The 499483-nt window shown below is 36.7% G+C and overlaps 3 protein-coding genes across 20 annotated transcripts; all 3 read left to right on the top strand.

Moving 5' to 3' along the window:
* The first annotated feature begins 19575 nt into the window (after positions 1-19575).
* Positions 19576-312970, top strand: PDE3A (phosphodiesterase 3A). 2 transcript variants are annotated; one of them, XM_014740463.3, is made up of 16 exons: positions 19576-23316; positions 198776-198826; positions 255047-255304; positions 257492-257646; positions 262981-263105; positions 273665-273884; positions 277134-277219; positions 280044-280198; positions 281584-281721; positions 287194-287305; positions 291830-291943; positions 292076-292275; positions 293917-294120; positions 294810-294965; positions 296751-297006; positions 304622-312970. In XM_014740463.3, the coding sequence occupies exons 1-16, from the start codon at positions 22354-22356 to the stop codon at positions 304861-304863; spliced, it is 3435 nt and encodes a 1144-aa protein (XP_014595949.3). In that variant the 5' UTR covers positions 19576-22353; the 3' UTR covers positions 304864-312970.
* A 14587-nt stretch (positions 312971-327557) lies between these two features.
* On the top strand, positions 327558-392219 carry SLCO1C1 (solute carrier organic anion transporter family member 1C1). Of its 14 annotated transcripts, XR_011439717.1 has the most exons (18): positions 327558-327995; positions 328119-328190; positions 331438-331509; positions 332514-332667; positions 333793-333934; positions 346300-346432; positions 357192-357316; positions 360933-361079; positions 362887-362985; positions 365012-365257; positions 366292-366456; positions 374918-375113; positions 379444-379609; positions 382142-382326; positions 384592-384656; positions 387455-387714; positions 389659-389773; positions 391322-392219. XR_011439717.1 is itself a non-coding variant. In XM_070270031.1 (17 exons), exons 4-17 carry the CDS (start codon positions 332539-332541, stop codon positions 391542-391544), a joined length of 2175 nt encoding a protein of 724 aa, XP_070126132.1. In that variant the 5' UTR covers positions 327558-327995; positions 328119-328190; positions 331438-331509; positions 332514-332538; the 3' UTR covers positions 391545-392219. The 14 variants fall into 14 exon arrangements, 11 of the variants coding, with proteins under 11 accessions (XP_070126132.1, XP_070126138.1, XP_001502094.1 ...); XR_011439716.1 differs by lacking the exon at positions 331438-331509; XM_070270031.1 differs by lacking the exon at positions 387455-387714 and having other exon boundaries at positions 360933-361115; positions 389656-389773.
* Positions 392220-406746: 14527 nt separating this feature from the next.
* Positions 406747-484306, top strand: SLCO1B3 (solute carrier organic anion transporter family member 1B3). Of its 4 annotated transcripts, none has more exons than XM_023642201.2 (16): positions 406747-406901; positions 416711-416841; positions 421343-421491; positions 450923-451064; positions 453668-453800; positions 456850-456971; positions 458342-458488; positions 458686-458784; positions 461201-461443; positions 463009-463173; positions 464572-464767; positions 467646-467811; positions 469963-470147; positions 476122-476186; positions 480848-480965; positions 483603-484306. In XM_023642201.2, the coding sequence occupies exons 3-16, from the start codon at positions 421405-421407 to the stop codon at positions 483811-483813; spliced, it is 2079 nt and encodes a 692-aa protein (XP_023497969.1). In that variant the 5' UTR covers positions 406747-406901; positions 416711-416841; positions 421343-421404; the 3' UTR covers positions 483814-484306.
* Positions 484307-499483: the final 15177 nt, after the last annotated feature.

A 499483-nucleotide genomic window follows, 5' to 3' on the forward strand; every position in this document is an offset into this window, starting at 1 on the left:
TGAAAAAGGAGCAAAGGATACATTTTAAAATTCATATTTATAATCTAATTTTCCCAACACACATCATTCTAGGGGCGTGGATGGACAGGATGCTCTAATCAAAGAAAACAGGGCAAAATAATGATCTCAATAAAAAATGTATTTCCAGGGGCCAGCCTGTTGCGTAGCGGTAAAGTTCACGTGCTCTGCTTTGGCAGTCTGGGGTTTGCAGGTTCGAATCCCGGGTGTGAACCTAACACCGCTGATCAGGCCACATAACATAGAAGCAAATTGGCACAGATGTTAGCTCAGGGCCAATCTTCCTCAATAAAAAAAAACAGTATTGCCTAGCAACTATCGTTGTTGCTGCAGCATCTCATGGTATTTCTTTCTGTCTTCCTTAATTATCCCCTGTGCTTATCACGTGAGTCTTTGTCCACATCTCTAATACTGACATTCCCCTTGTGACATCACCCTCATCATGACATAGCCTTGCCTTCATTTCAGTTTCAACGGTACTTACAGTGAAATAAAGAGAATACCTTCCCACAATTAGATTAAACTGAAAAGACTTGTCCCTTCTTTTCCCACAGTAGCACTTTCTTTTTCTATTTGATTTACTGATTTAGTCTCTTACAGCCTTCTTTTCCCAAAGAATCTGGCACAGGTTTCCTGAGGGCTGTTCCAGAAGACAATTTCTGTGACATATTATTTTGCTTCTTTCCTCCCCTCTAATTCCCAATGTGTCCCAACTCAAGTTCAAAAACAACCCTACCAGATAGGAGCCTCTTTTAAATCTTACATAGTGCAGGAGAGGTAGATAGGTCACCATTTTTTGCCTAAATTCTTTTTTGAAAAATTAGGAACCCAGTGCATTCTGTCCTTGCCATTCTCATGAGGATGATTATGTCTTTCAAAAATATAATCCTAATCAACCCTCCTAAATGTGGTTATGTTACCGAACCCGAAGTGGGTTCCCTCCTGGCGAGTTAAACCAGACTCTGCACCAGAAGCAGTTGTCTCACAAAGTAAAGTATATTTGCAGCAAATAGGAGACCATGAGGAATCATTTCCAGAGTCACGGTGTCCCAGAATAAAGGCAAGCAGGGACCTTTTATTTCAGAAGGGGAATGAATATTCAAAAGGGAGAGGTGGGTATTTGCTTGCACAGGCTCAGTTGGAAAACATGCTTCCACATACACTGCAGGTCACAGTAATAAGGCCTAAGCTCCTCCTGGAGAGATCTTAGCATTAAAAATAAGGCAAAGGTCATAGGCTAGCTCTTGTGGTGAGGCTTGGTCTGGTTCAGGGTAGTTGGTGATGGCATCTCCTTAACACAACAAAAGGAAAAAGAACAATTTGGAAAAACAGTTAAAATATCCAAACCCACCCTTGAGTTCCTCAGGGTGACTAGTTGGTGACAGCCAGAGATGACCAAATTTGTAGTAAATTTAGCCCCTAGCATTGTGACTCTGCAAACGTATAGAAATATAGTGTTTTGTTTAGAAATATCATTTATACAATTTCAATAGCCATTATCTAAATTGGCCTTTCTGGGACCCAGAGAAGGGTAATGCTGAGTTAGCTCTGGGAGTAAGAGTCCCAAGGCTATGCCATGGTAACCTCTTACTCAATTATTGGTATCTATTATGGACTAAATGTTTGCTTTCCCCCCAAATTCATATGTGGACCTTCTAACCCTCAAGGTGATAGTATTAGGAGGTGAGACCTTTGGGAGTTGATTAGGTCATGAGGGTGGAGCCCTCATGAATGGGAGCACAGAGAGACTTTAGAGAGCTCTCTCCACCCCTTTGCCACGTGAGGACACAGCAAGAAGTCAGCTATCTGCAACCAGGAAGTGAGCTGTCACCAGATACCAAATCAGCTGGTGCCTTGATCTTGGACTTCCAGCCTCCAGAACTGTGAGAAATAAATGCTTGCTTTTAAGCCACCCAGTTTATGGTATTTTTATTATAGTAGCCCAAACTGACTAAGATAGTACCCAAAAATGCTGTACCAAGGAGGAGCAAAGTGACCAAACTAGAGAAACTTAAATAAGAAGGTCAAGATCCAAGATAGTAGGTAAAATATTTAGTGAAGGAACCAAGATGCACTGTTTGGAGAATGGGAGCAGTAGATATTACAGAGTCTGATAGATCAAAGAGAGATTCAGAAGCACACAGAGGTCCACAAGCACACAGCTTGCCCACAGCAGTGGTCTTCCAATGCACAAGACGAGGAACATGGTCTTTAAAGCAAAGCTAATCCAGATCTACATAAGCAGTATTTCGCTTTCTTTTCCATTATTTGGCGACTGGGAGCTTCCTTAGACTTTGCTTTGGGTATCAGGGTGCTCTGCCCATTGAATCCCACTTCGATCAACACTGAATCAATCCTTCACTCTTTTGTTTCAATCTTCTTTCCCTCAACCACTGGATGCTTCTCTCTGCATTGCATTTGACCACAAACTTCACCCCCACTCTCCACCTTTCCCACACTTCATGGTTGACTCCAGTAAATCTTACTAACTGATTGTCTCTCCTTGGCTAAAATACCCTTGGTGAAGGAACGTCACTAACTCCTAAAGTTGTCTATCTTTTCATTTTCAAATGGCTTTAATTGTTTGCAAATTCTTCCTTCTGTAGCCAGATCACAAAGCATTTACTCTACAATACGTTTGTGCAAACAAAATGTAGCTTCTTTTCTGTGTCAGTGACTGCACTGATCTTGTTCACACCTGCCTACTCCACACACAGACACACAAATAGTGTGGACATTATAGACTTACCAATGGACAACATTTCTTTCAATTCAAAGCAGAACATTTATCCTTTCCAAATTTCAACTCCCTTTCATGGCTGGTTTCAATAATACATTTTTCATGATTGCATTTCCTTAGGTAATTGCTCAGTCTTTCAGATTTTAACCCTCTTTGTTCCCCTAAGATGATGTCTAGGTGTATGAGACCAGCTTGCTCTATTTACTTGTCTTTAGAGGAAGAAGTTTCTTCAGATCCACAAGGTGTCCTCCAGATCATCTGCTCTCAGAACATTGGGAAGAGCCACCCAATCTACCACTTGGACTTGGGAATTCTAAGGGATGAGCTGTCTCATATAGTATTGCAGGTAAATGTGAAAGCGCTCAACACTGTAGCCCGGGGGCCTGGCAATTTTACCCCAAGTGTGGAACAGCCCACCCGTGAAGAGCCCACTCTTCAATTTGATGTCAGGTCTTTGTTCATCTCCTGGGGCTCTCACCACATCTGCAGCCCCTCACTGGGGAATGTGGGAACCACTGGGCTCCTCAATACCAGGAACAGGCCAAAGGAAACCGGGAACCTGGCCTTGGCTTGACAGATACACCCAATACCCACAAGTGCCTCTGAGATACCACTCCTTAGCAAAGTTGGGCATGGCCCTGAGCTGAAGCCTGTCACTCTCCTTGGGGCCTGAAGCCTCCTGTTGCTACGTGGGGAGAAAACTATCCCTGTTGCTAACATTCACATTGATTCTCAGTCACTCCACTTAACGCTCTGCAATAAATTGAGAAGGGTAACAGAACCCAGTGTCTGACCCACTTGCTTTATTCTGCCTCCTTTTTTCCCACAATCCCTGAGAATGAGATGTTTTTTGTACCTAACATCTGTCTCCTACTCCAGGTTAGCAAGACTAATGACTAGTGGTCTGCTGATAAACATTTAACAACTGGCAGTTTGGGAGAAGAAAATTGATTTGTAGTGTTTGCATTTCCACGGGGGAGGTACTCCTACCACAGCTGATTTCAAGCTACCAGCATGACGCATCTAAATAAGTGGAGGAGGGATGCATATAATCGGCTCTTGGAAGCCAGTCCCACCCACTCCAGCACACCACTGCTCGTGGGCTGGCGGTCACACATAAAGCAGTAGATTTGCTGTAGTATGGGCTGCGGTCTGAATCCTCTAGGTTTCCTTAGTTGATGCACTAGAGAGAGATTAAAACTCCCTCTTCCCCTTTTTATTCCAGTTTAACTGCAACTACTGTGCATATTCAGGGAGGATTATCCTTTGTTTTGTGCCTTTACCAAGTTGTCTACAATTTCAGGAAACTTTCGCGGTATATGAGCAGCCAAGAAATCATACCTGTGTCAGTCTGCATTTATCTTTCTTGAGATTCACGTCTATTGATATTATAGGTAAAGTTTTATTACGTCTTAAGTAGTGATACCCAATAATTTATATATTTGAAGTGCACATTAATGTATCATAAGTTTTTTACCCTTTTTTTTACTTTATTGAGGTATAATTGACAAACTTGTAATGTATTTCAAAGCATGAAGTGTGACGATTTGATATATGTGTAGGTTGTGAAAGGATTCCCCCCATTGAGTTAATTCACACATCCATCACCTATTTATCCCACTCCTTTTTCTTGGTGAGAGCACTTAAGTTCTACTCTCTTAGCAAGTTTCAATTATGCAATACAGCATGATCACCTGTAGTCACCATGTTATACATCAGACTCTAAGACTTTATTCATCTTATAACTAAAAGTTCGTACCCTTTGACCAACCTCTGCCTATTCCCTCCACCGCACAGCCTCTGGCAAATACCTTTCCACTCTCTATTTCTATGAGTTCAACGTTTTTTTTAGGTTACACATATAAGTGATCCCATGCAGTGTTTGTCTTTCTCTGTCTGGCTTATTCAATTTAGCATAATACCCTCCAGCTTCATCCATGTTGTTGCAAATGACTAGATTAACTTCCTTTTCAAGGCTGAATAATATTCCATTGTATATATTACCATATTTCCTTTTTTCTTTTTTTGAGGAAGATTAGCCCTGAGCTAACATCCATGCCCATCTTCCTCTACTTTATATGTGGGACGCCTATCACAGCATGGCTTGCCAAGCGGTGCCACGTCTGCACCTGGGATCTGAACCGGCGAACCCTGGGCTGCCAAAGTGGAATGTGTGCACTTAACTGCTGTGCCACCTGGCTTGCCCCACCATATTTTCTTTATCCATTCCTCCATTGATAGACATTTAGGTTGCTTACATATGGTAGTTATTATGAATAGCACTGCAATGAACATGGAAGTACAGATATCTCTTTGAGATATTGATTTCATTTCCTTTGGATATATTACCACATGTGGGATTGCTGGATCATATGGTAGTTCTATTTGTAATTTCTTGAGGAACCTTAAATTGTTTTCCATAGTGGCTGTACCAGTTTACATTCCCACCAACAGTGCACAGAATTCCCTTTCTCCCGACCCTCACCAGCATTTACCTCTTGTCTTTTTGATAATAGCCATCACAACAGGTGTGAGTTGTCTCCTTTATATTAAAATTGAGAGATTATATAGATTTTTGAAATTATCTAGGTGGGTAGTTTACATTATCTGTGAATTTAATTTTAGTAAAGTAAAGGTGATTGTTTCAGGTTAAGATCCCCAAGAAGTGGACTCTGAGACAAAGATTTGAACGCCATTAGTTTATTTGGGAAGGAATCCCCAGAATGCACTGGTAGGAGAGTGGGGAAGTGAGATGAGAAGGGAAAAGAAAGGAAAGCAGTTGAATTAAAAAGCAGTTATGTCCATGGGGAACTGAAGCCCAATCTCATTGGGAGCTTCTGAGAGCTTGTCTCTCTCTCTCTCTCTCTCTCTCTCTCTCTCCTGAAAGCAATAAGTGCGTCTTTTGTTAATATTAATGAGGTGACTTTTGGAAAGCACCTAGGGATGGGGGATGGTTGCCAGGGGACTCAAACAAGTGATTGGAGGACTGGACCTTTCAGTTCCCCCGACCTCTGATCTCTAGGGAGGGGAGAGAGGCTGGTGATTGAATCAGTCACCAATGGCCAATGATTTAATCAATGATGCCTCTGTAATGAAACCTCCCTAAAAGCCCAAGAGGAGGGAGTTTGGAGAGCTTCCAGGTCGATGAACACACGGAGATTTGGGGAGAGTGGCAAGCTTGGAGAGAGCACAGGAGGTCCGCGCCCTTTCCTCATTCCTTGCCCTATGCATCTCTTCCATGTGGCTGTTCCTGAGTTATAGCCCTTTATAATAAACTGGTAATCTAATAACTAAAACGTTCCTTTGAGTTCTGTGAGCCGCTCCAGCAAATTCATGAAACCTGAGGAGGAGGTCATTGGAACCTTCAATCTACACTTGGTTGGTCAGAAGCCCAGGTGATAACCTGGTCTCTCGACTGGTGTCTGAAGTAGTGGTGGTGGGGAGGGCAGTCTTGTAGGACTAAGCCCTTAATCTATGAGATTTGATGCTATCTCCAGGTAGATAGTGTCAGAATTGAGATGAATTATAGCACAGCCAGCTGGTGTCCAAGAATTGCTTGCTTGGTAGTGTGGAGAAAAACCCACACACTGGAGGCACATTAGATATGAGGCAGAGAACCACTGCACTATATTATGATCTAAACATTTATGTCACATCATTTCGTCTTGATAGCTGGACTCAATTGCTTTCATCACTGAAAATATCCCTCATTTTATTTTATGCTATCATTTGGAAACCAAAAAATATTTACATGAGGAAAGCCCAAGGACAGAGAGAAGGAAATAAAGCAAAACAAATATGACCTTTGTCCTCCCCCCAATTTTAAGGACCTCTTCAATGAGGACAGAGAAACACAGTCGTAAATGTGAGCAGGACTTGAAGTACTCAGGTACTGAGCACAGCTTGTGAGTTTTTCTGCAAGCAAGTGGTAACAGAGAGTAGTCTGTTCAGATCCCACTTAGTTCTACTGCTTGGGTGCAAGACGGAACTTATTTTAGCCGTCAGCCCAAATATATTGGTTAAATTATTACCATTTTAATTTAGAGGCAGCTGGGAAAATATATTCCAATTACTCCCAGTGACCACTGGATTCAAGATGTCTTTTTATTCCTTAATTATTAAGGATTGAGCTTTTGTAAGAGGAGGTGATGGTGACATCTCTCTCTCTCTTTCTCTCTCATTTAACACCTCCTTCATAGAGGTGTTGTGAGGATTTCTGCCTGTGTGGTAATGAACTTCAGTAGCCTGCTTCGAATTTCTCAGTGGAAATGGTGTTATAAAATTTTAAAGTAAAAAATATACTTCTACTAATAAGGATGTTGATCTTGAAATGCAATATGAAAACCAGAGACTGGAAATTTAAAATTTGTAATGAAATCCTCTAAAGCTGTGATCTCTTCAGACCTTGGGAGTTCAGCAGGGGTGGGCCCAGAGAAGACTTGGATGCAAGATGCTGCAGGATGTGGTGGCGGTGATTCAGTAGGTGGCCCTCTTCCATCCCAAAGTGGTCCAGAGCCAACTCTCAGCCCTGAGTTATGGAGCACTGTGCTGTAGGAGACCCAGCTATTGGATGGGATGTAAGACTGAGGTTCTGACCACTTCTGCTCATTAAAAATTCCAGGGCATTTTTATAAGGTTAAGGATGTATCCTTGTGTTCTACAATCTGGGTCCAGTTTGGGTAGCAATAACTGGCTTCTTAGTAAGGTGTAGAAAAAAGAATAAGCATGGAAATTTCAGGAGGATGATTAACATTTCTATGGGAGTAAATCAGACAGATTGATTCAAAACTTTATTCTGAACTCATTTTACGTGGTAGCAAAACCAAACACCTGTTTGAGTAACTTTCTTATTGTGGTATGAATGTATCTGTAGATGACAGATAAATCTCCTTTTTAAATAAACTTGTGAGGATTAATTTAAGGAATCTCTCTGGTATTTATATATGATGATGGAATGACTTGCATTTTGAGGGTTTTATCTGGGCTTTTCTTTAGTCCCTTGGATAATTGATATTTAGGATAGAAAATGGAATAAGATACATAGTGAATGACAATACTTGTCTTAATTTTGAAGATCTGAAAGCTTTCCTGATCCCATTTAGCTATGTGTCACCCATAACTTCCAGAACTCTTAGTTATATGTCCCCATAACTTTACATGTAATGTATTCATTATAATTACAAAAATCAGAGCAAGAATGTCAAATTTACTCTTAACAGTAAATAGACTAGGGTCCTTGGAAAAGAAAAATAAATAAAGAGAAAAAATAAAATCAATATAAAGACTAGGTCAAGTTGAGGACAGTGATTATTCGAGAAAACTTACACATTCCTAGATTTATTTAGAGTCACCTCTTTCCTAAGATGGGAGAAGAACCATATTACTTTCTTCCATGCATCACTTACTGAGCTCAAAATGCCCATTTCTAGATTTTGGTTAAAGGAAATCATTGAGTCTAAGCTCTGTATGTAATTTGTCACTTCTGTGGAAAGTTACTTTTGCTCTGTGGTTCCAGTAGAATGAAAAAAATGCCTCCCAGTTTCAGGTCAGGCAGAGAACAACTCAGATTAACTAATGTGGCACTTCCCTCTTGGTACCTGAATGTGAAATACTGATTATATTGAGAAGCCCAGACAATGCCTTCTTTTCTGAATTTCATATTAATGGGGGGTAATAATAGAATTTAACATTTTCCCTTTTGTATTTGAGTTTAAGTCTTTAAGAGTAAATAATAGTTACCTGTAGACACATTACTTCTTTGCTACAGTTTCTACGAGTAATTATGTTTTAAATGCTGTATTTTGACATTTGCTACACAGATAGTGAGTTCAAGCCAACCAGGCGTGCCATTGTCATAAATGAGATGCTCTTCCCAGGCTGATGCTTTGGGGGAGACAAGAATTTAAGAAGAGTATAACAAATAGCCCTAGATCTTGTAGGATCCAATGCAGCTACAAATAAAAAGAAAATTGTAAATGTAAGGCATGTAGGATAACTACTCAAGCACCAGTATCCTTTAGCTACATTTACTTAAAGATGCAAAGTACTTAATTGTTGGATCATGGCATCAACAGACCTGAAATCCACACTGAATTGTGGATGGAGTACCTTAAGTGAGGCACCTGAAACATCTGTGCCTCTGTTTCTATATTTATCCAATTAGAATGCTATTATCTGCTCTGCCCATTTCATATATTTCATAGTGAACAACGTTAATAAATCATCTTTGAAAGCAAAGAATAAAACTATACTTAAATATTTGTAAGTATTTCTTTTCAGATAAGTCCTCTCTTTAGGACAAACTGCTTTATAATAGCCAAAAGACTAAACTATTGCATTTTCTACTTTTTTTAGTTATACATTTATTTTACTTTAAACAACATACAGCAATTGTTTCAAAACAAATTAACCAAACATCAAAACAATTACAATGTGTAAACAGTATAGAGAAAACCAGCAAGTTTTTTTAAATGACATACCTAGGCACAGAAAGAAATAATAGCAATTCCCCTTTCAGGAGTATCAGAGATAATGCAAAATATACTTTTTTCTTTTTATATTGCAGATTCATATGAAGTTGTCAGATTCATTGAGAGATCTATGTACGTTTTACCCAATTTCCCCAATGGTAAACATTTTGAAAAACTGTAGCACAATATCACAAGCAGGATATTGACATTGATACAGACAAGATATAGAACAGATTCAGCACAGCAAGGATCCCTTCAGCTGCCCTTTTAAAGCCACACACACTTCTTTCCCACGCAAACCCCTCCTTGACCTCTGCCAACCACTAATCTGTTCTCCTCCATTTCTATAATTTTTTTTTCAGTTCAAGAATGTTTTATAAGTGGGAATGTACAATATGCAATTTTGGGGGATTGGCTTTTTTCACTCAGCATAATTCCCTGGAGATTTATCCAAGTTATCTTGTGTAACACTAGTTTGTTCCTTTTAATTGCTGATTAGTATTTCACAAAATATACTTTTGCAATTCTAACCACATCTTATCGGGAACGCTGCTTTACTGAGAGGACCCTTGTTTTTGAGTAAAGTGCACAACGAAATAATCATAACACACAAAATGAGAAGGCTATTTCCTGCCTCAATCTATTTTTAAAATTCTGTTAGTTTAAATGAACTACTGTTGGAAGAGGTCATTGAAAGGACGCGACTGCCAGTTGACCTGAGAGCTGAGCTGGGCAATCAGAGGCTACTCACCTCCTCCCCGTCCTTGGAATGTACCTTCGCTTGTCTTCCCCGCACCAGAAGCTGCCCCAAGGACACAGCCTTCAGAGAGTAAGGTGTTGTTGAGACCATCTGGACGGTACATGTGACTGAACCCAGGTGAGGCCTCCATAGAAACTTTTAAGATTCTGGTGGGTGGATGCAGAGATCTACTCATTTTGTGGCCATCCAAGTCAGGACTTGTATTTCTGTTCCCTTACTTAATAAAACCGCCACCTACCAATCTGGAGTGGTCTGCCTCTTTATTTGGTCACTCTTTGTCCTCTGTGTACAAGGGCCAGTTTGCAAAGCAACAGCTATGAACAGCAATAACATGGCTGTAGCTGGAAAACACAGTTAACACAGTTTTAGGTTCCAATAATGTAAATTTTAGGTTCCATTAATGTAAATATGTATCCACGATCATGGGAAACAATGCAATAGTTTTGTTTTCTTCTGCATCAGCAAAATCAGACCTGGAGCATTCCAGAATGATGCTGACAAGCAGGCATGAAGGCTACAAGAATACTGAAGGACCAAAATCCAAGTTGTCCAATAAGTTGTTCTACAAATTGGGATTTCCTCTCTTGAAGAAAACAAGGCTTCATAAAGACTGCAAATATTTTAAATGCTGCTATGTATAGAAAGTAACAAAGTCTTATTTTGTATTTTTCCAAAAGAAAAACTGGGAAATATATTTGAAAAGAGGTAGATTTTGCTTCAATGCTTTTTTCCCCCGGTTTTATTGCGATATAACTGACGTATAAGGGGAAGTTTCTTAAAATTCCTAAGATTAAGAGCTCTCTCTTAATCTTAAATCTCTTAAAGGTATTGCAGAGCCAAGACAATTAAAAGAGGAAAAAATAATCTTTCAACAAATTGTGATGGGTGAGCTAAATATCCACATGCTAAAGAAAGAAATTGGACCCCTGCATCACACCAAATACAAAAATTAACTCAAAATGGATCAATGACTTAAACGTAACAACTAACACTATAAAACTTTTAGAAGAAAACACAGAAGTAACTCTTCATGACCTTGGATTTGGCAATAGTTTCTTAGATATAAAACCAAAAGCATAAGCAACAAAAGAAAATAATCCATAAATTGGCCTTTATCAAAAGTTAAAACTTTTATGCTTTAAAAGATAGAAAATGTGAAAAGACAATCCACAGAATGGGAGAAAATATTTGCAAATCATATCTGATAAAAGACTTGTATTCAGAATATGTAAAGAGCCTGTATTATGGTATATCCATTCAATGGAATATTATTCAGCCATAAAAAGAAATGAGTACTGATACTTGCTACAAAATAGATGAACCTTGAAAATATGCCAAATGAAAGAAGTCGGACACGAAAGGTCAGGCATTATATGATTTCCTTTGTATGAAATGTTCAGAACAGGTAAATCCATAGAGACAGAAAGCAGATTAGTGGTTGCCAGGGCTGGGGGGAATGGGGAATGAGGAGTGACTACTAATGGGAATAGAGCTTCTTTTTAGGGTCATGAAAACGTTCTGGAATTAGATAATAATGATGGTTGCACAACTTTGTGGATAGACTAAAAACCACTGAACTGTACACTATTTTTTTTTTTTTTTTTGAGGAAGATTATCCCTAAGCTAACATCCGATGCCAATCCTCCTCTTTTTGCTGAGGAAGATTGGCCCTGAACTAACATCCATGCCCATCTTCCTCTACTTTATATGTGGGACACCTGCCACAGCATGGCTTGATGAGCAGTACATAGGTCCTCGCCTGGGATCCGAACCGGTGAACCAGAGCTGCTGAATTGCAGTGTGTGAACTTAACAACTAGGCCACTGGGCTGGACCCTAAACTGTACATGTTAAAGGGACAAATTGTATAGTATGTAAGTTGTAGCCCAATTGAAAATTTAAAAAGTAGAGGGATTTCCCATCTTTGGAAATTTTCAAGCTGTGAGAATTTTGATTAGATGAGAGACAGAGGGTAACCTGTAAATTCTCTCAGATTCACATTGTATTGGGGGATACATTATACCATTAAGAACAAGCCCTGGAATAAAAAATCAGGGGATTTGAGTTCTGTGTCTTTGCTGTTGTATTAGCTTGAGCAAATCTCAGTCTCTCTGGGTCTTAGTTTCCTTTTGTGTAAAACAGGGATGCTATAAGGGATAATATAAGCTTCACTGACATCCATACATTGAGAAGATTAATTAGGATAATAAATATAAAGTTACTTTAAAAGCTGCAAAGTACAATATAAATGTTGTATTAGGATATTTCCAGAATTGTATAATTTATTCTTTTTATGAGTGAGTTTTGAATCCACTTTATAATCTCATTCTATTTTAAAATATGCTTTCTCCTTAGGTTAAAGGAAAAGAGCAGTGAGTGATGGATTGTTCAGGGTTTCAATTAGTAAGCTGTCTAGATTTTCAATTAGTAAATTATCTGTATTCTTTCTTTTGATCTCTCCTTCCATCAATGGCCTAATTCTAGATATTTGGTTGATTATAATTTCCTCCAAAATGATAAAGAAGCTCAAAACACTTTGTTAGCCTTTAGAAACACTGGTAGGTTTCACATAAAAAAGGATTAAATTTATAGATAAAAGATGTTTCTGGACTATGTGTAAATTTTGTCCTGTCATCCTACTATCATATGCAAAAATAGTAATAGTTTGGATGCTATTATAATTTCTGAGGGTAAAGTAAAAGCTAACTTTAAAATTCCATAGTGTTGGGATATCAAAAGAAATAGGCTAAACTTATATTTTTCCTTTCTATCAAGTAACCCTCAAATTTTTCTCTATAAATACGCTCTAACTGAAAACACAAACCACCCTTAACTTCTAACATTTGAGAATGGTCTGCACATCAGTAGCAGCTGCAGAACAGAGGTATTTGCTCAGGAAGTCAGGAAAAGCTCAGTCTTGGATAATTTATCAGTAATGTACTTGGCAGGTACTGTGTTTTCTTTCTTCTACTTCTTCTCCCAAAGTAGATTTTTTTCATGTTATTACATACTGCTTTTAAATTTTAGTAAAATTCATTCTTCTTTGTAAAATAGTCCTTGAGGTGTTCCTTTAATAGAGAGGCCCATTTTTGTAGACTATAGTGAATATGACCTGTAATTCATTTATGAAGAATGATGCTACTGAAAATCTCTGCCAACTCTTCCCCTGTTACACACCCATCCTTTGCCCCAGCAACAAAATATTTAATTTCTTGGATTTTTTAATACTTTTATTGTACGACTCTATCCAGAGTCCAGTGGAAGAGAATTTTTGTTTTGTTTAAAATTAAAGTAAATGGTCTTAAAGAATATGACACAGGGCCAGCCCAGTGGCATAGTGGTTACGTTCCACGTACTCTGCTTCAGAGGCCTGGGGTTCACGGGTTCTGAACCCAGGCATGGACCTACACACTGCTCATCAAGCCATGCTGTGGAAGCATCCCACATACAAAACAGAGGAAGATTGGCACAGATGTTAGCTCAGTGACAATTTTCCTCATCACAAAAGAAAGAAAAAGACACAAGAGTAAATCTTTATGTTCTCAGGCTTTTGCCAACATATTGCTTATATTTTGAGATTAGGATTATTTTTAAAGTAATTATTACTGAACAGAAATCAATTCACATTTAGTCCAAACTTCATCCTTCCACTACCATTTACCTCTACAGATACAATTCAAAATTGCCATTCATAACAATTGATCTGAGACACTACACAATTTTGAATCACCACAGATTCAGTTAAACTTGTCAGGCTGATGTGCTAAAGCAGAGAAGTGGGATAATTTATTTTAATAAAATTCTTTAAAATAGTAATATAAGCAATTTTAAAGCTCTTATAACCCATACCATTTATAGTATTTTACTATTGTATAAAACAGAGATACAATAAATGCATTCCCACTCTTGTGTTTGACTCAGTACTCTGTGCCCTGCTCTCATGGCTCATGATTTCCTTCCTCCTTAATAGTCTCGTCCAGTGGGATTGAGACATGGAGGGTGCAAAGAATTCTAGAAAGGAAAGCAGAAGTCTTCACTTTTATACATAACGTCACCTTTTGATACAATATATGAACATGAGACATGTATATGCTGATTTCACACACAAAAAAACAATTTATCATTATTTGGGAGATGTTAATAGAATAAATATTTGTATTATTACATAATAATTCACTTTTTGAGGAGTTACAGTATTTGCAGGTTCAGAGGAGAGTGTTACTGATGTTACTGATGAGTTACTCATGTTATCAATAAGAGTAACTCATGTGATGGTGAAGATGTCAACGTCTGGTAGGAAAGGATAGTTTTTCATAGTATTCCCATAATTCTTTGCATTTATGTGTTATCTGTTGTAATTTCTCCTATTTCTAATTTTATTTATTTGAGCCTTCCCTCTTTTTTCTTAGGGAGTCTGGCTAAGGGATGTCAATTTTGTTTATCTTCTCAAAGAACCAGCTCTTAGTTTCATTGATCCCTTCTACTGTCTTTTTGGCTTCTATTTCATTTATTTCTGCTCTAATTTTTATTATTTCCCTCCTTCTGCTGGCTTTGTTATTCTTCTTTTTCTAGTTCTGTTAGGTGTAGTTTAAGACTACTCATTTGAGATATTTCTTGTTTGTTAAGGTGGGCCTGTATTCCTATGAATTTCCCTCTTAGGACCACATTTGCTGCATCCCATATGAGTTGCTATGATATATTTTCATTTTCATTTGCCTCCAGATACTTTTTTTTCTTTTTTCTTTTCTTTCTTTCTTTTTCTTTTCTTTTTTTAGGAAGAGTTGCTTTATGTACCTTGTTGCTCCTGTGTTAGGTCCATATATATTTATAAGTGTTATGTCCTCTTGTTGGAATCTCCCTTTTATCATTATATACTGCCCCTCTTTGTCTCTCACTGCCTTTTTTATCTTGACATCTACTTTGTCTGATATAAATATGGCAACACTTCTTTCTTTTGTTTGCCATTTGCTTGAAGCATTATCTTCCATCCCTTTGCTCTGAGCCCGTGTTTGTCTTTAGAGCTGAGATGTGTTTCCTGGAAGCAGCATATTGTTGGGTCTCGTTTTTTAATCCATCCAGCCACTCTGTGTTTTTTGGTTGGGGAATTCAATCCATTTACATTTAGAGTGATTATTGATATATGAGGGCTTAATAATGACATTTTATGTCTTGTTTTCCAGTTCTTCTGTATTTCTCTTGCTTCTTATCCAGTGTATTTCAGACTACCATTTCAGTTTTGTGATTTTCTATGATGGTTTTCTCTTTACTTATCATTTGTGTCTCTGTTCTGACTTTTTGTCTAGTTGTCACATGAGGGTTGTATAAAAGATCTCATAGATGAGATAGTTCATTTTCTGATAGCCACTTATCTTCTTAGCCTAAGCAGGTTCCATCCCTTTCTTCTTCCCCATCTAAGTTATTGTTGTCACGACTTATTCTGCTTTGTGTTATGAATTTGTGATTAAAATGAAGTGTTTATAGTTATTTTTGATGCTTTCCTTCCCTTTATCTTTAATGTTATAATTAAGGGTTTGCTAACCTGTTCTGATAGAGAACTGTGATTTTCTGATTTTGTCCATCTATTTACCTCCTTGTTCAATGCTTTGTAAATATTTTCTCTTTCTTCTCCTCAGGTATGAGGGCCTTCTTGATCATTTCTTGTAGGAGGGGGTCTTGTGTCAATGAACTCCCTCAGCTTTTGTTTATTTGGGAAAGTTTTTACTTCTCCATCATATCTGAAGGATAGTTCCACTGGATAGATATTCCCAGCTGAAAGTTTTTGTCTTTCAGAATTTTGAATATATCATTCCACTCTCTCTTAGCCTATAAGGTGTCTGTTGAGAAATCTGCTGAAAGCCTGATAGGCTTCCTTTGTAGGTTATTTTCTTCTGCCTTGCTTCCCTTAACATTTTTTCTTTGTCATTGACTTTTAATAGTTTTACTAATATATGCCTTGAAGAAGGTCTTTTCACATTGATATAACTAAGATTTCTATTAGCTCATTTACATGTAATTCCAGCTCCTTCCCCAGGTTTCGTAAGTTCTATTATTTCTTTGAAGAAGTTCTCTGCTCCTCTCTCCCTTGCTTCTCCCTCTAAATACCTATAATCCTTATGTTGCATTGCCCAATTGAGTCAGATATTTTTTGGAGAATTTCTTCATTTCTTTTTAGTTTTCTCTCCTCCTCCACCTGAAGCATTTCTATATTTCTGTCCTCTAAATTACTAATTCTGTCCTCCATAATGTCAGCTCTGTTTTAAAGGATTCTAGATTTTTTTTTAATCTCATACATTGTGTTCTTCATCTCCAGCATTTCTGGCTTTTTTTTTTTTTTTTTGAGTTTCAATCTCTTTTGTGAAGAATTCCCTCTGCTCATTAATTTTATTCTTGAGTTCATTGAACTGTCTTTCTGAGTTTTCTTGTAACTTGTTGAGTTACTTTATGATAACTATTTTGAATTCTCTGTCATTTAGATTGCAAATTTTTGTGACTTCAGGATTGGTGTCTGGACACTTGTCATTTTCATTCTGATCTGGAGTGCTAATGTACTTCTTCATACTGTTTGATGGGGTGGACCTTTGCTCGCACATAGTGGTAGTCTCTGGTTGCAAATTCCACCTTCCACAACCAGGAGGGCAGGAGCTGTGTCTTCTGAGCCCTCTGCATCCCCTGGCAGTTGTGCTTGTCTGTTGGAAGTTGTGCTGATAGGGCTCTCTGCAACTGGCTATTGCTGCTTCACACCGGGAGCTTTGGCAGGGATTCTCTGCCCTGGCTGACAGGCCGAGCTGGTGCACCAGGCAAGGTAGGGGGGGGAGTAGGTACTTTCTTTCCAGCCTGTGCTCATGCTCTGCACTCACTGGTGGTCCACCTGGGCTGCTCAGCCTGGTGGGGGCTCCTCTGTGGTGACTGAGCCACCAGTGTGGAGCAATCCCACAGGCTAAGTAGCAGCTCTGAGAGTGACAGCGTTCCTGCAGAGGGCTGCCTTTTATCCTGTTTCCTCTCACAGTCACATGCTGGCTGCTATATAAGGTCCTGTACCCTAGATAACAGTTGCTGGGGAGGGAGAGGAGATCTGCTTACCTCTTTCCACTGCTTCCTGGGGGATCCAGTACCCCCACCTTCAGACGTATGGGTGTATGGATCTCTCAGACAACTATTGTGTTGTGTGGCTGTCCTCTGTTTGTCAGTGAATGTCCTCTTCATTGTATCTTAGCAGGGAGAGATCAAGGGAACAGTTCACTCCACCATGATGCTGATGTCAGTCTCCGCAAGTTTTTTTAAAGCGACCCTTTGTAAAAAGTGCTGCTTGCATGATTTTGCCTATTGGTCCACTCTGGGCAACAGAACCTTAGATGCAAAATTTTGAGGGACCTGTCCACTTGAGCAATTTTATGTAAAAATACATGGAAATTGTCTTTAACTTAGGACTTTATAAGATAATAAAGTTATTTTTTTAAATGCATTCTTTCACCCTGTATTCACTGATTTCATTCATTTATTAAGTATTTACTGAGCTTCTGTCCTGTGCGAGGCACTATGCTGGTCATTTGTGGTACACAGAAGATAAGACAAAGACATTCATGGTCTTTGTTCGCATGGCACTTACACTCTAGTGAAGGGAGGTACATGATAAAAAGGAAAACAAATAAATGAATAAGACCATTTTGTGTGGTGATAAGTGCTACAAATATAACGAAACAGGGTAGTGTGATAGTTAAAATGTGTGTGTGCACATGGAGTGCCAAGACTCTGGTAAGTTTGTTGGGAAAAAGCCTCTCTGAAAACATAACATTTAAGGTAAGGATTGAAGGAGCAGAAAAAGCTAGCTATGTGAAGATCTGTAGATATCAACATCCTGAACAGGGTTTTCAATTTGACATGATAAAGAACAGAAAGATGGTTTGGGAGGCAAGAGATGCACTCCCCATCAGAAGCCACTAGTCACATGAGGCTATTAAAATTTAAATTAATTAAAATAAAATAAAATAACAAAACTCAGTTCCTTAGTGGTACCAGCTATGTTTAAAGTGCTTAACAGCCACATGTGGCTAGTGGCTACCATATTTGACAGTGCAGAGTATATTTCCAGCATTGATGGACGTTCTGATGGACAGTGTTGCACTAGTGAAGTAAGAGAGTTGGAATAAGAGGAGAGGTCACAGAGACTGGCTTGGAGAGATCATGAAGGTCCTTGCAGGCTGCCATGGGGATTTGGGGTTCTATAAGTGCAACGGGAAGCTTTTAGATGGTTTTAAGCAGGGAGTGACATCATTTGATTTACACTTTAAAACTCTACTCTGGCTGTTGTGTAGAAAATGAATGGTAGGAGAGCGAGATCAGTTAGAAAGTTATTGCCATTGTCCTGGCCCGGGATGATGATGGATCTTTGGTTGGTTATTATAAGAGGGATGGTGAAAAGTAGATGGATTCAGGATATACTTTAGAGAGAGAATCAAGTGGACTTGCTAATAGACTGTAAGTAAAGCAAGGAAAACAGAGTAAGGAATTGAGGGGAATGACGTCTTTTGGGGTCTGAGCAACTTGATAGGTGGTTATGTTTCTTCCTGGGGTGGGGGATTACTGAGGAGACATAGTGTGGGTGTGTGGGGGTTGGTGGTGGAAGGGCAGGGAGGGAATTGCAAGTTAAGAATTTTGCTTTGGATACATTCTCTTTTAGATACCCATTGGGCATACATGCAGAGAGGTCTGCTGGGTAGTGGTGAATGAGTGAACCCATACTATGAAGTGTAAACTTTCTGAATTTAACAGTAGAATTCTTTTAAGCATTACTATATTTGGCAAAGTGTAAATGATATGCAATGGGATTAATTTCTAGATCCTTTTCACAAAGTACTAACGAAAGCACTGTGGCTAGATTTGGCTAAGTGGGGAATTTTCTCAAGTCAAATTTGAATTTTTCTTTTCTTTTTCCATATTCTATTTTTCTTTGTGTACATATTTTCCTTACCCTTTGGTTGTGTTGTCACTTTCTTGAATTAGGACTCACTAGTTTTTATTTCTACGTGACTGCTCAACGTCCACTTTATATTTTGGGTCTTATTTAATGTAATTTGTTCCACACAGTGTCAGCCACTTCTTTCAGTTAGTATAGTGATGCTGCTTTCTGTGTCTCTATAATGAATATTTTGTTGTTGTTTTTGTTTATCTGCCTCCAGTTTCTGGATGGTAATGAGGGGATGGTGGCGTGGAATCTATCTTCTTTCCTTTTGGTGGAACAAAGAAATTTCTGCTTAAGATTTTTGTTGAGAATGGGGAAAAACCCAGATGCCAAGACACCACTTCTGTAATATATTGAACACTCAAGGATGTCACTATTTAACATACAGATCTAGTATTTTTGTTTTATCTTCCTCTTTTTTTGCTTGAGGAAGATTCACCTTGAGCTAACATCTGTACCAATTTGCTTTTTGCTTGAGGAAGATTTGCCCTGAGCTAACATCCGTGCCAATATTCCTCTATTTTTGTATGTGGGTCACTGCCACAGCATGGCCACCAACGAGAGGTGTAGGTCCATGCCTGGGAACTGAATCCAGGCTGCTGAAACGGAGCACACTGAACTTAACCAGTAGGCCACAGGGCTGACCCCTGTTACACTATTTTTTTTTTTTTAATGTCTACATTCCATCTCTTACAAGTTCAGTTTTTATGATGATTTATTATTTTTCCTAAAGAACGGAGACAATTGTCAGGGTAGGGGACAGAGAAAATGGAAATATTCTAAAATCCTCCTCATTATGCCTTTCTTTCTAACCTTGACATATGCCCAGATTTTTACAGGTTTTCATTTTAATATGCTATTTTTGATGTCAATAGTTATTAGCATGATTTTCTAATCAAGGTTTTTACTCTGAAGTGTCCCAGGTAGGCTCTGGCATATGAATCATACATCTAAAAAAGAAACTCAGAAAACTATGTGTGCACTCTAGGGGGCTCATTTGTCTTTGGCAAAGACATTGTTGCTCCTGTTTCCTTAATTATTAAACAGATGGTGTCCACTGCCATTGACTAGCTGCCCAACTTGTTCTCCATGTGGTAGCACAGTTCTGAACATCTGATGGAGAGAAGCTGTATCATCACAGCTCATACATTTATGTCATAATATCAATATTAATACTTGTCTCTAACTAGAGCAGGCTGTTTCCCATGAAACTACATTTAAGACTTAAGCTGTCTTCTCCCGTACCCCCAAGAATTAATTTTATCTCAAGCATCTATCTTCTTTGGCTTTTCTTTATATTGCTTCATCTCTGCACACAAAATGCAGTGGCATATTGAACCAATTATCGAAATACTCCAGGCTATAAACACACTTTAACCTGGAATGTCAAGATAATTAAGACAAAATTGGATTATTAATACTATTATTAGTGAGAGCAAATGACATCTAAGGTAGCCATATTAAAAATGAAGCAAGGACTATCAGATTCTTGTTCTAAGTGTAAAGAGAAACTAGCTCCCAACATTGATGGATTTTTAAGTCCATTGAACAGATAATGAATTATTTATAATCTGCCAAAAAAGTTAGCTTTAAAATTTTCCTTTAGTTTCCCAAATCTTACATTACTATAGTACATGAACAGTGCACCCTGTAAACATTAACAACTAAGATCCTGATTTTTTTCTCATAAGCTTTCTTCATGGTAGACATAGTATTTCACAACCGTAGACCGTCTTTTAAGATCTTTCCTAGTGTTAATCTACCTGTCCTCGCTCCCCCCTCGAGATTTCTTTATATTACTTTCTGATTGACTATTTGGTCTTCCTAATTTTGTAAACCGTCTCCAGGCTAGGGTCACTTAATGTCTAAGTTCTCATCCACTATGAACAACCGTCACTGATACTCTCATATACTGGATTTTTTTTAAAGTAACAGTTTAAAAAAAAATGAATCCCCTCCCCTTCTCTTTAATAATGATGCTATTTAGCGTCTGGGTAACTTGTTGAGATTTTCCATCATTTGGACCAACAGGAAAGGCTTGGGTTCTCTGTCGAAAACAGACCTTCCAGCAGGAGCAGCCAAAGCATTACAATGCCACCTGAAATTGGTTTGCTGTTAGGACTGACTTGAGAACATATGAGCCTCTTTGAATCACTCAGACAGTAGATGTGGCTGTCATTTTTAATGACAGCAGGAAGGATGTTGGCTCCCATAGCCTGCCAAGTAGCCAAGCACAATCCTTTTTTTCCAACGTCCTAGGAAGCTCAGCCTGAGGGCCAGCCGCAGACCCCCGCACCCCCGGGCTGCGGCGAGCTGGGCGGTGGACCCGCCACAGCAACCCTTTCTCCAGCGTGCTGGTGGTGCGGGCCCCGCGTGGCAGAAAGCAGAATGGAGCTGAGAGCAGCGCCTCCTCCGGGGGAGGGGGCGGGAGCTCGGCTGGGAAAGCTTTCCTAGGGAGTAGCCTTAAAGAAGAAAGCGGAATTGCAGATCACTCCAGTTGCCTACTTTTTTATATAGTTTTAACCAGTCGTCTCCACTCGCTTCCCTTCTGCAAAACTGCAAATCACCACCAACCTCGCACCAAAAAGAAGGAAAAAAAACCCCAAACGAGCAAATCTCATTCTCCCTTCTCACCCTCCCTTTCCTCTCACCCTCCCTTCCTCTCTAGCTCGCTCGCTCTCCCTCCCTTCCTTCTCTTGCGGCAGCCGCTCGTCTCTCGGACTGTGTCTTTCTCCGACGGGACTTAACTTCTTGGTTATTTCTCAGCCCCCTTTCCATTTCTTCCACCCTTTGCTATGAACTGGACCGACAGACGCAGGGGAGGCTTTGCTTTCTGCCCCAGGGAATGGCGGTTGGCCTCCTGGGGCCGTGCTGGGGAGGATCGGCCGAGGAGAAAGAAAGAGTGATAGAGAAAGAGCTGCAGGAAGGAAGAGAAGGGGGACCTCCGTCTGCCTCGGGCCCGGCGCGCCGCAGCGCAGCGCCGAGCTGCGCCCGAGATGGCCCCGAGCTCGCCCTGCGCCCCCGGCTGCTCCAGCGTCTGCGGCCCCCGTGCGCCGGACGCATTGGGCAACCTTTAAAACCCTGAAGAAGCAAGAGACCCCGGAGGATATTAAGTCGGGGGTAGGGGTGGAGCAGAGGATTTTTAAAAGCTTTTCAAAGAGAGGAAAAGAGGAAGTCTGATCATTTCTGCCTGTGCTAGCTTTCAACTTGGAGGCGTCTCTTTGGAGCATCTAGTATTCTCCAGGAGTTATTCGAAAGCTGAAACTTTCAGTGGCTCGTGGGCCTGGGGAGAAGAAGAAGGGATTCCGAGGGTGGGACTGGGCAGAGAGAGAGAGCGTGCGTGTATGTGTGTGGGTCGCGGTGGGGGCGTCCGGGGGACCTCGGGGATTCCGTGAAGAGGGCACACCATGGCAGTGCCCGGCGAGGACGCCCGAGTCAGGGACAAGCCCGGCCACGGTGGGGCGAGTCTAGCCCCCACGGCGGGCCCGGACTGCCACCGTCGCGCGGGCCCCGCATCGCCGCGGGACTCGGGCTGCCGCGGCTGCTGGGGAGACCTGGTGCTGCAGCCGCTCCGGCGCTCCGGGAAACTTTCCTCGGCGCTCTGCGCGGGCTCCCTGTCCTTTTTGCTGGCGCTGCTGGTGAGGCTGGTCCGCGGGGAGATCGGCTGTGACCTGGAGCCGAGTAAGGAGGCGGCGGCGGCGGCGGAGGAGGAGGAAGCGGCCCCGGGAGCAGGAGGGGGCGTCTTCCCGGGGCCTCGGGGAGGTGCTCCCGGGGGCGGCGCGCCGCTCAGCCCCTGGCTGCAGCCCTCGGCGCTGCTCTTCAGTCTCCTGTGTGCCTTCTTCTGGATGGGCTTGTACCTCCTGCGCGCCGGGGTGCGCCTGCCTCTGGCCGTCGCGCTGCTGGCCGCCTGCTGCGGGGGGGAAGCGCTCGTCCAGATTGGGCTGGGCGTCGGGGACGAGCACTTACTCTCGCTCCCCGCCGCGGGGGTGGTGCTCAGCTGCTTGGCCGCCGCGACATGGCTGGTGCTGAGGCTGAGGCTGGGCGTCCTCATGATCGCCTTGACTAGCGCGGTCAGGACCGTGTCCCTCATTTCCTTAGAGAGGTTCAAGGTCTCCTGGAGACCTTACCTGGCGTACTTGGCCGGCGTGCTGGGGATCCTCTTGGCCAGGTACGTGGAGCAAATCTTGCCGCAGTCCGCGGGGGCGGCTCCGAGGGAGCATTTTGGGTCCCAGCTGATTGCTGGGACCAAGGAAGATATCCCGCTGTTTAAGAGGAGGAGGCGGTCCAGCTCTGTGGTGTCCGCCGAGATGTCGGGCTGTAGCAGCAAGTCCCACCGGAGGACCTCCCTGCCCTGCATACCGAGGGAACAGGTAAGCCCTGGCGGCTCCTCCCTGGCCTCTCGGGAAAACTTGAAACACTTGGGAACTGGCGCAAAGTGGAGGGAATCTGAGCGCTGGGAACTAAAGGAAAGATTGCCTAGAAAAGTCGTGTGACTCCAGAGTTAGGAGAAAACTAGCGAGTTTTTCTCCCTCTCTCACACCGTATTTTGTAATTTGAACAACAGGAATAGGAATAAATAATAAAACTAGATGGCACTTGTAGGGTCTTCCACAGCTGGGCTAACTTTTTAGATCTGCTACACCTGGCTTGTGGCTTGCCTACACTTTTAAGTATCCTCCTACTTTGCTCCTTTAGCAGGAATTTTTGACTTTAGTTTTTTAGCGTGCGTGATTTTTGAACACGTGGATTTTACTAGATTTCTTTCTATTTTTTAAAATAAAATTTCTTTCTTCTAAAGTGACAGGTAAACGTTTATGGACGTCAGTAAAAAGATTGTAGAGTAAAGAAAGGAATGCTTGAAGGTGACGTATTTATACACCCTTTCTGGTTTTGCAGAAAGTTTTACTTGAAGAGACTGCTGGTGGAGCCAGTTTGCTTTTTAAATGCAATTTGGGGACATATGTTGTTACATGCTAATGTGTTTTGTGTCATAATCATAAACTTCAATTTGAGGAACAGTATATCTGAACTTCAGAATTTGTCAAAGTTGTGAACTGCGCTGTTAGAGTCAACTGAAAAAATAACATTTCTCTTGAGCATCTGTACGCTTAAGTGGATATTTAGAAGTTCAAATGGATATATACAGGTTATACAGGAAATATTAATTCAGGAGACTATTTCTAAGATTGCTGGTGATATAAATATTTCAGAGAGAAGGAGGAGGAGGAATCTAGAATTGTGAGTGAAGTTGTCCTAAATAAAGTTTAGTGAATTTTGGAGATGAATCTCCTTATTATCATGAAGCATTTTAAGACCATGGAATATAGTTGCTGTAATGGGCATAACAGAACAAAGCCTAACTTTAAGTACAAATTGTATCTGAAAAGGCATATTTAAATGTTCACCTCTCTATTCCAGGCAGATTTGACACTTGGAGAGGGGGTGGTGGAGAGGGGTTATGTATAGCAAGTGGAAATTTACACTTTTTCCACTGAAATTCATGCCTACCTATGGTACTCTTAGGACAACTTTAGAGAGTGAGAGAATATCCTAAGGTAGAGTAAGCTTTTTTTCTTTTTAGGTTATTCTGTGGATCATCATTTAGGTATTTCTAAGAACTAGTAATCACCATATGGTGTGAGTGGCTTGTTTGTTTCTGAAATGGAGTTGATTCCAGAGAATGTGGTGGTTTGACATTATTTCGCAGAATGGATGACAGCATCCTAGCCTCTCTTTGTTTGAAAACAAATGTACTTATTTAGCTTTTTGTTTAGATAAAGCAAATATTTCTTGGGTTTAGGCTTACTCTAAGAATGAAGTTAAAAACAGGCCACTGACTGATAGTTCATTTTGGTAGAAATTTGGAAATCACCAGAATAAAGTAAGCTTTCGATGTAAGGGTGAACCGGTGAGGAGGAAAGCACATTTTAATTTCTTTTCACAGGTAACGGGAGAGAATGTCTTTTAAATTGAAAACACTGCTGGTTCAGATATGTTTGGACACACTTTTCTTTCACTTACAGGAAAATGTGGGATGATCATTGCAGAATTGAACCATAATTTCTAAGGCAAATGTGTGATTTAATCATAAATAACTTGGCTCCAAATTAATATCATTTAGCCTCTGAAATAAAATTTCTGAAATTCTGTGATAATGTCTAGAAGTTAAGGAGTTATGGGTGGGTGAATTAACCAGCAGTGTTAACTAACTGCAGATTTTTATGGATTTTTCTCTGGTTTGAATTGATAAATGGAGAATCTGAATAATCTGCAAATTTATAAGAAAGTCACTGAGCAGTTCCTTTTCAAATGTTTTGCTGATTAATGCTGTTGAATATGCATATTTGTAATGTATTTTGGTCATTTTCTTTGGTTACTAGTTTTTTAAAGGCACTGTGTATGAGGAATATTTTAATGTGAGAGACTTGATCTCTTATGGTTGATGGAAAAACAAGGTTACATTTAGCAGAAATTTAGATCCTTGAAGTTCTAATTAGAGTATGGGTGAGTGTGGATGTATTTCTTAAGACTAGTTTTTATCTATGACCCATTAAAGTTTTTGGTGAACGTGATTGTGGGGTGGGGGGTGGGAACTCATGCAACAGTATCTTATAAGATAGGGCAATATCTCATACGTTAGTTGAACTGTGTGAAAAGTTCCGGAGCTATATAGTAAATGGCTTATCTGTTTTATCATAAGGAAATAAACTTCTGATCAAGGGAGCAAAGTGTACCACTGTCATCTGCATAGTTTATGAAGTCAAGAATCAAAATAATTATAAAACACGTATATAATGCTCCCTGAATGCTGCCTGATTAGGTGTTCTTTTCTGAAAGCATGTACTATCAACTCAAGACAACACTCGGGCAACAAGTGAATTTTAAATAGAGGTGTAAGGACATAGAGCTCAGAGAGTCTGGCAGAGGCCTCTTGAGAATTTGTTTGGACCTTGCCCATTGTGAGGTTTAAAGGTGACAGCATTTCAGCCTTTTCTTCTCCATGTGAATGATAGTGGCCACTTGCTTATCAAGAATCTTCCTTCATTGACTCAATTTAAAAGGTCAAGGAGAATAGATGATAAAATTCTCATGAGACAAACCAACTGATGGAGATGTTTTCCTCCCTCCTTCCCTTCCTCCCTTCCTTTCTTCCTTCCTGAGCCATAAATAAGTCTATAGATTAGATATTGTATATGGAATTGGGTTTTGCAGCGCTGATGATAAAGATACCTTCAAGCAAAGAAAGGAGAAACAGGTCCAGTCTTCAGTCACAGAATTAATCTGACCCTGGGTGTGTCTGCGAATGCAAGTGAAGATACCTTTATTGTCAGGAAAGAGCGGACAAAGTTTGTAACATTTGCGTGGCTTTTAGTTCCGTCCTACCAGCCCAGTATCCTCAAGAGTGAAGCTGATTTTGCAGATCAGTGTGTCAAACTGTGCTTTTTTGGTTGGCAGTGTTAAGAAGGCAGTTGTTTCCATTAAGGTGTATGTATCTTTTCTAAGTGGATGTTCACTTCCGAGAGCAGGTGTGTCTCTCTCAAGTTACCACTGTACTTTCCAAACACTGGAATATACAGAGGTACCTAGAATTTCTTGAATTATTAGATTTTACATATGATTAATAAATGTTATCTTTCAACGTAAAATTTTAAATATGAAATTTTTATCATTTGGAAATTATATTTGAAGGGTGTCTCTGTTCTCTTTGTACATCAAAGAACACAATTGGCTAGTCATTCCTCTCTAGTTACTCTGACACCTTACACATTCGTTTTTGAAAGATTCCAAACCAATCCCATTTTATTTTAGTTATATGTTAAGAAGAGTTTAATATCTTTGCTTGTGATTTCACATTAAATAAACACAAGGCATATGCCTCTCTCCATTAATGTGTTTGTACCACATAATCACAAAATTCTTTGTGATGGATGCAATGTCAGTCAGAAATGTACAGCTATATGCTTTATATTTTGTAATTAAACATCAAAATTGTTTCCCACAAATTTTTCCCTAAAGCACTTAATTAAACACCTTTAATAAAAATAGATTTTTATAGGACTATAATGGTATCTAGTGGTTGGTTATCAAACGTAGAATCAAATTTTTCATCCCTGATGTGAGGAAGATATTTTCAAGCAAAAAAGCAAACAACGAGAGAAAAATGGGAGAAATAGGTGTGATTTTCGATGGTAGGCATATGGTAGGCCTTGTTACATCTTTGGTAAAAAGTATAATTTACTTGCGTTTACAGTACAGTTATAAAATTCAGAAGTATTTCTCCTGAATATATAGAATATTTTGTCCTTTAAATTTCTAAATACATTTTAGTATAACATAACATATTTCTCAGCTGAATAAATTTCAGAAACAATCATGGGATTTTTAATTAAATTGTAGCTTCTATCACATTTCAGTAGTGTACCTCAGCTATGGTGATACAAAGAGCAATATTGATTATTTATGACTTGCTGACAGCATTAAAATTAATTAATGTCAACTTCTGAAAACATGAAAAAGAAAAAACAAGATTTTCTTATCCTTTGGGAAAGGTGAGGGTAAAGAATTTTTTTGTGTGTGGGGACAAAATTGTGATTTTACTTTGTGAATACAGATATTTACAGCACACTGAAAAACTGTTTTAATGGACAGAAATAGTTAGTGAATCTATATAAATTTACAGAGGTTGGAAGGAGTCAAACAGTAATTTTACTCTTTCTGTATTGAGTCTAAAGTGTAAAAAGTTAAAACTGTAGAACTGAAAGAAATGCTGTGTATGCTGGGCTGTCATGTTAATTAAATAAACAACCAGAACAGTGACTCTGTGTATGAAATACATTTTGAAAAGCCTGGGGGAGGGGAGGCAGGCAGGCAAGGGTGAGTGACACTGGCATGAAAAACATTCGTTATATCTGTAGTGACATTTGTGTGAATTTGTTGTATTCTGTTAGGAAACAGACCTCTAGAATATTCTTTCCAGCACTCTAGTTGAATAAAGGCTTTGCCAAATTTAATTTCACTTCTATTTTAAATCAGTTCTCATTTGTTGTGTCGAAGTAGGAATGTTTATGAACTTCAAAATAAGAAATATATGTATATACTCTATTTCAAGATTTTCCGTTAATAAGGTTTGTGCCAGTAACAGCCCTGTAGAGTCTGTGTAGGTTTCATTGACAACTCGTGTTATTTCATCTGTCAAAAGAATGAGCTTATCTTGGGTTTAGGGTGGGAGTTATATTTTTCAGAAAACATTGTTGTGAGATGTAATCTCATGGATATATGAAGGTAATCAATGCAACTATTATATCATGTATTATCTTAAGAGATTTCGACAAGCTGAAGCAACACCTTTGCAAGCGGCCAGTTTCTTGAGCTTTGTGAAATTCTGCCTAACCCACATGTTTGTGGTGAATTGTTTATGTAGTTGACATGTGTCTCCTATTCTATGAAATCTTCCTCCTTTCTCTTGTGTGTGATATTTATGATTGTATCTTCTAAAAAACCCTCAAATATATGAAATTGAAAACTCAATTTATGTTTATTTTCTACGTTCGTGTTTTCAGTGAAGCTCTGTCAAATAATTCAGAATGAACCTCAGAAGGTTCAGACATCTTTATATTCTTGTACCTGAGGATGTACTCTGTTAACAGTCAAATGAGCATTATTTCCTTTATATAGAAATTTAAATCTTTTTAGTAATTACCAATATATACTTTTACTATTGGTGGTATTTTTAAAAAGGAGTTTATTTATGTTTTCTTTGTAAGGCTATTCTAGGGAATTGTCTTAACTTTGAACTGAGAGTGGATGTTTACTTGTCAACATAAAATGCGTAGGTTTGATCTCTGGGGGAAAAAATCTTAAAGATGTGCACAAGTTGTAGTTCAGAGACAAGTCTGTTGGATAATTATTGTCCAAAATATTAGTTGGCCATACGTGTTCACCATAAATGTAGACTACTTTTTAAAAAGAAGATGCTACTCTTAGCTAATATTATCCATCAAGGTCAGTGAACCTATCAGATGTCATATCAACACATTAAAATGTGCAGTGTGCTAAAAATCTTACAACTCATACACAGACAGATACGACGCAGCACCTTCTCTCCAGAGCTCAGAGTCTAGATGGGATAATGAGACATCAATGTAAGAAAACGGGAAATCACAAAAAAATATCTAGATGACCTATAGACAATCCTTGAAGGAATGCATATAACAGCTTAGAGAGGGTTCTAAATCTAGGTCCAGAATCATTCATCTCTTCTCTGAAATTTTATGCAAAAGTTCATCTGTTCATTTTTCTGGGGCGGAAGTCTATAGCTTCAAAGATGTTCACAAGGTCCTCACCACATCACGGTTAAACATAAATGTTTTAGATTTTGAGCAGCTTTACATTTTGAAGACGGGGAATTTTTTCTTAGAAATGGAAATTAATGTAGTATACATTTATAGTTCTCATGAAATAAAGGTAAAAAGGTTACAGGATTTAGGACATGTTATAGTTTAGTATAGTGCCATGATAGTTTGTTTTCATATCTTGAGCTGGTAGTGTATGGTTGTAAGTAGCTTGTTGCAATGAGATCTTAAAATGCTTCATTCTGTGCAGGCTGTGCTTAGGGGACTAGAATTAGTCTGATCTTAGAGAGAAGGAAACTGAGGGAGGGTCAGCTAAATGTATGTAGCCAGCCTGAGGCAAATTGTTGGCTGTTATCCAGTTCTCTCTTGGACTTGAACATGCTGCTGGGGGAACAGGATAGGAAAAGAGTCGGGCTGATCATTTTAAGCCTAGATATCACTTGCCATTTCATACATGGAGCCAAGTCTAAATTCTCCTTCAGAATTAGAAGACTGATAAAACCCATTGAATGTACAGATGACACAAAACTCTTGAGCCTTACGATGAATTTTCTGGTCATCAGATAGTACCAGGCAGCCTCCGGAATGTATTATTTAGGACTTTATCCCATAGATAAATATCAGTTGCATTGCAAAGTCTAACTCTGTGAAGTCTTTATCTCATCCAAGAAGAATATGTGATGGTGGCTTAAACGTTGAATTTGGTTTTCATTTTAGTTTTTCAATAAATTGATTTAAAAATGTTCAGAATTTCAAAATTCAAGGCAAAAGCAAACTGCAAATCAGGAAATCATTTCTTTGTTAACAAAAGCAGCTTGTTGTTTTTGTTCACCTAAGTTATTTTGCATGGCTTCCTTGGGAATCTATTAAAATGTAGGTAAATAAGATGTAATATTAGAGGAGGTCGTGAAGAACATTACCATTTAGAAGGTGGATAGCGCTTGGGGAAAAAGTCACAAACGGAACAAATTCTGCCTGTTTAATTTGATCAGAGCTGTCATTTATTATTGAGGAATCTGAATGATTATTAAAGATTTTAAGTATAGCCAGTCCGGCTAAGATAATAATAAAATTACTTAAGTGTATTCATGGTCTTTCATCTTAAGAATATGAACAGTTATAAAGAGCACATCATGTCTGTTGCTGTGTGTGCACACGTGGGTGCACGTGTGTGTGTGTGTCTGTGTGGTTTTTTTTCTCTGCCAGGAAAATGCTTTGGTTGTATCAATTTAGTGGAGAAACAGTGTCACCCAGTGGCTTTGATGAAAAAAAAGTCATGTAAACGTTATTGATAAGTGCTGTCAAATAGAAATATAACACGAGCCACATATTTGATATTTTCTAGTGGATGCATAAAAAAGTAAAAAGAAACGGGTGAAATGCATGATGGTAATGTTTAGTTTAATCCATTATATCATGTCAACATAAAATCAATATAAAAAGTCAAGATCTTTTACATTCTGTTTTTTGTACTAAGTCTAAATATCTGGTATGTGTTTTATACTTAATTTGGTGTAACCACATTTAAAGTCCTTGTTAGACACGTGTGGCTCATGGCTACCTTATTGGACAGTGCAGCTATATATTTTTAAAGAGATGAAATACTTGCATACTAATGTCACCTTTTCAGTTATTTATAATGGAAAATCTATGTAGATTTAATGATAGCACTCAATATACAATCATTCAAGTTTCCATGGAATCTTCATAGCTAATTTTTGTACCACTAATTTCTCTAATAGTTGCCAAATCTATTTCCCCCTTGTCTTCATTTCACATTATTGCACATATTTAAAAATATGATTATTTTAATTGGAGGGGGGAGTTTAACAGAGTCTGTAATAAGGAACCTTTATGTCAACCTTATTTATAACACAGTGGCCAGATCTCCAGTTAATTATGCATTTGCCTATCCCAGTTTGATTCCTAACAGGGATTGCTTATGTATACAGCGTGAATGCGTGATTAGTCACGTACACGGTGATTAGTCTGTAATTGGGTTATCTAATGTCTCTGTAGAAATAAAAGTGCGTATGTTTATAATGCATGCAGGTCATTATCTTTGTAACTTAGGAAACTGAAGTGACAAACCTGCTAGTAGCTTTAATGGATGAAAATTATAACAGTGTCTGCAAAGGGCTGATGACTTCTCACTATTGCTTATGCAAACACCACTTTCATGGATATACAGAAGGAAAATACTCCCATTTGGTGTACAGAGAGCCCTGGAGATTTTGATAGTGTGGAATTTCTAAACTAGCAATTGACATTAGGTGGTTTTTGGAGCTCTATGTGATTTCAAACTGTAGGGTGAACTCAGGAAAATGTACAGATGAAAAAGTAACTTTTAGATGTCACCTTCCTTCCGTCTCCTCTCTCCAAACTCTATGAATTCATTAACTCTAGGCATAGTTCCAATGTTACATTGAGAATTAATGAGACAATTACTTTTCTATATGGCATATTCCTTTATATACATAATAGACTGATCTTTTCAAAGTATGTATTTATTTTGTATGTAATGGTTTATATCTGTGTGTGATGCTTATAGTGACTTTTGATTTATAAATTTCCCCTTTTCAAAGCAAGACATGTTATTTATCTTTGCATTCCAGAATAAAAATAATGAGATACACAGATTTTCACATATCACTTAGGAAATAATCTAAAAAGAGCAAAAGGCAATAGAACCATGATATACAAAAAAGCATATTTGGCTAAAGTGAAATAATGTGGACTCACTCACATTCCTGGTGAAGCTGTGTTAATTTAGAATTTTTGAAGTAGCTAGGTGAAGAATAAAATGCCGTAGTGATCAGAACTGTTACTTGAGAGAGTTCGTATTTGAATGTAATTGAATGTGGTCAATTTGCCCTGGCTAATTTTGAAAGCTGGTCTCGTACATTTTTTTTTTTTTTTTTGGCTAGTTTTCTTTTCTAGCCATGTTTGTGTGTGTATATGCATGTATGTGTATGTATATATATATATTTTTTCAAAGAAATGCATTTTATTTCACGTTTCTTTTAACCTAATAGACTCTTCTTGCTAAGAATGTGTTTAAAAACTTAAGGAATGCTGGGGCTGGCCTGGTGGTGGAGTGGTTAAGTTCACGTACTCCGCTTTGGTGACCCAGGGTTCTCAGGTTTGGATCCTGGATGCGGACCTAGTACTGCTTGCTTGTCAAGCCACGCTGTGGTGGCAGGTGGCATCCCACATAAAATAGAGGAAGATTGGCACAGACGTTAGCTCAGTGACAGTCTTCGTCGAGCAAGAAGAGGAAGATTAGCAACAAATGTTAGCTCAGGCCAATCTTCCTCACCAAAAAAAAAAAATAATAATAATAATGAGGAATATCTTTCTGTCCCCCACATCCCACAGTACCTTGTTAGAATATTGAAATAATTTTATGCAAGAAGCTTGTGACTTTGATTAATAGGATTTTAGTAAAAAAATTTTCCATCTTCTGAAGTAAGTTTAAGTAACAGAATATGTATGCTATGGCTGTGGCAAGTGTTTCGTCCTCTCCAGGTATAATCCTCTTAACTAAACCTAATGGCACTTTGAAGTCATAGAAATATTATTTTGGGGGATGTTTTATTTTGTGGCAACCCGCGTCCTTAGGACATTTTTAAATGAGTGTGAACACAAAGGAAATAGTTCTGGTTTTTCAACTTAAGTCTTTTAGAGGATCAAATGAACAGGTCCATTTTGGAAATGCTCCTCGGGAGGCAGTCAGTGTTTGTCCTTGTGATATGGAACATCACCTTGTTTGGGAGTTAGTGCTTCAGGGTCCGGAGAGAGCAACAGTCTCTCAGAAAGTTGAAAGGAGAGAACCTGTTGAATTGCCTAGGCTGCCTTGAAAATTTGCTTTCTAGGCTCAGGAACTAAAATCAGATTGAGATCCTAACAGTTTTCATTATAAAAGGAATCAAACTTTTTAGCCTCCTTGTCTTAGCCTAAATATTTCCTTTAGAAAATTCTGGCCTAGTGCCTTGCTCATTGTAGGTGCTGGCTGGCAGGATAAATGGATGGAAAAGAAATAAAGGACTTTTAATCTGAAATGTTTATCTCCCCAGTCTTCTGAGATGAGCTAGTGATTGAACCGTTTAAAGTAGACTTCTATAGAGAGAAGAAGAGAAATAGTCTGTTAACTAGTCTATGAACTTACGTTTTTAATATATTTTTATTGCTTTAAAAAATATTCCCTTGCTTGTGTCAGATAAGGGGCTGAATTTTCCTGTGTCCTTACTGGTGGAAATCCCACATTCAGCATGAGTCCTAGATATTTATTTTTAGCTTACTCCCAGCTGAAAATAAGAGAAACTACCACTGAGATCATTGTAGTGTAAACTTTAGAAAGACCTCTGAAATTAGGGTACCTTTTTTAGGAAAATAAAAATTCAAGTCTTTTTCCTGTTCAACTAATACATTAATTGAGAAAAAATGAACTTGGACTTTATTTGTTCCCACTACTTTCTACAAAATGTTGACAGGTGTTCGACTATACCTTTTTATACTCCATTCGTCTGTGATCTTGTTCTTACTGAGTAGCTGTATTTCCTGAAAAGTCTAATGTAGAGTAAACACTATCTGTATTTTATCTTTTAATTGTGCTCCATTATAAAGTACGTTTTGAGCCAATTGCTTCCAGAGGTGACTTTGGGAAATTAGCTTATTTAAAATGTCATCTGAGTATAGTGCTACGCCAATTGTGCTGAATAATCTAGAAGTTTGGTGGCATCATTTCAGAATCCAGGTGAACTGAAAAATCAATGGATTACAGGTTTTCTTGAAATGACAAGTTTTAGTTTATCCAGTCAATTTTTTTTTGGTCTGTCTAGTTTTTAATAGAACTTGACTTGTAAAAATAGAACATTTTTTTTAAGTCAAATAAGAATGTTTTGTTGCTATAATTTTAATACTTAATAGAGATATTGTCATATCCTCTTACTAAAATCAGAAGCTTCCTTTTTGAGTGTGTAAGGCAGGTTATCGTGCCTTTAGATAAACTAGAGTATAGTATTTAGAAACAAATTATTTCCAGCTTTCTCTTTTAGGGACAAGTTTCTTTTAGTCTGTGGATGTCAAATGATCTCAAGGGTAGATTTTTTAGAAAGGTTGCCATTACTGAAAACTTTCAGAGCTTGAGGTTTCTTTGAATGTATTATTTTTTAAAAATCTGAATAATGTTTCTTTTTGGAAAAATAAATTGCAAACCGAAAATTTAGTTATAAATTCCTATTTTGAAATATGAAGATGTATTCTTGTAAACAAGACATTTCCAAATTTATATGGCATTTTAATAAAAAATTTAGAAGTAAAACCTTTTAACTATATTTTCATTTTGGGCCAGGAATCTGTACCTGTGCCTGTAGCATCGTGCGTCTTGTTTGTTTTTAGTCTTAATGATTTGTTTTTGCCGTAATTGGAATTGTTTTTGCTGGATAAGCAGGGCCTAAAGGATGGCGCAGTTAATAAGTCAGTAGCCTCATTTTGTCCTCTCCTCTTCATTCCTTTTATGTGAATAATAATTGGATTAGCCTTCTTGACGCCCTGTGAGAATGACACTTAGAGCTTTTAAATGTGTTCCGTGGAACTTGGGTAAGCAATTAACTAGTCCTCAATGGAAAGTGTGAGAATTCGATTGAAATTGTTGGATACAGATAGAACTGAATATTGATTAAGTAAGTGATCTGAAAAATAAAGTAGCATTCCGAAATGGAAACAGCTTATAATAAATGGGCAGAAGAAACTAATGCTAGTATTTTGGTTGTGCAGAAAGAAGACCAGCTCAAAATCAAAGGAAGAATTCCTCAGTTTTAACAAACATTTATTCTGTGGTCTTTTGGGGATATAGTGTTGGTCCACTTAAAATCTAGAACTCCTTATGATTTGGAAAGAGAAGACCCTGAGCGGGTCGTTCTTGGACGCTGGGTAGGAGGAAGCCCAGCCATGCCTTGGCTCAAAATTTGTCCTCAGACCAAATACACTTGGATTCTTTTTCAGAGGTCACAATGCTATTTGTGAACTTTCCAGACATTCATTACTTTCCAAGACATTGATTCTTATTCTTTAGTTCTTAGCACACTTATCACTTTGACTTATAAATGTGCCCTTATGGCAATGTTGGGTGAACTTTTACCTCTTATGTGACCAGACTGATTAAAAATGTCAGCAAGTCAATACATCTTATTTAAGATCCAGGACGCTCTTTATTTTACGTCGACTATTTGTTACCTTCTCAGTATTTCACTATGTCTGGATTCTTATCTTCTTTTTCTCTAGTGCTAATTAATCTTAGATAATTATAGTGCCATGTTAATCAAACTATTGTTTATGAGTTCTCACAGTAAATGCCTCTGATTAATAGATTAATAGACTTCCTTTAGATGCTTTCAAAATTTGTGGGAATATGGCCTTACCTCACCTACTTATAATTACACATCATCTGGCACTTTCTAAATCGAGCTGCGTGCTATAGGTCTCAAATTTTAGTGTGAATAAAAATCATCTGAGAAGCCTATTAAAATGCAAATTCCTAGGTCCTACTGTCAGATATTCTGATTTACTTATATGTAAAGTGAGGTCCAGAAAGTTAAAGTTTTAAGGAGCCCTCTAGGTGCCTCAGTGGAGAAACATGGGGCTATAACTTGTGACTGCTAAAACTGTACAGAAAGGTGGTTTTTTTTCGTTTTGGCGAGGAAGACTGGCCCTGAGCTAACATCTGCTGCCAATCTTCCTCTTTTTGCTTGAGGAAGATTGTCACTGAGCTAACATCTGTGACAATCTTCCTCTATTTTGTATGTGGGATGCTGCTACAGCATGGCTTGATGAGCCGTGCATAGGTCCACACCTGGATCCGAACCCGTAAACCCTGGGGTGCCGAAGTGGAGCATGGGAACTTAACCACTCTGCCACCAGGCTGGCCCCAGAAAGTTTTGACTTTTGCAATCTGATTAAACATATCGTTAAAAAATACTTGGCTTAGCATCATGGGAAAAACTAATTAATTGTTTTATACACGCAGACACACAGATTATAGTTTATGAACATATGACATTCATAAAATTTTCACTTTGATTTCCCTATTGAGGATACCTCAGAAAAGTTATTTGACCACTCTGCATATCAATTTTTTCTTCTATAAAATAGGAATAACATTATCTCTGCCTATCTCATATGGCTGTTATAAAGGTTAAATAAAAGTAAATTGCTATATAAATGTTACGTGGAGAGAGCATATGCACTGACAGAGACAGGCCGAGGCTTTGTAATCATACAAGTTTCTTCAACTTTCTGAGCTTTAATAGTTCTATCTATAATATAAGAATAATACAGACTATTAAGACGTGTGAAGATTAAATTAATGGAAATAATGGACATCAGTTCTTATCAGACATCCCTCCTAGCTGAACAAGAATAGTATCTATCCTCCCCATTAGGGCCTTGTCATCAAAGGTTGTAGGCTAAATATCAGAAAGTACCATGTAAAACAATGCAGACAAATTTGCATTTGATAAAAAAAAACAAAAAACCCAGACTTAAAAGTCTTACAAAAGATACAGGTTTTCTGGAAGTTAATTAAAATGCTATTAGAGAGTTGCTTAAATTACAGTCAAAGCCACCGAGAGCCTGGAGAGCCAGACAAGTAGATAGTGGAAAGAGAAAAATCTGACAAAGACGGCGACAGATGCTTCAGAAGAAGCCTGGAGAGCCAGACAAGTAGATAGTGGAAAGAGAAAAATCTGACAAAGACGGCGACAGATGCTTCAGAAGAAAAAGACACAAGGGAAGAAGGATGAAGGGAGATATTTAGGAAAATTGACGGTCTTTGAACATGTTTGTGAAAATGGCTCATGGCACTGTTGAGAGTCAGTTGTGCAATTACGTATCGTGCCCATTGGAAACTGGATTTGAGCTTTAGCTGCCCTTATAACCCATATTTTGTTTTGAAAACCAAAGTTGTTTTCAGAATTCTTAGTGTCATTTTTTGTGGTAAGATTCCATTCAAACCTTTCTTTTTTCTTATTGTTTGCCAATGATACCGTTATTCTCAAATAATGGGGACTTCCTGCTTCTAATTTGTGGAAAGCAGCTAGTACAGCAGTGGCTCGGAAGTGGCCCTCAGCGGAAGGTAGTGATTGTTTATTTTATCACATAACGATATTCTTCTGGATGCTCTCTCTTTTTACCAGCTTCCACAGGGCCCTACTGTAGGCCTCTACACCCAGACCACTTTCCTTCCAGATTTTCCCACTTACTGAATGATCTTTCAGTCTTGCTCGAGGTGGTTATTTTGGTTTGACCTCAGCAGGAGCCCGAGTGCTGTGTCGTCTCACTCTACCATCACTGATTTCAGTTTAGAAATTCTGCCTGGAGTAGTCATCTTTTTCCTAGCTTGGTCATAGAAAGTTCTCTAGTTTTCACTTCCGTGATATAGGAGGAGATGTCCCAGAGGTGATAGCAGAGGCCAGCAGATAGGAGAGGACCAGGCTATGGGGGGTCATTGCAAGACTGTTGCTCCAAGTGTAATGGGAAGCCACTGGAAGCTTTTAAGTAGAGAGAGAATGTCATCAGATTTATATTGAATAGGATCTCTCAGGCTCTCTGTGTTGAGTGAGAATAGATGTTAGACGGGAGAAGTGAGATGAGTTAGAAGACCATTGCAATCGTCCAGGGAGGAGTGGGAATTAGGCCAAGAGGTAGGTTAGTGGGAAGATTGTAAATATATATTGAAGGCAATACCACCAAGGTTGGTATTGACTGGCTGATCTTCTCTTTGAGGGGTGAGAGAGAGTTTCTTTAATGTTTTCTCTTTTATTTAAGGGTCTAAGATTAAGGGGATATATATCTCTTCATTTCTTGCCTTTAAAAATCTGATTGGGCTGACTTTTTTTTTCTTTTTCTCTTCATTTTTCTCTTCTGTTTTTGCCTTCCAGAGGACATCCAATTGTGGGTCTGACTTTCAGGAAAGCCGTCAGCTCTCCTTACATTGAAACAGATTCAAATCAAGTATCTTAAACTCTTCAAAAGTTGTTAGTTTGTTAGAGTACTATAACATTTGGTATGACCAAAATTGGTTTTGAAATTTTACTCTTATAGAAATCTTTTTATTTTAAAATAAACTTTAATAAAATAAACTTTTAGTGAATTCGTGTCATTCTCACTGTCCCTCTTAAACAGATGTGTTTGTAGTTCATGCTCTAATATCTTAAGCTCTAATATAGCAAAAATGTTAGACTGTTCAAAGAAAATCCAAGCCTTTCTCTTTTTATTAGTCTTTGAATAGTCTGACAAATCCCATTTTTGTCTAAAGGCATGTTGCCAATATATCCCAGACCTTCCTATAGAGGAAATGCCTCTATTTTGTTTTCATATTAACCCGGACCATGTGTCAACCTACAGAGCATTTCAGTGATAGGTGCTAAATAAATATTTAAATTACGATAGCTTGATTGCACTGGAACTTTCCAGAGTTTGCTAACTCTACATTGTGGTTCATATCTGATTATGAAATATTTTACATACTGCTTGGGAGCAACCAAAGATAAGGAATTTAAAAAGGTGTGAAGAGTTTTTAATCGCATGGGGAAATCCTTTGATGAGTGGCGAGGGAAATCGGGAAACAAAATCGAGGATATGGCCTGCTTTTACCTACAACCAAGTGCGTAGCAGAAAGGAAAGTGCTCCAAAGATTTTCTGTTCTCTGTGTGAGGGTATCGTGGGTGTTTTTTACTTATTTTTCTATTATTTTTTGTATTTTCTAAGTTTTTAACCATGGGCATATATTTTATAATCAGAAAAACAAAACTTGGTAAAGAAATGTAGTCATTTGACATTGTTGCTCTGGATATGGTCACAGAGGGTTTCAGGGCCACTGGCCTAGCAGTCGTTGGACTTGCAAGCGTGGAAATAACAACTTGAGGTGTTCTTAAGAATGGTAATGTTGTCTTCAATACGGGGTAAAACACATTCAGAAATAAAATCCTCAAGATTCCCAATTCGTCACACAGATGGCTGGACAAGCTTAAGTTTCTTATGAGATTGGAGGTGCAACTGGTACGCGATCCTCCAAAATGGGTCCCTGAAACTATAAATTGGCATATAAACAATTTTTGTAACTTTACTTGAAAGTATAGTTTTATTGAAAAAATATATGTACTGAAATACATACATATGTATTGAAATATGCTTCAATTTTTACAAAAGCTTTTGGGTGTATTTTTGGTTAAAAGGTAGCAACAAAACTCTAACACCACAACTGATATGTTGAGATGAATATGAAAACAATTCATGTTCTGCTAAGGAGAGAAACTTCTTTATAAAACATATATAAGGAGAGTGTGGAGCCTACATCACTGATTATTAGGCCAGTAAGGTTGAGATTAAAAATCAGCTTCATAATGATTGTTTTTCAAAGCAATGAACATTCTCTAAAAAATATTTTTTGCCTGAAAGAATTGTGTGTACTGAAGTACTTATTAAATACATAGTATAATTTTTCTAATAGTTTATGCAGTCTATAAATAAAATAGAAGCATTTTAATTTTATAACATTTGAAAATTTCATCCATAACTCATATGCAGAAATATTATGTTATTTCTGTATTTTGCTTTTTCTGCATCTGAATTACACTAGGTGTAATATTGATTAATCTCAGTTTTGCTTGTCAGGATTTTGTTGATTATTCTTTGCATTTCCTGTATAAGGAAATTTTTATATTTCCATTTACTATTCCTTGTTTAATAAATGAATAGGGAAAGAAAGAAGTGTGTAATATTTTAAAAATTACTTCCATATTTGGGATTATTAACATGCTTTCTCATTTGAAGAACTCTCAATTTCGGTGGAAATAAATTTGAGAATATGAAACCAGTTTCTATAACTGCCTAAAAAAATAAACTAACTGTGGTCTCACTTATCCCCCCCCAAAAAAAAATCTTTGCAGAAATAAATATGATAGAATCAGAGATGGTAGTTAAATAGAAAAACAGTAACCTTTATTGAGCATTCCACCCTGTTTTTACTGTTCAGTCCAAGGCGAGCTAGCAGATTAGCACTAGCTGGTTATATTTGCGATGGTTGAGTTAGGTGACAGACTGGTAGGCATTTCTGTGCCAAGTGTCTGTGTGGGTTGGTGGGTCTGGCGGCCGGGGGGCGTGGAGAGGCAGGTTGGCACTGAAGTTTGTGTTTGGCTAGGATCCAGATCTCAGAGACGTACTTTTTCCTTAGAACCAGAGGTTACCCATTGCTGAGGCACACTAATCATAAAACTAGAAGTCATCAATCAGAATGTCAGGTTATTAATTTACACTGGGGAATTTAACTATAAAGAAGACCAGAGTGCCAGTGCTTACTGGTAAATGCTTGTTCCCAGTGGGAAAGTCACCTTTAGCATGGTTAGCTTCTAGACTGCGACTAGGAGTCTCGAGCTTGTGGGAAATCTCTTTGGAAACCTTACACTGTTCATGTTTTTTACTCCAGAACCTTTGAAGAGTGACCACAACATGCCAGAGAGGATGGGATTATTGGGGGAGGGTGCCCCTGGTTTAGAGGAAAGATACTATATTAACAAATGATTACAGTGCCGAGTGGTAAACGCTTTGAAATACCACAGAAAGTCATGAGAACTTTGCCCTCTTGAAAGGTCGTAGCTAAATTTAATGCTTGAATACCATCACCCTCTTAATGTGGATTTCTGGTAAAATTCTGTCTTCCTTTCTTTTCTGACTTTTCTTTTTGATGTATGTTTAACTTTTTTCATGTGCCTATGTTAATAGTAAGCTGACTATAATCAGCTTTGGTACAATATAAAGGATATATCTAAAAAAGAAAAAAAATAGGAATGTATCTTTAAACGAATGGTTCCCTGTATTTCTCCTGTGGGCATGGGCTCCAGAGGGAAGGAGGGAGGCAAAGGGAAAATGTGTTGTGGAGCTGGATCCAGGTGTGAAGCAGTGTTATGTTCTGGAAATGACACGTGGAACAGATAGCCTAGTGTTTGTGGTGGGGGAAGCAGTGGGTTGATGGGAAATTTTTAAGAGATAAGACGGAGAAGGTTGGAGGTGGGGAATAAAAAATAGAGTGTCTTAAGATTAGACTGAGAAATATGAACTTTATTTTTTCTGCACCAAAACTTAGAAGTTTTTTAACCAGAGGGAGATATGACCAGATGCAACATGACTTTGATAACAGTGGATTGGATGAGGGGCAAATGACACAGGACACGTTTAAGAGGCTATTGCTACAGTAACTTTTATTCCAGTATATTGTTACAATTGTTCTATTTTCTTATTAGTTATTGTTAATCTCTAACTGTGCCTAATTTATAAATTAAACTGTATCATAGGTATATATGTATAGGAAAAAACATAGTATATGTCGGGTTTGGTGCTATCCACAGTTTCAGGCCTCCACTGGGGGCCTTGGAATGTAGCCCCCAAGGGTCAAAGGGGACTACTGTATCCTTCTAAGCTTGTCTTTATATATCATGGTGGATTTTTGGAGGACTTTTTTTCCTGTTTACGTATGTGTTCCTTTTCCTAGAAAGCATCACTGCTGTTATATCGGAGGGTTAGAGGGAAATTCAAGGTAGAGCCAAATTGATGAAATCCCTGACGAGTGGTCCTCATTAACCTTTTGCTTAATGACCCCCATGCCGGGGAGCTAAGTTCCCTTCCGTACCATTTCCACTCTCCCTCTCCCTTTCTCTCTCCTCTCTTCTCTTTTTGGAAATTATGGTCTTTTGAAACTGAGAAGTCCAGAACCTGGTACAGGAGTTTAGATGTGGTCTAACTGGAACGAAGCAGAATGTGACTTTCCCCTTTATTGTACCCAAATAATTTATGGACCTTTTTTCAACATATACTTGCCTAAGCACCAATCCTAAACCTAAATTATTTCACAATGTGGGTGAGCAGGCAGGAAGATGTGTGATTCTGTCACACATCTACTCACAAACCACTAATCGAGAGAGTAGGACCCTTAATACATACTAAGACTGCATTTGCCTTTTTTTATTTGATTAGCAAAATAATCTATAGATTTATAGTTTAATTTTTGGTTGGCTAAAACTTTGAAGGCCTTCACATGAGTGAACACTAAGCTCTCTCTTTCTGTATTGTCTTTGTTACTTGGGACCTTCTGCTCTTGTTTGATTCAGATGAAAACAGGGAGAAAGCCAAGATCTCTGCTGTATTAAATATCTTCTGGTGATTTGTGTATGACTAGAAGAGGGCAAAGTGGAAGGAAGAAGCACTATGTATATAACCTTAGTCAAGTTTTAGGGAATTAAAATAGTTCCATTTCTATTTTCTCTTCATTCGAAGCACACCTTTAACACAATAGAAGTCTACAGCATGTTTAACAATGCCTCAGGTTCTCCTTGGCACAGAACCATAGCTAGGAAAACAACCAGTGCAGCACTGTGACATTTTGTCCATGGATTTTGTACATAATACTTAACAGAAATATTAAAACGATTTGACAAATTCATAACTATCACTCCATGTAGGTCTAAAATGTAGCTGGAAAAGGAAGCTTTGAGATTTGATGTACCAAATTATGGGTGCTTTGGGAAGTATTATCAGCATAAGATGGCGCAGTCAATGGTGAAATGAACTTTTCATTCTAGGTGAGCTCTTTAGCAGAGGTGGCAGTAACGATCGTGCGTTGTCTTCTGCACAGGTGATTATCACGTGGTAGGCTTTTGCAAACTCTAACTGGCCCTTGGTTCTGATATGTTCTCTCTAGGGAGACCTCCCCACCTCCCGAATCAATGCTGTAGGGAGCCACAGTTACTGACGTGTGTGTCATATCCATCAGGTATGTTGAAGTGAGAAAAAAGGAAGTTTGTAATCCCACCTCTATAAACTTGATCCAAGAAGGGCATGAACCTAATTTGTGGACCAAATGAGCATTTACTTTCCTGTACAAAGTTCCTGTAGGGAGAGATTTAAATAAATATAGCTTAGAGGCAGGGCCTTTTCAGGGCTTTCATTTGACATCAGTGAAATATTCTTGCAACAGGCAATATTTGCCTTAATTTTTACAGGTCATCTGGATTTTACTTTTGACTTTAATTACCAGTTTTCTAACTTTGAATGGCAGACTCTTTCATAATTTTTTCCCATAAAGTTATACTTCATTATTTATTTTCTATCGTTTATGAGTTCATGCTTGTAACTGGTAGGGAAATCATAAAAAAAATGGGGCAGAAAGTAGCTAGAACACTGAATGTTCTAAAAGGATAGCTCTGCATTAAAGATGGTATGAATTACTTTTTCATGGGTTGGGATAAATAAGAAACCTCTTTGTGGCACTTTGGGCAGTAAATGAAGGTTTGCTGTACTTGACATTAGAATGAAACAGACTGCGAAAGTAAAGAGTTGCACCTGAAGTGTTTTTATCTAGTTCAGTTCAATATTGATTTGTACAATCCATTAGCTATCAGAAAAGCATTGTAATTGTGTAGAACTCTACCTATCCTTCTAGAAGTGCCAAATTCTGTAATTGTAATCTCCATAGAAGTACATATGATTTTAAACTGTAAGTAGATCAGAACTTGAGTCAGTTCTTCTAACTCTGCGTTTCCAGAGTTTTAAATAGAGTACGGCACTGGTTATCAACTGGGGCTAATTTTGCCCCTAGGGGACATTTGGCAAAGTCCGACGATATTTCTGGTTGTCAAGACTTGGGGAGGGTGCTACCCATGAGCCGGGAATGCTGTTACACATCCTACCACGCACAGGACAGTCCCCTAGAGAATCATCTGCCCCAAAATGTCGAGAGTGCCAGGATTGAGAAACACTCTAAAGAGCACTGCGCATTTATTTTTATTAATACTCCATACACACAGGAGGATGAAATAAATGGAAATTGAATTTTTTTTATTCTAAGTGTGAAAATAACAGTAGTGGGATCTATGGGTGGAGGGATTCAAGTACAGTAGGACAGTGATAAAGATGCAGGGTTGGTTATCAGATTTGGGTTCCAATCTTCACTCCAGCCACTTATTAGCTGCCTGGCTTGGGTAAAATGATTAATCCCTTTGAGATTGAATGTATTCATTTATAAAATGTGAATAATAAATTCTACCTTACAGGCTTGTTCTGATAAGTAAAATGATGTTTGTAACCTGGAAAATATTACTTGTTCAATACCGCCACTGTTATTCTGTTTAGAATGTAATTTGGGATTGACAGTGTAGTATTTATATGGTTATGTAGGGAATCAGATGGTGGAAATATTATCCGTAGAGATGAATTTCTTGAAAGAATCATAAGGATTTCTCTGCAATTTAAGGAAGCAATGTAGGCTTTAACATGTATGTATATTTAAATATATATATATATATATATATATATATATGAAGAACTAGGAAAGAATATTTGACAACCTGGGGAGACCTACAAGAATGCAATCTTCAAATCAGGAAACTAACATTTAAAAAAAATGCCAAATTAATAACGGAAATTACCAATGGGGTTTGTTAAAAATTAAAACAGGATAAAGAAAAATTTGACGTTCTTTTATATTGTTTAAATGTTTTATTCAAAAAGCATATATCCCTTTTGTAATTAAGAAAACAAACCTTGCAGTAACAACAACAGAACGCTTATAATTTCTCAGTATAAATGTTGAAGAATGTGATACTTGTTAAAACATTCCTCTTCTAATTTGTAGTTACCTTCTTTGCTAGTTTATCTCTATTAGTTGGTTTCTCTCTTTAGTGACCTTTCTAAAAGTGGTTAAGCTGTGGGACCCATTAAAATTTTACTGGCATGATAAAACTGGTCATATTGATGCCTTTATCTTCTATGTTGGCATGTGGCACTGTCACTGGAGCCAGTGAAATTTGGTCTGGGTGGTGAGTAAAGAAGAGGACAGGAGAATTTATAACTTGAGTCTCCAAAGGCAGGATGCTTTCCTTGCATGGGTCCTCTTGAGCAGTTTATTAAGAACTTGAATAAAAACATAGGAAGCATATTTATTACATTTCTAGTGTCAAAAACAGGAAGGCATCGATAATCGTTTGGATGATTGGATATAAATTTCAAAATGTGCATAGATTTGAACAGTGGGCAAAAACTGAGAATATCACATTTAACAGGAAAAAGATTGCAAGGTCCTATAAACTTAGTTTTAGAAATAATTTCATAATTTCATGATGAGGGAGTTTGGACTGTTATCTAATTGCTGTTTAAATAAAGAATAAATACTGAGGGTTGGAGGGCTGTCCGTTCAGTGAGTTGACTGCCTCTTAGGCTCGGTTTTGGCCGCATAATTTCTGGAATTCTACGTCTGCATTTGTAGCATCATGAACAGTTCTGCTTGCCATATTTTCAGAGGAATATTAACCACTATAAAGTAGTCAGAAGGCCTAGAATTACTCAAATTCCTGCTCTGCCATGTATTAACTGTGTGGTTTTGGGAAATTATAATGCTTAATCTCTAAAGTGTAGGTTTTGTTATATAAAAATTTTTTTTTTAAAACTACCCTGTAGAAACGTTTTAGGAATTGGCTACAAGGATGCTGCTGCTCATAATAACAACTATTATTAAATCTTGTGTGTTGCTTACTCCAAACCAGTCTAAATTCTAAGAGTTTCACATTTATGAATGCATTTAATCTTCATCAGCACTTTTTGAGGCTGGTACCATTATTCCCATTTTACAGCTGAGGAAACTGAGGCACAGTGGGATTAATGTCTGTATGTCTTCTACCAGTAAATCATAGCTTAAAATTTTGCACATATACAATGCCAGGCACTGTGACACGTGTGTCATGACAATGTCATGTGTTTTACGTACCCTTGTGGCCTTTGGCCAATATTAGGAAGTTGGACTCATTTTAAGAAAGGTTTTGAGCCCTGTTGGTACCTATTAAGACTTGAAGAATTATTTTATAATGTATTTCAAGGCAGGATTTATTTCCCCTATAACCATACAACAATGACTTAGCAAGTTAATATAGTAATATATTATGTATATAGTAAGATATATATGATAATAAATTATTAAGTTAATATAGCATAATTAGCAAAATCATAATTGGGTTCAAATAGTATGATTGAATGATACTTTAAAATATTTCCCAAACACTATTTATACTGTGCCATTTACTTTGAACAAAGTCATAATTTTCTTTTAAATTTAAACTGTAAATAATTGCTTCCTGGGTATTTATTTTAAAGATGGCCTATAAACTGTATTCATCAATTCAAAATTATCAAAATAGGCAATTCAGTCAAAAGGAGAATCAGCCCCTTTTCTTAAACGGCAACAGAGCTAATTATAAGAACTCTGAAAAAGATGAGACTGCAAATAAATGAAAGAAAAGGAAGAGTTGTTCATGACTGTTGATTAAATATGGGAGGTTTCGAACAAGCAGAGGATTTGGTGAATACTTACTGAACTTGAACTGGTTCTCTAATACACTCTACAGAAACTCACTGATATCCATCTGTCTGTGAGTATGCCATTTTTCCAGGAGTGCTGGCCATCTGTATCCAGTTCAGTCTAACTTCTTTTTTTGTTGTTGACCATAGCAGAAACTCTGATTTTTATTTCCAAATGCGTAATTACTAAGACTAAACCAACTTAGGAGAAAGTAGGAAAATACCTCGTGTCCTATTGGTGGAGAAAGCGGAGTGGGCGCCTGGGAGGAAGAGCTTAGTGTTACTCTGGAGGAGAAACAGCAGGGACCACGTGCAACAGCTTTACAGTTCCTTCACTTTTTTGTTGTTTTTTTTTCACCCTTTGTGATAATATGGTAATAAAAACATCTTATTTTTATTTTCTCAATTTGGACATGTCAGGAGTCTCACTCCATGTCATCAATTGATTCATTCATGTCCAGCTCCAGAACTATCCTGATAACCTTGCTAATAACGTTTTGAAAATCTGTAATGAGTCTCTGAGTTATAAAAAGCCTAATGTTTTCTTAAAAATGAGAGGGGATCATCTAAAGAACTTATCTTTTATCTAAAGTACTTATTTTTTTGGCCTAGGTCTCTCTGCATCCCCTAAAATGACAGAGCCTGCTAAAAAGAGTTTTATTTTAGTGGTCTTTATTCTAGTCTATGTGAAAAAATGATTCTTAAATGCGTAAACTAAGTGAATGAAAATAGACATGTGGACAAGTTTGTTTAGCACCAATGATTGCATATGTTATTCTGGAACCCAAACTTCTGTTTACTTACCCATTCTTAGAACTCCAGTATCTCTAAGAAGTTTCAGTGCTAGAAGATTTTATTTATGTTTTTAAATTGTGGTAACATATATATAACATAAAATTTACCATTTTAAACATTTATAAGTGTACACCTCAGTGGCATTAAGTACATTCATATTGTTGTGCAACCTCACCACCATCCATCTCAGAACTTTTTTATCTTCCCAAACTGAAACTCTGTACCCAATATATAAGAGCTCTTCCCCATTTCCACCTCTCTCTAGCCCCTGGTAACCACTGTTCTACTTCTTGTGTCTATGAATTTGACTACTCTAGGTACTGCATACAAGTGCAATCATACAGTATTTATCCTTTTTTGACTGGCTTATTACACTTAGCATATGGTCTTCAAGGTTCATCCATGTTGTAACATGTGCCAGAATTTCCTTCTTCTTCTTTTTTTTTTTTTTTGCTGAGGAAGATTCGCCCTGAGCTAACATCATGCCAATCTTCCTCTATTTTGCATGTAGGTCACTGCCACAGCATAGCCACTGACAAGTGGTGTAGGCCCGCACCTGAGAATTGAACCCAGGCCACCGAACCAGAGCACACTGAACTTAACCACTAGGCCACAGGGCTGCCCCATCCCTTTTTAAGATTGAATAATATTCTGTTGTATACATATATATATATATATATATATATATCACATTTTGTTTATCTATTGATGGATAGTTGGGTTGCTTCTACTTTTTGGCTATTATGAATAATGCTGCTATGAACATGGGTGTACAAATAAGAAGATTTTTATTACCTACAAAGTGGCAGTAATGTAAGCCTTTTATAGCAAATCACCAAGTTGACAAAGGAGCTACAGCAAACATGGGTGACTTAACTGCTTTTATTTAACTAAGACACTTTTTCCAAACTGATCCTAATTAATTACCTCCTCATGGAAAGAGAAAAGATTACAGGAAGAGAATAAAAGCCATACATGAGTTTTAGCACATTAATTAGGACCTGTAAATTTTGGGTTAAAACTTAAATTTTATAGCTTGACTGGTCATTACTTTCAGATTAAGATTATTAAAAAATTGATTAGAGAAGCTAAAAAATACTATGATTTTAGTTGTTTTTTCTTAGAGAGTCAAACAAACAAATAACAAAACTGTTGACAGAAATAACACATTTGTTTCAAGAGCATTCAATGCCTTGCCCTTCACTTTTTTTTTTCCAACAAGGAGGAGATTAATTTTTCACCTATAAAACCAATATGTTGATATTCTGAGTTCGTAATTGTTGTGAGGATTTGACAAACCTGTTACAATCTTTTTTGAATGTTGCCTTAGACATTCAATTGTGGATTCATATTCATTTTCAATCTAGTCATTCCAAATGAGGCAAAATTTTGTTTAAGAAAAAAGATTCAGTTGGACAGAGGTAAGATCACATTAATTTTTCTGGTTTAAAAGCTCTGTGAGTATCCTCTGCTTGCATTGTCTGCACAGTTCTCCCTCAGTCCCATCCGGTCCACTTCTACCCTGAGAAATCCATCAGTAGATACTTTCACCCTGATCCTTCTCTGCCCCAACACGGAGGAGACCAGGAGCCAGGGCTCCGGATGTCATTTTACCTTTTGGAGGTCTATTTCTGTGTTCTAGCACGTGTCCCACTGAACTCTTTTTAAAATAAGGAGTTACTGCCTGAAGCCAGAGAGCTATGGAGAATGAAGAGCCTGGGGATTCCTGCTGCCTGAAGGAGCAGCACAGCCAGACGCTGATGAATGTGGCATATAATAGCTGAGTTTTGTTATAAAAGCTCATTTTGACTGCCTAATCTTAATATTTTAATCCACGTTTTTGTTTCTCTTGCTAGTTTGCTCTTTCCCCTATTGCTCATTTCCCCCCACTATGCTAAGTATTTTCCCGAAATCACAGCTAATTCTCACAGCAACATTAGAAATACGTCTTATTATTCCCATCTGACGCTTGAAGAGTTTCAGGAACCTCCGCAAGATTTCACTGTTTATCAGATGCAGAGCCTGGATTTGAGTCCAGGTCTGACTGGCTCTGAAGGCTTCCTGTTTCCATTGCACTGCATTTCCATTCCATTCCAGACAGCAGAAGCATCACCGGAATTTACAGGATATAACTTTCTTCAAAGCGATCATCATTACGTCAAGCCCTTCCCTTCCTTTTCTACTCTCGCTGTCCTAGTTTACGGCCTGGTCACATCATACTTGAATGGATTATTGTGGGAGCTTCCCCATCGGTCTTCCTGCCCCCGTGCTTTCTGAATATTAATTCATCCCCTGCACTGTGTCTTCCCCATGTACGACTAATCGTGACAGGAGTTGTGTTGAATGCTAATATAAAATCATGTCAATCCTTTGATAAAAAGTAGTTCGTGGTTCTTAGTTGCCTTTCAAATAAAATGAACACCTTTTAATTTGGGCTTCCTGACCCTCTCTCTTCTGCCCTTCCTGCCTTCCCGCTTTTCAAACTGCTACTTCCTTTGTCACATCAATTTGCTATCTAATTTGAATCGCTTATAGGGTGCTCCACTCTCTCGCTTGTGCGCCTGCGCGCTCGCTAGCTCTACGCGTAGACAGGTAGATCTGCTTATTCTCTGATTTCCTATTTCTGTTACCATGTTATTGCCCCTGCGTCTAATGCCATCTCTCTATCCTGATCTGCAACCAATGTAAATAAAAAATTTCCCCATCTTCACCTGCTTAATGGTGCATTTTCTGGTCATCCCAACTGGAAGTTCTTTCTCTTTCCTCCCAATCTCCAAAGCACTGTATCTATTACTGTCCTCTGGCACATATGTTTTCCACCTTGGATTGTGAATATTTTTATAAGTGAGAGTAAGGTCTTTGTCATAGTGCCATGTACATGTTAGCAAGTGTTTTTGAGTAAATGAGATATTATCATAATTTATATGTAGATAGTACTTAGAAGTTTAGAGAATATATTAAGTGCACATTTTCACATTGAATCTGACAGCAATAGTGTGGAATATAGTGGCTATCACCATTTTATGGATGGCATTTGGAAGTTTATGGAGATAGGGTTGGGAAATATCTGTGAAGCTTTGTAGGCAGTTCTGCTCATGGGAGAGTGGGAAGATGGAACTCGAAGCTAAGCCGGATGGAGCCAAAAGGACCTCCAGGGCCGTTGAGTTCAGGATTTCTGAACTCTGTGCCTTGGATCAGGACGTTAAAAGATAAAATCATTTACCAAGCCCCATCCCCAAAGGTTCTGATCTGATGGTCTGGGGCCGGATGCAGACATGGGTGTTTTTTATTTCTAAGCGTAGTGATTTTGAAAAAGTTTATTATTCCAAATTTATGGGAGAAATTTATGAATAGAGATTTGTGATTTCTGTTATGAACACATTAACAATTTGGAGCCAATCATTCACAGACTATTTTTTCTTTTTCTAAAATGGAAATTGCATTTTTCCTTTATTTCTACAGTATTGTAAAAAATTCATTATTTTCTGATGCTAGATTGAAAAATAAATCTACATCCTAGTTGTTAAGAGAATAACTCGTCAGAGGCACAGATTTATGTTGGTATAATCCCAACTCTGAACCGTAGGAGTTGAACACTTTATAGTGTGGTCCTCTGGGTCAGCACACGTTTCTGGGAATTGCAGGCTTGGGTACCAGTAAAGATTATATAAGTCTTGGATATTAATGAGAATTATTTGTTGAAAGAAAGTTATATAGAAATAGAAAAATAACACGTACTCCTACTCACTATATAGTAATGTCTTATTTTTCTTTCTCCTTAAGGAATGCCATCACATGGATTTTTATTATTGCTGTTAAATTGGCAACCAAATTTATTTATTTCATTTTCTTAGTTTGTGGATGTGTACATAGTGCACACTGACTTTAACTAAATTTTTTCTTGCAACCTCAAGGTCTTCATTATCAACTTGAATTCTTTTAGAATGCAGCAGTACCATAGTATCCTCAGAGCCCATTAAAATGTTTATTTTCCTGATGCTGACTGGCTCTGCATTGCTTCTGCATGATTACGTATGCCTCTTTAGACTTGTATTCTCTCTCTTAGTTATCAAAGTGTTCAGCAGATATCTTTGATTCTGCTGCAAGGGGGAATTGTCAGTTCACAGGGAGAACACTTCACCACGCTTGTTAAGTTAATAATCTTACTGTATTTATTCACAGCTTTAGTCAGTGAGCTCTAGATGGAGGCCTGAGGGTGACAATATGTCTTTCCTATATAGGACAGAGTTTAGGATTTGTGACCACAATTGTATTTACCCTCTAGGGGCCATTTCTCCATTACAGCTAGATTTACAACTGTGTTATGAATGGAGGAGTTTGTTGGAATTGCTTCCTAAAGGAAATGAAGACATCAGAATGCTCAAAATGATAATTCTGTGATAAAGAAGGAAATTTAGAAGTATAGCAACATAAATTTTGTCTTGTTATTTTTAATGTCAAAAAATAATATCACATTTTTATTTCAGGGCTGTTTCAAATCTGAGCTTTAAATAAAAAACAAAAAAGTGGGGACTATCAATTCTAATAAATTTTTACTGAGATTTTTTGAAGCAATCAGAAATTTAATCTTGATTATATATACATATATAACTATATATAGATATATCTATTTTGAGAGAGAGCCCTTCTACATGGTAGGCACTCCAATTTTTATTTTAATTTTCTAACTCTAAAACTCAATAATTTAGTCAAAGTTTAATATTTAGCCTTCTACTTGAACTTCTTCATGAATTATTTCCTTTCAAAGGTCTTTCCTGGAATTTCTGTCTTTTTGGCAGGTAAGTTTGCATATCTAAAGTGACCTCATTTGGCCAGTTTCCTGAAAAAGAATAATTTAAGAGACAGGAAAATGTAGGGTGGCTCTTGAGCAGTCTAGGGTTAGAATTTTGGGACAAACTAAAATAGAAAAATTATATGCCATATTAATAGGAATATGTGTTATTTTCTTAAACTCCACTGATAATTTCATAAAGTTCTTAGTTTCTTTTAAAAAGTTCATTAGGTTTACAACTATATTTCAGAGGGGGAAATATTTTCTCTCCCTCCCTCTTTAACTGGGTTAAGTTTTGGCAAAAGAGACTTAGTTATAATTTTGGAGCTGCATCCTACTTTAAAATAATTGGGTTCTGGACTTTTAATAAAATCACGCTTCTGTAGAAAGGCATGTAATTGTAGGTATGGAAAAAAGAGTAAGACAACTTTGGTAATTTCCAAGCTAAAAATGTAATAATCTATAAATAATATGCTGTAGGATGAGGTAGGGACTACGTCTCTTAATTTTTTCTTTATCTTGAATTGAAGGTAACAAAGTACTATACACATGATAATCTCTAAATAATTTTTATTGATTTATTGGTTACGAAGTAAATATATCAACTAGTACTAGCAAGTCTAACTCAATTTGGCTTTATTTAGTATTTCCCTTATGGAAATGGCTATTCTTAAAGGTTTCATCTTTGATCTCTCAGCCTCCAATTACCTTATTTGTGTATATCCAAATTATTTTCCTTATGAGGCATGATTCATATTCCTTGAGCTGTTGGTTACTTTCCAAACACCATTGCTCATCCACATCTGTGTAGCTTATCAATTTTTTGGGGTAGGAACTAGCACATAAATCCTTTTTTTAAAATATACATTTTTCTACTGGCTAATGCCTGACAAAGAATTGTTAATGGTTCCTTACTGCTTGCTGATTCAGATAGAAAGTTTTCTGCTGGCTTCCTTTATCTATTGCCTCAATCTTTATTCTGACAAACTGGTTTATCCGGAGAATGAATGTAAAATCAGTTTTTCTGTGTAAAGCTTTGAATTTGGTATGAAGGAGAGAGAAGGGACAGAGGAATGGAAAAGGGGAAATAGGAAGGATGACCTGTGCTACTTAAAACTGCTGCTGCCTCTCTTTATCCATGTGTTTGTTTATCTTCCACATGTTAGTGAAATCATGGAGTATTTGTCTTACTTTGTCTGACTTATTTTGCTTAACATCATACCCTCAAGGTCCATCCATGTTGTTGCAAATGGGATGATTTTGTCCTTTTTTATGGCTGAGTAGTATTCCGTTGTATATATATGTACCACATCTTCTTTATCCAATCATCAGTTGATGGGCACTTGGGTTGCTTCCACAGCTTGGCTATTGTGAATGAGGGAAGGGGGGTTGGGGGGTGGGCAAAAGGGATGAAGGGGCACTTATGTATGGTGATGGACAAAAATTAGACTACTAGGGGTGAGCATGATGAAGTTTATTCAGAAATTATTGATAAATAATAATGTATACCCAAAATTACACAATATCATAAACCATTATGATCTCAATCAAATTACTAGAAAAAAAATAAATGAAATTCTGATACATGCTGTAAAAAACAAAAACAAAAACTACTACTTGTTAATCCTTCTGTGTTCCCTCAGCAATTTTCTCTCCATCTTTGTTGTACGTATTTTGTCAATTCTGTTATGTAAGGGTCTATGTCTAGGGGTTGTCTAGGCCTCTCATGGTTTCTTTGTCTACACCTCCTCCTTACTCTGGTAGCTACATCCCATTTCTTGTGAGCCCACCAGGTTCCTTCCCACTTTCATTCTCTTCCAGTCCTTAGGATGACCTAATTTCTCCTTATACTTAACTAAAATCCTGTTCCTCCTTCAGGCACCATTGCCAGAGCCATTCTTTCATAAAACCTTCTGAACCTGTACAGCTCATTCTTATTTTCTTGAACTCCTCCTACATAGCACCTCACAGTTTAGCATTTTCTTGCTCTGTTGTGTGGTCTTATTTCCTTGATGATTCATCGACATCCTATCTTAAGCTTCTCTGCCTTACTGGTGTCAGGAGTCAGGGGTGTAACAAATCCACAGTTTGGAATCAAAACAGATGTAGATTGTCAGCTCTGCGACTTAGGGGAAGTTACTTAGCATCTCTGTACCTTTTTCTTCATCTGTTTAACAGGGATAACAATTCCTACCTCATAATGTTATTACTTAATTTTAAGATAATTTGTTTAGAATAGCTACCAAAGTGCCAGGCATATAGCAGACATTTAATACTATTTCCTTTTCTTCGTATGTTTGTGGTTGGGTTTAGAATAGATATTCACTAAACACTTTTTTTTTTGTGATTAAGTAGTTATACTCCAATTGAATGGCAGAATTTTTAGAAAGACAATAGAGGCAGGAGATAGAATTACTTTGACATGTCTTCATGTAGGTATTCTTAGTCTATAAAGGAAGCAACTCTAAATCTAGCAAAATGAGGTCCATTGTTTATAGTGTCACTGGTTACCAGTCTTCCTAGATAAGGAAAGGGTTTGGTGGTGTCATTGAGCCTGATTTGTTGGATTGGATAGATGCAGGAAGATATACCAACACTCTCCAATTCCTTACAATTCGAAGATTCTGTTGCTTGGAATTAAATTTTTTTTTAAAGCTATGCTTTTTTTGGTGAGGAATATTGGCCCTGAGGCTAACATCTGTTGTCCATCTTACCCCTTTTTCTTTTTATTCTCCCCAAAGCCCCAGTACATAGTTGTATATCCTACTTGTAAGTTCTTCTATTTCTTCTATATGGGATGCTGCCACACAATGGCTTGATGAGCATGTGTATGGGTCCACACCCAGGATCCAAACTGGTGAACCCTGGGCTGCCAAAGCGTGGCCTTAACCACTATGCCACCGGGCTGGCCCCGGAATTAAATTTTTAATTGACTTTGGAGTACGTAAGTTTAGAGTTTCAAGTTAGTTTTTGTAACCTTATAGTTGTTTAAAAATTACTTCCAGTTGGCTTCCTAGCATCATATCTATACTCTTAGTAACTGCGTAAAGAAAAGCAACTAGTATATATAAAAAATATTTTTATTTTTTCGTGGCGTTTCTTTATGTTTCAGACTCCTCTTGTACTGAAGTGTAGTAAAATATATTTTCTTACAGGTAAAATTTTATTAGAAAAGTCACATATATAACTTAATATTTTAGATACCTATAAAAAAGTGTGGATGAAGTTAAAAAATATAAACATGTGTATCTGTCTCCCTTCATAAAATATTGGTATAGGACCTACATACCTTAAATGAAAACTGATATTATTGTTGAAAAATTGATATTCTTAATGATGTTGTGTTGCTCTGGTATTCACAGTGGTGTTTGGCTCTATAAATGTGAGAAAATACTCATTATTAAGGGCAACATTTTTCTTTGTGGAAAATTGCCTCAAGCTGACTTTAATTTACAGATAGTTTTCATGAAAGAGTTTTTTTTTTTTTTTTTCCATTAGGGTCATTCTTCATTCTTATTTCAAAGATTAAATGGACTTACAAATAATTATTTTAATGTAACATCTGTTCTTATTTTTTTCCCTATTCAAAATTTTCTTCTCAAATATTCCGTGTTTGTGTTCCATAAGCTATACAAATGAGCTTTATAGGAAAATATATAATCCTGTATGATTATATAATTTACTGCCATTCTTTCTCTTAGCATAATATTCATTTCATTAAATACATTTCTGAAGCCTTTCAAAAGACTTTGCTAAAAGCCATGAAAAATTTAAAATCTGTGACAACATTAATTATGTGTACATGTATTTTTTCTGCTGCATAGTTTCTCAAAGTGGAATGAGGAATCCGTTGAGAGTGAGGACTCTGGAAAGTTCTAAGAGTGGCATATATTTTCCTTTCCTCCTTTCCCCTCCTTCCCTCCCTGCCTCCCGTTCTCCTTCTAGAAATGGAACATTTGTTTCTTATGAAATCCTATGCAAATCCAGTGAATGTATAGACTAAAACAAACAAACAAACTTGATCCAAACTTTTGAAGGCAGTGGGGGTAGGCCCAGAGCTCCAGACTTTTCCTCATCATCTCCACCTGAATTCATCCTTTCCTATCCTAGGTTCTTAGGCTGTTGCATCTGAAATCTAGAGCTTGAAAGTAGTATTTACTAGATGATTTGGGGTCATACTGGTTGTTATGTTTGTAGGTCAGTCACACAGCTTGAAGCCACAAGCAACATTCTCCTTTAATCGTTTGTACTTTTTAAAAACTCTATTTTAGCTGGTTTACCAGCTGTGGCCACTTTTGCAGCTCTTCCTAGAAAACATTGTTTCTTGGATTTGAATAGATTTATTATTACTAGCTTTCTTATGAAAGATAAACCAGATCTCTTTTCCTTAAAAAAAAAAAAAGAATTCTTACCAAAAATTTTAATACAATAGATGGAGAACATTTTCTTTTTGGAAATTATCACGAGCACAAAGCCTTTAATAAATGGGAAAAGGATTCATCTTCGCTTATAATGAATGCTTTGAAAATAAAGTCACTAAATCCAAAATAGTAAACTTATGAAATATTACAGTTAGAAATCATCAGTAGGTGACATGTTTCCCACCCAAAACAGTAATTATTCCTGTAGGATTTCTGTGACAAATGTTTATTTAGCCACTACTTGAATACCTCAAATGAAAGAGAGCATACCACATTCAAATCAATACAAAGCAATGGGTATAATAGAAAGAGAAGGGAAAAAAATGGTAACTATGTGAGATGATATATATGTTAATTAGTTTGATTATGGTAATCATTTCACAGTGTATTCATATATCAAAACATTGTGTCGTATACCTTAAATATATACAGTTTTTATTTGTCAGTCATACTTCAATAAAGCTGGAGAAGGAAAAAAAAAAGTGAAGGGCTTTGGATCCAAATGAACATTGGTGCAAATTGTGGTTCTGTTACTTATTAGCTGCTTGATATTGGGCAAGTCAGTGAATTTCTTAGCTTTTGTTTCCCCTCTATTATATGAAAATTTAAATCCCAGCTTTGCAGGTTTGTTGAGTGATAATATAAATGGATTATTTCATATACAAAACACTTAATAAAACATTGCTCTAGGATGGTTGTTATGTTGAGTCAAAAACCGCCCTGTTGTAATTTTGACCTCTTTTTGTTGGTATTTATATTCTCTTCTCTGTGATAAATTTAAATAGTGAAAGACCATTCTCCTTTGCCTCTTGGGACGCTCACGTCTTCTCCCCGGCTCAAGATGTCCATTTAATTCAGTTGTCCTGTTTCTGATTTGGTTTTCATATCTGTTAACATCTTTCCACTTCTCTGGGATGTGTTTGTAGTTGATTCCCGCTGGGGTATTGGGTTGTACACATGGTAGCCATCCTCTGGAAGCCAAACTTGTCTGACATGACCCTGTTATCTTGACTGTTCGCAGTTGGACTCAAGCTGAGCAATGAAATTCCCATCCAGGAATTTGGTATTGGGACCAAGCGTGATTTAAGTCAGTCTTTTCCAAAATGCAAAAGGACCTTTCCAAAACCCTTATGGCTAAGCAGCAGAGAACTAAGGAGCAGAGAACGTCAGACAGAAGCAGATCTGGGAAGGGGGAAAAGGGAGAGGGCTCTCAACCCCGCCGGGGCTTTCAGGGTCCCAGTTCTGCTTCTTCCCTGAGGCTGCACTGTGTTCCTGCCCCTCATGCTGTGAATAACTCCGCCCTCCACTTTATCGAGTTAGTGTCTGTTATTGCAACTACTGTTTTTCATCAAAAGATGCTGTTCATTGTAAGCCCAACCCAATTCAGAGATATCAAAATGTGAAAAAATATTTTAAAATAACAATGTATTTTAAAAACATCCCTGTTAAAATCTAGGGCTCAGCATTGAACGTGATGATTGAGTCCCTCACCCCCTAAAAAAAAAAATGGTGACACTAAAATAAAAACCAGCATATTTCCTGTTCTATGCACAGAGCCCTTATCTGTTGTCTCCAGCTGCCTCTGAAACATTTCCATTTAGATATTCCTATCAAACATATTTGACAATTGATCCTCTTCTCCTCTGTCAGGCTGGATCCCTTTACTTTATTTCAATTTTTCTCCCTCTTCTAAGCTAGTGATCTAAGAGTAATTTGGAATTCTTTTCCCCTTCTTTCCTTAATCCCATTCTGACATGAGATTTTGGCATTTCTTTTTTTTGAAATTATTACTTGAAATTGTGGCATAATACACATAACGTAAAGTTGACTAGCTTAACCATTTTTACAAAGTACAGTTTAGTGATATTAAGGGTATTCACGTTGTTAGACAATTGTCACCACCATCCCATTTCCAGAACTCTCTTCATTTGAAAAACCAAAACTCTGCACTTGTTAGACAATAACTCCCCATTCACCCTCCCCCAGTCCTGGTAACTACCATCTTGCTTTCTTGTCTATAGTTTGACTACTGAAGGTACCTCATATAAGTGGAATCATACAGTATTTTTTGTGTGTGACTGTCTTATTTCATTTACCACAATGTCCTCAAGGTTCATTCATGTTATAGCATATGAACGAGTTTTGGCATTTCTTATGTGGACGTTATCCTAGGACTTAACATTTTTTCTTTTTTATACCCTCTTTGACAACCAAGGGTCCTAAGACTTTATCACTTTGTACCTGAGTAACTAAAATAATGCCTTATTAAGTCTCTGGCAATTCTCTCCCTTATAGCCATAATCCACAATGCACGAGTAACCTTTAAAAATAGGGCTTTCATGTGGTTGTTGACCAGAGACCATCATGAACAGAGCCCCGTGGGTGGTTGATGTACCACAGAGGCCCCAAATAGCCCCCTTCTTGCTCAAAACGTTATGCTTTCTCACCTGATATTCCCTGTCTCATGTAGCCCCTTCTACTTAACTTTTGAGACTTTCATAATCTAGTTAGATTCTTTTAATTATCTGTTACCATGTGCTTTCATTTGTGTACCACCATTATTAGCCAGCTGCCTTCATTTCAATCATAGTCATGTAAACTCTGCAAAATACTGGCCTCTTCCTCTTTTTGCCTTTAATTCCTCTCAGATGAAAATTTCAACTTGCTTCTCATGATCTACCCAAATACCATATATTCTGTGTAGCTCACCTTCTTTATGAAAACTTGACAACTGCTGCAGCCCTATGTATAGTTCACTTTGTCCCAGTCTTACTCTTAAACCTTATTACTATAGATCTTGTTTTACTGGTTAGTTGTTTTCTACCTAGGTTTCAGTTTCTTGAAAACTTATACTTGTTTTTTTTTTTGAGGAAGATTAGCCCTGAGCTAATATCCACTGCCAGTCCTCTTTTTGCTGAGGAAGACTGGCCCTGAGCTAACACCCATGCCCATCTTCCTCTACATATATATGCCTCTCTCTATATATGTCTATAAGACCTCTGAGTAAGTGTTCAGGAAATACCTGGGGTATAGCCTATAGATGAGACATGAAACGAGGGCTGGAGGTGCAGATAAGTTTTGGAATCATCTCTCTACAGATGGCCAGTGAGGTCATGGAAGTAGACAAAATTTCTTGGGAGTTTGTAGAAAAGAAGTGCTCTTGAGAACACAAATATTTAGGAAGAGAGTTGAGGTACATTTAGGGCAGACAACTATAGATTTAAAATCATATAACTGGAAATATCTTGTACATCTTCCGATCTGATAAAGGTGAATCAGGGGGCGGGCCCGTGGCTGAGTGGTTTCGTTCACGTGCTCCGCTTTGGTGGCCCAGAGTTTCGCTGGTTCAGATCCTGGGCTCAGACCTAGTCCTGCTCATCAAGCCATGCTGAGGCGGCATCCCACATAACACAACCAGACGGACCTACAACTAGAATATACAACTATGTACTGGGGGGCTTTGGAGAGAAGAAGAAAAAGAAAAATTAGCAACAGATGTTAACTCAGGGCCAATCTTTAAAAAAAAACCAATATAAAGATGAGTCCAGTGAGGTCCTGTTAGAGTTAATGATTTTCTCTAAGTTTTGGCATAGAAAGTGTTTGAAGTTTACCTTTCCAGTGTAGGTTTTTAAAATCTAATTTAGCCTCTTGTTGGTATTTTGTCTGCATTGAATTATAAATTGTGGGAGTGTAAGAATTTTTCCCCTGTGTTTGTACTTAACATTCTTTGGTGGCAGCAAAAGACATCTTTCAAGTAATCAAATTTGTTTAAGTATATACATTGTCTCTGCTTATGAAAAAATTGTCAAATAAAGTAATTCCCTGGGGGCTGGCCCTGTGGTCGAGTGGTTAAGTTTGCATGCTCCGCTGCAGGCAGCCCAGTGTTTCGTTGGTTTGAGTCCTGGGCGCGGACATGGCATTGCTCATCGAACCACACTGAGGCAGCGTCCCACATGCCACAACTGGAAGGACCCACAACAAAGAATATACAACTATGTACCAGGAGGCTTTGGGGAGAAAAAGGAAAAAAAATAAAATCCTTAAAAAGAAAATAATAATTCCCTGGACATTGCCTCTAGGTTGTTCAACCTGGTACTCTCTGTCCTTAGAGAATCATGTACTGTCTTTCGTAGTCTTTGTTGGTGTCTCTGGCTAGACTCCTTGTGGACAACTTCTCTTTTCTGTCTAATCATTTCCTGAATCCAGAGAAACACAGTGCCTGGCAAAAAAATAGATCATATTTGCTGAATGAATGAAACAGGATGATTTCTGAGACAAGAAATTCTTTAAATATAGAGACTCACTTTTTTTTTCTTCCAGGCCAAGTACAGATATTTATACATAGTAGAAACACAATTATGTTGAGTTATTGTTATTTCTTTCTAGTAGCTGTCTTATGGTTTGAACTGAGGGCAGTAATTGATATTCTTAAAAGCAAGAGTTTGATTTTTTTAGCAACTGTCTCACAAGCAAATATAAACCATTATTAGACATCGAAGTATGTGAAACATAATAAAATTCTGATTGTAAAATACTCATTACTTCTTGATCCTAAAGATCAAGCCTTCCAGGATTGCTGATAAGGTTAATAGCGTATGTTTTTAACCCTCCAAAATATCTTTTATTTAAAACCTTCTTTTTAAACCACAGAATGTAGAGATAGTTATGTTCTATTTATTGCTAATTTCTCTCTTGCTATTTTTTCCCTTTTTTTGTATCATGTCCATAGCAGCTGTTTCCCTAGGCCTTACCCCAACCCGCAGGCTTTCCCACGCTCCTTTTTTGGCTCTCGTTTGACATTGATCCTTAGTTTGACAGATGAAACACATGTCTGAATTGTAGTTAAGCTACAGTCCTTCACATTTCCCATAGGGGTGATTATGCTTGTTTTACCCCAAAACAAAGTGATCATTTTATGATAAAGTATTCGGTTCATTCTGAATAAGGCTTTGGCTCCCTCATTTCATTTCTCATTCCACTGGTAACATGCTGACCCATTCCTCTTAAGTTCTGTTAACTCAGTGTGAGTGATGCTCATGGGTTATCAGAGTTGGGGACAAAGAGGCAGCATGGGCTTCAGTCTTAGACACAAGTGGAATTTAGTCCAAACTTAGACATGCTAGCTTGCGACCCTGGATGATGATACTCAATTTCTATGGGCTTGAACCTGCTTGTGTATGAAAAGAAGTAGTAACTCTCTGCCTTGTGAAGCTCTGATGCAAAAGGTGTTGTTTTGGTAGATTTGGAACTAACACATGCTGGGTCCTATTGCTGTTTCATTTAGAAATATAAAATCAGTGTTGCTAATTCTAAGGTGTGCATCCATGGCTCAGTGGTATCCACAGCACAGTGTGAACTTTAGCTGCGGGACGTCTCCCAAGTTGATATGGATGTATGTGAAATCGTGGGTGGACATAGAAGGAATAAGGGGCTTAAAGCAGTGGAAAATTCTCAGTTGTGTGCATCAGCACTTTGGAATTTAAGGATCTGATAGTAAGTGGTCTAAATTATATTAAAAAAAATAAACTACTGTTAGGTTCGTTTTCCTATGCAGAATAATTGACAACTAAATTAAGTTGCTTTCTTATGAGCTGTCCCTCTTGTCCTTGTTTCCAAGAGCTATTTAATACATTTTAAGTGTTCAAAGAGGAATAAATAATGATTCAATCAATAAATTAGATGGCAAATGAATTCGTCATAAGTTGAATTTATAAATTTAAGAATAAATGCATACAACCCACCTTTGTGTGTGTGAGTGTGCATATGCCTATGTGTGTGTATGACTAGCTGGTCACAATTTAAAATAAGGCCTGAATTCAACATTCAAAAAACATTTATTAAGCAGCCACTATGTACCAGGAATAGTAGAATAAATAACATTTTCTAAAGTTACAGGTTTTCCTCCAAATTTAGGAGTACTCTTGCACACGCTACATGAAACAACTTAATTCTTCATTGTTGTGTATTTCAGCTGCATCTTTTTTGGGCTTTCTCTGAATGCCTTCATTCCTTCTTAAAGCCCTCAAGAAGTTATGAAAGAATCGGAAGACACCTTATCTGATTTCTAAATTTAAATTTTCTAGTCAATTTTTTAGATTGTCTGAAAATTCTTCTTTGCTGAGGTACCTCATATGTGTATGGGTATGAATATACAATAGAGGCTATGCATAGGCACTTTTAATTTATAAAGAGCTCTCCTTTAGGAATAGATACTTTATATAGCTGTAAAATAAGTTAAATTCACATGAATGCTCTCTTAATTTTACATTCAAAGTATATAAGGTGAGTTATTGTGCTTTCCCCCCATAGAAATCTACCTGATTATTGAAAACAGAAATGTAAATTTTACAAATGATGCCTTATCAAAAGTGTATGTAATGTGTATACAAGATGAAAAACTTTGTTCCTACAACTAGAATTCATACTGTAATAGGGACATTGATACTGTGTGATTTAATTTAACCTTTCCTCTGTACTTGATATGTCATTAGCTAACAGTTATTTATGTGACATTTATGTGGCAATCCTTAACTTTTAGAGCTGGTTTACTTCTTGAAAAAATAAATGGGCAGTACACAAAAGTACTGTTATATAAAAATGACATTTTAAGTCTGCTATTAGAATGATATAATTTCCTTTTTTGTTTTACTTTAGTTTTTAAAATTGTCCTATTTGGAAACTGGTAAACCACAAATTGTATCTTCCGATACTGATACATTTAAGAATATTACCGAATTACAGTATAAACTATAGGCTTGAGAGGTAAAACTTGCCCTTATTTTCAATTTGCCATGATAGCAATTCGTAAATGAAGATTATGGTGTAAGTGCTAAGAGAATGGCCTTTTGTCTGGCAAAGGTTGTTTAAGTTTGAAGAGACAGAGGCCGGTCCCATGGCGGAGTGGTTAAGTTCACGTGCTCTGCTATGATGGCCCAGGGTTTCGCCGGTTCGGATCCTGGGCACGGACGTGGCATCGCTCATCAGGGCACGCTGAGGTGGCATCCCACATGCCACAACTAGAAGGACCCACAACTAAAATATACAACTATATACTGGGGGGATTTGGGGAGAAAAAGCAGAAAGGAAAAAAAAAAGATTGGCAACAGTTGTTAGCACAGGTGCCAATCTTAAAAAAACAAAAAAAAATTTGAAGAGACATCAAAAAGTTTCTCTGTTTGTCTCCCCAGTTCCAGCCACATGAATGCTCTTGCGGTTCATTTCAGCAATTAAAACATTGTGATTGCTCTGCCAAGGGTTAGAGTTAATATAAAATATATGCTTGTGTATAACTGCAGTCTATTTACAATAATAATTATTAATTTAATTATTAATTGTAAATAATAGGAAGCTAACAAGTGGGAGAGTCTCAATTTGAATTCCAGGCTGCTTGACCTCTAGGTCCATGCTCGTTTTCCCTGAGCTATTCTAGTTTCCACATGTGAAGAATTTGGGGTGGTCCAGAGAGGTCCCCGTAGCCTCCTGAAAGCAGTCCTTCACAGGAGGGCTTTGGAATAGGAATTGGCTTATGACCACTTCTCAGACCGGCAGACTGCCTCTCACTGGTTTTTGAGTTTACATCAAGCTGCCCCACTGTCTCAGTTTCTCCTTCTGTAAAATGGGGATGATGATAATACCAACCCAAGATGTGCTGGGAGGAGAAAACGACATATTGAATGTAAACTGCTGAGCACAAAGCTTGGCACGTGATAGGCACTCAGTCAAGGTGGACTGTTCTTGCTGCTTTGAGGACCGTGCATCATAGGACTGATTGCACTGGCTGTTCGCGCTCAGCGGCGCCCTAACTGAATCCTGTGCCCCAACCTTGACCGTGTGCTTTTGTGAAATAACCACACTCCTGGATGCACCTTGGCATTCCTCTCCTTTTTTCTGGGGATCTACTTTCCTCACTCATCCATTTTCTTTAAATTTGATTTAATGTAATTACATTTTTAAAAGATTCATTAGCTGAAATCCTTTCTGAAATAGACAACAAGAAAATAAATGAAAATCATCATTAATATTTTATCAGTTTCTCTCATTACTTTTTTCAGTGCTTTTGTAGTTTGCATAATTAGGTTTATATCTTGATTGGTTTTCTATATTTTTCAAATAACAGTATTTTCTAACCATTTTCTACAACATTAAAAGTTTGAAGACTTTTATCACATATGCTTTTATTTTTTGTATGTTTCTTAATGTTCGGTATATGAGTCTGTCCTATTTTATTTAAGCATTTCTCTTTTGTTGAATTTGTAATAATCTCCAAGTTTTGTCAGTATAAATAACACTGAAGTAAATATTTTTTATAAACCCTTGTTTGCATTTCGGATGATTTCTTCCAGATACATTTCTATATATGGGATTATGGATTAAAGAAACTAAGCAGTTTGTACTTTAAAGTAATGGTTTACAATCTAATAATGAAAATTGGAAGAAAATTTCTTTTAGAAATCATAAAGCAGTGGTTTTTAAAGTGCTCTGTGACGTCTCTTTTGGGTTATTACTAAGAGGGAAGAGCTATACACTGAAAGTAACTTTTTGCATGTCCCTTTCTTGTAGCCAGTGACAGTTTATTTAACAAGGCTGCATTTCAAAATGTCAGATTTGACAAAAAATAGTCATATGTTTTTGTTTCATTTTATAATGAGATATAAATATTTCATTTATCTCTATTTTGAACACTCATAATTATACACTAAATACTACATTTAATAAATAAATTATTTAAGATTAAATGTCAACCCACTGATTAAATTTAATATAATGAAGAAAGACAGTGGCATGAAGATAATTTTAGGAACTTTTTTTTTAGTCATGTGAAAAATATTTTACCAACTTTAAAACTGTCACCACAATTTCTCTCTTAGAAAAACGTAAGGAAAAATCTTTAGCTATTGTTGCAAGTATGGAGAGAACATCACTGCCTTCTCATTCTCCCCATTCCCAAAGGGCTTGGGTATCAGATAGAGCCAGGGCTTCACAGAAGAGAGAAAATATATGTGTGTGACAGAGTGAGAATATTTTGGAATCTTCTTGGCAACTTGCAAAAGAGTGAAGGAAAGAGAAAGTACAGAGGACCAGGAGTTGGCAGTAAACTGCAGCGTGACTCTTACTTGTAAATCCCCCACCTCTCTCCATCCTCCAAACCCAGTCCAGTCTCATAAATTCATGAATGCTTGCTTGCAAGTTTCACAACATTTTTAACGTGTGAGAGTATCTGAGCTTCATGCTGAGGTTGACATGATGTAGGTTGCCTCTGGGATAAACCAGCATCCAAGAAAATTGAAAACTCAACTGATAATTCCAAGTAGCTGGAATCTTGGCCAAGAGTAAAGGTCAGGTCAGGAAGTTTCACTGACTGTGGAATTTGGGGGCATTCAAGGCAATTTTCCTTGTATTCCAAGGCCAGGGAGGTCCCAGGTGAAGGCTCGATTACATGAGTTTTCAAGAGCACTGCATAGGGAGCAGCACAAGCTTTAGTTTTCATTTGTTTTGAGCAGAATTCCTGAAGGATTGGCTGCACAGTGCTAAATAAAGTCCCCACGCTGGATGCGCATCAGGTTTATGTCTAGAAATATAAACTTCTCCATACTTCTGGGTTAAAGTTTGGTCATTCCACGTCGCTATCAGATTCCAGGTAAGTGATCAGGCAGCAAAAGGGTGAATGTCTTGCCCCTGATTCATATGTCCTAAATCTGACAGGCATTTGGAGTCTCATAGGAATAGGGGAAGGGAGATATATGAGTGTTAGGCTTGTTCAATATTGTCCTGAGTAGTAAATCAAGGGCCAAAAAATGAGTGCTTTTTCTGATCATGGGAGGCATTTAAGTATGAGCGGAAATATGGTTTGCTGGGGATAAAATGGTGGGTATTGAAATAGTAAAGTCATAATAGGGATGATAAATTAAATAGAATAGCTATATTAGATCAACCTGTATGTTCCATTAGTCCAAAAATTGTTAAATCGGATGCTAATTGTTAATTACTCCACCTTAAAGTATTATGGTATTGATTTCTAGGCACATACGTTTGTGTACTTTATTCTAGTTTTTATTTTTTTTCAAAAGACTTTTCTGCCATTTATTTTTGCAATTTGTAAATATGATTTTAATGTTTTACTGTTCAGGAAACATTTTATTCTAACAGTAGCCCTAACTTGGATCAAATTCGTTAATGTTTTTATGCATGTCTTTAGCAAACTTAAATCTGTGTTCACACCAGATAACTCAAGACTGTGAGAATATTCCATTGGCTTTGAGGGTTGTTGCTTTCATTGCAGCCAAGTTAATCTGTAGAATTTAACAATTATACTGCCATCTGTCTTAAGGGTTTATAACTCTGGGATAGAATAAGCAAATACCGTCAAACACTTGTACCTGTGTGCGCTACTCAGTGTTTTATTGGTAATAATAAAAAAAAAAAGGACATGCTGACTTTTTTTTGTGCTTGGGAACAGAATCTGTTTCTAACCTTTGCTATTAACAGGAAGTGGGAGAGCTGAAATGAGGCCTGGTTTTGCGGCTGGGCCGGAGCCCTGTGTGTTCCTAGAGTGGCATTCAGGTTTCATTTCTGTCTAGCTCCTTGCTCCTTGCAATAGCTGGCCTTTGAAGTCCTAAAAGCATAGATTGGTAACGAGCAACGTAAAATCAAGTGTGGGCAAAATTTGGAAAATCCAGGCTCTGAGAATAGCTAGTCTAGGATAATTTGGCCAAGACTGTGTTATAACTGTATTTTCCTCTCCTACCTAAATTATGAAGTTTTACTAATGTAATAGTATAAATTTGCCTTATAGCAATGGTTGCAAGTCTTAACTTCACTTGTGTTTTTAGATAGAGCTGTTGTATTTATTTTTAAATTTTAGTGTGGCACTAACTCGCTATCTAGTGTATGAAAGTGAAAATCCAGCCCCCAAAGTGCCTTTTTTGTCATTAGAAGTGGTATCAGAAGAAAGGATTCTGATATAATTTTTAGGTTATATACTAAATTTAATATCTTTGAATAAAAATAAGCCTATTATTCTACTGCATCTTATTGTTGAGGGCACTCATTACCATATATACATTGGCCTGCTTTAGAAAATATTATTCTCTGTCAGAAGAAAACCTACATGATTTAATAAAGACTTATTCCACTAAAGTCATGTTCTAAAAAATGTCTAGAAGGGTATGACAGCAGCTCCATCTAGACTTAGGGGAATCTTGGAGAGTATTCCATTTACCAATTCTACATTGTCTTCTCCCCCTCTAAGAAAATAAAAACATGCAAATTTTGCTAAATAGTCCCATGAATAATTTTACATGAATTTTTTATAAATTGAATATTTATACATGAATAATTCTATAAATTTAGGAATATGTGAACTTTAAAAGGCGATCTGCATTTTATCTCCTGCCTTGGAGACAATTCTTAAAACTGTAGAGATTATTCAGTGAAAATAACTGTAGACTTTTGAAATCTGATTTAATATTATTAATGTTTATCTTTTAAAATTTTTCTGTCTTTTATAGTTGTGACTGTCAGAATATAAGACACATATTTTTTGGAGAATGTACTTTTGCAATACTGATACTTTATCTAATTTGTTATAATAATTGTGTAATGGTAGTAGTTTAAAATTTCAGTTGCATGATAATTAGACTTGGAGTACTTGAAATCACTGCAATGTGTAGCCAAGGAAGCCTGGGTTGATTTTAGTTGTTTGGGTTGATTTTATACAGTACCAGATTATAATACCATTCTCTGTATTCAGGTCTCTGAAAAAATTGTGGCCTTTCATTTATCACAATGCAATTACACATATTTATCAAATTTTTAGTGAAGTATACACACCTCTAAAATATACAGAGGAAATATACACACATTTAAAATAAGGCCCTGTAAATTTTTGTATCATCACTGGTGTGAAATTTACAAAAAATAATTGCAATTAGATATTATATCTCCGTTAGGAACTCATTTCTCCCCTGGAACATCCTTCTGTCTCTCTCTCCCTCCTCCCCCCTCCCTCCCTCCCACAGACACCGTGTACATATCATACACACGCAGTCATGCTCCTGTCTGTCTCGGTGGAGTTCTTTCTTGAGACTTTAATCCTGAAATGTTTCCTAGTACACAGACAGCTAGGATTAAAGTGTTCTTCTTAGGTGCACACTTTTCATAATGCCTTGAACTTGTTTTTCTGTGGCAGAGGGAAACAACCTCATGCACCTGGACAAACAAAGGTGTTCCTTCAAAAACAGACTTTCAGAATCATTAATTCTGGTTTAGAAATAATTATAAAGGTTAAGTGGACGCTCATGCATAAGGTTTTAGCGCTGGTGAGTGGCTGATCTGTGTTTTGCTTCTCCCTTGTTTTCATCATCCCTATGCCATTTGCGTTACTCTGTCTCCTCTGAAAAGTCTGGTTCCCTCTGTAGCAAGAGGACCAAAGATAGCCCTTGAGCTTCCTGTAGCCTCCTGGTGGTACGCAGAACCCACTGCCTGAGATAATAAGCACTTCTGCCCGAACACATTCCAGGGTAAGGCCAGTGATGGTAAAGGTGGAGGTAGGAGGTGGGCTTTTATTCATTTGGGTGCTGAAGATGTAGAAAGAGCAGATAGTACATTTGATAATAACTAAGTGAGAAATAATGAGCGTCTGACGGGACTCATCGTGTTTAGTGTAAGGATGAAGAAGTAGCAGTCTTTCTGTGAGGTGGAAGTCAGTGAGAGATGATGCCAACTAGAAGTAGCATGTATTGGGTTTTTGCATTTATAGGCTAATCATAAGTATAGAGATAAGAGAAAAAAAGGTATTACCAAAGTAAAACTTTTAAAGGATAATTTTTTGCTTGAAATTCTTAATATAGCCCTCATAGTAGGTCTTGCTGTATTATAGAATGGCTATAAAATAAGGTGGTCAATTCTTAGTTGTTAGAAAGGGAAAGGGTGGCGCTGAGAAGGAAAAGAGAGTGATTAATGGAGATAGGAGCTGGAACACAGCATCTTGTCTCTTTTGTATTTGGGGGGGTTAATTTATATCAGTAGACCTCTCAGTTTTTCTGTCTCTTTTTTCCTCCCTCCTTTTCCTTTTTAATTACTTCTCCTGAATCACAAGTTTCCATTTCAGTGGGAAAATAATTCAATAAATACAAATAGATGTGAGGAGCATATATGAATTGCTGACTTTCTAAGCTAAGAATTTGAACATATGCTTATGAGTTTATATTATTAAAAAATCCTATCATTGCAAATTATTAGCATAAATTCACAGATGAATCAACAATGAAGTGCTCCTATCTATGGAAAACAAAAATTGTTTGGGAAGTGGTGTGGAGTAATGTTTCCAGCTGCATTATGGATGATTTACACTGAAACTGCTGCATATACATGTCAGAATATCTGCTTTTTGGAAAATCATAGAAGAAATGAGCAAGTTTTCATCACTCACACTGTAGAATAAACCAAACAGCCAATGACAAACTTTGATAAGTGTTAACAATGACTATAATTAAAAAAGCAATATCAACAATAGAACCTCACGATGTAATAACGATCGAATTCCAACCTGAATTCTGTCCATTGCTGGCGTTCACATTCTGCTTTGTCTCCTTGCACAGCACAACAACAACACTTCCGAGCCGAATGAGGACCTAGTGTACTAAGGAAATTCTAGCGATGAGGCGCTTCTAATTTTACTGGTGTATAGCCCTTACTCTTAGGCAAAAAGGACATTCTGTGTAATCATGTGCCATTCATTTGAAAAAACTAGCAAAAGAACATGTTTTACATAACCTTGGATTAGCAGGCACCCACATGGGTTGCTAAAAATATCAATTTATAGTCCTTAAAGAGGCAAGCTCCTGGATTGGTTTAGATGACTGATAATGTCTGGTGGGAATACGTGCTTTTTAGAGTAGTTTTATCTTTAATCCCCAAACAAGTTGGTGACAGACATGAAGCTAGTGGGGTTCCTTAAACTAGAAGATGGGTGCTAAAGAAGTCGGGTGGTTTTATCAGCGTTTCTGATAGTGCCACCTGCTTCAGTTCTCACCATGCCTCTCCTTTATATTTAACAGAATACGTCACTTTTTACAATAAAGTTATTATTTCATTAAAAGTTTACTTTTTCTTGTGCTAAGGAACTTTGTAATTTGTGAGTTTACATATATGCATATTTGTATGAAGGAATGCATTTATAAAATTGATATTTAAATAGAGCTAGCACTTAGCTTGGGCGAGACATTATTCTAAGTGCTTTACAGACAGTAGTTTATGTAACCCTTTCAAAGGCCCTAAAAGTGACCTTCATATTTTGGATTCAGTATAAAGTTATGCTCAGAATGTCTATGACCTTTTCCTGTGTTGCTTATCATGGTTCTATTATCTATTTAATGGAACAAAGACAAACATGGAAATATGATGATGATGTTATGTTATTTTGTTTCCCACGTGTCTGGCACAGTGCCTGTATTTCTAAACATTTATTTAGGGTCAAGAGACAGCATAATGTGATAATTATGACCCCCAATCTGGTTCTGGACCACTTGCTTTTGAATCCTGGCTCCTCTTCTTACTGGCTGTGTGTTTTGGGGCAAGTTACTTAAATTGTCTGTGCTTCAGTTTCTTTACTTGTTAAATGTGTAGAATAATAGTACCTACTTTATAGAGTTGTTATCCAGATAAAAATTTTAAAGCATTCAGAACAGTGACCAACACATATTAAGTACACCATAAATAATAGTATACGTAAATATGTATTTTAATATTCATTTCCCCAAAGGGGAAATACTTAATTATGTTGATGAAATTTTGAGCACTGAGAATGGCAACTAGAAGAGATTTTGTAACCAAATATAATGGATTATCCCAGATATTTATCCCTCTCTCAGGCAGCTATACATCTGAATTCTCTGCCTGTTACTGGAGTAAGTGGTTGCTGGTTCCAAGTGAGAACTGAATATGAAAATTTTCAATTTGCGAAAAACATCTGGAAGTTTGACTTGACTACAGATTTAATATGAGCCAACAGTATCATGCAGCTGCTTAAAAGAAAAAAAAAAAGAAAAAGAAAAAAAAACCCTTCTGGACTTCCCTAGGCAGTATAAATAGAAATGGAGTGTCCACATCATGGGAAGTGTATCTTTGACGCACTTAACACCGGCCGGATCACGTTGGAATACTGTGTTCTGTCCATGACACCCTAATTTTAGGAAAGACATTGACAAGCTGGAGGGCCAGAAGTCTGGAAATCATGTAGAAAACAGAGGAAGGGGAACTGTGTAGCCTAGAAAACATTAGCAGGAACTAAAACACCTGTCTCCAGTTTTTTACAAGGTTGCCATGTTCAAAAAAATGGACACACTTGTGTATTGCTCTAGAAAGGAAAAGTAGAGTCAATATAATGAAAGTCGCTTGCATATTTTCACTCACTATTAAGGGGGAAAACTTTGTAACAACAAGAGAGTCCAGTAATGGGAGTAGTTTGTTTTTCTCCTTCGTAATGGGTACTGATGCTGGGTCTTGCAGGAATGCTGTAAGATTTCCTGGATATGGTTGAAGATTAGATTCGATTACTCACATTCACTACAATCAAATTTATGCATTCATATCCTCTCTGGGCTTTGGGCAGTGAAAAATCTCTGGAAAATTTATTAAGATTTTAAGGCTGTTATGTGATTGCATGGATGGTTAAGATTAGGCTTGATGGCACTGTTGGCTGCTGCTTATAATAACAGGAGTAAAATGTCTATGTAATTGGTTCCCTTTTATTCAGGCTGGTTTTGAAATCTTATTTAAGGGCGAATCAAGGAACACTGAGTGATATAGTGTTTTCCCAAATTTCGCAAATTCTTCTAACTTAGGTTCATAACTTATTAAGAATTCTTTATATGTATGTCAATAAAAATAGTTTGATAAGGGAGTACTGTATGATGTTGGGATCAGACCAGAGAAAACCCGTGGTCCCTGATCTCTAGCTGGATGGAAATGTTAAGGAGGGTAGAAATGTTGTGTACTTTGAATTTAGTATATGAACAGTATTTGAGGTTCATACTAGTACAGTAAGTGTTCTCTTTAAGGATTGAGTAAAATGAAAGTACATTACTGGAAAATATAATAGCAGATAGCTATGGTATAGGCTTGGAAACTGACTTTATACTGACTTTATAGTTTCAAACTGACCGTTGTAGTTTTTGTTGTTGTGTTTTTGTTTTTTTTGGTTTTTTTTTTTTTTTTTTTTTTGCTCAGGAAGATTTGCCCTGAGCTAACATCTGCTGCCAATCCTCTTCTCTTTTCTTGTATGTGAGCCACCACCACAGCATGGCCACTGACTGACGGACAAGTGGTGTAGGTCTGTGCCCAGGAACTGAACCAGGGCTGCCAAAGTGGAACACTCTGAACTTAACCACTAGGCCATCAGGGCTACTTTGATACTTTTATAGGCATGTTTCTCTTGCTGCATTTCATTCTTGTGTCTTCAGATATGTGCTCTTCTTAGGGTTAGGTATATGCTAGATCTTAGAATTCCTTTAAATTAATTTTCTCAAAAGATTTGGCCTTATTGTATTAATACTACCAAGTTTCAGACGTTAGATTATGTTCAGTTTCAGTGATGTTATAATTTCTTTGAAAAAACAATAAAATAGACTTAAGTTTACATTTTTCTCATACGAGGCAGGTATTTAAAAATTTCATTTAATAAATTTAACTATATAATGCATGTATTTCCACATGGGATGGAATAAGTAAAAAGAGAGATGATCTAAATAAAGAATTAAAAAGGCACATTCATGTTTTTTTTCTTTTGCGGTGTTAGAGAACATAAATTTGTTATACTCTAGAATATAATGTAATCCTCCCAAACTATTCCAATAAATTTCTTACTCTTCTTTGAGACGGAAATGGATACATCTGAGGAATTGTTTCCATATCCTTTAGGTAGTTCTGGTTACATCCACTTTTCTCCTAAAGTCTGACTGCCTAGGGTTTGATCGTGGACTGTCTAGTCCATGTCCACCTAGAGTTTTTGCTTCCAGTTGTAATCTGTTAAATTGTGATGAAGCATCCCAAATCTATTTTAATTTTTGATACATATTTCATTTTTTAGTGTAGATGAGAAGAGGAAAGGTGGATATAATTGATATGTATATTGATGGCAATCCACAAGTTTTGGGGGGTTTTTTTTTGATGTTCCAAAGCATGGGACTGGGACTGTGCAAAAGCAGTGAGGTGACTGTGCGCCCAAGGGTTCAGATTGTTTATTGTTTCCTTAGTTCCTCTACTTCAAAAGTAGTGGAATGAATGCCGTCAAAAGGGTTTTAATTGCTGGAATATTTTCTTTAAAAAAACTTGTATTAACAAAATATTGTGTGCATAATGAAAAGATCATAAGGCAAATATTATAACTGGGATTAATGGAATATGTTGATGCTAAATAACGTTGTTACGAATCCTTCCTTTTTCCTAACCTCTTGTTATAATTCTGCCACGTGGATTCTCCAACAGGACCTCTGAGGAAAGTGACTTTGGTTGAAAGTATGAATAAGCATTTCATTAAGTAATGGTTTTGAGTCTAATTAAGTTCTATTGCTTCCTATTGCCTTTGATGAATATTGGTCGGAAAAATAGCATACCTGGGTTTCACTTCTGATTTCTTTCTTTTTTCTTCAAATGGTTACTTTTCTGCCTGTTTTATTGTTAGCCCTTGTCTCAGATGGTTCCTTGGTAAAGTGCTGCAACTTACAACCCTTTTTCTAAATGCTTAAAATTTGAAAGAATAGAGCTTTGGGCCTTCTGAGAGGAAAAGCATTATGAATGTAGGACTGGTTAGTTGTAAATACTATGTTGGTCACATCTGTGTTTGTGAAGTGCTTTCCTATGTCAAGAGCAATTTTCAGCCAACTAACCCTGTGGGGTGGGAATACTATCCTAAATAATGTAATGGGCTCGCTCTAAGTGAGAAGCTAGGTGTCACTGGATGAACACTTTACTGAACACCTACTACGTACAAAACGTTTTTGAGAGAGAGGCATTGTGAACGAGGAGGTTGATAGATTTAGATTTTTTTTTTGTAGTTGTTGATGTTTTATCTCCATCATTTCAGTTTCTCATTTTGTTTCAAATACTGAAACGTCAAATCCATGTTCCATATATCCTAGACACTGATTTGTAATATTTTTCCAGCATCTACCCAGCACCCAATGCCAGCATCTGCGGCCTTTTGCCATATGGTTCTAGACTTGAACTCCAAAATGCCCCAAAATATTTTTAAAATTTATTTGTGTACATTTTCAAAATAACCTTCCTTTGAGGTCTCAGTTTTATGTGAACTGTAGTTAAACTCTCTTTTCCATGACTTGTAGCATATGGTATTTAACTGTTTGCGAGTGTTGCTTTCTCAAGTAAACATATTTGTGCAAAAGCATTTCAAGAGAACAGTACACTTAATAAGAGGAATTCCTATAAGGTGATTCCACTGCTTAAACATGGGTTTAAAAATTAAAATATAGGTGGCTTAGCACACTGTTTTATTGTCTTTCACAGTTCATTATAATATCTGACCTTTGGGAAAGAATAAGCATTTAAAATTTTCAAAGTCAAAATAACCTTTCTGACATTTCATCCTGCAGTATTTGCCCCTAACAGAAGAGCATCAAATCAGTTGACACTGTTGCCAACCAGTATCTACCTTGCTCTTTAAAAAAACTGTCTATTGCATGTAGTTTGAAAATATAATCAAACATAAATCTAGGATTAGGAATTTTCTGACCTAATAGAGTATGAATTGCTTTCCATGAATTGTGCCCTTGGTGTCATTTTTCATTTTAAAAAATAATTCACTGAATTCGTACATCTTTTACCTCATTCACATTATCACAAAGAAAGGGCCTCTAGCATTTTTGGATTCTGTTAGCCCTGCCACAACAAATCATACTAATATTGGAATGCATATTCACTATTCTTATTGTGGCTTCGAAGAGTGCAATTGTGGGAAGTGTGAGGCATGCCAGCTGAATCCTACACACAGCTGCAAGCATCTAGAGGGTGATTATCGATGTCATTTGTATATCAGGGATGTTCGTTGCAGAATAATTTGGAGACTGGCTCCAAATCATACAGATAATCAGTGGCCAGGTCGTGATCGTGGCTCAGCCTTTCCAGTACTGTAGTCTAGTGCTTTTCCTAGGAAATCAGAGATCACATCCAGAGTGTAGTAATGAAACAAGTTAGCAAACTCTGATCTTTTCCGCCATAAAGAGTATATAAAACAAAAATTTCAAAACTTGGAGAAGGAAGTGTCATTATTAGTAGTATCTGTGACTCCAACTTGGTGACTAAAATGCTCAAGGGTAGTGTTCCTGTTTGTGCCTACGTGACAAGGAGCAGAATAATAGTATGGCCCGAGTGTGGAACGTAAAATGGTTATAGTGTTCTTATTGCAATGTTTTGGTGGGAATTAGAGAAGCTGTGTGTAAAGTGCCCAGCACAGTGCATGGTGCAGGATATTAAAAAAATATCGACTTCCCCTGAAAGGGTAAGAGGAAGTGATTATTTAAATCATCTCAATATTCTTGTCGTTTGTTAAAGTTCTGCTAAAGTCGTGAGATGGTCTTAGGATGGGCACATATGATAATCAGAACTCCATAGACAATTTATTAGTCCTCCAGCTATTTGTTTTTTAAGTGGGGCAAGTTTCGCCTTCAAGAAACTCTAAGAAACAGAGAAGTGAAGATTAGTAAAATGCTTGGAGAAGCGATACTGTGATTCATTTTGAAATTTTTAATGCAATTCCTTGGCTGTTACCAAGAATCTGGTTTTTTTCCTAATGGAAAAGTTTATATACTGTTTAGGCAGGTGACCTTTTGCTTAAACACCAGTTAAATGTCTTCAGCAAAAGGCAGATCCTGATTGCTTTGGAAGGTGATGCGAGCGTTTCATCTTTAACACAAGGTCTAATTTCAAGGCTTGGAAAGCAGAACATGGTTAAATAATTTCAAATACAGAAACTTTAAAGAAAGCTGTTTAACAAATTTGGTTTCTAGATTTTTAAGCATTTCATACAGGATGAACTACTTAATAATATAGGAGAAAATTAATAATAATTCCTGAATTTCACAATTTCAATTCATGCCCTCCCTTCCCACATCACTCTGGATTTCTTCTGTGCACACTTATATAAATTATGTCCTGCTCTTGGAGGTACCATCTTGCATAGTTTGAAAAGCATCAAAAGCTTCCAGGAAACTGTCGGTGAGCATCCAGGTGTCTGAATGAGTGAGTGAGTGAGTTACAGCGCTGTTTTCATAACAATGTGTGCCCCCATAGTCTCCACGTGTCTGAGCTCCAACAAAGAAGAGTGGGTACAAATGGCTCTTGGCCCTGCAGGGATACCGTGATCTACAGGTGCTTTGGAGCCAAGATCCTGTTGGCTTGAGGCTTTCCATACCATACATAATATTCTTGGGTCCCAGTGGCTCATCTAAATACCATTTGTCATGAAACTAATGTTCCCTGTAGCTCCCTCTAATGAGCTTGGCAGATATTACACTCTTGGAAATTTCCGTGTCTGTCTGGGGGATAAACAGTAACAGGGCCTGTGAACTGAAAGGGTGGTTAACTGCTAAGCCACTCTTCATGCCTGCTTTTATTCCTTCTTTATGAAAAGAAAAAATTATCTGAAAGGAGCAGAAAACACACACGTGGTTTGGTTTAAGGGATTGTAAAGATACAGTGAGAGGATATTTGCACCCTTCATTGTCCTGATGCTGGGAAAAATGGATTGAAGGTAAACCCTCTGTTGATATAATTTGGTTAATCTGTTACCTTAGGCAAAAGTTCTTGAAAATGTCTTTAAAAGATATAAAGTAGAAGAGGACAATCTTGCTTAAAATTTAGAAGATGGTATTCCTACAATTGGAAACTTTTCTTTTTTTCTTCTTTTGAGGAAGATTAGCCCTGAGCTAACTACTGCCAGTCCTCCTCTTTTTGCTGAGGAAGACTGGCCCTGAGCTAACATCCGTGCCTGTCTTCCTCTATTTTATATGTGGGACACCTACCACAGCATGGCGTGCCAAGCGGTGCCACGTCCACACCTGGGATCTGAACCAGCGAACCCCAGGCCGCCGAGAAGTGGAACATGCGAACTTAACCACTGCGCCATGGGGCTGGCCCCTGGAAACTTTTCTGATTAAAATTTAAATGTTATACTGAGCAGATCCTTTTATGTTTTGTGTTTTTTGCTGCCTCTCCTAATATATCAGAGTTCATGTACACCTATACAGAGTCCTACAAAGATGTCTATAGGCAATAAAACTTTGAACACATCAGTTGAATGCTTTACCTTGTTTTCTTCTGTGTTGTGGTGGTACCTCTTCCAGGGAGGAAGGAAGCAATCCTGGTTCTTGGTGTAGCAAATTCACGAACTACATCCTTAGAATGATAGTTTTTTGTTTTTTCTTTTTTGTGAGGAAGATTGGCCCTGAGCTAACCTCTGTTGCCAATCTTCCTCTTTTTGGTTGAGGAAGATTATTGCTGAGCTCAAATCTGTGCCAGTCTTCCTCTGTGTATGTGGGACACCACTATAACATGGCCTGATGAGCGGTGTGTAGGTCCGCACCCGGGATCAGAACCTGCGAACCCCTGGCTGAAGGGGAGCGTGTGAACTTAACTGCTTTGCCACTGGGCTGGCCCCAGGAAGATAGTCTTTTAATCAAGGAAGTTTTTGCTGATATTAATAACTTGATAAAATCCCCTAGCTCTTGATAAACACCGTGCTTTAAATGAGCTTCTGTATTTTAACAAGTTTTTCTTTCTTCTGAAGAAAATTGCCCATTTTGTTTTAGAGATAAATTACTCAAATTTTTTATCCTTCATTTTGGGATCAGGCTTCGTTGCTTTGCTCCATGAGACCAAAAGTAGAGCCCTGGCCCGAAAGGATTTGCAAAACCACGGAAGGGAGCAAAGTGGAAATGGGCTACTGCATGGAGATTTAGCGTTTTATTCTAAAATATGGTCCTTTGAAATAAATACGTGCCTGTTGTATATACAACCATTGGCTGCTGATGAGTCCCTGGGCACCTCCATTCCCAACTTTTAATATATGGAAACACAATTTCACTAACCTTGAAAGAATTGTGTTGTAGTGAAGGTACTCTTTCTATTGTTATTCCATGGGGACGGATAAGTTTAGTGGGAAATTACCTCAATTGCATGTTCTTGTCCAGGACTGCACCTGACTGACTCATCGACTCCAGCCACTCACTCTTTCTGTGCTGTAGTTACCACCACAAGACTTAAATATTCTGGATTCGTGGGAAGGTTTTTTTTTTTAAACATCTCTATTCTATCCCTTTAGTTCTCAAAGAGTAATAGTATCTCCCTCAGATTGTCTCCTTTGCGGGAGGAAACATTATCTGCCCATCCTCATCATCATGCTACTATAAAGTTTGCATATTTATTTGTTTGCTATTCTTTAAATCTGTCTAAAACAGGTTGATTTTATGTTTTGAAAATAAAAGATATAGAATGAGAAGGGGCTCTCCCAGGAGATTCTTGGTATAGCTAAGCCTGGCTCTTCCCGCATAATCTAGGCACCAGGCTCATATAAGCAACAATGAATGAACCAAAAACAAGTTTATTTCTGAAAGCAGTTTCTCGGTAAAGGTTTATAAGGTGATTTCTTGTTGTTGTTCACCGAAAGAAATGTTGTTCTGCCGTGTAGGGTCTTGTGTGGAATAAGAAGTCCTCGTCCTTTGAGAGGATGAGGATGCTGTATAGAATGTATAGAATGATGGAGGTGAAGGATTTGATTGGCTTCATGATCTTACAGTAATTTACTTAGCTTCGCTGAGACTGTTTCTTTCTGTTGCCGATGACGATGTTTGAGTTGCTGTGAGGATTGCTTTGAATCAGATGAGTTAAACACTAGAACTCTGCCTGTCAGATAGTGACTAGTGACTAGTGACTGGTCGGGGAAAAACAATACAACACACAGTGCTATTTAGCATGCAGCTATAATATGTCTAAATTTTCCATCGTATTAGATTATATTTCAATTCTTTGCAATTCAGTTGAAGAGCATAAAATAAACTACTGGAAATCATGAAATCGAAGATAATCTATGTGCCTTATCTTTTCAGTTGTATACAAACCTTTTGAAAGAGAATGTGTTCATTCTATACATTAGTTTAATAATACAGTATGCAACTGCTGTAAAGTTTATAAGTTTCTGTTTACTGAGAGTTCAAGTAAGGTTTTCAGACAAATGAGATTGAGTGGTCTGGTGATCTGACTTCAAGTATTAATCTATAAGCACTTTTAAAATGTGCAGTCACTTAGGAGCATGGTTTCTTTTTTCTTAACAAATCTTTTGCAAAAAAGCAGTGATAAAGTGCCAATGTTGAGGAAATAGTTGAATTAGAAAAGGTTTTTTCTTTTTTTTGGTGAGGAAGATTGGCCCTGAGCTAACATCTGTTGCCAATCTTCCTCTTTTTGCTTGAGGAAGATTGTCACTGAGCTAACATCTGTGCCAGTCTTCCTCTATTTTGTATGTGGGTTGCCACCATAGCATAGCTTGCTGAGTGGTGTGTAGGTCTGTGCCTGGGATCCAAACCCGCGAACCCCAGGCTGCCAAGGCGGAGCATGCAAACTTAACCACTACGCCACTGGGCCAGCCTCAGAAGATGTTTTTATTTACAGATGAATAAGCTAAGACCTGAGATGGTTAAATGATTTGCTCAAAGTCACACAGACATGGATCTATCCAATTTCATAGTTCACCAGATAACTTAGGTCCTCTTTCCTATGACAAAAAGTGAGGAATTTACTCTCCAAACATTTATGAATTCTCACTATGTTTCTGGGATTCTATGAGATACTTGGAAATTTCTTTAAGAGCAAAAGAAAGAGCTTCAATCATTTTTCTCTTCTTCTCTTTTTCCCAATCATAAAAATTCAGAGGGTTAATTCCTTAGTTTACTTAGGCTGCTTTCTGAACCACGTCTTTTCCAAACCTGCATAATATTTCAAAAGCAATATTCAGTTTAGTTGTGCCATTTGCTGGTTAAAACTGTTCTTGAAATTTAGATGAATGGTTATTAAATTATGAAAATGTATCTTTAAGTACTTTTTGTGTACAGGGAGTGAAAAACCCAACTGGAAATAATATACATGATAAAAACAAAAGTATATTGTCTCACAAATGGAAGTCGAGAAGTTCTCAGGGTTGACTTCATCCGAGAGTTCTGGCTCCATTTTCCCTGGCATTCTATTGACTTTGCCCTCCTGGTGGGTAGCAATACAGTAGTGCTATATCCAAGCGTAATGATGATGAGGTGAAGAATGAGGCAGAACTCTCCTAGCAGCCCCCAGAAACCTTCCTCTTATCTTATTCACCTGAATGACCTTTTCTGACCCAGTCCCTGCAAAGGGCAATGAGATCTGACCACACGGACTTTGGGTGGGACACCGCAGACCTGTGACACTTGGTTTACAAGATGCAGGGCAGACGCCTCAACAAACAGGGACTCTATTGAGAAGGAGGAAGGCGGGGGAGATGATGGACAGACAAGAAACCTTGCCCTTCAGAAAACTATAGATTTTGTGTTTCTGGTATTAAAAGAGGCAATGGATCCATTATGAGAAAAAAAATGGAAATATATGGAATACATGAGTGGCATACAACCTTGGAAATTCTATTAGCATGGTGATGTGTGTTGTTACCTTCCGCTTCTGCTTGGGGTCTCTGGATGCAGGATGACAAAAATTGACAAATATTTAGCACTACTTTCTCAGGACAGCTGTTTGTTTATTTCCAGTTTCTCTAGCCTGCAGTTTGGTTTCTAATAAATCCAAAACCCGATTAAGGAAACTTTACAAATATTGTGCTGAGTGTCAGAAATGTTAAGAACAGCATAAGAAATAAAAAGAAAATATACAAAATGTCATTTTGGTAAGGTTGAGAAAAGTATGTGCTACTGGAAAGATATTTCTGTATCTACATAGATAAAACACATGTCTTCTCTGTCACAATTTTCCGTCAAGTTCATTGTTTATAGACTGTTTCCTGTTTACAGGCTTCACAGATATTGAAATTTTTCATAGATGGGTGGGAGGAAAGAGTGTGCATGATGAAATTCCTAGATGGTCACAGTGTCTTAGGTATAGTTGTCTTCCTTCACTCTGACCCATGTTGAGTCAGAATTTGTTGTAGAAAAATTGGGTGATCACTTACTTTTTTCACTTTGGACTCAGTTTTCATTTAATTTGAATTTGATTTGTTCTTCCTTAGACTCAGTGTTTCTGATTCTGGGAGCTGGAGGCTCCCACGTTGTTCAAAATAATGTGTAACATTGATATTCTTTTAAAATATCAGTAAAGTGCCTAATCTTAGTTGCTTTTTTAAATCAAGACCAGAATATTGAAATGACCCCCTTCTTTTTCTCCATTTCAGCTGAGTTTCTTTCTCTTCCTGTAGCCTTTACTCTTAACCATTCTTGCTCATGACCACAGCACGTGCCCCAAATCATCTATGGACCGCGAGAGGAACATGCATTTGTAATGTTGTAAATTTACAATTTGTTTGCATTGAAATTCCCTAGAAGCTTTGAGTTTGTATGGTGCCTTGTGCCTCCGGAAACTACCGAAGTAACTTCTATTCTCATCTTTCTTCATGTGAGGATAGAGCCAGAGAGGCTGTTTAGAATTAATTGTTTTTAGAGGATATTTGCCAGTTTTTAGTAACTCCTAGATATGATAAGCATTGTAACCAGTTGGGTGCAATGGATACACTTGAGAGCCAAAGCAGACACAATCCCTGTCCTCAGAGGGAGTGTAGTCTAGTGGCACAGCCAGGTAAAGCAAATGCTTATAAAAGTCTGTGACGTTTAAGAAAGGGAGGTGCATGGTGCTGTGAAGAACCTATTACAGACTTCTTCCATGAAATGCTGATTGAGCCAAGATCTGGAGGGAAATCAGACGTTAGACTCCCACAATATCACGAAAAGAAGGCTTCACATAAATGTGAGCTGTTGGCTGGCTTTCTCTGATTTAATTCAATATGATATTTTAGTAGTGTGGGATCTATTGCATTGGGATTGTATCTTTCAGATATAATTGCTCAAGAGTAAGTTTAGTCAGTTGGTGAAGACTAGAGCATCTCTAGTTTTCCCAAGGGCTAAAGGTTTATTAATTTGAAAAATAATCTACTTTTAAAGAAAGAAATGAGGGTGTCCCTTTTAAGCAGGTTTTAATGTTTATTATACTGTGCATTGTTGTAATAAGACTTCAATTCTTAATTCAATTTAAAAATATTTAGGGAGCACCTTCTACAGGTCAGACATTTTTCTGTGTGCTCAGGTACAGCATCAAACGAACCAGAAATGGCCCAGGGCTCTTGAACTCATACTCCAGACAGAGCTTCTCTCTGAGAATAGCACAGAGAGGCGGGAGGTCCGTCTCCTTTCTTCCTCTGTCATAGGGAATCCCAGTTGCATTCCTTGTTACAGTGGTGTCGCTGTGAGAGTCTTGATGGTGGAGCGTTTTCACTCAATGACTCATACTGATGATTTGTGACTAGCGTTTGTATTCCGGTTAATAAAAAATCTCTCTTTACTGTCCAATCAAATCTTGAGAATCCTAATTCTTTCCTTCTATTCAGCTGTATGTCATCCAGCAGAATTTAGGCCTCTCCCAGATTAAAAAAAATACATTTAGGATGCAGCATTTTCTGAATAGTGAACCCCAGACAACCCCCTGTGACACTGATATTCCTTTTGTTTATTTGTTTGTTACGCAACTACGGGAACAGCAGTGTAATAAACATTAAAGGAAGCTTGTCTGGGAGGTGGAAAGGGTGGGTGATGTGAAAGGTACTGTTATAGTGGATAGACTCTAGACTTGGAGGGGACATGAAATTTAAGTATGATTCCTGGATCTGGCTTCTACTAGTTATGCGATGCCATGAGTAAGTTGCTTAACAGGATCAATCTGTCTTCTCTTTCTGAAATAGTAATTATATCTGCTCTGCTTAGCTCACAGCTATTGTAAAGATCACAGGAGAAATGCACACGTGCTTTTCTATCGTAGTGTAGGTGCAAAGCCAGAAATGGTCTGATTTTAGATTACAGGTGTAGTCTAACCTCTCTTGGAACAATACAATATTGGATTTGGACAAACCAATTTAAATAAGGGAAACTGGAATTTGTTTTCTCCCACCCTTGTGTGTGTTATTTCTCGTATTGGGCAAAGTTGAGATTTTTGATGTGGAGGAATTTTTGTGGTGCCCTTCAAACTAAATTACATAAGTAAAGGTGGACTAGATCTTTGCTCCTCAAAATAAGGTGCCTGGATCCGCAGCATCACGTACCCAGGAGCCGCTGGAAATGCAGAGTCTTAGGCCCCGCCCTAGATTAGGGAATCCAAATCTGCATTTTAACCAAATCCCCAGGTGGTTATATGGACATTTTCTTAAGCCCTGGGGTTGACAGACTTCTAAATCTATTCTGATCGTTCAAAAGGTTTTCCAGAAACCCTGACAGCCCACAGCTGCTGGATGTCTTAGCCGCACCTGGGAGAATGGGGGGCGCAGGAGGGTTACACTGAAAAAATATGCTGCTTTCTGTTCCCAAGGAACCAGTTTAGGGGTGAAAGGTTCATATTCCATTATCAGTCCCCTGAGCCCACCAGTGTTCAAAAATGTTTTTTTCCCAAGACTTTTATGGTACTTCAGTCAGGCTTTTCTTATTGGAATAACAGACCCAAAATGACTGACAGTTACAGTGTTCGGGATCAAGGAGGGAAATATTTAGTCAGAGGACCTGGGAATTTATCAGTTGGTATGTATGATTTTATTTCTAGGATTTCTGGTCACCTTTGCTCTCTGAGGGTGGTGAATAGATGCGGCTCCGCCTGTTTAAGTTCCATGAGGCACACATTCTCGGGGGCTCAGGGGGTAGTGTAAAAAATATCTTGTTCTGTTATAGAGGGGAAGAATGAAGTCAATGGAGACCAGGAAAGGCTTCAAGTTCAACAAAGATCGCATGCATATTTGAAAATAGGAACTATTTCTTCAGATTCTATATCTAATACTCCAACCTTTTCTATATAATTGCACATTGACCCTCACTTCCAGCCTTAGCGAGTTTTAGGATTAAATAAAATTGAGCTAGTTTTCCCCTTATAACAGCACTATTATTTGCAGTATAGATGACATAATTTTTAATCCTTCCTCCCCTGTAATTACAAGAGTTGAGACTGTGCTCTTTTCTTCTCCTTTTTTCTTTCCCTCCTGCCTGGAGTCCTGGGTAAAATTTAAGATATTTTCTGAGCTAGATGCTCTGTGATCCCTTCAGTATTGACTCCACGTCTAGACTGTGCAAACAAAAACTGAGAATGTTGGGGGAAGTGAGATAAATCAACTTTAATACTAGACATTAGTAGATGGCTCATGACAAAATTTCAGGCCTTATTTTTCCAATTTTCCTACGAATTAGTGACATTTTCTCATGGTCAGCATTTGGGAGCCCGCCTTGTATCTGACTCCACCTTCATTCGTTTATTTGACAAATATTGATTGTGTCCCTACCACGTGCTAATAATATTATAGGTGGTCAGCCTGGAGTAGAAAGTGGGGACTTTTACTCACTCCCACAGCTTACATTTTTATTGGGGTGGACATCCTTTTGAGCCTGTAGCTCGAAAGTTTGAAACGATCTACACTGAGAGTTAGCACTGTGTTGCTTGTATTAAAGCTTTTCTTCAGTTTTAGCTAACCTTCTTTTTAGGTAAAGAAAAAGGATTGTTTTTTCCCCAGTAAGATTACCAGTCAAAGCAGGTAATTGTTTCATTGTAATTGTCATCCAAAGCAGACCAAGGGTGTTGCTAACGGGAAGACTTTTCTTGAATTCTCCTATAGCTGATTCCATCTAGTAAAGACAACTTCTTATTCTTAGATGTAGAGAATGTTGCTAGAAAGAGTTCGTTCCATTTTCTCCAGAGTCCACCAAGTTGCTCCACTTTCTCCTTTAAGGAAGCTCCTAACTATCCACAGGTGTTCAGCCTAAAATTTCAATTTATCTTCAGCACAACCAGCTTTTAAGTGTTTACTGTAAGGCTGTAACCACATAGTAATTCCTCCCTTAAAGAAATGTGCTGTATATAATGTGAAGGTGGAGTTGTCATGGCTGTTATGCTGTGTCTTAAGCCAAATGCATTTCTTAGCATTCCAAGGTTATGCGAATACACAGAAATAATTATTTTCGGATGTTGACATTGCACCTAGCGATTTAATAAGACAGGAAAATATAGTTCAAAAGTCATTCATCTAAAAATCAATGCAAAATATAGTACGGATAGATATGGTGTGCGTTCAGACACATACTAAAATGTAGAAATGTTGGAGTAATTTAGCTTTCTGTCATAGTGTCTTCATATCATAGGATATGGACTGTGTCATGTTCTGAGTTAGCATGTTTCCTGTAATGAAACTATACTCCAGAGATGAGGTGCCTTGATTCCAATAGAGTAACTGCTTTTAATTACTGAGCCAGACCCCTGATTCTGGGGTTCTCCTGTCACTTAATGTGTTCCATCTTTGTCAGCTTCAAAAGTTAAACAATTGAAATTTTCACCTAGTTTCAAAATATAATTGTTCTATAATCGTCCATAAAATGACAAGAGGAGTTGAAAAGCCTCACCCATCTCAGGTAGTTTTGGAGGGAAGGGGTTGAGAGCAGTAAGATTTAATTGTTGGTGAGACTAAGACAAAGTTGGAAAAATACTCTAAATTTATTTTTGTCTAATATTTATATATGCCATCCAATATGAATTTTGTCTATTTATGTCAACTCATCTTCTAATCAATAGAAAAAGGAAAAAATGGATGAAGTTTCTTTAACCCACACTATTGATTCTTTACATTTATGAAAGGGAAAATTATTTTCATCGCTTAATAATCATTAAGCTTTTATAGTAATGTTGGAAAAAACCAAATAAAAACTGTATTTGATGTGTGAAGTGTTGCATTTAAAAATATTCAGATCACTAAATATGATTGACTGCTTATCTCGCAAAGCAAAATCTTTTCATTTTACAGTATTGTAAATGCTGTGGGCAAAAAGGGCGTCTGCTAAGTTTTTACTTTCAAATGCGTATTTCTTCACCTTGTAGTCTCGCAATACATAATTCAGTGTTCGCAAAGTACAAGAAGTTTATTGTATTGTTTAACTATCTGTTTTGAATTACAACTTTAAAAATGGGACTCCCTTCCTGCCCCCCACCCTAGAAACAGATTTTCCATGACAGAATAGTTTTAAACATTGGGATGTTGCATAAGTCAGTCTGGAAAAACTAGGGACAGACAGCTAACACTGTGCTTTGACATAGCACTGTGCTTTGGGACATTTTTTTGTTAACTGATCTGTACATAAGTTATAATTTCTCCATCTATTTGGATATACTTTCAAAATCAGTAATTTTTTTGCTTATGTTGTATCTGATTGTTTTTATTTGGGCACTCCATAAAAACAAGAAAATTTAAGAGATCATAATATAGAGTCAAATCCAAAGAAATATAATTAAGTTTTGACTTTAATGAGTATGAGAGAAAACCTATGCAAGGAACATTTGAAAGAGGTAACATTCATGGTGAGTATGACAAGTTAAAGTGATGTATTCTGTCTGTGGTGTTTCCTGGCTTTTGTGTTTTACAAAGAGAAGTTAGGATTTAGTTTTTAAGTTTTACCCTCCAAAAGACTTACATTCCGAGCTAATTTATAATGGAAAAGAAATTGGTGAGATGGCCCCAATATCCCACAGGTTGCTCGGTTATGGCTCTAAAAACGTTCATGGGGTGGAGATTAAAGGTCAAAGTATATTTCAGAAAAGTTTCAATCAGGGTGGTAAGAAAGAACTGTTCCCTAAGTCCCTTTGAATTTTATTTGATCACTTAACCAAAGAGGCCTGGGCTGGGCCATATGTTTTTCAGGGTGCAATGATCAAACTACAGGCCTGGTTACTTTCCAAGTGCAAATCTATTTCTCAATAAGTCCCATCCCTTACACAACACTTCTTGAATGCTTGCTTACTACGGCAGAGACAAAGGGTATCAAGGAACACTAGGTTTTGTTGTTAGTGGAATTGGGGGGGAAAACAAACTGTTTGTCAAAGACCAGTTGTTTACCGGGATCCCTATCTGCCTGGTGACATCTTTATTAAGGCTATGGGAGTGAAGAATGCTATCTGACCTGTTGTGGATGATTAGATTTCTTCCCTTTCTGCTCCTGGAATATACGAGCTAGGGATTTTTCTATCAGAGATTGTAAATTTTCCTTTTAGATTTGTCATCAACATGCCATGTGATTAGAACAGTCACTTAACCTATCTAATCTTTGATTATTTATAGATAAAAGGAAAGAGAAAATGACCAGTTTTGTGAAATAGTTGTTGTTTCTGAACTTCATGAATAAAAATATTGTATATTACACTAATAGATTTAATCAGATTATATGTTAGAATTGCATCTATTTCCTTAAATTATTCAACAGCAAAAATCAACATGTTCAAGGCATTACAACTAAGTACTGTTGGAAATATACATGGTTAGATAAGAAGTAATACTGGCTAAAGGAAGATATAATATAGTTGAGGAAAATAAGCTTTATTTTACTTATCTTTTATTCAGCATATACTTTATAATTAAGTGCCATGAGGCAGTTAAAAATATGTTATAGTTCAGAATTGGTAGAGATTATTTTCTTGGGGGGTGGGGAGCATACAGAAGAGCCTTCATGGAGTAGGTGATATTTGAGCTGGATCCTGAAGGCTGAGTGGAATTTGAGCAGGTGGAGACTGGGGATGGACATAGTCAAAGGTAACATCATTATTAGAGGAAGAATGAAAACATAAGGTAGTGGGAGATAATGGCTTACTTAGGTTATGGGTCATAAAATACACTAGATTAACTAGTTAACCCTTACTAAGAAGCAGATACTTTGCTAAAATAAGCATTTTGCATATATTATCTTATTTAAATCTTTGTGATAAGTCCAAGAAGTAGACATTTATGGATAAAGAAATGAGGACAACCATACAACTAGTATGTGGCAGACGTTGAACTTGAAGCCAGAGACTGGGGCCTTGACCACTAGCCTCTCTTCCCTGATGTTGGAGGAACTTCGATACCACAGAGAATGATGTACATTTCATTCTGTAAGCTGTGCTCACTCATGGGATATTTTTGAGCAGGTTGACTAATGTGTTCCTCTCAATTACTTTTTTTGCCTCATCTCACCCTTGTATTCCCACCCACTCCTCTCTTCAACCCTGCCTGCAAACTACGGAGAGAAACCTTTCAAAATTACAGATCTGATCGTTTGGGGCATTTGCTTACAATCGTCCAGCGTTTCTGGGTCTACAGTGTACGTTTCCTGCTCCTCCCCGTGGTGTGCGTGGCCCGGCCAATCTCTGTGGCTTCATTTGGAACTGTTTTCCATTCTCTGAAATCTCCTTGTCTTCTCATTTCTTCTTTTCCTAGGTTAGTACCTCCATCTGGAGGACCCTTTTTCACCTCTGGATCCCCCCTCATCCACTTCTACTCTTCTCAATTATTGTTGAATATTGAACCACTTGTTAACCTTTTAGTTCCTATAAAATTTGAAAATTTATTTCCAGACATGCAGTTCTACATCAAAATGGAATTTAACCATTGACACTATATATTCTATATTAAAATGGCTTTTAAAATTATTTAATGTAGGTTGTTTTCTTTTTGTGTGTGTGTGAGGAAGATTAGCCTCGAGCTAACATCTGCTGCCAGTCTTCCTCTTTTTTTCTGGAGGAAGATTAGCCCTGAGCTAACGTCTGTGCCAGTCTTCCTCCATTTTATATTTGGGGTGGCTCCACAGCATAGCTGAGGAGTGGTGTAGGTTCGCACCCAGGGTCTGAACCCGCGAATCTGGGCCACTGAAGTGGAGCATGCTGAACTTAACTGCTGTGCCACGGGGCTGGCCACTGTTTTATTTATGTTTTTTCCCAAACTTCCAGTGTATGCCATACAATCACAACCAGGTAGGTGTAGTAGTCAGGGTAGGCTAAGTTAGGTTGCAGTAACAACCACCACAAAAACCTTAAACCTATAACAAAAAGGATTTCCCTTTTATTTCCATGTGGCTTTGCAGGAAGACCCTGCTTATCACAGTTACTTCTGGAGGAGGCTCCACTTGACAGGGCCTTCCTCAGTCACCTGAGAACACAGTGAATCTCACAGTGGCCCTTAGCACTCCTGCCTGGTAGTGAGGCTTGCCACTGTGAATACATTTCACTGACTCCCCTGACCTCACTAGACATCAAGGAGACAGGAAAGTGCAATTCTGCCATGTGGTGGAAAGTAGTGGACAAATGGAAATACTTAGTCAGCAGCACTGCAGTGTGTTAAAGATTAGAAATTTCAGGCCAATTCTTTTGAAGTTTATGTTCACTAGCAGTTTGTAAAAATGTGATCAAATCTAGCAGTTTAGAAATTAAAACTGAAAACAACCTTAAGACGTGATTATGGGTCTTTTGAAATCATTATCTCAGTTTAAAATGCTGAGTATGTAGCATATGCTTAAACTTAATTCAATAAATCTAAGCACATAATGGCTGGGACACAAAAATGTGTGCTGAAACCACCTTGTCCACTGGTAGCGTGGAAGAAAAAGGCAGTGTCACAGCACATAGGTTGAGTTATCCTTGGATATGTATCATGCTTGAAAGATCCTTTTTTTCAGGGAGGGAGGCCATGATCTTCATTCTGAATTCATCAGTCAAGGGCCATGAGCAGAGTTTGAATAAGTCAGAATTCCACCTTGAAGTACTTCTCTATAGGTGTGTTGCATTTTATAAAAATGTAATATTTTCCTTAATATTTCTTCTCCTTTGCTTTATTTTCAGTTGTCAGCACTAATTGACAACCAGCAATTGTCAACACTAATTGCCGTTTTTTGTTTCCTTTTGCAAGAAAAAGTTATATAGAAATTGATTTTGACAGACATTGAGAATAAATGTAGCATTGGAGGGAAATCTTACTCTATTCTGTGTATGGATATTGCTACACTGTATCATTGTAGTCTTCACCCCTAGCTTGGCTATGGGAGTTTGACTCCCTGCCTAGATGTGTAAGAGGATGTGGGTGAGAGGAGAAGTTAAGAATATAGTTATACTGGAATTACTTGCTGATATAAGCTTCTTAGGAAATACCTCATTATTTTCTGGAATGAATAATGACTGTCAGTGTGATCAAGTATACAGACATAAAATGTGGAAATCTGAAAGCAGTATCTGTTTGATCCAAAAAATTTGACCAGTAATTGTTTTTTCCTGTGTTCTGTTTTTATTGCACAACAAGAATATCTCCTTCTATGTCTTGTGTGTAAGTCAAGTGTATCTGAGTAGATCTCTTAGCTTTCTTTTGCCTCACAGTAATTGTGCTGAAAACGATCAAGAGATGCATTAGCATAAATGGAAGGTTAAATATAGAGATCATAAACTATTCCATGAAAATAAAATTTTTTTGAAGGAGAAATAAGTATTAATTGTTGGTCTGCTTTTTTGATTTAGCAAATTTTTCTTAGGAAACATCATTCTTCTGCCTGTCAGAAAATTTGCCAGATTGTTCAGAATTCCCCCTAAATGTTTGTCTTTCAATAACCTATCAAAAGAGCAACTGATTTGTTTGTGCTGGGTTTATCTCCATTTAAAGGCAGGATCCTTCAGTTAGCTTCTTTGTGGCAATTTGAGTGAAGGAAAAGAAGGGGGGAGAACTTTTGCAGTATTGCTTTGTGTAGCAGAAAGTTAAAAGACAAGAGAGATTGAAAATTTTGGAGCACATGAAAATTAAGTTCCTGTTCTTGGTTGTGTGGCGCAGGTAGAAGAGGTTTCAGAGATCATACATCCCATAATTCCTTTCTCATCTATTGCGTAATCAACCAGCAAGTTATTTATCAAGTACCTATTAGCTTAAGGTACCTCTGTCTGTTTTCATTTCTGTCCTGCCTTCCCTGTCACCTGTCCCCCAGCCGCTCCCACCCTCTCTATGAATGTTAGTTTTCCGTGTGCATTAAATATGTCTACTCTGTCGTGGGCCTTCACACTGCCCACTTTTCCTTTCTGGCACTGAATACACATGGACAACAAGTAGCAACGTCTCTTAAATCATAAGCTCATGCAAAAAACAAAAACAAAACCAGTTGGTTGTATTGTTTTTGTTTGTTTGTTTTTTGGTGAGGAAGATTGGCCCTGAGCTAACATTCGCTTTCAATCTTCACGTTTTTGCTAGAGGAAGATTGTCGCTGAGCTAACATCTGTGCCAGTCTTCCTCTATTTTGTATGTGGGATGCTGCCACAGTGTGGCTTGATGAGCGGTTTGTAGATCCATGCCTGGGATCTGAACCAGCAAACCCTAGGCCACTGAAGCGGAGTGTGTGAACTTAACCACTATGGCACTGGGCTGGCCCCTGGTTTTATTGGTTTTTATTAGCCTATTTACTATTCTGAAGAGTCTAATCAATCGGATAAGTTTATTCTACTTAAATTCATTTGACATTATCCATACTCACCATGTTTCCTATATGTAGCCACGAGTTTAAGAATATCATTGATTTGATGACAAATTATCAACATTTACAAGCTCAAAAATTGCCTTGTGAGGAGCTGGCCCATGGCCTAGTGGTTAAGTTCAGCACATTCTGCTCCGGCGGCCAGCCTAGGTTCAGTTCCTGGGTGCAGACCTACACCATTTGTCAGTGGCCATGCTGCAGCGGTGACCCACATACAAAATGGAGGAAGACTGGCACAGATGTTAGTTCAGGGACAATCTTCCTCAAGCAAAAAGAAGAAGATTGGCAACAAATGTTAGCTCAGGGCGAATCTTCCTCACCAAAAAAATAAATAAATAAACAAAAAAATTGCCTTGTGAGTTTCAAAATTAAAGAATTAAAGCGTTAATTCTCTTTGATCTGAGCAGTTCAAGACACAGCCACAACCCCCTTTATAGGTCAGGCTGTTGAAGAAGTGAATGTGATGAAATGACTATGCGTCCTTGGGGAATTAAAACCAAACGTGATTTCAGCAGATGAAAGGAAGAGTAAAGCATGCCTTAAACTGTCTGTCTCAGACGTGGTGAGAAGACTTGGATGGTAATAGAAACAGGAAGGGTTTCTATTATGAACCGTGGGTGTATAAAGTTAATCAGCTTGTGTTCCTATGAAGGAATCCTGGCTCCAGGTTTGAGCCTCTGTGGGTCAGTAAATTTCACACTAGAAACACCTAATCTGGAGCCTTAGAAAACACCTCTTACTCCTGCCAGTTGTCAGCAAACCCATCACCATGCCTAGTAAAATAACTCCAAAAGCAAATTGAGCTGGCAGAAATTGCACAAATAAACGGGTGACAAAAGAGCTAAATGGGTAAGTTTCACAACATCATTTCCGTTGGCACCACGCTATACTGCTTACGTTAGAAACCACTGGAAGTCTAGAGGTAAATCCTGGCATTAAATTCTCCAGTGATGCAGGAATAAGTGTTAGCAGCTGTGCCTGTGTGCTTTCTCCTGGAAATATTTCACCATTTAAGAGAAACTGACTATATACCTTGGGAAAAGAATTTCTCTACCATATTGTGCAAATCCGTGTAAATCTCCTCATTTTCCCCCCTTTTCTAGTTAAGTCACAGAAGTATCTGGAAGGCTTTTCCAAATACTGTGTTAAGCCTGGAAAACTCTCCCCCAAATTTACATCGTGTCCAAATGGCCATAGATTATAGCCAAATGTGAATATGTATGCACATATGGAGTGAAGCCAGTTTTTGAAATGTGGGTGGCAGTATATTTAACTAAGGCTCAAGATGCTTTACACGGTAGTGGGAAACATCAGGGATCAACTTGAAATTCTTTAAAAGCAAACAGAATTTTGGAAAGACCAAGGAGAATGGGAAGATGGCCCCAGCTTTTGTTTCTCACTAACGATGTGAATGCTTCCCTCGCTGTGTTGTTGTTTGTTTCTTGCAGATGATCTTTGCATACCCAGTCCCTGGAATATAGAGTCGTTGCCCTGTACTCATTTTATCCTTCCTGGAGGTATAAATAGACTGCTGACGCCCTCTGCTCCCTGCAGTCCGTGCATCATTCATACCGTACATTTCCTTTCTAGGTCACAAAGCTTTTAAAAAAATCAGCAGCAGTGGCAGCATGTGAGAAGATGAGCATATGACCCCTTCTCTCACCTCAAAGCCGTGGCTTTGATAACATCCAGACAGTCGCGCGCGCGACCCTGACATTGGGATGGTTCAAGAATATCAGAGGGAAAAATAGCCATTCTTACCAAATAGCTTAAAAATAGCATTGTCTGAGCATTTTTCCCTCCACCTTTTCTCCCCCACATGCCTGAAAGGAAGCCCTTCTCAGCCAAAGCATAACGAGGAATTTGTGTTGTGTGAGAGTTTGAAGAGCCTGCCTCCCCTCCTGCACTCGTGTAAGCTCAAATCATGAGAAGTATCATCGCCCCTTCCCTCTTTCCTCACCAGGAAAGTAAAAGCACTCATGCTTCCAGATAGTCGTTTATTATTGAGTGCCTACTGAACGAGGACGAGTGTGCTATGGAGCGTTTTGAGATGGGGCGAAGGAGGGGCATCAGTCTCTGCTTTCCTCCAGCTTCTTCATGTTGCTTGTAAGCTGTGATCTCTAATCCAGCCCTTCCCAAGAGGGTTCATCGGAGATAATCTCACATTAGGTAAGGCTGGGAACGAGGTCAGTGAGCGGCCGAGGCCGTGCCCTAGAAGTCATTGAGTTTGTGCCCCGGGCTCCAGCTTAGTCAGCACATTGTTCTCTTCTTGGTCTGTCAAAACTTTTTAGGGTCTATTCATTCTCTGCTTGAGTAAGTATTTATTGAGTGCCTACCGTTTGCCAGACTATTTTAAGCATTTAGAATACTGGTTAACAAGTAGATAAATCTTCTGTTCACATTAAATTTCATTTTTTAAAAAAATTATTTTATTGAGGTCATATTCTCTTACAACATCGTGTAAGTTTCAGGTGAACATCACTATATTTCAGCTTCTGTGTAGACTGCATCATGTTCACCACGAACAATCCAGTTTTTCTCCATCACTGTACATATGTGCCCCTAACCCTTTTGCCCTCACTCTACCCCTTTCTCCTCTGGTAACCACTAATCTATTCTTGTTATCTGTGTATTTGTTTATCTTCCACATATGAGTGAAATCATACAATGTTTGTCTTTCTCTGTCTGACTTATTTCATTCAGCATAATACCCTCAAGGTCCATCCATGTTGTCACAAATGGCACAATTGTGTCTTTTTTATGGCTGAGTAGTATTCCAGTATGTGTGTGTGTGTGTGTGTGTATTTATATGTATATACCATATCTTCTTTATCCATTCATCTGTTGATGGGCACTTGGGTTGCTTCCACATTTTGGCTATTCACTTTCATTCTACTGGATAATATCTCAAGTAGAATAAGTGCTGGGAAGAAAAAGTGAGCAAGCTGAGTGTTATCAAAAGGTAGGTATGGAGATGTGTACTATTTTGTATAGGATGGTCAAGGAAGATCAAAGTGATAAGGGGACATCTGCCCCTTTCAGGGGAGCAAGCTGTGTGCATGTCTGGGGGAAATGCATTCAGGCAGAGAAAATGGCAGGTGTAAATCTCACAGGTGAGGGCACAGCTGAGGAGCAAAGGCAAGAGTGGTGGGACAAGAGGTCATAGGCGAAGCAAGGGGACACACCATGGAGGCCCTTGTAGGCCACGTTGAGGCCTTTGGATTTTGTTCTGACGAAGATGTGACTTCTCAGAGGAATGGTATGATCTGACCTACTCTTCAGAAGAGTAATGTGAAGCATAGACTGTATATGGGCAAGGGCAGACATGTGCTCATATTTGCATGAATACATCAAATGTACTTTTATTTCAAGGAAAGGTGTGTGTCAAAATTTCCAGCTGATCAGGTCTTGCTAGGGGGTAAGACGTGTAGCGTGACAGCCAGCTGGTGCTAAACAAAGGTTGAGTATTTACTCGGGTGCATGAGAACTCTGCCTTGTGGCTCTGAGAACGTGTTCAAGGTAGTAAACAGTTTTTGACTCAAGCTGAGTCAGAGTGTGAAGGCTGAGCAGGTGAAAATCCCAGTTACCTGTGGAAAGGTGTTTCAGTTTTACAAAGCTTGCTGTTTAAAAAACAGATGTACCTTTTAATCCCTTCAAATATGTCAGCGAATGTTCTAGTATTTGGCAGTGTGCCTTGATCACTTGGAAAAGGCTGTAGATATTTAAGGTTCTTAAGAACGTGGTTCAGACTTCCAGTCCAGGAAAGTTTCAGTCCTCAGTGTATGAACAGTTCTGCCGAACGCTCTTCAGTGATGTCTTAATTCACTTATCATTTTCGATTTTTTTTTCTGGAAGGAGCAATGACTTTTATGAATATCAACAGATCCCAAAGCAAAAGGGGAGTCGTTTCCCTCTCTTTAATTCCACCATATTACATGGCCCCCTGATGTTTAGAAGAATTTTCTCGTGTGCAAGACTACAGTACTGGATGTCTTTTGGAAATAGCCAGATTTTATATTCATTTAGGAATATGTGTGCCTATAATACATTAGCAGTTGCATCTAACACACAGACAGTTGTTTAGTTAATTTTGTGTTCCATCCTTGTCATCTTGTGTGCTCCACTGACACATGTTAAATTTATTTTCATTGCATTGCTCTGATCTGACTCACTGGGCCCTTCACCTGCTGAGTCTGCCTTGTGCCTGTGTCTGAACATTCTTCTCTCCCTTATCATCTGGTTAACAAGCACCGCTTCTTGACGTCTCAGCTGAGACGTTACTTCCTCTTGGAATGCTTCCCATGTTGCCGAACTTGAGTATTAGTGCTCATGAATCATGGCTCTCCTGTGCGCTTCTCAGACTTGTTCTCATACTGAGCTGTTATGGTTCACCTTGACTAAGTTGTGCAAAGACAAGAACGCTCTCTATCTTGTTCGTTATTCTTGTTCTTGGTGCCTGGTTTAGTATACGGAACATCACAATCAGTAAATGCCCATGAATATAATTGAGTCAAAACAATTTTTTAAATTTGGAAGTCAATGGTTTTAATATTTACGTTCCCCCCTTTCCTGGTCATCAGTATTAGAATGAAGTCCTCTTTGATCTACCACTCTCTCACCTATTCATTAAATCATTCCCCAAGTCTTGACAGTTTTCCTTTGCGGTATGTCTCCAAATGGTCATCCTCTTCTCATTGTCCTAATTAAGGTCCTTGTTTTCTTTGCCTCTGGATAAAATAAGTTTGGAAAATGCTAGTTAAGCAGTTAATGGTTTGATTACCACAGGACTTGACAGCACCTTTAATGAAGAAGCATTGTAAATATCTACAGGAGGAATATAGGATAGAGCATTTCCTCCATTTATTTGATCAGAGAATCTTTTTTAGTCTCAGAGCATCTGATGTGGTTAATGATCTACAGAACTCACGTGGGGAAGTGCTGGCGGAGATTGTGGACTAGCCACCCTCTTTTCGTGGGCTGAGGATCATTTGGCTTTAACTTAATGACAGACATCAGCTATGGACAGCAAACACCTGGGAAGGAAGCTTGCCAGACCCCTGACTCTGAGTGATCTTTGACTCTTAACGTCCCTTGGGCAGCTTGCACCAGTTTACCTTGGTTGGGTGTTGGGGCTTTGAATAGGGAAGTGTGCACCTTACTCACCTGCTAAAGACACTGCTGTTTCTTCTCACAGTGCTATGGGCTGCCTCTTTCCTTGATGCTGTCTTGATAAGATTGTAAAGAATTGACAGCCTCTGTCTTCAGGGACCTTCAGAAAAAATAGCATGGTACTCTTATTTAATGCCTGCCCACATCACTGGTTTCAATCAGTAGGTACAAGGGATTTAAAAGCCAGACTCATGGAAGTTGGGTGGCAGGCTTATGGGTTTTTATTTTCCTGATTTGTGACACACACATATATATAGATAGATAGAGAGTTGGGTAGATATAGATCTATCTATATCTATAGAGATTATCTATCTATCTATCTATCTGTCTATGTATATCTGTTTCTTGCTTAGGTAAGGGTATATACGCAACAAAAAGTATGGAAAGAGAGAATCATAATTTGTCAGAGTATCTAAGAACTAAGTAAAATAAATTAGAAAGTTCAATTTTTTGGTTAAAGAGGTTAGAAAGGAAAGCACATAAAATGTTAGATGCTTTTTGCCCTTGTTTTGAATATAAATAGGGATCATATTTAGGAAATGATGTTGTTGAAACATTTATTACCCTATTCTCCTCAGTTGCTCAGGGCGCATATTTTGGAGTCATCCTTCCCAGCTCTCTTACTCTTATATCCACATTTGGTCTGTCTGCAAATCCTGTTCCACCCAGCTTCAAGATATATCTAGAGTTTCACAACTTCTTGCCTTCTACAGTTATCATCCTGGTCTCAGTCGCCATCATCTGTTGCCTGTAGTAAGAGCCTTCTAAAAGGTTTCTGCTGCCACCCTTGCCTCCTTATAGTTTATTCATTACACAGCAACAGAACTAATCTTTTGAAAGGTGAGTCAGAACGTCATTTCTCTGCAATCTTGTGATTGCTTCCTCTCTGATTCAGAATAAAATTCAAAATTCTTAACGCAGCCAGTGAGCTCAGCTATGACCTGTCTGCTTGATACCTTTGACCTCCTCTTCCAACACTTCCCCATTACTCCTCTAGTCACATCAGTTCGTTGCTGTGTTTTGAACCTTCTGAGCATGTCTGTACCTCATGGTTTTTGCATTTACTGTTTCTTCTACCTGGAATGAACTGCTTTTCAATATCCACGTGGTTTATTTTCTCATGTCCTTGCAGTCTCTGCTCCACTTTTCCTTATCAATGGGATCTGCCTTAGGTTTCCTTATTTAAAGCAATTCATACACACTAACCCTCGTTACTCTGTCTTTACTTGACTGTGTTTCTCTGCATTGTCTATATTGCCACAAGACGTATGTTATTTCCTTGTTGTCTGTCTGCTCCAACTAGAATGCAAGCTCAATAAGAGGAAGAGTTTAACTTACTCACTGCTAAAAACAATGCTTGTAACAGAGGTCCTGGCACATAGGAGGCATGTAACAGATGTTTACTAAATAAATGAAGATGAAAGGATGCATGAGCAAGGCTTCTTGTTTGTTATGGCAGTCAACATTTACTAAGAAATGGCAATGCTTTTCAATAGATCCCTATCATCGCTATGTGTTTAGGCTAAAATTGGTGAGCTTTCTAGTTATAAACATATAGGTAAATGTCTTATTAATTGTTGCTGTCCTATTTCTCTGTTTTTCTTTTGTGGCATAAAGGGCAGGTGAGTACTAAACAATGTTGAAAATGCTTGGAAAAGGTCAAAGAGAGAGAAGGTAGAATAATCCATTCAGATAATACCTCTTGAATCTGCCTGAGCACATTTTGGGGACTATTACTGTGCTATATCTAAAGCTTTCTAAATCAAAGCATCATAGATTCCTGTAACATTTCTATCAATGTAACATTTTCAATGATAAAGAAATTGGCACTTGGCCACAAGGTAATGTTTTTCCTGTGATGAAAAATACATGAAGGAAAATACTAAAAACTATGGGTTTACTAAAAATTAAGTGCCTGTTTAAACAGTTATGTTGACACACTGTTTGTAGGTCCCATGTAAATGTTACCCCCTGTTGCAGCCCTTCTCCAACAGGCTGAGGGAGAGTCTGTGTTTCAGAGCAGAGAGATTGGAGGCATTTACTGTGTTCTTCCTGATAAAAATTGGTTAAGTGAGGGGAGAGTCATGTATCTTAAGCTTATTAAAATACAGAAACAGTTTGAATGTTAAAACACTGAATTTGGTGGTATGTTCTCCAGCAGTGTGTTTGCTCATGGAATATATCACATCACTGAAGAAGAGATCGTATACAAACAAATTTGGGGGAGGATTTAGTAAAACAAATAAGAATATTTCACCTTTGACCCAAGAATGTCTATACCATAAATAGTTGACTTCTTAGCAAATTTTGTTTCCAAAATGGTGATGAAAACATGCATCTCTCTGTGCTGTAGGGTGAACCAAACCCCACATAACCTAAATTGATAGCTACAAAGCTAACCTAATTTATAAACAACAGGTTAGAGTTGGAGTAATTAAAAGCATGACAAACTTAGGACAATACTCTTGACATGTTGATAATAAAGAATTCTTACCAAAAAATTTGCTGGAACTCCAGTTAGGCATATCTGTGTCCATGGGTACGCAGAGTTCGCAAGCCTTGCGTGGTAGTCAAACAACTAGTGATTTGGTCATTTCAATTTCTTAATATAAAATTTTAATAATCCTTTTATAGTTCCTTGTTTCTTTATGGAGTAGCACTTAGTCACAGGTAAAAAGAATTGAGGCTCTGGCTTTGCTCACCAGAATCAAGCCAAGAGCTTATGCTTTTGGACGAGTTTTCCAGCTAAGGACCATTCTGAGAATAACTGCTCTCTTTCTCTGACTAAGCATGGAGATGCTTTTGTCAATTACCCTTGATTTTTGCTTTGTCTTCCCTGGGCCTGAGTTATGCCAAAGCCTCCTGCCCAGGACATTCTTTTAATCCCCTGTTATACAAGGCTAATCAATCACTTCCTACCCCGGGATGCATCTATTTCCAACAAAAAGCAGAAAGCAGAAGACAAAAAACAAACCTGAAAATTCACATAAAGAGTAAAATCTCAAGCAAATACTGAGAAAGGATTTGAGTGGAGAAGGAATCCCCCTCCTAAAATGGAAAGCACTAAAAAGGAAAGGATTTTGTTTTCTAGTTCTAAGCAGGGAACATGTTTATTTATTCCTTTTGCTTTGTTTTTAATGACAATTATTCTATACTTAGGCCTTAGATTTATATAGGTATCATATAGGTATAGCTTTATACAGGACTCCCAATAGTATTGTAGTATTTCACCTATGGATAAAATAAGGCATACATGAATTAAGGGTATGTATGTATAAATGGATGAGTTTGTGTATTTACATACACACAACACACGTCAAGAATATGTATACACACTTTAACTCAGTATGTTTTATCCATATACAAAATACTATAATTCCATATACATATCTTTTATATTTAAATTATATAATATTTCCTCTATAATATCTAAGTGGTAGATTCAGAATAGAGTACTGGTTTCGTAAACTCTCAACTGGTAGAAAAGAGTGTAAGTCTCTATTTAAAGGTATTATAAGGGTTAATCTACTTTTGGCAGGTTAGAAGTTAGAACATTTTCTTATCTGAGTTGTTCTATCTGTTAAAAAATAACTGGCAATATAATTAAATTTGTCATAGTTGATTTATGGCAATGCCGTAAAATTTTAAAAAAAAAAGAACTTTGAAATTATGCCCTGATTAAATGAATAAACGTGTCAGATAAATTGCCATTTAGAAAAGCGAGTCTCATTTCCCTGGAGTTGCTGCATCTTGAGGACCTGTCTTCTCCACACATTTTCACAATGTTCTTTCCTTATCTAGTTGGATATTATGACTATTCTCGTGATTCCATTAGCTATTCACTTTACTAACTAGCAGATGTGATCTTTGACATCTTTTTCTTCAAAAATATTTCCAGATATTTTTTCCTTCTGGATCTTAGGAACTTGGATGCTTTAATCTACTAGTGAGTTTTTATCTTTCTGTATGGGCTTGTCTTCACATGGATGGATTTATTATTTACAAACCAGTTAGCTGTGCTGTCTCAAAGGTAGGAAGGGCAGTGCCTGGTGACTATGTAGCTTTGTTTCAAGGTTGTTAATATGTTTCCTGACAGCTTTTCTATTGGTTATCTCATATGTGGAGATCTTATCTGCCATTTCCTTTTTTTTTTTTTTGAGGAAGATTAGCCCTGAGCCAACTGCTGCCAATCCTACTCTTTTTGCTGAGGAAGCCTGGCCCTGAGCTAACATCCATGCCCATCTTCCTCTACTTTGTATGTGGGATGCCTGCCACAGCATGGCTTGACAAGCGGTGCGTAGGTGTGCACCCAGGATCTGAACTGGTGAGCCCCGGGCAACCAAAGTGGAATGTGCGAACTTAGCTGCTGCGCCACCGGGCCAGCGCCCTGCCGTATCCATTTTTGTTCAATGTAGTATTGAGATTGTTGCCGTCGTTTCCATTTTTTCAATAATAGTCCTTATATTTATTCTGAATTTCATCAATTTGTATAAATATTAACTTCCAAAAACCTATTTTGGAATGAATATGTAGTGTTGGGAAGATCTTTCTGTACAGAGTTAAGAGTGAACTGGGTTACAGTTTAGAAGTGGCGTCTGGGCAGGATCCGTCTCCCACTTTCCTGCTAATGTGCTCTTGGAAACGCAGCCATCGCCGTATGCGGAACCCTGTGATTGACGTTCGACCTATTGCCTGAACCTGGGAGGAGCTTTCACTAACCATAAGGAAGATGGAACTGCAATGAACTCATAGTCAGTCCCCAGCGTTGCTACACTTGTCTGAAAGTAAATAGGGAGACGAGCTGTCTTCCTAACATTCAGAAACAGAGCTCTTGCAGTAAGAAGCAAAGACAGAAGTTAGGATGCTGTCCGTCTTTTGCATGATGTAGCCTTTTGAGGCCATCACACTGTGCCCCCTCTATTATATAGTGAATCACGTGGTGTTTGCAGTGTTTCACAGAGTGATTGAAACATGCTTATGGTAAAACCTTAAGAAGGGGAATAGGGTAGACTTTTAGAAGTGAGTGTGTAATGGAATAAAAAATATCTAAATGAAAGTGCATCGTTCTCAAATGTTAACACTGTTCCTTTGTCAGATGGAGAAATTAGAGGTGACTTTTTTCCCTGTTTTATGTTTCTTTGTACTTCTCAAAATTTTTACAATAAGCATTTATTTGTAATATTTGTGACTTTGAGTATTATCGAGTTTTTATTTAAACAAAAGAAAAGAGGTGGAAAGTATAAGTGTACCCCATTTTTAGTGTATGTAACTTCATGTAAAATTCTCAACAATCTTGTGAAGTAGACTTTTATCAATATTATACGGTTAAGAAGTTGTCAGACTAAGATACTAGTGCAATCTCTCTGACCCCATCTCCATGCTCCTTCCATTTCACTTTGTTACAAGCAAAACCATCCTAATAGAAAGCTTCAAAGGTAGAAATATGCTAAAAAATACAGAGTAAAAATTGTAAAGACATTTTTGAAGTTACTAGCAATTTCAGCTTTAAAAATGTATGTATCTTTCAATATATTTTCTTAGTAGTAAAGTAATATATAAGGAAAAATCACATATAATTTGATCATCAAGAGATTAACATTTTAGAGTGTTTCTTCCTATTTGTGTTGAGTGTGTTTTAGATGGAACCAGAAACACTTGTAGATAATATGAGTTTAATAAGCTATTTGCTTTTTAGTTCTTCCCTAATCTTTCTGGTTAAAGAAAGAGAAGCACACACACACACATATATATATTTTCAAAGATTTTGTAGCATTAACCTGAAATATATACATCAAAACTTTCCAATTTAATGCCAGTACTGATCTGGAGAGAAAATGTTTTTGTTACACGTTGGTTTTATTGTGTATCAGTAGTGGTCATTCAGCAAGTCAGAACCCACTTTAAGATAAGCAGCAAGAGACTGAATGAAGGGACCCAGTTACAAAGAGGAAGGGTTGCTGCCTGAAAATCAGAAAGCTGTTACCACCCAGTGCTGGAAGCCAGGAAAGTGTATTTGACACTGAGCTGCTTGAGGGAGGGGCTGCTTCTGCTGCCACTGTTGGAACAGGACTGATGCTGCTGAGTAGTCTCCCAGGAGCCAACATTGCAAATCTTTCTGAAACTACGAGGCTGGATGCCACAGTCACCTGCAGTGGTTCTCAGGAGCCCTCGGTTGCTGTTGCCTCTGTTAGAAATAGAAAAAAACAACATTTTCTTCCTTCCACCTTCAAATCTCTAATGAGTGCCTCTGTTTGGCAGGATAATTTATTAAAGCATAATATTACTAGGAAATGAATGGTTGGAGAAATAGAATGCTAGGAAGAAAGATAAATGTGGTTCTCTGAAGCACCTCATACATGCTTTATAAGAAGAACGCGATATAAAAAAAATTAAATCCTGGTAAATGAGAGAGATCTTTAAGCTTTTGGAGTGACGTGAAAACTGTTTATGTTAATATTATGGTAGAATTCACATAACTGGTTTGTTAGAACAAAGACAGTGCTATTTTATCAATATGGAAAAGAGTTTTAGTAGTCTCAGGATTATTAGCAACACCTCTTACAGCATTTGCTGCTTGAAAAGATGGCTTTGGCCCAATTGTTTTAAAGACGGTATTGTTCATCAGTTTAACTGGGGACATGGAGTTGAGAAGAACATCAGAGGTGCCCTTCAGTTCCCACCCTTTCTTTTTGGCTCGCTAGTTCCATTCACACAATCAAACCACCCTCCCTTACTCACTCACATCATGGATGAACGCCATTCCATATTTAGCTTAATCATCATCATTCTTGCTAAAATATAACTTTAACTTTTTATTTAAGTATTGTGTGCCTAATGTAATATACTATGGTATTTCTTGAAACATAGAGTCCCTGTCAGTAGTAGTAGAAAAGATTGTTTTAGATGGAACCAAAAACACTAATAGATAATGTGAGTTTAATACACTATTTGCTTTTCAGTTCTGCTCTAATCTTTCGGGTTAGAGAAAGGGGAGCAGATCTCAGTTTGGTACTAGCAAGCCTTTAGCATACCTCTGACACTTGCTGATCTCTCTTTGCAATTGAGAGAGCTGGCCTTGGTGTCAGAGTGTTTGTCGGGAAATAGTATCTTACTAGAATGTACTGGTATGGCGTGGTTTCTCATTGAATTTAATTTTATGGCAACTTTCTACTTCCATAAAGTGTTACTGACTTTCTATTTAAGTCACGATATAAAGTTTTAAAAAGAAATTCAATTGAAGAAAATTCCGACTTAAGTGTACTATATTTTGGGTGGTTGGTCCATAATATGGTAAGATTGTGAAGGTGATTGCTACGTGAATAAGTTCAGTTTTAGAAACAGTGATTTGGAAAAACTGATGTGTTTGGTTCATTATTAATTTTTAGTTTGATTTACTTGGATTTTTAAAAATATTATTTTCAATATCAGAGTTTCCTTTTATTCTCGGCGTATTAGTTAAACGTTAGTTGCAAAGTCAAGCTTGCTTGCAGTTCAGTATTCATTTAGTTAAAAAGCTCAGGGAAAATATCAACACACTTCAGGAGAGTAGAATCTATACTCTGGTTATACCCAAGATTAAGTTTCTCAGCTATCGTACATTGTCTATGTCCATTTAATAATAGGAATAGCAAGAATTGGTGTTGCCTCCAATGAGACTTTTTGAGAATAAATAGGAAAATATTTTACAGGTAGTTTAAGTTCCAGGCATCAAAATTGTTGTAGTATGAAGAGCAGTAGATGAGGAGTCAGAAGACTTTTGGCCTTTCGATGGCAGAGTTGGAGATAAATATGTGATCTCTCAAAATCTCCATTTCCTCATCTAGAAAGCGAAAACAATTATCTTTTTCTTTCCTACCTCACTGTGCTATTTTTGCAGTATTAAGTATGTTGGAAAGTAATTTATATATATTTTTAAAACTTTGCAAAAATATATTTTTTTATCTGTGGCTCAATCAAAACTTGTCTTAATGCTATGTGCTTTGTATCTGAGCATATTGTAATTTATTCCTAGATGAAGAATCAGCTAAGCCTACGAAAAATGGTTCATTTATATCACAGCAAACAATCTCTAGATCTACAAAGATAGAGAATTAGGAAATGGGAACCATCACATATTCTGAAAGATTTCTGGCTTTACTCTTGTTTTTACTTTTTATATTTGTTTCCATACTCATCTGGAGTATTTTGAAATCTATTTTCTAATTATAAAGGTAATATGTATTCACTGAGGAAAATGCAGAAAAGCATTGAGAAGGGGACCAAATATCACACTTCATTCTGCTGCTCAGGCCTGGACACTTTTAATATTCTGGGATAATTCCTTCCGTGTTGTGTATGTGTGTGAGTAATGTGTGAGCATGTGTATGTGGTTCTTGCTTCAGTCTTTCTTGATTTTACAAAATGAGGACCGTGCTATATAGAGTATCCCCGTTTTTATAGCTGGCTTTTTCACTTTTTGTTTTGCTTTGTTTTTCTGAAAAGCAGCACCATTTTAAATTTGTTTCTGCCTAGTTTAAGCTTGTTAATGATATTTACTCATGCTTTAATGTTCACTGGTAATTTGATGTAATAATCATCATTCTGCACTTGCCACTAGATGGCTCTGTTTTTGGAGTGACTATTTCCTAAAAGTATGCCCTGTATTATGTTGAAATGATGAGAGATCTTATTGGCCATATCAGCATTATATTAAACATATACAAATGTAATTGCATAATAGTTCTTTGAAGTGGGACCTGTGATATTTTAAATAGCATTCCAGTAGATCGACAAATTTAGTATACCCCTTTAAAAAATGGGGATATTATATACTTAGAAAGCAATATGTTCTCCTAATAAGGTCCATTGCCAATTGGTAAACCAATACCTCAAATGTTTTTTCAGGTTTTGCTTTTTAAATTTATGAGTATAATATTGAGTATGACATCATTTTGTCCCTTATCAGTTAATTTTCATCATAATTTTCCCTTTGTACTTCATTATAGTGACTGGAATTCTGCAGGCCCATGAGATACACTGTATATAAGCTTTCATTCTGGATGTTTAGAATGGCAAGATGTTTTCTCATGGGTTGAATCATAATTATGTTCAAAGCCTATTTGTTTTTCTATAGACCCTAAGCCCATACCAGGATAGTGTGTGGCTCAAATTGTCTATCTTCTTGAAGACTGATTGCAGGACTATAAATGGCTGATTTGATGCTGAATGAAATGAGACATACAAGCACACACATTAGTTGCTCATGTGTGAATAAGTTCTGATCTTTGAAATGGTTTGTCCAAAGCTTTCGAGACATACCTGACTAATTACCATTAAACCTTGTCTTATAGAGTGGAAATCAAATATTTTAGGAGAAGCACTCTCACCACATTATGAACCTAATAAACCTCATACTCTATTCTATCACTAAGCAAATCTCAGTGTTATGCTTTAAGAAGCAGTTAATAACATATGAGAGTATGAAATAACCCTGAAATGAAATTAGGAGCTTAGCAATGACATATAGGCTCTTCATGCATAACTATTTACTTCTGTGTTTTTAGATTCATGATACCCTATTTAATATTTTTTTTCTTCTTAGAAATTTCAAGTTACTTATAGCTTATAAAAATTTGGAGTGTATTTCTTAGTTCATCAAACCTTCCTTTCTGAAGATAGGAGTCAATGAAATCGGAGGTTGCCCTGCACAGTTTCTTCTCTTCATTAGGATGCCATTTTCCATTTCTATAGTGTATGTATTCCAAGAACAGAGTACCCTTTATGCTAGTTCATATTAAGTTGTAGCATTACACACGCATACAATTCCAATATGATTCCCTTTATACCACCTCCCCAAGGTAAGTACTTACATGTTCTAGGATGTTAAACATCTTTAGTACTTTTATTTATAATTTTTAAAATCACAACATGTCCTGAATAAAAGAGAAAATATAAAAGTTGAAAGTCCTGGAGATGGAGAAAATGGGGAAAGCAGATAGGACAAATGGTTCCTACTTCTTAGAACTTGAGAGACTATATCTAAAGGAATGTTCCAGAAAAAGAAAGCATTATAAATAATACAAGTATGCGCCAAAAATATTACTCATCTTAGATCTCCCTTTTTGAGATTTTTGAATCAATAAGAAACTGTGTTTGAATCGAAGTTGTATAGAGGCCATTGGGGAGTGTGAAGAGCCCATAAACTAAGTCAGCAGGTTAAAACCTGACCCTCTGGCCCATTTATTTTTCTCTCTTCTGCCTCTTGAAAAGCATCTTCCCTAGAGATCTATCTGAATAGTCACTGGGAGTCCTGAGGCCCCACCCTTTGTCCAGTACACTGAATTGTGTTATGCAACATGGAAATTGTTACCATTCCTATTCCTCACAGCCAAACTCTTGGAAGTCAAGCAAAGAAACAGGATGCTTCTGTGAAACACAAACACTTTGCACTGACGGTTATGATCTGTGAATGAAACTGTTTTTGTTATAGGAACAAATAAGTGGGATTTTTTTAAATCTCAGTTTTATAAAGCATATCAACTAAAGGACGAAAGCTCTAATAATTAAGAATTCCTGCTGAATGCGAGGCAGTAATTCTCGTGTATTTCCATAAGATGAAGAGACGGTAGAAGAGATGAAAAAGTGCCAGTTGGTGAACCATTTAACAAAGTGCGCTGACTTGTGTTTAGGTGATTATAGTGTGATATCATGAATGGCTCTGAGTGCTACTTTGAGTTTGAATGCTTTTCTATTTTTAGTGTAGCTTTGAAGAAATTATTTTAAGACTAAATTATGACCAGTACGTTATTTTAAAACATCTTATAGTAAGAGACCATTTTGTCTATTTTTGTGTTTCTAGCTCTGCTTTTGTGTAGTCAATGCTCTAGACAAATGCAGTTTGAATATAGAAATCAATTAATCTATTAACAATTACTTGATTGTGGCTTTGTGTGTGACAGATGAAGTTTGAATTTTAGAATAAAATGTTTCTTCTTCTTTCTCCTCTTTAACGTCGCCACCTGCTCTCCTTACTAAGGGGACCTGCCTTTCTCCATCACTAGCTTTTAGTCTGAATGGTGGAATAAGATCTTAAGTGTGTACTTCCCAACCTATGGTTAGGAGGGCAAAAAAGAAATTGTCGATGGAACTCCAGAGTTGAGTTCAAAATTTGCAGAAGTAAGCCCAAATTTCATTGGCTTTTTGCAGACTTCTTTGTTTTTCTCATTGGTGAGTGTGCAGCTTTTGTTAAATATGCCTTCCAAAGTTTTTTCTTGGTTGTTGTTTTGTTTTAATAAGTACATTGAATTTTTATCTAATTGGGAATAAGCGAAGACAGCTGTTAAACATAAATTCTAAGTTATTGGTTGTTTTCATCTTCTACAAAATTCTGATTTGAGAAATAACAGATAGACTCGGTTAAAATGATAAATCATAAATGTGTGAAATCTCTGGAAGAGATTCTTTTTTTTCTTTTTTTTTTGAGGAAGATTAGCCCTGAGCTAACATCTGCTGCCAATCCTCCTCTTTTTGCTGAGGAAGACTGGCCCTGAACTAACATCGTGCCCATCTTCCTCTACTTTATATGTGGGACACCTGCCACAGGATGGCATTGGCCAAGCGGTGCCATGTCTGCACCTGGGATCCGAACCGGCGAACCCCAGGCTGCCGAGAAGCGGAGCGTGTGAACTTAACCGCTGTGCCACTGGGAGGCCCCTGGAAGAGATTCTTAAAGGAAGAAGACAAAAGAAAGGAGATCAGTGGTAATTCCACTCCTTTTGTTTGTGTATCTAGGAATCTTTAATTCTGAAATGATTTATAAAGATATTTAGCTCAAGCCCTTTGTAAATAGTGGAGGACACCCCGACCAAAGCTTCGTATAATGATTTCTTATGTTCCTGCCTGGTACTCTTTCCATTACCCCTTAGGCCTAGATGTTTCACCATTCAGTATTTTATGAAAATGAATTATTACTCTTGATTATATAAAAGAGAATTTTAAAAAACCTCTCTTTGCTGATTTACTTTTTCTAAGGATACGACACTTTCTTAAAAACATTGAAAATACATCTTCTGGTTCTTATGCGTTGTTAAGACATCCATTTAATCTGAATATTTGAGCTAATTAAACAGTGAAGTGTTGGTCAATGGGTAAGAACATTTCTTGAAACACCCGTTTAAATTAATAGCAAGTCTGCCTTTTGTAGCCAGCTTTGTGATTTTGGCCTTTTAGCTCAAGCAAAGTAAATTGTGTTGTTTGGGTTTTAAAATGGCAACATTGTTCTGCTAAGATTGAACACTCTTCATAAATTCATCGTATTTATTTTTCCATTTGCAACTGATTTCTCAATATTCCCTTTTATACTCTGAGCTGTCTCAGAATCTTGCTTTCTTTCGTTTTAATAACATTTTGCTTAGCACATATTTTGCATTTGTATCTGTTGCTTATTATCATGAGTCCCTTGTCTGGAAATTTAAAAAGTGGATGATTGAGTTCTATAGTAGCCTGTGGTCTGGGACAAGTTATTTAATTTCTTTGGATCTTATTTTGTCATCTATAAAGTTGCCCGAGAATATGGATCTGTGAGATTGATTGTAAAGATTAAATGAAATGATAAGGATAAATTGTCTGGCATGGCAGCAGAAACCTAGGAAGTTGCCACTAATCGTAGTTGTGTAAAGATGCAAGAGGCAAGTCAAATTACACTGACGGCAAGGTCTGCCTGATGTTTCAGGTTACGCTGGTCATCTCGCCTGTACTTTCTTTTCCACCATTACGCAGCTTCAAGCAGGCCAGACTTAAGAGAATTATTTCGCTGTTGTTGTTGTTATGACTTTTAACCTAACTACTGTTGAGAGGAATTAGAAACGACTCCTTAAGAAGTGTTCGTTCACTGCATGTCAGTGGTGCGTTGGCGAGCACTGTAATTGGATTTTGTAGGGCTTTTCTACACAAAGGATGGAAGAGCCGCTAAGCACCCTCTCAAAGTTTGAAACGTCTTTTCTGGCAGGAGTTACTTTGTTAAATGACCCTAGAGGAGAGGTTACTAAATGGCTTATTTTGCACACTGTGAGGCTGCCACTTTGCCACTAAGTGTATCATTAACGTGGTCTCATTATTTGAGCCCTCACAGTTGCACACTGATCTGGGAAGTGGAGTCAAAAGCCTGGGAGCTCACAGACGATCCTCTGTGTTTCCAGACCCGGAGATGGTATGCTTGAAAATCATTAATCTTAAAGTCTGGGAAGGCAGAGATCGCTCCACACCATTCTTGTTATTTTTTATCTTGGGGGGCAGATTTTGAGACATATGTTCATATTTAACCCTGAAAGACTTGCAAGGCATTCTTTAAGCCTAGGAGTGACTGAAATTTTTAGATTTTTTTTCTAGCCACTCCAACAATCAGTATCCTTCTGGTTACTTGGGTGTGACATACAAGATCCATTTTTGCCTGCCCCTAGCTAGTAGTCATGGTCTTCTGTTTCTAGCCTCTCTCCCCTCCCCCCCCACCCCACCCCATCAGTCTTTCACATTGCATTCATAGTCACTTTCTTAAAATATAAATCTGCAGGGCACTTATTCAGCATAGAAACTGATTGACTCTTTCTGAATTTGATAAATGAATTCAAATTCTATGCTGTTGATTTGTTGAATAATTATTTAGGAGCTGTTTCAGTTTAAAAACACCTAAATTTCTCTTCTAAGAAACACAGGTGCTTTTGTATGTTTTTAAAAGACATTACATACTGAATCATGTCTAGAGAAGCATAATATTTTTTAGGCACAACATATATTTTTGATGACGTTGGAAAAGAAATATTGTGTGGGAGAAGTTAGGGAAATAGTTATTTAGGAAGTAAACAGAGAGTAAATTATTTAACACAGCTTAACAGCGCTGTAATTGTAAATAACGCCTAAATTCTGAAGTTAAAGGTCAGGGTGGAGAATGAAGGCAGACAAAATAGATATTCCCATGGCACAAGTGTTCTTTTATGAGCTTTCAGGGGACTCGAAATGACATTCTGTGCCAAAAATGACTTTGGAAAATTGTGTCTTCTTCTTTTCTAAATTTGCTTCCATCTCCACCTCTTCTTGGAAATCATATCTTACATTTAATCTTTTTCTCTTGGCAACGATTTTTTGGATATGACACTGAAAGCACAAGTAAGAAAAGCAAAAATAAAAAATTGGGACTACATCAAACTACAAAGTTTCTGCACAGCAAAAGAAACCATCAACAACATGAAAAGGCAGTCTGTGGAATGGGCGAAAATATTTGCAAATCATCTCTCTGGTAAGGAGCTATTTCCAAAATATATAAAGAACTCATACAACTCAATATCCAAAAAAACCCAAATAGTAAAATTAAAAAGTGAGCAGAGGAATTGAATAGACATTTTTCCAAAGAAGACATACAATTGGGAAACAGATACATGAAAAGATGGTCAACATCACTAATCATCAGGGGAATGCAAATCAAAACCATGATGAGATGTCACCTCACACCTGTTAGAATGGCTATCAGGAAAAGGAAAAGAGATAATGTTGACCAGGATGTGAGAAAAGGGAACCCTTGTGCACCATTGGTGGAAATGTAAATTGGCAGTATAGAGGTTCCTCAAAGAATTAAAAATAGGACTGCTATGGGATCCAGCAATCCCATTTCTGGGTATTTATCCACAGGAAAGGAAATCAGGATCTGGAAGAGCTATCTGCACTTCCATGTTCGTTGCAGTGTTATTTGCAGTATCCAAGATAGGGAAGCAACCTCAGAGTCTGTCTGTGGATGAATGTATAATGAAGCTGTGGTATATATACAATGGGATATTATTCAACCAGGAGAAAGAAAGAAATCCCACCATCTGTGACAACATGGTTGGACCTGGAGGGCATTATGCTAGTGAAATAAGTGAAATAAGTCAGACAGAGAAAGACAAATCCTACATGATACCGCTTATATGTGGTATTTAAAAAAGTCAATCTCATAGAAACGGAGAGTAGAATGATGGTTGCCAGGGCCTGGGGAGTGGGGGAAATGAGATGTTGGTTAATGGGTACAAAGTTCCAGTTATAAGATGAATGGTTCTGAGATCTAATGCACAGCATGGTGATTATAGTTAACTATGCTGTATTATATACTTGAAAGTTGCTAAAAGAATAGATCTTAAATGTTCTCACCACGAAAAGGTAATGGTAATTATATGAGATCATCTAGGTGTTAACTAACACTACCATGGTAATATTTCACATTTCACATATATAAATATGTCAAATCAACATGTTGTACACCTTAAACTTACACGATGTTATATGTCAATCTTAGTAAAGCTGGAAAAAAATTAATCTCTTTCCTAGTTCTATGCCTACTACATGTGTCAACAAGACTCACCTTGTTGTTTCTAACTAGCATAGCAGCAATCATTCAATATCAACCATTATTTTTCTTAACTTTTTGGTTAGTCTTTTTTAAAAAATCATATACCAAATCTTTGTCTAATAAAAGAAATAAATTTGTCGATGGACTTCATGGCATATAATAAGAATTTTTAGACTAGGGATGGAAAATAGTTGTCATCATGAGTGTTGTTTCTGCTAGAGTTGGAATGCTGTGTTAAGAAGGGCTCTGAGGTCGTATCTCAGCTCAGTGGGAAAGAGATAAGTAAGAATTAATGATGTCTGAGCTGGCCATTTAGGGAGGGGAGGATGTTCCAGGCGCCTTCTCTGATTTTAAGTATGACCCCTATTATTAGGCATTTGAACCAAGGACCATCTGATTCGAAAGCTCAAATTATTAAATAGCTAATTGATATTGCCTCTCATAGCAATATATAAATTGGCAGGCAAGTATGTTTTAGTTTACAATATTTTTTCACTTGAAGTATTTTAGCCAGGAGGAGGGGGCAACTTAGGGAAGTGAGTGGAAGTGGTGGAGAGGAGGTTCTTCTTTCTCCTTAAATCGAATAACAATCTCTGATTCCTGAATCTGCAAGTAGAGCCTAGGCTAGATGTCGCGATAATTCTGAGACTGAAAATGCGGTGCTCCAGACTCAGGTGTGTCCCCCCAAATTCCTATGTGAAGCCCTAACCCCGAATGAGATAGTCTTTGGAGATGTAATTAGGGCTAGATGAGAGTAGAGTCCCCCTGATGGGATTAGAGCCCTTATAAGAAGAGAGACCAGAGAGCTCCCTCCCCACCTGCCATGTGAGGACACGGTGAGAAGGCAGCCCTCTGCAACCCAAGGAGAGGGGTCTCACCAGAAACCGACCATGCAGGCACCGTGGTCTTGCATTTCTACCCTCCAGAACTGAGAGATGATGAATTTCTGTTGTTTCGGCCACCCACTCTGGGATTTTGTTATTAGTCAGCCTGAGCTGATTGATACATACAGGTTCCCAGCTTTATCCTGGAGATTGATTGAACAGATCTGTGGAACAGTCTAGCATTCGAACTCTTCAAAGTCTCTATAGGATTTTGTAGTGTAGGGTAGAGAACAACCTAATTTTTAATTTGCCTACAATTGGTTTTCAACCCTGCCTGAACATTTAAATCTCCTTTAGACCTTTGAAATATGACTGATGCCAGGTTCCCTCCCAGATCCATTGCATCTGTGGTTGGGCCAGGAGTTGGTGTCTTTAAGGAGCTTTCCAGGTGAGTCTAACATGCAGCCCAAGGAGAGAACCACTGGCCTAAATGAGTCCCTCTTCTCTGTGTTTCGGCTCCATAAATCTCAGTTTCTGGATCATAGTCCCTTTTCCCTCTGGGTTCCCGTTTCCACATCTCAGAGCAACATTGCTGTTATTTTCTGAGAGACAAATCCTCAGTTTCCAAACTTTTTTCTCTTGGCTAAGCTTCTTTTGACCTCAAAATTCCAGAATCAGGACTGAAAAAGTAAAAAGCACGTGCATTTTCTAGGTTTTTGGATTCTGGGTAAATTGATATTATTTGCTTAGAGCTGCACATTTCAAATAAGTAGTGAATTTTAGATTTTATACCAAAATAATATTTGATATATGATACGTGTTCCTCTTAAGGCTATTTTTCTGGGCTTCTCATTGAGAAAATATTTCTCGAATATCTTTTATATGCCTGCCGGCGACTGTATTTGGCACTTGAGATGTAAGGGAGAAAGTAACATTTAGAATATTTTTTTTACCAGTGTGGCCCTGACATGATTATTCAGAAAGGACATGGACCATAAACAGCCCTTATGTTCATACTGGGGAATACTGGTCCCGAATTGAACACTGAATGAGACAGATACATCTCTACTCTCTTGAGGCCTATTGTTCTTTGTAGAGTCTTACATTTTAATGTGTCGGCATAGCCTACGCGCTTCTTGGGTACTACCCTGGGGATTCTGATTCAGTAGATCAGAACTGGGGCTCAGGAATCTACATTTTTAGCATATTTCCTGGGAGAATGGGTGAGAAATGACCATCCCTCAGTAGATGCATAAAGCAATTCAGAGTATCTTTAACACACTCTAGCCGACACTGTGTATTTTCCTTCTATTTCTTTCAGGGTCTTTAGTGGCAAACCTCTGCTGCCTGATAGTTGGCATCTTTGAGGTCGATTTTGTGCAGGGTTAGCTTTTGTACATTCCAGCAACTTCAGCTCCTCCCTTCACTCCCACTGCAAACCCCAGTCAGTAGGAGATTCTGGAAACTTGAAGAAAGATACCACTCTTTTTTTTCTTTCTCCTAAAGTACAACTATTCAGTTAGATATAAAATTCTACACTCTTTCAGCTGTCAAATCTCTCTCTGAATCTAGTCAGCCCTCAGGGGTTTTATTAATCGAAATAACCACATTATCACAGCTGCAACTCATCTAAAGAACTATGTCTCAGAAAATCAGTAAGTAGCTAGTGACGCTCTGGATCCTAAGAAAAAATAAAGAATGGTTTCAAGTCTAAATCTTATCAGAGTTTCCTCTGAAATTTTTTAGATGTTGGAATGTGTAGCTTTTAATCTTGTTTGGGGGAATTTTTGAATCTGGCTTGGATTAAAGGGCGAATTGTTTGGACACATAAGCAGCTTACTATCTAAAGATATTTAAGAGTGTATATTTTCAGATACACATTTTAAATAAATTAAAATGATTGTTTACCAACACGGTAAATCTTGTAAATATGTTTCAGTTAACATATTTTAAGTGATGCTCGATGCTAGCTTGTTGTGTGTGATCTTACATGTAGTTAAGTTGTAAGACCTATAGCTTTTTCAGCAATCAGTAATGAACAAATAGGGAGGTAAATCTTAGAAATGGTATCTAATTTGCTGTTATAACAGTTCTGGTGAGTTTTGTCATTGAAGTTTTGTAGATGAAAACTTCCAATGGTGAATATCATGCACATGAAAGAGTGTATGTGATACGTGTACAGTTCGAAGAGTAGCAAATATTCCTATTCTACTGTTCAGTTCAAGCAATAGAACGTTATCAGTGGCTTTATAGGCTCCGCTCTATTCTTGTTGTCCTCTCCTCCTTACACAGTTAATCCATATCCCAAGTTTTGTAAAAATTATTGTCTCGTTTTCCTTCGTAGTGTGAATTCTTTAAAAATATAATGTTTAGTGTGTTTTTTGAATGTTATAATATTGGAATCATTCTCTGTGTATTTTCCTATGACTTGCTTTTTCACCCAAAGTTCTTTTTGAGATTCAACTATGTTGGATGTCTCTGGCTATAGTTCATTCATTTTCCCACCAGGTATTACTTCATTGCATGAAGGTACTGTACCACAACATGTTGATTTATTGTAGTATTGATGGGCTTTGGGATTGTGCCTAATATTTTTAGAATATTCCTGTCTAACGATAGGAATAAAATTGTGTGTGGCTTCTGGTGCAGATGTGCAGGTATTTGTTCAAAGTGACACCTTGAAGTGAATTGTGGGGTCATATGGTATGTGCTCGTTCAACTTTCCATGGCAAAACCAAACCACACTCCACAGTGAGTGTAACAATATACATTCTTCCCAGCAGATTGTATGAATTCTAGTTGTGTTCTACATACCAACAAATCTGGTGGGTGTAAAATGAAATTTACTGTGGTTTTAATTGTCATGTTCATGACTGATAGTGAGGTTGAACCGCTTTTCATATATTTAGGAGGCTTTCATGAAATGCCTCTTTGTGTTTTTTACCTGCTTTATTATTACTGGTTTGTCCTCTTATTATTTCATAGGAATTATTTGCGTATTTTGCATACTGATCTTTTGTCAATTATATACATTGCAAGTTTTTTTTCCTAGTATATTCTTGAATTTTCGTTCTCTTTAAGGTGATTTTGGTGACAAAAATTATTTTTATATTTTAATGTAGGTGTATTAGTTTTCTATGGCTTCTAGAACAAATTACCATAAAGCCAGTGGCTTAAAACGGCAAATTTATTCTCCTGCAATTCTGGAGGTCAGAAGTATTAAATCAATTTCACTGGTGCAAAACCAAGGTTTCAACAGGCCTTGCTCCCTCCAGAGAATCCAGGAGAAAACTGCTTTCCTTGCCTTTTGCAGCTTCTAGCATTGCATTCCTTGGCTCTTGGCTTCTTCCTCCATCTTCAAAACCAGGAACTTAGCATCATGTTTCAGTCCTTACATTGCCTTCTGTTTCTGTTGTCTTTAGATTTCCCTCTGCTTCCCTCTTATAAGGACCCTTGTGATGACACTTAGGGCCCCCCAGATAACCTAGGATATTCTCGCCATCTCAAGATCCCTAATTTAATCACAGCTGCAAAGTCCCTCTTGCCATATGGGATAACATTCACAGCTCCCAGGAATTAGGATGTGATATCCTTGGGGCCATTATTCAGCCTACCACAGCAAACAAGCTTATGCTTTGCTTTTTTTTTTTCTGGTGTAGATTGGAGCATGTCATGATTGTTGAATCTTCACAGGCCAGATTTGCCAAATGACTTATTAATTAATCTTTTAGATCACTGTTGATCAGAAGTGACAAAACAGTTCCATTCTTTCATGATGAGGCAAGCTTCCCCTTTCCTTATCATCTACCTTTTATACTAAATGTAGGGAAAATAGGTAATATATATTTTTATATACTATATATCTTTTCAAATTCCTAGGTTCCTCTCCTTTGTCCCATGTTGAAATCAGTAAAATGTCCAAATCCTTGGGCCGAGTATCCTCAGTGAGCTCACACTTACTTTTCCATGTGAGTTCTATTCTATGGCAAAATCAAGTAGAGTCAGAAAGCTGATACAGAGGACTTTTGCAATCTCTAAGCAAAATTAAATGATTCATTAACTTAAGCATGCATGGTATATAATGAACAAATGAAATGCCTTTGGTTTTGTGCATCTGGAAATAAATTTGGATTTAAATGGGCTGAAGACACAGTCTATACAGGCTCCACTCCTAATAGAGGAAGAAACTGAGGAGCAGATGTTCTTGGAATCATTGGTGGGGAATGCAGGAGGATGGTGCTGGATAAGCATGGAAGTAGAAACAGAAGTGGAGTGAGTCAGAGCCAAGAAACTGTAGCATAAGAATTGTTTAAATGCTTAAGTTTGTATTTTAGTGTTGCTAGAAGTTACGGACTTTAAAATTAGTGATGTTCTTAGGTTAAATCTCCTTGCTTTAATCATTTGCATTTTATATAATTCACTGTCATTTATTTTGAGATATAGAAGAAAGATTTTGTTCTTCTGGCTTTCATTATTATTTTGAAGATTGTGGCAATATTTAGAAAAACACTAGCACAGCATTGATATTACAGACAAGTAAAATATAATCAAAAACTTAGAGTCACAAACTTATAACTGATCGATAATGTCCTTAGGCTGGGAAAATTAATACCTTGATAACATCTGTGCCAAGTGATGAAGGGGAGACAAGTATGATATGTATTTTGTGCTGCATAATATTTGATTTTATGATATTTGAGTTTTGTGGGATGAATTTGATGGATATTGTGATCCTAGTAAGTGGAGATTGTCAACTCTTCTGTGATTAGAATATAAAAGGAATTCAAGGATGCAAGGGTGGTTCAACATCTGCAAATCAGTCAATGTGGTATACCACTTTAACAAAATAAAGCATAAAAATCATATGATCATCTCAATAGATGAAGATAAAACATTTGCCGGAATTCAGCATCCATTTATGATTAAAAAACATCTCAAGAAAGTGGGTATAGAGAGAATGTACCTCAACGTAAAAAAGACCACATAGGACACACCCACAGCTAACATCATACTCAATGGTGGAAAGCTGAAAGCTTTTCCTCTAAGATCAGGAAAAAGACAATGGTGCCTACTCTCTCCACTTTTATTCAACATAGTTTTAGAAGTCCTAGCCAGAACCCGTAGGCAAGAAAAAGAAAGAAAAGACATCCAAATCAGAAAGGAAGAAGTAAAACTATCTCTATTTGCAGATGACATGTTATTATATATAGAAAACCCTAAAGACTCCATCAAAAACCTGTTAGAACTAGGGGCTGGCCCGGTGGCATAGCAGTTAAGTTCGCTATGCTTCAGTGGCCTGGAGTTTGCTGGTTTGGATCCCAGGCCCAGACCTATGCACCACTTGTCAAGCCATGCTGTAGCAGACATCCCACATATAAAGTAGAGGAAGATGGGCACGGGTGTTAGCTCAGGGTCAATTTTCCTCAGCAAAATGGGGAGGATTGGCAGCAGATATTAGCTGTTAGTACTAGTAAACAAATTCAGTAAAGTTACAAGAGACGAAATCAACACACAAAAATTTGTTGTTTCTATGTGTTAATAATAACCTATCAGAAGGAGAAATAAAGAAAATAATCTCATTTTCAATTGCGTCAAAATATCTAGGAATAAATTTAACCAAGGAGGTGAAAGACCTGTATATTGAAAACTACAAGGCGTTAATGAAAGAAATTGAAAAAGACAAAATAAATGGAAGATATTCCATGTTCATGGATTGGAAGAATCAAAACTGTTAAAATGTCCATATTACAAAAAGTAAACTACAGATTCAATGCAATCCCTATCAAAATTCTAATGGCATTTTTTTTCACAGAAATAGAATAAACAATCCTAAAATTTGTGTGGAACCACAAAAGATCCTAAACAGCAAAGCAGTCTTGATAAAGAAGAACAAAACTAGAGGTATCACGCTTCCTGATTTCAAACTATATTACAAAGCTATAGTATTAAAACAATGTTATTGGCATAAAAACAGACACATAGATCATTGGAATAGAATAGAGAGTCCAGAAATATATCCATACATATGTGGTCAGTTATGACAAAGAAGGCAAGAATATACAATGGGGAAAGGACAGTCTCTTCAATAAGTGGTGCTGGGAAAACTGGACAGCCACGTGCAAAAGAATGAAATTGGACTCTATATTACGCCACATAAAAAATCAACTCAAAGTGGATTAAAGACTTGAACATAAGACCTGAAAGCATAGAACTCCTAGAAGAAAACATAGTGGTAAGCTCCTTAACATAGGTCTTGGTGATGATTTTTGTTAATCTGACCCCAAAGCAAAAGAACAAAAGCAAAAATAAATAGGTGGGACTACATAAAACTACAAAGCCTTCTGCACAGCAAAGGAAACCATCGACAAAATGAAAGGCAGCCTATGGAATGGGAGAAGATATTTGCAGATCATGCATCTAATAAAAGGCTGATATGCAAAAGACATAAAAAACTCATATAATCAATAGCAAAAAAGTAACAATCCAGTTAAAAAATAGGCAGAGGCTGTGAATAGACATCTTTCCAAAGAAGACATGCACATGGCCAACAGGTACATGAAAACTTGCTCAACATCTTTAATCATCAGGCAAATACAAATCAAAACCACAATGAGATGTCACCTCACACCTTTTAGAATGGCTCTTATCAAAAAGACAAGAAATAATAAGTGTTGGTGAGGATGTAGAGAAAAAGGAACCCTTTTGCTCTGTTGATGGGAATGTAAATTGGTACAACCACTATGGAAAACACTATGGAGTTCCCTCAAAAAATTAAAAATAGAACTACCATATGATCCAGCAATTCCACTTCTGGGTAGGTATTTATGTAATGAAGATGAAACCACTAATTGAAAAGATATATGCATACCCATGTTCATTGGGGATTATTGTATTATTTACAATATCCAAGATAGCGAAACACCTCAATGTTTGTTGATGGATGGAAGGATAAAGAAATTGTCGTATACATATGCAATGGAGTAGTGTTCACCCATAAAAAGAATGAAATCTTGCCATTTGATGGGTCTTGGGGGCATTATGCTAAGTGAAAGAAGTCAGACAGAGAAAGACAAATGCAGTACAATCTCTCTTATATGTAGAATCTAAAAAAAAAAGCAAGCTCATAGAGAATGGATTGGTGGTTGCTAGAGGCAGGGGGTGTGGGGTGGGAGAAATAAAATTAAAAAAAAATTCAATCTAACTATAGTTTTTGACCTGGGTGTGTGTGTGTGTGTGTGTGTGTGTGTGTGTGTGTGTGTGTATCTATACCTATACCAATCCTGGATTCATTCTTTTATTTAATCATTATAACTTTTGAAGATCTGCTTGTGAGGTTCCCAACAGTGAGCTAAGCACAGTACAGTATTGAAGGAACATGAACAAGGCTGAATCTTACAGTATGGGGCTAGGGGAGAGGCATGCTAATAAAAAAATGGATATAAACATTTCAAGAAGCAGTCAAAGAAACTTGACTGAGTATAATGAGTAGTTTGATGATACCTCTGCCCTAAACGTGGAGACTTAAAGGCAAATTTCACTTGTCTGTCTTGATCATTGCCTGCCCTGTTCCATCTCATGGCATCATATATCTTGTGAACCTACTGAATACAGTGGCATTGAAGGGGAGTTCATTCCATGTGATAATCTAAATTGTCCAGGAAGGATATAGACTATGAGTCTCTTGAACATATGCTTGGGTTTGGGGATTCAGACTAATGCCTTGGAGTTTACATGAAAAATCCTTCCCCAAAGAGCAAAAAGATATGTCAACAAGATTATAACTCTTGAAAAATCCCATCAAATTGTTTTGAATCTCTGGGCTGAAAATGTCAGTCCTTATTAAACTATACATTGAAAAATATTAAGAATATAATTGCTGAATGTGCTCTATTCCTTCCTTCCATTAGCAATGAAGTGGCAGCTGAGCATTCATTTCTTTGATGTAACAGGGTCACTGTTGGTTACGAGTGAAAAACCAGAACACAGAGAAATTGCCTTGTCTCCTTCTAATACTGTCCAGGAATTTAGCGTAGGTGGGTCAACCCTTCATTCCATCCATATACTCCCTGCTGAGCTGCATTTTGAGGATGTTCCTCTCTCCAGCAAACACTTAGTGAGCACTGCGCAAGTAGAGTACAGAAAAGGAAAGATGTATTCCTGATATTTTCAAGAATTTCAAAGTCCATTGGATAGTCTTTTGGAGGAAAAAAAAAAACTATACATTTGATCAAGGATTGCCTGTGAAATCTGGAGCTGCTACAAGGAGAGTATAAGTTAAATATTTCACCATTAATACCTCTTTTCCTCATTTTTTAAAAGTACTATAGTGCAAAACAAATACTATGTGCCAGCAAATTTATACCCCTACTCATCGTGATAATTATCATGCATTTTCCAAATAAGGGATTTCAACCTTCCAGTTTCTGATTAGAAATAATGCGCCCATGCTCCGTTGTTAAGCAAATACTTTGTTTTTACTGAGTCATAAAGAACAGCACTTCTCGCTGACATGCAAACTATTAAGGCCACAAGTCAAAAGGAATAATTCAATATCTAGCTAGATAAACAGGAGGTGGAAAAAAAAACCCAAAAAAGAAACCCTGAGTTTCTGCTAAAATCTCCTTTCTTAAACATAAAATAAGTGAGGGTGTCCACTTTCTGACCTGGGCTTGGAGGGAGGGGAGTGGGCAGAAGGCATTGGACACAGGACTTTGAGAGTTATAGACACGTGGCCTGGGTCCTAAAAGTTAATAAATAAGATGAAAAGACTCACTTTTCTATAACACATTCTCATGAGTGCCATCAAAAGTTGGTATGTTCTGTAACAGGGTTGGTTTAAGATAGAGGAAATCTCATGACTGACTGACATGACAGTTTACATCATGAGAAAAAGGAAAATAATCCTTGAATTCGTGTGCGTGATTCATGCATTAGTCAGATAACTCTGGCTTCCTGTGTTTTAGTGAGTATTCTAAATATCTTGGTAACACCTTCCAAGCATTATTTTTGACTTGAAGAGGAAAGCAGTTAAATTCCTCCCCATCATTCTCTTTATCTGGAATTGAACCTTGGATTTCTCAAGATTCGGAGATGTCAGTGAGGTATGATGGGTAATTATTTTTCCCCCAACTTTGTATATGGAATATGTCAGACATACTGAAAAGTTGAAAGAACTTTGCGCTGAACATCCATGTACTTACCAGCTAGATTCTACCATTAACATTTTATAATATTTGCTTAATTACATATCCATCCATTTCTCCAACCCTTTATCAATGCACCAGTGCATCTACATTTTTTGATGCATTTCAAAGTAAGTTGCAGACATGGGTACACTACCCTGAAACCTATCAGCATGCATATCATTAATTAGAATTGAATGTTTGTTTACAGCCAGTTATGTTTTAAACTTAACTAGTCTAGAGCTGCTTGGCTGCATAAAGTATTTGTGGAGAGAAAAAGCTGCCAAAAATAGGAGCGGTTGAGATTTGGCTAGAAAGGAACGGTTTTTATTTTGGATTAATAATGGCTTTCAATTATTCTTACCATGCTAAGCACTTTAAGTGTACTATTTGATTTGATCCTCCCAACAACCCTATAACTTTGTTACCTTCACATCCCTCATAAGGAAATGAAGGTTTATAGAGGTTAAACCACGTGTCCAAGGTATTTACAGCAAGGCTGGAATTCACAAACACATGTTTTGGACTTTGACTTGTGGTTTTCTTTTGAAAAAACCCAATGTCTTGAGAATGAAAACAAATTGAGGTTTAAATTGTTTAAAGACATCTTTAAAAAATATATCATGCTTTCAAGACTACCCAGTAATAACCTATATTTACTTCCAGTTGTGGATATGATACTTAGAAAAGTTTTTCTGGAAACTTCTTCATCTTGCAGTGTAGATAGAAATAGGGCCACTCACAATCAATTTGTGCATCTACCTGTTTTTCTTGTTTATAGATGGACACCAAAGTATTTGATGATATTAAATAAAATTTCATTTGTACTATTAATGTTGAAACTTGACAATTGCCTCTTGGAGTATTTCTAGTATAAAATTTATTGTTCAGAATTATACTCATTTCCAATATCTTAATTTTTTCCTCTTTATTGGATTTATATATATGGGCATTTCTTATATCTTAATATTTTCCTCTTTATTTGATTTATATATGTGAGTGGGTAAAGCCATTAGTTATATCTGTTTTTACAAACTTCAAAATTTGAGGTTAGGATTGATCAGTTAAATTATTATTATAAATATTAAGTCAATATCCCTTTTTTAGCCATAAACATTCCTAAGGGAAACACTGCTTATATGAAACTGGAATAAAAACAATGCTTTTTTTTTTTAAGATCATTAAATTTTTTTACCAGCATTTCCTTTACTTGACTCTGAGGTTCAAGAGGAAGAGCAACGATGTAATTTCCACTGAGGGAATTCATTTCATACGTAAGCTTTGTTTCACTGAATTCTAGCAAAGAGGCTTCTAAAACCTTGTTTTTGTTTTTTTTTTGGTTAGTTGATATGTAATTATGATTGTTGAGCTAATGATCCTTGAACATGTTAGGAATTAAGGTTCCAAATAGAGTAATGTCAACTAAATCCTTCTTGAAGAGATGTTGTACAATGTTGAGTAATCCAAAGACTTTTTTTCATATTTTCCCAAGAATAAATGAAGGTGTCTTTTTGTTGCATATGTAGAGAATGCATATTCCTTCATTCTCAAGCCTGCCCTACCTTATCCCCTACGCACGTCGTGATTTACAGTCGCGTGCAGAATTCTGTATCCTTCCGTATGTAACTCAGTATGCTGGAGAATTTTAAAGGGAGTGAAAGAGCTGTATATTTTGAAGTGATTAAAATATTCTTGATTTAAGGAAACATTCACGTATAAGAGGAAGAAACCTAGAAAGATTTCTCTTTCTCTGTCATTGATTATGGTGGCCTTGGGACTAAGACCCTTAAAAAGTATTGAATTCTTTTTGAAAAACATCTTAGTACCCTCCCCCCTTCCTTTATAATAACCAAAAATGGAGATTGAAAGTCTTTTTGTGATTCATCTGCTCCAACAGCTTGCCTTTCTCTTTTGTCACCAGAGTTAGCAGTTCTCTCTAGATCTCATCCTCAGCCAGAAGCCACAAATTTGGCTTTTCGAAATCTCGGAAGTACTCGTTTCTCAAATAATTAATTAAAAATAAATAAATAGAATGTGTAAGGCTTTAAGTTTCTGTAGATGACTCATGTTCTTTCAAAACAGTGTGTCAACAATTGCAATGTTCATAATAGTGACTATGAGAGAGGGATAATTAACTTTAGGAATTGTTGCTTGTGTAAATTTTTATTTTCAAGTGCTTTTAGGAATAGGGATGGTTTATTCCTGTTGACAGCTTGGTCCATGTGGAATAAACAAGGGAGCCATGTTTGAAGGCAGCCTGCTAAATTGGAAGAAGCAAGATTCCAAAGAGGATACTGAGAAAATAAATATAGTGGCAGTCTTAATTAGACATAGGCATCCATTTGCATTTTATACACCTTCATCAGATCAAGCTTCTGGAAACACTTAGGTTATGTCACATAAGTACTGGATCAGCACCCGTATCTCTAGCCAATATACAAAATGCCTTCAAGAAGCCCCTGATGATCCTTTTTTTTTTTTTGGTGTTTTTAGTATCTACCACAGCGCTTGACAATAAGAGCTCAGTAAATATTGAATGTCTTCCACGAAATTAAAAATTGCCTGTAAATGTAATTATGTAAATGTTTATTGTAACTGTAAAAATTCCAGGAAGTAATACTTTTCATCTAAATATATAACTGTTTTGAAATATAATTTAAATGACATCTCTCTTTCTTTGTAATTGGAACAAATTTTAATGGAATAAATGTATATTACAAAATCTTTATACACACCAGGAAAATGCCAGTGTTTAATGGGCTATATTTCAATATTATTAATATTAAAGTAGAAAGCCTCTCTTTTACTATGAATCCCAAATCATTTCCAGGTCAAAATTTTGGCACGTGCATTTTTGCTTAGGTTTTTGTATAGTTGAAAACTCTTCCAGCCTTCTGAATTTTCTCATTTTCCTAACCATCTTGATAAAAGAGCTGCAAGTAATTACACTAATTGAAAAGGTTTACTTGTGACATTTTCAACATTTATTACAACTCATAATTTCTTTTTTAAAAAAAAATATTTTTTTCTGGGAATGATTCACCTTGAGCTAACATCTGTTACCAATCTTCCTCTTTTTTTTTTTTCCTCACCGAAGCCCCACTACATAGTTGTATATTCTATTTGTAAGTCCTTCTAGTTCTTCTACGTGAGCTGCTGCCACAGCGAAGCTACTGACAGGCGAGCGGTGTGGTTCCATGCCTGGGAACCAAACCTGGGCTGCCAAAGCAGTGAGAATGCCAAATCTTAACCACTAGGCCATCAGGGTTGGCTCAAAACTCACAATTTCTCATGGCCAGGTTTCTTACCTATACTTTGACTTAGAAAAATGGCAATCAGCTGGTGTTGACTTATGATTTTTCAGGTGGTACTGCGGTATTTCTCAGGAGTAACAGTTGAGCTATGGTATCAGTTCTAAATATTATTTTAAGAAGGTTTCAATCATTCTTTTAAAAGATAGCTAATACAGTTAATAGAAGTTGCAAACATTAAATAAATCCTTTTTCCTTTATACGAAGTGTGTCAAATGCAGTATGCTTTAAAGGGTTCATTGCCATGGGTACCGATGGACTGTTCTCTTTTTATGGGTACAGTGTGATTCTACTGTCGCCAGGAGACCTTTCTGCAACTCCTTCTTTTTGATCAGTACCACAGTTCATATATCTTTCCACCTAAATTCCTTTCAGTTTATTCTCCCGTGGTATACCCTGACACATCTCATGTGTCTGTTGTTGAGGGCCAGAAGTGAAAAATCATCCCAGATTAGGAGTTAAAGGGAAGTTAAGGAAGAGGAGTCTCACTGTGGAAAAATATTTTGGTTGCTCATCATGTTATCTAATATGAGCTTAGGATCAAACATGAGCACATCTATAAAATGCTTTCCTGGGGCCAGCGTGGCAAAAACTGTGGTTGGAAAGTGATTCAAATTACACTCAGGACACTTGGATCAGAGTCTTTTGCAGCTGGAATGACTTAGAAGAGTCTCACCATTACTTGAAATCTTTCATGTGAATGGTTGAATATCATGTAATGAAATCTTAAATTGCTTTTAAGTTGACGAGTGCTAGTGCAGCAAACAGACTGGGGGGTAGGTAGACAAGAGAGCAAAACCAAGAAGGTAGGTTGTCTAAACCTGAAGTCCCTGAATGATTAAAAGGCTTAGCTTGCCAAGATTTAATCATCATTTTCTGAATCCATTTCACTACTGTTGACAGAAGGAAAAGTTTTCTTTTGACTGTGGGGATGGCAATGGACATGAGTTCATCTGTCCATGAAGTTCTTGCTCTAGCTTCCTGGCCTCATTTAAGAGCTGTAAGGCCAAATTCCCCACTGTCTGAAGAACATGCAAAGTTTGATTCTTCTTGGAGATGTGTCAATGACCAAGTGTTAAGAGGAATTTGACGATCACTGCTGTAAAATGATAGTTAATTGTGGAAAATCACAGGTTAAAATGCCAAGTCAAAGCAATAGAACATCATCTTGCTTTTATAATATTTTTTAGCTATATAACAGAGACCCCTGCCTTCAAGGCTTTTACAGTTATTTCTTTAACTTCTTTCTGAGGCACAGAGTATAGCATGAAGGATTTAAAAATTATTCTGGGGGCCAGCTCCACTTTGGCAGTCCGAGTTCACAGGTTCGGATCCTGGGCATGGACCTACTTCACTCACCAGCCACACAGTGGCGGTGACCCACATATAAAGTATAGGAAGATTGGCACAGATGTTATCTCAGGGCTAATCTTCCTGAAGCAAAAAAAAAAAAAAAACCCAATTCTGATTATGGATGACCTGCTGTATGTACTAGGTATTGTATAATTTAACACCAATTATGTCTTCTAAAAGTGTTATTTCTCAAAGAAATATGATATAGCATTGGCAAAATTAACAGAGAATCTTATTAAAGAAATGTCTTGATTAATTGCAAGTCTGTTAGGACCTTAACTTGGTCTATTGACCATTTTCATCTCATGGAAAGACGTTTCCCTCCTTTGATGTTTGCTTTGGATTACATACCTTCTGATTTTTTTTTTTAGAAATGATTTGCCCAGAAATGATTTGCCCATTCGGCTTAAAACCCATAGGAGGGCAGTAAAGAGAGGACTATTTGTGAATAACATTTTCCACCATGTTCTCACAAAGATAAGTTCTAGGGGGATAAGCTAACCAAACAAAACTAACCAAACAAAACTAGCAGTGGCAGTGAAGGCAAAACACCATTCAGGTTATGAAATGAAACCATAGGAGAAATTCTCTTCACTGACCTCCCCTTAACCAGCTCGCCTAACCAGCTAGTGCTCTCCAGTCTCTCTGTTATAAAAATACCAACTGACGTCCAGCAATTGTGTTTGTTCCCAGTTGTACTTACTATTGTAATTACATGATTTATTAACTGTTGAAATATAAGCAGAAAAATGTTGTTGCTATCTCTATGAAAACTTGATTAAATGCTTTCTTTGGAAGACTGGATGAAGGCCAAGTGGATACAACATATATGTTAAGTTAGGTGTTGGTGATATAATTGTGAAATATTTGGAGAACTACGAAGATCAAATAACCTTGCTGCATTACAAATGTTTAGGTTATCTTCCTTTTAAAGGTGACATGGAGGGCCAGCCTGGTGGCGTAGTGGTTAAGTTTGCACGCTCTGCTTTGGCAGCCTGGGATTCATGGGTTCAGATCCCAGGTGCAGACCTGTATACTGTTCATCAAGCCACGCTGTGGCAGCATCCCACATACAAAGTAGAGTGAGTTTGGCACCGATGTTAGCTCAGTGACAATCTTCCTCAAGCAGAAAGAGGAAGATTGGCATCAGATATTAGCACAGGACCAATCTTCCTCACCAAAACAAAAAATAAATAAAAAAAATAAAGGTGACGTGAAATATCAATTAGGAGACATACTTTATAGGCTCTTGTCCTTCATAGAAAGATTGGTAAATGAATGTATGAATAATAAGTATTTCAAGTTAAAATCAAATATTTGCTATAGTACATTTAGTTTGTTTAAATGATTCTTTACTTTACCTGACTCAACCGCATTGGCTGATTTGTGTTAACCAACTACCTGTCGTGCTCACCTGGATAAGAAGACTTTTGCCATATTAAATCTATGCCTAACCAGATCTGGGACACCCTGGGACCTAGTTTTGGTAAGTTACGTATAACGTAGCACATTGAAGCCACCAGAAAAGATAAATACAAGAAGCATTTTAATCTTTATCTTTTTTTTTTAATTGAGGAAGATTAGCCCTGAACTAACATCCACTGCCAATCCACCTCTTTTTGGTGAGGAAGATTGGCCGTGAGCTAACATCTGTGCCCAGCTTCCTCTATTTTATGTGTGGGATGCCTGCCACAGCGTGGCTTGATAAGCTGTGCATAGGTCTGCACCTGGGATCCAAACCAGTGAACCCCGTGTCACTGAAGCGGAGCTCACAAACTTAACTGCTGTGCCACTGGGTCGGCCCCTAGTCTTTGTCTTTTTAAAACGTTAAAACGAATCCCATTTATTGCTCACAGCATCTCTTCTCAAATCCCCCAAACTCTACCCAGATTCTCGGCTTACACAATTGATTCAGAATCTCCAGGGAAGTAACCTGGTAAATATATATTTTGAACAAACTCCCAAAATGGCTTGTCTCTGGCCTTATGGAAAGAACTACATTATTTTTCCTTGTTGCTTTCCCTCTTAGGATTATATAATTGATTACTTAAGCCGAAAATGAAAAATATTTTATTTTAGGAACTAGAACTATGCATTGCACGTGTGTGTCCTTTTTTCTGCACTCTAAGAAAACCTGGTATAGGAGAATGTTTCTAACCCGTACTGAAACACAAATATTTTTGTTCCAAAGTAACTGACCAGAAAGCTCTGGCATAGAGAACTTCTCTGTGTTCCTATAGGTGTGTATTTTCTTAAAGGAGGAGAGAGAATGCTTTACTCGAGAGCGTGTGGGAAAGAAACAATCAAGTACAAGTTGAGGACCAGGAAATTGAGTTTTAGATGAAGAGAAGCAGATTCTGGCACACAAAGTTGAAAAATGAAAACATCGGAGCCCAGTTATACATGGTCAAGCCGGCCTGGCTATGATACACATTAAGATCAAATAAAAGTTGTTTCTCAAAGGATAAAATCGGAACTAAGTGTGTCTGACTGTTTCAGAGATAAGCACTTCCCAACTTCTAGTGTAAAAGCAGAAGCTGGTGTTGACGTAAAGAATCTGAGGAAAAGCCATATGGAGCTGTCTCTAATAAATATCCATTTAATCAAATGTCACTATGTTTTTTAGTGTTTTGTAGTTTGATGCAGAGAACGTACTTTTATTTCTTCAACAGCTGCTCTTTTTAAATGGGTGCAGCTGTATTACAGATTTAATTGGCAACAATTGCTTAATCTTTAGTCAGTTGCTTCCAGTCTTTCAAAAGCTATGTTTCATGTTTCTGTGCAAGGGAAAGCCTTGATTTCTTTTTCCTAGAAAGTGCAAAGTATGATATGAAGTAGGAATTAGGCAAATAAAAGTTTCTGCTTGTTTTTTTTAAAACATGAAAGTATTTCTTGTCTTTACAGTCCTACTTTTCCTAGACAGTGTTTTCAGATCATGTCAACAGAGAGATTTGGTGCCCCAGACATCAGTCTTCATCTGAAAAGACCTAAAGCCTTGTAAGCTACAACAAATTCTAGCAAATGACCCAGAAGTGAGAAAATAAAAAAGTGACAGCCATTAATTATAAGTGTTATCTGCTTTGAGAATAACTCAGTATCATGTATTTGTTGCTTGAATTAGAACTTGGACTTTTCAACTCGTAGAGATACTTGTATCTTGATGTGGTTGATTAAGTTAAAATGTAAAACACATGTCATCCTCTCCTATGTCCTTATATTACTCTTTTTCTACTGTAACATTTAAAAATCTGCTTTCTGGGGCCAGCCCCGTGGCTGAGTGGGTAAGTTTGCGCACTCCGCTTCGGTGGCCCAGGGTTCCACCAGTTCAGATCCTGGGCAAGGACCTAACACCACTCATCAAGCCATGCTGAGGCAGCGTCCCACATGCCACAACTAGAAGGACCCACAACTGAAAATATACAGCTATGTACTGGGGGGCTTTGGGGAGAAGAAGGAAAAATAAAATCTTTTTTTAAAAAAAATCTGCTTTTTGACTTAGTTGCAATGGAGAATTCATCTTTTTCATGCCTTAAAATTCAATCTCTTTTTAAACCCAGAAAACAAATTGAAGGTAAACGTAAGCATTAATATTATAGTATCTACTATTTATCCCATTTTCAACATCTTTTACTTCTCATAGCTTTTTATCCTCCAAATCGAACTGCAAGTGTAGATGTACAGAAATTAAAAAAATTATTTTAAAACATATGTAACACTCAATCTTTCATGCAAGTCTTGTTGAGAGAACTCAGAATGGATAGGTCTGCAGAAGGAACCCTAGGCCACCTGGTCCTTCACTGTTCACATACAACTTGACTCATAGTTTAGCTAGGGGTTTTTTTGTTATTATGCCTTCTTTATAGACTGTTTTCAAAGACCTCCTTGTATGTCTTAGAGTCTTATTAAATGTTACCTAGTTATTTCTTAATTTCTTTATATAGTAGGTAATGCAGACAGAATGGTGTAATAAATGTAAATTTGTATTTTCCCATCCCAAACCCTAGCCCCTGTTACTTATCTAGTTATTGCCTAGATTACCTAAAATTAATAATGAGCTAGTTACTGCAATTACCTTGAGGTTTTTGTCTCTTAAAAGCATTTTATGCTTAATGGTAGTGGCATAGTTTATAAGTCAGTAGCAAAGTAGTCTGTTTGGAGTTTTTTTTGTGTGTGTGTGTGGTGAGGAAGATTGGCCTTGAGCTAACATCTGTGGTGAATCTTCCTCTTTTTGCTTGAGGAAGATTGCCCCTTAACTAATGTTTGTGCCAATTTTCCTCTATTTTGTATCAAGTCACAGCATGACTTGATGCATGGTGTGTAGGTCCTCTCCTGGGATCCAAACCCGCGAGCCCCAGGATGCCGAAGTGCAGTGCACAAATTTAACTGCTGTGCCACTGGGCCGGCCCCTCTTCTGATTTTTATATAATGTTTCTATAATATTTTAGTTGTTGCTTATTAAATTGTAGTCTACTCGTAATATACTGAGGTAGATTTTAGCTCTGTATCTTCTCTAAATCAATGAAACTTTTCTTTATAGTTTAGAATCTTTTTGGGTAAAGGAAAATATAATTGTTGGCTTACCTTGGATCTCTGCAGGAAAAGGGTTTCTCTGTACAACTCAGTGTGCTGCTTCTTTCTCACTTTAAAATTAGTGTCTAATAATGGACAATGAGCTCCATTAAGTTTAATAAACATTTTAGACAACTTTTGATGTGAATTTTGTTTAAACCTTCTGCTTTGTCTCTAACCTTGTGTTCTTAATTTCATTGTCCTATTTTACTTTTTGTGATATAAAGATAAGATATAAACTCTGAAATGTTCTCAATATTTAAAAGTATGGCAGTAAAATGTGAAACTACTGGTGTTAATGGGACATCATTAATAATAATAATTGATGTACAATGACCAGAACAGTAAGTTGTAATTTATATTTTAAAAATTACTGTATTTCCTTCAAAGATTTCTTTATGTATTTTTGCTCTTTTTCCTGGTCTCTGTATGTGTGTGTGTGTAGATAGAGGATGAGTTAGGGAAATGAAATGAGTCTTGAGAAAATATCTGGGTCAGTCATTATTAATGTGCTTAAGGAATAGCAAAGATTCAGCGTATTATATTGAGATCATAAGTAGCGTGGACAATGAGACGTCAATTCTTGTATTATTTTCCCGGGGCTGTGGTAACGAAGTACTATAGACCGAAGGAATCACTTACACAACAGAAATGTATTGTCGCACAGTGCTGGGGGATGGAAGTCCAAGATCAAGGTGTCGGAAGGTACTTCTTCTAAGAGTTGTGAGGTAAAGGATGTGTTCTGTGCCCTTCCTACCCTCCAGTGGTCTCCGGCTTGTAGATGGCATTCTCATCGTGCCTTCACATCATCTCCCCTTTGTACATGTCTCTGAGTCCAAATTTCCCCTTTTTATAAGGACATAGTCATATTGGATTGGGGCCCACCCTAATGACCTCATCTTAACTTGATCATCTGCAAAGACCATATTTCCAAATGAGGTCACATTTACGAGCACTACAGATTAGAATTTCAACATATTGTGGCCTGGGGTGGGGATGGAGGGCAGAGTGGGGGCATAATTCAATCTATGACAATTCTTGAAACATTGGTTTGTTCCTTTGTGATTCATTTTTAATAAGTCTTCAGAGTATATTTTATTTTTATTCTGAGTGGTGAAAATAAGAGAAAAAATTCATTCGAGTATATGGATTTATTTCATGGGAAAATGGGCTGAAATTTCATAAAACTTAAAAATGATTAAAGAAAACAATTTAGGTGATACAAACAAGCTTTAACACTTCCCGAAGCAGACATTCTCCTTTCAGAGAACTGCAAAGTAAGACGGAAGGCAGAGAGCTTTTATAGGATAAAGAATAAAGAACAAGGAAGAGAAAAATAGAAAATATTTAATTGGCTGCAGCCACTTAGTCAGCCTTGTTTGGGGTGAGAAGGCCAGAGTCGCCTTGGCATTTAGGAATTGATTGACTGACTGGATACACTGTGTTTCTGGTCAAGCAGAGCCTTTACAGGGACAAGGAAAGTTATCCAAGCTTTGGTTTGCTGATGTGGCCCCCTGGGCAGGAGCAGCTCCATCTTGGGCCTAGAAATTTATTTTAACAAGACATAGTGAAGTTACCTTCTTTCTGTCACTTAGGTGCTGATAGTGGTATTTTTTTTTTTAAAGATTGGCACCTGAGCTAACATCTGTTGCCAATCTTTTCTTTCTTCTTCTCCCCAAAGTCCCCCAGTACATAGTTGTATATTCTCGTTGTGAGTGCCTCTGGTTATGCTATGTGGGACACCACCTCAGCATGGCCTGGTGAACGGTGCCATGTCGGCGCTCAAGATCTGAACCGATGTAACCCTGGGTGGCCAAAGTGGAGCACATGAACTTAACACTGGGTCATGGGGCTGGCCCCTGATGCTGGTATTTTATGAAAACTAGTATATTACAAGGATTTACCTATCTACATTTACTGTGGAATCAGTAATTCTTATAACCTGTGATATTTACTTCCTTTGTGCACTTATTTACTTTACTTTTGAGTATTATTACTTATTACTATACTACTGTCAGTACATTTGTGTTGTTTTCATGATATGGCAGGCTATGGAGTACAAGGATTTATTTTTTCCTAGGTTTAGCAAAAAACCCAAACCAAAATGAAAAACCCGCTGTAAATCTAAGAAATTTAGATGAGTGCTTTGCAACAATTGAGGAGATTGTGGCATGACTAACTAGATTAAGGTCTTTACTTCACTAATACGTGGACGTCACTGCTTGTGGTTTTATTGGTGTTTCACCATTTCTCCAAATAAAATCAAGGTATGGTTGTTCTTTTTTTTTGAGGAAAATTAGCCCTGAACTAACATCTGCCGCCAATCCTCCTCTTTTTGCTGAGGAAGGTAGGCTCTGAGCTAACATCTGTGCCCATCTTCCTCTACTTTATACATGGCACGCCTGCCACAGCATGGCTTGATGAGCGGTGCGTAGGTCCGCACTTGGGATCCGAACCGGTGAACCCTGGGCCACAGAAGTGGAGTGCGTGAACTTAACTGCTATGCCACTGGCCGGCCCCAGTTCTTCTTTTTTTAATAATACTAATCTAAATACTTGTTTTAGCCTATTTCTGACAGGTCTTTAGAAATACATTGCCCTGACATTTATATTGATAGAGTGGTACATTCATTGGGATTAGCAATTCTGAGTTCATGGTGTATATGTTCCTCATGTTTTTAAATTGAAAATATGATTGGTATGGTGTTTTCTTGAGTTTGCTACCTAGTCACGGATATTAAAAACACATGTGTTTTTGAGAGCTAGCTGTAAGTGTAGAGAGTCTCAAGGGTACTTGAGTGTTTCTTTTAGTTTTTAAAAAATATTTTTTCTGATTATTGAAGCAGTTTATGCTTATTAAACAAACTTTGGAAAATACGAAAAAGCATATGGGAGAAAGTACTTGCAATCCAACCACAATATAGATAATCTTAAATCTTATTGGTGTATGTGTCTATGAGTGTGTATGCACATGCCTATGTGTAGAGCTAAAGGCTAATTTTTGTAAGTAAATCATGACTCATACAAATATAAAATGAATGCATGCCAATATTTTATTTAACTGATTAACTAATGAAGGAACTGATAAGATGTTACGACTGGTTCAAAGGAGAAATCAAGGTATCACACATTTATAGTCAGATAAGGAATGATCAAATGAATTTTAAAAAGATGCAAAACTGATCAGTATCCGTAGGGCAAGAATCGATTGCATTCTAGTGGACACAGCGTGCGTTTCTATTATAGTCAGTGTTCTGACAGTAATTTGCATTGATGTCAGTTTTCTGTTGCATTAACAAATGTCAAATGGCTCAAAGACAATGAAAGCCAGACACAACCAGGATGTGTAAGCTGGTCAGGACACCCATCAATTTATTTTGTTTTGTTTTGTCTTGGTTTTGCCCATTTCAGAGTCTTTCACAAATTCTCTGTGCAGCTTATGTTAATATTTCTTTTATTTTTGCCAATTGGAATTATGTTTTTACATTTTTTTCCACCTAAAACTAATATAATTGAAAATAAAGCTTGTGTATTCCTTCCCGTTGACGTCGCTACTATCCACGGTTACACATGAGCATTATGAAATGCATAAATAAACACTTAAAAACAAGCAAACAAAATAAAACACAGGCACTCCTCGTTTCCACTCTCTTTTCCTTACTCTGGAGGGGACAGTACATCACACCTTCACCTGCCTCCCTCCCGGTCACCCTTCCCCTCTTTCATGCACTCTGTGCCTGCCCCCAAGCGCACACACAGCAACCTGGCTGGTCCAGTCCTCATCCTGGAGCTTTCCTTGCTTCAGTCGATGATAACACTCACACCATCTGAGAAATGCATGCAAGAATATTGTTAGTATTGGTGAAAAAGAATTCTTAATTCTTTAGAGCTTCAATTTAACTGCTAATTATAGAGCTTTGCTACGTTAGTCTGATCTTCACTCACCTTTTTAAAAAATTTGTCTCTCTTGTCATTCCCATGAGACAAATGTCTCTTTTTAAAGGAGTAGGCTTTTGAGAAAATTAGCTTCTTTAGCACTGACTGCAAAATGCCATGTCCAGTTTTTAATCACATTTTTTCCCGAAGTATCCAGGGTCAAGATGATATTTTATATTTCAGTAAATATTTTTAACCAGCAATTTTTTTGGGAATAAACTAATAATTCTTTGAGAATCATCAAAGAGATTCTCTTCCAAATACAGTGTTTCAAATTTAGTTGCACACTCGGAATGTGAATATCACTCTTTAAAAATGAACTCAGTCTCCGTTTGCTTTTAAGTATAGATTTTTTACTCACGGTTATTTTCCTCTGGTCATTTCCTTTCTTCATTAAGGATTTTTGTATTTCAGTTTTATATGAGTGCCTGGGCAAGAGGGAATGCATTTATTTTTGTCTTTTCTAGCAGTTAATACAGAAAAGTTCTGCTGAAGATTTCATCTGGCTGTGATCTCTGGAGTTGGAGTAACATAGCTAGTGAGTTTGGCAGTCAGCTCCTCACAATAGGAGCAAACCTTGAGGTGGGCACGAAAAAATGATAGCCGTCCTTGTGCCAGAGCTTTATGACTATTTTGATTAAAAAGTGTTGTTTAGAATATAAGTAAACTACTGTACCATGAAAATAAGATAAACTAGCCATTTGTTTAGTCCTGTGGATATTGCACATAGAAGAATGGAAAGTTAATGTGTAGCTCTCTACTCATCCCTATAGAGGAAGGGAAATAATTTGTGCCTAAATATTTTAATGTTTAACTGAACTGTTTTATGCAAATCATATGTGGTCATAAAATACAGCATTTCCTTAAAATTTATAGTTAATTCTAATTCTTGCCTCCCCTATAGACTGTGTAGCTTTCTTCTAGTAAAAACAAGTCTGAAAATAATGTGCACTGATTTAGATGTTGATGACAGATGGGTCTTAGACCAGGATAATGTCTATGGCTCGGAGACATTGATTTAATAACATTTACGCTCCAGTAATGAATGACCTGGATTTTTCCCACATGTTTGAGGTCTTGACGTCATAGAGACTGAAGGATTTGGGGCTGTGGTATATTCGCTGCTGGCAGTCATTCATTAGTAATCCTTGGTAGGAGAGTCGGATTTGAGTGACATCTGGAGGCTTTCTATACCTAGAGGTGAGGGAATGCTGGGTTTGCGTATTTTTCTGGTAAGCTAGATTAGGTTTTTGGGAAATACCACATGTGCAATTGATGGATTTAACATTTCACATTGAGAGGGATGGAAAGACTGAAAGAATTGAAGGAGAAAGATTGGTCTTTTGTGATTTCTTCCACTGAATGGAATTGGTTAATTTGATCTTAGGTCCTAATATAAAAAACATTGCTTGAGCTGCGTAGACGTCAGGAATATGTATCTGTTATTAATTATCATTTAAAGGTGAAGATTGAAATTTGGTTTTTTACCTATCAGAAAAATGACAACAGGTATCCTTGAATATTTGGAAAGGATGCATTCTGACGTGTCTAGCTATGAGGCAAAATTGTTTGTATTGAATTCCATTTTCCTCTTAGAGGCCGGTATACTGTGGGAAACTCACTGTGACTATTGGAGAAGTGGCGTGGGATGTTGTGTTTGCAGTGTGGACAGGGAAGTCTAAGGCTTGTCTACCTTGTGACTGAGCAGTGCATGCATAATGAGGTTGGGATGTGACTTAGATTCCTGTTTCCTATGAAATAGTGCTTATATAGTTTGATCGTGCAGATTTGATGAATTTTAAATTCTCTTTTGTAATCCTATTTCCCAGATAAAATTCCTATCAATAATTTAGTGCATAGTCTTTCAGTACTAAAAAAGACACATATACCAGCACAGGGAGGAAGCAGTACTACGTGGTGGGTAGAGACAGGGCATAGACTCTGGAATAAGACTGCCTGGATTCGAATTCTGTCTCTGCTACTGTATGAGCCAGGATGCTGGTAGAATTAGATGACCCAATCAAAGGGGTCACGGAGGACTCTGTGGAAGAGACTAGTTATGGAGGTGTTAAGGGAAACAACAAGGAGTCATGAGACAAGCTGGGTTAGCAAGAGGGGAAAACCATTATCACCCCTGGGTGGGAAGGCTGGAGGAGAGAGAGAGCTGTTCACCGAGTCCCAGTGAGACAAGTGGCTGTAGGAAAGGGGGTTACTGAACAGAAGCTGTGGTCCTGGGTGGAGAAATGCACCACTGTTGGATCACTGCGTGGCAGTGAGCAGGGGAGGGCGGGGCAGCAGTGGTGTTGTAAGTACCCCCATTTCAACCATGTTTGTCTGCCCCCCATCCTTTGTGGGTCACTACCCTGGGCTGAATCCAAACAGAATCTATGGACTCCAGGTGTTGTGATTTGTAGAAATCAGCCTCTTTAGGGCAAAGGAAGAGGGGTAGATGGGGATGAGGGACAAATGGAGATTTACAAGCAAAAATATTTACTAGCTGTGTGACCTAAGGAATGGTATTTACAAATCACTCTGAGCTTCAGTTGCATTAGTTTATTGGGGAGATAATAGAACCAGTAATACAAGGTTATTGTGGTGGTTAAATGAGTTGCTATATACAAAGTGTGTAGGTGAGTACTACCTGTATAGAAATTGGTCAGCAAATATTTTTTTCTTTTTTGAGGAAGATTAGCCCTGAGCTAACTGTTGCCAATCCTCCTCTTTTTTGCTGAGGAAGACTGGCCCTGAGCTAACCTCTGTGCCCATCTTCCTCTACTTTATATTTGGGATGCCTACCACAGCATGGCTTGCCAAGAGGAGCCATGTCCGGACCCGGGATCCGAACCGGCGAACCCCGGGCCGCCGAAGCGGAATGTGCGCACTTAACCGCTGCACCACCAGGCTGGCCCCAGTCAGCAAATATTATTGATAATACCATTAATACTTAATGAATTAATTTTACAGGCACTATTCAGAAATTTATGATTTTTGCTTTAGCAATATATCTTGATCATCTCTCTCTCTCTCTCTCTCTCTCTGTGTATATACACACACATATACATACATATGTATTTATTAGCCTCAGAGTATTCTACTGTAAGGATATACCATGATATGTTTAAACTTTTCTGTTTAGATGGGAATTGAGACTATTTCAGTATTTCACTATTCTGCGCAATGCTGTTGTAACATTTCACCTTTTAACCAATAATTTGGATCTAAGAGAAGCAAGTGAGTTTTGTGTACTTTGAGTCATCTGGATTAAGCCATCCTCAGGCCACTCTCTGGTGAGAAAGAATGTAAATGAGTGACATTAGTACAGCTGTTCAGGAAGTGGCTGAAGCCTTTTATTTTCCTAGGTCCTAACCCCATTCAATTTTATAGAGAAAGAAAAGGTTTATAGATTTTTTTCCATGACCTTTAACTTTATTGAAGGACAGCTTTTTAAATACTATTTTCTTGATGCTGCAATACTCTGTGTACTCAGGTTTTATATATTTTATCGAAGTATTGATAATTATGTAACCAAATTCAAGGGCCGAGGTTAAACTAGTTGATTTCATTGTACTGAAGTCAGAGGAGCACAATTATGGGTGATTCACTGGAATCTCCTGCTGTGTATGTAAGTTTTTTTAATGCAATAATGTATCTTGTGACTGTTTGATTTATAATGTATATTGTTTTGGCCTAGAACATTTTTCTCCTTAGATGATGATTTATGAAGTACATTTTGCCTTTACTGTGAAGTAAATTTTATAGCATTCGATTGACTAAGTATGAAAAAAGGTGACATTTGTTTCCTTGTCTTCTATTTCTGGGCAGAATCGCACTGGACACCAATATGTGTCATTCTGTGTTGAAATAGTTAAGAATATTTTGCCCTGCAGTGGAGAATTTAGATTGAGAAAAAAAGTTTCCACCTAGTGTTTATTAAAGACAAACTGAAAAGAGTCGGAAAAAATAACATTTTTATCAGGACTGCAAAAAACTTATGGTTTTGGTGGCAGTTCGTCCTAAATACAATACCCACCTGGTTTCATCAAGTAAGTGATTTAGCGCAAATGAGATTGTTGTAAGAAAACAAATTCTCTAATGTTATTTATTTATTTAAACATACCTTCTGTCTGAAATTATTCAATTTGAGAATTATTCCCTACAGACAGCAGGAAAGAGAACGTTTCATGAATTTCTGTGTGGTACCTTTTGCCCTAACTCTACCTGTCTGGAATGTGTGCACTCACTGCCTACCTATAATTCCGTTATCCTCTCTCTCCCTCTGGCCCATTTTGCCATCCTTCCTGTAGTCTCTCACACATGCTCTGATAATCTGTGTCTCTGGGCTCAGGCTTCAGCTTTTATCCCTGGCACCTCACATAACATCCAGCCAAACTTGAAATACTTTCAGAATATCAGATTTTGGATTTCTTTAATTTGTAACCGCAAACTCAATGTTTAGAAAGTTAGGATAATACAAGGAAGAAAAGTAGAAAACTATTAAATAATTATAATCTTATGATTCTGAGATAAGCTGTTAATGTTTTCCGTATCTTCATCATTTTATACATTTTACATAGATGGAACAATACAGTATATTTAATTTTGAATGTTCCTTTTAAACTTGTCTATTTCACAAGCATTTTTTCTTGTATTAAGTGTTCAAAAACATGTTTAATGGTCATGTGCCAATTTGCTCTATGGTTATGACATAACTTATGATCTTGTTAGACAATTGTGTTGTTTCCTGATAGTCCCTATTACAAATAATGAGTAAAAAACTTTGTATAAGAAAATCTCAAGTTGCAGATCTGTTTACAAAATATTCCTAGAAGTGGAATTAGTTGGCCAAATGGTATGAATACTTTAAAAACTTCCCGTACATATTGCCAAATTGCTTTCCAAGAAGTTTGTACCAATTTACACTCCCACCAGCAGTGTAGGAAAGTGCCTGGTAAGTTTTAATTGGATTTCTTTGATAAGAAGCCAAATGGGCAACATTTAACTGATCATTAAAACAAAGATGAGAGCATAACTCTACAGGCATTTTGCTGTCAAGATGAAAACTTTGGTCTGTTGGATTTCTGTTGTGCGTGAAAGGAATTCTGCATGTTAAAATAATACCGTTTTTATCCTCATTAGGTCATCATAGTACAATATTACCTTGAATTTGATTCATATTCCCCCCCTTTAGCACTCTTAATATCCGTAAAAATAAGCAGACCTTAAAGAATACTGTGCCAGGATTCTGACCCCTGTCCTTTGGCCAGGAGTCAGTGGTGAGAAGTGAGGACTGTGTTAGTTTCTGAAGAGAGTATGTGCTGGGCTGGCCCACAGTGACTGCCTTCTCAGTGGGGAGGGAAGCAATAGCTGAATGTCTGACACTAAATACTCAGTATATTTAATGGGTGGATGGATGCATGCATAAATGGATAAATAAATGAAGCGATGAAGTGATAAACTCACAAACCTGCTGATAGTCAATGTCCAAAGCCATCCTTGGTCATTTTTGGTATAAATGGGCAACCCCACCTTACTATAGATGAAGACATCTTTGACAGTTAGAATCATGCTTGTTAGAACCTGTCGGCCTTCCCAAGTCACTGTAATGGAACCAACCAAACCCTACCCCCCACAGACAAACAACTAAACAAACCTAATCCTCAGAAATCTGATATGGTGGCTCTGATTCCCAACATCCTTAGATACTTTGGTGCCCCTCAGATTCTCTCTCTACCAGCTTATGGGCTAAAGTCTTTTCAGAGCCATACAAAGAATTCATGTTGGTTCTTTTCAATCAAGTGTCTACATTCAGTTGTTGGAATTCATCCAAAATTAAGTGCCTGACTTTCGAATTTAAGAAGTGTACGTTTTTAGATTTTGATTTCCTTTGCTATATTCGACAAAACAAATATTGGTTCTGAACTTTAGCTTCTATCTCTCGCTGAGTTGGGCTTTGTACTCAAGGAGAAAATTCTTCAACCATAGCTGCTGGATTTTTTATGTAGGATATATATATGTATATGAAAGTGACAGGTTGGGAGGGTTCCAGAAAAGAATCAATCATGTTACTAGCTATGCCCTCAGTACCACCCTAGCCACAAGCAAGAGGATGGGCCCAGGAAATGTAAGAGAAGAGAAGTTCCACAAAGAAACATTGTGCTGGAATTCTGCTGGCCGTATTATCTGAAAGTTTCAATGTTATCATGGTTGTTTATGTTACGTGTTGACATGGGCACTTATTCTATAATGGAAACTATGTTGTTAGATCCTTCTTCTCAAGAGGCTTATCAAGTTGCTATAATGGAAACTGCCTGTGGTAGTTCCCTAAACGGGGCGGGGCGGGGGGGGGGGGGGCGGTGTGGAGGGCACGTTTATTTAGGAAACATCCTCCTAAGATTAAAAGAAAAAACTTACTTAATGTGATTCTGGTACAGTTAGTGAAGTACTTGATACCTGTCAATCCAAGAAACATAACTTGTCCTGGATGAAAAAATATATATATATATACACACATATATATAACTGATTATTTGAAATGTAATGATGCTTTATAATCTCTTAACTGGATAAGGGCTGTGTTTTAAGAGTCTCCTGTACTTCAGTGTTCAGTGTTAACAAGATAAAATCACAGGCAGGTCTTTCTGCTATAATGTGATTTATAAGTCCCTGAAAAACCTAGGTTGTGCCAATTGTGCCCTGGGAAAAAAAACAACAAAAAACAGGACCATGAGAAAAATAGGGGTGGGATAGACCGCTCAAAACCTATGCAACTTTCTAACCAGAGTACTAACAGAAACAATAATAATTCTAAACAAAACAGTAGTGGTGTTAGAAAGACATGTTAGTACAAATAAATAAATACTACATTAAATATAAAACTTAAAGGTGAAGGTGATAGAAAGAAAAGTGGTGGCTTCTAAGAGGTAGAGGCAAGGGCAAAATACATCAAGATCAGGTAAAGCACACATTGCTCACTTCCAAGAGAGAAGCGTGAATCAAACTGAAGGAAGAATCGGCTGGGGGTAAACGGGCGTTATGTACGAGAGTGCGCCTTGTTCCGTTCACTGTGCTTGTATGCTTTTTGTTCTGTTGCTGTAACGGTGGTTAAACGTTAACCAGCTGGGAAAGTAAACCTCATATAAACCAATACATCTTTTGCTATTCCACACTTTACCAATTAAGTGTGTATGAGCTAATTAACTATACAGAAGCATGCAGTGTAGCAGAAAAGACTCACTAGGTTTATACGGTAGGCTAAAAGGAATACTGTGCAAAAAGAAATCATGTAAATTGTGTCCTATAGTTTTCCCTCTTATCCATGTTAAGCATTTTCCACTACAGTCTCTAGTATGTAATGTGGTAACTATATCTATTCTGTTAAAGGAAAATTTACCCTAACATTAAATATTATAAAGTTCCAAGTCTCCTAGTTTGGTGGGCTCTGTGGAGTTTGTAGATTAAAAATATGAGACTTCCTTGACTGAAAGATATATTCTGTAACTCTTCTCTATATCTAAAATTACTTCAAAATAAAGTTTTTTTAATCTAAGGCTTTTATTTGACTTTATCAAACTTTGTCTTAATTTTCTTATGTGTCTTGTTCTAGAACCTATAGAACTGAACTTTGTAAATCTGATATGGAATATAATGATGGAAAACAGTGTTTCTTTTCCTGGTTTTCCTTTCTCTTTCTTTCTTCCATCCCTCCTCCCTCCCTTCCCCACCTACCTTCCTTTTAAATATAGACACAAAAAGAACAGCAATAAAGGCAGGAATCTAAAGTGACTGATTGCTCCCTCACATTGACACATGAAAGAGATAGACCCAAGATCACGTGTATGTAGACTTACAGGTGGGAAATTGACACATGGATGTGTGTTTGCACTTTTGGCCTTGTGGAAAGTAGTGATTAAAATCCCAGACTGTAGAGTTGGACGTGGGTTGCAATCCATGCTCTGACATCACTAACTTGGTGACCTTGCACAATTTACTTAGCCCAACTGTTCTACAGGTTTTCTTTTTGATTTTTTTGTTTTTGTTTTTGGTGAGGAAGATTGGCTCTGAGCTAACATCTGTTGCCAATCTTCCTGTTTTTGCTTGAGGAAGATTGTCTCTGAGCTAACATCTGTGCCAATCTTCCTCTATTTTTTGTATGTGGGACACTGCCACAGCATGGCTTGATGAGTGGTATGTAGGTCCATGCCTGGGATCTGAACTCGTGAACCCTGGGCCACCAAAGTGGAGTGCGTGAACTTAACTACTATGCCTCTGGGCCAGCCCTCCAACTGTTCTGCAGTTTTATATTTATTGGTAGTTTTCAGAACATGCTTCTCTAGAAGTGTTGGAAAAATTATATGAAAAGATGCAAATAAGTTGCTAGCACTGTGCTCAATGTGCAGTAGCTTCTCATTAGGCACCATGCACTTGTTTGAGCTTATTAATCTTTAGTTATCTTTGTCAGTATATCATTTCAGTGGATCCTTACAAGATGGTTGGAGATAAACAATAAAGAGAGAGACTTTCACAAGGATGTCAATTACAAATTGACTGTGGAATATTCCTAAAATTGTTCCTCTGTCTGCTTCAGAATTTATAATGACAAGGAATGAATTAACAAACTTAATTTTTAATATATAAATCAGATTTGAGTCAATGCTAGTATTTATAAAATTAGACTAATAATGCAAAGACAAATATTTTCAAATAAACCACTCTTGTTCAGTTTAGTAGAATCAAATAGTCTGTGTCTCTTCTCTCTCTCCACCCCTGTTCTCCTACCTTTATATGGATACTTTTTTCTTGAGCATTTTATTGAGATACAATTTGTATGCAGTCAGATGTGCAGATCTTAAGTGTACAGTTCAATAAATGTGACAAATGCGTACAACCTGCATATATTCTGTCTCTGATACCATCAGTTCCTTTACCATCATTAACAACATGCAACCATTACTGAGTGATAACCAGTGTCAAGTATGTAAGGAGCATTTTAGCCACGCACTCGTTAATCCTCACAGCAATTCTACCTGTTTCACACTACTGTTATTCCTGTTTTACAGATAAGAATGGAGTGTTGCAAGGTGACGTGACTTGCCTCAGATCACTCTTCCTGGTTAGTCACAGAGCCTGCCTTAGTGCCCAGGCTTGCGCCCTTGACCGCTGTCTCTCTGTCACTACTATAGAAGCGAGAATCTGTGCCTCTCGCTTAGGTTCCATAGTTTCTTTTTACTCTGATGAAATTGACACAAATTTTCCTTGTCATACTACTCTTAGTCATTCTGTTTTGTGAGCATATTTAAATCAAAATGGGAACCAATATATAGAGAGACATTTAAGAGTTCTCCTGTAAATGAAAGGAACTTTTGAAAACAGAAACCATATTTTATTCATATATATGATATAGTGGAATGCATTATGAGTAAAATATTCTAATTAGAATTTAGTGCATTTTACTCTATTTGGAATATATATTGTCTGTTATTTTTTTGGCTGATGGCAAATTGCCGTTGACTGATTGCAATATATCTTGGTACTCAAGAAGCAATTTTTTGGTACATTGTTTAAAAGAAGAAAATGATTGGTTTTTATACTCTGAAGACAATGCTTGCCTATATGACTGAGAAATGGTCCATAATCTAAATTTGGTCCCCTGACCATTTTTTATTTTGACTGAATTTTTTTCTGTTCAGTATGGTCTAAAATTCTTTTTTCCTTTCTTCTTTCAGGAATTTTTTTTCTATGCTTGTTGTTTGGACTGTTCGTCAGCCAGTTTGCTAAGTAAAAAGACATAATGGAGTTATTTGTTCAAATGAGTTTCCTCATAGTCTTTAAAAAAATACGTATATTTTATTGTACTTGGAGGGCGTTACTTATCTAAGTTTTTAAAAATATCTGATTAAGTGAAAAAGTCTTTAATTCTTTCACTGAAGAGAATTTATAAGTATTACAGGCAAAAGAGAAAAATAAAATATTAGCATGGAATTATGGTTCAAGCATAGGAATTTCCTCCTTAATATTATGTCCTGATAATTCTCTGAGCAAGGAGTTGCACTATTTTTCTCTGCCTTTCAACTTATGACCATTCTGAAACAGTAAGCTAGACTAATTAAATCAGCAAAGAGAAAATATTCATTGAGTCAAAGGTAATATTTTCTTTATCTATTTAAAGATAAGTGTGTACAGTACTATAACTTACTTAACCTCAATGCCAAGTCAGAGTTTGGTTATTGCCTGGAAAGTGCTAAGTAAATATAAAATTAAAATAATGAAGGAATAAATGATTTAGCATTTTATCCAGCTATGAACAATATTACTAATCTAAATAGATATAAAATTATTCCCACAACATGTTTACATCAACTTTTTGCTTATTTAAATGGGGTAAGACTTTCTGTTTAGTTCAATAAAAGTGATTTGAAATTATTCACAAAATGAAGTAGTTAAATTTTATTATTCTTATTTTCCTAGAAAATTATACCAAAAGAGTTGCTTTCTGTTCATCGAATGAGCATTTATACAAGTGAAGCTATTGTGTGGTGATCTTCAATATTCGAAGTGATCACGCCAGGCTGTTTTACAAAAGCCAGGTTAGTTTGATGCCTGGTAATAGAGTGGGAAAGGGATGCTAGGTTGTGAGAACATAATGGTGAGAGAAACGACTCCATCATTGCTTTTGATGTCCCCCGTTTAGTGCATTAAGCCGTTGTTATTCCAATCTTATGCTAAATAATTCACCCAACTCCATGCAGTTTGTCCTCTTACAGCATTAGAGCCTCTATTCTAACTTCAATAAACTCCTTATTTGTTAAACTTTCCAATTTATATGGAACGAACTTTAAAAAACTGAGGAATGCAAATAATTGTTCATCTATTTGTAAATGATACTCTACAAAATAATATTAATGTAAAAGATTATCCTCACATATATCTTGCGGTTAAACCTTATATATTTTTTGTAGGAATTTTTAGTACCAGTTTGGTACTTTCTACTGAATCGCATGTCTTGCTCCATCCCCAAATGTTAGATTTTCAATTTATAGATGAAAGGGTCCAGGAAACAGTAAGGATCTGCTGAATGCTACTAATCACTTCCGCGTGTTTAAAAAGTCACTTTAAATTTATCAGTTAAAGTGTGAGTCCGGCGATCATATGGAAAAACTCTTTAGTCAAAAAGATGCTCAACACAGTTAGACTTTGAAGGAGTCGTTGGAATGAGTCCTCCTACCGAGAAAGTCTTTTCCCTAGGATATGCCTATGGCTTAATTTCTCATTTTGTTTGGGTCACAATTCAGTTATTACTTCCCAGAAATACCTTCCCTGAGGTAGCACGCCCAAGAAAATGTTTGTCTGTCTTCTGTCTTCCTCGCTAGCATGAGATTAGTCAGGGCCTTTCTCTGCTGTTCGCTGTGGTATCCTTAGTACACAGAGCAGCTCTGGAGAATAGAAGGCATTTATTATGGAACAAATGGGTGAAAGAAGGAAGGAATGATAAAACTGAAAAGAACTTTCGATATCCTCTTATGTATTCTTTCTAATTTATATAAAGAAAACTAAGCCTAAGATTGGTTAATTGATTTCCACAATATTCTATAGCTAGAGATTAAGGAAATGCCAGAATCCCAGTTCCGTACTTCATTCTGTGACTTTGATTTCTACCTCTAGGAGGAAGTATAAGAGAAGGTTAAGAACTGACATTTGGGAGCCAAACAGACCTGGCTTTGCTCAGAGTTTGGACCCTCACTCCACCACTTAATAGCTGTGTGGCTTTGTGAAAGAGACTTAATCCTTCTGAGTCATTTTCCTCGACTCCTCATCTCCTTGGATTATTGTGAAGGTTAAATGAGATAATGTATCACAGAAGCTGGCATGAAGCAACTGCTATTCCTGTCCTCATCACCACCGTTTAGTCATTGTCATAGAAATCATATAGATATTTAGTCTATTACTTCCTATATTATTACTACAATGTTTTTTTCCTAAACTTAATATATTTAGGGCTCCTTAGTTCACAAGAGATGGTATGTGAGGTTTACTAGGTTGATATACTGGTATAGAATACTAAGTGACATTAATATGGAGTTTAGTTGCTATACTCTTACAATACTAATTAATATTAAATATTCATCAATCTAGTGTTTCTGTCTCCTGGGGCTTTAACAGGTATTCCAAAGAAAGAGTATTCTCTTATCCCCGGTAGACTTTAGAGATGAGTAAGATGTAAGTTCAGCGACAGAGGCTGAAACTCTGAAAAAAATGATTCAAGAGAAAATGCTTTTGAGCCAACCCAATGGCCTAGTGGTTAAACTTTGGCGCTCACCACCTGAGTGGTCTGTGCTCTCTTCCTGGTTGCGGAACCACATCACCTGTATGTCATTTGCCATGCTGTGGTGGTGGCTCACATAGAAGAACTAGAATGACTTACAACTAGGATATACAACCATGTACTGGGGCTTGGGGGAAGAAAAAATAAAAAAAGAGGAAGATTGGCAACAGATGTTAACTCTGGGTGAATCTTTCCCTGAAAAAAAAAAAGAGAGAAAGAGAGAAAATGCTTTTATCTTCTTCTTATCAATTTCCTATCCAAAATAGAAAAATTTCTGTCAATCAAGAACCAATCAAGAGAAGGCCTGGATAATGTTCTAGACAGAGATAAATGATATAGATACATATTGATCATTCTTTATCTTAATGTGTCATCTAATTTGAATTTCTGTATTTTGAGCCTAGAATCATGTGGGATAATTGATATTATTAAGAAACTGAGTTTTTCAGATGCATATTTTTAAGGTGTTGTAATTATTATGTCAATAAATTTACGTATGTGGTAGCTTTGCATATTTTGGGTTCTAATTTTAAATAGACATCACTTTTTATATTCACCAGAATTTATAGACCATTCTGAGATCCACTATCATTACATTGCAGATTTTCAACTGTAGTAGAATCTGTAATCATTTAATATTACCATTAGAAAATATGAAGCAGTTCCTTAACTTGAAAATTTTTGTTTGAGAGGAAAATGCAGTGATGGCCAATTGTCTTCAGAATGATCTGCAGCTGGTTTGATTCATAATTGAAACTTAGGGACTGGTCATATCTGAATCTTAGGAGAAAGTCTTCAGGGTGCTTCTGCTTTGTTAATTAAGCAAAAGTGGTAGTTGGGGCTGAGAAAGTGGATGTTAACTTTATGAATGCCAGCTGGACTAGTTTCTTCATTTGAACAATTGGCTTAAGGTGATTTCTAAAATCTCTTCTTCTCCTCACTCTGTTGACGTCCTGCATGTGGATAAACACTTGGGTACCAGCAGTAACACACAGATACAGACCGATTCATATACGTGGAAAAACTATTCATTCTTGACCACAAAGAGTACATCTTGGTCTGCTTTCAGTCCCAAGTTCTTGAGTCTGGACATCTTAGACTTTCAGTAGATATTTCTTGAATGAATTTTAAAATATCTCTTCATTTATAGAGAAAGCATGTCCTTATAAGCTGAGTGTATAAACTTTCTATTGCCACTGTAACAAATTGTCACAAACTTAATGGCATTAACAGACATTTGTTATTTTACAGTTCTGTAGGTCAAAAATCTGACATGGATCACACTGGGCTAAAATAAAGATGTAGTCAAGGCTGCATTCCTTTCTCTAGGCTCTTGGTGGGATCTATTTCCTTGCTTTTTCCAGCTTCTGGAAGCTGCTGAGTTTCCTTGGCTTGTGGCCATCTCCCTCCACTTTCAAGGCCAGCAAAGATAAGAATTCTTATAGCACATTGCTCTGACCTCTTCTATTTTCACATCTCCTCCTACTAACTCTGATTCTTTTGCCTCCCTTTTGTAAAGATCTTTGTGATTGCTTTGGGTCTGCTTGATAATCCAGAATAATCTCCCTATCTCAAGGTCATATCTGCAAGATTACTTTTGCCATGTAAAAGGTAACGTCTTCACAGCTTCTGGAGAGTAGGATGTGAACATCTTTGGGCGCCATTATTCTGCCTGGTACACTGAGTATATGCCAGTGACTGAAGCGCCAGAGCTCTTCCGCTTGTACCTACACAGTGAAGTTGCTTCTTGGTTAACAAATACAAGTGTTTTGGCCAAGCCTATCTAAGGTCTTAGCTCAAAACGAAGAGCTCATTTCTTTAGGTTTAGATTTAATTTCAAATGTATAATCAGCAATTATTTTCTATATCCCTATCTTTATGGCCTCTCAGTTGATTTCCAAATACTGTAAATTCGTAACACATTAGTTCATTACACAGTGGCAAGGTTCTATGTGGTTCTTGGTCAATTTCATGGAACTGGTCCTAAAAGACTCCTTCTCTCCTGATACTAACTTTGCAACCCTGTATGAATCATTTTTTGTTGCTGCACTTTATTTGCTCATGTATAAATTGCATATGATAACTAATCTCTCTTATTTTACTTTATTTACTTTGCAGTAAAGATACATCATGGTGAATCTTAGCACGTTACTGAAAAGAACAGCATTTTGTAAAACCAATGCTTAGTACTGCCTCAAATGTTAAACTTTCTGCTAAGTTGTACAAAGCAGATTTATTTTGCCTGTTTCTTTTGGAAAAGTAATGTTAATCCCAGTGTCTGTTGATGGTTCCACTTTTCTTCCTGTAGTTCTGTTATATAAATGTGAAACTTTGATGCCTGAATAATTCTAAATATATTTTAATTAAAAAAAATCTCTAGGACAGTGGCTTTCCAAGTTATTTTGTAAGCAAAAGAAGCTTTTTTGCAAGAAAATGTTACATGAAGCTGCCATATACAAAATAAATATATATGGAGATGCTCTGGTTGAACAGGAAGATGACAGGCATCAAGTCCCTTGATTAGCACCCCTACAAATACACATTCCAGTGTCTGCTAAGGTACTCCGAGTGGGTTTCAGTGGACAATGGTTATTTATTTGTAAAGTATTTAGTAAGCTCTGAAGTGTACAAGATAATATACAGTAGGTACAGGTCAAGAAGCTATGGAGACGTGTGTGTGTGTGTGTGTGCAGAGCAGGTTAAATAAATACGAGTTCTCCACAAGTTGATTTTGTAAATGCTAATGCTAAGTCTATGTTTGTTCTCCGAGTTCACCTCTCCTATAAAACCATAACCCATGCAAATATTTACATTTAAAATTATTTTCTTGAAAGTTATATTGTAAATTCATAAACTAGGTATTTATATGTATTGTTTATATTATAATATGCATACTGTATATGTATATATATACACAGAATTTAAAAAATATAACCTCTGTAGACTTTTGAAAATTCTATTTCCACATCTGTCCACATGACCAGAGAGAATAGAGGTTATGATGTTATAGCCCTAGGTCTTGGATATTTAATGTATACATGAGTACATGGAACATTTTTATTAATCATCTTATCAGAGGAAAATTTAGAAACAGTTTTTGTTAGAGTAACATATTTAGTCTGTAATAAGAAATCTTATAGTTCTATTTTTCTCAAATTTTGTACTTTTTATAGGCACATTTATAATTTAACAGAACTTATAATTTGGCTCATAAACATCTTCAGTAATGGTGTTTGATACTCTTCCCCACTTGGTGGAGATCTGTGTCTTGGGTAATTGAATATACTTAAAAGTACAAGAGAAGTAACATATACAAAACTTTTAAACCCGAGTGATTTGGAAGAGAGACAATTTTACTATTTTTCTTTGAAAAATATGGTATCAAATGAATAAGCCATTAATTTTATGTTCTGTTTTGAATAAATACGTTACTTAATGTTCCACATATGTGCATACAATTTGGCTCATGTTGGAACATCCAAATAGAGTGACTTGTGAGAAACAGGTGATTTTTCAAGGAGACAATTTACTTACTTAAGGAACAAAACTGTAAGCTGTTTTAAACATTTTGATTCAAATCCTAAAAGACTTTGTATATTTTCATTCTTTATAGAGGATTATTAAACTCAATTTTAAACTTCGTTCACATCATTAAGGGCATTTATTATGATACTGGAGGGTATTTGTGCACAGTTCTCCATCCACTTTTTGGGTACCTTTTTTCCTTTATCACAGCCAGAATGTCAGCTACATTTCTATTTGTATTGGGCCATTGAGAGGTTGTATAGCTAATGGAAAAGCCTGCATGAGAATCCAAGTTCTGCCTCTTCCAAAATTCTTTGCCATAAGGAAAGTTGGTTAGCCTCAGGGAGTTACTTAGCCTTTCTCAATTTAATTTACTAGGCTGTAAAATGGTCTAGTCTGAAAAACAGAGGAGTTCCAAGAATTAAATGGCATAGGGAATGTGAAAGTTTATGGTGTAGTTCACGGCATATGTTAAGTGACCAATGAGTGTTTTGCTTCCCTTCTTCTGTTAACTAGAAGTTAAGTGTCAGACTGACGGCTTCTAAATTTTTTATCTCCAGCTTGGACCACTCTCTTGAATTCCAGACATATATCCAGCTGCAATAAATGACCTCTTGCCTTAGATATCTAACACACACCTCAAACTCCATGTGTCCCAAATGGAACTCCCAATCGTTGCCTCCAAATCTGCTCCATCTGCAGCCTTTCTATTCTCAGCTGATGGCAACTGCAGCCTGCCAGGTGCTCTGTCGAAGATCCTGGAGGCATCCTTGACTCCTCTCATTCTTTTACAAGTCACACCCCAATTTCCCAGCAAGTCCAGTTAGTTCTACTCACAGGAGAATCCAGAATCTGACTACTTCTCACCACCTCTGTTGCTACAACTATCATCAAGCTAATATCATGCCTAGTTCTAGTTGCTACAGAAACCTCTCAGCAGTTCTCTCTGCTTCCTTCCTTATTGTCTATTCACAGCGGAGTAGCCTGAGTGACTTAAGAATACAATCAGTTAATGTCACTCCTCTGCTTGAAACCCTTCAGTGACTCCCTGTGTCAGAGTAAAAGTCAAAAACCTTGTTACCACCTACAGGGCCCTATGTAATTAAGCTCCTTTATCTTTGTCATTAACTCATCTCTTATACCTTTGTCCTCACTTACTCTGCTTCAGCTACATTTATCCTTTACTAGTCTTTGTGCATGCCAGCTACACCCACTGAGGGCATTTGCACAGGCTGTTCTCTCAGCCTGGAACACCTTCTCCTTCAATATCCTTGTAGCTCACTTCTTCTGTGCCTGTGTCTTCCAGTCTTTTATCAAATACCATCTTCCCAATATGGCTTACCCTGACCCCCTGTTTCAAATTGAAGCCCCGGTCTCAGTACTACAAAGCCACTTTATCTAACCTTCTTCCTCCAAGAACACTTATTACTTTCTAATACATGGTAGAATTTATTTATTACATTCATTATTTACTTTGTGTCTCTTTCACTAAAATTTAATGGTGGAGCTACTTTTTTTGGTTTTGTTTGCTGATATTTCCAAAGCGCCTAGAACAGTCTGGCACATAACAGACACTCAGTAGATACTGGTGGAATGAATTGTGTAAACAACAATTAGGTCAGAAAAATTCATTCCCAGAGTTCTTTACATGTCATCCCATACTGTTTCTTTAAAAGGAAGCCATTTAGACAGAATATCAGTTATAGAGTAGCCAGTTTGCAATTTGGAAAACAACTGGGAGGCAACAGAGATTAAGCAGTTAAAATATGGCAGTGGTGTTGGAATTGGACTATCTAGGATTGCTTCCTGTTTTCACCACATAAAAAGCTCATTGGGATCATCAGCCTTCTGATTCTGTTATCAACCTGAATACTTTAAAATAATCAGACAAGTAGTTGATACCAAAAGAAATCTTGATTTTTTTTTTTCTAATTTTTTATCCCAGTACTTGATTTTTTCTTAAGCATCCAAAATCCATAATTGTGGACATTTGTTTTATTCTTTGAAGAAGCCATCCTTTCAAGATAGGAATTATATCTTCAAGTCAAAACATAAAATTCTGTCATAATTTATTTACATCTGTCTTTCTCATTTATACCCAGCATTTTTCATTCATTTCATGGTAGTACACGTGCAAGCTGTCACTAGATCTTAAACTGCCCTTCTTATGTTGGATTTGTGACATTGTGCGTCATCAAGAGCTGTTCTCAAAAACGCAGATTCAATTACATTTAACAAACAGGCCAAATATCTAATCTGCCACCAATAAAGCTCTATGAACCTGCCTCTATCTAGTGAGGGCTTGAATAACAGAGCAAGACCACATCTGTGTTCACAGCTGCTTCCTTTTAGGCAAGAAGTGTAGCATAATATTCTGGACAAGGGCCTTTTAAAGGATCTGTACATAAAACATGGTCTTAGGTATCAGGCAAAGCTTGTCCTCAGTGTTCTGGGCCTCTGGTTTACCATCCGTTTCCTCCATACAGAGTGTCTGCTTTGTCTGTCTTTTTTGGGTACCTACTGCATAACCTTCTGTTTCTCTCATTAAAACTTCTTTTCCAGAAACAATCTATTACTTATGGCTTAGTGTGAACTATTTATCTGGAAATATTTGCTTTTATAGCTTAATTTTCAACTAAATAGTCCTTTACCTTTAAAAAATTGGATATAGTTGCTGGTCCGGTGGCGTAGTGGTTAAGTCCATGTGCTCTGCTTCAGTGGCCGGGGGTTCACAGGTTCAGATCCTAGGCACAGAGCTAGCACTGCTGGTCAAACCATGCTGTGGTGGCATCCCACATTAAATAGAGGAAGATTGGCACAGCTGTTAGCTCAGCAACAATCTTCCTCAAGTAAAAAGATTGGCAACAGATGTTAGCTCAGGGCTAATCTTCCTCACAAAAACAAAAACAAAAAAACAACAAAACAAAACAAACTGGATATGAATACAGTGGTAGGACAACCATTTTGAGAGGGCTTTTTTGGCACTATGACAATCCCGACAGTTATCTCAGCTCACTCTACGGTTTTATAATGTCTAATCCTGGACTTGTAATTTTCTGTTTCCTGATTATTTTGTTACTAGATGGCATTTAATGTTTTCTTTCTGATTGTTAAATGTCTTTTCCTTGGGGCCGGCCTGGTGGCGCAGCGGTTAAGTGCACACGTTCCGCTTCTCAGTGGCCCCCAGGTTCGCTGGTTCGGATCCTGGGTGCCGACATGGCACTGCTTGGCAAAAACCATGCTGTGGCAGGCGTCCCACGTATAAAGTAGAGGAAGATGGGCATGGATGTTAGCTCAGGGCCGATCTTCCTCAGAAAAAGAGGAGAACTGGCAGTAGTTAGCTCAGGGCTAATCTTCCTCAAAAAAACCCCCAAAAATGTCTATTCCTCTTTTTTAATGAAGCTTTGAAAATCCAGAAATGAATAGAATGGAAAATAAAAATTATATATGTTTCTGCCTCTTTCTAGAAACCGTTACTATAATACGGATCTTAATTCAGTTACTAGAATTGGGAGATATATTTGAATTACTTACAAATTTGATAGGTGAAAAAAATAATTTCATTCACATTTATTTTATTACCTATGAAGCTGAACATTTTATGTTTGTTAGCCATTTACATCTTCTCTCTTATGAATTATCTTCTCATTAACATTTTAAATATTAATAATATTTACTTTTTCTATGTGATTATAAGCCATTTCAAATCTGTTGCTTGCCGTATACATTTATTTAATGTATTTTTGCAATGCAAATTCTCTTTATCATTTTATATTTAGACATTCTTCTACTTAAAAGATTCTTTAATAGCTTTTCTGCATTCAGACAGCAATGAATTTAATCAGCATTTCCTTCTAAATGTTTTGATTTAAGTGATTTGAAATATAGTTCTTGAATACTTTTGGAATTCAGTTATATGAATGGTAGTTTGCATGTAAATAAGCAAATTGTATGTTTTTCTAAGTTGCTATACAAATTTGTCAGCAAGTTTACTTGAATAATGTATATGCCTTTTCTGTTGCTTATAATGTGTTAGATCAATTAAAATAAGTTATAAAAAAGAATTCATTGGAATTAGCAAATTAGGTAGAAATTATTTCTATTAGTGATACAAGCCAGGTAATAGTGGGTGGAGAAGTAGATGGGAGGTGAGGATATGGAGAAATCTGATTAGATTATTTTTTCAAGGCACTGGGCCATGAAGAGAAATAGAGAAAGAGAAAAAATAGCTAAAAAGTGGTTTGGAGATAAAAGTCTGTGTTTGTAAAAAGAAGGGAGAGACTCGAGTGTGCTTTCTGAGGAGAAAGATTTGAGAGTGGAGACAGAGAGGTTGAAGATGAGAACAGTTCAGGCAAGGATTGGTAGAATTAGACACCTGAAGAGGCAGGAAGAAGGATTCTAGCCCCTAGATGGATCTGTTAACATCGACTGAAGTTGGATACCTTTCCACTGAGTTGGGAAGTAGACGATAATGATGGATACAGTGGATGTATATTTGTAGGAAGGAGGGCCTGAAGTTGAAACAGTTTCCATAACATGACTTCTGTTTGTTCTATGAGGTAAGAAGGAAAGAATACGCTGAGAGTGAAGAGGAAAGTGATAGATGTCATTTATGTCTGGATTTCTTCATATGTTCATTCCACAAATACTTATTGAATGTTGCCATATGTCAAGCTCCATGCTAGGACCAGGAAAGGTGACCAAAAACAAAGTGTACAGTGGAGTCTGTCAAAGCCTTCCAGTCGTGAGTCACCTAGGAAGCCACATGAGGAAAAGGAGCCTATAACTTCTGCTCTGTGACATCCAAAGCACCATCAATTCAAAAATGGAATCTACTTAACTGGGTGTGGTCAGTTCCGGGAGAGGAATATTTTTGGTTTGGTTGATGACATCAAAATAAAAAAGGCTTACCATAGATACAGATGGATAGATGTTGAAGTATTTATCATTATATGTATAGCTAGTGGTTAATATGCATGCATGTGTTTCCTTGCTCTGTTAGCTGTGGAGGGGCTGGAAGCAACAACATCCCATGAGCAATGAGCATACCCAGCACCAAGACCTTGGTTTCTAATACCGTCTCCAATAAAGGAAAGGGGGCTCCTTGGAGAAGTGGCTGATTCTAGGACTGGGGCAGGGAACATACAAGATAAGTATCTAAAAGTGCTAGTGAGTTAGGAAGTGCTTGCTCACCTGTGCTGTCTCTCTCTCTCATATGCACACACACACACAAAATGATGGGATACGGCAACTGGACACAGAAGTCAACTGAAAGAACTCCCAATGGCCAAAGCTGGAACACTCTGAGAAGCAAAATAAATAACCTAGTATTGGATTATAAACCAAAGTATAAGATAAATATTCACCAGTCCATACTGATCTAAATGGCTGATTAAATAAATAAACAAGTAGGCCGAATAGACAAATCTCCCAATGCAAAAGAATACCAAATAATTTATTTTGATGCTTCCTCCTCCAGGATGTGGAGCAGAACTCTCCACTCCCTGAGTGTGGGCTGCACTGAGTGACTCCTTCCAAAAAGTAGAGAATGGAAAGGGGAGAAAAGAGTGACTTTACAGTGGAGAAACCTTACAAACACTGCCTCAGCCAGGTGACCGAGGTTAATTTAATATCAACAGCTATGTCATGTTGATGGTGTGTACCCCTAATGTGATGTGGTGAGAATACCAGCTTGTCTATGTGATCTTCCTCCTCAAAATCCATACCTCCAATCTAATCACGAGAAAAACATCAGACAAGCCCCAAATAAGGGTTATCTACAAAATGCACGACCAGTACCCAAACCATCACAGTCATCAAAAACAAGGGAAAGTCAGAAAAACTGTCACAGCCAAGAGGAGCCTGGGAAGACATAACAACTAAATGTACAATGGTATTCTGGATAGTATCCTGGGACAGAAAAAAGGCGTTAGGAAGCAACTAAGTATATCTGAATGAAATATAGGCTGTAGTTAATAATAATGTATCAATTTCATTCATTAATTACAGCAAATGTACCATTCCATGTAAAATGTTAATAACAGGAAACTGTGTGTGTGGGATGGATGGTGTATGGGACCTTGTACTATCTTTACAACTTTTCTGTAAATCAAAAAATATTAAAAAAATAAAAATTTTATTTTTAAAAATAAAATAAATAGCCACACTGCAAACCATATACTCTGGTAATTATGAAGCCATTCTTACATCAAGAGAGGAAGATGAATCCAATTAGTACTAACTTGATTTATTGAGTGCTCCTTCTGTAGATGCCCCAGTAGGCTGATGGAATATAATCTAGTGTGTCTTTCATAGTTTTCAACAGAGGGAGCAAGTGGAATGGTCAACCCTTGACAATGTTAGTGTTTGGGATTTAGGAAATTTCATCCCACAGAGAGGCTCAATGAATTTATTTTTAATTACAGGATACAGTATCTGGAAGGATATAGCGTGTTTTAAACTGAACGAAATGGCTCTCCAGGAATTTCTGAGCATGTTAAGCCTACATTAACTATTATCGGGGCACCAGAATATTGCTTAGTAAATTGCAACTCCGTCATGTTAAGTAGTGACCTGGTACCTTGAGAGTGATAACAGGTTTGGAAGTGCCAAGTGCCAAGGAAACAGTTCACTGGGAGGAAGAGACTCAATGTAAAGCATGTTATTTATCATTATTTTGGAAACATCTATCATGATATAAATATATCCATTTAATAATAATACTAGTAATAACGTAGCATTATTCATAGCAAGAGTCACCAGATTCTTATTCATTCTTAGTCCTTCAAGCTTTTTTCGAGTAAATGTGTTTTGTTCTTTTTGCAGTATTAATGACATAGAGTCATTTCACCTTACCAGAGGATGTTGCTGATGGCCTGTTGCTCTCCTGCCTATTGCTTTCTCTTTTAACATGGTATATGCCTTTGAGCAGTGATTTCGCAATCTTCCGTATTTTACATCATACAATTTAACATATTGAAAAATCTGTGTCCCACTATCATAAAGTCAAACCATGTTTTTAATTTATATTTATGACATAAGTTTAGATAACTTTAGCAGTAAACTGTGTTAATATAGTATGTTAGAAATACTTGAGGAAGGTAAGACTGGAGAAAATAAGGGATTTGGTGAAATACTTAATGTCTACCACCCATGAATAAAAAATCACAGTTTAATATGGGCTAGAAAGCATTGGCAAAAGAAAGCATAAAACGTGAGAATTGAGAGAAAAATAATCTGAGTAATATTTATGAAAATACTTTGCATCTGACACTACCTCTGTTTCCCTCTGATGGTGTGAATGTTGTTGGGCAAGATGCTAGGGTACCATTTCTTTTTCTATATATCAGTTTACTAGCTGTTTTGGGGAGTTACTTGATAATGACAACAGAAGAGCCTGTACGCTAAGAACATTTGGCATGTCAAGTGATAAATACTTATATAATTTTTCTTTCTGATTTTTGATGCAAAATTTCAAGCAGAAATCTAAAAGAAATACAACCTCATAGACTTTGCATTGTTTAAATGTGTTTTCTGTGCTTAAATATTTAGTTGAGCTGAACTCAGACATATGTAACAGACTTTGAACACTTGTGATTGGTTTTGAATTGTGCCCTCAAGGAGCTCACAGCTCCATAAAGGGCTAGACACCAAAGCAGGTAATTATAGTAGATTTTTTTAGTGCAACAGTACAAGTAAGTGATGTTTGAATAGGTGGGGCCTTAAAATAGGGGAGGGCCTAGAAAACCGTTTAAGGAAGTGGAAGTGCTAATACTTTGAATTGTGTTTTAGAAAAGGTGGCCAGAAGGACGGAGGTTAGGGGTAGTGGGGTGGGACTAAAAAATATTCAAGGTAGAAAGAACAAGAAGCACAAAAAAATGAAAATGCAGGGAAACCACCTAGAAAGAAAATCTGAAATAATATTTGACTTTTATTTTTACTAGTTATCTGATAGCTAAAAGAAAGTATCAAACACTCATGATAGAATGCATTTTGTTGTTTATTCCCACTAAAACATGGTGATGGACTCTAGAGATGTTTTTCCTATGTTAAAGGATAATTTTCACAAAGATAAAATCATGATTCGTAGAAACATAAAATGAACATAAGTTAAAGAATTATTTAACTCATTAATTAATGAGGGAACAAGTAAGATGTTAAACCCAATTAAAGTGAGGATTTAACTTTTAGAAATTTATATTCTCAACCAAAATATTAATTTGCATTGTCACGAATGGAGTCATTTGCCTTGCAGTGGACAGAAAGCTTTTGCGTTGCTGTTAATTTTCTCTAACTCCCTCAACCTGTAACATAGTCTAGTCAATAGCAATCAGAGACAGCCCATTCTTATATTTAACCCATAGGGGAATCAATAGAAGTCCCCCAGCATTCCACTAGAAAGACACTCAGCGATCTCTTTTGTCTATAAAGAACATAATAATGAGCAACCTTGAAAAACTTTTGATTTTCATGCACATGATTTCAGGCACGTGATTCTGAGCCTGAGAAACCAGTCTTTTAATGGTAGTCACCCTTTTGTCTTTTAAGTATCAGTGTTGCAATGTCTCTAATGAGAAATTGGATTTTTTTGTGTGTTTTTTTGGTGAGGAAGATTGGCCCTGAGCTAATGTCTGTGCCAGTCTTCCTCTATTTTGTATATTGGACATGCCACAGCATGGCTTAATGAGCTGTGTGTAGGTCCGTGCCTGGGATCCAAACCTGTGAACCTCGGGCCAATGAAGCAGAGCACACGAACTTAACCACTATGCCACTGGGCTGGCCCCAAGAACTAGTTTTTGAGTGTCAGAAAATAAACTATTTTATTAGTAACTCCCTCTTTAGAATTTTCTAACAGCTAAAAAAGTCATCAATGACTTTCTCTGGATAAAGGTATCAGCTCTTGGAATGGTTGCAAGGTGGGTTTTGAATTCTTTTCCTCAATTTACAAACTGCTGGATATAGTTTTCCTAATGGTGTTAGTTTCTTGTGGAAATTTTGGAAATACCCACTAAAAAATTACTTTAGAGTTTTTAAGCTTCCCAAATTTTGATGACCCTCTTATCTGTTCCTATATTAGGAGACGGTGTTGATGTATTTGTTGTATTAAACCCTCTTAGGACCATAGGGGGCAATTTTGACAAATGGGGTGCAGATTCTACTGAGATTTTATTAAGATGATTTAAACAGTTTAGACCAACTTGAATCCGTTTATCAGTCAATAAGACTTTAAGATTTTGATTAAAATGAGATTAAAATATTTCTAAATTACAATAGCATCCGTTTCAAAGTATTGTTACTTTGTTTTACTTGAAAGGGAAAGAAGAGGTAGTGAATAAAAGCACATAACTGGTACTAAAAAAACGAATGTATAAGTTCTGCCTCTGCCACTCGCCATCTGTGAGTCTCTTACACTTGAGGTGGCTGTCAACCTTGCCGCACACTGGAATCACTTGAAGAGATGTAAAACTCCCAATGCCTGCTGCACCCTAAGCCAAGTAAGTCCTGAATGGTGGGATCCATGCATCACTATATATATTTTTTTTTTGAGGAAGATTAGCCCTGAGCTAACATCTGTGCCCATCTTCCCCTACTGTATATGTGGGACGCGTGCCACAGCATGGCTTGATAAGCGATGCATAGGTCTGCTCCTGGGATCTGAACCGGCAACCCCGGGCTGCTGAGGTGGAGTGTGCTAACTTAACTGCTATGTGACCAGGCCACCCCAGCATCGGTATTTTTAATGCTCCCCATTTGACTCCAATATCCAGCAAAGGTTGAGAATTATTGTCTCCTACCAAATTCTTTCATTTCTCTGAATGTCACTATTCTCATCTATAAAAAGTCTAAGTTAGCCTGTGTAATTTCTAGTCTTATTCTATTATTTTGAGTACTCCGCTGAAAATGGTGGTCAGGTTTTCTTTTTCATATATTTATTTCTTGTGTTTGAATTTTTTGAAAAGAACAGAAATTTCTGGGCATAATTAAATAAATCAATAACATTTTAGTTTATACCAAATACTTTGGTTGTCTTTTTATTTTCAAATCATCCTAGGATATTATCTTTTATTTCTGAACTAATTGACATAGTTTCAGAAATAATGTACTTTGGAAGGAATAGTCTCCTTTTTATAAACTACAGATGAATTTTCCAATTTAATTTAATTTCCTGAGAGTCATTGGACCCAAGAAAATCCACACATCACATGTGTAAATTATATTCTCTGTGTTGTACTTAAAGTAAAGCATGGTTGGTAACATGAGATGTGCCAGTGTATGAAATGGCATTAAGTTTACTGTTTCTAAAGAACGTGACCTTGAAGTTTGGGAACCTGGATCTCAGTCCTGTTTCTACCACCTGTACAGCTGTGTGAAAGTCATTTAAACTTTTTATACTCAGTTTCCAGGACTATAACTGTTATTTTAACTTTTCAGTTATAGATTTATTCAGTGTTAACTTCACTTATATAAATTATAAACTTATGGAGAATTAAGCATCATGGCAAAGCTGGAGAGGCAGTGATGCATAATGGAAAAAATATGAGTTTTGGAGGTGAGCTTGGCTTCAAATGATAGTTCAGTGTGTTACTAGCTGTGTGACTTTAGCATGTGGCTTACCCTGAGTTTCTGTATAGTGGTTCCAGTAATATCTATCTTAGTGGTTATTGTAAGGATTTAAAGAGATAATATGTATTAAGGGCCTAGTACACTGTCTGGCACATAGTAGATACCAGGAAGCAGTGGATAATAATGATTATAATATACCTATACCACTAGCATGTTAAATATGCTTCTGAATGCACTGCTGCAGAATGTGTCAAATATGTAATGCTTTGATTCCTTTTATTTTTGGTAAGGAAGATTGTCCCTGAGCTAACATCTGTGCCAGTCTTCCTCTATTTTGTATGTGGGACACCACCGCAGTGTCCCTTGATGAGCAGTATGCGGGTCTATGCCTGGGATCCTGGCCCATGAACCCTGGGCTGCTGAAGTAGAGCATGCAAATTTAAAACTATGCCACCAGGCCAGCCCCTTTGATTCCTGTTTTTATAAAACCAAGTGTTGATGGATATGTAAGACTCCATCGGGAAAATACCTCTATAGGTAATGATTTGAGAAGTTCCTAATGGACAACCAGCATGTTGCATCAGATAACCACAGATTGGAAATGCTTGCCCTCTGAGCATACCCAATGAAGACCATTGGACTGTAGTGGAAAGAGTCTAAAATAAACTGACTTCCATTGGACACTTAGAGCGTTCTAATTAACTCAAGAACCTGAAGCAGACTAGGGTGTCCCAGTTCTCCTTGACCCTGTAGAATCTCACCGTTTGTTACAGGACAGGCTTTCTTAGTGCCCTCTGGGCAACAGGCCATCAAGAAAGTTTTGACTTGTGCTCAGCTAAGGTAGTGGTAGAAGTAATAATAATTACCATGGAAATATGAGGAAGGACACATTGTTATCTTTTCATGGATTTTTATTCAAACCCTGGCAAAGGATGAATATTGAGTATTTTGTTTAACATCAATATTCATTTCAATATGGTCTCTGCCTTTACTAGATAGTAATAGCCCCAGGTCTTGCTTGATATGAGGTCAATTAGTGAGCTATTGCTGAAGTTCATGTATTTTCTGTTTAATAGAGTAGCACAAAAGTAAGTGGAATTGTAAAAATAAGCTATGATTCACCTGATTTGTATCTTTCAAAGTGCTGGTGAAATAATCATGTAATGTACATGCCAGTTCTACTTCCAATATATTTCAGATGTCCTAAAATCAACATAGTTATTACTTGGCATGGACAATACCTACCTATTTACATATGTGAAAAATTAAACGTCAAATGTCTTTGGTTTCTACTGAATCAGTCCTTTCAGCATGTGGGATTCCCAAGTTATTTTGTAATGAGGCTTCTTTAAATTTTTCAAGTTGTCTGTATTGTGATATTTAATAGTGAAGATGTTTAGAAAATTAAATGTTTTTATTTTCTAAGTTGTTGAGGTATATTTTGCTTTACGTAGTTAAGCTTAACTAATAACAAAGATAGGTAGCAATTGTAATAAATCACCAAGGCAAATTACATCAAGGTAAATTTTATTCAAAAGAAGTTAAGTAAAAGGAGAATTTATTTTATTCTGCAAAGCTGAAAGCTGTAGCTCGCACGAGGAACTCTTTTCTCCTAATACAATTTATGGAATTTCATAGCAGGAAGATCATCTTGCCTGTTGCTGCTTTTACACCTGGGAAACTGAGCCCCAGAGAGAACACATGGTTTGCTCATATCTCAGAGGCACTTAGTAAGGGGCAATATTGCAAGTTTGACTACATCAACAGCAGTTCTTTCTTTCTTCTGTCATATTTTCTAATGGAGTCCTAGAAAATGACAAGTAATTTTGAAAGTTGTTTGGTTTCTTTCAGAGCAGTAGGTGCCATTTATTGTTCCTTTTATCATTGGTGTATCCATCTATCCATTCAACAAGGTTTAATTTAGCAGTTAAAGTGAAAAAAACAGGACTAACAAAACAAGACGTGACTTGATTCCTGGCCAGGTGACACTATGAAGAAGGGATTGGAGGCTGAAGCTAACTGGCTCTTTGAACAGGAGGGAAGAAAGGGTAAACTTGTCCTGGGAGTATGTTTGAATTGCTTGGTTTTACAAATATGTGGCTACAAGAGCTCATATTTGGATGCTTTTTCTCAGTCATATTATAGGCACCAGGATGGCATAAATAAGCTTCTTTACTCATTTTCTGCAGTGTTTCTTCCAGCTCCCTCATGCAGCAAACTAAATATTGGTTATGCCTAATTCTATTGGGTAGCCTTAAATATATATATAATAGTCATGAGAACGTGATTACCATGGGTCTGGTATTGTAAAACTTTGCAATTGTCTTAAATATCAGGTTCTTCTCTAAGCTCAGTAAGTCAGGGATGTATATGGTGCGGGTCCTTTTCTCTTGGCCCTGCCTCTGTGACAATGGTTGTCAAGCTAGCATATGTATACTAGTCTCTTGCTAACTTGTCAGATACAGAGTCCCAGGCCCCAGCCTTAGGATTATGACTTAATAAACCTGAGATCCTAGGCGGTGGCCTAAAGGTATCTATATTTAGTAACACTCTCCTGATAAAAGGACTCCTAACATGGGTGGTTCAAGACCACATTTTGATAAATGCTGACTCTGCCATGTTGTTTTCAGAAGACAAACAGAAACTTCTCTCTCTTTCCTTGGTATGGGCAATTCCTATACACTATGTGAATATCTAAACATTTATGTTTCTCTAAGAATTGAGAGAGACAGTAAATTTGCCCCAAGGGTAAATTGCAGGCAAAATTCTCCAGTGTTCCAATTCTCAGAAAAGACTGGTTGTTCATTTGCCAAAGACTGCTTATAAAGAGATATCTTCTCAATATTTAAAGTATTATGGTGACAGAAATTTTTATGAGTAAAGACTAAGAATCAGTTCATTTTTACAGAATGCTTTTTGAAAACTTTCTAAGCCTTGCTATGACAATGACTGAACTTTTACAGGTTCAGACTTAAAGCTTCCAGGGACCTTTGATACTGAAAAATTAGGATCCATTTGGGAGAAGATCTCGACGTATAACTACCATTAGCCCTTTGCTTGACCCTAAGAAGATAACTAACTTAAAAAAAAAAAAAAAAGCAAAAGAGAGCATGAGTTTAAGAGAACTATTCTATCATCAAGGAAAACCTTTCTAATATTGGAGTGTTTCCATGTTTGTAAACCAAGATTAACAGATGTTTCAGACCTGAGTTTTCCATCTCTGTTTTTTTTCCCCCCTTTTCCATGCTAAGGATAATGGTGACCAATTGTGTTTGGTAACAGACAGTCAATAACCCAATTAATAATAGATTAAGTGAACAGAGGGGCATAATCAGATTTCTTAAAAGCAGATTCATTTTAATTCTAGATGCAACACAGTTCAATAGAACTTTCTGTGATGATGGAACTCTTTTATGTCTGTGTTGTTGAATCTGGAAGCCACTAGTTATGTGTGGCTATTGAACATATGAAATGTAGATAGTGCAACTGAGGAATTCAATGTTTAATTTTATTTAATTTCAGTTAATTTAATGTAAATCGCCACATGTGGCAAGTAGCTGTTGTATTGGACTATGTCACTTTAGAAGAAAATGTAATATGCACTTTTTCATAACTCTAGTAACAGTAATTGACTGCTTTATGAGAGGGAGTTATAAGTATGTTTAGCATTGTATTTTATAAAGATGGCTTCTTATGGAGCCATCTTTGACTTTCTCATCCTTATAGCAATGGTTATTATTTCTCTCCCTGTTGTATTTTCTAAGTGCCTCTTTTAAAGCAAGTAAACGTTATAGAGTTAGTCAGGAGATTCCTGTTACACAACAGCTGAAGTGATCAAATTATGGATGGTGCCCCCTGGAGTTGTGCAGGCAACATCTCTGATCACTCTGTAAGCCGTGCCACTGCTCAGGGGGGTGTCTTACTCATTTTCATATCTACAATGCCTGCTATGCAGTCGGTTCATGATAAGTCATTGTTCAATTAAGTAAGGAATGTGTATCTCAGTTTGAAATAGCTATAGCAATGAAGAGTAGTGGTTTTTAAAAATCGTCTTTTACTGTGTGCTAATGGAACCCATTGTATGAATTTTCTCTTTGATCTCTGTATTCACTGAGTTGTTCTACCTGTGTAGAGTACTTTCTTGGTGGCAAGTATTAAGTATTTGGAATACAAAGATAATTTAGACACAGAACCTGCTTTTATGAGTCTACTACTGATTAATGAAGATGAGAATGAGATAAATATGTGCATTATAAAAAAGAACCAGTGCGATAATTGATTTGTATGCATGGCGTCATTTTGAATAGCAAAGGAAGAAGTGGTTTTTGTTTGACTGAGGGCAAAATAGAGGGGACACAGGCAGAGAAGGCTGCACCACCAGGAGAGTGACTTTTGACTTTGGTTTTGAAGGATGAGCAGGAGCAGACATAGGGGGTAGTTAAGGAAGATGAGGCCTGCCGTGAGCCAGGGACTTTGCTAGAACTTAGCTCACTTAAGTTCTCTCAGTGCTCCTCTGAGGTAGGTATCCTTATCTTCATTTTAGTGATGATGCATCTAAGATTCATAGTTTGAGAAACTTGCCCAAGGTAACTTCATTATTTAGTGAGGGCACACAGCTTTGAACCTAGTTCTGTTCAACGCCAGAGTGCGTGCATTGCACCATAAGTCATTGATATCAGTGGGGAACAACCCACCATGTTTGGAGAAATTCAAGTAGTGCAGTACCACTGAAGCACAGGATACAGAGAAAAGCACTGAACAGGTAGAGTAGAGGCAGGAGATCATCAAAAACCATCTTTGCCATGGTAAATACATTGGCCTTTTTTCTATAAGTAATATGGAGCCCTGGATGGGTTAGTTTTAGGCTAGGCAATGATGTCATGGTTCCTAAAGGAATTCAGGAGCTAAAATCAACAGCACATTTGGCTGTTTGACTTGAATTTCTATTCGAATTAGCTTTTATTATTTCCTGAATGCACAGTTGCTGGGAAGTGGTTGAGTTCCACCCTGGTGTGTGCTGGCTATCAGCCAACACAGGAGTAAAAGTCACCATGAATAGTCAGCCAAGAGACACATGTGGATACATAAGAAATAATTATAATTGCTTTTCATGTGTCTGCCAACGAAATGGAAATCTTTTGTGTTTTTTGTTGTGTGATTTGGTTGTTGGTTTCTTTTAATGTATGTTTATGAAAAGGTAAAGTAACAGGACAACAGATATCTGATCAAGTTGCCAAATGGTTCCTAGGATTTGGCCCAAGGTTTGGTGATCCCTCTGCTGCTTCCTGGCTCTATGCACTCAAAAGCACCCACCATCAGCTCTCAGCCCCGTGGCGAAATTAGGAATGGAATCAGAATCAGGCAAGCAGAAACCAGAGCCAAGTGTTTTTCTGAAAAGTTCTAGCATGTGTTCTCTGCTTTGTCCTTGGCAACCCACAGTAGACTCATGCTACAAAGGGGGCAATGATCCACCTTTGAGGGAGAGAAACCAGAGAGGAGACCTTTACTTATGGCATGTCCCTTTCCCTACCTCTCTGATGGAGCATTCTTCGTGTCCACCCACAGCTTGGACTAAAACACGGACTCTGCTCCTCATTCTAAGTGTTTCTTCTCTCCTTTTTGTTTGGTATACATATTCCTTCTCCTTCTGCTTTACATATATTCCTTGCCCAACTCCTGGCTGTCTCTCTTGGACCTTTCTCCTTTTCTTGGGCTCATAAGCATCAGATTAACTTGCAGGTGTCTAGAAACAGACTGGCTGGATAGGAAGGAGACAAGCAGACATAGTTTTTAAATTTGTACATATGTTTTGGAGCCAGGAACTGCTGTACAATCTAGCTGCTATGGGATAAGAATTTATGTTGGGAAAGAGGAGTGATGATGTGAGGTAATAGGGAAATTAAAAATACAATATCTAGAAAATCATAGGTGTTAGGAATGCAATCAGATACTTTAACTGATCATTTTGAGAAGTGAGTTTCAGTAAATTGAGTACTTAGTTGTAAATTGTGATTATTGAACATGTATCAATGTCTTGGTTATCAATGCATTTGATAATGATTGGTAATACCCAGATTTCCAATTTGATGAATGACCCATTAAAAAAAGATGCACATGTGTACTTATACTATACTTTGTTTTGGGAATGTTTTGGTATAAATTGTTAGGAATCTGATGCTGATGGAAATGTGTATTACATTAAACAGATTTGTTCCAAAATTATTCATTCATTTGTTCAACCAGTGTTCTGGAGCATCATCCATGTATACTAGGCCAGCTGCTCTCCCATGTGTTGGGATGCAGTGGTGATCTCCTTTATGAAATGTCATAGCTCCATTCATAATTTTGCCTTGTTCTTCCAATTGGTACATACAACTTTCAGACCTCCTGTATTTGGAAGACTGGAAGGGCCCAGACTTTGAAATAGTCATCTTGAAATAGCGTTTTGTTTTGTTTTTAAATAAACTATAAAAAACTTACAGGGGCTGGCCCAGTGGCGCAGCGGTGAAGTGCGCACGTTTCGCTTCGGCGGCCTGGGGTTCGCCTGTTTGGATCCTGGGTGCAGACATGGCACCGCTTGGGAAGCTATGCTGTGGCAGGCATCCCACATATAAAGTAGAGGAAGATGAGCACGGATGTTAGCTCAGGGCCAGTCTTCCTCAGCAAAAAGAGGAGAATTGACAGCAGAGATTAGCTCAGGGCTAATCTTCCTCAAAAAAAAAAAAAAAAAAAAAAACCCTTGCAGATTAAACAGAATAAATTCCAGGAAAAAAAAAGACAACGGCCCTGCTCCCAAAGATCTTATACTCTGTATGGCAGTGTTTTTTGATGTGGTCCCAACCAGTAACATCAGTGTCATCTGGGAATTGTTAGAAATGCAAATCCTCAGGCCCCCATCCAGACCTACTAAATCTGAAACTCTGGGGATGGAGTCCAATAATTTGTCTTTTAACAAGCCATTCCGGTGATTGTGAGAGTTTGAGAACTACAGCCAAGGACAGCTAATAAACAAATGATTAAGTACACCAGGAAATGCTGAGTGCTATGAAGAAAATAAAGCAAGGAAAGAAGATAGTGTGTAAAAGGGTGCAGTTTACATAGTGTGGTCAGGGGAGGCCTCTTGGAGGTGGTGTTTGAGCATTTACTGGAGTGATGTGAGGAAGCAAACTGTGAGAATATCTGTGGCTTTGCAGTAATCCAGGTCAGAGATTTTAGAGAGTTGAGATGTGGTTGGAATTGTGATGTATTTTGAAGGCAGAGCCTCTAGAATTTACTGTTGAATTAATTGGAAATGTGGTATGACCCTCCAGGATGACTCTTAAAGTTGTTGGCCCAAGCAACTAATGATTGACTGGGAGGACCTCATAGTTAGATGGGAAACAACAAAATGGAGAGGGACAGGGAAAAGCAGGTTTTTGGGGAAGAATAACATGTTTGATTTGGGAAATGTTAAGTTTCAGAAGCCCATTGGCCATCTATGAAGCTGTTTATGAGCCTGCCATTCAGGGGGAAGGTTGGGGCTGGAAATAATAACTGGAGAGTTATCATCATATAAATGATGTTTAAAGAAATGAGCTACGATGAGATCATTAGGGGAATGAATGTATGTAGAGGAGGAAACTGATCTGAAGACCAAGTCCTGGGGTACATGGGTCCTGGGGGGGCTAGGCAAACGATAGTGAGAATTGTAATGAGTGCAAAATAATATTACTGTGCTTAATTTGAGATTGATGTGTTAAAGTGGCAGGATCCTACTTCCTAAGTTTAACACCTTCCTTGGATTCATCACTTTTCTGTTTGGGTGTCCTTGGTCCACAGTATTCCTCTTGGCTTTCACAGGCCAGGGCTTCTTGCATCTATTTTCCTGGCTAATGGGATCCAGACTCCTGGCTCCTTCAGATGTCTGCTGCAGGCTCTCCTTGAAACTGGGGGATTATGCATACAACATACAAAATTCTGCTTAGGAGAAGAGAACACTCCTTTTCCTCATGTCAATTGCCATCTTCAACCTTTTTTCCCTCTTTTTCCCTTTCCTGGATGTTTACCAGGAAAATTCTTTGGTCTACAAAGCTAAAAGAAAAATTCTTTTGCTTTGTTTTAGTTTTAAGTTAATAGTACCTACATTATTTTGACAATTGCCTTATTTAGCATGACCCTGACAGAGGTCTTCCTTAAAAATGCTGATTTTTGGTGTCCTAGAACTTGATGTTTTCTTTTTTTGAGGAAGATTAGCCCTGAGCTAACATCTGCCACCAGTCCTCCACTTTTTGCTGAGGAAGACTGGCTCTGAGCTAACATCCATGCCCATCTTCCTCTACTTTATATGTGGGATGCCTGCCACAGCATGGCTTGACAGGTGGTGCTTAGGTCCTCACCCAGGATCTGAACCAGTGAACCCTGTGGGCCACTGAAGTGGAACATGCGAACTTAACCACTGTGCCATCAGGCTGGCCCCTGATGTTTTCTGATATGATCATTTGAACACCCTGGCCATTGACCAAAGAAACAGTGAAATATATAATTTCCAACTGGGTATGTGATTCTTGAGATTTCCTTAAGAAAACAATAGTTTATAGTGTGGGAGTATATCACTTAAAGTGAAAAAAGCCTTTAAAATTTGAATTATGGAAGAAAATGAACAGTAAATGATTCACTTCATAGAAAAAGTCTTTGCCTTAAAATGATTCAGCAAATTCTACTGAGCACACTTAAGATATTATTTGAATTGCACACACTGTTTTAGGAAGATACATGTTATATAAAATAGGGTTATTACTTTACATGAATATATCATTGAAACAAAGTGCTTTCATATATTTAATAAAACAAATTAGTAAAGAGAAGAGAGATTAAATGAATTACCTAAGGTCTCATACCTATTTAGAGAGGAACCAAGTCTTGAACCCAGGTCTCCTGGTGGCATGTTCGCTTGTGGAACTATGCATCACAGCCCCCGGGGAGTATGTTAGAAAAGGTGGGGGTTGCGGGACCAATAGGAAACATATTCAGGAAGAATGAGTCCTCATCAGTACTCCTGATATCACACATTCTGGTACTACTCACAGTGTTGGGATTTGAGTGACAAGTTTTCTTGGCAGATTGCACTTCATTCACATTTTAGCCCTAGAATTCTAAAGCTGTAAAGTATTTAAATGATCATCTGTCTAAATTTTTTGTTTTTGAATGAGGGAACCACAGCCTAGAGTGGTCATTACTTGCCAAAGTTTATGTCTTAGAAGAGCGGGAGATCTTCAGTTACCTTTAGAATCTGACAAAAGATTGCCAAGATCATAGTATGTGTTCACTAAAAAGTGATAAAGTTCATTGTCTAAATCTCAAATTCACGATGCTAACAACATATATATGGTACATATACATATTATGTTAACTGTATATAACTATATATGTAATTATAGTTAAAATAATAAGAACAACAATAATAAGCTAGAAAACAAACACACATTTACCAACCACTGAGCATAAGAAATAAACATTCTAGAATTTTCTAAGGCCCTTATGGGTTCCTAATCTGTCTCACCCCTTTCCTCATTCTCAGATATAACTTCTGTGCAATTCAGACTACTGGTTAGGAGAATGGAGCTACAGAGCTGCCGAGGATTGCTGGGCAAGTTATTAACCTCCGCATGCCTCAGTTTCCTTGTCTGTATAAAGAGAATAATTCTATACCTACCTCACAGAGTCATTGTGAGGACTAAATGAGTTCACCTATACAGTGGGCTTAGAAAAGTACGTTGTGTAGAAACCATTATTTAAGTGTTTACTATTTTTGTTATTATCATCATGTTGAATTTTATATTTGAGAGACTCTTAATGTTGCAAACTAGATGGACTTTGAAGGACTAAATGTGGTTTTAAGAGTAATAATTTTATTGTCCTTTTTCAAATCTTTCAGAGTGGAAATATCCTAGTTTTTCTTGGGCCTTTTTGACATCATCTGTTTCACTTTACCAGTGTACTTTCAAAATATCTTTCTAAGATGCTTCCATTTGAAACACCATGAAAATTTTTTTAAGCAGACTCTTGAATATCAGAGTCACTATTTCAAAATATAATACCAATCACTGGCCATGTAAAATTTAGTTTTAACAGGATTTTGCTGTTATGTAACATTAATGCTGACTGATTGCATTTGAATACAGTGAAGTATGATAATAAAATTTGAAAGACTTTACAAAATATTACTTTGTGGGGGTTTTTTTTGGTGCTTAGTAAAGACAGGAGAGGTAGCAAAATATGGAGACTGTAAAACAAAAGAATGAGTTACCAAAATTGCTGTCTTATCAGTGTTGAGAACCAAAGAAAAATTTCCCACTTGGGGATTTTTGCCTTTTGTCTGAGTATTTATAAGTAAGGATGAAAAACAATAATAGTGAGTTTTCCAAGTAAAAGAAAATACCCTCCTACTCAAGAACTTTGTTTAGAAGTTGGTGAGGCTTTGAACGCTAATAGGAAATTCACCAATAAGGTATTTGGAAGCTCTTTATGCCACTTTTCCCTTTCCTCTCAATTTGCACAAAGGTCTGAGGTCTCTACTGTGACATGAACGTCACACTTGATGATTGATACATACCTTCGCCGCCCTTGCACATTGGTTTAGGCACCGCGTAGAAATTTCCTAACTTCTATTTAGTTGGTGCAATTTTTCCCCAGTAAAATTACTTTTCTCCCTAATGATATTTATTATCCTCAAGTTGACTTCTAGTCAGCAACTCTGTAAGCACCTGTCTGTATTGCCTTTTAGATTCTGTATTTTAACAAACCAGCAGGACTTCCCTTTTGTTGAGATTTCATTATATCTTTTTTTAAAAAAAAAAAAAAAAACTCATTTGCTTGTGATTAAGTTTTTAAATTGTATCCAGGACCTAAAAATTCCCTTGAAAATTCCCTTTCCTATCAAATTTGCTAAAGAAAAAAAGTGTTGTAATTAAAGCAAGTCAACGTAGGAAAAGAAAGTAATACGAGCATGTATAATGGGCCTTTCTAAACCTTTAAGCATCTGGCAGAAGAGATGTATGTTTCGTCAAGGATCCACAAATCTCCTTAATGAGTTCACAACAAGGCATGTGGTACTTGGAATAGTGGAGACTCAGTAAAAGCTATTATCCATTTAGTTTTTGAAAACATTTACTGCCAGTCTTAAACTGATTTTATTTTTTTACTTGCTGAATCTCATTTTATGTCAATGTGAATTTATACTGATAATATAATATTTGTAATTGATGATGTGTGCAAGTCCCTTGGTGGAGTAAATTATGAACCTAATAAGATCTTCATGTTTTAAGGTCATTAGGAAACATTTTTTTCTTTGTACTTTTTAACATGATGAACACTACAGCAGAAGCCTAATTAAACAGCTGCTAAACCTCTGAAAAGATTAATGCATCTCCCCTTTCTGCATTTGATAGTCAAGAGAGAGTTGGTTAAACATTTCCAATCCTATATTTGATGATAATGTTTATACAACCTACAAGTTGCCTCCTTTCCTCTCTTTTTCTTCCCTAATAATAAAAACATTGCTTCTGGCATTAAATGAGTGCAAGATAAATAGAAAGGCTGGGAGCTTGTTGCGCTGTTTCCTTTCTTTTTCCTCGGTCCCCCTGCCCCACCCAACCTACATTTCTTGGCATCTTTCCGCTCTCTGTTTGTTAGAGCTCCAACTCTGACGTAAAGAACTCACAGCGAGTGACCCCCGTGGCAAACCTGTAAAACATTATACAACATGAATAAGAACTTTCTTATTAGATCTGCAGCTGGCTGGGTGCAGACATATGGCAGCAAGGATGTTTTGGAAGAAAGGCATTGCTTGACAAAGAACCCAGTCTCTTGAATAAAGGTTTACACTGGCACTCCTTGCTGTTTATAATACCTGATGCCAGGGGCAAGACTTTTTTCCCTGCATTATATTGTTATTTTACTGTTTAAACCCCATCATTTCGTGTGTTGAATGTGGAAGCAGACATTTTATGTGTGTCTGTATAACTTTAAAAGAAAAAAAACAAATCCCACAAAACTTTCTCAGGCCCTGCCTGCGCAGCTGGAAGTGCTGGATTCTCTGAGGCCCAGGCTCAGAGGGAAAGTGAGGGAGTTTGTGAGAATGGACCAAATGCTTCTGAGCAGGATTAAAGAGAACCATCAAAGGGTCCATAGGTTTTGGAATGCCCTGACAACTTTAATGGTTTCCTTTGGTCATTGTTGTTATTCTTTTTATTGGGAGTAATAGCTCTCAATTGCTAAAAATTTAGCTTGGGAATAATTTGAAACCTAGGAGGTTGTCACACTGATTTGCTAGTTCTCAGTCGTTTCATTGCAGTCCTGCTTTCATTTCATTCCCTTTCTCAAACCCCACTGGCAGCGTCATGAAAAACAGGGTGTGTGTTGTCTGCGCTAGCACCCTGGTGTTGAATAATGTATTGTGAAATTTTCTGGTGGCGGCAGTTGTGCAGTTGTCCCAGGAGGAATGATGACACTTTGAATTAACAGGCATAGGAACAGACAAGTTACCTCTAGTGGCTAACCATGGTAAATGAATGAAAGCTTCTGCTTCTACTGGGATTAGCGATCTCCTTTTATTATTGATTCCTTATAACCTTAATGATATTTACAATGTTCAAAATCTTTGATGTGGCCATTATTTTCCTAGTCCTTATGGCATCTATAGTAACTTAGTATAAGTTATTTTTGACTGAGGTATGCTCGCTATACATACCTGGTAGTATTTTTAACAACATTTCTTTTGACAGCTGGGGAAACTGAAGCAGGGAGTGGTGCATGACCTTCCCAGAGCATACATCATAGCAGAGGCAAGCTGAGCTGGGATGGTAACACCTAGCGAGTAGATACCTGCTGATTCTTCTTGTTGGTGTACTCATAAACCAAAATGAGTTTATCGCAAGAAGTATATATTTATAGAGGAAACAGTGTATGCAGAGAATAGACTTTAGTTTTCAGAAATTGAAGAACACTAGAAAAGGTGTTAATAACAATAATATTGGAAGTGCTCTGAGTTATGAGAATGATTTTTTCCTGATTTTTAGGTTTCCATGTTAAGAAATCTTGGGCAAGAAATATGTTTGTCTTATTTTGTTGATGTCATCTATGTAATAAGAATGTGAGTCTAAAAACTGTTCTAGAGTGGTAAAAGTCGTGGCTAGAAAGGTGTCGGAGATCATCTAATCCAGGAGTCCTAAATCTCTAATCAAGTCTACCCAAGGAATCATATGTTCAATCACTAAACATAACTGATCCTACTCAGGCTTTTCTAGAAAGTGCAGAAAGCAGCATAGTTCTTATCAGGATCTTTCAGCAGGTACTATCAATACCACTCATCGTGTGTTTTTTATTTTAAGAAAATGAAAACTACTTTATTTATAAATAGTCGAGAGCCCCTCTAGATAGTTTTCTTCCAAACTTTATAGTTGAGAAAACTAAGACCCATATGTTATGGATTGAATTGTGTCCCCCAAAAAAGATATGTTGACGTCCTAACCCCAGAACCTCAGAATGTGACCTCCCTTGGAAATTGGATCTTTACACAGGTAATCAAGTTAAAATGAGTTTATTAGGATTGGCCTTAACCTAATATGATTGGGGTCCTGATACAAAATGAGAATTTGGACACAGAGACAGACACACACACAGGAAAGACAGTCATGTGAAGATGGAAGATTGAAATGATGCATCTACAAGCCAAGGAACGTGAAAGATCGTCAATAAACCGCCAGAACTAGGAAGAGACAAGGAAGGATTCCCCCCTACAGGTTTCGGAGGGAGGGTGGCCCTGCTGACACCTTGATTTCAGACTGTGGCCACCAAACTGGGAGAGAATAAATTTCAGTTATTCCAAGCAACTCAATTTGTAGCACTTTGTTACAGTGGCCCTCACAAGCTAATACTTCTGGCTATTACTGGTCATAGTTTCACAGGAAATTAATTAGTAAGGTTGTGAAGTCTCGAATCCAGTCTGAATTCCAGGCTAAGTGCTCAGTACCTGCCTCCAGAAATAAACTGTTTCACTTCTTTTCCTGGAAAGGTAAATGCATCATATTTAACAGATTTTTATGAGGGACTGACATTTTACTATTGCCTGTTTTCAGTTATCTTTGTACATGAGTTGTTTAATTTGTAACAAGTTCCTGGAATCTAATCATTTCAGACTGAGACTTCATTTTTTAAAATTGGAGAATCAGACTTGAGATAGAAGTTCTTCAGTCATTTCTTTCATTTCTCACAGTTGATCAATGAAATCTAGAGAACATTATAATTATAATATCTTTTCCTTTACTTAACATGAACACTGAAACCGTAGCTTATAAAATGTGTCATAATCCATAGTAGTCAAGGAAGTAGTCAGCTAAACTTGACCTTGCTATATCTCATGAGCACACCCTTCTCCAGAAAATAGATATAAGACTCAAGGTGTACATTTCATGAGATAAATCTAATGTGAGTCCCCAGTAACAGATTCCAATATAATTTTTCATGGATTGATTATGAGTCTACCAATCAATATTAATGATTATAAAATACATTTTATTAAGAATTGGCATTATGGAAAAATCCCATTTAAAAATTCCCCTTTCTTTTCAAGTTAAAATTAATTAGTAAATTAAAAAGAGAAATGTGCATGCCTTACTAATAAGCTCAACAAATTAAAAAATGGACCGTGGATCAATCAAGTCCTCCTCCAGGCCTTTTCATCTGTGAACATTAATTGGAATAATGCTCTGTTCATTTTAAAGTGACCACGTTTTTAGACACCTCCATTCAATGTAGGTTCTGACTGGGTTTAGTTAAAACCTTACATAAATAAGAATTGGGATCCTGAGAATGAAAAGAGATTTCTTGTTGTCTGGTTCAGATTTCAGCCAAGAAAAGCACTTTTCCTTATGATAATCCAGAGGCCTGATCCTTCGAAATGTCATCCAGAGCTAGGCTGCTTGAAATTCCCAAAGGCGAACAGGGTTTTCCTTATCAGGACATAGTTCTGATACCCACACAACTCTCCTCTTAGCTTCATCCTATTAGACCAGTTTCTGTTTATTTTGACATTCCAAAACAAAATTGTTCCATTATTTCTTCTGCTAACCTAGGCAAAAACAGTGCCCCTTGTGTTCAAAAAACTGCATCTGTGTGGACACATTTCCCATATTTGTTCTTGCAGAATAGCTTGGAACACATTATAAACAGTTATCTTTTTTATTCCATCATTACAGGACAAAATAATGCTTATTTGATGTGAAGAGAAGGGATCTTAAAGATGCTTCTCTATTTCTGACACTTGACCACGTATTGAGTTTACAAAACGCATAGTCAATAGTTTTAGGAATTACTTCACAATTTAAGTAGATTTCTTCTACTCACAATCATTACATCAGATAAGAAAGCACTTTTATGTTCGTTCTCTCCTTTGGTTCATTATAAAATTCCTATGAGATGAGTAAACAAGTAGTGCCCCCATTTACTTAGAAACTGAAGTCAGAGACGTGAAATGAATTTCTGAAGGTTGCATACATAGTAGAGCTTAGAGTTAAACCTTAGTGTGAAATTTGTTGTGTTGGGAAAAAATATTTGCACTATAACAATTAATTTGAACTTTGAGTGGTGTAGCTTCATTAGGAAATTAGTGTCAATTAGGACATTGGACAAGTAAATAAATGATATGGCTATTTTGGCAAAAGCAGTACTTTCTAAAATACCTAAGAAGTTAACTGAACATTCAGAGAAACTGACTATTCTCAGAAAATTTGTTTTGCATGGAAAATTCTGAGTGATCTTTAAATTGTTTGTTCTATGTGTTAGCCCTCTATTTTTTATTCAGTTTTAGAAACTATGAAATAAAAACTAGTTTTAAAAAAATATCGTATGTCCCATGTGCGTCTCCTAGATCTGTTTCCTGTTGTTGTTACATGACTAGATTTATACCTTTAAGTTCCAACCGCTGACCTCAGAGATAGAAGTAACAAACAGCAACATATGAAGCAAATACTTTGGAAACTGTAAGGAATTTTATTTTTAATTAGTTTATGTTTATTTACTAATATATTCTCTGAATACGATGTAATTACACATCTAGAGTTATCTTTAATGAAGGGTATATGAAGTCCTAAAAATAAAAGTAATGATAGATGGATGCTTAGGACGAAAAGGCAAACTTTGGTAAAATCTGTGATAAGGAATATGAAGATATGGATACTAGGCAATTGTCGCATTCTTTTTTTTAACATGGAGTGATTAGTAGGTATACTATAGAGATTTTTAAAAATTTTTTGAACTTTATTTTAGAAATTTTTTTAAATTACTAGAATCAGAATTATTTAAGAGCTAATAGTGCTGTTTTTGTGTATAAAATGAGTTAGACAAAGTCTCTGACCTCCTGAGTTTACAAATTAAGATCGACAACACTGATGTGGTTAAACATGGCAGGCAAATGGCTAGCATTCAATGTGGCCATTAGCAGTACTGACATGAGGGACAAACATTGGGTTGAACAGGCACTTTGCTGTCAAGTTGCTGTGTATTAGTGTTTTCTTTGTGAAGCTTACTCAAATGAAGCTGTAAGAATATATTAAGAGTCTGGTACTGTAGTAAGGAAACTTACGAGCATAACACAATTAAGGTATCAAGATATTAGATATCAGATATTAGATATAAGATATTAGAACTCAAGCTGTACCACTGTTGTCACTGATTGTTACCTTTTTGTCCATGCTCTATTATTACCTTGGCATTTCAGCATTTAAGTAATTACTTACTTACCAAGCCAATTCATTCTGGAGCATCTACTACGTCCCAGGCACAGTGCCAGGCTCCATGGATGGCAGATAGGCCTGCCATCAAGGAGTTTGCATTTTTTTAGGATAGATATTTATAGTACAGTATGAAAAGTGCACAGATGGTGAGTAATACTTTCCTTTTTCTGAAGCTGCCCTTATTTGTCTTTAAGTGCATAAAATTCTACCTCAGGAATTTCTCTCCCTCTCCTCCATCTCCTCCATCCCTCTTGTCGCTGCCCTGGCTTAGATCCTCCTTACCTCTTGCCCAGGATAGAATTGTTTCTTAGCTGGTCTTTCTGAATGCAGTCTGCCATCTTCACCTGACTCCAGTCTATCATACACTCTGTCTTAGATAGTATCTTTCTAAAGAACAAATCTGAACAAAGCAGTGACTGTCTTAAGCCCATGGTGTAAATTTTCCAAGTTCTTAGCCTGCCATATCGGACCCTTCACAATTTGCCACCTCTTTTTTAGTGCATGCTGAGTACAGGCCATCAGTGAACTAGTGCTTCCTTTCCTGAACAAATAATCCATGTTCTTTCACATTCTGAGCATTTGCTGGCGGTGTTCCTTCTATGTGGGAAGATCCTCCAAAGCCTGTGACCACCCTGCATGTCTTTCTGAAAACCCTCCTCAGCCTTCAAAACACATATTCAATATTTTGGGCAGCCTTTCTTGTCTTTGAGGAACAGATAATTTAAGGGTTATAATATTATATTTTAATTCTTCATTTACATGTTTTCTTTCCCTCTAGAGAATGAGAATTCCTTCAAGGTGAACACTCATTCAGCTTTTTATCTCTCCTACATAACCCAGCATCTGGCAGTTAGTGAGTGCTCCATGATTATTGAATTAGTGAGTGATAAATATGTAACATGGGTTTCCTCATCAAGCATGTATATCCTTGGTTTTCTGAAGTCCTTCATCCCTTGCTCTTCCTAGAGCTACACTTTTGGTCTTCTCCAGTCAATGAGGTGAATATGGTCTACCTCTAATGGGCAATGTATGTCATGGGATTAATTTTTTTTATCTTCTCATCCACATTCATACTGTAGGTGCAAATTCCTGAGTGGGACGAGCCCTTACACTAATCTGTGTAATTAAAGAAATCTGAGTGCTTGTCAACCACTCTAGACCTTTGAATACATTTTCTGGCTCAAGGATCCTTCAAAGGTGCTCAGGCTGCCGTTGAGATTTAAATTACCTATGTAAAGGAAGAAAAAAGTAAGATTACCCCCAACCCCACCTTTGAGTTATCAATTCTTTATCTCCTTCTGTTGAGGTTGTAGTGTATTAGGCTTTGAATTCTTTGATTTCCTGTTGATACAGTTGCAACTTCAGGTTGCAACATGGATGAGATCATGAATGTTTTATGGCCATAATCCTTGAATGTGAAAGGGTGAGATGCTTGTATTCTAGTTCAAATGTGTCTTGAATTGACTAGACGTTTGTTGGTGGGAATAAGAAGGGAGTGAGTGTGAATTTTAATTAAACAATGTTATTTTAACTCCGTGTGTAGCAGACATCTTCTAAGTGATCTTGCCATCCGCCTCCTTCCCACAAGTTGCCACATCACACAAACAATCTGAAACTCTGTTTATAGACTTGTCTTTCTAAAACACAAATGTGTTTATATAATTCTTACGTTAAAGTGCCTGATGTCTCTTTTTGCCTTTAAAATATATTTGGAACCTTTTAACTTCATGTACAAGGTTCTATATATCTTGACCTCCACCTACCCAGAAGTCTCCCCCATCCCCGGTAATCTCCTATTCATACCTTAAAAAACAACTCAAACATCACATCCTACCTTTCGCTCAGCTCTCACTATTGCCTCCTACCTCTCAGGAAAGAATTCACTGTTTCCATATTTGTGATTCATTAGCACCTTGTTTATTTGTGATATGTGGGGATTAAAAGGTAGAGGGTAAGAGCTAGTGTTTCAAAGGCTGACCTTGCTGTGTGCATTCTGGCTGGGAGACCTTTGACAGATTCCACAGTTCAGTCATTTATAAAAGAGGGAAAAGGATATTACCCCAAAGAGATTATTTTGAAGATTTTTGAAATAATGTATAGCAAATACTTAGTGCATGCGTGGCACACAGTAAGAACTCAACTACTAGTAAAAAAGACAAATGTTTTATGTGCTTGTGCTTTAATTTAATTTGCTTATGTATCTTTCTCCTCTATCAAAATGAGATGGCTAGAATTCCATCTCTGTCTTCATTGTAGTACACACAGCATCCAACAGATCTTGGCATATAAGATTGGCTTGTGTGATTATTGATGCTCATATATATGAAAGGTTGCATATTGGTCAAAATATTAATTATTTGGTAAAGAATTATTACAAGAAGATTGTTAAAATAAGTTTTAAATACCCGTAATAATGCTGAAATGGACACTCAAGTGTTTTGGGAGGAGTTTTGCTTACAGAGAAAAGGAAAATGAAAGCTACTGTGTGAACTTCAGTTTAAAATAACAAATCCAAAAATGTCAGATATTGTATCTCTTCACTGGAGAATTATTCCTGGAGCCAATTTAGAAATAAAAACGATGGAAGTACTTATGAAATCTGCCTTTGGTTCAGACCCCGAAGGTAGAACTAACACAAGTAGAAAGTTTCCTGAATAATTCCAGAGTGGCTAGTAATAGGAATAATGATTACCATGCACATACTTATCACTTTCTATTGGAAATAAGCCATGCTTATATTTACTGTTTATTACAGCTAAACTATCTTACACATTAAGAAGTTAATTATAATTCTCTACTCTATTCCACAATATTTTAAACAGCACACTTCACATTTAAATAGACATTATGAATCTAATACTTACCAGTTTTTTCCTTAAGGAACTCCTTGTGTGTGGGATGTGTGTATGCATAGAGGTATGTGTGCTTATTTTTCAAAAACAGCTTTATTGAGATATAATTCACATACAATAAAATTTATCCATTTAAAGTATACAATTCATTGGTTTTTTTCTATAGTCACAGAATTGTGTAACCACCCCCACTATCTAATTCCTGAATGTTTTCATCGTCCCCAAAGGAAACCCTATGTTTATCAACAGTCGCTTCCCATTCCTGCCACCTCCAGCCCCAGTCAAAGACTAATCTATTTTCTGTCTCTATAGATTTGCCTATTCTGGACTTTTCTTATAAAAGGAATCAAACTATTTGTGGTCTTTTGTGATCAATATCTTTTACTTAGCCTAATATTTTGGAGGTTCATCCATGCTTTAGCATGTATCAGTGCTTTATTTCTTCTTATTGCCAAATAAATTGTATGGCTGTACCACATTTATCCATTGATCAACTAAGCGACATCCATGTTGTTTTCACTTTTTGATTGTTAGGAATAATTTTCCTATAAACATATATGTTCACATTTTTGTGTGGACATAGGTTTTCATTTCCCTTGAATATAAACCTAAGAGTGAAATTGCTGAATCATATGATAATTCCCTTTGAGCATTTTGAGAAACTGCCTAATAGTTTTTCAACGGGACTGTACTATACATTTCTACTAACAAAGTATGTGGGTTCCCATTCCTCCACATCCTCACCAGTACTTGTTGTTTTCTGTGTATGTGTTTTCAATGTTATTGTAGCCGTGCTGTTGGGTGTGAAGTGGTATTTCATTGTGGTTTTGATTTGCGTTTTCCACGATAGCTAATGAGGTTGAGCATCGTTTCAGATGTTTGTTGGTCATTTGTATATCTTCCTTGGAGAAACAGTCTATTTAGTCTTTTGCTCACTTTTTAATTGGGTGTTATTTTCTTTTTGTTACTGAAGTATAAGGGTTCTGTATCCAAGTATTATAGATGCAAGTCCCTTATGGTTAATGATTTGCAAATATTTTCTCCCATTTTCTGGGTTGTCTTTTCATTTTTTGACGCTGTTGTTGTGCAGGTTTATTTTTAAAACAAAAATCAGACAAATTATTCTAAAAGCTAGATTTTAAAGTTAATGTTCATGACTCATCTACAAGTACTTATTTTTGTATTATTCTTCTCTGAAATTCTTAGTTTTTTGAATTAAAACTATAAAACCTTGAAGAACAGAATTTTTCATTTCATTGTTTCCCAAATTATGCTCTGTGGTAAACAAGATGCTCCGTGACAAATGAGTTCAGTTTCTGAGGTAAAATATATTTGAGAAATATCATTTGCTTTATTTCTCACTATGAGGTCATAATATTAAAGGCCATGTGAAGTTCTGTATTAAAAATAACCTGTCTAGCCCAGCATTTCCAGTCTGTTTTAATTATTTTTTCTCTAAAACAACAGTACCAAGTTCTGTAGTACATACTGTAGAAATATTGTTTTAATCTATTCTCCAAACTGATTTTACCTGCTTCTCAGCATTCTGGGCATTTGTCCTTTCTTTTTTTTATTTTTTTTTTTAAAAAAGAGTAGTGATAATCATTTTTAATTCAAGATTCATATATTTGGCAACAAAGCAGACTGAGAGATCCACAAGTTATTTCTACCATGTTTGTTTAAATCATGAGGTTGAATTTGATATATGTGTCATATACATAATGGGAATCAAACTAATGACATAAATTGTTCCTCTATGTACCAATTATATAGTTAGAATGCTATGATTTTGCTTTGGAGGGAATCCAAAGTCAGTTAATGTGTGTAGATCTGTTTTTCTTCCATTTTCAGGGCCTTTTCTGGGGTATATTTATTGCCTGTCATTATTGCTACTCTTCCATAAGGATGTGTGTTTGCATTTGTACACGTCTGCTCAAATAGAACTCAATGATGACATTTTCATGGCTTCAGGATGTTGGGGCAGAGGCAATTGTCTTTCCCTCCTAGTCACTTTGTGTCAGATGATCATTGCTTCATCTCCAGAATCCTATACCCTTCCAGGCAGGGAGAATGGGAAGGCAGAAGGGCAAAAGAGACAAGCTAGCCAAGTCCGTCCCCTTTTAAAGAGTTTTCTTGGAAGCTTCACACAGTGACTTCTACTTACATCTCATTGACCAAAACTGTGTGCCATGGCTTCCTGATCCACAAGGGAGGGGAGGTCAGGAAATATAATTTCTAGGCTGCGCACACTGACATCTTTACAAAAATTGGAGTTCTGTGAAGAAGAGTAAGATGTTTACAGTATGGGCAACTAGGAGTCTTCAGCCATGTCAGGCAAGGGATGACTGGTAGAAAATTCTGAGTTAGAGTGAAGGGCAAAGCGTCTTCGCTGTATATACATTTGTTTGCATTCCTGAGTTTATAGCACCTGAGAATGTCTACATTTCCATCAAGAGGTGCCACAGAATTTTAAAACTAAAATAATAGGGATTTTATTCATTATAATTTGACAAGCATATTTCATAAGACTCTTTTTTATAGCAAGAGAACTGTGTGCAGAAGGAAATTGAGGACCCAAAAGTATTTTCGCTACTATAGAAATTTTGAATCAGCTCCTCGTTATTTAAATTCTTAACTAGTTGACTCCCCTTATTTAATTTTCTTCTGAGCAAACCAATCAGTCATTCGTTAAACAAATATTTATTGAGTCCCTTAACTGGTGCCAGGCACAGTACACATAGCAAATAAGACCAAGAAGGGTTCTGCTGTCCTGAATCTCACTTTCTAGAATGGGAGACAGACAATAAACAAGCAGTGAAATAAGTCGACAAGATCATTTCAGATTGCAGTAAGTGCAGGAAACAGATGCTCATGCTGAAGAGTACTGGGGGAAGATGAAGGTAAGGATGGCTTCCTGTTTACTTCCTAATCCTAGCACTTAGTACCAAGCCTGGCCTAGAGTAGGTGCTTAGTATGTATTTGTTGATGTTGGATGAATGGCTAGTTGGATGGATGACTGGTCAGTCACAGAAAGTGCCTCCGAGGAGGTGTTATTTGAAATGAAGCCTGAAGGATGAGAATGAGCTAACAGTGCTAAGAAATGGGAAAATTAATTCCAGGCAGAGTAAACAGAATGCAAGCCTTGTAGGTTACCAGTGAGTTCAAATTTAATTCTAAAATAAATAAGAAGCCATTGAATGTCTTACATTGATTATGTCATCTTCATAAAAATTATGTGAAATTGGTAATATTATTATCATCTCTATTTTACAAATGAAGCTAAACCTAGAAACGAAAAAGTAACTCACCCAGATTCATGGAGCCAGTAAGAATGAAATTGGGATTTGATCTCAAGAAATTTGACTCTGGAGTCTACCCTTAAGCACAATACAAGGTTATAAAGACTCGATAAATATAATATGTACAGTAACTTGCATAACAAGACCTGGTTTGTTACATCAGCCAGAAAGAGAGAGGCTGAAAATAAGATTTCTGCCAATTAATGGATTCAGTTTTTAAACAATTTTTTAAACATTTCTTATATTGACTTATGAATTGAATATATAACATAGTCTCTCAAAGCTGTCTCTGATCAGCTCTGTCTTTTAAAATTAAAATTGTGTTTGTGTAATAAGTTATAAACTGGATTATTCTAAGGGGTCTAGTTTATGGTTCTAATCAACTCTTTGAATATATGGATCTTGCAAAGAATAAATTTTTCTTTAAGTTTAGAATAATAGCTTGAAAGAGGAAAAACATTACAAACCCAAGCTGGGCAGTCCAATTTGGTAATATTTTTAAAGTTGTGACTATACATTGTGTAATTTATTGATTCTGAAAAATTGCATTGGCCATCTTCTAAGAAAACTGTCTTGGGCATTTTGTGCACACCCTGCAGCCAGAAACAGCATGAGAACAGTCATTCCCCTGTGACCACCTCCAAAAGAAAAAAAAGTAAGCTAACAGGAAGATCACCTTAATACTCCCATAAGTGGCAATAATTTTCAGTCTTCAAATGTGACTTTCTGATCATTTTCGAATCCCATAATTCTAATTCTTAAATTCCTCAACAAAAATTTTTGCTGAACAGAGAAACTGCAGAATTTTCTCTGGCAATTTTATTAAAAATCTTTGGCTGTGACATGGCAGGGATGTATTAATATTTTATTTGTTGAGTTCCATCCTTCCCTCTATTTCCAGATTATAATTTATGTTGAAAGATGTTTCTTGGTGAAATAGTTAGTACTCAAAGTCATGGCTGGAAACAATGAAAATGTGTTTAATAGAAATTTTTGTGTTGTATACTTCCTTTCAGATGCCTCCCTTCCCCCTGAAAAACAAACGCAGGGAATTTTCAATTTAGGTAAATAATCAAGTAAGCAGGAATCCCATCCGCTGTATATTATTGATTCAAATTGACGAGGTCAGTGGTAAATTGACACGTCAGTCAACCTTCCTCTTCTACGACCTAGAATATTGTTTTTTCATAGCTGTTTTTAAGTAGCTATTTGTTTGTGTTTTTTCTCTCCAGATTCACTTTTTAAGTTCTTCTTTTTTATATTTTGCCTTTAATACACGTTCTGGTACATAGTAGTTACTTGAAAAGAAAAAAAGTGACTAAGTTTCTCAGCTCTAGTGCTTGAGGTAAGAAGAGAGAGGAGAGCATGGCGATCCTTTCGCCACCTGCCATTCTACCCACCTCAGTTAACAAAGTACAATTTTAGATCAAACTATACTCTTCCTTTTTTCTCCCCCTTTCTTTTTCCTTGCTGCATCATTTGCTATTCCAATTTATTTTCCTTCATCCCTAGAGATTCGCATACTGTGTCCCAAAAGGGAATACATTTCTAAGAAGATTTTTTTTCAGCAGAAGAACACTGGTGATAGTATAAACAAACCCATGAAATTACTTTCAACATACTGAATGGGTCTTGGAGCAGTGAAACAGAATTGAGGGGCTAGGTCAAATTTGGTGGCGTGCATATACTTTACCTTAAACTTGAGCTAAGAGAATCTCTTCAGGCCTCATAATAAATTTATTTCAGCAACATTTAAGAAGCTGAGGACAAAATGCACATGTTTTGTTGAAGCTTACTAATCGTAGAAAGTGGAACTAAGGTGATTTTGGCAATACCAAGTTCAGAGGAAAAAGAAGAAACCCAAGGGACATGTAATGGGGCTGGCACATATTGTTCTCTGCCACTTAGTCAATCTGCCCTTTTCTCAACAACCCTCCAAACTGAAACTGTTTGGGGAAGAGAAAGTAGCGGAAAGTGTTTGGAATTTTGTCATTTTGCTGTAGTTTTTTGGCGTTGATGGAAACATGGCTAAGCATTGAATAAAAGAAGACTAAAAATTTTACAAAAGGCATTTTGGAAAAAATGTAACTTGCGCATTAAGAAGAAATTGTATAAACATGACTTCAATACTTTATGTCATTTTTAAGATGAGTTCAATTTAAGTAGCACAAATTATTGAGATTTATTTTTAAAAGTCACGCTATTCATTTTTAAGACCATTTCTGAAAAAGATAGTTTAAGTAGAAAATTTTCCTCTGATTTAGTTATGTTGCCATATGTAACAGCCTAAAACTAAGTAGTGATATATCTATGTTTTTATAGGTCTACAAATATAAACTTCTTGGGGATAAAGTAATTTTCCCATTTTTCAGCACATTATTAAATTTAATTCTACAATTTAAGAAATTATATGTTGTTTACAGCATATGCAATCTATGAGAATGATTAAGCAAAAGAAAAAAACTTTAAAGCAAATGCAAGATCTCATGAATCCTATTGAGTTTAAGTTTTTGCCACAACTGAGGCTGTGTCTGGATTTCATTATTTTCACTAGGTTTCCAAGTTTTTCTTCGAAAGAAAGATCAGTTTTACAGATGAGTCTCATGAAGTTGCCCCGGTGGGTTTGACTGAGTTTTAATAATTTGCTGGGGAAAATAGCCTTAAATGAGCTTTTTCATGAGGTATTGTATAAATGGAATCGGAGTGTATGGGGAAACAGAAATATTAGCACGATCCCATTAAACAACAGGCGAAGAGCTAGAAATAATAAATGAGACTTTTATTTTTTTTTTAATGATTTCTACTCAATTGGCAGAAATAATACAAGAGGTAGTTTAACAAACTGTAAAGTACAGGTTTATGGTCACATTCAGTGCTGCTCAGTGATTTGAGTTTCACCCGACAAGATGTCAGTAGGGTTAGTAAATTAAAGCCGTAATGCTCTGCTTCATATTTCACAAGAAAACTGCGTTTTGTTTTGCTGAACTTGAAAGCTTTTGTATTGTGCTTATTTTAGAACCGTTTGCATGGATAGTTGGGTTTTTGTTGTTTGTTTAGTTTTGTTGGCTTACTTTTTCTGAGCTAACTGTCATTTGCATTGGAAATTTGGTGATGTTTCCAACCGGTAGATGATATTCCCGAAGGTGCATGTCTTTTCTATGTCGAACAGACTCTCATGTAGCTTTTTTGCCAGCTGATCTTTTCAAACATTTGTTATCTCTGACTTTCAATCTTTTGCCACTCTTTATGCCTCAGGAAGATGAAGCCATCCTAGGTCTCATTTCTGCATGCCTCTCTCCACACTAAGGGGACCTAGTAATGTTAAAATTTGGATTTTCCAATTGTTATGCAGAAAATAAATCTGAATCTGATTCAGTAGACTCCATGGTCATGTACGTGTGTTACATGTTATTCTGAGTAATGATGCATGAAGTTTTGTTTTACTTATAAATTTGATCAAATTTTACAAATTGTGTGTTGGCATGGTCAAAGAATGGATTTCTCCCATTCTAGTTTAATAGAAATAACTATATATATATATAATTGAATTATATTTTTCTTAAAGAGTTAGAATTCAATGATACTTAAATATATTTTATAATTATTAATAGTGATAAGAATAATAGCTAACATTTAATGAGTCCTTACTATGTGCTAGGTACTATACTAAGCTTTCTTTATATAATGACTCATTTAATACTCCCCAAACCACAACTAGAAGGACCCACAACTAAAATATACGACTATGTACTGGAGGGATTTGGGGAGAAAAAGCAGGAAAAAAAAAAGATTGGCAACAGTTGTTAGCTCAGGTGCCAATCTTTAAAAAAAAAAATACTCCCCAAACCCACGTGAGTTAGATGCTATTGTTATCTAAATCCTAGAGATATAGAAACTGAAGCATAGTGATATTAACTAAATTGTCCAAGACCATCTATCTAGTAAGACTGAATATCATGTCAGAGGTGGAATTTGAACGAGTCAGTCTGGCCTCTGGAGCCCATATGCTTAACCACTATGCTACACCTTCGTAATGACTCAAAAGGCACTTCAAGATCCTATGGTGCCTCTGGTGACAGTATCAGCATTTGTTGTGTTTACATAGTGCACGGAACTAGATATATAGTGGGTGCACAATAAATATTTGTTTGAAGAATGTATGAATGAATAGTGAGCAGGTGAATGCAGAAGTGACTAATGTATACTAATGAGATGTGCTAATAAAGAATTTGGTGTAACTAAACATCTGACATGTAATATACAGTACTGTATATTTTGAGGTAATTCCATAGCTAACATTTTAAAATATGATTCATTTATAGTATTTACATAGGATTTGCGGAGATATTAAAATTTTCTCCTATTCCACAGTTTTAAAGGAGCTGGAGACTAGAGAGTGAAAAATGGATTTTGGAGAAATAAATCCATCATGTTAACTACCACAAGTTCCATGAAGACAAATCAAATCCCATGTCTTTTTCTTTTTCCTTTTCAATCTAGTTCAGTGTCCAGGACCTGATACTTGGTTTGGACTCAATAATCATTTATTGTTAAAAGAGTACAGTAGGAAAAAAGTGTATGATTTGCAGCCAACAGACCTAAATTTTAATCCATGTTTAACCACTGGCTAGTTATATTACAATTTCACCTCTTTTAACTCATTTTCACATCCATAAAATAGAGGTCATATACCTCTGTTATTTTGATGATGATGAAAGAAAATATATAGGAAAAGGGTTTAGACAATTGTAGAAAAATGTTTCTCAAAATATATTCCATAGAAAACCACTAATCTCTTTTGAAAAAGAAGTGTTCTATGATCAAATACTTTTGGAAATATTTACTTGAAATAACTTCCTTTGCTTTAAGACTTCCCCAAACTTTAACAATGCTAATATGTGTTGGCACTATCCAAGGGGTGATGATATTATACAGAATTTCACAAGCTTCTTTGACTTTATTGCCATTTCCTTATAAAATATCTCACAGGGTATTTCAGCACAAGACTGATGTGATTGCGTTATTAGTGTACTACCAAAAATGCAAATTAGTAATAAAAGTACAAAAATTCGATCTAATCAAGATAGTCAGGATGTATTAAGTAAAAATAATGGAATCTTTATAGCATCAGTGGCCACATACAGGTTTAGGGTGATGATTGTCATTATGATAACAGGGACAGAAATAGAATTGTGGAAACAGGGACAGAATGTAGAAACATCATTATTATTATTATCGGAAATAGATATAGAACTTTCACTAGTGAGGTTGGGATTTCAAAATTCAGAATATTTGAATTTCTATTTGAAGTCTTCTCATTCACCAGTGTTTATGAAATTTATACTGGCTGCTAGGTTGGAACTCTGAGTCTGGATCAGGAATTTATTTTCTGCCAAGTGGATGGAATTTAGGTAGTTATCACCAGCTGTGAAAAGGAAAACTTATCCTCGAATTTCAGTCATTCAGTGCTGAACTTTTTTCAGGCTCTCAGTGCTTTCTAAGGAGGATCGATTCTAAAGAATCTGTTTTTTTCTGCTAATTTGTCTGAAGATTCAAGATGAGGAGAATGGGAGAAAGCTAAATTATTCTGGGAATGATAAAAAAGGGATTTAGATCCTGGGAAAGATCCTCAAGGCACAAAAGGCTGGGACCAGTAAGCTGAAAAAGACTCACTTCCTTGCTCCACCCCAAGAGTAAAGGGCAAGAGGTGGTGATGACTGCCAAAAAAAAGCTTTGTAATACCCTTGGAGATATCTGGCAGATATTTTTGTGGCTTTTTGCGGTATTCTGTATAATGTAGCCGTATCCTGTCTCCCCATGAAATTTCCAGTAACATCCCCATCACTTGATAATGCCTGGCAGAGTGGGATGGATTTGGAGTTTGGGGTGATGTGGTGAAATGACCGTGGTGAAGGTAGCCGGTGGGTGTGACCTGAGGATGCTGATCATATCTGGCTTGCCCAAAGGAGGCTGATGGAGTCTTCCCATTTGTAAATTTCTCTTTAGAGGAGGATCAATCTTTTTCAGTTTCATCCTTAGTGGGTCTTTTTAGGCCCCAAACACCAGTTTAGAACCCTGGTGGGCTGAGTGACAATGTGTGGGATCCTCGGGGATTCTGTTAATACCTTTGGCGTAAGGCCCAAATCAAGTACAGACTTCCAGTGTTCCTTTTCTGCAGAGCACAGTGTAGTTTTGCCCTTCTTGCTCCATTGGTAATAAGAGGCAAAGGAAAAAAACACCAAGGATTAAGACTAGTTCCCCTAAAAGGATTAGAGAGGAGCTGAACTCAGCTAAACTGTCTATCACAGATCTTCCCAGGCCAGCGGACTGGCATCCAGCAGACCCTGTAGGCAGGGGAGTGTGCAGTCCGGGCCATCTTCCCACGTGCACTTCTGGAGAGAGAAAGCATAAGGCGTGAAGAGATTATAAAAAGAGTATGTCAAGGGATGAATCCAAAGGGAACATGCCAAGGGTAAAAAGAAGCTTTAATTTACTTATCAAATTGAAAGTTCCATGCCTGTCTTAGTAAATGGAGTTAAAAGGCAGCCTCTGCTCTTATGCATTTTATGACTCTTGCAAAACAAAACGTATATGTAAAGGGACAACAAAATTATGCTATGTACTGACTAATATAAAGGTGCCTTTGTGGAGTGTGGTACACACTCCATAAATTCTTGTTATATTGAATGAAATTGAGTGAGAGTTTGGGGAAGAGAGAATACCTATTCCATTAGTATTTCTCTAGAGAATGCACTGTGTAGTTTTTAATTAGTGGAGCTAATGATTAACTTTTGGGCAATTTCATACCAGAGGAAGGGAGTAAATATCAAATATATACCTATAATTTAAAAGATTCAACCTTTTTAAAAATTTTAGCTTAAGGATACTGTGCTGCTCCTCAAATGTACCACTTCTGCTTCCATCTCACGGTCTTTGCATCTTCTGGTTCCTCTCTCTGGCATTTGCGTCCCCCAGATATCTGTGTGTCCTGCTTTCTCTGTATAGTTTTCTGATAAAACATCACTTTTTCAGAAAGGACTCCCCTGATCTACTTATATAAAATTGCTCTGTTCCCAGCCCCTACCTGCATTACCCACTCATTCTCCATCCTTTACTCTAAGCTTCTTTATAGCTTTACCATCACCTGCTACATGTATGTTTATTTGTTTATGTTCTCTCTCCTTTCACTAGAATTGTAAGAGCCAGGAGAGTAGAGATGCATCTTGGTTTGTTCTCTTTTGTATAGATTGTGCCTAGAGCAGTTCCTTGAACGTAATAGGCATACAATAAATATTTGTCTAATGAATAAATGATGAAATAAAAAGGGGATTGTATAGTAGCTTTTACATCTTTATATGTACTATATGTAGTATGTTTAAGTATGTATACATAGTATGTATGTTTTATATATATAATAGTGTATATTTATTTTTAATGTTTTCAAAAATATGTTTTAGTAATTTTCAACAAGTGAAATAGAAGAATGGTTTTCTTGAGAGTAATGCGAGGATAACAGTGTTGACTCTTACTCTCCATCATTACCTTTTTTCATATTTAAAACCTCTCACCTCTTTAAGAACATGCAAAGAATAATTTTTTCTTTTTTGAGGAAGATTGGCCCTGAGCTAACTACTGCCAGTCCTCCTCTTTTTTTTTTTTTTTTTTTTGCTGAGGAAGCCTGGCCCTGAGCTAACATCCGTGCCCATCTTCCTCTACTTTATATGCAGGACGCCTGCCACAGCATGGCTGTTTTCCAAGCGGTGCCATGTCTGCACCCGGGATCCGAACCAGCGAACCCTGGCCTGCTGAGCCGCGGAACGTGCGCACTTAACCACTGTGCCACCGGGCTGGCCCTAAGAATAATTTTTTTATTTTGTATCTAGTCATGGTTCTCCTTCGGCTTTCATCCCTTCTGTAATAGCTATGGTGAATTTTTTTGTCCAAAGTCCCCAAAAAGGTGTTAATTTTTATGTTAACAAGCAAACAAAAATAAAGGAGAATATAGCACAGGGAAAAATATATAAACAAGAAAGGAAAATATTTTACCTACAGAAACATACTCTCAACTATCTGCATTTCTCATGCTATTATTAAAATGTCTCTGCTTGGATAGAACCGTTTTGTTTCCGTGCTGGCTTCTCCTGTGAACTTTTTAAATTCGGTGTTGGCAGCAGTTTTGTTTTCCTTGGAACTAAGTACTGTGTAACATACTGTTAGCTGAAGGCTGTGATGTAGAAATTTATTATTAAAAATAAAAGAGAAAGAGAAGAATTTATTCCATAAGGATGAAAATGACTTAGTGTCAAGGAAGTTCGGATTTTCAAAATGCTTTATATGACAGATTGTCTTTCTTTTCAAGGAAGTATACTTTATTTCCTAGGAATAAATTTAAGGTCTTCATTTTGCCTATTCTGATTAATGGGAGCTGAGAAAGGAGGAAAGATATTAATTCTTTAGAGAATTCCTTCATCCGATGGATAGATTTTGTTTGCCATGTGTAGGCATAAACTTGGTGACCTATATATTCCAAAACCTTTTGGTAAGATGCTTATTAAAATGTTACTACCCAAGAGAGTAATACAGTTAAATAGGCAAGAGGATATTTTTTAATAGATGGTAAGAGGCATTTTTTTCTTCCTGAATTAAACAGCCCTGAATTCTTTATCAGACAGAATATATTTGAATTTCCTGTTTTATTCATTTTCCTAGTCTTAATCTCAATCTCTCTGTTTTAGATTTCTACAATGTTTATATAACTAATCGTAAGATCATAAGCATTCCTTCTCCAATAAGAGTATCATATCGTGTTAATGAACTTTGTCGTCTCTTTTTCTTGAATTGCCTAGGTATCGTGTTGCTGTTCATTTATCCTGAAAGTTTAGTCCAGATGAATTCAAAGCAAAAAGAAAAACATACTTCCACAATTTCTACTTCTGTTCCTCATTGTCCATGATCCATTTCTGTCTTTTATCTAATCCCATGATAATATCAAATGACTACTTTGGTCATCTACTTAACACTAATCCTACCTGTTTGATTCAAAGGATGTTTTGACTTTCTCATGGATATAACATCAACATCAGTTTGCACCTACTTCTGAGACTCATTGACTTCATTGTGCAAGTTCTCCTCCTTACTATTTATTATAACTGACTACATTTTTTTTTCATTTGTCCTAATCATTAGTCGAGAGAGTGGGGCTGGGGAGGTATCTATGTACTTCCTAAAATATTTAGCCCTATGGTTCTGGTTTAGCAGGAATACGTACCAGTGGCCAAATGTTTCACTTTAATTTAAATAATCTGTAATATCAAGTGTCAGGCTGTTTATTACACCATGGATAGTTTTTTAAAAAGGACACTGAAACCATTGTCCTTATTTTACTCTGTGGTTCATGCTCTGAGGAAAATGCTCTATGACAGGAAAATAATTGCTATGTACAATTAGGATAAAAATTTATATGCTATCATGTGCTAATATGAAGCTTATCCTCACTCGCTCCTTCCCCCACCCCCCATCCGTGCTAGGTATGCTATAATCATGGAGAGGAGTAGCACACTATTCAGCTGCCATCACTAGCTCTTTCTCTGCATTTAAAAAACAAATTACAGAAAATACTATAACAAACCCCATATAATCAACACTGAAATAATTAATGTTAACTATTGGCTCAGATTATTTTAATTAAAAATAGATTTTTTTTTTTTTTTGAGGAAGATTAGCCCTGAGCTAACATCTGCCAGCAATCCTCCTCTTTTTGCTCAGGAAGATTGGCCCTAAGCTAACAGCCATGCCCATCTTCCTCTACTTTATATGTGGGACGCCTGCCACAGCATGGCTTGACAAGCGGTGCGTAGATCTGCACCAGGGATCCGAACTGGCGAGCCCTGGGCCACTGAAGCTGAATGTGTGAGTTTAACTGTTGCGCCATTGGACAGCCCCTTAAAAATAGATTTTTAATGATAAAGCCCTTGTATGATTTCCTCAAGTCCAAAGGGAAAACAATCTTGTAGATTTCCTTTGACTCTTTCCCTATTGAATAGGGAGCATTCCGGTATCTCATTTAATTATTTCAAAGTTTATAGCATGTAGATTTCTATAACCTTTCATTAGTTTGATGAAAATAGTAATAGTATCATTTAAAACTATTACCACATGCTTGGTCAACTAAGACTTTCAAATATATTATAATATATTAACATATAATATACATATATAATAATAGAATAGAAGAGAATTCTCTTACCCTAAATCTCTTTCATTAGTCTATTTTATAATGCTAGGAAATAACTCTCTCTGATTCATAACACAGTTGGCAAATTTGGCTATTTTATGCTTCAAAATAAAACTTCGAATGTAAAGAGTGAACTTTTGGAGGTTTATCTTGTAAGTTCTGGTTTGTAAATTATCAAATTTATCATTTCTTCTGTACTAAGTGATGACCCAAATGAGTCTACATTTTGAATTTTTTTTTCTTTGACTAACAATCTTCATTTTTAAGATAGTTAAAGGCAGAGGGCAGTGAATTCCATGCTTTTCTTATCTTAGTTCTGATCCTGGAGAAATGTTACCTTCTTGACTTACTACCTGTCATCATCAAATATTCTCTTTTAAGTTAATGTCTTATGGAGTACGTTCATGTTTGTGATTTATTTACCTCTTTTATTGTGATACTCGTGCATAGTAGAATTTACCAAGTTATCCTGTTAGTTTAAACTCATTAGTAAGAGGATAGTAGTCATAACAACCTTTTATAAAGTGTTCCCTTCAGAAGATTAAGATAAAACAGTAAAGGAAAGGAGAAGGTAAGCCTTCTGCTTAAAAATCACTTTTCTCAAACAGCCTAGTACTTGGGTTTATCATCTCTTTAAAGTTACCAAAACAAGCATCTCATCTTCCTATTATTAATGAAAGATACTCCCAAGGTCTCAATAAGGCAGATGATTGAAATGTGTCAAGAATTGTTTTTGATAGTTCTAGTGAACAACTAATTAAATGTTCTTAATTTATATATTTCTAAATTGGACTATTTATTTCATTAGTTGATTAGCATTTGTTAACCTTATTATGACCAACTTTAAATTAGTATTAATGAATATTTGCTAGCAGATGCAATGGCAATAGATCCAAAAATTTAAAAAAGTTGAAACATTGAGGAAATATCAACTATGTAAGCATTAAGTTTTATATAATGATTATCTGGGCTAATTTACCCAAAATTGTGTGTTAGCCAAACTATAATGAAATCATTGCAGTAATTCCAAGGATTATAATAATCAACTGTCTTATTAAAAATGAATAATTTAAAATTACTCTGTTATATTTTCACGTATTATACCATGAGAATTTCCAGTGTAATTTTTAAAAAGGCCCTGAAAACCAAATTTTAATTGCTATATCATATTCTTTTCTATGCTATAGTTTATTGGATAGTTCCCCCTTTGGTGGATAACACACTGATTAGCATATTGTAATTACTAGATTTTACATTTTTGTTTACTGGTTCAAAGAGTTTGAATTTTTGAGTATGTAATATGTATTAAAATTGATACATATAGTGTAGTGTGTGTATTTATAAGTATGCGTGTATATATATATGTTATATACTAGCAATGTATATATCTGAAATTATCTCCCTAAATCCTCACCAAATATTCAGTCTTATCAATTTGCTAATTTAATAGGCAACAGTGGTTTCTTGTTATTGTTTTTACTGAATTTCTTTTACTTCCAATAACATTTTTTCCCATAAATCTATTGACTATTGATACTTTTTCTGTAAATTGTTCTTATGCTTTCCTTCAGTCATTTACTAGGGTTATGTTTCTTTCAATTTGTAGAGCTCTTAGTGTACTTAAGAAATTATTCTTTACCTACATTTACTGTAGATATTTTGCCAGTGTAACGTTTGTGCAGACATTTGAAGATTTTATGTAGCTGGATCCATTGATCCTCCATTGTTGTTTTTTTCTAAGTTGGAAAATCTTTTTACATTCCAAGGTAGTCTAAATATTTGCTTGGATTTTATTCTCTTTCATACATAGTTTCATTTTTTAAAAATTTAAGTATTTTTATCTATCTTATATTTATGTTAATTATAAGGTTCAGCTCTAATGTTTTTTACAAAGAATCTATTTCTCTTTTTTTTCCTTGTTGAGTAATTCACCAAATACGTCAATTTTTGTATTTTCTTTTCCATATTTTGTTCTACATGTACTTGAGTTTATTTCAAAACTGTCCACTACATCTCATTCACTTATATTTTGAGTCTTAAATCATGATCCCATAATTTGGGTTAAATTTTATAATATATTTTAATAACCATAAGGGTATTTTCATTTCTTCCAGTATTTTCTGATTCTTATAAATTTATTCTCTCATAAAATTTAGGTTCTTGTTTTTTCAATTTCTTTAAAAAAATGCTAACAACTTTTGATTGAAGTTGAGTTAAACCTGTAAATGTGTTTGGGTAGAACTGAACAGTTAATAATTTTATAGAATTCAGTCATCTTAACCAGGAGCATTGTATGTCCATCAGTAAAGTTTTATCTTTTTCTGTATGTGATATCAAACATTTCTTGATAATGTTCAAAAGTATATTACTTTTTTGTAGCTATGGTGAACGGTTTGTTTTGTTGTTATATATACTAAGGAGTCATTGTTGTATAGAAAACTGAAAATGAATATATATATGTTGTATTGTCTATCTTGTTAGTATGCTAGCTTATTACTGATAAGGAGTTCTTACGTTGGTTCACATGGGTAGTGTGCATACTGGACAGATGAATGGAATTTTATTCCTCTCAGTTGATATCCTGTATTTTCTCAATGTTGTTCTAGATAAATGTTACTTTCAATAAATAAATATCATACTTTGTAAGCAAAGTAGCTTAGGGCTATTACAAATATGGGAATAACTTGATAATGTTTTGCAGTCTGTTTTTTATGAAAATCTGCATTTTGTGACTTTGGGGGCACATTCCACATTAAATAATTTTGCTCCTTAGAACTCTCATATTTTTGTGATAGTATCAAAACAGAATTAAAAATGATTGAAATATTTTGACTTTCTGGTTCTTATTGTTCGTGATAGTAGATTAAGCTACACTAATGAATTCTTCAGCTTATTTTCTTAATAAGCTAGAAGCTTAATGGTATGCAAATAAAGCTTAACATGGTTTAACACGTATCTAGGATGTTCCTGACAGAGATCTGTAAAGCTACACATTAGCAGACTCTTTTTGTCACACAGTGATATTAAAATATCTTGAAAACAACTAAGCAGTTGAAATATTAACTATCAAACCAGAAGTTTATTACTTCAGAAATGTCAGTTTATTCATGATAGCTATTTAATACCTTACTGTTAAAACATAGGTTTCACAAGCCTAATTATTATTTAAAAGAAAGAGTAAAAATATTTGCCATGTAAAATAAGTATCTTTTAATTTAATGTAATTATTATATTATCTTACAGCTCATGGGGCATTCAGAATGGGACCACAAACGGGGGCCAAGAGGATCACAGGTAAGTTTCTTTTCCTTTCCTCTTTTGTATTTTGTTTCTTAACACTTTGAGCCATGAGTTTTCTAAAATTCAAGAAATAATAAGAAGTAGAGAGAGGAATAGGCAAAATAATCATGCCATTTGTTTTTATTTAAGTTCACTGTAATTAAAGTCTGCTTTCAAATCCCAAAGGCAGATGCCAGTATATTCCTCCTAAGAGCTTTCTGGTATCCCAGATTGCTTGTGTTTATATGAAAGTAGATTTTATGTTCATCTTGTCTCTGCAGAATATATTTTGATCAGCAACCCACTCTCTTGATTTTATTCAATTCCTTTGATAATTTTTCTATGTATTTTCTTCTTTTCTCTATCTTCCTGTTTTTGGTTAAATATTTTGAAATATAATCAGACTAAACCCTGAACTAATTACAGATTTTGTCTCTAAATTAACTCTCTTTGTCTTAGGGAAATAGAAAGATGAAAGGACCTATTATTTTTGAAGAGAAACAAATTCTAAACCTTTCTATATTACCAGGCTGTTTTCATTGTCTTACTTTATGTCTTAGGCAAGGAGAAAAGCTTCCATGACGCATTTATGCCTTTTAATGACCTAATTAGACAATGTGGATTTGTTTTGCTTCCATAATTACTTTGCCTGACAGAATAAAGGCTGACTTTTACTCTAACAAAATTCTCTCTCCTCCTAGGTTATTTTGTGAAGAAATACAAAAATCGTTTATCTCGTAACAGCCTGTGTTTACCTGACTGTAAACATGCCAAATAGAAATTAAGTGGGTGGAACATTTTTACCTCTGCTGCTCATATTTTCTATTTGCCACTAAAAAACGTGGTTAAAAGAAAGGGAGTTGAATGTGCGGTACAGTCGATGAAAGTTCCTTGTGGAATACGAGGTTCTCCCAAGTGTTTTACAAAGCTGACGTGGACCTGTGCTGTCATTAAGTTTGCATGGATGACTTTAATTTAGGTCACTTGGAAAACACAACCAAGTCAGTCAGTTGTTTTTACTTGAGATTTTAATAGCTGGGGCTTGATTTTTGTCCTTTATCAATTGGATTAGTAAATAATATAAACCTGTCCAATTTAAATTAGGACTATCCAAAAGAATTTATGTCTTGTTTTCCCTCACTCTCACTTCTGCTTCTCCATTTTCTCTGGCAATTCTCCCTCTGTACACATCTGTAATGTTTTACATCAGAATTCGCTGCAAGGTCAGTAATGGAATGATGAAATTAACATATGGTCAATTCTTTGTGCTTCTACACTAATGAAAAGTAACGATGAGCACAAGTAAGAAGCTCCATGTTTCTGATGATTGCCACCAAAGACATTTTGATATTCAAAATATGCCAAGCAACTTGATGAGGACGTGTCCCTTCAAAGTAATATGGTGTTATATAAAAAAAATTTTGTTTAAAATATGTATTATTTACTCCCCATGTGACCTATTTGGATATAATTTAGCTTCAGGTTTGGATTGAAAATAAATATCATAAAAGCACAACATTGTTTGTGTTAACTTTAAACATAAAAAACCCAGAATGAAAACTTTTTAAAATTCCAGATAATGCATATAGCTAGAAAACTTAAGAATTTCACATACACACACAAAATATTTTCATCAATAAAGTCTGATTGTATTTGAAAGCTTGAGATGGTTCTGAAAAGCAATGGCATGAGAACGTTCTTGCATAAATTACCATTATCAGCATCATTGTCTTTCTTGGACCTCTCAACTAGCTAAATAAGTGTTCTAAATGTAGTACACCTTTGTCTCACTTTGATTCCTCAGTTCAGATAAAAATTTGCCAAGGTAAAAAGCAACAACACACACCAAAAAATAAAAACAATGACAACCACAACAAATATGTTATTCTTTAGAAATCAGATAAACAAATTAAATATTAAGTAATAACCTCTTAATCTAATTCTAATTCTCCACTGAGGGGAGAAAAAGATGCTGTATTTATGTTTTAGATCATTGATCCCTTCTTATTTTGCTATTATTTCCTTGAAAAATATGTCTAAAGCCTTTTAGCCATTTGAAAGGACTCTCAGACAGACTCTATTGGAACACAGATCTCTTAATATTTTACTAATCCTCCAAGGCCTCACTCATATTGCATCTCAGTTTAATTGAAGCCAGGTTTTTAAGGACTTACTATGGGTAGAGCACTGTGGTAGGTCTAACTCTGAAGAAAAACTGAATGATAAAGTTAGCGCGTTCCAAGAGCTCTCAAGTTATGGTTGGAAATAGAGCAGTGCTTGAATAGGTGATTTGCATATAAGCAGATGGGAAGTGTAAAATTAAATCTATAAACAAAGTGTGATAGGAGTTGAGGTAGGACAGAATATTTATTTATTCCTAGTAGAACTGGGAAATATTTCTTGGAGTTGATGATATCTGAGGTGAGCCTTCAAGATTGAGTAGGGTTTCAGAAGTGCGGAGAGAGAAAGGGAAAAGCTTGAATAAAAGTCTGAACTGGCAGAGTGTGGGATATGCTTGGATATGTGTGAATTTTCCTTATAACTGCTTTGCAAACACTTATTGGCTAGGGACTCTTGCAGAAACTACTGTGAAGGAAGGATCCAGGGAATGTCATACATTGTTGATTAGATATGAAAAGGAAGTAAAGAGGGTCAGGAGTTTGAAATCCAGTACTTGAAGAATTCGTGCCATTAACACAGATCAGTTTACAGGGACGATGATGAGTTTAATGATAGGAGTGTTAAGTGAGAAGTGAAGATAGCAATCCCAAAAGGGAATTTCAGACAAATGCTTGAGGTACTGTGCTGGTGCTCTGTTGCCAGATTAAAACAGAGGATGTCAATTTGAGAATGCTAATCATACATGTGATAATTGACCTACATCAGGAGATAGATCCCAGAAGAATATTAAAAGAGAAAAACAGAAGAAAGGGTGATTCTTGGAGAAGGCTCACTGTAAGGGCTGGGAGGAGTCTGGGAGAGAATTAAAACATGCACACGGTCTCACTGGAGACCAGCTGAAGGAGAAGTAATTCAGAATTGAAAGTAGTGTACTATCAAGTTACACCAAGAACAGGGCTGAGACCACAAACTAAAGTTCAGGAAAGCAAAAAACATGGAAAATGCCTTTGGATTTAGTGATTAGCAGGCATTAGTGAACTTTGAGAATGCAGTTTTGATCAAGAAGTGGTGGAAAGCAGAATAGAGAAATTAAGAAGAGAATAGTGTAAGACAGTAGAAGACTCTCTCGGAAGAGTTTTGTTTTAAAGGAAAGGTAGGATTAAGAAAGAGATGGCAGCAGAAGGGACTGACATTTCTTTTTATGCAAAGGTGAGATGTGTGCCAATAATTATTAATAGCAAAGAAAAAGAATCAGTGTAGAGAAGAAAACACTGAAAATTCTCAATGGCAACCTGTTTAAGAATTGAGAAAATAGTGTGGTTTAGGGAAGGAGAGATATTTTCTTCCAAAGTGGCCCTTTTGGTACCTGTTTTTGTGTTTTTCTCACGCTCCATCAGTCCCCACTCCAAACCCCGCCATTGACCCTAATTCAGGAAAACAGCTCATGTTCTCAAATGCACTACTGGGCAAATCCATCAAAAAGCACGAATGAAGAAGCTTTGGAAAGAAAGCAGAGACATCTATACCAGAACAAGAGAAAAGAAATAGGGATAAATAGCATAACATGAAAGAAATACTATGAGCCTAATGACTTCAGTTACCTTGATAGAAAGGAGGCATAAACTTGAGGGTGTGATGGTGGAAATCTTCAACAGTGGAAACTATATGGAGTAACTGTTTTTCCGATAGCTAAAAAAGGGGACTGGCTTGGTGTCTGAGCATCAAGAAATGCCTAGTTAGAAGGCTGAGCCTGCCGCAGCTGTCACTGAGTAGCCTGCAAGACAAATTTCATTTTACTTTGATTCAAAAAACACCAATATATGCCAGGCACTTTTTTAGCCTTTTAGGAGTCAAAAATGAACTGAACAACTTTGGCCTTCAAGAAGCATATAGTTTTATTTCAAGTCAGCTTTAGCTCAGAGGATAAAAAATAATCAGCTTGTAATGAGGGCATTAATTATTATCAGGATAGAGTTAAGCTTCTCCTGGTTTTCCCCCATGTGCTTACCTTACCAAATAAGAGATTTTCTCAAATTTGATGTAGTCCTCCAAAATTATATGTGCATTATTATAGATAAGAAGATGTACCTTTCATATAAAATACTTATTATATAGGAAAGTGCTTATCTTGCTTCAAGTAAATTCCAACACTTTATTGCATATGACTCTTCAGGCTCAGCAAGAATTTAATTCAAATTGATTTATTTACTCTGTTCTCAATAATTCTCTGACATAATTTGTCATCTCACTCACAGCTTTCTGGATGATCTTCCTCTTCTTCTTTTTTTTTTTTTAAATATGTGCTCTCAAATAATAGATCATCCAAATTAGGGAAGATGCTCACCGATAAATAATCTTCCAGCAGCATACAAAGCTCTTTCCTCTGGCAGCATTCCCAGTAATACCAAATGAAGTCAGGGGATGAAATTCTCAGAAGGCAATTCTTTTTTTTTTTTCTTTTCCTTTAAATTCTTGAAGAAAAGTTTTCCAGTGGGAAGTTAAGAGAGGCAATATAAAATTGTTCTCCTTTGAAAAGCTTAAAGGTGGCAGGAGGGGATTCCAAGGAACCAATAATTTAATTTTCACTTAGTTGAGGGTTCTTGTGGGAAAAGATTAGGTCAATTTGTGAATTTGTGAACTTCCCAACATTTTAATGTAGTAGGCACCAGCAGACCCTTATTTATCAATAGTTAGAGACTAGGAAGTTCTTTAGTCATTTGGCGTATTCTTATTGACTTACTGACTCCTAGCCAGGTTTTATCCACTGGACTTGGAACCACTTATTGAAGAAACAACTTTTTGTGTGATCTATCTTAGTTTTCAAATGATTGGAGTATTTTTTTAGACAATGAAATTCTGGTTTGTATATTCCTAAATAATTGAAGTATTATACGTGCAAGCAAGAAAATAACTGAATATTCTGGTAGGAAAACAAAAGTTATTAGGTGCATGAGGCTATCAGCATACTTGAAAATGATCTGTGTCCTGCTGAGTAGCATGGCTTTAATTGTCTACCACCTACTGGAATCTCCAAACTTTAAAACTTCTAGAATAAGAAGCATCTACCTAGATGAGTTAGCTTTTGCAATGCTATTTTACGTCTGAAGGATGAATTTCGATAAATTATTGTACTTCAGTATCTTGCCTACTTGAGTACTCAAGAGAATGGGTCTGTTAATAATAGCTCCTGAAATTGATGAACCTAAGGATTTGCCTCCTAGTGGTCTAATTTTGTGACAGATCAGTTCTTTTCTGTGTTAAGTATTTTTTTTTTTATAAGATGAGGTTGAAGAATAATTTACATGCCTTGCCGACTTACCTGGAACAATACCATATAAATTTATTAAAGTTAACTCCATTTAACACATTTTGTGGACCACCGTCCAGACTTCCCAGGAATTTATTTCAAGGGATTAATGTGAGCAAATTGGGAGTCCATTATTACATTTCCCAAATGCCTGATGTGTTACCAAGGAGTAATTCATGCCCTAGATGAACCTGGCTGCCTGTGTTACTTTTTCTGCAAACATAGTGTTTTTTACTTGCACTTCCTTCTCTTTTTTCTCTTTTCCACATATTAATCTAACAACTGTTACCACTGGTTTGGAACTCATTCCAATAATAATTTCATTTTTTGGCAACTCTCCATGGAAGGTGTTTTTCTTTTTTTGGTTCATGTGTTGTGCAGTTTGTCTGAATTTTGTTTATATGGACAGGGGCCACACATCAAGTATTTGCCTGGGTCCTACACATCTTAGGAGTGGCTTTGTCATCATACGACAGTGACACGAAAGGTCCTGCTTGTTTAATATTTATTGAATGATGTTCTTATCTTGAAGACTGTGGACATCATTCATATGACACGTGCACTGCCTTACACTTGTTTTTGTTAAATCAGAAGCTTCTCGTATGTTATGTGAAATAAAACAAAGATGGATATTTCATACCCATCTTCTCCATTAAATCCTCCTCTAGGTGTTTCAAATTTTACCAATTAAATCTACACTGTTGAACAATCTTTTTTACCCTCCCACTGATTCTGTGAAATTACTTTTATCCAGTTATAGTGTTATGTCTTTAATTTGCAGAGAAAAACTTTATAAGACACAGTCTTAGAAATTTTGTCCTGGTAGAGATATTTTTGAAAACGTCCACAACAGTGTCAAGAGGATGCGGAGACATCTATCTCCGTTTGTCTTGGTTCAGAGGAGGGAAATGGTGTTTCTCTTTAACAACTGAACTCAGTGGTTTATTACTTCTCCAGCATCTCTGGTCTCTCCCCAGTAGATGCCAGTGGCAAACTCCCCATCCTCCAGTTGTGATAATGAAAAATGTCTCCAGACGTTGTCAAGTGTCCCCTGGGAAGCAAAATTGCTTCTGGTTGAAAACCACTGAGATTATAGCATAATCTCTTTGCCATGCATCTAGAACATAATAAATATTTACTGATTAATTTTGACACTTCATGTAGGAAAATGGGAAAATGCTTCTGCAAGCATATATGCTTTGGGGTTTTCAAATTCCATCTTTAAGTGTACCAAACAGCAATTTTAAAGAGCATATTCAATTCATTGTGAGGTAGTTTACTCACAGTGGAATCATGTCCTAGAAAACTAAAGAGGAAAAAAAAATGCACCCTTTCTACACTGAAGCATTCCAGTGATTGAGAGAGACAGCCTGAAAGAGAATGTGGCTCTGTCCATGCAGTGGTTGCACGGAACATGTGTTTCTGGTGACCTGATGGATGACCTTGAGTAAGTTACTCTTTGTTAAAGGCCCTGGTCTCTCTAAGAGGCCATCAATGAACAGGAATCAAACAAGTCCACAGAAATAAAAGGAAAGGGAAAATTGCTGCTGGCATTTATGCTTCCCCTCATGTGTATAGATTAGCAGGCATGTTGTTTAATACTTATTGAATGACCCTCTTATCTTGGAACTGTGAACATCATTCACATGACACAGGCACTGCCTTATGATTGTTTTTGCCAAATCAGAACCTGCTGGTATATTATATGAAACAAAACAAAGAAATGAAATAAGCAGCTATAGATGACAGGTGTTTATCTGCAGGAGCTATAAATAGCTTAAGTAATAGTCAAATTTACTAAGTTTACATAAGCGTACGTTAAAAGGAGTAACGGGCCGGCCTCATGGCCAAGTGGTTAAAGTTCTGTGCACTCTGCTTTGGTGGCCCGGGTTCGTGGGTTCAGATCCCAGGCGTGGACCTACGCCACTCATCAAACTATGCTGTAGCGGCGGCCCGCATACAAAATAGAGGAAGATTGGCACAGATGTTAGCTCAGGTCTAATCTTCCTCAAGCAAAAAAGAGGAAGGTTGGCAATGGATGTTAGCTCAGTGACAAATCATCCTCACCAAGAAAAAAGGAAGAAAGAAAGAAAAAGAATAATAATACCTAACACTTTAAGGCACAGACAAGTTCTGACCACTCTTGTCTTTGCAGCTTTTTTTATGTTCCTTGTTTTTTAGATATCTCAGTATATCAAATTAATTAAGAAAATTAATTAATGGAAGTATTTTGCATTTACATTCCTATAAAGTAAATGTAAACATTCTGGAAACAAATCTTGCAGCTCTAAAGTATTGCCTTCCACTTGCTAGAGTAACAGAAGGAAAATATGCCAGCTTGGGAATTCTTAATTTTATCTTTGAATTGCAATATCTGACAAAGGGAAATCATTTTTATTGCATGCTGGGTGGTTTTATGCAATCTCTGGCATAAAGTAACATCTTGTTCTTCGTTAGTTGTGAAAACATACTCTAAAAGGGAAGTTTTGGGGGTGGATTTTAAAATTTTTACTCTAGAGATAAAACTGATGAAAAAAGATTGTGCTGAGGGGCTGGCTCAGTGGTGCAGAGCTTAAGTTCCCACATTCCACTTCAGTGGCCTGGAGTTCACTGGTTCAGATCCTGGGTGCAGACCTGCGTGCCGCTTGTCAAGCCATGCTGTGGCAGGTGTCCCACATATAAAGTAGAGGAAGATGGTCACAGATGTTAGCTCAGGACCAGTCTTCCTCAGCAAAAAAAAGAGGAGGATTGACAGCAGATGTTAGCTCATGGCTAATCTTCCTGAAAAAAAACAAAAAAAGATTGTGCTGAATATCATTAGATTTTCATAAGAGACAAAAATCTAAGACTGAGAGCTAATGACTAGAACAAACCATCCTACAGAGCAATAGGTGCAAGTGAGGTGAGCTGAAGGAGGTCATGTGGCAGTTGGAAGGCCAGTTAACTAGAAGGGTGAATTAAGGCAACGGAAATAATAAATGGTTGTGGGAACACCAAGGTGCAGGTTTCTGATACCTTCTTGGTACAACTTATAAAAATTTGGGGAGAATAAGTGTTTTTATTTAATTTATTAGTAATGCATATCCAGGTTATATGTAAAAGTATGTATTTCTAATACATAACATTATTTATAGTCTAGAAATTTTTTGTTACTTCCATTTTAGGGGACAAACTAAAAGGTTATTTAACAGCATTCCCCACATGATTTTTTATTGTCATCCAAACTACTGATTTTTTACAAAATTTTGCATTGGAGAATGAAGATTTCTGGGCAGTTCTGTTCTCAGCATTAAATGTCCCATTGTGTGTAGAATGCAGCCATTGTGTAAAATTAAGTAAACCCAAGGAGCTGGTGCTAATAATTCAAAAGCAAAATCCTGGAAAAACATTAGAGATATCAGTGAACTGAAATTATCTCAAAAGTCACCAAAATGAAGCTTCTTGTCAGGTTTGATTTTCCAGATCTTAGGGGGTTTTTTGTTTTTTTGTTTTTGTGGTAATGTCTTATGCAATGACCAAGTCCTGGAAAACTGAGTGTTATAAGTTAAAGCGTGTTCTTATTGGAAATCCGCAGGCTATGAAACTTGAATCAAAATAGCTTGCTTGCTGGATGCTGCGGCCCTTTGGTTACATACTGCTGGGTGACAGTTTCACACTTGGATCTCTACAACTATTTGCATCTTAGAATTTTCTTTTCAAATCCTTTTAACCCCAAACCTACAGAAAGTTGTTTACACAGCATCAGGGATGCACACTTAAAAGAGCAATTAAAAAAAAAAGGTTTGGGAGACAAAAACTCTCAGAAGGAGATTGTGGGTGAGACAAACAGATGGAGCAGAAATTTCAAAAGTAAACCAATGTGATCAGTCAGGAATAGAGAGAAGTGCAAACAGATGTAAAAGCTTTAGTTCTCAAAGGATTGGAGCAGAGGGTTGGAAAGAAGTTATCTATCAAAGATGAGGCAGAAGAGACCCAAGGGAAAAGGATTAGTAAATAGAGAAAAGATCATTTCATGAAGCAAGATAAGGACATGACCATCGTAACCATGAGACGATTAGAAACCTATGTAAAAGCTGTTGATTCTGGGCATTACGGTTTGGGGGTTTGGCATGTTTTAACCCAGTTTTACTGCTTGTTTTCCCTAGTTAGAATTAGGGTGACTTGCTGCCATAACTTGTTGACAATTCTCCTCTGGTACTTCAAAAATGTGGCAGTATGACGCATGTTTATTGTATTTTTAGGCCTTTGTATGATTTTTCAAAAATATTTCAATGCACTAAGTAAGTTTGTAAAATCTAATCCTAGAACAATTTTGTCTTCTTCTTGATGTATAAAAATACCAGGACTTTAAATAAGTTTCGCTAAATAGTATAATTCCAGTGATCAGGTTTATTTTATGCTGATTATGGCAACCTAACACATGGTAGATTTTTAGTAAATATTTCTAAAATAACTGAAAACATGCTCAAATTTATGAACTTGGAGTTTAATTTATTCAAATAAGTTTTGCTGAACCAGTGTGTCTTGAAGAAATTACATTAATCCATAATAAAATATAGCAACCCCCTAGGATGTAGTGAAATTATTTCTAATGCATGATTAATAAGGCTAAAAATTTATTCTTTTGTTTATTTATGCTATTCCTCTGCTTTTGCATACAGGTAGGTTGAGATCCCCTCATTTTAATATCTGTGATGCTGTATTGTAGGGTGGCATTTTATTACTTGAACTGTAAACTGACTTTATGATATGAGGAAAATTGGTCATGTTGGTATTAAGGAGAAGACAAAATTTAAATACACACTTTTGCGTATCGGAAGAAGTGTTCTCATTCTCAAGGCCAGTTTGGCTCCTTCCTCCTCCTCCCTTTTCCCTTTGCTCCCATGACATGGACTTTTTAAGTGCAAGAGTGATTGTGTCTCAGGCAGCACAGAGATTTGAAATTTACATAAGGACTTTAATAGAAACTCATGACACATGATATGACCGGGCTTTTCACTATTTTTTGCCATTTTTGTTTGGCTTAAAACCAATGGAACAAACTGAACTTGGCATTGCTATTTTGGTTCAAAACGAAGAAAAATATATAATTTTACTATTTCTTATGTTTTGGTCTTGGCGCTGTGGCTTTTGTTTATGGAAAAAGACAGGAGAGGAAAAGGCATTATTTTAACTTCACATGATAAATAATCATACCAAACTGAAGTTTCCTTAAAAAGCATTTGTTCTTTTTTTTTTCTTCTTATTACCATGCAGACTGCTACTAATTCAGTGCCAGCTTGGAATAGGAAATAATATTAGTATCTTCTTTAAATAACACTATAGGTTTAAATGCATCACTAAGATTACATTATATATATTTCATTAGAATTCGATTAGTTTTTGTGCCTATGCATGAATAAGAGAAACCTTTCTTTTTATCATGGATGTTATTTGCTCTTGATAAATTCTCATAAAAAAAGAAAAAGCATTTAAATCTACTTTTAATACATGATAGCTCCCGCTTATTGTTAAACTTCCCTACAAGTGCTTTATGGACATTATTAGCTACTTTAAAATATTAACTATTTTTATATGGAGTGAATTTCTACCACAAAGTAATAACAAAAATAGGAATGTAAGTAATGTCTCTGACTTCCAGATGTTTAAAGGAAGTTCAGTTTTCATCATCTTATGCATTGGTTGTCATGAAAATTTTAGTTGGGAGATGCAGTATAGGAAGTAAACAATTTTCCTGAAATGAACAGTGCATTATACATATTATGTGCTTATCTAGAACATAGGAGATGCTATGTTATGTTAAATATCAAATAGTTGAAGCCTTTCTTTTTTTATATTATAAAATATTTTAAACCTGCAGCAAGATACAGCAATGTACAAAAACCATCTACTCACCACTTAGATTTAATAAATATTAATATTATGCTATATTTGATTCAAACTTTTTGTTAATTGGTAGATGATTGCTTAGAAGTATTCTTATTAAACTTTTTCATAATGTATACATTTTTTCTCATTAATGGATGTATGTTTAGTTAAATTTATTTCACTATGTGTGACCATGTGGGAATTTACAGAATATGGAAATATTTCACTATATTTGACCATGTGGGAATTTACAGAATATAGAGAGTGTGGAAAAGAATTATAGAATATAGAAAGGAATGTAGAAAAGATTCATTTTTCAAGGAGACAAGCAAGACGCGTGTTTTTTGTTTTTTGCCTTTAAGCAGAGCACACTGATAAATATGTATACAAGTAATATCTACTTAAATACCATTTGAAACAAGCTGGTATATGACCACTATAGTCATAAATTATGTATCCAGAAATGAGTTAACATAAATACATGAGTGTAGTCTTAAGCATGCCCTGTATTAAAAATAAAGTCACCCGGGGCTGGCCTTGTGGTCTAGTGGTTAAGTTTGCATGTTCTGCTTTGGCAGCCAGGGATTCACAGGTTTGGATCCCAGGCACAGACCTATGTACTGCTCATTAAGCCATCCTGAGGCAGTGTCCCACATACAAAATAGAGAAACACTGGTACAGATGTTAGCTCAGGGACAATCTTTCCCAGCAAAAAATAAAATGGTTTTCTCTTTAGAGATATTAAGAAAAGAATACAAGAAATTTTATTAGCATAAAATATCATATTCTAAGTAGATTAACTTTGTTAACCTATTAATAGATTTTTAACCTATTTGTTAACCTGTTCATAAGTTTTTGTTAAAATAGCTTCATGTAAAGAAACTATAAAATTGGAAACTGATGATATTATCTATTGCTACAATGTCTTCTAAAAGTGTTATTTTCTATACGTTGCATATAAATATTTAATGGTTATTTTAACAGCTTAAAAGACAAAGATGTTGGGTCAGCCCCAGTTGCCTAGTGGTTAAGTTCAACACACTCAGCTTCAGCAGCCCGGATTTGGTTCCCAGGCGCAGACCTACACCACTCGTCTGTTAGTGGCCATGCTGTGATGGTGGCTCACATAGAAAAAAAGAGCAAGATTGGCAACAGATGTTAGCTCAAAGACAAAGATGTTCTATATGTTTTTATCTTAAAAGTTTATTTAATCATTTATGTGGGAGTTAGGGTTACAGATAGTGTATTCATCTCTTCTTTCATAACCTTGTAAGAGTTGTCATATTTGCATACACAGTAGAATAGGTTTTGCAGAGCAGAATCAAAGAATAAGAATTTCAAACCCATTCAGGCGCCACCCTATTTAACAATTTTCTCAATGATTAACATAGACAAAAGGATACACACTTACATTTTCATGTTAAAAAATGGGATATGCAGCTAATGTATGAATGACAGATTAAAGATATAGACTATATTCTGATTAAACTCCAGTTAAAATGCTAAACTGATTAAACTGAAGAGGAAGAAATAAAATTTGCACCTAAATTTGTAGTAAAATTCCAGTATGGAAAGTACCTGCATGTTTGTTATAGACAAATGAAGAAACAAAAAATAAGGCTTAAAGATTTGAGTAGACTTCAAACCCAATATCATATGGCTTTTCTGACAGCAAGTGCCACCTTGGGCTCCATTAGCGGTAGTGGTTATGGCATATATAGCAGAAGGATTAATTCAGTAAAATCTGCACTGGCCAGATGAGGCCTGCCATGTTGTATTCAATTCTGAGTGCCAGGTGTCAAGAAGGGTAGTGAAAAGCTGAAGCACTCACACAGAAGATCAGCATATTTAGAAAGAATGTGGGAGAAAAAGTGTGCATTCTTGAGTCATCAAAAGTGTTAGGACATAAAAGGGGAGTGAGATTTTTTTCTCATTGTAGTCCTATAAGATACTATTTGGACAAATGGATAGAAGACAAGTGGAGTCAGATTTTGATGGAATAATGAGAAAGACATTTCTGGCCATTCAAGTTGATTTAGAAATAAAATAAAATAAGGCAATAGTTTTCCTGAATATGAAGTTGTTTAGGTGATTGTTATATAGGAAAGTTTCCATTAGAGTAGAGGAGCTAACTTCATAAGAGTGTGTTTCCTGAGTGTTTCTGAACAGTGATAGATAGTCTAAGATATTGAAATCTCAATTTCCTAAATCAGTGTGCCTCAGAGAAGAGTCCTGTAATTGTGCTCTTCATTTGATGGAAATTTTCAAATCTAGGTAAACCATGAGTTTACAGACCTGGATTTTATCCTGTACAGAGTAGAATGGTCACTTCTCCCTGGGGAGCAATTTTAAAGCCATCACTCCATGGATTAGCAATTTAATATCGCCTAGGGAGTTTCCCAGAGATTCTGATTGACAAGGTTTTAGATGGAGCTAGGAAATCTTCCTTTTAAGAAGTTTTCCAGGTGGTGTGTAAAGAGTGTCCATATTATTACACCGTTGACTTAAAGAAGAGGGAATGGATGGCGAATGGATTTCAGTGCCTAAAATAACCTCCTTTGTCTCACTCCTGCCTGAAATTCTAGAGTTAGAGCTGAATTTCTTTACTACTCCTTGCTTATTCATCTATAAATTGTGGGAGCTAACATTTTTTATTGATATCAGTCATTTATTCATTAGTATGAATGAAGCATAATGAGAGTAATGTTTGATGATGGTATAAGGACAAAAAAATGAAGGTACTGTGTACTGGACTTGAAAGATAGGGAAATGTTCAGGATTGATACTAGATTCTCTTCTCTCAACTTCTGACACCAGGCCAATATTTTGCACAACTCCAAGGGAAGCCATTCACATTGTAATCTGCATGAGTGATGTTGTGCAGTGTACAACATGCACAGCTGCACACATGGCCCTATTTAGCCCTATATCCCTTCTACACTCATAACAGAATGATTATTCTAAAACCAAAACTTGATTGTGTCATTTCGATTAACTCTCAGGAAAAGGACACAAGGCCTGTTATTTTCTGACTCCTAGCTTTCTGCTAACATCTTCCCTCTCTCTCCAAAATAGATCAAATTTCCATAAATGTACCTTGGATGGCATCATGTTACTTCTCTCTTCTGTGCTTTTACAAGTGTGTTTTCTCTGCCTGTGACAAATACCTTTTCCCTTTTTTATCTTCTTGAATCCTTCTTCAGTATAGTTGAAACATTGAGTGCCAGCTCTCACGTAAGCATTAACTATGCTCCCATAACACATGTTCACCCAGCATGCATTTATCATAGAACTTAGAATATTATGCAGAATTTCCCACTAGACTAAAGCTTCTCGTATTTATGAAATATGCCTTGTTGGAATCTGTCACTCAGAAGTTGTTCAAGAAATGTTGAATCAATGAATGAGTGAATGGGGGTGAACATTGTGAAATTTGAGCACATAGAACTTTCATTTTAACCAACTTCACAATTTGGCTATGGTGTGGCCTTGCTTTAATTTGGGGATAACTGGAGTATCAATCAGTATTCAGGAAAGTGTATTTTGAAGAAATGGGAATTGTTGTAACAGAGTCTGAACTTTAAAAAATATCTTATTACTGATTACTCATGGTGACAGCATTTACCAAATTGTAAAACTACTACTGGTAAAATGTCTGAATAACCTTTTTGTTCTATAAGGATTTTCAACAGAAGTTATATTAGAGAAGGAGAATTGAAAAACTTTTAAAAACAAGAAATCCAGAAAGTAATGGGAATCAAGTTTATGATAAACTTGTTCAACTTTTAAGTATTTTACTGGGTCAATTTTAATGTGAATTTTTAACAAAAATAAGACCTGGGACCAAAAAACTTCATAGCCAAAATTCTAGGATGATTTTTAAGGTGTTACAGAACTATCTTAGAATGTTAAACAGAATATTTTATTAGCATAGAACTCTTCACTAAACTCCCAAATAAAAACTTAATCTTTCCATCCAAAAGTAAAAGATTAAAATGTCATGAAATTTTATAATCTTTATCTAGTACCAAATCTACATTTATCTAAAGATTGACAGTGTCCTTCCCTCTGCATTTTTTCCCTGTTTTCCTTCTGCATTGATTGCATACTTAGAGTTTTTAAGGGTCTATGTTAAAATTTATGGAAGAACATAAAAATATATACTAGCCTGTCACCATGGCAGGGAGTAATAAATATCTGTTGAAAGAATAACAATTTGAGCAGACAGGTCATTTATTTATAAGATAAGCAAGTGATTTCAGTGTTTTGGACAAGACTATTCACCACTATGGCCACTACGCTTCAATTCTGTAGTTCAAGTGTATATTTCATGCTTTACTTGGAAGTTATCTTTGTAAAATGTTTGACACACAAAATCAGAAATGTCAATATGTAATGTTTTCTCCCGGTATTGTACTGGTTGGTACTAATCAGTCCTTACCAGTCAAAATGGCGGTCCTGCATCTCCCCCGTTAATGAACTTTCCAGACTTGAGTTTTGACTCATCTTGGACCAACATGCTGAACTGGAGATTTCTTGTGCCTTTCTTGACTTTGATGGTGCCTTTTCCCTATTTGATAAGTCATTTCTCATTACTTCCTTTAACGAAAGTTAAAAAAAAAAGATTTAAAATAAAAGATTAAAAACATATCTTGAGTTAACCACAGGAGAAAGAAACTAACATTCGTTGACTGTGTATTTATTTTTGCCAGATATTGTGCTAGATACTTTAGTCACATAATTTATTTTAACCTACAAAACAATTCGGGAAGATGGATAATTATTCAGCTAAAGTTTTTGAGCACCTCATGCGTGTAGATAGAGTGTTAGTGGTGAGGCAGTTCGATGGAAAACAGGACAGGCAAATTTTGCCCCTCAGAAAGCTCACACTCTAGAGTTCTAGATAACATTACACATTTACAAACAAAGAGACAGACTTAAACAGTTTATATGAGTTGCCAAAGATCACAGAGCTAGAAAGAGGTAAGATGTGTTCAAACCCACGTCTGTGTGACTATAAAATGCTGCTTTTGACTCTGCTGTGCTATGTTACTTCTCATCAAGATTTATTTAATATCTCATTTATCACGAGGCCTTCAAAATCCTTTACCAGATAAGGTAAAAATTCAGTTTTTTTATGACTAATGCTAATCACCATCATTTAAAATAGATAAATTCATTTTTATTTAATGAATTGTGAAACTTTAATTTTAGTTAGAAGCATAGCCTATATAGTGATGGAGGTTATAAATTTAGCGTCTCAGAAATTTAAATAACTGCAAGGTTAATCTTTGAGTAGTGGGTTTTCCAAACAGTCTTATAAATGTGCAGGAAATAAACATTTCAGAATTGCTTTTCTGACAAAAAAAATGGCGATTTCAGCCAACAGAAATATACTGCTGCATTTTCTGCTGCCAAGCCTGCCTTACATGAATTCAATTTATTATGTACGGTGCACGAAGAGGTTCCATTCCAAACCTGTGCAGCTCTCTAACCTTTCCACTTTACCACGTATGCACCAGGACTGTTAAAGAGGTTAGTTTATTTATGACGGAGTAGCAGTTACCTCTGACTATGAACTTTGGAAGACCTCTAAAAGTGCTAACACCTCTAATTTAAACAGCAGCAGCCCACTGAGATAAAATTTAGTATACTCGTCTTCTTAAAGCTGCACGTCTGTCAAAGCAAAAGGTTCTAATTAAGTTTCCTTGGAATTTCATGGAACTACAAATTTTGGAGTATAGTCCTGCAGGATTCCACACTAATTGAAGTAAAAGACAGATTGGTGTGGTGGTTCGGAGAATGATCTTTGAAGTAATAAAGATGCCAACTCCATCATTAAATATATATGTCACCTAAGGAGGTATTTAACCTCCAGAAGTCATAGTTTTCTCATCTGGAAACTGAGATAATGTTTACTTTGTAGGGTTGTCTTGTGGATGCAATATGTTGTAAAGCTTTAAATCAGAAAGAGTATCTGTAATGGAATAAACATGCTCATTTAAACGATAACTTGAAACACTGTCCTCATCTTCATCTGCCGCCCCCGCTACCTCCTTCGTCTGCTGCTATTCAAGCACTATGCTCAGTGTGAAGGGCCCAGCCCTTCTCTCCCATCTGATTCCACAGAACGTGTACTACTCCTCTTCCTTTGGGCCATAGAGAACCGGCTTACAAGGTCATCTTTCTTAAAATGTCCCTAATACATCAATTGGTGGCACTTTCTTTTCTTGTCTTTCTTCTCCAAAGACAGCAAGATAACTCACAGTCATCTTTTGGCCAAGAGAAATTATGCTACCTCTTGAACTATTCCACCGAAAAGATGATTATCTTGAGCTTACTATTACACAGACTTCTTTGATATACGAGAAATGGCATCCTAACCCAGCTCCAAAATGGAAATATCTTCCTTCCAAGTTTCTATAAATGTCATTTAACATATTATTTATTGAGTTACCTCTGATTACACAGATAAGATAAATTATCTGTCTGATTTGGAATGCCTACTTCTCAAGTAATTTATGAGGATGAATATAATATCATCCATAAAGTATGTCTCAGATATTTTGAATGGGAATACTAATTTTTATGTCCTATATTTTGCAAAAACAAATTAAGACTAAGATGTCCTTGCTAAAATTGGATTTTAATTTTTTAAATTGACATTCTTTTTACTTGGCAACAAACAAAATGTGAACTTACATTAAGTAAATTTCAACTTCCTTAATAGTTATCTAACCATTTCATTAGGACTACTATATTATTTAAGATTATAAAATTAAGATTAAGCTAGAGAGGAAAATAAAGCTCTAATTAAATAAACAATTACAGAAAAATTAATTCTAATCTAACCATAGCAAGAATTTATGGCAGCCTCACAAGTTGGTTTTGATGTACACTTTGGATATTAGCTGATTAGCCAGGCAATGTCAAAAATCACCTTATGCTGTCTACTGATAATGATGTGGCTTCATAGACGGGGAGTGTTTGAGAATCTGAATATAAATCTTTTTTTTTTTGCTGAGGAAGATTTGCTGTGAGCTAACATCTGTTGCCTATCTTCCTGTTCTTTAGCTTGAGGAAGATTAGCCTTGAGCTAATATCTGTGGCAGTCTTCCTCCACTTTATATGTGGATCGCCACCACATTGTGGCTGATGGGTAGTGCAGTTCTGTGCCCAGGATCTGAACCTGTGAACCAGGGCTGCCAAAGTGGACAGCACCAAACTTAACCACTATGCCACAGGGCCACAGGGCTGGCCCCAATATATATCTTTTATATATACATAACTTTTATACATATATTATATATCTTTTATATATATATATATAATGTATTATGTAATTTAATGTATAACATACATTAATCTTTCATGTTGTGTAGGGTGATCTATAGACTCCCATCCATGTGAAAGGAGGTCTTTTTCTCCTTCATTATGAATTCTGTCATGTTACAAGATCCTGTTAAACTTATCCGTTCATGTGATTTTCACTGAGAGGTGGTTTCTTTCACCCTCCTATCTTTTTTAAGCCCAAAGTACTTGGTTTGTTCTAACAAATGAGCTCTAATCACAAATTATAATCTGACAATTTCATTTAGTTTTTTACACGCATGATTGAAGAACTGTTTTTTAAATGTACGACTAAACTCAAATGCGTAAAACTCATAGAAATTAGTCAACATTTGCATATATTCACAAATGAAATGATTTACACTTAAAAACTATTGCCACATCCTACTTTGAACTTTTTATTACACTAACCTGTAAAATGAATGTTCCTGTGCTTAAATTTCAGCATTACTGGTCTTTAAAATTTTATCAATGTGGTTTCAGAGTAAAAATATTATCTTACCATTCTGAAGCAAGGAATTTGAGAAAAAATTTGTCTCAGAAATTAATCAAATTGTAAGCACTATTTCATATAATATTTACATTGTCTACTGAATGTTAGATTAGCAGGAAAAAGACAGAAAAATTGACTAAAATGAAAATGTGAACATCCTGAAATAAAGACAGCACTATATACAGACTAATTAAAAACAGAGGGATGAGTAGTTTGGCAGAAACATTAAGATATCTGGAAAACAGGAAATAAGGATTGCTTTGGTTTTACATAATGTGAAAGGACTAAATTTTCCTCAATAAACAGAAAAGAGGAACTGACTCTTTTAGCATTAAGCAGTCATTTACCAGTGGAAATGAGATTAGACAGACAGTCTTCATTTTAAGTATGCTCAATTTATGGAAATTCACAAAAATATAATTTGTCAAGTAGAAAACAATTTTCTTGTCAGTTACCTAAGGAAATTAATAATAAAAATGTTATATATTCTTCCTTAACCATGTGCTATTCTAGGAAGATGGGCTTTCTCATTTTTCAAATGGAGTGTGTCCAATTATTAGAATACAAGATTCAGCAACCCAGAAAGAGTAATGCGGAATCATGCAAAGGAGTAAAATAAAAGGATAAGGTGATAAAAATTGAATGAATGTATGTTTTCCAATTTCTAGTTTTAGATCTTTGAATTTCAGAGCCACACATAAGTTTACAATTAGTTATGCATAATTTTTGTTTGGCTTATCTTTTACGTTACCATTGTAGCACACAACTACACAGCATTCTTCTTAAGAGTTCATTCAGAAAACATTCTTTGAGTGTCTATTTTTTGTTAAGTGCTAGAAATACAAGATTAAGTATGATTATTGCACACCTGAAAAAAACCTACATATCATTCATTAATTCATTCAATCATTCAACATTGTGTCTCTTCTGCATGGCAGACACTGTGCTAAGCGTTAGAGATAGGAACACAAAAGCAACACCGCCCTGTTATAGTCTAAGGAATGAAACATAGATAGTGAAGTGTGGTTGGTACTGTGCTGGCAGCATGCTCTGAGAATGACAGGAGCCTGTAAGAAAGATATATAAACACACTAGATAGTCTAGGAATATCTGGTAGAAAGGAGTTGCATTTGAGTTGACTCTTGAAAGTGGATTAGGAGTTAGCCAGGGGAAGGAGCGTAGAAGTATTTCCAGGCAAAGGCTCTCTGTGTAAAAGCTTAGCAGAATCTTACTTCAGTAAAATAGGGCAAAGAGTGCTGGTTAGCAAGTGGCATGGGACTGACAGAGGTCACATCTTGCAGGTCCTTGTATTTTTAGATGGCTTCCATAAAGCTTTTGAAGGACCTTGGCTTGGGAAATAACAATTAGATCTACCATTTAGGAAGGTTATTCTAATAGCAACACAAATAGAAGATGGCTTGATCAACACTTTTAAAAGTCATTCTGGTAGCACTCAGGTAATAGACGAGTTGAAGGCAAGAGACTTGAGGCAGAAGACAAGTTAGGACACTCTCCGTAGTACGGATGAAGTACAAGCTTGACCAAGTGTTGCTGGAGAGATTCAGAGGAAGCTTATGTTACGTCATGCCCTCAGAAAGGCCTTCTTCCACAACTCCCTCTGAATTAAGTACTCCTCTCGCCACACGTTGCCATTATTTATGACCACAGCCTTCTGTTTCCCTTACAATATTTACTATAATTTGTGATAATTGTTGATTTAGTCATTTATCTCACTACTACACTACAACCTGTAAATGACTGAACCCATGTATGCTTTGTTCATAGTTGTGTCCCCAATGCCTAGCTAAATATTTGGTGCATAGTAGCTACTATATAAATGTTTACAATGGAACAGGTAAAGGATATCCCTTTTGTAAAATTGAGGCAACCAGGTATATGGTGTAACCCATCATTGAGATAGGAAATACAGGAAGAGGAGCAAATTGGGGGGGAGGGAGTGGATGTGGATTCAATTTTGAGTCCATAGAGTTGGTTTCACTTAAAAGTCATCACCATCTAAGAGGCATTTGCACATATGATTATGAAATTCATGAGAAGGTGCCAGACTAGAGATACAGATTTGGAAATTTATGAACTAAACCAGGTGAGGTCGCCCAGATAGAGTGAGGAGAATGAGGAGGTGGTACCCTGTGATACAACACAGCTGCGGTAAATGCAATAGCATTACATCAGAAGTACTTTAGAGGAGGAAAGTATTAAATCATCCCATGATATTGAGTAGAAACTGGAACAAGGACTACCTAAACTACCCAAGAAATACCCAAACAAGGAATCATAGACCAGTTGTTCAGTTGTAAAGAGCTAGCTAGAGCAAAGTTACATGAGTAGGCATCTACAGTGCTTTGGGAGCCTAGTGAATAGGTCAGCACTCTGGAGCATGCAATCCCTGTGGGGCAAGAGCATTGGAAAATGATGAAATGGTGGGTTAGGTAGGAACCACTGTGACATACCATGTGTGCCCTGCTAAGGAGTTTGGAACTTAACGAGTAGATCATAAAGAATCATGGAAGGATTTCAAGGAAGGTTTGCCACATAAAGTTCCCCCTCTTCCCACAATGTCACTGAACTCTGTATTTTTTGGATCACTGTATATTCAAGTTTAAGTCTGTTTTTACTTACCTTCCACAGAACTGGGAATCAGAAGACCTAAGTCGGATCCTAACTGACTTCACCTCCCTAAGTAGCTGCATGATTTTGCACCAAAAATTTCTTTGTGTACCAGTTTTGTTGACTTAAAAAATTATGAATTCAGCTGGATTATCTCTAAAGTCCCTTCTTGCTCTAAAATTTTGTGGTTGCATCATGTGGTATGGCAATGGAATTTGACATATACTGGAAATGTGCAGTCGTTTTATATACCAAAAGCAGGGAGAAAGAATTGTTGATTCCTTGTAAAATTAAAGAGAATGCTGGTGAAAAATGTAAAGACAATGGAAGCAGTAGTTTTTAAAAAGATGGGATGAAAGTAGAGATGCTAAATTAGAAACAAACTAGTAACAAATGTAGGTTTGAAAATTTATCAGAACGGGAGAGGAGCTGTTCTATGAGAATTCTGTCCATCTCATTATTTGTTCCAGGGAGAAACTGGATAGCTGAGGGTTGAGGGAGTCAGAAGAAATTCCTAAAGGTTTCTTGTGCATTAGGTATCACTTCATCTCTGGGAGTTTCACACTATTCCAAAGGAGTACAGGCAGGAATTAGTCTAAATATACTCTCCAAGGAAAGTTTAATAAATAAGCTATATTCCTTAGGATTTTTATTTTCATTTTATTTATTTACTTGTTTGTTCCTCTGCAAAGCCCCAGTACATAGTTGTATATCCTAGTTGTAAGTTGTTCTAGTTCTTCTATGTGAGCCGCCACTACGGCATGTTAAATGAGAGACAGGTGGTGTGGCTCTGTGACCGAGAAGTAAACCTGGGCCGCTGAAGGAGTGAGCACCAAACTTTAATGACTAGGCCGTCAGGGCTGGCTCATGATTTTTATTTTTAAGTCAAGGATAGTATCAGAATAGACAAGGTGATACTGCAGAATTAAGAAGTCCTCACTCCCAAAACCATGAGGTTTATTTCTTGCTCCATCATGTGTTGTCCATAATGCTTTGGCTTGGGCTCTGTTCTAGATTGTCCCCACTTCAAGACAAAGATGGTAGAGCAGCTGCGTTGCCAGTCACGGTGGCAGAGGGCAGGAGGATCTCCCTTTGGCAAAAAATTACTCTGAAAGTAGCACACATCACTTCTCATAACTAGTGTCATGGCCCCATCTAACCACAGAGGAGTCAGGCAATTGTAATCGCTCTATGTGCCCAGAAGGAAGGGGAGTTAGAAATATTTTGCATCAGCACTAACGACCACCTCAGTCTGCCTTTCTAGTCATCACTAAGAAAAATTCTTCTTCCCAGGCTAAGGAAAATGCACTTAATATTCTTCTCAAGGGAGACACCCAAAAGGTTCCATCCAATCAATGTCCACGTGATGCATAGCAGTTTCCTCCTTAGGGAAGGTGTTCATTTGCTAGGGCTGCCATAACAGAGTACCACAAACTAGGTAGCTTAAACAAAAGAAATTTATTGTCTCACAGTTCTGGAGGCTAGAAGTCCAAGATCAAGGTATCTACAGGGTTGGTTCCTTCCTAGGAGTGTGAGAGTGAATTTGTTCCATGCCTCCTACCTAGCTTCTGGTGGTTTGCTGGCAATCTTTGGTGCTCCTTGGCTTGTAGAAGCATCACCCCAATCTCTGCCTTCATCTTCACATGGCATTCTCCCAATGTGCGTGTCCATCTCCAAATTTCCCCTTTCTATAAGGACACCAGTCATTTTGTATTAGGGCCACCTTAAAGAACTCATCTCCAAATAATGCCACATTCTAGGGCACTAGGGGTTAGTACTTCAACATATGAATTTTGTCCCATAACAGAGAGTGATGTGCAGTAATGTCTTCATCAGGTTTGGATGTGGCTCCTGTTGATCCAGAGACCTCGAAATAAATGTAAAAGGTAGGTTATCAGCCTTCCGATTCTCCCTCAACTAATACACATATAGGAACAAACACATACACACAAGTGGAAAATGGACAGGATCAGCACAATAAACACTGTCATTTGGAAAGGGAAGGAGAGAAGTCACATAGCGTCACTAATCTGAAGCAATTCCAGAATCTTGCTGGCAAGCAATTCCAGAATCTTGCTGGGAAGCAATTTTGAGATCCCTTATCCTGGGATGGGATACATTTTTATTAGAGTCCAGTTCTGTTTCCTGGGAGAAGGCCTCTGTCCGTGGTTCTCTGGGTCCCTGGCTCCAACCTCAGAAGTTCCCCCCGGTCTGATTATCTTCTGGGTCTTCTGGGACCACCTGTAAAGTGGGTGTTGGGAAGCATGGCCTCCTCCTGGGCTGAGTGCCTTTATTTGATCACTTCCTACCTGTACAGCATTAGGAGTTGAAGGGTTGTGTCAAGTACTGAAAAATGATTCTTTTAGTAGTTATAACCCTCTCAAAAACATAGCTCCTCTTTTAATGGATCCCATTCAGCTTCATATGCGAATAACTACATCTAGAGGTTTTTCTTGCATATATGTCTTAGATTTGCTTGCTCTCTCCTTTAGACCTTATGCTTGTCACTCCCAATTTAGATGCTCATAATATGAGACTATCAGACTTTGCTGGGAGAACCTAGCAGATTTTCCACTAGACAAGCATCTGTAGTTTCTTTTCCCTGAGTCGTTTTATCCCACTGAAAGGATATATGAGTATTACAATCTTAATTTGATTTTGCTCTAAAACATCTTAATCCATTCCGAGATTTTAACAATCAGTGTGATGACCATATCCTAGATTAATCCTTACTAAGACTAAGTTGTAGTAGCATTTTGACTTCAGTGTCCTTCTCAGCTTGGTCTTTTGCCTTTTGAGAATGGAAGGCAATTGCCTCTTCCCTGTTCTTGGCCCTTTCTATTCCCTTTTCTTCTTCCTTGCAAACGATACCAGTCTTTCGTGAGCTCATCTGTTTCTTGTCCTACCTTGTCAAATACAGCTCACGGTAACCAACACATGCCACTCACATCCTGGTTTCCAGTCTCTCTGCTAGAGCTACAAATTCGTTAGGTCTGTCATCTACCTTCCCAGATACCAGAGGCAGCAGTGTTACCATATATTCATTCTCTGCATCACACAGACCACATTTTTCCAGTCTCTAATGACGGGTTCCTCATCATCTGCCAGCAGGTCCCCAACTCATTGCCTCATGTATTAGGGATTTTTTACAGCAGCATCCCACTTTTATTTGCCAGTTTCTGCGTGGCTTTTTATTATGCAGTCAACAGTGGATGCAGTGATTCAAAGTTGTGCCTTAGGTAATGCTTTATTAAAAATCAAAGGATCTTAGATTCTATAGTGTAGAGAAAGCAACTGAAGCACCAAGGAGAACTGGAGTGGGCAAATGCCTCTTTGGCAGGAAGAAAAGCCCTACTGAAAAGATTCGCTTAGAGTTGATTCATTCATTCATAAAGTTGCAGAAGCTTTAAGAGACACCCTACTATTTGGGATGGAGAAATGAGACCATGCATAGTAATCAAAACTAAATAAATGTAAAAACAAAATATAATCAATACAAATTGAATAGTTGCCACTAAAAAACTATCTGTTCAATCAAATTAAATTCACGTTGCCCATGTCATATTTATCTTGTAATAAGCTACCTCTTGGGGACTTGTGTGCCACTTTTAATGAGCTCATAATGTGGAGATGGGGGGTTGTGGGGAGGGAGCAAAGAGTTGCTGAGTAATTCGTGAAATTCAAAGATGTGACTCCTTTCCTCAAAACGTAAAATTTGGATTTAAAAAAACATGAGCCACATAAAAGAGTTAAGAGAACAGAATATAACATTTTGGTGGTCTGATATTGACTGCGGTGGGTGGAAGTTGAAGAAGAGAAAAATTAGTATAGGCTGAAGTCTCAAGGAATAATTTCATAGAAGCTGGTGGCTTTGAAGGATGAGTAATGATTGGGGTGGGAGAACAGAGAGGGTCATTTCAAAGTTCGACTATGTAACCACACTGGTTATATCAAAAATATTCTAAGATCCAAAAGCATTTCATCAACTTAGTACTGTGATCACAGCAATCAATGAACTACTGTGCATTTTGACAGGCAAGGGCCTTCTGATTCTTTTCTCTTCCTGTTTCTATTGATCACAGAGCTAAGCAAATTGCTGCAAATTATATTTTGCTATTTATTTTTTGTGACATGAAGAGCAATCGTGTGTGCTAAGTCAGAGGAATAAATGCACAGCCTAGTATTAAAGTAATGCTCCTCCACCCCCTCGCCACACATTCACACATTGCTTGCCTGACCCACATGCAAATATGCAATCGTTTCCTAAAAGTGACGGCTAATGGAATAAATTAACCTCCTGAATCTGGGTTTGGCATTTTCAAAACTACTGTAGCACATAAAAGATAGTGGTGAAATATGAATAATAAATGGAAAGAAGAATGACATGCCCTCCTACTGCTTTTAGAAGCAAATGGAGGGTTCCACTATCAAGAAAATTATAGCCTCGAGGTTTGTTTATTACTGAGATTTTCAAACAACCTTCCTTACAATGAACTAATTTGGGCTTGGGAAAAAATAGCAGAAGACAGTTCTTTCTAAATTTCCTTTAAAAATTATGAAAGGCACTCATAATATTGGACTTCACTGCCAGCAGCATGAAGGCAAACTAAAAATAGTTGATCACCATGGCAAACATTGAATTGAATTAGAATAGCAGGTAAAAAGTCAATGCCAACTGAAATGTTGACTGCCCAATATTTTTGGACTCTTAGGACTTTGAGGTAAAATTTGGTTTTTTGGTTTGTTTTGGTTTTGTTATGGCAAAAGATCATTAAGCAACAGGTGGCTATTTATTATTGATACAGGTCATTGTATGAGAAAGTTATGACAAGCTAAGAAGAACATGCTTCGTGGCTTGGAGTCAAATATGTCTCCTACCTCCTCACCTATTGCCTTTTTTCCTCCCATTAGAATTTATTGCCTAACCAGGTAAATGGTTATGCAAGCCATAGACATTGCAAACAGAGCAACATAATGGAGCTTACCGTGTTTTTCTTCCTTTGGAATTGAGCATGTAGTATATAGATACACACATTTCTAAATGTGAAATCTATAGAGAAATTGTGAAATTCCAGAATTTTAAAATTGGGCACTTCATTGTCTAATAGGATAAAGAAGAGAAGCTCCTTTCAAAGATTTAAGTCTACCTTCTAAAAATGTGCATTTGGATTATTTAGTTTGGGGGAATTTTTTTATTTTTCATATTCTTAGCAACTCTCTGTTCTCTGATTCTGAGAGACTTCTAAAGACACTAAATGTCTTCTCAAAAATACATTGCCCTTCAAATTAAGACCTAATGGAAGTATTCTTCTGCGATCTGTTGCTTTAAAATGGATACAAAAGAAAATTATTTTGATGATAATAGTCATTTTTAAAATAATACATTCTGAGTTATTATTTATTAAATTTTAAAATATTGCAGAATACTGAAGTAATAAAATTATAGTGATACAAATACTATATAATACTTATATAGTAAATTATAAAACTTAAGACAGATTGTCACTGTTGATCCATGGTGTAAGCTGGAATCTGGAAGAAAATTCATTGCAAATGTTCATATTGATATTTATAGCAATATGTTTGGGTCTGTAGACTTCGTTCATTTTTATGTTTGCTCTTGTCTATCTATAAGAGGAAATATTTATTCTGATGTGACCCTTGATTGCACTTGAAAACAAGTGCACTGTGGTAGAGAGTGAAGTTCATGGTGGAGTATAGAGGTGAAAGAATAAAAGGAAGTACTTTTAGAAATAGTATTCTCCCACAATCTGAATATGCCAAGGGAAAAAAAGATAATTTTAGTAATCACTAAAACTAAGCTATTTTTTGAGAAACTACCCCCTAAGGAACTCTTGAATTCTGCAGAACAGTTCAAATTTGCAGACTTATTCCCTGTGCCTCCTGTTTCTCCCTCCCCCCCTCACCGTCTGAAAACAGGTTTTCTCTTGTAACATATCCAAATTCTACCCAGTCTAGCCCCTGCCAGAATGCTGGATGCCACCCCACCCCCCCAAGAACTCAGATTCTGAAATACTCCCCTCACCCTTACCATGCCTCTTTTGTGGTGTAAACTCTTGAACATAAAAACTATATATATTTTGTAAATCTCCACATTTTTTGTAGATTTGATAAATAAATAGTTGTGAATTAGGAGGTCATGAAGTATAGGTGTATAATTTTTTCGTTGATTTCTGGTCTTCAAGGAGTTGCTTTATTTGCCCTGCTTTAAATCCTACAGGTGATTTCATTAAGAGTGAAAGGATTGGTAAGAATCTCTTTCGATTGCATTTCCATAAGGAGACAGTGTGGAGGTTAACAGTTAAGAGAACCCAGATTGTGGAGTCAGAGACTTCCTGGGATCACATCCTGGTGCCATCATTTATTATATGTGTGACCTCGGGCAAGTTATTTAAACTCTACGAGCTCCTTTGTAAAAGATGTATAATATTAGTACCTTCTTGCCAGGGTAAGGTGAGGACTAAAAGGCATAATCTGTATAAAGGGCTTGGATTAGTCCCTAGCATAAGATAAAACCAGAATAAGTGCTAATTTTTATTTAATGACCTACTATTATTTTTGTTTGCTTTTTTTCATTGATCAATGAAAATTATTTTAAGAAGCTACTAATGTTTCTACAAAGAACAGCTTTCATTTTTATAGCCTACAAATAGTAGGAGAAAACACAAGTAGTGCTAGATGTATTAATTCTACTATAACATAGAATAGGAGAGCTGCTTAATGTCTGTGAAGAACTGGGAAGTCCAAAAGAGGTTTGACTGATGAGGACAGAACAAGAACTGATTGGTGAAGGCCGGTCTCAACTCAGGTTCAGGAAAGTCTTCTCGAGATGGCAGCCTTCCAGTATGGAAAGGGACTACTTTGTGAAATGGCAAAGTCCTTGGTGCTTTCAACAAAAGAGAATCCAAAGTAAGACTGGTTGCTCTTGTTTGGCAAAGTCACACAGATGGGCAGTGTCCCTTGTCAAAAACATGACCCTTGATTTTGCAGGTCTAGAAATTCGTTTTTGTGAGATAACCTAGAAAAACAAACTCTAAAATGCTAACTCAGTAGACACTCACATGTGAGTAGGATAAAACGTTATCAACTCAAAATTGCATGATAGTTTCGTCAGGAAATTATAGATTTTGGTCAGTTGCCCAGGAAATTCCACCAAGTGGTGCATGACGTGGCTCAGAATCTTAAATTATTGATCAGAGGGAACGGAACATAAAATTATTACACCATGAATGTGATACTCTTAAGTTTCTTATGTCTCTAGAATGTTTCCCTCTATCGAAGCGTTAGCAGCATAATTCCCCAATATCAGAGCCTCCTACCTCACCTTGACAGGTTTTCCACATATTGATTGTTCGTTGGTAGCAACTGGCATTCCTAACTTGATGTAGATTGCCAGACTCCTGATTAAAAGATTTTTTTTTTAACTGACTAGAAGACTGTTTAAATTCTGTTGTCCTTTCTTACCTTACAATCCTAAGAAGAACTCCCCAAAGCATTACTATGAATGTGAGATGTTTGACGTTGACTCAAACTCAGACTAGTTCTTAGACAAGATAAGGCCTGTTTTGTTGAATGGATCTGTCTCAAGGGTGCCATTAAATTCTGAATATCTTCTTTTTCTGGAGATTTTCATCTTTTGTGTCCTTGCTTTCCCTCCCCTAAAAACATGTTAACTGTTTTCTGGACCAGTTTTAGAGTCTGCTCTCTTGATTTCTCTGTTATCTTGTTATAGGAAAAATAATTTTCACTTAAAGGCGGTTATGATTAGGGAAGGCACTGAGAACATTCCTTGCTTCTATGCTTTATTTAATACTCTCTAGAAAGCATGTTAGACCTTTTTGCCCAATTTAATAAGCTTAAAAGTACAAATTTACTAGGAGATCAAGGATCTCATTCTTTCTCCATTTGCTAAATTGACATTTCCCCTTGCCATATTCTGCCAGGGCCTCCTGGATTTCTTATTTTCCATCCTTAAACCAGTACACACAGGTCATAAAAAACAGTAGTTGCCAAGTGACAGGTGTTTTTGAAAAACTTACTTAGTTTATATGTTCAGTGAAACCATGGCCTCTAAATCAGCAGCTATTAATGACCTTTTGTTCCAGGGAGCTATTAGAAATTTGGATGAAGTCTTGGGACTGAAGCATAGTTTAGGTTTAGCCTTGAGTTGTTATTTTCCAAATGTACCTTGTTGAGTTATCTTATGCCCTAATGGGTTTATTCTTAGGCTTTTCAAGATTCACCTCAACTTCAACAATAGCTTATTCATTTCCTTGCCTTCCCTTCCAATTCTCCTTTCTGCTTAAGCAAAACAACATAAGGTATTAAATATCTTGTAAAGCTGCAGTGTCCACATACCTGCATTCCATTCGGCCACCACCATTTGCCATCTGCGAGGCCTTTAGTAATTCACAAAATCTCTCTGAATCTCATTCCTCATATGTAAATGGTAATAACAGTTCCAAGTTATGAGATTTCTGTTGACTATTAAATGGGATAATGGGTAAAAAGGCCTAGCATGCTACTAGGCACATAACAATTGTTCAATAAATCGTAGCTATTTTCCTTCAGATGTAATAAGTTATGTTTTGAATTTTTTTTTCTTTCTTGAGTACTGACATTTCAGTTTCGACTTTGGTTGATGTCTTTTCTTTTCTATTTCTTTGCTGTGCTTGTCTTGCCTTTTCTTCTTTCTTTTCCTTTATCCCTTCCATAGCTATCTATTGAACACAATACCACTCTAGGCACCAAGGACACAAAGGTGAATGATACTCTCCCTACCTTCGTGGAGCTGACAGTTTCATGGGAAAATGGACATGCATCATGGAATGTAGAAATTAAAATGAGGATATGTGCACAAGGCATTTGCAAAGCAGAGCAGACATGGGTCAGCAAAGGCTTCCTGGAGGAGAGGAATTGCTGAGCTAAACCTTGAATGATGGGTAGGAAGGCTTGACAAGGACAGGTGTCTTCTGTGTAGACGAAACACCATGATCTAGAGGCACAGAGGCAAGCAGCAGCCTGTTGAGAAGAAGAAACAACAAATATGTCATGATAAGAAAAAGAATGGGAGAGGAGAGCTCAGTCATACAAGGCCTTGGTTTGGATATGCCACTCTCCTCTTTTGAGTTAGTGCGAGCAAATTTTCAAATTATACAGCCCTCCTATTATTTCTTCTCACCTAACCCCAACCACCCGTGGGTCCATTACTAACTCTGGTCTTTCTGCTAGTGGGACTGTACCATATTCCTCAAGTGAGTTGGAGGAGGATAGAAAGTTTTGTAGGGGCAAGCCGGGTGGCGTAGTAGTTGAGTTCACACCCTCAGCTTCGGCAGCCTGGGGTTTGTGGCTTCAGATCCCGGCACGGACCTTCACACCTCTCACCAAGCCAGGCTGTGGAGGCGTCCCACATACAACATAGAGTAAGACTGGTGCAGACGCTAGCTTAAGGACAATCTTCCTCAAGCAAAAAGAGGAAGATTGGCAACAGATGTTAGCTCAGGGCTAATCTTCCTACCAAAAAAAAAAGTTTAATAGATAAGAGGGAGCTATTGAAAAAAATTTAGCCTAGAAGCAACATAGTCATATCTGGACTTGAAAATCACTCACCTAACTTATATGTGATGAATGGATTTTCATGAGAAATTATCTTTGGAAAATAATGATGTTAAAAGCTTTTTTCAATATTAGGATGTTTAAGATTTTTTAAAAAGTGAAAAAACAAAACTTTTAGGAAAGGCGAAGAATGAGGTCTGTAGCCATGTCTGTAAGCAGTACCAAGATTGGTTAATCTTACTGAATAGACTTATCTTTAATTTAATATACAAAATTATTTTTCAGAAATCCTTTCATCTCATAATGGTCGGACTAGATAAGTATTAAGTACCAGAGATATGGATAAAATTATAGGGTCTCATTCAAATGTGTATTCTTTGAGTTTGAGAAGTAATCCATTTGGAGCCCAAAAAGGGGCTGATTAATTGCCTTTTATTGAGGCTATTTGACTCTTTACTATTAATAGTGCTTGCCCATTTCCAGGAACAGACTAGGTATTGTGAGTATTCAGCTTCTCCCTTGTAAATTTAAAAAAGCCATCGTAGGCAATGATAGCTTAAAATTTCTATGCCCCTCTATACTATGTGCAAATATTAGGGTAGGATTTTTTTTTAAATTAGGACTTCTGGAAAGGATTTGTGTTGGATGGTGTTTCTTCTATAATTCTGCTGTTTCTTTGTCAGGGTGTACAAACATTCAATCGACCTATTTGCTTTTCGTTCAGTAATTTAGAAAAATATGTTTATCGTGGGGTATATCTAAGGCAAAATAGCTTGATAACTACATTATATGATTCCAACAGTGAAAAGAATCCTGTCCGTCTAAGCTTCTAGTGAGCAGTTGAAAGATGTATGTATGATGTGTAAGTTCCAGTGTATTCAGCCTAGGGCTGCAGACTTGTTCTCGGTGTAACGCTGGGTGTTTATTTACAGTGATCAAAGAGAGCATGTGTTGGATCAGAAGTCTGATTAATAGTTTTCTTTAACACCTCTAGTCTTGGAATAAACGTACTTCAAGTCCTACAACACAAATAGAAAAGGCTTTAAAATTTCTTTTTAAGGTAATGATCTATACAACCTCTAACTGGAAGTCGGAGAGCTGGGGCCGAATGCCACTGCAGCTCTGATGCTAAAGCTGTTTCTTAAAACGGAGCAGACAAGAAATAGAGAAAATCTTTTAAAAAGCTACTGCTCCTCTCCACAGCGAAAAGTTGGAGCTTTTTGCCAAGGAGGAGGGGAGAGTAAAGTTGGGGGTGGAGGGAATGATGAAGAAGGCAGTGGGGGTAGTTGTTTTTCTGTGCCTGCTGACGTCAACGAAATTGCCAGATGGCATTTGAATGCTTTGCAAAAAGACAGGAGCCTTTTATTACAGCTGTCACATGGGGTTTCATTCATTTGCATTCCCAGAAGTGGTCTAAAGCTTTCCCAAACTGTAGGAGTAATGAGGGCTCTGTACCTTCAGAGACCCAGAGGGCCTTTTGTAGGATGTTGTTACCTTAAGTGGCTCTGATAAGGGACACATGCTCAGAGAATGGCGTGCTTCACTGTCAGCTTCAGAGGGCCATGAACTACTCAGCTTCAATTAGAACTATAATATGATCATTCAAAAAGTCGTCTCTGCAGAAGGTCTTTTGTGGATCCTGACGGCCTTGGAAACATACTCAGTAGCACCTGAAGGGTCTAAAATGGTAGTGATGGTCAAGAACCAAAACGCAGGTTCTGTGAATTGATCTCAGGACTGAAAATTTCCTAATGTACAACAGACCTGTGCGTACATACAAACAGCCTTGTGCTCACCATCTTGCCCCATGCTGCCTTGTCATCCCCACACCATTTGGAGGAACAAAAAAAAAATGGAACTTTTAGAAAATCTGTGGGTCCATATGTAGAAGAAAGAAAGGAGCTTTAAACGCCAGGAGCTGCTCTCAGAAACTGACCCTGGGGCCACACTCTTGGGTCAGGCTGACCTACATTGTTTGTACCTCGACCCTTCCCACTGCCAGATATTTCATGTTTTCTTTATTTTAATGCCTGGAATTTCTTAAACTTTGAATTCACTGTTATCAAGTACATACTTTTTATAATGTACCTATTTCTGGGACAGTTAATTGGATGAATTGATTTCCACAGCCAATTTGAGAGTGAAAAAAAGGATAAAGTACTTATGCCAGAAAAAGTTTTTGTCATTGTTGCTATAACTCATATTACTCATGGTAAATGATTTGACATTTTAAGATTGATCTGAGCTGTGTTATCCGGATCACTTTCTCCCTAACTCGTACCTGAGGTCAATGATACGACACACTTCAGAGACTGAAGTTTTGATGGCAGTAGGTGTATGTGTTGTGCTGAAATGAGAACCACGTAGTATACCAAGGAAATTGGAGGCTGGGAACTAGAGAGGCTTACAAATTAGCTATATATATTACCTGATTTCAGCCTTATGCCTACACTAGCAGTGATAATACAGTGCTTACGGTGGGACTGATCGTCTCAGTTCAGTTTAAATCTTTTCCTATCTTGTGGGAACACATAATATGGATGTTATGTGTTCAGTGGCAACACATAATATGGATGTTAAGACCCCTGGCTCGAGTGATAGAAAAACCTAGAGCGGTTTTCCATGCGCCCCATTATGCTGCAAATGAAACCGATACAGTCACTCTTACCATTCCAGGCTCCAAATGCATATATAGGCTCAGCCACGGAATATTTTCCAAGTATAAATAGTAAGGGTGGAATTGCCGGAGAGTGTGTTCATCTCATTTTAATTCCTCTTTCTGGTTCTGCTTCAAGGTTTAGGGAGATTTAGAAGGTGATGGTGAAGGTTAGAAGTTTCAATAGCACCTTTCTGCTTCCTCGGATCCCTTTTCCTGCTCATCTGCAGGGGAGAGGGGCGCATGCAGGGCATGATGGGTATCTTGTATACATGAGCAGATCCAGATCTGAGAGGTGGCATGAGGTCAGGAGCAAGGAACATAAAACTGATATCAAAGAATAACTCGTAGGAGAAAAGAGATCTCTAGAAACAGCCCAAATGGCCAAGGTGATGGGAATTAAAATGGGAGAAGGTATAAATTACCAACTCCCAGCTTATGCAGCACCAAGGTGTTATGCAGACAGAATCCAGATTAGAAATGTATTCATGAATAAATATTTCACGAATAAATATTTCAAGAGGAAGTACTTGGGCCTAAGTATCAAGAGTATGCAGGTCATGGTAGGTCTGGTTCCCACAGTGTCCACGTTTCCCCTTAGGACGGCTCTAGTGTTAATAGCAGTGTCCTACTTTGCATGCCCTAGCTCCAGGTCCACTTTGAAAGTACAGAGCACTTGTACCAGACATAAGTGTTGTCATTGTTGATATTACAATGGTCATGATTTATTATCATTATTCTAACATGTTAAGGTTTGTCTGAACATTCCCAGAATTAAAACAATATGTTCCTGAATGTAACTCCGGGTGATAGTCGTTTTTTGCTGCATTATACTTGTTCCCCCAAAGTCTGAAACAGCAAGCCCATGACTCATTTATTTCTCAGCTATAATGTTCTGTTAACTTATCTCCCTTAATCATGAAATAAGTTTCTGATTGCACAATATGGTTTATTGCACACATTGAGCAGTGCTACAATTCAAAGACAGTATAAAGCCCTATATATATTTGTATCACTCTGTTTTGAATGTAGTGTCATGATAAAGAATTGGATAATCAATTTTCAAGCTACTTTAGAATCAAACCACCATCCATTTTTACTTTAATGACACCATTTCTCAATCAGAAGTAGTAGTACACGGTTTTTTAGGGCCTGGTATCTCAGTGCTCATGCTGTCATCCAAAACACAATTATATTTTACAAGGGAGTAAGCTCAGGAGCAAGTCCGTCCTGACACACAGGTCTAACCTTCCCATGCCTAAGGCAAATGGCCAAGATCTGTGCCTTGTTAGAGACGAGAGGCAGCAATGATGACAGGTGATTCTCGGCTGAGCCACATGAGTCTAACTGAGGCACTGGTAGACATGTTATTTATGTCCTCAGACTCAAGCACTGGATGCTAAGTTCACCCAGAGAATTCAGGCTTCAAAGGACTTATGTATTTTAACTTATCTCATGAGAGGCTGATGAATAAACCAGAATGTCAGTGTACTCATTTTGCCTGAGAAATATCATTGCCAAACAGCTTGTAATACTCATGTTGGCTATTCAGTATTTTATTTTCAGAGTAGGAAAGTCTGTCTGGGCAAACAAATCAGTGAATCAATAAATGCATTCGGTAAACGTTTTTATGCACCTAATGGGTACCACAGACTGTGATAAGCATTGGAGATAAAGAGTTAAATAAAATACACAGTCTAGCGGTGAAGAAAGATGTGCATCATTTCAATGTCAGTGCCGTGACTGACAGATAATTAGGGTGTTATAGGAGTACAGATGATGAGAACGTACCCAGCTTGGGGCAGATTGCTGAGTCAGAAAATGTGTTTTTGGAAGAATCAAAGAGTGATGGAGTAGTAGGAATAAACCAAATGAAGGTGATGGTGAGAGATGGAGGGCAGGTAAAGGAGCAGATATAACTACAATCACCACGATATGTGTGCTTAAAAATAGCATGTGGCAAACGTTAAAATGAAGTGTCTTTGGAGCAGTAGTTTTGAAAAAGGAAAGGTAAGCTATATAGGAAGTGAAAATGGCAGGACTCAGTGATTAATGAAATGAAGGAACTTAGGAAGGGGAGATGAGGGTTTCTAGCATGAATGATTTGGTGGAAGTTGGAGGCACTGAAATTCTACTGTCTGATAAGCAGATTTGAAGAGTCAGGTAATGCAGGGTGTGGATGCTAGGCTTTGCGAAGCTGTCTTGCGTGTCTCCGAGGAGTCCTGGACCAGTACAAGGTTCTGGGCAGAGGTCTGGGGCCAGAGGTGGTTTAGGAGTTGTTAGCTGGAAGAAATGGTGCACATCTTTTCAAAGTGTGTGAACAAATTTAGAGAGAGTCTGTTGAATGAGAAGAGCAGTGGGCTAAGAGATGAACCCTGGGGAAATGGCTGGTAAAATGTTGAGGGATGGAGAGTGAAGGGGAAATTCCAGAAGAGACAGAAGAAAAACGTTCAGAGATAGGAAAAAAGCTAGAAAGGTGTGATATCATGGGAGCTGAAGGAAGAGAGAGGGTTTAAGAAAATGTCAGCAATACCGTAAACTTCGAAGAAGAAGTTCAGTAACACAGGGACTGAAAAATATCCTTTGAATTTGGCAAGTAAAACCCACTGTAATAGCAAGAGCTATCACAGTCTTTGTTCTAGAAGCCCGGCTCAGTGGTTTGGGATATGAATGGAAAGTGAGAAAATGAAGACTATGAATACTAACTGTTCTTTCAAAAATTTTCAAGAGAAATTTCATGGTAGTTGACAGGGGTGTGGAAATTGGGGGAAGAAGATGGGGTATTCTAGTAAAGGAGAAACTGGAATGTGGCTAAAAAGGTGGGAGCTATAGGCTGAAGAGAAGACACGAGTATCAGAAGTTTGCCTTTGAAGTGTAATTTCAGAGTAGAGATACTCAAATGATCTTAATGGTTACTGTCATCTTGCTTTTAGCTTAATGTGTTCCTCATTGTCAGGGCCTTATCTGCCAGCTTGTTTTGAAAACTCAAGTTGGCCAGTTAAGAGTATTTGAGTTTCACTGAAACGAGGTCTTCCCTTCCAGCTGCTCCTTTCTAATATTCTGTCATTACTATTCAGTAAAATATAGTTACCACAATAAATTCTTCACGACAAACATAATTTTCCATAGAGCATTTTCAGTTTATGCCTAAAATCTCAACACAGATACCAGTGTGTCTCCCAAGGAGAAAGGCAATCCTTTACAGTCTTAGGTGGGTCATATTGTGGACAAGTAGTGAATCTTAGCTATTAAAAGATTGAAGAGGGGGCTGGCCCCGTGGCCGAGCGGTTAAGTTCGCGCGCTCCGCTGCAGGCGGCCCAGTTTTTCGTTGGTTCGAATCCTGGGCGCGGACATGACACTGCTCATCAAACCACGCTGAGGCAGCGTCCCACATGCCACAACTAGAAGGACCCACAACAAAGAATATACAACTATGTACCGGGGGGCTTTGGGGAGAAAAAGGAAAAAACAAAATCTTTAAAAAAAAAAAAAAGATTGAAGAGACTTTTCTTTTTTAACTTCCCAAATCCGAAGGAAGAATCTTGTCTTCTAAGAGCTTATGGGATACCTATGTGCTAATTACAGTGGAAAGCTCAAAAGGTAATATTCGTTTTGAGGAAGCAGACAAATTGACTATAGATCTCCCGAATTACCTATCTTTAAAGGTATAAATGATCAGCCTGCGCTAAATAAAAGGAATTTAAACACTGTATACAATTATATACTATATGTAGTATCAAACTCCTATTTTAGCAATGAGTCAAAATCTGTTCACTCTTATTGTTTTCCTTCTATGTCCTAGTATTTTCTGATGATGTAGAAATGCCATTCCTATAAAGAAAGCTACTTTCTGTCAAGTGTGCATCTATGCTTGGGTAGTAATCATAAAAAGGAGCCCTGAAAATAGTAGTCCAGGACTAATGAAAATCAGCGAGAGCATCTGAAGGAAATTAGTACGCACTGCCTCCCCTTTCTTCAACACTCCTGTCTTGTTGGTTGCTCTTGGGAATCTGTGTTTGCCAGTCAACTGAGTGTGTTTATTGCAGGCAGGCAGTCGCCTTAAGTAACATGATACTCAGTAGGAGGTGGTGAGGACTTGAAGGAGGTCTTGTTTGACTGTAAGGGCCAGGCGGAGGCACACTGTTCAGACTGATTAGAATGATCAAGACTTTTGAGAACCGTTTGTAAGAAGAACATATTGTGTTAGGAGGCAGAACTCATTCATTGAATGTCTTTTGAGTTCTTACAGTATGCTGAGTAATAAGATTATTTAAAAAAAATGAATAAAAATCATTCTTGCCCTCAAATTCACAATCTGGCACAGAATTTAGTCGCAAACAGTTAGCAATAGCATAATATGATAATAGATGTTGGAACAAAGTTTTATGGAGGCTTTGAAGCTAAAGTGATTCATTTGGTATCAGTTTGGAAATGAAGCTAAAATGTTTTTACGTTTTAAAGTTGAATCTTGATCATTAATACTAATATGTCAGACAAATAAAGTGCTAGGCAGAAGTAACACCATAAGCAAAGACATGGGGTTGTGGTAGATATTTGAGATAATCCAGGCCAGCTAGAAAAGAGACGTTAGTAGGATATATGGAAATGTAACTGGGAAAAGGGGGTTAAGGGTTAAATTCTAAGGCACTTAAAGCCATGCCGAGAAGTTGAATCTTGTTCTATGACTTTGGGAAGCCATCAAAGAAAATAACAGAGTAGCATATTAGTATTTCTGAATTGGGAAAAACTGAGTTTGTGGTAGGAAAAAAACAGAAGAATGAACCTGCAGCTGTCCTCATGTGAAATAAAGAGAGAGAGATTAAGGCAAGGATGAAGAAATTTTTAAAGGAAGAAGTAGTTGACAGAGACTGTTCAGTAGAAATTTCCAGATGCAGTGATCAATTTCATGTTGGAGGTGAGAAAGTAAAAACTCAGTTAAAAAAAAAAGTCAAGGTATCCAGATTTGGTGAGTGATTTTGTTGTTAGTCAAGATAGGAAATAAAGGAGGGAAAGAAGAGTTCAGAAGATGGAGATAAAGCATTCTGTTCTGGAAAGTTGAGTCTGAAGTAACCATGGGGTATCTGAATGGAGCTGTCCAGAGAGCAGATAAGAATGCAAGCCTGAGGTCCAGAGAAATGGTCAGTGTTGGAGGTCCAGATTAGCAAGTATTTATTATAACATGGAGTGAGAGCAGGAAGGAAGGGCATAGATTGAGATGAGAAAAAACCATAAGAAGGAATGACAATTAAGAGGGAAGGAGAGCCAGATAGTTCCTTCTCAGATGGACTGGAGAAAGCCAGGCAAGGGCAGAGATAAGGCAAGAGAAAGAGGCAGCGGTGCTGGGCAAAGGAAGACAAAGCTGAGAATGTTTTCATTAGATGTTTTAATTAAGATATTGATTACGTTTGATAGAGAATTTTATTTTGTCAGGAAGAGACGTAAATCAGATTGCCATGAATGGAAGATTAAATACCTTCAAAAAGGATGTAAAGTGAGAGGAGAGCTTTCTTTCCAGGGGTTTAATAGATTAATTTAAAAGGAATGGATAACACCTTAGATGGGATCTGAAACCAGTTTTGTTATCAGGGGAAATGGTAACAGTGTTCTTCGGTTGGGAGGAGTGACGGGAAGAGAAAAAAGAGAGCAAATTAAAAGAAAAACATGAATTAAAAGAAGAAATATCTGTCCATGTTAGAAGGATGAGATTAAAAGTACAGAGGTAGGGAAGAGTATTAAAAAGAAGAAAGATTATTTGTTCACTGAAGCCAAGAATATAGAATCCTATCTATATTTTGAAATGTATATAAAGGTAAATTAAGATTTCCAATAAAGGATTGGATAAATTTTGTATATTTTCCACCGAAAAGAACTGGAGAAGAGAGAATTCTTTTAAACTAATTAGGCACCTTTTTCCTGAGCATGGATAAAGTTGCTGTGGGAGTGGAAAATAAATATGAAATGATTTTTATCTTCAAGAAGCTCATGAAATCAACACGTGTAATAGAGTGCCTTTTCAAAGGAAGATTTTATGAATGGCGTTTTGATTATTACAAGTCATGTGGAAGGTCCATGGCATGTGGTACTTCATGATTAAGGCACAGATATGGATGGTGTGCTGGGTGTTGCTGTTAGAAGTGAGTCACTCGGCTAGAGGGAAACTAGCCATTGCTCTGCTCTCATAAGCTGTCAGTGGTCCCTCAGGGTCTGCTGAACCTAAGATAATCCTATTTTTTTGTTGTCTCATAACATTCTGAATCTAATAAGATTATAACTGAAACCAGTTTCTTAAACTAAAGTGATTAACCCAGACTTGTAGACAGATACATTATAAAATGTTGTTTTCATTACCACCTGCTTATCTCCTAATTACACATACATTTGGAAAATTTTATGCTATGTTAGTTATTTCCAACCACAAGTAAAAGAAAACTTTACTCAGACTGTCTATAGCACTAAAGAAATGTTCTCGGTCATAGTAAGGCCAGAGGAGAGAAGGCTCCAGGGTTAGTGAATTCACGGCTCAACGGTGGTGTAATGGACCTAAGTTTTTATGTTCTCTCCCCTTTGCTACTGTCTGCATGATTGGCTTCATCCTAAAGCTGATTCCACTTGTGATCCACAGATGGCTGCTGGCAGCGACATCACTTCCTTCCAGAGGGAGAGGATTTCCTTTCTTAGGAACTAAGGAAAGCTCCCCTTGTGTCTCATTGATTGATAATAACTAAAGCCTACCCATCCTTGACCAAATTCCTGGCCTTCAGGGTGGAATCACCATGATTAGTATAGAGAGTCGGTCATAATGTCCACTGCATATGATTTGAAGAGAGTTCAGAATTGGGGCATTTCTCAACCTCTCTGGACATATTTGCCTTGATGTCAAAATGCTACAGCAGTCCCTGGGACATCTATCAAGTCTGTATATTGATCCAACAGCCACAAGACCTGCTTAATGAGCATCTGAGAAGCCACTAAAATCTTTTGGGGCAGAGTAGACTGTGGCTGATGGTAGAGACACTATAGTAAGTTAAAATTATTTGTTAGAAATATTGAAACCAGCAGAAAGAGAATTGAGGCTATTTTTAGTTAGACCTCACTTTATATTAATTTTAGTCTTTAGTTTGCCATCAGAACCAGCATGAGAAAGGATCCATTGCTCCTGTTCCATGTTTGTTTGTTTTAATAAAGCTTTGCTTATTTGTTCCTATGGGATATTTTAATTAAAGCCCTTGTACACTTCTTCCATTCTTATCTCCTTATTTTAAGAAGAAATGAAACTAAAATGGACTAAAATGATAGCTAAGGAAGAATTCCCCGCCAGTTTTTCCCTCCATCCTTTGTCTTGAGCCCCAGAAAAAAAAAAGTAGCCCACATTTTTAATCAGCAGTTTTATTACTCTTATAAGATTATAATCTAAAAGTTATTCCTGAAGTTATCGTGTCCTCTTTGCATTGATCTTTGTCTTAAAGAATCTGTGCTGAATCTCTACAAATTGTTGGCCATTTGTTTTTCTTCGATATGCTATTCTTGCTATACTAACAGCATATGGAAGCATTGACTGAGCTAGCAATTATGTCCACAAGGAAGAAAACAAACCTATGATGTAAATGCTGAGTCACTCATCATTCTGACCAAATGACTTATTTTCTTCCCTAATTTCCTCCTTTACTCAGCAACACATTGCTAAACGTGAGGAGCAGGGTATCATTTTGAAATGCTTCTCATGCAAAACGTTTATGGTCCTGCCCAACATCTGCCTATTAAATATCTTAGTGAGCTACTGGGGTCTGCTGACCCAAAGATAATCATATTTATTATCTGAGTGTCTCAAAACATTCCGAATATAATAAGATTATAACTGAAACCAGTTTCTTAAACTGAAGTAATTAACTCAGACTTGTAGACAGATACATTATAAAATTTTATTTTTATTACCACCTAAAAGGAAAATGAAGACAGATGCTTTCCTATTAACAATAGCAGTCTCCAGAAGAGCCCACTCATTTTTCCTTCCAGGAGCAAATATTATAAAAGGTCTGGTTTAAGTGTGGGAAATAGGGAGAAGGAATAAATGGTATTTTTCTTGACTGAGAAATATTAATAGTGGGGTCTTCCCTGAAACCTAGTTCTGGGAAGAGTCTAATTTGATTTTCAAAAAAGATGTGAAGGAAGGGAGTATACTTTGAATTCTCAGAGTTTACTGCTGATGTTAATAAGTTCCGCTTGATAGCGAGAGCTGACGTGGACAAAGATTAATTAAAGGAAGAGTCTGCAAAACTAACAGTATGTAGCAAATTGGCAAAGATATTTTCATATCATCAAAGGTAAGTGACTGTCCAGAGGAAAAGCTGTGCTTAACAATGAAGGTCCAGGCTGCCTGGGTTGGAATTCCACCTCTGCCACTTACTATCTGTGTTACTTTGGGCAAGTTACTTAACCTTTTGTGCACCAGTTTCAAACTTTGAAAGGCATTCCATTTATAATGTAATTTGTAGACCTGTGGGTTGCCTTCTGGAAAATCAAGAAATGATATTACAAACTTTTAATATTTTACGCAAATCTTCTCTGTATGCAAAATTGTTCACAGATAAGCTCACCTCATCCCTTAAAACCAGTTAGCAAGAAGTAGACCCTCTCACATCGTCTTAGAGGTAAGGGAGCTCCAAGTTCCCGACTCTTTACTGGAGCAATGGGAGCTTGGGAGCCCTGAAATCCATGTTTCAGGAGACTTGGGTGTCAAAGCTATGCAAGTTTCAAGGGCTGAAGATTTTTGAGGGAAATGCCAAGAAACCAGAGGTTTCTATATTTGAGTGATGAGTATCTTTGCAACCAGTTCCTCTCCCTTCTCACTCTTCTCTTCTCTGAAGAACTGATTTTTTTTTGTTTAAATCCTGCTTTGAAGAGAGGTATGGATGATAATGGTGACTCAGTTCATGGCAGCCATTTTCAAAGGTTGTGTGGAAAAGAACTACTTGACCAGATGTGGGTATTTTGAGACCTGCATTTTGAGAAACAACTTCTTTCCCTCTCCTCATAACCAGAGGCAGCAGTGATACATCCATAGGGATCCCTCAGTTTCCTGTTTCATCCTCTGATCTTTTTCAGTCCCCTGAACGTCTTCCACTCTAAGGCAAGCTACTTGAGGACAGCAGCCCAGATTCATTCATCTCCATAGCCCTAGAGTGTAGACAGTACCAGGGACCCAGTAGATGTTCAGTTAGTATGTGTTGACGAAATGAGACAGAAATGGATGTTTCTCAGTGCCTCCATATGCTCTTTCTGAATCAAACTATTGATAAAATGTATTTTGTCTTTAAAAATATTGCAATGTAATCGAAATAGGGTATGTTTGCAATGGGAAACAAGACAAAACAAAATGCTTTCATACCTGTTATTAAGTGCTTGTATAAGCTTTTGTGAGCTAGCCTAGGAATTTCATCATCATTATAGTTTTATTTTTCTACAGAAGCACATTGTAAGTTCCCAGAATTTAAAATTTGATCTATTTCTAACTTTGGAGACCTTATTACTTAATTTATGGTATCTTTGATTAGTTGTAGAAACTGGAACTTACTGAGTTTTCTAAATGCATTTATAAAGTGTTTAATGTTGTATTAAAACAATTTGGAGCTACTAAAACCATCCATTCACCCTCTCTGTTGTTTACATTGTGGAGGGCTACCGCATGATGTATCAAAAAGAGAACGTTTTCTTGGACAATTGGTCAGACCCAATATAGATTTTATACACTCACAAGTGAACTATCTACATTTTATTTTGTGAGGGCAGGGCACTTAGATTTCTGAAAGAAGGAATTGAGAGACTATTGTGGAAAGAGTAAAGAAGACTCTTAGAGGAATAAATACATTGCATCTTTTTTCATGTCTCAATATTGAATCAGTTTGCAAGTGCAATTGATTCTCCTTAATGTTGCTCTCACTCTCCCCTGCAAGTATTTCACACTGCAAGTATCCTTGTTTCACTCAGTTATTGTTGTGGCAGCCTTGGTCAAATCTGTCTTCTATGCCGTGTCTTAATCTTCCTAAAGACTATGCACTGTTTGATTACATCATTTTCTTTCTCAGACATCTTTCATCACACAATTATCAACTGATGGAATTAGAAAACTTTGTCTTTCATTCATGGGCATCTGAAATCTGATCTTATATTTCCTTTTTAACTTTGCATACCTAAGAGACTAGTCTACTAATGGAACCCTGCTGCCCTCTTTCTCATGCAGACACCCGCCCCACATTCTGACTTCCTGCTTCTTCAAGCTTTTCTGCTCTCTCTCTCACCTACTTTGTCCCTATTCTTGCACCTCACCAAGATCTTTAGTCCAGTTGTCTAATCTTCTTTCTTTTTTATCTGGCAGACCCCTCCTGTTTTCTTTTTCTTGCCTTTTCACGTAAAATTTCATGCCAAGTCACACTGGAAAGTACAGAAACTTCATATTGGAGTCCATGGTCTCTGACCTCAGCTGGACCTTCGGTTATTGCCTGAGACCCCAGCCAGCTCTTTCTTATTCCTCTTTCAAATGTTCTTCCTTCCCCTTTGTACTTCTAACCTCAACGTTGCCTGCATCACTTTCTCAGCAAGGGACTCATCACTCATTTACAGAGTAAATAAAAGCCAAATTAGAAGAACTCCAACTTCTCACCTGCAAATGTGCAAATTTTCTTCCTCCTCACTGTTATCATGGGAAGGGGGTCCACCGTTGAGAAAGGTCAGCTCCCCACCCTCTACTTCCTCTCTCGGACCTTCGTCTATTTATCATCCCATTGTCTTCACACTAGTGGGAACCCCCTTCAACATTTAGGCTTGCTCACTTGCTCACTGGCTATTTAGAGCCTCTTTTCCCTTTAGACATTGACTTATCTTCCTTTCATTGCTCAATTTGTTGCATTGTGACTTGCAACCTCAGTGCTTCACTGAAATTGTTCTCTCCAGTGACCTTGCAGATACTAAACTATTGGATATTTTTCAGGATTTATTAATCTCTCAGATTTGTTGGTCACTGCCGACCACACCTCCCTTCTTGACAAAAGCATTTTGTTGGTCCATTAGTTTTCAGTTGTCCCTTCTCATTTTCGTTTGTGAGTTTTTCTTCTCCTGGCTCTTAAAAGTTGGTATTGATTATGACTCTGCTCTTAGTCTGCTTCTCTTTTCTTTTTATACCCTTCCATGGTGGTGTGTTATTGAAATGAGCATGTCTATGTTATCACTACCCAAAAGTGTATTTCCAGCCCAGATGTCTCTCCTGATAACGCATCTTGAATCATCCCATGAACGTCACATATTTACTCAAAGACGAATATCTCAGCATGCACACCAAAACTTATTTCTTCTCCTGTGATCCCTAAAAGATTCTTAGCTACCCATTTGCTCAAGCCATAAGATAAAAGTCAGCCTGAGTCCTTCCTCCACACATACTGCTAACATCACTACCCTACAGGGGTTTCTCATGGCCCTTAGTAGTTCATCAAAGCTCTTGAATTGGCCCATATTCCTGTCATGATCTGTTCCTTAAAACCTCTCCAGACACATCCTTTTCTTCTTCTTCTTTTTAAATTTAGATATAATTGACATATAACGTTATATTAGTTTTAGGTGTACAACATAATGATTCATACAACATAATGATTTGTGTATATTGCGAAATGATCACCACACTAAATCTAGTTAACATCCATTACCATGCATAGTTACAAACTTTTTTTTCTTGTGATGAAAACACTTAAGATCTACTCTCTTAGCAACTTTCAAATATACAATACAATGTTATTAACTGTAATCACCATGCTGTACACAGACATGTCCTTTTCAACCTGAAGCACTCTGTATTTCACCTGAATTTTGTTCCCAAAGGCCATTCTTTCTCTACCTCCAGTCCTTTTAAGATTTTCTCTTTTCCCAGAAAATACTCATTCATATACCCTAATCCTCTGCCTACTCTTTTTACACATGTGCTAGATTATAGAAAAATGTGTAGAGTTGCTTTCTTTCCTGAGTACTATTACTTCTCCTTGGCAGTTTCAGTATTTCTGTATAGTAGTTATTCCAGAATCAGTTAAGTATAATTTTTATTCATGACTCCAGTATTCCAGTCTAACAATTCTCAGTATTTTTATTTAATTTAAGATTAGAACATGAAATTGTGCTAGAAGGTCAAAGTTTTTAGAATGGCCTCCAGAAAATCCAGTTATCTGTTTTAAGGAAATATCTGAGACACTGTAATTTATTTGTCTTTTTATTTTTCTTTAAGGCACAGAACTGGAGAGAGGAAATTTACTTATCTTTGGAGGTTTAGAGTATGTTACTTAGGACTTACTTGTTGCTAATATCATTGAGTACCTGAAAAGTACCAGGCTCTGGGGTTAAACTGGTGAACAGAAATTAACATTGCCTTTGCCCTTGTAAAACTTTCAGCCTCAAAGAGGAAGACAAACCTTCATCAAATGATCGCATACGAAGAAGCGAATTGAAAACTCTCCCAAGTGCTATGACGGAGAGGTTCTGTGAATAAATACCTATGAGAACTGGTCAGAGATGCAAGGTTTCTCCAAAGTTACAGCTTCCTGAGTTTTTCATTTGTTTTTGTTTTTCGTGCTTCCAGTGTACGAAGTGCGGGAATGCCCCAACAGGCATTCACGTGGAGACCATTTGGGTGCTCCTGCAGTAGCTGAGGGAGCATCTCCCCAACCAGCAGCAGTAGAAGCAAATGAGCAGCCTAGATAAGTGCCCACTGCACACGAGGCAGGAAAGAGTCCAGTGATAACACGACATAGATAGAACAAATGCCAATGAAGCTCACAAAACCGTTGTGTTGGAAGGTGCCTTTTGATAGTTTCTGTTTTATGAATATTTTAATCACATGTAGGAAGAAATTTAAATCAAATTATGTATGAAAATGGGTCATGTTCACAATGTGTATCTTAGGTGGTTGGAGAAATGGGACAGAAGTGAAATGTTTGTAATTTGGACAAATTATTAATGATGTAATTATAGTTCCACTTTAACAGTGATCTTGAGAGAGATAATTTTAAATTTTTTATTACTTTCTACCCATAGTCCTATGTAAGTTATTCTTTTTTCAGTTTTTTTTTTCTGTGAATAAAAGAAACTAAACTCTGCCTGTTAATGAGGGAGCAGCACTCATTCAAAAAGATGTTCAGACAATTAGAGTTCCTTCAAAAGGCAGAATACTGCCATCTGTTGTTCACTGAAATTGTTTTTCAGCTAACCAAACAGAAACCTCAAGTTCAAGTTTAACGTCAGTTCTTAAAATTGAACAAACAAAAGACCATCCAAATTCATCAGCTTTATGAGTCCTTACTTATTTCAGAGATTCTTAATTTTTCCTGTAATATTTGCAAACTCGTACTCAATTAGAGGCTCCGCTTTCTTCCACTAACAGAATAAAACGCTTTTTATTTACATAGCAATTTATACTTAACCAAGCCTTCCCACCTTCACTTGCGTGAGCAGTCACGTGAGCAGTTCATTACCTGAATTCCTCATTGCTTTGCCAGCCACCTCATCTTTTTTAATTAGAAGAAACAGAGAGCCAACCTGGAAGTCAAAGGCAGCTAAAGTTATCTTCTCAGAGAGATGGGTGCTTATTAGAGTAAGCGATTTAATAAGCATGTTTTATGTCCTAAATAATAAAACAGTATTCTGTGATAATTGTTATTTTTCAGGATGTTGGGTGGATTCCTTAGTGTCTAGAAGGTACTTAGAAAACATAAACAGAAGGGCTGTTTTAACAATTTCTGGCTTATTTGTAGATAGATTGTAGGGAAATATATAAGGACACAAGGCCGTGTACTGCATCCCATTTGGTGACATGGAATGCTCTTTGAACATCAAAAGAGAAGGCAGTTAATTCGGGTAACTGCTGGAGTTTGCTGCTTCTCAGATCTCAAATGGGGCTGGACAACAGAGATGTTGTTGGAAAGCAGTTTGATGAAGGGCCCTATATATTTTCCTCCTACTGTACATATATATTATCTTAAGGAGAAAATCCAAATGTAAACTCATATTCCCTGCCAGAAATTTAAAATAAGCAAACATCTGCTTCCTCAGGATGGCGTTTAGCCAAGGTTCAGCCTACAATGAGTTACTGCAAAATTTTCACATGATTTCATTTTTTAAAAATTTCCCAACCAACTTCAAGTCTAAAATTATAAATGGGTCCTATGAAAGTATAAACACATATGCAATTTTGCTGGCTCTGAGGTCAGAACCGGTAATACACCAAAGATCATTTATTGAATCCAGCTCATCTTCTAAGTGAATTTAGTACATTAAAGACCGGGATACCACTTCTTAGTATCACACTGCCTCCCAGAGAAATATTTGGGGGCTTGGGGTGGCAAAGTGTTTTAGAGATGTAGGAAGAGACAGCTCCCAAAAACCCGTCAGGCATCTTTTCCCAGCATTGAGGACCAAAGTTGGGTAAGAAGAGTCCCCATGACTCTTTCCTTTTATGTGTCATCCCTTACACTGTTTATTCCTCTCTTATCCCAACTCCCTCTTCACCCTGAGAATGTTCTTCCCATGCTGTGTTTGCCTCCCAGGGTGCCTCCCAGGATGACCAAATAGGAAGAAAAAAAATACTTCCAACAATGGAGCTAAGATGCCTGCTTTTAGAATTCCTTTCACATAGTGTGTTATAAAATCATACCAGTGCAATCAACCATACTAACTGAAACCAGGACTTTCATACAATTACTTTCTCAGAGCCTAAAATTAATCTCAGAACTATGATGAGTATACGAGAGCAGGGAGTGCAATCTTTATATTTACCTAGAATAAGAAGTAAAAGTATTTAGGTTTTTGTTTTAATTTTTTTTGTTGGCAGAGAAATCATATCTCTATGCTGTTTTCATTTATAAAGAAACTACTGGCCCAGTATATGTAGGAGACAGACACACATGGGCACAATGAGCATCCCTTTGCATGCAGTCTTTTTCAATACAATAACAATAATGGTGGAGATATATAATATTTATCAACATGTACTGTAAGTCAGGCATTCTACCGAGGCTCTTTATATGCATGATCTCATTTAATCATCAACAATACTACATAGTAGGTGTTATTTTTACCCCTTTTTTAGAGATGAGAAAACAAGAGCTAAGAGATAAGTGAATTTTCTAAAACCTCAGCAGATTTGTAATTTGAACATAGACAGTCTGACTCTAGATGCTGTGCTCTTAAAGGCCCCATATATCATCATAAAATAAAAATTTGATATTGATGCATGAATAAAGCTTCCTGTCTTACATCCCAATTCTTTATAACTTTGCTTTCCAACTTCTCATATACACAACCTTCCAAGTTATATACATAATGAAAATATGCACTTGTATCTTTTTGCACCTCATGTGCTAATTCATAAACCAAACTTCACTTTCTGTCCCTTATTCCAGGAATGGTAAAGAATAGCTTTGACATAGCTATTATAGTATGTCTTTTTCAAGTGAAAGGAGGTGTTGAGTTTAAAGTAGTATGGAGCCCTCTTAATAGAGATGATCAGGACCAGTAATTGGTCTGTTAATTTAAAAAGTTTTTAAAGGAGAGGATCATAAAAGTACATTATATATTTTCCATACCTCTAGTCATATATTTTAACCTAAAACATATGAATATGCAGGTTTTCACATATCTTTTGATGAAGAGCCGAGAGTGTTTCTCTTTGAATATATGTCCACTGTGTTGATGTGAGTTCCAAGTTATCTTTCTTACATACACCACACCCACACTTCATTGTATATGACTGCCAGTTTCAGGGGTTTTTTACAGCGAGTGCCTTAGGCACTGTGAGTTGAAAATCCTTCAGGTATGTTTTGATTTTCTTTTTGTGTCTTTACTGTTGTATCTCCTCTATTTAATTTAGCAGAAATTGACTTTAGAGCCTCACCGTTATGACGTCTATTTGTGAAGTCTTTAAAATTATTCAATTTAGCTTTCAAAAACACTATTCCATTTTCACTCACATTTCACTGGTATATAGATATTCTGTTAGCGTATGTAAGTTACAATGACAGATACAAGTGGCCTAAGCAGATTTGGGACCAAACAAAACTGACACTTGGCAAATGTTGAACTCAGCTGCGGGGAGACGTGTGTGGACTTACAAGAAATAGTTTATTTCCCATGAGCACTCAATGTATGATAGGCATTTTACCATAGGAAGGAAACAGCATCAGTTACTAATAAGTTGTAAGGTAGAACTTACACCTTTAGCAATCGGTGAAACAGGGACTTTTCTGTTTACATAAATCTTTTTAAAAATCTTTTCAAAAAACTTGAAATGCTTCATGATGCCAAGAAATGTTTTAAAATCATTTTCTTCTTTCTTTGATGTGTGTGTATATTTATGTGTTATGTAAAGAAATGCTTTATACTTATAAAATCAGAAGGGACCTGAGAAAGAGCCCACCTAATTTTCTGATTTTATTAGAGGAGAGCCTGAGCTCCAAAGGATACAGTGTTGCCTAAAGGAAATCTGTGGTTGGTTTTGAAAACCATCATAAAACTTAAAATATTAAATGAAGAAAGTGGCCTAATTTGAGGCATATAGCATCTCAACTAGGTTATCTCGATAATTGTCTCAATTCTAGTGCTTTAGTATTTTGTAACCTGTCTGTGAGTTTCATGTAGAATTATGAAGAGAGGCTTTCCTGCTGCTTCTAGTTGTTTTCCTCCAGCTAGAATAAATTAATCTCCAAAGCAAACAACATATCAGATAATTCACTGAATCAGAAGACTTGAGAATCACTGCATCTCTGCCTCTGGGCAGGGATGTATTAAACCTATTACATTGTTATCAATTTAATCTTTGCTTCAAAATGTATGGGAAGAAGAACTGTTACTGACTATACTGGTGCTGGCTCCAAGGAAATTTATCAAGAATTAGATGCATTGTCTTGACCTCACTGCCTACCGGATAACCTTCCTAATCATTTTGAACAGCAAATTGCTGTTGACATCAGTTTTCTCAAATCCTTTCTGATTCTTCCCTTGGGCACCTTGACTTTCCTTAAGTGAAATGATGTTTGTTTACTTCTTCATTTTCATTTACCTTGTTCCTTTAGTTATTTCTTTCCTAAGACTTCTTAACAATTTTCTCTTCTAGAAATTCTCCATTTCTGAATAATATCGTGACAGAAAGCCAAACATAGAGCCACAGTATATAATCTAACATGCTCCTTAAAGATGTATAATTTTATTTTATGTTCTGTTAGTAATTTGATCACACAGATTTGTTAGAGTTTTTCATAATTTACAGTTTACACTAGTTTAGAAACTTGAATGCCCTTCATAGAGTGCAAATTTTTTCTGAGCCCTGCACATATTCAGAGGTTTCCCCTTTATCAGACTAGTAGCGTAATTTCAAGATTTTAACACAGTAGTAGTAAGACTGAAAACAAATTTTCTGTAATTGAATCAATGGATACATGCCTAGTCTAGAAGTTACGTTTATTGTTGACTATACGTGTATTTGTTATTGTTTCTTTAACTTTTTTCCTAGAACTCCAGATTTTCTGGGCCTTTGGTTTATGACGAGTAAAGTCACTTGGAAGCTATCTGGATCTTACCCTAGCAAGGTCATTTACATTTGTAAAAGTCTCTAAAGCCAGTCTTAAATAGTACATTCTTGAGATGATGGAGCAGACTAGAAGGAGATAAAGGTTCGGGAAAAGGAAGATGTTTAAAACACTAGGTGCCTTGAAAAGTGGTGCATTTACCAAGAGAATCAGTTATTTTTGTTTTGATATATAAAACTGCACTTTCTTCTACTGTTTATCAGACTTAAATTCCATATTTTCTATTTAAAGGTGGCAATCTAAATTTCTTTGTCATTTAAATTGTGCCAAGGGAATTCTACTTGCATTGTTTTAAATGTTAAATATAAGTATTTCTATTATAAGGAGAACTTGCAAACTGGAATGTTTTTTATTGCTTGGTCACTTTTTTTAAGGAAGAGATTTGTTTGATCATATGCACTGTATACAGACTCAACTGTGGTTTTATGCTTGGTATCAAACCCTGAAATGCCTTTATAGTGACTCCTTGGACATCCCCACATCTTTATGACTTGCCTGATGTTTATTGAAATAGTGGCCCATCTATCTTTCAGTCTTCAGCATTTCATGTATAGTTAGTCTTGGCAAGTTTGTGGCAAAAAAGTCTGATTGTTGGTTTTAGATTTCATGCCTCATTGAAGCCTTTAGTTATTTGAGCCAAAAAGTGGTGATAGCTTCTTATGTGTAATACAACTTGTGACTGTTATACATTTCTTTTTTTTTTTTTTTTTGGTGAGGAAATTGACTCTGAGCTAACATCTGTTGCCAATCTTCTTCTTTTTTTGCTTGAGGAAGGTTAGCCCTGAGCTAGCAACTGTGCCAGTCTTCCTGTTTTTTAATGTGGGTCGCCACCTCAGCATGGATTGACGAGTGGTGTATGTCTGAACCCCGCAACCTGGGCTTCCAAAGAAGAGTACTGGATTCAACCACTACACCACGGGGCCGGCCCCATATACAATTCTATTTTTGAATCAGAAAACTAACAAAGCAAAGATCCAACTTAATAATAGTAGGGAGGGTTTTTCCAACAGAAAAAATGTTTACTTTGGTTTCTTAGTCAATTCCGATATGGATAATCTCCTTCTTACTGGGTTGAATATTGCTTTTGTTATTTTCACTTGAAGACCTTTGCTTTCACAAAAACTATAGCATAAGTAGCATGTATGTGCTAATTTGCTAAATTTTTATGTAACACTAACATTGACTTATAAGGACGATTTTTCAGTTCTCTTTCTATTTTAAAGTTACTTTAAAATTTTTAAACATTTGTTTTTTCTGAGTATATAAGAAATACATTCATTACTTTAAAAAAAGAATGTATTATAAAAAGATATAAAATTAGGGAATTGTAAAATAGACTTGTTCTGTCATCAATAATCTATTAAAAAATGTTATTCTAATTGTTAGTGAACGTATTCTACTTTTTCTTCAGATCTGTAAGTTTTATATACTGAGAACATTTCAGGAAAATCACACATTAATTATTGGAGCATAAATTGTTAATTTCTTTGTCAAAAAAATCTTAAGATTTTATTTTCTGAAAACAAAGTTTGTCTTAAAATTTCAGTTTTTTAGGGAAACCGTGCAGTGACTTGCTAGTTTAAGATTATTAAAACAACATGGGTAGGAAGAAATATTACTGTTTCAGAAGATCATACGGGATTTTTCAGAAGCATAATAATTAGAAATGCACTTGAAAATACATGTTTCTGGAAGGGAATATTAACCTAGTTCGGTGGCATTTCCCATGAACATTTTTGAAGTTAACAAGGTAGGAACATATGAAATATGTATAATTATATATCCTAAAACTATTAATATTACACATAACTTCATGTTGTTCATGATAGATATTTGGACCTACAAGCGGAAAAACATGGCATAATGATGAAATAGAGCATTAAATAATTACAGATATATTTAGGAACGTAAGATGAAAAAGTTCAGCATTTATTTTGGCCTACTAGTTCAGCACTTGAGCTGTGGAATCAGAGTACTTGTGTTTGCAGCCTGATGTTTCCATGTTCCAGCTATCCGATTCTGATTTTGGCAAGTTATGATTGACTAATAGAAATGAAGTTAGTAAGAGTACCTACTTTGTAGATTTGTGCTGAATAAATATCAGCTGCCACCACCATTGTTATTGTTACTCTTATTATTCTAGTACTAAGAGACATAACTTATATGTGATAACTTTACAGAATAATTTATCCAATACTTATGTTATTACAAGACTAGATATCTTCACAGATGTTGAGTGTTTTCGTAATTATCATATTTTTCTGATTAAAAAAATAATACATATTCACTTTTTCTATGACATACTTTTCCCCCCACTGAACAATATTTTATGACTATTTTTCCTAGTAATTATAGTTCTATCAAATCTTTTTAAAAAGTACATACTGCTTTATAATATAGTGATAAGACAACTTTTTGTTTGTTTACAATTTCTCTGTTGATATGCATTTATGGCAGCATTTTTGGTTGTTATGAGAGCACTGCTCTACCCCTTTGTGTCCTTGCCTTTATATTTTTACATATTTGTAGTTTTTCTTTAGACTAGATGTCTACATTGTTTTGCTGGATTATAAGATGTATACATTTAAACTACAAATTGATACACTCAGCAAAATTTCCTTCTAAAAATACTGGATTCTTTTCAATCACTGCTCATTTTCCAAAACCATTACTAAATGCTTGGTGCTATCAATCTTTTAGTATTTTGCCATTTGGTAAATAAAAGTTGTTTTTACTATGCTAATTTGCCTCTTAAATATGAAGGAGTCAAGTAGCTTTTTATATATTTGCTTATTTACAGTTTGAATTATATGTTCATTCCCTTTACCCAAGTTTGTCTTTTATTGATTTTTTTTAGAAGCTCTTTTTTTGCATGTTTTATCTTCTCTGTGTGGCAAACATTTTCTTGTGGACTATTTGTTTTTAACCTTTTTTATGGCATATTTTCTTATGTAGAAGTTTATGTCTTTATTTAGATCTGTCAGATGTTTCCTTGACAGTTTATGAATTCATATTATCTTTTAACAGTCTTCCTAATTCCGAGATTATAAATTAGTCCCCTAGACTTTCTTTTGATGTTTTAAATTTTTTTTTTTTAAGGTATGCTGTTTTTTGGTGAGCAAGTTTGGCCCTGAGCTAACATCTGTTGCCAATCTTCCTCTTTTTTTTTCTCTATCCCCAAAGCCCCCATACATAGTTGTATATCCTAGTTGTATGTCCTTCTGGTTCTTCTATGTGGGATGCCTCCACTGCATGGCTTGATGAGCTGTGTGTAGATCTGCACCCAGGATCCAAACTGGCGAACCCTGGGCAGCTGAAGCAGAGTGTGTGAACTTAACCACTACACCACCGGGCTAGCCCCTAATCTCCAAGACTTTCTTTTAATAATCTTGTAATTTTATACATTTAAATTTTTCATCTCTCTGGAGTCTATTTTTAAGTCTGTTGTGAGAGAATGATTAAACTTTATTTTTTTCTGAATACGTAGCCAGACTTCTAATAGCCTCTTATTGAAAAACTCCAGAATTATTACTATGATTTATATCATTATCATTATTGCACACTTACAATTGCCAGCACAATATTAAGTGCTTTGTGCACATTATCCCTTTTAATTTTTATAACTACCTTCTGAAGTTGGTGCTATTACTATTACTTTATCCATTTTACAGATGGAGAAATCACAGCACGTAGAGCTTAGTAACTTGCCAAAGATCATGCAGCTAGAAAGTGGTAGGGTCAGGAGTCAGAATTTGGATGTAAGTAGCCTAGTTCCAGAACCTGTACGCAATCACTAACTGTATTGTGCCATTTAAAGTTCTGTGGGTTCCTTGTGCCTCACACTGTGGCAACATTCCAAAACAGTGGTCCTGTGCATGCCGCCATCTTTAAGCTTCATCTTCGACTCTGCCTCTGCTCTCCCTTGCTCTCACATCTTCTTGCTTGTATTGTAGCCTGACCAGCCGGATGGGGAACATTCCTGTCCTCTGTTTTTTGTGCTCTTCATTTCTTCAGCAGATTGTCGGGTAATAATTCTGAATCTGATAGGCAGTTTGGCAGAATATGACCGATGTGCCACAGAATCCAGAACAGAAATTTCTATTCTTACCAACCACAAGAAGAGGAACAATATGTGAATTTGAACACAAATTGGGTTGCTTTTTGTGCTTTTCTCTAATATTAGTTGAATAATTACCACATACCAAACTCAAATATTGCATTAAGATATTAAAATAATTAAAATCTTATAGATACTAATGTTACTTTTAAGAATGAATTTCTAAATACTATTCCTTAAAATATTGAACTCTTCATAAGGAGTGATTGATAGGAAGTTTTTTCCAGTTCTCTGAAACTTCTTGCCTTTTAAAAACTAATGTGTATTGTTTTAATCTCTTCAAATATGTCCTACCTCTCCACAAGTTCTAGTGCTAAAAAATGTGCCATGAATACAACAACAGCAAAAGCCATGGCAAAGTTTGAAACAGAAAAGTGATTTGAATATTAGTTTATTGTAACCCTAAGGAGTCAATTCAGTCCATTTTTCAGAAAAAGTCCAATTTCATTCTCTGTACCTTCAGATTCAGGCCTTGTCTTACCTGACTTCCTTTTTTTGGTGTCTCAGTCTTCAGGAACCAGTATTACTGTGGATATTGCTGTGATGGGCGAGGCTCACGGCCTCATTACCGACCTCCTGGCAGACCCTTCTCTGCCCCCCAATGTGTGCACGTCCTTGAGGGCAGTGAGCAACCTGCTCAGCACCCAGCTCACCTTCCAGGCTATTCACAAGCCCAGGGTGAATCCTGTCATTTCCTTCAGTGAAAACTACACCTGTTCAGATTCTGAAGAAAGCTCTGAAAAAGACAAGCTGGCAATTCCCAAGGTAGGTATTAATGACATACTCCTGAAAAGGTTAAACTTTTTCTTTTAATTATCTTCTAGGTCTCTTTCTTGTCACCCCATACCCGTATGCAGACTCATATCCGTGACTCTGCAAAGATGTGTTGATCATGGAGACCAAAGTAATAAAAATTTAAATGTAAAGACTTCTGTCCTTGTACTAGATCACTTTCTTTAAATAAAAAAATTTACCTTTTTACATTACATTTTTTATTCAGACTTTCGAGAAGTTTTTACTTCTGTGTACCAAGCCCTGTTCTATAGGATAAGGATATAGCAGCAAAAAGAAAAAAAAGAAACAGGGCTGGCCCTGTGGCATAGTGGTTAAGTCCAGCACACTCTGCTCTGGTGGCTAGAGTTCACAGGTTCATATCCTGGACACAGATCCACACCACTCATCTAGCCATGCTGTCGTGGCGACCCACATACAAAACAGAGGAAGATTGGCACAAATGTTAGCGCAAAGCAAATCTTCCTCACCAGAGGGGAAAAAAAAGGCAAAAATCCCTGCTCCCATTCTTGTGTGGAGTCTGTTTAAAATCCATTATTGCCTTCTGAAATACAAGTTTCCTTCACTCTTTGATTTCTTAGTAGGATATTCTTCATAGTACCCTCATGTCTTTCCCAAATCCAACAAGTTTTGAACTCAGAGTAGTTTTAGTTGATTTTGGATTATTTAAAGTAAAATGTGGCCTTCATGATTTGTATAACTCCTTCTTTTTACATAAAATATATAAGAGTTTTACAAAAGTAAGATGTAGAAGATAGAATCCTGCACCCAATTTAGACCTCAATATTAGTTGAAGACAAGTCGTATTAAAGACTAAAAAAAAAAAGAAAAGAAATCAGAATTTAAGTGGTCTCTGGTACTACCAACACAATTATCTGTTTAGCAGACAAGAAGCCATCCTCTTGAGCTTGTGGCCAGTCAATGACGTCTTTGCTCTTGCTATTGTGAGTCTCTTGACTCAGGAATGTGTTCTTCACACAACTTCACAACTTTGTCAGTTAGGTGTTTACATAGCTACCTTCAAAGATCTACGTCTCTGAGACCCTGAGAAGGTTATGGCTAAACATGATATGACAGTAAAGGAATGGAGAGAGATTAACTGATTCCTTTGGGTCTCAAAATAGCCATGACGTCAGTGACAGATCTATAGACAATAGTTCTCGTATTTACAGTGCTTGGCCCTTTCTCTTCCTTTTGAATAACCTCTACAATGCATATTCATATCTTTAAGAGATTTTGGAAACTACTTAGCGTCAGAGCTATTCTTGAATCCCAAGGTGCCATATACTTCACTTCTCAAAAGTTTTTACCATCTTCGGAAGAGCAGATCACGTCTTTGTAAACTACACAACTGGTCTGCTAGGATTAACTAGCCACAAATAAAAATGAGTTGAGCCGCTACCTATTAGAACTATTGCTGGAGTTGTATTAGAATACCTTCACTTTACTTTTTAAGGTTAAGACCCCCTTTGAGTGCTGGTGCTCATCCTGGTGAGCCTAGCATCTCGCCTCAGTGCTGATGATGCTACGTAGCCCACTTAGGATGTAGCAGGAGAAGAAACAGGTCACCCAGCAGAGTCTTCTATTAAGAGGAGTTGATAGCGATGACATTACTCATATGCCTTATGTCTAAGCCACGTTAACCACAAGAGAGGTGGTGCATTTTGTGAGTTATACTCTTACACTTAGCTCCTGTCATTTGTAGATCAAGAAATTAAAATGAAATCAGTAAGTCCTTTGCCATAAAGAGTATTATGCAAGATGATATAAAGTAGTCTCTGCCCCAAACAAGTGACTTTTGAGGGAAAACTTCTGCTCATAATAACCAGTAAAATACCTGTGTATAGGTGTGTAAATCCTACTGAACTAATAGAACTATAAAATTATTCCAAAGGTAATTGACTCTCATTCCCATAATCTCATATTTATGTAATCATTGAAATGAAGAACCCAAAATGTTATTTTTGTAATACTCATTCATTTTGGCCAGAGAGCCTTTTATTGAATTTCTGAGCACCCAAATTTTAAATAGGTAATATTCAATGAACATAGTTTAATAAAATCACTTTCAATTAAAAACCCATTTTCTTCCATGATAGTAGATAGAAGTTAGTGATAGAAAATATGCTTGATAATAAAATCAACACTCCTTCTTCCTAGCGCTTGAGAAGGAGTTTGCCCCCGGGTTTGTTGAGACGAGTTTCATCGACTTGGACAACTACCACCTCAGCCACAGGTCTACCCACTTTGGAGCCTGCCCCAGTACGGAGGGACCGTAGCGCCAGCATGAAACTACATGAAGCGCCTTCATCCAGGTCAGGCAACGCTCCTGTTGGTTTCACATCTCTTGGAGAAGTTACTTATCAAAAAGGAATTAGAAGTGACGGAGGAAGGGAGGCCCAACCAATTCCAGTTGGTTGGAGGCCAGCTTTGAAAGTGAAAAAGGTATACAGTGTAAATGCAGAGCAGTATACGGATTAACATCAGATAATTAGGCTTAAGGTGTGTTATGTGGCCTTAAATGTAAATGAGGACGGTGACTTGAGGTGTGATGCCTGCCAGTATTTCTTTGGATGGGAGGAATTGAGCCTGGAATACAGATAGGCTAAATTTTACCTAGACTGAGATCCTTATTGAAATCCTTAAAGGTGTCCAACCAGACATTTGCAAATGACTGTTAGGTCCCCCAACCCACCAAACCAGCTATCCTAGCATTATATGAAAGGCAGAAGATCAGATCAAAATGTAGATCATCGTCCTAAGATATGAACCTAGATATGTTCAGACATTTGGTAATTTAAACTTTATTTAGACAGAGAACAGATTGGTGCTTGCCAGAGGCAGGGGGTGGGAGGGTGGGCAAAAATCGTGCAGGGGGTCAAAAGGTACAAACTTCCCGTTATAAAATATGTAAGTCATGGGGATGTAATGTGCAGCATGGTGACTATAGTTAATAATATTATATTGCATATTTGGAAATTGCTAAGGTAGTAGATCTTAAAAGTCCTCATCCTAAGAAAGAAAAGTGTTTTATAACTATGTGTAGTGATGGATGTTAACTAGACTTATTGTCAATTATACCTCAATAAGAAATAAATAGAATAAACTTTATTTAAGTATATTAATTCCAGTTTCACAAAGTCACTTACCAAAAGCCAGAATTACCAAAGCTGAAGGAAAGATAATATTAAGATCTAGAAAGAATTTTGAAGAAAATATCACCATGAAAGAGGTGCTTTTTGTGGGGGCTATTGTATTTGTCCTTTTCTATTTAGAATAAAAATGGCATACTCTATATGAATTAAATAATTATGAGAACATTTACCATATGATTTCAGCGTTTTGAAACATTTGCATCAGTTTTATTAGTGACCTAATGACTGAAAAATAACCACATCTTTGTTGAACTACATCATGACAAAAGTAGAAGTTATTTTCTCTTGATCTTGGCCTTGAATATAAATAAAGTACAATTCTGAGATTGACATAGAAATGGAAACCTTTCAAATCATAAGAATTTTTTGCTGACTTTTCTTAGAAAATATGATTAAAAATATGTTTAATTGGTTTCTTCCATATTAACATTGGTAGTCTGCTGAACCTATATGAAGTAAACCTAATGATTCTTTCTTTCACCTATCAGTGTAATTCCACTCTATTGTATTACCTGAACTTTTCTAAGACTTCTAAATGCCACCATAGGAGGATGCCAACCAATCTGTTTTGTGAACATTTCCTAAAATTTGAAATTACAAGTGATTGGTGATATTTTCCTCTGAAAATATTGACCATTATCTATTTCTACAGCAGCAAATACTGATAAGTGGTAGTGAATTATAGTTAAATATTTGTTGCTTAAGAAAATGAATTATGTTCTCTGTATATCTTTAGAGAGGCTGTCTATATTACCAACACACCTTGCCAAGGTTGTGTCATAGTATAGTTAATGTTCCTGTGATTTTCTTTCCATAGAATGACTGCCAAAAATCTATTGATGCATTCTTAAGTATCATCTTTCTTTTTGTTATTGTTTGTTACTTCTGGCCAAATTTCCTTTCTCCTACTCCTCTCTTCTCTTAATTAAATGAGATTGAGAGCTGAAACTAAAATCATCTTGAGAAAGAGGGTTTCAGAAACTTTTTTGAGCTTAATTTCTGTAGATCATGTCATTCTGCTTTGTGAAATAAATACTCATACTCAAATATTTTTAAAATAGATAAGGAATAGATATGATGCCACTCTTTCTCTTTGTCCTAAAAATACTCATAGATGTCTTGCCTGGGTGTACTTTTTTTCACTGACTTACTATTCCTCAATTTCACTGTCCTATTAAAAGTCCTGATATAAAATCTGAAAGTGATACAACTTTTTCACCATTACGAAGAAATGAAATTTATTCTGAAGAGAAGTTGAGCCCTTTAAGGGAAAATCGTATGTAAGTGGCAATAGTACCAACATTAAATACAGCTAGTTTGGGTTGACTCATTCTTTGTCGTGGGTGAAAATAGTGAAAAGATAACCAGAGGTCATCTCCAGCCCTGATTATAAACCAAAGTTAAAGCTTTCTTCACTTAGGTGACCTATTGTCAAAACTGCTGATTGATTTCAAAACTGATTTGAGTTTTAGCCCTTGTAGTTTCTTCCCTCTTGGCCCTTTTATTTCTTCCTTTCCACGTCTGTCCTTTTATTGAGGTTCTTTGAGGACTACAGTGATCAAAAGAAGGACCAGAGTGGGAAGTGAAAATTAGAGACAGTTCTCAGCTTATATCCCGGGAGGTATCCAGCTGGATGACTTACCCCTGGGGAGTTTTAAATACAGCCAAGGAGAAAGGAGACTGGCTGAGAATCGGAAGGGTCTTGGCCCTACCACTCAGAGATGCGTGTCCTGAGAAGCAGGCCCTTAGTCAGAGCCTTTGTGCCTCCTACAAGGAATCCGTAGGAAAAGGGGAACCAGGGCACAATTGGGAAGTAAATTAGGTGGAAGAATACCGCTAGGTAGTTTTAAAAAAAAAAGCTTTCAAGAAATAAAAAAGTCTGAAATAAATCCTACCCTGACCATACCAAGTCGACCTAGGAACTGACCCCCGCCTCTGCCTATTAGACACAAAGGAGGCTGGAAACTCAGTAAAAGAAACCTGGTTAGGACCTGGTAAGACGTTTAGGGCCTAGGATGAAGTTTGTTGTGGGTAGACTGAGGTTATAAAACCCACTTTTGTGGAGGAGAGTTGAGATCTTCCACAGCAGACACATAGACAGTTTCCCCTGCTGTGTCAGCATGAGGAGACCAAGCAAAGGTTTCCCCAACCTATTTTCCTCTCCAAAATCCAAATTATTACATATTCCTGAGATCTAAACAGGAACCGAGAAGGTGAGAGTCAATACAAAGCTGAAAATTATTGCAAGGATCACATAAAGCAATCTATTTGAAAGTGCCCATAAATTATAAGGCATATGTATACATAAATCTATTGATTTATTATTTTATTAATAATATATATTTTAATAAATTAATATTTATTAAGAATGGGATATATGGCTAGAATTTTATTTATCTTGAAGTTCATTAATTCCCCATACATTAAAGTTACTGTGTTATTGAGCTTTATAAAACTTTTCAAAACGAGCATATTTTAAGTGCTTTTATTAAAAAAAAAAACAAAATAGTAGGCAATTTCTGAGCTAGCTTTCATAATAGAACTTTTTGAAAAATTAAAAAGCAAAGGTTTTATCTTTTAAAAGTCTACATAAAAAGATAATAACCTATTCATTGTAAAATGTACTGAGAAATTAAAACTCCTCAGCCAAATATACATTACATAAAAGTTCTTCACAGTAAATCTTATAAGTCAATCAGTCCAGCAAAAGAAGTTGAATGGAAATAGCGCTATAAGGAAATAGTGTTGTTATCTAGCTCAAATTCAAAGTTTTATTTGATTTTGTTGTTTCAAAATCCTAGGCATTTGTAGAATGCCTAGAATGAGATTTCTAAGAAGGAAACAAAAATTCATTCTAAGAATGAAGCAAATATTATTTTGTCTGCTTTCCTTAGTTATATTTGATAATTGCTAGAGTTCATTCCATATTTCAAATCTCTTTTATGATATAGATATATATTTTGCAAACTGCTATTAGAAGTAAGTAGAAAAGATAAAGTTTTAAAATACCTGGGTCAACAATTGAAGAAAATTCTGAAAATGAAAAAGAAGAAATAAGTGTCAGAGTGAAATAGGAGTCAACATAAATTATAGATCTTAGTCATTGCTAAATTTACTAATAATCAAAAGATACAATAGCAAAGCACACGTTCAGCATTATTCCCTTCAAAAGGTCTGACACTGTTACTGCAGCTCCTAAAAGTCCTTTTATTCCACATTAGCACATGTTTTGGTTTGGATTTAAAATGCAGGATTCTGAGCAAGGCACGCATGACGTTGCTTGCACAGAGAAAGCCATTTTGGTTATGGAACACCTCCAAATTATACCTCATTAATTATACAGCTTAAATGACAGTCTCCACCCATTCACGACCCCATAATTCCATCAATTTCAGGTTTATTTACAATAAGCCACTCAGACATACCAGGTACGTCCTGCTTCCAGTGCAATCTAAGATTGGCAGAGGGTCAAATTATACTCATGCAAATTATAGATTTTACCCAGCACCAAATTTACTAATGCTTGAAGTACACAGGTGTTAGTAAAACACAGACTTTTCCCTTAGAGCAGTCCAAGATTGTCAACTCAGCTTCCTAAATCCTTTTCTCTCAAATTACGCTGGATTCTGTTTCAGATTTAACATGTAAGGTTTTGAGCAATGCTTCCAGATAACTTTTGGTTTGGAACACCTCCAAAATTTATATCCCATTAATTACATGGCTGTGTAACATTCTCCATCCCAACTTTCCACAGATCTATTAATTCCAGATTTATTTACAATAGTAACCTCGACAGACCAAGGATATTCTGCTAAGAGCCTTCCCTACGTGAAGACTCACTGTCCATTACCCTTCTCCTAGTCAATAGCATCAGTGTGTTTAGCAGCCGGTCCATCATTACCATATTTACAAGGGGATTTGGCTCATCACCCCTTTCTTTCTACAGTGTCACCAGTAAAATAAATTGTAGGCTAAAAGCCAGTTGCTAACCTTTTCCTTCAGAGGGAAATACTACAAAGAATATTATCTTGAAGGATTTTATAAGCACTTCGTTTTTTAATTTAGATACACCAAGAATAATAAATAATAAAGAGCATAGAAGGAAGGATCATGCCATGCATAACTAATGTAAGTTCACCTGCGTCTTAATCAGTTAATTTGCCAAGTTTTTAGAAAATCCGTGAGGAACATGATTAAAGAAGTCAAATGAGAAAGCTTTTGGTTCCTGTGAACTGGATAAATAGGAAAGTTCTCTTTCCTCTTTCGTTAACCTGGTATGCTTGACGCATGACTGCTGTCTCCCTCCAGCAGAGATTGAAGTTAGATACCCCGTTGTGTCATTTTGTCCTATTTTGTCAAGTGGGTTCTGTCACTGAACCTGGACTGTGACTCAGATGCCAAATCTATTACGGAAATGATTGTTGGGTTCTGCAAGATGTGCCGCAATAACTGGTGAATAATGTTTTCACTTTTCCTCATGCTCTGCCTTTATAGCGCTGTTAGTCCTGATTCTTGGAATAACCCAGTGATGATGACCCTCACCAAAAGCAGATCCTTCACTTCGTCCTACGCTGTTTCTGCAGCTAACCACGTAAAGGCTAGAAAGCCCAATCGACCAGGTCAGTAACCCACTGGGAGAAGAGCTCATGCTCACCGAGTGTGCAGTCATGGAGTGAACTAAGCCTTCAGTCTTGAGATAAGATTCTGAGAATGCCCTACACTCAGATGTGTTTGGCATGACTGTTCTGAATAGAAAAGGCCTCAATAACCAGTTAGTTACTGAAATTTCCACTTTATGTGATGATATAGATTCTTGTAAGTTTGCTGTACCAAACATCCTATCTTGAACTTATTGAACGAATAGGAAATCAGTGTCATCGTTGAGGATAACCTTTGAACGCAGCATCTTATAATAATAAAAGCTAATGATGTACTTATCAAATTTCAATTGTATGTTTAGTGTCTCTTAGAAGAAAGTTATTTTTCAGGAGAATGGTATTTATGCGGACTCAAGGAAATGCTTCTTTTTTCTATACATATTATAATTTTTTCAAAGAAATTCCTACTTTATGTCACGTACACACACATACTCCCAAATATAAATACTGAAAGGAAGAAGTATTTAAATTTGGAGAAAATATAATTCAGGACCTTTGAGAGCCCTTTGGAAGAGCCTACAAGTCAGCAACCAAAAGATTCAACAGCACGTGGCAGGAGGTTTTTCTTCCCTTTCAGACAGGTGCCAGATGGAATATGGTGTGATTTCTCCCTTCTAGGATCTGGCATGTAATACTGCATAGGGTTTTTTTGGTGTCAATGCACCCCAAATACTTCTAAGGTTCAGCTTCTCCCTTCCCTCAAGCTTCATTTACTCAACAAATATTTGTGGAGTGTTCACTATTCAGACATCGAACTAGTTTCAGGAATATGGCAGTGATTAAGCCAGACCCAGTTCCTCCTCTCACAGAATTCTCACTTTCATTCTAGTGGGGAATATAAACAGGTCAACAGCTATTGCTATATGATATGTTAAAGGCTACGATAAGGAAGTGAGGGAAGACTTTCAAATAATGAAAGAGAAGAAAAGAGATGTAAGAGCCAACACATGGAGAGAAAGCTTGAGGAACTTAACATTCTAACTGACTGGCAAAGCTAGCAGACAGAAAGGGAGAGCACTGAGAGCAGAGAAAGGAGATGAACACAGATATGTAGACGGAGGCCAGATGGCACAGGACCTGGGGAGTTGTGGTAAGGAGTTTACATGTCAAAATTAAGAACAATAAAGTTCCATGGAGGAAAGTGAAATGATTTGGAGGAAGATGACGTCATTTCATCAGAGTCTGTGCTAACTCAAAAGCGAAGACAGCTTTTGTCAGATTCTGTCTCCAAATCCTAGAATCCCAATTGAGAATCTGGGGTATTAACTTCTTTTTTTTTTTTTTTTTTTTAAAGATTTTTTTATTTTTTCCTTTTTCTCCCCAAAGACCCCCAGTACATAGTTGTGTATTCTTCGCTGTGGGTTCTTCTAGTTGTGGCATGTGGGACGCTGTCTCAGCATGGTCTGATGAGCAGTGCCATGTCCGCGCCCAGGATTCGAACCAACGAAACACTGGGCCGCCTGCAGCGGAGCGCGCGAACTTAACCACTCGGCCACGGGGCCAGCCCCTGGGGTATTAACTTCTCCTTGCGCTGTTCTAACTCCAAGTTTTCCCCCTTAGCCCTGCAGAAAACTCTGATGAGATTTTCAGTGGCTTCCTGCTTAGGTTCTCAGTCTTCTGCCTTTATAGAAGCTTAAGAATTCACCAAATGGCTCGAGGGGAAAACTGCCCCCTTCTCACTGAGCCGTTCGTCATTCAGTTCTGGCTGCCATGACAGCCCCAAACTCCCATTTTTGTGTCATCAGCCTCATGACATTGCGAAAAGCTCTGCTGGCCAGCCTTCCTAATAGCTGTATCCTTCTGTCTGGATTCTTAGCCTTTTGTTCCATGCCAGTGGTTAGGAAAAAAATGCTCTGAAGGGAAGAACAGGTCCCAGGATTTTGGCTCACCCTTCAGAGTCTCTTCTCTCTGGGAACCTAATCCCTTGGAATTGATTGTCTTGCCTTGATAGTTTTTGTTTTTTACTCAGCTTTTCTATTTGTTCTCAAAGAGGCGTGGATTAAACTCAAACTACCACATGACAGCCAGAAGTAGAAGTCCTCAAAATTGCAATGTATTTGTTACTGCACAAAGGGCATGACCTGCTCTCCATGAGACAAAAGCTAATCGTCAAGAGGCAAGATGGTGGCAGAGAAAGAGCATTTTATTACAGCTTGCTAGCAAGAGGGAAAATGGCTGACTAATGTCCAAAAGAACCATCTTAAGGGGAGCACAGAATCTTGAAGCAGTTATATAGGCCAGTGAGTTATAGGGGAGGAGGTTAGAAATGTTGACCCTCTGGTGGTACAGACTGGGAGTGGCCACACCAGATCTTTCAGTTTTCATTGATCATGGCTATCAGCATAAACTTTGTTTGGGAGGTCATCACATTCCTAAGGAACTCAAAAGACTGGAGTTATCATCTTATCGCAGCTGGAAGGTATATGCACTAGCAGGGATCGTAAAATCTACAGAGCAGGTGGATCTCCTGGAGCGTGCAAATCCAGCTAGTTAGTTAGTTAGGTTAGTTAGTTAGTGGGTTAGTTAGTTAGAGGTCATTCAAAGTTATGACATGGTCTCTTTTCTACAATATGGCTTCCCTCATGTCAACCTTGTGTTGAGCTGGTTTTATTTCTATCAATGTTAGAGAAACAGTGGTCACATTCCACAAGTATTTCCAGAGGCCACCTTGAAATATAAACATTTAAGAGGCCTAACTTAACAAAGCAATTCTGTTGCTCTTGTTTCTTATGTCTAGAAAAGAAAATTTAGTACTTTCTTTCCCCTTTGATCACCCACTTTATACTGGTGACTAGTTCTTGAAACCATTTAAGCACAAACTTAGCTTAAATCTCTATTGTTTTGTGTAGGAAGACACCGCCTTCAGAAAGTATGATTTTTTTGGAATTGCATTTCTGAGAGAAACTGTTAAAGGTAATCTGCTTTTCCAAAAGCTAATCTGGTCCTCTCTGCTCTTTGGAAATGTTCATTAAATTTTATAACTTAAAAGTCATAACAACCTAAGTAAAAGGATTGAGCTTTCAAGAAATAGGATATAGCTTTCATGGGGGCCAGAAACAGGCCAAGGTGAGCAGATACTTAAACTGGTCTACCCTGAGGGCAAATGCAGATTAGCTCAGAAGGAGACTCCTCTGCAAGTCCAGCAAAGTGGGGGACCTGCATTTGAGCATTCCACATTAAATCTGAGACTTTTAAAGGGGCACTACACTGGTCCTAGGTCAGGAGGACCCCTTGGCTCCCTACAGAATACCTGCAGATAATTTTGGGAGGAAAGATCACCAGTTAAGGCCCATGCAATTTCCATATATCAAATTTAAACAAATTGGAGCTTAAAACCAAGATCACTAAGTGCACAAGGAAACACCATGAGTTAGAGAAAACAGAAAAAAACAACTTTACAGATCACTAAAAGGGTTGAGATATTTAAATGTTAAACATTTAAATATTTCATTTAATTTTAAAATACTTAAATATTTAAAGAAAAACAGGAGGTCATAAAAGTAACAGCAATGAGAGAAAACATAATTACAGAGCAGCTAAATATAACTTTTGCGATGTAATCAAGGAAATATGATAGATTAAATGGCATAAGAGACTTCTGAAGGGAGAATTAGTAAACTAGGAGGCAGAGAATGTGAAGAAATTACCCAGAATGTAACATAGATGAGAAACTGGAAAATGTAAAAGATTTTAAGAGATATAGTAGAAGGAATTAGTCTAATATACATAATCATAGTTTTTATAGAGGATGGGGGACATAGACTATTTGAGAAGAAGAGTAGGGGGAAAAATTCACTCGTAGATGATACCGAACCTCTTAATCTCAAGTTCATGTGCCCGATGCGCAGCAAGCCAAACACTGAGGCATAGGTGCTTGGAGATAGACAAAGGCCCCATTTGAGTTGGCCAAGATGAGAAGATGCGAGCATGGGTTTGCTCAAATCCACCTTAATCAGAGCAAAAAGCAGGGGGTTTTTATGGAGCTAAGGGGCTTGGCAGGAGGAGTTTGGAGAAACAAAGAAGTCACTCCCACTAAGCCCCTGGGCAATCTGCAAGGGCTGCTGGGGCTTGGCCATCTGCTGATAGCAACCTCCCCAATGGCATTCTCTCTCTTCTGCAAAACAAACTCACAAATCCTCAAGACCTGAGTCAACCCTCAAGTTAAACAAGAAGACAGCAAATTGACAAGATTCATCTACTCTGTATTACAAACAAGGTCAAAAGGCAACCATGTTCTTATTGGATATCTACCGTAATCCTCAGGTACCCAGCTTCATAGACACAAAATAGTGAAACTACGCAACACCAAAGACAAAAAAGAAGTCTTAGTGTCAACCAGAGAAGTCACATTACCTTTACAGGAAACACAGTCAGTCGGAGAGCAGAATTGTTAGAAATAAAGGCTGTCAGAACACAGTAGAATATTTTCTTCAAAGTTCTGAGAGAATGTAATAGTCAAACTAAAATTGAGTGCCTGGCAAATCTATCTCCTAAGAATAGGAGTGAACTGAAGACATTTTCAGATAAGTCAAAACTATACCATCTGGAAAGTCTTAAAGGAATTTGTGATGGATGTGTTCTAGAAAGAAGAAAAGTAATATCAGAGAAAAGTCTGAGATCTAATAAAAAAGGTGAACAAATAAATTTGAAAATCCAAATAAACTTTATGTGCATAAATAATAGTATTTACAGATTTGTGGGTATTTTTTTTAAGATTTGTTTAAGGACAGAATTAAAACATCAGACAATAATAATATGTAACTCAAGGGATGCAATATGAATTTCAGCGTTCTACATTCTTGTGTAGCTCAGAAAAGGGATTCAGATGAAGAAACTGAGGCACAGAAATGTTAAGTAACACACCCAAGGTTGCACAATTAGTCCTGAATCCTTACTTTTGTCTTTATGACGTCAGACCAGAAAAAAATAAGAGAACAACAAATTGAGATAATTTAAGATTAGAATTTTTTGGTTCTGTCCTAGGCTGAGTGCAAAATAATGGAAAGATTTGGTTTTCTGCCTCTCAGTTTCTTCATTTAGGTAGTAAAATGAAAATTATTAAAATAATGAACGTAGCAAAGTCAAGAAGCTGAAAATTATGGTTAGTGTATTCACTGAAAATAACAGAGCAAGTGATTCAACAGACATGAAGAACAACGCCGTCTTCCTGTGTCCTTCTCCCCAGTTCATATGCCTGCACTCAAGAACAAGGGCACAGTATAAAAGGAAAAGAATGTCCATGTAAGATACTACAAAGGCAGATGCCAGAAGTTACAGCCACAGACATGGCAAGAGCCTCCCCCCATTCTTGCCATAACGTATCTCCATCATGATTACTTTGGGGGGCATTTTGCATTGTGGCATCTTTAGGCTGCTGTTGCAGCAGAGCTAAATTTTATAAAATAACCCATATTCTACGCATGTTGAATTCAACTAAATAAATCTCTGAAAGTCTGCCAAAAGGGAGAGAAACATCCATCAAGAATGAGAGAGTTGAAATTCAATTACAGTTCCTCCTGATCACATGGGCTCTTCTGTTTTGAAACCCTTGGTTTCCTGCACTGATGGCGTGTTGGGGTTGATTGCACTAAGTTTGTTTGATGTGTGCTATGTTTGATGTGATTGACTATGATGTCACCTGGTTTTCAATAAACTATATGGAAAGGGGCCAGGAAAAGCCCCTTTATTTGGCAAAGAGTATAAGGAAATGGAATCGAATAAAGTCTGAAGAGACTCTGAGGAGGACATAAGGAGCAATAAGCAGAAGAGGTAGAGGGATGCACGCATAGAGCAGAGATGAAAAACATGATGACAAATGACCTGGTGCAAGAAGAAATGAAATTTGCAATGAAATGAAAGCTCTTCTTTACACAACTCAAGTAGCGTGTCCTCTAGCTCAATCCAGCAGCATTGATTTAAATAGTTAAAACATAACCAATTATTATGCAGTTACTAATATAAAATAAATGGATGAAATCACATCGGAGTCCTTTGATTAAAGCATAAAAGCAAGAGATTTCAATGTAATTTGCATTTTCAATATTGCTTTTCTGTTATGAGTCACTGACAATGTGGAGCTGCCATGATGTCACTCTGCTTCTAAAATTCATCTAATTCATACTTACTGAATTTGCACTAGTTCCTTCCCAGATTCTTATAGTTCTTACAAGATTCTTATAATCCTATTACAATGATTACAAATATCTCTACAGCTTTAAAGTTAGACTGAGTTTTTCCTGTAGAAAATTTGAAACGAGAGAGAATGTTAATTACGGCATTGTGATTTTTTTTTTTGCATTCTCTATACTTTAGATACATTTTTTGTTTTGGAAAAATATTAGGGCTGTCCGTTTTCCTGTGGGCAAGGAAAAGAGGCATGTGTGTATCAGATATGCTGGTTCCTTTCTTGTTCAACTAAAATTAAACTGAGAGAGGGGCCAGCCCAGTAGCATAGTGGTTCAGTTTGCACACTCTGCTTCAGTGGCCCAGGGTTTGTGGGTTTGGATCCTGGGCACCGACCTACACACCACTCATCAAGCCATGCTGTGGTGGCATCCCACGTAGAAAATAGAAGAAGATTGACACAGCTGTTAGCTCAGGGACAATCTTCCTCAAGCAAAAATAGGAAGATTGGCAACAGATGTTAGCTCAGAGCCACTCTTCCTCACAAAAAAAGAAGAATTAAACTGAGAGAGTTTTACAGCACAAAACAGATGGATTCAGTTCAATAATTTCCCTCCAGTATTGTTTATCATCTTCCTTTGATTGCCCAAAGTTCCTTGTGTCTTGACACACATTTTCTCATGCTCTCAGGAGCAAGGAATGAAAGACTAAATTACTCAAAGGAGCTGGTATTCTAGAATTTTTTTAAGTTATATTTTTAATTTTTAAATGTTTTAAGTATTTCGTTTGAGGGTAATTTGATAAAGATTTATATTTTGTGACCTATGGCTTTTTTCTGGAGTCTCTTAAAAGCACTCAAATATAAAATGAAGATAAATATAGTTGAGAGAATGCATATTTATCTGAATCCCTTCATTAGTGTGTGTGTGTAAATGTGTGAGTGTGCAACATAAAGTTGGATGAGACTTCAAAGGTCATAAAGTTCGTCCCTCTAACTTTAGACATGATTACATTTAAAACATTTTAGAAAATAATCTGTTTTTGAAGACTTATAAGAAGGCCATTTGTCCCCTTTCCTTTGGAGTATCCTGTTCCTGTATCTGGGATATTTATTTGTAGACTATCCTTTCTAGAAGGAAAGAAGTATTTGGTTATCATCTGCACTTTTATCTCTTTATCTATTTGAAGACTAAAGTACGTAAATATGTGCCTCTTTCCTGTGGCATTTCTAATCCTTTCCGTTTTTAAACCTTTAAGTAAACTATGGTAATGCACCCTGTGGGAAATAGTAGTGTGGCCTGGGAAAAAAAGGAATTTATATATTTATACCTTTATCTTCTCACCTGCAGAATAAAAATATCCCTGCTTTTCATGGTGTTGCCAAGACCCATGCTTGTTAGAAGTGTTCGGAACATGTAGACAAATAGCATTGCAGAAGCAAAGCACGTTTCCACTGGTACAAGGTTTAATTTTAAGTTTCGGCCCAGGCAGTAAATTTGGAGTCCTAAGTCTGCTTATTTGTATAAGTTTAGTTAATCTGTGTGTTCTAAGAACTCTAATCGTTGAGTGGATTTTTAAATTTGTATGTGAGAGTGAGTTGCATTTCTCTGAGGATATCAGCTGGCAGCTACTAAAAATTAGCAATGAAAAAAATAATCACTCTTCTCTTAAATTACCTTAGAAGATAGATCGTGTCAAGACAGAGCTGGGCAGTGTTCTCACAGGCTTTGAATTACTGTAAAAAAGTGGTAGGAAACTGTCAGAAAACTCACAATTAGCTATGAAAATAATAAAGGAATTGCCTAAAGCTCTGGCTGTCAGGAGTCTCTTTTTTTAAGATACAGCAATTCAAAGCTTGCCTTGCCCCGCTGGCCCTGTACAGCCCTGCCCAGCAACGTCTCGGACCATGTTCCCGGCTCCCTTCTTCCTCTTTGCTAAGCTGAGCCACCTGACCTCCTGACTGATCCTCTGATACCCCCCAGGGAAGTCCCTCTTTCTGGAACATGCTTTCCTCAGATGCTTGGCTAAATGTCTTCCATATTTCATCAGGCCTCTCTTCAAATTTTTCTCCTAGAGCGCCTCTGCCCTTCTCTATTCTCTACCCTCTGCATTACTTCTCCTCACGTCACTTAAAACTACTTGATTTCCTTTTCTTTCTTCTCTTCCTCTTTTTTCTTTCATCTTCTTTCTCCCTCCTCCTCTTCTTCCATTTTTAGTTTCTGTCTCCCACAAAAGAATGGAAGCTCCGTGAGAGCAGGGAATTTTTCTGTTTCGTTACTGCATTCTTAGTCCCTGAAACAGGGCACACAGTCCATGTTTGTTGAGTGAACAGATGATCGAGATATTTACTCTGTGCAAATACCTGTCACCTTTATACCACGTTATACCCTGTCCAGCTCCTTAATGCTTACATTGCTTTTCTAAGATTATCTGGAGACTCAGTCAATCTTAATCTAACAAATAGTCTAAATTAAACTAACCCTTTCCAACCTTTTTTTACATCAAAGCACACATTTATGTAACATCCGTGTATATATGTAATATTGTATAATATTTGTGAATATGATAATGTTATATAGCAATGGAGAAATGGGAAGGGATTTAGAGCTTGGTGAAAATTTTATTTCCTTTATTTTATAAAATTATAATAAAATCTAAGTATAAAATATTAGAGATAATGTTAAAAATTGAATTTATTCTGGAGCTTCCAAATGAAATCTTTCTTTTTAAAAGTTTTACAGCCATTAGAACTTCATAGGGCACGTGTAACCCACTTGCTGCACACATGACAGGTTGGGTGGGAAACTCTGAGTTAAAAATTTAATGAACTTAATTTTCTTTGGCTCAGGAGATTATGTAATATGAAAATTTGTCGGCATCTTTGGTAAAATAGCTGTCTTTTAGATAGAAATAGACATCAAAATTAAAACCATAAGGCATGTCATTGTAAAGAGAGATACAAATGCAGCCTAGTAGATAATGGATTTTTCTTCCTCCTTGGGCAGTCTCTGGTAGAAGTATGAGCTAATACACCACATTTTACTAAGAATAGCTGGATTTTCTTCATAGTCTCCTACTTACTAGCATTGTGACGCTGGAAAGGTTATTTAACCTCTCTGGGTCTGAGTGGTTTCAGTGGGTAAGTGTAAAAGCAGGGGATTAATCTGTTGATCAATAGAAAGATGGAGAAAAAGACTAGGAGGGGTAGCTGGCCTCCACAGTTAATCAAAGGAAGAGTGCGATTTCTCGTCTTTTAAAACGAAACAAAACAAATAACAGTGCCAAAGAGAAGCGAAAACGAAAATGACAGAAGCCCTTCCACAAGCTTCCTGTTCCTTTCAGTGGACCAGAAAACTTTGGGTGTGATAAATAAAAGGTTTGAGAGAACTGGACATTGGAAGCGAATTAAGCCGGCGGCCAGGTCACCACATAGATTATTCGATGATGTGAGAGCTGCTGGCTGTACGTTTCCCCAGAGTGGTGAGAAATAGAAAATGACTTGTAATGGTTTCGTTTCATTTGCTTTACAGTAGGTTGGTCAGCCATACAATCATGCAAAACAGTAAGCGGGTAGTTGTTGAGAAGCTCTTTCTCTTTAGTCTTCAATTTTAAGTGCAGGCTGCCTTCTCCATGTTTGGGAGAGAGAGACTTCAAAAGAGCGCTCCCTGTCCTCAAACATCAGCACTTTGAAATCCAAGCCAGTGTTCTGCAAAATTTTCACAATCCGGAGTAAACACAGTTTGGCACAAATATCCACACTCAAAATATAAGCTTTAAGCCTATTGTTTGATCTGAAATGGATCTGAAAACATTTTTAAATGTTTTCTTCAGAAATTATTCTGATCAAAGTACTATTTCACACAAAGTAGTTTCACTGAAAACGTGGACAATTAATAAAGTTAATTACCTCTCAAAAATGTATCTTATTTACATATTTGAATCATCACATGCCTGCCAAATTCTGCTCCACATATGTTAATGTTTAAAACAATAGCAGATCCTGTTGCTGCTAAAAACTTCACAACCTAAGAGAAGGCAAATGTGAGAAAATTTTAGTTATTGTCATCATGTCAGAATGACAAAAGAAACAAAAATGGGAGAAGAAAATAATATCCTTCTGTCCTGAAGTTGCTCCAGAACACCAAGGTTTTAACTGGATTTGCCAACATCGCCACTGAGATTTTCATGATGATTCGTTCCTCGCGTTTCATGCTGTGGAGACTCCCCCACTGGTCACCCTGTCTGCAGATGGTGACGTTCATAGGAGGCCAACCCTGTGGCGTGGGTACTCACATGATCCTTATTGAGTTAAAAGGAGTCCAGGGTGAAGTTTGAGTTGCAATTTTGAATTACAAAGACATTTATTTACTGACTTAATAACTCTCTTTCTTTGTCAGGTGCCCTAGCTAAAATTTCACCTCTTTCCTCGCCCTGCTCCTCACCTCTCCAAGGGACTCCTGCCAGTAGCCCCATCAGCAAAATTTCGGCAGCGCAGTTTCCAGAATCTTCTGACACAACTGCCAAACAAGGCCTAAGTTCTCACAGGGCCTTAACTTATACTCAGAGCGCCCCTGACCTGTCTCCTCAGATCCTGCCTCCACCTGTTATATGTAGCAGGTAAGGATTTTATATTGCTAACTAGAGTTTAACTAATAGTAAAACCAATACTGGTTTTCCACGCTCACCACCAGTCCACGTAGCTATGTGTAGGTTTGCCAAAGTAGTTGCCAAGAAAGTATAGGATAATGTGATTTGTGTTGAATAGGCTATAATTGAAATGTATTTTTTCAGTGGTTTTCTATTAATAGAAAGTTTAGGGTCCATATGGTCCAAACAGCTGATCTCTGAAGATGATGCGAAATAATTAGTTGTATATTTCATCTGCTTACTGATGCAGATTGCATAAAACATATGATTAAAAGATCATATCACCTAATTTAATATACTTTGATATTTTGTTGGAATATTTTTTCACTTGTTACCCAGGAAGGATTTTATATTGATTTTAAAAGTATTTTATCTTAAATTTGCAATTCCCATTTTATCACTTTAAAAATGTGCAAATAACACATGGCACGTTATGGCCGGACTCAAACGGGTCTCTGAGTGCAATTGAGTAATTGCTTGTACTGCTCTGTCAGGTTGAAATACAATAACAAAGTGTTGTCTTTTCACAGAGGATAAGAACAAAGGGTCTAGTGTGGCAAGAGTAATTGTTTTGCCAACATTGTCACTAAGAAATACCTCCTCTGACTGATTCACGAATTATTATTCTTCAGTAATAACTTCATCTTGAATAACTGATCTTAAAGCATTATAATATTTTTTTAAGTAGAAAAGAGTTGAGTGTTTCTAAACTATAATTGTGAGAGTGCCTTGAATAAAATGCTGTTTCTTTTCAAAGCTTAATGAGGATAACTATTCGAATAAATTAGTTACATGTCAGTCTTCTAATATCACACAACTTGGTTCACAGGCCCAGATTTGATCAATATATTCAGTTCGAAGCCTCACAAATTTGATTTTCAGATCCTTTGTTCATAAATTCTATAAGTTAAATGAATGTTATCTCTTCTTATAATCTTTATTTTTGCTTCCTTTCTCTTTACGAATATTTGTAAAGGGAAAATCATTTGTGCTTGGCCAGGGCCACAGTGAAAACTTATTCTTCCATCCAAGAGTTACTCTGCTGACCTCTCTATGACAGCTTTTTTAATAAAATAATTTCTGTGGCATGTTAATCCCATCTTTTTTCCTCTCACAAAAAAAAAAGTATGATCTGTAGTAAAATAGACATATTTCCCTCTTGACAATTCTCAACACACATCACTTTATTAAAAGCTCTGAGAAGTTCTGCAAAAAGAAAACTTCTTACTTTTTGTTTCATCTAGCATTTTCTGAATTTATTTGACTGCAGAACCAATTTCTTTAGGTTAACACCCAATAATTGCCCATAGAGCTGGTGTCTGGTGGAACACCATTAAGAAACACTTTTTTTGGTATGCATCCTGAGCCACGATGAAGCCCAGTGGAGTGAGCAGCATCAAAGACATCTGTTTCCAGTGTTTCTAGGGAGACTCTCCCACTGTGGCCTCCAGACTTGTGGGAAACAAGCCACCCAAAGAAAGACGAGAGATGTTCAGAAAAGATCTACCACTCACATAGCTTTTCTCATCACAGTCTAATTTTTGTGTTCTTAGCGGGAAGAATGTAATGGGATTTTTATAAAAGAGGTTTTGGAGAAAAACAAGGAAATTTCACTGCCTACTTGTTCAGTAATGTTTATAAATCCAGTAGTGTGTGTTTTATTTGTTTGGGCTTTATAAATCTATAATTCAAACCATGTTTTATTATTGCCTTCAAGGCAGCCACCCATGTAGGCACAGAGAGCTCCAGAAACACACGACTAATTATTGTGGTTTCCCCTGCTGAACTCCAAGGGTTTGGCGTTGAATCCTAGTCTCTTGGCTGCTGTAATGTCTATGCGACAAGCCTTTGTTTTGGCATGAGAGGTAGTATATTTGAACTACTGATTTAAATGTTCCTTTTAAGTATTATCTTGCAATGAAAAATCTTAAAACTGATAAACTCTACTTCTACCAAGCCTCATCCGAGAATGCAAGACCATTGTTTGTATCTACTTTCTTTTTCCTTTGGTCCTGTCGTTTTGTTTTGACTCCCTAAATCAAACTGATGGAATTTCATAATTAGAAGCATTTTGCGTGTCATGCTTTTCCACTTACATCCAAGGCTTGCAAAATAAATGTACTTATGATGAAAATACTCCTGACCTAGAAAATGCTTATCTCTATTACACATATAAGCACAGTTCAGGAAAAAAAGCGGTGAGACATTTAATATATTAAATTGTAAACTATCACTCATTTCTTTTACTTTTTAGAGTAAGTAATCTGTGGTTAAATAACAAACAAATAAAAACCCTCTGAGACCCATTTTAATATTAGGCAGAAGGAAAGAACCCAGAAGCAAAACGCAGAATTAAAATCTAACCGTGAAGTCTCCTAACAAGATAAATGAGACAGGAAACTGGCCAGGTTGTTTGTGGGGTTACTTTCTAGTTAATAAAACAGTCAAAACTGTTGAGAAAGCAAAAGTATCCTCCATCCTCCAACCTCCTCTCTTAAAGAGCCCCACCACTTCTCACATACCTTCGTTTTTCTTGGACACCCACAGTGTACCCCATTGGCCTCTTTTTCTCAACTAGCATCCTATGTGGTCAGTTTTACGTTCACTCTTCATCAAAATGTCCCTCTACTTTCTTCATTTCCTTAGGGTCTTAACAGGTGACTGATGAATCTGAAAAAGAGAATTTTTATTTTGTGGCAAAAAATAAAATCAATATACTATCATTCTATTTTCACATATGCAACCTTTTCTTAAAGGACTCTTCGGACGTAAAATGTCTTAACTCATAGAAAGAAATCTAATAATGAGGCTATTAAGCAGGCACAAAGGGATTCCATTGGGGAAGATATTTTTGACCAAATGCACGTCGCACCTCCAGAATTGCTACTCTGCGTAAGTGGCAGACTTTCCCAGGTTTCTCTAAATAATGTAACAAAATTTTGCCAGTAGTTGCACTTCAAATATGGTCTGGATTTTGGAGGAGGATGCGAGTCGAATGAAGTTTCTGATCCTTTGTGTTGATCGTGCTCTTGCAAAAATGCAAACATTATACTGCATGTCAGCATCCATGTACAACACAAAATGAATTTTTTCCATCAAACAAATAAGTAGAAGGTAGAAATACTTATTATTATCTATCTTAATGTACACTTAGATGGTATATGCCTATGATTCTTTGAAAGGAGAGGATATACTTACAGCTATTGCAATATTTCTCAGCTGCGGCAGACCGTATTCCCAAGGGACTCCCGCTGATGGGCCCCTGGAGAGAGGCAGTGCGGCCATTCGGACTCCAGGCAGAGCAGGTAATTGTTTGGATTCTGTTCCTCTAGATGGAAATCGCTTTACTTTTCTTTTTTCTGATCAAAAAGGTAACATGTGTTCCTGATTTTTTAGATTACAGAAAAGACAATGAGGGAAATCAAAATCATCCATAATCCTACTACCCAGAGTGAATCATGAGTAAAATTTTTGGTGCAAATCTGTCCAAAATGTTTCTGTACATCTATACACAAATGTATATATTTTTTTAAAATGAGAGGCCATTTTGTATAATGTATAGAACTATGTAGAAATGTTATTTTATCTTGGACATTGAAGGGTCTTCCATTTTAGGGTGCTCTCTGGGATCTGCATTGCAGACCTTGAGAAGTGACCCTGCTTAGATCACTATAAGCTCGTAAAGAACCATTGTTCATTAAGACGGTATTGTGGAGAGGTTAAGAACACAGACACTTGAAGCTGGTTTATATCCTGATTTGGCTACCTACTTCTTTGTAGTCTCTGTGCTTCAGTTCCTTCATCTGTACACTGGAAATAATAATAGTATCTACCAAACAGGATTGTTGTGAGAAGTAAATTCCTTAAAGCATATCACGCTCTTATTATCATCTGGGTCACTGTAAGTAATCTGTGTGTGCTGCCATTACAATAAGAAGTATTATTTATTTTTATTGATGCAGCCCTAGGGACTTGCTTTTGTTGGTGCTGAAAGTTCACAAGGGAGAGAACAATGATTACTATGAACTATAGACTTTAGGGTGAGAGAGTTACCTAAGAATTATTCTCAATTATTAACTTCAGCATTTCTTGATACATACTCAATAAGTGTTGACTGGTTATTGCCTATAAGAATGGTGTGCTGCAGCAATGTACAAAGGGCAGGGGACATAGGCAAGGAAAAATCAGAAGGAGAATTCTCTGTGTGGCCGTTATCTGATATTGCAACATTCCAAAGACTCAGAATATTCCCTTTTCTATGTCCCTGATCTTCTCTGACGCTACTGAGGCTATTGGAGAAGGGGAATATGTCCTTATCACCTTTGTGGCCTCATGTAGAGCTGTGGCCTTTGAGTGTGCTGCTTCATTTTTTCTGCAAATTCTAGGATTGGAACTTGTCAATTACATTTTCATACTGTGTCTGATTCTAACATGGAAGTGGTTGCATGAGGAAGATGGGTCCTGGGAAAAGTCCTACAAGATGCTCCTCATAGGAATAGGCTACATAACAAAAGCCATTATTCACTAGCAACTTAAGAAAAATCAGCAGACGTCTGAGGACATACAACTAACCTGGAATATCTGAAGCAATCTTGAAAAATGAGAATAAAGTTAGAGGAAATACCTTACCTGACTTCAAGACTTAAACTACAGTAATCGAGATAGCGTGGTGCTGACATAAGGACCAGCAAGGAGATCAAATGGAATAGAGTAGAAAGCCCTAAATTAGACCCACACCTACATGGTCATTGAATTCTCAACAAAGATGCCAGAGAAATCCAATGGGGTTGGAAAAAAATGAATATCGCCCCCTACTTTATACTACATGAAACATTATTCTGAGTTGGAGCATAGACCTACATATAAAAGTTATCACAATAAAGGGGCTGGCCCCGTGGCCGAGCGGTTAAGTTCGCGCGCTCCGCTGCAGGCGGCCCAGTGTTTCGTTGGTTCGAATCCTGGGCGCGGACATGACACTGCTCATCAAACCACGCTGAGGCAGCGTCCCACAGGCCACAACTAGCAGGACCCACAACAAAGAGTATACAACTATGTACCGGGGGGCTTTGGGAAGAAAAAGGAAAAAATAAAATCTTTAAAAAAAAAAAAAAAAAAAAGTTATCACAATAAAGCTTCTGGAAGAAAACACAGGAAGATATCTTTGTGACTTAGAGGAAGGCAAAGATTTTGTAGGCCATGGAAAGCAATAACCATAAAAGGAAAAAAACTAGACTTCATCAAAAGCAAAGAGTATAGGAACTAGGGTCGGATTTCATGAGTTGAAATTTGGGAGGCAAAATTTACCAGCTGGGTGCCTTGGACAATTTACTTATCCTTTCTGTGCCTCAGTGTTTTATCTGCAAAGTGAGGGCACTAGTAATGCTGTAATGCAATAATATGTGCCTTATAGGATTGCTGAGAGGTTCAGATGTGTTAGGACAAATGAAGTGGTTTCGGTGGTGTTAGGTACAGAGCAAGTACTCAGTAAACTGCGTTCAGGCACCATATTCTGCTATGAGAAGCTTGTCAAGGTCTTTGCCCTGGGAACGTGTTCTTTGGATGCTTAATATGACCTGATTGATCCTCTAGTTAGCACAGTTTAATGCTGACTGGAACGAGAGACACTGGAGAGAGGCAGATAAGGAAGCCGCAGATTCCTCGAGATTGAGATTGAATAGCTAGGGTTTCCCGTGCTCTTAAGCACATGCTATTGCTCCATGTTCTACAAGCTGCTTTGTTCTTGGGTGTCAACTCAGTTTCTCCCACCCATGTGCCCATTCTAGAGTTAGTGTTTTAGTCAGCTGCTCGGTGGTTTAGTGTGGTGGGGGATGCATAGAGGAAAAAGAAAAATAAACTCATAGGATTTTTAAAAAGATATGAACTACTGATCTAAACATTATTAATGGGTTATTGAATGTCATGTAAATCACAGCTCCTAATTCCATCTATTTTATTGGGATAAAAAATATGTGCTTTCTCTCACTCTATGATCTTCTATTTTTGGTGTGCAAGCTCATGAAAGCAATATTTCCTCAGCACTATATTTACCATATGCATTCTAGGAATATTCACTGAAATGGGACCCGTTTTTCCATTGCAAGTTCCAGAAGCTCTTCTCTTTCTTTGCAGATGACACTGCTCAAGTTACCTCTGATTATGAAACCAATAACAACAGTGATAGCAGTGATATTGTACAAAATGAAGATGAGACTGAGTGTCCAAGAGAGCCACTGAGGAAAGCGTCGGCTTGCGGCACCTACACGCCTGAGACCATGATATTCCTGGTAGCCCCATGTCACTAAACTCATTCATTTACTTGAGAAATTGGCTTCTGTTACAGAAATTGTCTTAGAGCTAGATCCCTGAATTATTAGAATGACAGATCTCATTTGAATCACACATGTATTATAGCCCTACTCGTACATATCAATATAATTTTTTCCTATCCACATCTTATTCATCTCTTAATGATTCTGTTATTTAGTGATTAAAAATGTAAAATGTTCATCTCCACAAATGATTAGATACTTCTTAACCCAACCTAAGAGTGTAAATATGCATAGGAAAAATGATTATTTCACTGAGTAAAACAGTGTTTATAAATATCCATCAACCAATGAAAAGGAAATATATTAGTTGTCTTAGGGCTTCTGCTGGTTTTTTTCTAGCACCTCCTTGATTTCAAAAGTGAGCCAATATTTATTTTGCTTGTTATGTTAAATCAGTTTTATATTGACACTTCCTACCCATTAAAATATCCTTTAATGGTGACATTTTGTGTGTTTAAAGAGATCCATTTAAAGAGGATGAAAGCATAGATTTAAGTCAAGTTAATTTTGGGGGGGCTGAAATAGTAGAAAATACTTGACTATCGTGTGATCATCAGCGGTTGCCATTACTGTGTTTCTTTTAGCTGATTTACCACATATACTTTCAAATCAAAGAGATTGTCAGATAAAATAATTTGTATGTTTCTTTATCCTTATTATTTTTATTTTCTATTTTTTTGGTAAATGTGCTCTTAAGACTGTCCTCATTTGGAACCAATTATAAGATGCCTTTGCATTTGTCTGGTTCATGTTTCTTTGGAAACTGTACATTACATAAATTAAATTAAAATCCCGGAAAAATATGGCAGTTGTCATTCCACAGGATTCATGCTGATTCTGAAGCACTAATACAAATTTGACCTGTTAGAGTAGGAGTGATAACTCCCCCCTCCACTCATGGGTTTCTTTTGAGAGTCCAATATAAGCCAGGAACCCTCGCCCCAGAAAAATTTACACAAATATATAAAGAGATAAATTTACATACAATTTGAGACTGTTCTGAGGTCCTTGAGTTTTTATTTAAGTAGTTATAAGTATAAAAAGTAGTTATTTAACTTATGGAAGAAACATCCATTTTTTTGCTGTAGTATTTGTGAACCAGCAATAGGCAGGCACCTAATAATGTAAAATTCATGGTCTGAAACAGGTTAGGACCTTTTCTCCTTACTTTGGGGTCATTGTCTTGTTCCTCTTGATTTGTTTTTGAAGATCACTCATTCGCCCTGAAGTTTTAAGTCATTTATTTCAGGTAAACTCAGTTGTTGAATTAAACTTACCAAAGTGCGAACTGCTTTGTAGAAAAACTGCATGTTGTTAAAACATTTTTGTCTTTATTACAGGACAAACCAATTCTTGCTCCTGAACCTCTTGTCATGGATAACTTGGACACAATTATGGAGCAGCTAAATACTTGGAATTTTCCAATTTTTGATTTGGTGGAAAAAATAGGAAGAAAATGCGGTCGTATTCTTAGTCAGGTAAGAAATGCGTTCATACATATGACTTTAAATATAGAAAAAAACAATTCCTTGGTTGATTAAAGCTCTGTATGTACTTGACGCCAGTGGCAGGTATTGGGTGGAAAAAGGAAATTTTAATACTCAACATTCTATAGATTCCTTGGTGGTGGATTAACAACAGAAATTGAAACGTCAAGTGAGTAGAACACCATATTCTGCCATGGAAATTTTATGTACTTTTTAAGACAAAGTGAAGTGGGGCAGAGATATATAAGCAAGATGGAGAAATTATCTAAAATTCATAGAATTCAGCAAAAGAAAAGTTGACCCAAGCCCTCAAAAGAAGAAAGTTTCCTATTTATAAACACTAATTTGTAATTATTTCCAATGACTACTTTTTTAACTTTTGAATATTATAGTGCTTAGGCTTTATAAAAAATAAGATATTATGCAGAAATATGTTTCCTCCCAGTGTTGTGAGAAACAGATCAAATAGATATCTCTGTCTTTTAATATGGAAAATACTTTTATGTAGCGCAAGAAATATAGAATGCACTCTATTGCTGCATAACAAACCTTTTAAGATTTTTTCCTTAAGCTTAAAGGTTTCCCAAACAAAGAAGTATTTGTTTCCCTGAGGGAGAAAGAAAATATACAGAAATTAAAATTTGAACATGTTTGATCTCAATAAACAAAACAAAGCAATTGATTTGCTCTATTATTGAACACCTATCAAAACACACACCCTTAATTAAAGGGAATGATACAATAATATTTATCAGCTTATTTAAAAATGTTTCAGGTGAATTGTTATAGATTGAATAAGTATCTCAGCAAAGATACTAAGACTACCAAACTTGTTAATATGAAACTTAGGTGAGAATAGAGGGCCCAGATTTATTGGAGCCACTAACACTTACTTCCCTGTAAAACACTGGAAAAGAAATCACTTGCTATACTGACTTCTATTCAGTGCATCAGAGATGGGCTTTCTTCAGACCTCGCAACAAGTATCTGCGTGTGGGACTTTGCGGTGAGGATTCCTGATCTGTGAAGGTTTGAAGGAAGAAGATAGAGGAGCCTTTTCCTCTATTGTTCGGTTCCACAAACAAAGTACTAGTCTAGTCTTCAAGAAGAAAAGTATGTCCCTGCCTTAAAGGAACTCCCGTTCTGGTAGGGAAATTAGATGTATCAAAATAATGACAGTTCAGCTTGCTGCATACAAAAGCAGTATGCTAAAATGATTGATGGAACATGAAGCTCAAAATAATTACAAAGTCTGTATGACATGCAGCTGTTGCCTCTGCTGGCCCATATTCTGCCATGAACACGCGAGGGCTGGAATGGCGGCCCTTGCCCTTTTACCAGGAGTTCATAGCCCCATTCTCCCTCTCTTCCTTTCTCCTCAGTGCTAAGCAACATCTTTAAGGCTAACTGATCTGGAGAACAGGTTCAAGGACAGCTGTTTTTATACAATCTGCCTTAGTCTCCTGCCTGAGGGCTCCTCCTGGAAGGTTCTGGATCCTGCTTCCTGAAACCCATTCCTGACTATGATTAGGGAATGATTTTTTCCTGAAAATATGCCTGTCATGGTGCCACAAGAAGATGTGGCAGTGGGTCAGGAAGTCTTCTTTCACTTTTACTGGGGAACGTGTTCCCTGGCCTGGAGGGAAAAATCTCACATTGTTTTGTATTTGGTATATATGTCCCAGACTCCCCAAAACTCTACAATTTAATCTCAGTAACTTTGATGCAGGTATTTTTTCTTTCAATCCCTATTTTACAGAAGAAGAAACTGAGGCTTAAGAGACGATACACTATTCACCTTAAGTCCTAGAATAAATATTGGACCCATGATTTGAATGCAGATATATCCGTGTTGGAAGTCCAGGCTGTGTACCTTCATTGCAACTGCTTTTCAGCCCCCTGTAAAACACATTCACTTATTTTATCTTCAAACTGTCCCAGTGGAGAGTCTGAGCGAGAAGAAAAGTGGTTATTATAGCAGTCGGTTTCACAGCACAGGCGATAGCATGCCAAACGGTGCAGGTACCTCGCTCCCTTGAGGTTCCAGGTACCTCGCTCCCTTGAGGTTCCGGGAGCTGGGAGGTGGGAGGGTGGAGCTTGACCAGCTTTGCCACAAAATGTTTTCTAAGAGTCGTGGATACAAGTAGACCATAGTAAGATTAGAGATAATTCAAATTAGGTTTCGGCAAAATTCATTAGCCTATCTTTTTTTTTTCCAGGCGTCTTTCAAAAGTAAAATAAATGCATAACTACATGATCCTTATTATGTCACTGTTTTTCCAGTTTATAAAACATTGACCTTTGAGAAAATGCAGCTTTATTTGCCCTATTAAGTAGAACTTTATGGTTTTTTTCTTTGATTTGAGTTTATAAACACAAAAATCATGAAGTTTTTACTGTGTGAAAGGCATACTTCTTTCACCTTCGTAAGACTTCAGGACAGCTGAAATGAATTAACTTGAACATTCCAAGAAATCACCTTTTGGCTGAAACTACACAGAGAAAGTCTTACGTCAAAAGATTTTGAAAGAGATGTATGCGCAATGGAAATGACTTCGGAGTCTCAATATACTGCCTGCTTTTTTGATGATTATCGTGTTTATTTTAACAAATTTAAAAAGACAGCATTCAAATTTTGGAACAGTGCTTGCCTTTTTCACTTACCCATATTTACCCACTTAATGATGTCTTTTCTTTATTTAGGAGTTTGGCTTATTGGTGATTCATTTTTAACATCTTCTTGGTGAAAATTCTATTTTAAAATTGTACTTTAAAATATCCTATTGCCTTAATTTTTCGATTCATCTTTCAAAGATTTGAGAGAATAATAGGAAACTTTAGTTATTTGCAGTCCTAATAACATTACTTTTCACATACTGGTGGTAAGATTTGAAACAGTTAAGAAGACAAAATCTGAAGCCAAAATGCTTGGCTTGAATTCTCATTCTGATAATGTGTCAGCTGCGTGATCTTGGACAAGTCACTCAACCTATCTGTGCCTCTGTTTTAATGTTAATAATTAACAGTACCTATCTCATAAGGTGTTGTGAAGATTAGTAATTTTAATATTTATAGCATTAAATTATAAAATGTAACTTAATAATTGAATAGTAATATATATATAAAATTAATTAGAGCAGACATCTCACTTATTAAATGCTATATATGTGTGTCAGCGGCTATTGTTTTATTATTGAAGTAACATGCATAGCTAAATCCATTAGGTATTTATAAACAAGAACTCAAATATGGTTTACAGCAATAGTAAAGAGAAGATAATTAAAAGAAGAACTAGCTTGAAGTATTACAGAAACCATAAACTTCACTTTCTATTGCATTTTTAAAGGGAAGAGGTGGGGATGTTATGTTACACAGAAAAGGGGTAAAAATTAAGTATATCTGCCATTCAGAGTAAAGAAAAGCACATAGAAGTTGACGTACATATTATATAACCTGTTCTGAACCAGTAGCTACAGAGCTCCTTTTAAAACATATGTCAAATAAAGTCACTTCCCTACTCCAGTCTCTTCAATGGCTCCCTACCTCAATCAGAGTAAAAGTCCTTATAAAGATCACTCTGGCTATCAAACCCCAAGATTGTACCTGACCCTATCCCATTCAACAATTATTGAAATTCTACACCTGTTCTCATTCATTTTGTTTTACCCACACTGGCCTTGCTGTTGCCTGAGTACAGCAAGCATACCTCAGGGCCTTTGCACTGGCTTTCCCCTCTGCATGGAAAACTCTTTCTTTGGGTATCCGTGTACCTCTCTCCACATCTCCTTCAACTGTTTCTCAAATGTTACTGGAACGTGCCTATTCTAACCACCATACTTAAAAAAGCAAATGCTGCATTTTCCCTGAACTCTCAGTTCTTCATCTCTGCTCCCCTTTTTCTTTTTCCATTTGACTTATCACTTATCCGAGCATGGTATATACTTAACCTATTATGTCTGTTGTTTGCTGCCCTCCCCTGCTAGACCATAAGCTCCGTGGAGGACAACATGTTTGCTTTTTCACCTGTATATGTGCCTCATACATAGAAAATTGTCAGGATCATAGTAGGCATGCAATAGATATATGCTGAATGAATGAATCCCTTTTTAGTTATATATGTGTATATATATACATATTGTATGTGATAAACATTGAATATATAATTTAAAAATATTATTTAATTTGAATAGATTTAAAGTCAATAACAAAAGAGAGAAATTTAACTATGAGTAACATATCAAAGATTTAGAAGAAGTATTTCAAGAGAATTTTAAGAAGAAATGCAAACAATAAAAATGATGAATAATTCTTTCTTGGTCTCCTGAATTATAACCAACCCTGTGCCTTTGTGACATGAAGTAAGGCCACTTTAAATGCTACTGTACTCCTTTCTGCCACGTGCGTAACCATCTCTCCACATTATCTTCTTCTGTGCCTTTATCATTTTTTCCTCCATCATTTGCACGTCAAATATGCCAGTTACATCCAAAGGTATTCACTTGATTTGAGTTACCCGAGCTGTGAAAAAATTGGAAGGAGAATAGTCAGAGGAGAAAGAAGACAAATGAGGAAAAGTAGTTTAGACATTGTGATTTATACTGGATTAGAATAAAGCATTTTTCTCTATATGTTTTAGTCCAGGCAAGCTTTTCCTCTCTCTCATAATTCTTTCCTCTTATCCTTCACTAAGGCACAACTCTGTATTCTTTATCTTCTGGAAAGCGTTTTTTAAAAATAAAATTAGTCCAAATTAAAACTTGCTATCATTCTTTAGCACTTATACTATGTATTATACAGTTAAAAATTTAGTAAGTTTTATTCTCTAGTTATCAATATCACACACAATTTAGAGCCTTCATGGTTTCTATACTGTACACTGTTGTTTTGGTTGGCTGTTTCTTGGGTGTATGTCTCTACTTTTAAAAATAGATTATATACCCCTTGTGATCAGGGACCACAGGGCTAGGCACATCTTCAATATCTGCTTGATTTGTTGTTTCCAGTAAGTGTTTCTATTGGCAGTAAATTAATATGCATGATGGAATGTATACAGTTGTCCCTCGATATCCACCAGGGATTGGTTCCAGGACCCCTAGCAGATACTAAAAATCCAAGGATGCTCAAGTCTCTTGTACAAAATGGCATAGTATTTGCATGTAACCTACACACATCCTCCTATATATTTTAAATCATCTCTAGATTACTTATAATACCTATACAATGTAAATGCTATGTAAATAGTTTTTATGCCATATTGTTTAGGGAATAATAACAAGATTAAGAAAGTGTGTACATGTTTAGCACAGATACAACTATCATAGGCTTTGTTCCCCAGTTGGTTGAATCCACCAGTGGGGAACTCACAGATATGGAGAGCCACTGGACTTTTCTTTCCATTTGTCTCCTTATGTCTAATGCACTAGAAATGTTTTGTAAGGCTTTGTCTTTCTTTCTCTTTGACAGGTGTCATACAGACTTTTTGAAGACATGGGCCTCTTTGAAGCTTTTAAAATTCCAGTTAGGGAATTTATGAATTATTTTCATGCTTTGGAGATTGGATACAGGGAAATTCCTTGTAAGTAGAAGTTATTTGTGAAATAATATTTTTAAAATCTGTCAAATTTGCTATGGGTAGTAGGATATTAAATTATTAGCAGCTAGCACAGAATTGCACGTTGTAAACACTCCGTATGGCCACATGGTATAGTGATTGGAGATGATGGCCTGTGTTGGAATCCTGGCCCCTTCACTTATCAGCTGTATGAGATCCTGGGCTTTACTTAACCTCTATGTACCTCATTTCTTAATCCATAAAATGGGAATCATAATGTCTGCTTTGTAGGATTTTTATAAGGATAAAATGAAGTAATAATTCTAAAGAGATTATAATAGTACCTTGCACATAGTAAGTGCAATTTAAGTGTGTGCCAAATAAATAATTTCTTATTCATTTTATAATGTACTTTTTTTTAATTGGTTGAATTTAACTTTTGTACTGGCATCTGCAGAGTTAAATTACTAACTACTGAGGTTTTTGAATATGAGATAAACCTGGCTGGGAGTAGAGAGACTGGTGGGTGATGGTCTAATGAATAAAATAGAAAAGAAGAGACGTCTGGAAGTGATTGTGGGTAAATTATTAGAAACATTTAAAACATCAGGATTGTGTAAAGACCAAAGGAAAGGATACAACCAAGTGTTCATGTGTATGAACTCTTAATATTGTCAGAATAAGTTTGTCATTTGTAATCATGAGAAAGAACATGGAGAAGATGTTAAATTAAATTTTCAATATGTAGCATTTCAGGTATCATCAGAACATATAAGTAGAATTGGCTTACATGCTACAAAAATACATGGAGCTGGAAAAAATGTCCATAAATCCAATCAGGGAAGTTGTGGAAATGTGTAGAAATCATGTGGTACTTTTAGGAAATAATTGCACAGAAAGAAAAATAGTAAAACATAGTATATTGGTTGGAGCATGTGTTAGAAATGTGTTATTTAAATCGTGTTTTAACTTTTAAGTTTTAAATTTGCTTTTATGTCCCTTGACTTTAGAACCCATGTCTTTTTATAGTTGTAAAGAGCTGAAATTGAGTAAAAATTATATGGTAATAAATAAAGCACAGATATTTCCAGAAAGGAGTAGCGCATTAACCTAGTGATCCATTATTAACATTGTTTTTCAAAATGGCATCCACATGCTACATTGGAATGAAAATAACCAGCTGATGCTATGCGATAGGAAAGAAGAATGAAGAATTGAGTTTACACATTGTGTGACGAAAAAAGGAGCATGAAGAATTGAATCTACAAATTAGATTTGTTGGGGAACATGGAACCCAAAATGCAAGCAAAGGAGGACAGTGGGAGTAGAGGAAAGAGGAACTTAAGAGCACTAGGCCCCTTGGGAGTGTCTGGCCGACGGGGCCATGGAAGTTGGAAGAGAGATATGAAAAAGGAGTAGTTTGAAAGGATCTCAAGATAAGCTTGGCTTTTTTAATACCATTTTCCCAGGGCCCACCCTGGTTGGCTGCCAGAGACTGACATAAGTGTTAGTGGTTTCTCAAAGGTTAAGGAGTTACATAAATAAACTTTTATAGAAAGGAAGCCACTGAAAATACTGAAGAACAGCTATTCACCAGACTAAATTTACAAATTAATGTACTATTTCCAGAAATATTCTACTGATAGAATGAGCTCTGGCCAAGATCCACTGAATTAGCTTTTCTCAGTTTAATATATCATTAAACTGTAAGAAAGTGGACCGGTGTTTAAGTGTAAAAAGAAGTTTCCAGATTCTAAATTTTGTTATTCATTTTTACATTTTCTTATTACATTTTTATGTTACAAGTGAGTAGATGTTTTTCCTCAAATAGTGGATTCTTCATTCCATGTGAAAATTTGTTGTAATAAACCTGCTTGTTTTATTAGAATTTCCAGATTTTCCATAAAGAAAATTTATTTACGTCTTCTCACAGAAAAGTTTTAGCTTGATTGGTGATCACTTTGAAATAATAATACCTTGTGTGTCGTAGGGTTGTAAATTTAGACTAATATGGATATTTATTAAAAGCTTTGTTTATCATTAATTATAATTAGCATACACGAATGTATGTCTACATATTTTAAAATTTACACCTAGAGAACTATATTTCTATTAGCTCTATCTAAATAAATCAATAACTAAATGAAGAAGCCTAAGAGTAACCAAAATGGGAATATATTAATATGACGAGTTAAAATATTAGAAAGTAAGTTTTATTATACTTCTAAGTACACCGTTAGCAATTTCCAAGAGAAAGGGGAAGATATGAAAGGTTTTAAATTTGTACCCAGAACACTTACTAGAATTTGAAGAATCTAGATTTAAAAATAGACAAAGATAAATGGATATTTCATGAAGTAGCAGTGGGTGAGGTAATAAATATAGGTAACTCACTGATAGAAATGTGATACCAAAAATATAAGGATTACGATAAATTACAGTATAGTTTATACTCAATTGCACAGAGAGATAAATAATGTTTAGGATTGTTCATAGTCTCTTTCAATTGGGCATATTGGCTAATAAAGAAGATAAATCAGCAAGTCATTTCATTCATGGATTCAAAGTTACTTTTGAGAATGCTTTTTCTAGTTTCAAGGACGTTTGCCTCTAAAGTATATTCTTCCTAATAACTCTCATTCTTGTTATTCAAGTTGGAGAAATGGGGAGGATGCCTCAGAAATACCTGTAATCACGTATATTTAATGGCAGCGATAAGAATAGTCTTGCTCAACCTGTGTTTAGTTCAGTTCAATTAAACTATATATGCTATGCCCACCAATTTTAAGGCTAGGTACTGAGGTGGGATGGTACAAGCCAGATGGCAGCACCATTATAGTATTAGCTATACCCTAAGGAAGAAAATGTTGAAAGTCTTGCTTCTTTTCTTTAGTGCTTTCTCTCACCCCATGGTGCATAGGAGCATAGACAAAATTTTAAGTTGAAAATCTATGAATTTAGGTCTTAAAAAACTGTGAATTTTGCATATAACTCCAACCCTCTATCCAGCTCACTTCAACTCTGTGCTTAAGGGATAAAGAGAAAGCTGAGAAAACAAGTCTATCAGGACAGAAAAGGGAGATGGGCAGGCTCTGGGAAAGAAGGAGGGCATGCGATGTGTTAATGTGTGCATGTGTGTATGTGTTGTCAGAGAGGCAGAGGGGGTTGCCAGGTGGGTGAGGAAATTATCAAGAGAGTTAGAGCTTTGTCTAAAATGCAGAGGTGAAGGGAGAGGGATGATAATGATAAAGATGATAATAAGGATAGCTCTGATATTATTCCGTACCCTCTTTGCCAGAAGAAGAAGAGGAATCTTTGAGCTTGTTTGTGTGTCCTACAGAGACCGGTTGGTAGCCTGTGTTGACCTAGCTAGCTTCTTGGCTTTGCTCCTGAGTTGGTCACCAGAGAGTTAATGGTGAGAGCAATAGTGATACCAGCCCTTGACCCAATGCTTACACATAGTACATGCTAAGTAAATGTTTGAGTAATAAATGTGTTACCACTTAAAAGGCAGATGGTTTTCTATCCTGGTTAAGTGAAAGCGACAGTGTGATTCTCTGGCTCTATGTATAGGTAACTAGACAGATATTTTTTAAGGAGTCAGGTTTGCTTAGCCATTGTTTTATTTAGTACTTTTGAATGTTTACTCAAAAGCACAAGGAGTACTTGTTTTTCAGATACTGTCTTTACCTAGTTTTTTAACCAAGATTATACTAGCCTCGTAAAAATGAGTTTGGCAGCTTCCCTTCTTTTTATATTTTCAGCACTAAATTATTTACATAGGATTGTTTGTTCATTAAAGTTTCTAAAAATTACGTAGTCTAGGTAATTTATAATCATATATAATATATTATGTATATTATATATTATGTAATATATTATATATATAATGGTTTTAATTTTTTCTCTTTAGGTATTTCCTAGAACTGTATTCCTGAATTAGAATTTCTAGATCAAAGAACATTATTGATTTTGGTTTTGAATTTTGCTTTGTGGATTTAATCAGTATATAAGGGATATATTATTCATCTTATTACAGTGTTTTAAGTGTGATACAGAAGGATAGTACTGTGTTCTATTCGCAGATTATATTTGGGTGCTATTTATCAGACATAAAGAGTTGGGTGGTATAGACCATGGATCTGACCCCGCTGAAGTGTGTCATAGGTCTTTCTTTTATTCCGGTCCTCTACATAGTCTTAGACAGGAGCATGGAACTAAGTATGAGGGTAAACATTACAGTTGTTTCACGTAGTGAGTTTCCTGTATACGTTACGTTTCTGGCAGACGTAGACTCTGGACACAGATTTTTCCACTTCATACATCTGCATGCATAATGGATGTTGTGAGGGTTGGTTTTTTTCTTGTTACTTTGGATATTATGGAGTAATGGAAGAGTAATCAAAGTGTATTTGTCTTAGAATATTTGGCTGCCTTTCACTGAGGTATTAAAATGTTAGAACTAAACTGTTTATCCAGTAGATGGCACCCTCAGTCCTTGGAGCCAAAGTTCACAAATTCATGACTGTTCCTTTGCACTGGTTACAGATCATAACAGAATCCATGCCACTGACGTCTTACATGCTGTTTGGTATCTGACGACGCAGCCTATTCCAGGCCTCTCAACTGTGGTTAATGATCATGGATCAGCAAGTGATTCAGGTACGCACTGAGTACATCTGTGCTCCCTTGTGAACTGTGAGAATGAGTATTTTTTTAAAAAGAAGGTCAAGACACATGATATCAGTTTAATACTTTAAAAAATTTTCTGTTACTTTCATTTTCTCTTCTCAGATTCTGACAGTGGATTTACACATGGACATATGGGATATGTATTCTCAAAAATGTATAATGTGCCAGATGATAAATACGGCTGTTTGTCTGGAAATATCCCTGCCTTAGAGTTGATGGCACTATATGTGGCTGCAGCCATGCATGACTATGATCACCCAGGAAGGACTAATGCTTTCCTTGTGGCAACTAGCGCTCCTCAGGTAAATCTTCCTATTTTGATTAGGAGATTTCTCTAAAGAAAATTAATCTTGTAAATTTGCCTTATGATAGGGACCAAGTGAAGATGAGGAAATCTGTATTTAGCCCTAGGATAAAATTCTTAAGAGATAATGCTAATTTTGAAAAGATATCATGCTTTGTTCCAAGATATTAATGGCAGGTATGCAACTTCATTACCCATGGGGATCCCTTCTCAGTTTTCTTCTTAAGAAAAACTACTTGAATTCATTTAATGAACCTCCTCAACAAAGAAAATCCAACCTGTACAAAAGTCCCTTTCTGAAAAGATTAGAGAGCTAAATCTTTCTTGGACTTTTAAGAATGTAAGACTTCTTTGTAAATAAATCCCATTCCTTTGAAATATATTCATTATAACAATTATGATTCTTAATGGCATTTCTATGGGCTAGTGGGAATTAAAAATCAATTTATTTCACTCATTTGAGGACAATTTTTTACCTGAACACAGTATTCCAAAAACAGTAGCTTTAAAGAAGTTCATCTTAGTATATGTTTAAATTTAAGTTGAAAATCAATCATTAAGGATCTAGGCATCTCCATCATACAGTTGAACTCAGTAAGCTTGTCCTTGATTTAATCAACTGGACCCATGTAACTAAATATTCTGAGATCCTATTGTTCTTTCTGGAGCATCTAGAGGCCAATCCGGTCCCACACTCTGTTTTTTGTCCGTTGTTTGTTTTAATCCTTTCCCAGCTCCCATCCGTTTCCACAACCTCTTGTATAGACTAGTCTAGACTTTTCCTCTAATCTATATACAATACAAATATCCTGATTTTTTTTTCTTGACAACTAATTTACTTTCTTTCAGCATGTCCTTCATACACCAGAATTATCCTCCCTAAAGATAATCTGGCGAAGCCTCTTGCCAGGACCATTTGCCATTCAGATTTTCCTGCCCATGTGTGTGTTTTTACTTACCTCAATATTAATTTTCATGTGCTTAGTCTTTCCTTTTTGTTCTTAATGTCTTTTTTCTATCTTCTAGACCACGCTAGTCTTCAAGCATTTTTTAGTCAACTTATTCATCTTTTGCAGCACCCCCAGCAATAATTTTTAGAGAATTCCAAACAAGGAGATATTTACTATATACCTTTAATTTCTAGATAAAGGGTGATATTTCTTATGGCTGATTGTGAGGTGAGAATATTTTAAATGATGGGCTGCTCAAGGATTCCATTTCTTTGTATTAGTTCTATGTGTTGACTAAGAGAAGGTAATTCTTATTCTAGATGCAGAAAGTCTCTGAGTTCCCTCTTAGGAGTATTAGTATACTTGCATATTTTTTAATAGTTAAATTCCTATGCAAAGAAACCTGATAAAAGCTAACTCTAAACCCCTCATTTGCATGAGTTTGGAATAAAATTTCAAGGAAATGAACTTTATCTTACAAAAAAATGAAATTTAACCAAGAAAAATAATCAACAGTGAATATAATTGCAATAACTGATTCTTAATAACCAGCCTTCACAAGGTTACATTTCTGTGTTCTATGAAAAAAGAAGATTCCAAAAGCTTTGCATTCTCGTTTGTTTTTGTGATTTTTTTTTTTTTTTTAGTTTGAAAAATTGAGCTCTTCACTCTCTTCCTTCTTTGCCTAGGCTGTGCTCTATAATGATCGTTCAGTTTTGGAGAATCACCATGCAGCTGCTGCCTGGAATCTTTTCATGTCCCGGCCAGAATATAACTTCTTAGTTAACCTTGACCATGTGGAATTTAAGCATTTCCGTTTCCTTGTCATTGAGGCAATTTTGGCCACTGACCTGAAGAAACACTTTGACTTCGTAGCCAGATTTAATGCCAAGGTAACTAGATTTGTACCAGTCTTCATTTTACGGCCATATTGAAAAATGTCATGGAACCAAAGTGTCAAACAAAACTCATTGCTCTCAGCTCTTATGTGTCAAATGTGAAAATGAAGTGCAATAAAATGTTTAACCAGAAGGAGGTATATAGGCATTGGTCCTAATTTAGAGATCTGAGAAGTTGAGCTGCTGTTGTATATATTACTTTGTGCTGTAGAGAAATAAAATTTGAATTATCATTGTTTTTTTGTTTGATTTAATCTGCTCTCGTCTTTGTGGTATACTCACATAAATTATCTGGCAGTAGAAGAGGTGAGAACCCTGAAACAAAATTTCATACATCAAACATAAATGTCCAAATGTTAATTCAAGAAAAATTTCTTATCATTTGTAGCTACATTATGCTACTAGTAATTGATAACATATGCTAATTTTAAATAGCATTTATTTTCAGTTCCATAATTAATAATTATTTTATCCATCATTCATTATTTTACCTTTTTGATGAACTATTTTACTACTAATTTATGCAAGCCAGTAACATTATTTTAAATAGCTGAGAAGTTCCTCATTATTTGGCATTCTGATCTTCACATGCTAGGAAGATAATGAATATTCTGTCATTTCTTCTCCTTTCAACTTGTGCTTTCATTGAGGCAAAACACATTTTAACTTTGTCCCTCAAACAGGTGAATGATGATGTTGGAATAGATTGGACCAATGAAAATGATCGTCTACTGGTTTGTCAAATGTGTATAAAGTTGGCTGATATCAATGGGCCAGCTAAATGTAAAGAGCTCCATCTTCAGTGGACAGAGGGTATTGTCAATGAATTTTATGAACAGGTAACTAACTTGTTTATCTTAATCCATGCTTAAGCTGCTCATAAATTCACCAAAGCTTCCAAAAGCTGTAAAAGTGTGATCAATCTGTTTCATGTTCATACTAGCAACAGAAACTACATTGGCTAATTTTAATCAGAGGATAAGAAAATGACAAAATTTGAATTAAACTGTAATAATAAAAACTCTAAGATAAAGTTATTTGCAAGTGTTTTGGGGAGAAGAAGACATTGAGATATTGGAATGACCTAGTGAGAAATTAGAAGACCATTGAAATATTGGTTTTTTAAATAAATTTATTATAATAGAAGCTAGTTTAAATTTATATGGATGAAAGTATATCAGATTAAGTTCATTTACTTTTATAATAAAGTTAATAACAACAGTATATGAAAAAGCTAAAAAAAAAACAGGCATTTTTGTTTGACACGATAATGTGAGAGTTAACACACTACCAAAATATCTACCAGAAAAACATACGCATGAGGTGATCTCCCCATATTATCCTACACTGATCAGATTATACTTGAAACTTTGTGTTCAGTGCTGTGAACCATTCTCTGAAGAGGAATCCGGGAGGTAGTGGGGCACAGGTGAAGGATAGGGATCAGTGACATCAAAGGACACGAAAGACGTGAAGATATTTACCCTGGTGGAAAACAGAGATGATATAATAACTATCTTCAGATACTTAAAAGACTGACATACAAATTGAGAATTAGGTTTATCATAATGTTGTTGTGGAGGTTAAAGAAGATAAATTATACAAAGTATTTATAAGAAATGTTAGATTGCTTTCTGCTTCCCTAAAAAGGATATGCATATGACCAGTCTATAGAAGTTACAGGGAGATTGATTCCAGGTCAATGTCAGAAAGAAATTTGTATTATAGAGACACCTAGAAATAGGATGAGGTACGTATTAAGCAATAAATTGCCTGTCACTGGACATATTTAAAGAGAGATTAGAAGGAACTTCTGTGGGTATTCATATATAGAATAAAAGGTTTGTGCTCTCTAGAAAATAATGTATTGCCTTTCCTAGGAATGAGATTAATTCATAATCAATCCTGAAATATTGAAATACAGAAAAAAAAAAAGAAAAAGGAAAATCCAGGCATAGACATAACCTCTGATGATATTTTGGTATATGTTCCTTCATTAATTTTTCTAGGTAATTACTGGTTTACAATCTGTTATTTTTTTTTTTTTTCAGAAAGATTTGAAGCAGGTCAAAATAAAAACACTTATACAGTAGTGCAATGAAACATATAGATAAATAAGAGTATCGAAGCCACATAAACACAGAAGATATAATTCAACCAAACGCTGGGATAAGGTCGCAACTTTGATGGAGCAATAAATTATTTTAAGCTTTTTGGTAGCCAAGGCAAAAAAGAAAAACATGATAGATTGTGTATTTGCTTGATAATTATTGCCAGCATTGCATTTTAAGGTGTATTTATACACTAATATAAGGAACACTGACTAGTGTGATAAGAAATATCATCTACTGAGACCGTTACACCATTTCTTGTAGTTCCGCTTGATCTAAAGCCAAAACCTCAAGATCACAAAAGTGGTAAATAGCCCAAAACATTTCTACAGGAATCTTAGTAATTTGGGTAGAATCTCTTAGCAGTCAAGTAGAGAGAGAGTTCACACATGAAGATTTGGATTCTTACATATTTGTAAAGTTTAGATGCCAAGTGAATGTTGACTTGTATTTTGAACTTTCTTTGTCACTTACCTTTCTTGTTGACTATTCATGCTACATTCCTATTTCTAGGGTGATGAAGAGGCCAGCCTTGGGTTACCAATAAGCCCCTTCATGGACCGTTCTGCCCCTCAGTTGGCCAATCTTCAGGAATCCTTCATCTCTCACATTGTGGGTCCTCTGTGCAACTCCTATGACTCAGCAGGACTGATGCCAGGGAAATGGGTGGAAGACAGTGATGAGTCAGGAGATACAGATGACCCTGAGGAAGAGGAGGAGGACGAAGCACCAAATGAAGAGGAAACCTGTGAAAATAATGAATCTCCAAGTAAGTTATCAAATCTATTTCTAATGTGTTTTTCTTAGGATTATTTTCTTACGTAGAGTCAGATGAATTTTATGCTTCTCGTGAATTACATAGTTTGTGTCCAAATATCACCTGCTGCTTTTGATTATGGATAGTCCTCCTTCCCCAGTTTCATAATAATAGAAACCACAGACTGTGCAATCTTCATACAAAGATATGTTCTCTCTCACAAACTAAAAAGAAATTAAATTGTTGAAGCCTATTTTTCAGAGTATCGTAATGATTTAGAGGTGAAAGGAATTTCAGGTACCATGTAGACCAACCGTAGACTTTTGTTGGCTTGTTTAGGGGAAGGCCATGTGAAAGAGTAAGAGGTATTATTACTCATTCATTTAACAAGTATTTATTAAGCATCTACTCTGTGCCAGACATTTCTCCAGGTACTGAAGATAGAGCCATGAACACAGACAAAAATAGTAAATAAATCCTTGCCCTTTTAGACCTATTTTCCAGTGGAGTCAGCAGACACTAAGCAATCTTAGTATGTGAGGTAGTAATAAATGCTAGAATTAAAATAAAAAGGAAGGTGGATATGAAATATTGCACAGAAAGGTTAAAATTTTAGATAAGATAGCCACAGAAGGTCTAAATAAAAAAAAAGGTAAAAAAATAAATGAAAGAAGTGAGGCGGTAACCCAGGAAAGTAGATGTGGAGAAAGCATCCCAAGGAGAGAGGAAAGGCAGCCATATAAAGGTCCTGAGGTGGGCACTGGCTGGGTGTCCAAGGAGCTTCAGGAGAGCTGGGGTGGCTGAAGCAGACAAAAGGGGTGGGGGAGCAGCAGAAGAGAGAGAGTGGGGAACAAGGGATGTAGGATTTGAAAGTAGGGCTCTGCAGGTCACAGCATAGAGTTTCACTTTTACTCTGAGTAAGGTGGGGCCATCAGAGGTTTTGAGCAGAAGTTAGTTGATTCAAATTACTTTTTTTCTTTTTTTGTGGTGAGGAAGACTGGACCTGAGCTAACATCTATTGCCAATCTTCCTCATTTTGCTTGAGGAAGATTGTCACTGATCTAACATCCATGCCAATCTTCCTCTGTTTTATGTGGGACACCGTCACAGCATGGCTTGACGAGCATTGTGTAGGTCCACACCCAGGATCTGAACCTGCGAATGCTGGGCTGCTGAAGCAGAGTGCAAAACTTAACCACTATGCCACTGGGCAGGCCCCTCAACTTACATTTTAGATGGATTGCTTCAGCTGTTGCATTGAGAATATTCTTCACTTTGGGGTGGGAGCAAGGGTATAAGCAAGCAATGAGTTAAGAGGCTGTTGAAATTATCCAAGTGAGAAATGACTGCGGCTTTGGACCAGGCAGGGTAGTGGCAATAGTGACAATGAGAAGTGGTCACTTCTGGTCATTAATTTGGAGTGCATCCTGTAGTCAATCTAATCCATTTAACTTAATTGACTATAAACACTTGATTAGTTTTCTTCACATCTTGAAATACTCTCTGCTATTTCTGCTGCCATAGGAAGGAGGCCCTAATAGCATAATTGGTAAAACCTAATAGCATAATTAGTAAAACCTTACAGTGATGTTGCACAAATACTGTTCCTGTGTTCATGAGCACATAGTATGTGGTTTCTATCTTCATAAAGAAAGTACAACCTTAGTATCAATATTTTTCAAAGCCCTTACCAAAAATATTACCAGTGAAGGACATTCTGATCATTTGTTCCTATTTTTTAGTACAGTCAGGAAAATGCATAACTTGGTTCGTATCCAGACCTAGTAAAGATATCCTAACATTGGTATTGACCCATTTGCCTTCATATAAGGACCCTGTTGTAAGCTTCCATAAACAGAGATAAAGAGACTATTATTAACTATAGACTGAAAAGGCAGGGTTTTGCAAATTTGGCTTTAGGTCAGGTTTTTGCTTAAGTTGTCTCCTATATGTGAATTTTTGTACAGAATGGAGGGAAAATCAAAAATTGTTTTCCTTCAATATTCTATTATCAAAGTAATTACGTTTTATTTCTATGATGCTTATAAACAGATTTCCATTAGAAATTTTGTGATCTTGGGACTCAGAGGTTGGAGCCAAGACTTAAGATTCATGGTTTATTTATTCATTTGTTCATTTAATAAATATGTATTACTTTTCTTTTTTTACTTGTTTTCACTTCAAAGAGCCAGGTAGTTTGCTATCTGACTAAGGACAGTTTTTCACTGAGTGATGCTATAAAGTGTTGTCGGCTTAGCCTCTAGAAAAGGTTTGTCCCACGGGCCCTAACTGATTGCTATTTGAACTCAAACACACTGAAGAAACACACACATACTACAGGCATCAAGAAGTGAAGAACCAAGGCCAGGGGTTGTAACAAGCTCAACTTGTCAGCATTGGCATTAGTAACAAATGCCACAACCAAATACTCTATTCCTTTCTGTTCTGTAGGTTTAAGTTGCCATACTGACTTCCAGATTCTGACGTTACTCTCCTGACCTTCTCATTTTTATCAAGCTCCCTAAAGAAGCAATGAGGATTCTGTGGATTCTGTTTACTAATGGCTTCTAAAAGTCAACGGGCCACCTTACGTTAAAATTTAAAATATCCATCAACAGTGCTGTGATACTCTTGCTTTTGAAAAATTTTCTTTAAAGTATCCCTTGATAGCTAAGTAAATGATAAAAGTTGAGCAATGTTAGTATTTCTAAAAATTGGCCACATGGAGATAGGAAATTTTGGAAACGGAAGGAAAATCGACCATCATCCAATTCAGCTGCCTCATTTTATAAAAGACTAGACTGAGGCTCAGAAGTTTAAGTAACATTCCAAGGTGTAGATGGTTTCTGCAGAACCAGAAAGGAAACCCGAGTTTCCTCATTTTTAACCCCGTTGCTACTGACTTAGTAATTTTAATTTCAGAATTCGTGTGGATTTGAATGGTTGACTCAGTTTAGCTTGAAACTGAGGTTTCAGAAAAAATTTAAATTAAATATGCACTGATAATTTCAGCAATTTTCAAAACTTGGAGATCTCTCAGGAAACACAGAATAAAGTGTTTCAATATGGTATCCTAGGGAAAGAGGGCTTTTTCCCCACCTCATAATTAAATCTGAAAGATTCCTACAGCGAACTAAGAGGTTTCTAATGAAGTACTAAGCTGCATTTAGAATTCAAGCAGTGAAAGGCTCTTTGTTCTCATTTCAAAAGGTTCCAGTGCTGAACAATTTGGCTCCCAATACAGGCATGTTTTAGACCACCTGCCGACTCTAATCTACGCAAATTTATTTGGTACAAACTTTCTTCTACGTCACCTCATTCAGTTTTAATTCCGGAGAGGTTTATTGCTAACGTTTAACAGCAATAATAAGAGAACAGCTGCTCTCTTGGGGGCTGCCCCGAAAGGAATAGGAGGAAAATTGAGCTTTTGTTAACTTCTTCCCTGTGAATGCACTGCCATGAATGTGTATGACTTTCAGATGGAATAATCACCTTGAGCAGTAGAGTGTTCCCTATAACCGTTGTTCGAGTCTGTCCGTCAGCCAATGGTCATCTGTCACTCTCTTGACTCAAAGGATTAGGTTCAAAAGTCTATTAACATTTAAACATTTCAACAGAAGCTGATTTGTACTTAACTACAATAAAAACAAAGTAGAAGGAGACAAGTCGATGGCTTTGGTAGAAGAGTAATTTTAAAGATTTGCTTTTAAAAGTCAAATGCATTAGGAATGTATTTTATTGATTTTTATGGAAAGAACCCAGAGTTTTTAAAGTTTTAGTTTATACATATATGTTGCCCTTGTTAAGAAGCCTTCAAATGAATAAATTGATGTCATGCTCCGGGGCCCCGCGCCCTTCTGCCTGTACACATCCCTTCACTCTGCCTAGGATGCTGCCAGCCCCTTCTTCACCCAGTGTATTTAATTCTCCTGATTTACATCTCAGCTCAGGTGTCATGTCCTCTGAAAAAAATCTTACCTACTCCCTCACAGATTAAGTTTCTTGTGTTGCCATGCTTTGATGAATTAGAGAGAAATTACGCCACACAGTTGTAAAAAAGGCAAGGAAAACTTTATTCAAGACTATTGCATGAGGGGAGAGAAACTGAACTCCACTGCACTGAAACAAAGGCAGGAGAGTTTTTAAGCCCTGGGATGAGCTAGTGAAAAAGTACTGGAGGACCCTAGAGGGGAGTTGGTCGATGTGATTAGGCCATCTGTGCTCGCTAATTGGTACTTATTAAGTTAGGCACCTGTGCTCCCACAGAGACTGGAATATAGGGACTCTGTCTTTCTTGATGATTGCTTTTCAAAAGGCTGGCTCCCAGGTCCTTGACGAAGAAGTCCCTGGGTTGTAGAACTGGCTAGCGGCTGGGAGAAGATTTATCTATATTACAAAGGGACAGAGAAAGAATTTACAATTACACGTTTTTTAAAGTAAATGCTCTAAGAAAAGGGAAGTCAGGGTCCTATAGCCTGGAAGAGACCCGTCTAAAGTTTAGGCAAGCTGAGGGGAATATTAAGGCCATCTTGGTCACATGCCTATGTCTATCATAAAGCATAGCATGTGTGTTTCAGTTTTTGTCTTCCTCGCTCTTTCTCCTATAGACTCTAAGCTCCTTTAAGGCAAGCTATTAGACTAATTAGTCTTTATTTCCATAGTATCCAGAAAACTGCTTGTCAGTTAGTAGGCAGTCAGTATAAGCTGGATTGATGGGTCCAACTCATGAATAAAATAATGAATACAGTAAACAGATTTTTTTTAATTCTTATGACTCTGCCTGCATCCATTCCCCCTGGCATTCATTCAATTTAATAATTTTGTTATGTGTCTGTGTGGTTCAGAAGTAATTCAATATAATTTTATGTCCTTTTTCTGAACTTTGTTTTAAAAATTGATCTTATTATCCTATAAAATGCAAGAACTGTCTGTGGTATGTTTTAATAAAACTGTTGAAGGAATCATTAGCAATTCCACAAAAGTTTTGGTGGATGGCCTCCAAGAGATCTAGTTCCTTTGGCAAATCTCATAGCAATTGGCTCTTTTTTTCTTTTTCCTCTTTTTTTTTCCTTTTTTTTCTATTTGTACTATTTTTTGTCTTCTTTTCTTCCAGATTATACATTGTAAATCATTATTACTTCATTAAGTAAACCCAAATATTCTTGCTGATCACCCTGTCAGTTTGTTCTGTTAACTCTTTAATGTAGTCTCAATTAGATCAGAATTTCCTGTGGACAACTTTTTCACATCATTATCATTTTTATCACCTATCAGCACTTCACCTTTACTGTGAAACAGAAACTGTAGAGAATGTGATTCATTTAGTAGACTCTTACTGAATACTTACTAAAGTCTGGGCCTTGTGGATATACACACAAAAAGGAGAAATAAGATTCTGTCCATAGGCAAGTTTATAGTCTAATGGGAGGATCATAGCCTAACTCCTAAATTCTTGGCCTAAGTCTAAAATGGTCACTCAGATGAAGGTACTGAGAGTTATATTATATTCTGGTTGCTTGGAAAAGAACAGACCTCTCTTCTAAGCTCAAGAGCAGCTGCCTACTTTACCTCTCCTCTTGGAGGTCTCTCAGACACTTCATGTTCAAATCTCCTCCTCATCTAATATTCCCTTTCCTGGTACATCTTACCACCATCTACTCAACTGCTCAGGCCCGATAGCTCAGGATTACCTTTTATTCCTGCCTCTTCTTTATTCCCAACATCTAATCAGTTGCCAAAGTCTTGTTGACTTAAACCTTGCATATATATCTCACATTTATCTACTTATCTTCATTTCCATTACCCTCATCCTAGTCCAACCGACCATCATCATGCAGTATCCTCTCACCTGAGTCATTGCCCTCTTTTTCTGACACCTTTCAAAGACTTTGTAAGACTCAGTATAATTGTACTTACTTGTTCACTCTCTTTCTTCCTACTAGAGTAAAGCTCCATGCTGGCAAGCATTCTATCTATCTTACCCATCAGTGAATCTCTAGAACCTGGCACACATAGTATATACTGGGTGCTTAATAAGTCGGTAAGCAATTGGAAGCCTAAATAGTGAATTATTACATCAATTCAAATTCTTTAAAACGTCTTATGTTTCTTTTGTTGACATTGGTTTTATTACAGTTCCTCAATCAAGAGATGCACTTCTGTGAAAATTGTCTGTAGTACTTCCATTGAAAGCATTAAATTGTTTGGTTGCAAGAAAATATAATTTCGTTATTTATTAAATGCATGTTTGTGAGCCTTGTCATCTTTAAGGTCTGTACAGGACTTTACAAGGCTCCCTGAAAGAGGCTATAGTCTAGTTGAGGAGCCAATGCCTAGACTATATGAAAACAGGATAAGTGCCTTCAAGGAGGTACATATTTAGGACATTGTTTTTGTTACAAGTGACAAAACTCCAATCAACTGAGTATATACAAAAGGGAAAATTATTGGTTGTCGTAAACATGATGTTGGCTAGTATCCACACTTACTTGCTTCTGCTCTTATCTCTGACTCACCTGCCTGACAGCTTATTCTTTCAACCTTGCTTTCTTCGTGAAGCCGGAACTACAGCCAGGTCTATATCCACTTCATTCCGGATACACAAGCAGAGGAGAAGAGAGCTCCAATCCCCATTCCCTGACTTCATGCTCATTCTGTGCTGTTGGGAAAAATCTCAGGGAAGGACTCTGATTGGCCTGACTTGGGTCACATACCTGCTTATTGACTGATCACTGTGACACAGCTGTGTTGTCAGGAGGTGGGTGGGGAAGAAGAGTTTGACAACTTTTTATAGGACTTTGTAATTGAAAGAAGGGGTGAGAGTTCCCCCTAAATGATTTTGGATATGCAGTTACCAGAAAAAGAGATAATGATAAGGAGAAATGGAAACAGTATCTACTCGGAGAAGTATATTTGGAGTGACATGAGAGTTTAGAAGAGAGAGACAGATTATTTCTTAGAAGAGGAATTCAGTGAAATCTGACTGGGTCTTAAAATGATAAATGGACATGAACTGTCAGTGACTGAGAACATTTCAGAAGGAGGGGCAGTGCCAGCTTGAAAGCAGAGGAGTTCAGTGTATATACAGACAAGAGAGCAGTTAAGTATCCACATTAAGTTAAGAAACCAGGCTGCAGAAGGAGGAAGACTGCAGAAGAATGTTTGGCCAGCTTGTGGGAGAACTTTGAGAGGAGTTTGAAATTCATTTTTTAATCCATATAAAGCAGAACGGTAACACCAAAACCATGTTTAAAGAAATCAGTCTTGTAGACTTTTGTGAGTTGAATTGGTTGACAAAATAAAGGAAGACGTAACTTCCTTTAAGGAATAATGATAATTCCTCGAAGATGTGAATGTAATAGGAGTAATACCAAGATACACGCATAACCTTGTATTAGATGCTACCAAGCATTAAACACTGTTCACAGTTACATTTCACTGGTATATTAATGGTTATTGCCGTCTTCCTCTTATTTCCCCACTCTCAAAGATGACATTATTACAATATACAAATCAAATGATAGATAGAGGTATCCATTGGGTGCTTAACTCTTGTTAATAATATGAAAAGAAATAACTGTCATGTACTCAGCACACAAATAAGTAGTCTTATTTGGTGTTTTCTCAGGAAAGAAAACTTTCAAAAGGAGGAAAATCTACTGCCAAATAACTCAGCACCTCCTGCAGAACCACAAGATGTGGAAGAAAGTCATTGAAGAGGAACAGCGGTTGGCGGGCATAGAAAATCAGTCTCTGGACCAGTGCCCCCAGCAGCATCCCTCAGAACAGATCCAGGCCATCAGGGAAGAAGAGGAAGAGAAAGGGAAGTCGAGAGAAGAGGAGATCCCCACCCCAAAGCCAAACCAGTGACAATGGATAGAATGAGCTGTGTTTCCGAACCGAGTGACTTGTCACAGACTCTTTTCAAGCCAGCACAACACTTAGACACGACACTGTAGAAATATAAGAAGATGGGCAAATGGTTATCGCTTTGGGGGATTTTTCGCATTTTAAGTGTTTATTTTTACAGTGAGGTACCTTGTTAAAAACTCTTGCTCAGAGAAGCTTTCACATTTGCAACACCAGCTTCTAAGGATTTTTTTAAGGAAGAAATATGTATGTGTGTATGTATATAAGCTCTCACGTAGATACATGTAAAACATATTCACACACACATACACACATACACACTGAAAGCCAGGAATACTGGCTCCACAATTTAGTAACGTTCATAGTAAGATATATAGTGGTCACTGTGATATAATAAATCATAAAGGTAAAAATAAAGGAAAACAATTCGCAAGGGAAATGGTGCGGCTTAGCAGGAGAGCAGTGCAGCAAATGCAGGTTACAGCTAAGAAGCTTTTGCTCTTAGTACTGAGGGATGAAAGTTCCAGAGCATTATTTGAATTCTTACACATCCTGCCAACATCGTATGTGTGTGTTTGTGTGTGTGTGGGGGCGGGGGGGGATTGAAAGGGTGCCTGTGTGTATGTGTGTCTGTGAAGAGATTTGTGTGGTTTCAGCGGTTCATGGAATTGCTGCAGCACAGGACTCAGCACATGTGAACAAACAGAAGGGAGTTCAGTCTGGAGTATCTTTGAGAGGCGGCCATTGCAAATGCCTTCCTCTGTTTCGCTTCATAAAGTTCCCTCTGCAGAGGGAGGGTATTCCCTGGCTGGGCGAGAGGGCCACGTGACTGGTACTACTGCAATACACCACTTGGAGGCTCTCTGTCACCAGCCTTAAACCTGGAAGACTGAGGCATTTTCCAGTCTACTCGCCTAATGAATGTATAGGAGCTGTTTGTCTATGAGTGTGTCTGTCCCTCACCTGAAATTTAAGGGGATGGCTTTCTTTATACAGAAACACCTAGGAAGGAGCTAGAGTCAGGTCTTTTCATCAGGTTAGAATTCTAAAAGGTTGCCAGAGAAGATCTGAGACATTGCTCTTAACAGTGATCTCCCATGTCTTAATTTACTGCAAAATGTACGGTAGAAAAATTAAAAAGAGAGAAAGGCTAAGAGAAACCCACTTTGGGATTTATAGCAAGAGGGGAAGGGGGAAATTTCCCCCTCGGGTTCGGTGTGTGTTGACAGACTGAAAGCCTGATTCTTGGCAACTGTTGAAGGATTGGCTTTTGGGTGGGGAAGGTCCCACTGACCAACCCTGTTATGAGACTCCACATGCTGTGTGATGGAGTAGCTTCTATCTGCAGTCAGGCCCATCATCGTGCTTCTTTTGGCAGGGAAGATTATAGATGGATTTTGGGGGGACTGGGCCTATTATTGAAAGTCTTTGTTTTTTTTTTTTTGGTTTGTTTATCTACACTTGTTTATGCTGTGAGCCATACCTATTTAAAAAGTTGATACTCACTTTCAATATTTTATTTCATATTATATGTCATGAATAGTTATCTTGATGTAAATATAAAGATTTTTTTTTGTTTCTGTAGATAGTAAACTCTTTTTTTTTAAAAAAAAGGGAAAAGGGAAACATTTTTATAAAGTTATATTTTAATCACCATTTTGATACATTGTATACATGTATACATTTGCTACAATGATACATTGATACAATGTATATGTTTTGATACATTGATTACATCCCCAAGTCCAGAAAAAGAGTGATGATTCATTTGCATGGAGGTCTATGGACAGCCACTCATCTACCTATTCTAATTTAAATGATAATCTGATACAGTTATTTTATGCCAATTAAATGAGGATGCTGCGAAGAATGTTTTTTCACTAGTAACTTTTGCTAACTTTTGGGTTGATACCTCCCAAGTGAAGTACTTTCTTAACCAATACTAAATGTTTGTCATTGGTGTCCATTTCTTCCCAACACTTTTTGGTTGTAACTCTTGCTTCAGGACCATATACGGATCTGCTCATCATGTAAACAATCTTAGCTTCTAAGTACACCTTGATTGTGATTTCTACTTTTTATTTCCTCTGAAGTCATAGAAAAGAGTGTTTACATTAAAAATGCCTTTGTTTCTCATAAATTGATATTATATTCTTCCCTTCCAAAGTGATGGCTTTATAATAATCCATAGCATTCTTTAAATAAGCCAAAGATAATGCAATCAAAAATAAACATGGTTTCAAGGCAGATTTCCCAATAAGCAGGAAAATATGAAAAGGATCAAATGGACTCAGACTGTACCTAAATAATTAGAGCAATTTCAGTATTTTTCTGAGTTAACAACAGGTGTTCATTATTTAGGACTTACCGAGTTGTTTTCCTTTTTCTTAGTATTGCCTGTGTGTCTCAATGTTTGCAAAAATTACTGTGAGTCAAACACGTTTCCCCCATGAATTTAACTGTTCTCCTTCCCTTGCAAATAAGAGAAGGAAAAAAACGTGTTCATATTCACATACGTCTTGCATCTAATTACTTAACAAAACTAATCTTTTCCCTTTCTCCAAATGTCTTTCATCTCTAAAATAAATATAAGTTGAGAAAAAATCTACGTGTGGAGCAAGTAGAATGGTGAGAGGGCAGTTGAGAGTCCATAACCATTTATATAGGCAGCTTCATCAAGGCTGCCTGGCCCCGAGTAGGAGTCATCCTGGCTGCCAGACTGAAGAGCTTAGCAAACTGCCTGGTGTTTGTTTGTTTGTTTTGTTTTAAGATCCATGAAATAATAGGAATACTGGTGGTCAAAACAATTAGAACCTCTTCATTTCATAATTGTGTTCATCAGTCCAGGCAGGTTAATAATTTTTATTTCAAAAATAAATTGCCAATATATGAAAGCTGGAAGTCAATTGAAGCAGAGGAGATTCATCCAGTGTGTGACTGTCATACACACAGAATACATCCCAAAGGATGCCTAGGGACATAAGAAGTTATTTTCTGTTAGTGATGTTCTCCCCTTCCTTGGTGACAGCAATATTACTGTGTTCACTTCCAACTCCGGAGCTTACTTCCTGTGGTGCCAGTGTATTTGTTGCAATTTACTACATTTTTATATGAGCCTAATTATAGGTGCCATTAGATAAACTCAGGTCTTTCAAATGAAGGAATTTCTAGCCCATTTAGGGTAAGGATAACTGTTTAGACAGCCATAAAACCAATGGTAGGAAAAGTTGGAACTGATGACCTTGATGCTAGTGGTTACTCTCTGTTAAGGCGAAGACCAGGTATACTATGACTGTCATCGTTGTCATTTCCAAATGCTAATAGAGTGTCTTTCCAGTTATCTATCTAAGGCAACCTTTAGAATATAATTTCCTTGGTGAAAACACCACTTTAGTTTTATTTTTTTTAACTATAAAATTATTTTTTTGTCATTTATATAAGACCTGGTTTTGCTCTCAGTAGAAGATGAAAACAGTAGCTCTGTACAGGGATATATCTATATTGGTCTTTATATGACAAGTGAAGGAATTTCCTCATGTTATGTTTAAGAAAATATCCACTTTCTAAAAACACGATACCCATTTCTTTCTGTTCCATTTTGATGGAATTCCAGAACAAATCCTAACCATTGCAATCCCAGTAAAACTAAAGAAAGGGGATTGTATGTCATGCAGATTGTTCGTATTACATGTATGTATGATGATTTCCTCGTGTCCCCTGTCTCTCTTGATTTGCAATTTCTTGATGCCCCCTGTCACTTTCCCAGAGAACTTTCTTTCAAGGTAAAAGCTGTGCAAAAGGCATGAGACTCAGGCCTATTCTTTGTTTAAATGATGGAAAAATATAAATTATTTTCTAAGTAATAAAGATATAAAAATTGTCATTGTAAATAAAGCCTAAAGTTTGAAATGACTGCTTTATAAAAGTGAGCTATTTGTGTGATAACTCCTGACTAATGAGAAGTGAGTAATCAAAACATCATTTCTATTCTACTTTAGGAGGTATTTTCGGTGCTTCCATGTCAGTATGGGGAATCTCCACTGTCCTCATCACTTACAATGTTTCTAAAATAATAATGAAAACCACAGTAAAGGTCTTAGCATCCTTTGCTTCCATCCAACTCTGATTCCCATTTAATACCTTTCCTGGTTTATATGCCATTTTGGAAATAAACTGCCTTTTCAAACTGGCAGAAGTCTCCAGTAAAACCATTGTGTAAACTTTCATAATCTAGAGTAAATCAAGATTCTCCTTATTCTAGAGATTATCAGCTGATGTGTGGGAAAAATATCGATAAAATTTCAAATGCTAATAGTTCAACTGCAGATAATTGAGAGCTAAAATCTCTATATACTTTGAAATCCAACTGAGTTTCTTCCATTCATCTCCTCTGCTAACAAGCAGCACCACACGTTATGACCATTGTTCTAGGTCGTTAATTTCTCTCGTGATTTATCCATGAAGTAAAAGTAGGAACTTGCTGAGATTGTCGGTCTACTTTTTTAATCTTTTCAACAAACTGCAAGCTTACGATTAGAAGATCGATTAGCCAGTTTAGGTGAAGAGCATTCCAAAATTCAGTTATTTTTAGAATTTCTAATCAGAGGGAAATAGACGAGTTATAGATTTTATATCCATATCAGTTTGTTCCTCTAGAAAATATTCAGATTCTTGTTGGAAACTTGATTGGGGCTGAATTAAACTACAAGCACTGAGTTAATGAAACTGCAAACAATGCATTAGATAAAGAACTTAAATTGAGGTTTGCATAAGTCTTTGCATGTTTCACACTAATGAACCATGTTCAAGAAGAAGAACATATTTTTCAGTCTATGTTATGCACCATGGATGTTAGGCAGTTTGTGCTATGGCTTAACACATTTCGTTTTTCACAGTGATGCTGTGGTTACCTTACCTGAACTAATCTTAATGTTCACATTATCAAATCATTCTAATAGCAGGTTAACAATAGTGACAAAAAAAAATTGGTCATTTTCTTACTAAATATATCTGAGGATACAAAACTGAAGATTAAGGCTTTATTTAGCTGGTGGAACTCAATGTTAATCTGCTGTTTCAAAACTAGTGATCCAGTATAAATTATTTTAGGTCAGGTAAGACTATAGACAATATGGAATGATGTATAGGTGGAAAGCAAAATTGGCTTTTGAATAAGCTTAAGGCTCTAAAAAGAATCCAAATTTCCCTTTAAAGGTAGCTAGTTTTTCTCCATATCATACTTTTAAGGTTGATTACCTTGACAGGCATTGGTAGCCGAAGATTTCTGCTTCCCTGAGGAGTTGTGGAGCACAGAAAAAAAGGCAAGCCTTATTGATAAGAAATACTGAACATGTCTATGTTCAGACAGATTTCCTCATTGTTTCACATCAAGGAGTGGTTCTTTAATCATGCAATTAATAATTCAAATAAAAAACGCTTCAAAGAGAGTAATATTAAATCATCGTATGTAAGTACTACCAAGAATATTTAAATTTAATTTACTTTTTTGAACCAAAGCTGTTAAAAAATTTTTTATTATTCAATTAAAATGAAACCCACAAAAATGACATTCCATGGTATAGAGATCCTAAATATTTTGATATACTAAGAACTAGTATTATGTAACAGAAAACTGAAAAGAAGAATATGTCATTCTTTTTCTAATGTCCTTCATGCCTCAGAGAGGAAAATTTTTTATGAAGAATCCAATAAATACATTATATAGATAAAAATAGATTTAGCCTCTATTTAATTAGATTAAGTGTACAAATTGTAGTCTGAGTTCTTCTGAGTTATCCTAAGAAAAAGAAATGTAGTATTCAGCAATTGATAATGGTTTAGGTTGTCTTAAAATAAATGGTGTATTAATGTAGATTATATTTTACTAAATTCCAACACAATTAAAAGCTCAAATACTTATCTTCATTACTACTAACAGTAACTTCATTACTTCATTAAATTACTTACTTCATTAAATCTTATTAATCTTGACTTTCACAGATGAACCACTGACCAGTCAGTAAATCACACCCGCTACATTTGTCTGCCAAGAGCGATCAAATGGTAGGTTGGAATTTGAAATTCATAACCAGAAAGCTTTGGTGCTTTAACTAAGTTTTCAGTGTCAGTAGAAGTACCTATTTCGAATGAAACAGAAACTACAGCAGGAAATTCTTCTTTTCCTCTTTAAAAAGAAACAAAGTCAAACTCATAGGAGAAAAGTATGACTTCTCTTCAATTTTATTTCTCTAATTCAAAATTAGTAAAGGAAAAATCCGAAATCTCCTCTGCCGTAAGAAGGAGAAAGAATGCCTTTCACCTCAGGTTCTAACTTGCCACATCTAGTTTTATTGTGCAGCCCGTGGTACTAAAAAGCAGAAAAAAAGCAGAGCTGTAGATTGGGAATGAACATTACATAAATCTTGAAGGATCATCCCAGGACACCCTTCCATCTTTGTGACAAACCAAGTTAGTTATAAGTTTCTCTGGAGTAAAGAGACTTCCTGGATCCGTATTTACACACTGACTGACTTTATTAAAATAAGCACTTACACATTTTGGAATGTGAATTAGCCCTTAGAACTTGGAAACTGCTGCTTGAATACCTTTTGAAGGCAAAGATTTTTTTTTTTATTCTGGTAATTTTACTCCCTCTATAATAGCAGAATATTCAGATGGTTTAATGTGAAGTTAAAAGTAATTGTTTAAAGATGTTTTCTTTTGTATATAACTTGTCAGTTGGTAGAATTTCCCATCACCTTTCTTTCAAAAATTAATTGATTATTTTTATGACTTAAAAACACATATTATATCAGATATTTTGTTTTAGCTATTTGTAACCGTAACCCAGTACTATAGTGTTGCTATCTTTAAATAATAACCCTATCATATCTATATATTATCTGTTAGTGGGGTTTAAATGTCTTGACTTTTAGTATATATTTGTTTATTAGTTTAAAAAAATCAGTATTTTTTAATACTCTGTAAAATATTTGCATGGGATTTTCATCATATTATGTTTGCTTAACTAGTGAGGGTTTTTTTTCCATTTACGAGTGTCAGTTCGTTTCTCAATATATTCTCACAGAAGAAGGCATACCATTTTTGTTGTAACAAAGACAATTTCTTAGTTGACAAGCACTGGAAATAAATATCCCTGAACCCCCCCCCCCCGATATTTCTTCCTAGAGATTTTTATCATGCAAATCACAAAATACAAATTGGTGCTTTTATAAATATTCTGAAACTCTCAATGAAAAATAATGAAAACAAGATTCTCCCTGGCTTTCTGTAATAATATTAGGATATGCAACTGAAAGAACTTTAATTTGAATCCAGAGTGGTTTTGGGTTTGGTTGGTTTGGTTAATTTGATTCGGTTTTGGGGATTAAAATATGTTCTGATTCCTGATGGAGCAGTTGTTCTGATCAGTCATTACCTCTTCCTGACAAAAACTGTCATTAGAAAGTTCAAATAGCATGTCCCAAATATTTGTAGGACATTTGTAAACCAGAGAGAATTGAATTAACTTAATTTGGTATTCCTAAAAAGCAATATTTTCGAATAACTGCCAACCAAGGTCACAGTGTAGGGGATGTCATTTGCACATGACAATTTTTAACAGTGTAGTTCTCACCACTCTCAACAAACCTAAATATGTTTTTAATTAATAACTTTCCAAATTTATCAACTTTTAGAAACACAGGAATGAAGCGTTGGACTTAAGTGATCATTTTGCAATTGAAATAAATCTCGTCCTCTCACCTGTATCTTGCAAGTATTATATGTAGCAATACTTTGTATCATCCTATCACAAGTATTTGTTAAGTGACTTAGTTAATGGCTGATAAATGTTTTGTAAAAAGTAGAATCTGTACAGAAAAATATTAGATAAATTGTATTTATTTTTATTATTTTTTAGCTTAGACACTATAATGATGCTCCTTTTTTGCCAGAATTACTGGAAGTGCCTCTTGGTTTTATATATATATATATTAATATTACAGTAAATATGTACTCAAAATTATTAGAATTGTGTCACAGATGACCAATGTGGATGTTATAATGTGAAGATAATGTATAATATAAACATAATACTGTGGTATCATGTTTGATGTAGTTATTTGTACAACTCCAGTACTCTAGTCTTCTGAAGTCATCCTTAGCTGTCATGTCCAAATACAGTGTCTTATGCCCAGCCTCCACTGCAGTGAGCCATCCATTGGCCTTGCTACAATTTCCAAGGATCCTGGGGCTCAGTTCCCATGGTCACATCTCTCTCCCTATCACTGATGAATTCTCAGCTGTATTACTCTTCATCTAACTTTCTGAGGCTAAGCTGTCTCCTTTATCTAACTGAGTAGTTGGCACCAAAACTGAGCTATCCCAGTTTGAGATTTCCAGCATTCAGCTTCAGAGTCCTATGAAATAGACAGTGCTACCATTTATTCTAAAAAGGCTACAGTTTATCCTAGAAAAACTGTCTATGGATGCCCAATATATAGGATATTTAGTTATACAGACTTAGAATTATTTATGTCCTGTGTATTTGAAAATCTTTAGAAAATTTTGAATGATTTCAGAGTGTTAATTAACTTAAATACAGTCCTCAGAAACAAATAAAAGCAAAATACAATTTTTACCCAAAGTTCCCAAGGAATTGATTCTTCAATCTATACACATTGCTTTCCCCATTACCTATGAGACAAAATCCCAATTCCTAAGCTTCATATATTCAAAGCTTCCTTCCACTCTGGCCTCAAACTATCCCCCTACCAAAGGAACCAGCCATTTATCATGTATATTTCTGTGTCTCAGGCAAATTATATATGAGTGGAGTATTTACCTGCTCTGGATGCATATATTTTCTTTCTCACTTTGTACACACACACGCACAAATTCTTCCAACTACACACAGCACAACGGGCTAGACTGACTATGTCTTCTTCAGTTGTGATTTTTCTCCCTCTCGGGCCTTCCTCTTGTGGTGATACTCTGGTCCTCAGTGGAAGGCAGGCAATGGCTGGGTATCCAGTCTGCACCTTCATCTCCTTCCTGTGCTACGGTGCTGTCAAAACTGGTCTTAGGTGAAGAAAAGTTAATTTACATAATAGGATAAGAGACGTGATGATAGGTAAGGTCTAATGAGCCTGAAATCCAGGCCAGAGGAAAAGGACAGCCATAGCCACTGCCTGAAATAGAAAGCCTCAGTGATCAGATTAGTGTATCCTTGATCACCCTATTCCATACTTTGTCCAATGCTACAGATCACCCCTCCACCCGCTGAACCACATGAGGTGGAGCATGGGGTATGGATACCACACCCTGACCAATGAAAATAAAAATCAGATCAAATCAGTTGTTAAGTAATTAGAGAACCTTCTGTTTGTTAGGATAGATCTAGGCAACAGTCTTGCTTATTTTAATCCTGGAGCTACTTCATGTCCTGACCATTCTTTCTGACATCGTTGCTAGCTTAAGGTAAGGAGCCTCAGATCCACCTCTGCTGAAATCTGTCAGATTTGAAGAATTGTCAATCTGCCTGTGCTGTCTGGGGTCCTCTGGGCTGCTGGGACAGAAAGAGCTGGATAGGAGTAGGGGGATGGTATTGCTTCATACTTTATAGTTAACACTCAGGATGGAATCACTCCTTGCTCTACTGTCAATTTGACTGGCATTCCCCTGCCAGATGCCAAAGGTGAATCCATTGAAGGCCTGGTCTCTGGTCTTCAGGGACTTTAAAGTAGATAAAGATGATATATCCATTTTCTATTTCTGCCTTAATAAATTACCACCAACTTGATGACTTAAAACAATGTGAACTTGATGGAGTAATGTCAGCATCATGGCAGAGTGAGTTGTTCACTTTGTCTCTCCCCTGTAAGTTACAACTAAATGGACATCCATTACCCAACAGAGGATTCCCTACACAACACAATAGGATGCCTGAGAGATCCACCCAGCTATATATCTGAAGGTTGGTGGACTACACCTGCAGGAAGCAGTGGAACTAAGGAAGCAGACCCCTCCCCCTCCCCAGCAGCAGCAATCTAGGTCACAGATCCTCACATAGCAGTGGTATGAATGTGAATGAAGGTAGGGACAACCTGGCCGGCATGTGAATGCTTTCAGAGTGGTAGCCCAGGCCATGGGTGCACCCACTTACCACAGGGCCTGCCTGCATGAATGCTCCCCACTGAGCAGTAGTAGCTCAGCCTGGGTAGGTACCCTGCCTACTGAGTGGAGCATCCTAGCTGGACCTGGCCATCAAACCGAGCAGCCAGCCTGTGCAAGCGCGATCCGCACACTGAGAAGCTACAGCCAACTCACGTAAACACAGAGCGGCCTGACAAGCACAACTACCAGCAAACAGGGTGGGAACAGAAGACACAGCCCCTGCCTGCAATCCCAGCAGTGGCAGGTGAATCTGTGGCCAGATAATACCACAAATGCACTGGCAGAGGATCAATTCATCAAACACCATGAAGAACTACAGTAACACTGCAGAACAGAAGGAAAATGACAACTCTCCAGAAACCAAACCTGAAGTCACAGAAGATTATAATCTAAATGACAGAGAATCCAAAATAGCTGTAATAAAGAAACTCAGTAAGTTACAAGAAAACACAGAAAGACAGTTCAATGACCCCAGAAATAAAATTAATGAATGGAAGGAACACTTTACCAAAAAGACTGAAGCCTTTAAGAAAAAAATCATACAGGGGCTGACCCAGTGGTGTAGCAGTTAAGTTCATGCTCTCTGCTTAGGTGGCTTGGGGTTCACCAGTTCAGATCCCAGGTGTAGACCTATGCACTGCTTATCAAGCCATGCTGTGGCAGGCAGCCCACATATAAAGCAGAGGAAGATGGGCGTGGATGTTAGCTCACAACCTATCTTCCTCAGCAAAAAGAAGAGGATTGGTAGCAGATGTTAGCTCAGGGCTAATATTCCTCAAAAAAAAAAAATATAGAAATTCTGGATATGAGGAACACAATGAGATAAAAAAAATAAGTAGAAAACATAAAAAATAGAACAGACCTTATGGAGGAGTGACCTGGAAGATAGAAATCTAGAAATGCTTCAGGTGGAGGATGAGAGAGAACTAAGATTTAAAAAGAATGAAGAAATTCTTCAAGAAATATCCTACTCTATTAGGAAAAGTAAAATAAGGATTATAGGTATCCCAGAGGGAGAAGCAAGGGAGAGAGGAGCAGAGAGCTTGTTCAAAGAAATAATAGCTGAGTACTTCCCAAACCTGGAGAAATAACTGGACATACAAGTATATGAAGTCAATAGAGCTCCTAATTACATCAATGCAAAAAAGACTTTCTCCAAGACATATAATATTAAAACTGTCAAAAGTCAATAAAAAAGAAAAAATATTAAGGACGGCAATGCAGAAGAAAGTAACCTGAAACCTATCAGGCTTTCAGCAGATTTATCAGCAGAAACCTTACAGGCTCAGTGAGAATGGAATGATATGTTCAAAATACTGAAAGACGAAAACAATCAGCCAAGAATACTCTATCCAGTGAAATGATCCTTCAGATATGATGGAGAAATAAAATCTTTCCCAGGTAAACAAAAGCTGAGGGAGTTCATTGCCACTAGACCTGCCTTACAAGAAATGATGAAAGGAGCCTTCCTACCTGAAACAAAAAGGCAAAGATTTACGAAGCTTTGAGCAAGAAAATTAATAGACAGACAAAATCAGAAAACTGAAGCTCTCTGTCAGAATAGGTTAGCAAACAATTATAAAAGATAAAGGGAAAGATGGCATAAAAAATAACCATAAAATTTCAATTTAGTTGCAAACTCACAACACAAAAAAGAATAATTTGTGGCAACAATAACTCAGAAGGAGAAAAGGAAAGGGATGGAACCAGCCTAGGCTAATGGAAATAAGAGGCTATTAGAAAATGGACTATCTCATCTTTGAGATCTTTTATACAAACCTCATGGTAATCACTAAACAAAAAATCAGAGCAGAGTCATAATTCATAAATAAAGAGAAAACTGAGAAAACCATCACAGAAAACCACCCAGCTGAAATGGCAGTCAGAAATACAACAACAACAGTAACAAAAAAAACCAGAAATACAGAACAACTGGAAAACAAGAGATAAAATTGCAGTATTAAGCCCTCATATATCAATAATCACTCTAAATGCAAACGGATTGAATTCACCAATCAAAACACACAGAGTGTCTTGATGGATTAAAAATCAAGACCCCACAATATCCTGCCTCCAGAAAACACATCTCAGCTCTAAAGACAAACACAGGCTCAGAGTGTAGGGTTGGAAGATGATACTCCAAGCTAATGGCAAACAGAAGAAAGCAGATGTTGCCATACTTACATCAGACAAAGTAGACTTCAAGATAAAAAAGATAATGAGAAACAAAGAGGGGCAACATATAATGATAAAAAGGATATTACACCAGGAGGACACAACACTTATGACGATATATGCACCTAAGGCACGAGCACCAAAGTATATAAAGCAACTATTAATAGACCTAAAGGTAGAAATTAACTGTAGCACAATAAAAGTAGGGGACCTCAAAACCCCATTTACATCAATGGATAAGTCATCCAGACAGAAAGTCAACAAGGAAACAGTGGACTTAATAGAGATACATAGACCATTCCATCCAAAAACAGCAGAATTCACATTCTTCTCAAGTCACATGGAACATTCTCAAAAGTAGACCATATGTTTGGAAACAGGGCAATCCTCAATAAATATAAGAAGATTAAAATCATGTCAATCATCTTTTCCAAACACAATGCTATAAAACTAGAAATCAAGTACAAGAAAAAGGCTAAGAAAGTCCCAAATATGTGGAGACTAGCAGCATGCTACTGAACACCCATTGGATCAATGGAGAAATAAAAAAATAACTACAGACAAATGAAAATGAAGACACAACAGACTAACTCTTATGGGATGCAGTAAAAGTGGTACAAAGAGGGAAATTTATAGCAATACAGGCCTACCACAACAAACAAGAAAAATCTCAAATAACTAACCTTAAACTACACCTAACAAAATTACAAAAAGAACAAACAAAGCCCAAAGTCAGCAGAAGGAAGGAAGTAATAAAAATTAGAGCAGAAATGAAAGAAATAGAGACATAAAACAATAGAAAGGATCAAGGAAACTAAGAGCTGGTTCTTTGAGAAGATGAACGAAATTGACAAACCTAGCCAGACTCATTAAGAAAACAAGAGAGAAGCCTCAAATAAACAAAGTTAGAAGTGGAAGAGGAGAAATTACAAAGGATACCACAGAAATACAAAGGATTATAAGAGAACACTATGAAAAACTATATGCCAACAAGTTGGATAACTTACGAGAAACAGATAAATTCTTAGAATCATACAACCTCCCAAAATGGAATCAAGAAGAAATAGAGAATTTGCATAGACCAATTGCAAGTAAACAGATTGAAACAGTAATCAAAAACCTCCTAAAAAACAAAAGTCTAGGACCAGCTGGCTTCTCTGGAGAATTCTACCAAACAATCAAAGAAGATTTAATACCTATCCTTCTCAAACTATTCTGAAAAATTGAAGAAGATGGGACACTTCCTAACTCATTCTGTGAGGCCAACATTACCCTGATACGAAAACAAGACAAGGACAACATGAAGCAGATGCAAAAATCCTCAAGAAAAGCTTAGAAAATCAAATACAGTAATGCATTAAAAGGATCATACACCATGATCAAGTGGGATTTATTCCAGGGATGCAGAGATGGTTCAACATCCACACATCAATCAATGTGATACACCACATTAACAAAATAAGGAATAAAAATCACATGATCATTTCCATAGATGCAGAAAAAGCATTTGACATGATCCAACATCCGTTTATGATAAAAGCTCTCAATAAAATGGATATAGAAGGAAAATACCTCAATATAATCAAGGCCATGTGTGACAAACTGACAACCAGCATCAAATGTAATGGTGAAAAATGGAAAGTCATCCCTCTGAGAATAAGGACAAGATAAGGGTGCCCACTCTCATCACTTTTGTTGAACATAGTACCGGAAGTTTTGGCCAGAGCAATTAGGCAAGAAAAAGAAATAAAACATATCCAAATTGGAAAGAAAGAAGTAAAAATCTCATGTTTGTGGTTGACGTGATTCTATATATAGAAAACCCTAAAGAATCCATCAGAAAACTATTAGAAATAATCAACAACTACAGCAAAGTTGTAGGGTACAAAATCAACATACAAAAATCAGTTGCATTTCCATACATTAATGATGAACTAGCAGAAAGAGAAATCAAGAATACAATTCCATTTACAATCACGACAAAAGGAATAAAATATCTAGGAATAAATTTAAGCAAAGCAGTGAAAGATGTATACACTGAAAACAATGAGACATTATTGAAAAAAATTGAAGAAGACATAAAGAAATGGAAAGATATTCCATACTCATGGATTGGAAGAATAAATATCGTTAAAATATCCAAACTACCTAAAGCAATCTACATATTCAATGCAATCCCAATCATAATCCCAACGACATTCTTCACAGAAATAGAACAAAGAATCATAAAATTTATATGAAACAACAAAAGACTCTGAATAGCCAAAGAAATTCTGGGTAAAAAAGAACAAAACTGTAAGTATCACAATTCCCTATTTCAAAATATACTACAAAACTATAGTAATCAAAAAGCATGGTACTGGCAGAAAAACAGACACACAGATCAATGGAACAGAATTGAGAGCCCAGAAATAAACCCACACATTTATGGACAGCTGATTTTCGACAAGGGAGCCAAGAACATACAATGGAAAAAAGAAAGTCTCTTCAATAAATGGTGTTGGGAAAACTAGACAGCCACTTGCAAAAGAATGAAAGTAGACCATTATCTTGCACCATACACAAAAATTAACTCAAAATGGATTAAAGACTTGAATGTAAAACCTGAAACCATAAAACTCCTAGAAGAAGATACAGGGAGTACACTCTTTGACGTCAGCCTTACCAGTATCTTTTCAAATACCATGTCTACTCAGGCAAAGGAAATAAAAGAAAAAATAAACAAATGGGACTGCATCAGACTAAAAAGCTTCTGTAAGACAAAGGAAATCATGAACAAAACAAAAAGACAACCCACTAACTCGAAGAATATATTTGCAAATCATATATCCGACAATGTGTTGATCACCAAAATATATAAAGAACTCATATTGAACAACAAAATAACAACCAACCTGATCAAAACATGGGCAGAGGATATGAACAGACATTCTTACAAAGAAGATATACAGATGACCAATAGGCAAATGAAAGGATGTTCAACATTACTAATTATCAGGGAAATTCACATCAAAACTACAGTGAGATATCACCTTACACCTGTTGGAATGGGTATAATTAACAAGACAAAAAAATAACAACTGTTAGAGAAGATGTGGAGAAAAGGGAACCCTCACACTTCTGGTGGAAATGGAAATTGGTCCAGCCACTATGGAAAACATTATGGAGATTTCTCAAAAAATTAAAAATAGCAATACTATATGATCTAGCTATCCCACTACTGGGTATTTATTCAAAGAACATGAAATCAACAAATGAAAGAGATTTATGTATCCCTATGTTCATCACAGCATTATTCATGATAGCTAAGGTGTGGAAGCAAGTGCCCATCAACAGATGAATGCATAAAGAAGATGTGACATATGTATACAACAGAATACTACTCAGCCATAAAAACCAAAATCGTGCCATTTGCAACAACATGGATGGACCTTGAGGGTATTATGCTAGGTGAAATAAGCCACACAAAGAAAGACAAACACTATGATTTCACTTATATGTGGAAAATAAACAAACAAATGCATAAGGAGAACAGATTAGTGATTACCAGAAGGGAGGGGGATTGAGGGAAGGGTGTAAGGGGCAAAGGGGTACAAATGCAAGATGATGGATAAAACTAGAGTATTGGAGGTGAGCAGGATGCAGTCTATACAGAAACTGATGTATAATAATGTACACCTGAAATTACACAATGTTGTAAGCAATATGACCTCAATAAAATAATTTTTGAAAAAAGAATTTAAAAAATGCCAATTTATTAGCTCACAGCTCTGTCAGTCAGAAATACGGATGGGCTTGGTTGCATTGTCTGCTGAAGTCTGAAATCAAGTGTTTGCCAGCCTGGTTGCTTCTCTGAAGTCTCTGGAATCTGCTTCTCAACTCATTCAGCTTGCTAGCAGAATACAGTTCCTTGAGATTGTAGGGCTGAGGTCCTGTTTCCTTGCTGGTTGTCCTCTGGGAACCTCTCTTAGCTTCTTAAGGCCATCTCATTCCTCCTGGGATTGCTCCTATAACTGCCCCCCACCTCCACCCCGTCTCTAAACCAGCAATGGCACATGAGTCCTTCTCATACTTTGAGACTTCCTGACTTCCTCTTCTGCTGCACCATTTCTGTCTCTAGCTAGAGAAGTTTCTCTGCTTTCAAGGGCTCATGTGCTTATATTGGGCCCAAATAATCCAGGATCTTCTCCCTATTTTAAACTCTTTAATAGTAATTATATCTGAAAAGTCTCTTTTGCCATGTAGCAAGATATTTACAGTTTCCCGGGGACCAGGGAGTGGACATCTTTGGGGGCTATAATCCTGTCTTCTGCAAATCATGAAAAGGATGAGGAACACAGTGAAGATAATGAAGGCATATAGGGCACGCAGTCGTTCCACATAATGGAAGCTCATGCCCATAGTGAAACTGGCAGTTCAATCGCAAAAGCCAGCAATAGCAATGGGGAAAGCAGGAAAAATCTAGTCTTGAGAATATTGGAACAGCCTATTGAAAACTGAGGTAGCGTGCCAGCTGTAAACCCTGTGAGATTGGCATATGGTCAGATATAATGCAGCATATACTCTGAACCATCTACCAATATATGTTGCTGTTTGTCCTACAGCCAAAATGCACATATATTGGAATGAAGAGGTGGAAGTAGGAGTTGTTTCCCTCACTATTATGCCTAAGAACTAACTTATTTTGCTTCCTATCTCTGAAACTTTTGGTTCTGCTTGTTCAGAGGAAGTAGTTTGCAAAAGAGAGATACTTTCACCAGAGGACGTGATGGTTCCATTGCCGTGGAATTGAGGCTACCACCTGAACATTTTCTTCTCTCGTGATGCTGAAGCATTGGAAGAGGAGGTGACTGATCCCAATTTATTAAGCTGAAACATGATTTCTGCTACAAAATAGAGGCAAGAAATATTGTATTTAGAATCCGGAGGATTCTCTATGGACCTTTTAGTACTTCTTAATAAAGGAAGTATTAGTACTTTAATCCATTAGTATTAATTAAATTTGTATTAGTACAACCTAATAAAGGCAGGACCACTAAGGACTCTGACCCTTCAGGAATGAAGTTTTGGGTCATCCCATCAGTGAGTAACCTCAACCAGCTGAAATGCCTACTGAAAGCAAAGAAAACATTGAATGGATAGTAGAAAATAAATGTTAAATATATCAATTTTTGCCTCGAGGTCAATTATAGAAACGAATTCAAAATTCATCCACTAACAGTTTTTTAATCTATTATTTATTTAAAATCCAATTATGGAAATTTTCAAAACTATTCAAATTAGAGAAGTAGTATAGTGAAAACTCAGCACCCATCATCCAGCTCAAACAATTAATATATGGCCAATCCTGTTCCATCTATACCTCCAAATGTTTAGCACTTCTCCTCAAAGTTATTTTGAAAATATCCAGCACATCTTGTCCTTTTATTTGTAAATAATTCAGTATTTACTTCTAAAAAATGTGCCCTTAAACAATAACAACACCTTTATCATCTCTAAAAAAACTAACACAAATTCCTCAGTGAAACAAATATCCACACAATGTTCACATTTCTGAGATTATAAATCTTTCAAGAAGATTATAAAATTTTCTCGTTATAGATTGTTTCTTTTTGAATAGGGGTACAAACAAGGTCCATGCACTGTAACTCATCAATTCATTTCTTAAGTGTCTTTCAATTTACAATTCTCCCCATCTCCTTTTTTTTTTAATTAAAACTTTTTGTTTTTCAGAGCAGTTTTAGGTTCATAGCAAAATTGAAAGGAAGGTACAGAGATTTCCCGCATACTCCCTGCCCTTACGTGCACACAACCCCCCCCCCCCACCCCCCATTTATCAACATCTCCCACCAGAGTGGTATATTTGTTACAACTGATGAACCTACATTGACACAGCATTATCATCCAGAAGGCATAGTTTACATGAGGTTTACTCTTGGTATTCTACCTTCTATGCCCTTGAACAAATATATGATGCCAGACAGTATTTTCATTCCCTTAAAAATCCTCTGTGTTCTACCTATTCATCCCTTCTCTATTCCCAATCCCTCACAACCACTGATCTTTTTTACTGTTTCCATAGTTTTGCCTTTTCTAGAATGTCATATAATTGGAATCATACAGTATGTAGTCTTCTCAGATTGGTTTCTTTCACTTAGTAATATGCATTTAAAGTTCCTCCATGTCTTTTCATGGCTTGATAGCTCATTTCTTTTTAGCACTGAATAATATTCCTTTGTCTAGATGAACCACATTTTTTTTATCCATTTACCTACTGAAGGACATCATGATTGCTTCCAAGTTTTGGCAATTATGAATAAAGCTGCTATAAATATCTATGTGCAAGTTTTGGAGTAGACATCAGTTTTCAACTCCTTTGGGAAAATAACAAGAATTGTGATTGCTAGATCACATGGCAAGAATATGTTTAGTTTTGTAAGTAATCACCAAACTCTCTCCCAAAGTGATTATACCACTTTGCATTTCCACCAGCAATGAATGAGAGTCCTCTTGCTCTGCATCCTCATCAGCATTTGGTGTTGTCAGTGTTCCAGATTTTTGCTAGTCTAATAGATATGCAATAGTATCTAATTGCCATTTTAATTTGCATTTTCCTGATGACAAGTAACTGGGAGCATCTTTTCATATGCTTATTCTCCATCTGTGTATCTTCTTTGGTGAGATGTCTATTAACGTCTTTGCCTCTCTTTTAACTGGGCCCATCTCCTTTTCCTCTTGCCCTTTTTTGTTGGGAAAAAAAAACCCTGATTTGTTTGTCCTAATGAGATTCTCCATTTTGGATTTTGCTGATTGCATCTTTAGAGTGTCGTTTAACATGATCTTCTCTTCCCTGTATTTTTAATGAACATTATGCTATTCAGATCTAAACTGAGGCTTGGTAAGATTTGTTTTGTTTGGAAATAGGGAGGAGGGCTGATTCAAAGGTGGTATTTCAAGTTTCTAACTTCCATCTACGTGTTCAAAATGGCTGCTTCTTTTTTATGATATATTGGTCATTGACAACTGTTAACTAGATTCATTAATTCATTAAGGATTTGAAAATTATGATATTCTAATTCTCCCATCCCTTTTTTGTTTACTATTTGGAATACTTCCATAGAAAGAAATTTGTCTTTACACTTTAATAATTTGAATGAACATAATGAATAGGAAAGGCAGGATAAATGAACATTTTTTCCCCTAAGTACCGGTTTTAAATGTATTGAAGTGGTTCCTTAGAATCATCCAAAGGTGACCATGTAATTTTTTTGTAGTGTTATTATGGATTCATAAATTTAAACATTTTATATGTTTCAACAATTATAATTATTATTCTTATTGATGTTCAAATTTTCCTATATTTGACTAGCTGGAGCTCGTTCAAGTTAGCCATTGAGTCCTTGTGGCACAACCTAGTATTCAAGGCCTCCTTGATTTTTGGTACGACAAGATATTCCAGGCCCATCTTATATCCCCAGTCCTGGTAACAGTCACATATCAAGAAATCATGGTTCCTTTTTTATGGCATTTATAGACCCAGTTCCATGCTAGTTGCACTTACGGCTTACTTGGTTGTCATTGTTTCCAGATCTTTTCATCACAGAGAATTAGGATATATATAATTCAGGCTGAAAAACCCTAATTCAAATTTGACACGACAAAGTTTTTCTTAACCTCGTTTATCTTATATCATAGTGATACTTTAAGCCATGAGATTAGATGAGGTCACTAAGAGAGTTAGTGTAGGTAGAGCAAAAACCATATTCCAAGGACTGAACTGTGGGGTACTCTAGCAATGAAGACCAAGAGCAAATGACAAGTGAGGGAGGAGGAAAATTAAGGGAGTGTGGTTTTCTGAAGACCAAGTGAAGACAATAGATCAAAGAGAAGTGCAGAATCAATGGCACACAGTTCTGCTAATAGAGCAATTAAAATGAGTTCTGGAAATTTATCATTGGATTTATTAATGTGAAGGTCTTTGATGTTACTGATGAAAGTAGTTGTGGTGGAGTGGTGGAGGCAAGAAACTAATTAGAATTTGTGGAAAACGATTGGAGAAGAGGAATTTTAGAGAAGGAGTATAGACAAAAGCTTGGACTTAGAAACATGGACCGTAGATCCACAGGAACAGAACAGAAGACAGATAATAGGAATATACATGTAGGTGGAGGGTAAATGTGGCGATGGCACATTGCAATATTTCCTTCCTGATTTTTTCTATTCCATTAGTGAATTCCTTCTGCAAGGTCATCAGCTGATAATGAGAGTTGGGAAAGAAATGTTGAAGGTTTGAGAAGAGAAGTCATTCCGGAGTGAGGAAAAGTGATTGGGTTATTAAAAGGTATTATGTTTAAAAATGCTTGTAAGGCACAGTGAGGTTGCTGGTCATAAATTTAAAATAAGCCCTGAGGGCATATTAGTGAGTTGGTCTTCAACCATTTAAAACAATGTGGATGCAGCCACAGAGTAGACAGAAAGTTGGATTTAACCCAACTGTGGTTTGCCAAAGAACAACAAAGTGATAGATGGACAAGAGAATTGAGGCTGTATGGAAGCGAGTGATTAAAATGATTGCATTAAGCTCAACTCAGGTAAGGAGCGATGTGAGAATATGAGGGTTGTGGGTTGAATTGTGTCCCTAAAAAATGATACGTTGAAGTCCTAACCCCCTGTATCAGTGAAGGTGGCCTTATTTGGAAATAGGGTCTTTGCAGATGTAATCAAGTTAAGGTGAGGTCATTAGAGTGGGCCCTAATTAAATATGACTAGTGTCCTTTTAAGAACAGGAGAAGGCAGAAACACAGGGAGAAAATGGTCATATGACGATGGAGGCAGAGATTGAAGTGATGACTCTATAAACCAAGGAATGCCAATAATTGTCAGCAAATACTAGAAGGTACATGAGGCAAGGAAGGATTCTCCCCTGTGGGTTTCAGAGAGAGCATGGCTCTGCCGACACCTTGAATTTGGACTTTTAGTCTCTAGAACTGAGATAGAAAAGTTTTATTGTTTTAAGCCAACCACTTTGTGGTACTTTGTTACTGCAGCTCTAGGAAATTCATTCAGTTATGATTCGTTCAATTATGGTTAATTTCACACTACAATGGCAGAGCAGAGTGGTTGTGACAGAGATTGTATGGCGTTCAAAACCTAAAATATTTACTATCTGACCCTTTACAGAAAAAGTTTTCTGACCCCTGATCTAGAGGATGAAAGTAGGATGCAATACAATGCAAGGCTGGATATGAGAAACTCCAAATATCGTGTAAAATAAGTATTATGTACATTCAAAATAGTACCATTAGCTGTAGACTGAAGAGGTCAGAAAAGGAATCAGGTTAGAGACTGAATTTGAGCAAGTTTGGAAGACTTATTACACTTACTATTATTTATTATTATTATTATTATTACACTTATTACACTTATATACACTTATACACTTATTATTAGACCAAATTACACTCTCAGGGGAGAATTGCATTTCTTGGTGAGGAAAAGTAGGCCCTTTGCACTTTTGGCTGGTAAATTCTGTCTCCCCTTTAGTGCACCAAAGGTCACCTGTTAGGTACGTTGAAAAATGTAAGACCTATTATGATGTTTGCTCACTGTGTCTGATGGCAAAGACTGGTTTGATTGCTAAAATAAAACATTTGGTTTTTAAGAGTCTGGATACATCATTGCTTCATTGCAAGATTTATTATTTTCTTTATTTGCCTTGCATTCTTTTTAATTTTTTTGTAATAGTGTTTATAATAATATTTGAATATTGATTAGTGATCCTGACCATTACGTGAACTGAAATTATATGTGTAATGATAATACCTCTGGTCATTTAGTACTTTGTTATTTGCAATGTGCTTTGGAATACATGATATAATTTAATCTTTAAAACAACCCTGTGAATCTTTTTATTTATATATATATAGAAAATTCTTCTTTACAGAGGAAGAAGTTGAAACTCGATAAAGTTAAGTGACCAGGCCAGAGTTACAGCCATTTAAGAATATAGTGGATTTTTGGATAATTCCAGTAGCAAATTCATTTATTAGTATAAACCACGTACAAGCTAATACTGCTCAAAATCCTCTAAAATGGTACTCTTGGAAAAAGAATTTATTAGAATTGTAGAATTTCTCAGTGTAAGGAGTTCTCTTTCCTTGGAATTTAGATAGAATAAACAACTGAATGCCAAAAATTCAATTTCTTTTTTTCTATTTTCAAGACTCAGAAATTGTGGATGTGAGCAACTGATCATGTCCCTTTGAGAATTAACTCTTTCGGGAGAGAACTCTGCAGAGCCTTGATTCTGAGCTGGTATGTGATCTCTGCAGATTCTAGAATCCAAGTGGGAAAAGAAACCAGGCAGAGATTTAGCTCAAGAGCCATTTTTTTAAAACTGAAGGATCCCAGCGATGTCCTCAAGGAGCGGCTGGCTTAAAAACTTGGAAGGAGAAGGAGGAATCTTTGTTACAAACTTCCGTCCCTCCTCTTGCTTCTGTTCCCTTACTCTCTGCCCCCTACAGCGTTGTGTTTTCTGGGAATCAGCAAGTAAGATCACAAGTGGTCTTTTCTTTTTTCACTCTCTCCCATAAAGAAAGCTTTATCACGTGTGGCCTTAAACTTGCAGCAAATTGCAAAGAAATGGCTCAAAGGCTTCAGCTCTTTCTGTGCCCTGGGAGCTGAGATGCACGTCAGTGGCTTTGCCAGCGTGGCCTGTTCTCTGCAGACTGCCAGAGAAAAGAGGCCAGGAGGAAAGAGGAAAGAAAAGAAATTGCCCAGGGGTGAGACCATGCCCTTCATCTTTTCTTTCCCCTAATCTGCTCTGTCTGTGTCTAGCCAGGCTCTCCCCACCTGGCAGAACTGCTCAGAGCTGCTGTAGAATTCACCTCAGTTTCTTCTTTCAGTCCCTGGAGTGGGGTCCAGCCTCTCGCTGAGCACATTGAGAAGAATTGGTTGTCTTTCATCTCCACCTTCAGGTAAGATTTGGTTCTCTGCTTTCGTATTTCGTGACTATCACATCAGATTCTCACAGGAGTGAAAGGAATAAACCCTGAAGTTCTGTACTACATGTGTCTGATCCATAGCTCTTCTCCATAAAAGTTGCTGGCGCCCTTGTTATGTTGGTGGAAATAGGTGAGGAGACTGGTTGAAGAAGTCAGATAAACTCAGATCTGGGTTCAAATTTTGACTCTGATGCTTATTAGCTGGGTACTTTTTGACAAGTCACTTAATTCTTCTGAGTCATATCATTTTCTATAATATAGGAATTTTAATGCCAACTTTGATGAGTTGTTTTAAGGATTAACAAAAAGTATATAAATCACCTGGCACATAAGTACTACTTGTTAAATCTGAATCTGACATGAACAATTACTTATATTGGGGGATCAGCTTTCTAAACAACACACACTTCTTAGCAAGTACCATGAGATGATTTTCCCTCCTGAAGGGAGGGATCCTGGTGTCCAGAAGACAAGCTACTACAGAGATTTTCCTCCTGGAGATGACTAAGAGAAGAGAGTGATGGAAACGGCTGCCTTTCTGGCTTGCTTTGGAGCCGTCTTTGTACGCTGACAGTTGGATGGAGTCTATGGCACAGGATCAAGGCAGAGAAGTTCAGTGTGTCTGCGTGATCTAACTACAACCTTCTGAGGCCACCTGTGCTCTTTAAAGACTAAGGGATTGATTTTCAAACCCACGTGAACAGAGAATTCAATTTTTTCAAACTTAAATGAAAAACCGCGTGGCTTCTTTTTCTTTGGCCTCTAGAATAAGTTATACTCCAACTCAGGGTGTTGAGTGAAAACTTTGCAATAACTCTTTTCCTGGAGGAATCTGTTCGGGGGGGGGGGGGGACAATAAAGGATTTGCCAAATGCAAATCCTTCTCAATAACTGTGTGTTCTTGCTCTACTTCTGCAGTTGCAAAAGGAGAGAGAGAGAGCATGCGCCTGTATGCCCAAGGATCTCTCCATTCATGTCACTGAGTTTCTTTCCCCTTCTTTTCACAGAGGGATGAAAAGCTGAATGCTTATATCCATAGCCTCTCTGAAACATATTATACTTGTGAGGATATGCAAATTAGCCATCAAGATGAAATCATATTTTCAGTAAAACTACGCAGTGTCAATATTTTAAGCTGGATATTATTTTGCCCTCAACAACATCAACTAGAATGACTATAGTTATCTCATTTTGTTATCGCTCCTGAGTTCTAGTTAGAGTGATTTTTGTGTCAACAACTCCAAAGATGATAAGACAATGTGTTTTGGTATCTCAAGTTTTTAATATTGTTTTCAACATGATTTTTTTCTCTTTACCATCAGCATTCTATCTGTAACCCTTCGAACCTTTTAAAGTGTAAGTGAGAGTATATTTTATTATTAAACAATTTATTTGCATTTTCTGGTCACTGTCTTTAATATTATGACTTACGGGAAATAATATGATATCTGAACCTCTAAAACAGTAGGTCAATTTGGATTATATAGTTTAGTTCTTTTCTTAGAAGAGGATTTCTTTTTAAACTGTAAATTTAATATTATTCATTTTGTATTTTAAAATCTTGTCAGTTTATATATTTCTTGTTTGGTGATATTTTTATATCTTTAATATTTTTTAATGTTTTTTCATATAAGAAACATGTTCATTATAGAAAAATTAGAAAATATAGATATACAAAACATTTTTTAAAAAATCACCTACACTGTCACCAACCAGAAATAGTGTTAACCTGTTCTTAATAAACTTCCTGAAGTTTTGTTTCTATGCATATACATATGTGAATATGTGTGTTTCATTTTATAAAATAGAGTGTTACTACACATACTGATTTGTAGCATGTATTTTTAAAATCAACTCCATAATGAAAATAGTTCTGTATAACTATATTTACTTCTTTACACTAATTTCTAATGGCTTCAAAACACTTGATTGCATGAATGTACCATTATTTGTTGGGCATTTAGTTCATTTAGTTATTTTGATTTTTTTTCATTAGAAGCAATGTGTCTCTCCAGGAGTTGAATTAAATATAGTCAGAAGTTTTGTACTAAAGAAACCTATTTAACATTGTATAAGTAGGTTAGATGTCCAAACCCCTTTGTCATTGCTCTGGCAAAAGACTGTTCTGGAAAAGTAGTTGTAGTGATTCAATGGATGTATGAAGTTGGCTGTTGGTATCAGTTAGATGATAAAGAAGAACCTCTATGTTCTTAGTTTCCCAGAATTTGTCTTTAAAATCAGGAATGGATGTTGAATTTTATCACCTGATGTTTTGCATCTACTGAGATTTTATTATTTTTCATTTTGAATTCTTTCTTTTTCAGCTTTATTGAGGTACGATTGACAAATAAAAATTGGATAGACAATGTGATATCATGATACACGTATACAACATTTTGAATTCTTAATGCGATGACTTCGGTGACTATAGTTCCTGATATTAATTAATTGTTGCACTTTTAAACTACAGCTTAATTATAGAATATTAATTAATTTGGATTTGCTAGTGTTTTATTTAGGATTTTAGCATCTCTAGGTTTAGTCTGAAGTTTTCCTTTTGGTGCTATGTTAATGAGGTTTTGTTATCAAGATAATTCTGGCTTTGTCAAACGTAAGAAGATTATTATCATTTGTTTCCTTTATCTTCTATCTTTCCCCTGTTACACTCCTGTTACATCATCTATCCTTAGTATTTTTGTTTAAGGGGTACTTTTATAGTATTTTTGTTAATGTTTTCCCGGTTATTTTTTTCTTCTGTTTTGTGTCATGCAGGTAATTAGTATTTGCTAGAAAGTTATCCATTTTATCAAGGCTTTAAAGTTATTTCTATATATTGTGCATAATTTTTATGTTTTATGTTCCTAAACATCTATATTTATATCTCACCAGTATTGTAATCTTATGTCTTTGTCTTCTGATCTTGCTTAGCATAATCAGCTCTTTGTTTATTTTAGTCTTTTGATTTAAAAATTGTTTTTGTTTCACTCACTTTCCTTTGTCCATTTTTTAAAAGTTTAAGTTATGCATATTTATGAAATCAAATGATCTAAAAGTCTAATAATAGCTTTTTAAAAACCAGACCCTTGCCCCACCCTTCTTGACTCATTTCCCACTCCCTGGAGGAATCCTCTTCACTTTTAAATTGTTTAGGCCTTTCTTCTGATATTTCACTCCACATTTCAGAATAAATTGTTTATACTACTATTTCTTGATTTTTCAGATATTATCTATGAACTCAAGCTATGTGGGATGAGGTTTAGTAAACACAGAACAAGCATTACTTAAAGTCAAGGTAATATACACATAGGCAGACTAAAGCTAAATTTCTACCGTGGTACATGAAATTTTATTCCTAATGTTATTCCTTTAGTAAGTGTGATGGGAATATGGAAGATCTCTATTAACACACAAATACATGATCTGATAAACATTAGGGTGATCCAGAAGTTATTTTTGAGTTCCTTCACTTAGATTAGTTTATCAGGCAGGCACTGAGCCATATGAATCCTAAAGAAATGGGGTATAGGATATGTAAATATTGATGTGAACAGGGGAAAATAGGTTCAGTTATGTGAACCTATCGAGGGCTTGGTAAAGAGAAGGGAGAGTGGGAAATTAAACATGGGAAGGGAGCCCATCTTTCTTACTTTAATGCAGGCAAAGACTGCTTTTGCTTGAATTAAATCTAAGCCTGAGGCAGAAATCATGCTGCTTCATATTTGTCAAACTAAAATGGTACACAGATTGATCCTCTTCTTTTTTTGCCGTATTTAAGCTTTACTTTGGGTGCTGCAGACCTATAGGAATCATAATACGTGCTATAGGGATCTACAGTGGGCATCGATCTTTTCTATCCATTCTGCTAAGATAGATTTGAAGCCTTTAAAGACTTCATTCTAATGAACCAATATTCAAATGGATGAATTCCTCTTCTTCCTTTCCGGCTTGCTTCTAGTTTAAGCTGGCAAGACCACAAAGTTAGCAAAATTCCGCCTTGTTATTTATTCCAAAGGCAACATTTAAATTTATTCTTTGCCATAATGAGGCTTAAACTGAAGGGATTGAGAAAGAATGCTGGCTACTGAGTCCCAATAGCAGGATTAGTTAATCAAATATCCTGGTCGATTTTAATTGAAAAACTTTGCCAACTTACTGTGGTAAAATAAGGTAGCTTCACGTCAAATTATGTCTACAGAATTGTGATCTACTGTGAAATAAAAAACATTATTTAATAAACTGTGTGGATTTGAATGAAACGTTTTTTTGTTTTTTCACTTTTAAAATCAACTTTGACAGATCAGAGTCAAGGAACATTTTCATAATGGACACTTCATCCAAAGAAAATATCCAGTTATTCTGCAAAAGTTCAATGCAACCTGTTGGGAGGCCTTCCTTTAAAACAGAATACTCCTCCACAAAGGATAAACAACCATGCTGTAGTGAATTAAAGGTAACAAACAATTAAACATTAGAAAAATGTAAATGGTGAACTACAGAGTAACAAAGAATTGGGTGGAGTTGATGCTCTTGGCTCTCCATCCAGATATTTTCTACACAATATAGCTGGAAGCAAGAATTTTCTTTTCTTTTTAAAAAATGATCTTAGATACGCTTTATTAAAAACCACCCTTTGCTAGGCAGTGAAAGCAATCTCTGCCTGACCATGTAGGTTAAATTACTAAGTATTACTTTTCTGACTTATTTGAATGCCCCTCCTAAACAGAAAGGAGAGAGAGAGAGAAGAAACTAATATTTATTAATTCTCTACCATCTACCAGATATTATGCTAAGCACAGTTATAACATTTAATCTCTGAAACATCCAGATTGTTCCCATTTTATAAAAGAAAATTTTGACTTTCCTTCCCATACAGTAAGGGACAGGGCTGCTTTTTAAATGGTTCACCTTGTGACTTCAAGTTCCTGTTCATTCTTTGTACCAAACATTTACCCAACAAATATATATGTTAGCATATAAATGCTAACCTGCCCTGTGGGTACTCCATCACAGTCCCAAGTCTAGCAAAATAGATAAGCCGGATATCAAAAAAATGTTTTTCATCAAATAAGAATTTGAGTATGAATTTAACTTGAACATGAACTTAAATACAAGGAATAGTAGTTCTACTTTTTCAGTCTCTTATATTCTCTACTGGTGCATGCACCATCATTGTGAACAATCAGGAGTGCTAGACTTGTGATAAGATTCTGGTTTATGGTTTTTGGGTTTTTTTCTTACCTACAAATGGCTCCTTCCTCTCTTTGCTTCACTACACAATGAATCTTCTTTTCAAAGATAAGATTCCTTTGAATATCCTTTGGGGGACAGGAAATGAAAGGGGGAAAAAAAGTAATTCCACATAGATGCTGAATGAATTGCAAGAGAATTCGAATCTTTTAGAAATCTACATGAGCTTGAGGCTGAAGGAAGCCTATCACCATGTTTGAATAAAATTTGCAATAATAACAAGCTTGTTACATTGTTCTTGGTTTGCGTTTTTGTTTATTTGTTTAGTAAGTTTCCAGTTGCGTGTCAAGCTGGAATCAAACCAAAGGTGACCTGTCATATTTTCCAGGTGTTCTTGGGTGCCTTGTCTTTCGTTTACTTTGCCAAAGCACTGGCAGAAGGCTATCTGAAGAGCACCATCACTCAGATAGAGAGAAGGTTTGATATCCCTTCTTCGCTCGTGGGAGTTATTGATGGTAGTTTTGAAATTGGTAGGTATTGCAGATCCCTGACTTCATTTTTAAGTACAAGTTCTTCTAGGCATGACTAAATGACATCCTCACTGCATTCTTCTGTCTGTTAGGATCAGATCTATCCATAAAATTTTGTTTGGACAGAATTTCCCATGACTTTATGGTACAATAAAGGCAATTTGTTCACTCTGAGCAACCAATACATTTCCTGCCCCGGGTGTTCTCTGTTATATGACTCACCCAACTTAGAATTTCCAATCAGAGTGAGAGACTTTCCTGGAAGAAAGGGTGAGATGCTATTTTGAGTTTAAAGTATGTGGGAAGTATTTTTGCAAAGGAGTCATATATCCTGGAAGCCCTGTGTTTCAAAATTTGGAAGAATCCAAATGGACTCTACAAAAATTTATTGCAATCATTTAAGAAGAAGTAAAACCATAAAAGGTGTTTCTGCCCAGTGGTCTGGAAAGAAGAGAAAGGGATTTTATTCACAAGAACACTAGAGCCAGGCAGATAATAAAAATTCTACCCTCAGGTGTCTTTGCTTAGCAATTGACTATAGACTCCCTTTTAGAACTTGAAAAGATCAAGTGATTTTAGTCACTGTTTGGGAGTACTTTAAAGCTGCCAGTTAGTCAGCTTCCTGAACTGATAACCTAAGAAGCTTTAATTCTTTGTTGAAGTAAACAAAATAGTTGCTTCTGTGATCCTTCCTGCCTAATGAGACTCAAATATACGCTATAGCAAAATCTCTGATGGCTCCAGTTCCAGCTTCATTGATAAACCTTCAGAACAGTGAAGGAATATTTTTCAACTCTTCAACAATTACTTTCTTGGTTCATACTGTATGTCTCAGTTCTTGCTCTGAATGTCACACAGGAATTAAAAGAATAAAATGGTAACGTTTTGCCTTCAGGCCTTTGCTTCCCAAATCCATCTTTCATCATCCTACCGGAAGAAGATTTCTAAGTTCAGTGCTGATCAAGCATTAATGTTCATACAAGTGACTAGAACAATCTTGTTAAAATGCAGGTGCTAATTCTATAGGAAGGGGGAATAAAATTCTGCATATCCAATAAGCTCCAAAATGATGCTGATGCTGTTAGTCAATGGACCACACTTTGTGTAGCAAAGATGTTCTGAAACATCTGATCATGTCGCTGTGTGCGTAAACTCCTTACGTAGGCTTGGGTAGTTGATTTATTCCTTGATGTCTGCCCTACCTACAACCCCAAGCTGAATGAAGGGCCATGGAGAGTCAGGGTAAGGATGACACAGTGCATCATGAGAACAAACAAGTATGAAAAGGCAGCTGTTGCAGATCAAAAGAATAAATCAGACTCACAGAAGAAGAACTGAGCAGATAGAAAATTAAATGTCAAGGGATACTTTATTACTCACTATGGATTATAGTATAAAAACATTTTAGAACTAAGAAACTTCGAATCTGGTTTACACTTTTTCTTGGATTTTCAGGTCCCAGTGCAACTCAGTAGAATCTATATTTGATAAAGTATACTGTTTCTTAGGACACAACAAAGGACCCTGAGTCCAAATTCATATTAATTCAAATTCAGATCATTCTAAGGATAGAAATTACTTATTGGATTAGATGCAATAATATGGCTTAAATTTCCCTTACTTCCTTTCAAAACTTTATCCCAAACATCACCTTTGTTCTAGTTATTTGAAATTCATAGTTTTCCGGAAAAGTGGGTTTCCTGACCATAATCTTAATTTACTCCTCTTGCCTTTCTCCACATTCCTTCCTTCGAGAATTCCAGACCCATTTCCACTGTCCATTTCTAGCTCTCAATTCTTCTTCTTTGCAGAACAATTTCATTTATCCTTTGACATCAATTGGCATTATCATCTAACATATGCTAGGCACTCAGTTTCTTCCCAAGTATTTTTTCGTAACAAAGGCTTTTTCTCCAAGAACCACAGAGAGTTGCCAAAAAAATAAAATGTTTTGTCTATCATGACCTCCTAGTATGCCAGATATTAACTCTCTTTGTTTCAAATGTTTTTCCATGTATTTTCTTCTAAATATTTTTAAATTTTGCTTTTTACATTTTAGGACGTAATCAACTCGAGATAGATTTTTTTTAATACACTTTGTTTTTCAGATCAGTTTTAGGTTCACAGAAAAATTGAGCAAAAGCATAGAGATTTTCTGTATACCCCCTACCCCCATACACACATAGCCTCCCTCATTATCAACATCCTCCACCAGAGTGGTACATTTGTTACAACTGATGAACACACAATGACACGTCATTATCATCCAGAATGCATAGTTTACATGAGCTTTACTCTTGTTCTATGGGACTGAACAAATGTGTAATGACATGTATCCACTATTACTATATCATACAGAGGACTTTCACCTCCCTAAAAATCTCAGTGCTATGCCTATTCATCCATCCCTCCCCCTACACTCTCTGTCAACCACTGATCATTTTTTTGTCTCCATAGTCTTACCTTTTTCCAGAATGTGATATAGTTGTAATCATACGGTATGTAGCCTTTTCAGATTGTCTTCTTTCACTTAGTAATATACATTTAAGTTTCCTCCATGCCTTTTCATGGCTGGGTAGCTCATTTTCTGGATGGATTACAGTTTATTTATCCACTCATCTACTGAAGGGCATCTTGATTGCTTCCAAGTTTTGGCAATTATGAGTAAAGTTGCTATAAATATCCCATGTGTGGGGTTTTGCGTGGACATTAGTTTTCAACTCCTTTGGGTAAATACCAAGGAGAGTGATTGCTAGGTTGTATGGGAAAAATATGTTTAGTTTTAAAGGAAACCACCAAACTCTCTTCCAAGATGGCTGTACCGTTTTGCATTTCTGCCAGCAATGAATGAGAGTTCCTGTTGCTCTACAACCACACCGACATTTAGTATGCTGAATTTTGGCCAATCAGTGTGTTGTGGTATCTCATTGTCACTTTAATTTGCATTTCCCTGAGGAGATATGATGTTGAACATCTTTCATATGCTTATTTGCCATCTGTATATCTTCTTTGGTGACCTGACTATTAAGGTATTTGGCCCATTTTGGGGGGGAGGGTGAGGAGGAAGATTTGCCCTGAGCTAACATCCATTGCCCATCCTCCTCTCTTTTTGCTTGAGGAAGATTAGCTCTGAGGTTAACATCTGGCTAATCTTCCTCTACTTTGTATGTGGGATGCTTCCAGAGCAAGGCTGATGAGTGGAGTTGGTCCGCACCTGGGATCTGAACCCCAGGCCACCGAAGGGGAGTGTGTGGAACTTTAACCACTTGGCCATGGGGCAGGCCTCTTGGCCCATTTTTTAATAGGTTGTTTATGTTCTTATTGGTGAGTTTTAAAAGTTTTTTTATATCTTGGAACAGTCCTTTACCTGATATGACTTTTGTAAATATTTTCTCTCAGTCTGTGGCTTGCCTTTTCATTTTCTTGACATTGTCTTTCACAGAACAGAAGTTTTTAGTTTTAATGAAGTCCAGCTTATCAATTATTTCTTTCATAGGTTGTGCTTTCGGTGTTACATCTAAAAAGTTTCACCAAACCCAAGGTTGGGTGGATTTTCTCCTATGTTGTCTTATAGTAGCTTTGTAGTTGTGTGTTTTACATTTAGGTCTGTGATCTGTTTTGAGTTTATTTTTGTGAAGAGACCTTTTTTTGCATGTGGAAGTCTAGTTGTTCTAGCACCATTTGTTGAAAAGACTATCCTTGCTCAATTGTATTGCCTTTGCTCCTTTATCAAAGATCATTTGATCATACTAATGTAGGACTGTTTCTGGGCTCTCTCTTCTGTTTCATTGATTTGTCTATTCTTTCACCAATATTACAGTCTTGATTACTGTGGCTTTATAGTGTGTCTTGAAGTTTGTTAGTGTCAGTCCTCCAACTTTGTTCTTCTTCAGTGTTGTGTTAGCCATCCTGGGTCTTTTGCCTCTCCATATTCGCTTTAGAATCAGTTTGTCAAAATCCACAAAATAACTTGCTGGGATTTTGACTGGGGTTGCGTGGAATGTATAGACCAAGTTGGGAAGAACTGACATCTTGACAATATTGAGTCTGTCTATCCATTGACATTGAATATCTCTCCATTTATTTAGTTCTTTTGTAATTTCTTTCACTGGAGTTTGTAGTTTTCCTCATATAGATCTTATAGATATTTTGTTTGATTTATACCTAAGTATTTCATTTTAGGAGGTGCTAGTGTAAATGTGTTTTTAATTTCCACTTGTTCTTTATGGGTATATAGGAAAGTAATTGACTTTCGTGTATTAACCTTGTATCTTACAATCCTGCTATAGTCACTCATTAGTTCCAGGAGTTCTTTTCTTGATTCTTTCAGATTTTATAAATAGACAATCATGTCTTATAGGAACAAATACAGTTTTATTTCTTCTTTCCCAGTCTGTATACCTTTACTTCCTTTTCTTGTCCTATTGCATTAAGTGGGACTCCCAGTACAATGTTGAAAGGCAATGGTAAAAGGGCATATCCTTGCTTTGTACCTGATCTTAATGAGAAAGCTTTGACTTTCTCATCATTACATATGATGTTAGCTCTATGTTTTTTGTAGATATTTATCAAGTTGAGAAAGTTTCTGTCTATTTCTGGTTCACTGAGTTTGTTATGAATGGGTGTTGGATTTTGTCAAATGCTTTTTCTGCATCTATTGATATGAGCATGTGATTTTTCTTCTTTAGCCTGTCGATGTGATGGATTACATTAATTGATTTTCTAACGTGGAACTAGCCCTGCATACCTAGGATAAATCCCATTTGGTCATGGTATATAATTCTTTCTATATATTGTTGGATTTGATTTACTAATATTTTGTTGAGGATTTTTGCATCTCTATTCATGAGACGTAGTGGTGTGTAGTTTTCTTTTCTTATAATGTGTTTGTTTTTGGTATTAGGGTAATGCTGGCCCCAAAGAAAGTGTTAGGAAGTAATCTCTCTGCTTCCATCTTCTAAAAGACACTGTAGAAAATGGATATAATTTTCTTGGTTAACTGTTTGGTAGAATTCACCAGTGCATCCATCTGGGCCTTATGTTTTCTGTTTTGGAAGGTTATTAATTATTGTTTAATTTCTTTAATAGATATAGGCTTATTCATATTACCTGTTTCTTCTTATGTGAGTTTCGGTAGATTGTGTCTTTCAAGGAATTGGTCCATTTCATGTAGGTTATCATATTTATGGCCATAGAGTGGTTCATAGTATTCCTTTATAATCTTTTTAATGTCCATGGGATTTGTAGTGATGTCACCTCTGTCATTTCTGATATTAGTAATTTGTGTCCTCTCTCTTTTTTTCTTACTTAGCCTTGCTAGAGGCTTATTGATTTTATTGATCCTATCAAAGAATCAACTTTTGGATTTATTGATATTCTCTGCTGATTTCCTGTTTTCAGTTTCATTTATTTCTGCTCTAATTTTTATTGTTTCTTTTCTTTTTCTTATTTTGGATTTAATTTGCTCTTCTTTTTCTAGTTTCCTAGAATGGAAACTTAGATTACTGATTTGAGGTCTTTTTTCCTTTCTAATATATGCATTCAATGCTGTAAATTTCCCTCTAAGCACTGCTTTTGGTGCAACCCACAAATTTTGACAAATTGCTGTTGTTTTATTTCATTTAATTGAAATTTTCAAAAATTTCTATTGAGATTTCTTCTTTGACTCATATTTTACTTGAAGTATACTGTTTAATCTCCACATAGTTTAGAATTTTATAGCTGTCTTTCTGTTATTGCTTACTAAATTAATTCCAGTGTGGTCTGAGAGCAGACGTTGTATGATTTATGTTCTTTTAAATTTTTTAAGGTGTGTTTTGTGGTCTGGATTGTGGTCTATCTTGGTGAATGTTCCATGTGAGCTTAAGAAAAACGTATATTCTGCTATTGTTGGATAAAGTAGTCTGTAGATGTCTATTATAATGAGTTGACTGGTAGTGTTGTTGACTTCAACCACATCTTTACTGATTTTCTGCCCGCTGGATCTGTCCATTTCCAATAGAGGGGTGTTTAAGTCTACAAATGTAGTAGTGGATTCATCTATTTCTCCTCACAGTTGTATCAGTTTTTGCCTCACATATTTTGACGCTCTGTTATTAAGCACATGCATGCTAAGGATTATTATGTCTTCATGCATTATTAACCTCTTTGTCATTATTAATGGTCCTCTTTATCCCTGATAACTTTCCTTGGTCTGAAGTCTGCTCCGTGTGAAATTAATACAGCTATTCCTGTTTCTTTTGATTACTGTTGGAATGTTATACCTTTCTTAATCCATTTAATTTTAATCTATATGTTTATAATTAAAGTGAATTTCTCGTAGATAAAATATAGTTAGATCTTGTTTCTTGATCCACTATGAGAATCCCTGTCTTTTAATTGGTGCATATAGGCCATTGATGCTCAAAGTGGTTATTGATATAGTTGGATTAATATCTACCATATTTGTTAATGTTTTCTATTTGTTGCCCTTGTTCTTTGTTCATATATTTGTCCTCCACTATTTTTCTACCTTTTGTGATTTTAATTGAGCATTTTTATTATTCCATTTTTCTCTCCTTTATTAGCACATCAGTTATACTTAATTTTTTGCTTTTTTAGTGATTGCCCTAGAGTTTGCAATATACATTTACAATTAATCCAAGTCCACTTTTAAATAACTCTATACCACTTCATAGGTAGTGTGAGTACCTTAGAATAACAAAATAATTCTAATTTCTCCCTCCCATCTCATGTATCATTGCTATTATTCATTCCACTTACATGTAAGCATACATACATACATAAGAATGCTTTATTGAGTACATTGTTGGTCTTATTATTTTGAACAATCTGTTATCTCTTAGCTCAATTAAGAATAAGAAAAATAAAAGTTTTTAATTTACCTTCACTTTTTCCTTATTTGATGCTCTTCCTCTCTTTATGTAGATCCAAGTTTCTGATCTTTATCATTTTCCTTCTCTCTAAAGAACTTCTTTCAACATTCATGGTAAGGCAGGTCTACTGGCAACAAATTCCCTCCATATTCGTTTGTCTGAGAAACTATTTCTCCTTCACTTTTTTTTAAGGTAAGCTTTTTGGCAAGCAAAATTGGCGGTGAGCTAACATCTGTTGCAATCTTCCTCTTTATTTTTTTCTCCCTAGACCCTCAGTACATAGTTGTATATCTTAGTTATAAGTCTTCTAGTTCTTCTGTGTGGGATGCCACCACAGCATGGCTTGATGAGCAGTGTGTAGGTCTGCACCCGGAATAAAAACTGATGAACCCTGTGTTGCCAAAGCAGAGTGTGCAAACTTAACCACTGTGCCACCAGGCTGGCCCTTTTCCTTCACTTTTGAAAGATAACTCACAGGGTACAGAATTTTAGGTTGGTAGGTTTTTCTTATCTCAACACTTTAAATATTTCACTCCATTCTCTTCTTGATTTCATGGTTTCTGGGGAGAAATTGGATTTAATTCTTATTTTGCTCCTTTAGAGGTAAGGTGAGTTTTTTCCTCTGGCTTCTTTGAGGAATTTTTTTTTATCTTTGATTCTCTGTTTGAAAATAGCATGTCTAGTTACAGTGGAGCTTTTTTTTGGCGTTTATTGGCATCATCGTTCTCTTAACTTCCTGGATCTGTGGTTTGGTATCTAATGTTAATTTAAGCAAAATTCTCAGACATTGTTGTTTCAAATATTTCTTCCATTCTTTTCTCTCTTTCTTCTCCTTCTGGAATTCCCATTACCCATATGTATACATTTTGGAGTCTCATAGTCCTTGGATATTCTGTTCTGTCTTTTTCAGTCTTTTTTGTCCTTGCTTTTCAGTTTTGGAGGTTTCTATTGATATATCCTCAAGCTCAGCGATTCTTTCCTCAGCTGTGTCCAGTCTACTAAGAAGTCCATCAAAAGCATTCTTTATTTCTGTTACAGCGTTTTTGATTTCTAGCATTTCTTTTTGCTTCTTTCTTAGAATTTCCATCTCTCTAATCATATTACTATCTGTTCTTGCATGCTGTCTACTTTATCCATTAGAGCTCTTAGCATCTTAATCGTAGGTTTTTAAGTTTCCAGTCTGATAACTACAACATCCCTGCCATGTCTTGTTCTGCTACTTGCTCTGCCTCTTCAAAAAAATTTGTTTTTTTGCCTTTTAGCACATCTTATGATTTTTTCTTGACAGATGGAAATGATATACTGGGTAAAGGGAACTACTGACTTTTGTGATGTGGTGGTGAGGTGCGGGGCAACGGAAGCATTTCTATAGTCTTATGAGTAGGTCTCCATCTGTTAATAAGCCTGTACCTCTGGACTGTGAAGTACACACATGCTTCTCAGTCTCCCTCCCCCATCTTCAGTGGGACTGGATGGCTAGAGCCAACTTGAGTTGGGTATTTTCCTTCCAGCAGGTCAGTTAGTTTCTGTTAACGCCCTCAGCAACTTAGACTCTGGTTAGCTAGTTTACCCTGAGGACAGGCCTTGGTAAGAAGAATGGAGTGCTCTGGCATACTTCAAAATGATACCTTTTCTCCTCCCTATGCAGGAAGGATGAAGGATTTTTTTTTTCAGTATTCACTGTGAGAACCTGGTCAAGATTCTGGAGTAAAATTTGCAAAAGTGTGGGGGCTCTCAACCACTGGGTCCCTCTGGAGTTTTTGTCTCTCAGATTTGTTCATGCTGAGCCTCTAGCAATTTGTCAGTTATTGTTCAGGTTTTCCTACCTCAGCACTCGTTCCCAAAGAGATTTGTTCTCATGGGTGTCTGCCCCAGCTAGCCACAATTCTCTGCATTTGCCTGTTGGTCTCTTCAATTTGAGGGGTAGATGTTTGCACTATGATCCTACATCTCTGATGGATCTAAGAAGAGTTGATTTTTCAGTTTATTCAGCTTTTTACTTAGTGTTAAGATGGAGTGGCAACTTCCAGCTTCTTACATGCTGGACCAGAAAAGGACCATCCTTGAAACAGATTTTTTTATATGGCACGAAGTAGGATCTTTTTATACTATTATAAACAATTTTCCAGTTACCACTAATTGAATATATACTTAGGTAAATTATTTGTAATATCTTCTGTATCATATATTAACTTACCATTTAAGTATAAATCTGTTCCATGAGTCTGTTTATCCCTGACTTAATACAGGACAGTTTTCTTGATTATAGTTTTATAATTAACTCTGCTATCAGGTAGGAAATCTTCAACTTTGTTCTTCTAATTGTTCTTGGCTATACTTGGATTAGTTTCCTGAAACATTCTATTTGAGTTTGATTGAAATTGCATAGAATCTATGGATCAAATCAGATAACTGATATTTTACGATATTGAGTCTTCACGTCTATGAACATGGTATATCTCTCCATTTAGTCAGGCCTTTTTTATAGCTGTCAATATTTTATTTGTAAGTTTCTCTATAAATGTATTGCTTATCTTTTATTAGATTTATTCCTACATATTTAAAGCTTTTGTTGCTATTGTGGAAACAATTTTTGTTACATTTCCTATTTGGTAATTCCTGGAATATTGGAGCAATGTTGATTTCTAAATGTTACCTGTATGCAGCAACCTTATTGATCTTTTGTTAGTTTAAATTGATTGTCTGTAGATGCTGTAGAGTTTTCTGAATAGAAAATTATATTATCTGAAACATAAGACAAGTTTATATCATTCTTTCCAATTCTTAGCTCTGATTATTTCTTGTTTTGCCTTATTGCATTGGCATCAGTATTATGTGAATAGAAGTAGTAACAATGTGCATCCTTCGCTCATATCTGAACTTAAAGAAAATACTTTTAAAATTCCACCATTAAACAACATGTTTGCTGTGTGGTCTTTTTTGTTTTGTTTTGTTTTTGCTTGGAAGATTTGCCCTGTGCTAACTTCTATTGCCAATCTTCCTCTTTTTGCTTGAGGAAGATTTGAATTGAGCTAACATCTGTACTAATCTTCCTTTGTTTTGTGTGTGGGTAATCACCACAGCATGGTCACTGATAAGTGGTGTGGGTCTGCACCTGGGAACTGAACCCAGGCTGCCAAAGGGGAGTGCACCAAACTTAATCGCTAGGCCACAAGGTCGGCCCCCTGCTGTGTGGTTTTGATATACCTTAAAAGTTAATTTGCTCAGCTTTTTAATATTATAAATGAGTGGTTAATTATATATTGAATGCTTTTGCTACACCTGTTAAGATAACTATGGAATTTTTTCTTATGTTGTTTAATATGGTGATTTAATTAATAGATTTTTTCTTATTTGGTGGTACTTTTGCACTCCTTGAATAAACTATACTTTGTCTTTTCTTTCACTGTCCTTGTCTAGTTTTGGTGTCAAGTGTATATTAGTCTTATAAGATGAGTTGTGTAGCTCTCTTTTCTGTTATATGAAAAACTGTGTGTGTGTGTGTGTGTGTGTTTGTGTGTGTGTTTATACAGAGAGGGAGAGAGAGAGAAAGAATCTGTTACTTGAAAGTCTGGTAAAACATATTTTTAAAACTCTCTGGATCTGTTGTCTTTTCAGAGGCTAGTGATGGTAGATGTGAAAGAATTTTGATATCCAATGAAATTTTTAAAGATTATTCATCACCATTTATTTCCAAAGTGTATCTTCTGAGAACTCAGGAAGGATACTAAGTAAAGGAAGCAGAAACTCTGATAGATATCACAGATGCTGAAATGGTATCATGTAGTATTTGGCATACTCACTAACGTAACACAGAAACAGCCTGTAAACATTGAGTCCTTTATTGTGAGGTGTTGGTGGTGAGGGAGTTGGAGAAGGTAGGTGGTGGTAGGAAGGACACGTTACCCATAAACTGAAAGTCAGCTTTTACTTTGTTTTGGTTTGTTTACTGTGACACATTAACAAAAGTATAGACATAGTTAATATAACGTGATACAAAGTTTCTTCTACTAAATACTTAAATGTCAAATGAGAAATCTCATACTCAGTTTTTTCGATGTGAAAATTAAAAAGAGGTTGATTCTTCCTGGAGCTATAAAGTCTGGAGCCACAGTGCAAGCTACTTTTCTCACTATCATTATTGCCCTCAAGGCTATAAAAATTGCTGCTCTTTTTGCAGTTGACTAAAGCTGGCAATGTGAATAGACAGTGGTAAATTAACTGATTGCTTACAGATGTAAGGAAACACACTCTTGCTAGAAAATTGAAAACATGGAGGAGAACTTCAAAACAAGGCCACCCATCAGCCATCACAGTTGATTGCTGTGCAATTGCTAAGTTCTCCCTCTGTCCAGCACTGCAGTTCTTAAAAACTAAATATTCCAAATGAAAATAGCTACAACTTTAAAGCACTTTGAAATCTAAGACCCTAAACAGTGTTTATCAAAGCATGTTCTGGGAGCCATCTCCATCAACACATTTGAGCTAGTATGAAAAATGCAGATTTCTTGGCTGGTCCCCAGACCCATGGAATCAGAAACTATTAGGAGATGCCAAGATTCTGCATTTTTAATGTTTCTCTTTCCCTCACTACCCTTTTCCAGTAATTTGTGTGCACAGCAAAGCATGAGAACATCTTCCCCAAAGCATGTTTAATCAGTTATCACCATCATCAACTAAAAGAAACTTGTGGCATGCTCTCTAAAGATATTTTAGAAAGGCGTAATTCCCACCTTCAAATAAAACCTCATTCTTTGCATTTTAATAAAGAGTTAGGTGGGGGTATTTTAAGGAGATTTTGTATTTCGTAAAATTTATAAGTATACATTGAAGTTACATAACTGATGTATTCCTGAAGTTGTTTATGTGGGGTCATTTTTATTGTTGAGTCTTATCTTTTTGTAAAAAGTATGAAAACAAATTGCAAAGTATCATTTGCATAAATATGAGTTTCATAATTGGATTTCATTTAAAGAGAGGTACACGTGTTTGCTTTACTTTCTATAGGGAATATCAGCTAAAGCAAGACTATGTAGTGGATGTTTCAAGAGCAAATGGGAAACTACTAGAAGTTTTAACAGAAAACTTTAATAAGTGAAGAAATAGTAGTAAAGTTTATTTCAAAATCACCAAAAAAATTTAAGAGAGCAACTGAAGGAAACCTTCCACAATCTGATTTACTGATAAAACACTTCAAAAGGACAACTATTTAGTGCGGGTAAAAATGAGGTAGAAGAGTTGGTAATTAAAATATCTTGACAAAGGGATGAGATGATTGAAGTAATGAGTGTGAAGACAATGTCAACAGTCATCTCAGATCAAAGGAAAGAAAGACAAATGATGGGAAAGATGGTGGGGAGAGGGTTTAGTCAAAACAAAACATGGCCAGATCTGCTATAGACATTCATTCATTTAGTTGTATTTGTTTAGTTATGCTGATGAATTTTTCTAAGTTCTCTAACATATGAACATTTCATCTTTTCCCCAAAGGGAATCTTTTAGTGATAACATTTGTTAGCTACTTTGGAGCCAAACTTCACAGGCCAAAAATAATTGGAGCAGGGTGCCTAATCATGGGCGTTGGGACGCTGCTCATTGCAATGCCTCAGTTCTTCATGCAACAGTAAGTCTAAAGCAATCATCTTTTCTTGCTTTAACCAACAACTGCATTTCTCCTTTTTTATAATTATAGTTAATTATTTAAATAAAAAAATAACTCATGGCTTAAACCATGATACTTCAAATCTTATTTTTATTACATCCTCCTTGGGCAAAATTTCAGAACACTTACAATTTTACTTATAATTTAATAATCTGTAAAAAAATTATCGATACACTGCTATGTATTGATGTCAACAACATTCAAAGGAAATTTTTGCTAATATATTTTTATTCAATGCTTTTATTTAGCTGTGGAGGCAAAATATATAAGCAAAAGGAAATTAATATATTATGTGGTAAATGCCAAATGGATATCAAATGAGTAATGAATGAGCGCTACAGACAGTATGCTGTATCATGGTGCAGTTGACTGGCAGATCATTGACTTGGGGATATATTATCAACTCAAATAACTATTCAAGGTTCAAATACTATCTCCTGGAACTTTCTCATTAGAAGTGATGTATCTGTATCCCTTAACCGTGAAGTCTATTTTTGGTACTTTTGTTAGTACTTGCATACAACTTTAGTAGTTCCAAAGGTTTTTATTTTTATTGTATCATTTTATCCTTACAACAACCTGTAGGGGTAGGAGAACATGGTTTATCTTTTTTATTTTAGAGCTAAGGACCATGAATTAGAGAGTCTGATGATTTTCTCAAGGTTAGATGTCTTGTAATTGCAGAACTAGGATCCTAAAACAGGTATTCTGACTTCTTCATGCATATCCATGTTGCCTCCCTTCTCTGTGGTTACTTATACTGACTGAGATACGTCACTACCAAGAGGTTCTGAAGCAAGAGAATATTTTAGAAAATTATATCTCAAGCAGTGCTTTGATTATTGTCCAGTCTAGATCATTGTATTGTGACATTTTAGAGCTGGAGAGACTTAGAAATGATCTGGTGCCCTTTTCCTTGGATTCCCAGGTCACTTATATAAATATGGCCAGATTTTGACCTCTGTGGCCAATCTGTAAAGGTAATATGCAAAATCCTGTGTGTAGGATCTTGCCTACCCATTTGGATGGTTTCCCTGGCCCCTTCATTTAGGGGTCTGTCGCTTTGGGACTTCTGCTTGCTCTTTGGACACCTATCTTGCCCTCTTTTCAGAGGGCAGGCATTTCTTTGGATCACTGAAGTTCTACCAAGGTGTTATACGGGGCCACCGGGGAAGGAGGAAGCAAAAGAGAAAGCTGAGGAAATGGGTCTCCATCCACCTAACCCCTGCTTGATCTATAGCTGTGCCACTGTTCTCTGTTCTAGTCGTTGAGCCTCCGCGCAACAGTTTGCTCAAAGGGAAAAAAAGAGTTCCACTACTAAAAAAAATTAAAAATTTGAAAGTAGTTGCAGAGGATAGATAAATCCTTGATCCTTGCCTTAACTCATTCTACAGTGGATGACTTGAAGTTTTTGTATTCACATTAACATTTTTGTTGCTTCAAGCTAATGACAAATATAAAATACTAGTGCAAGAAAATCAGAGGGAGAACTCTATCTAGGAGAAGACCAGATAGGCAGACAGGCTGGTGCTGACAAAGGAGGCCGAAGGGACAAAGACAGATTTTTATCTACCATCTTCTATATGGTGAAAGATATATTTGTTCATTCATTGTTTCATGACTGCCATTTGCCTGGTCCTGTGCCAGGTAAAAAGACTACTTCAGTGAGAAAAAAGTCAAAATGAAATAGAACAAAAATACACACACATGCAATTCTTTCGCTCATGAAGTTTGCTGTCTACTGAGGATTATTACAATAACTTCTTTTCAACCTTTCACAGCATTAGTCACTAATTGAATACTTGTCCAAAATGTAATTCTTGATCTGTGAAAGACTGCTATACCCTGTCCACCTAGCAGAAATACCCTTGGTGTCTAACAAAACATAATATTAATCATGGATATCAATTATTTAGGGCCTCCCCCAACAGGCTGTGTTTAGCTTTATGTGTGTTTGCTCATCTGACTCATGAATTCAACAAATACATGTTAATCATTGTTTTAGGTAATGGGGTAGAGTAATGACCAAAATCTCTGCTCTCATGGATCTTATAAGGAGGACACAAACGATATACAAATAAGTAAATAATGACATAGTATGCCAGATGATGTTACATGCTATAGAGAAAAATAACCCAAGAAAGACACGTAAGGAGTGGGGGCGAGGTGCAGTTTAAAGTAGGGTTGTCAGACTTGCCCCACTGAGATGGTGACATTTGGGAAAGTCTAAGAGAGTTGAAGGGGAGATCCGTGCAAACATCTGGGGAAGAAAATACTAGACTAAATGAACACAATGCAGGGTTCCTGCGGCAGGAAGGAGTCCGGCATGTGGGTGAACTGCAGGGAGGCCTGTGTGGCTGAGGTGGCATAAGCAAGGAGAAACATAAAGGGGAAGAGGAGAAGATGTCAAGTTGATTCTCAAACTTTGCTGGACATTTGAATCATCTGAGGCTCTTGGTAAGATGTAGATTCTGATTCAGTAGCTCCAGGGTGGGGGTTGAGATTCAGCTGATGCTGCTGGTCTGCAGGCCCCACCTGGAGTAGCAAGCTTGCAAAAATTGCAAGGACTTTAGCTTCTCCCTGGAATGAGATGGAAAGCCAGTGAGAGTTTTGAGCAGAATGGCACGATCTGGCACATATTTTTAAAGGGTCACACTGACTACTTCTTAGAAGAATAACTCTGGTGGGGCAAACTGAAGGCAGGGAGAATATTTAAGATGCTACTGTAGAATTTCCTGCATCAGAATCATACTTGTGTCGGTCAGGGTTTGAATCCAGGTCACAATTAAAATCCCTGATTAAAAGCATCTATACTACTGGTCCCCTGTTCAATCACTTCTTTGTCTCCTTATCCAACAGAACCTAAATAGCCACAGACCACGTCTATAGCTCCCATTTTACAACCAAGAAAATTGAAATTTGAAGAGATTAATTGATTTTTCTAGAGTGTCATATATAGTAATTAGCAACAAAGGTGACACAAAAAAATTCCACTCATTCAAAATCTAAATAATTATTATGCTTGCAACAATTGCCTTTTGATAGACTGAATTAAAAATGCTCAAATAATTAAAAATTTTCAAAATACTACATAATTGCTATTGACATTCATTTTAAGAGCCTTGAGGCATTATAGTAGTCCCTGGTATCATTATTAAAGAAAGGAAATTATATTTACCATTATTTCAAGGCTAAATGTTCTTCTGTGTAGCTAAGAATTGAAAAACAATTATCCTCATTGGTTGATTCTTAACCTATTTTGGTCATTAAACCATTTGATAAAGTGACAAAAGCTATGACCCTCTTCCCTTAAATATTCACATACATACAAAAATGTTCTTACATTTTCAGTGCAGTTCATGGTCCCATGGGGGTGTAGATTATGCAAAACTGATATAAGGTAACCCATTTATTAACTTGAACATTTTAATAACTTAATACATCTTTTCTTTACCATGCTGAATAGGTCTTTACTATGACTATTCCAAATGTATTATCTTGGTCACTAGCCTTTAGTCACATAGGGCCTGAACAAAATGAGAATCAAGATAATGTTGTGCTGTCACTTTACCAGGTAGCTCTCCCCTGAAGGATGCAAGTGGAACAGAGAAACTGACCCATGAAGGAGAATTTAAGAGGGAGCGTGGTGCTGAGGAATGGTAGACAGAATTATCCCAGTCCTACTATTCGTCACTGACTCTTCAATCCAGCTGCCATTGTAACCTTATAGGTAGAGGAAAGGGTGGAATTAGAAATCACTTAGAGCCAGATTAGTAAACTCTAGAGAAAAGGGATCTGTTTGGATAAATGGTTCAAAATGCCCATGTATCATTACCAGTTCTCTGGAATTATCATTCCAGTTGTTCTACTAAATTTACAACTCTAAATACAGTGTGCTGATGGCCATGGTTGTTAAATTATTGCTTTTCCTCTGAATCAGAGATAATCATGATTTTATCAGTTGTTGGATATTTTTTCACTGAGGGAATGGGTGATTTATCATCATCATTTTATATTAAAATGAGCCTCTATGACAGAGGGGAAGATCCAAGATGGCGCCGTGAGTAGTCCTCTTTGTCTCTCCCCCTTCGAGTCTACAATTATTTGGACACTTATCGCTTGACAAAGGATATCCAGACAGCATCTCAGGACATCTGAGATACCCATGCGACTATACATCGGAAGGCGGACGGACTTTCCTCCGGGAGGATGTGGAAATAGGTGAAAACTCTCCGACCCCGACGAGCAGCCTAGTACCCGCAAGCGGCTTTCTTCCAACGGACGCCCCCAGAGGATCTACACACATCTAGGGCAGGAGCGAGCACACAACAGAGGAGCGACGGTGGAAACAGGTGACCAGAACCCTACCTAAACCCCCCGCAATTACTCCTAAACGCAGAGGGAAATTTTGGAGTTGCACACTTGAGCCCGCAGGGAGTGTCTCTCCCCGCCATTGGCGGGGATACCCCGCCTGGTGTTCGCGGCGCCCGGAGGGTCCCAGAGAGAGTCGCTGAGGGTATGGAGGTCTCCCAGCTGCCGTTGCCCGCCCTGTGGGACTAGGGATTGCCGGAGATCTCAGAGAGGACCGGGGCTGGGGGAACTTTCAAAGGCCGGCTCTGCGACCCGGATGGGAAGCTCCGGAGTTCCGCCCGGGCAGCAGACAAAACTCTCTGTCTGCCATTAGCAGAGGGGCCACGCCGAGCATTCACGGCTCCGGGAGAGGCCCGGAGAGAATCCCAGAGGGCGGGGCGACCCCCAGCTGTGTTGCCCGCCCCGTGGGACTAGGGATAGCCGGAGATCTTGGAGAGGACTGGGGCTGGGGGGAGTTCCAGAGACCCAGCTTCGTAGCCTAGGGGGAAACCCTACAGGCTCACAGCAACCTTAGGGAAAGCCTCTGCACAGCACCAGTAGAAGGCACCCAGCCGCCAGCCACAAGGCTGGAAGACCCCAGGGCAAAAGCAGCATAGCTAGGTGAACTAACCACAGACTGTAGAAGATGCCAATAGCTCTCCTGCAACCCATAGAGGACAAGTGAGATTTTGTGGGTGCCAACAGCAACGGAGCGACAAATATAAGTGATCCCACCCCTGGCCGCTGGAAAAGCCCATAACACCGTTGCAGACCCCAAGGAGAGAGCACATCTAGGTGGGCTGCAATAGTAGGCACCAGCAGCCTGAAGCCCCCCTGTGACGGCCCCCACGGCAGAGGAGGGAATCCAAAGGGCCACTGTGGCTACGAGGAGGGGCCCAGGCCCAGTTAGCAACTGCGGACAGGGTTCCTGGTTGGTGCAGTATAAACAGCTGCTCCCCCACCGCAGCAGCTGAAACAAGTGAAAGGAGCAACTAAACTCTATCTCCATGCGGAGGCACAAATCAACAACATCAAGCAATATGAAAAAATACGTTAAATCTCCAGAACAGAAAGAAAGTAACAAATACACAGAAAATAATCCCAAAGAAAATGAGATATATAACCTAAATGATGATGACTTCAAAACAGCCATCATTAAAATTCTCAATGAGTTAAGAGAGAATTCTGACCGACAACTCAACGAGTTCAGGAGCTATGTCACAAAAGAGTTTGATACGATAAAGAAGAACCAAACAGAAATATTGGAAATGAAGAACACAATAGAGGAGATTAAGAAAAATCTAGATGCTCTGAACAGTAGGGCCGATAATATGGAGGAAAGAATTAGCAATTTGGAAGATGGCAATATAGAATTGCTGCAGGCAGAGGAGGAGAGAGAAGCAAGACTAAAAAGAAATGAAGAAACTCTCCGAGAATTATCAGACACAATTAGGAGATGCAACGTAAGGATTATAGGTATACCAGAGGGAGAAGAGAAGGAGAAAGGGGCAGAAAGCCTATTCAAAGAAATAATGGCTGAGAACTTCCCAAATCTGGTGAGGGAGATGGATCTTCAGGTGACAGAAGCCAATAGATCTCCAAACTTTATAAATGCAAGAAGACCAACTCCACACCATATAGTAGTGAAGCTAGCAAAAGTCAACGACAAGGAGAAAATACTAAGGACAGCCAGGCAAAAGAAACTAACCTACAAAGGAACCCCCATCAGGCTATCAGCAGATTTCTCAGCAGAAACTTTACAGGCTAGAAGAGAGTGGAATGATATATTCAAAAATCTGAAGGACAAAAATCTACAGCCGAGAATTCTCTACCCAGCGAAAATATCCTTCAAATACGATGGAGAAATAAAAACTTTCGCAGATAGACAAAAATTAAGGGAGTTCATTGCCACAAAACCTCCTCTTCAGGAAATCCTCAGGAAAACCCTCATTCCTGAAAAATCCAAAAAAGGAAAGGGGCTACAAAACCAAGAGCAGAGGAGATAAGTAGAAGGACAACAACAGAGAGTAGCAGCTCTACATCAGAACAGATTAAACCATGGGACGAGAAACAAAGGAAACTGAAGAAAACCGGAAAACAAGACACAAAATGGTAGTGGTAGGCCCCCACATCTCAATAATCACTCTAAATGTAAATGGATTGAACTCCCCAATCAAAAGACACAGAGTGGCAGGATGGATCAAAGAACAAGATGCAACAATATGTTGCCTCCAGGAAACACACCTCAGCCCCAAAGACAAACACAGACTCAGAGTGAAGGGATGGAGAACAATACTCCAAGCTAATAATGAACAAAAGAAAGCAGGTGTCACTATACTAATATCAGACAAGGTAGATTTCAAAGCAAAACAGATAAAGAAAGATAAAGAGGGACAGTATATAATGATAAAAGGGACTCTCCACCAAGAAGACATAACACTTATAAATATATACGCACCCAACACAGGAGCACCAAAATTTGTAAAGCAACTCTTAATAGAACTAAAAGAAGACATCAACAACAATACAATAATAGTAGGGGACCTCAACACACCATTAACACCAATGGACAGAACATCCAGACAGAAAATCAACAAGGAAATAATAGAATTAAATGAAAAATTAGACCAGATGGACTTAATAGATATATATAGAACACTTCATCCAAAAACAGCAGGTTACACATTCTTCTCAAGTGCACATGGAACATTCTCAAGGATTGACCATATTTTGGGAACCAAAGCAAACATCAATAAATACAAGAGAGTTGAAATAATATCAAGCATCTTTTCTGATCATAATGCTATTAAATTAGAAATCAACTACAAGAAAAAAGCAGAGAAAGGTGCAAAAATGTGGAGACTAAACAACACGCTTCTCGACAAACAATGGATCATTGAAGAAATTAAAGAAGAAATCAAATTTTATCTGGAGACTAATGAAAATGAGAACACGACATACCAAATCATTTGGGATGCAGCAAAAGCAGTCCTAAGAGGGAAATTCATCGCAATACAGGCTCACCTCACTAAACAAGAAAAAGCTCACATAAGCAACCTCAAACGACACCTAACAGAACTAGAAAAAGAAGAACAAACAAAGCCCAGAGTCAGGAGAAGGAGGGAAATATTAAAAATAAGAGCAGAAATAAACGATATTGAAACAAAAAAGACAATAGAAAGGATCAATGAAACAAAGAGTTGGTTCTTCGAAAGAATTAACAAAATTGACAAACCCCTAGCCAAACTCACCAAGAAAAGAAGAGAGAAATCGCAAATTAATAAAATTAGGAATGACAGAGGAGAAATCACAACAGATACCAACGAAATACAAGAGATCATAAGAGAATACTATGAAAAACTATATGCCAACAAATTGAACAACCTGGAAGAAATGGACAAATTCCTAGACTCCTACAATCTCCCCAAACTGAATCAGGAAGAAATGGAGAATCTGAATAGGCCAATCACAAGTAAGGAAATAGAAACGGTAATCAAAAACCTCCCCAAAAATAAGAGTCCAGGACCAGACGGCTTCTCTGGAGAATTCTACCAAACATTCAAAGAAGACTTAATACCTATTCTCCTCAAACTGTTCCAGAAAATTGAGAAAGATGGAGAACTCCCTAACACATTCTATGAAGCCAACATCACTCTGATCCCCAAACCTGACAAGGACAACACAAACAAGGAGAACTACAGGCCGATATCACTGATGAACATAGATGCAAAAATCCTTAACAAAATTTTGGCAAACCGATTACAGCAATACATCAAAAGATTATACACCATGATCAAGTGGGATTTATACCAGGGGCACAGGGATGGTTCAACATCCGCAAGTCAATCAACGTGATACACTACATCAACAAAATGAAAAACAAAAACCACATGATCATCTCAATAGATGCAGAGAAAGCATTCGACAAGATCCAACACCCATTTATGATAAAAACCCTCAGTAAAATGGGTATAGAAGGAAAGTAGCTCAACATAATAAAGGCCATATATGATAGACCCACAGCCAACATCATACTCAATGGACAAAAACTGAAAGCCATCCCTCTGAGGACAGGAACAAGACAAGGGTGCCCACTTTCACCACTCCTATTCAACATAGTACTGGAGGTGCTGGCCAGAGCAATTCTGCAGGAAAAAGAAAAAAAGGAATCCAAATAGGTAACGAAGAAGTAAAACTCTCATTGTTTGCAGACGACATGATCTTATATATAGAAAACCCCAAAGAATCCACAGAAAAACTATTAGAAATAATCAACAACTACAGCAAAGTAGCAGGGTATAAAATTAACGTGCATAAATCAGTAGCATTTCTATACACTAACAATGAACTAACAGAAAAAGAACTCAAGAACTCAATCCCATTCACAATCACAACGAAAAGAATAAAATACCTTGGGATAAACTTAACCAAGGAAGTGAAGGATCTATACAATGAAAACTACAAGACTTTCTTGAAAGAAATTGACGATGACATAAAGAGATGGAAAGACATTCCGTGCACATGGATTGGAAGAATAAACATAGTTAAAATGTCCATACTACCTAAAGCAATATACAGATTCAATGCTATCCCAATCAGAATCCCAAGAACATTCTTCACAGATATTGAACAAACAATCCTAAAATTCATATGGGGCAACAAAAGACCGCGAATTGCTAAAGCAATCCTGAGCAAGAAAAACAAAGCCGGCGGAATCACAATCCCCGATTTCAAAACATACTACAAAGCTACAGTGATCAAAACAGCATGGTACTGGTACAAAAACAGGTCCACAGATCAATGGAACAGAATTGAAAGCCCAGAGATAAAACCACACATCTATGGACAGCTAATCTTCGACAAAGGAGCAGAGGGCCTACAATGGAGTAAAGAAAGTCTCTTCAACAAATGGTGCTGGGAAAACTGGACAGCCACATGCAAAAGATTGAAAATTGACCAGTCTTTTTCACCAAACACCAAAATAAACTCAAAATGGATCAAAGACCTAAAGATTAGGCCTGAGACAATAAGTCTTTTGGAAGAGAATATAGGCAGTACACTCTTTGACATCAGTTTCAAAAGAATCTTTTCGGACACTGTAACTCCTCAGTTGAGGGAAACAATAGAAAGAATAAACAAATGGGACTTCATCAGACTAAAGAGCTTCTTCAAGGCAAGGGAAAACAGGATTGAAACAAAAAAACAGCTCACTAGTTGGGAAAAAATATTTACAAGCCACTTATCCGACAAAGGGTTAATCTCCATAATATACAAAGAACTCACACTGCTTAACAACAAAAAAACAAACAACCCGATCAAAAAATGGGCAGAGGACATGAACAGACATTTCTCAAAAGAAGATATGAATATGGCCAATAGACATATGAAAAGATGTTCATCATCGCTAATCACCAGGGAAATGCAAATCAAAACTACACTAAGATATCACCTTACACCCGTTAGATTGGCAAAAACATCCAAAACCAAGAGTGACAAATGTTGGAGAGGTTGTGGAGAAAAAGGAACCCTCATACACTGTTGGTGGGAATGCAAACTGGTACAGCCACTATGGAAAACAGTATGGAGATTTCTCAAAAAGTTAAAAATAGAAATACCCTATGACCCAGCCATCCCATTACTGGGTATCTACCCTAAGAACCTGATATCAGAAATCTCAAGAGTCCGTTGCACCCCTATGTTCATCGCAGCATTATTTACAATAGCCAAGACGTGGAACCAGCCTACATGCCCAGAAACTGATGATTGGATAAAGAAGATGTGGTATATATACACAATGGAATACTACTCAGCCATAAAAAAAGACAAAATTGGCCCATTCACAACAACGTGGATGGACCTCGAGGGTATTATGTTAAGCGAAATAAGCCAGTCAGAGAAAGACGAACTCAGTATGACTCCACTCATAGGTGGAAATTAGTATATTGATAAGGAGATCTGATCAGTGGTTACCAGGGAAAAGGGGGGGTGGGGGGAGGGCACAGAGGGGGAAGTGGTGTACCCACAACATGACTAACAAAAATGTACAACTGAAATCTCACAAGGTTGTAATCTATCATAACATTAATAAAAAGAAAAAAAAATGAGCCTCTATGAATAATTCTTAACTTTTATCTTCTTTCACTGCACTGGGTAATTGACTGGTTCGGATATGGTGTAATACCTATGAACCAGATCGTCTGGTTAGCTCTTCAGAAAACTCTGCTGTTAAGTGCTGGCTTGGTTTCATGATTCAGATTCAAGGAGAGCTGTAAACGCAAACAGATACATAGCGAGTCCTGTAGCGCATATGTAACATTGTCAGCATGATGTTAAATGAGTCTGTAGTAAAGAAAACCTTTTTTTTATACAGGTACAGATATGAAAGGTATTCTCCTTTCTCCAATTCCACTCTCAGCATCTCTCCATGTCTCCTGGAGTCAAATAATCAATTACCAGTCTCAGTTATGGAAAAATCACAATCCAAAATAAATAATGGTAAGATGATTTTTTTTTACTTTACTTGAATAAGCAAGCTTTTTTTTTTTTTAAAAAAAAGACTTTATATGTGCTTTAATGTGGACAAAAATATCTATATGCTTTTGCTGTCGAAAGCTTTCCTACTTAAATTGAGATATTGGAGTGCCATACAAATTCTTAGAATATAAGGCAGTATATGATGAGATCCTAAAAAAATATGCAGACAATAAAATCTTATGGAAAGAAGGAACATTAATTGCTGGTGATTGAGAGAATCTTCTAGTGGTTCCAAATAAGATAGGCCATGAAATCAAGGTAAAACTAGTTTAGCACATATAAATCTCAGTCCATTGCTCAGATTTGAAAGAAATATATTTTTCCCCTAAAACTCAATTTAATTTCTGTGTTCAGCCCCTTTTCATCAGGATGAAAAAAAATCTTTATCTCAATTTGTCCCTAACCTCCACTCTTTTTCCCAGGGCTTGCTTACATTCTAGGGAGCTTATGTAATAGAAAAGGGGCAAGTTGTGGGAGGAGGGCAATTGGTGTTATCGGTTCCTGGTCAACTTAGATATTTAAAATCCATCTGACCCCAGTGTTTTGTCATACATGTCACTTTGGGGTCATCTTATGTCCACATTCGTGTCCTTTTTAGCACAGCAGCTCTCTCTGATGCAGAAGTGACAATCTTGGAAACATGAAAATAATTCTATTTTCCAGACAAGATAGGATGCAGGGAATTTTGTTAGAATGTCTTGATTCCATATGGCTGATGCATATGCTATGTATGAGGCACCCTGGAGAACATGAGAATCATCTCTTTTGTGTTACTTTGGACATCAGAAACCCTCTGAGGAGCCAAAGGCAGGGATGCTTAGCTATACTGTGCAGCCATCTCGTCTTTGGGGTCTTGCTACCTCCCTGGGCTCTACCTGGCCATGGGGGCACAAGTTCTCCTCACTCATGGAATCCACGAAGCTATCCACAGGTGTTTGCCATGTCTCTGGGATGCTGCACAGGCAAGAGCTCAAATCTCTCTCCACAGCCTTTCAGCATCAATATGCCCACACTTCCTCCCCGCCTTCTCCCCAGTCTTACTGCCTACTCCTAGCCTGGGGAATCACTTTCCATATCGGCAGGTTTCATTTTTATACTTGCTATCCATCCAAATCTTTTGTCTATGCTATGAAGCCTTTTCACTCTCCTAATATCCTCATTAATGCTTTCTTTTGAGATGTTCTTTTCCTAGCCAATGAACAGTAGAGGTCTGGCTGTTTGAATAAAGGGAGAGACCAGAGGATTAAAAGAAGTATAGAAATATGAGAGGAGAAAAGGAGAGGACACAAACATGTAAAAAGTTTACCCTGTCCTGCTGTATGAAAAGAAGAAGAAAAGTATTTTTGAAGAGGAGAGCGAAAAACGATAATAGACACATTCAGGAGGACGTGTATAAATGGGTGGATGAGAACCTAGGGCTTGTTTATGTAAGGATATAACAGATAATAAGTTTAATTCAGGTCCACAGAAAAAGGCAAGAAGCAGAGCTAAAGACTTTGCACTTTCATCTGTACACAATGCACAGTCATTGAAGATATTTTATTTTTATTTTTGACAATCAGGGAAAAGACATGATATCAATGACAATACTACTAATTAGGAAATATTTAAACCTTTGATGTTAAAAAGAAACATTGGGTTTAGAGACAGGGGATGAAAATGTTTTTAATGTAGAGAAACAAGTTATTAGGCAGGTACAGACTCACAACTCAATTCTTTTCTTTTCTTTAAATGAGGTCCTGCTCCCTTAAAGTCATAGACATGTGTAGACTTAGGTACAGCGGACACAGCCCCATCCTAAAGATGATAGGGGGGTAAATATAGGACTCTTCTCAAAAATGCTCCACACATATCTCCCATTTCCCCCACAACACTCCAGAACAGAGCTGTTCAACAGAACTCTCTGTGATGGTGGAAATGCTATATCTGTGCTGTCCAGTACAAGAGCCACTTGCCACATGTGACTATTGAGTACTTGAAATACAGGTAGTGTGACTAAGGAACTGAATTTTTAATTTTATATAATTTTAATTTATTTAGATAGCCACATGTGGCTTGTGGCTGCTGTATTGGAAAGTGCAGATCTAAGGTGTCCACGCTTATCTACAACGAGATTCCTCTACCAACAAGCTCCTTAGACTCGCACAAATGTTAGGGCTAGAACTGACATCACAATCAATTTTTGGAAAAGGAATTCACATTATATTTTTGGAAGTGGAACAGAAATCCAAAGAAGATAAGTGAAAAATCCATGGTTACTTGGCTACATTTCCGGAAGAGGCAGAATCAGGACTAGAAGCAACAAGACTGCAGAGCAGGCTTTTCTGTTACACAGTCTGACTCATCTACACAAAAGCACCCGCCCCAATTCTTCACAACCCATACTGTACCTTCCAAAGTTACTTTAGGGGCCTGCTCGGTGGCGCAGCGATTAAGTTCGCACATTCTGCTTCTCAGCGGCCCAGGGTTCGCCGGTTTGGATCCTGGGTGAGGACATGGCACCGCTTGGCGTGCCATGCTGTGGTGGGCGTCCCACATATAAAGTAGAGGAAGATGGGCATGGATGTTAGCTCAGGGCCAGGCTTCCTCAGCAAAAAAGAGGAGGACTGGCAGTAGTTAGCTCAGGGCTAATCTTCCTCAAAAAAAAAAAAAGAAAGTTACTTTAAAGGTTACTAATAGGTAAAAATCACTCATACTTCATAGGATTATTAGGAGAATTCAATTTTAAAATGCCTGAAAGCGACTTAACTTAGTGCCCAGCAGAAAGGGAGCATTCAGAAGTGGTGGCTGTTGGAGGTTATTAGTATTATCACTTTTATTAAAGTGACTAGACTCTGCAAAGTACATTTCATTTATAATACGGGAGTAATTATCCTACTACACAGGATCATATTAAGACATGACTTTTCTGAAAGCATTTTAAAATCGTTAGCTTTGAATTTCAGTCTAAAAATACTGTTAAAAGGTTCTTTTTCTTGGGATAGTTATACTACTAAAGCATATAGGGTTTTACATTTTTGAATAATTTGTTTCCTAAACAAGAGCCCTAAAAATGGTTATTCCCTGATAAGCAATTGTAACTGAAGGCAATGTGGCCCAAAATTGAAGTATGATCCATATAAAATTTTGAACTTCACATAAAACTTGGTCAGCAACAAAATTATAAGTGATTTCTACTGAAAAAATAGAAGAGTTTAAAGATTAAGGTAAGAAAAGCCTTTGTTCAAAATTTTGTCTTTTGTCCCAGACAGGATATTGAATGTTATTGGAGTGTAGGAATTCAAAAAACTCAGTGTAAGGATGAAAATAAAAAGAAGAGAGGAAATAAGAAGTAAGGGAACAGGAAGGAGAAGCAGGAGAGTTCCTTGGTCCAAGGCCCCGGGGGATTTACACTGTCTCGAGTATTGAAGTTACAAAATATTTTCCAATCTTGCTCAAACTCCTATCAAATTATGTCTATTGTGAATCTCGCTTCTGCATTCTAATCCAATTTTAGGACAACTTGTAGAAAAGCAGAATAAATATTTAGCTTTGTTAGTGATCCGATTTCAATCCTCTTGTTTGCTTTCATTTCAAGAATGTGAAATTGACGCCAGCTCCTCCATGTGGGTTTATGTTTTCCTGGGGAACCTTCTTCGTGGAATTGGAGAAACTCCCATTCAGCCTCTAGGCATCGCCTACCTTGATGATTTCGCCAGTGAAGACAATGCGGCCTTCTATATTGGTAATGCTCACCTCGCTCATCTTCTTCGGAAGCAGGGTACCTGGTTTTCTCAATGCCACTCTAAACTAAATAGGGTTTGGGAGGTTTTATACTTCACATCCAACACCGTTATTCAGTTCACGCATATCTGAAGTCCACACTGAGGTTTTTGATAATGAAGAAACCTCACTAGAAGGACCTATTGAATTAGGGAAAGAACGAACTATGATTGAAAAAAGTCCCTGTGAGCTCAGCTGCAATGATGTATGACCTCGTGCAAGTATCTTCATAGACATCAGATTTCACAGATTCTTTTTATTGAGCTACTGTACTGCTGAAGCACTTAAGTGTTTATATATATATAAATATAATATATATATATTTTTTTTAAATTTGTTTCCAGACCCCCTAGAAACTATTTTCCATTTTATAAGCCCTGATTATTTAAAGCGTCTTTTTCCTATGAGCGATAGGCAACAAGGAATTCTGGGATCTCAATAGCAGGTATGAGTGGATAAAGAAAAATGTAAGGATGAAATCAATGCCTGAGGCTATCCTGTGCCTGGAACAGGTCCCAGTGGATAGAACAGCAGCTAAAAATCACAAAAACCAAAACATAGCAAAGGCAAACCCCAAGGTCAGGTGCATATAAACAGCATATATGAAGTGCCTCTTATGTCCTGGAAACTAAACCTGTTCTCTGTTTCACACATCAGTCTTGATTTCTTGGGGTTCTGATCTTTTGAGGGCCTAGCCTTCAGGGACAGAGGACAAGATGTAAATTCATCGATGGGTGCTATATCTTGGTCCGCTGTATAGTTCTTCCCTGGCTATGCATGCTGAACTCCGGAGGGCTCTGATTATATCCAAGCATTAAAAGTTAGTTAATTAAAAACAGGGCACCTGCTCTAATGGGAAACTGCAGCATAAATCAGGAACTGGAACTGGAACAGAAGCTCCAGCACATGTGCTAGGCACTTACTCTGGGGACAGAGGAAAGCTTGCAGCCAGGAGAGTGTGCAGGTGTCTAGGTGTCTGCTTCCTGTCCAGGAGCTCAGAGCCTGTGTACTCCCTTCTGCCTCTCTTCTATTCTGAAAAGGATCTGGTAACTGCTCCAGTTTACTCCTTCAGTTCATTTAAATTAATCTCCCAGGGATGTGTGTGTTGAATTTCTGTGGTGAAATGCAAGGCAGATGGGAGATACTTTGCAGAAAGATCTCCATTTCTGGTTACTAGAGACAGGGTCCTTTAGGCAATCTGCTCCACTTACCTGTTAAAGCCACCCAGGTTGGTCAAGAATGTTCCAGAGAGCACCTCTCCCCTCTCCCAAGTCTAGCTCCTTTGCTGGCTGCATCCGGGGACCTGCATAGTTGCTTCTCTCACAAATGGTCCCAAAGAAGCTCTGAACGCATGCACTTTTTCACTAAGGTGGAAGAAGTCAATTTTAATGTCAAAACGAGTCTTATCCTTAACCAACGATGAAAAGTTTTGAAAGACTGTCAAAATAGTGCAATTCTGATTTTTATCACTGGGAGGAATCTAATCCTTGGGAATAGTTTGCTCCATCTGGGAGAATTAACTTCTTCAGAGTCCGCTGTTATGTTTTTACTAAGAGGTAATTCATGACTTAAAATTTCCAAAGCTGGGAAGGACTTATTTCCTGATTCAACGAGGTTGAAAAACTGACAAAATAAGCACACTTAAGTAAAGAGTTGAGGAAATATTTTCTGCTACTATTGGATCTCACTCACATTTCTTGTTAAAAATTTTGTTAATTTACACAGCTAAGAAATGGCACGCTTTCTTTTTTTTTTTCTTTTTGGTGCAGGGTGTGTGCAGACGGTTGCAGTTATAGGACCAATCTTTGGCTTCCTGTTAGGCTCCTTATGTGCCAAACTGTATGTTGACATTGGCTTTGTAAACCTAGGTAAGGGAATTTATTTTTATTTATTCATTTATTTTAGTTGCTGTAATTTTTTTAATGGGGATGATGTAGAAAATATCAAATTGCCTTTTTATAAAATGACAGGATGGTGATCGTTCACAAAATGAAAATAGTCCATGGAAAACTTATTATTGATATAATCATCAAACAAATTAATAAATGGAATATGAAAAATAGGCAGTGATTAGAACTGGATGACCCATGATTTGTTATTCAAATGTGTCTGTTTCACTTCTGGTTTGCCAGTTCAAACACATTTCAGTGGAGTTAAGACTAAAAACTGTGGCTACTTGTTGGCTCTTGTTGGTTTCAGGTGTATCAACATTATTGCAGTCACATCAATTGATTACATATTTGTAGACTTGCCAGAAAGACCAAGGAGTGAAAGTCTTCTGGCAACCCAAATTCCCTTTTTGCTGTACGAATCTATTTTAGGTGGAGGCATATTTTTGTGAGACAGCTTTCCTCCTGGGAGAATCCTTGTGTAGGGAATAAGTGGGGGACCTCATCTTTCCATGGCTATTAATTTGTTACTTTCCTTGTGAAATGGACCCCCTAGAAGTAGATAGCATTCTTCCGGTTTTTTTTTTTTTAAGATTTTATTTTTTCCTTTTTCTCTCAAAGCACCCCCAGTACATAGTTGTATATTCTTCGTTGTGGGTCCTTCTAGTTGTGGCATGTGGGACGCTGCCTCAGCATGGTTTGATGAGCAGTGCCATGTCCGCGCCCAGGATTCGAACCAACGAAACACTGGGCTGCCTGCAGCAGAGCGCGCGGCCTTAACCACTCGGCCACGGAGCCAGCCCCCATTCTTCCATTTTTTTAAAAAAGAAGTCCAAGAAAGCAGTCAGAAACAAGAAAACTTGTTTCATTTTTTAAAATTCTGGAATTGCGTTTCAAAATCATCGTGTGTTAAAATAGAATGCAAAACTCTTGCACTAATTGTTCTTTTTTAATGAAATAAACTGCAGAACACATTTCAAAAATTTTGTTCATTCATTCATTCATTAACCTCCAAAATTTATTTCACATGTACTCTATCCCCAGTGCTGTTCTACTGCGGTTGAACAGTTGAGTTCTTTGGCTTCTTGAAGTTTAAAATCCAGTCTTGGAGACTGATATAGATAAGAAAGTGTAGGTGTGATGAGTGGTACAGAAGAAAATTGCTACAAGGAAACAATGAAGATGCAGTGATAAACTAGTATAAACATTTTACTGAGTACAATGGAGTGACAATTGAGCCAAGATATCAAAGGACATGAGTTTATTTTGTTGTTCTCATATAGTGTGGTAGAGCTAACGTATTGTAATATCTTTTGTAGATTCTTATATAGAAAAAACCCATGTGATTTGGTTCAAAATACTTTTTCAGTATTTATCTTTTAGTTAAATAAGAAGTAGTGTCAAAAATAAAGTTTTTATGGTGAATAAGATACTGACATTTTATTTGCATATACAAATCTTGCTTCAGATCTAGAATAACTCTGAAGTATTATTAACTATCACTTAGTAAATAACATTCTGAGTGATTCAGACTAGATTTGGGCCAGATGGTGTAGGGCATAACTCTTTCTCCAGGTAAAATCTGAAACAGACGTTCAATATGTCAATCAGATGAAAGTGGTTCGGATGTGGGATAGCTGGCAGAAGCTTTCAAGCCTTCATAAATCTCCTCACATGATTCTTTCCTCCTGCTACGGGTTCAGAGGTCCCTCTGCAGAAGCCTAGAGTAGAGTGAGACCCCTTCCAGTATTTAGACTCTATACTTCAATCTAAGGAACGAAAGAAGAAAGCATCATGCTCCAGAAACACCTTCTTTCAAAACAGCTTGCTTCAAAAAAGCAGGATAATAATAATGTTCAGATTTTTAAAAAGTTATCATGTGTGAATTATTAGGTATTTTTATAATGTGATAGAGCTAATGCTAGGATTCTTTTTAAAACAGAGGCTTATTTCAACATATCAGCTTTGCTGTATTTGCTATTTGGCCATCCTCTGTCTTTTTCAGATCACATAACCATTACCCCAAAGGACCCCCAGTGGGTTGGTGCCTGGTGGCTGGGTTATCTAATAGCAGGAATCATCAGCCTTCTCGCAGCTGTCCCTTTCTGGTGTTTGCCCAAGAGTCTACCGAGACCCCGGAGTAGAGAGGATTCTAGTTCCTCCTCTGAGAAATCCACGTTTATTATGGATGATCACACAGACTACCGAACACCCCATGGAGAAAAAGCAAAAATAATGGAAATGGCAAGAGGTGAGCCAGATTGTCCGTGATTTTGAAGCACTTCCAGTTTTCCTGTTGAGACTTTATAGGGGATCTATAAATAGTACCTCTCTCCTCCACTCATGTATTCAGAAAAAAATTAAGAAACTATAGGGGAAGCAGAAGTAGAGATGAGAAAGTCAGCTTTATTATTGGAAAACTGGTGAAAGAACCTGACCCAGACTTGGTGACTTTCCTTACTGACATCTCCACACTCGCATCTCCTCAGTTGACCTTGTAACCACCCCTACCTGGGACTGCTGCTTCCTATCAGTCTAGGTGGACAGAAAAGAAGAGTGAATCTTCAGGGCTTGTGGCTTTAAACAAATGAGATCCACCTATTGGAGGAAAGTGTACCTGTGCATGTCTCCCATCAATGACCAAGGGAGTGAGTGTGGTGTGGGATAGACAGGCGGACATATTCTAGTGAATTCTCTCCACGCGCAAATGGGTGGCCATGAGAAAGCTTGATCCCTCTCCCCACTTCCCTAGCAAGCAATATTTATGTTTACAGAAAATCTTCACCTTTCTGTTTGGATGCATCGGAAGAAGGGAGAATGCCAAAGCTGGTTTCTTATACTAAAGTTTATACATTAAATGGAAATAACTTACATATTCCTTTCCCTGTGACCATGACCCAAGTCTGAAGAAGAGAGACCAGAAAACAAGTTCTTGAAGTCCTGCCTATGACTCCCATCTCAGTAGTGAGGGGGTATTCTCATCCTTCTTGTCATTTACCCACATCGGTTAGAGGAATCTGTTCCTGTCTGACTTATACGTCTAACTGTCATCTTGATTTTATGCCTGTAGAAATCAGTGTCTATGTCTGGATCTGAACCTGGCCGGATCTCAGCCTTGATTTGTGCCAATGGTTTAATATCCATACTGTGTATGTGTATCACACTGTAGATGCTCCTAATACCTATGACAATGGGACTCAGTCATCTAAACCCTGCTGCCAAGGCTGTCTCTTCTGCCAAGTGTGACACTGCCTTTGAATACTCCATGTTATTTTTCTCTTGTAGATTTTCTTCCATCACTGAAGAATCTTTTTGGAAATCCGGTGTACTTCTTATATTTGTGTGCAAGCACCATTCAGTTCAATTCTTTATTTGGCATGGTGACATACAAGCCGAAGTACATTGAGCAACAGTACGGACAGTCATCTTCGAAGGCCAACTTTGTTATTGGTATGCTTATCTGTCCTTCATGCTTTCTAATAGGTACTCTCTTAGCTACATCTTGTTAACCCTTAGTAATTTTAGAGAAAGTTGTTCCAATATTTGGACTGAAGGTAATTTATGCTATTTTAGATATGAAGTCAAAAAGTGAGTAAAAAATCTACTAGAGTACAATATTTAGATAGTCTGTGGTATAACGTCATAGCAAAAATTACTCACAACTATGGGTGAGTGACCACAAGAATATCACATTGATCAGGTGTGCATTTTATTCGGAGATTGTTAATATGGGATCTTTGTCTTTCAAGTGTAGTCAAAACCTCATCACGGTGGCATTTTACCTGAACGGTTTCTAGGATTATAAAAAGTGAATGTTTAGACAGGTTAAAAGGTGTTCCTTGCAAAACAAAGTTTGTATTTGGTCAGACTCAAAAGACTTTCTGACCCCTGGCATTTGAGTTATTGAAAAGGGCCGTGTTTCTATCATAGCAGTACAGTCAATAATCAGAAAGAGATTCAAGGACAAAGAAAAGCAAGAAGAAAAAGCAGAATGAGCAAGTACGTGAACAGCACCCTGGAAGTAATCGGATACTTTAAAAAGCAGAATTAGCTCCGCTGGTCCATGAAGATGTCATCTAACGCCACTGTTACAAGGCATAAATTGTATTTTATTCCTTTAGATATGCTCCTTTATGATAGGAGACTGCAATGGTTTAAAACCATTTCTTCTTCCTAAAATATTTAAAGAACTGCTCTATGTATCTATCTCTGAAAGAGACCTCAGGGTAAAAAAACCGTTGAGCATATTTTAGGAGATATAATTTTCCTGTAACAACTCTGGATAATGGACACTCAGAAGATGCAAATCTAATGGACTCTTTATTTAGAATATTCATCCCCTAAGTGCTAAATATTAAGGCTCTACCACTGAACTTTTACTTTCAATATTAATTAGTTCAAATTAATTTAATTGTATGGTTTAATGGTTGACCTGAAGAGTTATTTCAGGGTTTTTTTCACCAACGACCCATCCATGCCAGTCAGTGCTTGTACTTACTTTAAGAAGAACGGATGAGGAATGAAAGTTTAAGAGACATTCTTTTTATTGTATTTTAAAATTTCCTTTGTGTTTCTTGGGATTTAATTTATAACCACAGTTAAGTCTACACGCCTTAAATGTGTAGCTTAGCTGGATAAAGGCTTCCTTATGTATATATCTGTGTAGTGACCATCATCCAGACCACATATAGCATATTTCAATATCCTAGAAGGCTCCCTCATATCTTCCTCCACTCAATATTCATCCCCAAACTAATAGCTATTCTGAACTCTACCATCATATATCAGTCTTGCCTGTGTTTGAGCTTTATATAAAATGGAATAAGGTTACATACTTTTTTGTATTTAGCTTATTTCAATCAAAGTGAAATCTATAAGATTCATTCATGTTGTTGTGTGTAGCAGTGGTTTGTTCTTTTTCATTGCTGCGTAATATCCTATTACATGGATATACCACAATTGATATATTTTCTTGTTGATAGACTTTGAGTTGTTTTTTGCTTTGGGTTGTTATAAATAACTCTGAATGACCATTCTACCTGTTTTTTGGTGGATAGATTCACTTGTTATTCTTGGCTATATCCTGGAGTAGAATTGCTGGATGATGAGAAGTACGTATGTTTAGATCCAGTAGATATTGCCAAAACGTTTTACAAAAGGGTTGTGCAAATTTATACTCCCATTAGAAGTGTAAGAACGTTCCAGTTGCTTCACACCCTTATAACATTTGGTATTGTTAATCTTTTTCATTGCAATCATTCTTATGGGGTGTAGTATTATCTTATTGTGGCTTAATTTGCATTTACCTGGTGACTAAAGATGTTGAGCAGTTTTCCTCAGGCTTATTGGTCATTTCAACATTCTCTTTTATTAACTCCGTTCAAGCATTTTGCCCATTTTTATTGGATGCTTAGTCTTTTTCTTGTTGATTTGTATGTAGGCGTACTGTGTATTTTTCTTGATACAAGTTCTCTATTGACTATACATATTGAAAATATTTTCTAAGACTTCAAGTTGTCTTTTCGCTCTCCTAATAGTGATCTTCCTAATTTTAATTAAGTCCAATTTTCAATTTTTTCCTTTTTCATTAGTGCTGTTTGAACCTGTTTTAAGAAATCTTTGTCAAACCCTAAGGTTATGAAAATGTTTTCCTAATATTGTCCTAGTAGCTTAATTGTTTTAACTTTAACATTTAGATTATAATTCATTTCAAATTTTTTTTTGTATAATGTGAAGAAAAGGTCAGGGTTCATTTATCAAAATGAAAATACTATCTTTTCCCCATGAATTGTAGTGAGGGGACACACTTTTAAGTATGTGTTTATTCCTCATTATTCAACATGTACATCACATTTAGAGATTTTTGGGCATTTGATTTTTCTCTCACTAGAATAATAAGTATTTTTTATTTCAAATTGAAAAGTTTATTTCATGAAGTAAAATTAAGAGCATTATTTGGAGGAAGGTACTCATAATAGAAATGAAATTGTATGTAATCATTATTTATTAAGTAGATAAATGAAATACATTTTGCCTATAAAATTATTGTTAAGGTGAGTTAGCACAAATGAAAGAACATGAAATTCTGAGAGATTTAATGGCCTACCCAATATTAGATATATGTATCATACATGCATACATTATGACGTAGCCAGGAATAAAATTATTTCCCCTGAGTTTCTGAGTTACGTTTCTTCACTGGAAATTATTTACCTTTTTCCATAATTATTTATGGAAAACTGATAGGAAGAATCCAACTAATAATTATCTTTTGAACTGTGGCTGGCTGATGTTTTTTTAATCCCTGACCCTTCTCTGTTACTCAAATGGACTCTAAGATCCAAACAAATTCATCATCAGGATTTTTTTAGCCATCCATCAAAGGTTGTCTAAAACTCTAATTCCTCATAGTTTCTGACTTGTTATGTCTATAGATAATTTAAGTACTTTTGTTAGAGATAAGTAATCGTGTCTAGTAAATTCACATCGTTATAACTGGGATCCTTTCCCGAATCTGTCTTGGTTTCACATTAGTAAGTATGGGATGCAACATAGTAAGGGAAGTGGGTAAGTTATTCAACATCCCTAATACTTATTTTGATTATCTGTAGAGTGGTGAAAATAAATGCCTCATTAGGTTGAAATGAAGATGAAATAAGACATACAAAATGCATCATAAATGCACATCGCTGTCATTCAATAAGTAATATTTTCTCACTTCCATCTCTTCTTCCTTCTTTTCTTCTCCCACTCTCTTTTCTCCTTTATTTTTTGTTTTGGGCTATGTGAGAATGACCCTTTCTGTGATAAAATATGGGAGAGGCACAAAGAAGGCCTGTTCCCTTCTACTTTCAGAGAAGGCATTTGATATGACGTGGAGGAAAGAATAAACAGAAACTTCCCTGGGTGTTCCAGGCCTGTTACAATGGCAATTTATTTTGCTGAACATGTTTTTATATGTTGGCCACATCCTTTCTAAAGTTTAGAAATAGCATTTTCTCATGTTAATTACTTTAATTTTGCAAAGAAAATTAAAGAAGAATAAACAGAATGTTTCAAATTTAGGAAGTAGGAAATATGCGGTGAAATAAATTTGCTTTTTTAAAAGTATAGGCTTTTTAAAGAAAATTTTCATTGCAATTTCCACTTAAAGAAGTTTGGATAGACAGTAGAAATTTCCATTTAAGCTTCTCCTATCACTATGAAGTTATATGCAAATGATCTTTTCCTTTCCTTCTTAATACACAGATTGCAGTTATTTAGTAATTTTGCTTAATGCCTTGGAAATCTTTTATTAAATAAGACAGTATCTAGTACCCAAGATACATCAACATTGACTATCATTAACAGCAACAACCATCATTCTAAATTCTTGGAGATGTTATACAGACGAATAAGGAAAAATTAAGAGAATTATTTTGGGAAAGGTGATTATAATAGAAAGTATTATTTTTTTGTCACTAACTAGCATGGCAAATTTAGTAATTATATTATAATGTGTTCTAGAATTAAGTTAAGCTATATCAAAGATCTGTGAGGATATGGAAAACAATCTTAATTTGTGAGGAAAAAAACCTTTTATTATGCCCCAAAAGGATGGCTAATTTTACTTTTTTGCACTCAATTGACTATGTGAGTGTGTAAATTTTTCCTTGCATCTCTCTGTAAAATTCAGAACTTAATACTTATTTCTGCCAGCATTGGAGTAAGATTGTGAAGGTCCATGATATAAAATGGACTTTTATTTCACTGGGAAAGAGGTTCTAAAAACATTGCAAAGTAGTATTATTATAACTCCTTACTGTTTCATCCTAACGGCAAAGACTGGCATGCGTCTGTATGGGAACCAAAGTTGCCAGCTTACATTACAATTGTGCTGACCATCTCGAAACATTTTGCACATCACTCCAAACCCTTGTTTAGGACAGTAATAAAGAATATGGTTTTTAATTTGAGCCAGTGTGCTGAAATAATAAAAATAATTAACAATAATGTCATATATAATAATAATAAATTGCTCTTAAATTTCTCTCAGCTTTCCTGGTATTTGGGTAAATATGCGGATTAAATTGAAAAGAAAATATATAAAATAAATTGAAACAAATTGCCGGTGCTCGCATAAATTACAGATAATATTTCCCTTTGGAATATTTAGATGGTAAACATTTTAATATCAACACATTTTATGGTGTGAATGGAAAAGGAATGTAATGAAGAAATCAGGGTGAAATTTCTACCTCATTAAATGACTTAAAAATACCCAAGAAGAAAGAAAAGACGCTTTGGGAGGCAAGAAGCACATCTCATCTGATGCTCAGGAAATTCACCACCAGCTTGGCCCAGCATGGACAATTTATCAGTCCTAGGGAATTTGAAAGGGCGAGCTAAGCCGACAATATATTTGAAATGTACTACTAATCTTTTTTGAATCATGTTATAATTTAGCTATCTTAAAATAAGAGAGTAAGACATCCAGGAGAGATGTTATGCAGTCATGTGCTACATATTAACATTTCAGTCAATGATGGACTGCATTTACGATGGTGGTCTCATAGGATTTGTACCATACACACCATCTAGGTTTGTGTAAGTACACTCTATCATGTTCACACAACAGTGAAACCTAATGATGCATTTCTCAGAACATAGCCTGTGGTTAAGCGACGCATGACTGTAAATGAATAAATTAATTCATTAACACATTTTTATAGAAAACTGTCTATGCAAGGAACAGAGGATTTGATGGTGTACATAGTTCTTGCCTTGAAGGTTAGATTGGAGGGTGAAGTGGGAACCAGACAAGCTAACAGGTAATCACGTTAAGTACCAAGGCTGCTGCCATATGGAACCCTGCACAGGGGCCTCGGGCTGAGTGGGGAAAGAGGTTTCTGATGACCAAGTTGTGCACCCTGGTGCCAGATGGGTCCCCTGGAGGCACCACATGGCTAGTGGAGGCTGTGATAAGAGCTCTCATTAGGGGAAGCCCAGAGTACTCTGGGAGAACAAACCTAATCTTGAAGTCAGAAAGAATTCTCTAGGGGAAGATGATGATTCCTAAATCAAGAGCAAAAGGATAAGGAGGTGTCAAAAGAGGAAAGTGGGGGAACTGGGGTGGAAGTTTGGGAGGACATTGTCTCAGACAAAGCAAGTATCTTGTGTGGAAAGGCCTGGAGGCAAAAGAACATGAAACTTGCTGGAAGTTTCAGGAGAACACAGGCCTCCAAAAGGAGGTCAATCAGGAGAGGATACTCCTATTTTTAAACAATCCTCAGTTAAAGGGAGCAATACCCCTAGAACAACCCCATTTTGATTTTCAGGCTCTTCTAGGCCAGACTGCGGGGTTGTGGGGGGAGCGGTTAATGGAATCCAGCAGAGTGTGGAGCTACAAGATGGAGGATATCCTTGAAGCTCTGACTCCTTATGTCCCAGATTCTATTGGTACTTTACAAAATAAAATGAAATTCTAAGCACGTTCTCTAAAGGTTTCAGTTCAGAGCCTGGTTTTCAGAAGATATTTTTTGCATAAACTGCTTTTGGGGATAGAATTGAGAGAGAGAATAGGATCCTGTGCTCTTTTTGTGTTAGTCTCAGGTCTCTGAGAAGGAATTCAAAGTCAAGTGCTATGCGTATGTGTGTGTACAAATAGGGATTAAATAATGCCCATCAAATCCATGGCAGCACTTTGTTCTTGGGAAGGAAGATAGAAGCGCAACAGAGAGAATCAGTTTTATGTATTTCCATATTTTAAAACTTGGAAAAATTGGGAGAAAATATTAGCATTTATTAACTTGGGTCATCAGTAGCCAGATTTTTTATATTTTCTATTATCTGCTCTTTTTTAAAAAGAAAAATAATAATCAGATGTCTCTCAGCAGATGTTTGGCTCTTCAAGGCCAAACATTCCTGCCACTTGCCACACCCACAAACCTCAGTTTAGCTGGAGAAGCAAAACTAGCATCTCCTCTTTTTCAATTTTGTTAATTTCGTGATCATGCCCCCTTCAAGGTGGGCTGATTTCTGATGTGATCATTTTAATATGAATGTATAGTCAAGTCGAAAGAGATGAAAGAAAATTCTCTTTTCTTATCATCTATTAATATATAATGAAAATATTTTAAAAATAAAGTGATGTAATAGCAAGCCAAAGATCATTATATATCTGATATTTGAGAGTCTATGAAGCTTAGGAGACTAGATATATACATCTAAAAAGGAAAGAAAGACAGACAGAAAGGCAAAGAAAGAAAGAAAGGAAGGAAGGAAGAAAGAAAGAAAAAGAACGAACGGATGGAAGGAAGGAAGGAAGAGAAGAAAGAAGGAAGGAAAGACAAAAAGAAGGAAAGAAGAAGGAAAGGAAAGAAAGGAAGAAAAGGAAAGGAAAGAAGAAAGGAAGTTAGCTTACATCTCATTATCACTAGATGTCAGAGTTTTCAGGTTTTATTTAACACTGTCACATTGGGTTGTGAGTCGGAGATGTGGATGCTTGTGCTTGTTCACCAGTGCAGATACTTAGCTCATATTTGAACATTCTCTGTTGGCCAGAGTTTCTACAAGCTTCAGCCCTTTTATTATTTGGAAGAAATGAATTATTATCATGGACATCAGTGATTGATGGGTAGACAATATGAGGAATAAATTCTAATTAGCAGAGAAGTTGTTTATTGTTGAATGCCAACTTACTTTTCTCTAGAGTTATTTACCAATTCACAATCCAAACAACAGGGCACCAAAGAGCCTCTTTCTCCATCTTTCCTGACACAGAGGTGTTCCACTCCTCCACCCAATATTTTCATCTTTGTAAATCTCACAGATCGAAATGCTAATAATAACTTAATTGAATGATATTTTTGTGCCAGATATTGTGTTAAGAACTTCTCATGTCACTTAATAACTTCAACAACACTTTTACTAGCTCCACATCGTAGATAAGGAGACAGGTTTAGAAAAGTTCAGAAAATTACCTGCACTTGCCCAGCTATTAAGTGTAGAACTGAGATCCAAACCCAGGCAGTTAGGTCTCTGGAATCCAAGCTCTCAACCACTTTGTTGGACCTCTTCTTGGTGTTGTTTTTAAGTCACATTTATTTGAATACTAGTGAGGTTGCACATCTATTTATCAAGAATGCTGTCTCCCAATCTCGTTGAAGGAGAGGCAGTATAACGTAGTTATTGAAAACATGGGACTTGACGTGAGACTCTCTGGATTCAAATCTTGTTTTACCACTTACGAAATAGGACCATGAACAAATTGTCCTCTGAAATTAAGATACTAATATGCTTACCTCCTAAGGGTGTGGTGAAGAGTAAATGTGATAGATAATATATCAAATGCTTAGCTGAGTGGCTAGTACATCATAAGCAAATAATAAATATAAAAGTAGTCTAATAATACATTGTTGTTGTTAAGAAAGATACCAAACTAAGAGGCTAAGAGGCCAGGTCATTAGAAACAAATGTTGTTTGTGCCAGAAAGTAGAACCAAGAGTGTTTTTTTATTTCCTGTGTTCCATGTACCTATTATTCTTCTAAGCACAACATTAAAGAACATTAACAGTCACCTAGCTGCCCTCTGATTGTACCTGTTAATCTTGGGATTAGGCTAGAAAGACACTGATTCATTTTTTCATTCAGTGTATTTTAATTTCAAACCCTGTGCTAGACATTGTGTTAGGCAGAACTCTGAGTCTGTCAGTTGTTCTATCATTAGTCTATAACCCAGACACCCACCAAAATCTCTTGATATGTGTCAACAGATGATAGCAACTGACTATTCCTGAAACTTAAAATGACCGAGTAGTCCATATGTCAGAACCTGTTGCATAGTTTTGTATAATCTCTTAGGAAGTTTGTGTGAGTACACTCAGATTTCTTTTAGAGATTCACAAAATGTTATACTTTTCTTGTTCCTCAGGGCTCATCAACATACCTGCAGTGGCCCTTGGCATATTCTCTGGGGGGATTGTTATGAAGAAATTCAGAATCAGTGTGTGTGGAGCCGCAAAACTCTACTTGGGATCATCTGTCTTTGGGTACCTCCTATTCCTGTCCCTGTTTGCATTGGGCTGTGAAAATTCTGATGTGGCAGGACTAACTGTCTCCTATCACGGGTATGTTCATTCATTAAATAATCTGAGGAGATTGGCTTGTTTAATCAGATGAGTTATTGATAGTGTTTCAAACTAAGATAATTTGATTTTCAAGCATAACTATGGGAAGGGAATTATCGTTTTGTTGTGGAAGAGCTGACAGTACTTATGGCATGGAAACTGTCATTGTAACCAAAATCTGTCATCTCCTTTGAATTTGAATGTCTCAGAGAAATATTAAAAATGCTAAACCCACATCTTACTTTAGAGAAGCAACCTTGTAGGGGAGCATACAGACCTTGAATCTTGTCTCTGCCCATTCTTAGTGAAGTGATGTGGTATGGGTTATTTAATCTAATTCAGTCTCAATTTTCCCATTTTAAAAATACAAATAATAACTGCCTGTTAGGGTTTTGTAAAACTTAAGCAAGATAATATACATGAAAGTGATTAGTACTTGCCTGGTACAAAATAGATGTGCCATTCACAGAAAACAATTGCATTTTTTTTTTGAACACCTGGACAACCAGAGTGGTCTCTATGCCACCCTTCATAGTCTCTGTTGTACTCAAATCATGTGAAGTTTCTGGAGAGAATGGCTATCCCTCAACCTAGTGACCCGCATGACAGCTCTCTTTAGCTCTTTGCAGTTGGTCAAGAGAATATTTGTTGATGCTCTCAGACCTATGCCATTCTGTATGGGGTGGGAAATTAGCTTTCTTAGTTTCCAGAGTCTATCACTCTTCTACAAGGCTGTATCTTGAAGAAACTATTTTGCTCTTTCCGTCAAGAGTCCTTACCATCGCTCTACCTCTGAACAGGAGTTTCCAGAGGCAGTTCTCTTCATCCTTCCACTTATTTATACATTATTTGGTTTTAAAAAATTATGGAGCCACCACTGTGTGCCAGGCCAACCTCCCTTATTGTGTCTGCCTGATTGCCTGAAACTCTGCTGTGGCTCAAAGGCAAATGCTCCTGACATTACATTCTGTTTCATGCAGGTTCAGCTACTTCCTTATTCTTGCTTGCTCTCCAGCTCTCTTCCTATTCTTCTTTCCATGCTTATCTATCTGTCTTGTCTCTATGTTCCAATCTCCATCACCTTCCTTAACTTGATTTCCCCTGCTGCTAAGTGAACATGAGTTACACTTTTTGCCATCTAAAATGTCTAGGTAAATTAGGGAATGTAAATTTCATATATTGCTCCTTCTGGGAGTTCTCATAGCAATGTTAGACTTAAATGAGTAGAATGTTGCCTTGGTAACAGTCAGCAATGTAGAATAAGAGAGTTAGTTGTAAACAGCAATTGCAAGAAGGTTCTAGAGAGAGTAGAAACCCTGTGTGAACTTTAAATGTCCCCATGTTCCTCATGGTAGATGGACAATGAATGGCAAAGTACTTTGTATTTTGCAATTTACAAAACCCATTAACTTTTGTTATCTCCCTTTACCCTCAGAACACCTTTATGAGGTAAGTTTTGTTATCCTTATTGAAGGAAGCTGAGTTTAGAAAGGTCAGTTAGCTTCCTCAAAGTACAATAGTCCTTCTACAGCATCACGCTGTGTCTAAGACAAAAGAAAACACACAAACAGACAAGAGCAAACTTTTGAGGTTCAAAAGAGTTGACTCACATAAAAGATTAAACATTCTCAAACAAATGAAAGATAATATATTCATTGAGTGAGTACTAGCCCTTGAAGGCAGTCACCTTGAAAAACTATAACTGCATTGTGATAATTGTTTAAAACATTCTAAAGCTCCTCTTTTGAAGTTGCTTTCCAAATTTTTTAGAATATTTTCAACAACGGCAAAGATTTAACCTTTAAGAATAGCTTTGTTATTGGAAGCAGCCAAAAGAAATGGCAATATCGCTGGGAAAATCTCTTGCCTCCCAGCATGATTATTTTGAAAGCAAAATCTCATTTGAGTATAAACATTCTGGCATATTTGATAAAACTCATCTTATAATTAAAATTTTAAATAACAACTCCACTGTCAACACATCCTTCATAAAGTATGTATGCAATTAACTTCTGCTTCCAGATTGCTTTAGACAACAAATTTAACTTACTTTCAGGAATGTAAAATCATTGGCTTTATAAAATACAATATGCTCCCCAGGAATTTTCCTGAGTTGCTTTGCTCCACAAGGCTGTTTTGATTTGGACATTCAACAGGAACAGTGTAGACAAGCTTTAGATATGGTAATGGAAGGATCCTTTCTTCTGCAATAATGAGAATAAGTCTGGTGTGAGAGAAGAATTTAAAATCAAGAGGCCTGGAAGGGTTCTACTTCTATTTGTCACTAATAAATGGTGTGAATTTGAGCAATTATCTGCTCACTTGGGACCTGACTTTCCTGGTCTGCCAAATGAGGAGCTGGCACAGATCACCCCCAGAGTTCCTTTCAGCTCCAAGTTTCTATGATCTCAGCCCTATGGTACCCATAGTGGCCTGATTCTTGGCTTTCAAAGGTACATATTTATACTTTCAGACACTACCAAATAGTGGTAGTTAGCAATGCTTATGGAAGAGGATAGGATGAAATATTTCTGTATAACTTCTATTTAAAAGGTTAAATTCCCGTTTACTCTGTTTGGAGACATTTAAGTGGTCTTTCATTTTTATTTTTGAGGTGACCAAACCCATGGCACTTCTACTAGATGGAATATTACATCGATGAAGAAATTAGGCTTGCAATCGTTATAACCTCTCAGACAGATGGGCCAAAAGACTGATGTTTTTCTCTAAAATAGAATACCATTTTTCTTTGATTGATTGACTTACCAGAAATCTTGTTTCTTAGTCTGCTACACGCCAGGGCTTGTTCTTGGTAGTGGAGATATGGAAGTGAAGTGAATAAAACAGATAGTTCCTGCCTTCACTGAGTGTACATCCCAGCGTATGTTTTTTGTTTTTTGGGGGTTTTTTGATGAGGAAGATTCCCCCTGAGCTAAGAATTGTTTCGAATTGTCCTCTTTTTGCTTGAGGGAGATTGTTCCTGAGCTAACATCTGTGCCAATCTTCCTCTAGTTTGCATGTGGCACATAGCCACAGCATGGCTTGATGAGTGGAATGTAGATTTGCCCCAAGATCTGAACCCACGAACCCTAGGCTGCTGAAGTGGAGTGCACAAACTTAACCACTATGCCACCAGGCCGGGCCCCCAGTGTATGTTTTTTTTTGTTTTAAGTCCCTCAAGTACCTTTGTAAAAAAAAAAAAAAAAAAAAAACAGCAACAAAACAGGGAGAGGAATAAGCAAATAAGTAAAGAAATTCAAAATGGGAGAGAAAAAAACATGAATTATGAAGGGCCAATGGTTGGCAAATGAGCAGATAAAGGAGAGATACCGTTGTATAAGTACCTCCTTAGAAGAATAGAGCCATGTGAATAGTGCAAGGAGCATAAGAGTAGAGATTAGGCAGTTCAGGTGAGAGGAAGAAATAGAAGCAAGAGAGAAGGAATTCTGGGAGAAGACAAGAGAAAATGAGAGAGAGAGAGCAAAAGAGAGGGAGAGAAAAGAGAGGAGACGGGAGAAATTACGTAAAGCAACTTAAAAAGTCCCAGCTCCTTGGGGGCAAAAAATATTGTCTCATTCATGTTTGTAAGTATCTTCCCTCCTCCCAAAGTTAGCACTTAGCAGACTTCCAATAAAACTTTATGGAAATTGAACGGGTAATTCATTGAAGTAGCATGTGAAGTCAAGTCAGAAAGGATGATATAAGACATGGAAGAGCTTCAAATAGTAGAAGGATATGTGGGAGAGAGAAAAGTAAGATGAACTGGCAATGCATTTATTAGTAAGACATGCACAAGTAGGATATGTAGCTCCTACACATGTTGAAATAAGGTGGACTGCTCAGCTATTTTTTCTTTCACCACATCGTTAACAATGCCCATTCCACTGACGCTCAGACAACAATTCTGAAGGAAACTTGCGCACACACACACACACACACACACGGAGAGCCTGCTAAGCATTTATGTCATACGTTGCTCTGAAGGTTTACTTTACTTTTCTACCTCATTGCCATTTTCATACACCTTTGCATAGAAATATATTAGAGGATCCTAAAGGCAGTAGACGTTAGAAAAAGCCATAAGCCAAGAACTAAATATTGTGTGAAGTTGTAAACCTCTAAAGATAACCTTAGAGAAAACTGCTTAATAGTTTTATAGTGGATTCACATTTAATGATCACTAGCTGGCATTTCTGATGACAGTTATGTCTCCAAAAGGCAAACTTTGTTGGCAACGCCATTTATATCACTCAAGAACATTGATTTTTTAAAAATATTAGGGTGCTGCCTGCTAAGAGGTAATATTTTATACTGTCGCATTTCTTTTCAGAACCAAACCTGTCTCTTATCATGAACGAGCTCTCTTTTCAGATTGCAACTCAAGATGCAAATGTTCAGAGACAAACTGGGAACCCATGTGTGGTGAAGATGGAGTCACATATGCATCGGCTTGTCTGGCTGGTTGTCAAACCTCCACCAGGAGTGGAAAAACTATTGTAAGAACTCTTCTGTAAAGTGTCAGCCCACGGGTCTGCTACAGTGCATAACTACACTACTCTATGAGGGCTCAGCCACCAACCCGGCCGCAGACCACGCTGGGAGGAGCCCTGCCTCTTAATCTACCCTAGTTCTTTTCTGTGGAGACAGGATATATAACCGTCACTAGTGGAACTAGAGTTGTTGAAAGAATTAGGGGTAAGAATTAGAATCATGAAACAGGCTGGAGGAACTTTGTAACTGCATCATCTAGTTCTCTCATTTTGCTTATTAGGAATATTAGCTCTGAATGAGAAAATCTCAGCCATAAGGTCATCTAATAAGATCTGCATTGGGATCCAAGTCTCCTGACCCCAAGACCAGTGGTCCTTGGAGGCTTTAGGGGCAGGACAAATAGAGGCCAATGGTAGGATGTCTAGCCCACGAGGTCTAGACCAAGGGGTCAGGAATCTGATTGTGAGGAGGATGATGGTTCTGAGACGGCTCTGCCTGAGAATTCAAACCAATTTGTGTAATAAAGAAAACAGTAAGTAGGTGGCTAGAATGAAGAGTTTTTGCAGGGTAGAGTAGGGATATGAGGTTGGAAATATAGGTAGGAAACCAACTGGTTTAAGGATATTATGTATTCCAATCATGAACAGACTCATCCCTCTAATCATACCTTTACATTCCTGTCCCAAACATGGACTCTTCTTTACACCTGCTGTGTATACAACACGCTGGTCACACTGCTTTCTACTTGTGGCTGATGAAATCTGCCTGTATTTGACAGTCCCAAAGGGCTGAAAGTTAAACCACACATATATTTACATATGCTTATCAATTAGGTAAGAATGCATAGGCAGACGTTTCTGCGGACACAGTAATGCAGGTTGATTTTTGCTGTTTATTGTTATTCTGATGTTTTATTCAGACAGAAAGGATTGGTCTCTAGCAACAGTAGATAAGACTACCCACCCATCTGAAATCTGAGTTTTCACCCTCCCTCCATTTTCTTCCTTCTTTCCTTTCTTTTTTTTTTTTCTTTCAGCCACTACTCTTCTGCCCAGATTGCTTGGAAGTTTTTCTTACCTGGAGCTTCCACGTATTGAAGACATTGCATGTCAGGGACTAAGAGAGGTGCTTTAAAATCACAATTGCCTTGAAACATCATGGTTCTCAAGTAATTGAGTATTATTTTACTTATTTTCCTCACTTGAGGACTGAGGCACTGAGATGCAAGGGACCTACCTAAACTCACATCTCCAGTGAGAGGCAGAGTCAAGATTCAGAAGCTTTTTACCCGAAATTCAGAAAAAATCTATATTGCTACTCTTCTTTGAACAGGAAATGCCAGGTTTATTTCATTGTTTATCTAAAAATTTACAAACTCTTCTGTGATAAGAATGACAACTCATTATATACACACTGATACATGAAATTTACTGAAATAAACTGATGAGGGATTATAAAAGTTGCCTTTCTATCCAAAATTTAGTTGAGTCTTATTCAAGATTTTTTTCCTAGTAACCACTATAAATTCTGTCGTATCCTCAAACTGTGCCCATTTGTTTAACAAATTTTCATTTAGTGCCTAGAAGGAGGGTCTATTTTAGGTGCTAGATGGACAATGATGACGAAGCAGACAGTTCTGCCAGAGGTTACATTTTAGTGGGGATATATAATTTAGAATAAATGATTCTATAGTATTCCAATAGTTAGTAATGAGCACTGTGAGGAAAAATGTTAGGATGAAAGGGTGCAGAGATGGGGGTATTATTTTGAATGGGTGATCATGGAAGCTCTCTTTAATGAAATATCTGAGCAGAGACCTGAAGTGTGTGCACCAGCCGTGTAGCTGTATAGGAGAAGAGCTACCCAGCAGAGAAAACAGCACAGCCATGAGGCCTGGGTAGGCTCACTGTGTTTGAGGGTTGCCAAGGGTACAGTGAGAACCCATGTGTGCGGCTATAGCAGAGGGAAAGGGGAAAGATCATTGAGTGGTGAGATCAAAGTGGGATCTAGGAGCTACATCATGGATAGTTTGTAAGCCGCTATAAGGATTTGGGATTTTATACAAGTATAATGAGAAGCTATTGGAAGGTTGAGAATAGATATGCAATCTGACTGCCATTTTTAAAGGCTTGTTTTGGTAACTGTGTAGCTAAGAGACTATAGCTGGATAAGAGTAGAAACAGATTGAGCATGAAGAGCTCATTGCAATAATCAAGGCAAGAAAAAATGGCGGCTTAGACTTGGAAGTGGGAGAGAAGGACACAAGCTATGGTTGGATGTGGTAGAATTTGCCGGGAGATTATTCTGTAGGATGAGTAGTTTGTAGACCAACCATCTGCTGTTTGGATAATGAAATGTTGTACCTCTATAGATTTCACTCTGCTCAATATACCCTAACACAGAAAATAAAAGAATATTTTCTCCATTGTTTATATAATGCATGTATACTGTACTGTGAAGGTTTTAAAGTAAATATTTATCTTTAATTTTATTTCAATGTTCCCTCAATAATTGGACTTTTCCCTATTGTGTTACAGATATTTTATAATTGCACCTGTGTGGGAATTGCAGCCTCTAAATCAGGAAATTCCTCAGGCATGGTGGGCAGATGTCAAAAAGATAATGGATGTCCCAGAATGTTTCTGTATTTCCTTGTAATTTCAGTCATCACATCCTATATTTTATCCCTCGGTGGCATACCTGGATACATATTGCTTCTGAGGTGATCATTGATTCTCCCCAGCCCAATTGTGATATAAGACCCTACAATCACCTAGAGCAGACATTTCAGATTCTGTTCTGTGGCATCGTCATGACTCCTTATAACTCAGGGAACTTGTCCCACATCTTTGTTTCACTTTTATAGCTTTCCCACTTTAGCTTATTATACAAAAGTGTGGTCGAATAGTTGTTTTCCTATTTAAAAATGTTTGCAAACCATTGTTCCAGAGAGCAATGTTAGTGCCTACATCACTGTGGCCACTCAAGAAGTTCAGTCTGCTATTTCTAATGCTGGTATAATTAACTAGTATAGACAAAATGTGTTTTAGATTAAACATAGTTCCACCGAATTGTGAGTGATACAACTTCTAAGACACCTGAAAGGCTCATCTAATGCCACAGTGTTTTACATTTATTATTTTGATGTATAGGTTATTACCTGTCTATGTAGTCTCGCCCTGACTGACTGGAATTATCTGTGGGAGGATTTCCTGGGTATTGGATCAATCGAGAATCCTAATCCATGAATATCATGTCAATGACTGCAAAAATTTTTGCTTATAAAACTCTAAGAGAATTTTCAAAACTATGTACCCTCTTGCATATTTTTAAGTGGACATCTAAATATTTTTTATCATAAGTTTAAATAGTAGCTAAGCGTTGATTTCTAGTCTATTGTAAATATTTACAGTTAAAAATATAGCAATTTTAAATGTCACTCTTTTGAATGTAATCCATGGGATCTAAAGAACAGTGATTAGATTAAAAAATATCACCTAATTTAAAATTATATGAAAGGACATTTAACAGTAAAAAATGTTACATTTCTTTTCTTCTCTTAATACGTATATCTTCAATCAACTTCTCTATAGGCTTTTATTCTATTTTAACATAATTTATACCTGAACATTTTTTATTGACTGTCCCAGCATATACATCTCTATAAAAATTTATATAATTTCAAATTTTAAAATATTAGTTTTATAATCAGTATTCCCAGTGATAAACTTTTCTTCCTGATTGAATTAGCTTTGCAAGCATTGCTATTATACAATTGATCAAAATAACCCAAAAATATTACAAATTTTGATAAAATTTTAAACATGAAAAGACAAATTTCACTGGAAGTTAATCTTTTGTGAGATGGATTAGGTGATTTTAAAATTAATTCATAAATCCAAGGATGAAAAAGTTTTTCTAAAATTAGACTAATCAAAAGTATCGTATGCATCTTTAATTTCCCACAGTTTACATCATGGAAATTGATTAGGAAAGATAAACAAAAAATAGGACCTAGCATCCACAAATCTGTTATTCATAAACTGCTTAAGGAAGACATGAGATATTTGTGTGGACAAATGGGAACAGGGGTTTGAGACGATGGGAAAGCATTGCCCCAGAGTTCTCAGACCAGGATTGTTCTTTATGGGTGGCTGTTTCTCCCACGTCTTAATACTGTGCCAAGTAGTCATCTGGGCCAAGTGAAAAATCAGGCTACTGGAGGAAGGTTTGCTTACTACCAGTCCTTCAAATGAACTGTATTTTGATGTCAGAAAGAGATATCCTTGGACTGAAGTAGAAAAGTTGTAATTCTTGCCCCTTCTACAGCAGAGACTAAATAATATTGTACATATGAAGAACTGAGTACCATGGTTAACACTCGATAGTTGTTATATATCACCATGATTATTACTATTAAAATCCACAGGCTAATCAAAGCTATTTAGTCATATTAAGGACACTCTTATTATTTTAGGTGTTCTTGTGCTTGGTGAGATCCCCACTATTTGCAAAAACTCTTAGCATGCCACAGTGATTGTAACTGTATCAACTCTGATCAATATGGTCCTGTGATTTTCGACCAAAAGCCACAAAAACTAGTTATAGGTTATCAATCCTTTATCATTGTTTCAAATTCTTGCAATTTCTTAGAAATTTGAGCTTTCTTTTCCTGTGAGAATTTGTTGGTTTGTTGATTAAACTTAGTATTTCACTTTACCCAACACCATTTGAGTATGTCATGTAGGGTGATTTGCCTTCTAGAAATATTAAGTATATATTAACTATAAACTCCTGATGCATGTAATCAAACATGACTTTTACGTAATTTGCCTTCCCTATGCTAGGACACTAGTGGGTTCTTCATTATTGCTACTTGAATTCTAACAACATTTCATGTATGTTAAGTTAGATTATCACTGATGTTAATAATTGCTTTAATGAACTATATATGTATATTTTATAATAGTGCCTTTGTTGCTTTCAGGTGCATTAAGCCACAACTTAAGTCTTTTGCCCTGGGTATCTACACCTTAGCAATAAGAGTCTTTGGTAAGTATAATCTGTGTTTAGTCATGGTAGCCATCACAAATGATTTTTGAGTACTTTTCTAAGTGTTTTTACAGAATTATCACACATAACTAAATGATGGAGGTGGTCAGGTCCCTACTGTTTTTATTTTCTTCCTTCCTTCATTTCTTCCTTCCTTCTCTCCTTTCTTTGACTTCTCCCTTCCTTTGTTCCAGAAATATTTATTGAGAGCCAATGCTGTGCCTGAGGAATAATAAAGTGGTTTTGTGAGAGTAATGACATTTTTTCTTTAACAATCTTGTCTCTTCCAGCACTGGTCTATTGTCAAAAAGTCCATTGCTATTATGGGAGAGCCTTCTGAGAGGAAAACAAAAATGAGTCAGTAAGAAAGGCTGAAGCCTAAATATAATGTTTTCAGTTATTAAAATGGAAGGGACTCTTTTAAGCTACTCTCAATGCTAGGATATGTCATTTGGTAGAAAGATCAGATCATTCACACAATCGAAGCAGTATGCATTTGAGATCATTATTTTTTAAACGTAATTGGAATGTTTTTTCTGACTACCACGTTTTTCAATTTGCGTTAGTTAAAGCTCATAGAAAACAGAGTGACTCAGATGAGGTTTCTGTCCTTAAAGAATATATTCTAAGAAAGAAAGTAAAACAATCGTAAATGTTCCTCTGTAATTTGACAGAAAAGAGCTATCTGGGAGAAAAACAAACTCAGAGCTTGGAAAAATCTGAAAATAAAGGTAGTTTACATAGATCTTGACACAAAATCAATATATATGAAGATACAATATAATCCTGATAAAATTGGGGAAACAACAAAAATGGAGGTTTATGTCATCGTGGCTGGCTCTAATTCTACGATATAAAAACAGAGATGATCTAGAAAAATGTTAGGTTGTTGAGCCTGAAATACATCACTGGCCACAATTAGTCTCTCTCTCTCCCTGTCTTTGGGAAGATAGACGTAACCTACAGAGTCAAAAAGATTTTAAGCAAAAGAAATGGTTCATAAAATTGATTCCATGAAAATAAAAATATACTTGAAAATGACAAAAAACATCATAAGCAAAGGCAAAAGGCAAATAACAAACTGGGAACAATTGTTTTTTCGATTTCTATAATAGACAAGTGGCTACTATCCCTACTGTATACAGAGGGTTCCCAAGTGTTGAGCACAAAAAGCCCAACAACCAAATAGAAAAATGAGCAGAAAATATGAACAGCCATTTGGTGGAAAACAATGTAAATGCCTCTTAATATATAAAATGATGGTCAAACACTCTCATAATAAGAGTAAAAATTATAACTACACTGAGATATTGATACTTACATATCAGATGGACAAATTACCAAATGTTGTCTGCAGCGTATGAGAAAATAGATGTGCTTGTACATTGCTGTTGAGAAAATGATACCATTTCTGGGGAGGATTATGTGGCAATAACTGACAAAATTACACAGAGACTTATTTTTGGACCTAGCAATCCCACTTCTGAGAACTCATGCCAAAAATTTGCTAGTGAAAGTATAAACCAAGTCTAATCTTATGGATTAGTCTCATCGTATGAATAAGTCTAATCATTGTGCTGTTGTTTATAATAGCAAAAGACTGCAAGCAGTCTAAACGTCCATCAGTATGAGCTGGTTGAATAAACTATAGTAAACCAATGAAATACAGCTGTAAGGACAAATGGGGAAAAATGTCTCTTTCAGGTTACCAAGTGCATTAGTTAGCTCTGGCTGCCATAACAAAATAACATGGTTGGGGGGCTTAAACAACCGGAAAACTATTTCCTCATAGTTCTGAAGGCTAGGAAGTCCAAGATCAATGTGCCAACAGGGTTGGTGTCTGGTGAGACTTCTCTTTCTAGTTTGTGGATGGCCACCTTCTTGCTGTGCCTTCACATGGCCTTTCCTCTGTGAGCGAGAGAGAGAGAGAGATCTATGAAGTCTCTTAGTCTTCTTGTAAGGACACCGGTCCTATCGGATTGGGGCCCCACCCTTATGACCTCATTTAACCTTAATAATCTCCTTAATTACTCTGTCTCTGCATGCAGTCACATTGGGGGTTGGGACTGCAACATATGAATTTTGGAGGGACATAATTCAGTCTATAATACCAAGTGATCCCCAGGGTATGCTATTAAGTGAAAGGGAGCAAAATGTAGAACATATTTATAGTGTGATGCATTTGGTGTAAGTATGGAAAAGTAGAAATATTATACACACACACACAAAGGTATTTTCTCATTTAAAAAAAGAAAAAACAGTGGAAGCATAAACTAGAAACTAGTAAAAAAAAAAAGGTTAAGCTTACATGTTAGGGAAGAAAGGAAAGAGAGGAGAGAGGACAGGATGGAAATGATACTTTGTAAATGTAACTTATATAATTTTTAATTTGAAATTGTGCAAAGTTTTTATGTCATTAAAAAACAATTAAATTAAAAGAACAAACGAGATTCTTAAACAAACTGAAACTAGCTGTATACCATATTGGTGGCATAACCACACACACAAAAAACTTTAAATGGCTTAAAAAGATAGAATTATTACTAAATCCCCATAGCTTCGTGACGTTTTATAGTCTTATCATTAATATTAACTTTGGCATTTTTATGTTGAAACTATTATATATTTTAAGGTAAAGTGAATAAGATATTATATTAATATCATTAGGAATCAATATATTCAGCATAATAGAGAAGTGATAAAAGTGTAAAATAACTTAAGTAAAACCCATTAATTTAAATTTAAAATGTCAATATGAATTCATATAATTTTACTTTAAAATACTGTCTATTTTATAGCTCTGTCTCCTGAAAAATATAGAATCTGTGTAACCCAGGAGAAATGAGCACCCATAGCACTCAGTCTGTGACATCTAAGTATCACTTCTCAGTAAAAGAATCATAGCGTCTTGGAGAAATGACCAAGTCAAGGTCTCAGGCAGAAAATGCATAAGATCATTATGGAACAACTGTTTGTGCTGGAAAGTGGGAAAGCTATCAGAGGCAAATAAGGATATATCAAAAGGACACAGCACTAATTTTGAGGAGCATGGCCTAAGGTGAGATAATTTGAAAATTTAATAATAATAAATAATTGCTGCAGTGTATTGAAATACACTGAATATATAAAAGACATGAATTCATAATGATACTTAACTAATTTTTTTTTAAGATTTTATATTTGTACTTTTTCTCCCCAAAGCCCCCTGGTACATAGTTGTGTATTTTCAGTTGTGGGTCCTTCTAGTTGTGGCATGTGGGACGCCACCTCAGCGTGGCCTGATGAGCGGTGCCACATCCACACCCAGGATTTGAACCGGCAAAACCCTGGGCTGCAGCAGCAGCAGCAGAGCCTGCAAACTTAACCGCTCAGCCACAGGGCTGGCCCCTGATACTTAAATAATTTTGGAGAACACTAGGACACCAATTCATTATACTTAAAATTGATAAGTGAAGAATCAAGCATTTATCGTGCCTTTCCTATGTTAAATAGATTTCAAAGTAATTAAATAGTCATGAAGGAAACTTCTCCTTTAGAGAAAAATCCTAAGTAATTTGTACGAAAGGCATAATATAATTTTTTAAAATCTCTGTTTTGCAATCTCACCAACATTTGCTAAAAGCTATAGGTGAAAGTTGATGAAAACTGCATAATGGAAGGCATAGCCTGAGTCTCAGATCCATTTAACATTACTAAGAAAAGCAAGAAGACAGCTTATACCTCCTGCTGAGACACACGGAACACCTGTGCCGTGTTCCTGCCTAGAAGAAATTGAACCTGAGTCTATCCAAGAGCTAACTGCCAGGTTATTGGAAAAAGTGGTGAATAGGAGAATAAATTAAATAATGTTGTTAAGGAGCAACCGGTCAAATCCAGATTATGGCACATTCTACAGGACAAACGTCTTTCCTCAAAAATAATTCATATAAAAAAAAGTTGGGAAGAGAACTGATATAAAGAACCATCAGCTAAATGTAGTACGTTTACCTGGTTTTGATTCTGATTAGAATAAACCAGCTCTAAAACAATGCCTTGAAGATATTCAGAAAAGTTTGAATGTGGATGAGATTTTAGATAGGATTGAAGAATTATTATAAAACGTGTTAAGTGTGGAGTGGCATTGTGGTTATGTTTTAAAAATGTCATCAGTTAGAGATGTATACTGAAATACATATGAGGGAAATGGCATGATATCTGTGGTTCCTCTTAAAATAGTCCTCAAAAAAAAAGTTTTGGGGTGGGGGAAGGGCTGGAGATAGATGACACAGGAATGGCAAAACATTAATAATTGTTGAAGTTAGTGATGGTACATGAGGGCTCATTATATCATCTTCTCTAATTTTGTGAATATTTGGAAATTTGCCATTATGAAAATTTTAAAACATACACAGAAAATGTCAAACATTTGGATTTTTTGACCTGTCTTCACACTATTAAGAGAAATATAAAGTTAGTTATCACCTAAATGTCTTTAAGTGGTAAATTATTTCGTTGAAAAATATATGTATCTATCTATGTATACTTTATTTAAGGCACCAAATAATGCAAATTGACTGTTAGATATATTTATCTAATTGCTTTTCTCGTTCAGGGATTTTATGCAAAATAGAAATCAGCTTGTTCTTTGTGGAATCCGGAATCCTTCTCTTCCTGGTACAGACAGGGAGACACCCTTACAAATGGAGCTTTCCTTTATAAATGTAAATTTCCCTTACAAATGGGAAACTTATGCTCTGTCTTCAGAGCTTCTCCTGTGTCTTCTGTTTCTCAAAATAATCTTCATGCGAGAGGCATATTTTGAGGTGGCATATTCTGGGCTCCTACAGATGCTCTCCTATTGCCAAAGCAGTAATCTTTTGCACTGAAAGCAAGTGGTTCCAAATAATCACTCATTATAGGATAACCAAAAAGACGTGCATACATTTTTAGCGATTTGTAATTACTATAAGTGCATATATAATTTAGCATATACAGTAGCAATTATCTGTTTTTCTCACAGCAGGAATCCCAGCTCCCGTATATTTTGGAGTCTTGATTGACACTTCTTGCCTCAAATGGGGATTTAAAAGGTGTGGAAGTAGAGGATCCTGCAGATTATATGATTCAGATGCTTTTAGGTACTGTATCAAAGTCATTCCCTCATCTCATTGCTCCAGCATCCCAGGTCTGCACAATGCAATTGACGCTAATAATTCCTCATGTAGTTTCCTGCCTCTAAGGAAAAGGGTAGTCTAATCAAGAAGTGTGTTCTGTTTTATAGAATAAGTGTATTATTCTGTGATTATTTGGCTAGATGTTTCATTTTTTTTTCCCCATTCCTAATCTTGACTCCCATTTTAAGTGAGTAATCATTTAAAAAAAAAAAATACGACCCAAGATTTCAGAGTACAGTAGAACTTTGCAAGTTTGTGCACACAAGTATTTCCCTGAAATTTAGAATCATTTAAATTTAGGTCACATTTTGGATTTAATTCCATTCTTTTTCAAACTGAGCCAAACTGTCCCATTTACGTCAGATATAATCCCCCTGGGCAAGAGTTGGATTTGGCTCTAAATCTGTCCAGCTTGTATTGCCAAACTGATGTTCAATTATTCCAGTACTTGAAATGCATAAAAGCAAAAGGTTTTCTCTGTGTCTGTGAGTGTGTATGCGTCTGAGGGGCATGACTTCTTCACTATGGTATCATTCAGTTCAATTCATGCCACACTGAGTCCCCTTATTGCTTAAAGCAATGCTTCAATGGCTTAAAAGCAAGAAGGATTTTTTGGATTTACAATCTGAGCGTTTTCTGGAGAAATAAACTTGGTGCTGAACCGTGTAAGTTGGAAGTTGGATGTGAATTGAGCTGACCATCTCAAATAAGTTTGATTTAATAGGCTTTGATGTTATGTGAGAAATTTTATTTCGGTCTTTCAATGGGACCCGATCTGTGAGTAGAATTTGCACTTTACTCACATTTGCTAAGGCTGTATTCACTGTAATGTAAAGACAAAGTAGCTCAATCAGAGACTGGCAGTGTGTGCACAAGGTGACCAGCGTGAATCATTCAACCTGTCCTTCCATACCTTCGTGTCTTGTTACAGAATGTAGAGCTAAAGGCTTCTCATGGAAGAAACTGATTTAAACCTCTGGTTTAGTCTTAAGTCATTCTACTCTGAGAGCTCTGATTCCCCCTTAACACTGCTTCTTGCAGTTTTTCTGTAGAAGTGAATTGGAGCAAAGTTTGAGGGTAAGGTAACCATGTAACTTATCATTCAAACCCGGACACTTTTGAGAGTGAAAGAGGGCCCTATTAACACTGGGACAACACTAGCATAAGCTGGAACTGTTCTGGGCAAACAGGGTATGGTCACATGGTCTAAGGAAGTAATTTACAGAGGATGGAACTGAGTACATAATTAGGTGCAACTGAAAATGATGGTACTACTAAAAAATTGTTTTATGTTAGCACACTGCCTCCAATAGTCTGTCAAATGTTTATAGAAAGGCCTTTTATAGCCACTGAATCTGCATTCTTAAAGAAAACTCTCCTCATAATGGTTTTATTGATATTGATTGATTTAATTGATATTGATATTGATTGAAAGATATTATTACCTTCCTTTCACATTTTATTTAAAGTTGGGTAGTTACAATAATTAAGATGTATTCTCTCTTCTTCTAGACACATATATCTGGGACTAACTATGATGCTGGGCACAATGTCCATTTTCCTAAGCATTGCAGTACTTTTCATTTTAAAGAAAAATTATGTTTCAAAACAAAGAAGCTTCAGAACCAAGAGAGAAGGAACAATGGTGTCTCCAAGAATCAGGAAGGAAAATTGTACTACAAGTGATCATTTGCTACAACCCAACTACTGGCCAGGCAAAGAAACTCGGCTTTAGAAAAATGATGACTTGAAACCATGTTTTCTAATTTCTGGAAATTCTGCAAACAAATTTTAATCAAAAGTGTTTTAAATGCGCAAATTCTTTCTCCTTTCAAAAAATTTCTACTTAGGTATTAGATAATGTACCTGATAACAAATATCATAATCATATTATAGAAGATGTAGATGATAAAGTTAATCTTAGACTTTTTAATTTATATATAAATTCCTTATATTGTTTACTCATTCTGTTTAATTTTGCCTCGTGCCCATTGGTATATTAGCTTTATTCCTAGTAGAACAATTGTCCCTATAGTGTAATGGCTATGTGTAAAGTAATTTCTAAACTGAGATACTTGTCTAAGATAAGAGAATACTGTTAAAAATTTAAACCACTTCTTGGCCTTCAGACATCACCTTAGTGATGTTAGGATGGAGCTGGTATATGTGGAGGAAGACTTCATTTCAAGCTCTTCTTTTCTTTTGAAATACAATAACTGATTTAGAAATGTGTACTGGTAAATAACCTTGAGGGATTCAAATTTGAATTATTAGCTCTTGTGACATTCATTACATGTACTTTATGTATGACATTTTAAGTGACCATGGTTGTAAAGTACTAAAATTACTATTAACATGCTTTATTGTCCTTCCGTGAATTCAATGGATTAAAAAATATTGTTAAATAGAATACTTGTCCGTATGTTAATGTGTGCAAGCAGCACCAGACTTATGCACATGATGTGGTCCTAAAATATATTTGAAAGTTGAATTTCTGAAGGTCTACGATAAACTCGGGTGCTATAAAGGAATGCAGAGTCATGGCTTGAGTGACGGTGTGGTTCCTTTTGGTGACCCACCACAGAGCCTAAGGGCTTCTGGGCAGGGGCTGCCACTGGTACAGCCTTCCAGATAGCTCTCTGTTTCTCTGCAACTAAAGAAGTCAAACCAGGCATTACCTTCTCACTGGCTCCCTGGTGCTCCTCTGACTAGATATAGTAGGGTCAGCAATCTACCATCTTTGATCTTCAGCTCTATTATGTACTACGGTTTTCTCCTGCACCACAGTTGCACAAGAGGGGCCTGGCCCTCCCAAGAAAAGCAGACTTAACATATCGTCCACCCCAGTGGAGTCTTGGAATTGTACCACAATTCTTAGCAGCCTTTCGAATAAGCAGAACAAACAGGGCGCTCCCAACAAGGAGTCTTTATGAGGTGTTTCTTGAAGCCTAAGTCCAACAAAAAGATCCAGCTCGAAATGCAGCAGACTTACTCACACAGCGGAAGAATCAAATAGTGCAAACAGGATGGTTTACAGTCTTCATTTCCCCTTATATAGCAGTCCTGAGAATATGAATGGAAAAAACTGGAGACGGAAAGTTTGGATGGAGAGCAGAGAAAATACCTTTTAAATACATATCAATTTTGTTGTTTTATTTGAATTGGTGATACAAGATTATTTTATATTTTACTCTTTTTTAAAAGGAAAATAGACATATTTTCTTTCCAGCAGGCCTATTTCAGACCTGCTGCTGCCTTACGAACTCGTGAGCAGGAATCCTTTTTGTGATCTCAAGATCAATCTTACCCATAACAAATATTTACTGAACGGGTGAGTGAGTACACTTGTCAAGAGTTTTCTTTGTAGTGATGTAATTAAAATTCAAGTTCCTCATCCTGTCTCCCACATCCTCTTCCCTTTTCAAAGCTTTTTGTAGCAATAGCCTGAAAAATAACTTCTTTGCGAGTAAATTTCTAAACAGAATCCTGTCCAATTGACTCATGAATAACTTGGAAAATAAAAATTGGTTTAGAGGATGATTAAATGATTTTTTTCATAAAAAGTACTGAATGTCAGTGAAAAGGAAGAGTATTTTTATGCATAACCATTAACTCGACAGTGGAATTATATATACTAAAATCAGTTGTATGGCAAATGAGGGTACCATTTAGTGGGAAATTGAATTTATTAAAAGGAACCTTGATATTTTAGATGAGTAAATTCATCTGACAGAAGTAAGCAGGCTTTTTATGCCTCAGAAAGCACATGATTAATTTTTTAACAAACCAAACCCCATTTCAGAGGTCAAAAAATTCCCTCAGCCGCAGGACCAAATATTAGAGGGAAGGCCTTGACTGATGTGTGGGGTCCCACAATTGCTCCACATCCAGTGGACCACTTTATTCACTTATTCTGTAGTCCTGGCCCCTAGAGGTGACCAGCACCTCAAATGAACATCTGATTCACTATAACCTTCAGACAGGTGACACTCCAACAATATGACTTTATAAATGGAGTGACTTAAATTGGATTAAATGACTTGATCGAGGTAAAGGCAGTCAACCTAGTGCTGGATTCTTCCAATACGCCATGATGCCTCTAAAGCAGGTAATGAAAACAATCTGAAACTTTTAAAGACAGTTGGAAGAACTTTTGTGACCATTAGCATTTAAGAATCTCCACTTAAACATTACATATTTATACTCTCACACGTAAAAGAAGATTGAAGGATAAATTGACTGTACCATATACTTGAGAATAAGAAGTTTTATAATTTTCGTAAACACTGTTAACTATAACAGTGAATATTAAGCACTTTATAACAACTATTAAATATGCCAATTAATATTAAGAACTCTAATTAATGTGTTGAGTGCTTTAGACACATTATCTCAATTTCAAAGATCAAAGTAACCTTGAGTGTCAGGTATAATTACCGATATTTTCAGAGGAAGAAACTGAAGCTTAGAGAGTTTTAGTGACTTGTCCAAAACCAACGAGTTCTAGTAGTTGGTAAAGCCAAGATTTACACTGAGATTTATCAGATTCAAACAGCCACCTTATCCCTGTATTAATCTATGTCCTAAATTGCTGTCTTCCACTAACGTCATGAAAATTCAATTAACATCTACATTAGAAAAGTTTTAACATACTAAAACATGCATATGGTTAAAAAAAAATCACATGGTACAAAATGATTTAAAATGAGAAGTAACAGACCTCCCACCCCACCCTCACTTCTATTCCTCAAAGGCAATTACTTCTAACCAGTTTGGTTTGTTGATTTTCTGATAGTCACTTCCGTACCGTTCAATAATATGCATATACCACTTCCTTGGCTTATTACCGTTGGGCAATGTCTATTGACTCTCTACTCGCATAGATTAGGACTAATGTCACTTATGTTATGTACCCTGTCTGTACATAATAAGGTCACTGTTCTGAGTTCCTCAAGTGTCACATCAATACCTCCATTTCCTGTTCAACAAACATTAACAGGATCATATGTTTCCCCACTTGGCAAAATTAAGATCTTAGAGCTCTCTCCTGTCCCTCCATGTCTCCAAATTCTCCAGCTACCTCTTTCTGTTAGCTGTACTTTACTTTTACGTTGTCAAGAATGATAACATTTTAGTCAGCAGATCCAGGGACGACCTGAATGGTTGTGATGAAGATCAATGCCATGTACTGTTGAAGCCATGAAATCTCAGTCACTATAAGAAAAAAGAATGAAAAAAAGAGATCAAAAAACCCATATTTAATGAAGACCCACTATGGGTTAGGCATTAGAGGCACATTAACATATGTAAATATTAATGTATGATTCAAGACTTGAGACTAATAGTACGTTAAAATCTCCCAATTATGACTGAGTTGCTGTGAATTGCTTTCATTTTTAAAACAGTTGCAATTTGTAGAGTTTAATGCTGTGTTTCATACTTATTACATCCTTGTAATGTTTAGATTCGATTTTTAAAACTGTCATAGGTGATAATTTTTCTTTGAATTTCATTTTAATATGAATATTGCATTTCTGCTTTCCTTATTGATTGCGTTTACATGGTGTTTGGTTGTACCTATATTTTAAAAAATTTTCTGTGTTCTGTTTGAGATTAAATATTCATTAACAGTAAAAAATTGGATTTAATTTTACTTTATCTCAAATTTTGTCTATTACAATATTTAATTGTCACACCTGGTACTTAGTTTTACTTCTGTTATGTTGTTCATTGCATTCTTTTTGTTTCCTTATTTTTTCCTTTTATTCTTCCATATGCTATGTATACTATGTTTTTGCTTTTTATTTCTTACTAGCAATATAGAAATTATAGCTACTTCTTTAGCAATCTGAAAAATATTCTACGGTTAGATATCCAAAAATTATAAAAATATATATTGATACTATTTTTCGCTTTTAAAAATGCCAAGAATCAAACAATAAATACTATCTATTGACTCTGTGTAACATTAAACATTTAAAATATTCAATTTAAAAAGACTTTTTAAGACCTGAAACCACAAAACTCCTAGAAGAAAACATAGGGGGTAAGCTCCTTGACATTGGTCTTGGCAGTGATCTTTTGGATTTGCATGAAAAGCAAATGCAGCAAAAGTAAAAATAAATAAATGAAATACATCAAACTAAAAAGCTTCTGCACAGCAAAGGAAATCATCAATAAAATGAAAAGGCAGCTTAAGGAATGGGAAAAAATATTTGCAAATCATATACATGATAAGAGGGTAATCGCTAAGACATCTAAAGAACTCATACAACTCGATAACAAAAGAACAAGCAATCCAACTGAAAAATGGGCACAGGATCTGAAAAGACGTTTTTCTGAGACGACATACAAATGGCCAACAGATACATGAAAAAATGCTCAATATCACTAGTCATTAGGAAAATGCAAAGCAAAACTACAATGAGATATCACCTCACACCTGTTGGAATGGTTATGCTCAAAAAGATAAGAGAGAAGTGTTGTCGAGGATGTGGAGAAAAAGGAACCCTAGTGCACTGTTGGTGGGAATGTAAATTGGTGCAGCTACTTTAGAAAACAGTATGGAGTTTCCTCAAAAAATTAAAAATAGAACTACTATATAATCCAACAATCCCACTTCTGGATATACATCTGAAGGAAATGAAAACAAGATCTCAAAGAGATATCTGCACTCCCATGTTGATTGCAGCATTGTTCACTATAGCCAAGATGTGAAAACAACCTAAGTGTCCATAAATGGATGAATGGATAAAGATGTGGTGTGTACATATATATATATATATACACACATATATATATACACAATAGAATATCATTCAACTATGAAAAGGAAAAACATCCTGCCATTTGTGACAAATGGATGGACCTTGAGGGCATTATGCTAAGTGAAATCAACCAGACAGAGAAAGACAAATACTGCATGGTTTAACTTATAAGTGAAATCTTAAAAAAAAAAGAAAAGTCGAACTCAGAGAAACAGAGAGTAGAAAAGAAGTGGCCAGGGGCTGGAGGGTGGGAGAAATAGGGAGAGGTTGGTAAAGGTACATACATTCACCTATAAGATGAATAAGGTCTGAGGATCTAGTGTAACACATAGTGACTGTAGTTGATAACACTATTATACAATTAAAATTTGCTAAGAGAGTAGAACTTAAATATTATCACACACACACACACAAAAGGATAAATATGTGAGACGATGGATGTATTAATTACCTGGATGATGGGAATCCTTTCAAAATGTCTTCATATATGGAATCATCTCAATGTAGTTTAAATACCTTACAATTTTATATGTCAAGTATACCTCGAAGCTGAAATTGAAGGAAAAACTTTTTTAACTAGAAAAAATATTTTTACTTCCTATCTCCTCTCCTACCCACAATTCCAAAATGCTTTATAATGTAATCAGGATTTAAGACAAATTATTAATAAATTATTTTTAATGTATCTATCTTCTCTTTGCTATATAAACAAATCTACAGGGAAAATTTCATGCACGCGTCCTTTTCCCTATCTTTGTTAATTCCTTTAAAATAGATTCCTGGAGAGAGAATGTTTCAAACATATTAACCAGCGGCATTCCAAAAGGACAAGGCAATAGAGCCTAAACACAAACAGCATTGGAAAGATTAGCTTCCCCCAACCTTCACTAACTTATTGATTTTATAAATTAAAAATGGCTTTTCAATGTTTTAATTTTCATTTCTTTGCTAGTGAGTTAGAACTTTCATATATTGGTCATATAGCTCTTCTTTTATAGGTTGTGCCCACAGTCTTGTTTATACATTTTGTTGATGATATTAACTGTTGGTGTTTCCCATGTATAATAATTATTTTTCTAATTGGAGGGCTGTATTAGTTTGCCTCAGCTGCCGTAACAAAATGCCACAGACTGGGTGACTTAAACAACAGAAATTTATTTTCTCACAGTTCTGGAAGCTGGAAGTCCAAGATCAAGGTTTGGCAGGTCTTTGTCTTGAGGGCCCGCTTCTTGGATGGCAGCTGGCTGCCTCCTCACTGTCCTCACATGGTCTTTTCTCTGTGCCTGCGTGCGCATCCTTGGCGTCTCTTCATCTGTGCTAATCTCCTCTTCTCATAAGAACACCAGACAGCTTGGGTTGAGGCCCACCCTAAAGGCCTCATTTTGCCTTACTCACCTCTTTAAAGGCCTTGTCTCCAAATACAGTCACATTCTGAAGGACTGGGTGTGAGGGCTTCAACATAGGAATTTTGAGAAAGGCAATTCAACCCATAACAGGGGCTTAATTTTAAATTTTGTTTAATTTGATTTTTGATTTAAAGATTTTTTAAAAATTTATATAATCATATTTCTCCTTTCTGAATAGAGTCCACATTTGCATGAGTGCTTAAAATGATTTTCTTACCTTAAGATGATATGGTTACCTACATTTACATATGTTTTATGATTTAATTTCTAAAATTAAGATATTTAATATATCTGGATTTCTTTTGATGTAGTATTTTGAGATAAGGAGCTCAATTATTTTGACAAATGTTAGCTACCTACCCCAAAACTGGTTTATTTAATAGTCCCTATTCTCTACCTTTAAGAATTATTAAATTATGGATGTTGGGACCTTTTAGTCTCATTAATATATCTGTTTATGTCCAGGATCATACTATAAGAAGTACATATATAAAATGTAAAATTACATTTTAATTTCTGACAGCTCATGTCTCTCTTCACATGATTCATTTTCAAACATTTCTTAAATATGTTCATTCATTTTTTTTCTGGATAAATTCAGGATTATTTGTCCAGTTCCAAAAATATCCTATTAAGACTATTAATTTAAAAGAAAAAAACTCCATTTCCTCTCTGTGCTAAATATAACTTTTAAAGTAAAAGCAAAACCTATTTTTCTCTACTCACAGAATACTTCTATGACCAGATATCTGGGGTTTTATTCCCACACCAACCAATTCTCCAACACCAGCTGGGTGTCCTACAATTTAACTCAATTCTCACACTATCTACCTGGAATAAATGTCAGATGGCACAGACTCAGTCGCACAAGACCGCCCCTCGCTCAGATATCAGTCACAAATCTGGGTCATCACCTTTGCCTCTGACCATCCGGCTATAAATGAGAGACTCCCACAACCACCTCCTCAGGTTCAATAATTTGCTAGAACAGCTCACAGAACTCAGGAAAACTTACTAGATTACCGGTTTATTATGAAAACATACAACTCGGGAACAAGCCAGATGGAAGAGATACACAGGGCAAGATATGTGGCAGCGGGCATGGAGCTTCCGTAATCTTTCCAGGTGTGTCACCCTCTCAGCTCTTCCCTGTGTTCACCAACCCATCAGTTTTCTAAAACCACGTGTCCTTTTGGGTTTTTTAATGGAGATTCATTCGGTGAGCATGATTGATTAAATCATTGTCCATTAGTGATTAACTCAACCTCCAGCCCCTGTCCCCTCGCTGGAGGGGCAACAGAGAGTAGGACTGAAAGCTCCAATCCTCTAATCACAGAGTTGGTTCCCCTGGCAACCAGCTCCCCTCCTTAAGGACTTTTAAAAAGTCACCTCATTAACATAAATTCAACTGTGGTTGAAAGGGGCTTGTTATGAATAACAAAAAATGCTCCTTTCACCTTGATCACTTTCCTCCCTTAGGAAATTCCAAGGGTTTTAGGAGCTCCAGCCAGGAACAGGGACAAAGACCAAATATGCATTTCTTATCATAAATCACAATATCACATAATGTCATAGCATCAACCTTAACACTGGTATTTTTACAATATTGAGTCTTCCCATCGGGAACAAGGTTTGTGTTTCTCAGTAAAATTTTATAGATTTTTTAAAATATAAATACTGAATATTTCTTACCAAGTTGACTTCTAGTCTTTAATATTTGTGTTGTTATTGGGATTTGGAATGTTTTATTCTATTTTATTTTCTAAAAGACTATTTAGGATATATTTTATGTGAAATAAATTGAGCAAAGCCATCATTTGTTGCACGTTTATATTGCAACCAGCCTTCTTTACCAAAGTCCATTTTTGGTTTAGTTTGTTCAGTTGATTTTCTAGGTGTTTCTTGGGAGGAGATTGGAGGATCTATGAAAGAGTATTATTTTGTCTCCTTCTTTTCAAAGTTTATAGCTCCTGTGCCATGTTTTTCTTGTCTGTTAGAAAACCCAGTCATATTAATATATGTTATATATCTAAAATTAAAAGCTTGTGATATTTTGCTCTTCAAAATCATCCAGTAGCCTCCCAACATTCTCAGGAAACCTCAGCCTTCCTTGGCAAAGTGTGGCCTTTCAGGATCTGGTCCTTGATAACCTCCTCGGCTCCATCTCCCACAACTCCCCTGGCTCAGATTCTTCACCTGGATCCCTTGGCCACATTGTATTACATGAAGTTTCCTAAATGTCCAGTTTGGACCTGCTACCAGCTTTGCCTAGAAAACATTCTCCTTTTTTTCATCTTTCACTTTTCACCCAGCTCAGGGCTTTGCAAACTTCACCGTGTCTGAGTCCCCTGGGGATCTTGTTAAAAATGCAGATGTGATTCAGTAGTTCTGGGTAAGGCCTGAGATTCTGCATTTCTAACTGGCTCCACAGAGCACTAGCATCATGTCCTTAGCAAGGACCTGACTAACTCCTCCTCCTCCTTAACAGTTTAGTTAAGTCACCTCCAGTCAGCGTTGTCTGGACCTCAGCCTCACAGTACCCCTATCATACTAGGTGGTGGCCCATGTAGACTCTGTTTTATCAGTCTATACTATCTCATCCATTACCTGACACTTGCTGCAAACTCAATATTGAATAACTGAATGAACTAATGATAAGGGAAAAATAAACTTCATGTAGGAATTGAGAACAGGATTCATAAAATCACACCTTACATAACTCTTCCTGAAATTTCTATATTCTTTATTGACTTCTCTTTAGAAAGAATTTGGCAAGAATAAAATGAAATAATGTGGAAGTAGAATAGATTAAGTGCTCTAAAGTTTTTCTTGATCCTTAGAAATTGTGAACATACTGAAAAAACATAGCAAATAATGAAAAACACTGTTTTCTATTACCTAAGAAGCTAGATATTTGGTACGCTGTACAAATCACATTTTTTTTCTATGAAGACTCAATATTGATTTATCTTTTTTAGTTTGTTTTTATTTTGTTTTGTTTTGTTTGAGGAAGATTAGCCCTGAGCTAACATCTGCCACCAATCCTCCTCTTTTTGCTGAGGAAGATTGGCCCGAGCTAACATCTTCCCCATCTTCTCCCATTTTTTTATATGTGGGATGCCTGCCACAGCGTGGCTTGATAAGCGGTGCGTAAGTCTGAACCCGGGATCCAAACCAGTGAATCCCGGGCCCTACTCTGAACTCACAAACTTAACTGCTATACCACCGAGTCAGCCCCTCAATATCAATTTAAATATGTATTTTATCTTGCAGCATTTCTATATAATCTTTCACTTTTGTGTATGTCTTTAGAGTCTATAAGGAATTTTAGTATATATATTTTTTCCTCTTAATTCCACATAAAGATCAATAATATTTCTTCCCTGTATGGATGAAAAACCTAAGGCTATCAGAGGATTATATAAGTTTACCAGACTTGCTAAGGTCATAGAGGCAGGTATCGGCAGAGCAAGAGTTTAAATTCACCTTCTGTTGCCTAGTCTAGCGTTCTTGACACTCACCATACCTGGTTGAATTTTTTTCGAAGTTCAAATCAGTAGAGACCGTGATAGCAATTTTTTGCCTCTGTTTCACAATTTTTCCCTACTATTTAAACAGCAAAATTAGTTTGCCTATGTTGCTTTCTTTTTTCCTTTTTCTTTCGGGCCTAGATTTCTGGGCTGGCTAAAATGGCTGACTTGTGATGAAAAAAAGCATTTGGCAGCTCACACCCTGCAAAGAACCCTATAAGGTCACTAGGGCCAACGAATGAACACAGAGCACCTGTTACCATATAGTAATCACAGTATCAGCCTTGGAGGGTATCTCAGAAGTTGTTAATTAACAGAGAGGAGGATCAGGGCCACAGGAGAAAGGTCTCAGTTCACAAAATCAAGTTACCTACTAGCTGTGCTGAGCTTGCTAGATGGCGCTCCAATGCCCTGTGATCTCTACAGCAAGACCTGCCACTGATAACCTGAGTGGAAAATCAAAGACTGAAATTCAAGGCGGACTAACCTGGGATAAAACTGGTCTAAGAAACTCTGATAACTTTGTAAATAAAGCACTCACACTGATATAGCATATAATTGACATTACATATATTTAATGTTACCATGGCCTTACCTAACCTAAGCACAACTACCTCTCAGATCTCGTTTCCTCTCACACCTCCCACACTGAACTCGCTCTGCCCTACTCCAACCTCCTTTCTCTTCCCCCAACAGATGAAGCAGCGCTTGTGTCAGGCTCTTTGCACATCCTGAGTCCTCTGCCTGCAGCATTTTGCCCCCTGTGATTTTATCCCTCACTCTCTCCTTGTTCAAACATCAGCCTTTCGGAGGCCGTGCCTGACTACCCTATCTAAAGTAACACTTTCGGTCCCTCTCTATCCCACGAACCCTACTTATTTCTCTTTGTAGCAGTTATCACTTCTTAATATATATCTGCTTGCTAATTTGTTTATTGTCTGCAAGCTCCACAGCGTGTCAAAGAGTAGTTGTTATTCCCTGCCGTAATGAACTTAAAACAGAGTAAGCACACAACTGAATGAATAAAACATCCCATATTTGAGACACGTATGAAGGAACACTAAGTAAAAATTTGGAGATGCCATTTGGAGGTTTAAAAAGAATCAATTTGCTCTTTAAAAAATGTGTAAATGGATGTCACACACTGGAAGCTAAGAAAACTTTTATCCAAAGTTTTACATGAGTGACTGTCTACAGAAAAGCTTTATTAAGGAATTATTTACAATTAGTTGGACTTTAATACTGGGGTTCCTCAGGTGCATGTACACATTAGACCCTTTGATAGATTACATTTTCTAACATTCAGCCTCCAACATCGGTACAACTCAATCTTAGGTTATATGGTGCTTTAGGCCAGGTCTGCTTGGATTAAATCCATATTTTAAAAATCCAGGCATTGATTTATTTCATGCCCAAGGCCAATGCAATTGGAACGTACTCCATGCTTCATAAGCAAAATCCAAAGTAACGAAAGATTCCAATTCCAAGACAGAAAAGTATTTAGAAGGCTAACAAGTAAATCTGTTTTGCCTTAGACAGAAACACATATTAAAAAGAAAAGAAAAGAAAAAAAAACCCTGCCAGAGCTCTGGCCATTTTGAAAGTACATAGTATACTGCAATTCTGAAAAAGCATCTTTGCTGTTGTAAATCTGGGCCAGAATTGCCTGGGAGTTGACAAAGTGCCATATGTGTACTTGGACATCACCTACAATCCTTCCCGCTTCACCAAACCTCATGGAGTCCAGTCATTCTCGCCACACGGTCTCCCTAATTCTTTGCCTTCATGATAACATCCTACAGTCCTAGCAATTTCCCAGATCGCCAGGGGCATCAGTTGCTGCTAAGGTGCCCCTGTGCCTGCATTCTTCCTCCTCCCTGCCATTTCCATGCCTCCCATTCCTCCAACCTGTAGGCTCAAGATTGCTTGAGCCATTGACTCTGTACACAGGAAACTGATGAAAGCTCTGGGTCTTGAATAAAGTGCTCTTCGAGTTTACAGCTTTTCTCTAATATTGCATTCCCGCTAGATGGTAAGTTCCTTTCTCTCCAGCTATTAAGTATTTAAAAAAACAGACAAGAGAAAGGAGCACAATTCTTTCTTGACCCTACAGCTCCCTGTAGTTACTGTTTTATCCCTCTTCTTTTATCGTAACTAGGTTTCCAAAGCTATTTCTGTAGAATATCGATAAGCATTTTTTCATTAACCACTAATTATATAGAGGCATTGTGCTAACTGCTATAAATATATCACCTCGTTTAATGATCTGAGCCATCTAGATGTGTGTGCGATAAATATCCCTGTGTTACAAATGAGGAGGACACTGAGGCTTAGAGAGGTTAACTAATTTCCACAAAGTCACAAAGAGAGTATACAGCAGACCTGGGTTCAAATCCACACTCTTACTACGGTGCTGACATGTTCTAAGATGACCAAGACATACTGTTTGTCCGAGTGCAACACATATTCATTCTACAATACTCTATAATCTGATTTTCAGATAATATAGTTTCCAACTTGATACATGAATTTTAGTTATTTTTTTCAAGCTTTCATTAGCACTCAATATCTTTAATTCTTTTTACTTTATGATTTCTACTCTCTAGGCTTCTGTGACTGCATTGTCTCTTGGATCCCCTCCTACCTCGCTGACAGCTTCCTCTCAGGCTTTTCCTTCATTGCCCTCTCTTCTGAATTTCTGTGATGTTGGTATTCATACTCACACCCTCTCTTAAGTCATTTCTTTTACATTCAAAGATTTTTTTCTACTATGACTCCTAAATGCGATGTCTCTAATCTAGAGCTGCCTACTGGACACATCTCTACTTAATCGTAGATATCTTAGACGTAATTTACCCCTGTGTTACCATGTATACACATGGCTTTTGAAAGAGTGGGAAGACCTATAAGGAAAAGACTTTCATTATTCTTATTATATGGGATCATCAATGAAGGATAGGGTAAGTCTTGATGTCACTAACCTGGGAGAGAGGGAGTCCTTAGACAAAAAATTTGACAAAGAGAGTGGAATGTAGGTTAATGAGAAAGAAGATTCACGCTCCAGTCTGAGTCTAGTCATCAAATAATTGATATTAAATGTTTTTACCCATTATAGATTTTAATATGGAGCCCACCATAGAAAGTAAGACCAATAGCTAGAAAGTGATGAAATCCTCAAAAGCAGGGGTTAGCAAACTTTTTCTGAAAATGGGTCAGACAGTATTCATTTCAGGTAGGCCATATCATCTCTGTCAAAACCACTTAACTCTGCCATTGTAGCGTGAAAGCAGCCAAAGACAATAAATAAATGGATAAGTGTGGCTGTGTTTCAATAAAACTTTATTTACAAGAACTCTTAAGGGGCTACTCTTGGGCCTCAGTACATAATTTGCTGACCACTGATATAGAGGAACAGAAAGTAAAGATCAAATAAGGTGTTACCACAAAACCACTCCCAACACCTGCTTTTCTGAATCCCCTAGCATTTAGTTTGAACTTTTTAGTAATGCTTAACTGTGTTCAAAGAAATTAAAGGATTGATTCTTTGTCCATGAATGAACAAGAGTATTACTGAGGGAACAGTATATTCCAAAGATACTCATTTTCTCTCTAACTAGTCTATGAGCTTCTTGAAGACAGGAGCATAACTTATTTATTAGTGTAGATGCCTAGCATGAGCACATTGCTTAGCATATTAATGCTGCTCAATAAACTGGTTTCAACTGAATGAGTTGAGGTCTTCAGCACTAGACGGTTGTACTCACTCTCCAGTTTTCAGCTACTTTCCATGGACCCAAGACTGGGGTAAATTTCCTAATGTATTTAGATGACACAAATAATTAGAGATCAGCTCAAGCCTATATTTCTCAACGTATGGAAATAAAGGTGACTCTCACCAGCCTTTAAGTCACTAAAGTATTTGTAAAGGTGTTCCAAAATTTAGTTCTTTTTTGAAGGACTCTACTCCTCCACCTGGAGGCTGACCTGGCTGGGACTCCAGTTGTCAGGGTCTTTTCTCTGACACTGTTTTTCCCAGTGGTCAAGCCTTTCCTCCTAGGACAGATAATATTGCCCAGATGACTTTGACTTCGTATTCTATTGGTTACATATAACATTGGAGGCCAGCAGAGAAAGAAAGATGAGGCATGAAGAAAGCAATTACCACCTGTAATATTTTCCTATTTTATAGCAATACAAAGTATCACAAACTTAGTAGCTTAACATAACACAAATCTATTCTCTTGCGGCTCTAAAGGTCATAAGTTGAAATCAGTTTCATGAAGCTAATGTCTAGGTATCAGCAGGGCTGATTCTTTCTGGAAGCTCTGAGAGGAGAATCTGTTTCATTACTTTTTTCCAGTTTCTAGTGACCACTTGAGTTCCTTGGCTTGTGGCCTTTCCTCCATGTTCAAAGTGTATAACTCCAGTCTCTGCTTCTATCATCACATTGCCTTCTCCTCCGACTGTAGTCAAATCTCCTTCTTCTTGACTCTTAAAGGACTCTTTTCATTACATGTAGAGCCCATCCAGATCACCCAGGATACTCTCCTCATGTTAAGGTCTTAATTATATTTGCAAAGGGACTTTTGTCGTGTAAGTTAACACTCACAGGTTCCAAGGATTAGGGCATGGGTATCTTTAGGGGCCGTTATTCAGCCTCCCATGTCATTATTCTCCTCTGCCCTTCAACTTTATTTTATACATTACATGAAGTTTACAAAAGACACTGCTGAGATGTCAAATTCTGAGAAGAGACACCAAACTTCTATTTAATCATTCAACATTTTATTCAACAAATATTTCATGGGTATCCATTAGGTATCCAGAACTGTGTTAGACTTTGAAGCAAGCACCGTAGATATATCCCTGCCTTCAGGGAGCTCACGCTCACATCATCCCCATTACTAAGTCATGTATGCCCTCCCCCCTACTCCTTTCCCTGCTATGGATTTGCCCTTCCAAGTCCAGTCCTGCCTTCCTGACCCTAAGCCAAATAGCTCTGTCTTTCTGGGAGGATGGAACAGGAACATAATTCATTTTACCGTGTAACACAATTAACTTATCAGCATTAAAAACCTATGCAGATGATGTTTTACTCTTTAGTTATTATGTTTACTTCACCTAACCTGAAGTAGCATGGAAAAAACATTGTAATATCCTAGGCATGGGTTAAATTTGTGAAGGCTCCTAATCTCCTTGGAGTAGGGATTAGTGACTGCATAAATATTGCCCAAGAAAGAGCTAATTCCTGAAGAATGAAAGCAGCTTTTACTGCAAAGTGCTAGATGACTACTCAGATATGTGAACTGCTTAGAATAGCCATCTTTACAGACAGGAGTCTGCTTCCACCTACTGGCTGGAGAATCTCACAATCTTCAGTACCACACAGGTAGTTTCTATCTGGGTCTCTGCATTTGTTTCTGATTTGTAGATGTAGTGTCAGCTTCTGTTCACCTAGGCCTCCTTTCCTCCAAAACCTACCAGCTCTCTCTCGTCCTAGCTTCTGGAGTGACTGACTGAACTAGCCAGTATGTTGTGTTATAAAAATTGTTAGGCAGCTACAGATATCCAAGGTATCCCAGAGGACATCTAAAGCTGTGAAGAAGTGTTTGGGACACAGAACACACTTACAGAGGCCTGAGGAATTTGGTCAAGATGATCCAAAGAGGTAAGGTCATGACTGGAATTTCAGGGGTCACTTGATTTGCAATGGTGGAGGACAGAAGAATTCTGTGGCTGCAAAGACAATTTTGGGGACTGTGACTGGTCTTTGTTATATCATGTGGGAGTAAATAACTTGAGAATTCTCTAGGAAAGTTGGAATTTCCAGAAAAAATATATTTATTTTGTGATCTGCAGTGTTAAGAACATATCAGAAAGCAGGGGTAATTAGGATTTCTGTTGTAGGAAACCAAATGTTGTACTGGTGCTATTCAATTGGACACACATTTTTGCCATTTGAGTACAAAAAATTATTATTCTGAGTTTGAGCCAAAGAGTACCAGAAAGAGTTGAGGGAAAGAATATGTGTATCATATAATATATTAGAGAACTCTGTCATAAGGTCTTGTGGAATTAGCATGAGTGTGGTCTATAATCAAATAAATGCAAAATGAAACAATAGTTAGTTTCTGGTTTGCAACTGATTAATTGTCCAAGATTGAAAAAAAGGTATGACCAATAGATATGAATTGAGAGGTGAAATATATATGGAGGGACTGTTATTGATAGAATTTTTCTGGAAAGCAGTTTGAAAAGTCAGTTTTGAAAAGCTTACACTCTTCGAATAAGTAATTTTGGTTCAAGGATAGTATACTATAGAAATAATCACACATGTGCTCAAATATTTACGTAGAAAGGCATTCACTAGAGTATTGTTTGTAATTAGAAAAAGCCTATTATAACAGCTACCATGTATTGAGGGATTATAATGTTCTGTCCTTGTGCATGATCCTTGATCCTTAGAGACAGCAGGAAATGAAAAGGAGAGAAAAGAGAAGAGGGGAAAGAGAGAAATAATATAAAAACTAGAAGTAATAGAGCATTGCCTATCCCCTCTGTTTCCTCACAGGCTAATGATTTGGTATTTAAGGACTTGGAAGAAGTTAGATTAAAGCCTAGGGATGGTTTAAGTGAGATTTTGTGACACTCTTGGAAAAAGGCCATTCTTCCTCTGCTCCACCTCAACCACGGTACAGATTGACACCCTGAAGTTATTCTGTCCAAGAAGGTAGCCACTAGCTACACGTGGCTACTTAAATCTAAATTAAATAAAACTACAAATTCAGTTTCTTGGTCATACTAGCCACATTTGAAGTGTTTAATAGCCACATGTGTCTAGTTGCTACTACATTCAGGAGTTCACTTATGGAACACTTTCATCATCACAGAAAGTGCTGTCGCACAGCACTGCCCTGAAGGCTTAATGGAAACAGCCTTGAGTAGAATTTCTATGCCTTGTTGAGCAGTGGGAAAAATGTACTCCATTGCACTTCAGTCACCCCATCCCATAGCCATTTTCTGGTATTTGTCATCACCTAGAACTGCTCCAAAATAATACATTTAGATTTCTACTTCTTTCCTTGATGTCATTCCTTCAACTACTCTCAGCATATCCTTCCTACAAACTCATTGGACTTCCAATTTATTGGTCCCTTTGTCTCCTATCCATTAGTACATTGATGTCCAATAAAAATATAATGAAGTATAACGATTATTTAGGTATTCTAATAGATACTTTCTTAGCTTAAGGAAGCTCTAGTCATAGTTTGCTAAGTGTTTTACTCATGAGTGAATGAAGAATTTTACCAAATGCCTTCTCTGCATGTTTTGAGATAATTATATATAAGATTTTTTCCTCTTTATTTTACTGATGCAGTGAATTACCTTGATTGACTTTTGAATCTTAAGCCATTCACTAATGATAAAAAATACTCTCAGAAAACTAGACATATAAGGGAACTTTTTCAGCCTACATCTACAAAATCATACACCTAGCATCATAGTTAATTGTGAAAAACTGAAAACTTTCTCTCCTAATATTGGGAACAAGAGAAGGATGCCTGTTCTCACCGCTTCTATTATGTGACATGATAGTCTGAAAAAGGACTGTGTGGAGGTCCCAGACAGTACAATAAGGCAGGGGAATAAAAGGCATCCAAATTGGAAAGGAAGAAGTCCACCTATCTTTATTTGCACACAACATAGTAATCTACATTAAAAATCCTCAGAAATATATTTTTAAAAATCCACTAGAACTACTAACTGAGTTTAGTAAGGTTTCAGGATACAAGCGCAATATACAAAAATCAGTTTTACTTCTATATGTTAGCATTAAAATAATTGAAATTAAAATTGTCAGAAATTGAAATTAAAATAATGTAATTTGTAATGGTATAAAAATATGAAATGCTTAATGAATTTAACAAAAGATATGAAAAACTTGTACTCTGAAAACTACAAAACTGTGCTGTGAGAAATTAAAGAAGACTTAAAGGAGAGATGGATCACGGTCATAGACTGTATGACTCAATATTGCTAAGATGCCATTTATACCAAAATTGGTCTATAGTCACTACAGTCCCTACCCAAATGCCAGTAGAGTTTTTTTCAGAAATTGATAAGCATAATCAAAAATTTATATGGAAATACCAAGGACCTAGAATAGCCACAACATTCTTAAAAAAGAAGAAGAAAATACGAAGACTTATGGTATCTGATTTCAAGGTATATTATGAAGTTATAATAATCAAGATACTATGGTGTTGATATAAAGATAGATATGTTGATCAATGGAACAGAATAAAGAGTCTGGAAACAGACCCACACATTTATGTTTAACTGATAATTTACAAAGATTCCGAGTCAAGTTAATAGGGAAAGAATAATTCTTTTAACAAATGAGGCTAAATAAATTGGATAAAAACAGGCAAAATAAGGAACCTTGACCCTTGCCTCAAACCTTGCATCAAAATTAATTAAAAATGGACTAGAGAACTAAATGTAATAGCTAAAAATATAAAACTTCTCGAACAAAATCAGAAAACTTCGTTGACCTTGATTTAGGCAAAGATTTCTCACACAGCACACAATAAAGCACAAGTTGTATGGGAAAAATTAATAAATTAGACTTCGTCAAAATTTTAAACTTTTACTCTTGAAAATCTTTACGAATATATATCCAGCGAAGATATTGTTTGGAGACCTCTAAAGAACTCTTACAACTCAATAGTAAGACAAACATCCCAGAAAATACTAGACAAAGATTTGAGTAGACATTTCACCAAAAAAAAAAAAGAGAGACAGAGAGAGACAGAGATAAATAGCAAATAGGCACGTGACAAGACGCTCAGCATCACTAGTCATCAAGGAAATGAAAATTGAAACCACACTTATATACCACTGCACATCTACTAGAAGGACTAAAATTAAAAAGCCTATTCCTACCAAATGTTGGTGAGGATAAGGAGGAACTGAAACTCGTACATACTGCTGTTGGGAATGCAAAATGATGCAACTATGTTGGAAAACAGTTTAGAATTTTTTAAAAACTTAACACACACCTTCCATATGGCCAAGCATTGCAATACTAGATATTTTTCAGGAGAAAGGAAAGCATATGTCCCACAAAGACTTATAAGAAAATATTCATAACACTTTTATTTGTAATAGCCCCAAACTGGAAACTACTCAAATTTCTATAAACAGATGAGTAGATAAAGGAATTGTGATACATTCATATAGTAATGGAATATTAATCAGGATAGAAAGGAATGAACTATTCATGTACAGAACAACATGGCTGAATTTCAAAATAATTGCGTTGAATGAAACAAGTCAGACAAAAAGGAGTACATACTGTTTGATTACATTAATATACAGTTTTTAAAATATACATTAATCTATAGTGATGGAAAGCAGATCAATGGTTAAGTCTAGGGTGGGGAAAGGTAGAGAAGGGCAGGAGAAAACTTTTGGGAGTGATCATTATGTCCATTATCTGGTCTTGTTGGTGAATACATATGTCAAAACTCATTAAATTGTATACTTTTGAATAAACACAAAAGTCTTGAGACAGGAACATGATTGGGACATTTATGGAACATCAAGGAGGCTTGTACTGCCAAGAAGAAATTACTAAGTAGGATATAATGTTATAGGGGTACCCAGGGAACAGATTCTGTAGATTTTGGTAGAATATAGAAAGGACTTGAGTATTTATTCTAATTGAGCTAGGAAGCCATTGGAAGATTTTGAACACAATTTTCACAGAGAATTTCCTCATGTTGATTCAGTGTCAAGTTTGACTCTTCAAAGAAAATGAATTATTGGCTGTTTTCAACATTTTAATCACATCCATCAATAATTGGATAATTGCTTCATATACAATTATAGACAGCTTCCTTACCATCTTTATTTTGCCAGTGTAAGTCTTTGCTTTTAACATCACTTCTTTGCCATAGGTTTTCTTTATATGGAAAATTCAATTGCTCACTCATTCAAAAAAAACGTTTATTGAGTATCTACTAGGTACCAGGCACTGTTCTAGGCACTGAGGATACAGCAAAAGAGATGCAAACCTATCCTTGTTCTTCTGGAGCTTACACTGTAGTGTAAATTTATGTTTGGTAAGGCAGATGAAGGCAGACAATAAACAAGAGATATGACCAGAATTCCTAGATGATGGCTAATGAGAGAAAAATAAAGTAGTTAGAAGTTATACTGAGGTAAAAGAGGGTAATATTTAAAGGGATGGTCAGAGAAGAACTCTTTGTTAAAGTATCATTTGTGTGGATACTAAAAGATGTGATGGAGCGAGCTATGCAAATATCTGGAGAAGAACATTCTAGATAGAAAGAACAGCAAGTACAAAGATGCTGAGTATTGGGTCTATATCTTATTGGACCTTGAGGCCATTCTTTGGACTTTATGCTGAGTAATGTAAGAAGCTATCGGAGGATTTGAGCAGAGCAGTGTCATGATATGACCTGTTTTGACATGGCAATTCTGGCTGCTGTGTTGAAATCTACACAGGGAAGTAGGGTTGGGGAAGAGGGTTGGTGAGTATAAGGAAACAAGCTGAGATACAAGTTGGAGGATGTTGCAGTAATTCAGGACCAGAGTGACAGCTGTGGAAGCGGTAAGAAGTGGTCAGATTCTGGATGTATTTTGAAATTAGAGCCTGATATGATGTGAGTAAGAGAGGAGTCAAGAATGATTCCAGCATTGTGTGTGTGTGTGTGTGTGTGTGTGTGTGTGTGTGTGTGCAACTAGAAGGATAGAATTACAAGTTACTAAGATAGAGAGAACTACAAAAGGAGACGTTTGGGAAGGGAAGATGGAAAGAACAGCTTGGAAAATGTTAAGTATGAGATGTCCTTTACATATCTAAAGGGAGATGATGAGCAGGCAATGGAAAAATCTAGAGCTCAGGAATAAAGTCCTGGCCAGAGATAAAAATTTTGGAATTATTATATACAGATGGTATTAAAGACATGAGCATAAATAGGATCAATACAATGAGATCAATACAACCTTCAGTACAATGGTTGAATCCTATGTCACGGAATCAGTGGAAATGACTCAGAAAGTTATCATAGAATAAGTAGGAGTTGAAGCCTGAGACACTCCAATTAAGAGACCAAAGATACATAAAGGATTTAGTAAATAAGGTGGAAATGAAGTAACTGATGAATTAAGAAGAAAACCACAAAGGATGGTGTTCTGGAAAGTATTTCCAGGAGAAGGGAATAACCAGCTCTGAAAAATGCTGCTAATAGTTCAAATCAGATGAAGACCATTACATGCAGCATTTAGGTAATTTATGCCTTAGGCAAGAGTACTCTGAGTGGAGAGTTGGGAGCAAAAACTTGATTGGATTGTGCTCAGGGGAGAATATGAGGAAAGGAATAGAAAACAATAATTATAAGTAAGACTTTCGAGAAGTTTCTCTTTTTTTCCTGTAAAAATAGCACAGAAATAGGGCAGTATCTGGAAAGAGAATAGAATCAAAAGACGGATCTTTGAAGATGGAAAAGTGACAGCACCTTTATATGTTGATGGGAACATTTCTCTAGAAAGGGAAAATTGATATCCTTGGGAACACAAGGAGAGTGGACAACCTGGTGCACAAGTGGAGGCTGGTCTTAGAGCACAGACGTTCATCAAGACAGAATATGTGGTACTGATACTGTAGGTAGAGAGATGTGATGGAAGGAGCTTTGGGAAGTTTTGTTCTTCATTTTTGTCATTGAAATAGTCATCAGCTGAAGGTGAGGATAGGAAGGAGTGTGCTAGAGTTTTGAGGAGATAGGTGAAGGTAAAAAATAAATAGAAAGACGACATGGATTAAGAAAATGTAACATGATACCTAGGCAAAATGAAAGGCCCATTTGAGCATAAATTTAACCACCATGTGGTTGAGGGTTTTTCTTCAACTGCATCCAGCAGCATGGATGAATGGACAGAGTAGTCTAAGAGTTGGATTTAATCAGTGTTGAGGTTTTGTCAAGCAATTAAAATGGTCTGAGTCACAAATGACTTGAAGACATATGGAAGAAACTTATTACCACGACCACTCAGATATGGAAGGAAATGAGGACACGAAATAAGAAACAGGGAAATCTCTGGTAGAATCAGTCAATGGATTATAGATCCTGGTCAGTGGAAGCACTGTTGCATACAGATACTACAGAGTGTGAGCTGAAAAGATAAATAGTGGTAATCCAATCCTTAAAATTGATATTATGGAGAAGTTGCAGTTTTTGGCATGACAAGGTCTAGAATATGTCCATTGGAGCGAGTAGAAAGAAGGTCACTGGAGAAGACAACAATATCAATAACAATATTCTTGATAGCAATATCAAGAAGACAGAGAATTAGGATTCTCTTCATGGTCATTGAAATCACCAGTAATTACGATAACAGTAATATTGTGAGAGATTGACTTTGAACCAAGAGTTAAAACTGTCATGGAATAAGTGGGAGTGATTCGAGGATTAGTAGATGATTCTAACAACGAGGATAAGTCATAGTCTTTTGATATGAGATTCAAAACCATGGATTCTGAGGGAAAGGGTGTGAAAGTGGAAAGGAAGTAACCAAGTAAAGCAAGTTGGAAACCAGTTCATCTGGTGTGGAGTAATGCCCCCACCTTCTTTAGGGAAGGGCCAGATGTAACTTAGAACAAGAAGGTGATGCAAAAAAATTCAGAGAAGGTAAAGGGAATTCTACTTGTTATTAACCATGAGTTCCAAAAAGCTCCAGAGAAGAATCTCAGTCCAGGATTGGGAGAAGGAAGGGGGATGAAGGACAAAAACAGGGACATGCAGAGCCATATAGTGATTAGACAGGAGGTGAGGAGAATGATCAGGGAATCCCCACCTTCTTATGATGGTGGTTAAAGTAAGGGAGATGATGGCCATAATACAATTAATCATGATAATGCCAGGGCTTTAGCATCAGTGAGTAGAGAGACGCAGAGTTCTTTCCAGGAGTATACAGCCTTCTTGGAGATGCCTCTTCACCATTGCCAAGGGAGGTGTGAAGGGAAGGCAGCAGCAGATTTGCTTTGAGCCTGAAGACTCCCTCTTAAAGCATACCTGTGGCATTCACCTGAGAACTCTGGGAATAAAAACTGTTGGAAAAACCTGCTGGGCACATGTCTTAGAGATTTTCTTTTTATGCCTTTCGTATGAATTAATTGCTCTAAATATTTATAATACACAAATGTCCTACAATGAATCTTATTAGGTATTAGGTATTGAATCTATAATGTGTCAAGTACTGTGTAAAGCATTTTACAGACTCTATTTAATCTTTACTCCAAGTATTGTCTTGCTACTTTATAGATGAGGATATTGGTGCTCAGAACCCATTTAACTAACCTACTTAAGTTCATACTGCCGGTAAGTAGCAGAAACAAATTGGCTTCAAAATTCATCAGACTTCAAAGAACATGACACGTCATCAGAACTGTGGTGATTATCTCTGGAATAAACATCAATAGACTGTTTTTAACAAATTTTGCAATTCTATTGACCCGTGGATGTTAGCATAATATTGATGTTGAAAGAACTGTTGCAATGTCTTTCCTCTGACCGCTTTTATTCTTCCACAAATTGCACGAGAAGAGCTGTCTAATTACTCAAACAGTCACACAGAGAGAAGGGCACGGAAAATGCTCTTTGATCTCTGGCAACATTCCAGAATTTCACCACATAGCTTTAGTTTAGGGATTAGAAAGATTCTCAGTTAATGTACACTATTGTACCTTCATTCTTTTTGTATACTTGTCTCAAAACAAGATGATGTGCCTTGCGTAGTATGGAAATTCGAAGAAAAAAATCTTTAGCATGGGAACATCTAAATTATATTCCTACTCTCAGTGGAAGGAAAGTCCACAAAAACAACTAAAAACATTCTCTATCTCAGCTATGGTGGTTCTCAAAATCTAGTGTTCCATAAAGATTAACTGAAGAGCTTATTTTTTTAAAAAAGCATAATCTTTGGTCAACTAAATAAAAATCTCCTGGGTGTAGAGCCTGGACACACATTCTGACACAGCAGAGGACTATTGGGAATCCCAGGCCCTAATCTTCCTAGCCTGGGTCTACTTTTCTCAATCCCCCTTAATTGAGAAATTAAGGATTTCCCAACCCTGCCCCCTCTCGACCCTCTCTGGTTCTTGCTATGATTCCAATACTTCCAAGAATAAACCAGGATAGAATTAATCTATCATAACTGAGATAAAGAACTTAAATACATATTGCTGTAGCTGTGTCAATAATTGTCCTGCAGAAGTGATAAGGAGTAACAATCTTTTCATTTATGCATCCTCCCACTGCTATATATGTGTGCATATATATACATATATATATTCACCTTGCTTTCTCTATATAAAAGCCGTAAATACATATATAAGCTACTATATATGTATTTTCTATATAATAGCTATGTATGTATATAATAGTTATATATATAATATAAGAAATATATATATTTGTTCATGTGAGAGAAAGGTTTGAATCTTACTTGAGTTAGTTTACCTCCAGAACAGAGCCCAATGTCTGAAGTATAGAAGTATAGGAGGGAATCAATACTGTTTGAATTAGTGTATGAGTGAATGAAACTTTGTCCCTCCTCGGGAAAGCTTTCAATTGGATCAAGCTCTCCCCTTCTGTAAAAACCAAGTCAGTAGAAGGAAACTATGTGATCTTTCTTTAGGCTTTGATGTAAGGAAACTGTCACGCAAAGTAATCTTGACTTTTGTCATTTTTAAAAAATTTTGTCACTTAGAAGATCTATAATGAATTGGCGCTTTACTATTCTATATGAGACATCCTGTATTCATCCATGTCACATTAGAACTGCACCCAAGTATCAAGCAAAAAGAGTACCTTTTTTTCTTTTGAATGCCAAACTGTAGACACATTTAAAAAATTGCCTTGAATTTTTTTCTATTTGGAAGAGTTTTAAATACCTTGGATAATCTGTTGTATTTGTATTTTTAAAGAAAAAAATCTTATGCAATCAACTCAAGTAAACAAATATAAATTACTCTTAGAAATAAAGCTTAATAACTGAACTTTCACATAAAAATAATTTAGAAATTCTGAGAAAGTGTAAGAAAGCCTTTAAAATGCGTTAGTCTGGAGCAGACCCTTAAAATAGCTAGTTAATTTTCTTCTCTTTGCCCAGGACAGTGACCTAATAAGATGGTTAATCATCATTGGACTGATGAAAAAAGGCCAACTAACTATTTAAAGAGAGACTTTAACAACAGATAAAGAGATGGACTTGTGGCTGTTGCTGTAGGATTCCAAGTCCAGGTAAGAACCTTTGAGATTCTCTAATTTCAGCATTTCTTCTATGTGGGAAACTTCCACAAATTTCAGGGAAAAAAATGTTTTGATGAGCATGATAAATATTACACATTTTGTGCTTTGTGTCTCCCACACACTTATATTCTAAGCTCTTAAAACTGATTAAATATCCCTACTAGAGAGAGAAGAGCCTCAGGTTTATATACTTTCAAAGATAAAATGCAGAAAATCACACATTTATAATTTAAAAATAAAGTTTGAAATCTTGTTCCTATTACTTTCTAGACAAGTTGAACTTCACGTCTGAAAAGTGAACCTCTGGTTACCTTCTAAAAATATGCTCCAAAGCAATTATTTTCACTAACTGCGTAGAATTATTAGACTTACTCTCTATTTCTTTGATTCTTCTTAACTGGATAATGCTGAATGGGAAGTTAGTTGGCAAACATCAAGAAATGGGATGTGGCTGAAAGTCACTTACTCACCTCTACTTTCCTTGTTTCAACTCAAATTTGACTGAAGGTGAGAGAAAAAAGAAATTTTCTAGATAATTTTCTCTCTGATCAAATGAGAAAAAAATTCTGCTCTGCATGGTTCCTAGCACAAACTAAGGACTCAATAAATACTAATTCCCTTCACCAATTCAGGAAGGTGGCTACCCTTATAAGACAATTGTTATTGTCCAAGTAAGGTGGAGGACGGAAGAAGCCCCTTCATAAAATGTCTCAGAAGTTAGTAAATGCTGTTTTCCCTTTTGTCCTCCTCAGTTCCGCAGGTACATAGTAGAAACTGAGTCACTTGGCTTGCACTGCTTTTCTGTGATCCCTCCAATGGTAAAAGCTTCACACAAATAAGCTGAAGCTGGTGAGATTCTGCCCTCTACTCCACACCAATCAAGCTAGGCAGAACAGGGCTGTTCTAGTCAAGAGAGAGTTTCAAAACCACGTCTGAATGCCCGTGGTCTTGTCTTATAAATACATTGTGTCACCCAAATTCATTTATATGTCAGTTGTTTGGGACTCTAAGAAAAGATTGTCCAGAGAAAAATATGCTGAGCGTCTCCAACTCAGGCTCAATGTCATGGTGAAATGGAAAGTGTGGTGTTTAGAGTCAAGCCTAAATTGATATTCCAACTTTCTAATTACTTTGCAGTTGCTTGTTACAATTTTACCTTTCTCAGAAATGAAGAAAAAAGTACCTACACATGTCTGACTTTTTTTTTTTTAAAGATTTTATTTTTTTCCTTTTTCTCCCCAAAGCCCCCCGGTACATAGTTGTATATTCTTCGTTGTCGGTCCTTCTAGTTGTGGCATGTGGGACGCTGCCTCAGCGTGGTTTGATGAGCAGTGCCATGTCCGCGCCCAGGATTCGAACCAACGAAACACTGGGCCGCCTGCAGCGGAGTGCGTGAACTTAACCACTCGGCCACGGGGCCAGCCCCACACATGTCTGACTTTTTTATGGATATTTTTTCCCAATATTTGGGAGAGACGGGTGGCATAGGAGTCTTTGGGAATGCAGTGGAAATACAAGGAAAAGTAATGACTGTGTTACAAGGTATGTTCTCTAGTGGAGTAGCAGTGTGGGAGATGTTATTTCAAGTGGGGGTAACTGGGAAAATATCTAGGACGATCATTTAAGGCAGAATTACAACCAAGAGATGAGGAAGACAATTAGAGGTTAAGGAGAAACATATAAGGGGACAGAGTTTTCTTCTGGGGTGAGTGATTCCATGTGGCCAAAGGTGCCTATGGGTGTATTGGGAAATGATTAAAAATAAGGACTGGTTTCAGTTTGTGAAAACTCTCAAATAAGAAGTATGAATTTTATTTTGTATGGTACAAGTGACCTCTGAAAGATTCTGAGGATGGATATGATATATATAGGATAGCGAGAAGCCTAGAAGACATGATAATTAGAATTTAATCAATTGCAATAAACAAGGTTGGCAGTGATGAGATAATGGCCTTCAAGAATATTTGTTCAGTAGCCAAAAAAAAAAAAAAAAAAAAAAAACCCACAAAAACTAAAGCTAAAGGGAGAATATCCAGCTTGCAAATCATTCAAAGATGTGGTAAAAATTGGTAAGTGGTAAACAATTATTTCCTAACATTTAAATCCTGGGGAAAGATGCAAAAAGAGATATTCATGGGAAAAAAATAATACGAAATTTATCAAAGAACTGCTTATGACTTTTGGACCACCAAACTGCTAATTTTCTCCTCATTTCACTCCACCCAGTAACTGAAACTACCCAGGTACAGGCATGTATGGAGCACACGCAGAAGTGGAATGACTGATTCACTTAGATGTACACAGACATGGGTTTCTGCATTCATACATATGTTTATATAAACTCCATATACACAAGTGATAATATCCTCTTATATTTATTGTTTCTATTTTTATACATTATCCGTTAAATATGAATTACAAATATATTCATAGTCTGTATATTTATAATATAGGAAATCAATAAGTCCCTGTTGAATAAATTAATGAATAAAATATATAGTTGAACCTCATTATTTGTGGATTCTGTATTTGTGAATTTGCCTCCTTATTAAAATTTATTTGTAACTCCAAAATCACTACTGAGGCTCTTTCACGGTCATCTGCATATGTGCACTGAGTGGCAAAAAATTTTAGCTGTAAGAGGCGCGTGTTCCCAGCTGAGGTCAAGCAAGGTGTGGCTCTTCCTTCTTGTTTCAGCTCTTGTATTGTAAACATTTGACCTTATCATAGTCTATTTAGTGCCATATTTTTTTCACTTTTGTGCTTTTTGTTGGTGTTAAAATGGCTCCCAAGCATAGTGCTTGAAGTATTGGCCACTGTTCTAAGTGCAGGAAGGCTGGGACATGCATGATGGAAAAAATATGAGTTATATAAGTTTCCTTCAGGCATGAGCTATAGAGTCTGTTGGCCACAAATTCCATGTTAATAGATCAAAAACATAAATTAAATAAGCCATCTTTAAAGAAAAGCACACACAAAACACTATGTATTGATCAGTTGAGGAAAATGTTGTGACCAAAGGCTCACAGGAAGCTATCCCTGTATTTCCACTAGGAGCAATGTTCAGTATTTGCTATTTCAGTGTTTGTAATGACTTTCTACCACAAATAATGAGACTGAATTGTGCATTATTAAATATATTGTATAATTGTTGCCCAATTAATAACCCTATATCTATGCTTATGTGTGTCTGTATATTAATAGGTATTTTAGATACATAAATATGTATTATGCTCATTTATATAAAAAAGAATACATTTTTTAAACCTCAGCAAAGAGCCCACTATTCTATATAAAAGAGCAAATCTAAGGAACAAGTTGACTGATTTAGTCTTTAAAATAAGGGCTTAATAATACTCAAAATTATAATTCCTCTTACACTTTGACCTCAAAACTCTGTTCATAGGAATTTATTCTACAGATATTATCACACATAAATAAAATGACTTATTAAGAAAATTTTCTAACATGAAATAATTAGATACAACATAAATGGTTGTCAACATGGAACTAGGTAGATAGGTTATGGACAATGGAATACCTTACAACCATAAGAAAACTGAGGAGACCATTTATTAACATACAGTGAAGTATATAAAGCAGGGCAAAAGGAGAACAATGTTAATGGTATCCTGCCATTTGTATTAATAAAGGAAAATATTATGTGCTTAATTAAAAATACATATCATATTTCTGGATAAGATTCACTATAAGCTGATAATGTTAGTCATCAGAAAGAGAAACTGGATGCTGGGGAGATGAGGGTTGGAGGAAGAGTCTTTGCTTTATGTCTTTTTGATCTTTTGTACTTTCAACTGCATGCATATATTTTCTCTTCAAAAATAAACGAACAAAACAGGACCATGATTGAAGTAAGGTCAAGCATGGCCAGAGTCTCTCTGAGAGGTACTTGGAGTACATTTTGCTCTTTTTAACAAATTCAAGCTCCACCTGCTTTTGAGCCTGGTTCCAGAGGTATCTCCTCCATGAAACTTTCTTAGGCCACTCTAATTGCAAGTCTTTATATTATTTTTATACCCATTTTGACTGTCTACTATGTGCAAGATACTGTTTGGCACTTCGTAAAACTGTAGAGATAAATTAAACATACATTTGCCTTCCTAAATCTCATAATGTAGATATATAGAAAATACTTTAAAAATTTATTTCTGTAATTTAAAATTTTTGTTCATCTAATCTAGTGTGTGATTCTATATTATCATATTAACTTGTTGTTTTGAATTTCTTTCCATAAATTTATCTTCCTAACTAAATTATAATCTCCCTAAAGCTAGCACTGTGTGTGTATATGTTTTTTCCCCCTCCTTTTGTGTTCAGCATTTACCTAGCCCAGTGCTCAGGGCATAGTAGGCCCTGAATGAATATTAGTGGATTTATTGATTGATTGATTGATGTTGACTTTGCAGCTTTTCTTATTTATGAATTGTATATTGTTAAAGTGAAATAAATTATACTTTTTCTCCCTGAATAGGTGACCATTTTGAACCAAACATTGATGACAATTGAAAACATTCACATGATATCTGTAGTTCAATGATGGACCAAAATCAGCATTTGAATAATTCAACAGAGGCACAACCTTCAAGGAAAAGAAAAACTAAATGCTGCAATGGATTTAAGGTAGAATGAGTTTCATGTTTCCAAACTAAAATAAGTGATTTTATTTAAAGAAAAGGCAACCAGTTGTTTAAAAGGATATTATATTTTAAATTAGGGTTTTCAACTGAAGCGTATATATTAACAGAATAATCTATATCTTGACTTAAATCAATCTTTCAATCTGAAGAAGGTCTTTCTTTGGTGATGTTTGTGATAGTTAGGAGTTTATTAATGATGAAAACTTAGAAATATTTTGATATCATCTTTCTGGTTCTTGATGGACCAAAAGATATTTACAAATGTGATTAGAATGAAAGAAGCTACTGTGTAATGAGTAATATGTAAAAAAATATTCTTACAATTGACTTATTGTTACCACACAAAATTGGGGTTCTCTTGCCTAATGTGAATAAATAAGCCAATTAATTATTGCATCGGCTTTTGTAAAAGAGAAATCAGCTTTATTCTGTGATATCAATCTTCAAGGAGACAGGAGATGTGTGCCCTCAGATCTGTCTCCCCGATTCAGGATTTAGGACAAAATTTAAGAGGTTAGAACAGGCTGGCACATTGAAACACTGGTGGGACAGGGTTTGATTGGTGGGCTCTAAGAATATATGGTAAGGTTCTAAACATTTATGGTAAGGTGAGAAAGGAATTTTAACAGTGGATCTTCCTGAATGATGGATCCCTCTCTTCTTGTAAGAGTCTGACTTTTAAGTTCCAGTCATGTCCCAGTCCTTTGGTTCCATGGGGAGGAGACTCTTTGGTTCAGCAGTTATTTCAGGTCAAGATTTCTTCTTTTGCACATGCTCTGGCTACCTGACTTGGCAAATTTTCTGAAAGACAATTTTTTAATGACTCTGTTCATAAGATTGGGTCAGTTGAACATGTCCTAGAGGGCCCATGGTTAGCAATCCCCATTTTTGTTGTTCATTTCTTAATCTTGAGGGGTATAGAGTGACAACTACTCTAGCTTATTCCTGCTAATAAGGGTCATAGGTTGGCCCATCTCATTGAACCAGTCTCTTAGTAACATAGTGATGCAGATGGGCTCCCAAAGTTAGGCCTATATTGTGTAAGCAAGTAACCAAGTATTCCATAAAAAGAATTTCCAGAGAAAGAAAAAGAAAAACAAGGGTAATGGTTGGAGAAAATTATGAACCAGTTTCTGAGCCCAGGGGCAGCCAGTCAAGAAGATTTCTAGATGTTAGTGTTGAAGCATCTTTTGCAGTTTTAAATATCTCTGATGATGTCATCAGGTGTTCAGGTATCTTTTGAGTGGCTTACATGAATAGGCATGAATCTCTCTTAAGTTTATATCAAGTTGTCCAGCTTCAGTCTGCAGGGATTCAGGACAAAGGGTGGTTTCAGTTCACAATGATTCCAAATGAAAATGATGGAAAAAATTGAAAAGGTTAGTTGGAGATTTGTAGCCAGATACTTCAGGAGGCTAGAAGAATTCAGGACCCTGTCCAGCTTACAGATAGAAAACAAAAACCTCAAAGACAACGGGAATAGAATCTAATATCCATGAATGTGTACTATAGTCTTTATTGAAGCATAATTTTCTCTCTAAAATCATCCCCCATTTATACCAAAGATAGCCAAATTAAAACTTATGGGTTTGCAAAGTAATCCTAGTTTCAATAAACTTGGCCCAAATATTTACATAAGTATGGCAAGAGTAGCAATTGATCCTATAGGCTCTTTCAAATCTGCTTTAGTGGAATTTTTTTTTGAGGGGGGGGAATTAGCCCTGCTCTAACATCAACTGCCAATTCTCCTCTTTTTGCTGAGGAAGATTAGCCCTGAGCTAACATCTGTGATCATCTTCTTCTATTTTATATGTGGGATTCCTGCCACAGCATGGCCTGATAAGCGATGCATAGCTCCATGCCCAGGATCCAAACTGGCAAGCCTCAGGCTGCCAAAGCCGAGTGAGTGAAATTAATTGCTACATGACTAGGCCAGCCCCTGGAATTTTTTATAAGGAATCTTGGATTGAACTTTGAAGGCCTCTTAAGGCCAAGAAAGCCAAGCCAAGGACTTGTCATCAGACTCTGCCTGTAATACCTATAGATGTGGGTGGATTCCTCTCTTCTCTTGAGGTTCCCCAAAACATCCTGAGGTTCTTCTCACCTACTGGGGAAGTGACCTTCTTTGCTCACCTGGTAAGGTTGCTGGGCACCCTCTAAGCAAGGTACCAGGCAAATATTTCCAAGAGGCTTTATTCTGTCAAGTCCAATCTTTGTTCCCCAAATCTGTCTGGTTGTCTGAGTGTATGCATGTTTCTCTCAAATAAGATGCTCCTCTCAATGCCTTGGTAATATAACCAATGTTTCCAATTGTGTCCTGCTATAAGGAGATCAGATTCTTATTGAACTCATGAAAACAACTATATTGCCATGAAAATAAAAAATTCACTCACCAAGAGGTTCTAAATTCTGGAGGGATCAGGTAGGGAGAAAAAGATAAATGTTTCAATTATGCTTACAAAGGTATAATTTACCAAATTGCTATAAGTCATAGTTAGCTTAAGAGAAAAGAGAAAAAGGTTTCCTAAAATCTGGAAAAACAAAACATTAAAAGATCAGCAATATTTCAAACAAAAAAATCGTAAAAATTATAATCACTCTTATTAGTTCATTCAGTTTCATGTAGTCAGCTCTTGATCTTGACCTTTTGTTAGCAGTTTCATGAAGTCATCAGTTTCTCCATTAGAGTTCTGTAATTTCTTATCCAGTTCATTTTCATGATCTGAAAGCTTATCAGAAACCTGCATTCTAGTGTAAGTGTCAGAGTCCTTTCCGTGAATCTCTCTGAAGATGAAACATTTCCAAAGGCATTAGAGTAAAACAATAACTATCTGTAAATGACAAAAGACTCAAAATGGCAATTGACAAGGAAACTTGGTTACTTCTACAACAACATACAACACTTTAAGAGAATGACTACAATTATGACTGATAACCAGGATAGATCAGAATTTCAGGAATGTTATGTAATTTTTAAAACACTTCAATAACATTTATCCACATTATATAACCTAAGAAAGTTTGTCACCACTTATTTGGCAATGTTTCCCATGTAATTTAACATACTAAATAAGCCTAATAAGTTTAATATCTTCCTCTTTACAGGAAGAGAGAATAAATTTCTTTTAGTAGTCCCAGGGGCCCTCTGAAAATTCTCAGAGAAATTTTCACCTTCAAAGAAAAACTTAATTTAGGATTTGAATTTGAGGAGCTTGTCAAAAATATCCAAAGATTTTAAATCCTTGGTCAAATAGGAAACAACACTCACTGTGAAATAATGCCTAGTTATCTGTTTAACCAAAGTGACAACATAAGATGTTAAGAGAAACAAATAATTAAACAAATTTTTAAAAACCTTCGTTTTCTTAATAGAGAGACCTCAGCTTTTGGAATGTAGGAAATTATTTTGACAAAACACAGACTTTCTGTCTTTTAGGAAGACTTACTCAAAAGTCAGGAAAAACTTTTTGTAATCTCTTTAACAAGAGCAGACTAAAATTTCAAGAAAATTATCCTTTTAGGAGAGAGAAAACCAAATTCTAATTTTTGCACCAGCTTACTTTTTATATTGAAACTCATTTATTTTGGGCCAGTCCCAGTGGTCTAGTATTAAATTCAGTGTGCTCCACTTTGGTGGCCGGGGTTTGGTTCCTGGTCATGGACCTACACCACTCATCTATCAGTGGTCATGCTCTGATGGCAGCTGACATACAAAATAGAGGAATATTGGCAATAAATTTGGCTCAGGGTGAATCTTCTTCAATAAAAAAAAACACCTGATTTACTTAATTAAATTCATTTTAATCTTAGCCAACTTGACCATGCACAAAATTCTTTCCTCAGCGTTCCTCTCCCACAAACCTTCTATAACTTTCTTTTTACAGTCAGAATTTGTCCCAGGACTTCTTTCTTTCCTCCTAGTACTTTAGGACAAATTTATCTTTCTTAACAAAACAAAAATATCTCCATCCTTGGGTCAGCCCAGTGGGGTAGTGGTTAAGTTCACAGGCTTTGCTTTGGCAACCAGGGATTGGCAGGTTTGGATCCTGGGTACCAACCTAGCACCACCCATTAAGCCATGCTGTGGTGGCAATCCCACATAAGATAGAAGGATTGCCACAGATATTAGCTTAGTGACAATCTTCCTCAAGCAAAAAGTGGAAGATTGGCAACACATGTTAGCTCAGGGCTAATCTTCTTTACACACACAAAATATATATATCTCCATTCTTTGTACCTTCTTTATTGAAAATATCCATCATACTTTCCTTGAATACAAAGATGTTTGCCTTAATAATTTTTAGTAACTTTAATCACATATATTAATTAGGATTTTTAACCCTTGCAGACCTTTATTTTTAGTGAAAACTGAGAAGTAGGGAATTATAAACTGTCTCTTACATTAGCATTCTATGGCTTGGCAAATTTATAAAGACTTTTCATAGTTTCTATAAAAACGCTGCTTCATAGTACAATCTTTTAATAAAATACAAGACATGTTTACTAATAGACCCAAACATCTTTTAGTTTCTCTGTAATAAGAAGCCAAAAGTAGGTAAACCTATATCTAATATGTTTTGGCAGTTATATTAAATACTCATGCCATAAAATATAATTATTGTTGAGTTTATCCATGAACTCTAATCTCACTTATATCTAGACCATTTGTTTGTAATGAGCATATTTAGATTACTCACAAAAACTTTATGTGATACTAAAGCAGTTAGTCTTCATCTTAAGTTATTTTAAGTACATACGTCATAACATATAAAGATTGCTAAAAAGTTTTCCAAAAAAACATTTACCTTTTACACATTTATTTAGTTTCCCTGTTTCCAAAAAGTATTTAGATTGCCTATAAGGACTTTATGAGACATCAGACAAAATCAGCTATTTTTTTTAAGCTATTGTTCCTGCTGATAAATTCTACAATAAAGACAACATGAGTTTATTTGACTCACGTAATCTCTGTTACAAAACCTGCCAGCAAGAAGTGGTAAAGGCTGTATGTTTATGTGATATCCAATGCTGATAACTCTAAGGATATGCCCATTTTAACTAAGCCAACAATCTTAAATAAGCATTTGTTTACCAAAGATTATTTTATATCATGTTAGCTTGAAAAACATTTGGATTAATTTCCATTACATTTAGAAATAATTTATATAAGCACTTACTTTAAGCTGATTGAATAGAGTTCTTTAGAAATTATACCATCTGGAGGTAAGATATCACATACACATATATATATAGACACAAATACACAGAGACTCTATAGTTATTGTTTTAAAATTACCGCCATGAGTGAGGTACAGTAATACAAGGCTCCCTAGTTATGAATCCAAATTTTTTTTAAGATTTTTTACTAATATTTGTGGAGAAGACACTCAAGATGCTATATTTTGGGTGAGGACACCCTTATGGCCATTTTTCTTTCCTTTTTTCCTTTTTTTCCCTTCAGTCTTTGGAATTCGTGATGGGCTGGATAGTTGCCTGAGAGTTTGCAAGCTCTTTGAGATAAAGGAGATGGGTGGAATCTGAACTGCACATGGAGTTCCATTTCTAGTCTTGCAAGGATTTTTTCTTTTTAAGGACAGTTCCTCTTAACTTCTCAGAAATTGGGTTGTAACTTAAATGACATTGTAGGCTGATCTACCCATCCAACTACATCATCCCTAATTCACTTCTTTCCCTTTGGACACTTAGTTTTATTTTAACTTTGAGAAGAATGCCTGGAAAGAAAATTCCTCTCGGGCTTTGAATACCAGTTTGGCTGAATTTCTGATTGTAAGTAGCTAAACTCTTTCAAATAACTTGTCAGACTTCAGCCAAGACAAACAATAACTATATGTGGCAGTATTGAGCAATTCCAGTAATCTTTAACCTAGCAGTTTTCCAGAAAATCTCTGCATCTTGTTAACTCTCTGAGGGTCTCATTTTGAGCCCTCCTTTGAAGGTAGATTATGGGAGTATCTGTAAAGACATGATCTAATATGTGTTTTTCTTTTATAATTTAATATTCTGTTAGCTTTTTGCAACAAAGCTTTCAATAAGGTTACTTTGGAATTTTGAAGTCTTTACTTTAAAGTGCACTTTTAAATGATCTTATCTAATCAGAACTTTCCTTCTAATGGCTAAAGTAATTCTCTGGGGCTGATGGCAGTTTAGTAGGACCCTCAGCTGCAAAAGGGAGTACAACCTGAATTTCTGTCCTACCGTCTCTGACCACAAAATGGGGTTCGGCCACATTTTTGTCCAACTGTATTTTTGGGGCTCCCCAACCTGATGATTATCAATCCAAGCCATCACCAAGCTTACAAAACAAGCTTGATAAGATTCTGAAGTTCTTTGAAAACATTTGAAGCTTCTGGAAGCTTTAGGTGCCAGAAAGTGGTGAGCTTGACTCTAAAAAAATTTCTGTATTACCGAGCTCTTAAAAAGGAGTCCCAGGGCCAGCCCCATGGCATGGTGGTTATGTCTAGCATGCTCTGCCTTGATGGCCCAGGTTTGCAGCTTTGGATCCTGGGCATAGATCTACACCACATGTCAAGCTATGCAGTGGTGGTGACCCACATACAAAACAGAAGAAGGTGGGCACAGATCTTAGCTCAGGGCTAATCTTACTCAAGCAAAAAAGGAGGAAGATTGGCCACAGATGTTAGCTCAGGGCAAATCTTCCTCACCCAAAAAAAGAGTCCCAAAGTGGCCTCCATAATTTTAAACTATCCTGGGCTATTTTGCCAGCTCCTTACAGTTATCTCCATTTTAGGGGGCTTTTCACAAGGTGGACACAACAAACAAGATAATTTCTAAAGAGAGTTTGCTATGGTCACTGAGAAACTCAGTTCCCAGACAGCCAATTTTAACAAATAAAATAGTCAGACATTGACAAACATGAAGAGAGACAGAAATCCAATATCTGAGACTCTAACCCAGGGTACTCTGGGACCCTGTTCTAGAACTCTGGACTCTAACCCTGATCCCATGAGTGCTCCAGAGGCTGTAACCCTTTTATATTATCTCCCTTGAAGCCGTATTTCTAGGCTTGGGACTTTAGCGCAGCAAAAATCTCCCCAGTGGGGCCTCTAACCCACAATCCTAATGAGATTATTAGACAATTTAGGCACAGGCACGTTTTTAATGAGGACGCTGACCCAAAATACATGTGATCCTGGAGCTGTTTTCTTCTCTCAAAAGGAAAAAGAGTGCCAAGAAGACCTGGGGCACCAAGGCTGGAAACAGGAATCCAATTAGCTGAGCCTCCAGACAAAATTGTCTAGGAGGCCACTCAGGGTCAGCAGAAAAACCCCATACCCCACCGGGGCTCCAGAGCCTTGGGCGGGGGCATCACAGGACCTGGTCCCTTGGTGGTTGTCAAATTTTGTTACTGCACAAAATTGAGGCTCTCTTGCCTGATGTATGTACACGAGCCAATTAATTAAGGCATCAGCTTTTGGGAAAGGGAATCGTCTTTCTTCTGGGAGATCAATCTGCAGGGAAACAGGGTGTGTGCCCTCAGATCTGTTTCCCAGATTCAGGATTTGGGGCAAAATTTAAGAGGTTAGGACAACAGGCTGGCACGGCAAAATGCTGATGGGACAGGTTTTGATTGGTGGGCTTCAAGTATTTATGGTAAGCTTCTAAACATTTATGATGAGGTTCTAAACATTTGTGGTAAGGTGAGAAAGGAATTTTCACACTGAATCTTCCTGAATGACAGACTCCTCACTTTTGATAGGTGTCTGACTTTTAAGTTCCGGTCATGTCCTGGTCCTTTGGTTCTGTGGGGAGGAGAATCTTTAGTTCCACAGCCATTTCAGATCAAGATTTCTTCTTTTGCACATGCTCTGGCTACATGACTTTGAAAATTTTCTGAAAGATTTTTAATGACTCTGTTGATCAGATGGGGTCAGTTGAACTCATCCTGGAGGGCCTGCTGTTACACTATAAACAGAGAAGATTAATCAGTCTTGTGAATCACTTTGAGATCTTGAGCTATTTAAAATTTTTTAGAGAACAGCATTTTTTATTCTAATAACTTATATAATATAGTCCAATAGAAAAGAGATCTGCAATAGCAATCAAAAGACCTGCCCCAAAGACCGAGTTGATGACTTAGGAAAGCTATTTCATTTTTCCATATGCAGGTTGGTAAAAGCAATAATCTTTTCTATTGCTTTTGTCACAAAACTTTGAGACGCTAAATGATATAGACTGTATTGGGATTTTCATACACAGGGAAAAGTACTCGTTGAACTCAGGGTTCAGGAAACTAAAGACTCAGAGAAACTGAGAAGTTTGCCTGAAGCCATCTAACTTATAAATCCAAAACATTTGAATTCAAGTCAAAGCCCTTAAACCTCCATGGGGAAGTCATCTGTCAATCAAAAAATCTATCAAGGCCGCCTTTACCAATATTTAAGTGTTTTACTCAAAGTTGTAGTCTTATCTAGCCGAATAAAGACCACAGAGATCAGACTCAACTGCAATAATGTTATTTAAGGTCCCTTTTAACTTTGTCCAGGGAACATGAAATCTGTTTGTTTTCAGAGATTACTGGTCAGGTCTGTTCTGATGAAATATTTGAATAATATTTAAGCAGGATCACAGTGACAAGGAAAAGATATTGGTTAATGCAACTGTATTACATATTATTGTGTGGGGGCAATATGGTGTGCTGGATTGTTTCTGCTTTTAAACACTGAGGGTTATAGTGATTTCATTTGCACATGTGTAGCAAGGTGACAACAAATAGGCTGAAGCAAATAAGATTGCTGGAGTGGTCCTCTGCAGCGTATTTGGAGAAGAGCTGAGAGTTGGCAAGTTAGCAGTATATATGAAGTCTGTTAGCTCCAGCCCAAAAAAGAAGGCCAGAGAAACAATAATAGTAACAAACATTTATTGAGCACTTACCATATGCCAGATGCTGTTCTGGTATTCTACTTCTGTCAGTGGATTTATTCCTTACCTCACTTCTGTCAGCCAGAGTCAATGATCTCCCTCTTACAGATTAAAAAACTTAGACACGGAGAAGGCAAATGACTTCCTCTAGTTCCCCAAACTGGTAAGTGGCAAAACCAAGGTCTGAACCCAGGCAGTCTGATTCAAAATCCCATGCTCTCAATTCTACTCCATGTTGCTAAAGTAACTGTTGGGTTTCCATAATATCAGTACCCTTAAGATGTTCTGGTAAACAGGGATTTATAAGTGGATTATTTAATGATCTTCCTTATCCTATTACTTCTAAAAGTTCAATTTCAGACCAAATCATTCAGTGTCAAGAAACCACAGGATTCTTATACTTGTCTATGTCCACGTGCACAAACACAAATACATGTTTAAAGATGTGTATATACAGACTCAGCAGGTAGAAATGTACAAAAATGCAAATAGATAATGGACACTTTTAAGTAATAACAGCATACTCTGAGTCTTTCTTACCCTTTTCCCTCAATTTTTGAACCAAATCAACTAGGTTATATAGACCCTGCCAGTATATCCTTCATCTTTACAGTTGTCATTTCTGTGCTTCAGATTTCTTGTGCCTCTAGGTTGTAATGAAAATTCCTTAAAAACACAAAAGTAATGCATCATCATCAAAAAACATAAACAATAGATAGGGCAAAAGTAAAATTTCCCTCTTTCTAACCTTCACTGACACTCACCTTCCAGAAATAATCAGAATAACCATCCCATATGTAACCACCACCATTACCCATATTCTGGTTTTCCTTTGGTTCACTTTCCTCCAGCCATATTAGCCTGTTTGCTGTTTCTCAAAAACGCCAAGCACACTTTGTCTTGGAGAAGTTTGCCCTTGCTGTTTCCTGTTCTGAAATGGTCTACTCTCAGGTATCGTGCTTCTCCATCTCATTCAAATCTCTGTTTAAACATTACCTCATTCACGACCACCTCATATAAAATAGCCTTTTCTACTCATAACTCTTTAACCAAATTGATTTCTTTGTACCATTTACCACCTGACACTGACATACAAACATACACATATATATATTTGTATGTGTATGTATGTGTATGCATGTGTGCCCTTAATGGCTTAAAACAACACAAATTTATTACAGTTGTGTAATAATCTTACAGTTCTGAAGTTGAGAAGTCTGAAATGGGTCTCACTGGAGTAAAATCAAGCTGTTGGCAGGGCTGTGTTACTTTCTGGAGATTCTAGGGGACAATTCATTCCCTTGCCTTTTCCAACTTATAGAGGCTGCTCGAAGTTCTTGGCTCATAGCTCACTTCCTTATCCAATGCTGGTCATCAGTCAAGTATTTCTCACATTGCATCACCCTAACACTGACTCTTCTGCGTCTCTCTTCCGCATTTGAAGGACACTTGTGATTACATTGTGTTAACCCGGATAATTTAAGATAATATCTTCAAGGTCATATGATTAGCAAGCTTAATTCCATTTGCAACCTTAATACCCCCTTGCCATGTTACCTAATATATTAACAGGTAGGCAGAATATTGGCCCTCAAAGATGTCCAGATCCTAATCTTCAAAACCTGTGAAGTTTTGCTGAGGAAGCCTGGCCCTGAGCTAACATCCGTGCCCCATCTTCCTCTACTTTATATGTGAGATGCCTACCACAGCATTACTTGCCACATGGTGCCATATCTGCACCCGGGATCCCAACCGGCGAACCCCGGGCCACCAAAGTGGAATGTGTGAACTTAACCACTGCACCACCAGGCCGGCCCCTAAATGCAAGTGAGTTTTGAGTGTTGATTTTCCATCCTGCATATTCAATAAATTTATTAGTTCTAATTTGTTTATGTGGAGTCCTTAGAGTTTTTACTATACATAAGGGGATAGTCCGCTGAAAACAAGAACAATTTTACTTCTTCATTTGTGATTTGTATACCTTTTATTTAGTTTTCTTGTCTGGTTATTCTGGTTAAGACTTCCAGTACTCAGGGCTGGCCCAGTGACGCAGCAGTTAAGTGTGCACGTTCAGCTTCGGTGGCCCAGGGTTCGCCAGTTCGGATCCCGGGTGCAGACATGGCACCATGTGGCAAGTAATGCTGTGGTAGGCATCTCACATATAAAGTAGAGGAAGATGGGGCACGGATGTTAGCTCAGGGCCAGACTTCCTCAGCAAAAAGAGGAGGATTGGCAGCAGTTAACTCAGGGCTAATCTTCCTCAAAAAAAAAAAAAGACTTCCAGTATTATGTTGAATAGAAGGAAGAGTTCACATACTTGCCTTCTTTCTCATCTTACAGGAAAAGCTCTTCTGACTGAATTACTTCCAAGGACCTATCTTTAAGTTTACTAAGTCTTTCTTCTGCTTGATCTAGTTTGCTGTTCAACCCCTATAGTGATTTATTTGGTCTGATTACCGTATTATTCAGCTTCATAATTTCTATCTGGTATTTTATTATATTTTCTATGTCTGAGAATGTTGAAATTCTCACTTTGCTTATACATTGCTCTGCTGACCTCAGTGAACATCTTTATGAATTATTTTGAATTCTCTATCTGGTAAATCACATAACTCTGTTTCATTAGGGTCCGTTTCTGAAGATTTATCTTGCTCCTTTGTTTAGAACATCTGTGCCTGATTCTTCATTTTCCTTCAATCTCTATGTTGACGTCTGTACATTAGACAAAACAGACACCTCTCCTAGTCTTCACAGACTGGTCTCATACGGCAGAAGATCCCCCCATCAATAAGTTTGGCCAAAGTATTGGGGGCCTTTACCAACGTTATTTCTTCCCATGGGGGAAGATGAGAGCTGGGATTTTTCACCTGTTCACTTTGTTCTGAGTAAGGAAGAGGATCTATTGTGTCTAACACTATCTCCCTTCTCCTCCAGGTGGCTAGCCTATGTTGGACCTGTCAGACCTCTAAGACTGGCAAGACAGAAGCCGGTCCTCTCTAGAGCCCCCTTGGAGAAGTTGGAGTGCTAGATGTATGAACAAACTCCTTCTCTCCCCTGGGAAAAGCTGGGAGCTGGGGGGTCTATTCCTGATCATATGGTGCTGTGCCAGCTGCAGGGTCTTTGCTGAGAGGGTTTCCTGAATTTTTCTACTAGCTCCTATGAGTCTGGTTTCATATTCTCTCTGTGTTTCTGGATCCCTCACAGAGGGAATTTGTCTGTGAGTTGCTGCTGAATTGGTGAGTTTGTGAGGGGTAAGGAGGGTATAGATCTTCTTACTTCACCATCTTGCTGATGAACTCTCCTATGGATTTTTGTTTATATGTCTTTTTAGCTATTAAGTGCGTTAGTTTTTAACTGTTTTATCTTCTAAGTGGATATATACTTAAATCAATATGGAGAAACTTTCCCTATCCCTAATAATGTTTCTTTAAGTCTATTTTGGCTCTTACTACCATGGCTGCAAGAGCTTTCATTTAGTAACTCTGTTTTCTTATCCATTTACTATAATCAAAATTTCCTGATAATTTAAGAGAATCTCTTATAAAGAGCATATAGTTGGATATTTTTAAAAATCTAAACTAAAAAATCTATCTTTGTCCATTTACAGTTTTTGCAGGCATTGATGTATTGGTTTCTATTATCTTAGCTTATTATACCATTTTACCCCCTTCTTTCTATGCTGCTTTTAATATTTTCTTATTGTTTTCAATTGGTATATTATCTTTTTCATAACAAGGCAAGTACTGAAGCATGTTCCCATGTCCTTAGATGTGCCTCCTCAGTCTCTATCATACTGATGCTCTTTGGATTTTAAATCTAAAATTTTAAATTTTAGATAGTATGACTATTTCCCTCCTTTCCTTTCTTTTTGGTCTTATTTTTCTAAATACAATAACAAAATATACCAAGTAAATGTATCCATCTTATTTTACAAATCCCAAGCATTATCTCCTGGGTTTTGCTCTCTTTTTATTTAAGTAATTCTTCTAAAAGTGATTTCAGAGCGGATCTGTATGTGCCAAATTTTTTGGGCCTTATATGCTTGAGAATATATATCCTTATAGTTGAATGACCATTTTGCTAAATATAAAATTCTTGGTTCAATGTTCTTTTACTTCAATACTTTAGAAAAAATTATTCCTTGGTTTTGTCTTTTATACTCACTGTTGCTGTTAAAAAGTGATCTGCTCTTTTTCCTGGAAGCCTTCAGAGTTTTCTTTGTCTTTGATATTCTTAAATTTCACTACACTGTCTCTGGTTTTTCCATATACTTGTGTGAGATTCTTCCTTATCTTTCTTGTTGGGTATTCAATGGCACTTTCAACCTGATGTTTTTCATCTTTGTGACTATTGAGAAAGGTGCATTTATTGTTCCTTTAAGTATTCCTCCTCTCCAACTTATTTTTTTCTCCTTTTAAGGCGTCTATTATTCAGTTGTTGTCAATTTTAATTCAAACATTTGTATATCTTAACTTTTCATATACATATTTAAATTATCTTTTTTTCCTTCTAGCTTTCATATATATATTTTTTCAAATCCTTTACAGGTGAAGTCCTCAATTGGATATTCTAACTCATCCTTTCTTGTTTTTATTCCATATATTATCTTATTTTTAGGGCGTTGTATTTTTCATACCTCATATTTTTCACTTATTCTCTTTTTGTTATTTTCTTTTGCCTTTATTTTAATTTGCTAATATTCCTCATCTATTTTATTTATTATACTTATTTAAACTCCTGTTGAGTGTCTTCTAAAACATCTACTTCTTATAGAGCCTACATCTCAGGGGTTTTTTTTTCTCTCTTCTCTCTTTTGAAGGGATTTATCTTCCTCAAAGTTCTCACTATTTCATCCTGAGTTCATAGTTCTCTGGTTTTGATGGTTACTCTTTCTGATAGCGGGGACAGTGGAAGGACCAGAGAACAGACCATGTCGATGTGAGCTCCAAGAGCTCACAGAAGCGGGAAAGGAGATGGGCGTTAGGGTGAAGAACATCAGTCACCAGTAAACTGCGTGTCACTATGCACTCTGCAAAATCCTCTAATTGTGCTCTCTCAGTCCTCCGAGGGAGGAGCTGCTTTAAGTGGAGTGTAATCCAGCACTGTAGGAACAGTGAGGGCAATACCCACGGAAGATAATGCTCAAGACTAGTCAGCCCCACCTCATTTCCTTAGCTGCTTTGTTGAGCAGGACTTCTGAGGTACCCGGATTTTACTCTTGGGGACACTTACTCCTGAGGTCTGAGCAGTCATTACCAATCCCTGCACTGAGGTGGAAGACACACTGCCAGAGGCTGATCTGGGTCGTGTAAAGATATTGAAGGCAACCAAAAATAAATATAATAGTTGTGTATTTTAATAGGTTGAGTAATAAAATAGGTGAAGAGGTAAACTAAGATCAACACCAGAAGTATTGAATCCAAGAGCCAAAGGTGAAGTTGAAGATAGGTTGTGAAGATTTCAGGGCAAAGACCTTTGAATACTAGAAACTCCCTCCCCCATCCCCTTCAAGGGCAGTGCCAGTAAATGATTAAACAACAATGTCAAAGTCTGCCATTTTGAAACTCTAGTACATATTAAAACATTATACTTACATGACTATATTCAGAACATAAGTTATGAGAGAAGTATCTAAAGCTACTCAGCTAAGCAACTACCAGGATATCACAAAAGTCTGAGGATTATGATAGTGATTACCTAAAATTTGGCTGAAATGAATCAAATAAGAAAGACCAAAAAACACAGAATATAAAAATGACAAACTCTGTAAAAATGCAAAAGGAATTAACCATAAGATGTTTATTTAGCCAAAGTGACTGCTGCTAGGAATATAAGACATATAATTAGTTATAATAAAAAAAAGGAGAAAGAATACCAAAAATTTTAAAACGTAGTTGTCACAATGTATTAAAATTATATAAGGCAAAACAAAATATAGTAAATATAGATTTACAAAGACAAGGATGTATTTTTTTAAAGCAAAATGTTGATGTTTAATACAGATTAAATCTTTTGGCTGGGGTTACACCAGCCAATTTATGCATCAGACGAGTGCTTTATAATTTTTTCACTATGTAATATACATGTTTCTACTTCAGTTATAAATCTTACACAGGTGGTAGGAAGCAGCTTGGCACTTAACACTCTTCCTGTTCTTCCCCTAGTGCTAAGAACAATTTCTGTAAATGGAGCAAAGCTTCAAAAACAAATCTTATGTTAATAAAAAGAGAGAGAGAAAGGATAAATCAATAATGCCGCTCCAAATTCCATATGTGTTTGGTGCATTGAGAAACATTCACAAACGTGTTCAAGAACTCATGAACATAATTTCCTTTGAACTTTGCAGAGACCCTATGAAATAAATAAATTAAATATTGCACATTATCCCTTTATTGATGAGGAAACTGAAGTTCAGTGAATTGTGTAACTTTTCCATCATTGTTAGGTTATTAAGTAAAAGAAGAAAAAAAGATAACTGGATCCAGACCCTCTGATTCTAAAGTACATTCTGTTTTCTTGCATCACATGCACACCAAGTCCGTGGATGGTTTACTACTTTTGACAAGAAAAATACAGTGCAGTGGGTGGGAGGCCTAAGGAAAAGAAGGGGGAAAATATGAGATATAGAATTCAGATATGAAATAAAACCAAGCAAAGAGAGAAATAATGTACCCAAAGCCTAGTTTTTCTGAAACATGAGTAAATTATATTCCAATCTTGTTTGGAAATGCTATATTAAATTGATAATGCTTACATTCAATTCAAAATGTTCTCACAGCAAAAAAGGTAACTATATGAAGCAATGGGTGTGTTAACTAAATTTATTGTGGTAACCATTTCATAATATATGCATGTGTCAAATCCCATTATGTTGTACATATTAAATTCATACAATTTTATTTGTCAATTATACCTCAATAAAGCCAGAGAAATAAAACTTCATGCAGGATTCCTTTTCCTGAAAATGGGGGAAAGCAGGCAGACTACTACAAATAAACCACATAAGAGGTAACAAGGGTCTGATTTAGGATGATAAGGGGATGAATGAAAGGTGGATTAGTATATTAGATCCAATAACTATTTTGTTTGTTCATGTATGAAATACTTTTGCTCAAATTCCAGTTCTACCCTGCTTTTAGCTTTATTCCTCTATTAAATAACTTTGCATCTTTATTATTTTTCTTTCTAAAATGAAGAGAGTAATGCATGCCATGCAGGGATTTTCTGAACACTAGAAATAATATTTATAGAATACCTTAAATAATTCCTAGTAAATAAGAGTTCACACAATAACATGATTTATATTCATGCCCTTCCTTTATTAGTTGGAAAGAGAAGTATCCAGTGACAGGTGAGGTTTTAAGTTGTTTTCTTTGGGATGTCTGAGGCAATCTTTTTTTATTTCTGCTACGAAAAGTTTTCAAAAGCTATATTGCCCATTAATGGCTTCTGTGAGAAAATTCTTTAGGAAAATTTGGAGAAGTGCTCAGATCTATGTCACAGGAAATTATAGACTACAGAGGGAATACACACACAATATCTGTCGAGAAGATGTGGTATAAGCTAACATCTTAGTTATGCATATTTATTTCAGATATTGCATTTTCTCATTTTTATAGCTTCTTTTTGTGAAATTTCCTATCTTTTCATTAATTGTGAGATTATTTTTCTTTACATCAAAGAGCACAGTTAGACTAGTTGCTTTAAAATTCTTGTCCAGTAATATCAATATATGTGTAATCTGAGGGTTGGTCTAGTTGATTGTCATTTTTCTCGAGAATTGGTTACATTTTCCTGGCTCCTCATATGTTGGTAATTTTGGACACTGTTATATTCTTCCAAAGAGTGTTGATTTTTCGTTTGTTTGTTTTACAAGACAATTAACTTTGTTGACCTGAAACTGCAAACTCTCTTAGGCAGTAGCTCAAATCTCAATTCAATTATTTTATCCTTAACTGGGCTACCTTGAGGTGCCCTGTTCATACATGGCTTCACCCCAATTCATAAGACTGAGAAACTAATCTAAGATATTTCCTTCTTTTAAGTGTCAACTCCTATCTAGAATCTGACTGCTTTTGTTTACTTTCCCATGCCCTCAGGTGTTTTTCGTTTTTCCCACAGACTTTATAATTGTATTTTCCGGAGAATGAGTCCAGTTGGAATTTAGCACTGTTCAAAGTGTAAATGGCTATATATATATTCATAAATCACCCTGGCTGCAGTGTGAAAAGGGTAACAATGAGGAAAGAGATGCCAGCTAGAAATAGTGGTAATCTAGGTGAAAGATGATGGTCGTTTGAAGTGGAAATACAAAGTGAAGCATATTGAAAAGAGATATATTTATAAGACTAAATTTTTAGGTTTGGAGGACTGATTGGGTGCAATCAAAGAGTAGATTCTAGCCTGGGCAGCTGGTGGAAGACAGTGACATAAGAAAAGGAGGTGAAAAAGGAGGAAGAAGAGGACAAGATCCAGACAAAATAATGACACACCAAAATAGAGCTCTAATATAGGCAGCTTGGAAAAGAAGTCTAAAACTCAGCAAAAGCAATCTTGGCTCAAGATATAGATTTGGTAATCATCAGTATTTAGGGGGTAACAAAAACAATGGCAATTGTTGAGTTTTCCCAGAAAGAGTATGTAGAGTAAAAAAAGAAGAAAGTCTGAAACAAACCCTGAAAAAGAATTGGAATAGCCATAATAATATAAGCCTGCTAAGGATATTTGGGAGTGATGATGCAAAAAAAGAAGATTTGATGCATACAAATGTGAACAACTCTCTGTTTTTAGTGGAAAGGACAGGAGAAAGAGTTACGGAAAAGCAAGGGTGCAGTGCGGCAGGAGGAGTTTTTTTAGATTAATTGTAAAACTGTCCTCTAGTAAATCTCAAAACTACCTCCAAACAAAACTCTCTTTTGAGCACTAAACTTGCCTTAGGTGTGTATGCTCGATACATGTTTATTCTAAGGCGCCTGAAATTTGACTTATGAAAAGATGATTTTATTGTCTTTAACCCCAAGACTTTTCTTTTTCTCATCCCCAATAACAGTATTACTACGTACAGTTTTCCAAACTAGAATCACAGAAAACAAAATCAGAATAATTATTTTACATTATTCCCGCATCTTATTGGATCTCCTCTTAAACTTCTCCTAAGTGTGTCAGTAACATTTTGTTTCCCTTTTTCCATCTCTGCTCATCTTTTTTTCTGAAATCTTTTTAACCAATTTCTTTGCCATAAGTCCATCTTCCCCTTGCACTAGAATTTGCCCTTTAAAATTTAATCTCTTTTTGTCACATTAAAAATGCAGATTGATCTCCCAATGTTTGGCTTATTTCTTTCCTTAGGTTGCACTCACACAGATACCCTTTTTGTTTTTCAAATGATCTGTATTCTTTCACTACTCAGGGGCTTTTCATGGGTTTCTTATTTTGTTTTAAATGTTTATTTCTTCTTCGATTTCTAAGTTTCTATTATCCCCTAAAGACTTAGTTCCAATGTCACCATATCCGTTGAAACTGTAACCTAGACAGGCAGCATTAATCCCTCTTTTCTGTGCACGCTTAACACTATAAATTTATAGCAATTACAGTACTCATTACATTTTATACTGGCATTATTTGTTTATTGTTTATTGCCCCCAGGAAATTATTGGTTCTTTTGAGGCATTTCTCATGTCTTGTTTTTACTGACCTTCTAATTCTGTATCTGCCTCAACTCCAAGGCTTAGCAGAATAATTGCTATATTATAGTTGCTCGATAAATGTTTGCTGAGTAAATGAATTGAAGTTCAGATGAGTTAACTGAGTTAATCTTAGCTGTTTCTGTGGCAGTGGAAGCTTTGAACTGTCTTCTGACTTCAGTGCTAGAACTCTTGCCATAATAAATAAGTAACAGACTTGTCACGGTTGCAGGTAAATACAGACTTTACCTCTTAAATCAATGCCAGTTGTCTCTTTCTGCCTCTGATACTTTAAAATCTATTTGATGATTGCGAACATTTGTATCTCTGTTTTTACCTCTCTCAATATTAAATTTCTGTCCTCCTGGTATTGATCTTTTAATATTTTTCACTGGAGATTTTGGCTTTCTTATTCCTTTGTGGGGTTTTTTTTAAGTTATAAGAAAATCATCTCGTTCTTTCTCTGAACTTCAGTCCTACATTAGGAACAGATTAAAAATGCCCATTTGCAGGGTTATAGTTAGATTAAAAGCAAGCATATTTATAATTCTATATATGTTAACTCATTTCATATCCTTCTAAAATCCCAGCTCATTGGAGAGATCCTATATCGGCCCTTATGTTTACATCTATTATCACTTTCTTCTTTGTAAAACTAGCTTAGGATTGTAGTGTGAGAATTTTGACTCTATTGAGTCTCTCCTTTGTCTTGAGCTAATCTTCTTTCTAAGATTGAAGACACAGACAATACAAAAACTTTCTCTGAACTTTTAGAAAGCTTCTCTTGTATGATAGAATTTATATTTGGTTATGCTTATATCTGCTTTAATGAGATGTCTTGTTACTTTCTGAAATTCCCTCCTCTTTGATTTCACCAATCAGTGCTTTGATGACCAGTGTTTAGATAAAAGTTTGCCTCTGTATGTCTTCAGTAATCAATAAATCACATTGTCAATATGTTCATTACTGATTCTGCAGAACCTATAACAGTGCATGACATAAAAATATGTTTGACTAGGGGCCCAGTTCCATGGCCAAGTGGTTAAGTTCACACACTCCACTATGGTGGCTGAGGGTCTCGCTCGTTCGGATCCTGGGCACGGATCTAGCACCACTCATCAAGCAATGATGAGGCAGCGTCCCACATAGCAGAGCCAGAAGGACCTACAACTAGAATATACAACTATGTACTGAGGGGCTTTGGGGAGAAGAAGAAGAAGAAAACAAAAGGAGATTGGCAACAGATGTTAGCTCAGGTGCCAATGTTTAAAGAAAAATATGTTTAACTAAATAATCAGAAATAACCTGATTACTAATAACTAATAACTACTAATAACTAAATAACCTGTTTTTATTAATTAAACTTACAGCCAAAAGCTAGATGATGGTAACTCTCAATGATAATAAAAACAAACATTTATTAATGCTTACTACGTGGCTAGCACTGTGCCAAGAATTTTATGTATATTATTTCAAGTAATCCTCATACCGATTTTAGTATAATTATCTCCACCTACGGGCTGAGGAAACTAAGAAATGAGAGGTTTCACTATATGTTGACTCTGTACCAGATTTATAACCTGAATTGGGGGAATAACAATTTATTCAACAACCAGAAAACACTTACTGAGTATTTACTCATTATGTGTCAGGCATCTGAGTTTGATGGAGAGCCTGATAAAATTTTTTCTATTTATTCATTGGAAAAGAAAAGACAAAACTTGAAGTCTTCCAGTTCAATACGGCAGATTGGGAATAATAAGGCAGAAGCCACCTCCTCCTCCGTCCAATTTTAATAAATAATTTGAAAGATGTTAAGAGCAACTCATAACTCTGCTCAAACAAGAACAGATAGATTTTATAAATCAGAAACCATGAGGGTTTTCTGAAAGGTAAGACATAGAAAGAATTAGACTGAAGAAAGAAATTGCAGTCCAAGAAAAATGTAGGAGAAGAAAATTGGAAAACATGGAAGTGGCACTAAGGGTCCTTCAAAGGTAAAGCCACTGAGAGTGGGATAGAGGTCCTAGAGACAGCTGACAGGTGGTTAGTTAGGGTATCCCGCTCAAAGAGAGAATATGCATCTTTCCTTGCTCGACATCTCTCTCCTGATCATCAACATACCCCACTTAGTCCAAGCAGCAAACTGCAGTGACATCTACTCTGGGCAGGAGCAGTGAAGACGCCTGGGCATATGAAGAAAAACACTGCCTCAGGTGACTGGCAACAACCAGGAAGAAATGAAGTGCCTACATGCAGAAGATTAACTATTGGCTGACCCTGCTGCTAGTGATTGCTGCCTCTCCATCCCAAATAGGCTTCACAAACAGACTGAATAGTCAGAGGCAAGGAAACAGGACCTTGCATCTGTGGAACAGAGCAGATTGCCAAGAATCAGTAGGTATTTTAAATTCACCACTCTTAATAAGAGACAATAGACTCAATAAATGAAGCAATTTACCTATAGCAAAAAATATATATAAAAAAGAACAGAATTTTAAAATTAGTATAAGTATTATTCTCAGGGAGATTCAGGAGAAATATACAAATGGTAAGAGGCATCAAAAACTTGATTGTTGGCAGAGAAAACCCATTTGGATAATAAAAACACTCGAAAAGTGAGTCAATAAGCTGGAAATTCAAGATGTGGTATTCTCTCAGATCATACCACAAAGGAAGAGAGGCAGAATAAATATGAATCTGTGTTAGTAATATATATGCTTGTTTGAAATCATACAAATATTGAGAAAAATGCGGAGGGAATACTGTGTGGTTAACAAATTAGCTTGAGGCAGGATAGTAGGAGAAAGATGGAGATAGTAAAAGGGAAGGAAGAGAAAGTAAAACAAGAGAAAAAAGAAAGTAGAACCTATTTGACAAGGGATGCACGTGATCAAATTTCTATACTAATGAATCCTTGCCAGTGCTTGTTATCTCTTGTCTTTTTGATGGTAGCCATTCTAACAGGTGTGAAGTAATATTTCATTGTGGTTTTAACTTGCATTTCCCTAATGATTAGTGATGTTAAGCATCTTTTCATGTGGTTATTGCCCATTTGTATATCTTCTTTGGAGAAACGTCTATTTGGGTCTTTTTTCTGTGTTTTAATCAGGTTATTTTGTAGTTTTGTTTTGTTGTTGTTGAGTTGTAGAAGTTCGTTATTTAGTGTGGCTATTAATCCATTATCAAGTACATGACTTACAATTATTTTCCCTCATTATATAGTTGTCTTTTCACTCTGTTGATTGTTTCTTTTGGTGCACAGAAGTTTTAAAGTTTGATGTAGTCTCATTTGTCTATTTTTGCTTTTGCTACCTATGCTTTTGGTGTATCCAAGAAATCATTACCAAATTCAATGTCCTGAAGCTATTCCTTAATATTTTCATTTAAGAGTTTTAGGTCTTACATTTATGTCTTTAACCCATTTTGAATTAATTTTTGTATGTTATGGAAGGCAGTGGGTCCAATGTCATTCCTTTGCAGATGGATATCCAGCTTTCCCAACATCATTTGTCGGAGAGACTGTTCTTTCCCAATTATATAGTCTTAGCACCATTGTCTCATCAGGCCATATAAGCAAGACCTTATTTCTGGGGTCTCTATTCTGTGCCATTGGTCTATATACCTATTTTTATGCCAGTATCACACCATCTTAATTACTGTTGTTTTGTAGTATGTTTTGAAACCAGAAAGTGTGACCTCTCCAACTTGGCTCTTTTTCAAGATTGTTTTGGCTTTTCAGGTCCCTTGAGATTCCATATGAATTTTAGGAATTTTTTTTCTATTTCTGCAAAAAGATGACATTGGAATTTTGATAGGTATTGCATTGAATCTGTAGATCACTTTGGGTAATATGAACATTTTAACAATATGAAGTTTTCCAGTCTACTAACTTGCATGTCTTTCCATTTATTGGTACCTTCTTCGGTTTCTTTAGCAATGTTTGTTAGTTTTCTGTGTACAAATCTTTCACTTTCTTGGTTAAGTTTACTCTTAAATGTTTTATTCCTCTTGATGCTGTAGTAAATGAGATTGTTTTCTTAATTTCTTTTTAGATTGCTCATTGTTAGTGTACAGAAAGACAAACGATTTTGAGTGTTGATCTTGTATACTGCATCTTTGCTGAATTTTATTTATTGGTCCTAATAGCTTTTTTTGTGTAGAATCTTTATAGATGTCTACATATAAGATCATATCATCTGTGAACAGATAGTAATAACAATATAAATTATAAATAAATAATAAGTCTAATTATAAATAAATAATAAAAATATAATTTTATTTCTTTTCCAATTTGTATGCCTTTAATTTCTTTTTCTTGTTTAATTACTCTGACTAGAACTTCCAGTACTGTGTTGAAGAGTAGTGGCTACTGTGGGCATGCTTGCCTTGTTCCTGATCTCAGAGAAAAAGTTTTCAATCTTTCTCCATTGACTATAACGTTAGGTATTGGCTTTTCATATATGGCCTTTATTACATTGAGATAGTTCCTTTCTATTCCTAGTTTGTTGAGTGTTTTTTTTTTTTTTCATAAAAGGGTGTTGAATTTTGTGGAATGCTTTTTCTTCATCTAATGAGATGATCATGTGGTTTTATTCTTTATTTTGTTAATGTGGTGTATTATATTGATTGATTTTCATATGTTGAACAAGACTTGCATTCCAAATATAAATTCTACTTGGTCATAGTGTATGATTATTTTCATGTGCTGTTTGATACTCTTTGCTAGTATTTTGTTGAAGTATTTTCTATTAATATTCATCAGGGATATTGGTCTAGAGTTCTCTTTTCTGGTGGTATCTTTTTCTTGCTTTGATCTCAGGGTAATGTGGCCTCATAGGATGAATTTGGGAATGTTCCCTCCTCTTTATTTCTTTGGAAGAGTTTGAGAAGAATTAGCATTAATTCTTTTTTAAATGTTTGATAGAATTCTCCAGTGAAGCCATCTGGTCTTGGGCTTTCTTTGTTGGGAGGTTCATGATTACTGCTTCAATCTCCTCACTAGACATAGGTGTGTTCATATTTTTTATTTCTTCATGATTCAGTCTTGGCAGGTTGTGTGTTTCTAGTAACTTATCCATTTCTTCTAGCTTATCCAATTTGTTGGCATATAATTGTCATAGTAGTCTCTTCTATTTTATTGCTGTGACATCATTTGTATTGTCTCCTCTTTCCTTTCTAATTTTCACTGAGTCGTCTTTTTTTTAACCTAGCTGAGAATTTATCAATTTTGTCGATCTCTTCGAAAATCTAACTCTTAGTTCTGTGGAATTTTTCTATTGTTTTTCTATTCCCTTTTTCATTTATCTCTACTCTAATCTTTGTTATTTCCTTCCTTTTGATAACTTTGAGTTTACCTTGTTCTTTTTCTAGGCCGTTGAGGTGTAAGTTTAGCCTGTTGGTTTGAGGTCTTTCTTCCTCTTTAATGTAATCATCTATCACTATAAACTTTTCTTTTAGTACTGCTTTTACTGCATCCCATATATTTTAGTATGTTGTGTTTTCATTTTCACTTGTGTCCAGATACTTTCTAAATTCTCTGGTGATTTTTTCTTTGATCCTTTACTTGTTTAAGATTGTGTTGTTTAATTTCCACATAGTTAAAGGTTTTCTTTCTTCTATTGTTTTCTAGTTTTGTTTCATTGTGGTCACAGAAGATACATAGTATGATTTTAATCTTATTAAATTTGTTAAAATTGTCTTGTGGCCTAACATGTGGTCTATGTTGGAGAACGTTTCATGTGTACTTGAAAAGAATGTATATTCTGCTGTTGTTGGGTGGACTGTTCTGTGTGTGTCCAGGTCCAATTAGGTCCAAATGGCACATGGTGTTGTTAAAGTCTAATGTTTTCTTATTGAGTCTCTGTCTGGTTGTTCTATCCATTATTCAAAGTGGGGTATGATTCTCTCACTCTTATTGTGTTTCTGTCTATTTCTACCTTTAGTTTTGTCAATGTTGCCTCATATATTTGAGTGTCCTAATGTTAGGTGCATATATATTTATAATTGTTATATCTTCCTGATGAATTTAAACTTTTATCATTATATAATGTGACTTTATCTCTTGTGACCATTTTTGTCTTAAAGTCTATTTTGTCTGATATAAATATGGCTACCTCTGCTCTCTTTAGGTTTTTGTTTGCATGGAATATCTTCTCTACCTGTTCAGCTATAAAAAATATATATATATGCCATAGACTGGGTGGCTTAAATAACAAATATTTATTTCTCGTAGTTCTGGAGTCTGGGAAATCTAAGATCAAAGTGCTGAAAGATCTCAAAGTTATTACAGTCTGTTTTAAACTGATAATAACTTGACTTCAATTGTGTATAAAAACTCTATTCTTTTACATATCTGCCTCCCACCAACTTTATGTTATTGATGACACAAATTGCCCCTTTTAACATCACATATCCATTAACATAGATTTATAATTACTTTTTATGCCTTTAAAAAATTCTAAATCAGATTTTTATAAGAGATTTTCTCACCTACATTACAACGATACAGGATTCTATATTTCCTTTACTAAAGAATTTTATATCTTGGTGTGGTTTTGTGTTACTGTTTATCATCCATTCACTTCAACTCATAGGACTCTGTTCAGTGTTTCTTGTAGGGTAGATCTAGTGGTGATTAATTCCTTCAGCTTTTGCTTATTGGGGAAAGTCTTGACTTCCCCTTTGTTCTGGAATGACAGTTTTGTGAGATATAATATTCTTGGTTGGCAGTCTTTTTCTTTCAGTACTTTGAATATTTCATCCCACTCCCTTCTAACCTATAAGATTGTTGCTGAGAAATCTGATGATAATCTATTGGGAATTCCCTTGCATGTGATGACTTGTTTTTTCTCTTACTGTTTTCAACTTTTCTCTCTGTCTGTCACTTTTGACAATTTGATTATGATGTGTCTTGGTGTAGGTCTCATTCCATTTATCCTAGATGGCATTCTTTGAACTTTTTGAATTTGTATGTGTATTTTTCTCCTCAGATTTGGGAAATTTTTGACAATTATTTTTTCAAATAATTTCTCTGCCAATTTCTCCCTTTCTTCCTTTGGTACCCTCATAATGCGTATGTTGTTTGCCTGATGGTATTCCATAAGTCCTTTAGGCTATTCATTTTTATTCATTCTTTGTTTTTTTCTCTCCTCTGACTCAGTATTAAAGTTCATTGATTCCTTTTCTGTCTGGTCAAGTTTGTTATTGAGTTGCTCTAGTGAAGTTTTCAATTCAGTTAAGGTATTCTTCAGTTCCAGAACTTCTGTTTGATTATTCTTTGTAGTTTCTATGTCTTTATCAATATTCTCATTTTGTTTCTCCATCATTTTTCTGATTTTGTTTAGGTGTTTATCTGTGCTGTGTTTTAATTCATTGAGTATCCTTATGGCAGTAATTTTAATTCTTTTTCTGGCAATTCATATATCTCTATTTCTTTAGGGCCAATTTCTGGAGATTTAACTTGTTTCTTTAAATGTATCATGGTTCCCTATTTCTTTATATGTCTTGTTATTTTTTGTTGTTGGAATTTTGGCGTTTGCAGAATCAGCCAGTTCTCTTTAATTCTCTCAGACTTTGTGCTCTGGTTTTGTACATGGTCAACTTTCATTACTAAGCCAGGTTGGAGATTCTGGAGACATCCCAAGCTGTTTTTGGGTGTGTCTTCTGGACTATTTGAAGAAATTTGCTGGTTTCTACTTACAATCTCCCCCTGGTGTCTGTCTGAGATACTAGCATCGCTGGTAATGTAGTGAATCACAATACTGGTGTTCCACCTACTGTCTGTCTGCGGTATTGCAGACTCTAGTGCATCGTTTATCATCTTTGCTCTGAGACCTTCAACCTGGTGACCCACTCTTTTCAGTACTTGGATACAGTACTGATCCCTCAAACAGCCCCCCTAAAATTCAGAACATTCACATAAGTTCTACTCCTTTTTCCCTGCAGGGAGAAGACAAGATTTGGGAATTTTGTTTCAAATACACCAACTATGCATGGTGGGGGAAGGCTCTGGCAAGAGAATGGAGAGGGTCACAAATTTTCCTCCTAAGCTCCCATGTGGTTGGATTTGCACTGCCTAGGATGCAGAAATGTTTTAAATGATTTCTGAACTTCTCACAGAGGCATTTGTTTGGTTTGTGGTTGTTAAATCCTCTTGACTATGGGGCAAGGAAGGTTGAGGGCTTCCTATTCCATCATCTTGCTGATGTAACTCCCACCCACATTTGTTCTTTTTTGGTGTCAATAACATGATGATTTTTTGAAATGATCAGAATCTGAAAATTTTTTATTTTTGTTCTATGATGTAAAGGCTGCATATAATTCTACAAGATGTCAGAATTGCACTCCTTGAGGAAAATCTTCATAATTTCTTCTAACTCCATTGGACAAATTTAATATCTTTCTCCTATGAGTCTAGTTCTTCCCTTCATTAACTTAGTAAAACTGATCTGGATACTCTTCCACCTTTTGGGTTTCATTCTTAGATGACTTCTGATATCCTCTGTAGGAATTCTCGATTATTTCTAAGAAGTAGTATCATTTTACAGCTTTTCTCAAGTTCTTTCACTTCATTGAAAATTCCCTATACAGGAAGGGAAGTACAAACATCTTGCCAGCAATGGAAGAGCTGTATTGGGCCTTTTTCTCTTTCCTCCAAGCATGGCCTCATGTAAGACACATAGTAGCTTCTGGTTAGACAAAAGTTCAACAAATATTTTTGAGCATGTCTGTGGTACACACTGTTCTAAGTATTAAGGATATAACAGTGATCAAAATAGACAAAAAGCACTGCTCTGATGAAGGTTATATTCAAGTGAGGGCAATATACATTAAAGAAATAAAATATAACGTGAAGGGAAAGTAGTGTACAACCATGCACCATATAATGACATTTCAGTCAATGATGAACCACATATATGATGGTGGTCCCATAAGATTAGTACCATACAGCCTAGATGTGTGTAGACTATACCATGTAGGTTTGTGTAAGTACGCTCTACGATGTTTGCACAATGACAAAATCACCTGATGCATTTCTCAGAGCATATCCCCTTCATTAAGTGATGCGAGACTGTAATTTTAAAGAGGTTGATCAAGGAAAGCCTCATTTTGGCAGTTACACTGAGGAAAAACCTCAAAGATGTGAGGGAGTGAGTGACAGAAATATGACTATGGGGAAGAGCTTTCCCTGTAGAAAGAAAAGCAAAAACAAAGAACCTGAGGCAATATAACAAACATGGAATGCTCAAGGTACAGCAAGAAGGCTAGTGTAGCTGGAGAGAAATAAGCAAGGACTAGATCAACAGAAGATGAGATAAAGAAGGTACAAAGAAACATTTGTGAGGAAGGGATATTCCCGGGGAGGGAAGATCATTTAGGGCTTAGACTAGATATTATTATGCCTGAGATGGAAGGATCACTGGCATGATCTAATTTCCATTTTTAAAGAATTTTTCTAGCTACTGTGTTGAGAAGAGACTGTAGTTGGGTGAGAGCAGAAGCAGAAAGATCTATTAGGAGGCTAATGCAATAATCCAGACTAGACATGAGAGTGGCTACCACTGGTAGTGTAGAGGGTCGTGAGAAGGGCTGGTTGAGTCTTCCTGGCCTGCTTTAACGGAATGCCATAGACTCGGTGGCTTAAACATCAGAAATTTATTTCTCACAGTTCTGGAGGTTGGAAGTCTGGCATCAGGGAACCAGTGTAATTGGGTTCTGGTGAGAAGCCTCTTCCTAGTTTTCAGATGGTTATTTTCTTGCTGGGTCTTCATATGGCAGAAGAAGAGAGAGAAGCAAACTCTCATAAGAATAGTTATCCTATCATGAGGGTTCCACCCTCATGACCTAATTATCTCCCAAAAGCCTCATCTCCAAAAATAATCATTTGAAAATTAGAGTTTCAACATATGAATTTGCGGGGGAGACAAACATGCAGTCCACTACAAGATCAGATTTTAATACTAGAAGCAAAAGGAATTCACTTATGGATATGGATATGGGCTGTAAGAAGAATGAATCACTAAATTTTGTTACAATGAAACTGAAAATAAAATATCTATAACCACCAGGGTTAAAAATCATTTTTTTTAAGAACATTGAGTATATTGTTTTTGTTATCTTCATTTTAATTTGCATTTCTCCAACAATAGTGATGTTTTATAAGTGAAAAAGTTCCATTTTTCAGCCGGCTTCCTGGAAATGCTACCTTTGAGAATGTCTAGACACTCCCCTCATAGTTAGTCTGTGTTATTTACTTGGGAAAAAGAATAAATTGTCATCATGGCCATCTCAGACCATTATCTAGCTTCCTAGAAATCAGTTAATGACATTAATTAAAAAATAACAACCTTGGGGCTGGCCCCGTGGTCGAGCGGTTAAGTTCGCGCGCTCTGCTGCAGGCGGCCCAGTGTTTCATTAGTTCGAATCCTGGGCGCGGACATGGCACTGCTCATCCAACCACGCTGAAGCAGTGTCCCACATGCCACAACTAGAAGGACCCACAACAAAGAATATACAACTATGTACGGGGGGGTTTGGGGAGAAAAAGGAAAAAAATAAAATCTTTAAAGAAAAAAATAACAACCTTGACTGTACTACTCTAATAATCTGATGTCGCCAAGTTAGAAAATGATGCTTTATCAATATAGTGATAATAATGTTAAAAGGGCTAAGAAATACCAATTGGTATAGAGGAAAGGTGGGTATGCTTCTTATGATAAAAATAATGTTTTCAAGTAAAGAAGAAAAGCTATTTTAATTCTGTGTGCATATAAACATTATGTAGTCCTTTGATTAACCATTTTTTCCTTTCTTTCTACTTTTTCTTAGCTGTTCTTCGCAGCCCTGACGCTCAGCTTTATTTGTAAAGCACTAAATGCAGTCATTATGAAAAGTTCCATCACTCAAATAGAAAGGAGATTTGACATAACATCTTCTGTTGTTGGCTTAATTGATGGAAGCTTTGAAATGGGTAATTTTTACTTCTATTTTGATTATTACTTAGTAACCAGATTTACAGAGGTAAAAACTGCCATACATGCTCTATACTACCAGTTCTCAACCACGGTAAATTTGTCCCCCAGGGACAATTTGGCAATCTGGAGACATTTTTGGTTGCTATAACTCAGCGAGGGGGTTGCTACTGGCATCTAGTGGTAGAGGCCAGGGATGCTGCCCAACATCCTACAATGCCAAGGAGAGCCCTCATAACAAAGAATTATCTAGCTTAGAATGTCAATAGTGCAGAAGTTGAAAACCCCTGATTTATACTAACTTGTTTGCAAACTAATACTTTCCAGGGCTTTACCTTTCCTCTCTCCAGGTGTCCTAGGGCAAAAAAAGGTTGGAGAGAGGATTATGATTCCAATGATTTGAGGAGGGAGGAACAGCTTTGGAGCAACCTCTGTTAGGTTTCTACTGTTTAACTGGATGTAATATTGAGGGTAAAAGTGTTTTTTTTTTTTTTTAGTACATTGAATATACTGCTTTGTTGTCTTCATTTTCATTCGGATTTCTCCAATAATAGTGAGGTTTTATATGATTATTGAACATTATTTTCTCTTATAAATTGGTAGCTCATTACCTCTGCCCATTTTTCCTTTTTTAAAAAATTTTTTAATGACTTAAAAGGACTCAAAAATTATGTATGTTGTATAGATTCCAGATATTTTCTATAAATTTATCCTTTAACCTTATTTAAAATATATTTAGCTATTGAGTATTTTAAAAATAATTGTACAAAGGAAGACATTTATCTTTTTGTTATGAATTCTACCTTTTCATGTTTCAGAGAACATTACATCCTACATATCCTTCACTCTTTCACCTCCCTAGTTTCATGAAATCATCTAGAATTTTAGTATTAGACTATTATTAGCTTTAAATCCTAATTCACCGTGTGCCTCTTTTTATTAAGGAATTGATTCTTAATATTTTTGTTAAACTTTGTAGCTATTTAATAGCAATTAGATGAACATGGTTAAAAGTTTTAGTGGTTTCTTTTCTTACAACTGTTTCTTGAATCTTAGGACTTCAGCTCTCATCTTTAGTTTTTTCTGAAGTATATCTTTAAGTTTTTTTCCAGAAATAATTGAACACATGTCATACTTACTTTCTGAGCCCTTGTTTGTGGGTCAATGTATTTAGTTTACTATCATATTCAAGTGATAGTTTGTCTGAGTATGGAATTAAGCGTACAAAATCTTTTGTCCTTAGAACACTTAAAACATTTATCTACTGTTTTATAGCATCTAATGTTGTGTATGAGAGATCATTATCAGTATCGTTGTCATGTACTGGTAGGTACCTCCACTTTATCCCAGAATTTCAGAAATTCTACCAGCATCTATCTAGGACTGTATCTTTTACATTATTTATACTGCAGAAAATAAAAATTTTCATCTAAGGGCTTAAGTCTTTCTTTAGCTCAGGGAATTTATTTTCTATTTTAAAAATTTGTTTCTTCCCCTCTATTTTCTTCTGAAACATGTATAAGATGAATACTAAATTTTCTGGCTATTTTTTTCCTGTAAGTTTTCTTTTGAAAATTCTACTTTTTTTCTTCATGTCTCATCAGTCTTCTCTGACACCGTCTCGTCTATCTCCTCAGGTTCCAATATGTACATTTTCTACAATAATTTTAATTTACAACAATACTTTGTTGTTCTCCTTGTTTTTAGTCTGCCTGTTCTCATTTTACAGATGCAACATACCCTTGTACCTCTACAGATACTAACTGGATTTTTGTCAAAGCGTCTCCTCTTTTTAGTTTCCTTATTTGACTGTTTCTTCATGGGTTACTTCATCTGCCAGTTCATTTTGCTGCTTTTATTTCATGCTATTTTTTTCCCATCGAATGTTCGGTAATTCTTGGTCATTGTAAGTTTATTATTATAGATATAACTCCAGATGTTTCAGAATTGGTTGTGACTCCCTCTACTTGGAATACTCTTCTTTGTTTTTCTAATCTAAATAATTTATACTCAACATTAAATCTCAAGTAGCCTCTCCTACAGGAAACTTTCCTAAAACCTTAATTAATTAAAGTTTCCCCTCTCTGTGTTCTAACAGCACCTCTCTCCATCTATCTATTTTTATCACTGGTATGTAAATTTCTTGAGAACAAATACCATGGTTTATTCTTTTTTTTTTTAATATTTCTGGCTCCTAACAACATGGCAGATACCTAGTAGAAATTTAAAGTATGCTGGGAGTGAATGAGTAAATGCATGAATGAATATCTTTCTTTCAGATCAGGAGGATTTTCCTCATTCCAATATAATCCAGTCAACTCCAAATTCTTCAAAAAAATTTTGCTTCACTAACATAGCCAAATAATTCAAGTGCTTTCTTTCATATTGAAAACTTATTCTGCTTGTTAATGCCATACAACTTTACACGGAGTGGTTCAATGTGAGTTTCACCTTCTCGATTCAGTTACATGACCTTCGAGGGAAGGTCCCATGTCTTATGCTCTATTCATTCTGGGGCCTTTCATTCTAATGGACACAAAATGGGACTCAGTCAATGTTTTCTATAATGAATCATATCAAAATCGTTTTGTTCTCTTTCTAGGAAATTTGTTTGTGATTGTATTTGTGAGTTACTTTGGATCCAAACTACACAGACCAAAGATAATTGGAATTGGTTGCTTGATTATGGGAACTGGAAGTATTTTGACTGCTTTGCCACATTTCTTCATGGGATAGTAAGTATTTCTTCTGTGCCATTAATTATCATTTACTTGTAAGTTAACGGTAGAATTTCATTGTTTTTCCTTTTATATAAGCAGTCACCTTTTGAGAAGAATACCCACTAAGTATGTGTAGAAATGGAGTATATTGTTCTAGGTAATAATTATCTTATTGCTTTATCCACCATGGATTTCATTGACTTTGACATATGAATAGCACTAAATAAGGTGTACAGGTTCATAGGAAATAAATGAGCGCTTTACGGCTTTCTAGTATAACATACATACATCGTGTCTTTGCCTACAAGATTTTGATTGCATTCAATAAGACTTCATCACTCAACCCACTGCAGTATGGGTTTTTCCATTTGGATTTCCATTGAGACTGTTCTTAAGTTCACTGTGTAGTTCTGATTAGAGGGATACTAATGACAGAAAACCTGAAATAGTGTTGGCTTAAATAAGATAGAAGCTTATTTTTCACATAAAAAGTTAATGTAGCCAGCCCAGGAATGGTAGGTTACTGCTTCTTTTTATCATATTTCTCTGCCTCGCATGGCTTCGACCTAATGGTCCCAATTGTGGCAATGTTGTTCCAGGAAACAGAATAGAGGAAGGGAAGAAGAACAACCAAGAAGAAGCAGAGTGCGCACAGGCTGGGGCTTAAGAAGTATTTCCAGAAGTGTAACACTTCTACTAGCTTCACCTTGGTCGGAATTTTGTTATATCTCACATCCAGATATAAAGACATTGGAAAAAATAGACTTTATTCCAGGATGCCATGCTCCTAGCTAAAAATCTCACCTTCTATTATAATGGAAGGAGATAAGAATGGATATTGAGAGACAATGAGCAATTTCTGCTAAAGACATTGATTACTTACTCATTCCCAAAGCCAACATTCATGTCTTTTGTTTTCCATACCAATCTCTCTTTTTTGTCTATAGTATTTGACCCTTATGAGTATTTTCTTCTTCCCAGTACTGCTCCTTCTTATTTTCATTGTATTACTCTCTCTTGATTTATTTCCTATCTTTGTGGCTTCTTCATTATACCCCTTCTTTTCTTCTGCTGCTGACACCATTTGTGAGTATCCCCTAAGCTCTCTCTTCAATCTTATTCACTTTTCATTCTAGAACATTTTTATGGAGTGTATGCAGCATTAAATGCAGCTAACACCTATACATGGTGACTTTTTCTTACACTCAAGATCTATATAATCAACCACCCCAAGGGTATCTCCAGTCTAACATCCTACAAGTATTTCCCATCCGTATATTCAAAACTGAATCCATCCCTGTGCCAAAATCAGCTCAGATTTTTCTCACTCACTCTTTCAATAATGATTCCTTTAGCCACAAAGGAACTCAAACCAAAGTCAAGGGCCTCATCCCAAACTTTTTCTTTATTTCAAAACAGATGACTGCTGGTCATCAAATCTTGCTTATTCTACCTTCTATCTGTCAATTCCTGTCTATCTCCTTTCATCTCCACTGTCCCTAACCTGGTTGAGGCTTTCCTCATCTCTGACCTGGACATTTTGCCTCTAGTCTCAACTTTATTCTAACTCATATTCCATACTAGAGAATTCATTTTAAAACACAAATCTGATTATTTTACTCCTGCTTAAAACTCCCAATTTCCCAGAGCAATGTTTTTCAAACTTCAGATTCTGAACCACTAGTGGACCAGTAAATCAATTCAGATGATTAATATGAACAATTTTTTAATAGGATGGAATAGGATAAAATACAATAAACAATGTGAGTAGAAACAAATATTATTCTGCGGAACTTTAGTTTTAGTTGTACATATATATATGTGAATGTATGTGTGTCCATATGTATGCATTGTTGTTGTGATGCAAAATGTATTTCTTACTGCTGGTCACAGTAAAAAATATTGAATGCTGCTTGCCTATGGATTAATTTCTAAGCTTATTTCCATATGCTGGTTGCTTATTGTGCATTTGGTCCTTGGCTATCTTCCTACCTTCATCTTACACTGCTCCTCACGATTGAGGACCACACTCTGGCCTACAGTTTTCCAGATGTGCCATAATATGTCATGCCTTTGCATATTTTTTTTTTACAGGCTTCGGTGTTTTTCCTTCTTCATCTACCTATTAAATTCCTATCTGTCTTCAACATTCGTCTCATATGTAATCCTCATTGTGAAGTCTTCTCTAATTCACCCCTTCCCCCACCTCCATGCAAAGCAGACCATCCATTTTTACTTCATGACAACTCAGGACCTCATATACTAAACTTATCACTATTTTATCATATATGTTTATCTTAGAGAGTGTAAAATGTCCTAAGTACAAAAACTGTATGTTTTATTTCTAGCTCTTTGGAACTGAGCATAATGCCTTGCATACAGTAGGCTGCCTTGGAGCTCATAGCATAGGGTGTCTCAGTGTTTTGGGGGATCAGCATTTGTCCTTATTCTAGCCCTATCTCTGTTGTTCTTATTAAGTTGTTTCTCATCAAATTGAAATAAATTAGAATTTTTTTTAACTAAATTATGAAGTCAGGCATATGAAAGTGTGCATCTGTGCTGGAGGTGGGAAGCATGTGTATCCATAAAAGAAAGTCAGACAGCTTATTGATAGAAAATGTAGGTAAATCAGTGTGCACTGTAAATGATTTGGAAAACACTGCTCTAAAGTTTATTATATGTTATCAGAAAGTTAACAGAAAGTTTAGATTGGGATCATCTTTGAAGACAATTCAGAGGGATGGATAGATACAATTAGTTTTTTTTTTAACAAAAGCGTGAAACCAAGATAGTGCTTCATAGCTTGGCCAAATATAAGCACGCCTAGGAGGATAGCAACATGATAATCCTCCTTGCCTGGGGGTATTGAATATTTCCCAGTGGGCACTCTCATTTTACTTTCACCCATCACCTACCCTAAAATACAGGCTGGGAAGTTGACAAAGAGGATTCTGATAATTTGGAGAAGAGAATGGTGCAAATAAAGAGGAAAATTCCTATTTCTTGGAAAAGTGAAAATATTCAGTAGATAATGGAAATTTTAAATCTAGTGATGTTCTTATAGTTACAGGTATTCAAAAGAAACTCTTGTTAATCCGTCAGAGAATTCAACATCAAGCTTATCAACCTGCTTAATGGATCAAACTTTGTTACTCAATACAACATCACCTGAGATAGTAGGACAAGGTAAGAATTGATAGTCACTAAAAAATATTCTAAAACTTATCAATTTAATTACATCTGTAAAAAATGATTATGATATTCATTAGTCGATTAAAAAAGCAAACAGGAAAAACGTCTGCATCTTATGTGTATAAGACAAAACATAATGTTAATATATCTTAAGAGCTTTTAGAAGTAATAAGAAAAGAGGATATTTTGGTAGGAAATTGGTAAAGAATATATGCATTTAAAATAAGGAAGAGGGAAGTGGCATAACTATATAAAAAATGTAACTTTACTTTTTATGAAAAATAGAAATTATCACACCAATTAAAGATTTTTTTTACCTATTATAACACAAATCATGAATTATAATTACACATTATAATACTAACTAAAGATTTTTCTACCTATTATACAGGAAAAGGTTAAAAAAGAGAAATGAGGTAGAGGAAAAAGACACCTTTTGTATATTGGTGGCAGTGTATAAATTTCTAGATAAATTTCTAGAATTTTTGGAGGTTATTTTTCAGGATAGTAAAGACTAAAAATAGGCATATGTGCTTAAATCAGCAATTCTACTTTTATTGATTAATCTTAAGGCAATAATCAGGAGTGTGCACAAAGATTTATTTATGATTATAGCCTTGGCATCCCTGTTTAACAGAATAAAAAGTTAGAAATATTTTGTGAGTAAAAAGGAAGAGATTGATTAAATAAATTATGAAACTTTCATTCAGCCGACTACTATGCAGTCATTAAAATCCTGATATAAGAGAAATCTTGGGGCTGGCCTGGTGGTGTAGTGGTTAAGTTCACATGCTTTTTGGAGGCTGGGGTTCGTGAGTTCGGATCCCATGCATGGACCTAGCACCACTCCTCAAGCCATGCTGTTGCAGAATCCCACATAAAATAGAGGAAGATCAGCACAGATGTTAGGTCAGCGACAATCTTCCTCAAGCAAAAAGAGGAAGATTGGCAAGAGATGTTAGCTCAGGGCCAATCTTCCTCACAAAAGAAAAAAAGAAATCTTAATAGCATGTGGAAATTGTCATAGTATGACAGGTGTAAAAGTAAATTATAATATGAACTGGACATTTAATGTATATAATGTACATAAAGGATATTATTCATATTTTTACATGAACTAAAAATGTGGAAGATATATATAAATATTTGAAGTAGTTTTTTGTGTGAGGTGGGATTATAGATAATTTTCGCTTGTTTTCTTTGTGCTTTTCTATATTTTCAAACTTTGCAAAGTGAATATAAATCACTCATAATTAGAAAAAAGCAAAATTCTTAAGTGGGATAATTAAAAACTTAAAGTAGTTGAGTTTCTAACAGGAATGCTAAAATTAATGTTTAAAATAAACACTATCTTGTCTACAAAGGTCATGAAAAGGAATCTGTGTCATATGCATGGATATATGTTCTAATGGGTAATATGCTTCGTGGAATTGGGGAAACCCCCATAGGACCCTTGGGGATTTCTTACTTGGATGATTTTGCTAAAGAAGGACATTCTTCTTTTTATTTAGGTAACGTACAGAAAATATTAGATTTTATGATTACTTTCTCTGGGTCTACTTTTGCAATCATAGTGTTTCTAATTTTATTCTTTTACTTACTAAAAAAATTATTTGGAAATGTATTCTGTAACATTACTTTTAAAAACATATTGAATAAGAACTATATATTTTTGGCATCTGATAAAATTTCTGTATAATATTTTCAGGTAGTTTGAATGCAATGGCAATGGCTGGTCCGGTCACTGGCCTTCTCCTGGCATCTCAGTTTGCTAAAATGTGGGTGGATATTGGATATGTAGACCTGAGTAAGTACAATCAGAACAAGGTAACATGATAAATGCTTTTCAAGTACAGAACATCATTTTTCCAAATAATTGAATTCACTCTTTCAAAAGTCCTTTGCTGACTATTCGTCAAAACTTACAAATAGCAAATAAACCTATTAACAATCAGAATAAAAACAAAATTCATCTCCTAGCTACACCAAGCTTTTACAACTAAGTACAAAATAAGAAAATTTTAACAAACTTGCTTTAGATTACTTTGTTCAAAATAACTGCAAACAAATTACAGGTCTCTCAAGGTGCCCTGTGATATCACGTCCCTGTATTTACACTTAGAAAATTTTCTTTGCATTTTCTATTTGCAGAGTTCTTAAAGTCTCTTCCAAAATGTGGCTCCTTTTCAGAGAAGCTTTACTTCACCACCTTCCATTGGCGCAAAGTGTCCCCATTAATCACGAAAAGCAAGCCTTTATTGTAGCCCGTATCACGATGAGTCATACACATTTGTGCACTTACCTGCCATCTCTTTTGGGACATAACAGGATTGTATCTATGTTAACATGTAATATGTAATTAGTATTTCTGAATAAACAAATCTGATTTTCTATCTCAAAAGGACTTATATAGATCTCCAAGGAGATCAAAGGATTCATTACAAAATAGAGTAGACATCACAGTACACCAGTAATAACCACAAACCTGAAAGTGTTTTATAATATAAAACTAAAGCAAGTACCTGATGAAATGTTTTATATCTTCTATTTTGGATGTGTGAATTAGAGAAGGTTCACATTCTGTACATTTCTACTCATTCCATACAGTTTTACTCATTCATCTCCAGGTTCATCATTGTTTTTATAGCTAGAGGTACAGAAATAAATGGTTAAAGTCTTTAGGATGGTAGTTTTGTAACCTTTTTCCTATAGTCAGAAATCACTACTCACTGTATTTTAGAATTCACGGTCATTCCATTTCTGCTACTGAATGTTCAGACCTTCTTACATCTTCTCTTGTTCAGTCATGAGCAGGAGGTAAACACATTATGAAGAACTCTTTGGCAAACTCCAATGCCTAGAGGAGCCAAAAAGATAACATCCATGAGCAAAAAGTGTCAGGTGGTGGTTAAACTGGGAAGAATTGGTTGGTGATGGACTGCCCTCCCCAAACATCCAAAAGCACATACGCTATTCAGCCTCAACCTGTTCTTTTCATGCGGAAATTTGGGTCCAGCATTGGCAACATCTTCCAATAGTTTTCAAGACAATCCAGAAATCCAGATTTTTATGTAGAATTTTCTAATTTTTAAGACAGAGTGTGAGCCAAGAAAAATACTTTGGCATGCCACGTCTAGCTAGAGTATAACCTCTAGTCCCTATGTGCAGACCAGTGATAAAGGAGGAAAAATGTTACCAAAATGACGTTTCTGACAGAGGATGACTAAATATTTAGCACGTAGGTGGAATCGCTGATTTTACCAATCATTTCTTGAAGTCTGTCTGAGTTGCTGATTATGGAACAATATGATCATGTAAATCAATTTTAAACCTAGATCTGTGCATACTTGATAACCACTTCAATAAATAGAATGAATAATTTATTTCTATATAGTTTTAAATCAAGTCAATATTTTCTCATGTTAGTGAGTTTTCTTATAAATCAACGAGTAATGGCACCATTATTGTGCTTCGAATGTCCATGCTGTGTGTGTGTGTCTCTGTTGAGTTTTCTTATTACTTAGAATGTTTACTTTATACTCACTGAAATAACTCCTTTGTACTTGCAGTATTTACATATCACTCATGCATGTTTTAAAGGAAAACATACTTGTAATAAAATGGTTAAATTATCCCTAAAATTTAGAGTCAAGCTCTTCTGGGTCACTTTTAAACTCAGATTTTCGTTGTATGCATATCTTCGCCAATATCATCCTTTGTGCTGTGTGAGTTGGAAATGGAAGTTTATGGGGGAAAAAAGTCCCATATTGGCTCTGAGAATTTCTTGCAAACTGCTGTAAATTTCATTGCTAGTGCTTTCTTGACCTCAGCAAATGGTGCCAAAAGATGATTTCAGACAATAACGAAGATTCATGTGCCTTCCATAATTGGTTATTGAACGGTTTGCAGGCTTAAATGGTCAATAATGGTAGTTGTCCAGTCATGTCACTAGGAAAGCCACCAATTTCACACAGTCTCAGGCAAAGACAACAATGTCATGACTGAGTCTTGGACAAAAGTAATTGTGAGATGTTATTAAATGTTAGACTTGTCCTGATTTTAGAGGTGACGAAGTGTGAAAAAAAGAAAACAATGTCTTGGAATTGATGAAATGTAGTTTACTTTCTTCATCTGTGGAGGACAGCAATCATTACCATTACTGCCTAGAATATATTGCATTTCAAAATGATTTTTGACTAGCCTCTTCTAATTCTTTATTCTAGGAAGTATCAGAATAACTCCTAGCGACTCTCGCTGGGTTGGTGCTTGGTGGCTTGGTTTCCTTGTGGCTGGATTATTATCCATTATTTCTTCCATACCATTCTTTTTCTTGCCCTCAAGTCTGGATAAACCACAGAAAGAAAGGAAAGTTTCGATATCTTCACATTTGCTCAAAACAAATGAGGAAAAAAGTCAAACGACTAATTTGACCAACCCTAGGCAAAAGCTTACTGAGCACATAACTGGTAAGTATTTCACATTTATAGTCAATTTGGAATTGTTAATCCCAGTAAAAGGGAGGAGTGAGTGTTCCAAACTAAGTCATATCCAATCAACTGGAGTTAGCTTTCTTCTGTACTAAATTTAGCTGAATTATTTTTCCAAGATTTCTACTAATAAATTTTTTCTGAACACACACCAACTCTCTGAAGAGAAGATTAGGTTTGAGGTCTTTAGCAGGGAGAAACAAATGAAAGGCTAAAAATATATGTAACTCGTAAACCAAAGACCGTATATGTATTTCCAAATTATATAATGTAAATTATGAGGGTTAAAAGGACTGTAATATTCCATTCATCCATTCGTTTATTTATTCATCCACAAATAGTACCAGGCACTATACTGTGCTCTGTGATAGAATATTCCTTCTATTTTTCAAGAATTTACAATCTAGTGGGTTGTATCAAGAAACATATAGATAATTGCAATATAGTGTTTAAGTACTATGGTAAAGTTAGCATAAGAAATTATGAATGCTTATAAATTGGGCAACTGAGCTCTTCTTAGGTGGATAGAAGGAGTAAGGAGAAGGAAGTCAGAGGAAGCTTCTCTCTAGATAATTAGAGTAAGATTATTTTCTTGGTAATTATATAGAAAAAATTTTGTCCACCTAAATATTTAAAAATGAAGTAGAAGCAACAATGGTAACGATTATCAGGATCAATCACGTGAATAAGGATCGTGCCCACTTGATAGTGCCTTCCCTGTCACACATAAGCCCTGAGGGCTAATCAAGAACAATTTAGGAGCAATAATCTGGAGAATGATCCAGCAGTAGCCAGAGCAAGATAGTTGAAACAATGAGGTAACAGCACAGTTTTCACATTGCACAGAAATGGTGGAGTAGTGAAAGTAAAGTTAACTTTTTTTTTTTTTAAAGATTTTATTTTTTCCTTTTTCTCCCCTAAGCCCCCCGGTACATAGTTGTGTATTCTTCGTTGTGGGTTCTTCTAGTTGTGGCATGTGGGACGCTGCCTCAGCGTGGTCTGATGAGCAGTGCCATGTCCGCGCCCAGGATTCGAACTAATGAAACACTGGGCCGCCTGCAGCGGAGCGCGCGAACTTAACCACTTGGCCACGGGGCCAGCCCCCAAAAGTTATTAACTTTTAATAAATAAGAGACGTTGCATGTCTTATTCACTTTTGTTTCTTGAACATCTAGCATATTGTCTGGTATCCAATTGAAAACCAAATATTTGTTGAATGAATGAATGAATGATGTATGCAATTGTATGGTATAGTGCTAAAATAACCAAATATGAAGTGAACAAAGGAAGTTGTGAAGCAGCATGTTTGTATAATCCCACTTGGGGGTAAAATGAACTAACTAACTAAATATCAAGGTACATATGGAAAAACCAGAAGAAATATACAAAAAGCTGTTGAGAGCAGGATTGCAGGGTCCTGTGACTTTCTGTGTTATGAATTTATGTAATTTTAAATCTTATAAACTTTATATTTACAAGATTAAGATATTAATAGGTATTTAAGCTGCACCATAATATTTTCTTTATTTTGATGTTTATTATAGGCCTCATCCAGTCCTTGAAAAGCATCCTTACCAATCCCCTATACATGATAGTACTGTTTTTGACATGGCTACAAATCAGCAGTTTTATTGGTGCTTTTACTTATGCCTTCAAATATGTAGAACAGCAGTATGGTCAGTCAGCGTCTGAGACTAACATGTTGTTTGGTAAGTCACATTGTTTATGTCTGCTTGATAAGCAATTTTACCAAATAATTGAGTTCCAAGTGACATTTTCTTGTGAAGGCAATTTCATATTTTAATGAATATAATTTCCATTTACTCTTTTGCAAATCTTAGCAAATTTGCCAATCTTCTGATCTCATCATTATTCTGCATTTGAAGTTGCATCTCATGCTATTTTTGAGATGAACTCCCGAAGGAAAAGTTGCATGTAAATGAGACATTTAGACATGATATCTGCATCATTGGATCTTATCATTTAGTGCTGAGGTCCTGAGATAAATCCTTTTGTAACATAATTATTATAATTCCATAATTCATAGACTAGGAATCAGGATCCAGCTACTTGCAAAAAATAGGACATTAATGTTTCCAAGAGAAAAATCAATTCTAAGTCATTGTTGATATCTGCATAATTCAAAACAAATGTTATATTTTAGAGAGGTTTTGTGCTACATTATCTATTTCCAAGGACGTATTGAGACTTGCTTATGAGAGAGAGGTTTTCTTATATCATTCTTTCCCCACGCCAGGATAAGAGAAGATTCTTAAGAGCAGAATCTTGTATTATTATTATTATTACATTCTTTAGAATGTATATAATCCAGGACAGTGCCCAGCACATGGTAGAAACTCACTAAACACTTGATACATTAAACTGAATTTATCAAGTGGTATGCAAATAGGTCATAAGCGAACAAGAAAATAGTAATTCTGTATGATGCTATTATTGAACTTAAGATAAAAATTTAAACTGTAAAAGTTGTTTGACTCCCAATAAGGTTCTCAGCTGAATTTTTTTGTTAGAGGAGTCTTCGTCTTTAATGACTCTTGCAGGACAATGAAATGAAAAAGTTATAAGAAGAATTGGTCATTTTTAGTACCCTATCTAGGTCTGTTTATCATCTCAGAGTATATATGTGTTTGGATGAATATAGAAGAGATATTAATTCAAGTATTCGATTCTAAAGTACTGGGCAAATTTGGAATGAGTTTTTAAGGATCAGAACTCTTCATTTTGAGGAGATGTAAAAGATTTTAGATGGTAGAATGAAAGTCTCATAGGTAGGACAATGATGTTTTGTTGTTTTTCAGAAAGAAAAATGCACCTCATAGAAACTATCTGTTCAGACATACAAGTATCTCAGTCACTGCCTTTTGTTTGCTATTGGGGAAACCAAACCCTCAGCACTGGCAGGAATAAATTATTTCTGTCTCTCCCAAATGGTACACTGGTCCCCTACCTCCATTCTGGCCTGCCAGCCTTCTATTTAAGAAATAATAAAAGTAGATGAATTTGGTTGGTATAGACTGTGTTTCATATTTAAAGACATTTCAGAATAATCATATTTATGTAATTATAATTTTTTCTCTTATTTCTAGGAATGACAGCCATACCGACTATTTCAATTGGAATGTTTACAGGAGGATATATCACTAAAAAATTCAAATTTACTTTGCTTGGATTTGCCAAATTTTCATTTGCTACCAGCCTAGTGAGCTTCTCATTTCATCTGTTAAATTTTGCGCTAGTCTGTGAAAGCAAACCAGTAGCCGGCCTAACCTTGACCTATGATGGGTTTGTATCTATCAATTGCATAATGTGTAAACTATGCAATGTAGAAGACTCTATAAGGAAAATACGGCAGATAGCAATTTTAACTAAGCTTTCTTTTAATTGAGAGAAATTTCAACTTTATTCTTAAAACATCCATTTCTTAAGGTCTCAAAAAGCCCTCCTTTTATTCCTTCCTTAAAGAAAAGCAACATAGAATGTAACAACAATAGCTACCATTTACGGGTGCTTGCAATGAGTGACACGCATTTTTATCCACATTTTATAGATAGAGAAAGCAAAGCTTAGATACAGATTACATGGCTAGCAATGATAAGATTCTGACATGTTTGGGGTTTTTGACTCCAAAACTCTTACTCTCAACCACTACAGTCTTGGATGGACCACAAGAGGAATATAAACGACATTTTCCAAAAGTAACAGAATGATCTTTACGGTTAATTTTGATGTTTAAACAACAATCTTTATTATAAAACACTTCCTCACATTGTACTGAATTCTCCTTTTCTGCAAGCTTATACTGTTTCTTCTTCCATTGTCTTCATTAGAAGTAAAATTAATACATATCCTATGTATAGTAAAATGTTAGACCCTAGAAAACCTTTTCCATTATTATCAAGTGTTGTGAAGTATTTCTAATGTTACGCTCTCTACCCTATATCAAGGGCAAGATTCCTGTGCAGATTTCTTATCATCTCCTGAATAGAGGTAACAATTTAAGCATAGGAATGTTCACATTTAAGCAACAAAGAAAGATTCTTGGATCACAGTTCAGTAATCATACTCCTTAGTCCTGCTTGTTGGCTCTGAGCTTTTAAACTCTGGATCCTATGAGGCGTCAATTTTAACTTGTCAAATCTTCCCACATTTCCTTACCTAAATTCTTGGAGACTTGCCAATTTAGTCTTGAATTATCTCCCCACTTCATCCTAATCCTGACTGTTGTTGATTACGCCTATCCACCATCACTCTCTCTGGTAAATCAAAGTACAGAGTACCTAGAACATTGAACTTCAGAGGTAAAAGAACCTTAGAGATCATGCAGCCCAAAAGTCATATCCTTTTCCTTTATTAGTTGAGACCCAGAGAAATGGACTTGTTTGAAGTCATACAAAGACTTCACACTAATGCTGTACGACATCATTTGTTCCAAGGGCCCCCTGGTTGTCAGGGCAGGCTTTAGCCTAAAGCCAGTTCCTTGAAAACAAGTATAATAGCTGCACCATCTATTTAAAAGAAGGCAGCTAGAGTTCTATGGGATTTTTTTTCATTCAGTAAAATTTTGCTGAGCGCCTCCTTAGAGCCCAAGAAGATTTATAGGATACACCAACGTTCTTGTGGAACTCATAGTCTAATAATAGCAAATAGAATCAATGTATTCAGCATTTGTGAAATTCTAGTCAGTGGGATAAATTTTTAAAGTATGAATTAGTGCAGAGGTTCTCAGAATGTGGTCTGAGGGTCTATAGGGGCTCCTGAGACTTTATCAGAGGGTCAACAAATTCTAAACTATTTTTATAGTAATACCAAGATGGTGTTTGCCTTTTTCATTCTCATTTTCTCATGAGTGTATAATGACGTTTTCTAAGGCTACAGATGTGTAATGATAACCTCAGTTTGATGGGTAATGACATATGTGCTTGTCATGTATTAAAACTTTCTTAGTTTTAATTTTTAATAGCGCATATATCAATAGATATAACCTACTTGAACAAAAAACCTTCGGGGACCTCAAGAATTTTTGAGAGTGTGAAGGACTGCTGAGAACAAAAAGTTTGAGAACTGCCAATTAATTTTTTTCCAAAAAATTCCTACTAGGTTGAGTTATCGTCTATGACTTAAAAATGGTAAAACTGATTTTAGAAAGAGTAGTCACATTGCTGTGAAGCGGCAGAACTAATGTGAACATAAGAGTATCTGACTGTAATGTCTGACCTTGGTTATTAATCATTATGTCCCCACCCCCAGTCATATGTCTTCATATGTCCTCAAGCAGAATTAGGTATTAGATGCTTTTTAGTAAAATTATTGATAATAGAATTTCTGAATCTACTTTTTTCTTCCTTTATGTAAATTACTTTCTTATTTAAGAATAATTCATCAGTCCTCGATAATTATCAAGATTTTTACCCAAAACAGAAGAATAATTTTAAATATTTATAAGATGAAAATTAATCATACAAATAATCTATTTTGCAATTTTAGCCATTTTATAAGATTATATTTTATGGCTATAACCGTGTTTACAGTAAATCATTATAAAGTATGTTGTGGTTTTATTTGAAAAGTTTATGGAGTTTTCCTAGTCTTTCTCAACTGATTCTTTTGTTATTGATTTCTACAAATTGATCCTCAGGGGTTCTGTTTTGACCATGTCGAATTCTTTTCTCATGTAGTTAGAATATAGATTTATAAATTCAACATAGTTAAATAACATTCACAGATTCATGAGACTTCACAGTGAACTGGGAGGAAACTTAACCTAATGTCATTATCTTACTGAAGAGAAACTGAGTCTCAGAAAAATGAAATGACTTATTTAATGAGTAATTTCTTGATAGAATCACAAAGACCTCTCATCTAAGTCTTACTTATCCTCTTTGGGTTCTTTTTTTATGTTTTACTTTCTCTAGGTCATAAATCATGTCTGGATAAAGGTGGAGGGTGAAAAAGTTAATGAGCATAAAAAAAAAATTTGCCATGTTGGTGTCATCACTCATCAAATTTCTCTAATTAAAGGACACTCTTTCCCTTATTTCTCCTCTTCCCTCCTCTCTCCTCTTCTGTTCCCTTCTTTTCTCTTCTCTTTCCCTCCTCATCTTCCTCCTCCTTCTTCTTTCTCTGTCTCTCTTTTTGATATATATCTATCATATATTTTCAGAAATAATCCAGTGGCATCTCATATAAATGTACCACTTTCTTATTGCAACTCAGACTGCAATTGTGATAAAAATCAATGGGAACCAGTCTGTGGGTACAATGGAATCACTTACGTATCACCTTGTCTAGCAGGATGCAATTCTTCAAGTGGCAATAAAAAGCCAATAGTGAGTATTAGTTTTTACTTCCTCTCCTCTCGTTAATCAAAATTGCAAGTTTGATTTAACAATTACTTATCAAATCTTTCTATAACTAAGGTCTCCAGCAAAAAGATGAAAGAAAAAGACTCTTAATATTGTCTGTCATTGTGATGGCTGTGATGTTGTGTAAACAAAGCCTCATGTAAAATCTTGCTTGGGACACAAATAGGTTTTCCTGTTGCTTGAATTCTCATTTGAGATTACTCTTGCTTTTTCCCCTTAAGTTTATAAGAATACGACCTTCTAGAATCTAACTGCATTTAGGATCTCTAGGAAGCATCTCATTTGACTAAAGTATGTGATTTCCATTAAGTTGGAGATACTTTACCCTTCAGAAGTTAGAGAAAAGTCCTGAGCCAACCCCTTGTCAGCACTTCCTGCCTTCCAGGACAACAATCAATATGCAATTTTGCATATAGATTCTGATGAGTTTATCTCTAGATTCATTACCCTTTTGACTTTCCAAGAAATTAATCAATGTTTCATGTTCACTTGACTATCCAAATCTTGGTTTCCAGCTTTGATTTGCCCAAGGCTGGCACTTCTTCTACCCAGTATAACTTGCTGTTCTGCTTACCTGGTGCTAACATCTCCCATAGAAATGCCAACTGCTTCTTTACTCAAAATATTCCCTTTCACACAAACTATGGGTTCTCCCAGTATGATGTTCTCTATTCTACTCCAATCTACTGAATATCTCACAAAGTTGGGGAGCATTTCCTGGACCCTTTTGCTATCACCAGCATAGGTAATACAATCAGCTATGATCATTGGTCTCTAGCATACCCTTCTGTCTTTGATTTTCAAAATTTTTCCGTCTTTCTCTTGTCCATAGTCCTACTAATTTTACTATTGAAGGGCACTGACAACTTTGAAGAGCAAAGCACCTAGATTCTATGATGCTGGGCCATAAATTTGTACAAATATGGCCCAAGGACTATGCTTAAAAACCCACATCTCATATTCATGACTATCATGCCTTTCACTGAGAGTACCCCCACTTAATCCTTGATCCCACTTTGCACATTAGTGAAGACCTGGAAGAGACATAAGTTAGAATCTTAAAGAGAGCTCTGTCTGCTATGGAGACATCATCTTCTTAATACTGGCAATGACTATACCATTTGTGAGCTACTGGTGAGTTCTTTTACCAAATCGTTAGTAATAAACCATCCCTTTTAAATCACTCAAAATAATGTTTTTTGTGCCTAAGTTTGATTTTATTGGCCAGTAGGCTTGCTACATAAAGGATTCCTCCATATAATCCCTAGTGAAAAAGTAAAGCTTGGCCATCAATAAGTATGGATTCAAATTCTTCGTCAGTTCTCTTTCAATAATTGGTCTTTAGCACTAACAGCTTCAAACTTCCCTTAAACCTTAGTTTAGCCTAGACTCAGAACAGAATTTATAAAAGTCACCTATCTGCATCAACTCCCTGCCAAATTAAATCTCTAAAATCATTTGTTCCTAAGTTTTCACTTTCTGTGGTCTAACTGTTAGGGTATTCTGTTGTGTTGAACCTCTCTGGTAATAACATCATCTATCATATAATCTGTCATTATGCTCTAGGATGTTGTGCTGGCTAACCAAAGTAGAATTCCAGCACCCCTGCCTGGCCTCTTTTCCCTGGGACTCTGCCCCATTCCGATGGGTAGCTCAAGCCCAGGTTTTGGCCATCTCAAACTACTATATTTTCTGGATTCCCTGGGTAATCCCTCCACAGGCACTGTCCCTGACACTTATAGAGATTGTTAAAGAGCATCAGTAGGTGTGCTATGGAAAGTAAAAGTGAGTGGAAGAGAAATAGTAAGAAGAATTTATATTCATGTGAAAATTATATACAGAATTTCACACTAACTTCTTCTATTCTTTTCTGTTTTTTAAATTAGAAATGAATTAAATGTTAACAGTGAATTGCATTTTCTTGTCTAGGAAAGAATCCAGAAAATTATTTTGCTTTTCAACTATTAAGCAACTGTATTTTTAGACTGTTTTCTTTAAAAACTGTAAATATTTTGGCTTGGATAAATGAGACTTCTTTAAATATAATGGAATGTACTTACAGCCTGGTCGGATTTTGCAAATATGTTCTGTAATATTTCAAAAACTGTTTTTTAGGTGTTTTATAACTGTAGTTGTGTGGAAGCAACTGGTTTCCAGAATGGAAATAACTCGGCTCATTTGGGTGAATGCCCAAGAGATGATAAATGTAAAAGAAAATTTTATTTTTATTTGGCAGTGCAAACCATGTATCATTTTTTCACTGCATTGGGAGGCGCCTCAACTTTCATGCTTATTTTTAAGTGAGTATGATTTTTTAAAGCAATTTTATGTGTACTAGATTATAAACACACCTAATAAATGTACATATTTTTTCATAATGTATTCGAAATTCAAATTGATATTTTGTTACATTTTAATTTTCTAAGAATGCATTTTCTTAGGACTGTTGTGATCCTTCAAATGCCATAATTAGCAACAATTTTGTCCGATTCTTCCATTACAAAATCTAGCTTCCATACTTTCTCATTTTACAAAGAATTTTAAGACACAGACCGACTGACAGTTGCTTCAATCATGAAAGAATGCCTGTATGATTCTAAAATAACTTCTAATTTTGAGATGCTTTGCATTCTGATCGACCTGTCAGGGTAAATCGTCTATTGGTTTCATTGAAAGAAAACATTTGGGAACCAGACTGTATAATATGCTTCAGTCTATGATATTCCAAAGCTTTTAATCCACCCTCAGAATGGCTTTTGACCTAGTCTCTCATAATGCCCCGATAGACAAGAGAAAAATATATGAACAGAATTCATTCCTTTCTTCATTCATTTGACAAATATTTAGACCATGCTTGATAAAGAAAATTCCATGGTGAATAAAACAGATAAAGTGCCTGTTCTTATACAGCTTAGAGTATGACAGAGAAGACCTGAGACAAATAAGCTTAAAAATAAACATGTAATTACAAATTGTGATTAGTACTAATAAGGGAGAAGAGTGCTATTAAAGGAAAGATAAGTGGAAACCTAATTTAGAGTTGAGGTGAGGAGCTGTGAGGAGGAGGACTCAGAAAGTACTTGTCAAAAAAAGTGGCATTTAGTTTAAAGATCTAGAGAATAAATTAAAGTTAACCAAATGAAGAACTTTAAAGGAAGAGATTCTAGGTATCAATTCCTTCCAGGCAGGAAAGAGCTGGGGTGTTTGGGGAACAAAAAGAACCAGTTGATTGAAATATACTGAATGAGAGAGGTACGGCTCAAGATAAGATTGGAGAATTAGGAACGGAGCAGATAATACAAGCCTTATTGCTTAATCATTCAATCACCTAAAACTGAAAACATATAAAGACTTGCATGCAGGTCTTAAAAATATACACGTATAACTATGGTGACCTGGGTTAACATCTAATTATATTTTTAAGAACTAAGTAGTTGACCACAGATTCACTGTCAGCCAACAGCATGACATGGAAGGGAAAGGAAACAAATGTATTAACTTTTGCTAAAATGAGTACAGACTGGTAAACTGAGTCTACAGTTGTTTAAATTCTACTCTGACCCCAAATCTTGTCAAATTATTCATTATAATTTATTCCACAGATATAGCTCTACCTTAAGATAAAATGTTGTCTACTCAAAAGGAGAAGTCTTCCATATTTGCCAGATTACAGATTCATCAACTTACAGGAAGTCATCTCAAAACTCCACATTAGCTTCCATCTCAACAGGTCTTAGCCTCTTAATTTAAAATCTTTCATAAGGAGAAAAAGGGTTTCAGATATCACTGTTCCATTGTTGATGATAGCTTTATCTTATTAAGAAAGTGGTTAAGATCAACATTACCATTTATCAAAAACATTTATTGATCTCTCACCAGCCTCCAATTTTATTGAAAGAAAACATGTGAAACAGACCGTAGAATAAAAATATAAACTTCATCCTATTACTAATTTTCCAATGCTTACATCATAAGGTTACTGTTAAAACTAGACTATAGACTAAGGAGGAGGGATGATATTTTCTTAGTCAGTATATATTCATGATATGTGTCGGGCACAGTTCTAGGCTCTGAGGACAGTCCTGTGAACAAAAGTGATAGAGGCCCTGCTTTCATTAGCTTCCAGTGAGGGTGAGTGGATGGGTATAGGAGAAGAAACAATAAATAAATAAGTAGATACGTAAAATAGAAGAAGCGTTAAGCATTAGGAAGAAAAATAAATCACAAGACAAATATAGAAAAGATGATAAAATATTAATGTTTGGAAATCTGGGTGAAAGGAACTAGGAGGGTATTCTTTGTACTATTCTTGAAGCTTTTATGAAAATCTGAAATAATTTCAAAACAATTTTTTTGAAGGGAAGGGGGTTTCTGACTTTTCCCTCCCAAGTATTTGAAGGTTCAACCCCCCTGTGAATCTTTAAAAACTGGACATGAGTAGAAGAAGAAGACTCACCATTAAGAGCTCCTCTCCTCTTATCAAAAGCCACCCTCTCTGCAAGAATAGTTAAGTCGTGAAGAAATCCACATATCATAGAGTAACCAAGCCTAAAGCTGTGATCAGGATGTGGATGATAAACAACCCTACTTCACTTCTACAAAGTGTAGTCAATCTAGTGAGCATTTTCCTGGAGCCACAACATTTATTCAATCATGTATGTGAGCTACTGAAAGGGATCAGTCACTAAGCTGGACCATGCCCTGCCGTGAACATCTGAACCTCCAGCCTCACCAGGTCAGGGGTCTGTCTCTCCCATAGAATGCAATTGACCAATCACTGCAAATCCAAAAAACGGAAACACAAGAAAAGTCTAACAACAAATTCTTTGGTATGCTGCTCAGGCCCTCAGCAGAGCCCACCATTACTAAATTTTGGTGAAGAAGCAAGCACACTTCATCTTCGTTAACTGGGATTTTGATCATCCTACATCTCTGTAACTGGTAATGCAGGATCTATCTGGGGATCCCCATTGCACTGCCCCCATAGCTTGGCTTGATGTGCTCCCAGAGAGGGAAAGGGAAGACCATAGATGAGAATAACCAGATGAAAAAAAGAAAGAAAGAAAAGGGGCAGGGGCTGATAAGCAGGACTAGTTCAGATATTGTGCATTGGAAGTCATTTGACCAGAAACTTGAATAAAGATTGAAGGTACAAGCCATGCTGATATGGTGATAGGTGAAGAGCAATCGAGGCAAGTACAGGCAAATGTGAAGGCCTTGAGGTGGAGCATACTTGACATGTACAAGATCAGCAAGAGACTGTGAGGAAGAGAGAGGTAAAAATTGCAATGAGAGAGCTAGCATGGTCCAGATAATACAGACCCTGTGGTTCACGGTAAAGACTTTGGAGTTTATTATAATTGTATTGAGAGGCCAGCAGAGAGACTTAAGCATTAGAATTGTACAACTGACTTATCCATTTAGGAGATCCCTCTTGCTGTTGTGTGGAGAACATGTTTTTGGGGAGAAAAGAATGGAATCGGGGAAAACAGAAGGCTATGACAGTTCTTCACGGGATGGTAGGTTGATTGAGGATGGTGATGCTAAAGGAAGTGGGAAGCGATCTGAGTCTCTGTTTTGTTTTGAAAGCAAAGTGAATAGGATTTACTGATGGATTGAATGTGTTATGTAAGAAAGAAAATTTAAGGATGATCCCCGTGTTCTGGCCTGAGCTCTGGGGGGATGGTGGTACTACTGAACAAACTGGGGAAGACTAGGGAAAAGTAGGTTGGAGGAAGTGGAGAAGCAAGAATTTGTTCTATCCCCATAAGTCTGAGATACCTATTAGCTATCCAGCGATAATGTTTTATATACAATCTAACATTCAGGAGAAATATTGGAGCCAAGGACGTAAATTTTGGAATTAACAACATATAGGTGGCATTTAAATCCATGGCACTGTTGAGATCTTCTAGGGACTGAGTACAGGTAGAAACAAGATCCTAGGACCAAGACTCAGGCACTCTAACTACCGAGACCAAGAATGGGAGGAGAATCCCATCAAGGAAACTGACAAGGAGGTCCCATGAGATTGGAGAAGAACCAAGGGAGGGTAGTATCCCAAAATCCAAATGAAGAATGTATCAAGAAGGGGCAACTGTGTCAAGGGCTGCTGAGAGGTCATGGAAGTTAAGGTCTAGGAAGTAACCATTGGATTTTTTTATGTACGGGTTGCTATTATTCTTAACAAAAATAATGCATGAAGATTGGAGGAAAAGAGGCTGCTTTGCAAAGGATCGTGAAAAAAATGCAAGAAATGGAAGTGCAGATAGCCAGTAGGAAAAATTCTTATTAGGAGCCATGTTATAAAAAAAACAGCAGAGAAAATTTGTGGTAACCAACAGGGATACGGGATCAAGAATTCTGCTTATGCTTAGTGCTAGATATTGTAGCACGCTTGTGTGCTGATGAGCATTATCCAGCAGAGATGAAGGAAGCTGGTAATGCAGGAAGAAGGGGGAACAATTACAGGGTAAGATGAAAAGGGATGTGAACAAGTGCACAAAGTTTTACTCTGGAATAGAAGAGAGGGTCGTCTATGTTGGTAAAAGGTGAGTACATCCATAGCTTTAGTGAGGCAAGGGCATTGCAATTCTTTTCCTAATGCTTTTACTTTCTCTGTTAAATAAAAAGCAAGGTAATCAGCTGAGGGTGAGGAGGAACAAGGAAGAGGCTTGAGATGAGATCAGAGAATGGGGACTAGTAGTTTTGAAGACTGAGAGAATAAACTGACCTGGAAAACAGACTAGTAAAATAGAGTAGGATTGCACTGGAGGCCCCCTGGGAGTTTGTGCTTTTGAATTTAAAAGGAGCCCAGTCTGCATATTCCAATGATTTCCTCCAGTCAGTGTAGATCTTTGGGTATAGGTGCAGAAAAGGCAGAGGTTAGATGAAAGCATTTTTGTTTGTCTGAAACAAGAAAGGATGAAAGGGACAAGAAAGTCCAGGGTATATGAAAGGAGTGGTTATAACGAAAGACCATGATGAGAAAGGAAGCAAGGACGTGCAAATGGAGATGGCCTGTGGAAAGGTGGAGGAAGAGCCCTGTGGGCCTGAGGCTTGTTGGAGTTAGTTTATTAGAGGAGCAGTTTTAAGAATTAAAAGGTGGTTACAAAGAGAGAGATGTTCAAAATTGAGAATTAGAAAAGTGTGTACTGATAGGCATGACCATGGGGTGAGGGAGGTCAGACCAAGGGATGGAAGAAGGCAAGAAACTGGGAGACCAGAGCATTGGGAGGATGGTATACATGGCTATTAATATAACTAGGGGGGCCAGCCCAGTCAAGTAGTAGTTAAGTTCTTGCTCTCCACTTTGGTGGCCTGGGGTTTGCTGGTTTGGATCCCAGGCATGAACCTACACGCCACTTATCAAGCCATGCTGTGGCAGCATCCCACATACAAAAAATAGGGGAAGATTGGCACAGATATTAGCTCAGCAACAATCCTTCTCAAGCAAAAAGAAGAAGATTGGCAACAGATGTTAGCTCAGGGCCAATCTTCCTCACCAAAAACATAATAATAACTTTTTATATCAGTTAATTCAGTATTTCAGCAATATTTCAGCAAAAACAGGATTTTGGAGCCTCAATCACCCTCTCCCCACCCTGCCACTGCTGCCACATAATTCATTTTGCTTGCTATATGTTAGATCATCCCAAGGATGGTAGTGTCATCAGCTCATTGAACATAAAAAAATGTAATTGTGGAAATAACTTTCTAAATGCAAGGGTGAGTTAATTTCTAAGAGAGGATACAGATTGCTTGCTGTTTTTAAAATGACATTTAAACATACTAGACACTACAAAACAGATACCTTTTGACCCTCCTGGTTCTATTATATAGTTCATGAATCATATTAGTCAACTTTTCTGTTAACAACGATGGTAGAAAGCTCCACTAACACCTAGACCTAGATTAGTATCTGCTCATACGGCCTGTGTGAACCGAATAGGCCACACAAAATCAGTTTCTTCAAAGGCATAATAAAGTCTGTTCCAACCACTATCTCATAAGATTCTATAGAGATCAAATGTGAAAATGTTTGTTAAATTGTTGTGAAATCGAAGCACATTAAATAAATAAGGGAATAATAATTATCATTCAAATGTTTTATTTTTAAAACAACTAAAAATTTAACTTTAAATCATATCAGCTATCCACTTGGGGGTTTTCATTTGATCGTGAAGAACAATGACACTGAGAAATGTTTTAATGTTGAACTCAGTCTGGTATTTTAGAGATGTTTAGTGTTTCTTTGCCTTTATTTTATTTCAGAAATGTTCAACCTGAACTGAAATCACTGGCGGTGGGTTTTCATGCACTAACCATACGAGCACTAGGTATGATAACTATAGAGATTATAAATTCAAGATATAAATTTTTGTGTCAAAGCTCACAGGCTGAATGCAATTAATTTCCAATTGTAAGAAAGTGAAAAAAAGGTGTAAGTAAAAAACATTTTTATTTTTGTGGTAAATGAAAAATAATGAGAGGAAAACTGAGTGGCCGAAAAAGAGACTTTGTTAATTCTGGTGAAAGTCAAATTAGAATAAGGACTCATCCTATTTGTTTTACCTTCTTTCTAACACCAAGATAGATGTCTTCAAAACTGTTATACTTTCAGACTGAGGAACATTTCTTCCCACAGGCAGAGTGGAGGGCCTGCCTTCCACACTGAGGAGGTAAGGCCCCAGACAGCTGGGGAGGCCTGGAGATCTGGTCAGGCTGAGATTGTGTGAAATAACAGAAGCGGACTTTTGCTGCCCCACTTCCAATTGCCTAGTTCTCCAAGGCTGGGACAGCTAACCTTTAACAGAAGTTAAAAATGCAAGAGGAGAGGAGAACTAAAATTTTAGAATTGAGCGTCTTGGAATAAGGGGGAGTTCTGAATGAAAGAAAGCTCAAGAACTGGTGTTTTTTGTTGTTAAAGAGTAGGACTGTAGATTCCAGAGGTTAAAGGGCTATTTCTAAATATTCAAATGAGGTGATTAGCATAAGATTAGGAAATCATCCTTTCTCCCATCTTGCCATTCGCCATGTAGACCATACAGAGTCTTCTTGGTAACAGCTTCTAACCTAACTCCTGTGCGTGTTCCTTTGTAATACCTATTACCATTATATTCTCATCCCTGGGAAGTAGGAGAAGGGCCTCATGCATCCAGGGATTGGGGTGGAAGACTGATTATGGCTTGGAAGCAACCACTGATGGCGGAAGGGAAAACAAGTAGGAGGGGTCAATCCCTGGGACCCTTTGCAAGCAAAAGAAGGAAGCATAACTCTGGCCAAATTACACTGGAGATGTTGTCCAAGAAGTGTATTTGAGGAGAAGGCCACAGATCCTCAAAGGTAAAAAGAGGAACTATAAAGGGCATGGGAGAGAAGAAGAAGACGGAAGTGCTGCAGGATTCCATTACAGTTCTCTTCCCAGCATTCTCTTCGGTGCTTCTCTAATCTCCCAGCCTCTGTCCATCCTGACAGTTCCTTTAGATCCAAGGGAGATGGTTCACTCTCAGAATGTAGGCTGGAAAATGGCAACTGGAGGTCTCATATTCCTTCTGATATGCTGAAGTGAGACTGAGAAGAGAGGAAGCTCCTCTGGGACATAAAACAGGAAAAAAGGAATTTTGCCATCCTAATTGTGGGCAGCCTATTTTGATACGTCCAATACGCCACAAGAGAACCTAACTGTTTCTGTGGAAAAAATACATAATGACACCAAACCTCCAATTCACAAACAATTGTCTTGCATACAACATAGGTGTAAATTGTGGAAGGTCTATATAATGTATTAAACTGAAAATAGCTGGGGTTATTTGAAGTTTTAAACTTCCAGTAATGATTAAGACCAAGTTTGTCACATAAAACATTTAAATCACTAAGTTTGGCCAAACCAGTAGCATTGTATGAGTAAAATCAATTATTGGCATATATTTTTCATTTTTCAAAGAGTGGCTGTGATTTGCGTAAACCTGCAAATTTCTCACCTATTTTCTCAGTACCAGTTTCCTCAGATATACTGGCCTCAGACACCAGCCTCTTGTCATCCTAAGATTTCTTACTCTTAGGAAACTGAGACTGATTAAAAGTAAACGGGATCAGTAAAATTGTCAAATATAAATCACTACCATTTTTATGTAACAAAATAAAAATTGAAAATCATTCATCAAAATACAAAGAAGAACAAAGTAAAATCATGAATATTTCAGTCCCACTATCTGAGGGATAGATCTCTACTAGCATGTCCCTAAACTTTGGGTTAAGTTACAATGCTAGAACTGAGTCAATCTAGTCATAAGAGCAGATGGGCACTTCTGCTATAAGGCAACATATGTGTTACTGAGAAGCCTCACGTTCTGCAAAATCATATACCACAAATAAAAATTGGATTAGGCACAGACCACTGGAAACCTAGGCATCATTGTGATCAGAACATTAACAGAAACAAAATTCAGCACCACAGGGCCTAACTTGGACAGCCTAGGCAGCTTCAGGAGGTATTAAAAATGCACGCAACCAAGGGAGAGAAGATGCAGGATTGTGGGCTCTAATGATGCCAAGAAGGTGGAAGCAGAGCTCTGAGCCAAGAAAGGATGACCTGCCGGGAGCCAGCACTCTGCGACATTGGGCCTGTGCTTCTCTGGGGAGAGAATCCTAGGGTTGGCATTCACTTTTTTAAAAAATTTTTATTGAGTTTATGATAGTTTAGAACCTTGTGAAATTTCAGTTGTACATTATTGTTTGTCAGTCGTGTTGTAGGTGCACCACTTCACCCTTTGTGCCCACCCTCCATGCCCCCTTTCCCCTGGTAACCACTAATCTGTTCTCTTTGTCTACATGTTTAGCTTCCACATGTGAGTGGAGTCATACAGAGATTGTCTTTTCTCTATCTGGCTTATTTCACTTAACATAATTCCCTTGAGGTCCATCCATGTTGCTGTGAATGGGACAATTTTATTCTTGCTTATGACTGAGTAGTATTCCATTGTATATATATATATGTATATACACACCGTATCTTCTTTATCCAATCATCAGTTGATGGGCAATTAAGTTGCTTCCACATCTTGGCTGTTGTAGATAATGCTGCAATGAACATACGGGTGCATGGGACTTTTGGAATTGCCGATTTCAAGTTCTTTGGATAGATACCCAGTAGTGGGCTGGCTGGGTTATATGGTATTTCTATTTTTAATTTTTTGAGAAATCCTCATACTGTTTTCCATGGTGGCTGCACTAGTTTGCATTCCTACCAGCAGTGTATGAGGGTTCCTTTTTCTCCACAACCTCTTCAACATTTGCTCCTTTTTGTTTTGGTTATTTTTGCCATTCTGATGGGTGTAAGGTGATATCTTAGTGTGGTTTTGATTTGCATTTCCCTGATGATCAGTGATGATGAACATCATTTCCTGTGCCTATTGGAGAAATGTCTGTTCATGTCTCCTGCCCATTTTTTGATCGGGTTGTTTGATTTTTTATTGTTGAGTTGTGTGAGTTCTTTATATATTATGGAGATTAACCCTTTGTCGGATATATGACTTACAAATATTTTTTCCCAATTAGTGGGGGTTTTTTTGTTTCAATCTTGTTTTCCCTTGCCTTGAAGAAGCTCTTTAGTCTGATGAAGCCCCATTTGTTTATTCTTTCTGTTGCTTCCCTTGTCTGAGAAGACATGGTGTCTGAAAAGATCCTTTTAATACTGATGTCAAAGAATGTACTACCTATATTTTCTTCTAGAAGCCTTATGGTTTCAGGCCTTATCTTTAGGTTTTTGATCCATTTTGAGTTTATTTTTGTAAATGGTTGAAAAAGAATGGTCAATTTTCATTCCTTTACATCTGGTTGTCCAGTTTTCCCAGCACCGTTTGTTGAAGAGATTTTCTTTTCTCCATTGTAGACCCTCAGCTCCTTTGTTGAAGATTAGCTGTCCATAGATATGTGGTTTTATTTCTGGGCTTTCAATTATGTTCCATTGATCTGTGCATCTGTTTTTGTACCAATACCATGCTATTTTGATTACTGTAGCTTTGTAGTATGTTTTGAAGTCAGGGATTGTGATGCCTCTATGTTTGTTCTTTTTTCTCAGGATTGCTTTAGAAATTCAGGGTCTTTTGTTGCCCCATATGAATTTTAGGATTCTTTGTTCCATTTCTGTAAAGAATGTCATTGGGATTCTGATTGCGATAGCATTGAATCTGTAGATTACTTTATGTAGTATGGACATTTTAACTATGTTTATTCTTCTAATCCATGTGCATGGAATGTCTTTCTATCTCTTTATATTGTCATCAATTTCTTTCAGGAAAGTCTTGTAGTTTTCATTGTATAGGTCTTTCACTTCTTTAGTTAAATTCACCCAAAGGTATTTTATTCTTTTTGTTGCTATTGTGAATGGTATTGTGTTCTTGAGCTCTTTTTCTGTTAGTTCATTATTAGAGTATAGAAATGCTACTGATTTATGTAAGTGGATTTTATACCCTGCAACTTTGCTTTAGTTGTTGATTATTTCTAAAAGTTTTCCAATGGGCATTCACTTTTTAATTTTCTTAAAAGTAGAGTTGAAAAGTCTCCTGCCTTTTTGCAGTCGAACTGAGCACTTTTTCCTTTCCCTGTGACGTTGTAATTCTACTGCCACTATTCCAGCTCTCCTTGCCTAAGAAAAATTACATGGGAACCAACATAACTTCCCCATTTTACTGACAACATTCACCTTTTTTACCACCCTCTGGCATGGTAAGTTAATTGGCATTATAAGAATAGAGTGTACAGGCATATGATGTTCCTTCTTCCGCATGTATTTTGAGAGGGTGAGAGTAAATAAAAGATGTCTGTGATATTACTATGGGTTTGAGCCTTTGAGTCCTAACAATCTTGACCCTCAAGTAGATTTAAGCCTCCAAAATTTTCAACTTTTACTTAATCCAAAATGTGTCGATCTGGAATATCACCAAGTTACATTTGAAACATATTCCTTGGATTAACACCTTCTTATCTCATACTGCAGGAGGAATTCCAGCTCCTATATATTTTGGGGCGCTGATTGATAGAGCGTGTATGAAGTGGTCTATCAACAGCCATGGGAAGCGAGGGTCTTGTAGGATATATAATTCCATATTGTATGGGTAAGTTGCCATAAATCTATTTCGTTAATTGATTTTTTCCTTTGACTATACTAATTCCTAAAGAATGAGATGTCATTTTCAGTATGATAATAATATTAATAATGATAGCCACCATTTAATGAACTTTGTATTCCGTGTTGTATCAGGCAATATGGTATTTCATTTTAATATTCATAGAAACTGTAGGAGATGGATTTTTTCCTTAAACGTGAAGAAGCTAAAAATCAAAGAGAATGAGTAACTTGTTCAAAATCATACAGCTAATAGAAAAAAGATTGAAATTTGTAGTCAAATCTTTCTTGTTTCCAAAAACACTTTTAATACTAAAACGAGGGCAATAAAACACTATACTCAATAGCCCCTGACTTCTCTAGGAAGAGAGAGAGTGACCAGCATGGGCTCTAGTCACAGGTCAATGGGAAAAAAAAGGAAAAAATTGTTTCTGTACTCTTCTATTGATAGGAAAACAAATGGATGGCCATCTAGAAAAAAATATTTGCAATAATACCTTAACCTCAAATAAAAATTAATTGCAGGTTAAATAAATATATAAATTTAAAATATGAAATGGCAAGTATTAGAAGAAATCATGGTAGAATTTATTTTCATTATCTAGGAAGTAGCAATGTGTTTCTAAGTATGTCCCAAACCCCCAAAACCATAGTAGAAAAAAATGATAAAATATTTTGAAAACCCTGTATCCCAAAAATTACCTTAAGCAAATTTTAAAGACAAAATGTAAATTAGAAAAGGAATTTGTAAGTCATAACACAGACACAAGGCAAATGTCCTAAATATATAAAGAGCTCTTAAAAAAAACAAAAATAAATAGTACCAAATGCTGGCAAGGATGTGGAACAATAGGAATTCTCTTTCACTGCCATTGGGGATGCAAAATGGGACAACCATGTTGGAAGACAGTCTGACAGTTTCTTACAAAGCTAATCATAGGCTTATTGTATGATCAAGCTATTATGCTCTTTGGTGTTTACCCAAATGAGTTGGAAACTTATGCCCACACAAAACTTATGCACATAAGCATTTATAGCAGCTTTATTCCTAATTGCCAAAAAATGGAAGTGACCAAGACGTCCTTTAATAGGTGAATAGATAAGCAAACTGTGGTACATTCATACAACAGAATATTATTCAGCAATAAAAAGAAATGAGCTATCAAGTTACAAAAAGACAAGGAGGAACCTTAATGTATATTGCTAAATGAAAGAAGGCAGTCTGAATAAGCTCTGTACTGTATGATTCCAACTCTGTGATCTTCTTTCCTAAAGTTTGCACCATTCCAGCCAGCTGGAAATAATGACCATTCTTTAGAACTCTTACCACTTTGTAGCTCACTCATGACCCTTATCACTTCCCTTTTGATCATTGCCTAAAATTACCTAAAGTAATTTGCAAAGTAATTGCCTAAAGATTGTCTAAAGTAGAATTTTTCAAAACAGCCGTGCATTCACCAACAAATACACAACAAATGGTAAATAGTCACCTTATAATTTTTTGGATTTAATATTTTGAGGTACCCAGATAATTGTTCATTGATTTTATCTCGCATAGGCAAATAATATCAACAATTCTTAATCCGATGAGTGGAAATCTAGATTATGACAACAATCCTAAATCTACACCCAACTTATTCAAGTTTTCTCAACAATAGTCACATAACCAGAAACCCATGTTAATTTTTCTTGATAGTAATGGAAATTTTGAAAAGTTTAACATTGGTGGGTAACTACTTGACACAACTCAAGCATGAGGCAAATATATTTGAAGACTTTTAAAATATTTCTTTTATCACATTTGGTACACCACAACATTCTATTGCAATTTTAAGAAACTTAAGATTAAGTAGCTCAAAATTATATAATTAATTTCATTCATCTTCAATTAAACTTAATAATTGTTCAAAGTATTTTTTGCAGAAAGCTTATCCACATATAGTTAAAGGTGTCATGAGGCTAGTTAGTGCTTCCTAACCTACTTGGTCAGTGTTCATTGTAATCACAGGAGGAGCTTTAGAAAATACTGATTTCTGTGTCCCACCTTCAGAAATTTTGATTTAATTGGCCATGGGGTTGGCTTGGGCATGGGAGTTTTCAAATCTCCTCAGGTGATTGCACTGTGCAACCAACGGTCAGAATCATAGGAATAGACCATGTGTGCTAGGTAATTTTATGTGGTTTTGTTGAAAACTTCCAGTAGGACACATAGCACAGGTTTGTGGCTTGCATTTAGCCAATAAGCTAAGCGTTAGCTCCTGGCTCAATCTAAATGGATTCAATTTCATTATCTCACAGTCAGTTTATTTCTTTTATAATCTGTTAACATTACATATGAACTAATCTGTCTTTGAGAAGGTTAAACATTCCAAATGTACTTTAGGTTATGAAAAGTACCCTGGTAGATCATTGACCATCCTTAGTTTCTGTAGCTTAATATTCTTTTTAAAATAATCAAAAGCTCCTTATGCTTGAATAGAAAGAATCACTAGAATTGCTGCCTTAATATTATGTATAATTTCAAACATCATTTTTTTCTTTTAAGGTCTTCTTCATATTGGAGAGCAGCACTGTAAATTGTCCCACGCAATTTAAAATGAAAATTGACCTTTTTCTCTTTTCACAGATATACCTACTGGGGCTTGATGGACAGCTTAAAATTCGCAGCACTGATTTTATATGTTGTACTAATTTTCACTATGAAGAAAAAACTTCAAGGAAAAGATACCAAGGCATCAGAAAATGGAAAAAAAGCCATGAATGAAGCAAACTTAGAATCCTTAAATGATGGACATTCCGTACCTCCTGCCAGAGCAGATGGTGAAACACATTTCTAAGGAGAGCAAAAAATCCTTCTGTTGCTATGTTTCCAACCAATGTTGTATTAATTCAGGAGGATGTTATTTTTGAGAAGTTTCTGCTCCTTTCACTGACAAATCTCACACTCTTTACTTATGATGGAACAATGAATCACCTATGAATTTATAATAATAAACTATAAATGAAAAGGAATTATAGTTCTCGTTAGGATATGGCTATGCATTTGTGATTAAGATTAGAATATATGATAATTATAGCCATTCTGATTGGTGTGAGGTGATATCTCGTAGTTTTGATTTGCATTTCTCTAATAATTAGTGATGTTGAGCATCTTTTCATGTGTCTATTGGCCATCTGTATATCTTCCTTGGAAAAACGTCTGTTCATATCCTCTGCCCATTTTTTGATTGGGTTGTTTGTACTTTACTTGTTGAGTTGTGTGAGTTCTTTATATATTTTGGAGATCAACCCCTTGTTTGGTAAATGATTTATAAATATTTTCTCCCAGTTGCTGGATTGTCTTTCCATTTTGTTTGTTTCCTTTTCTTTGCAGAAGCTTTTTAGTCTGATGTAATCCCACTTGTTAACTTTTTCTTTTGTTTTCCCTACCCAAGTAGACATGGTATTTGAAAAGATGTGGCTAAGATCAGTGTCAAAGAGTGTACTGCTTATAGTTTCTTCTAGGATTTTTATAGTTTCAGTTCTTACATTCAAATCTTTAATCCATTTAGAGTTAATTTTTGTGTATGATGCAAGATAATGGTCTACCTTCATTCTTTTGCATATAGCTGTCCAGTTTTCCCAACACCATTTATTGAAGAGACTTTCCTTTCTCCATTGTATGTTTTTGGCTCCTTTCTCAAGGATTAACATGCATAGATGTGTGGTTTTATTTCTGGGCTTTCAATTCTGATCCATTGATCTGTTTATAATTACTAGGACAAAAAACAGCAACTGTCGGAGAGGATATGGAGAAAAGGGAACGCTCATACATGGCTGGAGGGAATGCAAACTGGTGCAACCACTATGGAAAACAGTATGGGGATTTCTCAAAACACTGAAAATAGAAATACCACATGACCCAGCTATCCTACTACTGGGTATCTACCCAAACAACTTGAAATCAACAATCCTAAGTAACATATGTACACCTATATTCACTGCAGCACTATTCACAATAGCCAAGAGATGGAAACAATGCAAGTGCCCATCATCCGATGATTGGATAAAGAAGATGTGGTATATATACACAGTGGAATACTACTCAGCCACAAAAAAGACACAGCATCCCATTTTCAACAACATGTTTGGACCTGGAGGATATTATGCTAAGTGAAATAAGCCAGGTTGAGAAAGACAAATGCCATATGATTTCACTCATATGTGGAATATAAACAAACACGTGGACAAAGAAAACAGTTCAGTGGTTACCAGGGGAAGGGGGGGTGGGGAGTGGGCACAGGAGGTGAAGGTGGTGACAGACAGGAAACAATGTACAACTGAAATCTCACGTTGATGTAAACTATTATGGACTCAATAAAAAAATAAAAATAGGATTCATGGGGAAAAAAGATTAGAATATGTGATTCATGCAAATTTAAAGTGAGAGGTATGGTTAGTAGTAATAGAAGAAAAAGTATTTGCTCAGGTCATTGGAACTCAATAAAGCCAGTGACCAGAAAATAGGTAGAGGTGAAAAAGGAGGAGAAAAATTAAAAGCCCAAGTAAAGAGAAAAGCATAATACCTTTTTTTAAAACCAATTTGAACCATGTTACTCAAGTTTATGTCTAGTATGACGGAGGATTTATGCTATCATGACATTTGTCATTCATATATTGTCAAATATTTCACATACCATATTAATTTCTAATGTGAAATTGTGTTTGCTAGCAACCCCTGATGCATCTTCTTCCAACCTCACATTTAAAATACTGCTGAAGAGTCGAGATAATAAAAAATTTGCAAGATCATAAGACAACATATTACAGAATGTGTTAACTTTCTTTTGGGCCCATGGAAATGGATTAAGAAAAATTGATATTAATCCAGCCCTGATGGCCTAGAGGTTAAAGTTTGGTGGCCCAGGTTCAGTTTCTGGGTGTGGAACCACACCACTTGTCTGTTAGAAGTCATGCTGTGGTGACGGCTCACATAGAAGAACCAGAAGAACTTGCAACTATTCTCAACTATGTACTGGGACTTTGGGGGGATAAAGGAGGAAGACTGGCAACAGATTTTAGCTTAGGGTGAATCTTCCCTTGCAAAAAAAAAAAAAAAAAGGAAAAGAAAACAAAAATTGACATTAACTTGAGAAAGCAAAGTCTATTTGAAAGATGTGTCTTCATTCCATCTCTCTGCTCTCTGGAAAAAGTGGAGTCTGTACCAGATAATTTGCCAGCTGTCTCTCAACTGCATGGTTTTTTGTGTGTTTGTTTGTTTCTGGTGCAAAGAGACATCCTTCACAATCCCACAAGTAGGACCAGAAGGAAAGTGAATGAGAACAAATATATAAATATTGCATTGGTTAGTGACAGTGGCTTTATTACAGTGTATGCTAAAAATTGTAGTTTTTATTCAGAGTAGGTTAAAAGAAATTTTGGAGGGGGTCAGAATCACCTGTAAAACATTTTTTTTTTTTAAGAAACCAATCATGTACCCACCCCAGAGATTCTGATTCAAAACATTTGTAATGTAGCCTGACATCTCCTTAAAAAAAAAATCCATATAGAGCCCTTGATAAAGAGATATGGAAAAATAAGCCACATGACAGGAGAAGCTATTCCTGAGTACAGCTAGAATTCCTGAAGCTATTCCTGAGTTCCTGCTAGAATCTGGGAACTGGTCTGGAAGTTACATATATTAACTTGTTCTCAAGCTGTAGACCTGAAAAAAGACTCATCAATCACACAAGCAGAAATTTGGAAAATTTCTAGCACCTACATGCTAAGTTACCATGTAGGAAGTCTGATGGGATCTTGCTTGAGTAAAAAATAAAGAGAAAAAATTATTGAGTTTCTTTCTAAAACATTGCAAAGAAAGTAAAAGCAACATCTCAAATATTTATTTATTCAACAATTATTGAGTGTCAAATATCTGTCTGGCAAAATGAAATATAATAGTAAACAAAAACAAAGAAGGACACTATCTCATAGAGCTTAACTTTAAATGGGAAGAAGACAGTTAACAAAATTAAATTATAAAATGTCATAAAATTATAAAATGATATAAATTAAAAGAATAAATTTATATTTATAGATGGGATATGTACAGTGAAGGAAAGGAACATTAAAACACATACCTCAGATTATTTGAGGTACTTCAGAATCCAAGAATCCAGAATAAACATTAATCCTTAGCTCAATGGCATTTATTAAACAGGAATACAAATATTAGGGAAAAAAGGGGGAAAATTCAACAGAGTTATGAATAAGATAAGGAGAGTTTGCAAGGAAGTAAAATAATGCAGGAATGTAATTAAAATATACATTGGATGAGGTTAAAAGAAGACAGCGAAAAAAACAAATCAATGGTGAAGTTACATTTGGAAAATTATGAAAATGCAGAAGGAAGATAAAGAAACAAATTGTGAAAGAAGGTAGATGATTTCGAGGACAAATTAAAGCACCAACCTAGGAAATCTGATATTTTTGAGAAAGAAATCAGATATCGAAAAGAAGCATTAGTGGAAGATTTAGAGGAAGGATGCCTTATTGCTCTTCAGAAACACTTGAGCGCACAGCCTGATGTTGCCTATCTGCCTCCTGCCTTGATGCTCGAATCCACTTTCATGCAATGGGGCCTTGGAGAGTGGTGTTTCTTCCTCCTGAAATGCTCTTTTTTTTCCACTTAATTATCTGCTTCTCAGCGTTCAGATCTAAGCTCAATCACCATTCCGTCAATATCTCTGACTTCACTGGTTACAAATCTTCCAATAAACTTGTAGCAGTAGAGGCCTTCTCAAAATGGTAATTGTACATTTTTTATGATTATTTGATGACTGTCTGTCTTCCCCACTCATCATAACCTCTAGGAAGGTAGGAACTGAACTCATTTTACCTGCCTGTTTTTATTCCCAGCATCTACCTTGGTGCCTGACACATAGCAGGTGCTTTATCAATTATTTTTTAATACATGAATCAGCAAATGGATAAATGAAGTCCAAAAATGCTAGTTATATAAAATATGAATGATGTAAATCAGAACTGAAAACAACATGCAAAAATAAAATGGTTGCATTAAGGTCATTGGATAAGGAGTGATGGTTTCAGATGTATTGACAATTTTCTTTAATATTTAAAAAAAATTAATTGTAAAATGTGGAAAATTTGTCTTTTGACTGCCATCTGTGTGCTAAACACAGGACATAAAAACATTTATGAAATAGAATCTTTGCCCTTTGGGACCCACAAATGAGGGACAGAAATAAGCATGTAAGCATATGATAATATACGCTATAATAAATGCTGTAATAGAATAAAAAATGTTCATATCTCTCATTCATAGGGACTATGCTAATCTCTTTGTTTCAATTTCAACATTTGTATTTCTGGAGATCTTACCCATACAAAATTATTGAGAATTAATCATAACAAATTTGACAGTGACCATGGTCACTTTCCTCTTGTGTGCATTCTACCTTTGCTAAAAAGATTACACTTACCACCTGGGAACCAAAACCAACCTGATGAGCAGATCATTACCCAAGAAGTGTGATTTCGGCAACACCATAGAGTGTTTCAACCACTAACCCACAGATACTCCTCTCACTCCCAATTAATCGCCTTAAACTTGATGTTGCCCCAAGTTCCATCATCAGAAACTTATCCTTTTGAATTAAGACCTTGTCTTCATTTAAACTGCAGGAGATCATACATTATCAGGCACTTAACAGTGTGAATGAGATTCTAATCATTTTTAAGAAATAGATTTTTGATAGGAGTGGAAGTGGAGAATATGAGGATATTCAGAGAGCAAGAGAAAAGGTTACAGAAAAGCAGATTATAAACACCAAAACGTCTTTTGTCTGTGCACCATTTTGTTTAGAACTGATCTCACCAATAACGATTTTATGCGTTTAAGCCTTCTATAAAAATATTCCTTTGAGTCACATTTATTTTAAAAAGTCTTCATTTGGTTAATAATTCTAATAATCTGTTTCCTATCTGAATTCGATCCTGGTGATTGCTTTGTCTATTCAGACCGTGTTTTTTACTGCCTTTTTATTTCTTATAACTTTTTGTTGAAGACCATAAATGTAGTGTAACTGCACAAAATTGAGGTTCTCTTCCCCGATGTGCAGAAACGCGACGAGTAATCATGGAATCAGCCTTTGGTAAAATAATTCAGCGTTCTTCTATGAGATTGACCTGCAGGGAACAGGGGGAGTGCCCTCAGACCTGTCTCTCTCATTTAGGATTTGGGGCAAAATTTAAGAGGTTAGGGAAAACAAGCTGGCACTCAGAAATGCTGGTGGGACAGGTTTTGATTGGCAGGCTTCAAGCGTTTATACAAGCATTTATGGTGAGGTTCTAAACATTTATGATGAAGTAGGGAAGGAATCGTAGCACCAGATCTTCCTGAGTGATGGATTGCTCGCTTCTGATAAGAGTCCAACTTTTAAGTTCCGGTCATGTCCTGGTCCTTTGGTTCTGTGGTGGGGAGAATCTTTGGTTCTGCAGTCACTTCAGGTCAAGACTTCTTTTTAAAAAAAAAAAAAATGGGCACCTAGGCTAACAACTGTTGCCAATCTTCCTTTTTTTTTTTTAAGTATTGGCACCTGGGCTAACAACTGTTGCCAATCTTCCTTTTTTTTTTAAGTATTGGCACCTGGGCTAACAACTGTTGCCAATCTTTTTTTTTCTTTTCTTTTTTCTTTCTTTTTTTTCCTGCTTTATCTCCCCAAACTCCTCCCCCCCCCCGCCCCCCGCCCCCCGCCCTCCTCCCTCCGCCCTCCGCCCTACACAGTTGTATATCTTAGTTGCAGGTCCTTCTAGTTGTGGGATGTGGGACGCCGCCTCAACGTGGCCTGACGAGCTGTGCCATGTCTGCGCCCAAGATCCGAACCCTGGGCCGCTACAGCGGAGCGCGCGAACTTAACCACTCAGCCACGGAGCCGGCCCCAAGACTTCTTCGTTTGTGCATGCTCTGGCTATGTGAATTTGCAAATTTTCTGAAAGACAATTTCTTAACCACTCTGTTGATGAGAGATGGGGTCTGTTTGAACTGGCTCTAAATGGACCTGTGGTTACTGTAGTATAGGAGAGTGATATTGAGGTAAATACTTTTTATACTTGGAGATGAGCATGTCTTTCCTTCAGCTGGGCCTGTAGCGTGGGGTTTGCATGAGGAGTAGGGCTGGATTTGAAGTTTGTTGTTGCTATGGTTACCCTCTGTCTGCCAAGGGCTTTAAATTCCTCCAGAGAAACCTTATATTTAAGGTCTACACTGATGTGGTTTAAGGCTGCCCCAGGTAGAGAAGCCCAAGGTGACCTGGCCTACATGCCAAACTATATGAGCCGGTGGATTTTTATGATATGAATTAGGGCTGCCCCAGGGAGAGAAGCCCAGGGCATCCTCACCTACCTGCTAATCTATATGACCAGATTCGTATCGAAAGTTATATGACCGCACAATAACCAGACCCCATCTGCACTGAAATCATTTAATGACTTTTTACACTATCTTTTCTTTTTCCAGTAAAAATAAGTCACGTACCCATGCCTTATAAATTTAGCCCTAACCCTCAACTCAGGGCAGCGGCAGCAGCTCTTCACTGCCCATGGGTCCTGTCCCCATGCTATTCCGTACTATTCTCTAAATAAAAGAGCACCACTGCCAGACCTTGAGAGCCCAAGAAATCTTTCTTTCGACTCTTCCGCTCACCGTCCCCGCATCGTACACCGTACGTGGATTCGGTTCTTCCTTTGAACTGTTATCCAGAAATAATCGGTCCCTTGACAGCTCTGCCAACAGTATTCCACTCTTGCTTTGACTAGATGATTGTTACGGTTGTAGGGGAAGCGATGGAAGAGGGGACCTTAGGCAGGCCCTGTGAACCTGGGTCTTGGGGGTGACCTGGTCCCCCTCAGGAGTGGAGCTTTTTTTCCTTGCTTCCCTTCCCAGCTGCAGGAGTTTTCATCGTGCCCTCAGGCTACAGTTTTTGTGGCTCTTCTCACTGGAGAGAAAGGCTTTTGCTCCTTAGGTGAGAAAGGGCGGACTGGTCCGAGCAGAATTTGCACAGTAGCTGCTGTTCTTCAATCCCGGCCAGCTCAGTGTGCGCTCTCAAGATTCTCTCTAATCTTCCCTGAGATCGCCTGGTGGGTTCCTGGAGGAGTCAGCTGCAAGAGATATAAACCCCCTCCTGTCTGCTGCCTTCAGGGGCTTCACTTTCTCAGGCCAGTCCACACTCGGTCTTTAGCAACTCAAATACAAATTTTCTATCTGAATCATTTTACTGACTTATGTGACGTTGGGTGGCTTCTGCCCAAAATGTGGAAATGTTCAAATTCTGTTTCTCCCTATGGGAGCCTATCTCTCTCCAGCTTTCCAGTTAGCTGTTTGTCCAATCATTTCAGCTCATTGATGGGTTCGAGAAAAGTTATAATTTACATTTTATCCAGCTTTTTATTATTGTGAGGGTGTGGGTGTGACACTCTTTCCTGCTCTTTGCGTGTCTGAGCTAAAACCAGAAATCTCACTTTTATTACTTTGATGTAAAGGAAAATGAGTTTCGATTAACTTTATGAATTTTTTAAACCAATTTGAATTATTTGAGAGTAACTCCCTACCTTGTCTTTGCCTAATTCTAGTCAATAGATTCTCCAATAACTAGTGATCAATAAATGACAAGCAATAGCATATATTGGAGTATATGAAGAAGTCATTTGGTGTAAAACTAATTCAGCCTTGTGCATTGTATAACTACTTTAAGCGTTTACTATGTCCCAAAGAACAATGCCCTTTAAGATAAAGACGTAACTTCCTCCACATTAGCATTTCCTTAAGCATAAACATCTCTCCCTAGGCAAGGAATTGACTGCTGGCCTGCTGCGTTCACCTTGTTACCACCCAGATCCAGACCACAGACCTGCTACCTGCTGTGTTCATCAATTGCCAAGTGAATCGCTGTGCCTGTGAGGCAATCTCATGACTGTTGTAAAACAGACATTCCAATGATATGTGACACATGCTCTTTGACTGTATATAACTACTCTGTATACCCTCACTTCTTTGCAGTGCTCCATTCCTTTGTGAATGAACTCTCCCGGGCTATATGGTCCTCATATCTGGCTCATAATAAACTCACCCCAATCTTGATTTATAGACCGGTTATGGATTATTTGCATTGACACTAGTAAATTGTCTATTTGGTAAACAATCCTCAGCATACCTATCGTTCTGAAATAAATCTTTCCTAAAGCAACTCATTCCATAAGCCTAAGTCATCAGGCAAGAGGAGCTTTATTTTGTTTTATTGAGTTTTTCTTCTATCTTCTCAGTTTATTTTTTTTTAAAGACTGGAAGCTTTTAAAGGATAGTAGGTATAGTTTTGTTAACTCCAGATTTTTAACCTGAAGATTTATCCCTAGTATCTACGCATAAAGAATTCTACTGATATTCTCCTAGAAATACCTTCCATGTTTTAATATGATCTTCTCATTAGTACCAGGTCTCTAAACAACTGAAAAAGAAAATAACAAACAATACCATTAAGAATGAAGGTGGAAGAAAAAGTGTAATCTTGCAAATACATGTGATATTTTGAATGACTACAAGAACATTTCCAATGTGGCAAACTTGTTAGAAGTTACTAGGTGGATACCACTGTGGGGGATCAGAATTGGCCACCCCAAAACGTGTCTCTTTGGCATAAGGATTATTTTGGACTGGTTACTTTTAAAAGCTGCAGACATGAGAAAAGTTCTGAAAACCAAGTAAAAAGTAGAATTTGCCCTTTGTAAGCGACATTTACATTTATAAGGGAAATATCCATCTGTAAAAGTATCTCCCTCTCTGTGCCAGGAAGAAGGGGGGATGACTTTATCTCTAAAAACTCTCATCAGTACAGAAGGCAAGGACTTAAATCTGCATAATAATCTTACTCTTATTTATTGTGCTTTTCTTTAATCTCCCATAACTGACTCCCTCCCTCAACATCCTCCTTTGTCTTTAGCTGAAGATGGTGTTTAAGATGACAGCCTCCGCCATTTTAGCTAGCTGCTCAGTTTTCCTGAGTGTCTCTCGTGTATACATGTTATAAAGCTTGTTTGATTTTCTCCTGTTATTCTGTCTCATGTCAATTTAATTTGTAGCCCAGCCAGAAAGACCCAAAGGGTAGAGGATTTGTCTTTCTCCCCTAAACTACACTAAGTCTGCAAGTGATTTTTCTCACAGGTCTTAAGGAAACATGCAGAATTATGACAAGAATGAGGTTTTCCACTCATATTGAAGCCACTTAAATATCTTTTCCCCCATATTAGCCACTCTAAGAAACTTAGCACAGTATATCTTACTGATGGGAAGAATGCATCTCTCTCCCTCTGTCTCAGGTAACTCCTATTGCAGTCATTTAATTATCAAAAACAATATTAGTGAAGGATGGCTTTTGAATGTCGCAAGGTTGACGTGTCATCAGGATAAATTAAACCATTATTTTATTTGGAAATTTACTTCAACAGGAACTATAGACATCTGAAGGCTAGAATAGTCTTGTGATTGTCTTTTTATTTTACTTTTTAATAATATTTTCTCAAATTTTTCTTAGGGCAAATTGCAAAAAGGTTTCATGCTTTGGTTTTATCATCTACCAAGCTTTACGTCAGTAGCACTTGTTTATAATAGAGCTCTGAGCAGTACTTGGGCCATTTCTATGATTTGTATCCTATATGAGTTGTGTCTCTCTCCCTCTCTCTATATGTATATAATAAAACATAATTAATAGATTAATATATATTAATTAGGCTATACCATTGAGAAAGATTAAAAGAAAAGTGTATTGTTTAGAAACATAAAAATAATCTACTCAGATAGTTGTTTGTGGGATCCACAAATCCCTTGAGTAATAAATTTAAAAATTAGACATGTGAGTCATAAATTTTAAAATCACTTCCAAGATTTCCTTTGCCTCCGATGTGGCTGAATAAACTGAAAAACATGTTAAACATACAGTTGATAAAATAAACTCTTTATTTCTTTTCATCCTAGAGGAGTAGATAATATGAAATCAACTTCAGTTTCAAGGTCGCAAGGTAGTGTGATGCCATTTATTAATCTAGCCCAGAAATAAGTGAGCTTACTGTGAAACATAACTGGCAATACACATCTACTTGCTAGATATATATCATCCAATATAGTATTCACTTTCTAAAATGTATCAAATATCCAACTGTGTTTTTCCCCATCTCCCTCCCTTCCCTTCTCCGTTCTTTCCCTTTCCTTGTCTTACCCTTCTTTTCTCCATCTGAATAATTCAATATTCAGCCATTAGATGGAGCCAGCCAAGTAGGTATGTAGGTAGGTGAGTGTAGAGGGTCACTATTTAAGGGGAACTACAGGGACCTGAGTGGGATGGAAGAGCCCAAGCAGTGTTAGGAGAGTGTCCATAAAAGGGATAGTCCAGCATGGGTGTCAGAATCCAAGTTGGGGGTATGTTATTAGTCAGGATTCTCCATGGGAACAAAGCCAATAGGATATAGTTATGTAGAGATCTATCTATCTATCTATCTATCTATCTATCTATTTATAGTAGGCAAGCAGCCTGGAGACCCAGGGAAGAGTTGATGTTGCAGTTCCAGCCCAGACTCAGTTTGCTGGCAGAATTTCCTCTTCCTCAGAGGAGATCAGTCTTTGTCTATTGTGGTCTTCAACTGATTGGTTGAGGCCCACCCCCGCTATGAGAGATAATCTGCTTTACTCAAAGTTTACTGATTTAAATGTTTATCTTGTCTAAAAAGTACCCTTACAGAAACATGTAGATTAATGTTTGACCAAATATCTGGGTACTGTGGCCTAGCCAAGTTAACATACAATGCTAACCATTACAGGGGTAAGGAGGACATCACACATGGGGCATCCTAGCATGGATGTCAGAACCTGAATAGAGTGAGGAAGATATCCATGTGAGGGGAAGTAGGGGGAGGTCTGATGTGAAGGATTGGAACCAGAGTAGGATGAGAAGGGTTTCCAGGTAGGAGAACAGCCCAGTAAATAGTGTTGGAATCTGAATGGAGTGAAGAGGGCATCTGTAAGGGAGAGTGTGACACCAGCAATGGGCGATTGGGTGGAACCAGGGACAGGAGATTGGTCGCCAACAGCACACTGCCGTAAATACTTTAGCTTTATAGGCCTTACTATCTGGCAGTGGGCTTCTCCAACTGTATTCTTCTTCAAGATTGCTTTGGTTATTTTTGGCCCATTACAGTTCCATGTGAAAGTCAAAACAATCTTGTCAATTTCCACATTGGAAAAGGTACTGGGACTTTGTTTGAGATTTCACTGAACCTATAGATAAGCTTTGGGAGAACCAACATCCTTACAATATTAAATCTTTCAATCAATGAACATGATGATATAGGTCTTAATTTCTCTGAATACTCTTTTGTAGTTTGCGGGGTAAAGGTCTCAGGCACCTGTTATGAGATTTATTCCTAGGATTTCAGTGTGAGGTTTTTCTAATGCTATACTACATAGTATGCTTTACTAATGTCATTTCCTAATTGCTAGTGATATATCAAAATCGACATCTGGTTTTGTGTATTGCTCTCATATCCAGTGAACTTTATAAAATTCACTTACGAATTTTGACAATTTATCTGCAGTAACTTTTGGATTTTCTGCATATACAACAAGTCATAGGCATTTTTATTATTTATTATTTCTTTTTTTATCCTTACAGATTTTAATTCTTTTTCTTCTTCCGTTTCCCTGGCTAGGATCTGCAGTCTAGTGTTAAATAGAAATGGTGACAGCAGGCATTATGTTCTCGCTCCCAACATGACTAGGAAAGCTTGTCACGTTTCATATTGCCCATTTAACTATAATTTTTGCAGTAGGTTTTCTAAATTATGATTGTGTCATAAAGCATATTACATGGAATTTTTTGTGATTTTTTTCTCATTCTAAGTAAATATTCACTTTTTAACTTCATTTTGTATTCATAATTTTGCATTTTTTCTTATATAGGCACTTTTCTAAAATTTTATAAGCTTAAAACCCCACAGAGCTTAGCCCTGTCCATGCTAGCACATGTGTTCAGCACCGTATCACGTAGCCAGACTCCAGCTGTCTTCCTGCTCCACCAGCCTTCACGTGTTGTCTTTCATCCTGAGGCTTGTTGCCTCTTGGTTGCAACATGGCTGTGCTCCTTGAGGCCTAATATCCACAGTTCAGGAAGGAAGAAGGAAAAAGGGCAAAAATGTCTTCTCAGAAAGCTTTGTCTTTTAAAAAGTTTCCCAGTTAGCAAGCTTCTGCCAATATCTCATTAATCAAAACTGTAATTGTGAGAAAAAATAAGTGTTGACAAGGGTATAGAGAAAAGGGCACTGTCACACACCATTGGTGGGAATGTAAATAGGTGCAGCCACCATGGAAAACAATATGGAGGTTCCTCAAAAAATTAAAAATAAAACTACCATACGATCCAGCAATTCCACCTCTGGGCATTCATCAGAATAAAATGAAAACACTAATTTGAAGAGATATATGCACCCCTATGTTCACTGCAGCATTATTTACAATAGCTAAGATATGGAAACAACCTAAGTGTCCATTGATAGATAAGTGAATACAGAAGATGTGGTATATATATACACAATGGAATGTTACTCAACATAAAAAAGTATGGCATTTGCTACAACATGGATGAACCTAGAAGGTATTATGCTAAGTGAAATAAGTCAGACAGAGAAAGACAAAAACTGTATGACTTCAGTTATATGTGAAATCCAAAAAACAAAACAAACAAAACAGAACATAAACAGAAAACAAACTAGTGGTTACCAGAGGAGAGAGGGGTGGGGGGGTTGGGTGAGCAAAATTGGTGAAGAGGATTAAGTGGTACAAACTTCCAGTCCTAAAATAAGCAAATCGTGGGGAGGTAATGTACAGAATAGGGAATATAGTCAATAATATTGTAATAACATTGTATGATGACAGATGGTAACTAGACTTATCGTGGTGATCATTTCACAATGTATCTAAATATTGAGTCACTATTATGTACACCTGAAACTAATAGGATATTATACGTCAATTATATTTCAATTAAAAAAAACTAATCGCTGTAACTGTGGCTGGCGGTAAAGGAAGCATTCTTACATTTGTTTCTGTTATTCCCTCAGTCAGCACTGGATTTTTTTCTTTTCCTTCATCAATCTGGAGTCATCATTTCCCACCAAGACCTGAATGGGAAGCTTATGCACAAAACCCTGTTTACTTAGTCACTCGCCATATATCCATAGTGGTTGAAATTACATCGTACTGTTATTTGTTGTTCTATAATTGTTTTCTGTGTATGTTTATTCACTCTAATAAAATGACACCACCTTGAATTTTACTTGAATTCTACAGCCTACAACTTAGTTCCACCCCCTTCACGTACACATACTGACACGCATATCTTCCAGAACCAAATATAGAAATGAGAAAACAATTACTTGTTCAATAAACACCCACTGGAGAGTCTCAACAACTTATAATTGGAGGACTCAGTTTCTTCCCTTTCTGTAAAATACATTATCTTATTTAATTTACTATTATTATCGTTTTGGCGAATGTGTTGTTCTTTATGAAATACTATTTTGTTAATCATGTTTTATGTGCAGAGGGAGAAAAAAGTCAGTGCCAAAGGAACGAAAATGAAGGACAAATGTATTGTTCTTTGCTGTTCCTCAGGATGGCCCACTGCTGCTGAAGCAACATTTGTAAACAGTTCTAATGACATATGTATGCCAATTTTATCTTAATTTATCAAGTTTAACATGTATTTTAACTCCGCGCCATAAAATATGAAGAATGATTATTCCCTCTGCTTCCTCTTATACATCTTTTTGCAGTGTTTGTGTTTTCTTAAGTTCTTATTTTTTGTTCCTGTAAAGATTGGTTATAATTAGAATTATCAAAAAAATGTTAAATCACTATTTCTATTTCCATTAACTTAGACTCCCTACAATATTGAATAGAAAATTAGTGACCCTAGACTTCCCACTGCCTGTGTTTTTCCTGTTTCTCTCCTTCACTTCTGTCTGCTATGCCATTATTACCTGTACCCTGTCATGAGGGAGCAGAAGTTCCCAGAATAAGAACTGACCTCCCCAGGCCACATGGACTCCAACAACAGAGGTCATGGATCACAAAGCACTCCAACGCCCGCTTTCTCTGATCTTCTTTCCTTCACCAAGAAGTGTCAAGAAAGACGCCTATGCTTAAGAGTAAAATATCAACTACCCCAGGAGGCAATAAGAGGACTGGATCCAAACCTATGTCTCTCTGGCCCTGCTACTCTCCATGGAGGGAACTCAAGTGGGTCAGTTGTGCAGAGTGACACTCAGCTTTCTCTGATCATCTTAAATCCATCAACAGAATTCAAGCAGGAACTTCAGGTACTCAAGTAAGATTCTGCTTCTCCGGTTTGCCTCCACGACAAGGGGTCCTGAGGGAGCCCAGTCATGACCCCTCCTATTGTTGACACTCACAGTCTCACCAACACCATCTGCCCTGAAATCCATCAGGGCTAATCTCCTTATGTCGGTCACCTAAAATGCCCTAGAATTTCAAGCTATCTTTCATTCTCCTTTTTCTAATCACCATAAGTCTAATTTCCACACACCTCCTATTATTTACTTTTTCTTTCAGACTCAAATTCCTGAAATCTGCCCACTTTCACTTTGTCCTCTAGAACTCACAGTCCATTATCACCTTTTCCCTCTGTATTCTCAAACGCATAAACGAGTGTTCTCTTCACCACTGCACTCTACCCAAAATCTGGGTTTCTCCTGAGGAGATGCTTCCCCAAAATCTTCTTATGTGGTAGCTGTTGACTTTTTCTCACAACTGTCTGGATATAGAGTAAGACCTCACTCCTTCTTTTAGCTTTCACACCATTCTCCCTACTTCCTCCTCCTCAAATGAAGCAGCTCCAAATTTCACGTCATCAGACCCTAACACTCAACTGTAGCTCACTACTGCAGTCATAGCTACCCTGAGTTACACTCATCATTTCCAACAATGTTAGCTCCTTTCTTGTGTTTCAACACTAGTCCTGTCTTGAAGCATGGTTATTTTTAGTGTATCCAGAAATGAAGTCTCACAATTCATGAGTCCAAAACTTAATTCTTAATCCTTCTCCTCAAACCTGTTCTACCCAGTCTTCCTCACCTCAGTTGCTTTCTTTTCATATGACCCATCCTATCATCAGGAAATCATGTTTGTCAGCGAAAGATCTGTAGACAGTCCTTCAGGTACCTTGCCTATTTTCATCCAGCCGCCAACTTGTAGTCATTGAACTTGCAACTCAGAGACTCCAACCTACATTCCAGACTCCTTCTAGGTGCATTCTCGATTACAGCTTATTCCGCTATGTACTACCCTGTAGACATTCCCATTGCATTTATGTTACATATAAATAACTGTAGTATATTGACACTCACTTCTCCCATCCTCCCTTCTTGCATTGTCCTCATCGTTAGGGA

The sequence above is a fragment of the Equus caballus genome, chromosome 6 (assembly GCF_041296265.1).
Source record: "Equus caballus isolate H_3958 breed thoroughbred chromosome 6, TB-T2T, whole genome shotgun sequence".
Taxonomy (NCBI): Eukaryota; Metazoa; Chordata; class Mammalia; order Perissodactyla; family Equidae; genus Equus; species Equus caballus.

What these genes read in the sequence shown, in the direction of transcription:
- PDE3A (XM_014740463.3), top strand. Translation starts at nt 22,354, where the DNA reads ATGGCAGTGCCCGGCGAGGACGCCCGAGTCAGGGACAAGCCCGGCCAC. An exon ending in GGGGGCCAAGAGGATCACAG is followed by an intron (nt 198,827 to 255,046) that starts GTAAGTTTCTTT and finishes TTGGTGTCTCAG; the next exon opens with TCTTCAGGAACCAGTATTAC. An exon ending in GCGGTCGTATTCTTAGTCAG is followed by an intron (nt 281,722 to 287,193) that starts GTAAGAAATGCG and finishes TCTCTTTGACAG; the next exon opens with GTGTCATACAGACTTTTTGA.
- SLCO1B3 (XM_023642201.2), top strand. Translation starts at nt 421,405, where the DNA reads ATGATGGACCAAAATCAGCATTTGAATAATTCAACAGAGGCACAACCT. An exon ending in CCACATTTCTTCATGGGATA is followed by an intron (nt 453,801 to 456,849) that starts GTAAGTATTTCT and finishes ATGTTCTTATAG; the next exon opens with TTACAGGTATTCAAAAGAAA. An exon ending in TATTGGATATGTAGACCTGA is followed by an intron (nt 458,785 to 461,200) that starts GTAAGTACAATC and finishes TCTTTATTCTAG; the next exon opens with GAAGTATCAGAATAACTCCT.
- SLCO1C1 (XM_070270031.1), top strand. Translation starts at nt 332,539, where the DNA reads ATGGACACTTCATCCAAAGAAAATATCCAGTTATTCTGCAAAAGTTCA. An exon ending in CTAACTGTCTCCTATCACGG is followed by an intron (nt 375,114 to 379,443) that starts GTATGTTCATTC and finishes ATTTCTTTTCAG; the next exon opens with AACCAAACCTGTCTCTTATC. An exon ending in CCAGGAGTGGAAAAACTATT is followed by an intron (nt 379,610 to 382,141) that starts GTAAGAACTCTT and finishes ATTGTGTTACAG; the next exon opens with ATATTTTATAATTGCACCTG.